General features: G+C 37.3%; 26 protein-coding genes, 8 long non-coding RNA genes and 1 other non-coding gene across 67 annotated transcripts; 16 read left to right on the top strand and 19 right to left on the bottom strand.

The window, feature by feature from the left end:
* The first annotated feature begins 193 nt into the window (after nucleotides 1-193).
* LOC122522610 lies at nucleotides 194-1,904 on the top strand. Of its 2 annotated transcripts, none has more exons than XR_006305109.1 (2): nucleotides 194-420; nucleotides 737-1,904. It is a non-coding gene; the product is annotated as an uncharacterized LOC122522610 (long non-coding RNA). The 2 variants fall into 2 exon arrangements; XR_006305110.1 differs by having other exon boundaries at nucleotides 194-443.
* A 403-nt stretch (nucleotides 1,905-2,307) lies between these two features.
* On the top strand, nucleotides 2,308-5,729 carry LOC122522607 (serine/threonine-protein kinase TBK1). The gene is made up of 4 exons (XM_043643823.1): nucleotides 2,308-3,148; nucleotides 3,278-4,451; nucleotides 4,514-4,715; nucleotides 4,801-5,729. Exons 1-4 carry the CDS (start codon nucleotides 2,725-2,727, stop codon nucleotides 5,239-5,241), a joined length of 2,241 nt encoding a protein of 746 aa, XP_043499758.1. The 5' UTR covers nucleotides 2,308-2,724; the 3' UTR covers nucleotides 5,242-5,729.
* On the bottom strand, nucleotides 5,141-8,739 carry LOC122522608 (protein VAC14 homolog). Its single transcript, XM_043643824.1, has 7 exons — nucleotides 8,320-8,739; nucleotides 7,870-8,251; nucleotides 7,181-7,769; nucleotides 6,538-7,109; nucleotides 6,341-6,459; nucleotides 6,178-6,257; nucleotides 5,141-6,082 (listed from the first exon to the last, which is right to left on the bottom strand). The coding sequence occupies exons 1-7, from the start codon at nucleotides 8,421-8,423 to the stop codon at nucleotides 5,781-5,783; spliced, it is 2,148 nt and encodes a 715-aa protein (XP_043499759.1). The 5' UTR covers nucleotides 8,424-8,739; the 3' UTR covers nucleotides 5,141-5,780.
* Nucleotides 8,740-9,535: 796 nt separating this feature from the next.
* Nucleotides 9,536-11,231, top strand: LOC122522609 (adapter molecule Crk). Its single transcript, XM_043643825.1, has 3 exons — nucleotides 9,536-9,816; nucleotides 10,050-10,405; nucleotides 10,493-11,231. Exons 1-3 carry the CDS (start codon nucleotides 9,782-9,784, stop codon nucleotides 10,972-10,974), a joined length of 873 nt encoding a protein of 290 aa, XP_043499760.1. The 5' UTR covers nucleotides 9,536-9,781; the 3' UTR covers nucleotides 10,975-11,231.
* Nucleotides 11,232-14,295: 3,064 nt separating this feature from the next.
* Nucleotides 14,296-17,193, bottom strand: LOC122522606 (5'-AMP-activated protein kinase catalytic subunit alpha-2). Its single transcript, XM_043643821.1, has 10 exons — nucleotides 16,987-17,193; nucleotides 16,504-16,708; nucleotides 16,279-16,420; nucleotides 15,960-16,198; nucleotides 15,663-15,869; nucleotides 15,479-15,584; nucleotides 15,031-15,365; nucleotides 14,763-14,923; nucleotides 14,529-14,691; nucleotides 14,296-14,456 (listed from the first exon to the last, which is right to left on the bottom strand). The coding sequence occupies exons 2-10, from the start codon at nucleotides 16,604-16,606 to the stop codon at nucleotides 14,365-14,367; spliced, it is 1,548 nt and encodes a 515-aa protein (XP_043499756.1). The 5' UTR covers nucleotides 16,607-16,708; nucleotides 16,987-17,193; the 3' UTR covers nucleotides 14,296-14,364.
* A 1,801-nt stretch (nucleotides 17,194-18,994) lies between these two features.
* On the bottom strand, nucleotides 18,995-23,776 carry LOC122522603 (uncharacterized protein PFB0145c-like). 7 transcript variants are annotated; one of them, XM_043643819.1, is made up of 8 exons: nucleotides 23,676-23,776; nucleotides 22,819-23,259; nucleotides 22,472-22,729; nucleotides 21,277-21,571; nucleotides 20,756-21,126; nucleotides 19,788-20,663; nucleotides 19,422-19,657; nucleotides 18,995-19,298 (listed from the first exon to the last, which is right to left on the bottom strand). In XM_043643819.1, exons 2-7 carry the CDS (start codon nucleotides 23,233-23,235, stop codon nucleotides 19,493-19,495), a joined length of 2,382 nt encoding a protein of 793 aa, XP_043499754.1. In that variant the 5' UTR covers nucleotides 23,236-23,259; nucleotides 23,676-23,776; the 3' UTR covers nucleotides 18,995-19,298; nucleotides 19,422-19,492. The 7 variants fall into 7 exon arrangements, with proteins under 7 accessions (XP_043499754.1, XP_043499748.1, XP_043499749.1 ...); XM_043643813.1 differs by having other exon boundaries at nucleotides 20,756-21,571; XM_043643814.1 differs by having other exon boundaries at nucleotides 20,756-21,571; nucleotides 22,819-23,274; nucleotides 23,676-23,762.
* Nucleotides 23,777-23,872: 96 nt separating this feature from the next.
* LOC122522605 (putative GTP-binding protein 6) lies at nucleotides 23,873-26,173 on the top strand. Its single transcript, XM_043643820.1, has 3 exons — nucleotides 23,873-25,321; nucleotides 25,394-25,583; nucleotides 25,649-26,173. Exons 1-3 carry the CDS (start codon nucleotides 24,281-24,283, stop codon nucleotides 25,873-25,875), a joined length of 1,458 nt encoding a protein of 485 aa, XP_043499755.1. The 5' UTR covers nucleotides 23,873-24,280; the 3' UTR covers nucleotides 25,876-26,173.
* Nucleotides 26,174-32,128: 5,955 nt separating this feature from the next.
* On the top strand, nucleotides 32,129-34,799 carry LOC122522648. Its single transcript, XR_006305115.1, has 2 exons — nucleotides 32,129-32,842; nucleotides 34,593-34,799. It is a non-coding gene; the product is annotated as an uncharacterized LOC122522648 (long non-coding RNA).
* A 561-nt stretch (nucleotides 34,800-35,360) lies between these two features.
* Nucleotides 35,361-186,008, top strand: LOC122522642 (plexin-A4). Of its 2 annotated transcripts, none has more exons than XM_043643876.1 (12): nucleotides 35,361-35,592; nucleotides 78,644-80,007; nucleotides 140,403-140,585; nucleotides 180,713-181,444; nucleotides 181,525-181,650; nucleotides 181,749-182,210; nucleotides 182,294-183,972; nucleotides 184,069-184,282; nucleotides 184,404-184,587; nucleotides 184,676-185,386; nucleotides 185,470-185,615; nucleotides 185,717-186,008. In XM_043643876.1, the coding sequence occupies exons 2-12, from the start codon at nucleotides 78,757-78,759 to the stop codon at nucleotides 185,888-185,890; spliced, it is 5,862 nt and encodes a 1,953-aa protein (XP_043499811.1). In that variant the 5' UTR covers nucleotides 35,361-35,592; nucleotides 78,644-78,756; the 3' UTR covers nucleotides 185,891-186,008. The 2 variants fall into 2 exon arrangements, with proteins under 2 accessions (XP_043499811.1, XP_043499812.1); XM_043643877.1 differs by lacking the exon at nucleotides 35,361-35,592 and adding an exon at nucleotides 58,788-59,089.
* A 6,500-nt stretch (nucleotides 186,009-192,508) lies between these two features.
* LOC122522643 (patched domain-containing protein 3-like) lies at nucleotides 192,509-197,307 on the bottom strand. 2 transcript variants are annotated; one of them, XM_043643878.1, is made up of 10 exons: nucleotides 197,053-197,307; nucleotides 196,397-196,614; nucleotides 196,041-196,287; nucleotides 195,865-195,947; nucleotides 195,360-195,804; nucleotides 194,686-194,940; nucleotides 194,300-194,602; nucleotides 193,672-194,236; nucleotides 193,128-193,610; nucleotides 192,509-193,049 (listed from the first exon to the last, which is right to left on the bottom strand). In XM_043643878.1, the coding sequence occupies exons 2-10, from the start codon at nucleotides 196,495-196,497 to the stop codon at nucleotides 192,643-192,645; spliced, it is 2,889 nt and encodes a 962-aa protein (XP_043499813.1). In that variant the 5' UTR covers nucleotides 196,498-196,614; nucleotides 197,053-197,307; the 3' UTR covers nucleotides 192,509-192,642. The 2 variants fall into 2 exon arrangements, with proteins under 2 accessions (XP_043499813.1, XP_043499814.1); XM_043643879.1 differs by lacking the exon at nucleotides 197,053-197,307 and adding an exon at nucleotides 196,920-196,944.
* Nucleotides 197,308-197,898: 591 nt separating this feature from the next.
* On the bottom strand, nucleotides 197,899-199,049 carry LOC122522647. The gene is made up of 2 exons (XM_043643883.1): nucleotides 198,822-199,049; nucleotides 197,899-198,482 (listed from the first exon to the last, which is right to left on the bottom strand). The coding sequence occupies exons 1-2, from the start codon at nucleotides 198,957-198,959 to the stop codon at nucleotides 198,129-198,131; spliced, it is 492 nt and encodes a 163-aa protein (XP_043499818.1). The 5' UTR covers nucleotides 198,960-199,049; the 3' UTR covers nucleotides 197,899-198,128.
* LOC122522650 lies at nucleotides 198,386-200,302 on the top strand. The gene is made up of 3 exons (XR_006305118.1): nucleotides 198,386-198,548; nucleotides 199,870-200,074; nucleotides 200,199-200,302. It is a non-coding gene; the product is annotated as an uncharacterized LOC122522650 (long non-coding RNA).
* On the bottom strand, nucleotides 199,432-201,987 carry LOC122522646 (PI-PLC X domain-containing protein 1-like). The gene is made up of 6 exons (XM_043643882.1): nucleotides 201,664-201,987; nucleotides 201,321-201,494; nucleotides 200,880-201,111; nucleotides 200,433-200,789; nucleotides 200,170-200,357; nucleotides 199,432-200,079 (listed from the first exon to the last, which is right to left on the bottom strand). Exons 1-6 carry the CDS (start codon nucleotides 201,710-201,712, stop codon nucleotides 199,709-199,711), a joined length of 1,371 nt encoding a protein of 456 aa, XP_043499817.1. The 5' UTR covers nucleotides 201,713-201,987; the 3' UTR covers nucleotides 199,432-199,708.
* On the top strand, nucleotides 200,311-202,365 carry LOC122522649. Of its 2 annotated transcripts, XR_006305116.1 has the most exons (4): nucleotides 200,311-200,402; nucleotides 200,477-200,626; nucleotides 200,869-201,202; nucleotides 201,952-202,365. It is a non-coding gene; the product is annotated as an uncharacterized LOC122522649 (long non-coding RNA). The 2 variants fall into 2 exon arrangements; XR_006305117.1 differs by lacking the exon at nucleotides 200,869-201,202.
* Nucleotides 202,366-204,347: 1,982 nt separating this feature from the next.
* Nucleotides 204,348-213,525, bottom strand: LOC122522645 (lamin Dm0-like). 2 transcript variants are annotated; one of them, XM_043643881.1, is made up of 10 exons: nucleotides 213,228-213,525; nucleotides 212,609-213,097; nucleotides 207,467-207,779; nucleotides 207,076-207,368; nucleotides 206,803-206,997; nucleotides 206,493-206,727; nucleotides 206,188-206,409; nucleotides 205,987-206,091; nucleotides 205,246-205,304; nucleotides 204,348-204,649 (listed from the first exon to the last, which is right to left on the bottom strand). In XM_043643881.1, exons 2-9 carry the CDS (start codon nucleotides 213,034-213,036, stop codon nucleotides 205,281-205,283), a joined length of 1,815 nt encoding a protein of 604 aa, XP_043499816.1. In that variant the 5' UTR covers nucleotides 213,037-213,097; nucleotides 213,228-213,525; the 3' UTR covers nucleotides 204,348-204,649; nucleotides 205,246-205,280. The 2 variants fall into 2 exon arrangements, with proteins under 2 accessions (XP_043499816.1, XP_043499815.1); XM_043643880.1 differs by lacking the exon at nucleotides 205,246-205,304 and having other exon boundaries at nucleotides 213,228-213,512.
* A 1,865-nt stretch (nucleotides 213,526-215,390) lies between these two features.
* Nucleotides 215,391-251,103, bottom strand: LOC122522636 (ribosomal protein S6 kinase alpha-5-like). 3 transcript variants are annotated; one of them, XM_043643867.1, is made up of 8 exons: nucleotides 250,226-250,317; nucleotides 250,016-250,092; nucleotides 220,246-220,320; nucleotides 219,754-219,972; nucleotides 219,550-219,665; nucleotides 218,815-219,015; nucleotides 218,047-218,475; nucleotides 215,391-217,972 (listed from the first exon to the last, which is right to left on the bottom strand). In XM_043643867.1, the coding sequence occupies exons 3-8, from the start codon at nucleotides 220,283-220,285 to the stop codon at nucleotides 216,329-216,331; spliced, it is 2,649 nt and encodes an 882-aa protein (XP_043499802.1). In that variant the 5' UTR covers nucleotides 220,286-220,320; nucleotides 250,016-250,092; nucleotides 250,226-250,317; the 3' UTR covers nucleotides 215,391-216,328. The 3 variants fall into 3 exon arrangements, with proteins under 3 accessions (XP_043499802.1, XP_043499801.1, XP_043499799.1); XM_043643866.1 differs by lacking the exon at nucleotides 250,016-250,092 and having other exon boundaries at nucleotides 250,226-251,103; XM_043643864.1 differs by lacking the exons at nucleotides 250,016-250,092; nucleotides 250,226-250,317 and adding an exon at nucleotides 242,191-243,775.
* Nucleotides 251,104-251,336: 233 nt separating this feature from the next.
* Nucleotides 251,337-252,967, top strand: LOC122522641 (iodotyrosine deiodinase 1). The gene is made up of 4 exons (XM_043643875.1): nucleotides 251,337-251,733; nucleotides 251,822-252,043; nucleotides 252,137-252,453; nucleotides 252,576-252,967. The coding sequence occupies exons 1-4, from the start codon at nucleotides 251,529-251,531 to the stop codon at nucleotides 252,759-252,761; spliced, it is 930 nt and encodes a 309-aa protein (XP_043499810.1). The 5' UTR covers nucleotides 251,337-251,528; the 3' UTR covers nucleotides 252,762-252,967.
* A 1,848-nt stretch (nucleotides 252,968-254,815) lies between these two features.
* LOC122522640 (zinc finger protein ubi-d4 A) lies at nucleotides 254,816-266,724 on the bottom strand. Of its 3 annotated transcripts, XM_043643872.1 has the most exons (9): nucleotides 265,520-266,724; nucleotides 265,325-265,434; nucleotides 264,836-265,072; nucleotides 264,547-264,752; nucleotides 264,382-264,451; nucleotides 262,856-263,011; nucleotides 260,978-261,376; nucleotides 255,349-255,461; nucleotides 254,816-254,985 (listed from the first exon to the last, which is right to left on the bottom strand). In XM_043643872.1, exons 1-9 carry the CDS (start codon nucleotides 265,597-265,599, stop codon nucleotides 254,854-254,856), a joined length of 1,503 nt encoding a protein of 500 aa, XP_043499807.1. In that variant the 5' UTR covers nucleotides 265,600-266,724; the 3' UTR covers nucleotides 254,816-254,853. The 3 variants fall into 3 exon arrangements, with proteins under 3 accessions (XP_043499807.1, XP_043499808.1, XP_043499809.1); XM_043643873.1 differs by lacking the exon at nucleotides 262,856-263,011; XM_043643874.1 differs by lacking the exons at nucleotides 254,816-254,985; nucleotides 255,349-255,461 and adding an exon at nucleotides 258,813-258,907.
* A 293-nt stretch (nucleotides 266,725-267,017) lies between these two features.
* LOC122522639 (threonine--tRNA ligase 1, cytoplasmic) lies at nucleotides 267,018-270,315 on the bottom strand. Of its 3 annotated transcripts, none has more exons than XM_043643869.1 (6): nucleotides 270,123-270,315; nucleotides 269,906-270,019; nucleotides 269,382-269,468; nucleotides 267,744-269,299; nucleotides 267,377-267,666; nucleotides 267,018-267,290 (listed from the first exon to the last, which is right to left on the bottom strand). In XM_043643869.1, exons 2-6 carry the CDS (start codon nucleotides 269,957-269,959, stop codon nucleotides 267,139-267,141), a joined length of 2,139 nt encoding a protein of 712 aa, XP_043499804.1. In that variant the 5' UTR covers nucleotides 269,960-270,019; nucleotides 270,123-270,315; the 3' UTR covers nucleotides 267,018-267,138. The 3 variants fall into 3 exon arrangements, with proteins under 3 accessions (XP_043499804.1, XP_043499806.1, XP_043499803.1); XM_043643871.1 differs by lacking the exon at nucleotides 270,123-270,315 and adding an exon at nucleotides 269,778-269,814 and having other exon boundaries at nucleotides 269,906-269,950; XM_043643868.1 differs by lacking the exon at nucleotides 270,123-270,315 and having other exon boundaries at nucleotides 269,778-269,998.
* Nucleotides 270,316-270,586: 271 nt separating this feature from the next.
* On the bottom strand, nucleotides 270,587-270,659 carry Trnar-acg. The gene has a single exon. It is a non-coding gene; the product is annotated as a tRNA-Arg (tRNA).
* Nucleotides 270,660-270,834: 175 nt separating this feature from the next.
* LOC122522634 (UPF0488 protein CG14286) lies at nucleotides 270,835-271,668 on the bottom strand. The gene is made up of 2 exons (XM_043643863.1): nucleotides 271,529-271,668; nucleotides 270,835-271,427 (listed from the first exon to the last, which is right to left on the bottom strand). Exons 1-2 carry the CDS (start codon nucleotides 271,544-271,546, stop codon nucleotides 270,891-270,893), a joined length of 555 nt encoding a protein of 184 aa, XP_043499798.1. The 5' UTR covers nucleotides 271,547-271,668; the 3' UTR covers nucleotides 270,835-270,890.
* A 59-nt stretch (nucleotides 271,669-271,727) lies between these two features.
* On the top strand, nucleotides 271,728-281,897 carry LOC122522635. Of its 2 annotated transcripts, none has more exons than XR_006305114.1 (4): nucleotides 271,728-271,882; nucleotides 271,983-272,266; nucleotides 272,380-272,462; nucleotides 281,759-281,897. It is a non-coding gene; the product is annotated as an uncharacterized LOC122522635 (long non-coding RNA). The 2 variants fall into 2 exon arrangements; XR_006305113.1 differs by lacking the exon at nucleotides 281,759-281,897 and adding an exon at nucleotides 274,420-274,464.
* Nucleotides 274,077-298,471, bottom strand: LOC122522633 (insulin gene enhancer protein ISL-1). Its single transcript, XM_043643862.1, has 6 exons — nucleotides 297,303-298,471; nucleotides 282,106-282,292; nucleotides 278,941-279,245; nucleotides 275,404-275,705; nucleotides 275,065-275,286; nucleotides 274,077-274,973 (listed from the first exon to the last, which is right to left on the bottom strand). The coding sequence occupies exons 1-6, from the start codon at nucleotides 297,418-297,420 to the stop codon at nucleotides 274,734-274,736; spliced, it is 1,374 nt and encodes a 457-aa protein (XP_043499797.1). The 5' UTR covers nucleotides 297,421-298,471; the 3' UTR covers nucleotides 274,077-274,733.
* A 30,260-nt stretch (nucleotides 298,472-328,731) lies between these two features.
* Nucleotides 328,732-330,161, bottom strand: LOC122521891. Its single transcript, XR_006304947.1, has 2 exons — nucleotides 330,084-330,161; nucleotides 328,732-329,141 (listed from the first exon to the last, which is right to left on the bottom strand). It is a non-coding gene; the product is annotated as an uncharacterized LOC122521891 (long non-coding RNA).
* Nucleotides 330,162-335,998: 5,837 nt separating this feature from the next.
* LOC122522676 (S phase cyclin A-associated protein in the endoplasmic reticulum) lies at nucleotides 335,999-365,702 on the bottom strand. 2 transcript variants are annotated; one of them, XM_043643972.1, is made up of 16 exons: nucleotides 365,476-365,700; nucleotides 364,863-365,089; nucleotides 363,419-364,800; nucleotides 362,996-363,350; nucleotides 362,599-362,902; nucleotides 362,048-362,528; nucleotides 361,786-361,968; nucleotides 361,474-361,725; nucleotides 360,828-361,271; nucleotides 360,633-360,742; nucleotides 360,428-360,551; nucleotides 355,330-355,493; nucleotides 341,710-342,199; nucleotides 340,069-340,269; nucleotides 337,037-337,210; nucleotides 335,999-336,701 (listed from the first exon to the last, which is right to left on the bottom strand). In XM_043643972.1, the coding sequence occupies exons 2-16, from the start codon at nucleotides 365,071-365,073 to the stop codon at nucleotides 336,621-336,623; spliced, it is 4,956 nt and encodes a 1,651-aa protein (XP_043499907.1). In that variant the 5' UTR covers nucleotides 365,074-365,089; nucleotides 365,476-365,700; the 3' UTR covers nucleotides 335,999-336,620. The 2 variants fall into 2 exon arrangements, with proteins under 2 accessions (XP_043499907.1, XP_043499905.1); XM_043643970.1 differs by having other exon boundaries at nucleotides 362,599-363,350; nucleotides 365,476-365,702.
* A 601-nt stretch (nucleotides 365,703-366,303) lies between these two features.
* On the top strand, nucleotides 366,304-368,663 carry LOC122522677 (ubiquitin-conjugating enzyme E2 N). Of its 6 annotated transcripts, none has more exons than XM_043643973.1 (3): nucleotides 366,304-366,782; nucleotides 367,819-368,079; nucleotides 368,251-368,663. In XM_043643973.1, exons 2-3 carry the CDS (start codon nucleotides 367,835-367,837, stop codon nucleotides 368,459-368,461), a joined length of 456 nt encoding a protein of 151 aa, XP_043499908.1. In that variant the 5' UTR covers nucleotides 366,304-366,782; nucleotides 367,819-367,834; the 3' UTR covers nucleotides 368,462-368,663. The 6 variants fall into 6 exon arrangements, with proteins under 6 accessions (XP_043499908.1, XP_043499909.1, XP_043499913.1 ...); XM_043643974.1 differs by having other exon boundaries at nucleotides 366,305-366,782; nucleotides 367,822-368,079; XM_043643978.1 differs by lacking the exon at nucleotides 366,304-366,782 and adding an exon at nucleotides 367,142-367,157.
* A 7,629-nt stretch (nucleotides 368,664-376,292) lies between these two features.
* Nucleotides 376,293-419,552, bottom strand: LOC122522601. 7 transcript variants are annotated; one of them, XM_043643805.1, is made up of 18 exons: nucleotides 419,361-419,551; nucleotides 392,804-393,120; nucleotides 389,364-389,663; nucleotides 387,235-387,423; nucleotides 386,636-387,146; nucleotides 386,338-386,571; nucleotides 385,957-386,259; nucleotides 385,703-385,837; nucleotides 384,596-385,335; nucleotides 384,251-384,440; nucleotides 383,653-383,958; nucleotides 382,626-382,662; nucleotides 381,757-381,899; nucleotides 378,471-378,800; nucleotides 378,062-378,067; nucleotides 377,544-377,978; nucleotides 376,956-377,429; nucleotides 376,294-376,877 (listed from the first exon to the last, which is right to left on the bottom strand). In XM_043643805.1, the coding sequence occupies exons 2-18, from the start codon at nucleotides 393,079-393,081 to the stop codon at nucleotides 376,806-376,808; spliced, it is 4,683 nt and encodes a 1,560-aa protein (XP_043499740.1). In that variant the 5' UTR covers nucleotides 393,082-393,120; nucleotides 419,361-419,551; the 3' UTR covers nucleotides 376,294-376,805. The 7 variants fall into 7 exon arrangements, with proteins under 7 accessions (XP_043499745.1, XP_043499746.1, XP_043499740.1 ...); XM_043643807.1 differs by having other exon boundaries at nucleotides 381,757-381,878; XM_043643806.1 differs by having other exon boundaries at nucleotides 384,251-384,425.
* On the top strand, nucleotides 397,900-410,408 carry LOC122522602. The gene is made up of 3 exons (XR_006305107.1): nucleotides 397,900-398,015; nucleotides 404,818-404,932; nucleotides 410,353-410,408. It is a non-coding gene; the product is annotated as an uncharacterized LOC122522602 (long non-coding RNA).
* Nucleotides 419,553-420,223: 671 nt separating the features above from the next.
* On the top strand, nucleotides 420,224-421,086 carry LOC122521919 (cysteine-rich PDZ-binding protein). The gene is made up of 2 exons (XM_043642668.1): nucleotides 420,224-420,395; nucleotides 420,471-421,086. The coding sequence occupies exon 2, from the start codon at nucleotides 420,514-420,516 to the stop codon at nucleotides 420,814-420,816; it is 303 nt and encodes a 100-aa protein (XP_043498603.1). The 5' UTR covers nucleotides 420,224-420,395; nucleotides 420,471-420,513; the 3' UTR covers nucleotides 420,817-421,086.
* A 2,771-nt stretch (nucleotides 421,087-423,857) lies between these two features.
* On the bottom strand, nucleotides 423,858-452,547 carry LOC122521922. Of its 2 annotated transcripts, none has more exons than XM_043642670.1 (4): nucleotides 451,954-452,547; nucleotides 428,576-428,817; nucleotides 427,714-427,864; nucleotides 423,858-427,154 (listed from the first exon to the last, which is right to left on the bottom strand). In XM_043642670.1, exons 1-4 carry the CDS (start codon nucleotides 452,099-452,101, stop codon nucleotides 423,871-423,873), a joined length of 3,825 nt encoding a protein of 1,274 aa, XP_043498605.1. In that variant the 5' UTR covers nucleotides 452,102-452,547; the 3' UTR covers nucleotides 423,858-423,870. The 2 variants fall into 2 exon arrangements, with proteins under 2 accessions (XP_043498605.1, XP_043498606.1); XM_043642671.1 differs by lacking the exon at nucleotides 451,954-452,547 and adding an exon at nucleotides 429,220-429,347.
* Nucleotides 452,548-454,692: 2,145 nt separating this feature from the next.
* LOC122522632 (T-complex protein 1 subunit delta) lies at nucleotides 454,693-457,644 on the top strand. The gene is made up of 9 exons (XM_043643861.1): nucleotides 454,693-455,141; nucleotides 455,381-455,433; nucleotides 455,549-455,890; nucleotides 455,975-456,070; nucleotides 456,142-456,303; nucleotides 456,375-456,719; nucleotides 456,799-457,050; nucleotides 457,126-457,419; nucleotides 457,477-457,644. Exons 1-8 carry the CDS (start codon nucleotides 455,033-455,035, stop codon nucleotides 457,369-457,371), a joined length of 1,605 nt encoding a protein of 534 aa, XP_043499796.1. The 5' UTR covers nucleotides 454,693-455,032; the 3' UTR covers nucleotides 457,372-457,419; nucleotides 457,477-457,644.
* Nucleotides 457,645-459,474: 1,830 nt separating this feature from the next.
* Nucleotides 459,475-462,538, bottom strand: LOC122522628 (N-acetylgalactosaminyltransferase 7). 2 transcript variants are annotated; one of them, XM_043643857.1, is made up of 12 exons: nucleotides 462,506-462,538; nucleotides 462,137-462,313; nucleotides 461,870-462,096; nucleotides 461,627-461,793; nucleotides 461,356-461,563; nucleotides 461,096-461,272; nucleotides 460,775-461,018; nucleotides 460,464-460,685; nucleotides 460,292-460,390; nucleotides 460,091-460,216; nucleotides 459,849-460,015; nucleotides 459,475-459,768 (listed from the first exon to the last, which is right to left on the bottom strand). In XM_043643857.1, exons 2-11 carry the CDS (start codon nucleotides 462,290-462,292, stop codon nucleotides 459,875-459,877), a joined length of 1,767 nt encoding a protein of 588 aa, XP_043499792.1. In that variant the 5' UTR covers nucleotides 462,293-462,313; nucleotides 462,506-462,538; the 3' UTR covers nucleotides 459,475-459,768; nucleotides 459,849-459,874. The 2 variants fall into 2 exon arrangements, with proteins under 2 accessions (XP_043499792.1, XP_043499793.1); XM_043643858.1 differs by having other exon boundaries at nucleotides 461,870-462,075.
* Nucleotides 462,539-463,131: 593 nt separating this feature from the next.
* Nucleotides 463,132-464,591, top strand: LOC122522629 (rRNA-processing protein FCF1 homolog). The gene is made up of 5 exons (XM_043643860.1): nucleotides 463,132-463,249; nucleotides 463,400-463,482; nucleotides 463,569-463,640; nucleotides 463,784-464,093; nucleotides 464,172-464,591. Exons 1-5 carry the CDS (start codon nucleotides 463,247-463,249, stop codon nucleotides 464,313-464,315), a joined length of 612 nt encoding a protein of 203 aa, XP_043499795.1. The 5' UTR covers nucleotides 463,132-463,246; the 3' UTR covers nucleotides 464,316-464,591.
* Nucleotides 464,592-467,710: 3,119 nt separating this feature from the next.
* Nucleotides 467,711-473,871, top strand: LOC122522627 (cadherin-related tumor suppressor-like). Its single transcript, XM_043643856.1, has one exon. It carries the CDS (start codon nucleotides 468,375-468,377, stop codon nucleotides 473,865-473,867), a length of 5,493 nt encoding a protein of 1,830 aa, XP_043499791.1. The 5' UTR covers nucleotides 467,711-468,374; the 3' UTR covers nucleotides 473,868-473,871.
* Nucleotides 473,872-508,045: 34,174 nt separating this feature from the next.
* LOC122522631 lies at nucleotides 508,046-509,703 on the bottom strand. Its single transcript, XR_006305112.1, has 2 exons — nucleotides 509,174-509,703; nucleotides 508,046-508,174 (listed from the first exon to the last, which is right to left on the bottom strand). It is a non-coding gene; the product is annotated as an uncharacterized LOC122522631 (long non-coding RNA).
* Nucleotides 509,704-510,076: the final 373 nt, after the last annotated feature.

The following is a 510,076-nucleotide window of genomic DNA, read 5'->3' as shown; positions in this document are numbered from 1 at the left end:
TATTAATAACTAATTAAATAATTTATTAATAATGTTAGCAATTTAGCGCACTTATTCATTTTTTTCAGCTGTTGAGGTTCTATGCCAACTTTTTAATGCTGAGGTATCAGGAGATGGAGCGACTTACCGACCGAGAAGATCTGATGGTAACTTTCCGTGAAGACTTAATGACCATTGAAAATGGATGGCAACTTACCGACGGTGAAGATCTGATGGTAACTTACTACACGAGCTACCGACAGTAAGACTATTGTTTGACCTTATTAAGCATTTTCTAATAGCCCATAAGAAAATAAAGAAAAATAACGCATCACGTAAGCGTAATTGTAGTCTCTTAATACGTACTATATAAAGAAATATTATACAAAAAGAATATAGCAGCGATGAAAGTAAATGATCAAAGTGTAAACCTTTTAGAAGGTAAAAGCAACAATCTTGTATAAGTAAGAAAGAAATATTATATTACTTTACATATTATACAGACACATACACACACATATTATATATACAGAATTTAGAAATTAAATAATTAAAATTATAATTTTTTAAATATTGCTGTTGAAAATTACCGCTATGTCAAATTAAAAATGACCACATCAGAGTTAATTTTATAGGTTATATAAAGTGTATTCTATTTAGTGTATATATTTTAAGTTATGCAGTATACAAGTGCCTAGGATCCCTTATTAGTTTTAATAAGGGATCCCTTACTAGTTTTTTCTTTTACTCATTATAGTTATCTGCAATTCAGGATGAAAATAGTAAAATTAGTTAAATTACTTTGCGACTCTGTTATGTTCTAACTCAACAATGACAACATTTTGATTTGTATTTGACAATACCGATGAATTTCAATCGTTCTCTTGACCTAGTTATTATACCAGACAATAGTGAAGTAAATATCTAAATTCTGTTTCTTTAAATTCATTTAACTAGTGGAATATATATATATATATTATTTTGTTTTTTAATTTAAATCATGATTCCTTTCTTCTCTTTTGAAATTTGTTACATTTCATATATAGAGTTTTCGTCTACATTATTTACTTAAGTACTCTGCTCTACAATCTCAATTCCAATCGAATACCATTACTCAGCAAAGAAGAAAACTCCATTACAGCATGGGTTCAAGCGATAGAAGTGTCATTTTCCTGAAACTAACGATATGAAGATTTATTTTAACAATTTCCTCCTTCGAAGAGATTTATTGTGAAATATTAATTGAATCAAATGCACAGCTTCAATGATAAGATATAATTATAGATGGAACCTGTTAGAAGATAATTTCAATAATCTAACATAAATAGAAATGGAATATTATATTACTCTTAAGAAATATTTAGTCATAGCATTAATATACTTATTCTTTTAGCAGAGGTTTCAAATCCTTTCCCAGGAAAAAAGAGCGCATTATTTCTAACATCGATAAGTAGGATCAGAGAATACAATCATTATAAAAGGTTGACGGAGATTCTTTTTAACTTTAGTTACACTGCAAAGAAACCAGACATATAAATATCATATCTCAAAGTCAAAAATGAATGCATCCTAATTACTGCAAAGTTAAGTAACATAAGTAGGGAAAACATGTTAAATAAGCAATTCTTAACGTGTACAAAATGTATTGCCAAGCATTTCACTCGGTAATTGAAAACATTATTATGCATTGACTGACAATAAATAATGCAAGAAAGTCTATTCTTTTTATGTAAGAAATTGTCAAAGCAACAATGTCCTTGATAAAAAACATTGAAATAATGTCTTATTTGTGCGATAATAGAGAATATGAGAATAAAATTAACAGACAATTATACTCTACTGGGCGTTAAAGTTTTTCATGTATTTTTTAAGATGTAACTCTAGTTTTGTCTTCATTTCTAATAAAACTCATTTATTATATTGAAGCTACGTTTGATAGAAAAGAAATACTAAAACATCTGTAGCAACTTTTTGAAAATACACTACAGAGAACATGCTGCAGGTTTTTAAACCTTACATGGAATAGCGGAACTAACTATTAAAAAATGTCGATTTATTGAGAAATAATATCATAAATATACATATCAATACATTAATTATACCTATATATACTATGAGAGGAATTTAAATATCTCTCTCGAATCAAAGAGATTGACGTTTTTTTTTAGAATTTTCAATGGAAGTTCAAATATTCTTGTGGTTCGGATCGTTTTTTCGTGGTGCAACAAGGAAAGATATTTCCATCTACTTAGAAAGACATGCAGAAGTATAAAAAGATAGTAGACACAGTACATTTCTTTTCAAAATTATAATAAAATTTTGAACCCCTCTGCATGATAGACTCTGCACTTTTCAGTCCTTCAGATGCTTGATGTTATTTATCAATATTAATCGGAAACTGTTTTATCGACAAAGAACAATGCATATTTCGAACTAGTACATATTTTTATCGTTAAATTTATAAGCCGTGATTTACTAGGTAATTTGGTGCCTTTACAAATGTTAGTTCATGTTCCTTTAAATTATAAATAAAAGAGTACATATATATAATACTGTAAATGATGTAATATAAAATAATCAAGTAAATAAGTTTGTTTATTATTAGTAATTAAGCGAAATGGTAGATTATATTCGTAACAAAGTTAAATATTGTTAAATATGCAAATAAGAAATGTTGATAGATAGTGCGAGAAATTATAAATAAAAGGAAATAATCTTTTGCTCGATCGAATCAATCAGACTAATATGTCTTTTCTACGAGGATCTGCAAATTATGTTTGGTGTACGACCAGTGTATTGGGAAAAGGAGCAACCGGTGCAGTGTTTCAAGGAGTTAATAAAAACAATGGGGAGCCTGTAGCAGTCAAAACTTTCAATCAGCTTAGTCATATGCGTCCACATGATGTACAGATGAGAGAATTCGAAGTATTAAAGAAAGTTAAACATGAGAATATTGTTAAACTACTAGCAATAGAAGAAGAGCAAGAAGGACGTGGAAAAGTAATTGTTATGGAGCTTTGTACAGGAGGCAGTCTTTTCAATATATTAGACGATCCAGAAAATACTTATGGTCTTGCAGAAAACGAATTTTTATTAGTTTTAGAACATCTATCAGCAGGAATGAAACATTTACGTGACAATAATTTAGTACATCGTGATTTAAAACCAGGTGAGATATATATCAAGTAGAAGATTGAAGAAAAAACCTACATTTGTACTATATTTATATGCGTATCTTTAATTCTTGCTTGACAAGTCTAAGCAAATATAAATTTATTAAACGTATACTTTATTCCAGGTAATATTATGAAATTTATTGCTGATGATGGTAGTACGATTTATAAACTTACTGATTTTGGTGCTGCACGAGAATTGCAAGAGGATCAACAATTTGTTTCTCTCTATGGTACTGAAGAATATTTACATCCAGATATGTATGAAAGAGCAGTCTTGCGAAAACCTTTTGGCAAAACTTTTGGAGCGACTGTTGATCTATGGTCCATAGGAGTAACCCTATATCATGTTGCAACGGGAAATCTACCATTCAGGCCATTTGGTGGACGTAGAAACAAAGAGACAATGTTTTATATAACAACTAAAAAAGCTTCCGGAGTTATATCCGGTATGCAAACTTCAGAAAATGGTCCCATAGAATGGAGCAAAGAATTACCTCAAAATTGTCAATTAAGCGATGGTTTAAAGAAAATAGTAACTCCTCTTTTAGCTGGCTTATTGGAAGTTGATCCACAGAGAATATGGAATTTTGAAAGATTTTTTACCGAAGTTACAGATACTCTATGTAGAAAACCGATTTATATATTTAATGTACATAAAGCCAGCCTAATTAAAGTATTTTTACACCCTGAAGAAAAATTTATAGCACTTCAGGCTCACATCCAAGATCAAACAGAAATCCCACCACATGCTCAAATACTTTTATTCGGTGAAATGCCCCTTACTAATTTTGTTGAAGAATCTACACCTGGAAAAGGGTATCCAAACATAGATGACGATAAACCTCTTATGTTATTTTCGAAAGAAAACAATAATGTTATTTTACCGATGGAAAATGAATTACCGAAATTTCCAGTTTTTGCAAACCTGGTTTCTGTGGAAAATGATGCTAGTCAAGCAAAAGTGGCATGTTCGGTTGGACATGTTTGTAAACGCAGAATTGATAAATTATCATTATGCAGTAAATTAATGCAAAACGCAATAGAAGCTTTTAGCGGACTTTTAGCTACAGAACTTAATAAGGTATTAGGAAAGTGCCAACATTTGAAAGAATTTACTAAAGCAACAGAAGTAACTGCAATAGCTATAGAAAGAAGTGAAAATTTCACAAGACAAATACTCAAAAAATACGCCAATCAAGTAAGCTTTGAGCCTAAAAATTGGAAAAAGGAATTAGATTTAAAGAGTAAAGAATTGTTTACCGAACTAGCACCTGCAGTTGCACAACTCCATCAGAGGTATATATGCTAGATTATTATATTTATTAATTCATTATATTGCATTCCTATAATTTTCTCAGATATATACAAGGAGGTAGTTTACACGGAGAATGGGAAAATAGTACGCGTGGACTTTGGTGCCCATGGAGTGCAAAAGCAAGTCAGCGTGCTACTACTTTAGTCGATCGTTTAAGGGATGGCTGGCAACATTTATTAAGAGATAGGGCTACACGTAGTCTTACTTATAATGATGAGCAATTTCATGTTTTAGAACGTATAAAGGTATTATTAATATATTTAATATAATGCCATATTTAAAGAAAAACAAAATAATCATTGCTCTGCTTTAATTCTACATTTTGTATAGGTAATGGAGACAGGTCGTCGAATAAAATTACTTCTCGAAACAGAATGTATACCAGCAATGACTCAACGATCTGAATGTGTCGCTGATTGGTATAAAATGGCACAGACTGTATTTCTACAAGCTCAAATTTTAGACAAAGACGTAAGTAATTATGAACTTACCCTGGAGTCTTATTCTTATAGACTTTCTCAAGAAAGCAAAGAACGACATGATAGTCTTTTCAATTTGTTGGATGAGCTTCAGGGGATATTTAAAACGAATGAAAAAGCGAATACACCTGCTGAAGAAAGTACAAAAAAATGGAAAAAGATTTGTGATATGCAAGAACAAATAACTGTAATTCTTTATGATAATGGACGTTTAATAGATCAACTTGATCATTTATCGACGATGGATATATTAGAAAATGCAGAAGACCCTGAATATGAGATATTTAAATGAATATTTACAATTTAATAACTATCTTAGGAACTATCTACAATAAGTCTTATTTTTAAATTTTTTTTTTAATTGAATCACAAAAATAAGATCTTAATTATAGATTACTTCTTTTATACATTCTCTCTAAGAAATCTTAATTCAACTTAACAACCCCGAACTTATTCAAAATGTTAAAAACATGTTCGTCAGCTTATAAAAATATTAGACAATGTTATAAAAAAAAAGACTGAATATATTATTTAATATAAAATAGAGAAGCAGTAAATAACTTATCATAGATTCAGTAAAAAAGTACAATTTACATATTCCACATACATTTTATATATGAATTATTTATTTCAAATTTATGTGTTAATTGAAAATAATATATATTTAATGTAATGTATAATATAATATATAATACGATTGAAGTAATGTAAAAAGTGATTCTTTTTACATCGATAAATAATATGTTCAATAAAAAAATTAACAGAGCTTTATAAACATATTAAAAATGAATAACTAAATATATTTTACATTCTGTACTACTTATTATAATTTCATAAATCAACTTGATTAGTATTTCTTTCAATTAATGAAGTTAATCTCTGTTTATGTTTATGTTCTTTGTGTTTGTCTTGAATAGCATGAAAATGATATAATAGATCAATAAAGTCCAATTGATGTTTATTGGATACTTTTCTATTTTTAAGACTCAATGATTTTGTTGCTGGAGGAATTGCAGATAGTCGTCGCTGTAAAGTTGCATACGCCTCACTTTGAGGAAGTATCATTAGCAAACCATACAATACATAAACTAAGTCAATATTGTCCTCACTATTTAATAACTGTAAACGCAAATCTTAAAAGAGAAAAATATAGATTATATGTAATACATTATAATATGAAATAACGTGTATTAATGTTCAATGTACATATAATGCATAATGTACTTACACGTAAATATAGGTGATTCAATAAGTTGTACTAATTTGTCTATTTCCGTCAAAAATTCAACAGTAACTTCGATATTTTCGCTAGACGATATAAAATTAAGAAAAATATTAACGTATAAGCGTGTCAATTATATCAATTATAATCGATATATAATGAAGGATACAAAGATTTGATAATATTAAGTGCATGAGGATAAAGTTGTGATAGGAGACACAAAGCTACAGTTGCAACTGGATTATGGCACCAAGATTCATAAAGACATTGGAATAAATCACAACTTTCCTAGATACGACATTATATACTGTATCAGTTATAATTACAAACAATATATACTTACATTTATCCTATTTGTATACTTACTGAAGAATTCAAATCCTTTAATTTATTTCTTAAATCAAATAATTCAGAACTTGTTAACAAAATAATGTTTAAAGTTTGTATCATAGTACATGCAAAACTTAAATTCTCTTCGTATAACAATATTTTTGCTAATGTTTTATATATATCTTCAGCACTGAGTAATACACACAATTCTCTTATGATAAAAGCACCTCTTTCTTCCAATAAGTGTCTATCAGTTGAAAATAGTCTTAATAAATTGACAATAAACTTAGTAAAATATTTATTTTGCACTTCATCACGGTAATCAATTGTAATTGCTTCTGAAGATTTAGAACTTATTATTTCGGCCATTACAACTAAAGTTTGTTGTACTACCTCGTCAGAATTATCACTCAAAGATCTCATTAAAATTGGAAATAATATTTCTATATGATCAAACATTTTATGTGGAATATTTGTAAACAAATGATAAAGCCATTTTAAAACGGCAACTTTAGTTTGAACAGACATGTACATTAAGTGTTTGGTGAGCACTTCTACCAAACTAGACAAATCTAAACTTTCAGCCAGAGAACAACTTTGGCTACCATCTGAAAAGAAAATGCATCATTGCAATTTATACGTATATTAATTGCAATCAAGCTGTTATTGTAATTAGTACCTTTAGATTCCTTAGCAGAATTAGTATTACTTTCATTAATTAAACCTTTATTTAAAACATCTGAATTTTCCATCATTATTAATTTCATTAAATTTGTATTAACTTGAGTTGCAGTTTCTTTAATATTTTTTCTTGTATCCCCATCGTATGCTAAACATGGTAAAACAGCCACAAGTATTCCAGACATGTATGGTAACATAACTGGACCAGAGAGCTGTACAAATTCTTTAATCCAAGTTATCGCTGTTAATTGTAGTAGCTCGTCGGTACTTTGAGCATGAGTAATTAATATATTAATCATTCCTGAAAAGTCTACTCTCGCTGGATTCGATTTGATGCTACGTAAAAATTCACCAAGAACTGTATCTGTTGTCTTTTTAATCTCTGGCGTTGGATCCTCTAAAATTCTAAATAATCCGTCAAGTATTTCAGGTAAAAATATAATGAAATCCATATTGGGTACAGCATCCAAGACAGATACCCATGCTATAACAAATTGTCTACCAAATGTATTTTTAGTATAAATGCGTTCTCTTAAAAGTGGCATAAAACCAACTAAATCAAACACACTACTTTCCGTTACAATATCCTAGAATAAAAAACATATGAAATCAGCATGATTCTATGATGAAACTATGAAATATATTAAATATAATAATATATTTAAACACACACAAAATAATGATTACCTTCATAAGCCTATCGAGTAACTCTGTCGCAGATTTGACATTTTGCTCCGAATCGCATGCTAATTTACTTAAAGCTGCAAAAATATCTGTAAATTGAGGCAACACCGCACCCCTAGCTACTTTGACTACATTATAAAGGCTCTCACAAGCATAATATCTAACTCTCAAGTCAGAATCAGAGAAGCATGCTATTATTGGATGAATTAGATCTTCGATATATTGGCCAGTGTCTTTTCCTAAACCAACAGCTATAGCTGCTAGGCCTATTAAACCTCCTTTTCTTGTATGTGGATTTTGCGAAGTTGCAAAATCTTGACCAAGCACTTTTAATAATCTCTTTATTTGAACGGTGTTATTGTGAGCAGCAAATTCCTTGACCATTCTGTAAATCATATAAAAGATCATTTTAGCATATCGGTCAAAGAAATCATACAGTAAATATAATCTTACTTTTCTATTTCTAAAGCAGCTGCTTTCCGCTTTTCATAAATTTTGTCATTCAAAGAACGAACGCACGCTGCACTTAATGGCGCATAATCTCGTTCTGACATCATTTTCTAATAATTATTAATATAATATCAAATATAATATAAAAATTTATCAGAAATTTGACAGTTTTTATAACACAAGATTCGAGACACTTTCCTATCGGCAGCGTGTCTCGAGGTTATCACTAGTATTATTCCTAGTTGTATCCTTAATCGTATCCCTAGTCATATCACTAGTTATATATCATGACGTTTTGACCTAATTAATTAAATACAACAACGAAAAATCAATTAGAAATAGGGCTAACCAAAGGGAAATGGATGTCAACGTTATTTTATAACGCATTTCCAAATCGTATTCACTATCAATAGGACGAATAGAACATAAACGAAATCTAGATATTCTTATTGCAGTTAATGTTGTTTCGTAATCAGTGATCTAAAAAATATTAACAAATTTATATTTTTTTTTTTGTAATTATAAGACCTTTCAATAAATATCAATAAGTTCATTTCAATTTCGCGCGTTATATACTAAGCTACTTTTAATGTTGCAGTATTACCAAATTAATAAATTAACATTAAATTTCTTTTATGATAACTCAAAATCATTTCTCTTTAAGCTAATAAAATTGACAATAAACATTTATTAATCTTATTTCTTTTAAAATTATAAAATTTCTCTATTAATATAATACTTCATATAAAAATGATTTTCTTCATTAAAATTGTTGTCATTGGTTTATACAACGGCCTTACTTTTTTTATTGGTCGTACGGCATTGTATATATGTAGTCCTATTAGAAATTGCCTCAAAAGTATGGCATGCAGTGGCAACCATTTTTTTTAAGATTGCTATTTTAATGTAATTTATTTGTTATAATCTTTTTAATGCTAAATATCGTTATACAATTTATACAATAGTGAAAAGAAAAACACTTGTATGAAAAAAAAAAAAGAAAAACAAAACAACTTGAATATTGCAATGAGTTAAAACGTAATTGAGTGTAACATCTGAACATGTTCATGTTAAACATGCCCGTGACATTTCTGTGCTGTACGAATTCATATGGAAAACATTTGATAACGAAGTGTTTTTTATAAATAAGCGTCGAACTTTTTAAGAAAATTGATAATTTTCACAAAAGAAATATATATACGTATATATATATATATATACATATATGTATATATATATAAATATATACACACATATTTATTCCATAATTAAATTCTTATTTAATTGTCGCATTGGCATCATTCGTTTAATTACATGACTCCGAATCACTTAGTTGTGTATAATTTTCTCTGCTATACATGATTTTATGTGACGCTCCAAGTGATTCTTTTCGCAATGCATTAGGATTAAATAGTAATTAAGACTACTTCTCGGTACAATAGTAGTACAATTAAACTAGAGAACAATGGCTGGTACATTTGATCAGTATGATAAAACCAGGTATGTGTTAGATTTCAACATTATTCCACGCTTAAAATAAAGGTTGAGTAAGTGATAATCTTTTTAATAACTAAATGCATAACTGATAAAACGTATTATAAATTTAATAATAACTTTCTTGATTGAATGACAGTTTAAATATATCAAGTTTGACTATTATTGTTATTACAATCAGGACGTAATATAATAATGTTAACAATATATGTATGACAATGGATTAATTTTGTTTGTAGTTGGTACTTTGGTGCTATGTCACGCCAAGATGCTTCTGATTTATTAATGGGAGAAAAAGAAGGTGGAGTTTTCTTAGTACGTGATAGTACATCTATCCATGGAGATTTTGTCCTTTGCGTTCGAGAAGATAGCAAAGTTAGTCATTATATAATTAATAAAATACTACAGGGTGATCAAATATGTTATCGAATTGGTGATCAAATGTTTCCTGATATTCCGCATCTTTTGGCATTTTACAAACTTCATTACCTTGATACAACGCCGTTGATCAGACCTGCACCAAAAAAAACTCAGAAAGTAATTGCAAAATATGATTTTGAGGGTAATGATCCAGATGATTTGCCATTTAGAAAGGGTACATTTATCTTTACGTTTTTTAAATGATCAATTATAGTTAAATTTTAAATAAGAAATATAACGTGTTATTCTTGTAATATTATAGGAGAAATTCTTATTGTGATCTCAAAAGACGAAGAGCAGTGGTGGACAGCTAGGAATAGTGTAGGTCAAACTGGATCAGTTCCAGTTCCCTACGTGCAAAAATATGAAGAGGATGGTCATGCTAATACCGAAAATAATACACGATTGGAATCAGGTGGCAATACTTCTGCATCTAATTCCAATTCAATTCCTCCTTCTTTATCACACGTAGTATCTCACTCAGAAACAGGATCAGGTACTGCTACACGTAGATCAAATATTCAGAGAACATTACCTGCTTTTGCAAAAGTGAAACAAGCAAGAGTGCCAAATGCATATGATAAAACAGCTCTAAAATTAGAAGTAGGTGACATGATAAAGGTAACAAAAACAAATATAAATGGCCAATGGGAAGGTGAATTGCATGGCAAAGTAGGTCATTTTCCATTTACACATGTAGAATTTGTAGATAATGAAACTGGTGAAGACAACCAAGAAATTTAACATAAATCTTTCAAGTAATGTACAGCATATGTAATCAATGAAGACCACTTTATCACCTCAATTTATTAGTATTGCAGCTATTTTATGTACCAATACAGAGATTTACACTTCTATAATCATGAAAGCAATATTGATTTTTGGGAATTTCTTTTCTCGAGTCTAGAACAGTTATATGCATATGCACACACACACACACACACACATTTGTAAGAGAAAAGAAACGGAATCACAGAGAATAAAGACCGCTTGAAACAATCTACCAATTGATAAAACTAAAACTTATATATGCGCTTCATATTTGTATAAATAGACACACACATGCTTTATATTAAATTAAAACTTTAATTTTTCAATATTAATTTGTAGTATTTAAATTCATTGAAGCCAGAAAAAGAAACACTATTTAAACTCAGTATATCAAAATAATTTCACATATGCATAGATACATCTACATTTACATTTATGTGCGCCCTTTAAAAGATATTTAAATAATACCCTGATAATGGTTGATAATAAATGAAAACAATTGTTTATAAAGTTAAATAATAGAAAGAATTTACAATAAGCTTATATCTATTGTTGGGTAAAAAGCAACTTGCATATTAAATTCGTAATTAAAGTACATTATTGAGTCATATATTGTTTTTTAGACTGGTTTATATGAAATAAAATGTATGTATATTATTAAGTTATACTTTTCTCTTACGTTAATATCTAAGTTTTTCTATGAATTATTACATTTAATGTATAAATGTATTTTTTAGTCGTTTAATGACGGTTGCAAGAGTCATTTAACAAAAATATTTTATTATTATATTAAATGCTATTGATTCACAATCAAATATCTAAACAAAATTAATATAAATAGTATAAAATGAATTTTAGATAAAAACTTTGAATAACGATGTTAATATTATAAAATCTTTTTTTATGGTATTTAAAAAGAAGTTTAAAAAGAATAGAATTTATGTATAGATATAATATTATGTATAGATAATAGAAGATCTTTTATTATATACTTTATGCGCTAAAATATTTAAATGTAAAATTTGGTTTAGAGGTATCCAAAATATCTTTGTGTTGGTACATACATTGTACACTGCTTACTGTTAGTCATAGATCACGTTCTCAAACAATGATACACTAATGAGATGAAAAATGTATTTAATGATGGAAACATGAATTGCATTAAATGTTATATATATATATATTTTTTTTTATCTTTTTAAATGTAAATTTGCGTGAGTTTTTACATTATTGCCGTAATATTTGCTTTAATATATCTCAAAACTTAAAAGTTCCTAATTATAAGAATATAATTTACTTTTTATGACATCAAGAGAATTTATGCTATAAGACATGCACAATATATTATATAAAATTTATTTTCTTAGGAGGCATTTGATATTTCCATCATCATACAATATAAGTGACCATGTTCTTCCTAAAAGCATTTACAGTATTAAAAAATAAATAATATTTCTAATGTACTGTATCAACGAACGAAATTGATATATATGAGAACATCTTGAATAGATAAAAGAAAATTAAATTCGATAATATTGTATTTATCGTATTTCGAATGTACTAGAATTCCACTTTACATGGCATTATAATATAAATTTAAACGAAATTTTGATTTCGAGTTAAATAAAATTTTTACCTATTTGGCTGTAAGTAGAAAAGAAAAGAATACAAAAGGAAATTCCTGTGGTACTATTCATACAACTACCGCTTGTAACGCGCTAATTACTGTTACCGAGAAATATGCGTTTATATATGGTATGAATGGGCGTATGAATGCGTCAATATAGACTCTACAGCTGGATACTGAGGAGCCTTTTGCTTAATATGAATATAATTTCAAATAATCTACTATAGCATATACCAATATATTATATATAGTAAGTCCCAGGAGTATTCGTATCGCCACTGTTAATTTAGAACAATCAATATCTTTTTGTAGTATAATATCTCAAAATTCTTATAATCAGAAACATATTAAAGGATTATTAAACTTTTAAATTGATATAAATCTTATTGCGAAAGAGCATTTTATTATAACAGAAGTATAATTTACCATAACTGATAAGAAAATGTTTTCCTGAATTAAAATTATATCAATTTAAAAGTTTAATAATCCTAAATTAGTTTTTTGTGTATACAAATTTTTAAATTTTGCATTATAAGCAAATATAAATTATTTAAAATTTACAGTGGGGGGGAATGGGCATGAATACTCCTGGGACTCATTATATATTATATATACAATTAGTATATGTGTGGTATATATGGTATATATATTTTATATCAATTTAGTTTAAGTATTAAGAATTAGTAGCTAAATCAGGACGCACTGAGCACTTTTTTTCAGGCAGCATCATGATTGTGAAAATATAAATGTATAAATTGAAATAAGAAAAATGTGCCATTGTGTACAAACTTTATTTTTAATCATCGTAATTTTAATGACACGGTGCTTAACGTGTATTTTCGTTTTAAGTTATTACACATATATACATGTTAACATTTATGTTTTTAAGCATACTTGAGTGTACGAAAAACATATATATATATATATATATATAAAGAGATAGAGAGAGAGAGAGAGAGATTATAGTTTTACAATTTGAAAAATGTTTCATAGTTTTTCTTTATTTGTTAAATTATCTCATATTGCATTGATTACAGTAAGAAATTGATGTCAAACTTTTTATTATAAAATAACGATTTATATCTAGTGAACGATGACCTAGATAAAACAATTGAGATATGATAAGATATAATATGTAATGTATATTTTTCTAAACATACACAAACATATTTCATTTTTGTTTATAATAAATTAATGCTTTATTAGCAAACAAATGTACTGATAGATTAATGCTGTATAAGGTAGGTAAGTAAGTATAGCGCAATAACATAAAATTTATAATGTATTATTCCATCATTGCATATATCAATAAATAAGATAGATACATCAGACAATAAAATTTGTTTTTTAAATTATCATGTTTATATTAAATTTAATTGAATTAAATAAAGCCTTATAAATTTCGTATTGATTAATATCTAAAATTAATCATTACTTTATATTTTAATTCATTTTTTTTGATACTTACAATATACGAAAGTAGACAAAAATATCTCATCATTAATCAAATATAATATTAAATATAATAAAATTTAGTGGTTCTCTCTCTTTAAAAAGAATTGAAAATACTGATATATAATAGAATAAAGGAACTATTCATTTTTTGCTATATACATATATCTCTGTGGTCTAAAAATTTCATAATATTATATAATAATAACTTGTAAATAGTTAAAGAATTTATTCGCGATCAATATCGAAAATAACGTAAAACAGATAATGTAACAGAAATTTGTTTACCGTGCTAATTGTGTAATTAACGCAGCGCACATTTCAAAAAATTCCATGGTATGATGACCGGTTGCTTGAGGTGGCGGCAAAGAAGGATCTAAAGTATAAATAGATTAACATTGCTCATTAATAAAGTCTCAATTAATTTAAGTAATATATTTTAATATACCTCTGCAAATATCTTCTGCTTCTTCACTGGATAAAGATTTAAAGTCTAACAGATAACTCTTACAATCAACTTGATAAAGTTGTAATGACATTTTACTATATCTGCTAGTTAATTGATTTTTTTGTCTAACTTTAACGCTGTACGCATTTATTATCTTCCATTCCTAAATAAAGATTATTTAATCAATTTAAGGATGTAAATAATGAAATTATGTAATATCAAATTAGTTCTTACAAAATTAAGTGCCTTCATTGCACGGTAAACTTCATTCATAATATCATTTGGTTTAGACTGCGATCTTATTCCTAAATGCCATTTTGCTCGTTTTACTGGTGTACCTCTATTCCCTTGCATTGACACGGATGAATTTAGCGAGGACTGTCGTTCTCTTAATGCTATGTTAAAACAATGTAATATAGTATTATAATAATATATATAATATATTGTCCATTATTTAAATATAAATAATAAAAGATATATGAAAATAAGATTCTTTACTCACGAGCAATTCTTTCCGGATGAGGTCTTAAAGGACTGTTGTTAGCATCGCTTGGACTAAACGTAACTGGCGGTGGACTAGATGCTACATAAAAGTCTTTCAATTCTGCTTTAGCAGCTTCATCAGCAATTCTTTTATTATCAATGATCAAATGATAAGCGATTGCTAATTGGTCGTGTGGATCGCCAGCAAGTAAAGCAGAATGAACTTCTGCTTCCTTCACATTAAACTTTTCGCAAACTTCATTAATGGCATCAATATCGATCACAGAAGAATCCTGTTCTACAGGCGATGGGAATAAATATGATGGCAAATCTTTTTGAAACCATTCGTGTTTCCTGTAATCAGGATGTTTATCTTATTAGAGTATGTCATTGATATGATATTATGCATATTGATATTATATCTCTTTGAATAAAAAATAATAGTTTTTATTAAAAAAAATTTATACTTGATATCTTCAATGGTAGCTCTTTTCATAGGATCAACTTGAAGCATATGACATAGTAGACTAACAACACTCTTATTTAAGTATTCCGGTATAGGAAAAATTCCAGCTTTAAAAAAAGAAATATTTAATATATATTATTTTTAATAGTTTAAAATAATGACGAACAGTAATATATAATACGTACATTTTATTTTACGAAATAACGTAGGCACGTGTTCATCATCAAATGGTAATGTACCGCAAAGTAAAGCATATAATATAACTCCGCATGACCAAATATCTACTTCAGGGCCGGCATATAATTTTCCAGATATTACTTCGGGTGCAGCATAATTGGGGGAACCACAGGATGTACGTAAAAATTCTCCATCCATCATCATGTTTGATAAACCTAAATTGATATAAATTATATGCGCTATACTTTCTCCTTCGTTATTAATATTATAATTATCATAAAGAAAAATGACTAAGAAAAAAATACCAAAATCTGCTATTTTTACATGAAGATTATGATCTAAGAGAAGATTCTCTGGCTTTAAATCACGATGAACTATCATGTGTCTATGACAATAGTCAACGCCAGAAATAATTTGTTGAAAAAATCTTCGTGCTTCGTGCTCTTTCAATTTTCCATGCTTTACTATGTAATCGAACAATTCTCCTCCAGAGACGTATTCCATAATCATAAATATATCCGTTGGTGTGCTTATGACTTGATATCTGTATATCGCAATTGATAAAAAAAGACATGTAATATATTTGACATATAATATTCATAAGAAATCAATTATTTCTCTTACAATTTAATAATATGAGGGTGCCTGAATAATTTCAAATTCTGTATCTCTCGTCGAATTTTACCCACCACATCCAAACTCTTTATTTTCTGCCGATTTAAAATTTTAACTGCAACTTTATGCTTTGTAAGAACATGTTCACCGACTGAAAGAATTCGATCAAACGATTGAATCAATTTCAAGTCTTAATTATATTTCATTATATAAATAATTGAACTACATACATACTTTTTACTTTACCAAATGTACCAACGCCTAGAGTTTGTCCTAACGTATAATGACCTATCTTGACAATAGGTTGCGGTTGATTAGTTTGATTTTTTTCAGACATTTTTAATTATTTTACATAGGAAGAAACGATGTGATAATAATTTTGTTCATTAAACCATGGATATGTGTCACATCTCATAGAATTTCATATAATCTATTTTTCCTATAAAAAAAGAACATTTGCATATAATCTCATTTGTAAAGATAAATAAATATTATTAATTGTCATGGTGTCTATTTATACAAAATATAGTACAAGGAAATAATATACATATATATACATAATAGATTTACTTGAAATTAAATAAGTGATTGATCTACATATAACACTACATATATTATGATGTATTTCACAGAAGACGTATGAACTCGTCAATGAACAAAAACAATAAATTATTAGAAATCCTTATCGTAAATGTATCGTATAACAAGTGTATCTACCAGAAAAATATATTAAAGAAGAAAAATGAGAAATGTTATGTGTGTGTACTCGTTTCACTTGTAAAATATTTTATAAAATAAATAAAAATGACGGAATATTTAACACTGAACAGTGCGCTACCGCACGTTGTATTTTCAAAGCTATCGATGCTCTATTGGTCACGTAATGCTTTGCTTTACATTACGAAAATGCAATTTGCAGAGACCCTCGCGCATGCACATTTATACATTTCATTCATGCCATGTAGATGATGATATCAATTAAGGCGCGCTATTCAGGAATCCTTTTTTTTTTTTTTTTTACCTTATCGCTACACTTGTACGTTTCTAGTGCTAGAGTAATATTTATTTTTACAATTACTTTTATTTGGTATGAGGTTATGTAATCAAATATTTTTACAAATCTCGTTATAATTCTTACGTGTGTTAATGTAAAACATTGCAAATATTTTTACATACTGCTATATTTAAAAGAAAAATATTTATAAATATATTTTTGCATCATTTTATGCATTTAATATGTAGATAAATAGATAGATAGAAATAAATGCGAAATGAAAATAATGTAGTTTGTATTTTTAATGAAGTTCATTTACTGCTTTTTATGAGTATACAATAATTAATAAAATATAATACATAAACGCAATATGCGTAATCATAATTTTAAATTTGTTGTTTGCATAGATATTTAATTTACATATAGTACATTTATTATCATGTTCTCTTAAATATATTTATTAAAGAAAAATATTTATCATTTCATTTTATTTATGCATATATTTCTTTGTCTTTTGCAGTACCTAGAATTTTATACGATCCCGTGAGTGAAATAAAAGAATATTTAGATAACATTACAATATGTATATACGCGCACACACACAGAATTTGGATTATATTAAACATATAATGCATACATGACTATTATTTAATACTGCATAATTACCAATGTATTATCAAAAATAAACAATAAAATCTTTATTTTATGATAATATTTAACAACTAATCTTAAAAACTAATACAACCTGTCTTAGTTGTAAGATAATACATTTTCTTTTACTTAGGAAATATTAGGTGGTTAATATAATTCTTGTCTTTCGCTAGTTGACAGTAAAATTAGTCTTTTATAATTTAGACATTGCTGAAAGAGATTCAGTCTTTGTGCCAATGGCCAAACTCCCAAGAGATTTTTCAATTGATTGAAAATGAACCACGATAAGCTCTTTTACTGACATATGCTTTTTCATTACTTAGACCCGAAGAAAACCATAACTAAAACAAAACGTCTATTATTTGAAGTGTATGGCAATAAAACTTCATTGAAAAGAACACATGAAGTTTGATCCGAATGCTTTTAAAATTGTGATTTTGACATGAGAGAAAAATAATGTAAACAAGTATTGCTCAATGCTCAACTGTTTTTAGAGTTGTTGAAAGTGTTAAATGAGAAGAAAATCATTGACCAAGCATCTGCTTCAACAATCAAGAGGAATATTCACTATCACAAGAGCTTGCTCCGCATTTGGAGGATATGCAAACTCTTTTTACGAGCTCACGCTTTCATAAAACTGTAACTATAACTGATCACTACCAACAGCAATAATGCTAATCGAGTGACGAGTTAATCTACAAAAGATTATCCGTATCATTTGCATGATAATGCTCGACTGCGTGTTGCAAAAAATTTCTTTAAACTTGTCATCATTGGATTATTATCTCTTCTGATCAATTCAGCAAACAAGCACTTACGAATATAGGGTTCTTCAATTACAAACATGTCCAGAAATGGGTTGATGAATAAATTGCCTTGAAAGATCAATGCATTCTATCATCACGGGATTTTTTAAGGGTTGTCAGAGAGATAGGAAAAATAAATAGAATATGAAGGAAATTACTTTGATTCATATTGCTTAGAAAGAGATGAATTTTGGGGACGAAGAAATGGTAGGTATTAAGTTAACCACCTAATATATAATGGTATGTTCTAAAAAAGAAAAAAAAAGATATTAAATAAATTACATAAAAGAAGAAATCTTTTATTTCATTGGTGTAAACAACTAATGTATAATCGAAATTGTTTGATCTATAAATACTAAAATAGCATTATTTATGACACAGATTCATTATTGTTTTTAAAAAATGAATAAAGAAGGAAACTTTAAACTTGAATTAAATTGAATATTTTAAACATAATATTTATTAACTGTATATATATTCAAGTTGAGGGGGTGAGACTAGCAACCTATCCTCGGTGTAAAAACAATAAAGCGCTCCCGGAAATAGCAATAAAAAAGCTATTATAACAGGACGAAATCCTAATAAAAAGGAGAAGAAGAAGATATTAAAGTATTTGAAATTTATACTATAATCAACATAATAATAATAGATTTATGGGGGGGGGCATGGTAGAGATTAATATTAAATTAAAATACTTGCTTTTTTCAAAAACACATTTTCCAATCTTTCGACACAACCAAGAAATTTTTTTTTCTCTGTAAAGACTCGATTTTTATTCTGGATCCGAATGACATGCATATACTTTCTTATAGGCAGTTTCTAATTCTCTCTGTAGTTCGCTTTTTTCAAGTAATAGTTGCTCTTTAATTTTCTTTTCAGAATTGAAATCTTCTTCGTTAAACGAAATTTGCATTTTCAAAACTTCTATTTCGTTTTTCTGTATAAAAAAAATAATATGAAAAATTACAAATATGAATATCTTATGCGTGGTAACATTTTAATTAGTAGAAATATAATGAAAAATATACAGGTTGTTAAAAAAGAAAATAAATGTAAAATTTGCTTACTTGTACTGTTATTTCCTTAGCTAGTTCTTCCTTGATCATAATAATTCTTTGAAGGGTACGTTCTTTCTCTTCTAATTGAATATGCAAAGCATCGACCTCTGTGGTCAATTGTTTACAATTACGTTCTAATGTTTCTTTATCCGTTTGTAAAAGTTTTTCATTATTCTCGTGTAATTGACATTGTTTGCACGCTAATTCTTTTTCCCCCTGTAAACTAAAGAGCATTTCTTTTTGTTCCATCAGATATTTCAATTCCATACCCCAACTGTTTTTAAGATTATCAAATAACTTCTTTTGCTCGCTCCAGGTTTCTCTTTCTTGCTCTAGAATAGTTTTAATTTCGTTGTATTTTTGCTCATATTCATTTTTTTGTTTCTTTAATTCAGTTATTTCTAGTGAATTTTCCTTAGAGATACTATCTTTCATTAAATTTAATTTAATGTTCTCTTCCGACATCATTTGTAACTCGTACAAAATAGAATTATAATCAGAAAATATCTTTTGAAATTGGTTCTGTATCTTAATAAAACATTGCCTATCTGCTATTAATTTCAATTGCTCTTTATGCAACGTCTTCTGATAAGTAGATAATCTATCTTTATAAATTTGTATTTGATCGAGTTGTAGCGACCAATTTTCTTCAATTGTGCCTGATTGTTTAGGTAATTTTATACCTTCGCAGGCATCTAATATATTTATACAGTCCTTTGTACATTTTTGAATAGCAGAGTGACGAACAATTTGTGCAAGAAAACAATTGGTCACTTCCTGCAACATTTCTCCATATAATTTGATATTTTGAGTAAAGTAATGACTTTGAGGAGAAATGATATGGTCTGACATTTGTTGCATATTAACATTTATAGAACTATGTAACTAGAAAAGAAAAATCTATATTATTAATGGGGGAAAAAAGAAAAAAAGGACAGAAACAGATTTACAATAATTCATAATAATAATAGCATTACCATTTTTATTTCATCCGCAAGGAAATGACTATGTTCATTTATTTCTTCTATTTGAATATGATTCGTGGTATCATCATTTTCAAATTTATTTCTTTTAAGACTTTGCTCTTTGAGCTTATTCGATATAAGGCTTTGCTCTTCGTGCTTATTCGATATAAGATTTTGCTCTTCTGACTTATTCGATATAAGACTTTGTTCTTCTGACTTATTCGATATAAGACTTTGCTCTTCGGGCTTACTCGATACATGATTTTGCTCTTCTGGCTTATTCGATATATGATTTTGCTCTTCCGGCATATTCGACATAAGTCTTTGCTCTTCTTGCTTATCGGATATAAGATTTTGTTTTTCAGGCTTATTGGATATAAGATTTTGCTCTTCGGGCTTACTCGATACATGATTTTGCTCTTCTGGCTTATTCGATATATGATTTTGCTCTTCCGGCATATTCGACATAAGTCTTTGCTCTTCTTGCTTATCGGATATAAGATTTTGTTTTTCAGGCTTATTGGATATAAGATTTTGCTCTTCGGGTTCATTTATTTGAATATCAAGCTCCGGTGTTGCATTACTATTTTTTTTCAATTGTATATTCATCAAACTTGACAAACTGATATATTTGTCAACATCGTCAGATAATTTAGCACAATTATATTTAAAATTATTTAGTTCATCCGTCAAAGAGGCTATTTTCTCCTGTAAGTGACTTATATTAATAGAATCACCAAATTCCTTAGTAATCGAATAACAAAATTTCTTTATAATCGAATGATTAAATTCCTTTGTATCATCTGTTGTATCATCAGCATTAACATTCTGTAGAAAGTATTTATTGTCTATTAATTGGAGAAATATTAGAATAATAGATCTATTGATTATTTGCATTTCTTAATTGTTAGAAGTAAATATTTTCTATCTAACGTTTAGACGTTGTATTTATGTTTAATACAATCTTAATTTAAACCAAATGTATTTCAGCCTAAACAATTACATAAACGTTTACAGAATGTTAAAATAATAAGATTATAATCTTAAATTCTGTTTATAACGAATATTATTTTCGTTATAGTCTTCGGAAAGTAATTTTAAACTACAATCAATAAAAGAATTAGAACTGACTTTCATAAAGGGCAAAGAACCAATTTAATATTAGATTTCAAAGAGGATGTTACGTTGAACCTATACCTTGTGCTTCTATACTACAACATGCATTACCTTTGATTAATTAACAATCACATTTAAGGTATATCGAACACATTAATCCACTCTACTAATATTTTGGATTGTTTAAACCGAAATGCATATGTTTTAACATACATGCATTTTAAAATACATGTTTCCTGCCAAGTGATGACTTTGAGTTGAAAATTTTCATTTAATAAAATATCAGATTGAAATTGTTTAATATTTCAAGTATATTAATAATTTTTTGCACATTATTTTCGTATTTGCTGAATTTTTCTTGTTATAAATAATCCTTACAAATAAAATTCATTAAATATGTAATAAAGATATACCAATGTATTTATTTCTAAATTATACCAATAGTTTTCAAATAAAAATCTGATAGGTATATGATTTTAAGCGACACTCACTGTATATATTGTGATTATAATTAAGAAAACTAGTTGAAAATTAATATAAAAAAATAGAAGTCTTTTCTACATGAACCCTCAATATTAATAGTTCGATAATTTCCAAGTATATATAACTTACATAAAGTTTTAATTTTAATTCAGCATTCTCTTCTTTAAGCAGATTGATCAATTGTCTGGTTTCTGTAAACTTTTGCTTGTGATTTTTGTGAACATTCATTACTTCTTCTTGCCATATTGCCAAAGTATTAAATTGTTTTTTCATAGCTATAGTATTTTGTTTTAACGTTTCTTTTAATTTAACATTCTCCTGTAATAATTCTGTTAACTTTTGTTGTATCTCGGAAGAATTTAAAGATGATATTATTGAATTATAATCCTGCAAGAAAGGTAAACATTATTAAAAATCTATGAACGAAATGGCACATTAATAAATGAATGAATAAATTTCAAAGATTTTTATCGTACAATGGACATGCATTTTTGTTGAATATCGCTGTACGTGGCTATAGATGATGCTTGTATAGAATCTAACGATTTCTTTCCCAGTATGACAAAAGATAACGTATTGTCATCAAGAGAATTTTCTGACTTAGTTAAATCAACTTTTGAAAAGAAATTTGTAGATACAGGTTCATCCAATTTAAATCTTGGTTTGCCATTGTTAATTACAAAACCAAGACTTTCTAACTCGCTTTCGGATATTAAATCTGATGCATTACTAACATCAACGAAATTTGTAGATACAGATTTATCCAATTTAAATCTTGGTTTGCCATTGTTAATTACAAAACCAAGACTTTCTAACTCGCTTTTGGATATTAAACTTGATGCATTATTAACATCAACGAAATCGGATGAATGGTTTTGTTTTTGCGAATCCATCTTTCAGTCCTTAAATACATCCAACTGTAATTACACAATCTAATCTAAATTAGTCTAGAATAAAAATAATTAAATGAAATCACATGTTGACTCTCTTGAATAGATGATACAATAGCTGTCAGTAGAAATGACAAGTAAGAAATTACTAGATAAATTACTGGATACAAAATAATTGACTATAAATAACAATTAAATATATAAATAATAACAATAATGAATTTACATTGAGTGAACAGCTTCGAATAGATATGATACAAATATGACGATATAAGACGACATAAGATGATATATAACGGACAAACTTGATTTCAAGAAAAACTTAAAACTTAAATAGAATATTTACAAGAACGCCATAATAATTAAAAAACAAGATAAGAATAAAATCACGTTTTGATCGTAATCAAGTGGAATGCTTGCTATATTATAATATATTTACGTACAAGCAAAAGAAAATATAGTTTTCCAGAAATGGGTTTGATTACGATCAATGACAATTCTCCGTAATGTCATTGTTAAAGAAGTTAGAGATAGTCTGTTCTGGTTTTTAAGTAGCGAATCGCTATCCTAAAGGCTGATATACATTATATTTTTCACCAATTGAAATGCAGGAACATTCGTTTAGTATTTTAGTGTCCTTTCTTGATATTTCATATACATCGATTGTAGAAACGCGACGTGTTATATTGTAGAAATAAATGGAAATGTAGAAAGATAGAAAATGACAGAACAGTTAACGAGAACAGTTAACGAATATTATTCTAGTGTCGAGTGAATGAATCTAATAACATATAACGTTCATATCTGTATCTCCGTTCATGAATTTTGAATATGCATGTTTTAAAGGTTACGTTTATTCGTTTTATCATTTGAAATGTTCTTTGCAAATTTTGTATATATGTACTTTATGTATTATTATGTATTGTAATTATCCTTTTATTAAGATCTAATCAGATGAATTAAATGCAGTCTAACGGTGCAGTGTCTACGTATAGATTAAGTTTTATTAAAAGATAAAACCCCAACTGATGAAAACTTATGAAAATTTATGAAGATGTATACTTTAAGATCTCTTGTTCATATTCGTGTAAATAAAAGTTTGCTAAAGGCATACAATAATATATACGTAAAGCATACAAAAATAGAATCATCGGTATGTATGAAAATTGTATGTAAATTTAAACATACTTCAGAAGAATTGAGATTAATTGAAAGCAAAGAAGAGAAAGAAGCGTACCAAGTGATTTCTAATCAGTACTTAGGAGTGATAGCTGGTGGGCATAAAGTTTTTCTATTGCAACCATATATAAAATGGGGTAAAGATAAAAAAAAAAATACCAGGCCTGAATTGCAAATGGCTGAATCTGTAGCACTCGTAGAAACTTTAATGTATTGGAAAGTAATAGATAAAGCGTTTGCTCCTTTGCTCTCATTTAAAAAGAAAAGTTTATTGGGTTCGGGTGGACTCGACAATCTTGTGAAAACAATTCAACAAAACAAACAAATAACAGCTGTATTCGTTAGTATAAATTTGTTAAAACACGTACAAAGAATGGAACTTCAAAATATTTTAGGTTTGCCTGTTTATGATCGATATTCAATAATTATCCATATATTTCGTCAACATGCTAAAACGCCTGAAGCACTATTACAGGTAGCTTTGGCCGAATTGCCATACATTTGGAAGAAAATGGGTGAAGTTTATGAACAACACAGCGGTCAAATTAATTTTGAGGAAAGTAGGAAAAAAATGTTGAAAGCTCGTGAATCTAAACTAAAAAGAGCATTAGACAAATTAAAGGAAATTAGAAAAGGTAGTAGGAATCGGAGGAAAAATTATGGTTTTCCAAGCATTGCTGTGGTTGGATATACGAATGCTGGAAAGTCGTCTTTAATAAAAATCTTATCAGGAGATGAAAGCTTGAAACCAATGAATCAACTGTTTGCCACATTGGACACAATTTCTTACCAAGGTTTACTTCCATCTAGGCAGAAGGTCTTATATATAGATACCATAGGTTTTATTCAAGATGTACCAGAAATGTTATTAGCGCCTTTTATGGTTACTCTTGAAGATGCTTTAGTCTCTGTACGTATCGTTTTTTTTTTTTTCATAAATATAATTTTTTAAGATATCACAGTTATTAATAACATGTTGCAGGATGTTATCATACATATTTACGATGTTAGTCATCCCGATGCGAAGGCACAGTTCCAACACGTAGAAGAAATAATAAGACCTATGTTAAATGAACGACAATCGGTAATACGTGTAGCTAATAAATGTGATCTTATTGAAAAGTTTGATATACACGAAGATATGATTGCTATTTCTTGTAAAGAGTCAACAGGTAAACTTGCAAAATCATTAAGTATTATCTTTGACATTTTCTTTATTTCTCTCCAATATTTATAGGTATTAATGAATTAAAATTAAAGTTAGATGAAGAAGTTGTCAAGGCAACTGGAAAGTCATTGAAACGTATTAGAGTAGAATCTGGTAGTTTAGCATCAATTTGGTTGCATAAGTGGACGACGGTAATAAATTCAGAACCAGACGCTAACAATCCTCAATACGTAATTCTTGACGTTTTAGCTACCGATTTAATGATTAATGATTTTAAAAAATTTTTGAAACAATAAAATCCCATTACAATGTGGACATTCTTTCGTAACGTTTTCAAATTGAAGAAAATCAGTAATACACGCACACGCAAATATGTACAATCATCCGACAGGCATTTGTTATCGAAAGGTTGTCTTTTGTAACAAACACATGGTGAGCACGTGTGTTCCGTTGAGCAGGAACGTATGTATAGTTAGTGTAGCGTGCGTGAGATTTGAAATAATAAATCAAGAAATCTGTCCGCGTTGAATAGATTAACTCGAAAAAAATTTACTCTCATTATTTTTACTTTGAAATAAATGAAATAAATGAAAATTTTAAAGCATATGTTATTTTTGAATAATTCGTTTTGATTTATGTATTTTCGTGGAATAATGAAATACATATGCACATATGTATTTACGTCGAAAGAATAATAAAAACTCTAAGAGAGTATCGGAAACGCTTTGATCGAATTACCACAATGCGTGTAGCATCTATCACAAACGTATCCTGTTCGTTTTAGGAACGATAAAAGGGAATAATATCGAGCAGTCGTTATACAGTCGTGTATAATCTATATACGATGTCCGTTTAAAATATGCGAGTCAGTTTTATCGTTTGATTTTTTTTCTTTTTCATTTCTACTCCTCTTTCCAATTATGGTTTACTTTGTAATCAAAGAAGTGACATTTACCGATTAAAAACTTTGTCAATAATATGTTTTTATATTCCTTTTTTCAGTAATCGTTTTATACTTCTATAAGAGCACAGCCGCCGTTATCGATTTTATTTCATAAATTAAGCGCATTTTAAAAGAAACCAATAAAAATCAAGCGATACAATGTATAGGCCTCTCTCTTTCTCTCTACGAATGTATCATAAGTATTTCTCTTATAGATATTATAAATGTCCGTTCGTTTTTCTGATTTGTAACCAGATATAGACGATTTTTTAATCTAAATACTAGAATAGAACAAGAATGGTATTTATTTTTTCGAGTGTATCTACTCAAGTGAAGATGATGTTAAAATCTAGGAAAAATGTTTGTCCCTTTTTTATGAAGTAACAAATTTCATTCGTGATTTATAATTTATTTTTAAATTGAGTTTACAATGATTATTTGACACACGTTAAAAGACATTTCTTAATATAATAAAATAGTATTTCTCTTTCCGAGAATATTTTCGACCTGATGAAAAAATATTAGAAGAAAGGAGAGAGGGAGAGAGAGAGAGAGAGAGAGAGAGAGAGAGAGAGAGAGAGATGAAAATCCGTTGAAGAGTAAACGAGATAAGGAAAGTTCGTTACACTTGGTTCAGTCTACCAAGAGTCGTTTGATATATGAGCCTTAGCAGAGGATTCGTACGAACAACGAGTTTTCCGATCGTGGGTAGGCACCACTAAAGCTTTCAAGCTTTAACCATTAGACCATATAAATATAATAAAAGATAAAAAATTAAAACATGACTTAATATTAATTTAGTTATCTTCTTGTCTTTGAAAGAGCCAATTTAATTTATCCTAACTCTTTTTCTTTCGAAATTTCTTGCTTTTTCAACTTTAACGATAATCTTTACAATTAGTAAAGAGATTAGGATAGAATTGATTTGATTAGCCAACCAAAACATATGTATTTGAAATAAATGGAAATGAAATGGAAAATTTGTAAATTTGAAAATTTGTAAAGAGAAAGCGGCAGGACAGGGAAAGAGGAAATAAGCGTAGTTAATATTCATTATCTCGATTGGTATTCGCTTTTCACAGTCCGTGTCTTGTTTTGGAACGCCGCTAATTCAGAGCTTCGTTTCGATTACGTAGGCAGAAAGTATCGCATCAATAATTTCGAATGTCCTTGCAAAATTTCGGAAGCAAGGATAGACGACGACGACGACGACGACGACGACGACTCCTTTCGGAGCTTGGAGCGAGTGGCGAACGACAACGTTAATATCGAGGTACACACAGCAGCCAAACTTGGCCTCATTAAAATTATTAAAGCAAAGCGAGTGAAACCTAATTATCGTGTACGCTACGACCGTCAACCATCACACATACTTTCTCACTATTCTCTCTATATTCTCTGACCTTGGTCGAACGATTAATTTTCAACGCTTTCATACTATTTACTTATGTAACAATCTAACGACTAGACGTTATCATCGTTGTCTCGACAATCTATCGGATGGATCGTTGTTTCTTTTCCTTCCTTTTCTTCATTGTCTTTTCAAGAAAGCGTATACGTGTTCGCATGACCCACATAATAGGTGGCACGTGTTCCCATGTCCACAAATCTATAGATGAGAAGAATCAGCTGACCGGAAGACAAGCGATTACGATGTGACGCACGTAAATTAAATTTCGTCGAAGGAAGGAAGGAAGGAAGGAAGGAAGAAAGAAATGTTAGGATCGACGGATATTCGGATATATGAGTTGTCGAACAATATCTACCTATTTACGAACCATAATATAATACTTATCTACTATACGTTTTATCTTTGATCTTATGGACTCGCTAACGATCCGGCCTTGAACAATCCTATTTTCGACGTACGTAAATATATAGGTTTTTCTCTCTCGAAGTCTATCCAAAGGGATAGATATCACAATGAAGGATCTTTAGCACCGTCGTGCTAACCGTTCGGATTTGAAACTTCTACCGGTAGAAAATCGATCGAATCGGAATGTATATGTATATGTATATGTATATGTATATGTATATGTATATGTATAGATGTGTGTAAGTAGATACCTGGCTTGAAGAGAAGACGGAACTTGTACTTGAACTTGATATTAGTAACGCCCACGTGATATAATCTAGAGCGAAGCCAATCGAGTAGGGAACGTAATCGCACAAATATTATTCTCTTCGAATTTTTTACTTATAAAATTATGATCCATATCGGTCACACATAGTTGTAAGCGTTTAATAGAAATTCGCTTTCGATACAAAATTCCTCCTTTCCGGATCATTTGAAATATTATAGCAACGACTTGGTTAGTAATTGCGATCACCGTAAGTATGAGAAACAATTTTCAGGAAACCCCGGTAGTTAATATTACTTACGTCGTAAAGTTCATTAAACGATATTGTAAGACAATACACAAGTACTATCGAACTAATTGCTAGCGTACTTCCTACGAAGCTTGTTTAGTACGTAGTTTCGAAGGAAGTGTAATCGATCTATCTAACTACCTATCGCATCGCCCGTATTTCGGGGAAGAATCATGATTATTATAAGGAAGACGTATTAGTCCACAGATAATGAATATCTTTCTACATTGATAGCAATACAATGAACAAAGAAGAACAAAAATATTAGGTAATATACAAAATTCATGTTTTTGATGAAATAACGTTAGAGTAAAATAATGCTTCAGGATTTAGAAACAACAAATGTCCGTTGACAAAGTAATACTTGATTATGAAAAACACGGTAAAAATGTTTCGCGATTGGATGGCTTAGGTAATGCGATCAAAGACAACTCGAATAGTTATTCTCGTTAATAGAAATGAAGGCGAGATGGAAGGCGAGATGGAAGGCGAGATGGAAGGCGCGTTTGTTAGGTGTAGTAAACGTTAGTTTCGTGTTTTAACTACAAAGCTGAAGCTTAACCGGTACTATTGTAGGGCAGCTCTGACTAACGAACGTCAATCGACGAGAAAGAGAGGGAAGAGAACGAGACTCGGGGTAATATAATGATTGGTCGTCGCGCTGATTTGGACGCTGTTACAGACTCAATTACGCGCCGCGGAACATGGGCCTCTGATATATTTTCCTCTCCAACTCTGTCTCTCTTTCTCTCTATCTCTTTCTCTTGTACGGTAGAACTTTGATCCCTAGCGTGTCGGCGGTCCCAGAATGAAATTAAACGGACTATACGAGCAAATAACGAAAATTAGCGTCCAGTGGCTAACTCGGCTTGATTTTTATCGCTAGCTTTTACAAAAGGTCAAATGAAAAATGAAACTTTAGCGAACGTACGAGTAACTTTGGAAATTTCTTTCAAATGTTCCCTCTTCTATTCTTTATCTCGTAGAATTTCATTATTATTGGATATCGTCGTATAGATCGGATCCATGTAATGGCTAGTATTACGATGTATGAGTACCGAGAGCCTTGCAACCGCATCGCCTTTTCTTCTTATCGAAAAGAAAGATCGCAAAATACTTGCTGCTCTTCCCTTATTTCACGACGGAGGAGAAGAATCTTTTGCCGCGTCTATTTGAACGATTCTACTTATTTCAGTAAGGTCGATTTGACCGAAAATAAAGTACCTACAATTAGATATGTTATATACAATTAGTTATTCAGCCACGTTATCGAGCTAATTGGCCGATGGTGAGTTAGATAGGCAGATTGACAGATAGGAAGCGGTATCAAGGGATCGTTAGGAATGCATCTCCTCGCTTGTAATTGGCTTGTCGATGCACCCAATTGCTTAAAATTGCGTATTATCTTATATAACATGCGCGACTAATAATCAAAGTAGAAGTAATTTTGTGTCATCGACGTCAAGAGAAAAGCAAATCTCCAAACACAAACTTAATTAACATTCAACGTTTTGGGCGTCGTTGGGACGTGGGACAGAGGCACGACTTTCGTCCTAACACGTTCATCTTTTTGATACGACCTTTGTAAAGTACATGTTTTTGTATAAGGACGGCTATTCTCAGAAGTAGAAGAAGAAGAAGAAGAAGAAGATTCACCTCTCGACACCGCCAAGAAATTCTAACGATCGAGGTCCGCAGGTTAATTGCGGCTTCTCGAACGCGTGCGTACACCCGCTCAAGGACTCTTGCGACTCCGAGGGGGGCCCCAAGGGAGCCCCGCGTCATTTCCTCCTTCTTCCTTTCAATCTTTGCTCTTTTGGTCTCCACCGTTAAGATTTTTCTTTTATCATTTTATTCTCTTTCTCGTTTATTTATTTCAATATTTAGTGTATTTTACATACAAATTAAATGAAAATTCCTGACCGCTCTTGAGATGAAGTCTTCTTTTTATAAATTTATATGGGATCGTTAGGGCTTAAGACCCTACATACAGTGTATTGTTACACTTGTATCGAATAAAACATTCGATTCCGCGATCTATCGATCTATAAGTGATTCGAGTCTACGTCGATACGCGTTGAGCTAGCGAGTTCTATTAAGAAACGATTTAAAGACATGGTATATAGGAATACTAGTAAAATTGAACTGTAATTTCCTCGAAAACGGTTGTACCTAGGAACTTATTTACAATACTCTGTATGTAGGGTCTTAAGCCCTAACGATTCCATATAAATTTATTAAGTTTCATAAACGTTTAAGAATTGCAAGTCGCGGTGTTCTCCTTGTCAGCCCTTTTACCGCGAAAAATCGGTAAAAAAAGTTTGCATTCCACATGAATTTATTTCCGACGATACGAATAAATAAACGATGCTCTCTCCAATCGATTCAGGCAAGCTCGAAAAGCGCGACGAGTGGTACACCATATGAAAGGCGGATCATTAAAGTTTTTCGGTCGCTTACACCTGGTAGTAACGCGTGCTTCATCGTAGTCATCAGGAGGATCGTGTCTGTTCCGTTCTTTGATATTAAGGGTGACCGATTTTAATCATCAAAGCATCCACGAATAGTATTGAAATTCGGAAAATATTCCTCGATTCTTCTAATTGTAAGAATTATCTCGACATTTTGTTTACATTGAAAACAATCGAAACAGTCCTTTTTTCAAACTTTTCCTTCCACGAGCATTTTATCGAGTCTTTTTTATAGTAAATGATAGAACAACATTAGGTATTTATTAAAAAATGGTAACACACCAATTAGGGAATAGAGTTAGCAGCATCGGTTACGTGCCTGAGCGGGAGCGTACGTAATTGGTTGGATAGCGGGCGTGGGAGGTTGGAAGGGCAAGGAACAACGTCATTAAAGAAGACAGTAATATCGTGTGCCGGGGTTGGGCGAAAAGTGTCGAGACGGTTAGTAGATTTGTTCGGCGCGAGGGTAGCCGGTGGCGCTTCGTTGCTGCGTGTGCGCCACAGGGGGAGAGAGTACGAGAGAAGGGAACAGGAACGGAAACGGGAACGGGAACGTGAACGGGAACGGGAACGGGAACGGGAACGGGAACTTGAACGGGATCGGGAACGGGAACGGGAACGGGAACGGGAACGGGAACGAGGGTATCCCTGCCTGGCGTAGCCCAGTCGAGTCCCGTGAGTCCGGGCAAGCACGGTGCTCTGTCTCTTTTACCGTAGGTGGTGTGGTGGTGGTGGTGGTGGCGGTGGTGGCGGTGGTGGTGGTGGTGGTGGTGGTGTGGTACGCGCGCGGTGCTGGTGTAGGCGTCGTCCGGGACAGAGAGAGAAAGAGAGGGGGTGGGAGAGAAGAAGAGAGAGATCGGAGCCGCCATCCCACGGAGGAAACGACGAGACGTCGTCGCTGTTTCCAAGACTTTTGGCTCGTCCGTCCTCTCGCGACACACCTTCTTACGCGGGGGTCCTTTTCTTCGTCGCGAGTTTTCGCGAAATCGCGACATTTCGTATATTCTTCTTCTCGGAGAGGGAGAGGAAAAGGAGTGGGAACGAGAGGAGAAGGAGAGGAAAAGGAGGGTGAAGGTCTTTGTCGAGGACAAAAGAGAGGGAAAGTGAATTTAGGAGGATGTGAAAATTATTAGTAGATACGCGTTTGATGAACGGAGAAAGTGTGATTTTACTGACAGAGGGATAAAGGGAGAGCAATATGTATATGGAGTCGGAGTGAAAGAAAGAGAACCGGCGTGCGTAAGCACGCTTCGAAGAAAGCCAGAGGGGTGGCCAAGGTGCTCTCGGAGTCGGCGATAGGAGTCGGCGATAGGAGGGGGCGGCGGGGCCAAAGCTGTCACTTCGATCGCCATTTTAGCAGCGAGGCGTGCGGTTCCCCCGACAAATCGAAGCGCCCTGCTATCGGACCTAGTCACCGCCGGACTCGTTCGCGAAGAATACGACGGAACAAGGACCGAAGAACAGGAACGAACCGGGCCGGTAAGCGTGAAACCAAAAAAGTGCGAACGAGGGAGAGAGAGAGAAAGAGAGAGAGAAAGAGAGAGAGAGCGAGCGAGCTAGCGAGCGAGCAAGGGTTCGCCGCCCCTAACCTCGATGTCGCGCGACCCTTTCTCCACCCTCGCTCTTCGCGCCCCCTCTCTTCTTTTACGAAGAAGCTTTAGGGGTAGAAAAGGCGCCGAATTCGAATCGCTCAATCTCCGTGGAATGGATCCGATATATTAATTTGCATAATATTTCTATGACATCTAAACGATCTATTCCATGTTTTTCCTTGCTTTTTTCTTGTCCTCCTAAAATAGAGGAACGATCTCGGTAAACGTTTCGCGGTAAATTTTGTCAAGACGAAACGCGATCGTATTCGCCGGTGATATTTTTTCGTAAATCGGTAGATAGGTAGGTGAGATAATCGAACTACGCGTTCGTTTCGTTTCGCGATCGCCGTTGTCTCGATTCCGATATCACGTACGTTTTCCTTTTCTTTCCAACTGAGATTCGCGTGGATTATCGTTTTTTCATTAATAAAAAATTATCGATGAAACGTTTCACTCTCGCGATCGTTAAAGTTCTTTTCTTGCGCGAAAACAACAAATCTAACGAGCTCTCGAATTGTCGCAATCGCGTGTATTTATTGTACAATAAGATGGGAAAAGTAAAAAGAATACAAGAGAGATAGATCGAGCGAGCTCACGCGCGAATTTCTATTACCAATGCTAATGAGATGCAATCGTGATCGAAATAACTTGAACACGCCGAGAAATTTCGTATGAAGCGTGGGTGACCGCTGGAGTAAGGAGCGACTTGCCAAGGAGAAAGGGATCTTCCAAGATAAAAGAGAAAAGACCTGTGTGTGTGTGTGCGTGTGTGCGTGCGTGCGTGTGTGTCGACGTTCCTATCGACGTTCCTATCGACGTTCCTATCGGCGTTCCTATCGGCGTTAGAATCGACGAGGTGTGCTAAAGGACAAGGTTACAAAGACGAGACAAAGACGGAAACCATTCGTCATTATCTTCATTTTTCTTGATATTTTATTGATACATAACTGACGAATTGCGAGATGTCTCGCATTTTTCACGCGTAAATAATGCGAATGGAATTATTCAGAGGAATTATTCTAAATTAGAAATAGCGTCGAGTTTTCGTACAATTTGACAAAGATTTCTGTACAATTGGCTAAAGTGTCTTTTTTCGATGAAAATCTTACGGATTAACGAAGTAGAATCGATAATATTAATTAGTCGACTCGATTATTCGGTTCGTTCTGGTTACAGGCAAGTCCAAAATCATTAATTTCAATGGAGCTTTGTGAGATTATATCGTAGCACAGAAAATGTGAATAATGATATATAATATTTCATTTGGTCTTGCGGATCGCTCTCAAAGGGGTGAAATCAATCCCTAAAGTGATACGCGTAACTTGAAATTTTGGAATTTAAACGGAAATAATGAGCAATATTATTTGATTTATAAAGTAGTAAATTAATACAGCGTAAGACACAAATTCATATCATTTTGTTAGAAAGTTTTTAACTTTACTTTTTTATCAAATTCTATACAGGTCTAAAAAAATAAATTACTTTAGTCTATAACAATTAGTCACACAGACACACACATCTCTAACTCGACAAACGAATAAAAATAGTTACGATCACTCGAGTACTATGATAATAATCCATTCTGCGTTTGAATAATGATCAAGAATAGATAATAGTCGAATCGAATTGATTTGCAGGTACGAAAGCAGAATCTTGGTTCAAGGAGAATCCGGCGAAGAGAAATAGAAGGAAACTCTTCCTTTTCTTTTCTCGACTTTTTTATCAAAGAAGAGAGAAGAAGAAACGAGGAGGAATCGACGACTCGCGATGCTTCTGCGCGTTTAAAAGGTCCGCTCGCGCGACTCGGAACGAGATATACTTAGATAGATAGTTAGATAGGTTAGTTAGATAGATAGATAGATAGATAGATGGATGGATAGATAGATAGATAGACGGATAGATAGATAAGTAGATGGGTAGATAGGTAGATAGGTAGATAGGTAGATAGGTAGATAGGATAGGTATATAAATCAGATAGATAGATGTCGTGTCGCGTGTGTCCTTGCTAAAGAAGAAGCAGAAGCAGAAGCAGAAGAAGAAGAAGAAGAAGAAGAAGAAGAAGAAGAAGAAGACGAGAAGGAATAGAGCAGAAAGAAAAAGAAAAGCAAAAGACAACAAGAAGAAGCCTTGGGTACTGCGAGAGAAGAGAGCTTATACTAACGCGATGCCAGCCAAAGTCGACGAAGAATTTTTGAAAATAATCATTTTGACCAATTTTGTATATTGATCGATTAATTGTTTTTCATCGATTTCGATAAAATTCTTGTGCTTGAACGAGGATAATAGAGATTAAAAGGTAAATAAGAACGGAAAGAAGGAAAGAGAGGAGCAGTTTGATTATAAAAAAAGAGTGTACAGTCGAGTGGGTGCGTGTACGTGCGTGCGTGTGTGTGTTCTTTTCGTCGTCGTCGTCGACGGCATCGCGGCGAAGGGGTTGCATAGAGCTTCCGGTGGATCGAAACTTAAGATTGGGGGGGCGTGCGAGACTGAATTTGCCCCCCCAAACCGCACCGATTCTCTCTCCTTCCCTTTCGCGTTTGACGCGAAAGCAAGCGGAGCCTGCAGCTCTATCGAGTTCCTTCCAAGTGTTCCTCATCTTCCGCTCTTCGTGAGAACTACCACGCCGTTCTTTTGTGGGTAAGTCGAATTCTTTACGTTTTTATTTTCCTTCTTCTTCGTCTTGTAGAAAACGTCGAAGAATCGAGGCGATGAGAGTTTTCAAAGAAAACGTTCCATCTTTCTTAATCGACTTTTTTTTTCTATTCTTTTTTTCTTTTTCTTTTTTTTGTCTCAACGTACTCGTTATAAGATTAAACAAGTCTAGCTCGATTTATCCTTCATTTTCGAATAATAACTCTCGAATATAAGAACTTTCGAGATGCGATAAGAAAGTTTCATCGGAAAGAGTTTAGTCGAGAAGATTTGATTAAATGACAAAATGTAACCGTAATAAAAGTACGAACGAGTCGTTTCGTACCATCCTATAAGGTAATTCATTCGCTAGGTCAAGCGTTTAGTCCGAGTTTTCGGCGGTAACGCACTCGCGGAATTCATCCTGTTCCCTATTGCATAAACAATTGCACAAGATTTCAATTTCCTATAATCATTTACAATGACAATTACATTGTCATCTTCTTTAATAGTACTTTTAACAGATCAACGGTTCTGAATAAGAAATATTATAGGAATAAAAAAGGAATTCTAACGCGTTAAGATTTGAAATCGAAGAAAACTTGTACGCACCATAGCGTTACCATTCGGTGTCGGCATATCCGCTCGAGAGTTCGAGATAAAGAAATAAATAAACGGTCTTCCTCGAAAGAAATGCGCGCGCGTCTTTGTTCTCGATCGTCCGGCATGGTTTCTCTCGTGTCAGGGTTTTATTCGCAAGAGTAAAGAAAAGGGCGAACTTTGTACAGGATGCTCGTGCCGAAAAACGCTTCGGATTACGTTCCGTTTGTTTACCGTGATCGTAGTCGAGTTTCAAAAGGTTAGTCTTCTTCGGGAATAAGTGGAAGATAGATTTTACGCGAGGTCATTTCCGTTACGAGTGATCGCGCGCCGAATAGACATTTTTTCTAGTCCTTGCGTTCAAACTGCGATCGCCAAGCTTATTATAGGTACATCCAAAACGAAAGAAGAAGGAAAATTGTCGAGATTATTTCATTTCTACTACCGCGACGCGCATTCATTCTTTTGCTTTGCAATTTGACGTCAGGGTTGCGTATCGAAAAAAGAGAAAAATGCCGCGCGTTCAAGCGAATATTGGCGTTAACGTTTGGAAAATGATTATATTATTTTCATTGGAGATAAAAGTTTGTTTAATTAGTAACTTTGTTACCAAATATGGATTGAAATTGTTGTACGTGTAACGATCAGCTTGGTATCGATGAGGAAAAAAGGAGAAAAAATCTATAACACGGGTAGGTGGCTTACACCTAAACGACGTCGTAACACCAGGCTACACATTCGTCGACAAATTCTGTGAGAACGTCGGAGAGAGCTCCAACCGTATCGACGATATAAATTAGTTGACGTTGATGAGCGGCAAAGTTGAAAGCGGCGAAACTAGCCGCATTCGACGGCGAGTTTTCCTCGCGCGTAGAATTAGATTCGAGTTCGTATTTACTGGCACGAGAGTTCAAGAGGAAGAGAAAGATATTACGGAAACGCGAGTATCTACGAGATTAAGTTGTTTCTACGTAGAACTACCGTAAATACTCGTTACATCGTTAAGGATCGAGCGAACTCGTTTAATTTTTTCCTTGAAATATATTTTTTGCCACTCTCTCGAAAGGAATACATCGAATTTAGAGGTCGATTCCATTTCTAGAAATATCTAATAAGAGCTCCTATGTTTACTTTGATTCGATCTCTGGACAAAATTTGGATCCAGCCCCGAGGAAAAAATGAGCGTCGACGGAGCTCACGGTTTTTCTAATAAGAGACATATCTCCTTCGTAGGGAATTCATAATTGCGCGGCTTCGTTAGCGGTCACGCGGTAACGTCCGGTTTGAAAGTTAATCGACGATGAAAGAATTTTGGTCGGTCGGCCGGTCGGTCGGTCGGGAGGAGGGATATACCTAGTTGAGCGACCTTAAAATACGAGCCAGGTTTCGTGGCTCCGACCATTAAAAGCCGTACCGGCGATGCGGTTAGCCTCAAAAAGTCTATAGTTCGAGCTTCCGTCGGAGCTACAGCGTGCGGCCAATTTCGCTTGGAAAATACGAGGAAAAGAATGGACAGCGGCTGTTTGATGCGCTAGAAATGGAGCCGAACGGCGGGATCATCGCGCTCGAGTGGAAACTAGGAGAAGGCGAAAAGCGTGCGAGGTTACCTCGTCGAGAACACCCAACGAGCAATAAAAAAACTCTTCAATCGCTGCTTTGCCTTTTCTCTTTCTCCTTCTCTTCTCGGGAAAACCCTTTTGAAATAGTGCCTACGATAATCCGATCGACGAGGGAAAATGCGAACATGCTCGTTTGGGGTCGAAAGGAAAGGGGGAGAGGAGAGAAGGTACCTGAAATAACAGGGAGCGTTCGTCGGATTACACGATGTATTTGTTCGGAGGGTTACTCCTGCTGGACGTTGGACTCTTCTCTTGTTTCGTTTTCTTTGCCTACTCGCGGTGTCTGCTTCTCTTTTCCAAACACGTGTTTTCAAATCGTTCGATCTTTATCGAATCCTTGCACGTTCTAATTTTCTAACTTAACTTTTACATACAACTATTACAACTCGATCATAGACTTTGGTCTCGTCATCGTCATTCGACGTCGTCAAATCTCCTCGATAAGATTAATAATATAGCGCGTAGAAGAAGGATCGCGTGATGCAACGACTTTTGAAGAGGAAAGAATTGGGTTTGGCCACGACTCGGACGAGTTGTACAGGTATATACACGTACTACCTACACACGTTTGAAATGCGCGCGTGCACGAGGACGAGAAAGAGTCCTAGATTCTCGCTTTCGGATCCGTGAAAGGGAGAGGAGGGGGAGCCGGGGGCTCGGCAGTCCCACGGGGCCTCTCGCGTCCTCGGTTTATATCAAGGAGGAGGGTGGGAGGAGGGCTCTCGGCAACCTCTGCGATCCTCTTCTCGGCGGCAGTCCTTTCGAATCCATCCTTTCTCTCTCGCTCTCTCTCTCGCTCCCTTTCGCGCTTGGTTGCACCACCTTGGCTACATATTTCACCGTTGTCACGACTCGAACTCTCCTCTGGATTACTGCAAAACGTCTTGTCCGACCTCGCTGATAATGAGAAGGCTAGCGACTGCGCGCTTCTCTTTCTTTTCCTTCCATTCTCTCGCTCTCGCTTTCTCACGGCACGAACTCTCGGGTCAATGTATTCCATCTCTCGTGCCCCTTTCCTTCTTTCTTTATCGTTTATTTTGGAAATTTACAAACAAATTCAAAAGAAATGAATCTCTTGCGCGTCCTTTCTAATAATATTATTAATCGATCCTTCGAGTTGGAGTTTTAAACACTTTCGAGAGATTATTTCGATCGAGGACAACTGACGCCTACCTATCGAGGAATCTCGATAAAACGGGGGTGTGAGACAAAAAAGAGGAGAGAGGGAGGGGAGGATAGGTCTCGAAGTATCTCGTGACCCAACTTCAACCTGTTCCCTTCTATCGGTCTTTCTTTCTCTTTCTCTCGAGAGTCCGGACAGAGGCTGCTGTCAGTTTCGTTCGGTCCCCCTCGTTCGGTCCCCCTCGTTCGGTCCCCTCGTTCGGTCCCCCTCGTTCGGTCCCTCGCTCGTCCTCTTCCTTCTTCCTTCTTCCAACTTCCACCTTCTCCGTACGTTTCCTTTCGTCTCTCGGTATGCCTCGTCGAAATATATCCCTGTTCTCTTTCATACTCGAACTTTTGCCAAGGTATTTCTTCCTCCCTTTTTCTCTCCCTTTTTTCCTTTCTTCTCCATACGTATGTATATATATATATACGTTTGCGCGTCTGGAATTCGAATGCTCGAATTACTTCTCGAACGGGCCTCCGTAACATGAATTTTCGATCCGAGGCTAAAAGAGGAAAGAAAATAAAAATAAAAAGGACTAGAATGAGTGAGACGGAAGGTGGAAGATGAAGAGGAGACGAGGAGGACAGGGGAAAAAAGAGGTTCGACATAGCTGGAGTCACCGGTATGGCATCGAAACGCTTCGAAACGATATACGAGAGAGATAAGCGTGGTTGGAATACGCTTTGATTTAACCGAAAGGATAGTTGCCAAATACATCGAGCCTGCTGCTTACAAATCGGTGGACCTGCGAAACGTAAGGCATAATTAGATTAGGCGTCATTTCTTTCCAAAGTTTTGGATTCCTTCGACTAGGTATACATTCTCGTGCCTCCCGAAAGAATTATGCTAAGAACGAACGCGGAATATGCCGTGCAACGAGGAGGATGCGATTCGGATGTATCGCGTTGGACCGTGGAACGTGACGTTTCCAAATGGATTCGGCCGATTCGAGAACGTGCCAAAGATTCTAATGGATTTTCTTCGCGTTAGACCAACGCGCATTTTCCTCTTTTTCGCATCCTTCTTTGAATTTTTGCTCGACGATCGTTCGTCTAATTCGGAAAAGATCGAGCGGAGCGACAGCCCGGGAGAACGAGGAACCAAGGGTCAAGAGAGAGAGAGAGAGAACGTTTAGCGTTCGGTGAAAGGAAAATTGCGACGCGCCGGTATCATCGTAATTACCATCTATTATTTATGTACGAGAGAGTAATCGAACTGCTCCCGATATCTCCGAGGATACGTCTCGCAAAAATAACGACATTTATTTATAACAAACGGATCTTCTCCCTAGGGCTTGGTTTAAACTGAAAAACGTCGTTAAGAGAAAATTTCAGTGCAACCGGACGGAGCTTCCGGTAGATTTGCAAATAAAATCACGGCGTATTTGACGTTTTGTTCGTAGAGTCTCCTTCTCTCGGATTGAAATTCGAATCCGTTGGTACGTTTGTCGAGAGTCGCTCGAACGAAGCGAACTCTCCGACTGGAATCTGTATTGCGCTTTCCATTGTGACTCTACGAACGAATTCGTGGGATATCTCCAACTTGGAGTAGCTCTCCCTCTTTCTCTTTCCCTCTGTCTTTCCTTATCGAGAAATACGTTGGCATTCGTACACGGACGCTCAATCCTTTTCATTCCTGTACGAACCTTTCGTCCTTTCTCTGCCTTCCCTCCATCCGATCGGCTCCTACTTCTCTTCTTCTCCGTTTTCCTTTTCGTCAGAGTTTTCTACTTGGCGTAGTTCGTTTTCTCCGAGCACATTGTTTCCCTATCTTTCTTTCTCTCCGTCTCTCGTTCCTCCTCTACTTCTATCTATCCGTCGTCTCTCGGTTCGTCTCTCGGTTCGTCTCTCGGTTCGTCTCTCGGTTCGTCTCTCGGTTCGGCTCTCGGTTCGGCTCTCGGTTCGGCTCTCGGTTCGTCTCCCGGGGCCTCTGGCCGCGTCTTTCTTCCAACTTGGAGCTATTCCCCTTCTACAAGAATTCTCTTCTCCTACCATGTCTTTCATGTCGCCTCGGGCTTTCTAAACTTTACCATCTGAAAGACGAAAGAAGAAGAAGAAGAAGAAGAAGAAGAAGAAGAACAAGAAGAAGAAGAAGAAACTTAACTTCACTTCTCTTACTCGCTATCCACTGTCCCTACCTATCGATCTCTTCTCTCTCTCTCTCGTTCCCCCTTTGACACCGACTTGCTGACTTTTCTCTTTCTCGCTTTCGAGGTACTTACTCTCTTGTTCTTTTTTCTCGTTTGACGCTCTCTCCATTATCCGTAGCTAGTTGGAATTCGTAGCGTCCCTCTTCGATGGGCAAATTTGTGTACGAGCAAATTACGTGCTAGTAAATTGCACGCATTATTTCGGAATGTTCTTTCTCCGTTTTCCTTTAGCGAACAATTAAGCGATCCCCGAAGGATCGCGCCTTTGGTTCGTCGTCGGTGAGAATCAAAGTTACGCGCTCCTACGGACGACCGATCCGTGAAAGAAAAGAGAAAAGTACCGAGTCCAGGATGGAAAGGAGAGAATCGGACCGTGAGCACCGGCACGGAACGTCGTGATTTATCGTCTCAACGCGCCTACTGATTTATGATCTTGGGAATGAACCCTAGGACGGCCTTCCGAAGCACCTCGTCGTCGTAGCAGCTCCCGGTGATGAGCGATGGGACGTTTCCGATAATGTCGAGTACCGCGACTTCAGAAAATTATTGCTATTTCGGGAAAACCGTCGCGAACGCTCTTTCGTGTCGTTAAATAATCTATCGCGCCACGTCACCAATTACCTTCAAAAAGAAACAGAGAGAGACGATTATTTTCCGACCATCGAGATTTTCCAATAGATCCAATTCTGTTCTTCCAAATTTTCTAGTTATTATGTCATTCACGGTGGTTGTGGTGGTGGTGGTGGTGGTGATAGTGGTGGTAGCGGTGGTGGGAATAATTTTCATCATTGGAATTATAAATCAAAGCTTTCTCCCTTAATCTTTTATCGTCCTCTCTTTCTCTCTCTCTCTCTCTTTCTCTCTCTCTCTCGGACGGCCAATGTAGCGGCAAGATTTTTTCAAAGCTGGCAAATGGCGCATGAAGATAAAGTCGGTCTTGCTAGAAGGTTTAAAACGATAATGTTGCTTACGCGCCGACACGGTGATTTAGAAGGATCGCGTACGTCGCGTTAATCTCAACCGCGAAAACTTAATGTCGTTTAAACGAGGGAGACAGCGAGAGGTCTTCTTTTTCTACCCTGTAAATTTCCAAGTACAATGTAGCGAGAAACTGTAAGATGCGTGTCATCCCTTAAACGCTGCGCGCCCTTAACGCATCCACGAATTTTTAATCTGACGGGAGGTCGGAGTTCTGGGAAAATTCCATAGTTCTCTGTCTCTCTTTCTCTCTCTCGTGCTCCCCGAAACCGTTAATTACGTCATAATCGAAGGGCGTAAGAAACGGGCAAGGATGCTCGACGATTGCTTGGAAATGTTCACCGAAATAATATTATCTTCTCTCGTCTTCTCTCGTCTCGTGGTTCGTGGTCGAGAAACGTACTCTCGCATGTAGTAGATATGCAGAGAAAGAGAGAGAGAGAGAGAGAGGATAAAAGTCGCGAGTGTTCGTCGAACGCGATGAAAAGGGGGAGCGAAGCGAGATATATGGATAGATAGGCGAATAGATAGGCGAATAGATAGGCGAATAGATAGCTGCGCAGATATAGACGAATGGATAAAAGTGAGAGAAAGGATCAAAATTATTTATTACGTACAAGAGATACGATCTTATCGGCTATTCATAGAACCGAATCAAATTCATCTCTTTGAAAAGGGATTTAACTCGAAATGAAATTTCGAGTCTTTTTATTTGACTCGCAGTCGAGATTTTTCCGTGTTCGAAGATATCGATTGCCTCTAATCGATATCATCGTCGATGGTCGAATCATGGAAGCGGATAAAGTCAAATACGCGTTAATTTATTTTTCAATCAACTTATTCTACCTAGTATAGGGTGGTATGGGGTAATAGATAAAGGGATAATAGGTTAGGACAAAGACGATAGGCTAATAGCGAATTCTGCACTTTCGTTCTTCATTCGGTCGACGTAGTTCCGTGGAACAATGAAGGTTGCACGTGCCATTGCATAGGTACGATGCAGCTTGCGAGTGACACGTGTGCGCGTGCAAACGACGACGACGACGACGACGACGACGACGACGACGACGACGACCAATGCTCCCCCCTCTCTACGCAATCTCGCAAAAACGCTAATGATGTAATATATCATTATTTTTTCTTTTGGAAAAAATCGTTAATTAAGAAAAGCGAGGAGAATTTCTCCCGCCCCCCCCTCTCTCTCTCTCTCTCGCTCTCTCTCTCGTGGAAGCAAATGGAACAGTGCTCCTGGCGGAATTCCGAGAGAAGATTGAAATGTTTAAATGGAGAAGGTCGTCGTTCGTGTGTCTTGACATACAACAATACATAGACGAGTGCTAGTGAATACATCGCGTGTAAAATGTAGTCGGAAACGTAACGTTGTAACGACACGGTTAATTATGCTATTCCTCGCGTGTATTCGTTTCGCAAGTTACACGTATTCGGTTGGCACAAAGGACAGACCTACATTCGTTGCAGCGTTAATGCGAATCTTGGATGGAGAAGGACCTTCGTGATTTTCCTTCTCTCTCTTCCTCGGTTGTTCGTTCAATTCGTTTCTATCCGCGTTGGCGGTGTTTCCATCGGTGTGTCGCTTTTGACGAAGAATACGAGCGAGTACGCGCATACGTTACGCTTGAAAACGAGAGTCGAGAAAGTTATCCGAAAAGTGGCGTTGCGTACGTACGTTGCGGCGACACCTACCGTGCTCTTGCGAATAAATAAATAAGGAGAAAAAGTCTAATTGTAAAGATTTCATTTGGTTGGAAAATATTTTTCTCTCCTTATGTTTTTCCTATGATTATTCGTCTTGCAGCGCGTAGCGCAGAATTCAAGACAAATCTATGTCCGCTTTCGGCCTTTCATCGCGACGGTGCACTGGCTCTTTATTATCGATACGATCAAAGCGACTAGTGTCAGGATTTTCACGAGTTTAACCGGGTATTTCCTTTTGGTTGCGATGATCGAAAGAGAGAGAGAGAGAGAGAGAGAGTCGGTATCCTTTTTCTTTGCGTCGGGGAGCCGACCTGGCGCGTTAATCTCTTCTTCAAGGGTTCCACTGAATTGGATGATTCAGGTGAAGTTTGCTGGGAGTACATACTCCGCTCGTACCGAAGGGGGTTCGCTATCTCCTCCTCCTCCTCCTCCTCCTCTTTCTATGAAAAGGGGTTGGAAACCCTTCAGGGTGTGCGTTGCCAAGGGTTCGATCCCCCCGGTGAGCGTTAAGCCTCGTTTTCAGCGCTCTGCGACATAACGAGAGCGTTGGATAGGCTGGTGGATGCATGCAGTTGCGACAATAACGAGAGAGAAAGAGTGGAGTAGATTGGAGCGAGGCTAAAATTTCATACGAGTTACAAACTTAATCAAACGAATCGACGATGCGTGTCGTCGTCTCGATCATACGCGCGCACATATTTTCTTTTTGTCATTTTTCTTCTCGTTTGTAGCCCTATCGTTCCGTTTCTACTCTGTTATAATATCTCGATCGTATTCGAATTTCGAGATAAAAAGAAAAAGTAAGAAAGTCTTGGTACGAGCCAAGCGTGTTCGCGTCTAACGTAAGGTCAAGGGCTCGAGGTCGCCTCGACAAATGGTCCTTGTTAGATCAACGCGTGGGATATTCGCGAAGGAGGAACCTTCCTCGCGACAACGAAATGGACGTATCATCGACGCGTACATTCTAGAATGCGGCTCGATGAAATATGGATACGAGAATATGAGTTACAATTTATTATTGTTGCATCGACGACTCGTCCTGTGAGTAATGGGTGAGTAATGCGCGCGAGACCGGATCGATATCGCAAACGATAATCCAAACAAGGAGAAAACCGTATTCGAGTAGAACAGTCTATAATATACGATACAGCATCTAATCCTTATACCTTATCCTATTTAGAAATAATAACGATCAGAGAGGAGGAGGAGAAAGTATTATATTAAAAAAAAACAAAAAATGAATATTCAATCGCGCGCGTAAGAGACGAGATTCAATCGTAATCCAATGTCGGGTCGTTTCCATTAGTAAAAGTTTGAGAATACGAGCGATGGCTCGTGTTTCATTGAAGAAACGAGAGCCTTGAATCGAAAGAGACACGTCCGTGGCTCGTGTAAGCGCCACGGCACACCAACTATGTATAGCATAGGATTTACACACCGCAGACGGTTTTAATGTCTTTAACCTTTGCTACCGACTCGTGCAAACGCGCACACATAGACGAGAGTTAGGTATAATGTCGTGTCGTGTCGCGTCGGCTAGGCTCGGCTCGGCCTGGCCTGGCCCGGCCCGGCTCGGGGGAGGATGAGCTCGCACGCACTTATCTACATACGTATATACAAATAGATGTACATTCGGTTTAGCTATAACTATGTACTTAAACTATAGCGTTTATGTATCTATGTACCCTAGGACGTACATACGTACGCAATGGCTAAAGTATACCAGCATAATGTATTATTTGGATTACGCGTTGTAATCGCGTGCTACGTATGATGGACGTATACGTCCGATAAGAGGAGAACAATGATAGACCGACGATGAGATTAGGGCTACGTCGAAAACCGTTTCGTCCGAATAAATCGATTTTCCCTTTCTCTCTCGTTCTCGCGGTGACTCCATTCTAACGCCTGCCTAAACCACCAATTTCCCCATCTATTCTATATGTGTGCGTTGCACCCATAGATGATGATACATAAATAAATATACGAAGAAATATGATATATAGCTTCGGTATTTATGTAGCACGTCCCGCGGATCGGTATCGAGCAATGACGTTATCCCTTTATCGCTTTTCGAACAATACCTATCTATTCGCAAAAGTCGTCCTCCGCATAATTACGCGTTTTCCTTTGCAATTATTTACATGCCTCATCGATCTACATTTTCATTAACGAAACGTGGAATGATTCATTCGGAGGATTCCCATTTTAATTGTGATTTTAATGAATTCGATGTTCCATTATATTGTAAATATAATGGAACGAATATACAAAATGCATTATCCTACGTATATGTTGCCGTTAAATCGTATAATTCGGATAATTAATGAAACGACTAAAACTAGAGTACTTTTGGTAAAAAGTTTGATCGGCATTCGACCCTCCTCTTATCTTTCCGTTTCGTTAATCGTGCCGTTCTATCGGATCTAATCTACGGATTAAATTCGTACTCTAATTCGTATTTACATTAGTATAGAAATATGTCACATTTCGTCTTCTTTCATATTTTTGGTTATTTCACAAATGAACGCTAGCATATTAGATATATATTGTATATACTCGCATCGATGGTTCGGTATATCGATCGCGTATCGAAAGAAATCCGTGCTCGTAAATTTGTTCGTTCGCCATTGTTTGTCCATCGGGCAAGCATATTGCGAGGGAGAATATCCTAGGTCAGTTCTATCTCTTTCTTTCCTTTTCTCTTTCTCTCCCGTTCCCTTTGTTGGTCGTTCCATTTAGCTGATATCGCCTCTTATACTTTTTTAAGAACGAATATATAGATGTATAGGTATAGGTATACGTGCGTATAGATATCTTTGAAAAGAAGAATAATAGAGGATACTCGTTGCTTTTTACATTTTTCTACACTTTTTTCTACACTTTTTTCTTCCAACGGATCATGAATTTCGAACATACGCTCGGTTGGTTGCGCGGGTCGTGCGCGGGTCGTGCGCGGGTCGTGCGCGGCCGCGCAACCGTCTATGCGATACATATATATATATATATATATATTACGTGCTACGTTTAATCCTTTGCCCTCGGATTTATTTTATCGTAACTGCTCAGACCACCACCATCAGCCCTTGCACGGACTCATTCTAGATCTGTTTGCTGTATGGCTATAGATAGTACCGACGAAAACTAAACGCCCCAAGAATCGTTAAGAATAATTTATTTTTTATTCAAACTATCATTTCTCGACGATATTTTTTTCCCTTTTATTCGCATCGTTCCTACCCGCATAGATTACGAATATGTCGACGAGAGAAATCAACGAGCACTCTTTTTTTACGTACATACGTACGTCGTCGGTATATGTATGTATATCATATTCGCATTTTATTTTCTACCCTGCGAATTAGGAAAAAAGTTGTCTTCGTTAAGATGTCATAGAAAATTGAATGGTAAAATTGTGATTAAGATAACGGCTAACGAGATTATTTTGGAAGTTAAGCGATTACATCGGTCAAACATGTTTTCGATGCATACGAAGCTTGTGTCATATATTTCGTAGAAAGTTTCATTATCGTTTTCGTCCTCCTCGCTATTCTCGTCGCTAAAATTTAGTTTTCAACGTAACACGCTCGATACGCATATGGCGAATCTAATTTCCACGGGAACGTGTTTTCGCGTGCCTTGTCTCTCTGCAACAAGATGGCGAATGAGTGGGATTGTTGGGTTCGGGCCGAGGGCGAGGGGGAGAAAGGGGGTGCCACGTTCTCGCTGATCCGATCAATTTTTTTCCAGAGTGTATTATCTTCACGTCCGCCCCGTTCCCTTTTTCCCTCTCCCTCATCCTTTTCTTTTTTCTCTTTTCCCATTGCGTTTCTCTTTGATAACCTTGCTAGTCTCGTTTTTTCACGCCTAAACAGATTTCGCTTTGCGCCTCGATAAATCCAGGAGCCTCCTGCTTTTTTTTATCGTTATCTTTTTTTTTTATAAAGCGTACAGAAGCGTTCTCTCCCTCTCCCTCCCCCCCCTCTCTCTCCCGCTGCTCGACTTTTTGCAAAGAAAGTTTTTCGAGTCTCCGATGCATCTCATTGCTTCTTCTCGCATTGATTCCTTTTTTTCTCCTCGACTTGGATCCTATCGTCGTTATTCATTCGAACGTTTTCGATCTTAATCGTTGGCATCGAGGGTTCTTTTCTTTCTCGAAGAACGATCCTCGAAGAAGAACTTACGACGTCGTCCAAATGAACGTATAAATCTTGAAAGTAAGATTAAAGGACTCGGTACTATCGTTTATTTAATTTGACCCTTCTTTCGAATGTGTTTCTTTGGAATTTCGAGGATCAACCTTTTCCGCGCTTTCGGTGGCAGAGTGAATCCATCTATTTGTCTATCTATCTATCTATCTATCTATCCATCTAGTCATCTATCTCCCTCCGTCAGCTCGCTTGCTGGAGAATCAAATTATCGCGGTGTGCCGGCAGATACGAATCTGTCAAAGCTGTCCCATTGGCTCGACGAATTGCGGCTAAATCGGCCAAACGAAACGGCGCTACGAACGACGCTACGAACGACGCTACCAACTACTACGAGCTAGACGAGAGGAAGAAGAAAGGCGTTAATACTCTCCTAGTATTCGTATATGTATTATCTACATAGGTTGGTACGTACCTGCGGGGCGTTTCCGTTGCGACTATTGATTCCTCATTGTCGTACGGGGGACACCCCGGGCGGCCAACACCATCGTACGTTGTAAAAAGAGCCAAAGACTCGTCTCTCTCTCTCTCTCTTACATCCTATGCAACGACGTCTTATTTTTTCTTTTCTACCTTGTCATAAACATAGGTGAAATATTTTGATATATCACCTTATGCAATGTCAAATGAATAATATTTATTATATAAAAGATGGGAGAGAAGAAGAAAAGAAGGATCCTAAAACAACGAGAGTTTCTCTCAGCATCTGGAAAATTTTTAAACCACGTCGACTTCAAAGGAAAAAGATTTGGCTCGACGTAAACACGTATACACATATACATATACATATAAATATAAATATATATATATATATGTTTCCTCTCTTTCTTTTCTTTTCGTTTTGTTTGACGTAGAAACATAATTCACTCGTGTACCATGAGCATATAATTACGACCGGATCCAGCACTATATATAAACGAGTAAGCGCGATCAACGGCGCGTTTTTTCTCTCTCTCTCTCTCTCTCTCTCTCTCTCTCTCATTCTCGGCACTTTCACGAAAAATAAATCACGCCGAGTCGCGCGGTCTCTTCTCCTCCTTTCTCCTCCTTTCTCACCCATTCCCTTCCCCTTCCCTTCTCTTTCTCTTTTATTTTTCCTAAACCCTTTTATTTCCCCTTTCTTCCCAGTGCTTTCTTTTTTCCAAGCGAAAGGGCGCCGCCACGTTGCTCGAAGAACCAACGAACGTACTTTAGTTTTGCGTGTTGATAATGCTCACTTTGGGGAACATTATGTAGTAGCATTACCGTCTGTCCCGAGTACGACGAAATCATTTCTTCTTGTTTAGAATCGTGGCAACGACGCGATTCGAAGGTGTTTCACCAACGATATCAATTTTTTCCCTAACTTCGTCGCGCCGCTAACGAGTTCCATTTCTTATTATTTCTATCCTTTTATCTATTTTTTATTTCGCATGATTGTCAAATGTAAATTGTATTAAAAATGAGTAATTCGATAATTGGATAATTTAGAGCCGTTTGAACCACGACTAAGAACTTCTTAGCGATGCAACGTATTCTCGTCTCTCTCTTTTGCGTTGAGAAGCAGCAGCCGCTATCAGGGACGCCATTCAGCAATGCCATTCAGCAATACCATTGAGCGATGCCATTCAGCAATGCCATTCTCTCGTCGAGATAACGTTTTAAAAGTAAAGCTCGATCGTCGTCGTCGTCGTCGTCGTCGTTCGTCGTCGTTGCGCGATGATCGATCCGTGTCCCTTGGCAAAGTCCCAAACGCTTTTCCAAAGCGAAAGTGAAAATGTTAGGATTGATTTTCTCCAAATATTAGGAACGAAGCTCTACGACATGATAGCTGGAACACCGAATCTTCTATATGTATAAGCGCATTTCTATCTATCTTGGCGACAGATGCGTTAACTCTCGCGTTAGTCCAAATTGTATACGTTGCCGTCTCGGCACTTTGCGATCCTACCTTGGGAGTATCTAATCATCCTAAATGCAAGCGACCTTTTACACGGAAAAGATTTTCAAAAAGCGAACTGTGTTTTTTTTTTATATTTTCCATCTACGTCATGATCATTCAATTGGAAGGTTATATGTACTCTTTCGAAGGATTATTTCAACGTTAAGGTGTACATTTTATTATATTACCGTTGGAGATAGCAGTGCATGGAATATGTTGGAACACCGCTCGAAGTCGCTACTGCGCAGGAGCGGTTAAATAATTACATAAAAATGATAAAAATGCTAAAATCAGAGCGTTATAATCTCGAATTCTATTAATTATGCGTTTGATTCCCTTTATACACATGCGCAACGTTCGGTAGGTCATATAAACAACTTTTAATAAAAGAATTTTCATAGAAGAGAAAGTGCCAGTCTCAAGGTGAATTTCGAGGAAGACGGTTGACAGAACGTATACTCCGAGCTTTTGGACAACAATAGACACTTCCATCGATTAATTAATCATTATTTTAATACGCTAACACACTCTACTTGTATTTAAGATTTTTTAAACACATATGCATTGGTTTAAACATTACATACCTATTAACGTACTTTGAACATTAAATAATTTCGATCTGATGTTTTATTAGATGAAAATTTTACGCCACCACCTCGAAGTCATCACTGCGCAGGAACATCAAAACAAATATACCTTTGTTGAAATAATTACACAAAAATGATAGAAATGCTAAAATCAGATCGTTATAATCTTAAATTCTATTAATTATATTGATTATTTCCTTTATATGCATGCGCAATGTTCGGAAGGGCAGATAAACAACTTTTAATAAAAGAATTTTCATAAAAGAGAAAGTGCCAGTCTCAAGGTGAATTTCGAGGAAGACGGTTGACAGAACGTATTCTCCGAGCTTTTGGACAACAATAGACACTTCCATCGATTAATTAATCATTTTTTTAATAAATTAACACACTCTACTTGTATTTAGGATTTTTTAAACACATATGCATTGGTTTAAACATTACATACCTATTAACGTACTTTGAATATTAAATAATTTCGATTTGATGTTTTATTAAATGAAAATTGTATCCCCCCCACCTCGAAGTCATCGCTGCGCAAGAACATTAATACGAATATACCTTTGTCGAAAGAATTACATAAAAATGAAAAAAGTGCTAAATTCAGAACGTTACGATCTTAAATTTACTTTGTTACGAATATTATTTTTGTTATACATATGTAGCCTCAAAGAAAAGTCATATAAACAACATTCGATAAAAGAAATTTTCTAGAGGACAATGACTCGATCCAACGGCAAATTTCGAAGAAGACGGCGCATAGATCGTGCACTCCTAACTTTTAAGCAACAATAGACGCTTCTATTAATTAATTAACAATTTTTTGAATACTCTAATACACTCTCTTTATATTTCTGATTGTTTCCGTAATATTTCTCAATAATTACAAATATATTTATGATTTCATATATTACATTCCCAACGTACTTTGATCGAAAGAAATGTTGTCTTTTTTTTCGATAAATATTTGAAGATAAAAAAGAAAAATATTTCGCTTCTGCGAAATACTATATAAAGAATACTATATTACGTAGGTACGTATAAAGTGTAGATTTAAAAATCCCAACGTAATTCTCTTGTTCCGTGTGAAAAGATTAACAGGGAATGTTGTTTTTCTTTTTTTTCGGGTGCTCCCCTTCTAAAAGAGAAATGTAAGGATAGAGAGGGTAGAAAGGCAGCTTGATTTTTGCCCTGGCGCGAAAGGGTTGAAAAGCTTGGGCGGTGGCCGGGAACAACGAACATCGTCGAGGAAGCCACCGACTTGTCGCGTTGCTTCGTTAAGAAAATGCAGGCAGGGAGGCAGGCAATAATGGAAATTAGAAAAAGAGAGGAATCGGAGTCGTGCTTCTTTAGGAAGGAGCCACCGCTTTGCTATATTGATCCTAATCGTTTCGTTAGCGTTCCTTTCGTCTCGTGCTGTATTAGGTATTATATAGTATTACTGCACGCACGGACATCTGTAATATTGTATATAGGTATATTGACAGATAGTTGCTTTCGGCGATGTAAACTCTTGCTACGGCTCGGTGAATCGAATTCAAGACTATACGATAGGGAACACGCGGACATCCTCCTCGTGACACGATCTACGATTTGATATACATATACATACCCCTGAAGATATATATATATAGGTATGATCCTATCTGTATATACGTACATGCATTTATGTAGGTATCGTACGAACGTCGACGAGCTGTTCTCCCGTATTTGGGTCGTAGAAAATCGATAGCAGTATCAAGTTCGCCAGGAGTTTCCGATAATGCTCGCAACAACGTGTCGGACATTGCGAAAGATCGTCTCGAGGAAATCTAGAGGAAATCTAGAGGAAATGAATAGGGAGAACCGTCCTGTCGTTGATCGATTAACCTATTAACCGGATAGGCGCAGACATAGAAAATTGATTTTCATCGGGTTTGGATAAATCAATGGATTGTAAAGTCGAGAGTTAACGATCGAAGAGATAACGGAAGGTGTTTGAAATAAAACTCGTCTAGCGCATAGATCTGGATGTGTTTGGTGGTCGCAACATCGGAACCGGATTTTGCTCGGCTTCGCACGGTCAAGATTGCAATTATCCGCACGACTACGAGGAGGAGGAGGAGGAGGACGACGACGACGGACGATGGTTGCGGTGTCCATGGCGATGGCGGCGGTGGCGGGTGTCGGCAACGGGTGTCGGCAACGGGTGTCGGAGCTATGCACCACCACGTTGGATCGATCGTCGACGAGTCTCTCGTTCGCGTTCTCGACCGCGCTTACAAGGAATATAAATATTTATAATTCCGCCGGTAAATCCGTATTAACGCGATTCGTGTTATGTAAATCGATAAAAGTACGACGAGCGTCTTTGCTTCGCGTTTACTTTACTCGCTCGTCGCTGAGAACGCGCGTCTATGCAACGCGATTAATAATTACTTCATTTGTTCATTTACCCCGCACTAACTCGAACTAATATTTATTTCCAAATCGAATCTTCCTCTTAATCCCTCTTCTCGTTTAATCGGCCGCGTGACGTTCCTTTACGATACAAAAGCAATAATATTATATATATTCGATTGTAAAACTACGAGATTAAGAATTTTCGATCGAGTCTATAAATAAAATTAGTCTTAGAAAAAGTAAAAAGTTTTGACGGTGAAAAGGGAGAAATGTGGGAAGAAGTTTGAGGATGCACCTAAGTAATACATATGTAACGTGTACCTAGTAGAACATTGCATTACAACGGCCAAGACGTAGAGGAAAAAGGGAATCTACGATGCAATAGAGGGTAGTAGCACCAGTTGTTATTTCGACTGGATTGTTTTGACGTTTCTAGGTCACTCGACTCGACTCGACTCGACTCGACTCGACCCGACCCGACTCCGGCTCCGGCTCGTTCACTTCTGGGTCGGCCGACGCGTTTGCTCCGCCTTCGTTCGCCGGTAACTTTAGTTTCGGATGCTTCTATCGTCGAAAGTCAAGCTCGAACGAACTTTGCTCGATCAAAGGAAGTCTTAACTAATATACTCGTCTACGATAGGTGAATTAGTTGCTCGAGAGGCGCGAGACGAAGCAACCGTCAAACAGGTCATTCATTTTCTCCGCGACCTTTCTATTTTTTAGGAGAGCCGGGTTGCTTAATGACGGATTCTTCGATTAAAAGGGAAGTCGCGATTAGAATGGAGTATTAGAATGGTTCCATCTACCTCTAGAATGCTCGACCGAATAATTCGGTCCACGTCGAATAGTTCGGTCGACCGGAACTATCCTGTGTCCGCGTTCGAACTATGCGGGCGTAGATCGTCGAACCGTCCCCCCCCGCCCTCCATAAGATCTTTGATTTTACCTCGAAGAAGAAGAAGAAGAAGAAGAAGAAGAAGAAAGATCTATCGTGCATTTGGATGGAACGTGCTCGAAAGACGTGCTCGAGCCCTTCCGAAGGCCCGAAATCACCCAACGAGTATTAACGACCGATCGCTTCCACGGCCCTTTTATTTACTGTACCGCTTTTGTTTTCTCTCTCCCCTTCCTCCTCCGTCTATCTCCCCGTCCCTTTCTTTCTCCATCGAGCCCTTTGTCCTAGCCGCTTTTTGTTCCCGATTTCGCGTTGACTTTTCGCTCGGTGGGAGTAGAAAAGAAGACTTTTCTTGAAGTACTTATATATCGCAGTTGGTACCCGCTACTATTTCAGCACCGCCATGACAAGGATCGTTCCTAGTACATACTTATTCGTCTACTATGGCGAACACAGCAACGCAAAATATCCTTTTGTCCTTGGAACGTTCCTCCTTTATACCGATACCTCGGTGCCAGAGGATACTCGCGTTCCGAGGACCGAAGAGAATTCCGAGACAGAGAATTATATGGCAAAACGGCTACTCTCCGAGCTCTACTCAGGGCTGTAATGCCCGATAATGTTTCCAACTTTGAAGTTTGAACTTTCATCGACGATCCGCGTTCTTCTCTTATTCCATGGAATACTAACAATAAGAGCTTTAAGCAATAAGCTTTTCCATCCTAACTCTTGGACTTTTTTTTTCTCCATCTTTTATTGTAAATCTCGATCGATTCTAACCATTTCTTTCTCTTTTTTTTACCAGTCAATTAAATCAAATTCTGCAGAATTTTGTACATTTATTTTTGTTTCCATCCGAAAGAAGAAGGAATCAAATATATTCAATTAAAATATAAAGCTACTTGTTTTTTTTTTTTTTATTTAAATTAAAATCTAAATAAGCTTACTCAATTTTAGATGACAGAGGGTTTGTAGGACTCTACGTAATTCGGCTCAATTAGAAACCACCGAAAGTTTCGTTTCTCTCTCTCTCTCTCTATTGTGATTAGGAAAGGATAGGAAAAGGGAAAAGGTTTTTTAACGCCTCAGAGAGAGAGTTAATTTCAATTTAAATTCAAGGAAAGAGATTCAAGAAGAGTCAGGGGAAACGCACCTATCCGTGTTTCCTTGCCGAAAGAATTTATCCAATTTCTCGGTCGAAGCGACTGCTCGCGATTAGTGCTAGCAATAATCGAGCCAAGCTTACATTAGAGAATGGAGAGGGCAGACGACAAGCGGATGAGAAATTTCTCGTCGAGGTTCTTTAAACGAATCGTCGACGGTTTAAGGACGTCTTCTAACACGCCCACGTCGATTAATAACCGGACACTTTTGCTCTCGGACTCGCGCACGCGCTACGATCATTTTTCCTTCTTCGTTGCTACAAATATATTAATAATGGTCGATAATGGGGGCGTCGGGGTGGGACGAAAATGGGAAGAAATTCTTATCTCGATGAGGGAAAAAGGTGCGAATACTCGTTCGCATTCCAGACGCGCGACTCTTTTTCGGATATCGTGGAATCGCATTGTTTTTGACGGATTCTCTCCCTTTCGCATGCTTCGACTTTATCGTTCCTTCGCGTTATCCCGTTAATCGTCGGTCCTTGCGACGCGAAGCGGGAAGTTTTCTTCATCGGGAAGTAATCGAGTAATAAATAGGAATTTGATTGGGTACTCTTCGGCTGCGGGTGAAGAAGAAAAATACAAATAAGAAGAACCGATAGATGTAGCGAGTTCGTAACGAGAAGAGTAGGTAGTAGAAGGGAAGGACGAAAGACTGGAGTAAAAATCGAAAGTGTCCTGCTATGCATACGTTTAAAGCCGAAGGCAGCATTCCGTTATTACGATCGCTTCTCGAGCCCGGCACTACCCGCCTGTTTTATTATCGAGCTACAGCCCTGGTTCTCCTTGCCAGCAGCCTTGTCCGATGCGGCCAACGACCGTATGTCTCTTACCTATCCCGTGAGCTCCTCCCCTCTCTCGACCTCTCTCCGCTTCACACTGTTCTCTCTTTCACGGAACACTACAACCTCCGCTGCTCATCCACGGAGAAGATTTCTTTCGTCCGTACATGTTCGAACGTGCCACGGGCTCGATCATCGGCTCGATCATCGGCTCGATCATCGGCTCGAACACTTTTTTCCCTTCCAAGCGCGCCTATGGACTACTACTATTTGTTTCCTATCCTAGGAGAAAGTTATAATATAACGGTTATTAAGTTCATTTATTCAGCGTCGGTTGTACTCACTTTGGTTACGGAGAACGAGCAGAGAGATAACGAATCATCTCTTGCCTTGAAATCTTCATTTGAAATTTCCCTTATACCTAATTATCTCGATAGTCTTAATTCGATCTTGGTTCGATCTATCGACCCGAGCGATATAAAAGCGAATAAAGCGCGAAGATAATCGTATTATAGTCGATTATTTCTCTCTCTCTCGCGAGAGAGACGTATTCGAGAAGAGAACGTTACTCGTCGAGAGAGCGTGGGTGGCGTGGGTTTATTCTGGCCTATCAAGTACAACGACCAAAACGGATGTCCCGATAATACGATTGGCGAAGCGCATTCCTCGCGAACGACAACGAGGCGTCGTCGTCAACCTTCGCGAGAGATGAGAACAACGACTCGCACCTTTGAAACATTAACATCTTCTAGTAATAAGTAAAGTACTCCTACTTTCTACTATAGGATTATGTTTTCTACTCTATACTATAAGTATTAGAAAGAGACATTTTGTGGATACTTTCGCGCGATAAGATTCGTATCGAGAAACGAACGATAGGGACAGGACGTAATGGTAAGATGTTGAGAAGAGCAAAAGTAGATCATCGGCCGAGATATCCAATTAATTTTGTCATTCGCGTCGTCTCGGCATAACTTATACGATACGCGTCGAAGCTCGGCGAGTTGCTCGCACGAACCTTAAGCTCGGTTCGAATTTCCCGCCGAGAAGGCGAACGCATCTCGTGGCATACTTTTCGTGGAAAAGTGATATTCGAGGTGTCGTATGACACCGGCTTAGCTTATACGCAAACTCTGACGCAAGCGTCGTTGAGTTCTACCTTTTCCGAGAGTAGAAGAAGTATCTTTCTTATCTTTTCGTATTTCTGTCTTTGAGAATAGATCTTGCGAAAGGCGTTCTCGCAAATTTTCAAATACTTACTATAGCTGAGCATATATAATAAGCATTCCGGCGCGGCCGGAATGTGGATTTTGTATATGGTAGTTTTTCGTTGGGTCGCGGTGGGTGCGCGTCCGTTCATCTCTATGCATGCACGTAGGTAAGTACTGCATACGTATCTATACGGACGGAGCGGAGGTTGCTCCTGCCGTCCGAGAGGCGGATCAAACTTTCACATCGTGCCTGGTAATATCTGCTAACGTTGTCATAGTTCGCGGATTGCGCGCGCGTATTATTTTCGCGCAACGAAGCTTCAGCCGGTGTCGAGTTTCGCGTCGCTTTTAACCGTTATGTCAGAATTTGTCGCATAACTCGAGAAAGCCATGGATGAAATTCGATCGATCGATGGATTCTTTAGATTCGAATAAATAACTCTTACTACCATTTTCCCCGTTTGCATCTTTCTACTATTGGATAAATGAAGTAACGAATAAATAAAACAATTAGGTAATCCTCGCTCGCTAATCCCATAGGCGAAGCTGAAAATGCCGCGTAAACGTCTATCAGCTTTCTCCGCGGTAGAATAAAAATGCGTGAGAAAACGCGCAAACGCGCGCATTCGTCGTGAGCGATCATCGGGAAGAAACAACGTGTGCGGTTTCACTTCGGTGAAACTCGTTGCGTCGTTGAACTCCGCGAAGGCTCGCTCGTGCGACCCTGCCACCCGTTCCAGAAACCTTTGCACGCTTCGCTCTAAGCGCGCACTCGCTCCTTACGAAATCTACAAAGTAATCGTCGATTTAGTACGATCCGTGTTTTATTAAAAGCGGCTCTTTTTAATATTAGCGCGTTTTTTTCATTTACTCGACTATCGTACTCTTTACCGGCGAATGCGCTTTTTATTACGTAAATAAATTCTTCTCGGCTTGGTCGAAGATCTCGAGAGTTAAAGAGAAACGTTCTTCGGGGAGATACGAATAAAGCTCCCGAGTAAATCCGATAGGAGTATAAAAGAGAATCGATCCCGTAGGAGGGCACGAATTTCACGTTGAAATCGTAGCTGGAAACTTTGTCGGAAGAGTGGGATAGAGAGGGAGAGAGAGGGAGAGAGAGAGGGAGAGAAAGATGGAAGATGAGTTTTTAGGAAGCGCCATTGTTTCTCCAGGTCGTTTGGACCTACGGCAAATCCGAGAGGATCGAGAGAACGCGAGGCGAAAAAAGGACGAGGTTTTCTCCCCGGCTTTGGTCTACGGAGGCCTTCGTCGTACCAGACGGTATAGTGTTTCGTTACTCGGTGGTCACGCGACACCCCCTCGATGCGGAGCGAGCGAGAGCGAACGCGAGTACCAAGGCAACGTGGTGTGCGCCGGATAAGCACACCGTCGCGCAGTGCCGCGCACGCCCGATCGAACGCTTTCGTGCGAGTTCGCGCGTGGGCGGTCGTATCCGTACGCGTTCGTTCTCGTTCGCCCGGGCTCGGGCTAACTCGTACGGACTCGGCCAAGCTCGGGCGCGCTCGTAGCTCCGAACGAGTGGCTGCGACTGCGAACGTTGCCGTGAGTCACGGTCCGGGGTCAGTCCGCCGTACGATCGTTGCTCCGAAAGGGAGGACGCGCGCGCGTGTGTTACTGTGCGATCACGTGAAAGGAACCGATACTTTTTTCTTCTGCTTCTTCTATTTCTACATTTCTACGTTTTTATTCGAGTCTTCTATTCCTTCCCTTCCTCTTTTCGCTCCATCTTTTAATATTTATCTCTTTAACCTCTTCCCTCGTCGTCGCCGCGTCATCGCTTTGTCGTCTTTTATATATCGTCGTTACGTCGTTGTCGTCGTCGTCGTCGTCGTCGTCGTCGTAGTCGTCGTCGTCGTCGTTGTCATCGTATCGTCGTTGTTGTCTCTTTATCTCGAAAGGAATACAGTGCGATTGAAGAAATTAAAAAGTCGTTGCTACACGGTGTTATGAAAAGTGTAATAAGTGTGAATGTGAAAAAGATCGGATAGTAGGATAAATTTCTACGTGTTTCTTCGAGGGATAATGTTCAGCCTTGTCGACCAGAGGGACGTTTGGCTAATACGGAGAGAGACGAGAGTTAGCGAGGAACGCAGGAACGCGTGACAGGTAACATTTTCTCTTGAATGTGTCGCCTCCTAGCAAGGCCGTTAAAATAGGTATTTGTATTTTGTACAGAGCCAATCGTCGAGTAGTCAGTCGGTCAGTCGGTAAAAAAAAGATGGATGCATTTATCTCTTTTCGAATGGTTCTCGAAAACGTTCGATTAACGTTCGATTAACGTTAGAAATAATATTCCTTTCGACGGTCGAACGTTTCGAAGCTTTTGAATGATTCTTGGAAGGCGATCGTCGTTCCTCCCCCCACGTTTGCGCTCCGCTCGCATCGCGTGCCCCGCGGCCGACATTTTTATACGAAATCCGGTTCGAACGCGATACACCACTGAGAGGCGTCAACGCTGTGACACGTAAATTTTATCTCACGATTTAGATAGAAGTTAGATATTTATTCTTGCTTCTTGGCTATACGAAAGAACATGAGAGTAATAATAGCGTAGCAGCAGCCCAGTGTTGTCGGCTAAACGAATTTTCCGACTCGTCTTTGGAAATTTTCCTCGTGGATCGTCTATCGACTTTGATATCAGGCTATCGATAATTTTCAATCTCGAAACGAGAAATTCCATGGGAGTGATCGATGATGAAAAAGATGATCGCGTTGTATAGCGCGGCATGCGAGTTAGGAACGGAGAAGCCAGTTACGTTGTTCTCCCTCTCTCGCAGCATGAAGAGGGGGCGTTCTCTTTTATTTTTTGACCTCGAGTCACGATCTCTTGACCGCTTTCGACTCAAAGGTGCCGTCATCCTCCGATACCCATCCTACATTACAATGTTCCTTTAGGATTGTAGGTTTTTTTTCCAATTCTCATTAATACGATCGAAAGAAGATCTTAAACACGATTGGACAAGTTTAGGCAAGCTTGGACAAGCTGGGCTTCTTTCGACGTTTCACACGGCAAATAACAAAGCAAAGAACAAATACGCGAAGAAGAGAACACAAAGCTCTCGTTTCATTCGCTTATCGTTCGTTCGTTGATACGCGTACAGCGAGATGAGACGTAACCCGTCAGTAACGAATATTATCGAAATAAAATATAAAAACGCTGTCTCTCTCTCTCTCTCCCTCCTTTCTTTTCCATTTTCTCCCATTTTTTGATTATTCTTACCTCGTTATTACCACATCGCGCAATTTCCATCCAGCATCCAATTAAGTTTTACGGCGTTCATTTTTAATTCGTTCGCTTTAAAGCGTATCGCACCGTTTTTCAAATCTTCCGACCGAATTCTCTTTCTCTCTGCCTAGTTTTTTTGTTCGTAGATTATTTTTGCAAGTATATGTTCCCATGAATATCGCTCTATTCTTTAAAACGCGAAACGGCAACCGAGCGTGAGTTGCTCGTTCCTGGAGTTCTTCGCATTAAACTCTACTTCTGTTTGTCTCCCTCTCTTCCTTTCTCTTTCTCTCCCCTCCCCTCCCCTTTCCTTTCCCTTCCTTTCCCTTCCTTTCGTTCGTTTTAGCTAGCTCCCTGGTCTATATTCCAGCGAGTGGTCATGGAAATGCGAAGCTTACCGTAAGATGGATACGCCGAGTTTCGTTATGGGTCTTCTGTCTCTCCCATGTAAATGTCGGCGGTGGTATTCATAACGCCCCGTTAACCCGACCATCCTCGTTCGTCCTTTCATTTTCGCGCGAACGATGGAGACGCGAAGCGCCCTACTCTAAACTTTCCGTCGCCTTTGATTCCCTTCGCGCGAGTCTCTAACTTTGCTATGTGCGAGCGTAAGCGTATGCGTCGACGTCTTTAATATTAATTAAGTATCCATTGTGTAACCGGCAGCAACAATGTTGTTTTCGCAGAAACTCTCCTCCCCTTTGTCAACTCTTCTCTACTCTTTGTCATTGCGCGAACATCATTATAACGAGCTTGGAATTTCTTCAATGAAATTGTCATTTGATTCACAAGCCATGCGTAGTTACGATTAAACTCGCGCGCATTTAAAGAGAAACAATTTAGACTCGAAAACCAGATATACCAGGGTATACCGTAGTCGGGCTATCGACGATTTCTACGTAAATACTTAGTATAGTATGTATATTTCGAGTAATGTCCCATTAGTCAGAGGATGATTTCATCCTTTCGATTTCTAACAATGGAATTCCGTGCGATCGAACTCGAAATAAAACACGATTCGAGATAAAAAGAAGTCCGATAAGTTGGAGTAGTATTATCGTTTGCCGATCGCGGTGCAGTCCTCGTCGCTTTCTCTCTCGTGACTCGGGTTTGTTTATTCTATCCTAGAGTAGAGAGAGTGTTCGCGGCGGATAATCGCCAACGGATCCCATCGTAGACGCCATTTTTGATTTTCGCGACGAGTTTATATTTTTTCTTATCGACTTTACCGAACGTGCTTTTTTTCCATCGATAGATTCGATCGAGTTCGTTCGATTATTTCTTTTCGAATAATCAACAAACAAAATGGAAAAGTCGAAAGTTCGAAGTTGCGAGCGAGCGATTATTCAACGGAAAGAAAGGACGGCCTAGCAACTGCGACGTGTAAAGCATGCGTCCGGAGTCGAAATTCATTGTACGTCGAGTCGTTCTACGTTAGGCGGAAAGACACGTTCATACATACATATATACTACGTATATACTAGACGCGTATGCGGTACTTAAATACGCGTGGGGTGGCTGAGTGGACGTAGGAGAGAGAAAAAGATAGAAGAAAAGGTATGAATGGGCTAATCAATTTTCAGACGCACGACCTGCAACGAAACCAACAAAGTACGAACGATGTACCTAAACTATTTGATTACTTTAACATAGCGCGTATGCCTAGCTTTAATCGTTTTTACAAAACATTTCTATTTTAATTCAATCGGTTTGATTTCATTTTCCCTTGTTTATTACGAGTTGGTTTTTTACGCAAATACCATACATATACATATATATTTTCGGGAGTAATTCTCGCATCGAGACAAAGTTCTATAACGCTTGCTTCATTCGTGCAAATAAAACGACGACTGTGCTTTCTTTTATTTCTCTCTCTCTCTCTCTCTCTCTACATTGGCTTAGAAGTAAGGGGATTGTAGGGGGATTGTAGGGAGATCGTAAGGGGAAAGTAAGCCAAGGGCGAACGCGAGAAAGAGAAATAGAGATAAACATAGAAATTTGACTTTAATAACGCTCCGCGCTCGGATATCATCGTCTAACTAAGAAAATGATTTACATTTATTTACTCGAACTCTCGTATTCCACGAATAGCGTAGGATGCGGAAGATTTTCATTAAATTCAGAGAGAAGAAATAGGCGTAAATGTGCACTCGCGAGTCTATCGAGACGGGAATTCGATGTCGAACAAATACCGTTTTGTTTTTTGTAAATAACATTAGCCATCGTAAAATAACGAAGCGATCGATCGGTCTCGCCGAGTCGTTGACTAATCGTCTTATTAACTCGACGCAAATGCGAACCGTTCGCTCGATAAAATTAGAAGGACGACTTCCGAGAAATAGACGGAGATGGAAAAAGAGGAAGGAAGTCGGGCTAGGCGAGCGGTACTCGTTTACCCATGAAATTCTTCCATACGCGAGCTGCATACGAAGGTAAAAGAGAGAGATCCGATCTTATCTTTTGTTATCGGGAGCTGACATAGATTATCGCGGGAATGATTCAGCGTCCAAGGTGCCTTGGCCTCGACTCGAGCAACCTTTGGAAAGGTCTATGTTTGCTCCGACCGTCGGGCCAAAGCGATTACAACTTTATCGATTCGGAGGCATCCGTTTCCACAAAGTCTTGTTTTTGACTTTTCTCGCGCGATAGACCCATAGTTATGAAAACTATATTATCCGGCTGGACCTGCAAAGTTAGTCGACGAATTCTTCGAGTATAACATTTCCTAGGAGAAAAGCCCAAGTACGAGCAAGAGAAGGAGAAAGAGAAAGAGAGAGGAATTCCGGTCAGCCGGTTTCGTATTTTGACGGTGACTCTAAGAGAGAATTCCAACGACGTGGGTATCGCCTACGTGACTCGACTCGACGATTAAGTGTGAGACGTTTTTTGACCGAGTACTAATCGCTAGGTACATCGACTCTGTAAGTAAGTACGTACTTGTAAATATATACGAGTATTCTCATCTCTCTCTCTATATATATCTGTTTATCTATAAACAATATGATCTTATGTTCAATAGATCCAATTGAAATATCAAGGAAATTTATTCTCTACCATTTAGATTCAGTCTATATTTCTTTTTCTCTCTATCTTCGATGATTTAACATTGGTATTTTCCAAGCAAACTCCGACGAACACGACCTTATTTCGTAACTAGTTTGAAATGAAACGAGGGAGAGAGGCAAGGGGAGAAAAAAGAGATTCGAAGCTAGTTCTAGCCATACTAGAGTAGCATCGGAATAGTACATTGGTTGTACTAGGACGGAAGGAGGTCTGGAAATTAACGCGAACCCGATCCTTCCGCGTAATCACCGAATTCCAAGGCTTTCAATGCGTCTCATGAATATTCATACCGTTTACGTAAGCCAAGAAGACCCCGCCTTCTCTCTCTCTCTCTCTCTCTCGATCTTAATTTTAATCGTTCCAAAATCTCTTCTCCCCAAAAGAAAGAGACAATTCGATCGAAGTATTTAATAGTCGAGATAAGATCGCGGTCGTTCGCGATCTAGAACTCTGATCGGTCTCCCTTAGATCGCTTCGATAAAATAATAATCATTGCGGTCTACGAATTCCACTTACGTCTCGATGGCGATTCCTTTATGTACACTTTATATACACCTTTAGTTTTGCCGACGGAGATGGAAAGAAAGAAAGAGAGAGAGATAGGTCATTAATCTTGGAAGGAATCGAGCGAGCCACAAGTGGTTTGACATTCGAACTATTCTGCTTGCTCATCCTCCGAGGAAGAAGAAAATGAAATAGGTAATCGTTCGTTTTTAGTCTAATCGATTAGCGTTCTCCCTCGACATCGATGTGAAACAACTTTTCGCGTACCGTGATATTTCGAATTGGATGCGTTCCGAGCCGACTTTTCGAAGATCGAAGGAACGCGCGAAGTCAAATTAGTCCACGGCGAGTCGTATTAGCTTTTTCTTTGATCTTTTATCTATCTTCTTTTACCCCCTTCGGCTCGATTCTCCCTCCCTGTCCCTCTCGTCGTGATTATCGAGCCTTTGTCTTTCTTCTCGGAACTCGTTTGGAACGGAACGGTGGGCCCCTCTTGCCCCTACTCTGCTTGTCTGGCCTACGTTGCCGCCGTTGCCTCGTACCGAGCAAGCCCCGAGATCGCATTCCTCTGGTTTCGTGTAGCTGCGACCGGTGGTCCGGTCGATTTCGAGCGGCCTTCGCGAGTCTCTTCGAATCGTTAATTGCTCTCGTAAACACTCACCGTTCTTTGAGTAATCGTTTCGAGTTAAACTATCCCACAATTGTTTCCACAATTTCTTTTTTATTCCTCTCCCGTTTATTTTGCTCCCAAGGCAAGAGAAGATTTTTTTCGAAACGTGGTACGATCAAAAGTAGACAAAAAGTAGACATTTAAATACTAAACTCGTCGATCCGTCGAAATAGTCTATCGATTCGCGTTTCCGATGCGGTCGGCAAAGGAAGAGACGGGATTTTTCTCGTCCTCTTCCTCGTCCTCTTCCTCTTTCCGAATGAAGAAAAGGACGAGAAAGGAAAGATGAAAGAGAAGAAAAGACTAGTCCGGCAGTGAGTTACGCAGAGAGCGGTTGCTGCTCGGGATGCCGGTCTCCCCTTCCATCGAGCAACCCCCAGCCTAGTTCGTGTCTCGTGCCTTCACCCTCCTCGTAATAACGGTCCGCCGTTTTACAGCTGGTCGACTCCTTTATTCGAGGATCCACGTGGATGGCAGAGGGGATCCGTGGGGCGCGTCGACGTCAGAATTTCTCCTCTGCGGTGGCCTGGAAGGAGACTGCGATGGGGGCAGGAGGGAGAGAGGACTCCATCGTTGTGCAATTTCTCCGGCGTAGCCGAGCCAAGGCCGTTTTATCGCTTGGATAAAGTGTAGACATACGACCCGAGAAAGGCGAAACGGAGAATGCGTCGCGTGTAAAGCTGGAAGAAACTCCTCTCCTGGTTTCGAATCTCTTGCTTTCGATCTCTACTCCCCTCGTCCCACCTTTCTCCTTTCTCGCTTGATTAACAACGTGTGAAATTCCCTCTTCCTCCTCCTCCTCCTCCTCCTCTCTACGCCAAGTGCCAATCTTCTTTTCCGTTTCTTATCTATCTCTCTATCCGCGTCTTTCTTTTTCTTCGTCTTTTCATTTCGTTTTAGATCAACTATACCAATTATACAAATTATATTACGGCAAGGATCATTATTATGGAATCGATAGTACGATCGATCCTTTTCGATATTAGCGAAGAAATAAAATTCGCGTTCGCTATTTTTAGCGGGGGGGGGAGGCGAGAGAGAGATAGAAAAGACAAAGTACTAGAAGGAGAACATCGCATGCAGATGCTATCGTGCGCCGACAGCCAAAATTGGATCGAATAAATCCTGAGTTTATTGTCTCGAGCTTGGGAGAGCTTCTTCTCTGTCTCTCTGTCTCTCTCTCTATCTCTCTCTCTTGAATAAGTAAGAAGAAAACGTTGTCTCGAATTTTCGTGCCGAGTAACGTCGTAAGAATCTGCTGCTTCTTCTCCAAGGAAGAAAGAAATCGCGAGTTAGGATCGCTAATAATTCATTTTCAAGGGGCCTATCTTTGTCGCATCGGACTGCAACGAGAGTCGTAGAAATTTTCTTCTCTCAATTATCTACGATGCTAATTTCGTGAAAAATGATCGTTTCCATTCTTAAAGGATCGCGGTACCGCCGAGACCTCTCGGGGGAACGTTGATATATTCAATTTTGTAAATAACTTCAATCTGTGTACACATTCGATGTTCGTGCAGATGTTTGTCGTAGATTTGTTCGTGCGTCATCGACTCGTTTAAAGAATCGTTCGTTCAATTATCGCAGTTGATAATTAGTAAAAGTTTAGCTCGCGAAGAGAGCCGCGCTCATCGTCGTCGTCGTCGTCGTCGTCGTCGTCGACTTATTCTCGCTGGTAACTCGATCGCGCATACGCGCGCGCGCGCGCGCTCGTATATACCTACTGGGTGTTCCGAAAGAGATAGATATACCAAAAAGAGGTGATACGGGAGGTAATTTCCAAGGAAAAACGTCTTATGCTTTGCCGACATAAATAATAGTAGGTATAAAAAGTGTACCAGTCACGCTTCTCTTTCTTTCGGTTTGCCGAGTTTCATGCTAGTTGCGAGTCTTTTACAATTAGTCGAGGATCTAGAGTACGGAAAGGAGGCGACAAGAAAATGGAAGGAAACGTTCGGACAGCGTTGCGTCGGATTCTCGAGCGGAAGTTAGCGCCAACGGAGACTGGACGTTGGCCATCCGGCGAGTAATAGAAAAATATACGACGATACGGCTACGTTGGAAAATCGCCGGTTAAAAAAGCAACGTCGCGCAACGGCATCGAACGATACGCGATCGTTGGTATAACTTGGGCATTACCGACAAAGATGCGATACGATTTATGCTTACGAATGATGTTCCCGCTGCATTGTTCTCGCGCGCGTTCGCCCGACCATGATTAATAATCTGCCTCGTTTTGCGTAGGAGAGAGTCGCGCGCGCGTCTCTTCGTTCGAAAAAGAGATTTATTAGCCGGCCGCGACGGAATACGATGGAACTCGTAATCGTCATTAATCATTTTAGCTCGCGGGGAGGCCCTTCCTAGGGCCTTTTTTCAAAGACAACGCGACGAAACGTATTATCATCGTTGTTAATAATAATGTTGGGAATAAGAAATTTCGGTGGTTCTCTCCTCGATCGATCCTCCAATTACTCGAGACGCGTTTCTTTATTCGCTTTTTCTCAAATTTCGTATATTTTCTTTGGAGTTTCGACGAGCGACCGTAAGTGGAATAACCGTGGTATATCGGGCGTAACTTTAGCGAAACGCCACAAAGAGTTCCGATAATACGGGTCATTACGGTAACTGCTGTCTACCGGGGCAATTTTCAATTTTCCTCACCCTTACTTTTCTCTTCCTTTTCTTCTTATTATTTCTTCTCGCGGTAGCCACCCGTCCGATCATTGCCTCGCTTTTTGCCCTTTGAATTTTCGCTTTTACTCTCCGTGTTTTCCTTTTTTCTTTTTTCTCGACAATGAGAAAATGATGAAGAATGAGATAAAGAAATGGTCGTTTGCTCGGCGAGTCTCTCCTTTTTCTTTCCCAACGAATCGAGATCCATCCTCGTTCGATCCTCAACGATATTTCAACATTTTTCATTGATTATATTCGTCGTAAATTATTAATCGACGCGGCGCATAAATATACGCGTTTCGCCCGCCGACTCGATCATTTATTCGAAACAAATAAACCAAGAGTCGTATATTCCGATGTATACTTTCGAGCAAAACTTCTCTCTTTTTCTATACCTACATGCGCGAGCAATACGCAACGGGACGATATCGTTGAAACTAGAAACGTATTAATTATCTCATCGGGGAACCATTGATCTCTGTTAGCCGTTAGCGCGACAAGCATATTCGTACGTAATACTTTTGAATGGTTTATCGTTAAACGAGATCGACGAGGCAGAGTACACGCAGAGCCACTTTGTCGCCTGGTTGCCTCCTTTCGCGTTGAAAAACGAAGCGGCTTCGGTTTATCCATCGTTGATCGTCCTCATAATTTCCCTCGAAACTATCGTGTCTCGAGCCTTTTCGTGTTTAGATAACATATCTCTCTCTCTCTCTCTCCTCTTTCCTTTATTCTCACGTAATAAAACGTAGCTAACGCATTTTCGCGACGACGAATATTGCTCGTTTTACGTAACGCATCTACTACGTACGGAATATATACATGAGCTTTCGAACTGTAAGAGGAAAGAAAACGTAAATAGAGAGAGAGAGAGAGAGAGAGAGAGAGAGGGAGAGAGAAGCGTTTCTCTTACTTATTATCACGGATGACATCCGCGCGTTCGCTTTCGCCTAATAACTTGGCACGCCTTTCTTTTTTCGAGCACATTCGTTCCGCAAGAACTTTGGAGAAAACGGATGTCCTAACTCTTTCCAGGAATATTAAAGCACCGTCGCGTGTCGTCGATCCTGGACGTTTTTGATTTATTTCGCCGATATTTTCCTATTTTAGATCGGTTATTTTTTATTTGGAAAAAAGAACAAGCGATCTCCGTTAGATGATAGAAGATAGATATCGCGAGCCTCGGATATTTATTCCGTATGCAAATGAATCGTTCGACGATAACACTCTCGCGGATGCGTATGCGAAAGATCTCTCTCGTCGTATTAACCCCGTCGCGTTCTTCTTACGTCATTCGATTAAAGCCGAAGAAACCGTTTATATTATATACTTTTGTATATCTCTTTTTTCTCGGCTTTTCTTCTTCTCGTAAGATAGTAGGTTTGCGTTATCGATCTTCCAAGAAGATATTTCAGCTCGCCTTGGCACGCCTCGAGCGAGAGATACGTAGGTACGCGCGCGTATTCGCGTAAGTAAGCGCAAAAATGTTTCGTATTTTTTGTTCGCGGTACGAGTTCTCGTTTTAGAAAAATCGATTCGATCGCCGCGTTTTTATAATTAATAATTTAGGACTTGTATTTTTACAACGCGTTGAACATCTTATTTTGTCGTTAGGTCGCATTAGAAATCGTTACTTAGTTGGATCGTAAGTCTTGCCACAGTGGGGGTGTTGGAAAATACTCGCTGTAGGAACGAACTTTACGACCTCTTTTGGGGTTAACGAAGCCTTACTCGCGTCGAGCGGATACGGTTTAAAGGTAAACGCCACTCGAGAAAACTTTCAAACGCCGCTGAAACGTTCCTTCGCCAATCGGAACACCATGTATATACATATATATGCAAATTACGTATACACGCCCCTACGCGCAAACTCTCCAAAAGTCCTTATTATTTTCTTCCTATAGGATAATAGTTAATAAGAGGAATGCGAGCAACATTCGCGGATGCTGCTAGTTGCTCCTTCCGTCGGACCACGTTAATTCAACTATTCGAACTTTTCTTTCTATGCTCTTTGTCGTGAAAATTGTCCAGTAATATTTATTCAGTTTTTTTTTCTGACACGAATTATTCTTGCACGTCGTTTCGTTCGTTTAACGTAAGATCTCGTTGCGCGCCTTTTTCGTTTTTCTTATTCTCTCGCGCTCGCGCTATTAAATCTAAGTGGCTTAAGGCCTCAAAGTCCGCCTGGTGCCAATAAAAAGTGGATGAAATTACCCTGGCCCGGACCTCTGCTGGCGGTGGACGACGATCTCTCTCCCTACCATTCTACGAGAAACCACGCACTTTTTCCTTTTCCGTGCTTTTCGCGTTAGAAAATGCGATAAGAGATAAGAACGGTACGTTACTTCCGACCTTCCGATTTCTTTTCATCGCTATCAGCTTTTTCTACGCAGGTAGGTCAAAAGTTCCAAGCCGATGTTTTAAAGTCTACGAACTTTTGGCGCCTTGCTGCCCTCCCTTTATCGATTCGATACTTTTCATAATAATTTCTACGGCCGATCGTCATTTTCGCTTATTATTAAATATCCTTTATTTTTTATCGGAAATCTTTCTCCGATCCCTCCATTGGGATATAATATCGAATTTATGAAACGGGTTGTTATGGAAGCGCATGAAAACGAAAAATCAACTTCGGCTCTCGAATATAGCTGCACGCAAAGTATAACCCCGTATGGGTATTAATTAAACGGCCAGAATTTTAGAAGTTATTTATCGCGGGTTGCGTTTAGTCTTTTAATAAAACACTATTCGCCGAAAGGCGACAGATTAAAATGAATTGAAAATGAACTGGGAGCGAGTTAAAAATGAATTTAAAATGAATCGAAAATGAATTTTAATATTCGAAATACGCAAGTAGGTACGTAAAAGGTATCGTATACGTATATCGTGTATATTATATCTTTGTATTTGCTATGTTATAAATGAATGACTAGGAATGTACTAGGAATGGAAAGGACGAAGGTTCTCGAGTGAGGAAGCATTCGAGGATAACGCGACGTCATCGATTCGAGATCGAATCCGGCTTTCCACTCCGTCGCTCATTAAGATACCCCTTGCGCATGGCCTTTTGTTCGCTTACGAGGACGATAATTACCTCGACGTGCGACGTTATCTCGCGTATGAATCATGCTAACCCTGACGTAACGCGTGCTTACTCGTGATTCGACATTGTGATGCATTTAGGAAGCCAGCTACGGTGTATCATCTCAGACGTGCAAATTGCTTTCGACTCGTCCGACAAACCTAAATTCCTTCTCTCTATTATTTTTCTTTCTTTTACGTAATCGCTTCAATATACTTTTCTAGCATTTATTCTCTACATTTTTACCTAACGATCGAAGAAAAAAAGAGATGAGTTAACTATTATAAAAAGAGATTACATCTCGAAGGCGCTTACGTGGATGCGCATTAACTTGGCTATCGCGTATGCTATATCCATGAGAGGTCCATGAATCAAACGAAGAATACAAAATAGGAAGAAAAAGAAAAAGAAAATTTGCGCGAAGGTGGATCCGATTTTTCCTTTCTCTTTGAGCTTCGGACGGAAAAAACAGGGTGGGGGGGGACGTACGGCGTCTTTAGTCTTTATCTTTTATTTCACGAGGCTCGACGTTTTTTCCGTATAAATCCTTCGATTACTCGGCACGGCAAAGTCGGTAAATGTAGTCGACGAGCAAAATGGGGGGTTGGACGCGGTGGACGAACGTCGTCGTAGTCTTGGAAAACTTCGTTTCGCCGCCAGGACGACGGCTTTAAGTGATTTATAATCAAAACTGGATTAGGTTGGATGGAAAAGCCTTACGGTGCTCTTGTCTCTTCCCCTTGGTCCCCCTCGTTTGCCCTATCTACCCAGTACTACGGTGATTTCAAACTCTTCCGACCACCATAAAAGTATACGGCGCGACTATTTTTCTTCTTTTATTTCAATATCAAAGAACGAAATATATTTTCCATTATTACGGTAAAGCTAAGCATTACTTTTACTTTTCGAACTGAATTATTTAGCGTATGCACGCGTGCATAGTTACTCGAGATAAAAAACAAAGGTAACTTTAATTGCAGGATCAAAAGCAGGACGATTAATAGTAACCGGCTTAATTGGTGACAAAGTATTATTACTTTATCGATAATCGATCGGTTACGCGAGCCACGAGGGCTTCAGCCGCCTCTCCCCCTTCTTTCCATTATAAAACCATGAACCTTCGGGCAGCTCTGATTAATGTAACGAGATCTCGTGTTTTCTCGTGTTCTCTCTTCTTCTTTCTTTCTCTCCATTACGTTACGTTTAAATTTCATCTTCCTTCTTCCAGTTTTTATTTTAGAAAGGCAAAAAATGGAGCAAGAGAGAAAAGCGAGTAGAAATAGATGTTATTATTTACGACTTTTCTCTCCGTCTCCCTGGAGGAAACTGCAAGCTCGTTTAAAATAGTCTACGATAAACATTCCGTAGAAGAAAAACAATGGAGCCGCGAACCGTCGCTTTTCGCGCGAGACCCATCTATTATTTCTTCCTCCTTCCCTCCTTTCTTGCCACCTTACCTTCCTACTTTTCCCAACGAAAGTGCAAACTTCGACTCTCTTTCCTTTTGTTGGAAGCCATCTTATGTCAATGCTCCTTTTATTAAACCCGAAGCACGCGACGAAACAGGTTTGCGCAGGAATATTGAAAAGCCAGCAGGGTGCGTCCTAATTTCGAATATCGTTCGAGTGGACTATTCGCGAGAGAGAAATCGCCTGTGAAATAGTCTGTGTTTTTCGCGCGAGAGACTCCATTTGAAATTCAATTCGCCATCCTAAATACAGACGTTCGCGGAGCGTTCTTTGGCCACGCGTTAAAGGCTTTCTCTCTCGGAGACTCGGCTCGGAGTTCCCACGGTACCGCGGTAGCCGAGATCGGAGTTGCTTTTACCTCTTAGACCAGAGTTAGCGAGTCCTTCCTTTTGGAAGAGCGCATAGTTTAGAAGGCACCTTTTCGAATAACGCAAGCACCTGCGATCTTTAAGTTCGATTCGTCGAATTTTCCTCGTCTCCCTCCTGTTTCCATGTTGCAAAGCCTCTGCAAATAATCGATCGTCGCCGGCAATCCCTAGTTTTCTTCTTCGAAAAGGCTCCTCGATATAGGCAAACAAACGCCGCGGCGCTCTCTCTCTCCCTTTTAATGGTAGTTCGGGCTACGCGAGTTTCGAAACTTGCGGAGCCAGGAGGATTACGTTTGTAGAAAGGGCGGGGTGCAATGGCAGGGGTGGTGCAATCTTTTCGTCCCGACGGTATCCTTTGTCCTTGGGACAACGCGCGCCCGTGTTTGCGGGTCGTGCGTTTTCGACTATCCGTTAGGGTTTTGTCGGCCGCTCCTTACCCCCCGCTCGGTGCAGCACATCGAACTACGAGGAGGGTGCTTTATGGCGTTCCTTCCCTCTTGCGCACGCACCACACTCGCAACGCCCGAGTACGCGTGAACCTACCTCTCTATCTAAGCATCGGTTTAAGCGAACCCCAAAGCTTCGATGGTTACGGACGACCCTCGGGGGTTTCGGGATCTACGCTGAAATATAGGAGAAACTTAACGCGGCATCGAGCTTACGTTCCGAACAGGGAGAGACGGAGAGAGAATTTAGAGAACATCTTTCTTCTACGCCCCCTGCTCCTTTTCAAATTGTCTCGCAGCTTCTTGCGGCTCTTTTAAGTACGCGCCTGGAAAAACATCTGCTCTCTGGCCTTTGACGAACTCGTCTCGATGATCTTTGAGCAATGGAACGATTTTCCAGAGAAATCTTTGAGAGAAGCTTTTTAGCGAGAGTTAACGTCGCGTCGTTGTACCTACGTCAGGAGCTATCGATCGGCTAGCGGATTTGCGAAAAGTTTCCATTAAGCGGAAACACGTGGCTCGTGCATTACGTCAGCATTATACTTCGAGCTGCTGGACCCTGTTCTCGTTACTTTCACATTAGCGCTCGCTTAGATAGCCAACCGTGCGGGACTAGCCTTTCCTTCCTAATACAACCTAGCTAGTGGAACGAACGTTCCTTTATTTATATTTTATTATTTATCGTTTCCAGCTGAAACGGATATAAATATATAGAGGCCTCTTTTCGAATATCATCATCGATCCTTGGAAACAACGTCTTTCGACGAACGATACAAAAGAAGAAATCGCGCGATTCGCATTCCGTTGGTCCGTAATCGGTCGCTTTAATCATTCTACGAATTAACGATCCACGGCAACAGCAGCGAGCGCGATATTTAATTGGAAAACTCGATAGCGTCCTCCCATTTGGAATTCGTTTAATTCATATATGAAGGATAAATGGAATATGGGGAGGATACTCTCGCGTTGCTCGTCACCGTGGAAACGATGATGCCTATGCGTTCCTCGCGTATTCATGAAACAACCGGGAAAGGACGTTCAAAAAATCATACTCTACCGAATCAACGCGTCTATATATATGTACATATTTACGCGTTAGAGCCTAAAACTATTACCCAAAGTACGCTTATTCCTTCCTAACTCGATTAACTTTAACAACCAAATGTTGTTCTTCTTCTTCTAAAGTTAAATCGGAATCTAGAAAATATAGGTTAAGACGAAAGATGATCGGAGAACTGAAAGTTCCGAGTATACGGTAACGGGAGCTACTCGCTAATTGCCACGAAATTATTCAATAGGGTGGCGACGGTGGGCACCGCGGAGGCGAGTCACGGCCCTGCCACGGCCCTGCCACGGCCCTGCCACGAACTCTCTCCGACCGTATTCTCCTACTCTCCCGACTCGTACTTCCAACTCGCCTACCTTTAACAAGTTGGACGACACACGTGTGCTTCTCTCTCTCTTTCTTTTGCTATGCCTCCATCGTCATCGTAGGTACCTACCTACCCGGTTCTATTTGTCTCTGTCACCGGTAAATGGCCTTTACCGAGCATCGAGTCTCTCCTTTTTCCTCCCCCTCCTTCTTTCCCGTTTCTTCTGCTTCTCTTTCGTTCGTTTTATTTCTCTCTCGGTCGAGCGCGAGTCGACACTTCATTTCGTTTGTTATCCGGAAATAAATAAAACGTCTTTCTTACGCAACTTTCTTTACATTCCAGTTTGTATTTATTTTTCTTCGATATATTTCATCTCTCTCGCGTTTTGATCGACGCTCGAGATGTATGTTGCATATGCAACGAGCCGCCGAGCGAATACGAGAGTGCATTCGACTTTGCTCGATGAATTGAAACGAGAGTCGGTAAACTTGTGCTACGTATGTAAGTATAAATACGTAGCGAGCAACCTGTGGCCGACGAATGCCTCCTCGCGAATCAAAAGAAAATTTCAATTATCGTCCATTGTGTTAGAATGTGTGCGTTTCGAGTCAAAGTAATTTAGGAATAAAAAAAAATAAAAGTCGATAAAGGAAGCGTTGCGGAGGAGGTACTTTTACAACCCCCGTTGCGGTAGACGTGCGTGCATGCTCGATTTGCGACGGCCATCTTACACGCGCGCGCGAACGCACACATGCTCGCAGAGACGTTTATGGTCGAGCGTTGCTCGCAAAGAACGCGAGTCCATTCCTCCTGTCCTCTCGGAACTCTCTTCGTTCCAACCTACGCTACGTCATTCCCTCGATTCTTATCGCCTCGACAATAAAAACTTTGCAAACGCCAAGCGAACCTTCCTTCTACTTTCTTTCTTTTTTATTTTCTTGCCGCAGTTTGCGACAACTTTTTCAAACGAGGACGTACGAGGAGTTCAACGGTATTAATACGAGGCTTTTCTTTTTTTCCTTTTGCTAACTCTTTTTCAGTCAAGTTATGATTACGCGTTAGGAAAACTCGGAGAAGATTCGTTTAGAGTGGTCGGTTGGTAGTTCGTCGCTTAGTAGCTCGTCGCTTAAGTGCACGCTCAACAATCCCAAGATCCCAGGTTCGAGTCTGACCACCGGACGATGATCTCTCCCCCTTGTATTTGCGGTGGCATTTTTTCGCTTTCGAAAATGCGAGTTGTATAACACCCCGACATGTTGATTTTCAAATGTGTCGGATAATTTGCAATTCGTAGATTAATATTTGCGTCTGAATTGCCCTGTATTAGTGTATGCTTTATCTAATACAGTTTCCTATAAGACGACAAATGTTCCATTTTTTTTTTTTTTTTTTTTTTTTTTTTCCATTTTATCTCTTTCCCTAATTCATTTCGTACGGAGATATAAATGTAAAATGGCGGAACGAAGATGTTCGGGGTTAGTTTTGATCGGAAAAGCGCGGAAAGCGATGAACGGCTGAGACAGTTTAAGAAAGTAAAAAAGAAGAGAAGATAAAAGTTGGTCGGTAATAAAACGGGACGACGAATGTTCGGGCTCTCGAGAATATACCGAAGAAGAAATCGTCGACGTTATAAAACGTAAAGGGAGTGAAATGTTGGGGCACCGACTCGTCTGGGTGCTCTTCTTCTCGTACCTTCGGAAGATTGTTTAAACTCATTAACGATTGTTTAACTCGTTAAAGACTCATTAGTGCCTCGAACTCGTCGGACCGCTGGAGATTTCACGTTGGCTCGCTCGGCTTCGAGACTTTGCTCTCTCCTCGTTTTTTCATCGAGCAAGCCTTTCCTTCCCTTTCGTGCTTTATTACAAGTAAATAAATCCAAGTTTTCTCGCGAATGGCTAGTTTCCGCTTAATTGTTTATCGACGAACGATAAGAATTGTCGCGATGCGATAAGCGAGTATTGCCGAGTTGAGAAGAAAATAAATAGGTAGATACTTAGATAAGCAGATTAATAGACAGAGAGAAAGAGAGATAAAAAAAAAAAGGTTTTAGTTCGCTTTAAAGTAAAATAAGCTCTACCTTTGGAGTAGGTATAAGGGTATAACTCTCGTTTAGTTCGTGTATCCGTTTAAAATCCTGCCCGTGGAAGTTTTCACGACAGTTTTTATCTACGGACCATTTACTTAATGAGAAATCAGGAGAGAGAGAGCAGAAAGCTACGAAAGAGCGGAAAGATTTAAAGGGATCTTTTCCTTTTCCTCTTCCTTTTCCTATCTTTTCCTTGTCCTTTTTCTACGCTTTTCTCGCCTTATATCTATCCGTTCGTTTTTCAAGAAAGAACTCGCACCGAACCAAGTTTGTCCGTCGCGTTTCTCCTCCAAAGAAGAGTGGCGGCCGTGGCCAAAGAGAGGGAGGGGGGGGAGGAATAACGTTCGACAAAGACGCGCCGCTATTTCTACCCGTCTCTCTCGTCTCATTAAAGACGACGTCTGATTTTTCCTACGTTCGATCCTTTCTAGTAAACCTCTAGTACAAACCTTTGCTATCCCGCGTTGAATTTGCTTTTTTTCGCTTTGTTCTATTTCTCTTCAAAGCAACTCTCGGCTCTTGTTTTCTCCTTACGCTCGCTTTATAATTTCTCCTTTCTCCATTAAGGGTAAGCAACGATGGTAGCGGGTGTCCATTAGTCGAGTATTTACGGGTCTCTCGAGAAATAGTACGCGTAGAGGAACAATAAACGTACAACGGAGGAGAAAGAATATACGCGGAGAAGGAAGAAGGAGGAAAACGTTCGTAGCTAGGTGTCATCGTCCCTTCCTCCGATTAAACGTGCTCGACCGCATCCAACTGTGTTCTTTTATTTGGACGAACTTTATCTCCTTAAAGGTGTTTTTCGCTTGCGAAAACGCCCCCTCCCCTCCTCCTCCTCCTCCTCCTCCCCCTTCCGCCTTGCATGCACGTTCGGCTAATTTGGCCGTTCGAAAGACCTATTTAAATTCCAGCTCCTCGTAACTTTCTCTCTCCTTCTCCTCGAAAGGAAAGTTCCATTTCTTTTCCCTTAAATCGAACTTACTATTCCGGTAACTTTTTAAAATTCTTAGGACGAACGTCGTCGTCGTCGTCGTCGTCGTCGTCGTCGTCGTCTCCGTAGCGTCTCTTCCTTTTTTCCTTTATTTTCTTTGATTTCACTTGTTCCTTTTCGATTTGATCTTCCTAACGAGAGGATTCGAGTCGTGACCCCTTTCTCTTTCTCTCATTAGATATAACGTGCATACATTTATATAATTGGATCGAGGAATGATCATCTAAATACCTCTCGCAAAGTGTTTCAATTTAACATCGTCCCCGTTGAAAAAGATCGAACGACGATGATAAATAAAATGTATTTATTTCTCTCGGATGATTATTTTTATCTCGTCGAAGCATCGTAGACACTTTGTATTCGATTATCGCTCGTTATTACATATCTACGCGCACACACACACACACCTACTAAGGTGTCTAATCATTTTCATTCCTCCTTCTAATTAGGTATTCAAATGACTGCGTATAGGAAGGAGGGGGGAAAAAAAAAGGAAACGAGTCAGGGATCGTGGTATGAAAATTTATCGCGTCTAAAGTATCTCGACGTCGTTAATCTATCATTTCAGGTTCGTTTAATGTTTGGCTACCAACACTCGTGTGGAATAATTTTTCGTAGCATCTTGCTCGCGTTAACATTCTCGTTAGGCCGAGATCGGGATCGGATCGCGAATGTATCGCGGTTCGTAAACCGTCGCGGCAATTAAGATTCTCGTTAATTATAGTTTTAACCTACATAGAGGTGCGCGTTGGTACTCTTCATAATGGGAAGAAAAGCGTATACAAGCGTACGGCACGTTCCTAACTTAACCCCGTCGTCGTCGTCGTCGTCATTTCTTTGCGCGGGTGACAGAGTTCCCGATACTTATCTCTTCCCCACGTTGGATAGGTGCCACGATCCAGTTCCTTTGTCTTCTCGCTCGCCGATCATTACGTTTTCCACTTATTTATAAAGAGAAGGGACGATTATCGAAATAAACCTTCTTTCCTGGCTTCTCCGATGGTACCCGCACCGCGCGCCTTCTTCTTTCTTTGGATATTTTTCGCAGAGCTCGCGGAAAATCGAGCCTTTCGTTTCATTTAATACTCTTTTTCCGTCAGAGTTTTGGTCCCTCCGGGTCATCGATTCGTACGAAATCCTACTCGAATTTTCTCCTACGCGGAGGAGAGTTCTCGCTGACGCGATAGTAATTATCACCGAGGTCGGAGCTATTAGATATCTCGTCTGGCTTTTGTTTAATCTCGATCGAAGAAGAGAGGTGTTACCGGCGTGTAAACCTTGCCAATGGACGACAGCCGAAACTTTCTCGATTCCAAATGAAACTTTATATTATTTATCGATTTACGTTTGGCATCGTTGGAAAATGCGTTCGACGAATTTCTATCGATTAATATTCCGATTACGGATGCGCGCGATCGTTAATTACAAATCTAAATAAATCTCGCGCTACGATACGGATAGTACCTATATCGTTATTCGTTGGGAGAAAAATAATGTACTTGCATTATTGAGAAGATTAATAAAAAAATCATCTCCCCGCGTACCTTCGTAATCGATAATTAAACGCGAACAACGTAATAATGTTTTATTATATTTTCAGGTCGTTAATCGAATCAATCCGATAAACGCGAATAATTGATATTTCATATGACGCAAAGGTGCGGGGGCGAACTTTAATACATATTCGATTTTGGTTGTTTCAGGGCTGGCCCTGCAACTCCCTTCGCAGGGAGGAGGAAGCAGCGGAGGAGGAGGAAGAGGAGAAAGGGGATAAAAATCGCGACGACCAGGATCCGAATAGAGATAGTAGAATAGAATGGTAGTCTTCCCGGGCGAGGGTGGGGTCGATGGGGGCGCGTTGGGGGGAGCGGTCGCGGCGGTATCCGCGAGGACGATGGGAACCTCGATTTTGGGATCGTCGTCGTCGTCGTCGTCGTCGTCGTCGTCGTCGAACAGACAAATCCGAGTGTTGTTGGCGATCTTGGTGATATTGGCGCCGCGATTGCCGGGCGTTCGTTCGACGCCGGCCGACATAGTGCAAAGGTTTCACGATAGCATAGTCGAACGTATGAATCATTTGGTGGTGGACAAGAACACGGGTCGAGTGTACGTGGGGGCGGTCAATCGTTTGTATCAACTCTCGCCGGATTTGAGTCCAGTGGTGCAGGTCGTGACGGGCCCGCAGGGGGACTCGACCTTTTGCTCGATGATCGACTGTCCGCAGGAGACGCTCAAGAAGCCGGTGGACAACGTCAACAAGGCCCTGGTCATCGACTACACGACGACCCGTCTCATCTCTTGCGGCATATTGTTTCAGGGAATGTGTACCGTGCGGAATCTTCACAATATATCGGACGTCGTGCAAGAGGTTCGCGAAGCGGTCGTCGCGAACAATCCGACGGCGTCTACGGTGGCTTTCATAGCGCCGGGCCCACCGAATCCCCCGGTTTCTCAGGTTATGTACGTGGGAGTTACGTTTACCGGGAACTCGCCGTACAGATCCGAAGTGCCCGCCGTTAGCTCGAGGTCCTTGGACAAGGACAAGATGTTGAACATCGCGGAAACCGCGGTGACGACCGGTACCAGGATGTACGTAAATTCGCTCTCCCGCGAGCGGTACCCCATCAATTACATTTACGGGTTCAGCAGCGGCGGCTTCAGTTACTTTCTCACGACGCAAATGAAGAACACCGACACCGCGATTTACATATCGAAGCTCGTCCGGGTCTGCCACGACGACGAGCACTATTATTCCTACTCGGAGATACCGATCAACTGCACCAGCGACGTCAAGATCTACAATCTGGTGCAGGCGGCTTACGTCGGTAAAGCCGGCTCCGTTTTAGCCGGCGATCTCGGCATAACCGCTCAGGACGACGTCCTCTTCGCCGTTTTCGCCGAGAGCAACGGCACCAGCAGCGACGTCCCCAAACCCCTCTCGGCGCTTTGCGTCTATTCTCTCAAAGCTATCAGGAGGAAGTTCATGACCAATATACAGAAATGCTTTACCGGCGAAGGACAACGCGGATTGGAGTTTATCTCGCCGAGTCACAAGTGCATATCAACGGTGAGTACTGTTGTACATTTTTCTAAAAAAAAAAAAAAAGGGCCCGAAAAAGTCCGAGTCCTTTCGCTCTATCGCGGCGGAGCGAATCGATAGTCGCGCGTCGGCCGTATGTGGGTGGCAGGCGGGTAGCGGGGCACATCCGTATTTACGTAACAGGTGGCATCGGAGAGCGCGAAAGAGATGGGGAAATACGCGTAGGAGAGGAGGAAGCCCGTTCTCTCGCAGATTCGTCGGCGAACAAAAAGAAAGGAGAAGAGAGAGAGAGAGAGAGAGAGGCCGTTTCGCGCGCGTGCACTTTCCTTTTCGTTTGGTTTCTTTATACGTACCTACCTTTTTCTTTCCCCTTCGCGCGCACGCACACACACACACACACGCTACTTCGTTCTTTCTCTCCTTTATCTCCGGACGCGGCGTTTTCCTAACGCTCCTCCCTTTCCCTCCGTTTTTGCTCTCTCGGCCCTACGATTTTCATTTTATTTCGTTCTATTCTCTTAAAGAATTTTTCCGATCCGAAATTCCCAAGATTGTAGTATTCCAAGAATACGGGCTGGGAAGAAAATGAGAGAAAGAGACGGAGAGAGCGGAGTAAATAAAGAGAAGAGAAGAAGATAAACAAGAAAAAGCGAGTAGAAGGATCGAAGGGGTCCTTTGGTCTAGCGAAACTTTGAAAACGAGCCGAGTTACGAGAAAAAGAGAAGAACGTTATCTCGGAGACCAGGGCAAACAATCTTTATCTCCTTTATGGTCTTCCTTATCCGCGTTCTTTCTCCCACCCCTCGTTCTCCCTTTTTCCCTTTTTCTCACGCGTTCTCTCATAGCTTCGACATTTTTCTCACCCTTTCCAACGTGAAAAGATCCTTTGTGTCCATCGCGTACTTTCTCACCGTTAGATGAGAGGGAGAGAGAGAGAGAGAGAGAGATGCAGTAGAAAAAAGAAGACGAAGAACCTGTTTGCTTTCGAAAATATAAAGAAATCTCGTGGACGCGAACGCGCCAAGAATATCATTTTTCTACCAAGGACGAGATTCGCCTTTAGTCGTACGACCAAAAGAGAAACTTGTAATATCATTCTTTTTCTCTCCGTGCCTTTCTCACTTTAGACTCGAAGAAAAGTTGTAAATATTAAGACGGAAGAACGCTTCGTTAGGGAAGGACTCTCGTCGAATCGGGAATGATTTGTCCTCGTCCTGAGGGGGAGAGAGAGAGAGAGGGAGCAAAATTGGAATGCAGAATGCCGGAAAGGGGAAGGAGCGCGCGGGGTGTCTATTTTTAAGCGGGGGAATGTCGCTTTACTCGGCACTTTCGGAGACGAGATGGTACGAGAAATTCCGCTGGCGTGGCACCCGAAAAAGAAAGAAGCGGAGAGAGAGACGACTGTTTGCTATTAAATATTTCTCCTTTTAAAAATAGAATCGTATGGATTTTGTCTTTGTTCCCACGCGATCGAATAGATTTTCTTTCGGAGACGCGCGACGTACGAATACAAAAAATTAAATTTCGCAGGCGAGAGAAAATAAAAATGGTGCTACGTCATAGACCTTGAAACGGAACAGCGAAAACTACCGCGACAGGTGTCTCGTTTTTGCCGACTCCATTCATCGAATGGGGAACGCTGTGTATAGGCTGGACCTTCTCGTGAATGAACACCGAGAGACGAGTGATCCAATTACTTTGTCCGTCTCTCTCTCTCTCTCGTTTTACAAAAGATCCGTATTTACGTCTTTATTTACGAGTCGTACATTCGAGTAATCCGATCTATAGAAATGCGATAAATATTTCTAATAGGTTCGATCGTATTTCCTGCCATCTTATCGTCGATATTATTACCAAAAGGAATTAGTAAATCGAGGAGGGTGTAAACAGAAATGGTAAAAGCTTCCAAGTAAATGTTTCTTTTAAAGATAAGCGTAATTGATATCGGTATTACGGGACTGAAAGTAAGACGGAGAAAGAGAGAAGAGAAACGAGAGGCGGAAGAAGCTTCTGTAAACAAACGATATCGTCTACGAACGAGAGCTCGAATTTATTTGCACGAGTCTTAGACGACGAGAATGGAAATTATCTATGTATTTACGTTCGTTAGAGTCGACGACGAGCTTTCACCGAGAATATCTGCTTTTCGCAAAAATCGATTAATGATCTCCCTCTCTCCCTCATTTTCATTCCAACGACTCCGGTTTGCCCTCTCTTTCTCTTTGTCTTTTTAGCGCGTTCGCGTCATCGACTTACGATTATTCCTCGCTAATTCGAGAACGAAAGTAAAATGACCGATTCGTCATTTATAAAAAGTATTAATTATTATATAATTATGTGTATACGTATGTGTATAATTTATAGAGTCGTACTTACTAAATATTTTTCTCCGAGTATTGTATATTATAAAAGTATCTCGTGGTAAGTGTTGAAATACTTTCGCGAGTCATTGTGTCTATTTGTATGTATAAAGCGAATACGGCGTTTCCCTACCTATTGTATATACGCATATATATATATCCGCGTACACGGCAATAGGGTGATCAAACAGGAGAACGTTAAACGGGGAAGCTTATTGCGAGTTTATACGCTCGTCTCCTCTTATCTTTTTCCCGATCGAGAATATCGTTTTACGAATCGCGCACGGAAGGAAACTATATTCGATCGACGTATTTCGAATGACGATGGAAAGTAGATTTTCGGCGAGAAGAAAATAAATTTGCCCTTATCGCGCGCGTCGCATTTTCCTTTCTTTTCGATAGACTTTTTAGCATGCGCTATTTAGATAAAGGCTAAGCTGGTAACTAACGGATCCAAAGATATACTATCTATAGTATACGTATACAGGCGTGTGTACGTACGCCTATAGTGGAAAGATGAAATCTCGCTCGGATTCAATTTTTACGTCACAAAAGGATAGGTGGAAAGGTCGGAGAAGGGTTCGGTTCGTCATCGGCGGAGACCGACCACCCGTCGTCGCGTTCGAGGAAAAACCTATTCGCGCAAATTGGATGGCTTCGCTTCGGTCCCGGGTCGAGCTTTGCAATTAAAAAGTTTCGAATGGCGAAAAAAAAGGTCTTTCGCGATGGCTGCTTTCGTCAAAGATTTTTCTCTCGCTCTCCGGTTTTCCCCTTTCTTTTCTTTTCTTATCCTTTGTGCTCGCACTATATGGTAGAGAAAAAAAGGGATAAAGGGCGTGTACTTGGCAGGTACTCGTTCGAGAGTCTCGCAGAGAAAACCACTGTGCGTTTTCAGCTTCGTGCGTGTTACGTCCATGAAAGGTTTGCCGTCGCCGCCGACTTTCCTTCATTTTTCTTTTTCTCCTCGTTACATATTTTTTACCCATTTTTCCGTACCTTATGTTTTTTTCTCGAATACGGGAAAAGTGGGGCATCTTCCCGTAGGTATTTTGTACGCGCGATCGATGCGCTTTTTCTTTTTTACATCTCAAATTTGTCGTATTCAATTTGTCGTTACAATCGGTATAGCTTTTATTTGTATCGTCGTATCGTAAATTATATACTCTTATAATTATAATAGGAATGACGACGGAACGTAAGAATATTTATTTATGTATTTATCCGCGTAGAGTTTTTGCGGTTTTTAATGAAATTTTTCGTTCTTTCTTCGCGTTGCTTTTCTCGACTTTTTTCTTCTCCTTTGTTTTTCTTATTTCTCTCGTTTCCACTCGTGAAATTATTTTTGCGGCAAGGAACCGCATTATCGTGTCTCGTTCTCTCTCTTTTTCATTTTTCTCGAGGGAGCTTGACCGCAACGAATAATTGAGTAGAAGAAAACAATAACCGTTGGTAAGAATAGCGAGTTGTTACCGTATATAAATCGCTTTTTCGAGAAGAACGTTGCGATGAAAACGGAGAGAAAGGAGAAAAAGAAGGAAGCTCGGGATATTCGAAAATGGAAATGTCGAAGGGCCGAAGCTTCGTTATACTTTTTTATAATTATGCGCTCGCAGCTACTCGTTTCCGATATTTCAGAGAATACGGAAGGAAGGAAGGAAAAATTGTCTGAAATAGGGGTTGCCGCGATGGGCGAGAAAGGAAAGTTTTTTCGACGGAAGGAGCAGGCCAAAAAATGCAAAGATATGATTTTTCCAAGGTACCCTGGCTGGCACCGGGGTCGCAAAAAATTGCGGATTTTCAGCTCGAGCGGAGTCTTAATTACGTGCTCGGAATAATTAGAAGATTTTTCTTTCGATATCGTTTCTCCCTTCGTCGAAATATACCGTATATGCGATGAAAAGTCAAGTTCGATAAACGACTGCGAATCGGAACCACTCCTTCGAGGAGTCCAAGCGTCCTCCCCGTCGTTCATGGCAAATGAAAAAGGCCGCTATTTTACGGAATCGGGTTAAACGAGATTTTCTTTCATCGGTTTTGTTCTAATCGTCGGCAAAAGCCACGGTCGAAAAGAGCGAATCGAATTTTTCCTCGAATATTTGAAAATTTCCTTTGCGAGTATTCTTGCCTAATCGTAAATATCGAATTCGAAACTGTGCTTCGTTGGTCATATATTTTTGCCGGATGAAATAGAGATGCGAATTCGAGCCGACCATCGCGCTCGTTTCATTATTTATAAAAAATAGATTTTTACAAATTGTAAATTTAGAACGCTCAAAATTGGAGTAAAGTGTCAGCCGTCGACGCGTGACTCATTTAAGTTTCGAGTTTCAACGGCAGCTGTCAAAATGTCGTTTCGTCTTTCCCTCGACTCGACTTCTTCCACTTAAGGAAATCGCGCTTCTTTAACCAAAAGAGAAACCTAACGCCGTCGAGAGCGGAAGTTCTTCTCTATTTTTAGAATTAATTTGCATTTTTCTTTCCATTCGTCGTAAAGTTTTTTTATTTGCCATCGCAAAATAATACCGATACAATAATAACGATATTCGCGAATAACGGTAAAGTTGCCTTTGCAATCAGGTTATCAAAGGGCCGGCCAATTCCGTCTAGCGTTTACGGTATTTTTTTACAGTCGGTATTATATAATAATGGTAATAATTATAATTATAATAATCACGAAGTATTGCAAATTTAATTCGCAATCGTATTTCCATCGCGAGGTATCGTCGACGATACGGCGAATTTCGTCCGCTATTTGCATTCTTTTTCATCGATATTACACCATAAAAATAATCATAATAATACGAACGAAAATAATAATAATAATAATAATAATAATAATAATAATAATAATAATAATAATAATTTCGCATCCATCGCGCAAGGAAGTTTCATTCGAAATCGAATTTCCATATCGACGAGTGATGAGAAATTTCGTCGAATGTTTACAATCTCTTTGATGAATATATAACAGAATAATAATATTAATATTATTAATAATACGAATAATACAATAATAAAAATCGCATAAATTTGCATGGAATTATCGATAGGAATATGGAAAAGTTCGTTTAATCCTTGGAACGTTTGAAATCGGGGGTACCTATTATAGAATAATAATAATCTCGATGGCGATGGGCTAAATTTGGCGTGGACTTTCAAAGGAAGAACCCGTGGTGAGGTATCGATCTTAACGATAAGGGCCCACTTACGAGAATAACTTGGCTTATAACATTGCGAAGAAACGAATTACCATACCGTCCTTTTTCGATCGTAACTTTCTTCTTTTACGAGGGAGAAAATTTATGGAAGACCAAGCAGGCAGGCAGGCAGGCCAGTACCACCTTGACATCGATGATCGAAACTCCGTTTCTCTTGTCTGGGAGCGAAAAAGTGATGCAGAAGCTGCACGCATCGACGTTTACGATAAATCGTTACGCGGCGGCTTTCACGGAATCCGACGGGAATGTCGATACGTGTCTGCCTTTGCAATAAAGGGACGTTTAATTCAGCCGTCGATTCCGAATGTCGCGATTCGTAATTGCACACGCGAAACGTTAGACACACCGACGACCATCTCCTACGCGCGTTTTCAACATTTTCCGATTAGCCCGCCGTACTTTTCTATCGCACCTGTTATCGATCGATGCGCGCCTACACGGTACAATTTTCCTTCGAACCTTCGAACCTTCGAACGTATCGCTAAACGATCAAAGCGAACCGAACGCGATCCGAATTTAATCCGGATTAGATCGCATTTAGGCGGCGCGCGTACCTCGACAAATCTCAAAGACTCGACCTCCAAATTAACGCGCACTCGAATAGTAAAAAACTTGTCCGTTTTACCTACCGGCTTTAATCCTCTAAAGCTTTAATGGATTTGCATTTGTTTAAAGCTACGCGGTTTGCCTAGTGCCGCGGCGGCGTTGATATAACCGCCGAAAGGTCGATCGCTAGAATTATTATTCATCGAGAAAAGACCGTGCAAAGAGTACGACCAACGATTATTATTTCAGCTACCGACTACAATGGAAAAAGGATTTGAAAACTTTTCAAATTGCGTGCACGTTCCTGCCTTTGGATTTTCATTGAGAGAAAATGAGATCGAAGAAAGAACGATCGTCGATAGGTTTCTTCGTTCCCATTCGAACTCGACGGGATAACGGAACGAGAGAAATAAAAAGCGTATCCCGTAATTTATTCTCTACCCCTTGGAAACAATGCGTTCGTTACAAGCAAGACTTTAACGATAACGGGGTGTGCTGCCGGAGATGGAATAAATAATGACCGGGTGCGAGCAATCGATGTTACGGAACGTTCGATACTCGATACGAATGATTTTTCCATGTTTCTCCAAGGAGGAGGGAGAGGAGGGGAACGATCGCTATTTTCCCAAAAATATCTTTCTATCCGTTTATATCGACGTCGAAACAAACGCGTACGTATTATAATCTGCTTTGAAAGTACTCGAATTATCGTTACATCGGCTGCCTCGTAAATATGCATGAATTCCCGTCATATTTTATACATTAGCCTCGGCCGAGCGATTATCATCATTTTCTTTTTACAAAGATAAGGAAAAAGATTAAGAGGCGATACTTTCCTCTTTTAGTCGTTTTCAAATCTTTCCAAGGTTATTAACTCGTTTTATTCTACCGATCATAAATTCATGGGGTCGATCGCGTCTCTCTTTGCCCCCTTCTTTTCTCTTCTATCTTTAAACTTGTTAACCTAAAACTATCGAGACGGAAAGAAGGAAAGAGGGAGAATACGTTAACGAGTAACAAAAGAATTTATATTAACTTTTGAAGTACCATTAAAGTTGGCAAGTTACTCGCGCTCGAGCCTTTCTCTCCTACTCGTCCACTTTAAAGGTAAAGATAGGAATCTACTCGGTAATAACTTGGAACGCTTCGCGAAAATTGCGGGATCCCCCTAAAAACGTATTTCGTCGAAACTGAATTCGGATGGGGGGAGGAGTATTTAACGCGTAGCACTCGCCGGGGCGATCGGACGTCGTCGATGCCGTTGATCGGTCGAGATTAAGTCGGTCGAAGAAACTTTGCGACGCGATTGCAAAGATGAAAAGTAGGCTATGCGGTTAGCCGAATTTTTCAATCCGCCTCGGCGTTGTTAAGTAACTCTCCGTATACGTATTTTTCTCTTTCTTCTTTAAAGTGGGTTAAAGCGAGCACCGGTAGAACAGCGGTGCCAGCTTTCTCCTGCCCTTGGAAAAAGACCGTAGTGGTGGTGGTGGCGGCGTATCGTCGTCGCGTCCTACTCTTTCATTGTATCGCTCTGTACAATGGCTTCGTACTTTCTTTCATATTTCTTTCTCTTTTTATCTAGTATCTTCTCCAACGTTAAGAGTACGAGTCCGAGTTCGAGTTTTGTTCTTGTTTTTTTTTTTTTCTTTTTTTCCAGTCGACATTCCGAGCGGTCAGCATGATGCAACGAAATCGTTGTCCTCGAGGAAAGCCGTTCGCCGCGTTTGTCGGGACGATGGTAGAATCGCTTTCTCGCGTGGGCGGACTAGTAGCGGACGATATCTCCCTTTGCCTCTCGCATTTAACTATGCGCGTTCAACCTAGGTCGCTGCTACGCGTATACGAGGTTTCTCTTTCCGCGTTGTTGCTTTTTTTCAATTTCATTTGTTACTCCGTTGTTCGATCTACCGCGCCGACTTATCGGCGAATTTACTAATTAGCTTAATAAAGCAAAGGAGCCACGCGTACCGTACGATAATGAATTAACGATCTTCGACTATATCGGAGCCGTACAACTTTTTCGAAATTTAGTAAGCATTTTTAAGCGTTAAGGATAATTAGATTCTAATCGTAAAAGTCGAAGTAAGCGAACGAAGTTGTACCGGAGGAATAAGCAGCAAGGTCGAACGATTCGTCGAGTCTCCTTCTCATTCTCGTCGTTCCTTCGCATGCCAAGAAAATAATGCAGATCGTGGGAAAATTCCGAGCGTGCGTAAATAACAGGGGAAAGGATAAGGGCCGGATAAGCCTCGTATTTGGAGTCGCGGGGAATCGTTTGCTTTGCCAACCGAGCGTGCCTCTCGATCGAATCGCCTTCTCGTCTAAAGGCTATTTCTATTACATATGTTATCAATTTCGTCCTTGGCGTTGATATTTCAGTCGGACGCGTAATTTAGTCGGAGAAAGGTCGATTAAAGTTACCACGATAGATCTCGAAGTTTACGCGTTAGCGGTGACGTTAATAGTAGACAAGGGTCCAAAGATAGATAGAAAGGGAAGGGAGAAAAGCTTTTTCTTACTTTAACACTTTTCCTTGCTATTGACTATCTCGAGAGGAAGGAGAAAAATAGAAAATCTTTTCCAGCGCGGACTCGCCATTTCTCTCCTTTTTCTCTTCTCTTAGTTACACACTGCGCGCATTATCTCCGACGATCTGAATTGATTCTCTCTCTCTCTTTCATTTCTTTTTCTCCTACTCGATAGGATTCGATAAAATTCCGTCGGCACCTGCCTCGACGTCCTGATTAAATAGTGCTGGGATTATTTCGATTCTTTGGACCCGACAAAAATTTCCGAGAGAATAGAAAGAAGAAGAAGAAAGTAGAGGGTCGAGAGGATTTATTGAAAATCTTATATGCGAATCCAAGAAGAACTTTTCCCCTTTATTTTGTCAAACTAGAAAAAGACGCGATTTCTCCTTTAGCGATTGCTACGATTCGAACGACGACCCCCATCTTTCTCGTTCTTCGGTATGTGCCCGGTGCAACCAAAATTTTATCTTCCCAATCGCGAAAGCAACAGGCGAAAAATACCCTTTCGTTTCTTTACCCAAATATATTCCAAAAGTTACGTCCCATATAATATACCTATACGCGAAATCATAGGTGGAAAGTTAAACGGAAGTGAAATGCGGATTGAGAATCTGCGGGCTCCCTAGTGGAGGGAGGGTGCATCGCCAAGAAAATTGGGGTTGCTCGTCGTCGTCGTCGTCGTCGTCGTCGAGAGGGAGAACGGTGTCCTGTTCGTCGAGCAAAAATAATAGATGGACGGAGGGAGCTTCCTTCTCGTTGGTTGCTTTTCGAAAGGGTCGAGTCATTTTTTCACCCTACGCGCCGAAAGTATGTTAATTACGTTTGCGTCGTCGTCCCCTTTCCTTTTAGAATCACGTCGAATGGTGCCACTCGAATATTTGTCGTCCGGTGTTCCCTTTAGTTACCTATCTTTGTAATACGATTAAAAGAAAAACCATTACTATGGTCTGGAAAACGCGACGATTAATTAATAGGCACCGATTTTTTTTCGCGCTGCTTTGTATTTGGAAAAATTTGACCTTCTCTATGGATAGAGGTGGAAGTTGCGTTATTAAAAAGTTATATACGCGTTCGTTTAATAAACTTCCTAGGATCTCGAGTAATTTGCCGTTTTGCAATTAATTTGCGCAAGCTAATTGACAAATTGCTCGTAAACTTCATTAGCCTCGCTCCCCCGGTCCCGCTCTTTGTCTCCTCTTGGCGAGACTTCGCATAAATTCCTAATGAAATACGTCGAACGCAAAGTTCTTATAACGCGAACGGTTTCGCGTTGCTTCCAACCTTTAGGTAAACTTTCTTCCAACGTTTGCCTCCTCTTCGCGACGGGTCTTTCAAAGAGTTATTAAATCCGGATAATCGAGCGATAGTCGTTCGAACGTCGACGAATCCGCATCGATCTCCGCATATCCGATGAAATTTCTACATTTCCGTGCTCGTCGCGAGGACCCGCGGATTATTTAAATGCGCACTTACGCGATCGTTCGCAAGTGGTTAACGATGCGGAAACCGTCGGGATTATTAAGGCCTCGAATCGCGCGAGAAGGGCCGCCGGTACGCGCGTTGCGCACCAGCCTCCGCTTTAAATTCCACCAAATTACTTTGGACCGCGTTCGTGCTTCGTAGACCGTAAGGAAGTTCGATTAATCGATGAGTTTCCTACGCGATACAATACCTAAGTACGTAGCCCCGACACCGGCAGAATAGCTTTGGCCTTTCCCCTTGGCCGGTTGATCGATTTTTACGTTTTAAAGGGCACACCGATCCTCTATCCTTTTCGTCGAATCGTAATTTTAAACTAACGATAAGACCGATGAATAAAAGAACGAAATTGCTCGGATTTCGAACGCGCAACGTCTATTGTTTTGGGATTATGGCACGATGGAAAATCTTGCCGATCGAATCTCGATCGAAATTGCGAGACTTTGGAGGTTTCGAATTAGCGGATATCCGGATTAAACGCGAGGAATTAAAGTGTTAAATCCGCGGCTCGACTCGTCGTCTCGAACTAAAGCCGATTCTCATGAAAATTTGAGCATCTCATTGTCCGTCTTACGAGTCGCCCCCACTTTCCTTCCATGTTTCGCTGGTAAGCTCTCTCGTTCGGGGTATTCGAGCGACGATGCCTCAGCTGTAATTAATTTGGCCGTCGATGAGGCGCGAACGGGTCGCGAAACTCGCTCGACCTATTAGCTCACCGTTACGATACTTGCCCTAAACTTTGTATCTCTTGTTTGAAAATATTTCGTCGTTGATACGTGGCAACGAAACGATTCAATCGTATTTCCAATTGTAATCGTCTTATTCGAGGATCGACTAGGATTATTCCAAGTTCTCTAATTATTAGAGCAGCGGGAGAGCCAGTCGAAATGACTAGCTAAATGTTAACAATGCGAGGGACCACCTATTCAAAATTCCTCGTTACGCGTGCTCCATAAGAGGACACGCTAATCCACTTGGTGTAATACGTACTTGGGTAGCTTGCTTCCCTAAACTTTCCTATTTTACAGGCGAACTCTTGGAAAGCTTGGAACGCTTCGAGTTAACGCGTGTTGCGCCCTCCTCTCTTACGCTATTTCGCTAATCCTCCAGTAACGTCCATTATAACTTTCTTGGTTAGTATTCCTCGCTGTTGCGCTAACAATTTCATTTTTTCAAACGCCTGAAATATTTTCCTACGAGACACCGCGTATATCCTAGGAGCCGGATGAAAGGCCTTACCTGACTTTCCGAGAAGAAGAAGAAGAAGAAGAAGAAGAAGAAGAAGAAGAAGAAGAAGTAGTTGGCTAGAGAGAGCAGAAATGGTAGGAAGCTTTGGTTGCAAGGACAGGAAGATGGACGGGTGGACGGACGGGTGGACGGACGGGTGGACGGACGGACGCGGACGGTGAGTGAGTTTCGCGGAAGGAGAAAGAGACTCGCTCGCGTAATTAATTAGCGCGAGGTTAATGACTCCCTCGTAGATGTAGGTGGATCTTCTCTGTCTCTCATTTTCTTCCTCGTTGCAATAAAAATTAGTAATGGACGGGGTCGCTCGTTGCGTTAACCCGTTTCTTCCTCGGTTATTAGAAACGGAAAAAGGAAGACGAACGATACATATGTGAAAAGTTCACGACTCTTGGACGGTATGCGAACAATATTCTCTCTACTTCATTTTTACTCCAACATTATTTCCTAGGTCAAAGTTCATTGTCTTTATTCTCCAAGTTTAATCTCTTCCTAAAGTAATTACGAAAGGAAGCTGCGAGTACAAAATTTCAATTACATTTTTCATAAACCAAACTCGCGATATTTCTCTTTTTTTGCCAGGGTGCTGCCAGGGTGCTGCCAGGGTGCTGCCCGTGTAACGAACGAACGAACAAACGAAAGATCTCTCCTCTACGCCTCTAATCGAAATCCTAATTATAACGAGTTTTTACAATTCGATAAATTCGCTACAACTGTTAATCCTAGAAGAGTTTACGTCGTCGAGCTCGCTTCCTTTTGGAAGGACGAAATTTCATTTCGACCGTTGAAACGTTGCGTCAACTTTTCGGTTCAATGGAAATATTAGCGAGGACGATAATTATAGTCGATATTCGTTAATTAATATTCTACGTATGTATTCTTCGCTCGCATACATTTATCGCATCGCATTTTCTCTTTTATGAATTTTGTTGTTATCATCGAGATAGAACGGACGTACACATATTTACGCAGATATTTTTTAATTACATTCTTGCGATAAAATCAATGACGTTCGTTGTTATACTCTTGTTCGTAGTGGTACCTAAATCAAACAAGAGAGAGAGAGATGCATACGGGGATGCGTGTAGATATAGATATAGAGGTGCTTCCATCTGCGACCATGGTTTTTCATTTACACGTGCGCCCGGTCCTTCCATGTTTCTCTCTCCGTGCTTGCACGTGCCGCTATTGCAGTTGCCGATAGTGTTCTTGTCGTCGTCGTAGTACTGTCGCTAAAGCGAGCTTCACGAATTACTCCCCTTTGCGCGAGATAGATTGATAGATAGTTTAATGTGTACCCGGTTCTCTCGTACGTTGTTCTACTATAGGAGAATACTCTCGTACAAGGTGACTCCGGGTGTCGTTGGTTGCTCCTTTCTCCTTCGTTTGTTTCTCTTAATTGACAAGATGTAGATAAGCGAGTCGCAATGATTAGTTTGCCAGTGCTTTACAAAAGAAATACCTGTTGGAATTATTCGGGCCACCCTATATATCGTTATACGCAGCCAATATCTTCTCCCGAATAATGGTAAAGAAAGATAAGCAGTCTAACGGGGAAGGTTAGCATTGTCTCGCGGCGCAAAGCTCCAAATAGCCTGCCATTAATGGGAAATTATTGTTAACTCGGCGCAGGGTGTGCGGCGATTCCGATCGATAATTCCAACTTCCTTATTGTTGCTTCTCGTTCGGTCGGCAAAAAAGCGAGAGAAGAACAATACGTTGGAATCAGCGATCGGCGAGTAGGCTACTTCTAATCTTAATATACATTTTTCTCTCGCTCGGGGTATTATATAATAATTTGAAATAAAAAATAATCATCGAAGCGAGGACGGGGAGATTTCCATTAATGCAGATTGGAGATTCGTTGTAGATTAATTCAGGCGCACGCACGTGTCGAACGTAATGACGATGGTAGGTGGACGGTGGTAGGTGGACGGTGGTAGGTGGACGATAATCGAGAGGTAGCTGGAGGAAAGACGGGAACGGGAAAAATGGAGGAAGGGGGAATCATTTCCATTAATAGTAAAACCGAGGATATACGCGGTTTCGAACGTTTGGCGTTGAGCTTGTCTGGCGGAATGACTAGGCTGGCAAAGGATGTAAAGAGAGGGGGGAGGGACGAGGAACGAGTAAAATGTATTAACGTGTACATTAAGTAGATAGCAACGAGTTACGTATGCGCGCGTATATCCGTGCGTATCCGTGTATACGAGGGTATCAAATGAAATTAGAATCCCTACAGAAGTTGGAAATATTGTTCGTTATTCGGCTCGATCGGTTCGGTTTAACTGCGTAATATTATTTTATGCGATTACCTTTTGAACGTCGAGGTATCGAATGGCTCGCGTTAATAAATTTGTAATCGCGTCCGACGGATGATGCGACGGCAGCATCGATCGATACGATCGAAAGGAGAAAGGGGGGTGGATAGTTTTTCGAAGGAAACGAACGGAGGAAAAATTGTTCGGCTCTCTCTCTCTTTGGAGAGAACCGAAGAAGGGTGAACCGAGCAGGCGCGGCTAGAAGGCGTTAACCGTTTCCGCGAGATGGCTGGAAGTGGGTGGAAGTACCCACCCAGCCGGAGGATATCGACGAAAGGTAGGTGGTCCTCCTTCCCTCGCCGGGTGGTCCTCTTCTCGAAACGAGACGCGTAATAATAACGATCCCGTTAATGTATAAAACGTTATCCAACGCAAAGGAGAAGTTTCGCGTTGCGGCAAATAGATTTGCTCGTCCTCCTTTGCGCGCGCGGGTTCCCAAGGATCGACGGGAATCAATCGCGCTCATCGTTCCCGTCCCATTATCCATGATCGAGATCGTAATTTGTAGCTTGCCTGCCTTTCGTCGACTAGGAGGAGTGCCAATAGCACCGGTAATACGAGTACTCGGCTACCATCTATACGGAAAATAATCGTCCTATTCGACGAGTTCTCGCGCGATCCAAAAAGTCTAAGGCTTGGGCCAAAAATAAATAACGAAATTTTCGATTACATTTGGAGCGCACGGTCGTTCCCTTCTTCGGCGACTTTTGCTCGAAATTGTCTCCAAAGGATTTTGTCGGAGTTTGTTCGGAACGCGTTGTTACGCGGTCCGTTAAACGTCAGTTTCGATAGGGAATGGTCAATGAAGTCGGTAATTGCGATGGCACTCCTGCACAGATCGAAGGGAAGATTAATTCGATTCGTTTGCTCGCGGGCATACGTGTTGTGTATTGTATGGACAAAGGGGGATGATAAGCGGAGCAAATTGATATCCATTGAATTACCGCGCGACGCGCTTCGATGATCGCGAGAGCGTTCGAGTCGAACGTTCTTTCCGCGTTTCGACTTTGTCAAATTTCAATCCTAGAGGTGGAGAGAGAGAGGGAGAGCAAATTTTCTTCGATATTTATAAGGGCATATTATTATCGTCCTTTCTCGCGTAATTATACTAAATCCAATGCTACCAGGGGAATAATAATCTTTTGCGAGGGAAAATTCGATAGAGGGAAAGGTGGAAAGGTTCGCTTTGAAAGGCGCAAAGTAATCTCGAGGAAAGATGGGAGAGATGCAAAGGATGTCGGAACGGAATCAGGGCAGAAGATCGATCGATCGATCGATCGAACGATCGAGTCGACGCCTCCGCGATAATTGCTAATTGTGACCGGGTTATCGCGTTACGGTATGCGATTATCGCGTTTTACGTCGAATCACCCTTTTCATATTCGATTATCGATCGCAGTCTACGAGAACGGCAAGCCTTTTCTATCCTTTTATGGCAATAAAGCCGAGCAAAACTGTTTGAGTCAAAAAAAAAAGAAAAAAATGTTTGTTGAAAATAAATCAACAGCTATCGCGAAATCGTTTGATAAATAAATATATATCGGGAAAAGTTGAAACGAGAAGGTCGTCGTGTAAATCGTTCTCTCGTATTACTCGTCGACTTTGATACTGTATATTTCACTTTTTATTGTTTTGAAAAATTTGCTTCTCTCTAGCGATTACGCGAAACGCGCGGAGAGAGAGAGAGAGAGAGAGAGAGTTTCCTCGCGCTGGATCGTTTGCCCATTCCGTCACGCGGAATTTCGTTATATTACCTGCACCGAAAATTCTATTCTCCGCACCGAATTTAATTAGAGGGGAAAACGCGATATACCTATACATGGGTAGGTATATAATTCAAACCAACTCGTAGACACCGGTTCGTTAAATATTCAATTTTTTATTTAGAATTTCATTCGATTCGGGGATTAATATTGCAAGTATTTTATTTAGGAAGGAAACGGAATAATAGGTAGCGTAGGTATTACTTAGCACTAGGTAGAGAGATGGATTGGTTCGTGCCGTCGCGCGCTCTCGATGCCAGTTTTATCGAATTGCGAGCTCGTTTCGAGTGGAGCAGACACTACGTCGATAACATTTTCCATCCTCGGCGGCTCGCGGCTGATGTCCGACAAATCGATATTCGGAGCGGCTGCGGCGACGGCGGCGGCGGCTACGGCAACCAGCCCAGGGCCACCTAGACCAACCCTTTTCCAAGTTTCTCCCATTGGCGACGACGCCGCAGGTTCGACGAACGATCTTTTGCATTTTGCGATTGTTCTTATTTCAGGGGGGGGGCGACGGCAAACCTCGTTGACCGGCAAACGCGCTACGTAGCCGCGAGGGGAACTCGATTGTCCGAGGTCGAACAAATAAGTCGACGATTCGATTCTATTTCACTTTGCCGCGAGTTACCCGAGAGCCAAAGTGTTTCTTCCACCTTTCGCAGAAAGAAAGACTCTATTTCTTTTTTCCTTTTGCAGCTAGGCGTTTCCAGAAATTCGATTGTCACCTCTCCGCGAACGAGTTTATCTCCTAGAGCTCGAGTAGAAACAACTATCTCTCTCGATACCTTTTCCTCCTTTCTACGATATAATAATTTCATTTTGCGCGACGAGTTATCCTTATCGATTTCTAATACTTTTTCGTTCGAACAAAGACAAAATGAAAACTTTTTCATCTCGAGCGATTCGAAGAAATACAAGAGTCGAGATAAGACGCGAAACGAAAATGATTAAGTACGATAATGTTTGCCGATGAAAAATATAATTATTATTATTTTCATTATCGTACAATTTATTTATCTTTCCAGCCAAAGCTTTTCTCTCGCGCGTACGAGGCAAACTTTTATCGTTTGATTTTTCCTAATTAGCTTTATGCAATTGACGTAATTCTTGTAATTAAATTTGTAGATTTGCAGAAAGCCAAGCTCTCTCGCGGGCTAAAGAGGGAGAAAGAGAGAGTAAGAATAAATGAACACGTAGATTAAAAAAGAATTGCGAAATGCATAATCACCGTTTGAAATTACTACCGAATTATTCCGACGAGATGGTCGACGCTCACTAATTATAAGCGACGTAGGCCGTTGTCGAAACAGTAACAAACGACTTGACTCGCAATTCCATTCCGTTCCATTCCATTTTCTCTGTCCGTTCGTTAGTATTTTTCTTTCCTATCCGAGATAATGAATTTTCTGATTTAAACTCACACAAAAACGGGCCTTTGTAAACTTTAATTATAAATTACTCGATGTTTGATATAAAGAAAGGAGAGTACCGGGAAGAGGTGAAAAAGGAGGAAAAAAGAGGGAACGAGAGGGCGGAGGCGGGACGAAGGGGGAATAGATTAAAGCGTCGCAATTTTTTACGCTCGGTTAAATATATTATTTCGTTAGTTTGCTCGTTCCGAAACGATTTTACTCGATCGTTGGGAACATTTTCCTTCTATTTTTTTTTTTTTATACTTTGGCAAGGCAATTTTGGTAGCTCGCGAAGAGGGAGAGGGGGAGCGTAGGCGCGTAGGGCAAAAACGTCATAACTGGTGCGCGCGATAGGACATCTCGATCGGATGCGATCGATTCCAGAGTGCACCGACGAAAATTACATTTCGACGAGTTAGCGGCGAGCCCTCTCTCTCTCTCTCTCTCGCGAGCCCTTCGCTTCGACGATTGGTCGGTCGATAAGTTAAGGGAAAGAGGGGATAAAAGGGTTACAAGGTCGAGTTTGGAAGAAAAAATGAGAATTGGGATGCGGAAAGAAAGAAAAAGACGTTACGCGTCGATATTAGTGCGCGCATCTCGGCGGTCTTGGAATAAATCCGCCTCCTCCCCGACATTCCGCGAAGGCCGTAGGATCGAAGGAACAATTTTTAATAAAAATTTCAACGCGCGAGTCGACCAACCACGGCTCTCCGAGCGTCTCTCTATTTGTCTATCCTCTTTTGTCTCTTTCTCTCTTTGGATAGCCTCTCGAAGACCATCGGTATGTCTTCGAGAAGCTTTTTCCTTAATACAGAATTCCTTTGACTCGAAGAACCTTTTTAAAATTGCACGAGAGCTCGCTAGTGGTGCTTTTCTACCGGTTTCACAGCCTCCTCTCGCATTCTCGTTTCTCCATCGGCCATCCCAAAAAGTATCGTTCCTTCCGTTCCGTTCCGTTCCGTTCCGTTTCGTTTCGTCGGAGTTTCTATCCTTTGGCTGGCTCTTTTGTTCCATCTTCTTCGCAACGTCGACGCGTTGTGCATATTTCAAGATCCGAGAGAAACGAGAATTCGACGGATGAGAAAGTTGCCATTGCGAAACTGCTAACCCAAAACTGGAGGAAAATTCTTTTGTTTGGTTTGAAGAAAGAGCGAAAGAGAAAAGAAAAACACGCGAAACCAGGCGAGGCCTCCTCCTCGTTCGTTCCTTGCCACGGGAGGACGCGCGGCGGTAAGCGGGTTTCAACGATTACGCTTACGGACAGAATGAAATTTCTAACGTCACCTTTATTTTCCTCGACTCGAAGCGCTGCGCGTCCGCTGCTGCGACGTCCAATGAAAAAAAGCAAAGATGGACGACGAACAAAGATGCCGAAAGGAAAATAAATAGGAAGGAGGAAATTGCTCGAGCTCTGGACGCTTCGGAGCCGACCACTTTTTCCTCGGAGAGTCGACTCCGAGTTCTCCTGTAGCTTTCTCGCGATTTCTTGCCGAACGATAAAGATAACGCGCCGCCCTGCGCGTTTTGTCATTCGCCATTTAATAAGCGCTACGCCCTTTCGATGTTCGCCCTTTTTAATAGTATTTTTCGCGATTAAAGATTATCGACGAAGGTGCGTTTATAGACTTATCATTCCCGTAGCGTTGGATGTCGCGCAGAGGGAAGAAAAAGCGAACGAAGGAAAATCGCGGTGGTGCTCGTTTTCGGATATTTCAAATTACAAAGACCCCTTCGGGAAATTCAGGTGGAAATCGTTTCTTCCATCTTTCTCTATCTCTTGTTATTCCTCTTTCGGTTGCTCGTCGTATCTCGTGCAAGGGAGAACCGTACCGATTGCTCGTAAATACGAACGCAATTTCCTTCGTTGGTCAGAATTTGATCACCGGGCTGGTGGTGGCGCGTCTATGTGGAATGTTGGAACGACGGCGTTGCTTTGCATTACAATTCTTCTTTTTCGATCGACTCTCTCGGATGCGAGCCGCAGGAGGTGCGCTCCGACTACTCAATTTATTCCAAACTCCACGATCGTGGACTTTCTTTTCGGTTTCCGTGTTTGTCTATCGAAAGAAAGGCTACCACCGGTTGAAACGCTATGAACGATCCGTAGCAGGGTTACCAATTAAAAACACTCTACGAATGATGCAGGCGAACAAAGCGTGACGGCATCCTTCTCCCTCTTTCGACAAGACTCGTCTTCGTTTCGCGTCTATCTCGCTCGCAGAGAAGCCGAGCGATTTCTATTCGCGCATTTAGCACTGGACATGGATGGGACGTAGTAGTTGGTTTTAACGTTTTCCGGGTACTAACGACGGTAACGAGGCAGGCCAAGACGACTACGACTACGACTACGACGACGACGAACAAGAAGAAGAAGAAGAAGAAGACCAGCAGCATCACGATGCAAAGAATCGTGAGCGAGAGGGAAAGGGCAGGAGCAGAGGGCAAGGCGTGTTACGAGGTAGAAAGGGGCGCGCAGGGGGGACGTCGGCGAGATAGGAGGCGGCAGCCAGCAATTACTAGCTGGAATGTCTGGGAACGCGTGGGACTCGTCCGATCCTAAAGGCCCCGACCACGACAAACTCTTGCTATGCCCCCCCCCTCTCTCTCTCTCTTCGACCATCGCTCTACCTCCCATAGAGCCAAAGATCTTCTACAGGGTGACTCTCGTACAAATTTTACATTTACGATTTTATCCTATACTCTCGATAGCTAATTTTCCAAGACCAAATTAAGAAAGAATTTCTAGAAATAAGCATATGTATCGAATAAATCGAAGATGCGTTTTACGAGTAAAAGGCGCGAGGGGGCGAACCGTTGCCCGGCTAGGACACGAGGAAGAAAAAGATGGAAGAGAAAAGAATCCTCTCGAATGGCGATCGACGCGAGGAAGGAAAAGTAGTATTCCCGGTGGTGGTCGACCGGGACCAGTCGAGTGGGATATGCGATTATATAACCCGAAGGCTCTGTGTAAGACGATCGGATGGGCTCTGTGGGAGCCCACGCGAGATCGTCAAACGACCCTTGCGCGTTTATGGAGACGTCCAATATTTTCCATTTTACGTGCCTCGCTACGGACAATGATGTACCTTTATTTTAATAGAGGAAAACAGATGGAAAGAAAATACTTTCGGATAATACGCGTCTATTCTATCTTTTATCTATCGATTCTTCCTTCCTTTCTTCCTTCCTTCCTTCCTTCCTTATTACTATTATTAGACCCTATGCCAATAATTTACTCGAATTTTCCTACATTTTATTATCGAAGGACAACTCTCCCGTATTATGGGAGAGGGTCAGGTAGAAATCGTCGATACCAGTGTTAGAAGGAAAAGCTTACACGCGCGCACGTATGTGGCTCCTCGTAAAGGTACTAACGACCAAACTCATATTCCACTTTTATGCGCCACCGGTATAGGCCCTGCCTTTTTTCCGCATAAATTCGTACGTGCTCCATAAAGACCGTGTTATACGTATGCGAGAGAGAGAGAGAGAAGCGTGTAAAGGTGAGATATAAATGCGTGATATACGATACGATGTAAGTTGGGGTGACACGTCGATCGCTCGTAGAACCTTCCCCCTCGTACAACGATATTTAGATCCCAAGGAAAAGCTTTTTTATTTTCTTATTTTTGCTCTCCCTTCTTCCAACCGAGCTCCTACAAATTGCGTTAGTTATCGAGTACGGCAAGTTTTTTAAAAGGTTATTTTGTTCTCGTTGTCGTTAACGCATTACCTCTATTATTATATTCTCCATATTTATGGCTGGTCTCTTTTCTCCGGCGTGCTGCCGTTCCTCCGAGCGGAAGGATCGAGTCAATGAACTCTGACTCTCTGGAAGAGGCTCTTTCGAAGATCGAACTTGGCCGTTCGTCAATGTCCTTCTTCGTCTCGCTCGTCCACAAAGGACGAGAAGAAATTTGGAGAATCCTTTTGTCGCGTCCTCTCGTACGTTAGGCAGATCAGTTCGAGATTACTCCGCGCTCCCCGAGTGACCATGAGAAATTGCTTGCTCGGGATGTCGGATAATCACGAACACCCTGTACGTGAACTGGTAGGATTACGCGACCCTCTCGTCCTCTCCTACGCGCTCCTCGCAGCCTGTCTCACAAATCTTCTCTTGTCTCATCCGTTAAACTCTGAAATACTCGAGCGTAATCAATGAGAGAAAGAGACCATGTCGTCGTCCTCCTCCTCGGTATGCGTGTATTTCTTCCAACGATTCGCATCTCAAAGCGAGCCTTGTACCGTCGATTTTTGCCCCCCCCTCCTCCCAAAGACATTTTCTCACGCTTTTCGAATCGACGATTCGGATCGCGAGTCGCAAAGTATAAAACTAAAAAAGAAATGTATAAGGAAGGAACAATGAGATTACGTTAGGAGACGTCGGTGGAATGAATCGATTCGCCGTTTTAAAGGACACCTGGGCTCGAGTAGGAGATTAGCTCGTCGCGTAAAAATGGACGTACGTAGAGTCTTCTTCCTCTGCCTAACGTTGATGGATAGCCTCGTAAACGGACGCGTTAGTCGTCGTCGTCGTCGGTCGTGCACAAAGGACTCTGCGAAAGGATCATATTCTCTCCGACTGTACTCCTCTCCCGATAAGTTTCGAACGCGTCTAGTTTGCCGTTTGCTCGTCTCTCCTACGTCGCTTTTCTCGATGAATTATTCAAAGGACGACGCGCCTAGCCGAATAAAACCGACTTCCGAGCGTTAAACGTCCCGCCAACGATACCTTTCCTCGCGTAAAATGCACGCGACTCGCGTAAATTGCCTGTTTTAGCAGGAGAGAGTCGCTCTACTTCTTTGTCTTCGTCTACTTATTTCGAGCCATCTCCTCGCGCTCCCCTCGCCCTCCCCTCGCCCTCCCGCGACGCGATGACGAATTTATGAGATTTCTTACTAAAACGAGAGGGCGCGACACCTCTCGCAAACTTTTCCTCATATTTTCTTACTTCGTATATTTGCATTTTCCAGATTATTCTCGTCGCGTTTTTATGCGAAAATCTTTCCTTTCTCTCGTAAATGTTTCTCTCGCGAGATGAAGATTTATTAGTTTTACGATTAAAACTTATTCTTCTTCTTTTGCGTTTTTACGATTTCTTATCTTTTAAAGAAGAAAAATTTGTATCGCGTACTTTGGAGATTAAAATCTCTCGGTTATTCCTGGTAAATAATATTTGCATTTTATTGATATTATAACGGTTTGGAGTAAGCTCTTTAAAATGAAGATTTCTACATATTTCCTTTATTTTTTTCTTTTTTTTTCTTTTTTTTCTTTTTCTGAAATTATGTCTCTTCCTCTTAGAACATTTTCCGGATGAGCATTCGCGATGAAACGAGAATACCGGCGAATATTCGTTCGTGCTGGTTATTGTTGCGAAAAAGCGTTATTATTATAATCGGCTTGCAAAAGACATAATCGTACTTTTAGGTTACGCCCCCGTAGCGAGAACTATTATATATTCTTGGTAGAATCGCGGCGTGTAGCTAGTTTCTCAAGGGTGCTTTTCGTATTAGCTGACGTTTTCGTTTCCCCTAGTAATTCCATCCTTCTCGTTTTCTTTCTCTTATCGTTCGCGTGTTTCGTGCCGAAATCGTGGCTGCTGTCTAGAAATCGCGCTTTGAGCTATCAAAAAATAACTACGATTATTGGAGGAAATCGATAATCCCGAGGATGACAAGTTCGCATGCGACGATTTTGCCTCGCTCTCGATACGAACGTTTAGACACGATCCGCGGATTATCAAAGCGTTAACTCCAACCCCATTATCGTATTATAGATCTCTTTCGAGCTTATCGCAAGGATTATAGTCGAAGGAAGGTAATTCGGTTTAATTGAAATTCTACGTAGGATTGCTTTTGTGCTCGATTTAAATTTTCACCAAATCGTTCCAAATTATTTCCTCTTATCTTCTTAGTTAGTCTTTTAGCGGGTCCGGGCAATCGTGGAAATGAAGATACTAATCGATTTTGTCGACTCCTCGCGAATTCGAGCGAAAACGATAACCTCCGAACTTCCGAGTAATTACTATACCGACGGGGCGGGAGGGGGGGTGGTATACGGGGATATACGTATATCCGGACTCGCGTACCTACGCGTATTTCGTTTTATACACATTTTCCCCGTTGAAATTCGTGTTGGATGGATTTAAAGCTCGACTTTAGGCGATGTAAACCGCATTTTCGAGATAAGCCCGCAACACGTTCTCGCGAAGCTCACCCGTTCGTTCTCGGTTCGATGCTGGAAGTGAATTACGTGGATCGATAGATCAATTCGATCGAGCATTCGCGAATGAGAGAGCGAGAGAAGCCGAAAAACTACACGGGGTGAGCGAAAAAGAGAAAGAGAGGGGTTTATTGCAGAACCGCGCCCGAATCTCCGCTTGAAATACGGTCCTACGTGGATGGGATTTAAATTTTCAGAGAGCTCCCCTAGAGAGAGAGAGAGAGAAAAGGCGAACGTATGGTGTAAAATGCCCTCTCCCCTCCCCTCTCTCTCTCTCTCGATCTAGCCTCGATCGAAAGAATCTAATTCTCGTCGAGAGAGATTCATCAAAATGGCAGATCGATTTTTGTCATTTTATTTTCTTTCGTATTTGCAGGAAATTGCGACCATTTCGTAGGTTATAACCAATATTAACTAGATATGTTTACCGAAAATTTAGATGGATAGAGAAAGTCGAGTTACCGAGAAAAGTGTCTGGATGTTGATTAGCATTTTCCAATCAACGGAAAGATAGAGTTCCCTCGGATTTTTCGAAAAGGAAACAAACGATTTGTTCGTCGTAGCGTAGTTCGCGTAGACCGGAGCGCGTTAGGGTTGCGAAGGAAAGAAAAGAAAAATATTATAGAGCCCGCGATTTGGATTACGCTTTGGCGAGCATCCCTTATCATTTATAGATTAATATCGTGGCTCGGAGACTAATCGGAAAAAGGGACAGGGGAAAAATGGCGAAAGAATCGATGCTCTCCTGGGAGACCCGTCGCATTTCTAGACTATCTTTTCCTTCGTAGGACCAACTACGCAAAGGAAAGGAAGCGAGAGCAGGGGAACGACAGGACCAATTACAATTTTCCAATTAAAGCGTCCATCGAGAAGATGCTATCCTTTTCTTTTTTATTTCTCGTCCCTTCATGAGGGATCGAAACGTCGAAGTTTCGATGTTAAACACGTCCGTTCTAGGAGAAGATGCTTTTCCAAGTATTTACTTTCTCGTTACATCTAACTACCGTCCCCTTACCTTTTCTCCGGCTACAAAAAATCTTTCATTTATTTTACGCGACATCTCCGATGGCTAAATTAATTGAAGACTCCCTCAGAGTAAATATCAAAGTATTGAAAAAGAAAAGTATATATACTTATTGATGTATAAGAGAAAAGTTTCGATTACTCGTCAACCTTCGAGTCTTATTGTCAATTAAATAACATAGTTAAAAAGGAGGATCTCATTTCGTCTCTAATTTGATTGAATTCTTTATTTTGCGGATTAATTTCCTGACTTTTTTTTTCCATTAACGAAACGAAAATGTGTCGGACGGAAAAATATGAATCGTAGGTATTTGGAATTTGAGTGACCGTTGGAAAGACGCGTTGAAATTCGAAAGGTTGCCGAATCCGTCGTGGAAGCGATAATACGAGCGAGCGGGTTAATTGCAATTTCCCAATTAAAATGCCAAACAGCCCCATAACGCGTTGCAAATGGGCGGCTTCAATCGGATTTCCATTATCGTTCCAACGCCGCGATAATTTGCGGCTAAACTCGGACCTCGCTCCCAATGACCACCGAGCGGGACACGCGCACTAGCTCGCACTTGTACTTTCTCTAGGATCGCCCTCCTCGAAAGGGCCTAAAGTTTTACGTTGTGGGACTCTATCGACCCTCTTCTGCCTTTTGATCTCGGCTCTTGCCGGCCGGCCGGCCACCCTTCCCTCCCTCCGTTTCCTTTCCAAAGGGTCGTCCGATTTTCATCCGAGAGGGAGACGGAACAAAAAGCTTCTAAAGTTTCATTTAATTTTCTTCCCTTCTTCCTTTCTTTCATTTTCGTATCGTCCACTCGATCGCATTGTACCAAACGATAGAGTTCGATAATCGTAACAAACTTTAGCCGAGAGAAGGAGAGGAAATAGTTCGGGAATCGCGTTTGGATCGTTAACGTCAAATATCTTTTGGATCGTTGAAACATTTCCATTATTTCTTTTGGCGGAAACTTCGATCGTAGGAGTAATCTCCGCGAAAGGGATCTCGACTGGCGAATTCCCTACGCTAGATTTAATCGTTTTCGTTGATAAACTAATACGATTTCGCGCGTAGACCGTATAGATGCACACGTACTCTACATTTATTATATATTAGCGAAACGTTGCGCACAGAATTTTACAGGAATTTCGCATAATCCGAGTTTCCGTTGTGTAATCTGATTTGTCGGATAGCGTACCCATTCGATTCTCTCTCCGCCTATACGTTTAATTGGATTTTATTCGGAATATAAAATTCCGAAAGATTAATAACGAAACGACGAGTTTGATAAGAAAAAAGGATTGCACTTTTTCCTTTTTTTTTTTTATTTTTTTTTTTCCTTTTTCTCTCCTTTCCGCGTTTGTAAAATTCGATTTTCGTACTCTCGTTAAGTCCTTATAACTTATAGCTTTATGATAATCCTCGTTAGATGAAGTTCGTTGATCTAAAAAGGAAAATGGGAATAAGGAGAAAAAGAACGGGCGAAAAGGTGAAAGAAAAATCAAAATAAGAAAGAAGAAAGAAAGTTGAAAGAAGAAAGAATTCGCCAACCGATTTAAATTCGAGGAAAAATCCGAGAACTCCGAAGGAATAGGAGTAGAAGGTCTCGATCGTTTAAGATCATCTTTATCAACGGCTAATCCTCCGTTGGCGGAATCGAGAAGGAAAAAAGGGTGCCCGCGAGATTGCGATTCGGCTAGATCGACTTTCAGATTCGTCTTGAGATAGCTCCCCCTCGCTTCCCCCCTCGCGCCCCCTCTCCAAATACCACCTTTATTTTGCACTTGGATATAATCGAGAAATGCAGTCGCAGTCTTTTCATTATCCAGGCCAGTCGTTAACATTGAGAAAAAAGATAGAAAAAGCGGAGGGAGAGAGAATTCGCTTCTCTCGCATAAGGTTAGGAACGATTATTAAAAATTCATTTCGAACAGGGCGGAGGTAATAATGCATAAGCCGTCGAGACAGTTAGTGCTTCTAGGCGTTGCATTCTCGGTTCGATTTGAAAAAAACAAAAGGAGAGAGATGGAGAATTCATTTACTACCGCCAAGAATTCAATATAGAAAGTGGTAAAAGAAAAAAAAAACTACTTATATAATGTGTACTATATACACGTTCAAATGGTACCGAGTAATGCTACGCTTAAATAGAAATAATGAAAAAATAAGGATAATAATGATTTCGTATCCACGCGAAAAAGTTAATTTTAGAAAATTGACGAGCGAAAAGGTGCTTTTATTATTGTTCCGTTCTCCGGATAAGATCGTCTTTAATCGTCTGGCCTATCACGAGAATATCGTTAGAAGACGCGAAATAAGGCTAAGATGCATCGCAAGGTGCTCGTCAAAAGATTGCGTAAACGTATTTTTTCTCTCTCTCTCTCTCTTTGATCGTCATTATTATCTTAACGTCGAAACAACCGACTCCGAGTTTAAAAAAAATCCCGTTAAACGAGTAAAAGATCAGAAGATCGAGGAGATTCGTTGAGTAAGATTTCTTACGAAATGGGACGATCGTTTTATACGATATTCGATCATGGAACGAGAGAAAGATTCTTACCTTTTGCTAAACTCCACGTTTATTTAATTTATGCAAAGTATTTTCCAACGAAATGAAAAGTCAAACAAATGCGTCCCACCGAATCTTCGAATGCGAACGTACGCGTGTACTAAACACATTAGATGATCTAATATTTTTCAAGTTCTCGAACATTTTAGTTAAAAGGTTTAGGGGAGAGATACGCGCACATGGACGTTGCGCGTATCCATGTATAACTACATATATATATATATATATATATACATAGACGGTGTTAAGGAAAGGAAACTTAATGGACGAAGTAAATGGGAACGTAAGGATAATGGATAAGGATAGGAACGGTTTGGCCGAACTAGAGGCGTCTTCGTGCAACATTCAGCAGGAGACTCGAGAGACGCACCCCCGTTTAAAGGATCGAAGGCCAACGAGGATCCTACGAGGATCCTACGAGGATCCTACGAGGATCCTAGTGCCTTCGCGAAGACATTACAATCTTGCGAAATGTAATTTCGGTGGGTCTAGCGTAATTTCCTGGAGCATTTACGAGCCTTCGGGAGGTGCCGTTCCCTCGAGGCCCGTCCTTCTTCCCTTTCCACAACTTGTACGAACGAGGGAACCTCCTGACCCCTCCTCCTCGTCCTCCTCCTCGCCTTCACCCTTCCACTTCCGATCCAAGTTTTACAGCTCGATCTTCTATAACCAATGGCTCTTTTAAAAGTCGACGTTTACGATTTTAAACGGACGATGGTCACTTTAAAATAAGTAAATTATACATAAGTACAGTCATTCTTTAGGTATCATCCTCTCTTCCCGTTAAACTCTTTATCGATCGTTTACAAATGTAAACGTTTGAAACAAGATTTAAAGCTTTGAATTCTTACGTTACGAGCTCGCTTCTACATCGGAGGGTTTCCAAAAGAAACCTTAGCAAATTTTCTCGATACTTTTGATCATAATAATAAATCGACGAGTTTACGTTGCACGATGCATTGCTTAAAATCGATATTAAACAACGACCCTCTCGTCGTATAATTTATTATGCAACGGCAATGACTCGAAGCAAATATATATTTTTAATCGGCGAAGGAAAAGTCATTTTTGCATTTGGTACTTGACGACGGCTTCCTCGAACGTATAAAACACAATGGATCGAATTTAGCGAAACGTTCGTTTCGCGTGATGGCCACCGCGGTCGAAGGTTTTTTTTCTTTCGCTCTTTTACTCTTTGGGGAATTGAAAATTTAAAAGGATCGCTCGACGATATAATCCGAATCGGAGATTATGAAATAATTTAACGCGTCGCGGTGAGGTTTGACGCGCGACGAGCGAAAAATTGCGAGCCTGCATTATCGAGCGACCTCGTTCGAGAGTTTAGTCGATATAGGTATACGTGTACATGCATATATATAATCGAAATTTTACGATGGCTCGTAAAAGAAGGCCTCGATCGTGGCCTGATTTTCTAATACACGTCATTTTTTCCTATCTTCGAGTCCACCGAGAATTAAGACGTTCTCTCCGTACAAACGAAATGAAGCGTTTCGTCGAAAAAATCGATATTCCGCGGGACGAAGCTCCGTGATACAAACATCACGTACGGAATGGAAAGATTTGGCGAAAGCTCGATAGAAATTCGATTCGATTCGATCGAATAAGCGGCGCGGTGCGGCGCGGCGCGGCGCATCCCTGGAATCTCGGGGCTCGGACTACTCGTCGTCACGCGATTCGACGTTCGTCTCGTAAAGACTCGAGATTCCAAGATAATTTGACTCGTTATACTAATTTTACGTCTTGGTCAACGGCGAATCGTCGATTCGTAACAACCGTCCTTGCGTGACAAAACATTTTCTCTCTTTCCTTCCTTTCGTCTTGGTTCGACTAGATCTACTCTCTATCTTAAGTGCTCCCTATAATCCATAATCCTGCGAAACGAGTCTGTACCCGACGTAGGACTTTAGCAAAAAGTTCATACTTAATCTTTCTTCGTCATCCTACTACGCGTACCTTGTAGGATCCATAGTTACCGGCTAATCCTTGGATTAACGCGCGACGCTATATACAAATTTATAGCGCGGAAAGACAGAGCCGAGAGATGGTAATCGCGTGCACTGAAACGCGAGAAAAGCGCGTGAAATTTTCTCCTGGCTAGAGGAGGGGGCAGATGGGGGTGGAGGGGAGGTGGTACCCCGTATCTCTTTCCATTTCTCATCGCACTTTCGTTCTTTCCGGTTATATGCAACAGCGGCCCGAGATCGTTTTACTCGTATTTATATCTCTGCTCGAGTTACACGCGTTTTTGCGCTTAATAAGGTTTTATCATCTTATAATCCTTCGTACGTAATCGAGGAGAGGAACTCAACGAACCGTCCTAGTTTGACGAATCCTCAAAGAATCGCCAAACTTACAAAGTATTATTATATACGACTAATCTGTATAGCAGACTCGTCATTGAAACCCCGTCGAACGATCGTGGGAATAAAGTTAAACGCGCGTAAGAAATCTCTCGTCGGCAATTAACGTAATCGTAAAATAAGGAAAAAGAACTAAACTCTGGATCGAGAGGAGGAAGAGAAGATGCGCTATTTACTTTTAAGATTCTATTTTTCTTCCGGAGAAAAATCGCGGATGAAATCTTTCGCATTTCGGTATTACGAGATGAACTAATTGATCCTCGACGAGCGAGCAACGATTATGATTAAATTAGAAATCACGATAATGCAATTAAATCTTGCTCTCCGATGCGACAGTTAGCCAACGACGCATACTTATTCCGCTCTAATTAACGCGAATTCCAGATTTTAATCATTAAGGATCGTAGAAATTTTGCGAGGAAAATCTACTCGTTCTTAACGAAGACGAATCTCAAATAGAATTCCAATTGGAAATGATTAGAAGAAGAAATAACGAGGACGCTTCGCGTCTCGCATCGGAATCGCGCGACCCTATGGGGAGCGGGAGGATGGGATATGGGTATGTGGACCATAGGGATCGGAGAAACTCGCGGTCGCGAACGTGGTTGCCGTTTAACGATGGTAGTTGCGGTTTAACCGCCGTTCGGCCCCTGCTTACTTCGTTCACCGTTAAATCGGATGATCGAATAACGAGAATAAAGGAGAACTTCCTCCTCCCGAATATCTACGTTCGGGGAAAAATTGATGACGCGCTAGGGCGGAGCCAGGGAAGGACGACTTTTACCTCGGTTTACGTTCCTTTAACTTACCGTCACGCGAAAGTATCCGAAAGGATTATTATGGCCCTCACGTGCCGCTCGTGGCTTTTGTCTAGCTCACCTTAGACGCTCCGAGACGGAGGTGGAGGAGGGTGGATGCCTGCCTATCGAGGCTGTCCACCGTGGAGCGGCCCGAGGGGGGCTAACCTCGATTTTTCCGACTTACGTCGCTTCTCCTCGCACGTTGCCACGATTTATTTCGATACCTCGCTCGATCGAGAGAGCCAGCAGAAAAGAAGGCTTTTCCTCTTCCACGATATGGATGGAGCAGCGTTTCTCAACTTATGCGAAATAACGTCAGAGATCTCGATGACGAAGACACTCAGTTTTTTATCCTTGTCGGATTTCCCCCCCCCCATCCCTAATTCTCGACGAATGACTCTCTCGTTAAGCAAACCCTTTTCCATCAATCTCTATTGATTGCTATCGTTACTAACCGGACGGATACAAAACGACGAGAGAGAAAGAGAGAGATTCGTCGCTTTGTAAATGTAATCGTACGTAATTTTAGTCATCCATCGTGATAAAAAAAAAAAAAGCGAAAAGAGGAGGAGGAGGAGGAAAAATATCGCGACCCTCCCAACCTCGTGCTCTTTCCTCCTTCCCCCTGCCCGTCCCCTGAACTATTTGCCTTCGACGAAGCCCCGCAATAAACCAATTGGTCCGTACGAAAAAGCAAATGCCATATTCTCGATTTCCCGAAAGTTCGATCTCGAGAATGACGCGGTTGGTCAATATCGAAATACGAATCGAAGCTCGATTTTCATCGAAAGTAATCGTATGGGGGACGGGGGGTCCGCGCTGCTTTTCGATTCGAATTAATCCTTTTTCTCTTTTTCATTTTTTTTATTTATATATTTCGTTTATATATATTTTTGGTACTTTTTTATTTTTGGCTTCTCGTATTCGACGGAAGACCGAATCCTATTTGTTTTTCTTTTATTAACCCGCAATAAACGGCGATTGGAAAAACATTGGTACGAGAGCGAAGAGTTTGTACGTGGTTTGGTCGAATAAATAACGGTATAAGTGCATATATAAAAGCTTGGTAAATAAAAACTCGTAAAGAATTTGCGCGAAAAGAAGAAAAATACGTAGTCGCGTAAATATTAGTAAGACGGCAAATATGGAAAGAGACGATCGATCCCCGGGATAGGTACTTTCGACGAGAGGAGGAAAGAGATGGATGGTAACATTCCGGAAGCGTCAACTTATAATTAGTAGTAGTAGTAGTAGTAGTCGTCTGTACTCGAGGCTGGCAAATAAACCCTCGCGTATCGCGCGTGCAATCGATATCTCGATTTCCTCGGGCCACCCCTGCCCCCTCTTTATCAATGTTTAGGGAGAAACGAGGAAGCCTTTCTCCGGCACAAAGGCGCAACGAACAGATGTACGCTGATTAGAAACTCGTGGTTCGCTTTTACGAGCGATATAACGGGTGAACGAGGAAATATCGACTTTTGCTCTTTCTCCCCCTCCGTCGGTGGCTCCGGGCAGAGCGGAAAATGGGCCAACCCTCCTGCCCGTTTGGGGGCAATTATACGGGAGCCGCTGGTCTACACCGCGAGCACGGCGCACCCTTGTTTTTGCGGAAGGGTTCGCGTTTCTCTTCTTATTGTTCCGAAAACGTATATCTCGCGGATTCCACGCGTCCCAGCGATATCACCGAAACCGAAAGCACGCGAGGGTCGCGCTTATTTAATCGCATCGAAGCGAATGGATTCGACGCGCCGACCTTCCCATTCTTTTTACTTTTCCTCGTTGCGCGAGCTTTGATATAGCGGAAAGTTTTGTCCTCTGATATATGGGCCAAACTCTTTCCAAAATGTTCCCATTTTTCGTATCGGCGAGGGTAGAATCGTATGGGGGATAAAGCGAGTCGAAACAACTAAGAGCAATCGCGGAAAACTATTAGACTTTAGCGTAGGTAAACTCGTAAAGGGTAGAGATAGAATAAAGAAGACGGGACGGAGAATGCAGGTCGATGCGGTTGCCGTTTACTAGCTCGCGTTTAACGATCGGTACTCGAGTAGAGCGAAAGTACCGACCGAGTACCGTGGCCTTCGACTACGTCGAGAAGAGAACCTTAACCACTTTAGCGCGCAGCCATAACCTCGTAAACCGACCACACGTTCGAGCTATGTCGAGGGTTGCGGTTCGATAGCGCGAACTATTGCGCTCCAGGCACGCCGCTGCTGCTGCTGCTTCTGCTGCTGCTCGCTCCCGTTCGAGATTTGCGACTTTGCTAACGCGGTCGATATCCTATCGCCGCGAAAAATAGTAGCAGTCGAAACTGGTGTCATCTAACTCTAATTACCTAAAGAAAGAAGCGAGGAATATTAATACGCGCGTAATTCATTTCCTGCCGCGTAATTCATGTCCATTAAAGTTTCAAAAACGCGGGATACCATCGCGGAAGTTTGGCCAAATGCAAGAACCGCGATCGGAAATAGATGGAATTATTATTGCAAATCTTATATGTAATATATCGTAATTATTTCATACGATTACGTAGAGGAAGCCAAGAGGTAGAAAGTGTTAATAATCGATTTTCTTCCGTCGGAGATCGTTGAACCTGACGCGAAAGAGGATATTACAAACGTGACCTGACCTTATTTAAATTCAACCATCACCGGAAACATCGTGAAAAGACGAGTTCGCGTTTGCGACTCGATCGACGATCGGCGGACACAACGACGCCTTCTTCTTCTTCCCTTTTTCACGGGTTTTCGTAGGAAGCGTTAAACTCGATTAACGCCGAGCTTGTCGTTCATCGGCATTCTCCCGGAACGAATACCGTGACAAATATCGGAAGGATTTTTGTCTTTCGCCCTAACTATCGCAAATATTCGAATCATCCAGCGATGCTAACACCGCGATCGAGTTCTCGCGAACCGAAAAAAAGAAAGGCTTAGCAAAGTACTTGGCACCCTAGTTCGTTTATTTCGATCCCTAACTATTCTCTCTCGTTTCGTTCGCCTAGCCAGCGTTGTAATCTTTTTGTTCGGCATCTTGAATAACGATTTAACAATAAATATCTGTCTTTTTCTCGGGCCATTTGATCCCCGAGAGCAAGTATCCCTAAACGGAGAGAGGGCTTTCGCCGAAAGTCCCGGTCCCCTCTCTGGCAACGCTGATCCTGGCGGATTCGTTAGACCCTCAGGATCCAATAAATCTGCTCTAACGTACGCACGGGCAAATATATATTTGCGCGCGAGCGCGTGAAACGACCTCGTCTCGTCTCCCACGAATGCTCTTTCGCGGCTTCGCCTCCCTTCGTCCTCCCCTCGCCCTCCCTTCGCACACGCGCGTGCGTTCCTCTCCGGATCGTGCTCGCGTGTCAAGCCTAAGTACTCTGACACGCTTTACGCTCGAGAGGCTCCTTTGTCGAGTTGCTCGACGTGTTACGCGAATACCACTACTACTACTACTACTACTACTACTACAACTTTTACTATCTACGTTAGAAGCTATGCGGCTTATCATTCCGTTAGTCGGGCAAAAGCGCGGTTTTTCATTTTAAAGAACCGCAAAAGAAAGAAGATTCGCGTGAACGTCATCGCGTCCCTGAGCTCCGAGATTATTCTTATCGGAGTGACTTTTTTAACTTTCGATGCGGTTCCCCGAGATAAAAAGAATTAATCTCCGCGGTTGTTCGTCGTAGGAGAAAAAAATGACTCGTCAATTTTCGAGATAAACAAAAGAAAAGAATTAAGGCTTTTCGTCGTATTTCCGAGCCGAAGGGATTTCTAAGATATCGAGAGCGATAAAAAAGCAATAGAAAGGGTGGAAGGGATGGAGAGTTAAGGTGGATAACCGTTCCATATCGATATCGTAAATATAAAATAGAAAAAGAAAGCGAAAAATGTGGGACACCGATGAAAGAAGGGAAAAATACTGGAGATATCGGTTTTTTGTAGCACCCCTAAGGGCGATAGAAAGATCTCCTTGGAAAGTTAAACGATGCCCTTTCGCCCAATTTCCACTTTTTCGAGATGTCGATCTCGCGATCGAAAGCTTCGTCAATTTTCTTCCAAATATCTCTACTGCAACGACAAAATTCCAAATAATTAATATAAAAAAAGTAGAAAACGCGCGCGATAATGCGTTTTGCGTAATCCTTCGGAGAGAAAGGAAGATAAATTAGTTGAATAAACGTAGACGGGTTAACGTAGACGGTTCTCGTTCTACTTTAGAAACTCGCTAAATTCGATCGGTTATTTTAGATGGATAAAGGGTAGATACAAGTTATTTTGATAAACGATAGTAGCGTAACTCGATTTTATCGTCGTGCGCCTCGACGACGGTTTACATCGAGCCGAACGAGCTTACTGGAAGGGTAGGGAAGGAGGGGAGAGAGAGAGAGAGAGAGAGAGAGGTCAGAAACGTCTCGCAAGGATATCTCCGTGGATAAGGTTGTTCGGTCCCGCTTTAGCTATACTTCGTCCGACATAGTAATTTCTCATTGAATCCCCGGACATTTCGCTCGTTTCGCCAGTATTATCGGATATGGTCGAGTCGTGGAAGGAAACAGCTATGGTGGTGGTAGCTATGGTGGTAGCGATGATGGCAACGACGATGGGAATGGCGGTCGTGATGAAGGGTGTTCTTCCTTCTCGAAGGCATTACCGAGCGCGCAATGGCCGCCGCTCCCCTCCCCCATCGATACGTTTCTCATTTTGACTTTGGAAAATATCTGAAAATCTGGAAAAAAATGTATTCAACGAATAACGAATTCATAATCTCGTATCATACATAGTATATACGAAGGAGAGAAAACAAGAGGAAGAAAATTCAAGGCGAGATGAATAACGCGAACGTCATCGCGAATAAAAGGGCTATCCTTTCAACGCGTACTTATCTCGCTATAGGAACGATATTTCCCTATTCATGCCGCGTAACGTTGTAACTACTATTTTCCTTTGCTTCTTTCTTTATTTTTCTCTTTTCTTTCATAGAGGAAGCGAGCGAGCATAAAAAGGATACGCGCAGCATCCGCTGCCCCTGAGAATACTCGAACGCTTTGACTCGGGTTAGGTAGTTGGACGATGTACTACCGAGTACACCGACCCTCGACCTAATTTCTACGGAGTAGGGGAGCGAGACGTTCCTTACCGTTCTCCTATTAATCGCTCGACGGAACAAAAGTCTTCGGGAATTTGTCCTGCGGTCAACAAGACTATGAGAGAGAGAGAGAGAGAGAGAATAGCAAACTCGTGCTCGGAATGATCTCTCCGATTTGTCCTTCTTGCGGAATCTGGCACGGATTCTCTCGACGATCCTTGGATCTTTCCCCGATTGTATCCTTCCTCGCGCGAACTCGATGCTATTGAATTTCCTCCGAGAGGAGTCATTGTAATGAAAAATAAAGACACGATCGGATTGGTAGATTGGTCGATAGAGAGAAGCTCTCCGGTCGTTGGTGGTCGAAAGCGATCGAAAGCGGTCGAAACCCTCCCCCTCCTCCCAGCACCTTGTTGCCGCTGCTGCTGCTGCTGCTGCTGCTGGAGCGCTACAAAAGGGAGAGAGAAAGGCAAGAGGGTTGCTTGCTTGTGGTGGTAGCGGTGGCGATGGTGGTGCTGGTGCAAAGTGACTGAATAACCTCCCGCCGCGCCCTGTTTCTCAACTTGTGTGGATATAACCAGCTCCGCAAGTACACTAAATTCGTTCCTCACCTGCGTGCGCATAGATTCTTGTTTAGTAGACTCATCAATGTGTATGCGCGGCTCTGTGAACGTATTCTCTCTCTCTATCTCTCACACGCGTAAACACCCTCGGCCCTCTTAAGCTATAAACGAGCGCAAGGATGTGTTGCGTTGGATATAATCCTTAGCTCGGATCGATCCTCTTCTCTTCTCCCTCTTGCCCTCGCCCTCTCCCTCGCCCTCGCCCCAGCCCTCGCTCTCGCCCTCGCCCTCGCGCTCCTTCTTAATTCCAGTTACTTCCTCGAGTAAAGTTGAAGACAATGGAATCGATGTAACTCGGTGTTAATTCGTCGCCTTCCATTAAGTTTCTTTTGTCAGTTTCGTTGCAGCATGTAAGGGTAAAAAGGAATTTCAAGCCTCGCTTTCTAGCAAAAGTAGCTTCCGATCAGCCAATGATATTATATGAAAATACAAAAAAAAAAATTTCGTTGGCGCGAATAAAAAAAAATACGGTAGGATAAATTACGTAACGCTTCGAAAAGATACGCTCTCGACGATTTCGAGTTAAGCCGGCTTTTAAATGACTCCGTATAGCGAATTAATTCACCGTGGTTGCTTGCTCGGCAGCACGCTGCGTAATTAATTTTGTCGCGACGCCGGTAATTTTCTGTTTGTGCGAGAGATTTCGAGTAGAGACTCGGCGAGGAGTGAAACTTTACCGGGCCATAGACGAGTAGAAGGAACGAAGGGAAGGGAGAGAAACGGTCGTTACTAGAAAAACTAACAAGAATAATGGCGGATTCAAAATCGATAAGAGGTATTCATTTGAGTTAGCGGTCGAAACATTCGGATGAAGAATTCTTCGCGCAAAGATGGGAAAAAGGGGAAAAAAGAAGAAAAACTACGTACGCGCGTGCAGTTCACGCGCGGTAGAAACCTTTTTCTAAAGAAGTTTCCACTTGAAAAAAAAGAAAAAAAAAAATGCCGTTTTTACGAGGTTTTCATGGGCTCGCGTGGGTGTAAGTCGATGCTACTAATGTCGCGTTGGGTTGATACGCGTTTCGAATCACGTCCCACGCGGCTAGTATAATGTGTATACAAGAGTTCAATCCGTGCGTGCGCGCGTAGTCGCGCGTGAACCAAACAGAAATACGGATAGAGATAGGTAGATGGATAGATAGATAGAATCAGCTACTCGAGCGCCGTAGATTTATGCTCTTCTAGAATATCTATGCACCGTTTCAGGTTCGCGTGTTCGCAGAGACGGACGGAATTGCATTCTCTCTAACGTTTCTATTTTACCCGTGTTGCACTCTTATCGATGTTTACCGATTCAAAGAATTATTTAGACTATTTTTGGTATGTTATAAAATGTATAATGTAAAATAGGAAAGTGCCTTGAACTCGTACGTAAAAAGGACGAATCGCCCCGAGGCATTAAGAATAATCGTCTCGATTCTCCTTCTCCCTTCCTCTTTTCGATGGATCGAACTCCCGAACTCGTTCGGCATCGCGTTTCGCGCGTCCTCAAAGTCGGACTACAGGGGTTGGACCGCGGTCATAGAATCCTCGTTATGCAAACAGTCGTCGACTCTTGGAACACGTATTCCGATATGCCGTTGGGTACTCGTGTACTCGTGCAGGAGGATCTGAAGCGGTCGGTAAATCGTCAAAGAACCCTGCTTCGAGGGTACTCGCTTCTCTCGGCCCATCCCTTTCTCTATCCACTCGCAAATCCGTTATCAGATTTTCCGAATACGAACCAAGAGAAAGAGAGAGAAAAAGCACTAAAAATGCTCAACTTATTCGATTTGCCGAGTCGCTCGTTTAATTTGGAGTACCCTTTCCGAAAGGGTACACCCATCCCCCTGTTTTTTGTCCGACGTTCCCGGTTACGGACGAAGGTAGAAGGAAAAATCAGCGAGGGTCGTTACGCGAAAGGGAACCAAATTTTATTCGGATATATTTTTCAAAGTATTCAAAGACAAAGACGCGAGATTAAATGAAAACAATGGTGGTACGCGAGAGATATACCTAGGTTGTAGGAGGGTCGTAGGCGACAAGTATGCGTATTAGAAAGTACGTTTTCGCCGGATGTCGTAAAATCGCGTTCGTCGAGAAGTTCCTTGGTTCTTTAACCGAGTCCTAGGCCAATAAGGTGTTTCTTATTTGCAATGCGCTATCGCGAAACGACATAAATATGTATAACTTTGGAATAGGTATGGTAATATCGGCGGAGCGAGCATCTGTCGAGGGTACGCGCGTTTCCAAGCGTGCAATTTAATAGAAGAGTGTCTCTTCAATTACGACAGGAAGTTCGTTTATCCGAACGATATAAACATGCGCGACGCGTTTCATCTTTTTTTCTATTCCTCCCGAACGCGCGGCGTGCCGTTGGAACGGTTATTATACGTCGCGTTCGCGCGATATTGACCTACAGTCGGATATAAAGAAGTGCTTGGCAAACGAACGAAACGACAGATCGGCCACTCAACTCTGACGTTAATACGTTACTTAGGAAATGAAACATCGCGATGATAATGAACTCGCGATACAAACAACTTCCTCTCTCGAAAAGATTTATCGCTCGGCTCTCGAAGCACGTCCTTCTTCCACCTATGCGTGTGCGCGTACCACGGTAGATGTAGATTTGCGTTTGCTCGAAAAAAGTTTCGATTCAACGCGAATTGGGTCGCGCCCGCCAAAAGTGGAAAGAAACGAATGGGGATTACGTTAACGATCGAAGAAAAATGACGTCGATGGGAAGAAGTTTGTATCGTAAAACAAACGCAATCATCGTCGAACGCATCGGGATTGGCTAAATTGATATCCGTCGAGCTTACCGTATTTACGTTAGTTCGAACGTCAATATTTGTTAAAAACAATGTAATAAATTAGATAGGAAAGATATTTGGAGGCGGGTGCTTTGGTAGGGCCTTTGGTAGGGCCTTTGGTAGGGCCGTCCCTGGGTCACCCGACACCCACTTTCCTCATCGTCGAAGGGAAGCTTCGAGCTGAGCAGCAACCCCCGGCCTTCGCGCGCGCGGGACTCCTTCCTTCCTTCCCATGCGAATCAATAGTGCGTAGTCACGGCTTCGGGCGGTAGGTAGTAGCATGGCGCTGCTGGGGGATCCGTCCGATCCGAGCTGAGCCGAGCCGAGCCGAGCCGAAACCGCCCGAGACTCGGCGATCGCAATTTTCCTTTCTCTCTTTAATTTCTTACCGGATGGATAAGATCTCTCGTCGCGAAACGTCGTTGCTCCTCCGACTCGAGATCGTAGTTCGGTGGGAGCTTCCTTCCATGCTTCTCTCTCTCTCTCTTTCAGGAGGAGCGATACCGCGTTTAACTGGTCGTTTCGTGCGCGAATAGAGACGAATGAACGGGGAAAGCTCGATTCAATGGGTATTTCGGGGGCATTTTCGATTTAGCCAGATTGAGTCGTCGCGAATGGATTTGGCGAATTACAAAATTGAACGAGCCTATTTCTGCGAGAATCTCGCGTGCTTTCGCGAGTATTCGAACCGATAAACTCGAGCAGCTTTCGCTTTTCGACGAATGGCTTTGCGCTCGCCGACGTACTTGAAAGATTCATTCCGCGCGTAGATATTTCGATAGATTTTCTTCTCGCGGAGACCGTTGCTATACGGTTATAGGAGTCGCGTATCTTGGCAACGACGGGGTAGGTACGGTAACCGAACGGTAACCAAACGGTAAGCGTGCGTGTTGGAAGAAAAAGGGAGAGGAAAGCGACGGAACTTTGCTCGAGAGGGTGGTTTAAGAAGCTCCAGGAAATTCGTTTGGATAGCTCGGAATCGGTGTAGAAGCAACGCGTACAAGAAAGCCAGCCACCCTACTCGGTGGTTGGTCGTACGTGTCGAAGGGGGAGAACAAGTTGGAAGAGGGTTTGCGGAGGAACGAGAACCCTCCAGGCAACTGCCCATTGATACCTACTCTACTTTCCGCCTACGGACTGTCCTCCTTCCCGCTGCCAATCCTCTTTTCTTCTCTTCATCTTCTTCTCCTTCTCCTTCTTATTCTTGTTCTATTTTAATAACAGCTGGCACACTGCCCCGTTAAACCTATCGAGAAGCCCTTGTGCTCTCCTCGACTTTGTTTCTGTATTCTTATATTCTTCCTCTTGAAATTTCTTTAAATTGGACGACTTCCTTCGGATCATTTTTGCGTCCTATCGAGTTCTCTCCTACGCCTATAGATTGAAAATAAAATTGGATCGTTTTATTTTAACGAGACCGATAATCATTTTGTTAAAGTTTTAGTCGGACGTAACGCTAGTCTCATCGATGATCTAGGATTTAATACGGAAATTTACGTTCCGTTGACGCGAATTACCATTAGCTAATTCGTTCGTAGTTCGACACCGATACTTCTCTAAAATTATTTTAATTAAGCTTAATACGGTGCTCGTGGTAATACCTTCGCAAAACTATATAATCTCTACTGTTATTCTAGTAGATGGCGTATTATTAACGAATTGGTAGATATGTTCGCGCCGCGGTGCACCGATACGAATAATTTCGAATGAAACTTTCCTTTTCCAGAGATCGTTCGAGCGTTCTCGTATTATCTACAAGTTCGGATAGAAATTTCACGGTACAATTTTCCCAAGCAAAATCTAAAACGAGGGAAAAAGAGGTTTGCTGCCTGGCGTGCGTGCGAATAAACCGCTGGTCCATCGGTGAAACGAGAAAAGAGTCGAAGGTATTGCCGGAATAAGCTTCGTCGATTTCCGCGAAAACAATCGATCCTTCTTTTCTCTTTTATCCAAAAAGAATTTGCAAAAGTAAATTCGGCCGCGGCCTCGCTCTCGTCAATTTCTCGACAAATTGATATCCTACTTTTATTCCTTTATCTTTGAAAGTAACCGTACCTAGACGAATCGGTAATTCGGATACGGGAACTCCGATATTCGTATCTCTCTTGAGACGAAAAATAGACGATCGGGCCGGAGCTTCTTCCGAAATTCGGTTAAAAAAACCAAAAGAAGAAATGAAAGAAAGATAGAAGAAATAAGTTTGTTCGACTCGCATATAAATCCTCGAGTACACCAGCAGCATCCGTTATAAACCCTGCTAGAGAAAAATCTAAACGTTAGCTCGCGAACTCTCGAGCAAGGATTCTCCAATTCGGAGTAAAACAGATGGAAAAAAAAAAAAGGAAAGAAACGAGGAGGGAATCGGAAAAAGATCGTCGAAAGGAGGAATCGAAGTCGCCGCCAGCGCGCACCAGCCATCGTTTCGAACGAATAAAATATCTGGAGTCCCGCTCTTCTATCCTTGTTCTTAGCGACAAGGACGGCATTCCGCTGGAGCCGTCTCCTTTTCTCCCTCGTTCGCTCTTCAACCTTAATAGTTTTATTATTTTAATGACGTGTCTGGGCCGACGCCACACCTCTTGGCGCACCCTTCGAAATTTGATTTAGGATCTCTCGTCGCGACGCAACTCGAAACGTACCTTATTCCGTCTATTTTTTGGCTTATTGGCTTTCGATTTATCTTTTCTCTCCGTTGGAAATGAAAAATAAAAACTCGTCGTCGCGTATTTTTCTTACACTCCGTATATACGCTCGAAACGGAATTTCATTCCGTTCGGGGCTCGCGAAGAAGGGGAAAAGAATTTTATAATATCGTTCGCGTTAATGCATCATGGGGAATAACGTAAAGTTGCCAAAGGCTAAATCGTCGTATCATCTACCGCGAGCGAACAAAAGAAGAATTTGCTTTTGTTTTCGAGTATTAGCAAACGCTCGGGAAAGCTTCTGCCTTTTTTATTTTTTTATATGTATATATTTTTCCCGCGGAGAACGAGTCGTTCGGAAAGAAAGAGAGAACAGCTTTTGCGTTTCGTTCTCGCGCGAGAACATCGTCATCCTCCTAGTGTATTCTCGTCGTTGGTAAATGAAGCGAGAGAGGAAAAAAAAGTAAAAAGGAAAGAGGCGCAACTCGGGGGTAAAAGCGGAAACCCTCTCGCGTATATACCAGTGCTAGATTAGGAAAAAAACTTTCTCCTTCGAATCGTTCCGCGTAATTTCTTCTCGAAATTGTCATAAACGTTGCGACGAGACAAACTTCTAATTTGGTAATTAATGAAAACGAGAAAAGCCGTGGAAAGTAATGCCGAGAGAATGACTACAAATTGTAATTCTCGCTAGTGATTTTGAAGTAGCCAAAAGAAGCGAAGGAAATATTGGAAAATAAGGAGGGTCGAAAGAGAAGGGGAGAGGAGGGTAAGACCATTGGAAAGCTCGAGGGGGTGGAGAAAAGCAATTTGCGAAACGTCACTTTGCTTCTTTGTTTCGACGTGCCGCCGCCGCCGCTTTCGTCTCTTTGGTTTAATTGGTACGCCAGCGAATTTCTTCGTCGTTCTTTCATCCAACGTTCCCCCTTTTCTTCGTCTTCGTTCGAGTTCAATCGTAGTATCAGGCGTATCGTACATATGTATACGATTTTTCCGATTAATCGAATAAAATATTAAAATCTTGGGACTAGGATTTATCGATCTATCGACGAGAGCGCGTTTTAATGGAAAAGCAATCGGAATTCGTTCGAACGCGAGGATACAGAGTTTTTATTCGATTTCGTCTCGGAGAAAAAGCGAAATTCTATTCTAGAAAAGAAATTCTATCGACGATATGGTAGAGAATATAACGCGATGATCCACTTTCGAGAATGAATTTCGCCGACGTAGACGCGCGTTATTCGATAGGACGCGAATCCGTTTGGAAAAATAATAAATGTAACGAAGAAAGACAGAGGAGAAAGGAAGGAACGTCGTCGTCGTCGTCGTCGTCCACCCTATGAAACATTCAAATTACGCGGCTGCGAAAAATAGCGTAGATTGGCGGCGAACTTTGAAAAGTCAATCCTCGCGCGAATGAATCATTTCTAATGGAGTAAATAATATCGTCACGTTTCTCCCTCGCGGGCTTTTTTATTCGCGGTCGTCGTCGCGTCGGCCGGCGCGACAAATAAATGTCGCGTCATCGTATATCGATAATTGGGAAGGAAGAATAACGCGGCACGCACCGGAACTCCGGAATCCTAGGCATTCGCGCACAGATGCGAGGAGGACGCACCTTTACCCGAGAAGAAATCAATAACCACGGAAATTGTCATCGTTCCGCGCCATTTCGTTCGCGAATCCGCGAGCTTCGCGAGAGGAGGGGGATCGTAGGTGCGGTAGTTTGAATTTCTAAAGGAATACGAGAGGAGAGAGGTACGAACCTTCGACGCGCGCGTTTCTCTCAACGAGAATTATTATCATCCCCTTTTATGTTTTCCCAGGGTAAAAACGTGCCTCAACGGCCCGACCGCGTCCGAATTAATCCCAGAGTTTTGTTCGACGGCCTCTTTCCCTTTCCTTTTGCTCCTTCTGTAGAGAGAGAGTCGAGAGAGCAAGATATTGGAGAGGGATGCATCCCACGTTTTTCAATGCATACGCTCGAATCCGTTGATAAAGAGCGTATGCTTCCTCTCTACGCGCTTCCGCCGGAATTATGTTCCTCCATCCTCCTCTTTATCCTCTTTATCCTCCTCGTACCGTTCGTTTTCACTTTTCTCATTCGCGCGATCGATCGAAACGCACAGGCCACTCGGAATTAACACTCGCTTATGACGGGAGAATTACGATGGTCTTTTCAACGTTCGATAAAAAGAAAAGATCAAGATTTTATTAATAAATTGCGGGCCCTCCCAAAGATGCGAGCTACTCTATTCGATTTTGTAGACAAACTCGCGTAGAGACTTTTAGCGGATAAAACGTCTTCCGCTGGCGGCAATGATGTTGCTAACTCTCCCTATCTCTCTCTCTCTCTCTCTTTGGAACCTAACTTTCCTTCGCTCGCGACAAAGACGGATGGAACGGTGGAAAATAGTCGCGTTGCGGTTAATTTCGAGCTACATACTCCCTCTCCGTTGGTCCTTCGTTTTCTTTCTTTTTCTTTGGCTTTCTTTATCCTCGCATTTCCAGGCTGCGTCTGTCTCTTCGTGATTTAATGGCCGGAAGCGTAATTACTTATGCCGTGGTAGCGTGTACGTATATACGGATCGCGTATCTCTTACTCTCTCTCGCCCGCTATCCATCCATCTATCTTTACTCTTGGTCTCTCTATCGCGTTTGTGCAAAGGGCCATTGTTGGTTTACGAGGACGCCTTCGTCCTCCGATCGATGATCGCTCGAATCGAGTTCTCGAGTTGGTATGTGCTTCGAGATAAAGGATTCCCAGGACAATGCCGGGAGGACGAGGAGATGCCGGAGAAGACGACGACGACGACGACTTAGGTTCGGTCGATCCGTTATCGATTTCTCTCCCACGGAAACACGCGTGTTCCGAAATACTTATCGTTGGTCTAACCGTTTACGCGTTTCTAAGAGCCTTGCGTGGCATAGTCGAGAAGGATAATCGATTAACGATTCGATTATGTCGAAAGCTCGCTAGAAGAGAGCGCTCATGATTTTTCCTCGGATGGAGATAGGTCGACGATGATCGCGATGGACGGTAGGGAGGACATCGTTTGCCGTCGACAGGATGGAGATCGTTTGATTGAGAGAAATCGCTTAATCGTGCCTCCTCGTTCGATCGTCATTGTTAATGCTAACGAGAAACGTCTAGACGTCTCTCCATTTGACTCTTTATCTTTTCATTTTGCGAACAGAGAGATAGAGACTAAACTATTTTTATATGTATATAAATACAATTCGTAACTACCATTAAAACGCGATTCGCGAGTCTAGGAATTTTTCCCGATAGGGTGTGAATTATTCTCCGCGATTTGTAAAAGGTACATATGTAAAACGGATCCGATAGTATACGAAATAGGATGAGATAGTGACTGAGAGAAAAGTAGAAATGCGAAGCGTTTACAAATGCCTTGCATTCGGGGCAAAATTCGAGGCCAAATTCGATGGATCGTTTAAGAGCTTGGATAAAAATGCAAAGGGTATCGCCGACCAAATGGGAGAGATTCGAAACGTAGCTGGGATACTGGACGACGGGATAGGATTACGTGGATCGTATAAATTCGATCCGTTTCCGTGCGTATCGACGGAAAGACCGAAACTTTTCTTCTCGTATAGATATCATTATGTATTTATGATACGATTAAAATTGATCATCCGAGCGGAAACGCGGAACGCGCGACGCGTATGTACGAGGCGATGCGTCAACGAGACCAAGGGTGGAGGGGGAAGACGAAACAAAGTTCACGCGAAGTCGAACGAGTCGTATATCACTTTGTCAAAATTCTACGTCGAGACGAATTTCTCGAATATTTCTCGAATATTTCTCGAATAGATATCGAGAATATAATAAGGTTGGCATAACAAATGATCGAGTCGGCGTGCGTGAAACTGGGTCTCTTCGAGGACGACGCGTCAGCTTCGTCGTTCGTCGTTCTTTTCCATCTCGCGTCGTCGATTTTCGGTAAAATTCGAGAATGATATTCCATCTTTTAGAAACACGTAGAAATCTATACGTATAGACCGTTTGGAAAGACTAGCTTAATAACGTAATACGGAAGGACAGTTATCGTTCGTCGTATCGAATAAAGTGATATAAATGAGATAGCTGGAAGGTACGACGAGAGTTACGTAACGCGAAACTAGGTCTCAATATTTTGCTCTCGTCGTAAAACTCGATAATAACGTCCTCTTCCCGGGCAACATAAATATTAACGTACACATGTATACGAATTACGCGCCGTATGTTAAAGAAACAAAGGAAAGAGCAAAAGCTTCGATCGTTTTATATATCGGACGACGACGAAATTTCGTATGCCCGTAAGAAATATCGTCATTCGCGTAATTATTATTATTCCGGCATGCCAAGGGAGAGGGACGATCAAAGCGCGCGCGCGCGCGCGCTCTAACGATATGAAAAACATTTTCGTCGTGCCTCGTCGTCGTTGGTGCCGATGGTTCGTCCGGTGCTGTTATCCTAACCGTAGCTAAATTTTCCGCATTCCTCCTCCGATCCGAGCGACTATTAATTAATTAACGAAAAACCCAACTAATTTCCAAATTTCCTTCGATCCCGACTTTTCTTTACGTTTTATTTACATTTTCGTCGATGGAAAAACGTTTACGCGCGATCTTTCCAAACGAATATGGGAAAAAATATTAGACTAAGGTCGTTAACGATTAAATCGAGAAATCCCTCGCGATATCTCGGCGGATTTCATATCTCTAAGGGAGCGAATCGAGTATAAAGAAATTTTCCTGCAGCATCCGCGAGTTCTCTCGAGCGTTTTCTCTTTGGCATCGTACCATACTTTTCGCGTCACCGATTTCGCTAGGAAAAAAAAGGAAAAAGAACGGGAACGATAAAGAGAGAAGGAGAGAGGACAGGGTTAGGGGGAGTATATCTTTACATCCGATACGTATATCGAGGTTGTAATTTGTCCTGAAAGCTTAGACCTCGAGACTCGAGCGTGTTCAAAAGAGAGAAAGAAAGATAGAGAGAATCGCGCATACGGTTCTACGCTCATATCGGATATACATACATATGCATATCTTTTTCTCCTTTCTATTTTATACGAGAGATGCACCGATCCAACGACTAAGATAAGCTTTTGGCCAAATATTCAACGGAGCTAATGTACTACGATGCTTTGAAATAACCAAATGTTCCTTTAAAAAAAGATAGAGCGGGTGGCGAAGAAAGAGATAGATAGTTCTCGATTGAATCTATGAATTATTATTATTATTTTCATCTCGATTTTCATTGTCGCAATTTAAAAGAGGTCGCGGAGCTCGAAATGTATTTCGCGAGTTCGCGGTTCGATGCAGCTCTTGCAATTAATAGCGATCGCTCTTAATCACGTCGCTATAGCGAGGAAAGAGGAAGGACGTTCGCTTTTTAACCTTCTTACGCAGGAGAGCGTGTATTCTTCGCTTTTCTCTTCGTTCTAACGCAAATTTTTTCTTTATTTTTTTTCTTCTTTTTCTTTACACGCAAACCTGTATATATTTTTGTCTAGTTCGTTGAAACAAATACGCCAACATTCCGATAGCTTTATGGACGTATTCTAGACGAATAAATAACAATGTCAATTAAGCAAATGGTTCGATATCGCATGCAGTTACAGGGATATTCATGGTTGCGCAGGGAAATTATTTGATTACGTTGAATTTTACTTACTAATTCTAATTGTATAATAAATAACGATATAATAGTTACGATATTTTTCAATTAAAAATGATATCTAACAACAACTAGAGGATGAATATTCGCTCTTAGAGGCACGAGAAACGAGTTTGAAATTTTCTTCAAAAAGTACATATAGATTGCGCTCTCTCGCGTAGCGTCGAAGAAATTCTAAAGCAGCATGAAAGTTTTCTGATATCGTTGAAGAACGATTCGAGAGTCGACGTTTAAAAAGGGAAAGGGAAAGGGCGAGAGGAAGAAGAAGAGGAACGTTAAAAGCAGCTCTTATAAGCCACGGCTGGCACGTTCGTTCGTTCGTTCGTTCGTTCGTTTTATGCTTCGCGTATCCCTTGTCCTCGAAAAGTAACTCCCCATTTTTTCTTTCTCCTTTTTCCTCTTTCCTTTTCGCTTTTTTACAACAACATTTGAAACGATTCGCTTTCTAACAAGGATAATAACGATATCGAAGAGGATCGTTCTACGAGGGAAAGAAATTCACTCGAAGTCTCTCTCGTTCTCTCGACGATCTCTCTCTCTAAAGACGAGCTAAAGTTTCGAGTGTTTCTCATTAGATAAAAAAAAAAAAAGAAAAACTAGAAGAAGCCAGTAATTGCTTTGCCTTTCTTACGAGTCTTCTTCCTTTTACGCGAAACTTTCCATTTGTCGTCGTTCTCATCTTCGAGCTCGAGGAAGAACTTTTCGTTTTGTATTATATCCGGTAGTTCGCGATGGGACATCGATTCTTTCGACTTAGTTCTCGAATAATATCAGTATACATTCGTTATTGGAACTCGCGCGCGGGTCCCGGGTACACTTTCTAATACGACTCGCGTTGCAAATAGCCAGTAGTACCTCTTCTCGCACTTTCCATTCGGAACACGCAATTTGCTCGCTTTTAACGAGAACGAAATATTCTTCTAAAGTCCATGGTAATACAGCAAAAAAAGAGGGATAATCCTTGCAATCGTATTACGCGGATTTTCTTTCGCACGCTTCATATCATTTCATCTCGTTTCACCTGCTTACCCCTTCCTCCTTTCGCTTCCACTTACTTCCTTATTATTTCTTTTTCTCTCTTTTTATTTTGATTATTTTCTTTTTGCTTCTTTTTCTCGATCGTTCTCAGATTTATCTCCTTTCCTTCATTCATCTCGTCTTTACTCGTCGAGGATTTTCTTATAAAAGCGAACCCTTATGTATTTTCCTTCCACGGTCAGCTAATTGATAGCCGTCGAAGAGGAGGAGTCGAAAGCCGATTAAAACGGATATTATCGGGATCCTTCATTTTTTTTCTCTCTTTCAAAAGAGAAACGAGAGATTCTCGTATCTCCTTCTTATTTTCCTTCTTCTTCTTCTTCTTTCTTCGTCGGACTTTAGAAAAGTTCGAAGAGGAAGACAAAGTAGAAGCGTGGAAGGGATAGACAATGAAATCATTTCATTATCCCGATAACGGATCTACGCGGATATCGAATTTTCTTAGCTCGCAAACTAGACGATAAACTCTTTCAATCTGGAATGAAAGAAATAAACGAAAAGATGAGAAATGAATGGATAATAACGAAATGAAAGAAAAAGCGTGTAAAAACGAAGAAGAATTTTTATTCCTCTTGTAAACAATCCGATAAAAAAAGATCATAATGGATTGTTTTTCTAGTCTATTTGATGGAAAAACCAGCAGCCCTTATTACAAATCCTGTACTCATCCGTTCTCTCTATTTCTCTCTACCCTCTTTCCATCTTTCCATCTTTCCCATGCGAAAACCTAGTATGCATTTTTAATCATAATTCGAATCGAGTTTCAGCATCCCATCCCGGCTCCCCTCTTTGCCCCAAACCCTTCTTTTCCTCGAAGTTATCAGGAAGCCCCGTTGCCCGAGGGACGAATTCGCAGCTCGCTTGGTTTTCACCACCGGAAAACTCGATATTTGCAATTCCGTCCGGCTGTCGTCTGAATCGACGAACAGAAGGAAGAGTCGACCCTTTCTACTTCTCTCTCTTTTTCATTTTACGCGATTCCCACCGACTCTAATACCGAGCCAAGAAAACACGAGAAAGAGCGAGAGAGATATTATTTCGTCCTTGATCATTCTCTCGTAGATCACGGGATAAGAGACGACGCGTGGTTTCGTGGCCACCTGCGACCAAACCCATCGAGATTATCCTTCTTCTTTCTTCTTCTCTTTCTTTTTCTTTTTCTTTTTCTTTTTCTTGTTCTTTTTCTTTCCTCCCTCTCCCTTTGCTATTCTTCGCAAGGTCCTCTTCGTGTTCTTGGCACGCACGCGAGATTACCTCGCGACGAAGAACAAAGGACCGTTTCACGGTCAAGGTCGAGTCAGCTTTCTTTCTCCTTACCTTTCATGCTAAACCATCGTCGCTACGACTGCACAATTTTGCATAGATCGATCTCGAGCGTGCCTTCTTTCTTCCCCTTCTTTGCTTATATCGCATACTCTAAGCACGCGCTTTCGAAAATCATTCTTAAGAATGTTCGCAACGACGACCAAAATTTGCGCCACTCGCTTCTTATGCGTTCGTTGCTTCGACGCCTAAGCATCTGCATAATTAACATCTATTTATAATTGTATAAACGAACAAAATATGTTTTACGATAAAAATAGCATTTTTTCCATTTGCCTAATTTGAAATAAAAATAAATATAATTATTTGATATCGCGTTAAAAATATCTCTGTTTTTTGTTTCAAACGGAAAACAACAAAAGTATCGTTAACCTCGATAGCGAGAAATCACGTGGCTGCTTCCGGCGACTCGAGATTTCATTTTCCACGCAACTATATCGACGGGATACGAATAATTATAGAAACTCGGTAGATTAGCGAGAGATAAGAGTGTCCGACCCTCCTTTCTCTCAAACATGCCGTCAAGACAAAGGAGAAACCAAGAGAAAAAAAGAGAGAATAAAACAACAATCGTCGTTGGCCGCTAATATTAGGTTGTCCCATAGGCTTGGGGAAGAAGTCATAGAAAGTCTGCAGCGTCCTTTGCTTTACTAACTTTTTTAAAGCAATGAAGCATAACATGCCGCAAATCGTTCTTTTGGCTATCCATAATAAACGGCGTAAAAAATAATAAATACATATTTAATTATATGCTTAATTGTTGCTTACAAGATCTGAGTATAGAATCTATGTACCGTCCTCTATGAAGTCACCTGTCCTCTATGCAAATTTTTTTATTGAATGTTGCTTATATGACTCTCCAAATAAGGAAATTCTATTTAGTACGAATATTATTTCCGTTACACGTACGCGCAACGTTCGGGAGGTCATATAAACAACTTTCAATAAAAGTCATTTTCTAGACGACAACGACTCAGTCTAACAGGAGACTTCGAAGAGGACGGTACGTAGATCCTATACACTTAGCTTTTAGACAACAACAGACACTTCTATCGATTATTTAACAATTATTTTAATACGCTAATACATTTTACTCGTATTTAAGATTTTTTAAACGCATATACATTGGTTTAAACATTACATATCTATTAACGTACTTTAAACATTAAATAATTTCGATCCGATGTTTTATTAAATGAAAATTGTACCCCACCACCTCGAAGTCATCGCTGCGCAAGAACATTAAAACGAATATACCTTTGTTGAAATAATTACATAAAAATGACAAAAATGCTAAAATCAGATCGTTATAATCTTAAATTTACTTTGTTACGAATATTATTTTTCTTATACATATGTAGCCTTAGGGAAAAGTCATATAAACAACATTTAATAAAAGAAATTTTCTAGAGGTTAACGACTCAGTTCAACGGTAAATTTCGAAGATGACGGGGCTCCGAACACATACCCAGTGTTTCTAAATTACGATACACATTTTTTTCGATTAATTAACAATCAATTAAGATAAATCGAATACAGTACAGTATTTTACTAATATCTTAGATCGTTTTAACTTTCCTGATCAGTTATGAACTTCGATGATTAACTTAAACACCGAAATGAAATATTTGGTCGAAATTGTTTAATAATAGATATCATTATATATTAATAGATATGTATTTTATATTATAGTAAATTGTGTTCATTCTAGGCACGCTGTATCTCTTTCTCTTTCGTTTTCGATTACGACGGTCGAATGACTTTTGATAGAAAATTTCTACCCCTTGAATCGTCTCTATTTTCCCCTGTATCATTCCTTTCGTAATTACAGATGTCGTCGTATAAAGGAAATATCGCGGAAAATATGAGTTCGTTTTTACCTTGCATCGCTAAAAGCATTGGCAAGCAAGCGAGCGCAGGTTCGTGGCAATGCTGAAACTCGAATATATCTTTTTCAAGAGAGCAAGGAAAAGCTGTGAGAGAGAGAGGAGGAGGAGGAGGAGGAGGAGAAAAAAAAGGGTTCTTGGAACGGATATTGGAATAAAGACAAAAGTGGATTTGCATACGCGTCGTCCATGGAACAACCCCCGCTCCCCGCCATCCCAACCCCTTGCGGTTTCGTGTATTACATTCTCGATGTTACCGTTGAACACGTTCGACCATTCAACTCGACTTTGTCTCGTGTTCTCTCTCTCTCTCTCTCTCCCTTCCTCTCGCACGACGCAAGGAGATAATCGAGCGAAATATGGTAAAAAGTAAAAAGCTTTGTTCCGATATCGCGCAAACGGATTTGATTAAAAGCAATTCTCGCCCTACTGTTTTTTTCTTTAAAAAAATATAAAGAATATGGGGGGGGGAGAATCGTCGATCAACCGATAATTAAAAACTTTACAAGAACCCGTTTATTTTAAATACCTACACGTATACGCATATATCTATATATTTGCTTTTACTGTTAATTATCTCGATTTAATTAAGGGATTAATTGGCCAAAGTTTCTTTCTCCATTCTTCTTTTAGAGAAAGTTGAAAAAAAAAAAAACAAAAAAAAAAAACAGAAAAAAGAAGAAAAGTAAAGAAAAGAAGAGAGAAAGCTTGCCTCTGTTACTTCGCTTTCATTCGGGTTTCATCCCATTGACGGCAACAACAACAACGTCAACGACAACGGGAGAGAAAGAGAAGAGAAAGAGAAGAGAAAGAGAGAAAATGGTCGACTGGTTAGGGGTAGCGTGGTGCAACTAGAAAAGAGACGAGGAAAAAGGAGGAAAAGAGGGTGCTCTTTTATCGTAAAACTACAGGTGCTTCAGCTCGTACGCTTTTCCACTCTGCGATCGATTAAACTCGATTCCCTCTTTCGACATCTCGTAATCCAACTCTTTCTCTCTCTCTCTCTCTCTCTCTCTCTCCCTCTCCATGTAACACGAACGCTCGATCGTCCTGTTACCTACGTCCATTCCCATTCTCCGTCCTCTTATTCTCGCGTCCAATGGAAATCAACCCTTAATAGCGTGCCATTGCCTGGAGGAAAGAGCTCGCGACCGTCGGAGAATGGGAACGCGTGCGCGGGCTTGGCGGAAACGAAACGATCTGAATAATTTTACCTTTCCAACTTTAATGGACGTTGGTCGACGACGCCTTTCGATTTTCCACGCGTTTTCCGATAAATCAAAGCGAGAGAAGATAAAATCTGCGCGAAACACATTGTGCGAAAGGAAGACTTTTCCGTTTCTATTTTCCGTGGTTGCGTAATGCGTAGAAACGAAGCGCGCTTTTATCCAACGCCGTCCGAGTTCGCAGCGATAATGGATCTCCGTCGTTTAGAATCTCCTTTTCTCGATGCCGAGTGCATCGGAGAGAGGATTTTTCGATGGAGACGAAAAATGGAAGTAAATCGCGGCCGTCGCGCTTCGAAACTCTCTTTCTCTCTCTCTCTCTTCTCTTCTCTTTTCCCTGCACTCGTTGTAATAACCGCATCCTCGAAAAGAAAAAAAAACGTTTAGATAGATGCTTTTCATACAATCTCTTCAATTTTTCTCGACAAAAATATAAATTTACTCGAACCCACGCAAATTTGTTCTATGGGGGGGGGAGGTAGAAAAAGAATACTACCTCTGTTTTATTCGTCCAATTACTTACTCGCGGCAATTCATTGTTTCTCTTTTATTGACTCGGAGAACTAGCACCGAGAGTTCCGCACGCACGGGTATTATTTATATTTACGTAGGTAGAAGCGTCAGAAAATTCGAAAATCGTTACTAGGAGCGCAAGCATGCGCTTAAAGCGCCACAATCGACGATTTATCTTGTTGCCACTCTTAACCAAGATAAATATCGTATTCGCCGAGCACAACACACAAGTATATCCTACTACTTTTATTACCCCTACTATTGCTGGTGCTGGTGCTGGTGCTGCTGCTGGTACTCTGCTCGCGCTTTGGAGATTCGCTCGATAGGCGGTCGAGTATTTTCTACGACGATTTATGTTCCGAATCGGTCGGCCAAAACGCGTATATGATCCTAGCAACGTCTTTACGTACTGCTTGACGGACTATTAAAAGACCATAAACCGCAATGACAAGTGCATAGATCCCCACGAAACACGATCCTATAAACTGTCTTTCGTTAAGCGTACGATAAATTTCGACTATCCTTCTGTCAGCTATGTCAGCTATCATCGCCCAACGATTTAGACCTTTGCGAATTGCGAGACTTTTTGCGTTCGTTTCAACGATATTTTACATTAATATTATTTTGTTCGTCATATTATTTGACAAAATTACAAGATTATTCGAATTTTGCAACTCGCAAATATATTCTCGTAGAAAATACCCTTTGCAACCGGTTGGAAAGCGTTCTTTAAAAAGCAAACAACTATTATACCAACGATTCGATGCCGCGCAAATAATCCGAAACGTAACGTTTTCTCGTAGCGTCGTAGCAACCATAACAACTGTTTACTATTCCGATCTTCCGACAAATCCATCTGCATATTTGTGAGCACCCACGCGTGTTCGTCCATGTATATATATATGCGGTACATTAGCAATGTGTTTGCGCAGTTTGTCCCTCATTAAAATCGTATAGGAAACTAGAGAGAGAGATGGACAAAGTATGGTGCTGCAACAGCAGAGCAACAGCTTCAACGGCATCAGCAACATCGCGCAGTCGAGGAAACTTTGTAGAACTCTACTCGTTATAGGCGAGCGAAACGAGTCGCGTACGAGAACGAATCATTACGCTAATTAATTACCTCGTCCGCTGGAACTCCAAAAGGGACACCCTTCTACGACGTGTTTACAATGATATTTTGCGGAAAATAGATGTCCGTGCATACGTGGCTGGGTCTCGGTGTGTATCTATTCGTCTCAAAGTCTCCCAGATTCCGGCTATCTTCGAAATATATATACGTACTACTCGCGCGCGGGTTGGATGTATGTACACGTATGTACGACAAATGTTCTCCAAAGTTTCGCGAACGTTCGCGTCCAAGTTGTTTCGGTTTCCCCGAGTTGTTTACGGAAAGAGTCGGATCTCCTTGGATATCGTTCTTCGATGCTAAAGTGCCTTGGCTAGTTTTTTTATCGATTATAATCGATCGTTCGGAAAAATAACCGAACGTTTGATCGTACATATGTAAACAAAAAAAGATATGGACGAGAACGCGTTCGTCGAACGAAACGATCTCCGACAAAAATGTTTTTCCAAATTTGTAAAACGTCGGGAAGAAACGTCGTAAAAATAGAAAAATTCCTTCGGGAAAAATCGTAACGCGCTTTTGTCAGGATTCGCGGAGTCATAGAAGGAGAGACGAGCATTTCCCTCGACGGTTTCTCCTTCGTTGCGGCAAATACGAGGAAAATGTTCTCGAGGACAGCCCCGGCATCCTTCGTCCTTAAGACGAGAAAAATCTTGGCGGTAAGAGTTAGCAAGCTGGATAAGTAAACTTACTCGACGATGGGGTCCCTACTCGAAAAGAATTTCAAGATTTCGTTCGGAAGCGCATAGCGAACCGCTTTGAAAAGCGTTAGATCTAACACTCTCTCTCTCTCTCTCTCTCTACCGATTGCTTTGTTATCGTTCCCTTTCTCTTTCTTTCTTCCTTATTTTGTTCGTCCCTCTCTTCGTTCAAAGAGGTCTCATAAGATGCGCGTCTTTTTCGAGATATCTTTTTCTTTTCATTTCGGAGGATGGAGAGATGAAACGAGAAAAGACGAGAGTCGTTACTACGAGACTGACTTTAAATAGTTTTTTAAGAGATCCTTCTGACGCAGCGATATAAAGCGGACGATTTCATTTTCTTTCCTTTTTCCTTTCTTCTTTTGGCGCAAAAACAAGGCATACGACCCCGACTTTCTTCTAATTTTCTCTCATTTCGCTATTATTAAGAGATTAGCGTATAGTAATATATTTACATTAATGGCTACTCTCTTTGCGTTTCCGTCTTTCTCGCGGATCTTCTTGGAAATCGTAGAAACTTACAAGTTTATCGTACGAACGAGACTCCGACTCGGTAGGAAGATTTGTTCGAGCTTCTTCGCGGGATTGTAAATCTTGGAGAATTTATCGGCTTGGCGACCTCGTGAAACTCGCTTGACGTCCGTTATACGTATAAACGGGGGTGGAACGAGTCAAATCCTTCTACTCTCCGATTCGTCCGAGATCTTCGACTTTTAGTATTCGATAAATCATTCCAACTTTCTAAGAGATTCACTTATTTTCTATCCGCATTGTCTACCACCTTGATATATTTTTCGAGATAATTTAGTATTCCTCGCGAATATTAATCGAATATATTTTGATCGAGTTTTAATTAAAAGTTACTAATATAAATTGATAATTATATTTGTCGCAAAATTATCGAAACGTTCGATAACCCCCTAAAGTCGATAAATAAATTTGGATCGACTTTGATTGATCATTTGTGACAGGTACGAAAGCGGATATTGGGAGAGCGAGAGAAACAAAGAAAAATAAGGTGGGATAGAGTTTAATTGGCATGCTATCGTTGTCAAGGATCAGAATTTAGTCGTGATATATAGATCGTTTCTCGTTATTCGAATGAGAATACACGATAGTGGAGTGGGTCTCGAGTCTGTGTCGTTTGTAATTACACAGTCGTTGTAATTAAATTGCAGATACTCTCGAACGGTTTCCGTATCGTCTCTATAGGGAGCCAAAGGCATCTGTAACAAACGCCTCTGACAAAGAGGCAAACAGATAAATGTTAGTATATTTCTATAGTAGCGTGTATGCGTTTGTTGGTGTAAGGCAGGTCGTGCAAACACGTTCGAGCGCATGCGCCTTGCCGCAAACGGGATCGAGTGTCCCCCTTTTTCAAATTCCTCGAGGATGACTTCCGCCTGTGTTCGAAGCCGAACGAGGACGCGTAAGGGTGAACGTACCGAGGAAACGAATCAACTTTCATTTTATACTCGTCACGATCGCAAATCATTCCTTCAATTTTTCCCTCGATCGAATAATCAAATAAGGGGACGTTTTACAACTTTACGAGTTTGACAATAATACGAAAGAAAGGTGCTACGTCGTTTCTCGATTAACGTCTAGTCCATCATTAATGGACCCATCCTAAATTAATTTTTTTTCTTTTTTCCTCTAGCCGTTGAAAGGACCACTAACGCATTTACCTTAAGAACGCGTCCTTCTCTCGATCTCTGTTTTCCACAAACATTACAAAAGAAGAGAGAGAGAAAGAGAGAGGTACGAGTAGAAAATACCGTGCGACGTAAAAACGTTGTTCTTCTTTCTTTTCCTATCTACCTCTCTCTCTCTCTCTCTCTCTCATCCCAGTGAAGTTAGTGGAATGTAAGTACTTCGCAACTGCACATAGCCTGATGAAGAGGGAAAGAGGGGGGCGAGGGGCAGGGCTAGGTTTTTATTTTTCTTTTTCTTTTTCCTTCATTCTCATTATCGGTCCCGCTTTGAGGAAAGCAACGAACGACGACATCCCCTCGTTCAACGAGTACACCCCTTTTCCGCAAGAATTCTAAAGTATGAGAGAAAGAGATGGATGGATGGATGGATGGATGGATGGAAAGGATGAACGCTTTAATCGTTAACGTCGATGCACCGCTAAAAGCTTCGAAATAAGTGAAGCTTTCCTCTCTTTACAACGACGTCCACGTAAATTTCATCGATACGTTCGCCGATGGAAGAACATTTTCCTTGGCTAAGGAAAAATATTAATCGCTCGTTTAATTCGATCGGAAATTAATAAACTTTGTTCTCGTCGATCTTGAAACTACGATTTCGTTGATCCCTTTGAAAAGAAAGCGTCAACATTTTCATTAATTACATGTATATCGAGCGTAAAGAGAGACGGATATGAAAGGCGAAAGAAGAACAAATAGGAAAAAGATAAAGAGAGACGCCTACTTAGGATCTCCGTTTCGCAAAATAAATCGCGAAATAAATCGCAAAATAAATCGCAATAAAACCGCGCCTCCTTTCTTTCGAGAGATTTACTGCCAGAGGCGATCGCGTTACGCCCATCCTTTCTCGATCGTACTTGCCCATCGAAAATCATGTACTCGAGAGAAATCAACTCTTAATATTTAATATATATATCAATAAAAATAATATAAGAGAAAGTTTAGGCCGGTGCGTTAAATGTAGCATCTTTTAGAAAAATTCGCTTACCGCGTAATCTTCATTTTCGAGCGATAAAAGTCACAAGGATCGTGCGTTGGATCGAATTTGCAACGAGAGAGTATACTTTCGACGTAACGAACCCATAAAGAGGGTACGAGAAAATGACATCGAAATGAATTATCGAGAAAGCGAGGAAAAAAAATGCAAACGAAATAACTGTAACCGCTTTGTTCTAGATGCGGATGTAAAGAAAAAGTACGAGAGATGTGGAAATTGACAATTGGCAAAGTTGTAATAATGCAAAAGTCGATGGCAGAAGGCTATAAAAGATATCGCAATAAGTTGTGAAGATCTTAGCGATAAAAGTGAACGGACGATGTGGCAAAGGCTTCGAGAATCGGCCGTTCTCGAATTACCATAACGTTTTCCTCGGCGCGAACTCGATCCGTGCTCTCCATCCTCGATGATTATGTCGCAATAACAATAATGTCGGCACGAACGAACGATCGATCGATCGATCGATTTTTTCGCTTTTACGATTGTTCCTTATTGCGGTGGCACATCGGTGGGATAAATGGGCTTCGAAATTATTCCTTGCAATTTCTATACGCTTATTTACCTCCGACCCCGACGAGATATTCAAATTTCATTTTGTCTTAGATTAAATAATATAATATAGAATAAATAATAATCGTTGTTCTCTTTTTATTTCATTCTCGACACAATTGATTCCGTTAGTCTTTGGCGGCGTGCCGTCGTTCGAACGAACGGACTTTGCGAAAGATTTTCAGCAACGTGTTCGCGCATATAATTACCCTCGTGGACGATTCGATATAATACCTCATTTCCTGCCGGTATCGTCGGACATATTATCCGCGTATCTACCTGCTTTCGCGTGAAAATAAAAACGAACAAATTGTTTTTTACGCGTCAACCTTTACGACGTTAAATTTCAATACAAATTTCTATAGACTTTGGCAGGAGACGATAAGAGGAGAGCTTTGATCTCTTATTAATTCGTCGAACGATACGACTCGGAGATAAAAACGACAAATTCCTTGGGATTTTCTCGAAGGACGAGTCCGCGAGCTTATGGACATTAGCGGGTGCTTAATTCGTCGTATAGAAAAAATGAGGTGCGCGCATGCCTAATGGAATTTCTATGTTTCCGTGAATAATTCTACGCCGGCGTTACCATATTTCATTCCATAGGTCGAATGTAAAATTCCGAGGACGATTTTATTGCTTAATGGAGTTTCTGTGTTTTCAAAAATCGTTTCGTATACGCGCTAGCTCGCCTCCTTCTACTCGGTTACCGTCCAACAACTGTAAATATGCTTTCGAGAGAGTCGACAGGGAAAGAAGAAAGGAAAGAAGAGAGAGAGAGAGAGGGAGAGGGAGGGAGAGGATATAGATATATACGTACAATATGTAACAGGACTTTGGGAAAGACCCTTTGAACGATCGTCGCGAGCCGATGCTCATGGAAATATCGAAAAATCAACATTCGATTTATTATATAATATTTAACGCGTTAAATGCATATTTATTATAATCGTGAATTTTGACGCGCGGAATGGCTATAAAAGAAAACAAGGAAAGAAAAGGAGATTTTAGTATTCTCGGTAAACGAATGTCTTCTTGTTTGTCTCTTTCATGACAGGAGTCGGAAGCGTGCCGCGAAACGCCCCTTGTGCACACCGTAGGCGGTGTATTAGCACCAGCAATGCAAATAATTGTTCGCAGCAATCTATATAGGGTGGCGAAACCAACCCTGGAATGTAAATAGAGTTGACGCGACGACGACTTCTCGGTTTATCCTCGAGATGTTTCTCCAAATATTTCGTTTCTAAGCTTGATTAGAGCATTCGCGAAATTTCCTCGCAAAATCACGGCACTATTTTCATATCTTCTATGGTATTGCGTCTGAAATTTGTCTCCTTAATTTTCATTATACGAACTATACGAAATATTTCATTTATAAGGACAGGTCGAAAAATCAAAGTCCCGCTCCGCGATATATCATTTTACTATGCTCGTAACGTTTATTAGAAAATTGGAGAAAAAAGACGCGTATCCTCTTCGCGATGGCCTTGCGCGAGATGAAAGAAAAGATGTTTGGTCGAACGAAGAGCAATAAAATATAACATCTCGTCGTCTTCGTCGTCTTCGTCGTCTTCGCCGCCACCGCCGCCCTCGCCCTCGCCCTCGACGCCCTCACCCTGGACGATTAATCGCCGAGGCAACAAGAATTAATTGCCTCCTCCGTAATAATTTATCGTTTGCGGACCTCCGACGCGATATATTTTAGCGTCCAATATTTTTCTTCCTATAGCGATAACCTACGACTGCATATTCCTAAAAAACGAATCTCGCTTACTTGTTTGCGCGACTCGAAAAAAGATCCTCCCCTTGTCTAGAATTTCAAGGAAATACGTTTGGTATATATGATCCAAATATTAATCGTATATTTTTCTTATAGAAACTTCTTTCCTATAAATAATGATCGAGTTATATGCGTCATTAGGAAACGCGGGTTCGTATAATATTAAATCATCTCGTGTTTACTTTAGCTTTCATTATCCTCTCATTGAATGCAGGGAACGCAACAGCTGATACTCGATGTTTATGCGTATCGATGAATATTTGTATATCCAGTGACATATTATTAGTCGTCTCGCGTTCGGAACGTTCGAACGTGCGTGACAATTAGCTCGAGGATATCATTATCGATGCTAATACATTTTTATTCTTTCGCCGAATAAATGAACTAATACGCGTTTTCGATATGCATACGGTATAACGCAAATAGAAGGAGCGAGAGAACGAGAGGATATTTTGGAAACCTTTACCGATCGTCGAATTTATACGTCGAATATTAAAGAAATAGAGTACATCCGTTTAATTAATCTTATATGCGACAACTATATAAATATATTTTTGATTTTATCTTAAATAGTCAATTATCGGATCATTATACTATCTACGCGTCCCTACGTTTACGTCCCTACGTTTACGTCCGTAAATTTAATTACATTTATGATAGATGATTACATACTGGGATAACGTAGGGTATTCGATAATTACCCTGTGCGATTAGATCCATTACAATTATCATCGTGCACATTCGTGGAATAGGAAATGGTATCGTTAATTACAATCCCCTGCATAGCTATTACACGCTAGCAAACAAATTCGCGTATTTTGTTGCTAACGGAACGCTAACTAAACGCATCGCATTGATTTTGTACTCGTTGCCTTTGCAGAAATTACACACCATGGGCGAAGATTTCTGCGGTTTGGACGTGAACACTCCCCTCGGAGGCGAAGATCCGATCGCTGCCTTTCCAGTTTTAACTTTCGACACTCTTCTCACGGCAGTAGCCGCAACGTCCACCGGTGATTACACCGTCGTCTTCCTTGGAACTCACAAGGGCCATCTGAAAAAGGTAAATAAGATTTTGTCTTGGAACAACGATAATAATCTCGATAACATTTTCCACCTATCGCAGAGCGACAACTTTCGCCCGCCGTGAACTTGCCGAAGAGAGTTCAAATGGCAAAGATCAGCGATCTTTACGCGCTCTCGACTCCGCAGATGCACACGACTTCCTCGAAGAAGAAACGAGCCTCGGCCTTGGCCGAAGGATCGTTAAATTAATCGCGATCGGTGCTCGATTACACCTCCAGTTCTCGCTACGTTACGATCGTCAATCAAATTGGAAAATCGAGATTGCTCTATGCGAAGCGCGTTTATTCGCCTAATTATCTTTTCTTTAGAAACTCCGCCAGCAAATTTTTCCTCTTTTATCCTTTTATTTTATTTTTTTTTTAATTACGATAGGCACGAGTCCGAATGTATCATAATTTTTCGTAATTTTCGTGATATTCCGCTTGGAGAGAAATGAAATAAGATCGAAATCGGGACAATTTTGAAAATATTAACCGTTGCCAGGCGGAATGTAATGATCGAGAAAAAGCGAGAATATAAAATAAGTGAGATATTTCGAATCGTATTATATTCGTATTATCGCTTAATATCGGTGCCATCTTGGCCGCCGTCATATTTTCTCGCGTAAATTTAGTTTATTTACGGCTTTTAAGCACTTTAAGCGTTTGAAATCTTTATTAGCTAGTGCAGATGCAACTCTATGTATAAGTCTACACAGTCTTCGTAGATTTATCGGTCTCATAAACGGCGATCGTGCTTTCGCCGTTTGACTCTCTTCCTCGCGAAGCGATAACTACTACACCTAAACGAACGAACGAGCGAACAAAAACGTATACGTGTTTGCATATGCATATATACCTGCATTCTATACAAAGAGAAACGGAACGGATAACGTGAGAAGATCTCTCGAACGTTCTCTTTCGCTCCACCTTTATCCTCCTAGCGTCTACATATGTATAAAGCGGATACTTTCCCTTTTTCCCTATTCTCCGTTATGCCCTTTAACGAAATGGCAACGCCATCTTCGAGCCCTGTTTTACGCGTACACCGAGCACGTTATTCGCGTGTATTGTATAAGCAGGTAGACGAGAGTTCTCGCGGCGTTTAGCAGTACACCGTTTGGCTAGTTTCGTCCGGAAATTGCCTATCAGACATGTACGATAGCGAACGATGGAGAACGACTGTATGCCCATTCAAACGGAAATTGATCGGTTGAATTTCGTTCTTCCTCTGGCAGAGACGCCGTTCCCTTGTCTCTTCGTTAACCGTGTCTCTTCGTTTGCAAATTCGCATTCATTTCCCGCGTATTTCAATATTTTCCGTATTATCTACGAAATCTATTCCGAAAATTGGATTTATTCCGTCATTTTCTTTTCCGTATATTCTTTCTTCCAATCCTCCTACGAAGGATAAATCGGTCGGAAGAGAAGTTTTACGACGTTGCGAAGACGAAGGCAGATGGTAGCATGCAAATCTATAGGGAACGAGTCTCTCATTCTAATCGCGGACGTACGAGTTATCGACCGTCTATTCCGCGCGTCGATCGATCAATTCGAATTTAATTAAAACGCTTCTCTACTCTTTCGCCGACATACGCGAGAAGCGAAAGTAACTAGAAAGGTAACCGGAAAGAAAATTTATACGCGATAACTCGCACCTTCCTCCGATATACTAACGTACCATAATAACGTTGCAACGTCTATGAAAGAGAGCAGCGGAGAGATGCACAATGGCTCGGAGGTTAATTGCGGTGGATCGTCGCGCGTGATTAATAATCGCTTCTAGGTGGCCATTGTTTATCATTGCTAGATCCCATCGATGGAACGGGATCGGTCACGAGACATTTCGTCGTCTCGGGTCAAAGGCATCTGACTAACTAGATTGCACGAACGAGATAAATAGATAGATGCGACCGAACGGAGAGAGAATCTCCGCTATATAGGTGTGCGTGCGTGCACGCGGGTGTTTGCTCGTCGATGTGAAAGAAGTAGAGAGAGAGAGAGAGAGAGAGAGGGTGAAACGTTACCACGCTGTTACAGCAGCGTTGATTCATGACTCGTTTCGTCCCGGAAGGTATTAATTAATGATCGCCCTCTTGTACACGTGCGTTTAGTCACAACTGCACTCTCTCTCTCTCTCTCTCGTTTTGTAAAGCTTTCGGGGTCGTGGCTCGAAAGGTCATTCGAGTATAGTTGCACGAATTCGTCTCTCTCTCTCTCTCTCTTTTTCTTTTTCGTAAAGCAAAGTACACCGCCGTTCTCGGTAAATAAAACCGACGCGATGCGAAAGTTTTATCGAGAAAGAGACGTTCGTCAAGGAATTCAATCCTCAAAGCACGAAGAAGAGCGTAAGAGAAAGAGAGATCGTTTTACATGACCGTAACACGAGAAACCTGTATGAATCTTATTCCTCGTATCTTTTTCTTTTTCTTATTTCACTTGGTATTCTCACTCGATACATTTCATTTTCTTCCTATTAAGTATCAATTTGCGGTATTGAAATAAATAATATTTATTAGACCGAGCAGATATTTTCTACGTCAAAGGATTAAATTGCATTATCTTTCCGTGCAGTTTATTTTTCTCGTAAATATTATTAATGTATAAAAGGTAAATAAATGTAAAAATTCGTTTGCGCGTAATTGGTACGATCGACGAAGATATTATTATTCGCAAAATCCTTCTTAACGAGTAGAGATGGAGAGCGATAGGCAGAAACGTCTTTGGCAGAGCATCCGAAAGGAGAAGAGCGATTCTCGTGCATCCTTTGATATAGCCATTCGGTAATTAACGGTTTCGACGTAGGAACAGAAGGAACTCGATGCGGTTGTCTGGAAGGCATCCTAGTTCAGGTAACTTGGTTGTAATCCGTTCAATTAAGGATCCCCCGTGGTCTTGGTCGTCGTCGTCGTCGTCGTCGGGGTTTCTGTTGCTGCTCGACTCGCGACTCGCTAATTGCAACGCTCGCGTCTCCCGCCGATCTCTTAATTAGTACGAGTTTTACTTCGATTATCGGCACTCCCTTCGTCTTCGAGAACGACAATAAGATCGGGCGATAGATCGTTCGTAAGATCGAGCCTATCGATCGCGCGATGAATCTTTCGGATATTATTTTTCTTCTTTTCCCCTCTCTTGAAAATGTCTTGGTCGATTTAATGCCTAAAATTAGCATCGCTCGATTAACAATCGAATAAAGAGATATAAATTTAAACGTCCGATGAAAATTCATCGAAAGTAAGAGAAGACAAAAAATTGGACGGATAGTCGATCGTTGAGAAATCGTAAAAAGAGAGAGACGGAGAGATCGTGCGTAGGTAAAAATGTTGTTGGTAGACATCGACGGCAACGATAGAAGAAGAGAAGCAGAAGAGAGAAGGAATTCTCGGATTAATTCGTACGTCCGTCAAGCGTTCAACGATGCGGCGAATCGATGCGAATTAATAATCGACAGCGGTCTCGTTCGTGGAATAATCGAGATGAATAATCGTTTTTCACATTTCTCTCGGCCATATATCTCGCCGCGCATGTTTGTATACGCGTACGCGCGTAGATCTCGTTTAGAGGATTGGAACTAAATGTTTCAAGTAACATTCAAATAAAAAGAGACGGATGGATTTTTCTCGGTTTCGTATCGTCTAATTAGCGATTCACCGAGCGAACTCGTATAACGACTGCAATGGCGACTATTTGACGAACGCGCTGCGCATAATTAAAAGCGCGATTGCGAGAAGAAGAAAGAAAAAAAATGGAAAAAATAAAAAAGGTAAAATATGGAGGAGGAGACAGAACTCGCGAGTTATGCTAATTACTATTGTTATCGTTATCGTTATTTTCATTATTATTATTAACATTATTATCATTATCGTTATCATCAACGTCATCGCGGTTATGCAGCTTTCGCGAAGAGCTTCATTAATTAAGTCCTTGTGTTGTTTGTACGAGATACCGCGCATCGCCGCTGCATAACTGCGTTCTAAATCAGCAAGCATACCGTTCTTTCGTATAATCCTTTAATCGTGTGTTTATTATTCATTATATAACTAGAACAAACAAAAGCGCGTAGATATATAATATATAGTCGTTTATTTATTCGAATCTTTTCGCCAAATTGTATTCGCCTTATTCGCATTATGCCACGCAACGAAATTCGATTGAAATCGAAAAAGGGGATAAGAGAAAGGATGAAAGGATTTAACGGAAGATCGATTAGACCAGAGAAGTATCGCTAAATTTCAAATCGGAACTCTCTCTCTCTCTCTCTCTCTCGATCGATTCGAATAAGGAAAATAGGCGGAAGAAAGAAGATTAAGTGCATAGGTCAAACTCGCACAAAGGATCCACTTAAAAAGATCCGATAGAGATCCACTTTGAAAGATGATCTCGATATATAGGATGATCGATTTCGCCGAAACGTATATAGGGTGAGTAACAGGGATTATAACGCTCGCGTCCTACTGGGTCTCGAGGACACAACTCGCGCGGATTAAGTGCCACTAATGGTTTGAGCCCGGTGATTTCAGGTTAATTAATTGGCATTAACGTGTGCTGCAGCACCGTATAGATGGGCCATGCAGCCAGCCTCTGTGCGCGCGGTATCGCTCACCGATCGCTTCGGGAAACTCGATGCTCTCTGCTGTCTGCGAAAACGATAAAGGGAAAGCTGGCTCGGAGAGCTGTTTCCCAACAGCTCTCTCTCTCTCCTCAAAAGATTTTCCCCCTCGAAACATGTTTCATTACATTTCTACCAAACGATCGTCTTATTCGCATTCAACGTATGTATACCTCTATCGGAAATACTAATTAAAGAAGATTTGCTAGTAACGAGTATAGCGAATCGAGCGATGTCAATGCGCTTGCGATCCCGACCGAAACCTCGTCCAATAATCCTTCGCGTTAAGTACATTATAACGACGTAATGTTGGTGCATTAATTAATGCGCCGACTAGAAAAGCGGCAAATACGTTTGCGCGTATACGAAGAAGAATCGAAACGCTATAGCTTCCTTTTTTTTCTCTCTCCCTCTTTCGATGAACTCTATAATAACGATTATTAACTCGGCGAACACTAGCGTTCTCTCGCTTTTAAATGATCCAATCCAAAGGGGGAAAGGGAAGGAGGCGGTAGTTCGGATTATTAATTAACGACATTACTCTATCCGTCCCGCGTTTAGAGTCACTTTCGCGTGCGCGACATTTCATTATAGCGCCAGATTTGACGAGATCCATTGATTTTTCTCTTTCGCCGAAAGCTGACGGAACGCGTTTCGGGATGCGCTATGAATTATAACGAACTTTGACGCGGCTGATTAAACGCGACATTTTTCGACCGATCGAAACGTTCGAAAATGAATCCTTTCAAAAGTAAGAATACCATTACACTTATATATCGTGGAAGAATAAAAATATAAAAGCAACTCTATACGTAATAAAACTAGAATCGGGGAATGAAGCGAATTATTATTATTCGTCGATTCGGAAGGTCGCGTTCTCGTTGTATATTCCATATCTCCTCGATGATCCGAACGGACGTATCAACGAGGTAACCCGTCAACGATCTACCCATATATTCCACCAAGACATTTTTCTCTTTTCGATTTCACAGGATAGATTCCAGTCGATCGTCGCAAATAACTTCTCTAATGCTGTTCGTTTTAGACGAGTCATCGTGCATTCTATCTTATCTCTCCTCCTTCATCTTTCGCTCTCTAGAGAGATAGAGAGAAAGAGAGAGAGATAGGGAAGGTGAGCAGGCCAAAAGAGTAGGATAAACGTAGGAAGAAGAATCTCGCAGTAGGCCGATTCTCACGCGTCTATATCAGCCGTCTTTCTCTTTCTCCGTTCATCTTCCGTGTCAGTCGTCCCGATCGCAAAGAGAGACGGATAGAGGATAGAAAAGCCTGCGGATATCGGGTACCCGGAATACTCTGGGAATAACTAGAGAGAGAGAGAGAGAGAGAGGAAATTTCATCGCACGGTCGCTCGGTCGCTCGGTCGCTCGGTCGATGCACGTGCACACACACCTACGCCTAGGTGGAAGAGAACGTCGTCAGGGTTGCGTCAGGGTTGCGTCAGGGTTTGTCGAAGGGTGCCGGGGGTAGAGAGATTTATCGGATTTTCCAAATACCCGTGCACTCGGCGTGTCGAAGCAGACGCCTCCATTTCTCTACGGTCTCTCTCTCCGGGCTATCCTCTTATTTTCCATAGGCACTCTTTCTTTTCCTTCCTTCTCTCGTTTCCGCTCGAACGAAGTTTCAGGAAGGATCCTCCGATTTCTTCCTCCGTCTTTCGAAAATCGCGCACCCGCGAGGCCTACCAATTTTTCGATCTCTTCCTCCAATGCTATACAATTCTTTCTTTATTTTTTTTGTTGAAAGAAGTAACGTTTTGTTTGCGTCCGTTGTTTTTTTATTTGCAGAGCCCATTCTCGAGGATATCCTCGAAGGGACCGAGTCCTTTTGAAAGAGAGACGATTAACGTTGGCAAAGCCTTCACAATTATCCCCACCGTAATTTATAATTTCGTTGGGTGTTTCGTTTGGACGAAACGCGTATATTCGGTACACATATATTCCTATCTACGTGCTTTGCCCTCCCTTCTCGCGCTCGCCATCCCTCGAATGGACCGACGGATACGCGGAACTTCATTTGCTTTCGTGCTCGCTTTAATCCTCCCTTTCTTGCTTCCTTTCGCTTTATATATTGTCCTCAACGTTTCTCGTATTTACGAATGGAGCGAGGACCTTCTCTCCTCCTCCTCCTCCTACTACTACTACTACTACTACACTACTACTACTACTATTCCCCCTACCATTATCAGCGGCACCGCTATTACTATACTGCCATTACTACCACTAGGCAAAAGCAAACGAGAAAGCTGTCAGAGATAAAGCGAGGACACAATTTTAGCGAGCTAGCTTTATTGCGAAAGCCGACCGGCAAAGTTTTCGAGGAGAGCGAGCCCGAAAACGGAAAGACGATTCTTTCTCCCGTTATTCGCGCCACATTCCACAAAAGCAGAACGTTTTTTCTCTCTTCGGTCTTCATTCATCTTTCTTTATCTACGCGGTTCTCATTACGCATTTTCTTCTTTCATTCGACTCTCTTTTCCTTCCTTACAATAGATTCTCTTTTGATCAAAATATATTCTCCTCTATTCTTTTCTTTCATTCTAATTGCAAACTTCGTTTCAACGGTTTGTATCTTTTCTAACGAAACAACTAGCCGCAACTATAGCCGCGACCACACCCCTTACAACATCCGAAATTTATTTTTATTTCAATTCCAAAATGACGTTTTTATCGGCAAACGCAGCGTAGTTTCTTTACATTTTTGGTTTCATTTGGTTTGCGATCGAAATCTCTCGTATGCGCGGAGACTATTACCGAAAAGTTTCTATTTGAAATTGTCAGGGAGCTCGAAGGAAAATAGAACTCGCCAAAGTTCGTTTTACCTACATCCGATTTGACGAAAAATTGACTAGAAAGAGGGAAATCGAGATTCTCTTTCTCTGTATTTTTCCGTTTGTGTGTGTGTATGTCGAATCGCTTCTCGATAGAAATACGCCACAACTCGTCCTTTCTCCGTCGTCTTACAGCATCGTCGATACCTTTTCTCGATATCGTGACGGTGTTTCGAGAGGTACCTACTGGAAAGTATATCTAGCTGTTTGTACGTACTCCAGATCGATGTCAACATCGGTGAACGCTTCGAAACGGCAGCCGCACACCAACACCACCAGGACATTATCCTTTTCCTTTTCTTTTGCATCATCCTCGCAACTTCTTTCTCCCGACGTCTACCCTTTTCATTTTATTTTCATCTTATTCCTCTGTTTTCTGTCGAGAATAAAGTTGACGACGCCCCTCGTCGATGGGATTCTCGGTGAACCGTCGTCAATTTTTCCTCGCTTTTTCGTCCATTTTTCGTCCATTTTTGCCCGCTTTAAAATTAGATATGATATTTGTTTGGATGCTAGGCAAACTGTGTTATCTCTAGGCTAGACGAAAGGAATGAAAAAAGAGGAAAAAAAGAGAAAAGCTGAGAGATGCGATAAAAAGAATCACTCGCTCGAGTGACTCCCATTGTTTGTTCGCGAAAGCACCGAGAGAAGAACGCTACGAATTACATTACTCCTTTTCGACTAAAGTGCTCCCTTCCGTGAGTGGTAGCTGTGCTTCTCCTGCAAATATTCCACCGGCGATATCAGTTCGCTCCTTTCTCTATATACATATACGTACGGGAATGCGTGCACGCGTGCGTATATCCAGCTCTCCCGTTTACTTCTTTTTTACTTCTTTTTTACTTCTTTTTTACTCGCTAATCCTACTTTAGACTCCGGCGAATTTTTTCCAAAGTAAATCTCGGAGGAAGTTCCGAGGTGAAATTATGAAGGAAACGAAGGACCGCAATTCCGATGCGAAAAACGCGACCGCCAAACGCGCGGACATTTACTTTTACGACTACCTCATTTGCTCCAAAATGGGATCATCAAAGGAAATTTCGCGAAAGTAGTTTCTTCGTTCGAACGACGCGAGAAAATTTCAATCGTTACGTTCTCTTCGATGGGAAAACGATGTCGTTATTCGATGTAAATACTAATTTACATCGAATTTATAAAGTATAGAAAAAAGCTCATATTCGATACCCGATTTGAGTGATTTATTTTCGATAAATAAATTACTACTAAATATATATGCGCTTCTTGTGTAAGGGAAGGAGACGCGAATAGTCGATGATCGAAATCTCTTTAGAGAAAGGTAGAAAAGGTTTATAAATCGAATAAAAAGTAGTGGCTTTTTTGCTTCTTATTTTGCTAGCAGGTACGAGTAAACTCTGGGAGTTATAAGGGATCTCGTTTATAGATTTTTCATAACGTATCGTTTAAATCGATCAACGTCTCACTCGAGTGGAGTCAAAGGAAGCGCTCATATGCGACGGGTTCGTTCGACTCCCGGAAGTTTTGCAATTATAGTAGCCTCGCAACGAGCGAGCCAGCCCCTTCCATCCCCATACTCCTCCACCTCTACCTCGTAATTTTATTCCATTTTGAGCTGCGCGGAGTATTCCTCGCCTCTCTATGTGTTTCCGAATTTTACTGCTTTCGAAATAACCGAAAAACGAGTCCTTTTAAATAACGTAAAACGTTCGAATATTCATTCGCGAATCCATTCCTATTTATCCATGTATATATGTACATAATGTATATTCCGAAAAGCTATCGGATAAAAAACACCTTTAATGATCCTTCCGAAATGAAAAAAAAGAAAAAGTTATTTTTCCGCGGAACTTGGTTTTTCCTCCAACGACGAAGGGATCTTTCGCGCGTTAATCAAATTTTTCTGAAATTCCTTTTGCCCGTATTACAATGCAATCGCGATAATATACTATTACTATTACCGCTAATAACAATAATTATAAAAAAGGATATTGCCTCTCGCGCGAGACAAGGAGTACGGCTAAAATCTCGTAATAGAAACGACAAGGATTCTCGTCCGCAGCGATAAGAAAGAAGAAAAAAGGGTCCTTTGAATTTCGAGATAAAATTGCGTCGAGGAGGAGGAGGTTGGAGAGGTCCTACTGGCCTCCTTTATGATTACGAGAGTCCCACTGGTGGTAGTAGAAGAAAACGCCATGCGGTTGTTTAGCCGCGTCCGGAGTCTCGGTTATTTTTATGGAGTATTTTACTCTCCTCCTTGCTCGGCGACTCTGGAACTTTTCTCATAGCGCACGTCCTACGTAAAACTGCAGTTAAGCTCGAAGCAATATTCCGTAGCACGGTTTCTCCTCTACTAATGTAAGACGAAGCCCCCCGGTATACGTTAGGCGAGCGGAGTTAAGCGCCTACCACCGAAAGAGAAACTTTTGATTCTCGTTTAGCAGATGGTAAGGAAAAACAAGCCGAGTCCAACGATGGCGCGAGGGAAATTACGTCTTTCCTACCGATCATACCTTTCCTACCTTCCTCCCCTCTCCTCTTATGAATAAATATTTGAACGATACTCTTTTCTCGATACTTTTTACGTCCGTGTATCTTTGGGATATATCATTTAATCTATAATTCTACGAAAAGAAAAACGATAGAATAAATCTGTTGGCCACGAATCGTGAGCCGTACGATTGACCGCGAAGGAGCATTTAAACGTTACGACTGGACGGGGCGGATGTGCGCGTGGGCGAGAGAGGGTGGAGGTAGATAGAAAAAGTTCGATAACGTCTCGTTTCCTCCCTTATATACGTACCTGCTAGAGCACCGAGAACCCTCTCCTTCTCTCCCTCCCTCCCTCCGTTCTTCGATTGAATTTTATTTCCCGTCTCGCATATCGCGCCCCCATTGCCTATGCGCCCGAGAATTCGCGGAACGCCGGAGATGGAAACGCGCACTTTTTCCGCATTCTCTTCCTTCGATTTTATCGCGGGCATTACAATGCGCAATATTCCATCTACCCGAACGCTCTCTTTTCTCTCTTTTGCGTCTTTCGTAACTACGAGATATAGATCAAATCGAATCAAATCAAATGTATCGCTTTTTTTACAATAACGCTACCACCTAATATTCGCGAATTTCGTCCAAAATATTAGCAGCAGTCTTCGCATTTTATCTCTGCCTTTCTTCCTTTCTCGCGTTTCGTGTAAAAGTCGACGGAAACGGAGAGATAAGATAAAATCGTTATCGTGAAATATTAACAATCGTCATTTTCCCTCTCCTCGATTTTCCTCGAATGCGATTACATTGTTTCTCTCTCTCTATGGGAATTGAACGATGCGTTCTCGGAAGTTTGATTTTAAGTACGTAGACGTAATCGTCTATCGAGTTGTTCTCGTTCGAGTAAGCCTTTCGAAAATCGATAGATCCAAAGAGGGAGAGAGAAAACGAGATAGTTTCACAAGGGTAGCTTTAATTAGCAACCACGTTCACCAATATAAGAATTAAAAAAACGAGAGAGAGAGAGAGAGATAAACGTTATCTCTCATTCTCCCTTTCCTCCTTCCTTTCTTTTTTCTCCTGTTTTCTTTTCGCATAGTTTTTTTTGTAATAGTTAAATACGAACGTAAGCGCATAAAAACGAGCTAACGTTTCCCCGTGAACTTTATTTCCCTGCATTCCCGTCATTGTATCTTTTAAACCATTTTTAGATCTAACTTTGTTCCCTCAATTTCCGCCACAAACGAGTTTCCTTCTTTTTTTCTTTTTTTGAGAAAACAGAGAGAGAAAGAACGTTAATTGTTATTGCCGGAAACTAAATTATAACGAACTTCTAATATTACTACAATTATTTTTTTCCCTCGGAATCATATATGTAGATATAGAATACGATGAAAGAAACACGCAGGGTAGATAAATGAATAAATTATTCCTATCGGCAAATTCTTTCAAACCTAATAATAACATTTTTCTAAAATTGTATCTTTCTAATTGAAACGGCGCGACGACGCGTGTTAAAAGCTCTTTACAAAGAATAAAAGAGAAATGGAGAATTATTTTTGTCGATTGCACGTTTATTTATTTATAGCAACAGCATGTGACGCTGCTCCGAGAAAAGATCGCTTATATGTACGAGTAATCTATAAAAATCCTACGTAAAAAGGAAATGAGCCCATTGACCTTTGATTTTTTTTCATTTTTTCTTTTTTTATTCAATCTCCGCGTTCTCTTTGATTATCGTTATCGGATATTTAAAATCGAGATTTTTGCTTAGGAGTCCGAGTCGTCCGAGTCCATTTTTCTACGATTTTTGATTCATCTATGGAGTTCTAAATAAATCCTATTTCGAAGATGAAAGAAACCTCTCCCTTTCCTTTTTTTTAAAAATAAGTAAATATTCGTAAAAACGATCAAAGCTCCTCTCGCAAATGGGTCATTATACGTTTTTTCGAGAGTTCTAGATTGCAGCAAACATAGCTTGTAGCTTTACAATTAACTCGACGTATTAGTATACATATATATTTGTCTCTTTTGCTCATTATCTTGGAATGGTTGGTTGGAAGAAGACAGAAACGTTTATACGCTGATTAAAACGGTAGGTTCGTGACACAGACGAAACCTTTGGAGATCGAGCGATGGAAGCTGAGGGATTAATATAGAAGTATATACGCGTACATGGAAAGGTCTTTCTCTCTCTCTCTCTCACTCTGTTGCGTGTTAACTAGTAAATGCGCGAAAGGGAAGGGAGGAAAAGGATCGAGGTATTCTCCGTTCCATAGGCTGCGGCCTCTCGCGTGCGTCCATTCCGTATCGTCGTCGTGTCTGGCGTTTCGGTTGACCCAGCCTAACCTTCACGACGTGTATCCACGTCGAATCCACGAGGTACCGCTCGTCGAGGTTGCTTTATCGCTTGGAATGGTTCTCAGGGTTAGTGGACTCGCTCTCCTCCCATCTCTTTCTCCGCTTCCTTCGATAAAATAAACGAACCTTGACCCAGGTCAAAAGCGCTCGACGCCTTCTTCCATTCGATCGCTTTTTATATTTATATATACGAATGTTAATTTGACGATTTCTCGACTACGAATAAATATCTCTAATCCGTTTGTTTGGATCTCGACTTTGACGTAATTCAAACGGATATCTCAATTGAAGTTAATTAAGGGAAACAATTTCCATCTAATCGTATCTTGAATAGAGTAATTAAACATTCGACGGAAAGTCACGATTAATCAGGATAATTACCACGAGAGATCATTATAGGTAAAATTGATTCGATTTTGTTAATGAAGATATAATGGGTATTCGGTCCAAACGAATTATGTCAAAAGAGAATCTAAAATAACGATAATGAGGCTTTCCGCTAAACCACCCTCTCGCTCCCTCTCTCTTTTTCGTTGCATGTTTTCTTCCGTATCCATTACCTTTTGACTTTTCCCTTTTTCGATTCGTGCCTCGATCGCGACAAAAAGGATCAGAGGGAGTCTTAGATAATACAACGCGATCGATGTTAATAAGAGTCGTCTCGACTTTAAATTGTTCTGCCAAGATAATTGCTCGTAAAAGAGCCCAAAAGAATAGAAAAGTAAACGACGAGGAGAGGAAGGGACAAAGAATGGTTTCTACTCGAATGCTATATTTATTCCACGTCGCAAAGGAACGTCGTTTCTTCGAGTATCGCGATTTGATCTACCCAAAAGAGAAATTGTCTTCCTTTCTTTTTTTCTTTCTTTTTTCCACATATATTATAGATTATAATAATACCAATTCTTATATTTTATTCCTTAGAATTTATTCCAATTGCAACGGTATCTTTTTTAGGGACAATATTAATGACCAATTGATCTTCGATTCGTTTATGAACGAGATTATCATTTATTGGGTCAATATTTGGAAATAAAAAGAAAGTAACATTTTGTTACAGTAAATAAATGTGCTCCCCACTCTCTTATGCTACTATTTAAATACTTATTTAACATTTTCGATCGATACTACTAGTCGGCTTTTTGTTCAACGTTAAAGAGAATTGCCTACTTTAATAATAATCATTTCTCTCTCTCTCTCTCTCTTATATATCTGTCTATCTCGGTATCTTTTTCTACGTATCTCGTAGCTCTTTGCAACAGAAAGTTAAGCTCTCTTGCTAGGAAAGAGAACAAAGACCGACGCTCGTACTCTCCGGCACATGCATAGGTATATACGTACGTAAGTATAAACGTACACACGTTCATGGACATCTCACGGAGACAGGTAAGTAGCGAGGTGTGGTGTGAGAGAGAGAGAGGAAGAGGCTGTACAATTCCAACGAGCTGCGGTAAAAATAAGGAATACAAGCTGGCTGGCTTGCTGGCAGGCAGGCAGGCAGGCAGGCAGGCAGGCAACCGAGCTGACAGGAGGGAGTTTGAGGGAGGAGAAGAGGAGGAGAAAAAGGAGGAGGCTCGCGCTCTCTCCACCTACGCTTCTCTCCAGAGATCGTACGTCAGTCGTACCAACCGTGAATACAACAGCAGCAGGCAGATCCAATTTGCTGTTGCTCGTCGGCAAATGTTGAATGCTTACTGCTAAAGCTTCGCAAGAGGTTGCAAAAGCGAACGGTGAAATCGAGAACTCGGGGAGGAAGATTCTAACTTTGGATGCAGGTAAATACATAGACTCGATGGATGCGCTGCTGGACGATCGGTTGGGAAGATACTTACCACGTCCACCCTGACACAACCCAAAGAAATAAACAAAGTTTCTTCGGTTTTCGTCGTCGTTCTACATAAAACCAATATGGCGGCATTCGAGAACGGAAAGGATGAGGCGATTGGTCACGAAATCCTTTCGGAGAAATTCGATTGGTTGAATTTATTGAATGGTAGGAACGCATTCGATGAAAAGTAAATCTATATATATATATATATAAACGAATCCAATCGTTCGGAAACATTGAACAGGAGGATAGAATTTACGAGAACACGTACGAGAATCGAAAATAATTCGTTAGAATGGAAACGTAACGGGACGAACGAAACTCGTTTTACAAGCATTTTTCCAAAGTTCCCTTTACCGCTACCGCCATTGGCACAATCACGACACGACCACGACCACGACCACGACCATCTCCACTCCCTATCCCCCGCCTGCCTTTTATTTTTTTTTTACAATTCTTCTAAACGTCGTCGTAGCTCGATATAAACAAGAACGGGGAGAATTTCGTTATCTACGAGTATCGAAAATATCGTTCCCGTTTCCTAGCTGGACAAATAAATTTGAACGTTTTTTAAACGTACGATCGTCGAGTACGGAATTCGATGGGTTGAAGGATCATCTCGATATTTTAGCTTTTCTGATATGCTTTTCTTTTTGCGCTTCTTGTCCACCGGTCGATTGCACGGAGAAATTTATTTATTTGTTTTTATTCCTTCTCTATTTTCCCATTGTTCCAAAAAAAAAGGCACGTTCGTTTGATCGCAACTGTTCGAGGACGGAGAAGGCCGTACGTACTTTGAGCTCGTTGGATTATTTTTCTTCGGGGACTACTCGGCTTGTAATCGCGAACGAGCGAACGAGTGAACGAATGAACGATAAACGGGAAAAGCTATGATCGCGTTTGGTGGCTTCTCTGTGGTTACGTCATATGAAAAGGTATTGCAAACGTTTGTCCCCGGTATGTAGGTAATGGAAGTGAAGTGCGGTCGATGGAAAATGGAACAGAGAGATCCTACGAAAAATCGAATAAAAAGGAATTATAAAGGGAGAGAGAGAGCGAGTGGGAAATATTCGCGGAGATAACAGATTTGTAGATAGAGAGAGAGAGAGGAGGATTATCAATTATGACGTCGATTCGCGTTCTATTAAAATGAGGAAAAATCCTCTTTATTATTATTATTATGCTCTTTCACGTGAGATTTTTCATTATAAAAGAATCCATAGAAAATATATTTTTCAATAAGAATATGATAATAAAATAGTCAAACGGAAATGACTTTTATTGGAAAAAAATAATTGAAGGGAAAAAAAAAGAATATCGTATTTTTGGGGTCGAGGAAATCGATCGCGGGGGAAAGGTTCGAGTAACCTTTGGTGGGAAAAAGAAAAGTAGGTTCCGTTGAGCAAGTCTCGTAGTATATAGCTATACGGATAGATAGATATAACGATCGACGGGCGCCGAGATGGAAAATCGTTCGGAAAGTGTCTCAAGGAGATCGTGCCATAGCCGAAGGGGTAATACGATCTACGACGATGACGACGATGCCGATCTCGGCGCCAGCTTACGCATATTTCTTTCATTTTCCTCATGGTTTCCTTTCTTTCTTTCCACATTCCACTCCACGGACTACAACGGCCCACGCTCCTTTGTACGGATCATTTATTCTTTTTGTTCTTTTCATTTTTCGAATAACCTACGAACTTTTCGCTTATCCTCGTATACAAACTAAATCCTTTCGAAACGAATCGCGTTTTCGAATTTATTTCTAACGCATGGAAAGAGAAACACAAAAGAGAACATTCCTACCCTACGAATCGATAGAGAAAAAATATGAAAATATATTTTCATTTGCCATCGAACATAAGCGTCGACTTTATCGGAAAATCATAAGAGAGAAGAAGGAGCTACGAATGTTTGCATCGTCGGGGAGGGAAGGGGGGAAGGGGGGGTTGCCAACGCGAAAACCGATCGATGCGAAATTCGTTCTCGCGCGTATGTGCGTGTACGAAATAGAGAGAGAGAAAGAGGTGCTCTTATCGAGCGTGCCCGGTAAAGGCGTATAAAAAATTCATAAACCATATCGCATAAATCGTATCGCCGCTCCTGTGTGCGCTCGCTGCCGTTGCCGCTGCCGCTGCCGCTGCTCGCTTGCATGCGCGTGCATCTTTTTGATTTTGAATTTTAGAATTTTTGTATCGCTCGGTAAAGTCTTTCGGAAGAGACTCGTAAATTGTCGCACGTAAGAAACGGCCGCGTTACGAAGATCAAACAACGTTCTTATCAATCTCGTATAAAGTTCAACGTTTTCTTACCTTTTCCTTTTGTACCAACTATCCCATAAGAAAGAAACAAGCTCGTAATACTCTTTTTATCCGTCGAACTTTATTTATTTCTTTGATTTGTCTTTTTATTTTTATTTTTCTTTTTCTTTTCGTTGTTGTGTCGGTAAAGGTGACTCGAATCTTCTCCACGGTAGCAAAAGTTATGGTCCTGTTCCACGCACGGATTATTGCGACGAACTCTCGAACGTGACGGTACTCTTCAAGCAGTCTCTAGAGAAAGAAAAGGATCTTTTATCGTCTACCTTAATCGTACTTCGTGATATTTCGAATCTTTCCTCTTTTTCTTTATTGTTATTATTATTATTGTCGTTAACATTATTACTATTACTTTTTGCTAATACTTATCCCCAAAGTAACTTGGATAAAAAATCAATTTGACAGTTGATGCTTTTCAGTGGCAACCGGCATAACGTTGATATCGTTTTAAGAGAACGATAATTCTATTTATATCCGAAGGAAGGAAGCTTCTTCGAAAATGTTGGAAAAGTATTAAGTATCGTCTCTCTGGAAATTCAATTCTCTTTCTCTCTTTCTCTCTCTCTCTCTCTCTTTCGATCGCGGACATATAAGTACCGAATTGCGAGCAAAGGAAAAATATAACGAGAGACGCGAAAAAGGTAGAAATGAGAGAGTTGGCGACCAAACTCGGCGAGGGGCGGCATACTTTCGCGCACACGCGCCTACACGCTCGCGTACACCTTTCTCCCAACTTGCCAGGACCATCTTACATTTTCACTATTGATTGGTCAAATGTTTTCCAACTAATTCGCCAAAAAAAACAAATTCAAAGTAGAAATACAAATTCTTTTTCTGCTCGTTAGAAAAGTTCAAAGAGAGAGTGCGAGCCACATTTTATAATAATATATACTGTATATATAAAATTTTCTCTATAGAATTTGTTCATAAAAAGAAAACATAGATCACGGTTGAAGAGCCGCTCGGAGCTATGTTTTGCCTAGAAAAATGATTACGAGAAAAGAATTCAACGGATGTACTACGTGCTCTTTATCTATCTCTCCGTCTCTCTCTCCTACCCTATATATTTTTTCACGATTCATCATCGCGCATAAAAGAAAAGAATAGAAAAAGAGATGGATAGACAGAAATGCGTTTTTGAAATCTTTTCCGTTCCCGTATATTACTTATACGCGTGTGTTTACTTATATACAATATATAAATGAATGTTAGAAGCTATCATAATAATCTGAAATAAACGGAAAGCAATTTTCTTCCTCGAAAGAGCGCTTTTTTGTCTCTGTTTCATCTTTTATTCCTTATGGTAAAAGTAATATTTAATTTCGATGTCGAGAAAGAGAGAGAGAGAGAGACTCGTTGGTGAGACGTCGAAAGCGCGTTTAAATGAAATTTTCCGTATTATGTTTTCTCCGCTCGTTCCACTCTCTTTCTCTCTCTCTCTCTCTCTCTCTCTCGTCAATGCATTTCTCCAACGTCGAAAGGAATCATCGTGTTTCCCTCTCAACGAATCAACTTTTAGATCTGTCTACCAACGAAGTCATCCCCTCCGTTATGAAGCTTTATTCATCCGTTTATAAAGTTCGATTAACCGAGACGGCGGATCACTCGAACCATCGAGAGAGAGAGAGAGTAAGAGATATCCGGTGAATCTATGAGAACGAATAGATTAGTTACGCTTTATTTCACTGCACTTATCGACGTCTATATAAAACGTACGATCTCTCTTTATGCACTCGGAGAAATGAATTTTATATTTTCCAATTTTATTATACATGTTAGAGTCCTATCGTAAATAAATTACATTCAAATGAAATATAAAACATGAATAAAATAAAAGAAAATATATTTTATATAATCTCGATTAGATCGGTGAGATTTGAATGATATTATTTAATCGATTCAATCCATTAGAATATATTTATAAGAGATATTAAAAAAAAAAAAAAAGAAATAAATCGTATATAATTCTAGATAAAAGATCTCGTAGAATTCGCGTTATAGGAATACTCTTGGCAAAGAGTGTACAGTACTCTTCTAACAACATACACAGTCTTCCTAACACGCAAGCCCATATTATCGAATTACCTGGCGTTCCTTTCGAACGCTCGTATAATACATACGTTTCTATCTCCATTACGTAACATCGTCATAAACGACATTTCTCTATATTTTGTTGTCTTTTTTATCGACCACTATTTCACGTATTATCCTTCTTATCTTGATTACAATCGTATCGCGCATCGCGTATAAGCTTAATTAATAAGATTAAATATCGTTAATCCCTTAGAACCGAATTTTGTCCACATTTTGTATCGAGCGAACGTTAATCTTCGGATCCGACGAATTCGTTAAATACAGATACGTATATAACGCGAATACGAGACTTCAAAGTTACAAAGCGTTATGGAATGTTAACATTTATTGTTGCAGTTGAAAAAAGGAAAAAAGAAAGGCAAGGTTCCATTTAACTTTTAAAACATACATAAAGTGTCCTTTCGCGTGCTATTCCGAGTCATAGCACACATCGTAAGGAGATATATCTTTAGTGCTTTCGGGACGAACTCGTCTTGGGGTTTTATCTACTTGGTAATATCGCGGGTAATATAAAAATATAGACGGTGAGTAGGTAATATCAACGTAGGTAGGAGCGCTTGCACGCGGTAGTGTAGGTACGCCTTCCGCATACAAAGTTATTCGTTCCTGCTTTTGATATACTAATTAAGTTTGTACTTCCACTTTAGGCGGTACGCCGTAATTTCTCTATGCACGTTAATAATATCTTTTGTATGCATACATGTGTAAGTGTATGAATAGATAATTTATTATACAACTATAATACAATAATATGTATATGCCGGCATTAAATTGTATAATTTAGTTAATTCGTAATACGACTAGGCGTTCTTTTTGGCCCAGTAAATAAAAAGATTTTTATATACCTTGACTACTAAGTATGTAGTTCTGCCCCTTCTTTCATATTCAAAGTATAGTTGTTTCAGAGTTTAGTTAGTAATTTTACGAATCTTCTCGAGTCTCGATATATCTGCATATGCATATAGAATATATTCGCTCTCATTCGATAACATTGCATCGAAACGTCGAATTCGTTCGCATTCAGTTTTGTTCGACCGAACGGGCGAGGGAAATTACTTCGGCTTTCGCGAGAAAAGCAACCCGTTGATTAGTTATTCCTTTGGAAAAAGTAAATTTACTCGGTACAGAGATACGTTCGTTCTAAACCGTCTGTGAATACTTAGTTACAGGCCGTACAAATAATCGTTCGGTTGCCAGCCGAGAAGATAAAATTTCATCGGAAAGTATTCGAGGAATTTTGACGAAACGTCATATCTAATGCCAGATACGTATATACGTGGTCGATTACGTTTCCTTCGAGCGATTTTATTTGAAACTTATACGAGCTCAACTATTTGCTCCGTTCTCTATTTCGTTTTCCCTTAAAAAATATTACGAAAGATATCAGATTTGTCTCGTAAAAAACATAATCTATGTATGGAAGTTTTCCGAGCAGCCGAAGGAAAAATACAAGAAATACGGAAAGGGAGAAAAATAGCAATAATATAAAACGCGCTCACCGATAATAGAGGAAACGACACGTTGTACATAGGTGGTAGTCGAAAGGGGTAGCTTTGAAGGGGTGGCATTTCAATGGGTCGATCGAACGCACGCTAGATGTCGCTGGGTTTGATTTAAGGGCGCATAAAAATGCCAATATGGCGTAGGACGAAGTAAAGCTTCCCGGTCGACATTATTTCCTCCTCTGGATGGTTGCTATTTCACGAGAGAGGATACATGGGTATGTACATTAAAGATCGAGAAAACGATTCGAGCTTTTGGAATGAAAGCACCAACCGATATGTACGTATATACGCGTATAAAGGTACTACGTACGATATCACCTTAGATATTCGATAAGAACAAAAATGATTGGAGGATTCTCGTAAGGACCGCGATTATCTGCGAAAAGAGACGAATAAAAGATAAGAACGAATATCCCTCGATATTCTTGCCAGTTAACTCGATTATTATGGCATACAACTGGAAAGAGAGAGTTCAGTGACACGTCTACTTTAGGTAAAGATCGTCGTCCCTGTTTCTCTTTTAACAGTATCTTTCTCTTTCAACGAATGCCGCGTGAGTCACCGACGATCTTCTTCTCCTTCTGCTTTTTGCCACCGATATCGTAATAAGGAAAATCGCTTTTAATATAAGGTTAAGATGGCTATTCCAATAAATATTCCATTTTTCTATAATCTAGATGATATCTTTAGATTCGTAGGAAAGTCTCACTCTCGCTTTTTCGAACGAAAGAAAAAGTTTCATCGAAACTTTCGGTTGACTTTAAATATTAATTACGGAAGATCGGTTTTCCTGAAAACTTTTGAATCCAGCACGTGGAGCAACTATCGTCGAAGTCGATATGCATCAACAATGCAAAACGCGTATAGAGGAATGTTTAATAAATTTATAAAAATGAAAAAAGAGAAAAAATAATATAAAATTTGAAAGAATTATTGAAGAATTTCGAATGGTTTTTATTCGGACGAATAATATGATCGAAATTTGATCGAATCATTTAATTTAACGACGAATCAAAATTCACGATACGATTTTCTTTTTCGTTCCATTTTGTTCCCCTTCCCGGTGAAAAATAAATTTCCTTTATATAGAGATAAAACGTATAGAGAATTCACTTTTGAAGAAGTTTGGAATTCTACGAGGCGAGATAACCGGTTTTCCCGCGCGTTAGTAGTAGAGACAAAGTAGAAAGGAAGAGAACAGAGAAGTACAGGGCTGGTCAAAAGTTTCTAGCTCATTTTCAAAATCAAAATCAATTATTCATTTAATTAATAATTATTGTTTTCGCGAGATTGCTAAGAAGTGTTCAAGTTTTGAAGTTGAAAGGTTCGCAATCGATTTGTAGAATCGGATAGGGAATGTTTGATCCCAGCGCGTGTGTAGGAACGCCGCGAGATTTGCGTGCGTCCGTGATCGGATACGAAGGAGAGGCTTTTCAGAGACTTTGTCGATAAATTCGCAGATCTATCTTTCCTTCGTGCTCGTGTAATCGTTTTGTTCCGCGCGAATGAACGACTAATCGTTCCAACGTGCACCAATCGCGTTCAAATATCGTCCTATTGCGGAATCGCACACGAACTATTTCTATGTATTTACTTTGTACTTAGGTAAAACGTATTTGTCACGTAGATCGACGTCGGTTGAGATTTTACGTCGTTCTTATGTTCTTTTATTAAGTCTAACAATCGTTTTTCTTCATTTCTCATTTTTCGATTCAATGGGTATTATTGTAGAATTTCATTAGAATTAATTACCGTTTTATGATAAATTACCTCGAAAGTTCTCTTTTATTGAGAGAATTTGAAATTAATTCGATCCATCACTCGAAAATTCGAATTGTTAAAAACTCCAAGTTTTATCACATTTGCAGAGCATAACGCAAACTTCTTCAAACTTGGAAGATAGTTCGACTAGCCTGTCGAGTAAACTTAAACCAAATGTTAAACTTAAACTTCGACCAATATTTATCGTATCCTACTAACGAACTAACTAACTAAATTCATAAGTTTATATAGTATAGAGCGTACTTTTTCCAAACTTCTAATCTAAGCATATATCTGAAATTATACGTGTACACAATATTATGTAACAATTCGATAAAATAAACTCTAACTAAATACGCGGTAAACGTATATAGAAAATACGTTTCATTAATTAATAAATTTATCAACTTATCGTGAATATAAACTCGTCGGGAGGGAGAGAGAGAGAGAGAGAGAGAGCAAACTTTGGCCAATGTTCGTGAATTAGAATTCATCGGAAAATTATTCGGCAAATAGGGAATGATGGGGATGCGAAGAACGTTAACGTTTGAATAATCAGAAACGATTGCGCTTTAAAACGCAAAGTGATCTCTGATGGCGGCTGGTCAAGCGATGACGCGATCAAACGAAACGAAACGAAACGAAAGCTTTCCGAGATTTATGCGATGGATTTTCATCGATTATTGCTTTTCATGCGAATGAATTCGATTCTCTTTCTCTCTTTTTCTCCCCCCCCTCTCTCTCTCTGTCTCTCCGAACACTCGTTTATATTTCTATCTCTCTTTGAGTCTATCATTGATCTACCGGTAATCATCGTATTGACTCGTACGAATGATTTTACGCGTTTATGTACAATAAGAGAGATGAACCTGTTAACGTTCGACCAGATTGTGTTTCCCTAATAGAAGATATGATCGAACAAGCTCGCATTCTAATTAACTATTGGATCTGTGTAGGAGGAAAAAGAGAGATGTAATTAATGGGTCGTACGGAAGATAGAACTCGTACAAACAGATGCGTATGTATTATAGATAGATATGTATTGTTTGCCTAGAAGAGCTGACATTCCACGCTCGAAGCTAGTTGTTTGCTTTTCTTCGATGCCTCGACATCCTGCTAATTAATATTCGATTCGATCGGCAAATTACTCTGATTATACGTATACGTAGAAGGATCCAACTTAAACGTCAATCTTCCGTCCGGGAGAAATTGACTAATGTGTAGATATTTATATATCAATCGTTATAGATACGATTCACGTCCATCTATCTCTCCGAATAAAAATGTATAAAAAGCTTATAATTGAATGGTCAATAATCTACTCGATTGTACTCGTTCTTAGATTGCGCTCCTTGTAAGAGAAAATAAAGAAAAGGGAACGAGTTCTATCTCAACTAAACGAACTTCTTATTTTCCGGCTCGAAAGGTCTGCTTGCTTGCCTGCCTGCCTGCTGCCTGCCCTCGACTCTCCGAGCGAACAATACGCGTTTATATCTTATCGTTCTCTTCTCAGCGCGTAAAAAGAAATTTCATATAAAAGCGAGCGGACGCAACGACGCATTATCCGACATTTCCAGTACGCTTTAAACGCGCATCTTAAAAGTAACAGAGAGAAACAGAGAAACAGAGAAATAGAGAAGAGAAGGGTAGGGCCAGTAAGCTCGTTAACTTTAAAAATCTCTCTCTCTCTCTCTCTCTTGTCGGCAAGAAAATGAAAGAAATTTCCCTCGGCACGTTGCTCCAAGGAATCTCGAGGAAAAGCATGTCGTCAATTACGCGCGAACGCTTCCTCGACGGCAACTAAAACTCAAATTTTTGTTTGTTTGTTTCTTTTAAAAACTTTTCCCAAGACTTCTCTTTCTCTCTCTCTCTCTCTCTTATAGCTTACTGCTTGTAGTCCTCGGCATAATTCGATTAGAAAGATACGTCAAATTAACGCTGAGATGTTTCGACTATTGTGAAAAATTCAGAAGAAATGGACTATTCGAAATAAGGACTCTATAGAATAAAAGAGAGAGAGAGAGAAAGTAAATTCTTTTCAACTTACATTCGCTCATACACATTGATATTCTATGCAAAGTAAGTACGTTTCCTTAGCGTTACATAGAACGTTATACGAAAGGCGACCTACATTTATATATTTTCTTTCACGATCTTCTTCGTCTGCTGGGCTCGTTAAGTTTTTAATATTCAATGGGAAAGAAAAAAATGTTAACAATTTTCAATTTACGTTAAAATAACGAAGACCTTTTACACAACGTACCTACTTATTTGCTACCAGAAATTAGAGAAGTACAATTTTCGACGAGTGCAATAAAAAATTGAAATGAAAACAAAAATATATAGAGAGAGAAAGGGAAAGAAATATATAGAGATGAAACGTTTTAATTAGTATTTACCCTGACATCGAGAGAGTCGCCATAAGCAGTTGACGCTTTTCCTTCGAACCGTGAAACGTTTGACGACGACAACGACGACGACGACGACGACGACGACGACGACAAGTTAGTGCAACCCCCGAAGGAAGAAGAGGTTAGAGAAGAAGGAGTACCGATGGGGGACACACCATGGCAAGCCAACCATCGAGTCCAACTTTCCAACTACGGTCCATTACGTTAATTTTCACGTACACCGACAGACGTTTCGAAAAGCGAGCACAAAGCAACCGAGAGAAGATGGTGTTGATGTCAAACGAAAAAGCGAGATGGTATATGTGTACACGGTCCAATTTATCAACTCGACGTTTATTTACACACAGTATAGACCTCCTCCCTACTTGTACCGCTTTTTTCGCGATTGGCCCCTAGCAAAAATGAAAGATATCGGTGGACAAATATATGTAGCTACCTATATATACATTTCCCGACGTATTAATATAGATAAATAAATTGATAGTCGTTATTTCGTTAGAGAGGAGCATTCGAGAAGTAACAAAACCACGAATGAGGTCGACTCGATTATAATATCATAATAATAACGATGATGATAAAAGGATAATCAGTCACTTGAGTCAAAGTTGAATTTGATCGAGTCCAATTGGATTTTAATTGAATATACTCGAACCGAGTTACGTATTTCTTTTTTACTCGATGATAAATTAAAAATGGGACCAAATTTACATGCATATACGCGCGTGTATAATTTGTATCAAAATATTGGATAAAGAAATGAAAGAAAGTTCATTAATATGAGATATTGTTTTTGTCTCTCTTTTTAAATAGACCATAGAAATTTGTTTATATTCGCGGAAAATTAAAGTCGAGAGAGGAAGAGAAAAAGTTAGTTAGTAAAATTAATAAAAAATAGTAGGGACCGTTCGGAGACTCTGACGCATACATAGGCATAGAAATGAAGCAAATTGGAAATTTTGTAAAATCTCGACGCCACACTCGAGAATTCAAAACCGTCATTTAATTCACAGTCTGCTGATAGCTTCCCAACCCTCCCTGTCCCTCGGTCTCTTTCTCTCCCGTGTTTTCACTATTTTTCTCCCTTTTGTTCTTGTCTTTTTCTACCAATCAGCAGCATGGCAGATACGTCCGACGCGTATCGATCACGCTGTGGCACGCGTAGTGGCTTGCAATGACGAAAATAGAAAGAAATATAGAAAGAGATAAAATAGCAGACAGATTGGAAAAGAGAGAAAGAAATACGGAGAAAGAAAAAGATATAGAGCTAGGTTGCACGCGGAACTACACAATTTTTCCCGATATCCGCGCGAGTCCGTCCAATTAGTATTCGCCTATCTATCTATCTATCTATCTATCTATCTATCCACCTGATAGATAAAAAGAAAGAAAGAAAGAAGAAAAAGTGGACGGATAAACAAGTGACCGAACCGTTCGGGATATTGGATCGTATCTTTTCGACGAAACGATAAAAAGTGTTAAATGGAAGCCGGCAGATGATCGGAAATCTCGATCGACTTACATACTTTCGCCCTTTATCATTACGTATTATACCGAACGGCTATAATTCTAAAATTTGCATACGCGCGCGCACCCCCATATATACGCGTACGCGCGTAGATTGTACGCAAACGATAAAGCCCCAATGTTTAATATAAATTATTACATAGGCATTTCACGCTTCTGATTTATCGCGAATATGTGCGACGAATGAGAACGATTATCTCGAGGTAGAGGATATTCAATTAGTCATCGATATGGACGTTCGATTCGTAGCCGCAAAGAGATTCGATTTATCTCGATGTTGGGATAATTAATCGTAAAGGGTGCCACGAGTACTACCCGTATATACATACGTATACATATGTATATATATGTATGCAATACACGAGAGCGTACGTCCTAAAGGATCTTCGTAATCCGAGAGAAAGAGAAGAGTGTTGAACTTTGCGAATAAAAAAAAAAAAGAAAAAAAGGAGGAGAAGGGAAATCGTGGCTGGTTTGGTCGTACGGGAAGCTGTTGGAAAATTAAAGTACCTACTCGGTAGTAAAACGAATGGAGCGAGGTGAACGCGGTATATATACGCATACTACATTTGCGAGTCAGCCGCATCTCATAAATTTAGTTGGCTAAACATTTTAATAGATTTTAAACGTTGTGCCACGATGACGGATGAAAAACTGTTCTTGGCTTATCAACCCCTATTCTCTGCTTTTCTTTCTTTCTTTTCGCATCCGTTTGAACGTAATTTGTTCAATTTGTATATTGGACGTATAAAGAGCGGGCCTAAAGTTTCTACGTTATTTTCAAAATCAATGACTTTTTAAGCTAATTTCTTACATACGCTATGCGCGTATAGAGTAGTTAAACGTACAGGAAGGAAATTTGAAGCAGGGACGACTACGCGTTTCGAAACACAATAGACAAATAAATGATAATACTCGTAAGATCCTTTCGATTGTACAAAGTTGAAGCCTCGGTGTCCCAGTTTCGCTAAGAGAAGGAGGATACAAATAAGAATTCGAACGTTTGCCCGTCGGTGGTGTATTCCCTCGAAGCCAAAATTACGTTGCATTATTCCCGTCGAATCCCATTATTCGAGAAACAATACGATCCTAGGTTTCACGTATAGCCGCGGGAATCGAGAAGGTAGATAGCAAGCCAGCTATATAACTATGTAGCTCTAACTCTAACTCTAGTTCTATCTTCTAGCTAGCTTTAGCTCGTAGTAGTTTCACGTTTACGAACGACGAGTATCCTTGGTGAACGTCGCGCGGGGACGTGTTAAAAAATTAAACGAGTAGCTACAAGGAAGAGTTTGCTCCGGGTTAAACTTGCGAAACCCTTCGGGCATCGTAGCATAATTCAGTGCACTTGCTTCTCGGTTTAGGAGAAGACCTACGAGATCTTTTATCGTACGGAGAAAGAGAGAGGGAGAGAGAGAGGTAAAAGTAAGATGCTAGTGTATACACACACACACACACACGCGCGCGCGCGCGCGCGTTTATACGAAACCTGCCAAGAGAACGTAAGATTCTTTCAGCTTTTTGAAAAACTTTCGGCAGAAAGTACTTTGAATGTTTCGTAAAAGAGTTTAGACAAATTTCTCGTGAAAAGACTGTCCTACCTTTGTATTATTATTTATATTAATAGGACTATCGATGAATATATATGCGCGCGTGTTCCAAGGGATTCGGTTGAAAACAAGTAAGGCAATCTCGTTCGACTAGGAAAAGCTTCGACCAGGGCAGACGGAAATCAAGCGCTACAAAGGCCTTTACGTACTGTACGTACGCCATCGTGATATAGTGCTCACGGATATAAAGGGCCTTTTAAGTTAATCTCTCAAACGACTTAAGAGACTCGACGATATACATCGTCGTTGCCCTCAAAAAGCACCGAGACTCGCGTGTATCCATAAATAAGACTCGATAAGTATAATGAAACAATGAAAAAGAGGGAAAGAATAGTTTGAATAGGACGATTATTGCCAAGATTAGAAAATCCAATTGGAAATTTATTTTAATATATATTATATAATCTCCGTTCCTATTATCCAATGTAAATTAGATAGTATTTTAGTTGTCCAATTAATTAATGTTATCTTATTCTCTCTTTTCCTTTGTAGATTACTAAATTTGGAAGTAGATTTAAAAGAAAATAGTAAACTCCTGTTTTATTTCTCTTTCGAGAAATATTTATAATACGATACGAAAGAAAATAACGGAAGCTGCTTCTTAAACAAGATTTCGCGTCGAATACGATGGAAAAATCCTAGAAAAGAAGTGGATAAAGAAGAGAATCTTAAAGGAACGTCGGATTTTGTCGCTTTATTCGCACGGACTAGAAATTTTTCACTTTTCCTTCTTTTTTCGCTCATCCTTCCTTCCTTCCTTCGTATTTAACTATCTTTTCCGCTTTATTTTTTGTTTTCGCTTCCCTTTCTCTAAACCTTTATCGAGCATCTCGCACTGCTTTCGCGAAAAAATATTACACAAAATTGGATTAAAAATTGTCGATTTTTCCGGTCGTCGTTCGAGGCGAATAACTTTTCCCGGAACTTCGTGAAAAAACCGTATGCATGCAAGGTGGTCGTTATTTGACTTTTTAAATATTATAATTTTAATTTGAGTATTTAAAATCTGTATGGTTTTTTATTAGATATAAAAACGTACGTGCCCTCGGGCACGCTTTGATATTAAGGTAAAGGACTGAAATTTTAAGATAACTTTTTTTTCATTCATTTCAAACTAAACTGGGGCTGCGCTCGTCGAAATAACAACCGTACCGACGCGCGCGTACCTATCTATATTATATTCGAAAAGTGAATTTCGTTAGAAATGGTTTTTCGAAATGGTTTCGAACAACCCCAAACCTGGATTTTAACTTCTACGAACGTTGATATACTTTGCCACGGGTGGCGGTATTTTCCCTTCCTTAGCTAATCTGATATTTCGGAGAATTACTCGCGATCGCCGAAGTTAACCGAGTTTCGTCTTACAATTAGCGAAAGAGGCGAGAAACGACGTTGCATGGGTGCACCCGTACCCGTGGGGATGCACAAAGAGAGAGAGAGAGTGGGGGGAGGGGGGGACACGTATACGTCGAGGTAGAACTTAATCGTTAACAGGAGTGCCCGACAAAACGCTTCGAATTTCTTAACATCGAATTAGAAAGCTATTGTCGCCGTAAGAGCCCTTTTGTCCTACGCGTACTTATGTACTTAGGTACGTACGTACGTACGTAGGAACTTTTCGAATGGAAAGGCAACGTTCGACGTTTCACGTCGAATTAACGTCCGTGTCTGGAAAGTCGTCGAGAGATAAACGTTCGAGATGACAAAGAGAAGTCTAGTCGTTGAAATAAGGAAGAAAGCAAACTTCCGTCTCTCTCTCTCTCTTCCCTTATATCCATCAAGTTCTCTCTATACTCGCGTTAATTTACTAAATGCGACGATTGATCGTAATAGATTGGGTATAATAGAAGTCGCGTCGAAAAGAAATTAGATGGTAGGTCCATTGTCGAACAAACGCGTCCTTCTTTCCTTTCAATTCGAATAGAAAGAGACTGGTCCGAGACCGAGGAGTAACCAACCACCACCTTCCTCCCGTTCCGTTTCTTTTTCTTTTCCTACTAAGCACTTGATCTTTATTTATTCATTAAGAATATCGTGCCCAGGAAACTTTGAACAACGAAAACGAAACCTTTTCTTCTTCTTCTTCTTCTTCTTTTATTTGCCGTCTTCCTTTCTGACCTCCAGTTAACGCTTATTTTTTTTGTTTTGTTTTTTTGTCGGATTCTGTCCTGACCAAAGGAGCAAACGGACGGAGAGAGAAAAGTTCGTCCATCGTCGTCGTCGCCGTCGCCGTCGTCGTCGTCGTCGTCGTCGTCGTCGTCGTCGTATCGTGAAACGTATTAGAAGGTACATCCGTTAATTACGCTAATGCCCGGAGGTAAAAAGTTCCTTTGTCATCGCGCGAACAATGAAAAGATGTTCCTCTTTTACGCGAGAGGAAAACGACTCGCTGCGTCTTCTTGCCCTCTATGTATATGTATCTTTTTCTCCTTCTATTTCTTTTTTCCCAGATATAAGATCTTTCTCTTGACGTACATATATATTCTATATATAGACCATATTATATAGATATATGTGGCTTGTTCGCGATGGCGTTTCTACGGTTGTTTTCTTTTTCGAAACCTTAACGTTCTCTTCTTTTAAAGAAGAATATTCTCTCCTCTCTCTCTCTCTCTCATGTTTTTCTCCTTAAAAGTTTCTCTCGTAGTTTTTTAGAAGATGATGAAGGAGAGAAGGAGAGAAAGAAGTTGAACGAATAGAACATTCGCTACTTCGTCTTCGCTATTTTCATTTCATTTCATTTTGGCTCTTCGAAGGACATTCCTGTGATGGATTAAAAAACGTCTCTCTCTCTCTCTCTCTCTCTCTTTCTTATATAAACGGATACAAGAGATAGATAGATGATAGATGATAGATAGATGGATAGATAGAGATAGAAGATGCGATAGAAAAAGGTCTCGGATTGTGTAAAATTTTCAAAGAGCTTCGATCGATTCGCTGGCATCTTTTTTTCGTTTTCTTTCTTCAATCTCTTTTCCCCATTCCCTTGGTCTCTTCCTCGTTCCTTCCTTTTCCTAACCCTTCGCGCGATTACCATAGAACGGCAACCAACTCGGAGAAACATTACACGAAAGGGACACAGAAATGCGTGCAAAGATATAGAGGGGCTCGTACCAATCCAAATTTGCATTTTGCTTTGCCTTCGACTTCATACATTTCTCTGTCTTTTGCGACACTTTGATAAACCAATCCGCACGCGAATTTCCACTTTTACATTTTAGATTTACCTCAATTAAGTGAAATTAGAATGGACGTTGTTAATAATTCAAATACTTTATCGTTTTATTTCGTAATACTCGATCCCTCATTTTTCGGTTAGTAACATTTAGTCGTTGAAGAGAGCACGCGATAATGGGAACCACGGAGAGAAGAAAACCGCGCCCGTTTCGAGTGCCAAGCGAGGGATTTTTCAACTTCGAGTTGCATAGAGTGCACAAGTACGCCCTTTTACGTCTGGTCTAGGGATAAAAAGGCAAGCCTGCCAAAGTTTCAGGCACTCGAGCGAGACGACGGCCCTCCTAGGTAGCCCCCTCCTAGGTAGCCCCCTCCTAGGTAGCCCCCTCCGGGCTCGTCTCGTCGTCGCGGTCGCCGTTGCATTCGCATCGATGCATCGACTATCTCGCAAATGTTAAATTATTTACGAAACCTCTCCTTTCCCTCTTCCTCCCTTTTATCTTCTACGTATGTAGATACGAGATGCAATTTAAGGAAGGGAAGAAGAAAACACGTGCTCAACATGTTTTTCTACCTTTCCTCTCGGAAATGTTTCTTCCTTCCTTTGCGAGAAAGTACTTTGAACCAACTTGACGGATGGAACGAGATTTTTGAAACTAGCGAAACGAACTAGCGAGAGGTAAAGGAAAATAACGTTATCTTAGTTTCTTTAATTCGATTTGATTTTATTTAAAAGCTCGAAGTAGGAAAACTGTGTATGTGGGCGCGAAAGACCCTTAGCTAGCCGTCCAGTCGATATTCGCTAACGTATTTATCTCTATCGAGTCGAAAGTATTAATCTCTTAACGTAAACGCGAATCTCGTTTTAGCTTGGAGCCACTCTATCCAAACGATCAATAATCGCTAAGGGATTTCTCTCTCTTTCCCTCTCTCTTTTCCTTTTTGTTTAATCGCATTACGCGTATTTCTAACTTCATTTCCAATTATTCGCATTAGTTTCATTTATCCTTTTTCTTATCTTACATCTTATCTTTATTTTTTCTTCTTCTTCTTCTTTTTCTCGTACTCGTTCTTATCGTTGGCTTGGCACATTTTTGAAGGACTCGTTCGTATTTTACGACGAAGAAGCGCGAATAAAAGAAAGGAGCGAACGCGCGAAGAAGGGGTACGCTCGTTCAACTCGATGCTAGCAACTTTGCGGAAAAGTTTTTCCAACTTTCTTCCTAATTCTTCATTCTTGTTCCTTTTTTTTCTTCTTTTTCGAAGCAAGGAAGCAAGTACGATAACTCTTCGGACGCTAATTACCACTCGGCACGCTCGATTCTCCCCCACTATCTATGCAGTTTGGGCACGTTCGCGGGTTTCTTTTATTTTTCAACAATGTTCCAATTTTTCTTTTTCCTTTCTTTATCTAACGAACTTTGATAGTTCATTTTTATCATTAGGGTTCTTCTTCTCGCGCTCGTTTACATCTGCCGTAATTTGATAAACGTTTGCTCACGTAAATGTATGCATGTATGCGTACTCGCAACGCGAAGAAACTCTAGCTTATCGGCGAGGCGAGAAATTTTAATTTACGGAAGAGGAAGAGGAAGAGGAATGGATAAGAGAGGGTCGAAAGAGGCCCGAGGGCGAAGAAGCAACGTGGCCGACATAATTGGCGCGAGGCATGCGTAAAGCACGCTTTTAATCGTAAATCTTTGGACGAAATCGATAGTTGCACTTTACCGTTAACCCTCTTCTTTCCCTCTTATTTCCCTCTTACTTCCCTCTTTCTCTCTCTCTCTCGACACCTGCATCGTCTCTTTTCCGGCAATAGCGTAGCAACTCATTTTCCCTTCCAAGTTATTAGCGGCAAACTTTTTTAAACTTCTTTTTATTTTTCAATTATCGTAAAATAAAAAATAAACATATTTCTTTCTATAAGTTATCGATTGTTTCGTTTATATAAAAACGTTGGCCTCTACATATATACAAGTGGAAAGCTTAGACAGTTTAATGAGAAAAGTGTAATAACGATGTAAAAAACCGGCTTATTGGGTTAAATGAAAAGGAAGAAAAAAAATCTCGTTACATAAGTTTTTTCTTTTGAAAAATGAGAAACAACTATAAATTTTCCCATCGCGTAAAGTAAATCGTAATATAATCCGCGACTAGATTCGGGACGGAAAATCAATGAAGCTTTTAAAAACGCGTTACAACACGCGTATCCAATTTCTCGGCAATTAATTATGATAAGCGGCGACTTTAAACGTCGTCGTTAAAAGCGAAGGCCCGTTGTTTTCGAGCGGATTTAACTCGTAGGAACTAAAGCGGGAACGGGCGCATTCCTTTGTCGATTATCGAATTGGCGAACGATTAATCGCTCGACGGCATATTTCGTTGTTGTTATGCAACGGGACGAGAGATAATAATTCATAGAATACCCGCTCGGAAGCTTGGAAAATTGAAGGAACATCTGACGAACGCGTCGAATAATTGTACTTGTTCCGATTTGGCGAATGCCTACGTCATTGGGTCATCGGAACCTTCCGGTTAAAGGGTAATGGGCGATAGAGGAAGCATATTTATGTGGGGTGAACGTAAAAGCGCAGGAGCATAAGAGGGTTGGTAGATACGCTTGCGAGAATCATCGAAAAGTACCGGACGAGTTTGAGTGCGAACAACGGAGAAACAGGCAATATCCCTGTCGATTGTTTCACTCGTGCCGAATGGAAACGTACAACGGAATGAGAATAGTCTCTGAAACAGCTACTACCAAGGAGAATAGAAGTGATAGAGAACGTAGGAGATAGGATTGTTCGCTAGGCGATGCAATTACGATAAATTCTAACCAAAAACGTTTTTCCTATCTTTTCCTACCTTTTATATTTCTTTTCCATCTTTTCGACATCTTTTTATTCGATTTGGCGAATATACCGAAACATTCGTACGCGCGATCCTTCCAATAAAAAAAAATAAACTTTTTGTTCCTTCCTTCGAAGAAACAAATCTGTAACCGCGAGATCGACGTATTTAATTTTTGATCAAAATACCAACGTTAAGAACTCTCGAAAGAGAACCCAAACGACTCGGAGATTTGAAAGGAAGGAATAAGTAAAATGGAGAGGAAGAACGTAAAGTCGTAAGTAGAAGTTAGAAGAGCCAAACGTATTTCGTAGATTTAGAAGGTAGTACCGCTATTAGAGAGGAATACGATTCCGCTTTTATGGAACGCCGAGTAGAATCGTCTTCGAGTATAAGAGTTTCGAGAGAAATAATTCACGATAATTCATCTTTGACTAACGTAAGTCGCTTTCGAGATAATGCGAGCGAGAGATTGCGAAAACGCGAATTAAATGACGAAAATTTCTTTTCCATTTTAATCGTTTCACATTTTAAGTAATTACATATTTAGTATTTTGACCGGAAGGAAAGACCGCCATTTGGACGAAATCTCGAATTAAAAAATTTCTATAAAGAGATCGAAATAAAAGAAAAATTAGGCGTGGCGATCGATCGCATTATCGAGAAGATCCCGAAGACAAACGGATTACGATAAGCAATTATTGACTTTTGCATCATCGAAGGATAAGGTCCTATGCAAATAGTTTCTCCCGTTTGGGTGAATCCTTCGCGCTGTTGAGAAAAGGAGATAAACGTTTGATACCTATTTACTCTTATGTACGCATAGTTGGAGAGTGTCGGCCCTGAGGCTTTGCACGTGTGTACCGAGCGTTAATCGCGGTAGTCGAATAAAAAGATAGAAAAGACGTTAGCGCGTATAAGTGTAGGTTTTCTTTCAAGTTGGGAGTCTATAAATACAGGACGGTCGTTTAGAAAAGTCTGGCGTTAACTCGTTCGTCGGTTTCATTTGCAAAATGCCACTCGGGAGAGTTTAAACTGGTCGAGAACAATCGACAGGTCGTGGTCCTCGCATCGATCTCGATCCGATGGATCAGATTTAGAACGAGCGGACGGACGGACAGACGGACGGCCGGACGAGCGAACGAACGAACGGACGAACTCGTTAAAGCTCGTTTTCAAGCCTTTGATAAATTCCGAGGATAAATGGTGGAAGGCAAACTTCGTCGATCAACGCGGATAGAACTGTGTTGCTAATTTCTAATCACGTTTTCCGCATCGCTTTTCACTCTGTAACGAATGCGAGCATTACAACTCGAACTCGCTGTGCGAATATATAGGTACTTATATATATATATATATACAAACTACAGGGTAGGCGAAAAGAGTACTACTTGAGTGATTTTAAAAATCAATTAATCTTTTTCCGAAACTTTTCGGACTCGTAATAAGGCTCGCAGTTTTACGATCTAAAACAAAAAACAGGAATTAGCTTAGAAAGTATATCCTACAAAGAGTAATTGATTTTAAGAATCGCTTGGAACTTTTGGTCCTCGCTATGTGTATATTTTTTCTCTTTGGAAACAATAAAAATAAATAAGGTAGCGAGATAGAAAGAGAGAGAGAGAACGAGCGTTAATTCGAAGTCACGCCACGGCTTTTAACAGAACCAATAAATTTTCCTCCTAGCTCTCTCTCTCCCTCTCTCTCTCTCTCGGTATGTACAACGAAACTCGCTGGAAACTCGTTCGGAAGCGATTTGCATCGACGTTAGCACAGGCTGGTACTGACGCGTTTCGACTCTTTCTCTCTCTCTCTCTCTCTCTCTCTCTCTCTCGGAGAGAAGACCCGATGAAAGGAGAGGTCAGTATCGACGGCCCTTCCTTTTCCTCCTGAACTCGTTAGTTTTAGATCGAGAGGACGAATGCGAAGTAAAGTACGATTTATTAGGGAGACGAGGAAAAACAAGAAGAAGAAGAAGAAGAAGAAGAAGTAGAAGAAGTAGGAGAAAAAAAGGGAGGAAAGAAAAAAGATCCGATTAGCTTCCACTCTGAAAGAAGGACCTCCTCCTCCTCCTCCTCCTCCAGTTCTCTCCCCCTCCTTCTCTCTCATTACGTCTATTCTTTTTTATTTTTTTTTCCTCGAAATCCCTTTTCCATCGAACGACCAGCAGCCCTCTCCTCCCCCGTGCCTTCGTCGTTCGAAGAGTCAAGTCGAAGTTTCGAATTAATTGGCTCGCGTTGGAAAAATGTCGATTGTATTAATTTCACTCTCGATCTTGTTCAGTCCTATTCTCTCTCCCTTTCTATTTCCGAGCTCTCGTCGAAGCGATCATCAAGGCCGCCGCGTAGTTTAATTAGCGTTCGCCAACTACGAGAGCTATTTTTTTTTCTCTTTCTCGATGGCGACTCGCTCGATGATTCAATAGCAATTAATCTCAAATGTGACGTTAGAAAGGAAAACGATTCTCTCGTCCGCAACGAAACGGAGCGGATGCAGGTGGTTGGAGAAGATGAGGAAAAACGGGACGAACAAGCTCGGAAAAAAGGAACAACTTTTCCTACCCCGTGTCTATGTATTCCACTCGATAAAGAACGGACTATATATTTTTTCTTTCTTTTTTCTCTCTCTTTCGGTCTATACCCTCCCTCTCCCCCCCCCATCTTTCGAACGAATCAAATTTACAATGCTTTCGTTTCTACGATTCCATTCCTCCCTCTCTTTTTTTTTCTTTCGAGTTGTTTTTTAGAAAAAAAAAAGAAGATGGTAGGAATATCGTGTACTCGTATTCGAAGGAAAAAAGAATATTTAAAAATCACTCCATATTCTGGCATTGTTTTCCACCGTTCTCCTATATATATATATATATATATATATATCTGGTATATGTATATATGTATATGCGAGAGTGTAAACCTCAATCGCAAAACGAACATAGCTGGATATAACAATGTGCGCGAATATCGACTAGCACGCACGAAAAAAATAGCTTGCATTGTCGTTTCAATACCGAACACGATAGTCCGCGAATCTTTTTACCTTTTTTTTTGTTTTTTTATTTTCCTATTCTAATCTCCCCCAGTCTCCTCCCTCTGGTAAATATCTATATCCATGATAAAAGTGTGTGGTTAGGTGTAACATAGTACACCGCGAAAAGAATGGAAATCCTTTGTATGGCATCGATGCGATATTGTTTTCCGAAAATTTAGATAAAAATGCAACTATCTAATCTTTAGCTCGAACTAAATTTCGATCTCCTCTCCTATATATACTTACTTCGTTCGGATTTTCATTTAAAACTTTCCACTTCTTATTTTTCGTTTTTCGAGCACATTTTCTTAGAATTTTATCGTAGCAGCTGCGGCATCCAATAATATCACCCAAAAGTCACGTACTTTTTCATTTTGCACGAATAACACCGCGAAGATATAGAAAAGGTAAGGATGATCGTCCTCGTTTCTCGATCGAAAAGCCATTGGAAGATACGTACATACGTATATAAATACGTAATACGCGGAAGGAGCGTGCACCTCCTCTCTTTCTCTCTCTTTTTTCCTATCTATCCTCGCAGCATTGGCTTGTCACGAATGCGCAAAATATTTTGATGGAACGGGAGAACGTGCCATGGCTTTGCCCATCGAGATCCATAGTTTGAGCTATCTCCTTTTTCGATTTAAATAATCAATGAAAATAATATCATTTTTCGCTGGAATTTTGCGTTTTATATTTTTTTATTTCTATTAGAATATCTCGCAATCTAATAGAAATATTTGCTTTGACAATACTGATTGCGATAGAATGATCAGCTCTTGGAAACGAACGCGGCAGTCGTTCGATAACGCTGTTGACGTTATCTCCAAATGATCGTAACGACAAAGGGGAAATCGCACAATATATAAACATAGGATAGAATCGTTCCACGTCGCTACGCTATAATTCTATAGATCATCATTTACACGGTAAATATTCAAATATCAGGATTTACCTAATTAACGGGTCAATCGGTGTTTATCTAGATAATATGGGTTTCTCTGTCGCTCCGTGCAGTCGTGTTTGCGAATTATGCGTTTTACCCCGACAGTTTGCTTATCTTTTCTCTCTCTTTCTCGTATGCTACGGTAAATGTACCGAATCCGAGCCGAGGGTGTCTACTTACGATCGAAAAAAAAAGGGACACCGAGAACGAGATAACGAAAGAGAGAGATCAATATTTTCTATACCTACAACTTGTACGATCTCGTACGCGTTGATTTTCTCGATGACAAAGGCAAGAAAGGTAGAAAAAATATTGGCTCGATTAGTTTCGCCACCATCGCCATCCCGATCGTTATTATTATTATCCTCGTCATTATCATCGGCAGTTTCATCAACATGATCATCCTCGTCGTCGTCATCGTATTTCTTTCATCCCGAAGCTTCCAGTGGTTTTTCTCCTTCTTTACTCCTCCCTCCATCCAGCAATGGCAGCAGCAGCAACAGCAGCAGCAGCAGCAACTACGTCTCCTACCCTTCCTTTTGCTCGCAAGTATTTGTGACCCTAGATATAACCTCCGCCTCGACGGAGCCTCGACGGAGCCTCGGTATGGCCATTAAGAAGCTTTGTGTGTAACGTGCAGGTTCACCGAGAAGGTACTCCTTACCCTCTTGCCCCTCTCCACGTCCACGTCCACGTCCACGTTCACGTTCGCGTTCTCATCTTGTGTACTCCCTCTCTCTCTCTCTCTCTACCTTACTTCGACGAGGACACGAAGTTTACAAGCACGTTCACCGAACGCACAACACGGGATAAGGAGACGAAACTACCGAAGTTTTCTTTACTCGACGGATAGCACGATTAACCGGCAGGATGGCGCCGCGATACTAATCATCCTCGTTATTCTCTACCACGGAGAATGCAACCAGAGAAGCTACCGAAGAACTACAAGTATAAGAAGAAGAAAAAGATGAACTTGACTTTTTGTTCGATCTTTTTTCTTCCTTCCAAATCGCTCCATGATATCGCAAAATCGACTCTTTATTTTTCGATAGTTCATCGAAACGCGGAATAACGCGAAAAAATTTGTATTCGCAATTAAGCGAATCGCGATCGTACTACGTTCCATATATTTCTATGAAATTCTGATGAATATTTACCCTTGCCTCTGCTGTAGTGGAATTGGTCTCGGCTAACAAGCGATATCAGAATTGTTCGTAAAATAATACTTTGTTTATTTAAATATAAAATATTAAGAAAATTCCGACCCATCGATTCGATCCGATAAAATAAATCCGCGTATAATAATTATTATTAATTAAGTAAACACGCAATTTTTTTTTTTTTATGGAAAAGAACAAATTCAATACTTTTCGAATGAATAAAAAGTTGCGAATAAAAAATAAATAAAGTAAGTTAAAAGCGAGTTCTCGTGATGTAATAAAACTCATAGGTTCTCGCCAAATGCAGTTTCGTTCTGGATCAGGAAACGCGCGTACCAAGAAAGAAAATAAAATCAAATCAAATGAAATAAAAGGAAAGACCGAACTGTATCGTCTCTGACCGATGAGAGCAACTCCATCCTTGTTTTTTCCTCAAGAATTTTCCATCACCGTCCGTTTCGTTTCCTCTTCGCTCTTTGTTTCACGTCAGTTTAGAAAACTACAACTTTAGAATCGATCAGACTCGTGTGGCATTACTTCGCTCGGAGTCTCGTATTTCGATTTAATCCTTCTTTTGCCCAACTATAATTAACGTTCCAACGAAAACGAAATCAAATAATAAAATAACGCGAAACAAATTTATTTTCTAAATTATAATTATCGACGATCGTTGAAGAAATGCGTTTGTAGGTTTGGACGAAGAATTGAGAATTTATCATCTACCCGCGCTACCCGTCAAATTATTTTCTAAATTATATTTCAAAAGGAAAATGACATATTCGAGTCTTTGCAAATTCGTACAATCGTGGCCAATTTGAAAATTTGTTTCTCGTATATATTTATTTCTAAAAAGAAAACACCAAGAAGAAGAAGAAGAAGAATGGGTGTCGTGAGTTGTTGCGTTGTTTGATACCGGTATCCTCATAGATTACTGTCATTATCATTCAGGTAAGAAGCGGTCTGACCTTTTTATTAAAATCACGAGTAATTCTACCTAGTATATAGAAGAAAAAGAGAGAAGAAAGATGGTCAAAGAGGGAGAAAAGGAAAAACCACGGAATCCTCTCTCTTCTGTCGTCATCTTGGAAACACGAAGAGAGAGAGAGAGACTTGTCCGCTCTCCGAGATTTAATTTGCAACCCTCTCCTCTTAGCCTCCCATGAAGCAACCCCACCTCTCGCTCCAGCCATCCCCCTTTTAACCGCGACCACGAATGAGACTCTCGCGGTAAAGTCCAAGGAAATGAAGCACTGCGACGATGCACCTGGATTGCGAAGAGAGACGAGAAGTAGTCGTTACGACGCGACGTCTCTTCCTAACGTAAATGAAAAAGAAGATACGAGGGGAGGAAAAAGGGATAGTCTACCTCGAGTATCCCGTCGAAAATAACTACTCCGAACAATTTCAGACAATTCAGGCAAATAAATAACGGTGTCGCATGACAAGATTTCATTTCGGCCACGCAAATAGGAATGTTAAGTTTTTGTCTTTCCCCTTTTGAGATTTGCTCGTATGAAATCGAGTCAATTAGTTTGACAGGCAGGCAGAACGATGAACTGAGAATAAAAGCAAAGTAATATCTCTCTCGATCGTGCACGGGAAAAAAAGGTAAATGACTCGTATATCGTTCTGTTTCACAGGTGGTGGTGGAGAGTTCGAGTTTAGCCCTGGAGTATGGCGACCTGGAGATCGACCCTGATTCACCCGTGAACCCGGACTTGCTCTTCGACTCGCAACTAATGCACCTGTACGTACTCACGAGGCAGACAGTCTCGAAGGTCAAAGTGCAGGAGTGTTCGGTTTACAAGACTTGCTGGGATTGCTTGGGTGCGAAGGATCCTTACTGCGGTTGGTGTTCGTTGGAGAATAAGTGCAATTTACGAAGCGACTGTCAAGATGCCGCTAAAGATCCACTTTATTGGATACCTTACAAAAGTGGTAGATGTACTACAATAACATCGGTAACACCGGATCAACTGCAGCGTACAACGGCAAGGACTTTGGAATTGGTGATCGATAATCTTCCAACTTTATCGGGCCAATTTCTTTGCGCTTTCTCGGCATTGGATAAAACGTTGATAACCAATGCTTCGAGAAAACCATACGGAGTTAATTGCACTACCCCGAGAACCGATCTCTTGCCGTCCATACCACCTGGAAAACATCACTTTACCGCTAAACTTTCGGTCCGAATGACCAATGGGCCTGATCTCGTAGCAACCGATTTCACGTTTTTCGATTGCAACACTTATAGCTCTTGCACTCAATGCGTATCATCGGATTTCCCTTGCGATTGGTGCGTCGATGGGCACAGATGTACTCACGATACGGCTGAGAATTGTCGCAACGATATACTCGTCACTGGTGTCAACGTAAGTACACCGAATCGAATTTCATTTTCCATATAATATATTTGTCAAATTCTCCATGATGGATGTATTCGCTTTCGTAGAGAATGGGCCCAAGTTATAGAAGTGGACCAGGTTTTTGTCCGACTATCAATTCTACGGACTCGCAAGAAATTCTCGTGTCATCCGGTATCAAGAAAGCTATACGAGTGAAAGTACATATCATAGGGGTGAGTAGTTACAGTTAAACTATGAATTTTTTTCTTTTAGTCGGATAGGTGATGCATTAACGTTGCGGCAAGTTCGTAATTAAAATATATATTTTCAGCAATTCATCATTCAAACGCGATTCGTTTGTCAGTTCAATATCGAAGGTCGAGTGACCAGCGTGAACGCGAGACTCCTAGCTGACACGATTTACTGCGACGAGACAGAATTTTCCTACACTTCTCGTGCCGCGAATATCACAGTACCATTTGCGGTAATCTGGGGTGGCTCGAAACCTTTGGATAATCCGGACAACATCCACTTGGTGATATACAGATGTCGCGATATGGCGGACAACTGCGGTATGTGTTTAGCCCTGGCACAGAAATATGGCTGCGGATGGTGTCAGTTTTCGGACAAATGCGAGGTCAAGGATCAGTGCGATCGCGGTACCGGTCCGTGGCTGGATAGAAATCAAACTTGTCCGAATCCGGTGATACATTCGTTCGAGCCGCAAATGGGACCATGGGAGGGTAACACCAACATCACGATACGTGGTATCAATCTTGGAAAAGTATTCACGGTATTACGAATGTTGTATTTATTGCGGAAAGTATATTATGGTGCGAATGGGAGTTTAATACGTTATATGTTCAATTTTGTCAGGACATCTACACTGGAGTGACGGTCGCGGGAATAGTGTGCCAACCATACGAAAAATTATACATCCGTACGAAACAAATAATCTGTCGCGTCGATGGTCCCGGTGACCTGAAAGACAGGCGAGGTCCCGTGATAGTCAAGATCGAGGATTTCACGGGCAAGTCGACGACCGACTACGAGTTCGTAGATCCAAAAATCATTTCTATAACACCCAAGTATGGACCGTTGAGCGGCGGAACGGTAATCAAAATAACTGGTCAATATATGAACGCTGGTAGCAAAATTCGTGCCTACATCGACAAGCTTCCTTGTTCGATAATAAGCACAGAACCTAACGAAGCCCTTTGCGTGACCACTGCCAGCGACAAGAAGAGAAGCGGCAAGTTGAACATGACCTTTGACGGCGGCCATCGTCTTTACGATGGTTACTTCGAGTACGTAGATGATCCGACGATCAAAAGCGTCGAGAGTGGCGTGGAGGGTCAGGTAAAGATACCCAAGGGTATACCAGCCGGTGGTATAAAGATCTCGGTTACTGGAAAAAATCTAGGCTACATTCAAAGCCCGCAAATGTACGTGTATTACGATGAAAAGATGTTCGTGTCGGAATGCAAAGTGATCAGTCAGGAAAGTATGACGTGCAAGTCACCTACGATTGAAATCCCTGAAAACGTGATCTTAGATGCTGAAAAGCCTCAACCCTTGGAATACGGTTTTAGAATGGATAACGTAACCGTTGTACAGAATCTCACGCAGCACGGTTTCAATTCATTTCTTCTCTATCCGAATCCGATTTACGATCCCTTCGACGAGGAGGTGAAGTACTACAAGAGCGATTACCTCACGATCAACGGTCAACATCTGGATCGAGCTTGTCAAGAGTCCGACGTTGTAGTACAAATTGGTAATTCCTTCTGCAACGTAACCTCCTTGTCGAGGCAACAATTGACCTGTCGACCACCATTGACCCAACCACCGGCGTTGGACTCCGAAGGACTTCCTAACAAGCAAGAATTGCCAGAGGTGATAGTAATCGTTGGCGGTACGCTTCGCTATAACATTGGAAAGCTCAGTTATGCTTTGCCAACTGGCTTGAACGGTCCGCTATCGAGGCCAGCCCTCTTCGGTGTCATAGCCGCGATCGTTATACTAGTATTCGTCTTCATAGCATTCCTTATAGCGTATAGACGTAAATCGACGGAGAGTAACAGAGTTTTGAAGAATATGCAAGAACAAATGGATATTCTAGAGCTTCGCGTAGCCGCCGAATGTAAGGAAGCCTTTGCCGAATTACAAACGGAGATGACTGATCTGACCGGCGATTTAACCAGCGGTGGTATACCCTTCCTCGATTATCGCACTTATGCTATGATGATACTCTTCCCAAGCGACGACAACAGCCCGGTACTTCAATGGGACAGACCGGAATTGGTACGCAAAGAGAAAGGTCTACGTTTGTTTGGTCAATTAATCATGAACAAGACCTTTCTTTTACTTTTCGTAAGAACTTTGGAAAGTAATCGATACTTTTCGATGAGGGACAGAGTTAACGTTGCTAGTCTCATCATGGTCACGCTTCAAAGCAAGATGGAATATTGCACGGATATTTTAAAAACCCTTTTAGCGGATCTCATCGAGAAGTGTACGGAAGGAAAGAGCCATCCGAAATTGTTTTTGAGAAGGTGAGAGAATAATTCAAGTCTGCATCGTAAAGTTTGTTATATTATTGATAAATGTAGTTACTAATTGACTCTCATCATTTTTTTTCCTCCCATTAGAACGGAAAGCGTTGCGGAAAAGATGTTGTCAGCTTGGTTCACCTTCCTCTTGTACAAATTTATGCGCGAATGTGCTGGCGAGCCCCTCTACGTACTCTTCCGAGCTGTAAAGCAGCAAGTCGACAAAGGTCCGGTCGATGCCATCACGTCCGAAGCACGTTACTCCTTGTCCGAAGAGAAATTGATCAGGCAGTCTATCGACTTTAAGCCAATGGTAAAAACCACCATACTCTTTTCCCCGTTCATATTATGAGATAGATCGCGAGTATAGATTTCGAAGGATTCCATCAATCGGCTTGACTTTTTCTTGACTTCTTCTTGTTATTCTTCTTTAGACCGTTTACGTCTCCATATCGCAACAAACTGCCTACGTCGGTGGAATCGATCCAAATACGGAGAACGTACCTGTTAAGGTTCTCGACTGCGACACGATATCTCAAGTTAAAGAGAAGGCATTGGATACCATTTACAGAGCTACGCCTTACAGCCAAAGACCCAGGAAAGATGATTTAGATCTCGGTAAGATCGTCCTCTCCGCTCGTCTCCTTTTTCCATCTCATGCGTATGTACTACCGTGTAATAACTCTCTCCTCCCTTTAATGTTAAGAATGGCGAACCGGAGCATCTGGCAGATTGATCCTATACGACGAGGACACGACGACTAAGACGGAAGGAGAATGGAAGAAACGAAATACTTTGAATCATTACAGGGTACCAGACTCGGCCTCGTTAAATTTAGTTTCTAAGCAATCGTCCATCTACAATCTTTCGATCCTGTCCGAAAAGACGGATAAATCTCACAAATACGAGACGCTGAATCTCAGTAAATTCAGTTCGGCGAGTCCGCCTCTTTCGCGTGCGACGTCGCCGTTGAATCAAAATCACGACGGCGGTATGAAGTGTTGGCATCTGGTGAAACATCACGATACGGATGCGCGAAAGGAAGGCGATCGTGGTAACAAAATGGTCTCCGAGATCTATCTGACGAGGTTACTCGCTACCAAGGGTACTCTCCAGAAATTCGTAGACGATCTTTTCGAGACTATATTTAGCACCGCCCATCGAGGATCGGCGCTTCCTCTTGCTATTAAATATATGTTCGACTTTATGGACGATCAAGCGCTTCAACATGGCATATCCGACCCCGAAGTGGTCCACACATGGAAGAGTAATTCCTTGCCTCTAAGGTTTTGGGTTAATCTTATTAAAAATCCAAATTTCATCTTTGACATACATAAATCGAATATAGTCGACTCGTGTTTATCCGTTGTGGCACAGACCTTTATGGACAGTTGTTCCACGTCGGATCATAGATTAGGTTTGTCAAACGCTCATTTTTTTCTTTCGCTTCATAGGAGATAATAATTTGCGTATAATAATTTGTCTATCTTCTTCTCGTAGGTAAGGACTCCCCGAGTTCGAAATTGCTTTATGCGAAAGACATTCCAGTGTACAAAGATTGGGTAGAACGTTACTACTCGGATATCAAAGTCATGCCAGCCATATCTGACCAAGACATGAACGCTATGCTTGCCGAAGAATCGAGGGTATTGCTCAAATTTCTATTTCCTTTTTTTTTTCATTTTTATCATCCTCTATATAAATCGATTCTATTTCATAGACAAATAATTATTCTTTTCTCTCGCAGTTACATACAACGGAATTCAACACGAATTGTGCCCTATTCGAACTTTACACATACGCGGGTAAATACAACGAACAACTGATAGTTACTTTGGAGGAAGACGAATTCTCGCAGAAGCAAAGATTAGCGTACAAGCTCGAGCAGGTCCACAATATAATGGCAGCGGACAACCCCTGATGCACCATGAATTCGATGAAACATACGTCGAAGCCCGCTCGTCAGGAATTACCTTGTTGAACGCGTTCAAGATTAGCCGTTCTTGTTCTCTGAACACAGAAAACAAGAAAAAAGAAAAGAAAATACGAGAAAGAGAGAGAGAGAGAGAGAGAGGGAAAGTAAAAAAACAGTTTATCAATAAAGAAGAGGAAGAACTGGCCTACAGTGAGATCGGATCGATCGTGCCTCGAATTTTCTTCGTGCGAACGACCATTTAGCTTTTGCGGAAGAAAACTAAACGGGTTTTACGATCGAGAACGTATCGCGAACTCTACGAATGCTCAAGTTCAAGGAACTTCAAATACAAATGCAACAACAACAAAATAATAATTATATTAATAATAATAATAATAACAATAATATTATTAATAATATTAATAATAATAATAAATAATAATAATAATAATAATAATAATAAGAAATAAGAAATAATAATAATAATAATAATAATAAATAATAATAATAATAAATAATAATAATAATAATAAACAATAATAATAAATAATAATAAAAATAATAATAATAATATTAATAATATTAAAATAATAAAAAAAGGGACAGAGAATAAAGTGATGTGTTGCGACAAGATAATTAAAAAAAAAATCTTCTGACGAAAGGAAAATAAAGATGGATAAAAAAATGAGAAGAAAAAAAATAATGGTCGCCGATCGAAAGGTGTGTGCGCGAAGAAAGGGCGTGCGTGTGTGTGCGACGATTGATCGATGTATGCCTTCGTTGCTAACTGTACATATAAAGTAACCAAAATTACGATTAATCGTTTATATATTCATATAACATATATATATATATATATATATATATAGTAATCGTAAATCGATGTGCGCATTTATCGCACCTCTACAGCGGCGACCGAGGTGCGTGTGTTGTGCCGATAAAAAAAAATAAAAAAGACGAAAATAAAGAAGGAAGGGAAGGAAATTAAAGAAGAAGAAGAGAAGGGAAAGAAAAAAAATTAAAGAAGAAAGAAGAAATGGTTTCTTTTCTAACGATCATTTATTGGTCCCCAATAGCGGCGTGGACCATCGATTAGGATTTTAAACGAACGTAAAATAAATAAATAAATAAATGAAAATGAAAATGAATGAAAATAAATAAATAAATAAATAGACAGTTTAGCGATTAAGCGTGCGAACGAATTCGCCAATCGATCTTGCCCGATCGATTCGAATTCGATCGATCAAACTATATTTGTAAATGTGTTTAAAAATCACGCGCGCGCGTCGACCAACTGATTCCGTTCGATAATTGGATTGGTCGACGATTTTTAAACGAAAAAAGAGAAACATTTCCATCCACCGCTATAAAAAAAAAAAATTAGCCGAAAAAGTAATCACTTCATCTTTTTCTGCGTTCTCTCTTGTTTTTATAATATAAGTTTCTCTTTTATATTAATTTTTTAAGTCTTTCTTTTTTATTGCGAATTATCAGAAATAAACGACGCGAATTTTAAGGAGAAGAGTAATACGATAATTAATTAATTTCATTCATTCATTCATTCGTTCGTTCGTTCGCTCATACATTCATTGATTTATTGATTTACGGCTAAATATATAAATATACATATAAAAGAATAAAAAGAGGAGAAGAAAAAGAAGAATTAAAAAATGAAAAAAAAAAGTAAAGAAAGAAACAAACAAAATTGACGATTAATTAAACGATATGGGTATATACATTGGATGGTATGTCGTATGTATATGTGTACATATATACACTTTATACTGGCGCGAGCGTGCGTGTACGTATACGCAGTATCCGTGAGAGAGGGGAAGATCGTGCGTACGTGTTGGTGATTGCGTGTCGAGATTTCTCACACGAGTCTCCTCCTTCTTGTATCAAACTAAATAATATAAAAAGAACAAAAATTAAATTAAAATAAAATAAAATAAAAATAAAGAAAAAAGAAACATGCCATACTGCACGTACGCACGTGTCGCGACGAGCATATTATTTATACTTACATGCATTCGAGAAAGGGAGAGAGAGAGAGAGAGAGAGAGAGAGAGAGAGAGAGAGATAGAGAGAGAAAGCGAAAGTGAAAGCGAAAGCGAAAGAGACAGATAGAGATAAAAAGAAGAAAAAGTGAAAAAAAAATAATGAAAGAGAGATGCTTGCGAGCAAAAAAAAAAGAAAATAAAAAGAAAAAGGAAAAAGGAAATGAGATGTGTCGTGGGTAAAAACAGACTGTGCGTTAGTTAGTAAGTATTAATCTAAATGAATATGGCCGCGCGCGAGGCCAGCTCGATGTGACGGTTGTGTTGAGTGTGCGTGCTTCCCCTCCTTGGTCTCCAAGTTCATCGTTCCATTTTATCATTAATCGTTCGTGCCCTCTCATCGTTGTAATCCCTACCCTATTATCAAAACACATACACGCGTATACACGTATTTACATACATACGCAAAGAGTCAAAAAGTACCTAATCTACTTCACCCCAACCCCTCTCTACCCAATCTCATTGATATCGCTCGAGAGAACAAAAACCACCTTCTTTACTCCTCTCTCTTTCCTCTCTCTCCTCTCTCTCTCTCTCACTCTCTCTCTATCTATCTATCTATCTTATCGCATCGCTCATAAAATATATGTTTCCTCACCGTTTTAAAAAGCATCAACGTTTTCTCTCTTTCATCCCTCACTTTCGATCGCGTGGTGCTTCCCTAGAACACCTCTTTCGCACCCCACCATTTCATCGATCCATCGATCCATCCATTTATCCATCCATCCATTCATCCATCCATTCATCCATCCATTCATCCAAACCTTCTGCCATCTCGATCGATCCCCCTCTCAAAAAACCCCTTGTAATGCTTCAACGCCTCCGTCGTCATGTTGTTGTCATTCTTAATTATTGTAATATATAATGAATAACGATCATTGTTGAGTATTGTCTGATTGTAATACATTGATATTGAATTGATATGAATTGATAATCATTAATTAAAAAAGCGTAATATTAAACTTTGTGGATGTAGCTAATATTGGTGTGACCGAAAGAACGAGAGAATATGTTTTGTTATGCATGTATGAAAGTATGCGTGAAAGAAAGAAAGTGAGAACGAAAGGAAATGTTTGAAAGAAAGAGAGAAAGAAAAGTCGCGTTATAAAATAAAAATATACGAGCGACAGAAGAATCATCGATCGCAATGGACGACGTTTGGCGAGCGTAATTTATATACATATACATAAACATATACATATACATATACATATACATATACATATAATACGTTTACTCTCGAAATCGCTAAGATACAAAAAGGAACTAAGGAAAAAACTGTAAAGAGCCAGCGTCATCATCTTTCCTTCGTAAGATTCAAAATGATGTCCACCATAATGATGATCTGTCAGAGTAAATATAACGTCGCTGGAAAATGAAGGAAGAAAAAAACTTATCAAGGCAGAATTTTTAATCAATTTAACGGGAAAACTTACGTTACCAAAGTTACCCCCCAAAAACAAGCCCTTAACATACGAACCCTTGACACATACATACACAACACACACGTATTGTATAATTTATATTATTTTTAATAAATGTATGATATGGACACCTATTTGTGTCTCTTCTCGACAAACTCGTGACAATGCGATCGGACGAGATACAAAAATAACATGATGAATCGTCCGAGGTGTGAATATACATATATGTGCGTACGTATGCGTGTATGTGTATGTCTCTATGTGGATGTGTTCGTTCGTTCGTTCGTTAGTTCGTGTATGTTTCTCGTGCGTGATTTTAAAACAGGTGATGATGATGATGGTGGTGGTGGTGGGTGCGCGTCCTGTGCGTCAATTCAATGTGAAGTTGTTCGTGGAGAAAAAAATATTTATTGGCTCGAAAAAAATACTAACGAAAGAATAAAAAATCACTGACGAAGAAGAAGAAGAAGAATAAACGATTTGGATTAGATAGATGATGACCGAAAGGTAAGGAAAGTAAGCAAATAAATACTTACATAAACGGACGAGTTGAAAAGAGACGCGGGAGATATTGATAAGTTGCTCGGGGTGGGGAGAAAAATGAAAGAAAAAGGGAGAGAAAAATGGAAAAAGCGTAAAGACGCGCAACGGAAATGGGCAAGGCCAGACAGGGTAAAAATAAAGAAAACAAAATAAAAATAAACAGCGAGATATGAAGAGAGGTGTCGAGAGTGAATATTTTAATAATGGCTGACGAAGTCTGGAAAGGCGCTGATAATATCGAAGGCTAGACGTGGGAGAAGACGATGAACTAATAAAGACGAAAGAAAACAAAGACAAAGAGAGAGAGAGAGAGAGGGAGAGGTCGTGAAAGAGAACAGTAATCGTGTTAACCCTTTACACTTAACAAATATGGCGTCTATATAAAATAATAAAATGTCTATACAATAATGGGGTGAATTTTCTTTCATTCATATCATTTATCTGTCATTTCTTATCTCAATAAGAAATTGATAATTCGTGATAGATTGAAGTGTAAAGGTTTAATGTCGGAGTTTTCGGATTATTTGTACGATTTGCTGGAATCGCGATTAAAAAATAAAAGTAGAAGAGAGAAAGAGAGAGAGAGAGATAAAATTCAAATCAGGCTTTAATCCCTGAACTCTTTCGATCGTCGTTACACTCTGTGAAATATCGAGGATTTTGTAAGAATGATGGGAAGGGCTGAGGGGAATTAAAGGGCATATATCTTCCTTCGCACACGTCGACTTCAAAATGGTACTAATAAACCCAAAGTGCCTCTGGTAGATTTTGGGGCATAAGCTTCACTAATAAAGATTACATAAGCGTTTTATCTTATAAATAAAAAGGAGAGTAAAACTGAATGGAGGGAAAAAGAAGCAAGGGAAAAGAAGAAAGATAGTGGATGAACTAATCGAGCAAAGAAAGGAGAAAGAGAGAGAGACAGAGAGAGAGAGATTAAAGGGAACGAACGAATATTAAAGAATTTTATCTGAGGAAGAGTTTAAACAAAACGTATGTATATACGTAAGTACATATGTACGTTATATATATATGTACGTCGAGTAAGAGACTTTTTAGATAGGCATAACATATAGTCGGTAGTATAGTTTCTATGTCAATGGTCTCGTCTGCTGCCCTGAGTGTCTTTCCCAGATGGTATACACGATATATCTCCAGGATATGCATATTATTCCTTGAAGAAAAAAACAACGCCGTATATCTTGACGAATAGCATGCCCTTCCGATCCCTCAAACTTTCCAACTCTTTAAACCTTCGATCTTTCTTGTAATAATAAAGCCATTGCGTTTGTCTATCGTCATCTCGATAACTTCCATCTCGACTCTCTTTCTCTCTCTTTGTTTTACCTCGCATTAAATCAGTTTCATCGTGTGATGGGTCGTTTTGCCACATCGACTTCCTTCTCCTCTCCCCCTCTTAACGTTATTACCCCCAGTATCAAATCCCCCAGTCCTCTAAATCGGCACGTTTTGCTAAATAAAATATTATCATTGTATCATCGATGGTTCCTCATTAATTATGAAATATACGAGTCCCCACAATTTGTAAGAGATTTCGAGTATTAAGAAGATCTGTGTATGTATGTGTGTATGTCTGTCTGTGCATCTGTGAATCTCCATTCGTAACGCGTGGCTTTGCCGTCGACGACCCTAAATTTCCTACCACTCCCATGCCTCCTACACCGATCGGTTTTCTGATGATATTTAGGATGACGGGTTCAACTATCCCGCGCGTTGTCACGTCTAACATAAGTTATGCTCTGATGAATGTACGATTGAATTTAAAAACGTGAGCGCGCCTCTCCGAGTGTTTGGTGTTCCTTTGGGTGTATACGTCTGCCTGTGTGTGAATGTGTATATCTGTGAAGTCTATTTTCTTTCTTCTTTATATTCTTTCTCTCCTCTCTCTCTCTCTCTTCCTCCTCACTCTTTAACTTTACTTATTTTTATCCTTGAAAAATCTGTCTCTGTGAAAATATAAAAAACTGATAAAAAAAAAAAAAATAAAATAGATTATCAACGATAAAGATAAGAGTGATGGAGGGGGGAGGAGGGGAGAGAGAGAGAAAATATATTGAGAGAAAGAGATAGAGAAATGATGTGAAAAAGAATCGAGCGAATGTTTTTAGACTGTGCAAGACTGAGAGAAACAGCGGAAGGAGCAGACCGATCGCATCCATGGTCGCTTCCTCGCCGCTCATTTTTACGTCATAAACATTAATTACGATTATACATATTGAGAGATACAAGGTGCAAGAGGCAAGATAAAACGAAAAAAATAAAAGGATTAAAATACATGGAAAGAAAATAATGCATTTAGCATGAAGAGGAAGAGCAGGATTACGTTACGTTTATAATAGTCATGTTCCTTTCCAATCGATAATTATTAAAAATAATAAATCTCTATATCAATCCTTGCTACAATATTATTTTGTACTTGTTTTATTATAATATCTTAATATATTATATATAAATATATTATAAATAATGCCGTTTTTAAGTTATCCGACTTTTATTATTATTATTATTATTATTATTATTATTATTATTATTATTATTTTTGTATAAATGTGTGATTAATAGTACGAATAGTGTAATAATTTTGTATGTTTATTGAACCAAAAATAAATATTATTGATAAAGAAAAAAATAGGGCGAAGTGCAAGAATTTACGGCTTGGTGAATCTCTATAAAAAACACAAAGATATTTTATCATTATATAAAATATAATAAATTAGTTTTCCGTTTCCTTGTTCAACGGCTTATCAGCTTCTTCGTCCATTACCCTCGCCGCGTCGGTATCATTTGAGCGTCGCTCGTTATTATGTCGAAGACTTCGTGGACCCACCGTGCTCAATACGATGGGTAGGAGCAACAAGCCGTGCCAAAGGCCAAATAATATTACTAAGAAAAATATTTTGAAAAACGCACGGAACACATAGGCATCCGAAAAAGCTAACATCGAGAGAGCTAACAATGTTGAACCCGCACCATATGCCACAGCAGCTCCAATGTGTTTTACTGCGATCAATGCTCTTATCTTACGATCTTGATTGTTATTTTCCTTTGACGAGGCATTCAGAAAAGCATGCGCTACGTGTGCGGCATAATCCACACTCAAACCAACCGCTAATTCTAGACCTGTTTAAATCATATTAACGACAAATGTTTTATTCGTTACCTTAGATACAATCAGATTCGGTATTAGAAACAACTCACCTATGCATGAAACTATGTCTATCGTTAATCCCCAGAAATACATAAATCCACAAACATTAAGAAGCGTCAGAAGTACACACAACAAGATCCAGAAACATGTTTGAGGTTCTGCTATCAGTACCGCGGTAGTACCCATTACACAAATAAGAGCTAAAATAATATTTCGCAAGACTTCCTGTGCGATCAATTTATCAGTCACCCAAGTACTAAACATTTTACTCCAAATCGTCACGAATCCATTGATTCCAGTTTCCTTCGCAACTTGTTTAGTATCGTCCATCGCTGGAATCCACTGGTGAGGACCGGTAAATTTGGTAAAGAAAAATTCTATAGTAGCAATTAAAATGCGAGGTGCGTCTTCTCCGCATTTGAGTTTTCCATCGAAGTGAAAATTCATTTGATATTTTCCACCCATACGACTAAAGAGAAATTTCGATAAATATCGTTGAAAATCTTCGTTCTTGATTTTGTTCGTTGTTAAATCTAAAGATAAATCAAAACTATATTAACAAATTATATCATTCGCGAATATCTTCAGATATACCTGCTTGATAAAATTTCTGTACAAAATTTGCAAACTCCTCTGGCCAAGAATCGACTTTCTCCACTGACGATAAATTTTTCAAATTTGAAGCAAGCGTCATTATTTTAGAGAATTCCGACGGATAATTAATGTCACCAATAAAAACGTAAGCACTGTGACCTCTTTGAGAAAAGTATTGATTCCTTGCAACTATGTAGTCGCTCAAATGAGTACCTTTTGGTAAAAACCATATTGGATCAAACCACTGTTCCAATTGATACGAGCCAACTGCACCTACCGATGCTGCTATTATCGTGATCAGTAGAATAGTTAACTTTCCAGGTACAGTTAGAACGATCTTTGAATACAAGCGTTCTATTAATTTCGTAGAGAATGTTTCGTTGGGATCGACAATTTTTGAAATATAATTTTCATGAACTATACAAGGTATTAAACCATTTCTTTTCTGTTGGATTCGTTTCGCATCTAAGGTAAAAAAAGCGACGAAAAATGTGATTTGTAATAAAAACGTCACGAGAACTCCGACTGCAGCGTAAATACAAAATGATTGGAGCGACGGTAATATCTGAAAATTAATTATACTTAAATATTTCTTCAATTTATAGTCATAAAAATGATGAATGCATACCGTCGATGCACCGATAATGAATGCAACAACATCGGTAAACGATGTGATGCAAATAGCAGAACCCGCATGGCCCAATGCTAGACCTATCCTTTCATGCAATGCCTTTTTTCTATTTTCTTCGAGCGAATGTATTTGCTTCCAAGAAGCCATCATTACGAACAAATCGTCTATTCCAAGACCCAGTAACATAAATGGTAAGGATGTATGTACTGGACCATAAGGAATTCCAATTGCTGAACATACACCAATGGATATTATGAAGGCACCACCAACGCAAAGTAATCCAGTCACGGTAAGGCAAAACTGTTTCAAATTAAAATATCAACATAGTACATATGTATGAAACAATTTGTATAAGTGCCAAATTATAGAACCATTATAATTACCCTCCATTCTACCCAGTTGAAATTAGAAAGAATTAATTGAACGTAAAAGAACATCAACAATATTCCTATTGCTAATTTATCTATATCTTGAAACAAGGTAGACGAACTAATGTCTCCAAAACTTCTACCTGCTTCATAAAATAATCCCAACGTTTCATTACGATAATGATTATTATTCCAATTTTTTAATTCTGTTGAAGCTTTTTTTAGAGTAAGCAGAAATCCTGATTCCCACTTCAATGCTTCTTCCGTCGCCTGAGCATAAATTATCATTGAGAATGAAAATCTTATTACTAATTATCTTGCTATTAATTTTAATATGGTGTCTATTTAATTATTCATTTCTGAAAACCAATGATTAAGTCAAGATAGACTATTACGAGTAGTATGTATACTTATACATCATTTTATGCAGTTAGTTTTTATGTACAAATTACTAAATATGTATTCCAATCACTTTTCAACTACCTATTATATAAACATTAATTATTAACACTTTGAAAAAAAAATTTAATCGAATATGTGGTTCACCTTGTCTCATATATCTTTTATTTCTACAATTTCTTAACTTCAATAAAAGAAAACAAAAAATTGATTCGTAATATTCACGTAAATTATACATATACAAAAACATAATGTATGCGCATTAAAAATGACATAGAGACTTACCTTACCCAATCAGCTGTTCCAGCATCATTTCCAGACGTGTCCATGTCTATGTTAGAAAAGTTAACGCGCACCATGAACTGCGTTTTAAGTGCTTTGGCTGACACGATTCTCCCATTTTTGTCTCTTGTAACGTCGCCTAGGAGATCGGTGAAATTCATAGGATGACCAAGAGTAGGGCTGACTTTAACAGTATTTATCCTCATAATGATATCTTCTTTTGTTTGATTCTTGATCTTATTGCTGTCATATTCCCAAAGATCAAGTATGCTATACATAAAACAAGCTCTCGGTAAACTATCATATATGCTGCAATATAAATTAGTATCCGCATGCACAGCCGGTTCAAATACTGTTTTATTTAAATCTGCAGAAGGTTCTTCTTCGAAGAATTCATTGTCCAAATAATTCGTACTCCTTGTATTTCGGATATGACCCTTTATGGAAGGTATTCTATCAACAAAGCAGAACTTTTAATTTTGTTTGCAGCTTTTTAGATATATAATAACTTACTTAAAGCACACATCTGTCCACGAAATAAGAGCATGCATACCGGGAACTTTAGTCAATACCACTTGTTTTGTGATTTCATTCAACTGAAAATAATGCGTATCAATGTAATTACTTATTTTGAATAATGTAGAAAAATTAATAAGAAGGTAAAAATTGATGACATAATATATAAATACCTTAACGAGTATCTCTGCCTGCAAGATATCGTCTCCTGTCAAAATTACATTCTGCACCCTTTGTCCTTCTCCAAAGTTCGATAGAAACCACTCTGTATCGTGAACAAAATCAGAGTCGGGGGGAATCCAAAGTTTCAATGGATTTTTTTCTTGTCGAAACCAATACAATCCGCCAAGACAAAGTATAATAATTACAACGCTTCCTATCAACCATCTCTGTGGTTGTAAAGCTATTCTCGATCCCAAACTGAAAAAAGCAAATTAAATCATTTTCCAACGATGTACTCATCATTCATTCTAGCCAGTCTTTGTAGTACTAGAACGTGCTATGAATATTTAACGAGCTTTGAACTTACGCATAAAAAAACCGCTCTACTCCTTCTGATATACGTTCTGGTATGTGACGTATGGTACTCATAAAAGATCTTTTCTTATCAAATCTTTCTTGTATCTCCATTTTTCTTATTAAATACAAGACTTTGCCTTGAAACAAACTATCTTCTTTTATAAGCGTTAGAACTTGAATTTGCGCAACAGCCTCATTGAAGTTTTGGAGTATTGCCCAATACTAGTACTAAACGAAAATAATATCACAATGGTAGAGTTAAAAATATATTTACACAAAGGAAACTTGCAAACTTTAGCCTTATCGATTCACATTATCATAACCTCTGCATTTAAATTAACGTTGTACAAAACTTATGTCACTTGAATAATCAATAGAATCGATAGATTCAAAGATTGAATTAGAGATCTTTGAACATTTTTTACAGAAAATTTATTGCTCGTTTTGATCATCTTAGCAATAAGAAAAGATATATGTATTCACAGACAAGTTACTAATGGTTGCAAACTTTCATTTGGCCGGCAAGATATTACCTAATCAAACGCTATCTCTATCTTCCTTTCTCTTGCTCTAATTAATTGATAGCGCGAAATTTGGACAAGCTACGCACGCGTACTTTTACGTAAAGAAATAAAAGAAAAAAAATATAATAAAAACTTTACTTACACTCATAAAGTATCCTTAAGAGCGTTCTGTTATTGCAGAATCAGAAACTATAATTTATTTAAAATTAAATCAGTAACATTTGCAAAGTGATACAACACTTTTACAACACATGAAATGGCAACGATGCAACCTCCGTTTGATGACTTTTAATGAATGTCTTTTCGATGAAATACGACGTTACAGTGCTCTCAGAAAAACTTAAATGACTGTTCTTCTTCCATAGACCGATTGATAATTGACTCTCTGCAATTTTTGTTTTTATTTCAGTTGAGCAATCGTTCAAGATAAAAAACTTCTGTTACGAGCGAATGCAGAATAATTTGTTTTTATTATCTACAGTAATTAATTCTTCGATAAAATATCTTCTAGATAAAACATGTTTAAAAATGTAAAGAATTATTTTCAAATATTATTTTTTTCGCCAACTGCGCGCTCTTACTTTTAAATTTTTTCTTTTTTTCAAATATGAACGTGAGATATTCGAGAATCGAAATATTTATACTTCTTCGATATATGCGATTTTTATCGAACACCTATAATTTACGTATAAAGTTGCGTCATAATTTTGAAATATCTTAAGTCTATGTATAAATTGATTTATATACCTAACATTCTTTCAAGACAAAATATCATAGCTCAATAAAAAAGTAATTTACATAAAATCTAAAAAACATAATTCGTATTTCTATCTGTACGTTTCAAGAATAAAAACTTGACGAGTGCGACCTTTATCCTTTATCTTTAAAAACTTTCGAACGTATTTTTGAGACACCCTACATATATATGTACATGTATACGCACTTATAAAAGAGAATAAGAAAAATAATTATTCAATAAAAACAACTATGCTTTATAAACTACTATTTTATTAATCATAAAGAAATAACGTATGGAAAAAGTGATGTACAAAGTGTAACTCTGCACGAATGCGATGTGACTCATATGAGAGATATTATTACATTAAATTATCCTACAATTGTTAATCATCGAGAGAAAGAGAAAAAGATACAGATAGAGCATCCGTTGAGCAAGTAGTTAAAAACACATCCGTATGATTCGTATATGCATATCGAATTTTAAATGACAATTAAGTATCGTGCCATACAAGAGATACAAATATAAACCAAAATGGAGGTACAGCAAGCTTGAGAAAGTATTCGACAAATATTAGGTGTCTCGACTATTTCCAAATGCATCAAAGTCGAGAAGATATTACTGATGGCAAAACAAAGCATGATCGCTCTAGCTGGGAAAAAAGATGGCGAGGTATCCAACCAAATGGGTACGATCAAGAGATAAGGTAAAACGATCGCTAGATCATTGTAATGAGCGCTCCTGATACGATCCACTGCCGGATGTCCACCGCCACTTGGGCACAGGATCACGTGATTTCCTTTCATCCACATCCTATCCTCCTCGCTATGTATCACCTATCATCAAATCGTAATAACATATTATTTCTGATAATGTCCAAAAACTAAAGAAGAAAAACATAGGTATTTAGTCATTATATTAACTTCATTAGTATATCATCGAGATGTTAAGAGGTATATATATATATAAAAATGGAGAAATGAACTCTAGACGTTGAAGATCATGCTAATTAAAACTAACTTGGTTAGTTCCATTTATTCGACCGGGTGAAAATACTTTTAAATTTCTACTTCTCTCTCGTATATCGTAATATATTATACGTATATGTATAAAAATAACCTTCCTTTCTCTAAAAATTGATCGCTGTTTTGTTTCTTCTTACGTAAAGATTTTACCTGTTTGGCAACGCGAACTCGTCCTGTGATCCAAGTCAAGGACATCATTTTCAATATTAGAACGCTGGCCCACCACGCGTATATCGTCCAAAGTTTCTCTCCTTGTCCCTCATCGTTTGGATTCACATTATACAGCATCGTATTTCACGCGCACAAAAAAAATAAATAAGCAGACAAGCAGACGGAATACGAGAGAAAGGGAGAGAGAGAGAGAGAGAGAGATTCTTTCTTCTTACGTTTTCACGTCGAGCCGAATGACGACGAACTGTCGAACTCCTCGAGAGACGATCTAGTTGCGAGGTGAAACTATGCTTAGATTCTATTTGAGAGTCAAATGACAACCGATTATCCGACTGTTTAGCTTCTGTATTCGAAATCGATTTTCTACGAAGCAGCTACACATTGAACATCAACACAATTTTCAGTAAATTTCTACATATATGAATATGGTCAAAGTCTATCTTATTTTATAACACATTGTTAACTGGCTATTATATGCAATTTAATGAAAATTATAAATTCCGAAAGATAGTTGATATCAAAATTAAACGGAAACACTATCGAACGCAGTAAACGATATCGCACATTAATTGCTAAAAACAAAATAAAATTGTCGACAAATATAACGTTTTTATTCTGACAATTAGATCAATAAATACAGCTTACATTCTTTTTCTTTTTCTCATCAATATTCACCATTCATGTATACGAGTATATTTTAAGAAAAGATTGCGATCAATGATTAAAAATTTATTACTGTACAACGTTCTCTCGATCGATCAATTATAAATTTTTGCTAACGAGACACTTTTTCTTCAATAATATACGAAGATATTGATCTCTTGATCTGAAGATTAGAACGGACGTCTGTAAATTTTTGATATATTTTAAAATATATCAAAACGCCACTGAGCGATGTTACTCTTTTTGATGTTCGATTGTATAGAAATATCTATGAGATTATTTCCAAGGAAAAAATCGGTAGCAACGATGTTAGTCTCTTTCCACCATTTCTCTTGAAACTTCATCGTCAGATTTCTATTTACAGCATCAGCCATTTGTCGAAGTCCACCGGATGGTTTGAAGATAATATCCAACGGATATGGCGTCAATTCTGCCATGACGGCCCACAATGGATTTGGACTGTTCCTAGATCTTTTAGGACCCATTATCACTTCGTCCAAATACTTGAAAAGACCTTCCACCGTTTGCTGATTACCCCAAGCTTGAGGCAACGACGGCCAAAGCCATTCGTAAGCTAATAATATTCAACACAATCAATCCTTATTGATACCTAATCGAAAATAACGATAACAAATAATTGATGTCTAATCATTAACGGTATTACCATTTACTGTATGCTTATCACCATAGCAGATGATCAATCGTCCAGCACCCGTCCAAATATCGTTAAGAGTCGGTCCAAGGCCAACGACACCTCTATCAGGTTTCAAGATCAAATCACCAAATTCTCGATGTAAAATAGTTGCCAGTCTACGATGCCTGCTCGGTCTACCCTCGAAACCAACTGGAAATCTAAAAGATAAAATCTTCTTCATTGATAATATTTTCGATAAAGAAGTGAGTTTGAATGATATTTAATTCGTTAACCTGTGAAAATCCATAATAACAACTTCTCCTCTTGCAACGTCTAGAAAATTCCGGACGTCTTTGATGATTGCTGAGAGAGGTGTGATTCTTATTACATCGTGATTTACCCAAAATCTGTTGATGCTATTACTTTCTTCGCCTGATGCTGTAACGTTTGGTCTGGAAGGAGGATAATAACCAACTCTGATATCGAGGTAACGTATTCCGTGTACCAACTGCGTCCAAACGTCGCGATCCTGAGTTAGCAAATAACGTTGGAAAACGTCTCTCCTAGTCAAATCACCGTGTTTGTAACAACCTGAGTTGTGGGTCCCGGGTATCATCAGGCTGCCGATTGGTAGTCTTCCAAGTTGCCTTCTTCGTGTTTATACAAATTAAAATACACGTATAAGTATATACATTGATTAATCTAATAAAAAAATATATTTATTTGAAGGGAATATATACCTCAAATCGTACATCCAAGTCGGCCAAATTCGCAAGCAAGAACTCATAAAGAGATCACCGTCCTTGTAAAGAGCAACGTAATGTTTTAAACAATGTGGGCCAGGAAGAGTGGCACCATCTGGAGTATCCCATTCACCTGGTAATGAAGGTCGACCGACTGTGATATTGGTCCGATAATATCCTCTTGGATGTTCCAATGGAGACAAGATCAATTTAGGTCTGATGGTTTTGTCTGGAAAAAAATAATGACCGTAATCGCGTCGACCAGTTATGATGTTTGATTCATTCATTCGAAATAAAAAGAAGAAGCGATGAAAGACAAAGTAAATAGTTGATTTTATAATATCTAATTGATTCTTAGTTATATTAAATAAAGAGTAGAAAAGCAAATGATTATGTTATGTCGTACAATGTGCTAAAGAAGCAAACAAAACTTATTACTATGCACTGGGTCAGCAGTGAAAACCTTGATGGTATCTGGATATTCTGTGCTTCTAGGACAATCCAATTCCCAATTAACTTCTAATTCAGCATCGACGACTTTATCACTTGCAGCTATCGGTCTCCACAAGGAGGAGACCGTCAACCATACCTTTCCACATTGTGCTGCTAAAGCTAGAAAAAGAAATATCGTTTCAAAGTATTTCGAATCCCTTGAATGGCAGGAATGCCGAGTCTCGTCTGCTATTAATACTTTCTACTGATTTATATAAATAAAGAGTGCCAGATGAACCTGGACAAATGACATAAAAATACATAACTATCAGTGGATGATCGAACTCACCTATGTCGCAAGATGCGTAAAGAAGCAACAGAAAGGTTCCTTTAATCATGATAATCAAGATAAATAAAATCCTTCTATTGATAGACTTCAAATATTTAATTTGAAACTTCTTCGAATGTTTTCTTCACGTTGACAACTCCAACTGGATGCAGTATGAATACTTTTTTCCTCTTGTCCCTCGAACTGATAGTTCTCGAGACTGTATTGAAATTTTCAGGACATCGATCTTAAAGTTTTAGTTGTAACGAAGACAAGTCTCCGATTAAGAGACGATTTCTTCTCTTTCAGAATACGATCATCGAGAAACGGTGGTTGGTTCTCCAGAGGTGTCCCGATTAAAAAAGTCGAGAGAAAGAAGAAGCGATCGAGGGACAACCCCAGACGACTGAGCGTACACCAACTTTGCTCGGTCAAGCTCGGACGCGCGGAGTTCTAGTTTAATATAGAACCCATTGGTTCGCTTGTAAAATGTTCGAGCGCATTGTACCATCCTTCCATCACTTCCTCGGACACGTCAATTTGTTCGAAAAGGGGGGAACCGTGTTTTACCTACGTCTCTCTCTCTCTCTCTCTCTCACCATTTTGTCTCTCCTCTTGGACTCTCTATCGACGACGTGTAGAGTCAAGGGGTCAGACTCGACCACCTAACATTAAACACCCCATTTCCTGCGTATCTTCAGAAGATAGATAGACGGAAAGAAAGAGAGAGAGAGGGAGGGGGGAGGGATTCACGCTGAACGACGATGGAAGGGCGATGATAAGGTTCCTGAACATACAAGGGTGTTGGGGCAATGATTTTAATTTTACATTGAATTAAACACCCTCGCGTAGTCCGCGTGTCAGAAATATATCACGAGAGCGTTGTAGATTACCAGATCATAATTTCCAACAGGTAGAGATATATGTATATATATATATATATATATATTATATATACATATCTCTAACATACATCACTATTATGTGTCATGTATAAAAGATATGATCGAGGACATCTTATGTAATAAATTTTTTTGCTTTTGTACAAAGACAAGATTACGATCTTCAAATGAATGTCTAAAGTAACAAACTTTGTCAGATGTTGAGTTAGTTAGAAATTTATTTGGATAAAATTTTGATGCAGGACAAATATTATTATCTATCCTATATAAATACATTGTCGTAAGATCTGTGTTGGAGATTCCAAAAATCTATGTCACTTTTTTTCTTACAATTTTGTATTTTTAGGATAAAATTATGCATTGATTTTTAATATGGTTTTATTAATTGTGCATAGAAACTTATAGAGGATCATAAAAAGTGACAAACATTTTTCGAAATACATTGAAATCCTTACACATATATATATATATATATATATATATACATACATATATATATATTTATTACCGCCAAATAATTAATAATATTATTTATGTATCCTAACTTTTGGTTATTGTGCTCAAAGTATGCGAAACATTTAAAAATAATTGTACTTATAGTAAAGAAAATAGACTATAATCGTATTATTTAATATAAAAAATACTCTTGAAGATTAAAGGTAACAAAAAGAAGACTTTGAATTAACCAACAGCGATTGAATTGTTAAATAAAACATCGATCCTAATGAGTTAACAATAATCATAACGTTGACTTTTATTATTCAACCGCTAAATGGTAATATCAAAATAATGTAGACTAGTGTTGATCAAGAAAAATATTATTTTTTTGAAATTTAGAAAAATTCCATGTTCTCATTTAACATATGAATCGATGATTATGGAAGTGGATTAAAAATCATATTTCGTATTGAGATGCATATGATTTTCCTATAATGACAAACCCGAATAAAATAACTATTTATATTATATTCTTGAAAAAAGACAAAATTTTATTATTTTTATTATTCCAAACGATTCAGACCACTTCCATAATTACTAGTTGATAATGAAATCATTCATGAAAATCACTTTTTATTCAACCACGAACAATGATAATTGACAATATAATACAATATTCATAATTGTAATTATTTAAACGAACAAACAAACAGAAATTACGAATACGCTTTGATACGGTTAATATTTCTGATTTTTATTATTAACATAAATGATATGATATATAAATTTGTTTACAATTATATAAAATAATTATATTCGAATCTACAAGTGATAACAGTCTCAATGGAATCATAAATAAGTTTTCCTTGTTGTTTATTCTTTATTATTGTACGAGAATTTTGTAATTTTCACGAACAGTGTACTATTTCATTTTCATTCCGAATGATATATTGAATGAGAGTGGAAATCTAAACGCGGATATATACGCGTATGTGACGTTATTATTACAAACGTTTGAATACACAAAGATATATAACAAAATCTATTTCTTTGTTATTGAATATTAAGAGAGAGATAATTATAAAAGCACAAAACATCAAGGCATGACACCATTTAATTAGACTAGCTTCAACAAACAGGGAAGAACAATTCTATCAAGAGTTAGGATTTATATAAAAAAAGAAAAGTAAAAAAAAAATTAAGAATTGTGATGCGACAAAAACAGTAACCAAAAAAGAATTATTGAAAAAAATATATAATATGTATGTATGTACGAATATAAAAAAAATTGTAATTGTAAACTTTGATTTGTGAAAAATATTATACCATACAATGTCTCTCATTTTAATTGTAGCTAGATATTCATTTTTCGTATGTATTATTTCATTTAATCCTGTGTATCTGAAACGATAATCAGCTTACAAATGTGTCGAGCCCTAGATATATGTATTTTCGACGTAGTCTTACTTCTTTTTATTATTTATTTTATCTGTGTGTTAATATTATAATCGTTGATATTTTATATACTGCTCGTGGCATAAAATATCGGTATTTTAAATATAAGCATTTGAAGAAATCATGTCATAATAAAGATGCTTAATTCTAATAAATGTAATTTAATATGTTCACATAAGGCGACAACGTTCGGGACCACCCGGTGCATCACCCTGAAACACAAAATAGATTACTTCAATGAAAAAAGATATTTTTCGAGTAATTCCAAGAATTATCTTTTTGCCATCAGCCCAACATACGTTTAATGACCTAATAGACTGCTTTTTCTCATATTTTACATTAGTCACAAAAAGACAAGCATACATTAATTTCTTTTATTTATTTTTAATATTTTAATTTTTTTATTTATGATTAAATTATAGATAAGTAAAAAAAAAGAAAGAACACTTTTTTTTTATCTTATAATTAATTAATAATCAAGAATATAAATATGTAAATATCGAATACATATAAAATAGTGAAAGCTTTCTGGAAAAATAGTCAATTATATACGTAACTATAAGTATTTTCTAAAGACAATGTGGTTAACTATGAAAATGTGAATGTATCCGCGTCAAACATATTATTTTATAAACGCATATGATGTTTTAGTTATAAAAGCGTGAGTATAAAGGCATATAGGTGTGCTGCATGAAGACCAACAAAGTAATAAGCCAAATAATCGTAGTATGATGAAAGTGCAGAAGATATTAATATCGTTGACAAGTAGCTGAACGATCGTACATCCGATTGCTTGAAATCAACTTACATAAGATGCCCATCAGAGTTCATGTGCCCAGGCACTTAATATGGGTAGAGATATCTTCTCTATGAAAACAAGAAGCGAGTGTCGGTAAAATGCGCAACACCCTCCTTAACAATTTGGTAATACTATAACTATATGGAATTACTATATTGTATATTCTATAATTACATATATATATATATATGTATATATATATATATTATAGACATAGCACATATAGTACAGGGTGATGTAAAAATTCTTAAGTGGGCCAAAGATGTTTCAACATGATTTTAAAAATTATCTGGAAACTTTTGACTTCCTCCTTATAAATAAGCTAATCTTTAATCTTTGACAGTCTAAAATTATGATAAATAATAACTGGAACTTTTTTATTTTTATCTTTTATAACAAGCTACTGTCAATATAGCCACATTGTCTTCTTGTTCTTTGCCGGTTACTATTTTTTACGCAAACAGATGACCTAACAAATTAGCTGAGACTACATTTTAGTTTCATTTCTTTTATCTATAAAACCATTGTCATAACAAAAAATTAGAATATTGATTCTTAACGTCACACTCGATTAAGTAAAAATATATGTGATAAGAGTTACTTGATCGTACGTGAATAATTTATCTTAATGATAGGTTGATGCTGACTGATTTAGTTTAAAAAAAAAAAAAGAAAAGAAAAATACGGAAGGGTGTATGTAGTGATATATAAACTTATCTCGTATCATATATTCCAGATATTGATTCATACCTGCTGGTAATGGAGATCTTCCGAAGGTCGGAATCCTAAACTTTCTCTATGTCGTGACACAGATGTGGACAACTGTTGTCTTTTTCGTTCAGATGTTGCCATTTCCTATCGAAACATCAGAAATATTTTATATTAATTACATACACAATAGGTATCTATAAAAACGAACAAGAGTTAAAAAAAGAAGAAAAAGAATTATACTTCTGAGTCATTGTTTAGCAAAACTGTAGTCATATTTTCTGCAATGAACCATTTTTGACCCTTCATAACGATATTGGATGGTGGTTCATGAGTCGCACCAATATCAGCTGACCAAACTGATACGCTTGCACCCGAGTCGAGTTTTGCAGTTCGATGGAATTTAAAAACTGTTTCTAGAGTGCCAGCTTTGCGAATAATTTGCCAACCGCTCAGTCCAATTTCCTGGTTATAAGAATACAATTTAATTATTATTGTAAACTTTTGTTCAATTTTATGATCATATTTATATTGTAAATAGAACTTACTTTGTTACCCTTGTTAGTAAGTTTGACATATCGACCATGAGGATCAGCTTCTGTAATTTCAATGTCGCCCCTTGCTGTACCACTGATACTATAGTCACTACTACTACGTTCTTCGCTTTCCTCTAGTAAAGTTCTCTTTCTCTTTCCTCTCAGAGGTGTTTGTCTTGCTGGAGTATTTCTGCCACTCTGTGTCACGTTACTAGTACTACATTGGGTCGCTGGTGTTATATTCAACCTAGAAACGACATAGAGAAATAATAAACCCGTTTCTTCTTTTTTTTATTAATAAATATCGTAAATGTACAATTACCTAGCTTCCTCGGACTCTAACAATTTACGATATGCAGCAATTTCCAAGTCAAGAGCAACCTTTATGTCCATTAAATCTTGATACTCTTGTAATTGTTGAGCCATTTCATCTCTCATACGAGCTAATTCTGCTTCGTAAGCGGCTATACTTTCAGCATGCCGTATACGTTCGTTCTCACGTAGATTTTCCAAGTCCCTATAAAAATATTTTTCTATTAATATTTGCACGGAACAATGTAGACAAATCTGTATAAAGAGGCAAGTATTTTTGTACCGAATTCTCGCGTTCAAAGCATTGGTAGAGGCCTCGAGCTCGTTGATCCTTTGCTTGAAAGTATCAATTCCTGATCGAGTTTGTCTCAATTCCTCGATAGCTGTACTGGCTGCATCGCTATTACGTTGAGCATGTGAAGTCAAGTTTTTAATCTTGTTTTCATACAACATTTCAATCTCCTCGCGATTGGCTCGCATTTGTGCCTCATACTGGTCACGCAATTCTTGCAACGATTGTTGTAATTTAGCTTCATATTGTTCGGCTAATCTTCCATCTATCTCGGAGATTTCAACCTAAATAAAATAAACGTAAAAGATTATTAATAGAAAAATAAACAAGAAAAATGATGCGAAATAAATTTTCGAAAAATATATTATAAATAGAAACGAACCTGTCGCCTCGAACGCGTTTCAGTAAGTTCTTGTTGATAAACTTGATCTTTAAAGCTTATATCTTCTTTGAGACTTTGAATATGATTTTCAAGATCTATACGCTGTAACGTTTCTTCCTCCAGATGATGACGCGTATCGTTCAGAGCTGCGTTCAAACGTTCGTTCTCCTTTTCCAATTCTCTATCCTTATCCGTAATTTTTTTACGCTCGGTTTGACTTTGAGTTAATTGAGATGTCAAATCGTTGATTCTCGCTTCGTACAAACTTAAATTTCTTTCGGCTATCTGCAAATCCTTTGTCTTTTTCTCCAATCTGTAATAATACATTGAATATGAATGTAATAATCAATGAAGTTTAACATCTCATTTCCAAAGAATCTTCTAAGAAACGCATTTCTCCTAGTCCCGTAATTTCTAATTAGATACCGGGAAGCTGATCTTAAAATAAAAGTGCATTCCAGAAGAAGGAAACTCGAAATATCACACTTCCCCATTATTCTCAACTTAGATACTTCCTATCTCTCCCTCATTTTAAATTAGATCAAACGTAAGAATTAAGAAAATCATTAAGTTCTTTCCTTTTTTTCCTATTTCAAAATAATACACTTCATTCATATTTTTTAACACATTCCTTTCTTGATCTAACTATATAGTATCACAGGAAATTACAAACCACAATTTATTATCAAACTCCTTTGCTCTGAATAATTCTAAGAGAAGCTGCAAGTAAGATATTGAACAAGAATGATTTCATTGCATTAATCTTATTGTTATCGAGACGAGCCGGAACGTTCAACAATGTTGCTCGACGTCGCATCTACTTCAAATGTGTTTAAAACAAATCAAAATATATGAGCAAAGGTTAGCAGAGTGTTTCTCGTTATTCGTCGATCGCATCTCGAAATCCTTGGACTACTAGCAGAAGCAACAATGAATAATATCGCGTGACTATACAGGACGAGGTCAAGATGTTTTTTTACTGAACCGTGTGAAACGAATTACTGACGAATGAATCGAACAATTACGTCATCTCCAGAAATCTTCCATTTTTATTTCACGGGTATCTTCGAAAAAGATAAGTAGAAAAGAAAATACAAATTAATAAAGATACTAGAAACGAAATGTTTTTATCATTAGAGCATTCGAATTGGATAAAATGAAACAGTTTAATGCTTAAAATTATTTACATAAATAGCGTTGGTCTCCTCATCCCATGTTGCTATCAAATGTTAAGATGAAAGTAGCGTCGATGGTGATGGCAATAATGGTAGGAATAGTGGGGATAAATAAACTTGTCCACGCAGGGGACAGAGAAAGAAACTCGCGTAGGAGGCACACCGTCTGGGTCGCTTTCATTTATTTCAGTATTTTCAATTTGGATTCTTCGTAAAGGCGATTTCTATGACTAGATTGTAAAATAAAAAATATTAATAAAAAAAGTAACAATTTTACAAATTTGTCGTCCCTCGATGAAGAATTACCAACACGTTTGATTACACATTACATATAAATGAATATATTTAAGCGTATCTGAAATAATAAGGACTTCAATTTACAATGGTATTTTTTTGTATTCTGTAGAAAATTTGTTTACGGTAACAAATTGAAGGGAAGATCGTCGAAGAGAAACTCCAGAATTATATCGGTCAAAAGACATTCCAAGGAGCCGAAGAGAAAAGCCGAAGCGAGTACTATACTCGGTTCGCCGCTATTTCAGACACGGAACACGACCCACATCGAGAATTTTATTTTCTACCATGCCGAACCAAGCAGTCTAATATTCCAGTCTACTTTTACCGACCTGTAACCCGTACCAGAGCTACCCACCACTAACTTCTAATACCAATTCTAATCGATCCTTTCGATGTAATTTCTATTTTTATTTATTATTGTTATAAATTAGTTATACACTTTGATAATGTTAATATAAGAAAATTCATTTACGATTTAGCTTGATTTTAAATTGAAAATGCCTCTGAAATTAATTCTCCGAACTTTATAATTAGATCCGAATTATTATGAACGTAATTTTGGTAAATTTAATAATGGCAGATTTACGGTGATCTATATACGAACGCTTGGTGTACACATAACGGGCAACGTTCCATCTCAGTATGGGGTAAAGAATAACCGTTCTCGTCCTCGCGTCTTGCTTTCCTACACGATATATATATGACTATATACCCATGTATATGTATAATAATTTAATTACAAATTTGCAATTTTGTTTTGCAACGATACGAACGAGATTAAAATCAAGCACGCATGCAACGAACATGCACGCGGATAATACATATTATGTTCTTAAGTCAAACAAAACAAATAAAGTTCTTTTGAAATATACTTAATTAAATATTAATATATTTTATGATTATTTGTCTTTTCTAATAACGATTAAATGTTTATCTTGGAGAGAGAGAGAGAGACAGGTAGGCAGAGGTGAAGAGAAAGAACCGGCCTATAGCTTTTCCCGTTGTAGCGATCAATGGCCTTAAGGCCAGCGGAACCTTCTCGTGACCGGTTTGCAATGGCAGGAATCGACCTATGATGTCAGCTACTATTCTGTCGACTTTTTCGTTTCCAACAACAACGGCACATCTTTATGTTCCATTGCACGTTTTTTGAAATGTCTAACACGTATTACCACCTTCACACTTAAATCTACAAATTCGACCAATCATCGCTCGAAATAGATTTCCTCGATCATTGAAAATGTCTAAATTTATATATTTACAATTTTTCTTATAATATCTCACTAAAATTAATGAAGAAATTAATGGCATCTTCTTCAGGTGCTAAAAGATGAAAGTCCTAAGGTTTTTAAGACGCTGCACATCCTGTTTATATCTTGCTTTGTTGCAGAACCTACCCCTTTTTCTTAATTTTTGTTTATTTTTGGACTTAACTGCATTGGCTTCTGAGTAACTCATATGACACTTACAATGTACATGACATTATGAATATTTAAAAAAATATGGCATGATAATTGATTAGATTTTTATTCTTTATTTTAACAATCTTTGCTTCAGACTTTGCTCGACTCGTATTTCAAATACAAAAATACAAAAAGATAAACGACAAAAATAAATTGTAGCGTTTCAATGCTCAGAGAATATGTCGTATCGAAACGCCACCTATATAAAAATATTATTGATAACGAACAAACTGATATTTGTAATCGAACATTATAAAGTTTATCTCATCTTATATATATATATATATTCTGAATATACAAGATGGACTAAAACGATCAATCTGTGACAAGAAAAAACTAATTTAAAATGTCTAGAAAAAATCACCTAGGTACTTTGGGCCTGCTCTATATATTAAATTACTTTCAAAATGATATTGATAATAATATTGCGCCATTTTGGTTTCTTTTTCGAGTCATAAAATACATTATATCGAATTCGCGATAAAGAACTGCATAATATAAAGAAAATGGCACGAAAAAGACATGAAAAATTTCTCGATAAACCCGTTTACATTTAATCGAGGACACCATTATCGTCATTACGGTTTATCCTATCGAAGGAAGAAATGATGTCATGCTTCGCGTCTAGAGAAGCATTCTTTGCGGTTTTTAAACACCTGTATTTACTCAAACCGGACGTTCCCTTTAAAAGTAGCCCTTAGGAAAGAAATAAAAAAAAAGAAAACGTATGATAGATCGATGCCCCTCTTCTACTCCTATCATTTCCTATAAACAAACCTTTATTTCGAGAGATACCCAATTCGAAATAACAATGAGAATAAATATGACGTAAACATTGCACATTAGCAAATGTTCGTTGAAATTAATAGGTCTGGTTACGAGTTGCAGTAAATTTCTACGAATCGATTGGTCAAATCTAAACGAAAAACGAGTTTCGTGCTTTCATTGCCCAAAATATTCTCGATGAATAACAGAGATAGTGGACAAAAAAAAATTGTCGAAACGATTTCACTAAATTATATTCGAATTCAAAAGGCGATAACTTATCGTTGAAAAGAAATGATGATTTTCAATAGGACAATAACGACGATCGATTGAATATAATGTGTTTTTGTTTAAGTATGAAATAGATTAAAAAAATATTTGAAATAGGTTTATTGTTAGATTTATCGTTGGACGCCACGTTGATACAAGACTGACTATCCTTTTTAATAGTCTTATAAAAACGATTTCTCTCAGGAAAGGAGTGTCTATCTTTCATGGAATAGGTTCGTCATGTACCTATGTATATGTATGTATACGTATTATAGAGCTTTGCTTTGGCCGTCGTGTGCATTTAAGAGAGTCAATGTTTTTAGGTCAGGGAATACAGGAATGAGCGGGCTGACATCATCGCATAGTAGTAAGAGTGACGCAATCGGCGTAGTAACGTCACGTTCCGGCTTGGACGAGACCTCGAAATATCGATTCTATCTCTAACTGCAATCGATTATCGACATAATCGATTATGTTTGCAGCTCGCTCATATCTCATACCCACATCAAACTACAGATCTTTTACCCTTTTCAGACATATTGATTTTGGGAAACCTTGGTTTCTTGCAGAGACACCTTTTATATGAAATATCTTGTTAAATATTTCAATTCTTTCTTGAAATTGTATCAAATTCTATCAAAGAAACTAATCACTGAAAGTAATTAAGTAAAAGCAGCTGTTATTGATCAACATAAAAATGTGAATGTAACATAATATGGAAACATAAACAAGATGGTATTTTCTCTGACCTACTTTTATATATATAACGTGCCTCTTTTTTTTTTATTATTTTCAAATATTATACCTAAAACATCTTTCGAATGAAAGTACCTTTAATCTATAAGACTCTAGAAAAAAAACCAAATAAGTGATTGAAAACTGCAATAGTGATGTTTACAATTTATGCAATTGGTCAATTAAAATTCAAGATTAAAAAAGGGTAATATAAAGATGGTGCATTGATATTTACAGATTTCTATTTACAAATCAGTTCTAAACAATGTTGATGTCTTAAACGATATTATATCATTCATAAAATATTTTAAACATATATAACCGATATATATCAGTCTATCTTTCATTAAATAGAATCTTTAACGGATGCTACCTATGCTAAGGAAAAAAACATAAGCAGTGATGAAAGTAAACATATAGAGAATAAATATACTCACTTATTTTTAAGTTCCTCGTTGGTATCCCATAATCGTTTGGTATCAATCTCAAGTTTGGCTCGTTCCTTGGCAGTATCATCCAACAATTTTCTAGTATCGGACAATTCCTGCTCATACATAGACTTAATATTGGAAACCTCGCGTGTAGTTGTTTCCTGCGTAGTATGCACTTCCCGCGTGAGTCTTGAATTTTCGGCTTCGAGATGCCGCACCTTGTCAATATAACACGCGAGCCGATTGTTCAGATTTTGTAAATCTTGCTTTTCTTGTAATCGTGAATAACGGGTAGGACTTAGTGGACTACCGGGTCTTTGGCCACCGATAGGTGTGGACGAATGGGGTGGTGGTGGTGGTGGCGGTGTTTGAATGCTGCTCGTATTAGAAGACATAGACGTCCCGGACGTCTTCTTACTTGATTTCGTCGACATATTTGCTGCTTCTTCTTACTCCTTCTCTTCTTTATTCCGTCCTAATATTCCAAGGATTTATCTACGAATGAGAAACTTACTCTAAAGTAACTGGTAATTTTCTTCCCCCCGGCTATTTCTCCTTCGTAACACACTTCCGTCGAAGCATCAACTTACTGCACTTTCTAGCAACGCGTCCGTTAAATAATTACCTTGTCGAGCTTTTTCAAGCCTTTTACCACGGCGAAACGAAACTCGTACCGTCGCAATCGCAAAAGAAGGTGTTCGTTAACGCACAGATTGAATCGTTTGGTGCGTGCTGACGCTACACCGAGGCGACTCTCTCACGCGAGTACCCCTACTACATCCGACAACGCGTATCCCTTCTCGACCAATCAACTCGCGCAATTCTCTTTCTCTCTTCCCGATGCTTTCTTTACGAACGCCGTTCATTTGGGGATTTTTCTTTCTTTAGCGCTGATCTCATGTCACCGTCCCTACCAAATGCCCATAATTCGCTCTGATTGGTCAACGCCCAGCCATCGACGCCGGCTTACTCTTTTGTTTTTTTTTCTCCCTACTTTTCTCTATATTTCAATCGTCTTAACAGCGTTCTACAGGTTAGAAGTTTGGCTAATAATTCCAACAATTTTATTCACACGTTTTATAACGATTACAATTTAAACGTCGTGGTACTTTTTTATTTATTTGTTAAAAGGTCTCTTGTTTCTATTATAGTTTAGGTTCTTTTTTGATCAGCCAATAACGGAACAGAATTTTTACATCGCAGCAGCAAAAAGACAACTTCCTATGGCGCACGCGCAGAAATGCGTTATATCCTATGCGCATTCTCTTACATCGGTGACGACATCGTATTAAATTGTAATTGGTGCAGGGGTGTACACTTCCGATTTTTGAATTTTTCTAATAATTCGTTTCATTCGTTAGAAAGAAAATGGATGATTTCCCATTTGTTACATGGTAGAAATACTATGTGTATACGAAATAAAGAATAACATTTTTAATATTAATAACTACACTTTGCACAATGTACAGGAAATAAAAAAAAATTGGTAGTCTATTAAATTAATTGAATATTTGGGTGCAAGGTTAATAATAAACATTACCAGGAAGGTACATTATATAAATAAATATTGTATCATGATATATTTAACAACCAGTAGTAACAAAGGTAGGTGTCTCTTGTATGTACTTGTCGCAACAGAACAGCACTCTTTATCGTATGGTACAAGCTTGAATTTGTATATAACGTTGTATATAATATATGTGTGTGTATACGTATATACATACATATATATGTTCTTGAAAGATTTCTTTATACCTTAACAATGAGATATCACTAGAAAAAGAGAATCTGCTTCCGTTATTGTAACATAATAAATGTAACTCATTGTCATCATTTATTATGTTACATTGCTCCTGAATAACCAATTAAACTTACAAGATTTAATGACTTTTACAATCCTAAATAGAAATATTCTTCTTATTTAAGAGAATATAATTCTCCCTAATATAATGTTATATAGTAAATATATAATTTTTTATCTTTTTCTTTTATATTTATATAATTAATTAATATCTATTATATTGTGAAATGATACAATTCGGTAGTAATCGGTGTATATACACATAACTCCATTTCAATGTTACATACAGTTCTTTTTGGTCTTACGGAGCAATGTTGCTTCAGTCGTCTTTGGTAGTAACGTCATAGAATTTTAATTGCAACTATCTCGAATCAATAACACAAGACGTTTTTCGTTAGCATGTCTGTTCCCTGAGTTGGTATACAACCTTTTCAGTCTTTGCCATTTATTACTCGCATCTTTCACAGCAATTACCGCACATCAGGTAAAACAGTCGATATCTCTAAAGGCAATTTCAATAATACCCTCGTGTATATGGAAAACTCTGCGCAAAGAATATAATGTAAAGTAATCCAACGTAACTATATGTACAAACGAACAATAAAAATCGTTATTTATTTTTTGTTATTTTTTAAATAAGAAGAATTAGGTATAATATATTTTGTAGCAAAATCACAAAATCTACGAACGAAAAAATTACTAAATCAAGTACTTTGCTCGGTTTTCTTTGTTTTTTTTTTTTTGTTTCACAAGAAATACACCGTATTTCTTTATAATAATAACCAGCATACTTTTGACTAATGATAAAATGTTAATTTATAATCAAATATATTCACTCCCGTTTTTTTGTTCAATTGAACATACAAGATTATCTTTTCATAATTAATCTCTCATCTATTTTTTTTTGTAAACGTCTCATTAAGTAATGCTAAATTGAGAAGAAAACAAATACAGATAAGATGATGAAAATAAAGTAGCAAAAAGATATACATGTACGTAAGCAATACAAATATAATCTTGAATCATCTATATTATAATCGTGCTTCGATTCGTTTGAGAATACTTCGATACAAATCATTTATTAATCGCTTCCTTCCCAATGTTCCAGCAATGAATGACAAGGGAACTTCGAGTTAAATCCATTTTTAATATTTCTTATTTTATATAGGGTGAAAGTTGAATGCTTAAAGAGTTATTAAATAAAGAATTAATATCTTCTTCTGTTTAACAAGTAAACGTTTATATAGAAAATAAGATAATTTCATTGATAGAATGTTATGAACTCTTAGAGAACTCATCAACATACTTAATATTATCTTTCAACACATTCAACGGTTCACTCGACGCATTCATAGGAAATGGATTTTATTGAGGCACATTTACTACGTATCTATCCTAACAACCCATAATGCATATTTGACTTTTCTCTGATTACAGAGAAGCGAAACTAAATTAAACAAAAGACAGAGAAGAAAAAAAGAATACATGTAACCAGAAAAAAAAAGAAGGATGAATAATTTTTCGAACTATTTTTTGCTAATAGGTATGTATTACTTATACGGGAAAAAATAAAAACAATAGGAATTTGATAACTATCGGTTACTCTCTAACAGAAACAAAATGATCATGACCCTGACCATAAAAATACGATAATAATATCACCCTATTCCCTTCGCAATCATTTTATACAAAATCTTTAGCAAGAAACGTATATTATCTCTGGTTATTCTACTAAAAAACATGGCATTAAATGAAATATATGTACAATAGTCTAAAAGATCTCTGTCTCTCACGTATTAGGAATGATGTAACATTTATAATATCTTGTACGTAATTCCCAAAAGGCAGCGCACTATTACTTCATTGTAAAATGCATAGGAAACTAAGTGAGAATAAGACTACCGCTTAGACAAGATTAGGAAACATTACTCAACTGTAATCGTAGTAAAACGCTTGGGCCGTTTACCAGCTTTTTGTTTTCTATGAATATTGACCTCTTTTTTGTCGGTACCAGAGGAAAATCCATAGGATTCCATGGAGCTATCCGAATTGGATACATTTTGTTCTAATTTTCGTTTTCTCGATCTCGTAACTGGTCCACTTCTACTACTACTACTACTATTACTACTTTGATAGGATTCACCGTCGAGATCATGGTGTCTCTTGTGTCGTTTAGTTTTCGAACTTCCCTGCTGATACGGGTCGTTGTCTGTCATGTCACGCTTGCGTCGTTTAGATTTTCCTTCTTGATGTCGATCATTATTTATCTTTGGGGAATTGGACTCGGAGGAAGACGACAAGGAACTTAAGTATTCGTTCACTTTGTCCTCTCCAAAATCAAAGGCAATAGGTCGAGCCGGCGAGGCAGAAGTAGCTACGTTGGTGCTCGTACTGGAAGGTCGCACTAATGGAACCGAAAGGGTCGAAGAAGTCGTCGAAGCAGACGAGGATACGGAACTAGACGTCGAACGTTTGTGTAGTTTACGTCTTTGGGCTAACTTGGCTCCGTCCACTTCGCGCAAACGAAAACCTTCGAGTTTATCCTGCGCCGATGACGTCGGAGGACAGCAAGTAATAGTGTTAGTAGTATTGGTAGTAACAGTAGTAGTATTAGCATCCGAAACGTTTGGATTAGCAGTTGCGCTGTTGGTTGACTCCAATAGCCAAGGATGATTAACAAGGGCCGTAGCGGTGAGTCTTTTATTTGGATCGACCATTAACAAACCTTTTGCCACTTGCTTGGCTAAAGGTGATATATGACACCAACTATCAGCGTCAAAATTAATCTCGCCGGATTGGATACGCGAGGCCAGATCTGGCGAGTTTGTTCTAAAAGGTAAACTTTCGGATAATATGCAACACATGATTGCACCTAAACTCCACAAATCGCAGCTTTGATCGTATCCTTGTTTAGCGATTACCTCTGGCGCTGCATAAGGAAGCGTAAAACAAGGTGTTAGGAGAGGCTCGCAACTACGTTTTAATCTAGCGAAACCAAAGTCAACGATCTTGACTGGAGAGTCCTTGCCTTCGTGAACGAAAATGATATTTTCTGGCTTGAGATCTCGGTGGACAACGCCACGAGAGTGCATGAAACGTACCGCGGACGCCAATTGCCTCATAATACGGCTTGCTTGTTGCTCGGTGAACGGCCTTGGTCTACTCAACAATTCACCTCCCGAGAGTAACTCCATCACCAGATATGTATGCGCTCTATCTTGATGTACCTCGAACAACTTGACCACGTTTGGATGGCCTTGGCAACTACGCAGCAAACTTGCTTCGCTACCAGAATCCATGCGCCTGCTAACGATCTTCACGGCAAATTCCTGAGCAGTTTTTTTGTGCCGACATTTACGACACACCGAAAAACTTCCATCGCCTAGTGGCTCTCGTAGATCGAGCTCGTACGCCTGAAAGAACGTTGACCCTTCCAATCGCATTGCTAAAACGTCCGACGTTGAAGATCTTTGAGAGTCGTTACTGGCTTCTTTTGTTTCTTCGAAGAATATATCTCTGCTAACCACGTTCTCGCTGAAGAGTATCGACGGTGCTACGTAAGAGTAGCCCTATTGAAAAATCACAAGATTTCGCTTTAACAATGAACGAATAAAGAAACGATAATAAAAGTAAAGCCTTTTACCCGAAAAATTTTATCGTGATTAGGTGGTACAACGGCTGGACTGTCGGCAGCAACCATTTTTGTAAATTCGTCAGAAAAGTTGCTGGTATCGAGTTCGTGTGTGATACGCGGGACGAAAGGTGGGGTGATCTGTTTCTTTTCTAGAGCATCCCAACTGAAAGGTGGCGGAGCTCTTCTGAAGAACGGATGTTCCTTCAATTCCTTGGCGTCGCGAGGGCCACCACCTAGTCTTTGACGTGGATCCTTTACCAACAAACGCGAGATAAAGTTCCTTACGGTTGGATTAAGATGACTGGGTATAGGTGGTTCGGTCTTTAATATTCTTCTCGAGATCTCCTGCTGGGTATTTTTCTCTCCCTCGACCGTAAAAGGAGAGGCGCCAGTGAGAAGTTCGTAAGTTAACACGCCCACGCTCCACCAATCCACAGCCTGTAATATCCAACAATTTATTATCATTAAATAGCATGCTCTTTTTCACTTATACACGTGTAGATAGATATATATTTTCGCTAGCTCGGTATTTTTCTTTATACATACAATAAAACTGGATGTACGTTAATTAGGAACATTAGGAACATTATTTATTACCGTAGTTATTAAATTTTTCATTTTGTCTTTCATATTATTTCCAAATTGTATGAATTATTCCCAATGAGGGTAATCAAATTTGCATCGATCGAATAAATAATGTAAAATAATATGCGTATATCTGCGTGTGCGTTATGTAAAAGGTACATTAGGAAATAAGATATAAACATCCTCACTCACAATATCGTGGCCTGCGGAGCCCCCTCGTACCACTTCCGGTGCCATGTACTCGATAGTACCACAAAACGAGTATGCTCGAGCGTTGCTGTCTCTTTCGTGCGGTAAGAATTCTTTACTTAATCCAAAATCCGTAAGGACTATGTGTCCTTCCCTATCCAGAAGTATGTTTTCTAGTTTAATGTCTCTGTATATGATACCCAACTGAAATAAGAGAATTCTTTATAATTATCATTGAACTATTGGAAATGCAATGGGCGTGGGCCAAACATTTCTGATTTCACATTTCACATTTTAAATGCAATTATTCTGATTGTTTATTTTTACTTGATTCGAAAGAAAAGAAAAAAAAGAAAAATGAATTGAAATAATATTTCAAGGCTTGGAATAAAAGCATCATAAATGTGCTTGTGTCATCGGAATTGCTTTTAAAGTGGAAATAATACTGCTTGGAAAATACATCTCGACCTTATTTTCAGACATAATCAATATTTGTAGTATCCAAATATAATCACGAAAGGAATACGGTAAACGGTACACGTCAATCGACAGAGCTATCGATTTTGTCCGAGTATTCCAAAAATATTATATTACTACTACCACCAGCACCATTCGAAACTCGATAAATTAGCGAGTCTGGTAAACCGAGATGTCATCATCATAATAACAGCAATAATAATAATAATAATAATTATTATTATTATTATTATCATATATAGCGTTTGGTGTAGAATTTACCTTGTGCAAATGCTCCAAAGCTAAAATCACTTCGCCAATATAAATCCTTACTTCGTCCTCGGTAAAATGTTCTCTTTGATATAAATGAGTAAACAATTCACCTCCACTAACATAATCTGTAAATGCAAGCAAATATATATTTTTATTATTCTTACCGAGAGAGAAGAATGAAAGTGTTAATAAGTCGAGTATGACTTGGCTTACCTAAAATTAAGTGCAATTTGGCATCAGTTTGGAAAGCATAATGGAGCGTTACTAAAAAAGGACTGTCTCTAACAGCTTCGAGAACTTGTCTCTCGGTCTTCGTATGTTCGGTAGTCTTTTTCTTTTGCACGATTGATGCTTTCTTCAGGACCTTCATAGCATAAAGCCGACCAGCATCGGTTCCCACTCTTTTCCGTACCAGAAATACTTTTCCGTAAGCTGCAAATTGTTGTTGATCAATAGAGACTTTTGTCGCATCGTAAGCCTAATTTTTTGTTCTCTATTTTTTTTTTTTTTCGTCAAGGGGATGTCTAATGAAATGAAGAAAAGAAGGTAGGGTAAACAAAAAAAGGAAAGAAAATGCATTAAAACATAAAGTCTACACGTTTGTACGGGATTGTTACGAGGATTTTTAATATGTGATCTTAGCAACAAAGTCCAGGAGAAAGAAAATGAGAGGAATTCAAAATAATTTATGATTCGATTGCATACCTCCGGTACCTAGCACCTTCAATAAATCGAAATGAGCCATATCCACCCTTTGGCCACCGCTATCCTCGAGATTCACTGTAACAAAAACATTAGTTTGTCAAAATTATTAACAAAGCGTATACAATTTTTCGTTGAAGAAATAAAAAAAAAAATTGCCCAGATACGTACAGGAAATATATTTTTTTTTGTCAAAGTTAATTCATCGGCAGTGTAAAGTGTCTCGGGGAAATCGAGATGGAGTCAATTAAGCGTGAACGTTTTCAACCTGACAGCTGTCCTCGTAATAAAATCAGGTGTTAACAAATTTGCTTGGGAATAATCACCCGTCTGCGATATTTCCTGTGCTCGGCACATGCTTGCTTGTTTTATTTATTATTGGGTTAGCGCTAGTAGATAATATCGGAATTTTTCATAGAAGATGGGTCAACAGTTTTTGAGCGAGATAGAAATCTCTAAATGATTTTCAAAATCAATTGGTTAGAAATTGTTGACCGATGCCGATGGTTAAAGAACAACACCGATTGGAATGCCATTTATTTCAAAGTGTCGTGAACATAAGCGTATGTACACGAGTATCTCGAATAAGCAAGTAAGCAAGCAAGCAAGCAAGCAAGCAAGCAAGCATGCAAGAGCACACCTGCAATACGGATAATGTTTGCAGGTGTTCGTCGTTGGGGGGAAGTGAGAAGGAGGAGAAAAAGAGGAAGGAGGAGAAGCACATGTGGCAAACGCGTGTGCATACGTTGCTTGCCGAGCAGCGTTGCAGCATCGTTGCAATTGCAGCTGCAGCATGGCTCGGTTGCGCTGCAACGCAACGCAACGCAGACGCAAACGCAAACGCAAACTTGGAACCTGGAAATAGCCAAAGCAGCTATTAAAATACACGCATAGGAGAATAATGATTTTATATGAAAGAAGGGTATAGAGCACACTCGAACGTGTAGATTTTGCCACTGGCAACGCGCAAATCCGATTGGAGCGATTATCAATCGGGGTGGGAATGGGAGTGGACTGGGTGGCTCTCGTTTCGATCGCACGAGATTTTCGTTGCATCGATGTTTGAATAAGAACAGAGATAACACCGAGATAAGCGTAATATATTTGATTTTCTCTGCTGCGCAATACTATTTAAATAATCCCTACCTTTTTCTTATTTAACAAGTACATTTTCAAAACGAAAGAAAAGAAATTCGATATATAAACAATTCAGGGAGGTGGGGGAGGGGGTGATAAAATTAGGGTGAGAAAAGCGCGCGATCAGATGGAAGCACTTGATTAATTCTCTCCCTCCCTCCCGCGAAGTAACGTGGCAAGCAAGTAAATAAGCAACGATGCAACGATGCAACGATGCAACGATTTGCATGTACTTAACCTAAAAAGGATCAAAACACGAGATAAAAGAAATTACCGTCTCGCCCGCTCTTCGCCTTGGCTCTTTTTTTTCTTTATCTATCTTTCTTTGTCCTTATTTTATATTAATTTTGTTCGAAATGAAAGTAAAAAACAAAGAGTAGCCTTTGGACGGGGAGGGAGAGAGATTCAAGTTTTATCTATTGTTAAAACGTTGAGTAGAGATAGCGAAATCGAACGTGTTCAACGAAGAAAAAAAGAAATAAAAAGAAAGAAGCGTTCGGGATAGTTGAGTTTTTTTTGTACCGAAAGACACACATCGAGAGATATCGATTTCTGTTCAATCAAAAGTAATTGTCTTGGATATCTATTCGCGCGTGGAGTAAATGTATGGTCTCTTTCTCTTCGGTTAAATAGCACTCGTCGTTGATGCTTTCACTTTCGAACGCGTCGTGCTTAGATACTTTTTTCATTTATAAATACACAAATATTGCATACCTATATATAAGTCTCGCGTAGAACGTTAAGCACGTTTTAAGAATAATTCTAAGCTTTTTTCGTTAAAGAATTGCAATCTTATTTACGAAGACACCAAGATAAGATAAAATGCAATAGTCGCATTAATCGAACAGCCGAATATCCAATAAAACGAACGGCCAATCCAAATATACGTCGATAATATCTTTTATTCAGCGGCCATGTCGACGTTTTTCAAGAGCTTCCGTATTTTCTTTCGCGTATTTTTTATCGTTGGATTATGAACAGTAGAACGATCGCGCAATAGAGATAGAAACTAGGAAAGAAAAAGAGACGGATATGTATTTTACATGTACATTGTATGTATATGAAGATGTAAATGTACACACGAAAGGGGAGTTCGTCTCTCGATCGTCCCCGGCCCTGACTGTTCGCGCTGAGAATTCGTGTCAAGGTAGTCAAAGCGACCACGATCGCGTTCTATCTATCACGGATACGTGCAATTGCATAGATATATGTGCATACGTGTGCGCGTTTTTCTCTCTCTCTCTGCCCGTCCGTTTGCGTAGATGAGAGAGAGAGACGCACACGCGCACACCCACGCACACATCCACGCGGGTGCGTATAAATATATAGTTATATATATATACACGTGTCCGTATCTGGATCGACGGTGCAAGATTCGTGTTCGGTTTTGCACGACCCACTTACGTCGACTGGAATTACCTTCTGGTGTGGCACTCCTTAAACAAAATTTCGTAGAAACGCGAGAGAAAATTCCAACGAAATTGTCAACGTCGTTACGTACAATACATTTCATAAAACACGTCCTTGACTTTAGTTTCCTAGGTATGCATATCCAGTTAATTAGAATAATTAATGAAGAAAAATAATTGGAAATTCATTTTGATCGACTCTTTACAAATTTAATTCGTCCGTTTCTTCTCTTCTTTGCTTTGCATTTACCTTTTAAAGACGACACTGAACTTGATAAACCCATCTATTTGGGTTAATTCGATTTATCCCTTTATAAACCGTTCCGACGAGTTATCGATAAAATTAGACGACCAATCTTATCTTTGATCTTCAAATTCTTTTCCCCTTTCTTTTCTTTTTTTTTTGTCTTTTTTCGTCGTTCCGAGATGTATCGACAAAAATTATTTATATGTTCAACACATGTGTACCTTCTTGTTTCGTATTTGCGCGTTGTCACCGTTCTTTGCGATATTTAACGAGCCAGTGGTTCTCACCTAAACGAACTTTTCATAATAATTTTCCTTATTTTGGAAACGAATTATATCTAATTTAAAAGAACTCGCGTTAAGTTCCTTTAGTATAAAAATTTCTATGAGAAATAATTAGCCTCTCGAAATTCTTCCAACTTTCGTATTGATTTTAATGATACATCCTATAAAGTGTAATAGACGTTGAACGTTTTAGCAGACGAATGTAAGCCATAACTGTCTATAAATAGAGCGAGAGAGACCAGGCGTTCCGGTTTTTCGGGACAGAGGATTGTACCGGTTTTTAACACCTTATAATCCTTAAGAGTGTTCGCGAGACATCGTCCAAGCATGTTGTCAATGTTTAACACTCGTACGTGCGTGCACGTTTACGAATATGAGAGTGTATAAGATTTCAATGCTGTTACAATACCAAAGTCTATTCGTTTCGTTTATATAGGTCAGCCCTTATTTCTACCACCCAATCCCATATTATTTGCAACGTAACCGAAAGAAAAGACCATTCGTAACAATTTTATTTGGCACATGTATATATAGATATAGATTTATAGATATAGATTTATAGAACGAATATGGGAAATAGAAAAATGAAATCGTACACAATTGAAATTGACGAGAAAAGAACGCGCTTAAAAACGTAAGATCGTGTTTTTATGCAAGAAGCAGTCACGCGGTGCACATAAAGTAATTCCTTTCACTGAAATGCCTTTCACTAAAAATATTTCTACGAACCATCAGCAAATATGATTTACATACGTACATCGTATCTGCATCTATCGATCTCCGTGCGCGATAAATGATTTTATACATTTTTTTCTTTTTTTTTTTTTTTTCTTTTTTTTCAAAATCAAGTCTCATTTCTTTTATCGAATGATGAATGGGATTTGATTGGAAAAATTAATTCGCGAATAATTATCGCGTTTCGAAACAGGATTTCAGTTCGTTAATTAACGTCAAATTGAGTTATTCCATAACGAGTAACAAATGTTCATTTATATCTATACATATATACACGGTGAGTCATGCAGCTTGTAACAAATTAATATTTCAATAATTAACACAGATAACAACAAAAATACACTTTGAATATCGTAGAAACCTGAATGATTACATCTCTTCTGGAAATAATTGATTTCATTGACACGAATATAACAAAAAATAAGTGATATAATTCAGCTTCTATATATGCGTATATGCTTACACGTATACCAAGTATAATATTATATATTGCGCGTGCATACCTTCCATTTTTATTGTCGTAAACTACTTGGTAAATTTTTTTTGACGACAAATCGACGTTTCTCGGCAATTTTCAAGCTCTCTCTCTCTTTCTTTCTTTGGTGCAAAGATAGAGCACTACCATCACCCACCATAAAAAGACACATTTTATTCGAGCAAATCAGTAACGGTGACGACCGAATCGTATTGCTGGTTTTCCAAGTTTTCCGCTTCGTAATAATTCTGTTGCATCGTTAAAACGGCATTTTACGTTATAAGTATACATGTATATATATATATTCTTAATGCCATTTGCAGGATTTCAAATGTCGGTCTAGTTAAAGTCTACCGACCGAATTCCCATTAAAACGAAACTAGGAACACGAATCGGTAGATGTTAACTCAGAGATATATCTAATTAGTTAGACAGCTTAGTTTGCTTTGCTTTAGTTTGGTTTAGCTTCCCTTTACCGTATCGTAGAGAAGATACTAGATACTACGGAATACACATACTAGATTTCTGCAACAGGTAATCTGATGATCAGAGCCTGATTCCAATCCTCAACAATGTTTATACGCGATCTTCCGTACGACTGATGATTCGATTCCCTCGACTGTGAAATGTCTAGTAATTAACTACAAATCAAAAATAAAAAACTAGAAAAAGAAAATAAAAAGAAACCTCCATTAGGAATATTATTTTTTGTCCTTCTTCCTTCTTTTAATTTACTCAATTATTATCTTCTATACAATGGGGACTACGCGGAGTGTATTTTAAACGTGAATTTAATTCATTCATTTGGTATAGAAGAAAGTTCTTTTTCGTTCCTTTTTTTCTTTTCTTCTTTTTTTTTTGTTCAAGATAGAATAAAATCGATAATTAGATAAGAGAATATTTATGTAATACATTTTGTTTTATCTAATAACGTTAACATTATTCGTCAATTACGTATCCCTAATTAGATGAAACTCGAGTAAAAAAATAGTCCATAAGAATGAATAAATAAAAAGACACTTGTAAAATTAAGCAAAAGAAAGTAAACGGGTGGGGAAGGAGACGGACGCACGCGTAAATGACACTTGGTTTAGGGGTTTGAAATGATTTGTATGCGATACACGCGAGGCCTTTGCAAACTCGCTGAGCTTGCATCGAAAGCTTCTCTCCCCCTCCCTCAGCCTGGAGTCGTTGTTGACTGCAGCCTGCAATCGAGACTCGTCGCGGAAGTTCCGCTTTTGTCTGACCCAGATAGTCCGCATTCACTCGCTATTTCGTAACGGGACCGACTACTACTACTACTTTCTTCTTTCTTTCTTTCTTTCTTTCTTCCTTCCTTCGTTCGTCGTTCGTTGCAATAATGCGAAATGCAGCAGACGGTACTGCTCTCTTTCATATTTATGTACATAATAGAAAAAATATTAGAGAAAAGGCAAGAGGTAAAGGATTGAAAGAAAAAATGAAACAATAATAAATTTGTTTAGAAAATAAAAATAATAAATAAACGTTATAAATATATATCAAATGCGTGCACGTTAGTTGGTTGTTGTTCCTGTATCGCAATAGCACGAAAATAAAAATGGTACGCGTAATTCGACTAGTCGCAATTATCTCGACACCTATTAAAGACCCCCATATAGGAGGAGCCTTTCAAAGCCGATCGATCATTTCCTAACAGAGTTAGATATCATCCGCTGTAAATCCGTTTTGTCAAGTTTGCAAACAACCATCGGACTTGTCCTTTTTGAATATTCTATTACATTCTCAAGAGTATTATTTTATCACGGATAAAATATAATCAATCATTCTTATTAGAAAAATATTATTTCTCATTAATTCTTTTCATTTAACAAGAAGATCACACTCGAAGAAAATTATTTACGCGATCATTAATCTCACATACGTCACGTCTCGTTTATGCCAAGAAAAAGATCGATTCGAGAAACAAAGGAAGATTTATATTTCCGAGCTAAGGTCAAGAAAAAAAAAACCCCGAGTATCGAGGTAAAAAAACAATTAGCGAGACATTAGATTTGACTACTTGCGAGATAACTACGACAGGTTTTGTCTAATCAATTTTCTTTGGGATCGTCTATCTATCTTTTCATCGACGTTTCATCGAATTATTGCTAATGCTACTCGCTAATATCCTTTTATAGTTGCAATATGTCATATATCATAGCGAGAGAAGAAAAATTGAAATAATCCCTCAAAATCCGCATCCTCCAAGTTGGCCACGTAACAGAGTTATATCACGTGGCGTTTATATCTCGTGCTCGCGAGCTGCAGTGATCAATACCGACTATGCTAACCGACTATGTTAACCGGCTGCCAACCAACGTCAAACTTCTTTTTATTCCTTGATATAGAAAATTATTCGTTCGACCTTATACACCGTCAATTTTACCTTCGTCCAACGCGTCCAAGTAATTTTATCCACGATTCGCCTTATTTCCATGCACCAATTTATTATATTTTCATCAAAACAAAAGCACAATACCGTTGCCGCATGAACGGATTGTAGTAGACATAAACGAACCTCTGCGAATTCTGCAATTTGACATTTTTATTCTTTTATAATTCAGTTGACAAAAAAGATAATAAAATTTCTTCTCGTTGTTCGTTTCACGGTTGATCCATGAAATTGAAAGACAATAGACCGAGCTGGAAGTTAAATGTTCGCGTGAAAGTCTAACAATTAGTTCTGCTTGTTTTTGTATTTTTTCGTCAAAGAAATTGATTCGGTAGTTCGAGTCGATCGTTTCTTCCTTTGCCCTTCTCGGAGTCGATGAAAATGGGACATATAGCGTGCGATCAGCGTTGTATATACCATGACACAACCGTTACAAGGTACCGTACCACCTTTTATACATCCTTGCAAGCACTCACACGTATCTTATACGTGTATGTATACATGCACGTACTATACACATACGTTTAGATTCATCTTTTAAACTTGTTTCGAAAGTATACGCACGTGTAACTCACACAGGGGCACGACCACACTCGTTTCATGAAAATATTTCAACGCATGGCAAAATCGGATTATTATCTCTTTTCTTAATTCTCTTAGATAGATAAAGCGAATAAAGTCATTTAGATAAGAATGAGTTATAAAGTAGACCAACCAACTCGATGGAAATATCGAGAATTTCTTTGGAATAAAAAAAGATAGAGATATAAAAAATACAAAAATCAAAGTATCGACGAAGATTATCAAAACTATGATGAGATTATTGCAAGCACGTTTAGCTTCCTCGTCAAAGTATATATTAAAAAAGTTAGATCTTTTATATAATTATATATTTTACATAATCCTAGGAAGCGGCTTGGAAGATAAAGAAAGCACGAGAAACGTGCGAGACTTTGGATTAGAACGGCTCTAGCTCTAGGCAATACCGAGGTGAAAGCGTTTTAATCGTCCGAAAGCAAAGTGACTTCTCGTCGATCACCGTGTTCCAATTTTTCTTCTTTTCTTCCTTTTATTTCCTTTTATTTCCTTCATTTTTCACGCTACCAAAATTATTCGATACAAAATAATGAATAATCCCAGAGAGACGTTCATTTCACACACAAATGAATTTGTAATTAGGCAACGATTGTATTTATATTCATATTTCTCTTTCTTTGTCTTTATTTCGCTTCTTGTCTATCTCGTATCACAGATAAGAATTCCTACGTCGACGAGATGAAATTGCAAGAGATCGTACAAGGTCCGTGCAACGACGAGCTTCCTAATCTATTCGACGAAACATTTTTAAATGAACAAAAAATGTTTAAGAAGAATTAAATAAAGAGAATAAGAAAAAGGAGAAGAAACTTTGGAATGGCAGGGGAGAAAGAGGAGGTGCAGCAGCAAACTAACGTAAGAAATAAGCACGAACTTTCCAGAGTATTAACACACAGCCACACATACATATACACATACACACGTACGCGCGTATATCTAACGTACTTTGCAAACAATGATGATAACGTAAGTATTTACTTACGCGAGCGTACAAAATATTATTCATACAATTTTCCATTTTTTCTCTTACACGTTTCCAACGGGAAAATACAACGATGTATATTTTTTTTTTTTTTTTTATTTCTAACGCATTAGAAAATAAAAATCACGCGAAGATACGCGATGGGTGTAAAAGTTTGTAAATGATATTTACAAAAAAAAATCTAGCCTACTTCCCCGATGATATTTTTTTTTATATATTTTTCGAGTATTTGATTTTTGTTTCGTTCATTCTCGCATTGCGTCGAGCCGAAGAAACTTCCGGTTTAACATTAAAGTATATACCGTTATTGTCCGACATTCTTCTACATTTTAATTGCTCTCGCGTTCACCACAGTTCCAAAGATAATTCGTTTTACTTAGTTTATCTATTTTTCTATTTTCGAACAATGTGTTATGTTCCATACAAAAAATAAAAAGAATAAATTACTCGAAAAAAACATTAAATGTAACGAGCTACTTTGCGCTCATTGTATTCGTACGCGAGTCATCGAGCATGAAAATGAAAATGTGTTTGCCGTTATTGTCAGACCTTGAATCGACAATCAAGCAATTTTTCTCGAATGCATCGATATGAGATACATCGATTATCGCTAACATTCAATAAGAATATCATTGAGCTAATGAGAATCGGTTATACGTTGATCAATAATTTGTATAGAAAAAAAGAAAAAAAAATGTTAAAATAAATGCAAATAAAAAGTATTATTTCCTTTTCTTTTTATTTATGTTTCGTTTTCCAATTTTAATGAGAGATCTTTCGAAATCTTACTTACTTATATTTATCGGATAAGTTTGGCTACAAATAATTTCGAATTTCAATACGTTTCTCGTAGGTAGCTTATTTATGTTAAAATCTAATAATAGCAATTATGCTTGCTATTTTATAGAATATCACGACTACAAAAATATCATCTAACAATAAAAGAAAAAGAGGAGAGAAGGAAAGGAAAGAACTTGTATAGCTTCGAGGCCATTACGTAATGAACGATATCGATACATTTATTATCGACGATATTCTAATTCCCGTAGATCGCTAATGCTACCAGGAGATACCACCTATTCGACCAAAACTATTCGAGAGAAGAAAATATTTATTAACGAGTAACTTTCCGTAATGTGTATTATAAAAATACGCGTTTTTATATTCTTTCACTCTTCCCGTCGTTTTCTTCTTATTATTTTTCTATTGTTTACTTCATCCTAAGACACAATAATAATGAGAAAGAGAGAATAGAAAATTATGCAATCTCTTGTTTCTTCTCTCCGCAATAATCGTGATAATTAAATAATCCGCAGTATGCATAATTATCATAAACGAGGAGAGATCGGATGATCGTGTATGCACAGCCACAAAATCGTTTTGTGGCATAACATGTTACATGCTACGTTTTTACCTTCATTTTAAGATACTCGTTGCATAAGATTTGTTGGCAAATAACAAGTTTTATAATAATAACAACAACAACAACAACAACAACAACAACTATAATAATTATTAGAAACAGAACTCATCAATCATTAGGAGAATTATTCGAGCTGCGAAAAAACAACAAAGATCTCCGACAAATTTTCAATCAATCACGCATTGATAGATAATTTATGTACAGGGTGAGCCAAAAGTTCTTAAACGATTTAAAAAGAAAAAAAAAACAAAAAGATTGTTTTACGAGAGATTCTTAAGGCTCGTGGTTTTGCGATCCGAGAAAAAAGGAAATTAGTTTGGAAAATAATTGATTGAAGAAATTTGGCAAGAACTTTAGGCTCACCCTGTATTTATAGAGATGAATATATATATATATATGTATCGGACGAATAATAAGAAAGCTAACGATCGAAGCCTCTTCTTTATTAGAACATCCTCCCCTCCATTGTAAAGTATCGATTCGTAAATGGAATTACTGGTGGAATGCGCTTTGAGGATAACAACTCCCTACTACCAAGTCACGTTTTGCTTTCCGATGCTAATAACAATCTATCTGGCCTTTTTGCGCAAGCATCGTGAAAATGTTAATATTTATAATAACGAACTTGGATTGGACATCGAACAAAAATACGATTGTAATAATACTAAAGAATTATGCTACGTAATCCTGCAATTGAAAATCTATTTTAATTTTTTTTTTCTTTTTTTAATTATTTTTATTGCACAGCCAACGACCGATTTTTAATATTATATTATTATCATTTTGCGTTGCATTTTATTATACTTGGACGTAGAGGAAAACGTTGAGAAATTTTGTTGACCGGATTGTTTTTTTCATTCAGTCGGTATTACGCACACAGAAACAATACAACGCAACACAACAAATCAATTATCTCCGTATTATTTGGATATTGCAAAAGAATGATCTACGTTATTGCTCATTAATTAGATTATTAATGGAAAACAACAATGCACGTTATTATCATGTTTTTTGCAACGCTTACTTTTTTTTATATTAATAGATTTGTTCGCGAAGTGAAGTTGTGTGACATCCGCGCATACAATTATTGTTAGCTTATTCAACATTTATGTATGAGAAAAGAACGGAACGTCACGCAAAGTTGAGGCACCACACGGTGGGAGGTCAAGGCCAACAACAGTTTTGATAGTTCCGAGTTCTACACACGCGATTTTCCCTCCTGCGTGTTTTTTCTCTTTTCAACTATTTTATATAATCAATTATTTAACAACCTAAACGATGGATTTTTATTAACAACGTCGTGTCGCGGAACACTGTGATTTGTGCGTTGATAAATCCGTACGAGCAAATCAATTTTGTATGAAATATATCAAATGAAAATCTCTCAAAACGAATGAATTTCTAAAAACGAAAAGTGTCCATCAAAACTGTCCTATAGTTATGCAAAAGATACACGTTCATACTTACACCCTACACCCTACTAAAAGAAGAAAGCTTTTCCCCCTTTGGTAGATCATAGATCATAGACTTTATATCGCGAACAAGTAGAAAGATATTTAGTAGAAAGCCATAAACGAGCTCGACCGAGGCCAAGGTAGTAGTCGCTGTTAACTTCCGTCGTTTATGGTGACTTCCCATAAAATCTGTTAACGACCATACACACACGTATATAAACGTAATAAACGTATTCTTCGGCAATCATTTAATCATCTCCGATAAATTGCAATGGCCACATAGAAAATTGATTATTTTTTTCGCGTACGTACATATATAACAAATATCATTATTATTTAAAGTTCGGTTATCCTCGCGCAAAATAGTTTAAGAATAAACCGGATTATCCAACATTCGGTAAAATTTGTAAGCCATTTAGATCTTAAGGATGGATGAATCGTAAATTCTAAGACCGAGTTCTGTTTTTGATCTGTATTATCGTGACAGGAACAGAGATGACGAGAAGAGTTCTTAAGAGCCAAAAGGATAGTCTTTGTTCCAAAGTTACGACCTATTGTTTTCATTTGGAGTAATACTCTCTATTGAATGCTTCGAGTTATACCGTTCGTTCGCTATCATTTCACGATAATCTAATGGAGCGAAGGAATTTAAGTAGGCGAGCTTGGATTATTATTTCCAAGTAAGAAAACCAATTAACATTCTAATATTTAATACTAATGTATATATTGCTCGCTATTTTTCTTTCCTCGTAATACATTATCTGATCGATGAATCGGATAGGAATAGTAATAGCAATGGCACAGTAGGGCTAACGCTTTTCTATGTTTCTACTTTCGTATAGCTTACGTGTAAAGAAAGAGAGTGTTAAATAATGAATGAGAAACGTTACACCACGAATTACAAATCTGGTCGTTTTAAAACCGCGAAACGATCCTTATCCTTTGCCCTCGACTCGATATAAGACCCGTAGAAAGGAAGAAACGATTTCTAAAAATCCTCCGGTTCGACTTTCACCATTACCTACCTGCATGTACACTCGTCGCACGCGTACAAGAACGAGTTCATTCGAATAAAAATAAATCAAATTTTCTCTCCAATTTCTTTTTCTCTCTTTTTCTCTATATAAATTATATAATTAAATAATAAACGCGTATGTTCCCCTGCATCGAGCTTAAGTCAAATTCTTATTTTCCTCCTTATCTATTTCCCGTAGATTCGTAAGAAGACAAAAATCAACGACATATTGCGTCCCACTGGCGTCACCGATCGCGTTGATTTTTTTTCATCCGACATCGTTAACATTTCCAAAGTCCATCGACTTTGCGTTATTCTTCCTTTTAAGATATAATTGCACGCCATTTGCATCGTTCGTTTGTGCTTTATCAACGTTATATATCGTCACAATTATTCTTCCTTTATTATCAATCTTTTCAATCGTATTTTCCTTTCTCTTCTTGTATCGTTTTTAATCTTTCGTTAAATCGTTCCTACGATAAAAAAAAAAATACAAAAATAACTCTTTCGATAAATACCGGCGGATTACTCGAATCGATAAAGAAATCCATTATTTTACAAAAATACAATAATATGCGTAAACGCGTTTAGGCGAATATAAATAATTGGCATTGACTTTGGTTTTTAAGCGGACGAAAAAGACAAAACTAGTCGAAATTCGAGGAAAAAAAGAGGGAGAGAGAGAGAGAAGGACTTACGAGAAGAACCTCTCGTGAATTCTCGTGAATTCTCGCGAAAGAGCAAAAAATGGAATTGCGTAAGTGTATATCTACATCAGTCTAGCCAGGCTTTTTTCTACGTCTCTTACGGAGCCAAAGAAGAAGAAGAAGAGGAAGAAAAAGCAGAAGAGATCGATGCGAGACGTTTCTCTCTCTCGTCTCTCTCTCTCTCTTCTTTGATTCTTCGCTATTTTTTTGTCCTCCGTGGTCGAACGAAGGAACAAACATTTCGTCTTAATGCGCGTCTACCTTTTCAGAGATGCATTCATTTGTATTAATTAATCGAACGAAAATAAAATACTTCGCGTACGAAACAAATTGTCCGGTTAATAATGTTTTATTCTATTGTTACATATTACTATGAGGGGAGGGAACAAAAAAGACTATATAATCAATTTTTTAATTAAGCGTTGCAATGAATATTTTGAGAAATACGTATAAAACCTATTGTGTTCGTTCCGGCTCGAAATATCGATACCGTCGGAGTGGCAAACCCTATTACGAAGCTACAAACTTGAAATCTCGATATAACTCGAATCGTATATACTAACACATCGAAATAAAATATGTACCTGTATAAACTTACGTACGCGTATAGAGGAGTCCCGCACGTTCAGACGAGAAAGAGAGAGGGAGGGAGAGAGAGTTTCACGTTGGATTATTTCACGTGGATATTCCATGATATTGTTTTAAGTGCACTAGGTGTAAACGGTTTGCTAATTTCCTCGATAACGTTTTGTTCAATGTTTTTGTTGAAATGTTCAAAATAACATATTACATGTGTCCCGAGTACGCGCGTGTGGGGGCAGGTGCACGCGCCCGTTCGATTAAATTTACGTGAAAATCCATACCGTTTAGTGGACCGTAATGTTTCCATACAAAAAATGAAATAAAATGTTATGGAGTATTGCATCGAAAAGATTCCACAATAAATTTGATTAATATTATATAGAATTACATCAGTTGTGCATGGATTCTCGACGAATATTTCCCCTGGTGCATGGTGCAACGAAAATCGGGGCCGAAATCGAAACGGAAGGTTACTTTTAGGCCGTTCGCTTCGATAACGGGTTTCAAGCACGTGTTCGTAACGGTGTGGTGTTGTTACTATCCGCAGCTCGAGTTTCTTTCCATTGCACACGTGCACCAGCCGGTCATCGCTCAACCCATCGCTCCTCTCCTTTTTCTTCATTTTATTTTGCATTTGTTGTCTTCTAAAAAGATACTTAAATTATATATTATATATCGTCGCATTCGATACGAGCCATGATTGATTTTTCCTCAATTGAAAAGGGAGGAGGCAACGGGTGATCGTGTTACGTCAATAAACGAGATAATCGTATCGTCATTGTCGCTCCTCTCCAAAGTAAAATATTATTTTTTCTTTTAATCATTCTTCATTTTCATTCGAATTTTTTACTTACTTTTTTTTGGATTGTAGAAAAAATCGCGTGCATTTAAAAGAGAAAAATGTTATCGATACGTATCGAATTTTGCAAGTAATAAGGAAAAAACGTATGTGATATTTTGCTTGCAAATACATAGCAGATTAATTTATAGCGATATTAAATATACTTCTTTAGTATTTAAGATAAAAAAATAAATAAAGAATAGCAAACAAGCGTAACGTGTCGTTTGCTTAAAGCAAATTCATCGTTTTGTCGTGGCACACACTCGGCATCAAATTATTATCGAGGACGATGATACCTAAAGCTTTTTCGATGTCTCGTAGAACAGCTGTATAAATTTTCTCTATCGAACGTTCTCTCTTTCTCTTATTTTTTATTTTTATTATTTTATATCTTCCTTTCTTTCTTTCTTTTTGTTTCTCTCTTTTTTTAGTTGCGCGAGATCGGGCGTACGTATGGCATTGAAACGTTTAAATATACCTTTACAATTTCTTTCTTTACGAATTTCAAGAGAAACATCTGTTTTGGCGATAATATTTACAACAAAAATTCGTACACTTTGTAGTTAGACTCGTGAAAATGCGTGAATACGAGAACGAGACAAAAAATGAAATGAATATTGAACGGAAAATAACGGAACGAAAAACAAAATAATAATCGTTAATTACAAACTAGGAAAAAAAATTTTGTAAAGTTTTTCTTATCCTTGGTAGTAGTCTATTATTAATATCCGATTTAAATTATTATTAACAACAACGCATTAACGGTTTAAAAGTTTCTAGGTAATTTGAAATATCGATTGTTATTTTGAAAAACTCTCCGAGCTTGTTTCTTTTAGATTATAAAAGAACAAGATTAACTGGAAGCCTAAAAAGTTTCAAAGAAAAGAAATTGATTTTTCAAATCAGCAAGAAACTTTAAGTCCACATTCTGTATTTGTTCAAACTTTCCAAATATCCTACTTATCGATAAATTTTAATAACGAGCTTTCATGTACGTTCGTGCATTTGATTTTTTCATATTTTCATTTAACACAATCTACGGCAGAAACTCTGCTTGTTTCGAGTTTGAAAGCAGGAACTTATCTCTCTATCTTTCGTTTATTATAGTTGAGCGTTTTACTATTCATTATTATTACATAATGTAATGACAAAGCTACGTGTTTAGTTAACTCGCAATAAGACAAAAGCGTAGAATTTAAACGAAACTGAATTTCATCGATATCGAGAGAGAGAGAAAAAAAAATAATTAATTTTATACGAATAATTCGAAACTTTAGAATAACATGTTTAATATCTCGTGGGCGTTACTCGAAAGCAATCGAATATGTATTGGAGTATCGAAAAGAGATATCGAAATGTATATACATTTGGATAAATGATGTATAATATGTATGTGTTAAGTATACGCTTAAAATGATCGTTCATATATTTTTCTGAAAAAAAGGAGGAAAAAAAAGGACAAAAACTATAAAAAATAGATTAGTCACTGAGTTATGACGATAATGAAAGTCAACAAAAGCTCTTTCTGGGAAAAACTTGGAAACCTAAAATCGATTCTCGATGTATCCATCTGTTGGATATCAATCACCGACTTCGTTTTATGTTTTTCTCTGACACGATAAGAAGAAATTTTAACGACGTTTAAAAACGTACATCGTAAAAAGTTAATCTCTTCCTTTATTTCTTCTTATTTACAGCTACTATATTTTTCTTCGGAAAAAATTCGGCTCGAATAACACGCACCCATGTTGTGATTTAGAAACATTCTTTATTTCTATCTTTTTATTTGTCATCAAAATGTAATGACCGGTTTTCAAAAAATATGTAAGATGAAGACAATTTAAAATAATATAAAGTACATATATATATCTATTGATATGCTTGGAATATTAAACAATTTCTATCAGATATTTTATTAGATGAAAAGTTTACCTTCGAAGTTATCGCTACGTAGAAAAGTTAAAAAAAAATCTGAAATATAAATAGAGTACATTAGAGTATTAAAATAATTGTTAATAAATCGAAAAAAATATTTATTGCAATTTAAAAGCACTGAATATACGTTCGGAGCACCGTCCTCTTCGAAATCCACCGTTGAACTGAGTCATTAACCTCTAGAAAGTTTCTTTTATTAAATGTTGTTTATATGACTTTTCCCTAAGGCTACATATGTATAAGAAAAATAATATTCGTAACAAAGTAAATTAAAGATTATAACGTTTTAAATTTAGCACTTTTTTTCATTTTTATGTAATTCTTTCAACAAAGGTATATTCGTTTTAATGTTCTTGCGCAGTGATGACTTCGAGGTGGTGGGGTAAAATTTTCATTTAATAAAACATCGGATCGAAATTATTTAATGTTCAAAGTACGTTAATAGATATGTAATGTTTAAACCAATGCATGTGTGTTAAAAAAATCTTAAATACAAGTAGAGTGTGTTAATTTATTAAAAAAATGATTAATTAATCGATGGAAGTGTCTATTGTTGTCTAAAAGCTCGGAGAATACGTTCTGTCAACCGTCTTCCTCGAAATTCACCTTGAGACTGGCACTTTCTCTTCTATGAAAATTCTTTTATTAAAAGTTGTTTATCTGCCCTTCCGAACGTTGCTCATGTGTGTAACGAAAATAATATTCGTAATAAATAGAATTTCCTTATTTGGAGAGTCATATAAGCAACATTCAATAAAAAAATTTGCATAGAGGACAAGTGCCAGTTTTAAGGTGAATTTCGAGGAAGACGGTTGACAGAACATATACTTCGAACTTTTAAACAACAATAAACACTTCTATCGATTAATTAACAATTATTTTACCTTCGAAGTTATCACTGCGCAGGAGCGTTGAAAAAATTACATAAAAATAATAAAAATACTAAAATCATAACGTTATAATCTTAAATTCTATTAATTATGTATATTATAACCGTTGAACACATGCGCAACAGTCTGAAAGTCATATAAACAATATTTAATAAAAGAACTTTCTCAGAGGACAACGTGCCAGTCTAAAGGTGAATTTCGAAAAGGACGGTGCTCCGAACATATACCCAGTGCTTCTAAATTGCAATACACATTTTTTTCGTTTAATTAACAATCGATTAAGATAAATCGAATTCAGTAAAGTATTTTACTAATATTTTAGATCGTTTTAACGTTCCTGACCAGAGATGACTTTCCGAGTTGAAAATTTTTCATTAATAAAATATCTGATCGAAATTTTTTATTATTCCAAGTATATTAATAAATGTGTACTTTGTATTATATTGACTTTAATGCGTATTAAATTGATTCTTAGGTGAGATTTTACTGGAAGGAACTCGTATAATAATGTCGGGGTCGTAAACAGTTCCGTTAAACTCTTTCGAAAGTGTGTAAGTGGAAGAAGAAAAATGACAAGAAGCACGTAGCCGATCTTTTATACGACGTTATGTGTAGGTGGTGGTTTGCACGTGCGTGTGTGTGTGTGTGTGCACGCGCACGCGTGAATTCGTATCAAGAGAAAGTGATAAAATCTTATTCTTGATCAATAGTCACTTTATCTTTCAAAGAATTTCTCTTTTTTTTTAACACCTAAATACCTATCCATATATTACACATATAATGCACGAACAATGTAGAAATTATTTCATTGTAATTATAATATATTGCATTGGTTAAAAATATAAAAATTAAGAACGCGATTGGTATAAATCCGACAAGTGGTAGAAAATTCACAGAAAAAATAGAAACGCGAATATTTTCAAAGGTACTTTGATTCGCCGAAAATTGTTTATCAAATACGTAGATATATTTAATAATAGTAATAAAAAAAGAAATAAAATCTGAAAAAATGAAGAGACCGTGATACTTTTGAAAAGAACGATAACGTAAAGGCCAATTAAAGCGGAACGAAGTTGTTAGTTAGTACGATGGAACTCGTGAAACGACATGGTATACTCTTCGGCTTATGGACTTTCATATGCTAGTACACTTTGCTTCGCAGAAAACGAGAAAGCTTTTATATATTATATATATACCTTTTATACGTTCCTACGTATACCCATATACAGATATGCGCGCCCACGCACGCGCGCGCGCACGCACACACACACACACACGTACGCAATCCGCTTAAAATGCGATACTCTGAAAACATGGTTTCGATATAACATGGATGAAAAATTTCTCAAATATATTTCTACAACACGGTACTTCGAGAACACGGTTACACACACGGAACACCTTATAAACGTTGCATAAACCGTTCGATACAAACGTATGCATACAAGATTGCATAAAATAATGAAACGGTACGCCATGTACCGATGATTTACGATAAACATTTCTATAAAAAATATCTAATTTATCGTAATTACGCTAATTAAGCCGCAAATAGTTAAATTACAAGCCTAATCGTCTAATTTGTATCGGAAATTTTTCGTAACACGAATTCTATGCAACGTGGTAGAAATGAACTATACTTGTAGAAATCCTGCATGTAATATACGATATATGTAGTAGCTCGGTTATGTGAGAAAACATTGAAATCAACTATTCATACTAAGCAGCATGGTTGTCGTTTCGCAGTACTTGTACATAGCATGTACTATATACATACATACTTGTAACCTAAAGCCAAAAGAGAGAAAGAGAGAGAACGAGAGAGAGAGAGAGAGAAAATTGGTTTAATCTCGGAACTTGTAGGCCAGCAGCTCCCTGTGGTCCTACTTTTACATCGCAAATGGCGATCTCCGAGTATAAGATACATAATATACACTTTATACTATACATATTATATATAGATAGATATATGTATAATGTACCGGATGGATAAAACACGTGATACTAAGGTAACTTAGCTTTATCGATTTTCGTGGAAATAATCGAGAAGTACGTCTTACTATTCCAAGCAGATTAATATATAATAGGGAAAAGATCAAATCAAATATATTTAATAAAAAGAATCAACGATTTAAACGATATCTGAAACTATCTAACGTAAATATTTTGTTCTTTCCAATAACTTATATTTTGTTTTTTAGATCGGGCCAAAAGTTCTTTTAGCGACTCGAATGAGATCTAATCTATGAATTTTTGGCTTATCCTATGTTATTCGTAGATAACTATGTAAATATACCTAATTAAATCGAAATACATAGTTACAGATATTTCATATAAACAGTTAAAAGTATCAAGTGTTTCTTATCGGCTGTTATTAATCATAATCAAAATGTCTACCTAATAGATAAATGAAACACATATATATGTGAGATATCTCGTGATCAGTACATATTGTATATATATATATATATATATGTACTCGTATAAATATATACGTATATACAATGTATATTTAATTAAATATGTTTCTCGATAACTTTCGAAACGTTTTAACGTCGAAATATACTTCAATAATTCGAATTACGACAAGATGGCGAAACATAGCGATTAAGGTTCTGTGAAAGAGAAATGAAACTGAAGGCACGTTTAAACTTTCTCGTTCGATATTTTGAAGAAGAAAGAAAGAAAGAAAGAAAGAAAGAAAGAGAAGAGGAGGAGAAAAGAGGAGAGAAGAAAAAAAGAAATTCGAGGCGTTAATTAGTCGGTTAATTATAAATATCCGGTTGGAAGGGGAAAACGGGTTCTTCCATTTCTCTCTCTATCTATCTTTTCCTCTCTTGAAAAGCAAGTAACCAATGTAATTTCGTTTCTCCATTAAAAGCACGTAATTGGTATCTCGAAATAGACGCTTAGTAATGAACATTAAGATTAGAATGAAATCGATGTAAGTATCTATAGACGTATGTTAGCATCGAATTCTAACTATCATCCAATCGATCAAGAAAGTTTAATAAGCGATTGTTTTGGGTGTTAATGAGAGTGACAATAAGAATGTTTGAAGAAAGAATAAAGGAAATTTATGATTTCTCGCGTTAAACGTTTCCTTCGACTCATTCTTCGTTCACGAACTGGACTTAATGTACAAAGCTTGATAAAAGTCACTTTCCTCGAAATAATTCTAAACAACCTATTTGCATTTGTTCACGCATATTATTAAAATTAGCGTCGATTATACTCGATACACAATTTGCATCGTTTTTCATTAACGATTTACATTACGACGGAATACAATGGAGAATTAGTGTCAAAGATCTGGAGCGACTGTTCTTCTATCAACTGTTCCAAATTTTGTGCTTTCTGCGGATTCTTGGGAAACTAACTTTTATCTCACCTTGTATAATATGTATATATGCAAGTATATAGATTATGATACGTTCGCATACATCGTAGCCCCGACCGATAAAGCGTGAAAATTTAAAAGGACGCGAAAAGCGAGCACGAACGAGATCAATTTCAATAGACTGACTATAAAAAGAGGAAAAGCGCGCGCGCAAGAGAGAGAGAGAGAGAGAGAGAGAGAAAAATCCAGGGGGAATATGTATATTCTCGAAAACGAGAACTTCCCGATAGCTTCGTACAAAAATACTTTTGTTCGGGCAACTTGTCTATTGCTCGAAGAATATCTCTAATGTTGGACCTTGAACCACTGGGTTATCACTGTTCGTTACACGGAACAATTATTCGATTATTATCGTTATGTAAAATAGAATAAATTATTTAAGGACAAAGTTGGAAAAAAGTTTTTAAAATGTATTAGCTTAGCCGATAAATAATATTTAAACGCACCTAGAAATCTTTAGATAATTTTTGGAAAATCAATTACTATCCATCGAGATTTTGATCAAATCTTAAAACTACAAGCCTCTCTCTCTCTCTCTGAAATTTTTATAATTTGAAGATAAAAATAATCTCCGAGGAAAGAGCAATAAACGATCATTGCTCATTGGCCAATCCAAGATGCATAAATCTTTACAGCTGGTCGTGAGTGATGAGATTTTGGATAGCATCGAATTCTAGGACACTGCGGCAGTAACATGCGTCTTTTAATGTTAACAGTTTCTTTCCAAAGTTCAATGTTCTATCCAACACTTAAATCTTCACGTTTTATTTGACTTTGATCAATGTACGAACGAATGAATTAACTAAAATCAAATAATTTTCTTCCACAGATCTCTATATTTTGGATCTCCGTCTTTTCTTCCTTTTATTTAGTAACCCGTCCTACTTAACTTGAAAAGAGGCTACAAGTTACTAGGACAGCTAATGACTGAGAAGACTCATTTCTTTTCAGAGCATAGTACATCGATTAGAACGTTCGTCGAGCTATATTGGTATGGAATTACCCATCGTCAAAGAAAAACACGGTATTAAGGGGAAGGTGTGGATGCAGGTAAAAAAGGAAAGAAAAATAATTGAAAGTTCCGAGGGATTTTATATTCTTATGGAATTACCCAAGGTAAAAGAGAATAGCAATTACATAGGAGGGTGGTAAGAATATATAGAGATAAAGAAATAAGGAAGAAAAATAAATACAACTTGAGGGATTATCCACGGTAAAAGAGAAATAATGAATTGAATAGAATGGTAAGGATACACGTGGAGAGAAAAAAGAAAAGAAAGGAAAGTGACAATTGGAGGGATTTAAAAAATGAATGGATTAGGGACGGAAGGCGACCAAGCGTAAAAAAAGGAAGAAAAGAAGGAAAAAGTGAAAGCGAAGAAGAGGAATGTAAATAGTTGTAAAGGAGAAGAAGACACATACCTCGATTCGATCGGTGGTGTTCGTAGCCATTGGCAAGGTGTTCCTGAGAGTCTCTGACGTCGAGGCCGTCGATGGCCTTGGTAAGGCCGTAACAAGAAGCAGAACCGCATTTCCTGTCTTCGTCTACGATCGTTTCTTCGACGTTAACCTCGACGTCGCTCCCGTCACTTCCATCTTCGAAATAACCACTCTCGTGTTCGGGATTTTTCATTTTGTTAGACGCTCCTCTTCTCTTTAACATACTTCACTAATCTTAGGTGCTTCCTTTTTTTTTCTTTTTCTTATAATTGTCTCCCCCTTTTCTCTCCCTCTTGTTTTTCTTTTACTTCTCTTAACTCTTATCTCTCTTCTCTTCTCCAAATCTGTTTTTCTTCTTTCGTTGTATTTTATTCGATCTCTCGAAGCTTTTTAATCTCTCGGATACGTCGGGGAGCCGCGCGATAATAATCGAATAACTGCTACTTTGCTCGGTACAACGAATTAGCCGATTAATCGAATCATTATTCTTCTTTTACTCTTAGATTTTTGTTCTCCTCTTTAGCGGATATATGTGTATATTATGTGGAATGATTAAATCGTTGGAGGTAAATTTACAAAAATCAATGCCACATGATTTTTCCTCTTTTTTTCTTTCATTAAGAAGATTATGAAGAAAATAATACAAATAAAATAGGAAATAAGAAAGTAAAGTTAACCGTTCTCTTCTATACAATATTCTTATTTCCCTGTATTTTTTTTTTTATATCTTCTTATACGTTTAATGTTATATTATTCTTATTATTATAACTTCTTACTAACGTCACACCTCTCGTCGATTATGATCATGACGCAACAAGGTTGTTGTCTCTCTCTTTCTCGCGAAGAAACTCGCTCTTTTTTCGCCGTGACATCGACGCAGCGAATCTTCTTAACTCTTTCTTCTACTTATTTTTTATCCTCAAGATGAAATGGCAAAAATGTTAATAAGAGAAGAAGAGAAGAAAAAGAAACTACGCGGAGGAGTCAGACGCGCGACGAGAAGAGAATAGAAGAGAAGAGTAAATGAAGGAGCAGTTAGGGGGAGGGGGGGGAAGAAAATAAATGGCGAATTGAAATTCGATTCTAGGTGGTGTCGTAACAAATTCTTTCTCGTTCCTATCGAGTTTAGTTTACGGTAACTAAATAGTAATAGTGGTGGTGGTGGTGGTGGTAGTAGTAGCAAGTAGTAGTTTGCCACCGACGTGTTCCAATTCCTTCGGACGTACTTTGCCGTTTAAATGGCACAACGCGCGACGGTTAAAAGAAATAAAAAGTCGAGCAAAAGTGTCACTTCGTAAAGGATAAAGGAGGAAGAGGCGAAGGAGGAGGAGGAGGAGGAGGAGGACATCGAGGAAAGGACGTCCAAGTTGTGGTCTGTGCTTTCGTCGTTATCCTACTGACACACTTTCCTTCCGATGCTCGTTGCGCCGCTGCTGCTACGACGACGACGACGACGACGACGACCGACCCGAGAGAACGTGCTGGAGGACAAGGTGGGGGCACGAGGAAGAAAAGGTGCCGTACATGTGAGAGAGAGAGAGGGACGAAAATATGATGTTGACGAGGAGGATGATGATGATGATGATGAAGAAGACGACGACGACGAGGAGACAGAGAAAGGAAGAAAAGAATATAAGAAGAGATTATTACACTGTTGCAAGTACGCTTTCCGACCTTGGACTTTATTCTTCTCACTGATTTGTTCTATATGTACACATTAAATCTCTTCTCGTGTTCAAATATTTCTTACTTCGAATAATCGAATATTTATTATGCTCTCCTTTCTATTCTCTCGTTCGATCTTCCCGTTGGTCTTTAGAATTTATTTTTAAACCGAGAGATTTTGTTCTTTCTATCTTTTTCCCTTGATTTTATTCCGTTTAAGAGTTTTGTTATTTTACCTATTACATATCACAGATCTCTTATCCGAATTTTTCAAAGTTCGAACGCGTGATCTCTCTCTCTCTCTCTCTCTCTATTTTTCTCTGTGCGTTTCGATTGTACGAGCAATCCAAAATTCTTCGAAGACTTGTTTTTTTTTCTTTTTCTTCTTTATCTATCGTTGAAAGGAGGAAACTCGATTGAGATTAAAAGCACGTTGTTAACACTTTCACTGACGCGATACCACGTACGAATGAACGTTAGGCTTACACGCGTACGCGAAATTTAGTACCAAGTTAACTCGATGTTAAGTTGTTGGAGTATTCGTATATTATGTTGAGACAAAAGAAAAGAAAATAGTTAAGGTGACAACGATAAGTAGAAGAAAAGTGAGGTGTTAGAGGTACGCGCGAACGATCTAACAGCGTGCGTACCGCAGGAAGGCTCGTTGCCGACTGACTGACTGACTGACTGATGCCGTCCTCTCTCCCCACCACCGAGCCTCCCAGCACTCGTCGAGTCACCCTTCACCGCTTCGAGCTAACAGCTGATTTGGAAAACACCGAGGTCCGCTTCAACCGCGTATCTATTTCTCGTCGCCCCCACCCATATTTTTTCATGCAATACCATTAATGCTTTATATATATAATATATATATGTGTGTGTGTGCGCGCACCTATGCGTATTTTTAAATCGAACATTTTCATTACATAATTTTTCAAAATAATTTATAATTTTCTTTTAAAGATAAATTTGTAATGATACTTCGTAGAACGTTTCCGAGTAAGATGACTAAATAAAAGTCACCTGTCCACGCGCATAAACCTGAACGCGTACGTGCAGGATTAATGAACGTCGTTCGACGAATCCGCAGTCCCCTTTACGAGCGTTAAACATGCAAAATGATTCGAAAGATCGCATCCCCACCCCCGTCACTCCTATGTTGTGTATGTGTAGAATAAACGCGTTCTCTGTGCTACGACGACGACCGAAATCCCTCGGCGGCGATCGTGATTCTTTCATATTATATTTCGTGTCGCAAGATTGGCCATGAACGCGAATGAAATTTCAGAATAATGGAAGAAGGAAAAGAAGAAGAAGAAGAAGAGAAACGGCGACGTAGAGTACAGTGTCGACTCAAGCGAGAATCCGTGCCCTCGTTGCATAATTTGCGGCAATTTCCGAAGTGTCAGTCACGTATCTAAGAATCCTCGCTCCATCGTTTGTTTTTCATTTCTTCTTCGTTATTACAAAAAGAGTGAACAATTATTAAATTATATTTAAATATATTCATCAAATATTTGTAAAGTTAAAGTGCCGTATACGTACAAGTATCTTTGCTTTGCTTCGATATTGCGCAATAAAACATGATTTAAATAACGTAAATATTTTCAAAATGACAGGGCTGTATCTAGAAACGAGTGTCGCCATTTATCCAGTCTTCAGATATTTTTTTTGTCTCTTATTTTATTATCAAAAATGATATAATTAATAACTTAGGATGCAGGGTAAAAGGAAAGGAAGAAAAAAGAAAAAAAGTAAAATTTCGCCCGACACGAGAAAAGGACATTTTCTATCGTCGATAAAGTCAGCTAGCCTTGTATGAAGGCAACACGAGAACGTTATCGTTAGACGGGATAAAGTGCGAAGTCGAGTGGAACTCGATAAATCATGGAAGTATAGTCAACCCTCTTATAACAGAGCAGTCTAAAAACACGTTGTAAAAATGACAAAAACTCGCCTAAAAAACGATATTCGTGTAACGTGGCCTTGTAAATTTAGACAAGATCTGTCTCAAACAAGAGTCGTCGCCAAATTGCTCGCAGTGTTCGATTAATTTTTGATCTCTAGATTTTTCTAATACTCGACGAAGATCAGGAAAAAAATAACAATTGAAAAGAAAATTTCATTCTCTTGAAGACAAAATTCACATTTTAAGTGGCATAAAAGATGTATAAAACGTGTAGCCCACACACGAGATATGAAAGGCTTTGGGGTAAAACACAGGCGTTGGCGAAAACACTGGCACCAACCAGGGCCGTGTCCTTAGCATGAATATTCATTCACCCCTTCTTCCTGAACGAACATTACGAGGAACGATCTCGTCAGTCCTGATTAGAGTTCCCCTGTTCCTTCCGAGTGTCAAGTTCCCTGCCCTCCAGGTGGCCTCCAAAACGACGACTTACATGTGTTGCAACTTACGCGAATTTTATTAAATCCAAATCAAAAAAACTATTTTCTAAAACAAGTTTTTTTACTATAATTATCATTCCATTATTATTACTTGATTTATTAGAAGCAAAAATATGAATAATTTTGCCATATATTGAAAGACAATCCTGCCACGTGCTATATTTTAATCAGGATTGCGTAATTCATTGCCATTGATGAACATTTTGATTGCATAAGATCGATGAAAAAAGGTGTAGGGTCAACGGTAAATTGAGTGAGAAGTAAAGGAAAAGGAACATATAAAAATCAAAATAAAAATAAAATCGAAGTTCGTCGTTTAACAATTTCAATTGGAGATATCTGGTGTCGGAATAATTGAAATAATTTACCAGAGTGGCATCTTTCTCTCTTTCTCTTTCATTCTCTTAACTAACTTCGATATTTCGCTTCAATTCGTTTCTCGATTTGCTGCTTTCTATCCAATCTATGCATGAATATAACGAAATTATTTCATTTACATAACAAAATTAATCGGACATTCTTTTAATAGTATATTATTATTATCATTCTATCCTAATTAGTTTCTAAGTATAAGAAGAGAAAGAAAGAGAGAAGTTCAGAAATATTTACTTATTCATACAATGGCGTTCTTTCCATCCTATTTTTGGAAAACATTCTCGATTCAAGTTCATCGTCCAAAGAAACGCATCAAGGACGAAGAATAAGTTGTCTACCATTGTTCAACCTTTTACTCTCTTTTTATCCGATTTCACATCGCCTTATCTTATTTCCCCTAAATTATATTTGTTTGTGTTATCCAAAGAAAAACTTTCATAAATTTTGAACCTTCCTAATTGAAAATTGTAGTTTGTACTTCGATCAACGTTTCCAGCCACACTGACAACTTCTTCAAAGATTTACTGGCCGATAGAAAGCTTAGAAATAATGCAATATGCAAACAAAATGTTGTTCTTTTTGTAACATAGATTAATTTTTATTTATGAAAAAAAGAAGATTAAAAATAAAACTGTTTACAAAACAAACAAATAAAAGGTGATCGATAGTACGAAAACAATAAACATGAGTGATTCTTCTAATAAGATAAGCTCATAAAAAGATAGATTCTATAGATATTAGAAAAAGATAACTACCGTGACTGAATAAGGAATCTATTTTAACAAACGATGTATGCAATGTTAGAGATGATTATATTGTTCGTTCGTGAATCGTAACTAACACCTTCCTAGCACGAGCTTCTATATTTAGGATTTTGCACACGTGTGCTAGTCAAGATCTTCAGGGCCAACTTCGGTAAACTGTCTTACAATCATTTAGATTTACATTCTTTATGAACATGAGCTACCATTTAAAATCGATTTCTTTTTTTCTTCTTGTATTTTTCGAATCCAGTAAACTAGCGTATACTCGTTTATCATCGCAAATGTAGTCTCCATCGTTGAAAAATACAGGATGGATCAAAAGTATCTTTGTCGTTTTAATCGATTACTTCTTCGCGAAACTTTTTAAGTTCGAAGTTAGACTCGTTGTTTCTTTACAATCTAAAGAGGAAAAATTATCGAAAAGATCTCGAGAAAGTGTAATTAATTGTTTAGCAACTCTGTATTAATGAAATAAAAGGGCAAACAAACTTAACTGGTAAGTTCGATGCATCAAAAATATTATATCGAATTTATATCGTCTAAAGAATATAAATAATAACCTTGATTGATCATAAAAATGAATACCTAATTGGATAGATTTAAATTTAATGATCCACGAAAAGGTGGGACTAAAAAATCGACCTACGTTCCACAAATTAATCTCTGTTGATCTCTCTCTCTCTCTCTTTTTCCTTCGTTCGTTCTCGAGGTCATGAGTCAGTGAGAACATACAAAAAATGATTCTTGAGTAACTCCAACGAAGGTCTCTTATCTCTCCAACAACGTTCATACCTTGTATTACGTAATTAAATTAAAAATTAATCAAGAGTTATCAGCTTTTATCGTTGATGAATGATAAAGAATAAAAATATATATATCGTGTTTCCTTTATTAACACTTTACAATAATAATTCCGTCCAATTAATCGATCATGTATTATAATATTTTTTGTCTTATGTTTATATAGAATCGACGTGAGTCATTTTACCTACCAACGATTCGAACAAATTTGTTTGGCCGACCTTTATAATCGTGTCCAGTTTATTCTATGCATGTAATCACGCATTTATCTGTTTATATGTGTTAATGGATTTAGTTGTTTGTGTCTGGGATTTACCGTGAGGGTGAAATTCGTTAGCGAAGTGAATCAACCCAAGGCCATAATCTATGACTCGACTAAAGAAAACAATCGACTCGGTAATTCGCATGAGCCCTTTGTTCCTGAAAAAGGATTTAAGATATGCTATTCGGCTGCTTTCTCTTTTGACCTGACCATTTGCATACTCTAATTATATGTATCTTATGTACAATCTTTTAGCGACGATAGAATAATACTTGGAGAATAAAAAGAAAATAATATATCAAATAAATATTAAATTAATTAAAAGAATACTTCTCTCTACAAAACAATGTATAGTATGAAACGATAAAAGTTAAATAATAGGGTCAAACGAACAATGAGAAGAAGCTTTAGCGAATCCATCTTGGTTTACCGTATCTGAAAGCATTAATTTATCATCGAAATATGATGGCTCGCGATTGTTCGATGTGCAAAATCATTAAAGAGTTAATTACGCGTGATCACGTTGCATACATGAATTCCAAGTTCCATCGACGTTCCACTCGGCATGTTTAGGGACTCCATGGAATATATCCGCTTTATGTCCGCCATAACGAAATAAGCCATTAACGGTATAAAACTCAAATTTCCCCGAAAATCGGTATCGCCATTATTTTATACAGATAATGCATAAGGAAAAAACAAATCAAGTCAACTTTATTCTAAATACTTATTTTAGAAATCTGTGGAAAGTTAACGTACATAAATATTTATATATAACAATGTATATATTATATGTATTAATTTGCATTTACAATATAAAGGAAAATAGTCGATAAAATCAGTGAAAGAAAAATATCATTAAAAAAGGCATTTACACCTGAGAAATTTGGAATTTCTTTCAAATCGACGATAAATATCACTTATAGCTTTTATATTCGACATCGAACGTACTTTCATAGGAATAAAAATGATTAAAAGATTAAGTTAAAAGAATATTCGTGTCCTTTTTCCTACGAAGGTCGATTACGTGAATGTTGCTACGTCGTAATAAGAAATATCACGGATTAATGCCGGATAAAACGACTACGTTCGATCTCGACTAGCTTTTTCCTCCTTTTTTGTCTTCATATATATATATATATATATGTATATGAATAGAGATGGAATAGCAACTGTAACAGCAGCAGCAGCAGCAACAACGAAATGCAAGAAATATCGACTTGCACTCTCTAATCTAATCTTACATAATTTAAGTAGAATATATATATATATTGAGAGAGAAAGAGAAGAAGAGAGAGAGAGAGAGAGAGAGAAAGTGAGAGAAATAAATAAAAAATTGTCATTTCCACGAGGATGTCGATGCGAGTAATATCACACGTAGATTGCAATTCATCGTTTCAACATCGTTTTCAATATATTTCATAACCTGTGCTAGTCGACAATTGAAACTTTCAGAAAAATCGATGGATACGATCGTGAAAGAAAAGAACCTGTATTCTCGTTTACACATATGTTATACATAAATACATACCATTGCTGCTAAGTAAGATTTTCCTCTTATTCTCAAAGAGAAAGCATAAGATGATTCATTGGAACATTCCAACAGTTCTATAATAAATACAAAAGCTAGGGTTGGTACAATGCTGGCATACGTAGATAAATGTGTAAGGTGTTAGAGGATAAAAGCATATGCATAAAAAGAGAATAAAAAATGTGAAGGAATATAATCGAACACACATACCAAACGTCAAGACGTGGGTGACAGTTTGCTCGGCATTCGCACTCTCTGGCATGCTGAGTGGTGGGGGTGGTAGCGGTGGACGCATGGTGTTCTCCATTCCCGTTCCCCTCTGTCCCTGCTTTGCCCACACGAATGGCTCCTGGGGTCGGCTCATCTTCCCCTTCCCCTCGCCGTCGTCGCACGCTGTCAAAATTGCTTTGGCGTTTGTGGGTATGTCGGTCAAACGCAATGACAGTCGTGAATAATCAAACGAAACGATTTGTTTTTATCGAAGGAACATCTTTCGATCGTTCGCACGTATATCTCCGCGAGCTAAGATCGATTTTCGAAAGTTCAATAAAAGCGAATAGAACGTAGTCACGATTACTGATGATGACCGGTCAAGCTTAAGGCAAACATGTCCGCGACGTAATTGTCAGGGACGACGAACAGCGCGCTCGTCGTACGTCGTCGTCGTCGTCGTCGTCGTTCGCCGGCTACACCTCCTCTTCCTTCTCCTCCTCTTCCACCACCTAGACCACCACCTCTTCCTCTTCCTCCTCCCCCTGCTTCTTCTTCTCGTCCTCTTTCACGACGACGTACGACGATCTTCTCGACGAGAGTTACGGCTGAGAAGACTCCAAAGGGACAATGAAACCCGCGCGAAATTCGCATGATATCTCGCACAAAAACTGCTCTACACTCTCAAGGTCTCTTTCTCGCAGGTCTCCCGAGTATAACCATTAAACGAACGACGGACGGATAAACGGCACGCGTTTTTCGCTGTTGCGCGCCTGCACTTTGCGATCATCGATACCCGCTTATTATTGGTCCTAGCGTTCCGACCAATCGTAGACTCGATTAGCCGGTGCGCGCCAACGACCGTCGCGCTGCCAAGTGATTCACGCTCCAACTAATAGCCACAAGAGATTCTTATAACGTAAGCATACAAATTTATTGTTTTATCTTACTTTTTTCTGTTTTTTTATAGCTATCCTTTTCCCTTCCATCGATTAAATCTTTTTTTTTTTTTTTTTTAACTGTTTTATATATATATACACATGTTGTAGCTGTGCTAATTCGAAACATATGTGTAAAAATATAATACCGATAGATTAATCTTTTATCAATCTCTCGCTTCTGTCGTGACCTACTAGGGAAAGTTAAATATTGTGAATCATTCGTTGAATAGTTTTGTAATCGCATTTACTTTTCTGAACGCTCATTAAATCACTAAGAAATACGGTATACGTTTTACCGTTGGATATAACATTTCAAAGTAGAAAGAACACACTTGTTCATACACTTACTTGTGCCGTTAAAAATGATCTCGTACTTTATGGAAATAAAAAAAATGTTATCTAAGATTTTTCCGTTTTGTTCAAGGTATTGGTATCATATCGTTATCGCTCTGTGTTTTTGTTTTTTCTTCGAGAGTATTGTACTTCGCCTTAAGCGAGGAATTTTTGCAATTATTTCAAATGCATTAAGATATTCAGATGGTGCGAGGAAGGATCCAAAGAACGAAGGTATAAAAAAATTATGTATTCGGACAAATTTGACAACATAAAAAAGAAAAAAAGAAAATTTATAACATAGAAATTTCGTCATTTGTAGAATTGGACGAGGTGGATTCGGATAATGAAGAAATATTTGAAGAATCGGCTTTACCGGAAGATTTAAAACATCTACCTTACGAGTACAGTAAACCGAACGATGAAGAATTGTTAAGGCGAGCCAATGAATTTTATGAAATAGCCAATGCGAGAAGAACTATACGATTTTTTAGCGAAGAAAATGTACCGAAAGAAGTAATACGGTATATTATCAGAGCTGCAGGTATAAAAACAGAGAGACGGCAAGTTTGTATCGACGTAGGTTTTTCCATACGGATCCTTGGGACCATGTCGTAATGTTGCTTTCCCTTTTTAGGTACCGCTCCCAGCGGCGCTCATACGGAACCATGGAGTTTCGTGGTGGTATCGAATAAAACGATGAAAGCTCTCATTCGAGAAATCGTCGAAAGGGAGGAAGAAATTAATTATAAAAAAAGGATGGGAATTAAATGGACGACTGATCTTCGCCCATTGAAAACTAACTGGATCAAGGAATATCTCACAGCCGCGCCATATTTGATTCTAGTTTTTAAACAGGTTTACGGTTTCTTACCGAATGGAAAAAGAAAGGTTCATTATTATAACGAAATGAGCGTATCAATTGCATGTGGTATTCTTTTAACCGCTATTCAGGTATTATTTTTTATGTTTCTTACTTTTCCCGCTTTCGTTTTATACTCGTTCTTTATTTCACTTGTGATATAAGTTATGGAATTAATTTTTTTTCTTTTTGATTACCTTTCACCGTTATACAGTACACTGGTCTGGTTACTTTAACTTCTACACCTTTAAATTGTGGCCCAGCTATACGTACTCTACTTAAACGTCCCTCTAACGAAAAACTCGTTTTATTGTTACCTGTTGGTTATCCTGCGAAGGACGCTACTATTCCCGATCTTCGACGCAAATCTTTATCAGAGATTTTAGTAGAAATCGATTAACATCGGTTCTAACGACTAAACGGAGATATTATTGTCAAGATTTGTAATATTATAAAATACAAATATCCATCTTCTTTGCAGAGAACATCTTGGACTATTCGCCAAACGTGATCCTAAAACATTATTAAATAAAAAGAAACAAAGAAAATGTGTTGGAAAGTGTCTCTGTGCAATTGAAATATGAAAGAAATTTTTATTACTCTATACATTCTGGTTTGTGTTTTTTTTTTGTTTTCTTTTCTTTTCTTTTTCTCCGGAAAAATGAAAAACGTAGTAATTAATATACACGCACACAATAAAAGTCCGCAGAATCCGAAGTTGCTAATACAATTTGTATAAACTAATATTTTTTCATAATTTCTTTTCTTTTTTTATTTGAATTTGCGTACAATATGTTAAAAATAAGCAGTATAAAGTGTAAATTTATGATCTCTAATAGAATAAGAAAAAAAACTGAAATATCGATTGCTCCATTTTAGTGATGTAGCTAACATACAATTCCATATGATTAGGCTGCCATAGCATTACGAAGTAGAAAAAAAAGAATGGAGAAAGAGAAAGACGGAAAGAGAAAGAGAAAAAGTTAGAGATAAAGAAGAAAAAAGAAAATAAAGTTTTATACTGTTGAGAATACCAAATATCACCACAGTATCTTAAATTAAGTACACTGAAGAAGATATAAAATATAAAAATACTGAGTTATACAATGACGAAGAAATGGGCATATACAATTTTTTTTTCTTTTTCGTAGTTTTTTTTTTGCTTTCTTCTTGTTGCAGAACCGTTAAGTCTGTATCTCATAGCTATGCTGCTACTAATGGCTATGTCAATAAGTGTAAAAGCTTAAATATCATTGATACGTACAGATAAACAGAGAATGTTTTCTATTTATCGCTATTTACGAAACAGATATTAATAATATCATGTGTTTTGTTAATTTTATTTTATAATTTTTTTTTTCATCTAGAATATCATTGTTTTTCTTTATTTTAATTTACTTTTGCATCTTCCATGACACTTGGATTTACATATCCAAGTTAATAGCGAGGAGCTAAGAGTTAGTATGAAAATTTGAGATCACCAAAAGTTTTGTTAAAAATTTTTAAGCAAATCTTGGTTTGTTGTTGTTCTTTCGTTTTGTTTCATTTCGGTTCGTTTCATGTCATTTCATTTCATTTTAAAACTTCAATTAAAAGCAACCAAACAACATATTAAGTGTCAGTGGCTAAATATAGATTGATCCAGAACTAGGAGAGCATCGTATTCCATTCAACTTAAAACTAATTATTCCTGTCATTTTGTTACAGCAATTATATATATATAAATACATATGTATGCTATATATATATAAAGTTTACTAGCATACATACATATTCATATGTATAAATATATATCTATATGTTTGAGTTCTAAAAACGAATAAAAAATACATTTGTCATATTTTCATGTATTTCCAGTCGAAATATTTGAGCAAACATATGTATATCTTCTCTGTTTTATTTATTTCGCTTAAAACAATATTAATCTCTTTGTCCGTTTTCTCGTAGAAACCCATGTTGTTCCATGGCGTCTGTTATAAGAGAAGCTAATATATTTATATATATATATATACATATATATATATATATAACTATTTGTAAGAGCTACCTTATTAAAAAAAAAAAAAATCATAAATACATTTATTACACTTTTAGCTTTCTGAGATCCAGCAATGCCTGAGAGATGTCTAATAAACCACAGCGAGTCGCGTATACTCTCTTTCTAATCGTTCTTTTTTAATAAATATAGTTTAAACAAAAGAAGAAAATAAAAAGAATGGCAAATGTTTGGAGATATCTCGTTAATGAATAAAAATCTCTTCTCCTTGGTTGTTTCGTTAAGAATGAATTAATATTAAATTCACCGGATCGATATAGATCATTGAAATCTACAATAATAATACTATATACGGAAAATCGAGCCGAGTCAAGGAGGGGGAATTAGGGATTTGAGGATTGGCTGTAAAGAATACTCTCCTAATTCAAAGACAACCGTAGTCGCACCGCACAGCGAGAAATAGATAAAATCGCGTGACTTATCTACGATATCAGACTTAATCACGGCGATGAAATTCTGCTATGCACAGACGGCAAGACCAGGAGCCCTCTGGAGGAGATGCGAGAGGTGGAGATAGACAATACATGTGGTACCCGCGATCACAGTCGTCACAGAACAGCAGCTGATCCTATTTCGTGTCGCCAAATACATTAATAATAGCGTAAGAACAAATTGTCACAACAAAAAATTACAAACAAATAATAAATCAATCTACAAAAATAAGAAATCAAAGAAGACGCTTTCATAGATTTTAAACATTATTACATTACATGAGGAGTCTTATGCCATTTTTTGCTTTGCTAAAAATTACGAAAATCGTAAAAGGATAAGAGACAAAAAGAACAGAAAAAAAAATACAAATTACAGGACGCATACGTTTATTTGCATCTGTCGCGTGAAAAAAAAAATAACATAAATATCATCGTGCTTAAAACGTAAAATTCGAAACAGATAAAATCCTGCTAAATTCAAAAGGGATGAATATACTCACGTCGTTGTCAGAAGTGCCACATATGGAGCAACATTTGCATTCGATACATTGCCACCTGTACTTGCGAACAGAAACGATCATGTTTGCAGTGAATTGCAAACATGTTGGATGCCCTATAACAAGAATGTATGCACGTCATGGAATACGCATGTGGGATGGATTAGGATAATGATTGGACGAGCAGAAAGGTGCCAGGACATTTATCTTGTGCCGAAGAACAGTGAACTCCAAGCTAGCTATTTTTTTCCATCAAATATATTTATTATTTTTTTTTTTCTCAAACTTCTGTATCCAAATCGAGGCTCGATCGAATATAGCGTATATATATACACATATCTCTGGTATATTTTTTGTCAACTTTGATTGTTAATTTTGTAATATTGAATTTGTCGTCATTTAAATTTTGTTCAACAAGTGCGAATTGTATGTCTTTCACCTTTCCTCAGCACTAAACGTCCGGAATAATGAAACTTATCCATGTTTCCGCACATAATGTTTTATTTCATGATACTCGCAATTTTTGATGTTGCCTTTTGAACATACTTTTTATTATTATTTGGAATAATAGGTGGTAAGTAATAGCAGGGCGTACCTTGGAATAGTTCACGTTCTTTCTTGCGCAGCACAATATAAACGTCGCAGATCAGCACACTCTCCCTCGCTATCTCTCTATTTCTTTCTCACATCTCTTTCATACGCACTATACACACACGTCACTCACTCACTCATCACACGCACGCGCCCACGCACGCACGCACGCACGACATAACTAACACATATCACATACAGAAAGACACACAAATAAACGCATCCATATCCACGCATACAACTCATAACGCGCGTATCACATTTGTATATATATATAATATATATATTCATATATATAACTAATGTTACTTAAACGCTATATTTGTAAGCCTCATGGGTATTGCTTAATTAAAATTGCCTAATAACAAGTCTTCAATTTTATATAACAAGGAGGAACTATCTGCATGCTTTTTTTATCGTGTGTTGTTTTCTTCTTTTTTTTCTTTTCCTTTTTATATATATATATATATACCATGTGAGTTTTTCTTATGATCAATCTAATGTAAGAATTATTTATTTAATCGGTTAAACTAAAGCAAGATATATTTTGTTGCGTTAACTACGTAGTCGTTAACGACGACAAAATTGTTTTAAGCGCGCGGTACTATTGAACATATTTATATATACATATATAAATATATATGTATGCATGAACTGTAACGTATTACTTCTAGGAAAACGAAAAATCTTGATTTTATTTAGTAGATAATTCAATTTCAAAAAGCTGCATGGTTGCATTCAATACATATATATTACAATATATATATAAATATTTTTACTCATTCTCTTGAATTTGATTTATAAAGTTAGATCGCAACAAAATGTTTTTGATGTGTCTCTCTCTCTATGTGTTTGAAAAACTCATAAGGTATTACATTAATGTTAAATATATATATATATATACATATATATATATATATATATATATATATATGACAATATTATTTCTATTAAAAAAAAATGATATTTGTACAGGTATCAAAGCTTGTATAAAACTAAGCTACATGTCAGATTTCTACAAAAAGAGACCATAATTATTACGGTCGTTTATGTTCCTGTGACACGTCGCTATTCGAATTCGATAGATACCTAATTGAAAAACATCTGACCATGAAAAATTTTATTCTTATCTTTTTCTTGTATGTGTGTGTGTGTGTGTGTGTTGTTTGCGTCTTTTCTAAATAATATATATATATATATCTTGTAATTTTTAAATATACTTAATAAATATTTGTGTGTGTCGTATCATTCGATGATACCTGTTGATACCTAATCGTTTTTTTGTTCGTACGTTCGGCGAAATGAAATAATACTCTTGGAAACTTATCCTCAGAATTAATTCAAATAGAAAAAAAGGAGAAAAAAAAAATAATAATAATAATAGTAATAATTAACACGTTGATCGCCACGCGTAGATCAAGGGTGTTTCTCCCGGGGCCAAAATTCAGCGTAACTCGAATTTATCTTAAAAGCTATTCCTTTCCCTAATTTCAATTTATGATTTATGGCAGTTTTATCTGATACTAAACTGTTAATATACCCTGTACGAGTTCCTCCGAAAGATTCTCCTCAAGTGAGAGATGCAAAATATTCGGAAGAATACATCTTCTTTGCTACGAGAAAAGCAGACAAAACTTTAAATCAAGACAGGAACACATGTTATCTCGCGATACAATAACTTCGTTCAAATTGCTGTATTGCATATACCATAAGAAAAAATATTACATTATATATATAATATATTTTTAAATAATATCGAATACTTCTGTGTGTTACAAATAAAATTGTTGCAAATTACTTGAGAAAACCTATTTAAATTGGATGAAAGAAAAACGTCATCCAAATGTCGATTGACTGGGAGATCAACGTGTTAATAATAATAATAATAATAACAATAATTAATAATAATAATAATAATAATAATTAATAATAATAATAACAATAATAATAGTAATAATAATAATAAATCAAAAGCAGCAGATATACGTATAGTCGAAATTACCGAATTAGAGAATCTGGAAGAGAGTAATTGAAATGTTGTGCCCATTTTTTACCATTGGCAGGAAGTCAGTGTCTATGGTATATATGTAATTATCTTCTATTATTATTTATAATCAAAGAAAAAAGAAATGTTATTATTATTGCAACGTACTCTATGATTCTGTGTTATATATGTATAAATACCGAATATATATATTTATATATAGTAAAGCTATTGTAAATTAAATCTATAACCCCATGAAAACGTATTTTAATGTATAAGCCAAAAATCAATAAAGAGTTGGTAATATTTAATTCATTTTTTTTTGTTTGGAAGCAAATAATTTTCTTGAAGAGTACTGGAATAAAATCTTGTACCATTTTATCGGATATCATAGCTTAATTTGCTAATAATAATAATAATAATGATAATGATAATAATAATAACAATAATAATAATAATAATAATAATAACAACATATATATATATATATATATAAAACACTATATATATATATATGTATGTGTGTGTATATTTCTATATATTACAGTTGCTCAATTCGTTATACTTTCGTTTGCTTGCCTTTAAAATGAAACATTGTTTTTGGCATGGGAAAAGAGCTCTTTTTTTTTGATTATCAAATGCCTTCGATACGTTTTAAACGAGTAAAATAATGAAAAAGAAATAATATTAAAAAAAAAAACTACGTTATGTGAAAATACAAGTGACACTTGTGCTCATTTGTGACGACTTTGATTAAGAATTTATACAGAAAATAAAAAAATAAAAAATAAATTCTTGATAAATTTAAAATAATTGAAAAAAGAAAAAAAAAAATAAAATAACGACACGAGGGGGGAAGGCATAAAGTTTTTTTTTCTTTTTTTTTTCTTTCTTTCTTTCTTACAACTGTACCCTATTTATTTTGATACTATGATAAACTTTTAGTACTATTATATGTGCTGCGCTGTTTTGCTTCTATCAGAGTATCTGGAAATTCAAATATGCAATGAATGCAAAAGATCCGAACACAACTGTTGTTTTTTTTTTTTTACAAGCTCTAAAAATTTGTTTCTCACAATATATCAAAGACACGTGGTCAATATTATTATTATTCCTATATCACTTTGAGTATGTTGCTCTCTCTCTTTTTTTAAAAGTGATTCTCATGTGATTGTGCTAGATTTATATATAATTAATAAAGTTATTTTATTTTTTTTTTTCAATAAATCCTATTTTAAATTACTTGATATAAATAATGTTGTCTTTCTTATTATTTTTTTTCTTTTTAATTTTTTTTTTTTTTTATATCAAGTACGCGCTTTTCTTTTTATTTGATTTTAAACAATTATAACATAAAGACGATACGATACACTGTCAAACAGAAGACAAATACATCTTCTTCAATACGTGCTCTAGTGATACTGTGCAACAGGAATTTTTAAAAATTTACTCCTTTCTTTTTTTGTTGTTGCATTATTCCATTAAGAATTCTTTTTTTAAATCACACACGCCTAAAAAGATCTACGAGTTTGAAATTGTACAATCGGAATTATATAAATTTTATTTTGTTTACGTTGAATTTCATCTTTTTTTGTACGTTTTCTCGTTTTATTTTAATTTAATTTAATTTTATTAGTATGTATTCTTTTTTGTTTAATTATTATTTTATATTTCTTTCTTTTCTACATTTTTTTTTTTGTAAAAATCGTATCTTATAACTAATCATTGAATTACAATAAATCACAGTTAATTTTTTTATACCTTAAAGGAATTATTGAAAATTCCTATTACTCAGATGCGACAAGTTGCACCATTGACAAAGTGATGTTTTTGCTTTTCTTGTCTTGACTAGTGTATATTATTATAAAGCTTATAACCACTTGATCTACAATGTGCGCAAATAATTGAAGATATTTCATTATTGCACACATGATAATACATTTCAATGACCCTTCGGAATAATAGCTTTCGATATATGTCACATATAGCGACTCTGTAACTGTATACAACTCAAAAATTATTCCGTTGATAAAATTAAATTAATATTCTCTATATTGAAAGACGAAAAACGAATCTTATTAAAATATTTTAGCAATTTATCCAATAAGTATATAATAATTTTAAAATATATATATATATATATACATTTTTAACGTAAAAACAATTCTATTCGTAAATTAACTTATACAATTATATGTTTATTTTATAAAAAAAAAAAACTCTAATGGGCTAAACATGGGAAAATTTAATACAACTTAAATATCTCATTTGATATCAATAACTCTATATATATATATATAATTAAAAATCATATGAATATGATAAAAACTACGTCTATTACATAATACTATAACATATGCTTTGTAGCAAGAAAAAAAATTTGTTTAAATAACAAGAGAAAACAATACCCGTCGTCATATTTGAAACGAGAGAGAGAACAAATATTTTGTCAATTAGCTAAAATATTTTTAAAAACAGTCTTATTCATTTATATAGATATATATACACTAATTGGAAATAAATAAAATTTCGTCAAATAGTCTTTCTTCGTCAGAAATATTAAATAACGTTAAATAACATTATACGCATAGAACAAATACCAATAATATTTGAAAACACTTATTCCATTAATTTTTAATCCATCAATGCTCTTGTTAGTTGATTAAAATTACTTCAAAGTCACGATTTTGTTGTAACGACATTACCAATTGGAAATGATCTATTTTCTATTTTGAGTTGCATATGTTTGTAAGTTTCAAGTTACAGATCGCAGTTAGACAAAAAAAGAACACATCGTTCTTCAATATTAATCCTTTTTCTTTGTTTCTTTTTTTAATAATTTGTTTAATTTCTTTTTTTTTCTTTTTATTATTTTTTTTTTGGTTTGTTCTTTCTTTTCAAATGAACACTTATTGTTAGTCAGGTCAGAATGTTTGTTTCGAAAAGAAATATTGTAATACGACGCGACTAATACGATTATCGAAAATATGTATCAATATGGTTAATTATGATTTGTTCTGCGTGTATACTTGCGTTTGACTTTCTCCTCGAGCTTACCTGAGCGACCGCAATCACTGCAAGAGACCAATTCCTCTGATCCGCCTGTTTTTTTATTCTCTCTTGCATCGCCCAAACAAAAGTCACAGTAGGGAGAGGGTTGCGCAGATTTTCCAGGCTTTTTCTCCGCAGGTCCAGGAGTCGGTGGTCCACCCTCGGGTCTAACTGAGGAAGGGGAAGGTACAGCGGTAGCACCGGGAGACGCTACAGCTGGTAGGAGATCTTCCTTAGGTGGTGGTATAGTTGGCGAGGTTGGTGCGATGGGCGTCTGCGTTGGTGGCAACTGTGCTGGTGGTTGTGGCTGCGTTGGAGCTCCCGCAGCAGGGGCAGCAGGTGCTGCGGGAGAGGGACTCGAGGTACTCGAGGGAATGTTGTTCTGACGACCCCGACGTGTACCACCTAGTCACAAACCGACCACATATCCAGTTGCGCTTTGCGTCACAAGCTAATGACCATGCACACTGGCTTATATATTGACAATTATTTAGATTCAATTCTGTGAAAATTTCTATTAATAATCGATTCAGTTATTCTTATGATAATGATATATGTAGCTTGTCAATAATAGAATAATAGATAGAGAGAAAGAGAAAGAGAAAGAGAAAGAGAAAGAGAGAGAGAGAGAGAGAGAGAGAGAGAGAGAGAAAGAGAGAAAGAGAGAAAGAAGATTAAATAAAGATATAATTTCTACGAATGAATGAGATAGAGAAAAGTATGATTATTACGCATCAAAATATTTCGTATGTATGTTTTCAAAGATCATTAACATATTATCATTTTATTTTTATTTTATATTCTTATTGTATATCGTTCTAATAACAGAATCAATTATTTAAACTCCACAGTTTTTTTTTTTTAGACAAACTGGCACAACAATAAAAAATCCAATTATATTTTTTTATCTTTTTTATCTTTTTTTTGTAACAAGATGCATTTCGATCAATACATTCCATCACCAACTATTTAAAAATACAATATTTAAATATTTAACTTAAAAAACAGGCAAACAAACTTTATTATAAATACTATACTGAAACACTCTACTGCAAATTTATCAAATTTATACTTTTTATTTAGTTAAGCTTCAGCATTTTATGAATAGGAAACTTGAAGCCAAAATTGCTTTAGGTATCAAATAAGCATAAAAAGAGCAAATAAAGTAATATCTAAAACAGTTAGATCTACCTGTAATATCATATCATGCTAAAAAATTAGGGTATAGGAATTACTGATAAAAACACACACATACCAAACACTCAGAGACATGACTGTGCCAAAAAAAAGTTACAATTCAAAGGACATAATGGATCATCGCTTTTCTCTAATAATGAAAACATTTGATTTATGCATTTGCAGAGGCATGCATTGCAAAATATATCTAAAAACATTGTATCGATTGATTCCTTCTTTACCAAAATATTTACTGTGAAAGACTTTCTCTTTGTGCACGTATACTATCTAAAACAAACCATTAAAATTTTGCTGATTCATATATTTCTTAATTCTCTTTTTCTTTTTTTTAAAATCCTTTCAAGGCTGACTCGACGTAATATAAATAAGATGCTATATAGATTTGTCCTGGATGAAAAGAATCACCAGAACTTACAAGACAAACATTACATTTATATATATATATGTATATATATATATACATATATATACATATATTATAACGGTATTTGCAACGCATGCATTTGCAATACATATAAAAATATATAATCAATTTCTTGATGTCAAAGGGTTATTAAAGTAAATAGTTGCATGGATGGGATAAGTTGTAGATATGAATAATAGGTAAATTGGTAATATGTGATGGGATAAGGTAAGGAATTTTGGCTTAAAGGGAAGTGAGATAATTGAGCTGATTTTGGCTCCAACCTGGCTGGTTCGAAGCAGCGGTGTCTGCAACGCTCCTAGGTTCAACTTCGGCAGGACTGGGACTTAGTTCCTTAGCAGGATCACCAGAGGAGGTAGAGTGGGAATGACCATAATGGTAGACCAGACCAGGTCTGGTTTTATACCGTGCGCTGCATACTGCAAAAGTGCAAATACTGTTTTCCCGCAATCCATCTAACGCAACGTCCATAAAAAGACAGACCTTTTTTAATGGATATTTAGGAAGGTTTAAGGATCGAAGCTTACGGGTCGAGGAGAAGGAAATTTGCACACCTTCCGCACCAGTACACATCCCTATCCACCTACAGATCTATATGTGGACAAGCAGTGAAGGAGTTCCAGCCCAAGAAGCAAAACTAATACGATGCAAGGCTTGATGCTTGTATACTCCTACAGAATGAGCTCGCTACAGTGTGAGCCAGTACATTATTGCTCTGTTATTGGCAGGTAAAATAAGTCTAAAGATATTTGGCCACTTTCATAAGCTCGCTTAAGAACAGACAAAATTGCTAATTCTTATCGATAATAGGAGCTTACTATACGAGACCAAATTTCTTAAGATTTCTGCTAGTCTAACAGGAGTGGTTTCAAGAAGTAAACAGATTGCAGGCACATTCGAGTTAATTCGCTAGACTTTGGGTCTGAAAAAGTATACTCAAATTAGTAATGACTATTGTATTCCTTCAAAACTTTAACTGGTATGGAATATTATTATTGTATTAAACAAAATTATTTATCAATCTTTTATTGAAACTATACTCGTACTAGATTATTTATCCTTATAAACGTATATTATGTCTGTAGGAGAGATAAATCAGTTGTAAACGTACTTAAGATTTATAGAGGTTATTTTGCTTCTATTTGGAAAGTATAAATACATAACAAAAGAGAAGTATTAATATGATATTAGGAAAGTAAGTAAAGGTAAGTAAGTGAAAAAAGTTTGGAAGTGTTAAACAAAATATCAGGTATAAAATAAAATCTCCCTGTTATGAGTTAAACTTAATTATGAAAACATTCAAATAAATAACAGCGTGTTTTGTAAAAAATCTACAACGCGTTAAATGAAGATACGTTTGCTATAAACTTGAAGGAAAACAACAATCAATACGGTACCGATCACTTTTAAATATCAAAATTAATATGAGACTAAAGAGCGACTTCCCACATTATAGTTCATTATATGATCGATCACCATCCCTCGGTGTAAGATTATGCAGTATTCAACGCTAAAATATTTAATAATTTATTTCTAACTTCCATCTTATCTTATACTATAAAGTAATTCTTTCATGTACCTTGCAAAATTATATGTAAATCTAGTTAAAATATAATAACTAAACAATTGACAAAATTTGGTAACGCGATGCATTTCTTTCTTAAACAAAACAATAACTGATAAAAATTATAGTAATAATAGTAATAATATTAATAATAATAATAATAATATTTGGTGAAACTAATAACAGGAGAGAATCATTTGTAGTTGTATCTATGATTAAACTTACGGTCACAAACGAATGGCTTATCAGAGTCTACTGCATCATAGTTTGTTTTCTTTCGGCCACGTCCCCCACCCTAAATAAAAAAGAAAAATAATTATCGCATTATATTTTTACCATAATATTTTTATATTATTGCATTAACTAATATTTCATAATATGCAGATGTACCTTCGTGCGTTTGGTCCCAGGACTATCTGTGGTCGGTGGATGACTTCTGGCAGGATGATGGCCACCACCTCTGTGTTTTCTTCTTTTCCTTTTACTACTGTAACTTTCTTCGTAATCATAATCACTGTCTGGGTCAGGCTCTTCGTATGCGTCCATATCCAACATGTCTTGTTCGTCATAATACCATGCATCTTTACTATGTTCATCTTTGGAAAAAATAACAATGAATTATCATCTATCCATATTTCGTGTCAACTATCGCAAGATAAAATTACTTTGTAGGATATACCTTTAAGTCCAACCGATTCTTTACTATCATCGTTAACATGTGTTATAGTTTCTATACCCTCTGATCCATCTTCGATGTCACCTCTCAGCATTCGTTTTGGATGTAAATAATGCATTAGATACTGACGCCGCTTTTTCCTCCATCGCTTGCTTGGATAGGTATAAATTTGTCCATGTAATAATCCTGGTAACCTTTCTCTCGGTGACATGAACAACGTCGAATGATTTTGTGCTACACCTACAATATTTTAACAACGATAAGTAATATCGTATTAATATATACAAAAACATTAATACAATTATTTATTTAACACTAAAATCACTATAACACCAAATTGGTTAAAACTCTACAAACATGCATTTGCATTCATAAACAAACATGGTGAATTTTTTAATGGATCAATAAACTTATAGAAAATAAATTCGCACACACGCACTGACCAAATAAGTGAAAACAATATTCACAGATATATAAAATATTATAATTTACCAGTCTGCGAGTCCAAAAAAGGCATACGTAACCTCCTTTCTCTGCATAATCGACTATTATAATTTGACGAGTTTTCAATGGCTTCTCTGTATGCTGTGTCATTCAGAAAACTGTAAGGAGATACTTCGTAAGAAATATTGTATATTTCCTTATGTTTTACACGTAACCAAGATTGTCGATGTAAAATAACGTTACCTTTCAATTTTAATTAAATTATTTTCATTAACTGCTTGAATAATACCATGAGAAGCAGGAGACATAGCAACAGCAGTCATTTTCAAGCAAGTCCGCTACTCCAACTTTGTTGCTTGGATGATTCCTTCTTTCCGGAAATTGAACTAACCTAGTCAAATGCAACTCTTTACTTCCTATTAAATCTACGGACATTTTTACAATATTTTACGATCGATATTTATGACGTTTTATGTTTAAAAGTTGTTAAATTATGTTTACACAAAATAATGGATAACAATTTAATATCATTTATAGGTTAGATTATGTTATTGGCTAAGTTTAATAGGATTAATCATACTCGTATTGATTCGCGGTATATATGTGCATGTACGCATGCCTATATTATTATGTCATATTCAAATGTTGAAACACGAGAGAAAAATTCTTTTACCTCTATTCGGGACACATTTATTTATTTTACATTTTCGTATTATAATTTATCATAGCATTTCCTTATTCGTTTAACATTGAATAAATATTAAGTACATCTCTTAAAGAGTGACAGATATATAGAGGAATTGACGCGAGAGAAATATTAAATCAAACGAAAAAGCGATCGTGATAGTTTTATTTAAACGGTGCTCGATATAAGAAAACTTAAGTAAACCAAAAGAAAAATTATAAATCACACGTGTGTTCAATGGTAGTAATCGAAATGGTGGTTACAATATACTATTTGAAAAATTCTCTTCTTTTTTTTTTGCTATATGTTTTTCTTTTACATTTTTTATACAAAATGTTGGAAAGTTTTCTCTGAAGACTGGAGTGCATTTTATTCCTAAAATGTATTCAAAGCGGTTACACGCATTTAACAATGCGTTAACTACTTGTAAATTATGGAGCACAGCCATTGAGATGAACATTTCAAATTACAAACTCATAATATTTATATCATATATTGATTATGTGAAAAATGTAAGCAATCAATATCTATTTTCTCATTCTATTATTTCAATTTTAACAAGGCAACTCGTTGAACTATCTTTTTGCGAATGCTGTATGTCATTTTGTACAAGACATTGTCGTTGTCTTTTTTTATCTACTGCAAAAGATTATTATTTAATAATGCAGATACAATGTTAAGTTCCATAATTGAATACTAAAGTTAGGATACAGTGACAAATTTTTCATTTATATTATTATATCGCATATGAAATATATTGTAAATTTAAATAATTCGATAAAGCAATTTTTTGCATTTTTACATCTTATTCCTTTCTTTTTCTATTTTTATATATGCAAAACATGTTTCTCGATCAAACACTATCACTTTTGTTTAGACTATAGCGTTCTCATAGAAACGAGGATAGATTGATCTTCATTTTCTTTTTTTTTTTTTTAAATAAGAAATTATATAAATTGATCACTTAATTATTCGCGTACGAAAAATGTACTAACAATAAGTTATTTTTCTCTTTTGTATACTTAGCGCTAGTTATGTGAAATAGTTAAGAATATATACTGCACGAAAAGGATTTATTCCCATATTTTAAAAGTGCATTAAGATCATATCTTATAACTTCTTAAGCTTAGACATATTACCTACATATAAATAAATTGTCTGCATAGATAAAGTAGATTTATTGAAACCTCTCTTCGCAGTTACGATCTTTTCTTTCTTTAAATAATTTGAACTTTTCGATTAACTCTTCCGTTTTAATCACACCGTGTACAACGTTATCCCTTGTACGAACATTTACAGTGCCTGCATTTCGTTCTATCTCTCCAACAACTGAAAAGATATTTTATAATTAAATAGAAAATAATGTATTTATTAAAATATTATTAAAGATAGAAAAAATATTTGAATGTATATACCAAGTATAAAGTTAAATTGTGCTAATTGAGCATTACGAATTTTTTTGTTCAATGTATCACTAGGATCGGTATCAACTTCTGCATTAAAGCCAGCATCCCAAAGTTTAGTTTTAACTTCAATTGCATATTCGTCAAAAGGTGTTCCCACAGGAATCACCATTACTTGTCGCGGCGAAAGCCAGAATGGCCACTTTCCTGCATAAGATTCGGTAAGAATAGCAATCATTCGTTCTACAGAACCTAATACAGCTCTATGAATAATTACTGGTCTTGTCTTTTCACCCGATTCACTGAAAAATAATAATATTATAAACTATATGCTAATATGAATATTTTATGTAATTACATACTTAATTTTTCAACTTACTTGACGTAAGACAAATTAAATCTAATCGGTAGTTGAAAATCTAATTGTATCGTGGCACACTGAAATGGTCTTTTTAAAGCATCCATAATTGTTATATCAATTTTAGGACCATAAAAAGCACCATCCTGAGGATTTAATTTCCATGATTCTCCAAACGTATCCAAACTTTCCTCTAACGCTTTTTCAGCTTGATCCCAAACAGCCAAATCTCCCAAATATTTTTCAGGACGTGTAGATAAACACAAGTTAAATGTAAAACCGAATACAGAATATACATGACGAAGGAAATCCAATGCTCCCAACACTTCTTCCTTGATTTGATCTGCCATGCAAAATATATGCGCGTCATCTTGTTGAAAACGTCTCACTCTAGTGAGACCTGTTAATGCGCCAGACAATTCGTTGCGATGTAATACTCCAAAATCTGCCATTCTTAAAGGCAATTCACGCCAAGATCTATTTCGTACGTCAAAGATCATACAATGACCTGGACAATTCATTGGCTTTAACGCAAATGTTTCCTTTTCAACGTCAAACGAAAACATATTTTCCGAATAATGTTGCCAATGACCAGAAGTTATCCATAATTTACTATTATAAATATTTGGCGTTACAACTTCTTGGAATCCTCTCTTTCTATACTCGCTACGAATAAATTCGATTAAAGTGTTATAAATATAAGCGCCACGTGGTTGGAAAAAGCAAGATCCTGGAGAGAGTTCATGGAAGAAAAATAATTCTTGTTCTTTTCCAATTTTTCTGTGATCACGACTAGCAGCTTCTTCTTGGAATTTCTCCCATTCTTTCAATTGTTTAGTATCAGGAAAACTAATTCCATATATTCTTTGCAAAGATTCCGCATCCGCTTTACCTTCCCAATACGTAGAAGAATTTTTTGTAACTTTAATCGCTTTAACTTTTCCAGTATGCCTAATATGCGGACCTCTGCACAAATCAATCAGCGGACCACATCTATAAACGGTAGTAGTAGGAGTATGCACCTTCTCTTTCAAAATGCGTACTTTGAATTCGTTATACTTAAACATTTCTAATAAATCTTCTTTCTTCATTTCGAGTCTTTCAAATGGTTGCTTCTCTTTAACTATACGCTTGTATAGAGTCTCCAAAAAAGGAAAATCTAAATTGGATATACCTTTATCACCAAGGTACATGTCATAGTAGAAACCATTCTCTATTGGTGGTCCGTAACATAAGCATCCACCATAAACACGTTCCATAGCTTCTCCAAGGATATGAGCACTAGAATGCCAAAAAACTTGTTGAGCATCTGGATCATCAAACTTAAGAAGCTGCAGTTTACAACTAGTTTCCAGAGGTCTGTCGAGATCCCAAAGTTCGTTATTAACTTTTGCTATTACAACACTGTCAGATAAACTTTGACTAATATTCCTTGCAATTTCATATGGTGTAGTACGCCATGATAGACCGCTAACTTGTTTCCCATCAGGAAGCGTTATGGTTATCTCTTGAGTTTCTTTCCCTTCAATTTCAATGTCGTATTCAGCTTTCAATTTATCCCATAAAACTAAACGTTCCTAAAAGTATATACGTATGCCATATAAAACTTAACATAATAACACATGAAACAATATTAGGAATACTTGTTCAAATATTTACTTGAATATATTCAGGCCATGGATTTAACTCGCAAACCGAACTCTTTTCAACAACATTTTTCTTATCTTTCCCTGGCTTCATTTTTGCCTGAAAAGAAAAAAATAAATGCAAACAATCAGTAAACTGTTTTACGAATAAGAACCAATAACATAATGCTTCGATCTGTTTTTAATAAAATTCAGTAAAACTGTCAAGGTAGATCAATGGAATTGTTAAGAAATCGAATATTAAGGTTACGTCAGATTATTGATTCATATCTTTGTTACAATGGGTGGTACGATAATAAACAATGAATAGCACAGGAAAATAATATTTTTTAATTGAAAAATGATCTTTTTTTATTTTAAGACACACGATGATTCTGTTAAATGATTACTATATAATTTTATAACAAACCCAAGCGTGCTTCCGTCTAGTACCACTGTAAATGATCCTACAACCGTAAATTCGTAAATATGTCAACATGATATAGAAAATTAAATATATAAACGACAAAACTCGAATAATAATTAAATAACTCGTGCCTTTTCTTCCTTAATATTCAAGCTTTGAATATCGGATACCACGTTGTCGACCATGTTGTATTCACACTCCTCCTATTTCGACTATTTGAATACTTGCAATATTGTTCCGCAATACTATATAACAGTTCGTTAAAAATTAGTTAATTTCATAGAAATAACAATAATTACGATCGATATGATTTAATTCAAATGATGAATGAAATTACAGTTTATATACCTTTTGACTTTTATTGTTAAATTGGATATAAAATGAATCACCGTTAAATTCGTTATATTCCAACACACGTCTTACACACAGTTCCAACACGTGGATGATCGTTTTATTCTCAATAGAGAATACTTCGCTACGTGTCACGACAATCGCTTTTTTTTTATTAATGCGATTAATATGAGTTCCAATGAATAATTGTTACATCTATATTTCATGTATTTTTATATGTCAATATTGTAGTTATTTAAAAAGTAATTTGTTGTAACTGGTTTTTTTTTAAATGCATTATCAGCGTAATACGAATATTTAAAAATTCGATGAATCAGCTTTCTACGTTTCATATTTTCAAATGGTAAGATAATAAAAATATATATATATATACGTATATATATATTTTATAAACTATATTAGTAGGATTTATATAAAAGATCGAAATGATTAAATAGAAAAAAAATAGTAAAAAAGAATTTCGATCCTGCCAGGATTCGAACCTGGAATCTTCTGATCCGTAGTCAGACGCGTTATCCGTTGCGCCACAGGACCATCTTGGCGAGTTAGCTGCTTACTTACTTTATAAAGTTAGAGTTAGTCGCAGTAATTTAAAATAATTCAATTATATTAACAAATTTGTGTAAATCTTATAAATTCTCTATGTCGATTAGATAGACACGATATAAATTTGAGAGAATAAAATTGATAATAATTAAATGCTTTTTACTTGGATCTATGAATATAAAAACAAAATCTTTATTACTTAAATATATGGAAACATGCTTAAGTTACAGTTTTGAAATTAAACCTAAATTCTTTCGAATTGTCCTTATCAATTATACAACTATCCTTATTATCTGACGAATCTTGTAAGTGTTCCTGCGATTCGTTATCAACTTTAACAGAACTTTGTTTTACATTTATAGAAGCTTTCCTTAAAAATACAGATTTTTTATTTAAATTTGGTTTATTTGTAAATGTAACGGACGCAACTTGTTTTTTAAGTTTCTGTTCGTCTTGAATCATTTTCTTCCTATAATCTCCTAATTTATTTCTCATAATTTGTCTCTTTTTAATCAAAGGCGCGGCATTACTTTTTAAAGTATTTACACTTTTCAAGATATCTTGCTCTTGTTTAGCTTGTAAGTTTCCTTTCTGTAAAGTTGATTCCAATTCTTGAATACACCAATAAAGTTCTAATACAAATTGATCTTCTTCTTCTTGATTTAATCCACTTGTTATTTCTACGCTGGTAGATGTTTCATTCTTTACTTCTGAATTTGTTTTTACACTTTTTTTCTTAGGAGGTACTTTGTTATCCTAGAAACACAATTAATTTATTTTTTTATACTGTAGAAATAATTGTTAACAAGTCTCTAAAAATAAAATTGTAATATTCATTAATTACTAGTATACATTACATTTTTTTTTGGTCTCATTGTGATACAATAACAAATATTCTGTATTAATGTGTTACACTGTAATTTGAAGGTTATACTTTAATCAAACTGAAATATCCGCCATCTTAGTACGTCGACCAAACACAATAAAGAACGATGTCTGGAGAAAAATTTTAAAGCTAATTGGGTGCAATAGATGTCTGGTAGGTGCTGCCACCTTTATCGAAAGCAAACGCTCGTGCCACAGTGAGAGTTTAATTATTGTGTTTTATATGGTTTTTTCTGTGATTTATTTCGGGATGAAAATGATGGATTCAGTTGTACTCGAATTGATTTTATTTTATGTCAAGACCCCGTTATTGTGGAGTAATGAAGGTAAATATTTTGTAATTGCAAGTAGTCCAAAATATTGAATCAGTTCTTGTGAAAGATTTTAAGGTTACATTCAAATTATGCAATGTGCTTTTGATTGCAGCTAATATGTCATACATCAATTCCACAAAAAGTTTAACCTACTATAAAAATGAAAAAAGAATGAAATTTGGAGATAGTTGATCTAGGACCTCTCATTTATGTAAAAAGGATGTTTCGATCTTAAAGTAGTTATCAGAGTTAGTCGATTTCTCTCATGATGCCAAGTGAACGAGACTCTGCAAAGGATATTGCAACAAGAGCCAAGTGGTTTGAATTTAAATGATTATCATTATCAAAATTGATGTCAATTTAAATGTTTGTATTAAATAATCGACGATAGATTAGGTAAGCAATAGATAAATCCTGAAGTTGAATTATACTTGATCATATGGCAATATACATTTTTTCCAATCTTGTTACTGGTATAGTTATTTTAAAGAGAATGTTTGGTATTCCAGTGATCAGCAATAATTAATGAAGCATTAATGCAGAGATCAAGGCATTGTGATCAAATCAAAGAAAAAAGAACGAAGAGAAATTGGTAAATATAAAACGAGAATCAAATTAGTTAGACAGTTTATTACATTCAGTGTGCCGGTATAGAAATATTATACAAATTCGAAGATGTTTTCGAACGAATTACGAAACGTTAAAACTACATGGATTTTTTTCTTCTTTTTTCTTTCTTTTTTCCTTCTTTTTTTTTTTTTTAAACATGTACATACAAGAGAGCGACGTGTAACGTTTCTATACAAACACCCAACATGGCGAGCATAAAAGTGTGCGCACACAAAACGACCCGCCATTTCTACCAAACGAACTGTCCTAATTATAAATTCTATAATTTACCGGAGTATTTTATTTACAATTTAGTGCGTTTCTCTCCTATTATTTTTCTTTAAGCTCGCACACTTTGGTATTTTTTTCTTTTTCCTTCTTTCTTTCTTTTTTCTTTTTGTGTCTGTATTTTTGTTGAAATCAAATCGTCAAAGAGTTTTTGCCTTGCACGCGCACGTTCATTGAAAAATAAAAATAAAAATAAAAATAAAAATTAAAAAAAAAAAGAAGAAAAAAGAATGATACTTAAGGATTGCATTTAAGTTTCTGAGAAGATGTTTATGAACTTACAACATAATCGAGATAGCGTGTAACTATTAAATATAACATCAGCATGTATACGTCATTCGCTATTTATATTAATTATGTTAATATTATTATTATTATTATTATTATTATTACTATTATCATTATTATTATTATTATTATTTGGGCCTGAGCGCATTAATGATCCTAAAATCAATTCAATTTACAGCAACGACGTTAACAATAATTATGTACACTTCGTACAAGAGTTGTCATCGTACGCTATCGTTGGAAATATTTATTATATTTCTTTTTTTTTTAAACACCATCGGTGATTTGTTTTATCGCCTTCTTTCTCGCCTCCCCTCACCCTTTGGGATAGGTGCTGTGTTTGGTCAAAATTCTTAGTCTTATTAGAGACCAAATGCAATAAGTATTTCAAAATTGTCGAGGATCAAATACTTTGGCCATTGAATTTCATGCTATTAGAACAAATAATTATAATATTCTATGATGAATCTTTGAGTTTTGTAAGTGTAAGTTGAAACAACGGCTTGTTATCGTTACTTGAAATTATAATAATATGATTTAGCGCAACGGGAAAAGGAATCTTAACAAGATGATTTTTTTTTTAATTTTCAAGAACAAGGATAAGATTGATTTATTTTCACAAATAAATCGTATATTCTAGATCAGAGATTGCCAAAGCATGGGTCGTGTTAAATATTTCAAATATTCTAGTAGTTTACTCGCGCACATATTTTTTAGGAGAATTAAATAGTCTATTTAAAAATTATCCTTCTTAAAAATGGTTCTCAGGCCACAAAAATTTGGGAAGCCCTGTTCTAGATTTTTGAGTGAAGAGAAATGATATCTTATAATTAATTGAGAAAAGAAATATATATCGTTTAATTTTATTATCGAATTAAATTTGTCGTTCCGTTCTAAGCAAAAACAAAAATATTTTCCGAAAACAATATAAATATATAATAAAAAGTACAAAGATTCCGCATTATACTTTTTCTCTAGCGCAAAATATTTCACTATTGGCTTGAATTAAAAACTCGAGTCCCACAATCGATCAATTTTTTATTAAAAGGACTGATCACAATTTGTCCTGTGAAAAGAAATTAGAAATTGGTTGATCGCAGTAACATTTCTTGTTCGCATGACCAAACTTTCATTGTTCAGCATAGTTTTTTCCTTAATACGTATATCCTTTCTTCCTCCTATAATACAATACTTACTATCGTTGTTCGTAGATTCCTAAATAAATACTATTCGTCTCGAGCTAAAGTTTCGATTTCGGGAGATTCGCACATTTTCTCTAACCCCTTATATTTCTTTCATCTAATAAAACTTACTAAACGGATCTACATCGGTGTGCTTCCATGAGCATTATTTGTCCTATATAGAATTCATCATCGACGACGACGACGACAATAAGGCAGAGAAAGAAATAAAAAAAAAAAAAATAAAGGGAAGGAAATAAAAAAAATACAAGGAGGAAGAGAGAGAGACAGAAAAAGAAATTGAACGAGAAATAGAAAGAGATCGAATGTTCGTTCACAAGTCTCCCGTTCATCTTCTCGTCATTACTCGTCATCAAGCTTCTTTCTTGTCAATGGAGAGATCTTAAGGTCACGATCAACACCACGTTGATCATTATCTTGAACCGTGGTAGACTTAGAGTCTTGCCATGAGCGAGCCATAGACGATAGGTACGACACTATGGACTACCCGTATCGTGATGCAGCGAATCGCTGTCACTTTCGAGATAAGTGACGTAACTGTCGGTACTGTCAGGATGTTGTCCCATATCCGGACCACCACCTCCAGGATGATGAGGACCTGGCGGAGGTAAAGGACCACCACCTCCACCGCCACCCCCGTCGTTCATCGGACCACCGAGCATTCCTGGAGGTGGAAGCTGTGGCGGGGCTCCTCCGTGTATGTCGTATCCATGCATCTGAAATTTAAACAAATATATATTTATATGCTAATCCATTAATTATATTGCCTGTATATACGAATCAATATAACGCAGGTATTGTATTTACCTGAGAAACCAAATGATGGAAGGCTGGTGCATTCGGATCCAACCTATCGAGATCCGTATGCAAGGCAAAGTCCGATAGAGCTTTCCAAGGTGGTTGATAGGCTTGCACTTCCAAAGGGGTCATGCCGATGGGGCTTTCGTGTCTCACAGGGCTACTCGCCACCATTGGGATCCCATGCATACCGCCGAAACCCAGTTTACGCCCGTCCTGCAACGGAAAGCACTTCGATCCATTAGATCAATAAAATCAGTTATGAATAAAAGAGAACAACAATTCAAATAATATATTATTTACGTTAATTAGTAGTTTAGTGAAAGAGGACAACGTTTATTTTATTACCTTCTCTTGCATTTGTTGTTTCATCGCTATCGTCTTCTTCTTATCCTTACATCTCTTGTTTTGAAACCATACCCTGATCACTCTTGGACTTAGACCCGTCATTTCTACCAATTGTTCCTTCATCAATGCGTCTGGTCTTGGATTTGCAGCGTAACACGTTCTCAAAGTATGAAGCTGTTTCTCGTTCAAAACCGTACGAACTCGTGTTGGTTTTCCATCGGAACCACCACCGCTCTTGTGACTTCCTGTTCCTCTTGCACCACCTACACCGGCCTTATGAGAACCACTCTCTGATCCAGAGTCTAAAAAAAACAAAAACAAAAAAATCAAATTCGATTGATATTTAATAAAGAATTAAGTATCGGGTAGTAATATTAGGTTTTATTTTTTTATTTTTATTGACGCCAGGAGGATAATAAAAAGGAGAATCTTGACGAATCGATCGAATTTATTTCCAAGATTAAATAAAATATTTGCAAGACTATAGCTAGTGACTTTCACGAACTCGTCGAAGGGTGGAAAACGTTTGAAGAGAAGCGGTGCCCTTATGGGAAGCGAACGTAGGTATCGTACCGTTGGTATCGTACCGTTGGTATCGTACCAACCGGTCCTGCAAAACGCTCGAGGTCCGAGCTAATGGGAGATCCGGATACTGTTTCAATATGGCCGGTGAAGAACGCAAAGGGCACCGACGACGATCGCGTCTCTTTCTCTCTTTCTTTTTCCTCTCGCGGCACAAGAACTCGAGAGAGCAGAAGAACGAAGAAACAATATTGTCGATGAGCAAACTCGGATCCGCGCATTCGTGACCATAGAGCTCGCGTTCCGTGCACGTCCTTGGATAACATCGAGTCTGTCGGTTCTTCCCCTGGAGTACGTTCCCAAGTTCCTTCTATTGGTTCTATTTGATTTACGGTGCTTCGCCGGAGTCCTTCGGAAATTTATTTTTTTTTAAAGAAGACGAACAAATTCGTTGAATCGAACTCTCAGGAATATCTTAATAATCATTATCTTTCTAAATATACGGATTTACGCAGCGAGGTCATCGATCTTATATCAAAAGAATACGAAATAACGCTAATTAATAAGAAATGATAATTAATCGTAGGGTACTATTAGCAATTTATATAAAACTGATAGACGAGTAGATAATTTTGGTACGAACACCTGAAGAATTCATTGAATTCAACTTCAAGGTTATCGACGTTATAAAAAAAAAAAGTTAAAATAATAAAACGATCATTTTTTAAACTATGACGTAGCGTATAAATTTATACTTTGCGATAAAACTTGACTCGGATCAAACTCTGACACTTAAACGGTTAATTTTAGAAGAAAGATTGGAAAGGAAAGAAAAATGAAATTTTTGCGAATCGTTAAATTAATTTTTAAAGATGCCACTGCGTTTGCCGATATCTACAACAACGCGATGAAGAAAAAAATAGAGAGAAAGAGAAAATTGATCTCTGTGAGAAATCTGTCAAATGGTATTCAATGTACACGACGAAATGGAATTTGGATCGTCTAAATAAGGGTTTAAAAGGGGTGAAGGGTTCGTAGAGTTGGTACAAGACAGAGAACTTTCGTCTTTCGATGGAATCGATTGTTTGCCGACGGTAAAACAGAAGGAGGATAAATGCAAGAACATCTTGCTGGACAAATGAAATCTTTTCTGGCTATTTTTGGTATCCTAAGCAAATACTATGGAAGAAGATAGAGGACGAAGACTGTCAGCGGACGAGGATCATTTTGAAAAAAAAAAAGAAGAAAAAAGAAAAAGAAGAAATAGTCATTTCGATTTCGGAATAACTACCCTTATGTAAAAAAAAAAATACATTATCGTTGCGGTGGCACATTTAAAAATAGAACGAAATAATCGAGCTTTGTTTGCTCGTAAGATGAACGTCGAATGGTCATTTCTCTCTCTCTCTCTCATCGAAAGGGGGTGGGGGAGATCAGTAATGACCGTAATATAAATCCATACGTTCAACTTAACGTCTCGCATTTACAACGAGAATAAATTTCATCTTGGCTTAATACCAACAGACATATTCCACCGTTGACGACATTTCAACTTCATTGGCTCGTTCATTTGCCAAAATAATCATTTACAAAATAATGAAGTGTAAAAGAAGAAACATATCTAAGATATTTAAGCAATACCGAGGACATTAATTCGATGTATGAATTTAGAAATAATTCCAGGATAACGAGCTCGTCCTAATGAAATTTATTCGCGGGATCAAAACGTCGGAAGGATTCTTGTCGAATATCGGGGGGTACAAAGAGCAAATTTACAAAAGGGTTCCCTGCCCGAGGGTATAAAGCCTGTCTACGAAATACAAGGGATTTCCGTCGATGGCGACAACAACGAGGACGATGACTAGAACGACTATAGTGTTGTGTTAGGATCGCCACGTGTAATTAGGTGTTGATAATTGAAGCCGTTGAGACCTTAAAGGCTTGACCACTACACCCTCTTCCTACACGCGTGGGATTACATGGCTCAATGTCCATCCACCACCGCCCATATTAGGTAATATGAGTACGTCCGAGGTGTTCGATATTGAATTATGAACGATCTAATAATCTATGATAATCTACTATGATCGTTTTTACGGTTTAGACTACGGTAGAGAAAAAGAGAGAGAGAGAGAGATAGCAGCGAGAGAGAAAATATTTTAGAAACGTTTTCAACGAATTCTTTTCTTTTCTTTTTATAAAACGAATAATTATATACAAACTAGTTATACGATAAAGATAAGGATAATGTTTGTCGAAAATAATTTGTAAAAATATTTGAAAGTTGTTTTAGTAAAGAAGTAATTAATATGCTATTAGAAAGATTTCATTAAGAGATAGGGTAAACAAGTTATTATCACAAGCAATGCAATCTAAAGGATATTGTACGTAACGTAAATTACATTTCGATTAGACCGAAACGAGTGATTCTACTTTATGGTTAAAAACGTGACTAGGAATATGTACCAGAAAGGGTACGAGGTAAAAAGATTAGAGAGAGAGAGGGAGAGGAATAAATTTTGCTCGCTAATTCCAATGCAAACAGTATGGTACGAACGTGTCACCACAACGTGACACGGTAACTCATTTCATCTTTTGTGCTCTGTTTATCATCGTGATTCCTGTATGGAAATCATTGGAGCAGCAAGCCGAAATCTCTCTCGTCTCGACTCATTCTATCTCAAACTCGAAAAGTATCTACTACTCGAAAACGAATCTCAAGCCGACGGACAGTGGTTTGACAAGTCTTTAGAGTATACGAGAGGTGTCAAATGTAACACCACCCTGCCAACTACTGTCGTACATAACTACGCACGATCCAAGCGTCTCTTTTTTCTCTTTTTTTCTTTTTTTCTCGCGTGTCTTTTGCTTTTTTCTTAAACAAGAAAACGCCTCGTCTTCTTCTTCTTCTTCTTCTCCTTCTTCTTATTCTCGTTTCTTTTTCTTATTTCTTTTTTGGTGGAATCAAAATAATCGAATAATTTTGCGTAAAAATAAATTCAATTCCTTCCTTACCCGACATCGAACCGTCGTTTGGATGCAAATGATGATTATTGTTTGTCAAGGAAGCGTTGTTGTTGTTCTCGCTGCCTGGTACACCGCCAGTAGCCGAACAAAATTTTCCACTTTCTAGTACGTCGTGATCGTGCATACAAAAAAGTCCGTCCTGTCTAAGGGCGAATTCATCGCCCGGTAAAAGCTTCCTCATGCAAGCTGAACAACGAAAACAATTCACGTGGTAGATCTTGGTCTTTGCCCTCATCACGTACTCGTTCTTGCTGAAACACTGACTGCACTTGTCGCACTTCGTTCCGAACAATCTGAAACGTTTCAAGATGAAAATTCATCGTTAACGCATACACAGTACGTAAGATACATTTGTATTATTCGTGATTTCAATCGACAATGAGAAATATTTGGATAACGAATGTATGGAACGTAGCCAGGTATCATTAGCATGATCGATTATATATCTATAAAGAAAGATTTCTGGTAGAATTCACGATGTCCGAGTTAAATTGGCTGGTTGTACCGTAATTGGTAGTTGCGTTGGCGTCGACAATCCCTATTGTTATCGTCGCAGTTAATATTAAAATTTGTAAAAATCCGACAAACCATACGTAATTTATATTAACGATAGAAACAAAGAAATATATAAGTATTTAGATAAATAGAAAAGTCATGAATTTTAATAATTTTCTTCTTTCGAGAAATAGATAGACGAGTTATCGGATTTGTTAAAGTTATCATGAAAATGCACATTTATCGTTCGATATTCTCATACACTTTGCGAATATGGCTTACGTAGTTTGTAGTTTGCGCTAGAGCAGGCACCAGGTTGTTGAACGAAAGCGAGAGAGAGAGAGAGATAATATTTATTGGCGTGCATCCTAATCTCGATAGCATCCTAGGCTCTCCCCTCCCTCCCTCTCTCTCGCTCGTTTCCCATAAGTTATGATATACTTCAATATCTGATAGTGCATAGCACGAATCGCACGGGTGGCTCTCGGTGCACGCTCATAATCCGACCGAACGTTTCGCATCGACTCGAAATATATGACTCGATTGGCTAGTATTCTGACCCGATCCTACAATAACCTTCCTATATTTTCTGATATATCGTAATATCGTATAGAAACGAAACATAAACAAGCGTGTACTACACGCGGGGAGTGTTATTTATGTTCGCGTGTTACGGCATTCGCGAACTTTGCGTTTAGAAAATCGATTTTAAGGGATGAAACCGAATATTATATTAAAATATTCTTCGTAGGCGTATATAATCGCGAATTCATAGTCGGATGCTAGGAGGAATACGACTACTATCGATACATTTTTCTTTGCTAATCGGAAAAAAATAAAAGACGACGAATTTTTCGTCGATATTCGAAGTAGAATCATCGAGTAGCTACCGAAAAATCGTGAAAAAAAATCAGCTCGCTCCTCTCGTTTTGACTTTTGAGACTAAGCGACAGGGACAACAAACAAGTTAACCGGCGAATGTCGTGTCTTGGAGAGAATTCACCGGAGTCGACCGGATACGCCAGTCTCTCTCTTCTTCTTCTTCTCTTCTCTCTCTCGTTCGGCCTTTCCAAGGCGTTTCGACGTTTGACGGATCAATGCAAATAAACGGCCTGTCCCCGAGGGAGAAAAATATTTGGTCCACGTCGAAATCGTACCTGCCAGAAAAAAAGACGGCTGGGGACGGGTAAAAAAAGCTCAAGTTGCATTGGCTCCAAAAATTACTCCCCGAGTGTGTACGCCAAAAAAATAAAAAAGAATACCGAGAAGAAAAGTGACATAAAAGATCTTTGTTTTTTTTATCGTAAACAAATCGACGAAGAAATATCCGGACGAGAGAGAGAGAGAAAGAGAGTTTTTCCCGCCATTTAAATTCGATCGACGTTAATGCCGTCCCCATTTAGCACGCGTCTTATTTATAATTGGACAATCCCATTTGATTTTTATTCTTTTACAAACAAAAAACACACCCTCCGCGTCTTTGCGAAATTTGTACGTTGTCCGGAAGAACTTTGAAAAACAAAAAGAAAGAAGACGTAAAAAAGGGAAAAAGAGAGAGAGAGAGATTCGTCTCCCGTCGTCGAAAGCTTCGATCCGTCGTCGGATTTAATTCCGCAAGCTCGGCGCGAGCAACGTTACTATACTCTCGTGTTTTTTCTATCTTTTTTTTCGTTGCAGTTGCACGCGCGAACCGTCCGCACATGTTCTTTCGTCTCGAACACGTTGCATACCTACATGGCAACATTACGCGAGGATACGAAACGAGACGAAGACGAAGACGAAGACGAAAACGAGACGAGACGAGACGAGACGAGACAACTTTTCGTTTCGTTTCATTTCGTTTGGTTTGGTTTGGTTTGGTTTTTCGTTCGAACGAAACAGGACGACTCGATCGGAGTTTATATGGCGTTTGTTACTCGTTGCTACGGGTTCACAGATAAAAATACTTCCCAGTCGTTCTCTCTCTCTCTCTTTCTCTCTTTTTCTCATTTCCTTTTTTCTTCCTTCTCTCTCTTTTATTCCTCCAGAACGCGTTTCTTTATTCCTTTTCAATCCCGGTCAGCCTCCTCGGCTACGTCCTATCGCGTGTTACCAACATATATATGCGTACGTATGTATACACGAATGTATCTATGTAGGTGTGAGTAAAGGAGAGAAAGAGAGAGAATGTAGCGAGTTCTTAGTGACAAGAGGGACAGTTTTGCATTAATTACCATACCGCAGACTTCGATCGGGATTCGAGCGTACGCCTTCCACCTTTTTCCTGGAATTCGTGAACGCGTATCTTTCTCTTTCTATTCTTTTTTTCAAGACCGCTCCAGCAGCAGAACCACCACCACCACCACCACCACTACCACCAGCAATATTAGCATCATCGCCATCGCAACAACAGCATCAACGGTACTACCATAGGCAGCAACCGCGAGTTTTATGACGGCGGATCGTAAAAAGGAAAAATACGAAAACCGATAAGGATAAGAAGAAAGGGATAGCGCGTGTTTCGTCGAATAAGAATTTCGTGGAAGGATCTTTCAAAGGGTTGGGCGTCTGGGTTTCTAACTTTCTCCATTTTTCTTAGAGAAAGAAGAACGTTGTTTTTCTTCTTTCGCGAAATGATTACTCGTGCTGCTTACTTTGATTTTTTGTTTTTGCGCTCACCTGACGTAATCTCCCTTGCAGTAGGTCTTCCCGTCGCGAACGAAGCAGGTGCAATGCTCGTCCAAAAATTGCTGACACTCGGCACACTTCAAACAAGCGGCGTGCCACTCGAGATTCGGTGCCACCCTCAAAATCCACTGGTCGTGAATTCGGCCCCCGCAGCCAACACAATGAGAGCTCCGCCCTTCTGAAAATCAACAATATTTTTCTATTCAAATTTCTTCCCAACGTGAGATGTTCAAAGATTATAAGGGTAGCTATTCATTTTTATTTTTCCATTCTTACCTACGGATCTTAAGATTAGAATGAATTATCTACTTTTACTTTATTTGTCGATTGAATATTTTCTGGCGTTCAACACAATAATCGAATGTGTACGTGTAAAATATTAGTATGATTAAACAAACAAACTATAATTGAAATACGTTATATACATAATTGAATAAGAAAAATCAGAAAAATTCGTGATTTTTATAGACTCGATAATTAAAACGTTAATATTCTCCAACGAGTTTTATTACTTTCCATTTATGTTTGATCGATCGTTATTGAAATTAGAAACAACTCGAATAAGAAACGATCGAATTGTATATTCCGTCGATTGGACGACGATTAATGATGTAATTGAGTGTCACTCACGTATCGATTATCACGAACAAGTTTTCTTCCTCCGATAACAGCGACGCTTTAAACGAAACAAAATGGAGGCCGAGTGAAAGAGAGAAAGGAAATAAGAATGGTGAAAAATCATGAGATCGATATTACAATGAAAGACACGATGATTTATCGAGTCGCAACACTTTTTCAACACTTCATTGCTCTTACATTCGATCAATCGATTTAATTAAATGCTCGCGGATCATCTTTTAGGAACTTGCTCGATCATCGTACTCGACTACGATGCACCGACAGAATATCATTCGATTCATCAATTTCTCGAACGTCAACGAATTTGAACGTTTTTCATTTATACTTTTCTTATACTTTATAACTAAACTATAGCATGGTTTTCTTCAACTCCGCCATTACGCGAATCGATAATTCCCTTTCCTGGAAACAACTCCTACGATATTCCCTTTATACGTTTCATCGAAACGTTATTAGATTATACGAATGTTTGGTATTCACAATTTCACTCGTATTTTTTAAAAAACGGATCCCACCCAACGGATCCATTCTTTAAACTCGTGATTTCACACCTACGCACTATTCAAATAAATTGACATATTTATTGAATATTTATACGATATCAAAGATATAAATTACAATAATAAGAAGAATACCTAAAACAATAAAGTAGATATTATTCCAGTATGTCGGGGTGAGAACTGTCACGATATACAACACCTCTTTACAACATTTCATTATTCTTCTAAACAACAATTTTCCAATGATCTTTTGTATGAACAATATTTGGACATGTCAAAGTATAATTCACGAACTTCGAACTTTTCAATGGGAGAACGTCGATGAGAAAAATAACAAAATAATAAAATAAAATAAAATAAAAATGAATAAAAATGCAAGAAGGACAGAACGACACCATACACTGAATCGATGTAAAAGGAGACACGATTTATAAAGAGAGAGAGAGAGAGAGAGACAAAGAGAGAGACAAACAGCTCGGAAAAAGAGAAGAGGAGAGAGAAAGAAGAAAAAGATAGAGCAATCGACTAACAGAGAGAAAAAGAGAAAGAGAGAGAAAGAGAGAGAAGATGATAAGAATAAGAAGATTCGAAGAAGGAGATGGTGAAACAGGCACAGCATCGACAGTGGTGGCTGCGCCACTGCGGTCGGCCGCTTCCGAAATTAGCTGCCGTTTTCTCGGGACGCGTTTGCGCGTCCGCGTTGCCGAAGAAATGCCGACGAGAAAGATAGACTGAACAAGAAAAAGGATATACAGAGAAAGTGTGTGTGAGAGAGAGAGAGAGAGAGAGGAGCATACAAGGGTGTAGACATGGGCGGTTCTTGGTGTATGAAAAGGGGGCTTCGAAACTCCGCCCAGGGGAAACCGGATGCCGAAACTCCATCGGAGTCGGCGCCTAAACGTTTCTGCGCGAGTTTTGCGCAGATTCCGGAGACAACAAGACGACTGACCGATTAGAGAACCCGTGTCTTCTTCTTCTTCTCTGTCATACGTGCTTTTTAACTCTTTCGATTATTTTCTCTCTACGTAACTTAAGTTGGATTATATATATGTATATATATATGTATCATTGATTTGTGTTTTTTTTTGTATTTAGAAAATTATTCGTAGTTTCTTTCTCGCAAATTGTGATTCTACTCGATCTTACGACGATTCACGCGAATGGTGCTGTTGGTACGTATATATTCGAGGTGAATTTTATTTTCTTTTTTTTACTCTTATAGATATACTTGTCATCAATTTTCAAAGTAATTGCGTACACGCGTGCAAATTTGGTGCCTCCATTATTACGTTTGCTTCATATTTTTTTGCCTTCTATTTCTTTTTACGAGCAACGTTAATCCGTGGGTAAAATTAATAAAGATTTTAATATTTGTTCGGTATAAATTATATTCTGGTAAATGTAATTAAGAAACTCGTTATGATCCTGAGGTAGGATTTCAAATGGTATTTTGATATCGCACCGATAGGAAAAGAATGACAGGACGGTCATTAGTAAATTACGTCTCTCTCTTCCTCTCTCTCTCTTTCTCTCAAAGATACCAAAAAATCGTATTTTTTGTTCACTCGGCGATAGGATCGAGCCGGTTTTGTTTGGAACGTAGAAATCGTGTATCTTTTTGTGGATACCGAAACGGTCCGCGAGTTTTCTTCTCTTTCTCCATGTCAACGCGTCTCCGTAGAGTCGGCCGATAAAAAAGCCCGACCACCACCAGAGGATTCTCCGTAGTCGGGACCATCGAGCACCACATCCTATACAAAAAACGTAAAACGGTCTGTTTCGGATGCTGTGTCGTCATAAATTCACGCGACGACGTCTGACGATTTGTACGACAACTTTGCCGAGCGTACATTCCTTTTTTTTTTAAACAACAATATCACCCCCCTTCTTCCCTGACAAATCTTCCAAAGAATCAACCAGATTTATAAATACCGAAAAAATAAAGAAAACAGAAAAAGAAAAAACATTTTTATTCTAATTTTATTCAAACTTGTGTCTTATATTTAAGTGAAAAAGTCATTAGATGTATCCGATAATTATCTTTCCAAACCATCCTTGGGGGGGTACGCCAAACGAGCAAATAACCAACTGGCCGTCCACGTGCTTCAAAATAAAAAAAAAGAAAGAAAAGTTAAATGGAAATGAAAAGTAAGGTCCCGCGTTACGCGCGTTCTTCGCTATTTTTCTCGCCTATTCGATACAGTGTTAAAGAGGAGACGAAACTTTTTTTCCTTTCGAATGGAACGCGTGCGACCACCATGAAAATTCTCGAGACTGTTCGGGATAAGGTCAGGAGTGTAAGAAGGAAGTAAAGAAAGAGAAGGAAAATACGAGTGTATAGAGAGAGAAAGAGTTGGAGGTGCGAGGGAAGAAAGGAGAAAAAGAGAGACGAGGGCAAGGTCGGTCAGGATCAAAGGGATTCGGGTAAGGAAAAGAGAGAAAGAAAAATATCATCCTATAAGTGTGTACCACGTGAGTGCAAGAGAGAAAGAAAACGCGTCGGCGTCCCATTAGCTTCCAGAGACGACCACACCGCTTCGTATCTCTCTCTCACTCTCTCTTTTAAATCTGGTCGTGCGTACGAGCATCACACACATAAATGTATACATATATATATAGTTCAAGGGTTGTACCACTCGTGTAGTCGAAGCTTCTTTACGCGCCGCATAAATAAGGAACATCCGAGTATCCGAACGCGTACTTATGCTCCCCCCCTTCCTCACCCTTCCTGACAATCCTTTTGTATTTTCGTTCCGACGAAAACTCCTCCTTACTTTCTTTGTACTACGTTGTAATAATAATTATTATAAAAGTTTATGCATAGCAGATAACATTTTTTCTTTCGTCATTTATTGTTATATAAGATAGGTCATTTTTTTAATTATCACTAATAGTAGAAAGTATAAGCACTTGATTTATCCTAACATAAGATTATTATTCGTATATTTTTACTCGACTCATTCAAATTTGGATATTTCAATCGACTTATGTATTTTATTAATATTTCGTTATTATTAATAAATGAAAGAAAGGTAGTCAAATGTATGGGGGAAAAAAGGGATATCAACGTCGCGAGATTTGAAGGATTACCGTGGCTCGACGAAAGTAGATCTCAAATTTCACGCGGTAGACTGGATTGATCGGTAGCAAAACTGGATTTTGGTGACACGCTGCGAAAGGATAATAAAATTATGCGAGTAGAAGCCGCCTTGTAGGAGAGAAAAAAAAAAGAAAAGGAAAAAAGAAAAAGAAGAATTCGAGAGAGGTAGAAAGAGTGGGGGAAGGGCCGGGTGCTACCGGTGGAGAGAACGTGGGTGGCGAATTGTTACTTTTTGTTCGACCGATATCTTTCCGATCTCTTTTTCCTTTTTTATTTTGTCTAAACCTTCTTTCCGAGAAAGGAAGAGAGACGAAAATAGTAAGCCTCTCTCCTTCGAGTTCCACTATGGAATTGTTTGCAATGTTACGAGAACGATAACGATGAATGATGAATCGAATCGATGTCGTGATAAACGATAGGGATCTTACAGGGAAATTAATCACGAATGATCGAGAGTGAATTACGTCGAAGAATACTAATTTCGTGCGAAAATGCTAAAGGCTCGATACGATCGAAATGATATAAAAGTGTGATTTCAAGTATATTAGATTGATATCTATTTCTACATAAGAATGATTTAAAAATACTTCGAACATGAATACGAGTACACGTGGAATTTTTGTTCGTATAAGACGAAATTGATAAAAAAAAAAAAGAAAAAAGGAAAAGAAAGAAAGGAAAGGAAAGGATAAGATTGGAGGAGTATACAGTTATCGATAAAAAAAAAAGGAAAAGGACGAGGACGAGGACGAGGACGAGGATGGTAGAGAAAACGGCGCCGGGTCCTATGTCGAGGATGTCTGCTTGGCAGTTCAGAGGCGCCGACCTGGTGTCCCACGGCGTTCGTTTGGTATTTCATTAACACCTCCGCTAATTATTTCCCTTTTTTTGTCCAGCCCGGCGAGTTTCGTAGCAGGATCGGGAATGCACCTTACAAGTCGCGGCTCTCGTTTCTACCATACAAGTGTGTTCGTCTTTAAGTATGCGTGGCTATCCTACGCGTTCATGCGAGTTTGTGTTTGTACGAATGTGTACGCGCATTCGGTAAGCTTTCACCGGTTCGGTTCGATGAAGAATACACATAATCGAGATGATCGCATCGAATGATCGCATCGAATGATCCGTTGAAACGTGTTCTCTTCTTGGATATCTTACACTCCATAGATTTTATGGAATAGAAAGAGAAACAGCTTCTAAAGTGCGTGTGTGTGAAAGAGAAAGGAGAGAGAGAGAACATTGTTGCTTCTTATTAGATCGAGATATCGAAACGATGCTTTTCAGATTTGTTTTAATCTAATGTTACTTCTATCGAGATAGCGAACTCTACCTATGTCGATCGTAAACGAAAACATTATTACTAACAATAAGAATACAAGATTATTCTATCTTTTATTTTCACTCGTACGAATATAAATATTCGTTTGAATTTTTTAATCGTTGCTTATTCCCCCCCACCTCTCCTCTTCCTCCCCCGTAATCTATATCGCGCTCGTTATTCTACTTTTGCTCGTGGAAAATTGTTAAATGGGTCGAGTTCTAATCGGTGCAGGGTGTATTAAAAAAAAAAACCAAAAAAAATAGAAAAAAAAAAGAAAAAAAGGGAAATAGTACGATGGCACACTAACATCTCACACCGGTACTAAATTTAGGATGTATGGTTAAATGAACGAAAGAGCGTCCTTAGATATCCCCTTGGTGAAATTTATGTAGGTGTTGGCCGTGGCTTTTATCAGCGAGCGGCATTCCTCTGCGTCCACCCGGCGCCCCGACGTCGCCGAAGAGCAGGTTCTAATTCGTGTGTGACTTCTTCTCTCAGTTTAGGTCGGGACCCTGCCAACCAACGATCCCTCTTTTCCTTGTCTTTCTTTCTTTCTTTTTTTTTCTTTTCTTTTTTCTCTTCTACATCTTTTTTTTTGTTTCTTTTTGTTTGTTTTTCGAAACATCACCAAAGACTTTGAATTTCGTTTCTAAAAACTAAACAATCTAATCAAGCGTAAAAAATTGCAAAAGTCAATTTTATAAGAGAATATCCAAATTGGGTATAATATAATAAATAAAATAATATATATATATATATATACATTAAATTTATACACGCGCGCAACGTTTCGTAATTAAAGTCTATGTAATCTTCGATATACAAGAAAAAAAATGTGTTCCTGTTATCGGTGAAAATGAGGTAAATTAATGAGCGAGGAATACGCGTTAAGATAGGCATAGTAGAGCATCGATACTTTCAATTCTAGACGTCGAAATTGATTTTAATAGACACGAGCAAGAGATGCGAGTAAACGGGGCGCTTCTTCTTCTTCTTCTTCTTTTATATCGTTTTCCTAACTCTTTCTATCTCGTAGGCGTAAAGGCTTATAACGTTACACCTGACTAGTCCACGACGAGGACATAAATGCAACGTTCTAACTGGTAGAAATCTTGGCGGCGGGCCAATTAGCAACGATTCGCTATCTAATCCCGCGTTGCAACGAGTTTATGTGTGCGATGCATATGGTAGCCATTCATTTTACTAATACACAAATGCGCGTACACGAATGTATATAGGAAGAAAGTCTATCTCTGGGAAAGTTTGAAAATAATCGGATAAAAAAGTGTGACAAGGTGAAGAGCAGGCGACGCTCAAGATGAAACTATGAAATCACGCACTTTATCGAGATTTTTCAACGATAAAGAATATAGAAATGGAGAGAGAGAAAGAGAGAGAAGGTTAATCGTTACAGAATGCAGAGATAAGCGGTAACGAAGTTACGTTAACTTGTGTTAGATATGCACCTTGCGTTCCTTAGAAAATCAAGTTCTGCAAAGTATGGCTCTTCTTTTCTTTTTTAATCTTTCTCTCTCTCTCTTTCGTCGATTCTAAAAATACAAAATTAATTAAGCTAATCCAAACTAATCTTAGAATTCTATGCTAGTATTTCTTGATCTAATGAAAAGTGGAATTACTTGAGATTAGTTTAATCTCTGTCTTTTTTTAAATAGAACAAAGATACCTGTATAATAATAAAAATGGAAATTCCTTTATTGTCTTATCGATTCTAAAAATATAAAACTCATTAGGCTAATCCAAATATCATTAAAATGTTATGCTATTATTTTGAATAAAATAGAGTTATGTGTGTCAAATACAAATATATCATATGCTTAACACTTCCTATGAATTGATGGTTAATGATTTTCACAGTTCCAATAGAAATTCTTCAAAGAAAATTAACATGGGTGTCATTGCGTTGACAGTGAGCAGAAGACCCAAGAAAAGGCGGCACTTTTTCAGAGAGAGAAAAAAATAGATCGATAAAGAAAAACATAGAACATCGTAGGTTTATGGTTTATGGTCATCGAGTAGGAGAGCCATTTGGTGTCAGACTTTTTCTCTCTCTCTCTCTCTCCCTTTCTGTTTCCTTTTTGAAAAGAAGCCCAGAAGGCCCCCGCGAAGGGACTAGGCCGAAGGACACCAAGGGACCGTAAGACGTCTTTCTAACCCATGGAAAGAAGAGGATTGTAAAACGAAGCTCTTTGGGAAAATGTTTGCCTTCCGTGTGTTCTCCGATGTGGTACAGCGTGCGGCTTATGGTGTGCGGCTTATGGCGTGAGAGGCTTATGGCGCATGGCGCCAGCTTTCCTCAAAGTTTTACGACACCGAGATCGATCTGCCCTCGTCCATCCGAGCCGTCATTAGTTCCCTTTAACGATCAGATACCCCTAGTTAAGGTCCTTCCTATATCTACTATGTTACTTTCTCGGGATAGGTCTTTTATCTTTCAATTTTATTACGGGTATGTGTAACCTTGCGAAAACACTATACATTCTACTAAAATTCTATTCTTTTTCGAGAACTGTAAATAATTGTTTTTTTAAAGGGAACCTCACCGAACTTGGTCCATAGTTATTTATTGCCCTGAACATTTGCTTTTACTTTTGTGTACTATATTGTACTCTGGTATTATTTATTTAATTATTATACGTACAAATATCGATAAATTTGCGAATAGAGAAAGATAATTAAAACCTTTTAGAGGGTAGTCAATAGAATTTGGGGAATAGTTGATTTTCCTTCGCGAACAATGGGCGTAGGTGTAAAATCAATGTTTTGGAATCATCGATAAGATCGCTTTTATATATATATAAAAAGACGTATATGGCTAGTTCCATAAGTTAAATGGGAAATTCGATGGTTCGAACGATAAAAATAAAAGAAATGTTATTTTTTTCTTTCGGAATTCTTTGTATAAGGTTGAACGTATTAACGTTATCATTTAATATCGAAATAATGATTAAAGATTTGGTTGAATAATATCGAACGTATATGACACGGAATACGTAATCGTACGATACACATATACACGCATTAGCAATATAGGTGTACGTGTAACGTTATCTACGCACGGTGACATTCTTCGTGAGATACCTGTAGTTGTATCGAAAAATCAATGCGCGTCCCGATAGATCAAAGGCGTACCGCGCCGACGAAAAATGTCCACGGTATCGGACGAACATCCCGATAATGCGACGAGCTTATCGAATCGACGAACTGATTAGTTTCGCCGAGAACCGCGATAATGATCTGAATGTTGAGTTTTTAAACGATATATTCTCTTGTACTCCCATTACTCCTTTTACCTTCTCACATTTTTTCCATAATTTTTCTTTCTTTTTCAAGATCTTACGCGACTCGCTTCGTTCATCGTAACACGCAAATGGTAAATAATCGATAGAATTATTTGTTTAAAATTAAATGCAAAATAAAAACATTAGTAAAACATTGTAATAACCCTAACGAATATTATCAGTTGTTTTAGCGAGGCAAAGTTCAGCAACGTGTTTATTATGTGCATTCGAATGGCAACGTTGTTTACACGTTTATGCCAACTACGAAGAAAAATTGCTAGTTAGCGTTAGATAAAAACTTATCTAAATCTTTATCGAAACATGTTTTCCACGCCAATTTAGTCCACGTGAGAAAATGTCATTGTGCTCTGACACGTAGAGACACGCATAAACGCGTCAATGTATTATTCTCGACCTGAATAATGGCAATTACTCAAAACGTTTCATTCTACTTGTTGCGATCAATTTGCCCGAACGAGGCAACGTGCCAAGACACTCTTTGCACTTTCCATGTTCTAATAAATCATTTGGAAATTTGGTGCCGTCACCATCGTTATCTCTTTGCGGTACTCTTTTTTTCCCCCCTTCCTACCACCACCACCACCACCTCGTCTATCGTCCGGTGCATCTCCACACGCCAAAGATTTTCAATCTATTCTCATATACCAACACAGATATCATTTGTGTTCTGCATTTATAAAATAATCATTTTACAAGAGATATTTGTTCGTCTAAATCAATTTGAAAATGTTTTCGGCCAAAAATTGTCTGCCGATTCTACCCGATGATTTTAAGCAATAATATTCGTAACTCCGAGGGGACGTGGTTCTCGTAGAATTTTCCCGGAAGCGAATCGTACCCTCGTAAATCTTGGAACCTTTTTCGTCTCGGTAACATTTCTAAAATCCTAAGCAAAAGTAGGACGCCGATAAAATCGTCTCGACAAGAGTAGATACGATAGTCCCGACTACCGACTTTTTCCAAAACAAAGGGAGCAAAAATACTAGTTGGGGGGTTGCGCAAGAGAGCCTGATAAATGTCTACGTACGCCGTTAGAAAAGGCCCCAGGCCTAATTCAATTGCAGGCCGCCGCCGCTCCGCAAACACTCATGATAATTCAATCAAGCTCACCCCACGACGTTTTAACCGACCTTACCCCACCGCCCCCCCTCCCCCCACTGCCATCGTCATCGACTACGTCGTCGTCGTTGTCGTTGCTGTCGTCTACTACCACCCCTACCTTCCTACAACCACCCCTTCTCAAAGGATCTACTACTTGAGGGTGGAAACGGCTCATAATCCTCGTACGAGAACATCTGCACTCTAATCGGCTGATGATTTCTACCCAAAATCGGCTCCTATCTATATGTACGTGTTACATACGCGTGCGTGTATTTATTTCTTTTTTTTTTTTTTTTTTATTTATGTAAGTTAACATTTGTGAAAATTCTGTTCTTTTTATTCGAGAGATATATTCGTATTTAATTGGGATTTTATAGGAAAGGGGAAAAAGTACAGGATTATATCTACTTTTTCTATATTATTTTTGGAAATTTAATTAAAATACGCGCGATTATTTTTAAATCTACGGATTTATTTGATTTATTACCGGATACGTATCCGTATGAAAATATTTAATTCATTTTTTATATCGAGCCTTTTTCTCTCTATCTTCTTTTTCGATTAAATTAAAATAAGCGCAATTATTTACACACATTCGTAGATTTATCTTACAACCGGTAAATGTTATATTTTGAACGTAGATTGTTGGGAAAAATTTGATAAGGTTTGGTAAAAAAAAAAAAAAATAAGAATTAGTTTCTTATTTCGAGTAAGTAGAAGAGGAAACGGATCTTACGTGTTTAGAACGGGAGACCCTTAGGCCGACGGCTTACTTTCCACGATGGAACTTATATCTTGACGCAGAAGTTATAATTGGGTTCTCTTACGTGTCGAGGACTCGAGAGGGTTGTTTCGTTTCTATACACGCTGTTACAAAATATACGCATATAGGTGTACGTGTATACATATTAATTTTTATTTTCCCAAATTCGATGTGACACCTTTCTCACACGATTCTCGAAAGAATCCTACTTAACTTTATATAACTATTCAATCGACAAAAGTATTATTATCTTACTCTTAAATTTGATATACTTCGTCATAGAAAGAAAAATGAAAATAAATGTTTGAAATTCATCGAAGAAAAATGTTAAATAGAAGAAGAAAAAAAAACAAACTAAACGCGCGAATCTAGGAGCGTGTAAAATATCATTCGAAACGTCTCATTCCTAATCGAAATTCGATCTATTAATTTACGATGTGGTCTTTGTTGCTACGAAGCCAAGCTCGCGTGTCACGACAAAGATATCGATGTGGGTGAAAAGGAGACACACGAAAAGAACTGAACCGCAGAAAGAGAATGAGAGAGAGAGAGAGAAAATCTCGAGTTATATAGCAAGAAACACGCGTTACCGATACTTATAACGAAAAGGAGAGTGAACAGAAAAATAAATTAAGTGAAAGAGGATAGAAAATAAAAAGAAAAAAGAAAAAAAAGAGATACAAAATAGAAATAAAAAGGAAGAAGATATTTAAATGTTTAAGTCGACGTCAGTGAGAGTTATATGCGTCGGTGAACGGCGGACAGAGGAATCCCACCATTAATGTCGTGGTAGTTTTCGATGCACGGAATGTTGATACCGCGTAACTCTCTTTCAGGGTCTAATCATGCAAATGTATGAGCCGTTAATTAAAACCGACGCAACGCACATTTTGTTCTCGCGCGTTCCCCACCGAAGTAGGTAGGATCGGTAGAAACGACAAAGAGAAAGAAACATAGTCGATCAAATAGAGACGGATATATGAATGGCAAAAAACAGAGAGAGAGAGAGAGAGAGAGAGAGTGTAAACAAAAATAAATAAATGAAGAAAAAATATAAAAAAACTTAATTCTCTTCTACACTTTTGCCTCTCTGTTGTTTGCTAGAGCGAGAGGGAGATATACGAGTGACAAGAAAGAGAAAGAGAGAGAGAAAGAGAGAGAGAGAGAGAGGGAAAAGGTAGACGAAAAAGAAAATATAAAAATAAATTTAATTCTTTCTCTCCTACACTTCTGTCGCGGTCGTTTGCTACCGTCGACGATTTAAAGCGGCATGACTGGTTATTCCTTTTTTGGAAAAAAGAAAAAAAACCCTTTCAGAGAATCACGAAATTCGTCGACGTTGAATTTCAGCTTGGTATATATATATATATGTTTGTCTTTCTTTATCGTTTGGTTCGATGATGTCCTGTCTCATTGCCGCGAATGAAACGAGAAAAAAAGAAAAGTGAAAATTATTAGAATGAAATTGAATCGTTCGTTGATCGATAGAACGGACAATTTTGTTCTTGTCTATCGTAAATAGCATAGAAATATACAAATTTACTTTTATCTCTATAAGTATTTGATTGATTCATTTTCTTTTATTATATAACAAAAATTAGAAAGAAAAATTGCGCGAAGTGAAAAAAACGAAGAAAAATGAAAATGAAAATGAAAAAAGAGAAAGTAAATTGATAATACGTATATATAGTATCTCGACAAAAATGCGCCAATGGTTTTTGGATTACCCTGGATTATAATTACGAACGTATATTTGAAGTGGAGATTTAAAGAGATCAAAATCTCGTCATTTAGTCGCAGTCGCGGATGGAAATAATTGGCGAGTTTTCTATGCGTCGGTATTCGTTTGTTAATTACGTGGATTACCACGAATTTGACCTAACCAAATTTGTCTCGTTCTCTTTTTATTCGACTATCTTCCTTACAATCGCAGTTTCGCATCAAGAGATTCTAAGATTCGCGAGTTTATTTCCGAAATTGTGAAAATGATTGACAACAACGAGGCGTTCTATGTAATATGCATTGTACGCGTGCATTTATCTGTCACGATTTTTAATTGCGAGTCGAGTTACAAATGAAGTGAATTAGCTGGAAGCTTTGAGCTGTTTTCTTCACCCTGGGCTAGAAATAGTTGAAGAGATCGTTTATATCCAACAATAAGTCGAGGACAGCTTATGGACCAACAAAGAATGTCCAATCTCCGCACGCAGATCGAGTTTGACCGCTTGATTTCAACTTACCTCCTTTCTCTTTCTATCTCTTGCGATTTATTATTCCATCGTTTAAATATTACACGACAACGAATGAAATGTTCACACTTTGAAATCGTTTGAAAACACGCATTAACGTGTTATCGAATGAAGGAAACGATAGTCGAGACTTTAACGAGGTACGTTATAACGATCTTTGCACGATCAACTCGCCATGATCCTATGCGTTTATTAAACTTTATAAGCGTTACGCGAGATACATTAGAGAAATTAATTATCTCGGAGATTTTAGAATCGTTTAGTAAACTCGATTACGTATCCTCTTTACGATTATTCTTTGATTGGGTGTAGCAGAGAATCGGATCGAGTAAGTTATCGGATTTTAATTACGCGAACAAATTACACCAATTCCAAATATATTTCAACGTAATCGTTGATGTTTTAACGAAATTTTGGCATTGACTCGTTTTGCCCGCTCACTGGAAAATTACGAATGACAAATTGTATTTGCTCGCGAGCTAAGAAAATTTACGTCTAATTTTCATTTGCATAAGATATGACATTTTTCTACGAATATATTCATTCATTCGGATCGCTCGTTCATTCGTTTATTCATTCATCGTTGATCCGGCAACGTATCCTGCTTTTCAAACTTGAATAAATCTGATTTGCTGTATTCTAAATTTAACAGAAATGAAAGAAAAAAGATGTATATAAATAGAAATACGGAAAACGTAGGATGATAATAAGTAAAAAGTAAGGACACTTACAATTATATTGATACGACCTCGTTTAAGTTACACTCGTTGCATTCTTGTAATTATCGTCGAAGTTTCATTGCTAAATAATAATTAACGGATAATTTTGTAGAAAGAGTATAATATAGATCTCACGATGGGTTTGTCTAGAAAAGTTGACGTTAGATAAGACCTTATCGCAAAACTTACGAGTCCTAGACAAAGCGTCGCGTCACGAACGACCAAACACTTGCTCTGCTATTTTCTTTCCTATTTTTTTTTCTTTTATTATTATCTTCATTATCTCTTATTCTAATAATTGATAGAAAAAAATGACGAAATTTAAAAAACTTGTTCTTTTTCGTTCGTATTTGTCCAACGACTTATTTTTATCATTTCCGTTTGAATGCGAGCGTGGCAAGTATCGACCAACGAATACACTTTCCAAAAATAAAAGTAAATAGCTCATTTACAAGTGGAGAAACGATCGTAATTGGTCATAAAGATATACATCGGTTTCGAACAGATACTACAAAAATTGTCCGCTAAACTGTTATGAGATCTTCTACCACTCTTTCTTCATTTCTTTTAGGTATTTTGTTCAATTAACGAACCTCCAATCGCCTAATTAAAGCTTTATGAAAAACGATAATATTACAGTTAGTTCGTTAACTCTCATCAAAGTGCGTCCTTAAATGCTCAATGAAATTTTCCCATTCGTAAACCGATTTTTGTTACCTTTTAAAAGAGATCTCGATTTAATAGTCTGAAATGACGTCTTAATGGCTCGAAGGATCGATCATAAATGAATAATTATTATCACATTGATAGGAATAGAGCACGTGTTCGTATTTTATTCCTCGAATGAAAATCTTCATTCATATTTCCGACTTTTCTATGTATTATCAAATTGATTACTATAGAGTACGGTTATTAACAGTTTCTCTATTCGATTAAGATAAATTTTATTCAATAGGCTAAATCGAACGATTCCGTGTACGAAAATGGAAACTGAGAGATATTACGGACCGTGTTATCTTATTTTAAATGGGAGATATTCTTTATTTGAAATGTGAAAACGACGTTATTGACAGAACTGTCAGGGATTAATGTCACGAAATGTAGGAGATTCGAATGAGATCCGAACGAGTTACGAATATTTCGGGAATCCTATACTCGAGCTACGATTGTAACAACGTTATTTCTATAAGTATCCAACGAGTGAAAGATCAATCAAAGGATAAAAGATAAATCAACCTTGTTCGATGCATCTTTTATCAAACACATTTCATTAACGTCCGTCATCGAAACTAAAATATTCCTTGAAAAAATAATGCACGCCTTGTAATTTGTAATTTTCAACGATATATTGAAAATGTTATTAATCGAAAGAAAACTTATTACGTTATAATTTATATAAATGGATATCTATTCCTATGAATTGTTTGCAAATGAAATCAATGAATTTAGCGTGATATATTAAGATATTTGATTACGTACTTTGCGAGGTCGGGTCACCGGGTTCGTCCTGAATGTTGACTGGGGATATTTTGACTGACCTTGGAGGGCCCTGAAGGCCCAAGGGCCCGGGCCCTCCGCCAGCAACCGCCCTTTGCATAGCTGCCCACGCACCCCGTATTTCTGCTGTTCGTCCAACCCTGCGCGACTCGCGCGACGGTTTTCGAGCAATCTTGAAGGCTTTTTAAACCACCGGCCGAAGCGGTGTACCTTTTCTTCTTTTTCTTTTTCCTCTTCGTCGTCTTCTTCTTTTTATTTACTTGCCTCCTTTTCCCTCCTAAACTTCTCGCCAAAATTATTTCCAATAGTTCTCTCGTATTTATTTTTATTCCAAATTGATCTCAAAAAATGTCATCAACGATGGGACTTGCGATTCAACGTTGTTCCTTCTTTATTCTACCGTACACTTTGTTTGATCGATCGTTTAGTCGACTCTCCTGACTAATTGTTAGAATTTAATTTTGAAGGATCTCGATGTTATCGCGCGAGATCGTTTAACGAACGATTCGAGGGAAAATATTCGCGACGACCATCGCCATTTTGCGATTGAACGATGCTGACAAGTAAACCCTTAGCGTGTACCCTCTCTCCTTTATCGCTAATGATCCTGACACAAGAATACAAAAAAATATCGTTTAACGTTCCTTCGTCACGAGTTGTCACTTATGTTAGTCCCTTGGAATTCTTTTCAATTTTTACGCACAGTTATCCTTTCCTTTCTCCGATGCTATCACAAGTATTAAATATGTACTTTAATTGCAAGCACATCTACCGTGCCGAGGAAAAAAGAAAACTGTCACGACACATCAACAACGATCAGACGATCCGTCTTTCGCTCACGCTTTATTTTCTTCCTATCGTCTTATCACTCGCGTTTCGTACGAATCGTAACGAGGAAGGAATTCTCTCTCTCTTTCGCGTAGAACACGGCCGACGGAGGAGGAATCTTCTTCTCTCTCGTATACACAATGATGGTGATCGATGCGTGGAGTCGCACCAGTCAAAAAAGAGACAAATAAAATACGTGGGAAAAAGAGAAAAAAGAGATGCGAGCCAAGAGGACGAGGAGGAACGGGGGGGGGGAAGGAAGACAGAAGTGAAGGAGAAGGAGTAGAAGAAGAAGAAGAAGGAGAATGGGATTGACAGACGGGTGAAAAGAGGGAGAGAAAGATAGACGGACGGAGAGAAAGAGGAAGAGAGGGAAGAGAGAAGGAGAGAGAGAGAGAGAGAGAAAGAGAGAGAAAGACGCGATCTCACGATACAACCCCAACGAGACTGACGACGCGGGGCCCTGAGAGGCACTGACTGCTGTTCGGCTCGCTCGCTATAGTAGAAACGAGTCGCCGCCGGCAGACCTAGTCTCACCCTTCCACTTCTAAGCATCCATCCCCACCACTCGGAGCCGACTCCTCCCCCCACCAAGGGTGCCACTAGGCCCGTCGGGACCCTTCGGAACGCCCCCCGGTACGCTGCGAACGAGCTGCCGTCCTATCGCGAGAGAGACGGCGGTATGCGCGCGTGCGCGTGCTACTCTGCACGAGGGCCGATTTGTCCTCGGCGCGGAGTCGACGCCGATGCTCGGCCACGCCTACCGTGCTCCTCCTAGCGCCGACTATGCCGATTCCTGCATACAAAATGGCCGACCTACCTAATCGATTCGTCGTTCCGCGGCTTTCTCTCTCCCTCCGACCGTTCCTTTCTTTCCTCTTACTCTCTCTTTCTTTCTTTCTTTGACTACCTAAACTACTACTACTATTACTACTACTACTGTCAGTCGTTGCACCTTCCTATAGGAACCACCTACTCTCGATACTTTCATCGTCCTTTTTCTTCTTCTTCTTCTTCTTCTTCTTCTTCTTTACTTTCTTCTTCTTCTTTTCTCTTTCTCTTTCCTTTACTGCTACTCTTCTTCCGCGTCGTCGACCAAAGCGGTAACCAAACGGTCGGTGTATAACGTGTCACCGCGCTCCTACTTTCCTCCACCTTCTCCTCCTCCTCCTCCTCTTTCGTCCCCCTTTCCCGTTCGCTTCGCAACTCCTTTCTCTTTCTATCTTTCTTCCGTTGGTCTCGAGAGCGCGGTGGTCCAAACTCCGTTGATTTGTTCGCGGAGATTTCGCGGTACTAGTGGTGGTAGTGTGTCTGGTACGCTGGCAACGTTGATGGCGCCGGTGGTGGTGGTAGTGCGGTTACCGTGCATCCCTCTCGGAGTAGACGTCGGCCGTCGATCGATTTTGGAAGAACGCGATGTCGAGGACGCGAGTCCTACGATTTCCAGTTTTCAAATTTCAATGCTCCTATTACAGATGCATACTTTTTTTCTTCGATTCCCGCGCTTTCCGAGTGACCAACGCTCGCATTAGTTATCGTCTGCAAATCCATCAAAATGTCTTAGTTATTTCATGGATCGAATATTTTCAAATAGCATATTGACGAATTTTCGAATAATAGAGCGTAATTTTGTCTCGCAGTATGACGGTTCACTGGAGGAATGCTTTCGGAGTCTCTCTGTTATGTTCTTCGCACCGGGCCACAATGAATTATTACGGCAACTCGAGTAGGGCTCACATGGCTTCGACACTCGAGAATCGGGAGGAGGAGGGAGGAGGAGGGAGGATGAGAGGGAGCGAGAAGGCTCTACACCAAAGAGAGCAGCATCTGCCCGGGATGCATTCGGCGCTGATAGCTTTGTCGGCTTTCCGCTCGTATACGCTTCTACGCGCTGAGCCGCTTAAGAGGCCTCCTCTTCCTCCTCCTGCTGCTCCTCTTCCACCACCTTCCACCTTCCTCCTCCCTTCGCCCTTTCCTTCTCTTGTTGCCGCATCGCCATCTTTTCCTCCTCCACCTTCTCATCCTCGTCCAACTTGTACTCCATCAACTTGCTGCTCTAGCAACACCCTACATAGCCTTATTGTGTGTAGGTGCTGCGTGCGCACGCTTATAAATATACGATACAATATGTCCTCCTCTTCTCTTCTTTCGTCGACACTGTTGAGAAAAGAAACGAACGGACCCTTTTTAACGTCGATTTCGCGGAAAGAGTAGGGCGTAAAACGCTTTCCCGATCGATTCGTCATTCCTTCGCAATGAAAGAGTAACGGAATCCTCCTAAATATTAAATATAAACTTAAAGTTGGATTATAACGCAATCGTGAACAATCAAAAATGCTATCGATACAATTTTTGTAATTTTGTCCCTTTTTTATACAGAAAATATCTATTCCACTACGTTTTCTTTTTCAAATTCGCGACGACAAAATTTCGTTACGCAGAGTAAAAAGATAAATAAAATATATTTTTGGAAAATTCGATTAAAAAGAAAAAAAAAACAAGCGCGGTCGTGAATTTTCATCGAGTGGAGAAAAAAAATTTCATTTTCACCTAAAACTCGCACCACGGTATTTGCAGTTTTTTTCATTTTCCTTTTTTTCTCTTTTTTCTTTTTTTTTCCTTTTTTTTTTTTTTAAACTAACGTCGGCTCTCCTCTCTTTATGTCAAACGATTCGATCGAGTAAGGCGGCTTAGTTAACGCACTATTGGTGAACCTCAAAGGTTTTCTTTTCCTCCGTTGCTCTTTTTTCTTCCCCCCTCGCTTTTCTTATTCGCTAAAAAGTCGCGGTAGGCCGCCTCCGAGCGTGTGGTTGCTCTTTTTCGTGCTATTCCTCTTGATCTCGTAAGAACCCGCACAAGTTTACGCTTCAAATCGCTTGCATCCTTGTTGCATTTCGTTCGATTATCGCACGGTTCTTCGCGTTTCAATCGAACGTTCATCTATGAGCACCTTTCGTCAGAGTTTCCTCAACGTTGGCCGATTCTTTTCTGTATGCAATGTTTTTTGTTTAAATAAACGAATACTTTAAATGTTGATTTTGTAATATTTGTAAATTGACACGTCGAGCGTGCTGAATAGTTTAAGATTTTTAAACGAACATGTTGAATGCTGAATTTTAAGGATTTGTAAATGTTGAATTTTTAAAGACTTCTCTCCCGACACTCGAGAATTACAAATAATTCATATTTTTCAATTAAAATCTAATCAAAAAATAATGACAATCAATTCTTCTTCATTATTTACTTATAGAAAAATGTTAAAAGAAAAAAGATGTCGGATAAATATATCTGAATATGAGAATATCGAAAAAGAATAAAAATGGAAATAAAAGAAATAGAATAAAAAGGATAATTAGTTAAGGATAAGCTGTTCTTAAGGAAACAACAACAAACAACAACAACGGGAATAGAAGAAGAGGGGTGAAAAAAAGAATTTCCGTTTGGATAATTTTTTCGTCTACTAGTCGAGAACTCGTCATGAATTTCTTAACGCGGCACTTTACACGAGTTAATATTTTCATAACGGGTGGTAGCGGGGGTGAAAGGAGTAAACGTTCAACGGCGATAATTCATTTTCGCGACTCACCGCGCCATTTAATTTTCATTCGGACATAAAGTGACGCCTTTTATTTACTCGTTAAGTCGTCTAGTCTCCGCCATAAGACAGACCTATTCTGTTTTCCTCAATGTTTCAAGAGAAAAAAAAGAGAAAAGGCTGGAGTACACGGCCAGACGACGTTTTTATTTTGCATTGACGTTAATTAACTTCGTTGTGTCGGATCACTCGTGACCCTGTCAATTTACCGTGTACCGAGAAATCGATCGATTCAATTATCTTTTTAATCGACAACTTTGATTTAATATCAATTTTCCCTTTCTATCGTCTCCTCATTCCTATTATTTCCTCTTCCTTCCCCCGATTTTCCTTTTCAATTTGGAATTTTCTCCTTGACATTGCGCGAATTTTACATTCCCGACAAATCTGACAACGAGAAATGATTTAAACGAAGATAAGTTCTCGCCGAATCGCGTATGTATTTGCTTTACGAGCCCTCGTGATTCCAAACTTATGCCAAACGAGAGTCTTTATCGCGTTGAAAAATATATTAGGCGATAAAACATGCTCGCGTTGTGCCAGTCTTCTGCCAGCCCCCGGCCCCCCCCCAACTCCCGTTGCCCCACTCGCGCCCAACTTCCGTGTAAAAATATGAAGTTTACAAAACTTTGAACGGTTCGCTTGTAAATTGTCGACGGTTATCGGGTATTACGTGCACACATGTATGCATTATCTCGATACTTTTCATATATTGTTACAATTTTAAAGTAACAAAATAAAAAATAATGTAGCGCTAAATTTCCGGAAGTTTGGAGAAAAGGAAAATCGGTTTCTCGAGGGGTCTGCGAAGAGACATGGAAAAAAATAGGGCAGGTGGCGCCTTCGAGAGGAACGTTGTCGTCGTCCTTGTGAAGCTGAAGGAAAGCAAATCCCATAGCTACTTAAGCGGCTCAGGATGGCTCCTGGCTTAGCTAGTCGGGAATATGGAGGTCAATCGGTACCTTCGAATCGAAGCCTTCCAAATACAAAACGAAAGAAAAGAGAACTTTAATCCGACCAAGGTTCCTGCATTTTTATATTCTTCCCTTTCTTTCTTTTCTCTCTTTCTTGTATTTGCTTTAAACTGTCTGCAAAGAAAACAAATCTCTATGAAAAATGTGTAAGACGCTTACCGTCGTTATTATTCAATTGACTAATTTTCTAATACATTTTTCTACCTTCACGTTTGTATTATCCAAAAAATGTAAATATCGTATTGAATTTCGATAGTGACGATTAATTCATTCGTAACGTGTGCTCGTTACTAAACTCATATTTGATTGTTAATCGTATTTTCTCGCAGATCGAAGTTTATTTACAAGAGTTAGAAGGAAAGTTAGAAGAGAAGGAGAAAAAAAAAGAAGAAGATTTATGCAATCTGATAAGACGCGTTACGGCATCGGGGAGAAGATGCGTTTTAAATAAAGTGAACCGATGCAATGAAAATATACAGCCATCGCGTTGGCCATCGCATAAATCTGCGCCCTGGTACCTACACTTAGCCATCGTATAAATATCGCGGCATTAGCCGTCGCAAATAGCTCGAAGGCGAAATTAGGTATTTATAGTGAAGGTCGTACGAACTTGTTGCTGCTGCTACTGCTGCTGCTGATGCTGCTGCTGCTGCTGCTGCTACAGTTACAGTTACAGTTACAGCCACCTTCGCCGAGAACCCATTGGTGAAGAAGGATCAACTCATTCTCTCTCTCTCTCTCTTTCATTCAACCGAAAGTTGTCACTCGTCTTGTTCTCGATCGTAATAAAACATAACCGCCGTTAAAAGTATGATACTGACCTTAGTCAAAAATTTATACAAATTTATTCGATGATGTATAAGTAATTAGACGGAAGGAAAAATAAGAATAAAAGATATCCGTCGACAAAATTCTGATTTATTTCTTCAAATATTTTAACTGTGAGAAATTTTTCGAAAATATCGAAAGTGTTGGGTTGATTTTCAACAATAGAAGAGAAATTGTATGAAAAATACCTATCGGATTATCGGGAAAATTTCTAAATGATTATTCGAAGCTATTTGTTTGATATTGATCTTTGATAAAATTTTGAAAACAACAAAAACAGAGAAAGAAGAAAGAAAATCTCTCGAAAGGAAAATTCTTATTGTTAAAGTCTCGCTAATAAGGGTATAAGGTCTGTCCCTAAAGAAATACAAAGCCCTACGGTTTGTTCAGGTAAGCTCGTAAATTCTTAGATAGCTTACAACAATATGTAATGTTTTGATTCGAACGATCTTTTTTAAATCCATATAATAGTCATGGAAAATCCCGAAGAAAAGAGGATGAAATTTTGTTGACTCCTTTCCTTCGTAGGAATTTGAGAAAGTTAAAATGCGAAAGAGACTACTATCAAAGTTCGATCGGAAAACTTTCGATTCTTTTGCGATTTGAACTCGAAACAAAGGTGAAATCGATAAGCTTATTTTTTATCGTAATATACAATGAAGTTTTTTATTCGTATACGACGAATCTCAAAGTATTTACGTTTATAATTTTACAATAACTAATTTGAAATAATAATTGATCGTGTATTTTTCGATTTATCGTATTTTCGATGTAACATTTAAAAGATAAAGAAAATAATATATTTTTGTGAGAATCGTTCGTCCATTTAGGATCGTATTTCAAATGACACATAAATCAAATATACGAGTTAGTCGGAAAAGTCATTTTTCTAACAATAAGAGACAAATAAGAAGAAAAGTAAGAAAAAGAAGAAGAAGATAGAACAATCTCGTAGTCGGGGAAGATATTGTTTACGGTCAGAGGAGGAGAAATCTCGAAGGATGTGGTCGAGGCCCTTAGAACCGGAAGTAAAAGGAAGAAGGATCCTTTAGCTACCTGATGGTTAAAACACGAACACGATACGCGTCGTAAAGCCTGGCGCCAGGCGCAACGATACGCACTTAACGTTTACTGTGTACAGACGCGGTAGCAACCTCTAATATCCCTACTTTCTTTCGAGCCCTTCCTTCTTCTTCGAATATCCCTTCTTTCAAAAGGGAGACCAACAACGGGAGGAAGAAAACTTTCTGGAGAGAATCAAGAAATTCGAGACTTCTCCGTTCATCCGTTGTTAGTACGTCATCGATTTAATAGGACCACACAATGACTTAACTTTATTTTATTTTATTTTATTTCATTTATTTTCTTCTTCTTTTTTGATTAAGCAAACTAATACTTTCTCTGATTTGAAAAATTGATTTATATATAAAATTATGATATTTATTATTAATCCTTTCGTTATTAGCAACCCCTATACGAATATTATTTTCATTTTAATTTTATATTGTATTAAATACGCTAAGTATAATATAGTATGCACGAAAAAAATCTATCCTTTAATATCTGAAATAACTTTAGATCATTTTCATAATCATTTGCTCGTATTTTCTCGATGGCGAGACATATTTAATTGGAAGGGTAAATTGTAGATACTCGCAAACCTTCCCTCCTCTCTCTCTCTCTCTCTCTTTCTCTTCCTCTTTGTCGTAAGCAAATTTACCGAGTATATTGGCTCCAAAATTGTTCAATAGAAAATTTCCTTTCTATTTCCGTAAGTTCTATCTTTATCGTTCGACACGCCAGTGGCTGTTTAAAACGCGAATCTATTCGATATTTTTTTCCATATATAACGTGCAACGATTTTTTTTCTCATTTTCTCACTACATCCTTCCTTCCTTCCTTCCTTCCCTCCTTCCTTCCGCGTTTAAAAATATTCTTCGATTATTATGTGTGCTCGAATAAAGAAAAAAAAAACAATAAAAAATGCATCTATCGTCGAATTATCAAAGGTGAAAATAGACGAGATCCTTTTATTGAACAATTATCGTTAATTGAATTAATAATAAACTTACGATTAGGAAATCAACAATCTTCTATTAACCTAATTTGTTGTAAATACGAAATAAATAAAAAGCAAAAGTCCAATCATTCGCCTGTTTGTTTCATATAAAACTGCAAAAAAATGAACAATTAAAAATAAGATTTATCGATAGATAATATCAAAATCATGTCTCTTGTTCGCATCTTCCGATTATGGCGATCCACGATCCGTCGGCGTACTTTTCACGAAAATACTAAACGTCCCGCAAACGTAATAGTAGTAGTAGTACTTTTCTAGCTAACAGCTCTATAGTAGCAGTATACATATACCAATACTATATAATAATATAGTAATAATAATAATAATAAAAATAATAATAATAATAATAATAATAATATAGTAATAGTAGTAGTGGTAGTAGGACCAGGCACCAAAGTATATGGACTAATATTCGTCTCCCTGATAGCATACACGTAAACGTGTATGTGTGTGTGTATGTGAGAATGAAAATGAGAGGGAAAAAGAAAGATAGAACATACGTATTACGTTTATGCATGTATACGTGTCTCTGTATATATATATACACATATAGGAAAAAACTTGAACACGTATACCCATATACATATACATATACATATACATATATATATAAGGAGTGAGTATATAAGTATAGGGAAGGCGAATGCTATACTACCGGCGCACTCTGCACTTCGAAGCGCCGTTATCTCGGCACCATCTAGCCTGGCTAAAAGCTTCTCCCCATCAACCCTCCCTCTACCCCTCCCCTCTTCCCTCTTTTTCTCTTTCTCTCTCTCTTTCTCTTTCTCTCGCAACCCCGTCTTTCTCTTCTTCTGTTCTCTTACTACAAACCTTCACAGCACCCTTCTTTCTTTTCTGCTTCTTCTTCTTCTTTTTCTTTTTCTTTTTCAACAGTTTCTTCTATTTCGTCTTTGTTCGTTTTCTTTTTTTTTTCTACCTTTCTACCTCTTTCTTCTTCTTCTTCTTCTTCTTATTCTAAGTTTGTCCTATGTCCTAATTTTTTTCTACCAGGTCTAACCGAATGACCAAGCTGCTTAACATCTTGTAACTCGTGTCCAACTCTTTGTCTGGCTTTATTATATCCTATGTTGTTGAAAATTTTGTTGTTTTATTTTAATTTTAATTTTGATCCTTTTTTTCTCTCTTCGTTTCGACGAATATTTTATTGATTTATTCGTATTATTTTGTAGAAGAGAGAATTGAATACGTTCTTGCGATTATTTCTCAGATTCTTTTATCTTATATATTTCTTATGGTTGCGCCTATAATAATCGGTAGAAAATATCTTCTATATTATTAGACCACTTCGATGAGAGACTGAAAGGTGTGAAAGGTCGAATGGAGGTCGATTACGATACGCCATTTTTCTTTTCTCCTATTTCATGCGCTGTGTTGTTACTTTACTTTTCTTTTTTTTTCCCTTTTTTTTTCTTTTTTTATATTACGTTCAGATAGATATTCCTTTAATTATAGATAATATAATCGAATTATATTTGCTTATATAGCCTATGGTAATGGAAATGAATTTTAATAAACATTTTCATTTCATTTATGGAAAATCTGCTCTTTCTATGCGATTGAAATCGATTTATTTTATAAATAAAAATTTAATCGAGTCTCGAGGACCATTAAACAGCATACAAATTTTACCTAGATTTTATATTTCATTATAAATTATTTTGACATTATATTTATTGACCAATTCGATAATTCATCATAAGATCATTTATTTAAATATAAAATACTGATTTATACGCAACAACTCATCGGTCAATCCAATACTTTTGTCCAGAATTCATTGCGCAAGTTAAAAAATGAAAAAACAAAACGTATAACCTGTGAACGAAAAAGAAAAAAATGTTAAAAAATAGATTATTCGAAGAGTATATGAGCGAATAAGAGTCCTCTTTATAAAATACATATTCGTTTGTTTCATTTGAAAGAGATTTGTTCTGACGCTTTGGTTACTCGCGAGTAAATGCGAATTGGAACGCAAGAGGAAGGAACTTGGAAGGAAGAGGGTTGGTTTGGGGGTGGTTTGGGGGTGGTCGGGGGGTGGCAAGGGGGTCGTGCTTGGTTGTACGTATTTACGCGTGGGTAAGAGCGACATCCCCGCGGACTTGCGCGGACGGGTGATATCGATCTGCCGTTTCCAGGGCCGCTTAAACCCACGACTCACGCCCGAGGATAATAATTCATGCTTTCGATGGAACCGAACATCCCTCCTCTATTGGAATTCCTTTCCTAGATCTTATTTTCAACTTTTCATTTCGATCTACGTTGGATCGAACGAGAAACGATCGAACTGGATCCAAATTTTCTATCGACATTATTATTTTTATAACATCCAATTATTTTCTCCATGCACCATTCTAAAATCCGTTAATCCAACTAATATTTCGAGCACATGTACTGTCGCGTTTAAATCAAGTCGAAGTTTCTAAGTAAATACAGGTATCTTCGATATCGAACGAGTTTCCAAAGTTTGACATTTTACACTTTGCTTGACTTTACGAACAGTTAATGTTACACAAATGGATTAGGTTCGTAACTTCTTGCTTATCCGAGATATATATATATCCTCATAAAAAAAAAACTTAATTTTGTAAAAAGTATAACAAAAGAAAAAAAAAATATATTTTCGAGTATTTTTACAAAATTTGCTAAACTCTATACCTATATAAAAATAATATTTTAAACAAATTATAATTATTAAATTCATAGAAAATAGAAAAATTGACGTGAAGCTAGATTGGTATTCGAAAGAAGGACGGATGGATAACAACGTAATCAGCATAAATCTCGACAAATTTCTTTAGAAGGAAAGGAGATGATGAGACTGCCGGCAAAGGAAGGTCGACACAAAGTGTCGAAGAATTGGTGCCAGACTGCATACTAACCTAAGACGAGGACGGACGACGGACGAATGGGACAGCGGCTTGGATCTTTTGATCTGGATAGGATACCACTCGATCCTTCTATTTCTCAAGGATTGCTCGTCTCTCTCTCTTTCCTTAAACTCTCTTAACAAGACCAACACCTGCATTCTGCGGAAATAATAGCTTTAAGGTTCTCTCTCTCTCTCTCTTTCTCTCTCGTCTAGTCTTCCAAGGTATCCCAAAAAGCCGACTATATTTTCAATAGTAAACGTACACTCTTCCCCCTAACGTGTATATGTGTTTAGGAAAATCTCGACTCCTTTTTTTTCTTCCTCTTCTTCTTCTTCTTTTTCTCGCTCTCCGTCCTCTCACTCGGGGGATGATACATCTAGTTTGATCTTTGGACCTCTATCCCTCCCCCTCTTCTCCTATTTTGTTGCTTTTTTTACGTAGCCTCGGTGTCCGATCGTACGGATAAAAATCACTTTTGATATCTCGATACATATTTCGAGATTATTTTCTAAGATATCAATGGGATCCCCTATATACGTTTTGTCGAATAATCATTTTCAAGGTATAAACTCACGTCTACCTTTATCGTCGAATATTCTTATGAATTGTTTCGTTTAGGAGTGACCGTTTTTTCGTTTCCTTTTGATAAAACGTCAATTTGTAGAAATTCTTATGGTCAGACGACGGATAGACGAAAGAATGGTCGACGCGGAGGAAATCTTCTTAGATTAGATTTGATTGTTCGTAAGGCAAAAACTTCCTTTCGTTTCTTTTTTTCCTTTTTTCCTTTTTACGATTAACAGACTTGGCCTGTCATTAGCGAGATCCCGAAAGGGGAAACCATTTGCATGGATATGTCTACATAAAGGATGATATAATCGCTTTTCTATCTCTCGATTCTTTCAGATCGAATCAAGGGATCAGGATCGTTCGAGACGAGCAAGTAGTCTCGCAAAACTCGTCAGCTTTTTCATTTCAAAGCAACGCAACAAAAATATTACAATATAAATAAAAAAAAGAAAAAGAAAAGTTTGAATCGTACTACAATAAATAATATTCATCCCGTAATTAACTTTAATATAATTAAAAAGAGAAATCGAGATAACCTATGCGTCTCGTCGAATAGTACAATTTCTATTGGTTGTAACGAAAATTTGGTATTCTTTATTTATTTAGATTAATTTCTCTTGGAGAAAACCTTTCAATGTTTCCCTCCTCCTCCTCCTTCGCTTCCGCCACCGAATCGCGTGAAAAATTAAGAGAAATACGTTCGTTATTTTACAAAAAAAAAAAGAAAAAAAAAGAGAGAGAGAAAGAGAACGGGATTTGCACTTTAATAACTAGCTATTATTTTGCTAAAGCGAGATAGCGAGAAAGAGAGGTAAGTTAATATCACGTAGCGTCACTTCACGCACGTTGTAATGGATCTCTAATATAACTGGAGATTATTTTTTGGTATAAAATAATGAAAAAGTGCATTAATCGCCGTCGCGCATTAAAGTAATCCACGATAATTGAAGTTGAAATCTATATGCGTTCGTCGATTCGCAGAGAGTGAAGTATGGAAATGCGAGAAGCGCAGCCGCCGGGTAAAATAACATCTATGTAATAGATAGAGAACCCGAATATATATCTGTTTTCCAGTATAACCGAGAAGATCCATTACAAAATTTTCCTCTCCCGTATATTTCTATTTTTATTATATTCAAAACTAATTATAATATTTCTAATATTAATAATACATTTTTTTCATATTACATTATAAATTTCACGTTTAATTATATATTCGATAAAAATTATTCGTGTTTTTTCTATCAAATTACACAAACAATACCAATTATATATTATAAACGCAAAATTGATTAAACGTTCCTTTACAAAACATTAACATAAAATCCTAATGCGATCGGTCGCGTTGAATTTCGTATCGAGTTGAATCGTACGTTTTCTAAGTCGATAATTTAGATCTAACGTGAATCTACACCGAAAGGGGTTGTTTCGATTAGCAGCGAGTTAGAGAGATGAACTCGCGAAAGTATGGCGAACGAAGGGATGCTACGGGATAGAGGAGAATGGAAAAGCAGGGGGTGGGGGAGGGTTAATGCGTGTTTGGGCGCGTGACCCCGTATGTAATGGATCCCTAATGCGAGTCGTCGATTATTTTCTGCTGTGCGCCATTATAGAACTACCGATCAAGAGGGGGGGGGGGTGCTCGGGGTAAGGTGTAAAGGGTAGACGGGGAGTAACCTGCACGGCTGACAAATTTACCAGCGATTCGAAAGCTTTTAGCGGTAAAAGTTCGACACCGATCGCGCGACACACATCGACCACGTTTGCATTATGCAAGCACGACTTTCCTCATACTATTAGTGTTACATACACATGCCCATTATCTAGTAGCTGGGTTATATGTAACACTGGCACCCAACCCCTAAACTAGGATCTATTTTCAATCTATGAAAGGTTCTTCGTTTCTTGATACTCGGATAATAAGATTTATCGATTCGAATCTTCGTTCGAAACTAATTTTCTAAAATAATGCAAGGTAGTTGACCTGTACGTAATCGTGCATATGTATATTTAAATGTTTTATCAAATTCTATTCTACGTGCACGTAACTTTGATTCTTTTCGGATTTTCTTTTCTTTTCTTTTTTTTCTTTTTTTTTACGGCGTGAATAATTGAAGTACCATTATGGAAATGAGATTTGCGAGGAATTTATTATCGTAGGAAGTGAAAATGATTTATGAATTGTTAATTATGCCGTTGAATTTTGCACGACGATTAGAATTTCGAAATTGTGGTCAAGATCATTTTATGTACGTGACGTAATGAAATGATATTTTTGTATTATCTCATAAATTTACCTTACGCGCTAACGCGTGTTCGTGTTATTCAAAAAAAAGAAAAAACAGGAAAAAAAAATAGGAGAAAAGAAATGAAACGATATAGAGAATTGACATTAGATTTTGGTATTCAAAAAGCGTAGTCTAGTTCAAAGTTAAAATCAGAGTCAAGTATCCGTTTAACGAACAATCGGCAGAAGTCAAATTTACAAAAGAATTTACAACGGTACCCGACGCGCTTGGATAAGAAGAAAAATAAAGAACTAGAGAGAGAGAGAGAGAGAGACCAGTTGCAGTGCTCCTTTCACGGATGCAGATGCAGCTGTAGTTATATAGGTGCCTATATAGGCAAAGCAGTTATGTCTATATATCGTACGGTCGTATATCCCAAGGAGACTACCTTTTCTTATACGTCCGACAAAAGGGCAGCCCGCGGACGGATAAATATGTAACTATAAAAAAGAAAAAACGAAAGAGAAAGAGAGAAAAAAATCGAAAAAGGAAAAAAGAAAAAATAAGAAGGGTAAATACTCGCGGTCAAGAATCAATATTGTTAGAGAGTCCCGGCCTTTTCGCCGTTTCTAATGTAAGTGTACTGCCCCGCGTTTAGGAAGATTTCGCCGCCTTTTTCTTCGAGAGAGTAAGACACTCGAACGCCATTTTCTATCTCCCCGTTTAACATTTTCATCCTTTTCATAGATAATTATTTTCTTTTCCTACACTTTTCATAAAATTATACGAACGCGAGTGTGTTCTAATATAATTCAATAATATGCGAGTATAATTTATTTTTATTTTTCTACAGTATGAATTTTCTTATTAAATTCACGAGATTTGATTATGACGTTTAGCAAAAAGAATAGATTTTATTAGGACGGATATAAGAAATAAATAAATCATGGTAAATCATCGGGGAAGGAAGGAGATAGGAAGGACAATTTTAGTTGGTAAAAAAAAAGGTCAAAAGGTATGGGACGATTCGCGTTGTAACAGACTCGCGTGTCGTAAAAGCTTTTTGCGTGTTACGTGCTCATCCCTGTTCCATTCTAACGCATATAACTACTCGACCATCCCTTAACCGTTTGTTCGGCCTTCTCCCCTTACCCTGCGGTCAGTCAGTTAGTCAGTCTTCTCGCACGCGATACACGCATTGACTTTTCTAACACGCATCTACAACAACGCACGAACACATATATTTATATCGTCTAATCAGTCACGCTTCCTTCGTCACTTCCTCCCAACGTTTTATAACATAAAATTTGTTGTTTATCTCCGTCTATCGATAAATAAATCGTTTCTTTCCAATACTTGCCTCTTAATACTTCGAAATAATACGAATATTGGAAGTAAGATTATTAAAATCGTAGTTTTGAGTTTATTATATCGAATTTTTTATATCGAAATTTAGAAAAATAAAACGTAAATGTGCGAGCAACGAAATAATCTTAAATCTGAGAGAGAGAGAGAGAGAGGCTCTCTTTAATTCATAAAACACGAATAATAGCAGCTTGAAATCGGGTATCGCGATGGAACGAATAGTGGTAGAGAAAAAGCGAGCGGATTGAAAAATATTGCAGCTTTCGCATTACCTGTTTGCGAAAGCTTTCGCGCGCGCGCTACCAAACGCGATCGGATTTGTTTGCCAACATAAAAGGCACGAAAGGATTATCTGCGCAAACAGGCCACCCGGTACATTTTATCATGTGTTTGTCATTTTACTTTTAACTGGTGAGAGAGCACGCGACCGCTCGTTATCTACTTTATCGGGTCTTGTGCAACTGTTAATGTTATAGTTAAATATATGTTGCGAGCAAAGCTTTGCATCTCTCTCTCTCTCTCTCTCTCTCTCCTTTCTTTACACTTTTTTTTTCTTCTCTTTTCTAAGAAAATATTTTGTTAAGACAAACAGTCCTAAGTAACGAACGAACGAGATGTTAATTAAATTTCTTTGTCGGAGAACGGAATCATCGGAAATTACGTTTAACATTTTTATCCCTTTTTTGTGTTCTTCTTATTATAAAATAATACTCCCCACTCCGATATGCGATGAATAAATATATAAAAATAAATCAAAGTTACGAATAGGAACGAGAGGGAGCGCGCAAAGTTGATGAAGCTTTCCTCTCGTAGAGGATTCCAATTTTTACATTATTTTATTACCCATTGAAAAATAATACGAGCACTACTCCGAGAGGTAATCATAAATGAATAAATAAATTGATGAATAAATGAATAAATAATTTGTGAAATTTGCGAGAGCTTTTCGCGTAATGAAAAATGTGATACGATTAAAAACATACATCCATTATTGCCGAAATAATAATAAAAACAACAACAACAACAATATCCACTCGAATATTATTTTCAATGTTTTACGATTGTAACGTTCGTTGATTTATTCATTCATCGTCGAACGTTTGTTTAATTGTTACCATTATTTTTTGATGAAGACAATGCGATATATTCTCTCCGCGTATATAAAATTAAAAGAAGAAAACAAAAAAAAGGAAAAAAAAAATAAATAAATGATGAAATAAAGAAGTATAATATAATAGTTTGGCCATCGTATACTCCCACGCGAATGCATGTAAATTGTGCCATCTGTAAATCAAGTAGAAACAGTAAGCATGAGCTGGCTGCTCGTGAGCTAGCTCTAGGTACGTACACTATGCCAGAAGAGATGATGATGAGCACGTGATCCGATCAACAGCTGCCCTTTCTGACCATATGGCATGCAACAACCCTCAAGCAACCTCCCACCCCGCCATTATTCTATATCCCTCTCACTCCGGTGTCTTTCTCCGAACTCGCAACCACCCCCAAGAGAAACAGGGAGAGAGGAAACGAATCTGATAAGAGATTGTGCGGAAGATACGTGTCCCGCGTCCTCCGTTATCTCTCACATCCTGTTGGACGAACTCGCACGATCATCGACAACAAATCTCCACGACGTGACGTTGGCGCGTGTCGCGTGACGTCTAATTACCTTACCCGATAAATAACAATGCTAATACGTCGTCGTTACGCTACTCCTCCTTTTCTACAGACTTTTATTTCGTAACTTATGTAGGACGATTACTTAGCCCTTCCTCCTATCATCATTTTTTTCAATTTCTACTCTCGCGAATCTGATTCAATTTTGACGCTTTTGATACTTCGTATTCAAATCTAAATAGTTTTATTTAAAATAATATTGTTCTTTTTTTTACGCCACAAGTGATTTCATAATTCATAGAATTATAAATTTTGTAATAAGTTTTGAATAGATATATTAACGGTCGAGATATCTTTAATGAGAATTTAGATATGAGGTTTACGGTGAAATGATTCAGGTAAAAACGTTAGATATGTGATAATACAAGTGCACAAAAAATTGAGATAAAATATTATTCAAAATATTAGATCGAATAAAACGTGGATTATAAAATAATTGCAATATGGTGTATGATTATTTTGATAGAAATATTCTTGGATAATATCAAGACCTTCTTATTTCTATCTAATTCTATTGTACTAAAAGATTAGTATATAGATAGTTCTCTTGTGAACACGGCAATCGGCCCATTCCCAAAACTAGGTCGAACGCGATAAATATTTCCTACGAACATGGACATGGACAAGATGTTTCCTTTTTCCACCGAAACTTCTTTCTCTCTCTCTCATTTCGTTTTTTTTTCTTTCTAACAATACTATCGAACTTTCTGTTATCTTGGAAAATTTCAAAATGGAGTAGAAAAATGATTATGATTCAGCGATGTTCGTGACGCATACGTTGAAAATATTGTCCATGTCAAAAACCTATGGTAAAATGATCGTCAGAATTAAAAAAAAAAAAAAAAAAAGAAAAAAAACTATCGAATGAATGATTAAGATGAATTGACACATACGCTATACGTAGAGTTTCTCATCTATTCTATTAAAAATACTGAACGACACGGGAATCTACTTTACCGGATGATTCGTTATTTAATAATAAAAATTTGAATTTGTTTTTCTTTCGATAAAAAACATTTTACAACAAAAGTATATATGTATATATATAATATTAAAGTTATAGTAATATTTATAACGACGTAATTATATTCTTCTATCTTTACCAAAGGATGCATCACAAAGTTTTTGGATGATTTAAAAAATGAATTACTTTCGTTCGAGACTTTTTAAGCACCTCTTCTTAGGGTTGGCGTTTTAAAAGGGAAGCTTGTAATATTGAAGCGCGAAAAAAAGGTGAAACGAATTTAAAGAATATCTGGAAAGAGTAATCGATTTGGAAAATCAGCCAAGAACCATATTGGAACCCATATTGGAACTTTGACTCATCCTATGCTTTAGTTTAATAGAAATAGATAAAGCACTCTAGCATTGTTTTCGAATTTCCAGTGTTTCCAGGGTTTCCCGTGTCTTCGTCGAACTCATCGAACGAGAAAGGATAAATGTCGAAAATGATTTTAGGGGGTGGAAGCTAAGAGACAGATTTTCAAGGAGGACAGTTTTACTATCCTTTGTATACGATTCGTAGGGAGAAATAAATTCGTAAAAGAATTTTTCTCCTCTGGTAGGAGGAGAAGAGAAGAACGCACGATAAATATTTTCCAGGACAATGGACGACGTTAAAGGCTCGTGTCAGTCTCGTCCTGCGGCTTTCTAACGGAACCACGAAAACCCTGAAAGCGAAGGAAAAGGAAGACTCAGTACCGGAAGTTGAGCACGATCGGCCATACATCCGGCCACGCGTCGACGCAAGCCAATTAATTCATTACCGCCCTTCTTTCCCTTTCTCTCTCTCTCACCCTTTGTCGATTTTCTCTAGCCCTCTTTTTCTTATCTGACCCCCTATATCAATTCACCTATCTTCTACCCAACGTGATAATAAACTTTCCTATATATGATTACTATAATAAATTTTTCGTTCTTTCGTATATATACAAATGAAATATCTGATCAACATTTTTCTTTATCGTTACCTAATTTTGAAATAAATAAATTCTATAAAACTCTCCGAAAAGTATAATTGTTCTAGAAATGAAACTTACCAATTTGTAAGAGTACAAGCGCATAATACGTCTCCCACACACTTGCATCGCGGATCGAGGTGTGGCCATTGTGAATTTTACAGCGGCGAGTGCAAGTTCTAAGTACAATACAGTTTGATTGGAAGTCACGTGTCAGTGGCAATGAATTCGAATGTTGGGGTCACGTGTCACGACGCGTTTCCGTGGACGACACGTAGTCAAAAGTCACTACACCCTTCCTTTTCGATCACCACCCCGCTATGCTTCCACGATTTTAAAGATATCCGACTGTACGAGCTTCGATTAAACTTATATTTCACTTATATTTTGCAATCATATATATTTCTATTTTTGTATATTTAATAGACTAAAACATATACCAAGTAAAATTCTTGATATTAGTCGCTGACAAACGAAAAAAAAAGAAAAAAACAGCCGCAAATTCGGGAGACCGAGATGGGGAGGACATTTGTAAAAATCGAATAAAATCTCTAAAAAATAAAATGAAATGGGAAGTAAGAAGAAGGTACGAACGAATCGAAAAGGATCCGGAAGCGTTTTCTCATTTCTCAGTTGGAAGGAGGGCGGAGGAAGAGGTGGAGAGAAGTGTATATGTGCGCGCGAAAGCACGCGATAGATTGTAAGTGTATTAGAGAGAGAGAAAGGTACGCACGCGCGCCATATTCGAAGAGAAACGGCCCTGACGAGCACGGGGACACTGACAAATGACGCGTGGCGTTGTTAGGCCACGCGACGCCTAATTGACGTTACCGTGACGTCACGTGCCACCAATGCGCCGCTTGCCAACTTACAGGCGTTCCACCGAGATACCCACTTCTCTCCAAACCCATCCTTTTTACGCCAAATTCACCCAAAAACTTCCTCCGTTTGTTCCGTTTTCTCGAGTACCTTTTTGAAAAGCATCCTGCTCCTGGACAAACATTCAAATATATTCCCAATGTTCGATGTTAACGTATATGCAAATATTTTTCTAATTGTAAAATTATGTAAAAACAACAACAACAAAAAAAGATTAAAATTTTAACATACGAGGAGCACGATAAATTTCTTAATTAAATATTCACTTACCGCGATTACGTTTACAATTTGAGATTTCGATCTATTAAATGCGAGGACACGCGAGAGGACGTTCTAAATATCCGGCGTGGTCGCGTGGTCGGTGAATAATTAGTCGATTGTCATGTCTACGGGCCGGAAACGAACCATCAATATTTTTATTGCGATCCAAGCCCCGTGAAGAAGAACGCGGAAAGTTAAGCGACCCCAAAACGCTTCCCTCTATTTTTTGCGCGTGTCCGAGCGTTCGCAAGCAAGGGTGCCTCGGTGCTCGGTTCTTCCTAATGCTAAGTGATATCGCAGATACACCTACACTTATTTACTCCTACACGAATACTATTCGTATTCTCTTACGTTCCACGTATTTTTCTTATTTGTTTATACATTATCAAAATATATCCAACAATTAATGAAATAAATCCTACCTAATTTCTAATCGAAAAGTTAAACCAAGAAGAAGAAGAAGAAGAAGTTTTAAAGAAAGTTCTCGCTACCTCGAGTCGTGACACGAGATATTTCGAAATAATCGATTTTCATAGATAAATGTGTATCTTCGAAAGATGACGAAGCGAGGATTAAACGAAGAGAGGACCTCGGAGTCGAAAAGTCCTCCTCCCACCACTCGATAAAGTGTAAGAACTTTCAAGCCCTTCGATGTCTTTGAATTTGTTCCATCAAATATACGAAGTACTTAGTTCGAGAAGGTTTTTTCTTCGCATCGAGATAAACGTGGAATTACATAAATGAACATGGAACATTTGAAATAGAGTAACAATAAGGACTACGTCGAATAAATGGGACACCCTGTATAAGCGGAAGAATCGCGTTCCTAGCGTGATTTCTCTTGGAATATCTTTTACTCTCGCGAAGAATAGATCCTGTCTCGAGAAGAAAAAGTGTAGGCTTGTGTAAGAGTAGGGCGAAGATAGATTAATGGAATTCGTGCAAAGGGAACACTCGTCATTCGGAAGAAGAGCTGCTGTTGCTGCTGCTGTTGCTGAAGAAGAAGAAGAAGAAGAAAAGTATCGTGAAAAAAGTTTAGGAGACGCGCGATTAACCTTCCGCAAAGCCATCGAGAATAATCATTGCAACGATTTGTCGAGAGCTTAGCGTAACGGGTGTCCGTCCCAAAATCTTCATTAATTAATCATTTGGAATGAGTGTAAGAAAATTGATTGAAAAAAAAAAAATAGAAAAAGAAAGAAATACCGCACGTAAAAATGTAGTCTCATTTAACGAGCGAGTCTCACGGTCGTTTCTCGATCCGTTCGTCCCTCGCCTAATGGGCGACGATGCGTGGAATATGATCCGCGTTATACAGCATAATGTCGCATTATTACTGCACCCTTTTTGTCCATACTCCCCCGCGTGCCATATACCAATCGTCCGAGCTTACTTTCCCACAGGAACGCCCCACTTGAAATCGAAGCCACAAACACACGCGTGTTATATCCGCAAATACTATATGTATATATATAGATATATATGCTTGCGATAAGATTTTCCGAATCTACGTTTGCTTAGATAAAATGGAAAAATCAAATTGAACGTGTATCGATTAAATATTATTATTGTTATTATTATTATTATAAAATAGAGTTTTATATAAGCGAAGGTGGTTGAACGCGTTTGGATTCGTGTCTCCGAGTCGTTGATGGTTAAAACGCGGATGACTCAACAGCTTCCGGCCGTCCGTCCGTTCTTTGGTTTCAGGGTTCTCGTAGAACGTAATGGCGAGGCCAGATGATAGCAGGCATCACGGTAAGGTATAGAAAAGAGACGCGTGTTTGTTAAGAGATTCGCTACGGCGCAGCTTGGTTCCCGTGGCGAAGCGCTAAGTGCATCCCTCTATTATGCAAGCTCCTCTCTTCCACCAAAACTCTCGTCAAGAGTATCTCTCGCAACGGAGAAAAAGAAAAAAAAAGGAGAGAGAGAGAAATATCTAACCATATACGTTCGTACGAAAGATTCAAGGTTCGATACATCGATCGCGCATCTTTCCTTTTTTCATTCGATGAATAAGAAATTAAATTCGTAATTAAAGAGTCACCGCGTACGTTTTTATTTGACTTGTTAAATAATTATATTTCGCGTCGCGCGTCGCGTCATAAAAGGCACGAATTAAACGACTGAACGACTGGGGAAGGCTACTTCGAGAAAAAGACCAAAATTTTAATATCAATCCTATTATGTTTTTTATTTTCAGGAGACCCGACGATACGACAATTCGAATGGTAAATGTGTACTATCCTAAAAAAGATCTATCTAATCGTAGATCGTATAGATCGAATCGTTAAACCCAACGATGACATTTATTAGTCAACGAATCAGATGTTACACGAGATTTCGAATAATTTGACGTGATTTTATGAAAAGTATAGATGTCCTCTATTTTTATTAGATCTTCGATAAAAGGAAAAGTATTGAAACTATTAATTGTGTCGAATAATTAGTAAGAAAGAGGGAAATAAAGTAAGACACGCAAATTAGGAAGGGAAAGACACGAGGAGAGAATTCGACGGGCGTTTAGTGAGAATTTAAAAAAAGAAAAAGAAAATAATAATAATAATAATAATAATAATAATAAGAAGAAGAAGAAGAGGGTAATCCCATATCGAGAACTCGCATCTGCTACGTCACTGACCCGGGCCACTTTTCTTTTCCGGATGTATTCATTCCCTTGGAAGCATTCGGTTCGCTTCTCGGCTCTTCTCTTCTTCTCTCCTTCGAATTCTCTTTCCTTCTTTCTCTCTCTCTCTCGGAGGGATTCTTTTTGAGCCTCCTTGGCTCTAATCTACCTGGCATCTACATCCACGTTATCTTGCATCACGAACGACGGCGACTACTAATTCGAGGATTTAGCAAAGGTAAGACTTTAAAGGTGCTGGGTGATGTCACTCCATCTTTCTATCTCTATCTTATTCTATCTTTCTATCTTTCTTTCTCTTTCATTTAGAGACGAATAACGATCACCCATCGAGGGTTGGAACTACTACCGTCCTAAAATGGTAGCTCAAATTGTCTTTTTCCCGTTATTCGAACCTTCTTCTTACGTTCAAAACGAGTTTACCTAACAATAAGATTTATATCATTTACCACTCGCCATTATTTTCTATCTTTTATCTTCACGCGAGACCAATTCTCTAAAAATAGATATATATATTCTTCGAAATTCTAATTAATCATCTTATTTAACAAGAAATTGGAGTAAATAATTATTCGCATTATTCTTCCAAAATAATCTCGTTAAATTTCACATCTTCATAACAATAAGAAAGAGAAAGAGAGAGAGAAGAAATACAAAAAGAGAAAACGAACTATAGAAAAAAAAGGAATATATTTATCTGAAAAAATTTCATAAGTAAATGATTAGAAAACACTTTGGAGTACATACTTACATGCAATGAGTATAAATCTTCTTGACAGTGAGCAAGAGAAAGATAAAGAAAAATGATTTTTTTCTTTTCCTATTTCCGCCTCTCTCTCTCTCTCCCTCTCACGGACACACATACATACTAGACGATAACGCATTTTAACACCTACAGCACGTTCCAAGTGCACCCCACGTAAAAGTGACTGGTCCAGTTCGATTAGCGTTCAGTTAGATTCGATTACGGTGTTGCAAACACGAGAGCCGTTCTCCGCCTCTCCCTCCCTCCCTCTCTCTCTTTCCCTCTCTCATTTACCCTAGCACACCCTCTCCATTTCTCTCTCTTGATACCATTCGTACCGTACAATAAATTCGATTTTGGTTGTCCAGAAAAGCGCAATGAGACTCGACGTAGGTCTCGACGCTTCGACGACCCATCGAATCATCGTCCCCCTTTCCCCTACACCCACCCCCCTTTCCCCGCCCTCCTCTTCCACGTCTTCTTCCTTCGTACAGATATTCGCAGATATTCAATGTACCAAGGCTCGATGGATTACAACAACGGGGACGACGCAAATGCATCGTCGAAAAGGGGGATCGAAAGATTCAGGGGACTCTCGCAGAATCTTCTCTCTCTCTCTTTCGAAGAGGGAGAGAAACTTCGTGAAAATATTTTTTCTACCCCCCCCTCACCATCTTCCCACTCTTGTTACCAAGCACAAATCGCACCTCTTTCTATTTTCTTATAATTATTGAACTAAGTGTGTTGGGGAAATGAATTTCTCGTTAATCCGAAATTTTCAATGTCTCTTCTTTCAAAATCGTCTACGAGGAGTTCTCGTCCTGATCTGATTAAATTTGTACAGGCTAAGTCTAAAGTTTACGCTTCTTCCGGACTTTTTAAGATCGTAATTAAGCTTGTAGTTTTTTTAATTAAACGAGAAAAATTAGACTTAAATATTTACAAATAGATGAATTGATTTTTGAAATTGTTTAAGTATTATATTGAGCCATTGTATAGAATAAAATTTGATATAGATTAATCGTAAGAATTATATATCGAAACATTTAAAAGACTACTTTGATATTTTATAGAACAACGCGCGAAATAAATTCTATTTAAAAATGTTTTCGTACTACCACGCGCAAGCTCGCGTCTCACATATACGTAACGTGCTAAACGGTTTATTTTTCTTTTTTTCTTTTTCTATTTCGAGATATACAGCTAATACCTATCCTCCTACCGTTTTATCAATCCTGTTATTTAATGTACACACTAAGCTAGCATACGTTCTTAAGTGACATACGGTTGTCGAACAGCAAATACGAACGGTAGATTATAGACTGGATTTCAATATCTAAAATTCGATCGCGATCCTAATGGAAACGTTAAAAGACTATAACGAAAATTGTTTGTTTTTCTCGTTTGTCTTTTTTTAAATCGAAACGATCCGCGTTGCACGTTACGAAAATCCTAACGCGATAATTCCTTAAACACATTCAAACCGAAAAATATTAAAAATCTATCGACGTTCGTATCTAAAATTGGCTAGAAGAAAAAAGTTAAAAAAGGATTTATTATCACTTGTAACGAATCGTTTGAAATATCGTCGTGTACCGATCGGAAAAGAATAGCCAATCTGTAATAAGGATTTTTATTTGTTCGATTTTACCAGGTTAGATTCGAAATTACTCGCGTGTATGAAAGGCCATATGTTTGCTTAATCGGCGTCCATGATGCGTTGCTCGTTCTTTACAAACTCCAAATAATCTTCTCTTGGTTGACTCTTTTACCGTCGGACGGAAAAACAATTGCTCGAATGATTCAAAATCTTCTTACTTTTTGTCTTTGTACGTATTCCCTCTTCTTCCTCTTTCCTTTGTTTCTTTTTTCCGTACATTTTTAAAAACAACCGATTCGATCTTTGTTTCTAAGAATAAACTAAGTAGAAAAGAAAATAAATCATTGTTAGTTTATTTAGCAGAGATTTGTTCGTTCTTTCTTAGGACTTTTTGCACGATCGAAGAACACGAACGAGACAACAACGAGGACACCGAAGATAGCAGCGATCTGACGTAACGAAGATGGCGTAAGAGAGTAAAACGATTTGTCGAAGTAATTTATTCTTTGGTATTTTCAAACTTTCTAATTAATGTCTCTAATAACGTTATAACGTTTTCGATATATGAATCGTAAATGGTATGTTATCGTTTATACCTTAAAGAAACGACGATGAATTATTCGTCTTCTTGACTTTAAAGCAATGTAAAAAAGATATGAGTATTTGCTTAAGTATCCTCGTAAAGCACGGCAAATAAAAATGGAGAAGTTAAAGTCACGCGCGAATTTGAAATAATTCGATACGCGTAAGATTTGTACTTGTATTGCGAATGCAATTAAAATAATAATTTTAAATGTAAATAAAATCATAAAAAATAACAATCAAATGATATAATACAATTATAAATGGTATATACATCGTGTAATAATTAAAGAATAAATCAACTTTTTTTTTCCCCCTATCGAATAAAAGTGTCACATACCGCAAAAGTATTATGCAGGATGCGCATACGTGCATATCACAAGGATAATTTACCTTAGACAAATTTTATTCAAATCGCAAAAGAAGAAGGAAATATAAGCGAATCACCCCGAACAAATCCAGTGGTGCTTTTTCGTTATTCCTGAGCCTACATACGTAATGTAATAATCGGCGTGTATACCAGCCATATGTGCCCGAAACGATGAGCCCTTCCCACTCGCATACACGCACGCATACACGCACGCATACATACGAACGTAGCTAGCCGTGTCGAGATCGAAGAGAGCAAGGTGCAGGGGAGGAGACTGCTGCTCGTGATTCTGATTAAATCAGCATTAGAGAGGTCCACGAGAGAGAGCGAGAGAGAGAGAGAGAGAGCGCACCCTTCGAGTCCTCGTCCTTCGACAATGACACCAAATGTCGAATCCTAAAGCTGCAACCCAACCACCCCCCTCGCCCCACCCCACAAACGATCCTTGTCGCTGGACGAGGGCAAGCTTTAATCACGATCCTTGAAACCTTGCCATGCGATTATTCTCTTTCTCTCTCTCGTGCTCTTTATTCGGCAAATGTATCCTACACAACGTAAGAGCAGGTGCCTTTGCAAAAGCCGAAGCTCGATTCTGCCCTATACTGCAAAGGCCCTAGATTTCTATTGACGCGAGAACATGTTGCACTTTGCGCTCGATTACAGGCTTGACCCTGTACCAACTCGCAGTCCTCGGTGTGCGTCCTTGTATTCCTCGTTTCTCTTTATCTCTCTCTTTCCGAATAGGGTAAAGGACCTGTTCGTCATTTTTCCCGATAAGCTCGGTCATCTTTGAATGCAAAAATTACGCAACGAACCGATTCTCTAATGTTAAACATTGAGAAATAATAATGATATTCGTTCGAGAAACGATCAGAACTACTAGGAAGAAGAAGAAGAAGAAGAAGAAGAAGAGCCCCCTTCTAAATCCCCGAGTCTGGTAAGAAGGGTGAGTTAGTTTCCTTAGGCAGCGGTGTTATCATCCCTTAGGGTTTGGAGAAAGGACGCTGCGTTTTCTTCTCGTTCACATCGACGCTCTCGTTGACGCGTGCACGCACCCACGTAACGACATCGTTGCGATCCTCTGCGTGTATGTGTGTGTGTGTGTGTGTGTGGGGAGAAACGACGACGACGCTTCTACGTTCTACCCTCGCACGCGCTAAAAGCATATCTGTGTCGCCTCGCGAATACATACGGAACTGAACGGTATAACGGGGGAAAAGGAACTGGAACGACAAGGATGGACTGACGGAAAGAGAGAAAAGGAAACAAGGACAATGACTTTTCCTACATTGAGATTCTCGAGACTTTCCAACGTTACCGGCTCTTCTTTTCTTTTTTTTTCTTTTCTTTTCTTTTTTTCTTTCTCACGCGTGCTTAATGCATCGTTAAATTATACGCGTATAACGGGAAATGGTTTTAATTCAAAAACCGATTTGTAAGCTATTACATCGTTAAAAATGTTTTACTAATTATTATTTTTATGAATATTCTAACATTACTCTACTAAGATGATTTTTTTCTTTTTATATTGAATCTAAACTTAGATTTAGAAGAGTTTTGTCAAGCAGGACGAGAAGGTTTCGTGTCGGATGTGGTATGGCGAATGGATCAGGATCATAAATATTGACCACGCTCCTCGTATCCTCGAAAAGCACACAATCGCGATATGGTAGACGGTTACGGTGAGGGGGTGGTACGGATTCACCCTTGGATTTCGGTCATAAATATTGATCAGTATTAGTGTACGCTCCTTATACTCGTGCTGGCGATATCAAGTGAGACGGAGAAACGAATATATTAAGAGAGAGAGAGAGAGAGAGAGGAACCCAATGATGTCCCATGAGAGCCAGGTTGTGTGTTTGCCGTCGATGATTGCGGTTAATTACAACACTGCCCGCATGTTTGTATGTCAAGCCTATATACATAAAGAGACCGGTAACGATCCCCCGTGGGAGAGTCGTCTTGAAAACATCCTCGAATTAATGAGAAGAAGATACCTACGAGTATTCGAAACACTTGCCTTCTTCTTCTTCTTCTTTTTTTCTTTTTCCACGTGTTCGTGTTTCTTAATTACATCCGAACGTCGCATCGTGCAGGTGGATTCGACTAGGCGCAACCCCTTCCTTCCTTCCTGTAACTCCCGTTTTCTTGTAATTTATATATTTCAAGGAATATTTGATAGGTTTGTAATTTTATTCGTATATTATTTTATTTTCACAAGAAATATACCATATTATATGTTCGATCATTCAAAGTTCCCTTTCACCCCTATGAGATAAGGTTCGATAAAAAAAAAGGAGAGAAAAAACTTGATCGGGAACAAGAGAACTTCTTTAGCATTCTTATTTTTAGCATTCGCGAGGAATGACGATCGAGCAACCCGAACGAACCCCCCCGAACAATTCAGGAAGTATTTCTTCCGAGTCGGTGAGCCGCGGCGGAAATGAAAATTTCACATCTGAATTTTTTCGCATTCGTTTCTCTCTCTCTCTCTCTCTCTCTCTTTCTGTGTTCATCGTTCGAAGGGGTGCGGCGCTTGGTAGCGAGCCAGGAAGAGACAGGACAATGGCGAGGCCACCCTGTGTCCTCCACCCTACGTTAATTTCTAACGTCAACGACGACTTTTCACCCCTCTCCATCGCTCTATGCTACTTCACTCGCTTCCCACCCCCCTCGCCCACTCTATCTATCCGTCTCTTTTTTCTTCTTTCCATCTCCATTAAAGAGTCCTTCGAGTACATATCCGGTGACCCGATTTAAAGCCAAAAAGAGGGCGATTTCCTCGTCGACGGCCGTTGTCGGTAACCTCGGAAACGTTGAAGAGGGTAAACGGGGGTGTCTGGAGAGCCGCTAAAAAAAAAAGCCAATCGTTCGTAGTGGATGACTAAAGGTCCGTTTCACGGTGTCCTCCTCGACGACTAATCGACGCTCATTTTCACCTCCCCCCTCTTCCCCACTCCCATTTCTTCGACTAATTTGAACGTTCGTTCGTGCAGCATAATCGCAGAAATGACTTTCCTATTATACTCTTTCTACGTTCGGCATTTATACATCGTAGATCTTTTATAATAACTCGAAATATCGTTAAATAAAATGAATGACGATATAGTCGAGAAAATAAATCCGATGATATTTTATCTAAAGGATACTAACAATGAAATTCGAGCTAATATAAACTGTCGGAAGCAAAGGGTTGAACAACAGCAACAACAACAACAACAATACACGAGTGTAACACTAACCCTGATCGAATATAACCAAATCATTCATATTTCTTCGTAGAATAAATTCCACGCGATCTCAAAGTTTCCTTATTATAATTAATATAAATAGCAACGCGAAATTCACGTTGAATTTTCATTAATCAAAAAAAAAAAGACTCGTACGCTTGCGTTCTCATCGACGAAAATGAATCTGTCTTTTCGTAGCGTACCACTGGCGTCTCCGCATCCAGTCTGTCATCCAGTTCACGATGATACCTCTAAATAGCAACCCTAGAGACAATCAATCAGCTGATCACTGGACCTTGACTGTGTCCACATTGCGCGCCCTGCACACAGTGTATCGCAACTGGTATCGGTGTTTGTTCTTAGATGTGTGTGCGCGCATTTCAAACCCCCTACCGTTTATTTTCTATCTCTTGCTATCTCATTCATTCGAGTAGTACAATAACTAGCCGTGAATTCGTGCCTCTCATTTCTATCATCCTTCTTTGTCTTCCTATCTCTTCCCATCTCTTTCTCGCTCTTTTTCATATCCCCGACTGTCTGTCCGTCTGCCTGTCTGTCTGTCTGTCTGCCTGCTCGATCCTCCGTGTTTAATGCACCACGTCGGCTAGTAGACACCATAAGGGGCGCGAGAGACTATGAAATAAAATAACACGTACTCATGAATGGATAGCTGCTACATCTGCGAACGAAAAACCTTCTTATCGACCAATTGATTGATTTCAGAGAGGTTAGCGTTTTAATATACCAAATTATTTCTCCCGATTAATTCTCGACAATCATTAAGAATATATTGTTGTTGCGTAACGACAGGATTTCCTTTTGTAATTCTACTAGAAAGATTGTTAAAAAAAGAAAAAAAATAAAGAAAGGAAAGAGGAAACATCACGTCCTGAGCAACGACGACGAGTCGTCTCTCTCTCTCTCTCTGTCTCTTTCTCTCTCGTCTGTTCAACGATATCCGGTGAAAAGTTTCAGCGTCGAACGTAACTCGATGTAGCGGTTCGGTTGACCGCGCTGTGAACAAGCGCGAGAGGAGTTCGCCGGCTCACCGGAAGCTTTTATTGTTTTACAAGTTTACGGCGACCGTCTGGGGATCATGGGACGAGTCGACTCGACCCCACAACTCTAACCCACGACTCGTACCCATGATCCGATTGCTTTCAACGTGAACGCTTTTTCCGTAAAGTCTTTTCGCATGCTTCTCGTCCACCCTTCTTTCCCTTTCTTCCTTCCTTCCTTCCTTCCTTTTGCTCACTTCAATTTCATTCGCTTCAACGTGATTTATTATCATTTACTATGATTTTACTTATGGGAAAAACAACAAACATGTTAATTAATCTTCGATACATCGATGAACTATAATCGTCGGATTCCAATCAAATTAATTTTAGATTAAACGTTTTGGATCGAAGAAAATATACAACATTTTGTTTGTTTAGTGATTTATATCGACTATGATTGGTCATGCGAACATTAGTTTCCGAACATTTCGAATTAGTAAAGGACGATTGAGAATCAACGGGACCTTCCGAAAAATCTCCACGAACGATTTACCCGTCGCAGACGACTAATTTTCTCTACTAAATAACTAGCCGAAGGGGGTAGGTAGGGTTTTGTTATCCGCGAGATCAAAGGCGGTAAAAGCCCCAGTGATCATCCCCAGTGATCTTTGCCGCAAAACTGACTCAAACGTGCCTTCCATAATGTCCCCTCTCTAACGAAATTTAAAAATTAAACGCGCCGTAAACCAATTTCATTTTATAATTAATAATAATCAAAACACACATTCTCTCGTTGATCCAATTAGTCGCGATGAACGATTGAAAATATATTTTCCAGAACGAAAACGCGACAATACTATTTCGTTCAATCAAAGTTAATCACTTTCCTCGATTCTGAAAAGTTCCCAAAAAAAAAAAAGAAAAAAGAAAGAAAGGAAGACGGTGAATAGCGGAGTAAAAAAAGAAATGTGGACGAGTAAAGGGACAGAAGGGAGAGGGCGTGTTCGATTCTATGAACGCTTGACCTATTGTCTCTGGGGTTTAATTTTTGCCCCCCTGCAAGGAAGCAAATTCCCTGTAGTACCCCCACTACTTTTCTTCTTTCTCTCTTGGACTTTTTCTCGGTGTTTCTCTTGGTGGTTCCTCCCACGTCATTGGAAGTCGAGCTGCCAGGGTATTCAGACGTCGCTAGCGACAATACCAAAGTCTCCTTGTGGGACGAGGCAATGCACAATGCGACAGCAATCAGCAGCCGCGCCCTTGTCAGCAGGGATCTCCGTCTTTCTCTTTTCGTGCGTATATATATTTGCCTCTCGCTCTTTCTTTATCTTTCCCTCCCTCTTTTTATTATTATTTTTCTTTTTTTTTATTTTCCTGCCCGTTATTCAGACTCGTAGAAAAACACACGTAGCAGGGGGGTGGTTGGTTGGTTGGTTGGTTTTACGTGCAAGGATGATCTTCTTCTTCTCCTCTCTGCGCTTATATTTTTGTCGTTGCTCGTTGTTAGGACTTACCCTTCGCAGACGAAATTCACCACGATAAGAAACAACGAAGTCGCCGAAATCGATTGTGCAGGGGGGGATAAGTGATTGCGAGAGGATGAACGCGAAATACGCTGAATTTCCGTTCTTTTTACTTATACAGAGAATGAAAGAATGATGTGTTGGGAAAAAAGATGGACTCGCGTTTTGATTTAGTCTCGATTGACAAACTGTAATAACAAAAAAACACGTTGTAATGAATTTTAGTTTAAAAGGAATACGACGACGATAAAGGATCGTGAAAATTGCAGACGCGAAACGAATTTATTTGAAATATTATCGAGAAAAAGTAGTTTGCGTGGGATCGAAGATACTGTGACACGGGAGAGATGTTTGCTCGAATTGGATGGATGGACGAATGGACAAACGGATGCTTTGCTTACGCTGGGATACGACGTACTGCGTAAACAACGATCAAGTTTCCTCTCTTTCTCTCTCTCTCTATATATATATATATCTCGAAGGAATAGGGAAGGAAAATGTTTCTGTAAAAGGAAAGGGTGACTTGCCCCTTCGCAGTTAGGAATCCGATCCGATTTCGCGCGAATCGAGCTCGAAAGAAGAAATTAGATATGTTCATTCTTCTTTTTAACAATCTTTATCTTTCCTACATTCGACTAACTAAATTTCTATTAATTATTTGTTTTGACTCTTTACAGTGTTCACCCACCGAGATCGCGCTATCCTTATTATACTGATTTTAGTTGAAATAGCTATAGAAAATTTTATCATTTATCGGTGAAAACTTAATTGAAATAACATTACGCGCGATTAAAACTGGAAAACGCGAGAAGAATGAAAATTAAAAAAAAAATATGTTCGGAGAAGAACAGTTGGTAGTAAATTTGAAATACGTAGTTGAATATAGAAGGGTAGGGAAAAAAAAAAGAGGGTTGGAGAGGAACGATTTTGTTACCTGACGTTGGCTGACTGTCGTGACGATGATAACGCTAGTGTTGCCTTGCCGGTAGTGGTGGTGGTGGTGGTGGTGGTGGTGGTGGACCATTCCGGGTCGGGTGTCGATCGATGTTCATCCACGTAAAAGGGTGGGTGGTTCAAGGGAGCGGATGGTTAAAGGATGGTGCCGGCGGTCGGGGGTTGTAATAAGCGTAATGGATATAGCACCCCTCGCACGCATGCCCTGGCCCTCTACTATTCGCGGTGTGTTCACGCGGCAAAGGGTTGCTGCTCTTCGCGTATAATCGTGAGAGCACCAACGTTTCTACCCTCCGACCTCCACCCACTCACCCCCCTCACCTTCTCTTCTTCGTCCTACGGACCTTTCCTTTTCCCTTTCGAACGAACGAACGAACGAACGAACTCGAGGACTCGGAAACTACTTCTCTCTAACGATAGAACGTAATTGTGGTTCTCCGTGAACATAACAGCCAATTCCTTATTCCTTACTATACCTTTTCTTTTTTTTTTTCCCCCTTCGCTACTATGATTAGACTAAGTCGAAAAACTTAGTTTCCGTGGAAACATTTCAGTTCATTTCTTTTTTTTTCTTGGCCTAATAATTTTTTATGCTCATCTCCTTTAGCAAACTTTCTAATTATGGTAATGCAAATTCAACGTAATATGTTTTAGGTCAATTCTAATTTATATATATATATCTATTAATTATATTTCAATATAAATCCTTCCTAGAAAATCAATAAACTTTCTAATAATAATAACAATAATCGTCATCATTATAATACGTCAAAGAGAAAGAGATAAAAAAGAGAGATGAATCGTAGTAAAAAAAAAAAATTGAGCGAAAATATTTACTTATTGCTAATATAAAATCGTTACGACTAATGCAACCAATCGAGCAGCACCCAAAAGGTCAAACCGATCTTCTCTACGCGTGAAATTTCTCTCTTGACGAAAGGAATACATTTTCGGTATGCGAATCAATCGTTAATTCGACGCAACGGAAATGTAAATGCATTCGCTGATATATGCAATACGCACTCGTCTCACGTTGAGTTGCGTGCCAAGGAGGAGGAGACGGGTCGTCGAACGTAGGTGTACGATGCAATGGGTGAAAAAGAAAAAAACCATAGAAAAAATAAACGGAGAAAGGGAAAATGGGGGGGGGGGGTTAGAAATAAAAAAGAAGAAATATATATGAAAAGAAAAAAAAAGAGTAAAAAGCAGGCACGCGTGATATATTATGCAGTCCCGCTAAGTGGAGCCCCTGAGACGTTGTTGCAGGCCGAGAGAGAGAAAGAGATGGAGGAAAAGGAAGGAGGAGGAGGAGGAGGAGAATGGGAAGTTACTTGGACGAGCAGCTGTATTAAGTGCGCCTATAGATTACGGGACCCATGGAAAAAGCTTGGAGGCGCTTCGTGGCGCTTGGTCTAAAGCGCTAAAACGCTTTGGAAAAAAAATTACCCTCCGAACTCCATACGTCATCCACGATGCGCGATCCACTCCAAATTCAATGTGTAGATGATATGTACATTTAAACATATCTGTGTGCGTATGTATGTATGTATGTGTGTGTGTGTACGTATTATACATACGCATGCAAGCTTCTCTTCCTCCTTTTCATAGACCTTCTCGTTCCGTTACTTTCCATTTGCTCTTCTTCTTCTTCTGGAAATATATCGGTTTCTGTGTTGATTCTCTTTAAGGGTTGATTCTTAGCTTCTTTTCTGTTTTCACTTTCGTGCGAGTTTTTCTACTAGGAGTGAATTAAATTTAATTATTCCCGATCGAAGGTTTCTTTTGGTCAATTTTCTTTGCAATTTCGCGAACTATTTGAAAAGACATCAATTACGAATCTACCTCGTTAATTGTTTTCTCTTTTTTAATGATTTTCAAAGAGCATATTAAAGAAAGAAAGAAAGAAATATCAAGGGTGACCAAAGGGGTGTTTCCTTTTCAGTCTTTTAGACGAGTTAAACAAAGAAAACAAAAATCAACGGTAGATTCTTTCTCCCTAACTCTTTCTTTTTCTCTTTGTTTTGTTCTTTTTTTTTGGGGGAATGATTTTCAAAGAGCATCGGAATGAGAGAAAGAAAAGAAAAAGAAGGAAGGAAGGAAAGGAAGGAAGGAAGGAAAGAAAGAAAGAGAAAGAGATATCGAGGAGTGTCCAAAGAAAGCCTGACAGAGACTTTGAGATAGATCTTCGAAGAGAGGTAGCTACATGGTAGATGATTAAAGGCCTTCCAAAGTCCACGCGTACGTCGTTTTGTTTTGCCATTAAGCCCGACGAATCGGAGCACACTGACAGTAAAAGATAAAACGAAATGGCGAGAAGGAAAGAAAGAAAGAAAGAAAGAAAAAGATTGGCAGCCGAATAGCCACTGAACCAACAAGCCAACTAAAAAAAGAAAAAACGTTTCGGGAATCGTTAATAATCGACTCATCGATCTATCGATCGATCGATCGATCGTGGGCGGCTTTTGTACGTGTTGATTTTTCACAATTTCTTATTTCGAATGAGGATGAGTTCTTTTTTTCCTCGATTCTATTTCGTACAATTATTAAAACGATAGTTGTAAGAAATTCAAAAAATATACGAAAAATCGTCTCCAGTGCAAAGGGTTAAAATAGAAACGAAGTAGGGGAACCTTAAAAAAAATATTTTACCGAGGCACGAAACACCGCATCGAATTCGCAAAAAAAAACTTGCCTCTCATTTTGACAACTTCGACCTCTTTTCTTCCCAATCGTTTTATCTTTTTCTTTCTTTATCGTCCCTTTTTTCTTTTTATCTTCTGGACCAATCGAAAATGACTTTTGAAAAGTTGAAAAATGAAATAAAATGAAGCGAATGGAAAAGGGAATACGCACCTAAAAGTATCGACTATTTTGGTGATGTGAAGATAAACAAATTTTACTGATTTGCCTTCGATGCTTTTTTCTTGGTTTTCTTTTTTATTATTGTTATTATTATTATTATTATTATCATCATTATTTAATTATTTTGTTCGCATCCGATCGTATTCGAAGATCCGATGAGTGTGTGAGATCCATTAGTTTCTCCTTCCTCTACTTCTTTTACTGTTTTTTTTGTTCCTTTTTTATTATTATTATTATAAGAAATATTTTTTCTGGTGTCTCGTGTAAAACATAGTTGTTTGTTTTTTCTTTTACAGTTATTTGGATCTTTCAAAGTGTTTCAATATTCGGATACTGAGAAAAATATCATTCTGGAGATTAATCGAATCGAATTTTCACGTTTCATCGAGTTAATGAAAATGACGTGAGAATAAAAAAAAGAAAATGACGATTAGAATATAATACTTTTTGTTGGAAATAATATTTGACTCATTTCCGAACGAACTTTTATCCCGCAAACATACATATCGTCGATTTTTGTTTCAAGAATAATCGGATTAATGTACCCTTCTCATTCGAGCAACTTATGCGAACGAAGGAAATCTTGGAAATATTGTGCGATCGCTCTAATCCCGATTCTTGAATCAAAATTCATTTTCTGTATAAAGTTTCGCGTCGAAAGACGTTTCGGAATAGAATTATTAACCTAAATGATTATTATTATTAACTCGTATAATATTTATGTATCGCTATTTCAATTTTCCTAGTTTTCTTATTCTGAATTATTACGTGGCCACACATCTTACAAGATGCACGATTATTTCTATTTATTTATTTATTTATTTATATGCAAAAAAAGGCAGATGGAATTATCACGATCTCGAAAGCAACGGACGTAAGATAACGACGATCGATTTAAACGGTCTAACTTTTGCAATTTCTATTTATTATTTGAGTATGCAATAATATTGAGAGTAAACGTTCAATATTATTTTAAATGTAAAAGTATACTAGTATAATTTTATAATACTGATCATAATTCGTACGTAAGAAATATGCCAAATTTTAGGATAATACGACAACCCAATAAATATACTAATTACTTATTTGATTAATAAAAAAAAAAAAAAGGAAAAATTTGGATTGTAAAAGTAGAATAAATACTCTCACATTGATTCGATTGTAGAAGATGCCCGTTACCTTTAACACGACACGACACGAACGAGATTACACACAGCAACGTTTTTTTAATTAGCTATATCATAGAAAAATACCATTCTCGTTAATCGCGAATCGTGCACAAACTATACATACTCAATATTATAATTATAATAATATAAGATTTAATAATATTATTAATATTATATTTTGTCAGGAGACCAAAAGTCGATCGTCCTTTTCTTTTTATATATCAAATCGCTATAAGCTTTACAAAATTGATCATATGAGTTTTTTTACGCATACTTATACGCTATGTGTAGTTATGTTAATCGTATGTGTGTATACGTTTATATTTAATTAGATTAAATATATATATATAAATATATATGTATGTATGTATATATGTATGTATTACGTTGTCCAATGAATTCATGCAATTTTTGCCGTTTTATTATTTTAGATGAATTTAAGTATATGTTTGCGAATGAATACATTTAATAATAATTACCGAGATACATACATACATACATATATTTGATATAATACTAGCGTACATTATTGCATTGGCAGGACATTGCACTGGTGCGTTTGTTCATGCCCACGAAAACTAGTACCAGATTTCATCTCTACACATAGTCTTACGCATATATATTTATATATTTTAAATAAGTACTCGCATCCACATTGGATTAAGTAATTATTTCAATCGAATCTTTACTGTCCGTATAATTCGCTAATAAACAATAGCTTAGCACGAATAAAGCAAATATTGCACTTTACTTAAAAAAGAAAAAAAAAAGAAAGAAAATACAAATAATCACATTTTTCGAGTTTTATCGTTTTAGAAATATGACGAACCTTAAGCATGATTGCAACGACTGATTAGATTCACCCATAAAAAAGAAAAAGAAAAGAGAAGTATACATGGTGAGATAAAAATCGCATTGAAAATGCGTTTTTCCTGTTTGAAAATTGGCTATTAGAAAATCTGTACTTTCATTATGTTTCCACTATACCAAAAATAAAAATATTTAGCAACAAAAATCGCATAAAAAAGCAATACTAAAATATCAGCTGTTTGTTCATTTGCAAGATGAACAAATTACTTACATAAACGAATCTTCGATCCCCGAAGAAAGGGACTTTTATCTCACCCTGTATACATATAAATAATAAAACAGAAAAAGAAAGAAAAATAAATTACCTATAATAAAGAAATAAAATAATAATAATATATAAAGAATAAAAATATTTGTTCACACGGATCATCAGCCAACGTTGCTGGTACAGTTTACGTGGTTAACACTCGCACGCAAAAAGAGTGTTATCTAATAGTCTAAGATTTTCTAACAGAGTCTCTCTAATACATATCGTTAGATTAATATTAGAAATCAATTTTATAGAAGGCTCATTTATTATTATTACTATTATTATTATTATTATTATTATTATTTTATTTTAATTTTTTGTTTAGAAGACACGTTCTTCACTCATCTCGCGAGCTTTATTATTCTACCACGAAAAAGCGGATTATATAAGGAAATATATATAAATATATATATATATACCTATGTATTTCTATGTGCTGTTAATACAACGTCTAAATGATGTACGATCATCATCAGCTGTGAAAAAGGACTAGATTCAAAAATGTACGAGCTCGATTCCAACGATTAATTTAAATCAAATGAAATCATTTTTTTCGAACCAACGACAGATATTCAAAATAAAACCATTGTTTTCTTCTTCTTCTTCTTCTTCTTCTTCGTGTTGAAATTGTTCGAATCGAACCCGTTAAATTTTGTATCCTCGTACAAATTGTTTCTAATTAATATTTACTATCATTTCTAATCGCTATTAACCGTGTCAAAGCATTTTTTTTTTCTCCTCTCCTTTCCTCTTTCCTCCGATTTTCTCCGCTTGTAATTTTTCTCGAGTTACATAGGCAGCATCGTAGCCATCGAAGCATTTACGTTAATTCATTTTAATAGTGTGCGACGGACGAAGACGTTAAAAAAAAAAAAAAAGAAGAAAAAATATGAACAAAATCGTCTGTAAACACGCGTGGCACCGGAGTTTCTCTTTTCAACGGATATAAATAACTCGTTAATCATATTAGAAGACTATTAAATTGACGACCCGAATGAGGAGTATGACTCGTTGATAAACGTAAAGACGAGTTATTATAATAATAATAATGAATTAATTGAAAAAATTGTTCTCGTCTCGAGGAACCAGCCTTAAGACTCGCTGAAATTCGCGAAACGATTATGCGAATGCACGCGCAACGTAATGTACGTATCGTATAATTGTTATATTATTATATTTTTTTTTCTTTTTTTTTAATACTCTCACGTGCGAGAGAAAGAGAGAGAGAGAAAGAGAGACTCGCAATACTATCGACGAAAAATGAACGAACGAAATTACGCTTAATGTGGTAACGAACGATTATTTTTCTATGTGTTTCTATGCTCTAACGAATAGAAAAGCAAACTAATCAAAACCCTTTTCGATATCAAGGACTAGAAGGATCCTTTAGTAAACGTACCAGAGGATTCAGTTTACCTTCCTCGGAGTTTCTGTACTCTTCCAGAAGCTGCGAAACGAAATAACAGTGTTTGATTATTTACGTGAGATTTCCTAATCCTAATAATCGTATTTACTATGATTAGAAATGAAATTTACATTTAGCATTTCAAATTGGGAATTATCTAATGAGAATAAAAAATTAGGAAGATACGAGACGGATGGGAACGAATGTAAGTTACATGTTGTAACAAGGATTAAAATTACTGTTGACACCTAAGTGAACGCTTATCTAATTAAAAAAAAAGAAAAAAGAAATAAACGCAACTCATAAAATGTGAGGAGACACGTGTATGCATGAAAAGAAAACTGAATAAATATATATATATATATTGAATCGCTTACCTGATAAGATAATTCGCAAGATAAAATTGCCTTAGCCTCCGGATTGCAATGCGTAGCTGCCAGTAATGCGGGTAACGTGTATGGCGTTAACCTTGGATCGCCATAAAATGGGAAGGGTAATGTACAAAATTGTTGGAGAACGCTTGGTCCAGCTCCGGCTGATTGGAGGATCAACTGCAACGATTATAAGCAAAAGCAAAAAAAAAATGTAAATCAAATAAAACGTATACTCGAGTAAGATTTAACATATCGATATATCATAAATCGTGACTTTTCGTTGGATATGTCGCGAGTAAATTCGTTGGAGAAACTTGCAAATGACCCGTATCATAATAACGAAAAGAAAAGAAAAAAAAAAAAAAAAGAATATGAAATTGATCCACTAGATAATAATTAATACGATGCAACGAATACATAAACAATCGTGGGAAATATAAGGAACGTCTAGCAACCAGGTGTCACGGAAACTAAAAAAGAAAGGAAAAGAAAAGAAAAGAAGTATACTAACTAAACGCTAAGACATCTGCGAGGAGTTCTTGACTGTCCTAAGAACGAAAACAAATTACTTGGAAAAAGCACCTGCACGGAATTCTTATATAGGAAGTACCCACATCGCTTGTTTACATTTCTTCGAGTACGTTAAAAGTACAAAGCCCTTCTTCTTCTTCTAAACGGTTCGATAGATTTTCTCTCGGTGCATTTATTTCCAATTAATCAATTAATCGAGAAATATTTGAAACATATATATTTGTGGAAAATTACAATATGCATGGAATCGAAATTAAAAAGAAATGCATGGAAGGGTCGGTAATAATAAAAGGAAAAAAGAAAGGAGACGCGGCTTTCTTCGGTGGCGTCACCCGTTACATTTGCCGTGAAATGCAGTGCTGCACGGTGTTGAACATGGGTGCCGGAGAGAGAAAGAGGAAGAAGCTGTTAGACACAACACACTCAGCGGACCTCCCATCAATATAGGAGCGAATGCCGTTAAGATATATTTACTACGTTCCATTCCATACGTCAGGAGCGTGCGCTCTTGCACGCGTATAACACACACGCACACACACGCGCATACGCAGAGCAACACCACCAGATATAGATAGATAAATACATAGAAAAGAGGCGTGTGCATCGATCCAACATCCATGAACGTTCCCGCATCGGGATGTAACGTTGAGTGCATCGCCGACGTTGCACATTCGTCTTTCGCCGAGTCTTTCGGCTCTTTTTAAGACGTCGCTACCACCCCTCTTCAACTTCTACATCCCCCCATCCCTATCTTTTTTCTTCTTTTATTCTTTTTCTCTTCCTCGGCAAACTAACGGCCCTACCAATCGAGAAAACTCCTCTCCAAGTGGTAGTGTACGCGAGAAACGAAACACTTTTAAGCTCCTACGAACATCTGCGAGAAACTCTAACCGCTTCTTCATCTTCATCTTCATCATCATCTTCCCTTCTTCTTCTTCTTCTTCTTTTACTTCTACTTCTTTTTACTTTGTTCAGGCGCGCGTGCCAACTCGGAAAAGTCTCTTTCTTTATCGGGTGAAAGTATTTGGTGTTTCTAACGGAACGCCGAACACGATTTTCTTTCTATCCGACCAAATTTCCCATAGATAGATACATTTTTTTTCGAAATAATTTATTTATCGATTTGTACGAACAAACAAAATAAAGTTGTACGTTATTTGACTTTTCGCAAACGAAGATAAATTCAATCGACTAAGTTAAACAGTTTGTTGTATCGATTAGTTCGATATAAACGTAAAGAAGAGTACAAACAAGACTGTTTGGAATGAAGTCATTCTAAGTGGTTTATGTAATTCAGACAACGCATCCTTCAGTATCTTTTTACACGAATGCCACTGCGACTTACTCTTTCTCTCTTTTTTTTTCTCTTCTTTATTCCGTACGAAACGAAAATAAACCCCGGGGTTGGTAATTTACGTAAGGTAGTGTTTTTCTCTTTCTCGTAAAATAAATTCGATAGAAAAGCAACGCGGCAATTTCGTCTCGAACAAAAACAAAAATTTGTCAGATTTTCCTTTCTATTTATTCCCTCCACTCCTCACACACGCGCAATTTTCATCGAAACGAATCGAGAGAAAATCTTTGAACCGTGTCGAGAAAAAAAGGTAACTCCCAGAACAATAAAAAAATACAAATATACTGTTAAAATAAATGAGAATAAATATATTACATCGATTGTAAAATAATTCGCGTCACGAATCCCGACCTGACATCGACAAATTTTCATCCCGATTGCCATCTGAAACCTTTTCCTCTGGTCCCTTAAAGAATTTGTTGACTGAATCTTTGTGGGTAACGGTTGAAAGAAGATCTAGAGGGTGCAACAAGGTATGACAATATTGTAGAAAAATGTTGGTCTTTTGGGAGGAGAGAAAATTCCGACGGACTGGCGCCGTTTAGGTACGGCGTCATAACGTCCCTTTTTTTTTCTGCACGACTATCGAGAGGGACATTTTTCGAGATATCGGGACTTCGTAGACCCTTCCCCTTTTTGCCCTTTCCCGTTTGTTTCTTTTTTTCTTTCTATGCTCGGTAGGAACCGTGCGGCATTCGAGCTATGTTCCGAGGATATCGAAGGAATGGCCACCTAAGATTAGAAGTAGTACCAAGCATCTCGGCAACTTCCAAACACCAAAGTGCATTCGTTCTACTCTTCTAATCTCTCCTTCCCCCCCCTCTCTCTTCCTATCCATCTTCCTTTTTCAAGGAACCTGAAAATTCTACCTACCGTGAGCCTAATTGTTCGCTTTCATGGCCCTTTCTTATTTATCTTTCCCCCCCCCCTCCTCTTTGCATCGACACATTTTTCTTCTTCTCTTGACTCTATCTACTAAAGCAAGTTGCCTATAAGCCACGGTCGAATACTCTCCGACACGTGTTTCTTAGTAATTAACCCTTCGAATACAAACGTCTTACGAGACGAGATACTTGTATTCGATCGCATTTACCAAAATATATCCAAATGTTTTTTATTTATGTCGAATAATTCCGATCCAAATGATTACCTGATTTTCCGAATTGTTAACGGCAAAATATCCGAGAACCGTGAACAATTCCGATAGGATGTAAGTACCGCTGGTGTTGAGGTTGTTACCAGTAGTACCGGAACTTGATTTTTCCGTAAACGGATCTCGCGATAAACGGGTTATCACTTGACTCGTTATCAATCGCCACTGCAGACTCGTTCCTTCTGATCCTAGAAGATTCTAAACAAAAAGAAAATTAACAAATGTAGAAAGCGTTTCAACGATATTCTTAAAAATGCCAATATTTCGTCGTTTGCAAATATTCGATATGGGGAAAGAAAACGAATGTTAGTAAAATACTTGAACAATATCCCATAGAAAAAAGAAACCAAGAAAAATAATTGATCCGATCGCATGAATCGTTTGATTAAAATTGTCAAATGTTTGTAAAATACTTAGATACGATATTTCGACAAATAGAAAAAGAAAAAATAGATAATTAATCGCGGGAAAGAAAATATTAGCACGAGAAAGCAATCCTAATCACGGAACGACGAAGTAGAGCAAAGAGAATGGATAATAAACGTTGGTTTTTCGGCAAATGCACGACGATGGGAGAGATCCAACGGAGAAAGGGCCCACACTCGGGGATAATCGACGAGGTATCCCGTGGGACAAAACGGTGCGCCGTGCAAGCAAGGTTGCCAGCACGCGGTCCTATCCTACGGGACCATCGGATGGATAACCCCTGATGCTTTTTATGGTTGATGGGGGGTGGAGGAAAAAGAGGGAGGTAGGGCGCGAGGTGCCGTTTCGATTCAATTGGTGGTCTCATCGTAACGAACTTCACGGGAGGGCTTTCTTCCTTGACAGCTGAACCCCACGATACACGATATCTCCATCGAGAATCCTACATATACCAACTACAACTCTATAAATATGTGTGTAACGCGTGCATCTAATGACAAGACCCTTTGTGAACCGAGACAAGAACAACAGCCGTCAGGAGACCTTGCCCGAAAGACTCTGATTTTCTTTTTACGATCGATACTTTTATTTTTTCTAATCAAACAACACAACAATAATAGGAAAAAAACAAATATTTAATAATAATGAAAATCCTCGAAATTATAGTTTGAAACAAAATGAAAAATGATATAACAACATTGGAAATAATTTCGCTATGAGTTAACGTCTCGAACGAAAGAATTGAAAGGTAATAAAGAAAGAAAGAGATGGGTAGGAAAGAAGATAGAAACGATAGAGAGATAAGGTTGCCTCGGGCTAGGCGAAGGAAAGGGTTCGCTAAAAGACCTTTGTCCTCTCTCGGTCGATCGAACGACAGCTTTCTCTCGGCACCTAATTACTTGAGTGGACGTGGACGAGGCGCCTAAAAGAATACGTTCTACTCTATTCCGAGCTCGAACAAGTTAGTCACCCATTTTCCTTTCTATTTTATCTGACTTCTCTTCTTTTAGGTAGTCCCTTAAGTATATTCACCTAACTCTTCGAAGATAACGCGTTAATATCTTTTTCTTTTTTTTTTTTTCTAAATGGATAATCATTCTCTTTAATGATACCTCATCTTTTATTTTTATGGTTAAATAGTAATAATAAGAATTTATTATTTGAATTTTATTTGAAGTTACTTTTATGTATCGAAAATTGCGCGTAACTCACCTGGAACCTTTGAAGATCGAGTTCAGCGAAAGCCTTGAGTAATCCGAGTCCACGAACGATCAACATTCTCGTGGCAATCGAAGGCATCGTTTGATTCGGCGTAGGCGAGGATCCTTTTTGATTAACCGTGTTCAATGCAACTGCTGCATAAAGAGCACCGATCGCGCCAGCTGCCTCGGAGGTAAACAAACTCGAAATGAGATGAGTCTCCGTACTCGTCGTTTGTTCGTTATTTTCGTTACTGTTATTATTACTACTACTATTATTATTATTATTATTGCCGCTGCTGCCACCACCACCACCACTGTGAACGATAGGATTGTCGGGAGTACTCGTCGAACGTTTCAAATGATAACAGATACGCGATAAAAGATCGAAGGATGCCAACAGCAATGGTGATTCGTGTTCTTGGTCCAGAAAAAAATCCGCCTCGATGAGCGCGCGAACGTGAAGCGCTACTTTATCGATAAGACCACCTGCTACCAAATATCTGTAACAAAAATAAATGTCATTTTTTATTATAGTAGACGTTCTCAACGCGCTTAAGAGAACCTGACTTGCTATTCTACGATTGGGCCCACAAAGTACACAATGTGGTGGTGGTGGTGGTAGCAGTAAAGTGTGCATATGGGTAGGAAAGAAGGAAAAAAAACAGTGTATTGCTTACAGAACAGCATGTGTGACGGTGTAACACGAGAGGATTATAACATCAGCGAACTACAAAGAGCAAGGGGGGCGGGGTGAGGGAGAGATGACCGTATCTGTAGATATACGCGAGAGAAAGAAAAAGATAACCATATTTCTGTCTACGTGTAAGAGAAAGAGGGGGTTGAACATTGTCAGCACGCGATGCTCATTCTATCGGGTTGTTTTATATGTGTTTTCTTTTTTTTCTTTTTTCTTTTTTCTTCTTTTCGTAGGCAACCCCATACCCCCACCACTTTGCACTCGTGTGCCCCTACAAAGTAGAGTGTGCCTCGTTGTCGAGGGGTGTGTGGCTGTCAGTGCGTATTATCGCCACCCCTAATGCTTCTATGCACGGATACTAACCAAACTTTAACGCATACATACGTACACGTACGTATATGTAGATGCCAATGGCTATTGGAATATACAATACGACGCAAGTGCATCGTAGTTGGTTGTGTGTATTGCCGCTGCCGCCGTAGGCCCAACTGTCGCGTCTAATCATAACTAGCTGGAAGCTAATCCTATGCGAAAATGTCTAAGCGTGGGTGTACGCGTTGCTATGGAGAACCGTACAACGCGACAAACTCCCGTACTTTTTTCTACGTTGAAAGTCCTGTCACGTGGCACGAGCCAAGAGGATCCAACGATCATTTTGATAGGGCTATTATTTACGGACGTTTTCGTTTGTCCTTCCTCCTGCTCGATTTCACGTCATTTCGACTAACGTTAACATTTCAAATCGCGATCAAATTATATAAATTAGTTAAGAAAAAGAACAAAATAATAATTCGCATCGAAAAAATATTCGTCAATCGTGGTGTTTATTGTCGGAGGAAAAAGTAACGACTCGTGTTATCGTCGCATAATTCGTCGATAAATTTCGAAGGGCGAGATAAGTCCTTCCTAAGCTCTCGGCCACACGTCTGCCAAAGAGAAACGAACGAGACGAAAGAACAGAAGAAAAAGATGACGGAAGGGAAAAGGGAAATATACGTACGTTGAACGAACGAGTGTAGGGATCGAAGTAAATTCGCTAATAAAATGCGTCGGGATGCGCCGCCGCCTTACCATGTGGATTAGGATTTACTCGAAATTATACTCATATACTTGGACTGTTCCTATATTTGCCAATGCGAGACTTACGAGATTACATTTGGAGATCCCCTAACCCATAATAACACGAATAATATACAAAAGGAAACTAGGTATCGGTATTGTTGGTCATTTGCTAAAATATTGCCAACGTATATTGATCATAATCGATTCGTTTCAACTAACATTTTTCTATATCGTTCTTTATGTCTCTATTTTTTTTTCTTTTTTCCTTTTTTATTTTTTTTTTTTTACATTTATTTTTGATGCACTTCTACACCATTTTTTGGTGGTTGATGGTATTGAATAATTGCTCGCTCTCATATAAAATAAATGTATTTAACACTTTGCTCGTGTGTAGTATAGAAAAAAAACACGTGATGTACAAAAACGCAGGCACCTTTGGGAAATGATTAACAAGAAAATAAAAAAGAGAAACAAAGCTACTCGATGCAAGGCAACTTAATTAAGACTATCATTGCAAGACTATCATCGTACGCGTGACTCCTACAATTTTCAAGATTTGATGATGAAACTTTGTACTATCGAGAGTACACAAAAAAAGAAATCATTTACATCCGAGCCCCCTTTTAACGTTTTAAAGAAAAATCTCGAGAGAAAGAGAGAGAGAGAAACGGAAAGTATAACCAAACAATTATATTTTTGGTTACTCGTACTTTGATTTGGTATCAAACTAAACGACACGATCCGTACGAGAATGATATCGATCCTATTCGAAGAAGAGAATAAGATAACGTAAGAAGCTAATTTAGTCGAGGACTTAACAGTAAATTAAATTCGGTAGTCGGTAAGCGAGGATCTTTCGGGCGAAGGAGCGCGAAGCAATTCGGAAAGACCAGGAAGATCCGATCTAGCGATCTTTACGCACGTCCGAACAGGGGCTGAGAGCTTTCAACAGGGTGGGTGCATCATCATCGCCCTGAGATTGCGATCTATCATTGAATGTTTGCGGGGGGTGTTCCCGGCAAATACATTGAATTTATTTATTACCCCGTCCGTTTCCCCTCTTCTCCCTCTTTCTCTCTCTCTTTCTTTCTGGTTTATAGCCGTCATACTCGGTGGTTCCAACCTAGCAAGCAATCGCTACTACCCCAGCAGCTCTCTGCCATTAGCTAACCATATGATTATTTCATAGCTAGCCTGCAAGGGTGCATATCTTTATGTTAGTTCGGCCAGGAGGGGGCGTTTCTATTCTCCTTCTCTTTCTCCATTGCTTCTACTACTACTACTACTACTATTACTCCTGCTGAGTAGCTTATACGATTTGCCGTTAGCCTACCGACATACGTGAATGCACTTGGATGGCTGGAAAAGGCTGTTAAGGTGGCCAATCGTATTCCACTAACAAGATTTTTTACTACTCCTCGCCTTATTCTGCAGTCCTGTTTTTCTTTTTTTTTTTCTCTCTCCTAAAAACTAAACATTATTTTTCGTCCGACAAAAGATTGTAAAAGATGATTATATCTATCTCGCGAAAAGTATCCCTTTTCGTTTCTTCCCTTTGCGATGTTTGCCCAAGGAAATTACGAAATGCGTGAAAGTGACAACCGTATGACGGTCGGGAGAAAGTTAAGGAAGAAAAATCGTAGAGAAAGAGATGCGGTTCGCTTGACAGGATTTTCCGAACCAACGTTCTTCCCTTGGAATTTGTGATTGGGAAGGAAGATAAATAAAACAAACCCAAAAAAAAAAAAGAAATAATAAAAAACCAATGAAACTTTTGACGATAAACGTCGAAACGTTTAACGTAAAATGACTCGCGATATTTTCGCGAATCGTTGATAAAACCACAAAAATCGCGCGTTCGGTTCTTTCGACGAATTTCGCTCAACTCCGATGATAATCGGGGAAAACCGGGGGAGTGGGGGAAGAGGGGATGAAAAGCTTTGCAGCAGGATTTTATTCGCAAACATTCGCCAACAAAGTAGAATATGATAAATAAGAGATGATGCGCGTTGTTGAAAACGAACACACATTCGGAAGCCATTTAAACATTACGCGGGATTATCCGACGGGAATAAATGATGTCGTGAAAGCATCCTATGAATTTTACAAATATATATTTATACCTATATACACGCCTATCCGAAAAAACACACACACACACACACGCATACGCAATATAAAAATAAAAAAATACAATAAACAAAAGAGAGAAAGAAAGACAATAAACCGACAGAGAGAAAATTGACTCGTGAATACTTAATGCGACTTATGCGTCCGCGTATTTACGAAAATAGGAGGGGGGAGGGGGGATATATAGTCTGGTTTATATAATAAAATTAAATAAAAAAGGAAAAATAAAGCGACGAAGCGCGCGAGTAATGGAAGGAGAAAGAGAGAAGAATTCGGTTAAACGCGAAAAATAGGAGAAGCGGGTAAAATTTCTACAACAAACGACACGGGAAATTTGCAATCGGTCGATCGATTATTCTCGCACACAGGAACGGCGTATCAGTACCGGCGTACCGTACCCGGTGTACCGTACCCGGCGTTCTTCTACGAGTGACAGCGACGGCACACTTGTTACAATATTTACAGAGTCGTCCCTAGATCTCCACCCCTGAAACCGAATCCCCGGCTGCCATTGACAAGTGTCTCCTGTTCCTAAATTTTACCATTCCCCTCCTTCCTCCTTCCTCCTCCTCCCTTCTTCTCTTCCACTTCTTCTCTCTTTTCTCGGCATCCATCCAACTACCAGAGAGAGAGAGAGAAATTTGTACGGAAAATACACGAACCATATACGACTCGCGAGTAGGAAAATTGTAAACTCACCGAATTCGATAGGTAAATTATTTCCACGCGCATCGAATTTATAGGATTATCGCGATATATGAAAAATGAATTTGATGAAATTGCAATAGTATCTCGATGTACTATCCTCTACCAACTACAACGACGACTACGACTACGACGAATTTCATTGAAAATTTTACAATGCAACGCAACGCGAGTGATTTTAACGATTAACAATTACCTTCGTGTATACGTACAGAACTACGTTATAATATGAATATTGTAACGTGGAAATGAACGATAAAATAGAGAGAGAGAGAAAGAGAGAGAGAGAAAGAAATGTATGTAAAAATCATATTGGTAATGACGGTTCATTATATTCCGTTCTCCAAAGAGCGAAACATCTCTCTCGCACTTTCGAGTTTAATTTTTCTTTTTTTCCCTTTTTTTTCTTTTCTTTCTCGAAAGGTAATTACCATGAAGAATCGTGGTATAATAATTATCCTCGTTCAAGGCTAACGCATTCCCCCGTTCGAGCGCAACTTCTCGCTTTGGTTTCTCTCTCTCTTTTTTCATCGAACTCGTTGGTACGCACTTTATTAGCTTCTTCGCTCGGCGTGCATCCACGAGTTTACATTAAAAACCAATGAAAAAGAGAGAGAGAGAGAGATAGGATGGATGGATGGATGGATGGATGGAGTCGAAAGTCACGCGAAATAAAGTCCGTGAAACAAGGTCAAATGGCCGAGGCCTTCGTCGAATTGGTAATGTATTATAATCCCGTACTCTAACATCCAGCAACTCAGGATATTGCTACTCCGAGCTCGTTGACGCGTAATGCATTCACGCTGGGATTTCGGTAGCCCGAGGGATGCGAGGAGTCAATGCTTCTGCTGCTTCTGCTGCTGCTGCCGCTTCGGGTGGAGGGGGGCAGATGAACCATAGAAGAGGAGAAAAATAGAGAAAAAAAAACAGAGAGAAAGAGATAGACACACAGGCTGAATCCAGCAACCCGTTTCTCGATTCGATAGACATATCCTCGTTAAAATGCCACTAAAAGTAAGATAAAAATCAATATCGAACAATTTCCAATGATTTTCTATACCCGTACGGGGTGGCTCATTTTAAACGATATTGCCATGTATATATGTGTATCGCCAATTTTGTTCGGTTATTTTTTTTATTTTCTTTTTTCCTTTTTTTAACCTGTCCGTGGTTTGAATCGTTGAATATTTTGCGATATTGGTATGCATTGTTAAACTTCAAGGCGCCATAATACGATGAAATATCGATGAGAAAGTAACACCGCGGGTTTCTCGTTAAATTAGTATTAATATTTTCCCATAACTTTTGTTCGGTTCTAAATTGTTACTAATTTCGTATTTTGATAAACCCCGCGTCGTTGTATCTATGAAATACGCGGCTACAATTTAACTTGAAAAACTAACGAGTTTCGTCGGAGAAAAATGAATTGATCAAATTAATAATACGATCGAAGATATTCGTTGATACCGTTTTCGATGAGACATCCTGTAGATAGATACGCGTATACGTGTTTTGTAACTCGTTGTTATTTTTTCTTTCCACTAGGAATATTCTCCTCTAATTAATATCGTCCGTCGGTCCGAATGTTCTTGATACGAGTGTTCGCCTTTTGAACGAACGAACGAACGAATGGAAGGAAGGAAGGGGATATCATCGATAGCCTGACTGTTTATTTTACAAATATTTGTTGAAAGATTAGCAAATATACGTGGTATACATAGACCTAACGAAATGCATCCTCCGGTTGTGCATTGATAAAACGATAATCTAACGTTGTTTGCGTTGCTAAATAAATTCTTCTTCTGTGTCTCGACGTTAATAATTTGCGAGAATAATAATAATAATCGATTGCGATAGAATATTTTTCTATTGGATATTGTTATCCTAATTAACCAACAGCTGACATATTCCAAAGCAACGATCGTTCTTCTCTTCGATATTATTTTCTCTATTCTTTTGATTTTTTATTTATTTATTATTTTTTAGTATTTATTCAAGTAGAATAAATAATCGTCTCTTTGAGATAAATAGGCAATGGTACGAAAGCTCGACAATAGATTTCTTTTTTGGCGACATTTAAGGTTCGGTCTATCAAGGACGAGTATTATGGCAGGATAATAGACAACGTCGAAGTTTGCCACTTAGCAGAATGGGAACAGGAACAGCCGTGCTGCCTATTCCTACTCACGACCCTCTGCTACTACCTACTCTATCTATCTATCCCGCCTGATCAAATACTCTCCTACAATCCCACAGTTCCCATTACTGTTGCCACTCTCTCGTCATTACTGTCACTGACACCGTCGAATCATTCTACCAAGATTTTCATTTACATTTCGATTACTTTTTTTTTTCTTTTCTTTTTTATACATTTCATTTTCGCGTACTATATTAGAAACGGATATTGTCTAACGTGGGAGGAAGAATTAGAAAACAATTTTAAGTTCGGAGAAGGAATGAATCACTGACCCATAACACCAGGCTGATTCCAGACAGCTGATAGAACGAACGAACGAACGAACGAACGAGAACTCTTAAAGCATCTGCTTGTTCGACTTCCAAAATAAAACTGGTCGAAAGTAATGTCTACATATTCTAGAAGCATTACGAAGCGAAATCAACGTTAATTGCGGTGGGGGAAATCAACAATGGAAGAAAGGAAAGTATGGCGATACTTGCAAATTTAAAGTAAAGATTTTCAATATGATAATCGTTAACATATTATAACACGATTACGTACGAATTAAAAATAAATCGTTGACACGTGGAAAGTCAATAGAATATTCAGAAAAAAAGCAAAAGAAAAGAGAAAGAAAGAAAGAAAGAAAAAATGTAGTAGTAGTTCGCCGATAGTCAGATATAGAAATTCGGAGGATGAGTCGCGAAGGGGTAGGACGAAAGTTTAGGAGGGTGCGTAGGGAGGGTGAATTCGGACGTGGAAAGAGGGAAAGTCCATTAGCAGATTACGTACCCAACCCGACTCTCGCTCATTCACCCTCGCGATGTTTTTCCTCGTCCGAAGCTTCCCCCTTCTTTCGGAAAGCCCTCTTTCTCTTTTGACCGCCAACGATTTCACCCTCTTTCTCCTTCCCATTCGTTTTTAGACTCATCTCCACACCCCCGACTCCCTTTCTATTCCCCTCTCACCCTTTTTCTTGCTTACCGTCACGGCCGCACCTCTAACGTCGTAAGCTTACTCGATGGACAGGTGCGCCCAAACGTCTTCCGGATCTTACCGAATTTCATTTTCTTCCAATTCTTAAATAACAAAGTGTGTGGACGAAATACTCGCAAATATTGCGAAGGAGTAATTAGGATTAAAAATCTAATTACATTTTTGAATATATTATTAATCGTATCAAAGAAATAATCGCGAATATAAATGCAAGACGAGTGACGAAGAATTAAGTAATAGGAAAAAAAGAAGAAAATAATCATTTCTCTTCTTCTTCCCAACTCTCGCGCGTACGTTTATTCATTGAATCGATATGTCGAAAGCAATGCGAGGGTTAAAAAAAAGAAAATATAAAAGACAAAGAAGAAAAGAGAGAAGAGCTCGCACGGAGAAGAAGAACTTTGGAAATACCCAGGGGAAAATGCTCGGTTGGAAGTTTTGCAGCGTGCCCACCACAAAAGCACTCGCTCGTTCTCGTTCTCGTTCTCTCGTTGCCCTTTGCTTTATCAAGAATGAGAGGGAGAAGAGAAGAAAAAAAATAAAAAAAATAAAATAAAAAAGAAGAAGGCTCTTTAGAAGGACGAAACGAAATTATCAGATCAAACAGAAGCGACGTTATATTAATAAAATAGATTTTCCCTTTGCTCCTTTTCTTCCTCTCCGTAATACAGAAAGAGAGAGAGAGGGAGAGAAGTAAAGGGTGGAGGAAGAGGGTGGAAAAGAGGGGTTAGTTTCGAAGGAAAGAGCTGCCATCTCGACGTAATTTAGTTTGAGGAACGTACCTTCCGATTTAATCAGGTTGCACTAATAAAACGTACTTTTTTCATTTTCCTAATAAGTCAAACGTGATGATACGTAAGAGAGAAAATGGCACATGCTAGTCGATAGAAAAAAAGAACAAGAAAAAGGCAATTATATACGTTCCTTTCGCGTTCGTTTTAATTAATCAGAACAAACTGCGATTGGCCGTAGGAAAAGAGAGAAAAATTCGAAGAAAAATTGTTACAAAAGGAGCGTGTTGTAAATCGGCACACTTTAATCCCCTTTCATCCTTTCCTTCCATCTTTGTTTTTCCCTTCCTTATCGAAGTCGATCTTTCTCTCGAGTGGGATGCATCGCAAAATCGATTTATCCGAAAGTTGAAATTTCACGTGGCTTTCGTACGTACGTACGGCTAAAGTAAGTGGAAGGCACGCGTTCTCGGATAGAATTAGTGACTTTGTTGAAAGTAAAAGAAGAAGAGTAAAGTAGAGAAGGAGAAAAAGAAGAAAAAAAGGAAAAGAAGAAGAAGAAGACTCTTCCTTTCGTCGTACTCCATAATCAAGTCGGCAATTATTCGACTGATCCAACGAGGATTAAAACTTGCGTCGGTCGATTTCACGAAAGGAGACGGAGAAAGGAAAGACCGAACCTCGATGAAAGTTCAACTACTACTCGTTTGGGATTAACGATTTAAGAGTATTTGTGCACATTGATTTTTCTATGAACTCTCTTAAACAATTACCTTCGACGATTGCTACTCGAGCTTCGATTATCATCGTCTAAAAGAGAAAAACCGAGAGAGAGTCTCTGATATTCGCTTCATTGATTCTTCATTGGTACTTCGATAAATTTTCAAAAGCGAATCTTTTCAGAGGCACGTTATTTTTCTAATTAATACGACAACCTTCCGTAATATCCATAGAAAGATCCTCGAAGAAAATGAACAATCCTTTTGCGACAAAGAGAGAGAAGGGGGAGGGGGAGGGAGAAGGGGGACTTTGAAACGTACGACAAAGGAAGAGGAAAAAGAAAATATTCTCAATATGCAGAGGAACGCGAGAAGAACAAGAAGAATAATAATAAATAAAAAAAAGAAAAATAATACTAAAAAACGCGTTCTTTGTGGGGAGGGAAGAATAATTTAAAAATTGTGCTATTTCGAGTGCATCGCGGTTGCATTTATGCGACTCCGTACCTATGCGAACGTAAAAGGAACAACAAAGGGAAAGGAGAGAGAGAGAGAGAAGGAGAGAGAAGGAGAGAGTGGTACGCACTTTAGCAGCGACTACTACTCGGGAGTTCTCGCTTTGTGGAAGCGCGACTTTACGACAAAAGAGCCATTTACCGTTTGGCGGTGATAAAAATGGAGAAGTGGAAGAAAAGAAGAGAGAAAGGGAATGTAAACAAAAAAGGAAAGAAAAAAAAAAAAAAGAAAGAAAGGTAAAATAGAGAGATGAAGAAGATGAAGAAGAAGAAGAAGAAGAAATAATTCCTCGGAGAGGTGCCATCACCATTACCCAGTAGTATATAGAAAGCTCTCTTTAATCATAGATCTCGCGGATACGTGCAAACAAAACGCGGATAAGCGTCGATCGGTGTGCATATATGCTTTATTATCTTTACTTTATCTTTCAACAACGCATCTGTTATTTTATGAACCCCCGATTCTCGACTCCTAGGTACATATCCACTCGTACGAGTTGCGATAGTACATACCTATCTAATAAGTCACTAAAAGTTTGTCAAACGATTTGTGTTTTTTTCTTTTTTTTTTCCTTTTTTTTTTTCTTTTTATTTATTCACAAGTACAAATAATTGTTCCGAAATTTTCGGCTAAAAGTGATACGAATTTGTTCGAAGAGATAACAAAAAAGTTGAGTCAAGTTTTTAGAAGGTTCTATTTTTTTCTTTCCCCGACTACTCGAACGCAAAATCGTCGAATATTTTCCGTTGATCCGTACGAAAAACGATCATCGACTATACCTATCCTAATAAACGCGAATCAAAGTCTCATTATACAACTTATAAGGAAAAAAAAAAAAGAAAAAGAAGAAAAGAAGAGACGAACACACCACGCAGGATTTGAATTCTAATGGATGAACGTGGGGGAGGGGGAAACGTTACAATCGTCGAATAAATAGCAACATGCGCACACATACGCGCACGCATACAACGACGAACATACGAAATGATCGATCGTCCTTAGACATCTGCTACTTACATTGAAAAAAGCAAAGTAAAAAAGAAAAAAAATAATAATAATAAAAAAGAGAGAGAGAGATAGGAGCGAAAAAGCGAGGTCCGAGAAACGCGCTGAGTAAAAATCGTGACATGGCCTTTCTTACATCGGCAGGAAATTAATCATAATAATCCTGGTTGCGCCGTACTAACGTTAACGTTACAACGCAACTCGACGATAATTTTGATCGCACCTTCGTCATTCATTATATAGTTATATACGAGCACCTATACATGCACGCATACACAGTTACATATATAGTACACACATTTATACATTTATGCATATACGTGTTAGAGTAGCTTAGTTAATTCGTGAAATAACAAGCTGCTAATCGCTCGAATAATTAATACCGACCTGTTTAAATATGAAATTAAGGCAGAATTAAATATTTTAATGAATTATAATATATGAATTTATATACAAGAGACGAGTAGTTAAATTACGAAGTGGAAATTTGATACGTAGATTAGATCCGATGGAACAACACGAGTAGAAGAATATTTGTTTTCAAAGTAAAAAAAGAGAGAAGAAACGGATAATTATGATTGTATTATATTGTTGTTATTCCTAACAAAAAGTTCGAATTTAGGATTGTTTGCCGCTCGTAAATCAAATTTTTATTCAACCTATGTGTTTCGAATAGATTAATCAAATTATTTGAATAAGTCGAAATATTAGAATTCGAAGATTTTAATTTATATGCGTAAACGGATATCTTATATTTTTTTTTTTAATTAGACGAGTATTAATAAAAATAATGTAAATGATGAGATTTACGCGATTTTTCTCGTAGTTCCCGTACTGGCCGAACTGCGGAGCCACTTGATGGATAAATTCTGAAAACTCTGTGTACACCCTATATATTTTGTATTTTTATATATTATATCAATATTTTTATACTATATATATATACTCTAGATTGAAATAAAAGATATAAAAATAAGTAAAACATTTATGCAACTGTAGGGAAAACATTTATAAAGTCTTTGGAACCTTCGCAGATATATTAAGTACACAGAGTAATATGAACTCAAAGGGTTCAACGACGTTTTGGGGGGTCCGAGAGAAGGAAGTTGACCCAGGTGTATTTCGTCTCGTTGGCAACGATCGGATGATCTCGGAAGACGATTCGAAGGAAAACACAGTTTGCGTTCCGTCACTGTTTTTCACTCGCGGTATTAGGTTCTTCGTTCGACCGGTAAGACAGTGTTCATCTATTTTTTCACCGGGGGTGGTCTTCCGTCAACGTTGAAAAGCCCGTCGACGTTGTCTTCTTCAAAGAAACCCGTCCTCTACTTTTCCTTTTGTTTTTTTCTTTAACGCGAGGAAATTCATAACGCGAGGTATATAAATAAAATGAATCTTTCGAAATGAATGAATTTCGAACGAACGAGTACATCGAGAAAATTCGTTAATTTTGATATTTTCTAAGAAGAAAAAAAAAACATTCAAAGGAAAAAGCCCCCCCCCCCGCCCCGTATAAAACGAACTAAGTTCATCGACTTCGCGAGTACCGTACAAGCTCATTCGCTGTGCAAACAGAACCGAACTAATCCCCGTTTATTTCGTCGTCGAGTCATTTTTAAATACGAATCTATTTATCCTTTGCGAGGAATACGCGCACGCATACGCGGGAAAGAGATTTTCCTTCCCATAGAAATATATTTTTATGATGGTATAGGGTGGGGTTACAAGTTTCCGAGTGATATTATAAATCAATTACATTTAGGGATGATATTTTTGTTCGACTGTACAAAAAATTCCAAGCGACTCGTAATTTTACTATCTCAATCAAAAATTCATTTAAAATCTTTCGAAAAGAATAATTTAATGGCCGCGCGGTGAAAAAAATGATGCATTAACCGAGATTATGCTTAAAAGTCTATTAATAAAAATATCATAAGAAGAAAGGTAGGAAGAAAGAAAGTAAGTAAGAAAGGAAGGAAGGAAGGAAGGAAAAAGCTAAAATCATGGAAAAATACTCGAGTAGTATTCGAAGTTAGATGGCGGTTCTTTTAAACGAGCAAACGCAAATAGTTGGACTTCTCAAAGTGCTTCCGACGTTTCACGCTTCATTGAACTTACTTCGGTGTTATCTCTTTCTCTCTTTCTCTATCTTTCTCGGCTTTCTTAGAAACGATGAAGATAGTAATATGAGAAGAATAAGAATGTATCTATTAAAAAAAAAAAAAAAAAAAACAATAAGGAAGTATAAAAAGTGAGAAAGAAACTGAAAGACGATTAGAAGAAGGTAGCTAGGTAGTTGTAGCTCTAGCCAACTATTCGATGGCGGCCATTTAGGAGAAACGATGGAGCCTTCGAAAAAAATCGACTCGAGTATTTCCACAACAACGTGTTATTAGTATCGAGACGACGACACACGATTGCAATTTCATCGCTGCTAATGCTTGGTAATTATGTAAACCGTCGCGTCCATTACAACGGCTAGGTAAGAAATAAAACGCTAGTGTAATTGCGGTACGATTAGGTTAACCATTGGAATCGTACTACCGTTGGCAGTAACGATTATTTTTGATCGTTCGGTCATTAACTAATAAACTCGAATGACGACACACGACCTCGCGTGATGTTCACGAGTAAATTCACTTTTCGATAATCCACACGGCTATGATTAGTCGAAATCCGATGATCGAACAATTTCTTGATATACCTTTCGTTTGTTCGTAATAATATTTTGAACGAGGAGTAACGCGTCGCGAGGTTCGACGATGATTTTCTAACACGAATACGTTACATCGAATATCAATATTGAAACATGAGAGAGAGAAAAAGAAAGAGACACCATCCCTAAAAGTAAAAGTACTCGAAATAAAAGGAAATGATTCAAAGGACTCACCCAGCGATATCCTGTACTCGGCTCTGCAACGTTTGCTTCTCGAAGGGCTCTTCGGGGATCAAACTACAAAGCAACTGTGCCACTCCAGAAGCCACGATGCTATTTCCTGTCGAATTACCGATTGTTTCCTGTGCTTGTATGTGGTCGTCTAGATCGATTAGAGTCTGCAACGTGAAAAATAATATTTCTTACAATATTTAACGAATATCGCATTAAGCAATTGCAAAACAAAAATCAACGAAATCTTTCCAACGAATCGTTCTTTTTACTAAACAAAAATCCCGTGATCGATCGGGTGGTCTTAGATTGCTGTAACCACGTGGATCACCCGGATGCAAGAGAGAAGGTAAATTCCTGGCACGTTGAGTCATGAATGCCAGGCTTGCTTGACCGAACCCCGCCGATCCTACCGAAGGAAGGTATACGGATTTGGAGCTTCTAAATTACGGGCAAGAATGTCCAAGAACCTTTGATAAGAATGTCGGAGATTGAAATATGGTCGTTGAGAACTTAGAAACGTGGATGAAAGTTCGTCTCGATAAATTCTCTAAACGAGTCTTTACAAAGAATACGCAATAAAAATACAACACGAGAAAAGAAATAATAGAATTATTATTATCAAATCGTATCAATATTTGCTGAATTTTTTACTCAGCTATCTTCGAAAAAACGAATTCATCTTCATTCGAATCGATTCCTTCGTCGTATTTCATACTTTGTAACTTTGAAAATAATATTCCTGCTGCTGCTGCCACGACTGTCGAGATCGATATGTATTTAATATTGTTCTTTTGCACTTACGTATTGTTGAAGACATTGTCAAAATAAAATCTAAATAAACATCGTTATTGATCGTATGATCGTGTCAAATCTAACGGGGAACGAGAATAATTTCTACAATATAAAGGACTAAATATAATTCAATATTGTTTTCTTTAGTCATTGATACTAATTCATAAAAAATCGACGAATCATTTTGGCTTGATTTTAATCATCTAACTGAAATCTTATAGAATTTAATTGGACAAGTTTCGAGAGATAATTATTAAAAGAAATAATTGAATAAAAAACACGTTGTTTGAAAAATAATTATTAAGAATAATAATATACTCGATTATTAGAGAATCGTTAATAAACGCAAAGGTGATCGGTTAATATTTTCTAGAAGCCCATTGTGTCGTCCGGTCAGGCGAGTCTCTCGAAGAAAGAAACGAACGAGATAAGGGTCAGAGACCCCCATCGCATGCGAAAGGTAGCGAAATAATCTCTAAGGAAACATTAAAAAGCGGTTTGACCAGGGCCTTTGACAAATTTAATCCCATCTTGCGTCCACGTAAAATGACTACCAGGAACTGCCGATCTTCTCGGTGAGCGTGAAATCAAATCTCGGCCGGGGCCGAACTTTCGGAAATTCACGCATAATGCATGCAAATCGTATTCTCGCGAGTAGATGGAGAAAAAAAGAAAAGAAAAAAAAACAGAATGAGCCAGAGAGACGAGAGAGGGGGAGGGAGGAAGGGTGGGTGGGTGGTGGTTGGTTTAGTTGGAAGTGAGGGGGGGTGGAAGAGACATCGCATAAAGAAGCTGTAAGAGAACGAGAATTCTATCTTCTTTCTTTATTTCTTTCTTTTCTTTTTCCCTTCTTTTTCTTTTTTTTCTTGACGATATGACTTCAACGAAGGAATATTTAAAAGAGTGCTCGAGAAAGAGAGACGATAATAACGGAAAGGAAAGAAGGAAAAAGTATAATACCTATAAGATTCCTTTCGTCGATCTCGAATAACGAAAAAGAAAAAAAAGATAAAAGATAGAAGATGAAAAGGGGAAAAAGTAGAGATAGAGAGAGAGAGAGGAGGGTGGTAAGAGTAAAGATTAAGAAACATAAGATTTACGAGAGAAATTTTGTAAATTCGTTCGCTCGGACGTACGAAATCAAAGAAGATTGGAAAGCGTATATTCTTCTTGAAGAATATCTATGCGTCACACGCGTATACGTGGATACAAACGTGTCTACGTATACCAAGAAGAGAAAAAATAAAAAAATAAAATAAGAAAAAAACAGTCGTATAGAGTCTTCTTGTGTAATGGACCACGTGCCATCATTTTTCCTAGCTCGACTTAATAATAGGTATAGGAGCTTAGGGAATTTCCATTTCTATCTTCCTCTCTCTCTCTCTCTGTTTAACTTAGGAAAACGATTTCTTTTCTTTTCTTTTCTTTTGTCTCCCTAAATAAAAAAAAAGCATTGGAAGTCCGAGTAAAATCGAAAGGGCGATTCTCCTGCAGTACCAAAGAGGAGCAGTTCGCAAAAAAGAAAGAAACGTAACGCGCGAACGATAATCAAAAGTTGCACACGGGCATGCCGAACAGCAATAAAGATAAACTCAAATGTTCGTATAAACTATAAGAACCGAAAAGGAGGACCTACGTCGAGAGTTCGATGCGGACGAGTTTATCGGCAGACTTTTTTACGATTGCGAGGAAAAAAGGATCGACGTTTTCTCTCCCCCCTTCCCCCCCCCTCTCACTCTCTCTCTCTCTCTTTTTCCTTATCTTCGCGAGGAAAAAAAAAATAACCAAATCATCTTTTCTTTATCATTTTCTGAAGCTAAAACTTTGAATCGAATTGTTTAAGCAAATATATAAAATGATGTTCTCTCTTTTATCTCCTTATTTTTGTTTTTTCTTTATTCTTAAAACAAACAAAAAATATACATAAATTTGATCATCTTCCGAATATGAAGTTGTAAGTTCGCGAAGGATGTTTTACTGATATACGAAAAAGATAGAAGGATAGAGGATCGATATGATCTCTATTTATCTCGAGAAAAGAAACGGAAGCTCGTCCTTAAAATTGTTTCTAAAATGGAGAAGAAGGACAAAAGATTGTTAGGAGTCCTCGAAACGCTACTAGCCCAATGAAAGTGACGACAATGGCACCCTGCTCGTATCGCACGCGTTTTCTCCTTCTATCTCTCGCGAAGGGAAGAACGTGAACAGATTTCAAGTGCATAGGGACGAGAGGATATCCTCGAGAAGAACAAATTTTTCTATACAGATCCATTACGGTTTTCACGTTCCGTGTCGAGTAATTATGTGCTCGAGATTTGAAATTTGATGTGTGAAATTTTATGTGTGTGAAAGTACTTTAGAAAATAAAAATCAATGATCTTACAAGTACAATTTTGAAAAATAATATCAAATTCATATTTACAAATAATAATAATAATAATAATAATCAGATGAACAAAGAGGTAAGAAACAAGAGGAAGAAAAAAGATAGAGGAGACAAAAGATTAGGCAGACACCTCAAAAAACGGAGCTTGATGAAAGTGGCAAGGAAGAAAGAAAGAAAGAAGAAGAAGAAGAAGAAGAAGTACCCACGCACATTCTCGTGGAACACGCAGCATCAGCAGCAACCGCCACGCTCCTTTCACCGTATAACGCGATCTGCTTCACGCGCTCGCGTGAGAAGGGTGTGTACGTGTGTGTATGCGTGTGTGCGTGTACGTGACGTCACTAAAAGCTCTCTCTCGCCGCTAATGCATTGCGTTGGAGGAGGTGCCGCTGTCGGAGGACTGGGTGAGGGGTTTCTAAGGGAGAACGGAAAGTTTCTCTCTCTTTTACTATGTATGATCTATATATATACATATGTGTGTGTGTGTGTACGTATGTTGTGTGTATATTCTACGGAGCGTGAAGTATAGCCACTGAAATCGCGGCAGTTCGAAACGATTGCCGGTCGATCGAACAAAGGGAGTCCTATCGAAGAGAACTCCCATGTTCCGAGAAACGCTAAAGGATTCAAGGGGAGTGGAAGGGATGTTGTTAGCAGAATCGTTTCAACGTTAGAAACATCTCGGGCTTGTTGAAATTTTCTTAGATCGTTGCTTCGAATTTTTCGAATCTTTCCTATCTATCTTTTTTTTCTTTTTTTTGTTGATACGTTTATGTCTGGACTTAGTTAAATTAATATAAAAGTATTAAAGTTGTATAACAGTTGTGAAATAAACCTGTCGATATTTCTAATTGATAATGTTCAATAACTTCCTGAAAAAGATCTTCTCGATGAGATATAAATGCGTAGACAAAAAAGATTTCCATTTAATAAGTGAAAAAGAAAAAAAAGAAAAGAAAAAGAATGTTGGATTCAGCCAAGACTATATGATTAGGTACACGCGTTGTAAAATCGCATCGCAGCCACTTAATCCTTATTTTGACAGGTCGGACAGGACAGACAGGATGACAAGGTAATGCGGCCGTTTTACGTCCGGCGCTGTCGAAAGATGATCCGATGAAAAGACAAAAAGAAATAGAACAAAAAAAAAAAGTCTTCAAAAACCGGAAAAATAATCCATCCTTTTCGTCTTACTTTAAAGAAAATAAATATATAATGACATCTCTCTCTCTCTCTCTCTCTCTGAAAAATATTTATAATCCCAATATTCGAATGATAATCGTACAAATGTCGCTTGAATAAAAAAATGTTCCTGCCAATAATATCTAATTGACAAAAGGAGAAAAAAAGAGAGAGAGAAAAAAATTGGAAAGAAAAAAATCAATCACTCGTTAAGTGGCGTGGTACTTTAAAACTCTACACTCGAAGAAAAGTGCGAGTTCGTAAAGAGATCGAAATAGAAGGCGTCGTTGAGCTTTTTATTCTCTCTCTCTCTCTCTCTCTTCTTTCTCTTCTTTTTCCTTGGAGAACATAAAATCTCGGCGAAAGAAAATATAGGTGCCGGTCGTAAACGAGGTCGGGGCTTTCAATGGTGAAAACGTACGATGACATACGCGTGAATGGTGCTTCTGAAAAAGTGCTTTTTTCTACCCCCTGACTCTCGCGAAAACATCGATTTGATGTTGCCTTCTCGTGGAAAACTTGTATGTAAACAGATGTAGTAACGAGAAAGAGAAAACGACGAAATGAAGAGAGTAAAAAAGATAAACGATGAAATCGGTTAAAACGTTCTGGCTGTTAACATTTCAACATTCTTATATTTATTGTTAGAAGATTAATTGAGAGAACCGATAGTGAAAATACTTTTACTATCTTTTGCTATTTATATATTTTTCATATTTTTTTTCATTCTTAACTTACCTCCAAACGTTGTAATAGAAGATCCAAAATCACGAGAACCTTGTTGCTCGACAGAATCACTTCGATGTTGTTTGCATTCCCGCTTATACCGGACTTGTACACTTTGCATAACGAAATTATGCTCCTAAGAGATAAAAACATTTATATTAGAATTAAAAAATATTGAAAAACCAAAACTTATCTATTTAATTTGATTTATACTTACTTGTTTGGTAAACATTGGGACGAATTTTGAGCGTTCAAGCTTAAACTTAATAGATTTGTCAAAATGTCGAATCCGTTCAGTGATCTCAACGCGTCTTGATCAAATGGACACTATAGAAAAATCGAATAAAATAATTTTCAAATATACCATTGTATAAAATAAATAAAAATTCGAAATAAATTTTGAATAACTTACTGATTTTGACAAAGCTCGAACAATTTCACCAAAGCAACGTTCCAAAGTAGCTACGGCGATGCTGGACCCGGAACTTTTCAAATAATTATACAATCTATCCAACTCCTTTAAATTTCGTCGGAATTTAACTTTGTTGGTAGACTCTACGACGATCAAAGGAAGACTATCGTTTTTCTGTGCGTTTTCCCATTCCTGACCGCGAGAAGTTATACGTTGTTTTATTTTCCTACAACGGCGTTTCAAGGCTTTCTGTTTTTCTTTCAACGCTTTATTATCGCTCGAGGTAACATTATTGGACGTTGGTGTCAATACGTCACGTATCTGAGCTATGTTGAATCGTTGTAATTCGTCTCTCGATGGTTCTCTACCGTCGTGTGCGTTACGTACAGCTTCGAGATGAGTTTTTCCTTTCAAATGACTCAGGAGATATACTTCGTTCGTTATCTGAATAGAAATAATAATAACAATGAAAAATACAAAATCTATACTTTACTTTTCTTTTCTAAATACGTTCTGTAATTTCTATCATAATATATTTTTCTTTATTAATTTTGCATTGCATTGTAATAATTATTACTTCATTTAAAATATAGTGGTACTTTAATACCGATGAGAAGATTAAGATAAAATTATAAAAACAACTTACGTTTGTATCGCAGAGCGAACACTGCTTTTGAATGGGATAAGATTTGAGAGTAGGTGGAACTTCTTCCGATCTTAAAATAGACGACTCGACAGCCCTTTGACGAATATGTTCTATATTTTCAACATGCCTTCTAGCTGACTCCTGTTGTTTATGAGCTATCTTTTTTTGTAATTCCTCTTGATTAGCTAATTGAGCCGCGTGGAGGGCTGATAGTCTTTCTTCGCGATCTCGAGCCTTTTCTCTCGCAAGTTCCTAAGTATTTAACATATTTTTTTTCAAACCATTCGCACAAAATATTTCAGATTTATTTACCTGACGTTCCTTTACTCTTTCAAGCTGCATTTTCCCAACTCTCTCTTCTCGTTCGCGTCTAGCTTGTTTCATTTTTTGTATACGCAATTGTCTTTCAGCTTCCAAAGCTCTCCTACGTTCCTCGGCAGCAGCTTCTTTTGCAGCTTTCTCTTCCTGACGTCTTTGACGTTCTTCTTGTATACCCTGTATAATTTAAAAACGTTCAAACTATAAATTCTCCATTTAAAAATTCTAAGATCATTCCTGTGACTTTAATAAATACCTGCAATCGCTCCTCCTGTTCTTGACACAATGCCATAAAATCATGTCGTTTATTTTGTGCTTCGAGTTCATTGATAAACGCGATTTCTTTTAATTTCGAATCCTCGTCGTGAGCTTTCCTTACTATTTCCAACAAATGTTGTGTTCTATTTTCTTCTGCTCTCTTAAGTTTCATTTCCATTCTAATTCTCTTGTCTTCTATCAATTGACTTTTAGCACTCTTCACGTCCTCAACCTTGTTCAATAATTCCCGTAATCTTTGCGACTTCTCCATCAATAATTTTTGACGTTTATGTTGCGCACACGCTTGTTTCGCTTGATATCTGCGTAAGGTTTCAGGTAAGGATCGTTTTCTGGATGGCGAAGATAACTTTTGATGCAGTTCAAGAGCTCTTCCAGGATGGCGTGCTACGAGTGCTTGCAATTGTGCGAGAACGTCGACTCGTTCTGCCCATGACATGCCTTCCAACATATTTTCGTATCTATAAAAACAATGTCGATAAATAGATAATAGGAAAAATGTAAATAATTAAAGGTTTCTTTTATTCGTACCTATCTTCTAGACTGATATCATCGGAAACAGCATCGATTACTACAGATTGTTCGTCCTCTATCTCGAGAACCATTTCTCCATCAGTTTCATCAGTTTCCGTGTCGATGTCGAACTCGGTAGATTCTAATTCTAAAATTTGCCTTTGCAAAGAAGCTTCTTCGTCCGACAACTGTTGCGATCTTTGAGAATCCGCTTCTTCGGTCTTCCTTTCCTCTTCTAAAATAATACGTTCTCTCTCAGCTTGGGCTGCCATAAACTGCTGTATACGTTTTTCAAGCAACTCTGCGTCGCTTTTGAAAATAGCTGCGATCATCGACGTTGAATTAGTGTCGTTTATCGACAATGGAATTTTCATCACATTGCTGCTATCCCAAATAGTTTTATTAGCTTTATTACCGTTCAAATTTGATTCTCCTTTAACTTTTTCTACCTCGTTATTTATGTTTTTCCCAGCCTTTCCTACCATACACTTTTTCTTATATTTATTCCCATCAGGTGTTAAACAATTCTTTTTGTTTCTTTCGGAAGGACTTTCTATGGATAAAGCTGGCAATGATGTGGCCGTACTTGGTTTGTGAAAACGCGTAGACATATTTAAATTGTGAGTACTCCCTCTTCTGTAGCGACTTCGTACAGTTTGCCAGCCATCACCTTCGTCTTTTGGTTTAACATTACTCGTTTGTTTCGTTAATACTTCTACTGAACCGTTCATGTCACTCTCTTGATTTTTTTTCGATAAAATTTCATTACCCTATAAAAAAGAAAAGAATATTATATATCCATTTTATTAAATAATATAAATGTATGTATTATAAATACCTTTCTTTCTACTTGCTGAGGTCGACGTCTGATTATAACAGATGTTCCTGGTCTGGCTTTATTCGCAGACGATACGGTTCTCTCGCTCAAAGTAGTTTTGCTTCTAATAAATTTTGGTGTTTCTGGTAAATTAGTTGTTTGTTGTTCGTTTGGTCGTCTACGCGATGATACCGTTGAATATGCTGCTTGGCTCGTATTATTTATCTCTTTATTTGAACATTTGTTAATTAATTTATTATCTACTTTGTCAGTATTTATAAATTGTTTATTTGTTTTCTGCTTTACTTTATTATTTGATTCTATCGTATTTTTAGCATTCTTCGAGGCTACCGTCGTATCGATATTTTGCATTTGCAATTTATTATTATTATTAACTTGTATTATTTTATCATCGACGTTTACATTTTCTAAAATTATTTTACTTTCATTATTGTCTATGTTCTGTTTCGTGGCTTTGGTATTAATATCATTTGTTTTTAATTCTGTATTTTTTTTATTAGCTGTTAATGTGATCTCCGATTTACTTCGACTGCAAAGCTTACTATTCGTTTCGTTTTCCTTAATCGTTTTATCCATGGATTCCGTGTTTTGATAAATACTTGATTTCGCATTTTTATTATTAATACAAGCTTGTTTGTCAATCGATAAATTCGAATCTAATATTTTTAAAGTACTTATATTTTGCGATGAATTTTTACTCTGTTTTCCAACGTTTCTTGTATCTGCCTTAATTTTAGAATCGCACCCATCTTCGCTCGTTGATTTGTTATTATCTATTAAACTATTTCCATTAGCTTTTGCATTTAATGCAGGCTTTACTAGAACTTTGTTAATAGAACCAGTTTTGGATGCTACAGATCTTTCTTTGTTGGACGATTGATTCGCACCTCTCTCTATCACGTTCTTCCTTTTCTCTTTAATATTTGTCGAATTATTTTTAGATACATTGTTCTTATTATCCTTTATTATTTTATGCAGCGATTCCTCTTTAATATGATTTATTTTATTGTCCGTAACCATGGGTTTGGTCTCCGAAATAACTTGATCAATGGGACTTCTGCAAGTTGATTCCGGTGGGCTTATCCTTTGTAACGGGCTAGTAGATTTTGGAATTATTGTTGAATTCCAGATACGACAAGGTGATGTCTTCCTTACTTCCCATGCTAATGGTGTACGTCTTAATGGTGGTGGTGAATTTTCATATGCCCATTTAACTTTAAACCATTCTATTAAATTATGGAAGTCTTTTGTATAATTTTCCAACACCAAAATAACTTCCTTGCATTCAGAAATATTTTCATCCTCTTCGCAGGTTTGATAAATACCATCAACCGCTCTTTGTAAATTTCCAAATAAAAAAGCCCAATAGCGAGCTTGTAATTCTGAAGTATAAAAACACGTGTTAAAACTAAGAATAAAATGATCAAAGTATTTTACAACGTACCAGACTTTTTGTCTCGACCAGTGGAAGCCGATCTAACTCTGGAGGCTGGTTTCATAGATCTCTTCATAGATCCGGATTGAACCACTCTCGGTACGCTAGGTGGTTTCCTCGTTACTTTCTCTGTATTACTTGTGCCAACTGGTACATTAAAAGCAATTAGATTTCTAGCTGCACGACCTTCTTCTTGTATGAGCAACCTGACATCTGCCATTTTTAATCTAATTTATCTACAATTAAATATATAATTAACAAGAATTTTATGACAAATTTTTAATTAAAAATCAAACAAATTGAAATTATATCATTCGATGATTTTTATAACCTCAAACGTAAATTAAATAGAATTTATTAAAACATATACTCAACATTTTTGTAGAAAGTGAAAAGTCAAAATATGAGGTTATGTAAATATTATTAGTAATCAATGCAATATCGTAAAAAACAAATGTAATATTTTAATAACTCAACGAATATACTACTAAATGATAAAAATAACGTTTGTAAATGTCAGAAAAGTTAAAATCACAGAATTAAAAATACGTCGTTGGTCAAAACTTTCCACTTGTCAATGTCCAAACGTATGATGTTTACAAAAGAATACACAATGACCCACCTGCGTAGTAAACAAAGATGTACTCTTTTTAATGACATTAGGTTTAAAGAACTCTTTTACAAGTATTGAATATGAACGTCATTCCAACGATGCTATGCAACATTATTATATATATCACGTCACATATTCAAACAAACAATCTCCATGATAAACTCCACAACTGTTTTTACTTCTGCCATTAACTATGATGCACCTATCGTTTCTCGAACAACCTCTACAATTCGCATTGTAATTTAGCGCCATCTGTTCCTCGATACTACAACAGAAAACAAAAGAAAAATTTAAAAGAAATAAAAAAGTATACTTAAAAAGTACAAAATTATACATTTATATATATTTTATTATGTTTAAACATACACGTATCGAATTTCAAATTTATCTTTCTGCAATGCTCCTCAACCTTTGGCAAGTGAAATTTTTCCACAAAACAGTTTTATTTTAAATTATGCATAGATTATAATTTGCATGAAATAAAAATGACTCGTTACGCTTTTTAAATCGATCGAATTGAACTTTTCCAATTACCATAATAAGACACTGCGAATATCTAATGCGTTTTTTATACGAACGTTAATAAACAAATTTGAAAGTGTAATTGCAAAAGTCATTATACAACGCGTAAAATAATTAACATCTGCGCAATCTCAAAAAGTTTCCTATTCGTCGCACTACCGTTGAGATATTTTCTTGAAACGATTAACGCGCCTTCGCGGATAGAGAGAGAGAGGAAAAGAACTGGAGTGGGGACGAGAGAGAAGGGATACATATAGAAGCGTAGTACCAAATTGTCACTGTAGGTGGCGCGTCGATAGCGGAGCGCGTCAGTAGCGCCTCTGTCGTTGACGGGAACGTAACACGAAGAATACCGTAAAAGATAGTTGTCAACTTGGCTGCCCTGATCATAACGCAGCGGTTCGTCGAGGATAAGAACGATATATCGTGGGGGGTTGGATATCACGCACGCACGGCTGGTAAAAAGACCGAAGCCGATTTTTCGGTCGGCCGGGAGGGAAGCCGACGTCACGAACGGGTAAAGAAAATATAAAACATCGGAAGGAGAAACGATAAGGGGAAAACGAATAAATATAAACCACAGTTTTAATCTTAATAATACGTACAGAAGGAAGAGATAAAAACCATTTAAATAGAGTTTTCTAGAAGAAAGAAAAGAAGAAAAAATAAGAAGAAGAAGAAGAAGAGGAAGAGAAGGTGGAGGAGGAGGAAGAACAGAGACCGGGAGGAGGCGAACGAAACTGCCAGATTTGCAGGGCCGACAAGTATATATATATTTACGGAAAATAAGGATCGTACGTATGACTTGTTACTATCACAGTTCCTTTTTCTCTTCGCAACCCTTTTAACTTGGTCGTCGTCGTCGTCGTCGTTGTCGCCGTTGTTGCCGCCGCCGCCGTCATCGTCGTCGCTTAAAACTTTCCGCACGTAGGACGAGTCTCCCGAGAAGGCTCGAGTTCGATGTGTACCCTTTCTTTTTACTTTTTGTTTATGATAGGGCTTTTTGAAAGTTGGTAGAAGGAAAGATATCGTATATGGAATAAACTAAATATTCCAGGAGTATACTTAGCCACGCGTTTATTATTTTTCTTATTACTTATTCGAACGAAAGTTTTTCTTTTATCTTCTTTTTTTTTTTCAAATTATTTTCGAGCGTTGATCCAGAAAAGGTACAGGGTGGTACCGATTTTTTCTTTTTTATTCTCTCTCTTTCTATCTCTCTCTCTCTCTCTCTCTCTCTCTCTCTATCTATCTCTCTCTCTCTCTTTTTATCTCTTTCTCTTTCTCTTACTTTTACTGTTCTTTGTCAAATCGCAGACAATCGAATGATACGCGTTTCCCGTGCTAACGTGCATAAGCGTCGTTCAACGTGACAAGCTGTCAATGTGCGGCTTTATTCCTCATCGTTATTTCCAAGAGAGTGACACTTTAACCAAAAGTATATCGATTTGCATACGTGTGTAGAAACGCGTGACAATGAATCCCTATAATCATAGCAACTATGTATTTTATTTCTCTCTTTTTTCCTTTTTTATATAATCATCGATTCTCTTTTGTAGTCAAGGTGATTGTTAAATAATCCATTTCTTCTAACTTTTACTACTGACTCTTATTACTACTTATTTTTCTTTTCTTTCCATTTTATATAAATAATTAGAAATACAATGAACGATCTTGCATAAATCTGATTTTTCATTTCCCTTTGTTTCTATATTCTGTGTTTGGTCTCAATAGCCAAGATTTCAAGATTTCATTGCGACTCTAATTTCCTCTATTTTGTAAGAAAGTTTTACTAGTAGTTTTGTAAAATATATCTCATTTATTTTCTAGTAGAATTTTGTAAAATATGGCTGCGCTACCAAGAAGAATTATCAAAGAGACTCAAAGATTAATGCAAGAGCCTGTTCCTGGTATCAGTGCGGTACCAGATGACACAAATGCTAGATATTTTCATGTCATTGTAACGGGACCTGAAGACTCGCCATTTGAAGGTGGTTTATTTAAACTTGAGTTGTTCCTACCAGAAGATTATCCGATGTCAGCGCCTAAAGTGAGATTTATAACCAAAATTTATCATCCAAATATCGATAGGTAACTATATCTATTTATATTCGTATAGAATTGAAAATGTTCGCTTTTAGAAAGTAGTATTTATTAGAAACGTAAAACATTGTTACACAGATGAAAAGAAATATTTGAAAAGAAAAAAATATTTTTCTTGGATGCACGATAAGTAAAATATTAATTTACGTTTGACTTTAGATTAGGCAGAATTTGTCTAGACATACTAAAGGATAAGTGGAGCCCCGCTTTACAAATTAGAACGGTTCTTTTATCCATTCAAGCACTTTTGAGTGCGCCAAATCCAGACGATCCTTTGGCTAATGATGTAGCTGAACTTTGGAAAGTAAATGAAGGTGAAGCAATACGTAATGCCAAAGATTGGACCCGGAGATATGCAATGGACAACTGATCTCAGCTTTGTCGAATAATTTGCAACGCAAAGCAACGTTACCCCGATTGTCCCAGTTTATTCGTCACCTTACCCGCACTAGCTGCATATTCTGCACCTGTGTCCACGATTTTGCTATAAAACCAATAAAAGTTTTGTAAGAGTAATTAGAATGAAACTGTATTTTCTATATTGCGGGAAATACAAAAACGTCTTATTTAGATTTCTTTTTAAAAATTCATTTAGCAAACTCGTATGATTTTTTCCATCTTTAATTAAAAACAAACCAAAAAGAAAAGAAAAAAGCATATATATAAAATTAGAATTTTAATAGCAAACGCTGATTTGTTTTCAATTTAATTTGAACGAAAGACAAGTACGCTACATTATACTAATTTACTAAATGATTACAAGGTGTCTTGTACATGCATAATTAACATGGATTATGGATGATATTTTTACTATGCTACTAAAAATGTGCTAGAATCAATTAAGTTATATTAATGCAATACATAATTCTTTATCGAATCCTTTTCATTCTACTAACTAAATATCACCTGGGATTGTTACGTGGGTATACATATATTTATAAATAATACAAGAAGATATAAATATGATCCTTATTATTGTATTTAAAGACAATGATATTTATTTATCGATTAATCCATAATAGAAGTTTTAAGATAACAAAACTACAAACTTCAGCAAACAAACAAAAAATTTACCTTTCTAATGTAATTCATTATTGTACGAGTAATTATTTATGATTGCAGATAGAAAAAGAAAGTGATATAAAAGAATGAATATAATTTACAAAATTATTATATAAAAGACTCAAAAGTTGTATCTTTGAAAAAATTAAAAAATACATTTTTTTATTATTCAGGCTAATATCCTTGAATATTAATTGATCGAAAAACAAACATTATTTTGTAATTTTCTCTTTTGGAATTACGCGTTCAAATGTTTTCATTTCCATTAGATATAGTCGACTGAAAAATATGAGATAGGTATATATTTATGTCTCGCTAAAAGCTTGCACTACCTCAATAGAAAATTGGGTTCGATGTAAAATTTGATTAGTATCGTGAAAAGAATATAATACTCGCTTATAAAAAAGAAAGGAAGAAGAAAAGATAACAAGATATATATTACAATGCAAATGCGCGTATAAAGGATTCACGCGTAAATAATAATATTTTCGTGAAGAAGATGATTGAATAGAAATTTTTCTGTATGCCGATTTATAGCGTTTGTTCCATTAATGAAATAACATTATTTAAATTTCCTTAAAATGGCTGTTGGGTTTCTCTGTATTATGTAAATTCAAAAAAACTTCCAAGTAGTTATATATAATTACTATAATTACTAAAATATAATATATATATTTCTTTATTTTCGAGTATCTCTTGCAACAACATTAAAAAATATTTGTCGTTTCATTAATTGAATATATAGATAAAAATTATGATAAGTTACGAAACCCATATCAATTGTGTAATGTTTCCAACACTTCTATGTCAAGAAATATAAAAATTTTATATATAAAAGAACACAAAGAAAACAACTCTAACAAAAAGGCATGCAACATTTGCATGTATTTAATTTAACAAAAGCTTGTATACTATTACAAATTTGCGTATATACGAAAACTCGAGGATGTAATCGAAATTGGCTTCATTGTCTTTTATTAACGAAGATAATTTTTTTATTAACACACTGCACGTATGTATGTTTATCATTTTTTTTTCTTGTTTTTTATTTCTTTTTTTTTCTTCGAACGAGAATAATCAATATTGTCAGTGCATTAGCTTTATTATGTGTTTTATCGTATAAGCAAATTTATAATAATAATATTAATAATAACAATGAAATAAAATATCACTTAGTATTTTTAAAAATAATGACAAAAACTGGATTAGTAAGGGGGTGTCAAGAAATACTCACGAAGCAATTGTATACTTAAAAAAACGCATTGCTTTGGAAGCAGTAAATATCTTTATAATATACATATATATATTTTCAATTTAATTATAAAGTAAAAATGAGAAGAAATAAACTAAAATAAAATGGTTTATAATGTGTAGCGTCGCGCGTTTGCGACATAATAATAGTTGATCCTTTTTGACGATGTACACGTAAAATCTATAAATAATTATTCTTTTATCAGAGTCAAGCCATATATAATATTAGTTTTTATTGTGCATTGTCCGGATTGACAAATTTGTATTAAGAACATATATGCGATTGAAAACTGGCTACGGAAAAGGATAGAAAACTAATTAATTAATCCAAATAAATGCAGTCAGTCGGACGAACGTATTAGAAAAAAAAAAAAAAAAAAGAAAGAATTGGAATAATTTTAGAAAGGTGCGATGATTTAATAATTCTTAAAACTTTAAGAACAATTTCAGTATAATAATTTAACGTGTAATATTGTATTAACAAATAATACGATATTTGCAGATAGATAGTTAAATAAATGAAGAACAAAAAAAATGATAAAAGAAATGACCACGAAGCGCTACAAAAAGTGCAAAAAAAAATAATCGTTCCATAGTATTGTTGAAAAACATTACATGAAAAATAAAGTAAGGAAATTCGCGTTTGTATGCTACGTGGTAGAGAATAAATAAATAAGTAAATAGATAAAGAAACGTATAATGGATGCATGTATATATATATAGATGTCTTGTGAACATCATACTATAATAAAATATAGGTTGTTTAAATATACTGTTCTTTTTTTATATGCATATATGAGATTGTTTATTTTAAACGTGGTATAGGTTACTTTAAAAAAAAAAATTAAATTATTGATAAAATTAATTACAATTTAACGGGATCTTTTCATTTAAAAAAAATTTGCAATCAATATATTAAATACCTCTGAGACTTTGTTGAAAAAATTTTTTCTAATTTAATGGTGTAATAAAAATGTTTATTTTAAAAATGGCATAAGTCAGTGTACTTAGGAAAAAATCCTTAAAAAAGAGAATTGTACTATCTAAGAAAACTTTCTAAGCTTGCTTGCCTATACTTGCCATTATAAACAAAATATTAGATAGAACATTTTATAAAAAGGTAAGAATACTTGATCAACGTTCAATATTTGCTTATATAAATTTTGTTGAAAGCACTCGAAGTAATTTTGTTTATTAAATTATATATATATAGAAAGAGATCAAATTAGTTAATTTCTTTTTTTAAATTAATAATCTTTTTTTCTTTTCATTAAACAAAAATAATACTTTTTATAAAATATGACTGATTATTATTAGAATGCGTAACACGAGAAATACGTGGGACAAATGAGTTAAAAGGAAGGAAAGAAACGTTACGTAGAAATATTGAATTTGAATTTGAATGATAAGATTCGAATTTATATGAGGGAAAATTCCCTTCCCCCAATTTAAATTTGTACGTATATGTTGATTTACTAATTTTAAAAAAATGTCATATCTTATAATTATTATAAATTACAGTTGCCCAATGTATTTCTATAAATATTCCTAATTAGCAACAATTAGATTTTTGCGTCGATAAATAAATAATGAATAATCGTGTTTTGTTTTTTTTTCTCTTTTTTTTTTCTTACAAGTAAGTGACGTATATTATAAGAGTTGCAACTATTCCGTTGAAACTTGAAATCTTAAGGCATCTCACTGCAGGTCAGTGACACAGAAATACATAGATGCATTTTGAATTTGAATTCAAAATTACATTTTATTATTACCTTAATACGGACTAGTATAGTAATAATATTACCATATACACATTCAATATAGCTCACTTATAATTTTAACTTATTATACACTCGCAAACACACACATTGATAGAAAGAGAGAGAGAGATTAGTCATGATATTTTGTAGTGTGTCTCTCATGACTAGTGAAGCTACAGCGCAAGCTCTATGAATGTATAAGATATAATTAGTTTTTCTTTTTTTTTTCTTTTCATTTCTCTTACGAACAGTTTTATTTCGAATATTTGTTTTTTCTTGTCATTATACTTTTTATTATTCGGTAACCGATTCTTCCTTCAATTTTGAATCTATTCTTCCTCGTTACTGACATTGCACAATCATATCATTGTCACGTTGAAAAATATAAAACAAAATATTCTACAAAAATCTGGAAGTAATCTTTGGCTTACTATGGCATTATACTTATCGCGATATAACAGTTAGATGTTTATTTAAACAAAACATATTTAACTTTTCATTCTTTTATAGATTCTGAAAGATTTCGTTTACAATTAATTTGGAATATATTATTCGATATTCGCGTGTAGTTGATTCTTTTGTAGATTTATATTCGCAAGAATATATTTCTTTACTCTTTTATCGTGACCATAACAAGCCATATTATTGTAAGAACGTAAAATTATTAGAACTACTTAAATTAAAAATATAAAACGAATAATATGTATTCATACATACATACATACATACATATACATATACATATATGTATAAACGATACCCAGAAATAAGACGTTTTTATATATATATATATACTTCGAACAAATAATCTACATAATACTATATTTTATTCGTAATAATAGACAAAAGAGATGACCATGCAAGATCAGGTTGACAGTTAAAGTTAGTCGCAGATGTGTTATTTAAAATGTGATTAAACACATTCAGTCAGGGTGGCTTGCAATAATGGCTGAGTATTAATTTTTATATATTTTTTAGCATAATGACTAGATAAGTTCTTAGCCACCCGATATAATAACATCTTGTTTGATCCCATATATATCATAATATTCGTACCGCTCTGTTGCTCACCAAATATATGGATAAAAATTTCTATGCCAAAATTCATTGCCTTATTAATGGATACCGACAGTGACATGATTGATCCAGAAATACTGGATATTTCTGCAAAGTATAATACTTTCTGCACATATTTTATAAATATGATTTATTATTCATAAGGAATGAATGCGTGTAGTTTCTAATGATATAGATTTTTCTTCATGATATGCAATTTATAATACGCTTTCTATATATTTTTTTTTTCAATCAATTGAATTATTGTACATAGGTCAAAACATTATTCATAGGTCTATTATATATATGCATGGAGAGAGGAGGTTGTTTTCATTGGAAAATTAATTCAAATTATAAAGAAAATTGTATCTGTGTGAGATCTTTACATTCTCATTTAAAAAATATTCATACAAATTTGTATCCAATAGTTTTTCCTCGATCCATGTAAATTAAATTAAAGTTACATTTGTTTTTTAACTCATATATTTAAATGACCATTATTTTGTACAATTAATATATGTTTTTTTAGTCAATTATCATTTTTTTTCACTATGACTTATGTTGTAACCTATGCATTTACATGTATATTTACGTATGTTTTTCTTTCTTTCTTTATTTATTTATTTATTTATTTATTTATTTATTTTAGTTGTATATATATTTCGATAAACATTTCTAACATAATCGTTCTCCCCATAACAAAGCTTTAATGCAATTTTAAATCTGACTAAAGCATTTATCTTGGACTCTTCCTTCGACTTTATATATTTTTTTTATATATTTTCTTTCTATCTTCTCTCACACAAAGAACTCTTATGTAAGAAATGTTTGGAAATTGTGATTTAACTATTATATCGATAATTTAATCGATAGCTTTTGCCTCGAAAGAAAATATTGAATATTGTTTATTAATTTATGAAAAATGCCAAAAAAGCGATGAGATGTTAACATATCGTTTACAAATTTTAAGATTTTTATTTATAGAATTAATAGAAAATGGAATTTTGTATAAATATATTCCAAATCGTATATCGAAATAAGTGATTTGCAGTTCAAATCACATGCATGCAAAATAATTCAATTTTAAAATGTTAATTACTTAATGTACTTTGGCATTGAAATTTTATCAAACACCAGGAGTTCTAAAATTTGCACCACCGCATATACATCTTCAGTATTCTAAGCAGAATAGTTTAAAGGTGAGAAATTTTCAGCAAAAATAGATACAACTTAGATTATTATAATACACAGTACTTATATAGAAGAGAGGTACCATTTCACTGATGGTATACTTTACTTTATTTAGCTTACATATATATGTGTGGAATGGATAATTTATCCTATTATTTTTATAGCATAGATTGCATCAGTCTGTATATTTTAGAACAATTTTATAATACACAGTGCTACAGTGACTCAAGTGTAATGGATTATACATTGCATACCAATGCATTTTAAAGTTACACTAAGTGCGCACAACCAGCCACTACAGACTCCAATAAGAATATCTAGAGAAAATGTTGCCTTTAGGTAAGAACGTGTGATTAAGATTTAAAAGTTTCAGTAAAATAAATTGTATCTCTCATAATAATATGATCACAAATATGGCAACGCTATAATATTTAGGAATTCTTTTCAATGACAAATTCTTCCCCGTACGCTGACTAAAATAAAAGGCTTACACGCAAGCAGCCTTATTGAAATCTGTCAGCTTTAGTATTTTTTTTACATTGTCATAGTATATAAATATTGTACGCAATTAGTTATTTAAGTTATGTGTATAATAATAATATTTCTTATTTATGGCCAACCCTCAATTTCTTTTTTACATATTATCTGCAGAAATGAAGGAAAATTATAACTCAGATTATTCTAATAAATATACAATTTGCTAAATACAACTCTTTGTCCATAAAATAATCTCATGAAAATGCAAACGTTATTTATAGAATTATTTAGTATAATCTTTCAATCAAATCATCAGTAGCTATTCAATATAATAACTTGTGCGACATGCATTTCGCATCTGTTCTGCTGGGCTATAATGCAAATATAAGATCTTTAACTTATATTTTTTTGTACATACATTGTTCATATTCATGCTTCATCGTCATTATTATATATATATATTCAATTTGTTACAATAGAATATTACATATAATAGCCCTGTCGATATCTGCATATACATGTACGCATATCCTATACAAATGTTGTTATCTAGTAATATATAGAAAGAGGTAATAAAGTAGAGTGCAGCTTCTTAAAAAAAAATAAAAGATTATTAAAAAACAAAAATTAATAAATGAAAAGTATTTCATGGTGCTGGGGGAATCCTTTTCTTTATGTTATGTTTTGCTGACTCTTCTATATAATTACTATGACATATATATGTATATATCACGAGACTTATGCATTGAAAATTCTATAATAGACAATAGTGTTTAGTACAAATTAATAAGACTCGGGCAATGCATCTCAAGCATCGACGAGCTCAAGGATAAAAAAGATTAAATGAACGATGTAAAGTTGAGTCTCCAAAAGATGATAGGAGATACGTTTTTATAAATATTACTACGTCATTAGCTAATATAATATAATATACAGTTTCAGCTCTGCTCTAAATATCAATAAAGAGCTTTGTGCTATTTATAATCATGTGCACTGCATCATCTGCATCGCCTAGCGTCTTTCTTGGCGCAAATAATGTGATCCTCTATGGCAATTGATATTAGAGATTAATATGTATCATTTTTTTTCCTTTTTTTTCTTACATAAAATAAAGCATATACATTTATATCAATTACAATGATTTTCTGATTAGCCTAAATGCTTTAGCATTGTCACTATACAGATGCACATGCACTGTAGACTTTATGTTAATCTTAAAATCGGTTTACGTACGACTAAAGGATGTATCTCTCCTTAGTAATTTCTTTTTTTTTGTCTTCTTTCCTTTTGTACATTATACAAGATTGCTTTTATGTGGAAAGAGAAAAAAATGATGGATATGGAAAGCAAGAGAAGTATATATTATTATTGTTATTATTATTATTATTTTATTATTATTATATTATTAATATTAATATTATTATATTAATTATTATTTTATTATTATTATAATTAATATTATTATTAATTTTTGCTCAAGAATTATTGCATCATATTCGTGTGAGTAGTTGCAACTCTTGCTTGAAGCTTTAAACGCTAGGACCAACTATTCTCCTTTATGGGAATGCAATTTTTTTCAAGAGTGAATTTTTCAAAGGCATTTCAAAGGACTTGCCATAGAAAATCTCATTAATTTATAATAAAGTGTATATTTATATATATATTATGTATATTTAAGGTAATCACAATAATTATATAAATTATGCTCGAGTAAATATTTAGTAACGTTTTCAGTAACGTACCTAGGTAGTCTTGGTTTACTAAGCAGGAGCGCTGATGACGTATGAACTGCTCCATTGGAATTGAAACACAAAGCAATTTGCGTGAAATAATCTGTACAGTAAAGTGGTAAATAGTGTGGTAGTGGATGGCAGATGTATTGTCTGTTCACTACGCATCAGCCAGGCAACTGAACGTTTATATGTACACCGGAGACTCCTGACCAGTTAATAGCCTAAACATCGAAGTGGGCATTGTCTTCATCAGGATCTGTAAAACAATTAATAACTTTGACTGTGGATTCTCAGGTATATAATTATATCGCATAATCGCTCAGTTTATACTTACTTCACCAACAGAAGTGGCAAGAAGATTAACAATCTTTTCATGTGGTACAGCAACAACACTCTGATTATTAATTTCGATTATTCTATGACCCACTCTTACTCCCCCTCTTTCTGCAATACCACCTCTTAACAAACTGCATATCACCCCATTCTGTACACTAAATCCTAACTGATACTTCGTATCGGGTCTCTTGATTTTCACTTCAACAACGGGTGCACATGGTACGACAGTTAACTTTACGACCGTTTGATTTTTTGAGTTCTTTATGTACGTCTGACATGTTGATAGAGGTAAGCCAACTAACGACACGCCATTGATTGCTATTATTTGATCACCAATATTTAATTGCCCGCAACGAGCTGCAGCACCAGCTGGTGCCAGATTAGCTATAACTACAGTTGGCAGCATAGAGCCCCATCCGGATTCAACTATTACTACACCAAGAATTTCACCTTTCGCTTTTGGTACCACTACCTGCAAGTTAATTATATTTTCTTAAACATGAAATAACAATTTTTTTTCCTATTTTTTTTGAAAAAACAAGTATAGGAACGTACGTAAACGTGAAAGAATATCATCGACAATTACCTCTTTCTGCATTTCCTTTTTTGCAAACATTTGCAACTCGTCGCCAAATATCTCCTGTGAATTAAGTACTTCTTGATAATCCATCTCTTTAACAAAACTATGATCTTCTATTCCATTTGCTTTTAGGAACTCCATGTAAGCTACTTGAAATGCTTGTCCAATACTTTGTGCAATAAACTGAGCTTCTTCGCTTTCAAAAACGTGACAGATCATTTTGGGAGTCCTGTTTATCTTAGGGGCTTCTTCCATCTCATGAGGTACGAATCGTCTTCGAGCCATGAGAACAACCAAGTCGCCGATATCTGCTATGTACGATATTGTTCGTAAAGCATGATCCATCATAATTTCTTTCAAGTCAGTGTTAAGAACCATAATTTTCTCTGTTGAAATAAATAGGTCGACTTCGGTACTGGGTTGAGTTTCACCATCCGGTGCCTAAATAAAATCAAATATATTTTTATGTAATACACGATTATCTTATACAAACATATGCAATATTTCTTATAAAATGTACGTACCAGTGCCTATCGCAAGAAGCAGCATGTTAAATAAAGTAAATAAAAAAGGAAAAAGAATAATTGATTATTAACATTTTGATAAACGGACTGTCAAATGAAAAAGATTATACATTCCAATGCACGTTATTATCAGGCACTGATTTAAAGCGATTGATGCATATGGTTGAAATTGTATAATGTATTATTTGTGAAGATCCCATAAACCTGAGAGTTTAAATGTGTACTTTGACATAAGAGTATGTTAAAATTCAATGTAACGCTCCATTTATTGGTTGGTAAGAATTGAAGAGAATATATAAAGGAAATATATTTCTCACATTGATCGATATTTGATTGGAAAGAGCAAACTAAGAAACATCTTTCCAAAAGATAATTAATACAAACAGAGATACATTTGGGTAAGGCGGACCTTTATTTTAGTCACAGCCTCTTCCACCATGTGATTCTTAAGGCGCTTACGCCGTTTACGTCCCCCTTCCTCTTCCACCTCCACCGACCCAAGAAATTGTAGTCTGAAAACGGTTGTGGGCCCCAAGGAGCCACTGATCGGGGCCAGTTTTGGTTGGGCGGCTATTGTGTGTGTCTCGGACTGGCCCCCACCAGAAGCACTCCCTATAAGTTCTTCGCTTGAGTCACATTCGTCTTCCTCTAGGCTTCCTTGCGAAGTTATGCTGCAGCGCCCGTAACCATGCTGCCCCCCATAGTTTAAGAGCGTAGCCTGCATTGGCACTGGCCCATCCTTCCGTTACGCGCACGCCAAACAAACAAACAAACAGAGGCTCTGCTAGTCACATTGCCACGCACCACCAACAAAACAAGGCAAAAGAGCCAAAGTTATTGGAATCTGAGTTGCTCTTTAGATCTCTATTTATTATAATTATTATTTCTATGTATATATATGTATGTACTCTGTATGTGTGTGCAAGATTCCAAATATATTTAACACATTTAAATTAAAAGGATTTTTATGTATACGTATATATATGTATATATATAAGCATGCGTACTTTAAATTGTCTTTGTAATAATTATCAAACATATTTATATATTATTAACTATTGTTACACACACAAATAAGAATGCTTGATGCTAACATTATAAATAATTAAAAAAATATATATATAATGGTGCAAAATTTAGACGATATTTTGTGCTAAGATTTTCATGAATGATTAACGATTAGCAACCCAGAGTTCCAAGTATCAGGGTTTGGTAATGTCAATAAGCAATGTGGTTTCTATAATTATTCAACATAAAGAATTATCGTTAAGTTTTATGATGAATAATTAAAGAAGAAAAGCAATCAAGGATATGATATTCATTATGTATAATGAAATCTAGTTTTAGCATTAGAAACATATTTATGATGTAATTTACTCATTAATAAATTGGTCTAAAAATGGGTTTGGATTACGAGCAGGGATGATATCAATTCATGAATTCTTCCATTAATCCAGAAACAAATCCAAAAATTAGAGATCAAGATTTCTTCACGTAATTTTATAAGAATATGAACACATACAGGATAGTTGATAGTTCTTAACACTTGAGATATCTCTTGCTTGTTACGTTTAAAATCATTTTAAATAAATATCGATGCATATAGTCTTGGTATTGTTTTTGTTTGCCAAAGTATTCTATATCTTCCTCAAGCAAGTTTTAATAAAGGGGTATTTCAATAATATAAAAAAGATATTCCAAGTGACAACAATGATAGATCCACCATATATGAAAATAAGTTTATCCAGGAGTGCAAGCTACCCAGTGGCTACTGATCATATACACTAATGAGAAGCGAAGAACATCACAATTTAATTATTTTAACATAAATGGAGCAATATCTAAATACTCAACGAATAAGAAAAATGCAAGAGTGAGCTACTTGAATTCTAACAAACAAAAAATATAAATCTACTACGTTCTATCAAATCGTACAGACTAAAAATAAATGAATAGTTACTTTTTGCTTAATACAATAATACTTTGGATATTATATAGTTCCTTTTTTCCTCTTAAAAAATAAGCAGTAATCACCTGCTTTAATCACTGCTGTAGCATGAAAAATACAAAGTAATAAAGTACGCATCATATAGGCAAAAGTTTTGCGAAGAAAGATATTTAGTGCATAAAGCATAATTTTATTATATACGCATAACATAAAGAAAAACGAAGATAGATAGATATAGCAAGCAAATATAGAAAAATATCCGCAGAGAGAAAGAGAGAGAAAGAGAGAGAGAGAAAGAGAGAGAGAGAGAGAGAGAGAGAGAGAAAGAAAGAGCAAGAGGAAGAAAGAGAGAAGAGAGAAAGACCGACAAACAGACACATCAAGTTACACTGAGAAGATGACAGTGTTCGGTGGTCAGGTGGTGGTGTTGGTGATGTGAGGAAGGGGGCGCTACACTGAAACATTCAGGCCTCTTTGCACACCGGCCAGTTCACAATTATTAAGATTATTCATATAAAATAGATATTGTATACGTATAAAGTATACATATATATGTATATAATAGCCAACATCTGGACGTAATTAATTGCCAAGTATTTATTGTATATCATCGATGAAGCTAATTTATTTTTGCTTTTATAAACTAATGAATTATTTAATTTAATAACAATAATCTTTCATCATTCAACTGATTAATAATTTTAATTTATTGTACAATTTTCATAAGTATCTTAAAGTCAACTGTCCAAACATCGACTTTTAATTTTCAAAGAACCTAAGAGTGGAAGGAAAGATTTTACTGTAAGATACTTTATATTTATATATGGATAGAAAAGAGTATAGAGATAGAATGGATATAAGTAAAGAAATTCTATGTATCAAAATATTTTGGCATATATATATATATATATATTTTTTTTAAACTATGGCAGTGCACATAATGCAACACCGAGTCACACTTATTTTTTCACAGTATTCTTTCCTGTAAAAAACTCTCAGGTTTAACTACCTTAAGACTCAGTATTTTAACCATTTGAGGTAAATAGTTGAATGTATATTATCTATTTGGCATACTTAAAAGTAAAAGCAAAATATTATTAAGAGCAATTTAATATGAAGAAAGACATTTGTTTTTCTTACACGGTAAGCTTATTACAAGTATTATAACAGTAGGGAAAGCCTGGCTTAAAGACATTGTATTAAAAGACCATTTCTCTGAAAAACCCTCAAAAAGTTAAAAATATTAACACTGAGGTATACATTGTTACAGTTAAAAATATTGCATTTTTATTGATGATAAATTAAGTTGCAAATTAAATCTTATAAAGCATTCAAAGCATGCTGCTATAATTTGAGATCATCATAATTCATTGTGTAACACTAATGGCAATCCTAATATATGTATAGAATTTGTTTTATATACTGTCTAGAACAATAATTATATACTATTATACTTATTCTTATATTTCCAATACACTTTACACGTTTAAATCCTATAATATTATTATTATTATCTTATTTTTGACTACATCCAAATTTTAATATATAAAGAATTAAAAATGGTCCTTTAAAATATAGAACGAATAATTGAATAAAATTAATTAATCTATTATTAAATAATTTTATCTCTCTAATATAATACTTTGCATTGGGAATATAAATGTAATCAAACGATATAATTATTTAAAATTAAAGATTTCTTAAATGCATATAATGTTCATTTATGCATATATCGATGCACACATACCTTTATTCGAGAAACAGCTTCCTCCGCTTGACACATTCTAGTAGATTTAGTTGGTTGACCCTCGCATACTAATTGAGTAGATCCTAAGTATCTTGCTCTGAAGAGTACGCCTTCGATTAACACTGAAGGATCGTCCAATAATGCTGAAATTTCCACAGAAACACACCACTTAGAATTAGCATTAGGTTTTGCACTACACAATCTACCAAATGCTGCTAAGTATTCGTTAGACCAATGGATTAGACTAAATGATATTAACAAATTGTTATCTGATAAAGTCCCTATGTGATCGGCTGAGTTTAAAGCCATTTTGTATAATGTTAGTATTACGTTACATATCAAAGCAATGAAGATATCTATAAAATATTTTAAATCACAATCTATACATTTCCACTTACAAATGATATTTGTTCAACTATATTATTCAGTAGTATATGTAGGAAAGAAATATGTCATTGAGTTTAATCCGCTTATCAACAGAATTGATGAAATATCTTATCAAGAAGTTTGAAAATGTGTTCTGATTATCCAAAATATATGACTACTGGTAATTAAAGACATCTCTTGCACTCTTCAAATTCAATATTGATAATTCGGTTGACATTTATCTTCTTTAATAAACTTGTTTTGCTCGTCAAAATAACAGAAAGTACACAGATTATATTGAAAATAAAAAGATTATTTAATAATGAATGTACGTTGATAAAACACATACCATATGTGCCATGATGCAAGTTCAATTATATGCATTCGAATAAGCAGCAATTAAAAAAAGGAAAACATATCATTAACATATTTTGTTAGTCAAATAATTTAAATGGTTAGATTTTCATATAAACAAACAAAATTATACGAATATATAATATTACCTTCTTTATTTCGACTTTTCTTCTTTCCTTCTTTATCCTGTAAAATATAAAGTATGCAATGCACGTAATAATCGTTCAAAGAATATTATTAAACATGTTGATATCTAGATTTGACTATAATGCTGACATAATATTAATTATTTAAAGCTTTTTATCGTATATAAAAATGCCGATCATGCATTGTTTGCAATTAATACCAAAATTACCGTAACGTTGTATAATTAAAATATTATAAATATTACGAGAATATAATGTTTTTTGTTATTGTAAATTATCAAAGTATTTTCCTAACAAGCAAAAAGAGAAAGAAAAAAAAACCGATTGCTCGTCATCGTAAAAGACTCGTAAAATAATCTGTTAATCATTGCATATACAATACGATAAAGCTCTCTAGTTAAAATAAATGTATGCACGTGAATGATATTATCTCCTGGTATAATTAATTATAATTATATTTACAATCACAACACACAAGCAAGCTCCTAATTAAAAATATGATCTATACATCTCATTCCTTTTCAATAGATAAGACTTGTACTGGTAATAATAATGAAAGAAAAAAGAAATAAGCATATTATAGGTAAAGGCAATAAGGAAATATAAATTATAGAGAAATTTGGTTTGCATTGAGATTAAAAGAAAAGTTTTAATCCTCAGGCACAGATGCATCTCTCAGCTTAAATATTTCAAATAGACAAATCATCATAATCATCATCATTACATGTGTACTGTTTTTGAACAGGTAGAAAATTATTCCACTTTAATAATGTCTGTATATATTTAAATCTTAATTCTATTTAAGCTGATGAGATTGTAAGTTTGATTGTACAACAACAATTGAAAAATTGTAGAAAGATGAATATATATATATATCAGAAGAGATCTAGTTCTGTAACGTTATGACAGAATTATCGTGCATCAACAAGTGCTATCTTATCATTGTCCATTAAAGTACCATATACTACATTCTAAAAAGAGACCCAAGTGAAAGAGAGAGAGAGAGAGAGAAAGAGCATTGAAAGGGCACCTTTTTCACCTTGTTGCTAGATTCCTTCAGACTCTGAGGGGACGAGGGAGAGTTTTTGACTGGGGTCTTCTGTGGACTTGTTGCAGGTTGCGTAGGGGTGGTTACTTCACGTTCAGAAGGTGGTGATTGAATAACAGATACTACAGGAGGTGGAGAAATGGAAGTAGACGTAGATGGCAAAGGTTCGGACGATGCTAGCGTTTCTATAGGAGTTACACTCAAGGTTTTAGGAGGGGTTTGCTTAGGAGTTGCGATTTTTGCACTCATTGGTGGTAACATTGTCCTAGTCTTAGGCTTCCGCCACCCCTGCATAATACCAAGACAACATTAATAGGACACCAATACCTTTTTTCAAATCGCAGTTAAGGAAATAATTATGGTATATATATATATACCAAATTTTATACATTATACCAATAAGTCACCAAATTTTAATCAATTAATCAACATGTGTTTATGTTATATGGATTGATTATGCATTCAAAGTAAACATATATATGAATATATTGGAGAGCAAATTTTTTATCACGAATATATTGTGTTATTATTGATACTTGATACACGAATATAGAAAATAATAAAAAATCTTATTCCTTACTTTATCATCATAAAATCCTTGATCGTCAGTTCTTTGCTGTCCTAACAATCGATCAGTCTCAAGATCAGTGTCTGCTTCTTCTTCATCCGGACCTTCTTCGATCTCTACATCTGCTTCGTCGCCTCCTCGTCGTGCTTCCGAATCTTCGCTATTACTTTCCATGCATATTCTCCGCCTGGAATCCAATATACTACATTTTAGTTAGATGAACTCGCACAATAAATGAAGATAATGTAATGGGTATTCCAAAAGGATATAGCAGCAATGCACACACGTATTCATAAAATAAATAACATTTACAATCACGATTTTGGAATACCCTTGTTCAAATAATGATAGAAATACCTTGGTATCCAAATAGGACTAACGCTTGGTTCGGGTGGTTCTTCAGAAGGAGATTTAACAGGAAGTGTTTTAGTTCTTTGCAATGCCATTCTAATATCTTTAATGGCTGCTTCTACTTCACCACCTATTTCCAAATTGACACTTTGTCTACCTTGTGGCGCAGGTGGTGGTGGTGTACCCAAAGGATCTAATCCATCGAGTTGTAACTCATTGGTTTCATACGAGTTTTCCTTCTTCGCAATAAATAAATCAGGCGATGATGTTTGTAATGTATGCAAGAGTTCCTTTGTGACATTTAAACTCACATCTTTGACTGGCTCATTTTCAGTTCCTAACATGTCATTGCGCGTCCTTTGAATAATTTCCTTTTCTATTTCATTTATTTGCCGTTTCATAAGCATAACCGTTGGATTATTATTATCAGTGTCACTCGCATGTCCACTAGATAAACCATCTTCTAATACAGGCATACTCGTATAGATTCTAAGAGAATCCGAGTTATTTCCTAAATCTCCAACTGAACCAAGCAAACCACTGGCCGGCATTAATTCATTATCCATCATCATTAATGAAACTTCGCTATCTAAATCTCCACAATTGCTGTCGCAGTCAGTTGTTTCAGGACTTAATGTGAAATTACGCGAGTGGCCAACCTGTAAACCAACTTCTGTCTCTCCAAGATCTTCACTGCTTCCAGTGCCTACTGAGAGATCCAAAAAATTGTTTTCGTGCTCGCCAGTCTGGAAAAAAAGAATATACAATTAATCAATAAACTTGTATACATTAGAACATGTAAGTACTGATGTAACTATCGTACTTTACAATTGAAATTAACGATATATATATATCCTATTATATAAATAGAAGGTGTACACAGAAATAGGGTGACTAAAAATACCTTCTCACTTTCAGCTTGTTAATCAGACTAATTTACAAATTAAATATATACATTACTTATTTTTTAAAAAATATCATGACTTATATATCATTAACTATAAATTAATACGAGAATTTAATTACTAAAGTAAATCAGTGAAAATAAAAATTTATATTTATGTTGGAAAATGATGTAAAATAAATTTTCTTATAAATAAATATAGTATTTACATTTTGAGGAAAATCAGATCTTTGCTTTTTTGGTGATTCGTGCACCATAACTTCCTCCGTAGGGGGTGGACCACTAGCCAAACGTTGACCCACATATGAACTTCCTCCTTGTCTTCGTAGTTCATAATCCAAGTCCTTGTAAAATTATTAAAAATTATTTTAATTAATGTTCTGAATGATATCATAGGTATAAAATACTTGTATGTAACGTTTCTCAATATATATATATTATGAGGGGTAGATGAAATACTTACTTGGAACGGAAACGATTCAATGCTATTCTCTTTCTCTTTGGATGGAGGTGGGCATTTGAAAAATTCTTCTAATACTTTTCGAGTTTCAGAAAATTCATACAAGTAATCAAAAGTACTGCCGCCTGGTGATACAAGACTACTTATATTGTCAGCAGGTAAAGCTGGTGGTTTTAATGAATCTTCTTCTTCATCCTCGATTTTAGGAGACGATGGTGAAACGTTTAACGATTGATCTTCCGTGTGAGCTATGGCTGTTTCTATCACAGGTTTTTCTACGATAATTTCAGTAGAGGCATCCTCCTTCTTTAATAACAAAAATGATATAAGATATTAATGTTATATTTGTAGAAAGATAAAGAAAAATTATATTTATTAATATACCTCTTTGTGATTGGGTGTTGTCGGCAACACTCTTTGTGGAAAACCAGGTCTCGGTGTCATGTATACAGAAGGTGATGACAACAAACTGGGAAGTTGTGGATTTTCACGAACGCCATAACGCCTTGGACTTCCTGAATACTGCGCAATTGGTAGTTCTCCTATCACTCTTGCCACTTTATGATTACGCTCCGGAGAAGGTGAATCTATCTCGCAATCGCTTGCTGTTGTTACAACCTAGGAAGAAATAATTGTTGTAGTTTACATATAACAATAAGTTAAATAATATTAAATGAGATACCTTGAAGAATTCAGATGTATTATGGTGATATGCTGTTGTAGGACTTGGAGTACTACCAACGCTAGAACTCGGCGGTTCGGGAGGAATACGACCTCTCTGAGGATCTTCCGTTTCCAAATCTAAATTAGTTGTTGTAACTTGAGTTGTATTATTTGATGCTAAATCCAAACGCAAACCTTGCCAGTTATCATCTATATCGTCGAACACCACCACTTCACCGTCACTAACAATAGCCATACTTCTTGCGGGTGTAGTGTGATTAGATTGATAATCTACACAGTTTTTCGACAACCCATAATCCAGATCAGTAATACTTTTAGGTACACTGTATTCTACATTATTGCTATTTAAAATTGAATCATAATTAATAATACAATTGCTACGATTGCTTTTAGGAGAATCGTAATCAAGGATAGACTTGGTAGGATTACGTCGTACTGAATGCACCTCAGATGAGAATACAGTCTCTGTAACCTCTCGGTTCGTACGTTGTTTTCTTGTTTCACCACATCTGTAAAAACATTATATGTAATAAAAAGAGTCAAACAAAATTTCCTCGTGGACTTAACGTAGAATGTCAAAAAAGAAGTAATAGTTACCGGCTTCGTAATTCCCAAATAGTTTGCGTGCTTGGGGACTTATTGTTTTTCTTAATGGATAACTTGTTATCTGCTTGAGTATCTTCGTTATTTAATGAATTGGATGCAGCATGAAAGCGTGATTTCCTTGCTGCAACTTTTCCACGGCTTTGCGAAAATACTTCTCGACCACCAGCAATTTCTATAATTCTGAACAAAAATAAATGATAATATAATTAATTAAAATCTTAAAAAATATGATTTGTAAATAATACTTTGATTGTAAATATTGTTCTATATATTATCATATAATTTATAATTGAATTTCAATATGTTACAAATACAATTTTGTACTACTTTATATCATACACAATAATTTGTATGTGTTGTCATAAGAAGACACAGTTAATGTCATTTCTATAAACAATAATCGATGATTCAAATGACAGAATGAACTAACCGCTAAACGTCATATTAAATGCAAGCGCTTTACGTTCCCTGTTTGATAGAACATATTTCCCTCTCTAAACATGTGTGCTCATCAACGTTGAGTGTTTATGCATTTTCTCTACGAAATCGTAAGAAGTCTTCGATATTATCATCGATAGATCCAATCAATTGTTAATAAAAAAGAAAAATAATAAGAAAGAACGAAAATATATTCCATGGCAATCAATTACCCCGACGTGAGAATAATTACGGAGAGTTCATTTTTTGTCATCAGAAAAACAAAAATATCTTTTTGATGTTTAATCAAAATGATTCGTGTAATGTTCGTTTGGCGGCGCTCTCGTCGATCTCGAACAGTGGAGAAAAACTTTTTAATCGACGCTTTGTTATCGCGCTAAAAAAAAATCCTACATCGATAAAAAGATATTAATAATTATTTATACAAATTGTGTTTTAATTTTCGAAAGAGAAAAAAAGGAATATTTATACAGGTACGTATACACGGTTGATAATACGTTGCTTTTTCTTAAATAGGTCAAACGTTTGATTACATGCGTTACGTGCGATCGATTAAAAGCATTATCGAACAGGAACGATAGAAGATCGATAATATTTCAACGATATTTCCGTTTGAATCTGTCACTTGTATATAAAATATAAAATGAAATCTAGAGTATTTTTAATGTGTCTTTCAATCATCGAAGAAAATTTTATTTTAAAGATACGAACGTTTAATAATTCAATATATTATTTTGTTGATAATTAAAATGGTGAGAGGAAGAAAAAATTGCGCGTTGGAGATTTGAAAATAGTTCGAGATGCAAATGTGGAATAAATTGTTGAACGATTTAAAGAAAAAGACTAAAATCCTACCTGGATAAACCGACAAAGAGAGAGAGAAAGAGAGAGAGAGAGAAGGAGAGAAAGGAGCGTCGAGTGTAAATTAAAAGTGATGCTTTGAAAAATCTGTTTAAGCTACGCTCTGTGGTAGACAGGCCTTTGCTAATTACAAAGAAAACCACTGCAAATTTGTGATAAGCACTTATAACGCATCACCAACACACACACAAACACATACACAAAGTAACGCGACTTGGAAACTACGCCGCGTTACTACTTTTCTTTTTTTCTTTTTTACATTTTAAAAACATATTATAAGTAGGCCAACACCTTAAACATTTCTTTTTCTATCTTATCGACTCGTGTCCCGCATAATTTTCAAATTAAGTAAACTATTGTTATCCATACAACACGTTGCGTATGACCGATTGCATCCACTTTAAATTCACGAGCCGTCGATAATAACGGGATCACAAGTGTGCCGCGGTAAACCGCAATCGGTGATTATACTTTAAACAGAGAGAATAGCAAAATGACTACTTGGACTGTACTAAACGCGTGACGTCATAGACGTTCCTGATTATACAAACGGTTTTGAAATACGCGCTATAATCGTCTATTCGAAATAATTCTTTTCAATCCTTTCCATTCAATTTTGTTTCTTTTTCCACGAACAAACATCGTCCAAAGAATCATTTCTTGTATATTTTTGTTTTTAAGATCGAGTAGAAAATGTTGAAGAAATCTCAACAAAGGCGGCAGGATTGCATCAGCGTATTTCAAATAAATAGCTCTAGTTCTAGAGAATTATTTTGTAATCTCTCATTCCGTGTAAATAATAAAATTAGATAAAACGTTACCTGGAGTCACGTAATCTGTAGCTACGATCTCCTTTGGCGGAGGTCAAAATATAAACGGGACTCTCCTCGGGTCCGCTGTCCTCTTGCTGGGATTGGGTCTGATGATCGCTACCCGCCAGGCTGCCATATTGAGGTGCATCCTCGGATCGTCCTGATGCCGAGGACGAACTCGAGGATAATGGCTTCTTCGTAGATGTACCGATCGGCAGTTGGCCCTCGGCACCATAACCGGCCACCACGCTCGCCGTCCTACGGGACAGCGAAGCTGATTTTTTTCTGCCATTCGCTCGTTTCCTATACCTACGAACGTAACTTCGAACTCTTAACAATCGTCAATCGAACAACGATCGAATAATTAGCCTGATTTATACAATTTTTGTTTGTTTGTTTGTTTGTTTGTTTTTATTTCTTTTTCCTTCTCGAGTTAGCATTAACCATCGAGTTATCTTTTACCATCATTGTCACGACACGACGATAATTATCAGGATGATGATTATTATACCATAAAAAAAGATCATTCGAATTTATTATTCTCTTCGGAGTTTATGGACTATCTCGGTTATCTTTTTTCCCCCCTTTTCTTCTATTTCTTTTTTTTAATTGCTACACTTAACAGCTTTTCAATCAGAAACGAAAGGAAGTACTTTTAACGAGCAATAACACCACTGCCAATTACTTGCTCGATAATGGGCTATCGTTACACGTGCCACGGCAATCGAACGTTCGTGAGAATAACAAGTCCGGCGTTTGTAATGTGGATAGAAAACCATTACGTTCTTTTTTTATATATCGATTTTCAAATCAATTTGTTGTTGTTCTTCTTCTTTTTCTTATTCTTACCCTTCCTCTTCTCTCTTCTTTTCACCTCAATTATTTCTCGAAATATTTATCATCCTTTTCTTCGAATCTTTGGTTTTTCTTTTTTAAGATTTCCAATCCAGAAGTAAAGATAACTGACCTAACTAATCTTAAAAAAAATGAACCTACGAGATAATTGGTAAATCTTTACAAACATTATCTTGCCCGTTCAACGTTCTCTAATCTCGTTTATTTATCCGATATCAGTTATTTTAACAGACGAGTATAACAAAGCACGTACAGGATGAGCCAAGAAATTCTTCTAGGTGATTTTTAATAATACCTGTTTATCTATGTTAATTCATTATAGCAAATTAAAATGTAATACATATTATCAGAGAGATTTAAATATCAACCCTTAAGAGACAAAATCTAAATACATTAGATGACCCAGAAATGGATTTAATCACATTTGCGATCATGACGATTCCAAATGGGAAATCCATAAAATTGCGAAAGAAGAATATAAAAAAAAAGGAAGAAACAATGAAAGGAATGAAAAAAAAAATAAGCATATTACTAAAACGGTGTTGGAATACCCTCCTGACCGAAAGGTAGAGTAAGTTAGAGAAAGAGAGAGAGAGAGAGAGAGAGAGAGGAAAAGACATTGATTATTTCTCTCGCGAAGTGACTAAAGGTGGTCGTGCTAAAAGTTCACTCACGTTCATCAGGGACCTGGAACGAGGAGGATTGATGAAAACTTGTTATCGAAGATTGGAGAAAGCGAAATATAACGCGATGGATTCCATAGACTATATGTGGAATTCGTATTCCTCGAGGAAGGGATTCCCTTCCCCTCCCTTATCAAAAAGCGCGTGTAATTTCTAATATTGAAGTGTTCGATACGTAATCTTTCCGATCTGATTTTTTTGGAACAATAAGTAATATTACTCGTACTCGCGATCAGACCCGTTTCTACATTTTTGTCTAGATTTGATTTTTGAGAATTTTATTTTGCTATATGCGAGGCTCGAAATATCGTAAAAACGAAAATTTTGTAAATTTATATTATCGTAGACTATATCGTATCATTGATCGTAGAAAAATGTGGAAACGTTGTTTCACGAAAAGGAATATTTAATATAATGTACGTCTTTGGAATTTGAAGAATCCCTTTTTGAATACATTTCCAAATGTTTCGAGATTTTGTGGGAATATAAGAAGAAAGAGAAAGAGAGAGAGAGAGAGAGACATATATGAATGCATATGAATATGAGAAAGAAATGAAAGAAACCGCATAGAGAGAGAACCGACATTTTGTTCGGTCGGACGAACGCGCGAAATTCGTATCAAAGATCTTTTGAGAACGAGTAAGCGGAATAACGGGAAAGAAAGAAAGAAAGAACGCGTTTTCGCGAAAGCGCGTGTCCCGTTTTCCATTGTAATCCAAAAATCCTCGAGCGAAAACAAACGGCGTCGGCTTATCGCCCACCTCCTACAAACATATTTTGCATAATCTCGGTTATGGTAATCGGGCTTTTCAAGTTATTCGCCTGACCGTAATTATTCGTCAATTTTCTAACTTTACCGCAAGTAATTTCCTTTTTCCTCACTTTAATCATCGTTTTGTATTCCTCTCATTTATTTTTATAGTATTTTATAATATTTACTTTCGTTCAAATTTGTATCAAATAAATTACGAAGAGAAATTTTCACGTGTGCAAGGCCGTAACTCCGAGATATGAGATACAGGGCCCTGCGCATTTGCGGGTTTCGTAAAACGCAAAAAAATTGAGAAAAAAGAAAGAAAAAAAAAAGATCGAGGTCCCGCAAAATATAGAAACGGGCCTGCACGCGCGTAAATATGTATGTATATATCTCTATGCATATACGTAAATGTATGTATCAAAATAAGTAAACGTATAAATGGTATTAAAACGAAAAGAGAGAAAAAAGAAAAAGGTCCGTCATTTTCTCGAGGAGGAGGAGGAGGAGGAGGGAGAAAAATAACGTGGAGTTTTTTTGCCGGAGGGTAAACGAGAGAGAACGACGAAAAGAGAATAATGGAAAGATAAAAGGAAGGAAGGAAAAGGATACGATTCGAGAAGGAAGAAGAGGAGACCAACGAGGGATGGAAAAGTAGAAAAAAGACGAATGGACGTAGTAAAAAAAAATAATAAGGGTAGAATTAAAGAGAGAATTACGAACGAGGGACAGAGAGAGAGAGAGAGAGAAAGAGAGATACGAATTCAATTTCGCGCAGGGCAGTTTTCGATTAGGTGAAATATATATATAGAGGAAGAGCCAAAAGTTTTTAGGTTGATTTTAAAAAAGAAGAAAAAAGAAAATCAATTAAATTTAACTTTTTTATAAGACCAATAACTTCTTTCTTTTTATGTTTTCCAATTTGTAAAACTACAAGCCTAATTGCGAGCACGAAAAGTCTCAAAAAAGTAAAAAAGCAAAAGAAAAAAAAAAGAAACCATAAAAGGAGTAATGAATTTTTGAAATCGCGTAGCAATGTTGAACCCGCCTAGGGTTACTTTAGACTCTTCCAACCCGAGTCGTATTTTCTTTCCTTTTGTCAGCCCTTTTATTTGAATTGTTTTCTTTCTCTTCCTCCTAATTTGGATATAACTTGCCTGTCGGAGGTGTCGCGCTCAAGGTCGATCATGTCGTCAGATATGGCGGAAAGAAGATTCGAAGAAGGGGTGGTGATGGTGGTGTCGTTAGCAGAGGCAATCGCGACGGTGGAGGACGTGGTGATGGTGGTAACAGAGGCGAGCTCCGTTTGGCAAGGGTTGTCATGCGGCTGGCTGGTCTGCGTGGAGCCCCCCGGGGGCGGGGGTGGGCCGCCCCTAGGCCGGCATTTTGGAAAAAGTCGGTTTAAGTCCGCGTTCTCCAAGATCAGGCTTGTCATCGCCACGTAACGTTCATGTCCCTCAGGAGTATGTCCATTCTGCAATTAACACAAAATTCAATTAAAATCGATAGAAAGACAACGCAGACGTACACGCGTCCCCACCGGAGCACGCACAAATAAACAAATATATTCATTTCTGCGATCGTTCTTTGGCAAATATTAAATCTCGCATACCTACGCATACAAATTGATATTATATTAATTGATTAATATTTAGCGAATAATATATCGAGATATAAAAGAAACAAGGTAACAAGATAAAACCTTCATAAATATTGTTAGATCGCGGGATCTATTTGTTCGATAATTGTTAATTTAATATTTGTTTAGTCATTTATATACACGCACACACGCGTATGTACGATACGCATATATTATATTTTTTGGTTGTTTTCGGTTCATAATTAGTATCCCGCGTAGTTCGTTAAGCGTTAATTCGTTTCTTCGGTTGCCCGGACTTAATCTGTTCCAGCTGGATCAATTGGAGAAGCATCGATGTGGGTGTCGATGGGTGCAAATGGGGGATGTGTCGGTTTAAAGCAAAAAAGGAATCGATACAGTGGATTCAGCGGAAAAGTTGATCCGAGGATAGAGAGAAAGGAACCCGTCCAAATTGGTTATCAATTAAATGCTTTGTCATGTAATTGCTTCGATTCGAGAAATCAAGCGCTTCGCAGAGTGAAAATCCCCCCTTGCCCCCTCTCTCCCCACCCCTTATTCCCCACCCTTTTTATATTCGTTCATCCGTTCGATGAGATAAGAACGATTCTGGATTAAACTCGGATCATTATGGTATTAGACTAATATCTTAATGCGTTGATCTGCGGATCACAGAGAGACGAGGATAGAAAATTTAAAGAAGAAAAACGAAAGAGGACAATTTCAATAAAAAAAAAAAAACAAAATATGTTCAAAGAAGAGGGAAATATGTGCCAAGAGTAATCTATTCGTTCGAGTGCAATACTATCGACGAGACATCGAACGAAAACAGAACGAAATACAAGATGAACGAAAGAAACGGAAAGAGAGAGAGAGAGAGAGGGAACATTTCAAAGACAGCACAAAGCATTCGACATTAATAAATTCTCCGTTTGCTTTCTTTTTTATCACATTGCAAAGAGCAATTAAAAAATAATAATAAACTTTTTTTTCAAAGTATTAGTTGCATTCGTATTTACTTGCTTTAACGTTGTACAATTCCATTATGAGAAGAATGTCTATCGATTTCCTCTCTCTCTCTCCCCCCCCTCCTTTCCCTCCTCCTTCATACTCCCTCTCGAACTACTCTTCTCTCTTCTCCTTTCCACTCTATTTTTCCGGAATACTCCGACGAATTTAAATCAACTTTAACTTTATCCTCGGCGTGTTATTTCGAACGAGCCTGACGACGACCACCACTGCTGCTGCTGCTACTGGTGGTGGTCTCGTTGCAATCGATTCAACTGTATGTATTTTTTTTGATTCCGAATCCAAAACATTCTTTTAATTTCATTTCAGTTAATCTATTAACAAAACGTTTGAGAATGAATTACTTAGGGAAAAAGAAAGAACAAAATTGATACCCGTGAATAAATCGAAATACAAGATATTTGAATAAAAATATGAGATACGTCACGCGTAATTCGATGTGTAACGATGAAAATTATACAATTTAGATGGGAAGATAATTTTCCAACGATATTATCTTAAAAGTGAAGTTCCACTAATGGTACCTGCTTAGAGAAAAGAACTCGGCTGGACGCGTAGAGACGCCGGTGTTTGACGATCACTCGACGAGCAATTAGGGTATTATTATTAACTTCGGGAGGACGTCGCGCGTCGAGTGCCATTTCTTTCCGCATATTTTTACGAGAGGGTAGCCGAAAGAAGAAGAAGAAGAAGAAAAAGAAAAAAAAAAGTATGAACGTCGGTGGTTTGAAAGGAGTGACAAAAAAATTCTTACGTCGTTCGCTAATGAGGCCGCCGTACGCGAGCCTCGTACGTTGCACACCTACACCCAAATCCCAAAGCAAATCCTACCCTGGCTGGAACTCGTCTCTCTCCTCGCGCACGTTTCATTTGCGGTGAGCTCGAAAGTGTTACTTCATACGTTGGCCCACCTTCAAAGAGGTTAAAGCGAGTAAGAGAGGAAGAGACAGACGGAAGTTGGATAGGAGGGACGACCATCTATCCCTCTCGTCAACAGCTACGGTTTCTCGCGTATCAGTGTTGCCAGCCAATGGTGGTGGTGGTGTTGCTAGCGAAGAAGGGTGGAAACAGTCAGACGGTAATCCACTTGAAGCTGCAGGTGACTTCTGCTCTTCTGAGTTCTACTCCCGTTCGTGTTCCTACTAGGTGTACCATCGCTGTACTCCTTCATCTATCTCTATCTCTCTTGCTCAGTCTTATTCGGAGTTAGGTATGCGAGTTTATTCGGCACACGGGATGGCGAACGTTTCCTCTCTCACTCTCTCACTCTTGCGAAATGTTTACTCGTCCGTTCCTATCTTCCTCTTCCTCTCTCACTTTCTGTCTGTTTCCTTAACTGATGTCGGAACCCACCAAGGGAGCATAGTTAATTGTCGGATGATAATTAGTATTATCGTTCTAGTTGTATGCGCAACAACATTCAAATCTACGTTCGAGCATGTAATTATTGTATTTGTTACACCTGTAACAAGCTCTCTGCTTCTATTTCTTTTTTTTCTTTTTGATCATTTCCTATCATTTTTGGAGAATGAACGAGAAAATTATTTATAAATTGTTTTTATCGTAACACTTTTATAAAACTCAAATAGCGTAACGCGGAAGCGTTTATAGAGAAACTCGATATTTACGCACTCTAGATTAGTCATTTAACGGTATTTTGAAAAAGCAACGCGATTAACAATTGATTTTGCAAAACAAGCATAGGAAACTGTTAAGCATTGATTTTATTCGTTAGCCTTTACAATTGGACTCGAACAACGTGCTCGCTTGCTTGCCTTGCCTTGCTCGATTGTTTGCTTGCTTGCTTGCTTGCTTGCTTACTTGTCCGTTTTTTAAATATTTTTAACTTTCGTAGTCCAAATGTTAGAACAAAAAATAATTAATAAAGTAATATTTAATAATTAGAATTTAAATGACAAATGCGCGTCACACGCGTGTTGTGTGTAAATTAAAATTAAATTGTAAATAAAATTGTTCATATTATTTTATAAAAATCGTAATAAATGACGTGTAAATATATTCGAGCAATTGATGCGACTAAAAGGATCAATTTTATTTCGAAAAAGATTATACGTTTCGTCGGGGGATCTTCCGATTTATTGTAACATATTCTCCTACCTATTGTTATCAAATATTTTTCTTCTACATTATATATTTGTTTTACAAATATATATATATCACTTTTTGGGGAGGAATATAGAGAAAGAAAAACAAAGATATAAAATCGCCGATGATGACGTTGGTATCGCGAAGCTTACGCACGAACGAATTTCAACACACGAAAATACTCTCTCTCTCTCTCTCTCTCTACACCTGGATAGTCTATCACCTTTTTTTTGTTTGACTTTTTTTTTTTTATACATAAACGCTTTTGTGCCTCGACGATTTCGACGTATGCGAAAAATGCAGGAAATTCGCGTACGAATGAACGAACGAATGAACGAATGAACGAATGAACGAACGAACGAACGAACCCCCCGACGATTTATATGCGTTTCTAGAGATTTTCTCGACGATAAAAAGCCCCGGCTAACAAACGGGAAGATGAAAAAGAAAGAAAGAAATAAAGCAAGCAAGCAAGCAAGCAAGCGAACGAAGGTATCTCCTATAACCGCGGTTAATTAAAAATACGATAAACCGATGATGCGTTTAAAACCACCAGAACGGATATCGTCCTTCGAAACGTCAGAGAAAGAGATTATTAATTTCACTCTTGTTACTTACTATCATACAATTACATCTATTATGTACGTATATATATATATACATGTGTGTGTGTGTGTTTGAATACCCACCACCGAACTATTATGCAAGGAACGAATATTCGTTCGTTCAAATTCTCGAAGATAGTTTCCGGCGATAGGATTTCTATTATTAAAATTAGAAATAAAATAATCGATATGAGATATTATGTGATAGATAAAAATCGAGAGAGTATCTTTTTGAAATTATTTCTTATCAAATATATCTACATAGATTGTTTAATTAACGGATATTTAATATTTTAAATGTACACTATTCTAAACGATAATGTTTTTTAATTAACATTTTTGATATTAAATAATCGGTAGTATCTATTAATTGTTATCCTTGAATTCCATTATTATTCATCCACACGATCCCATAAAAAGAATACAACCAAAATTGCTCAAATATTCAACATTCGAAATCCCATATTCCCTACATTCGTCTTCTATTTCCTTGCATCAAATATTTAAACAAAAAAGAATAAATATAAAATATATAAAATTCTCAAACACACACACACACACACACACATCGGAATGCGAATGGACTCCGTCCGTTAGTTTTTAGATCGAGCGATAAAATCTTTTTTGCCATGCCGAGGGAAAATATAAAACATCAGACATGATTATGATCGGATATATCGGGGGAGTAAATGTAATAAAGACAAGAGAGAGAAAGAGAAGAGTTTTGGAAATAGGAGGGTGAGTGCTTGAGTCACTTGATGACGCGTACAAATTTGCTACCCTTCTATATATATATATATATCTCTCTCTCTCTCTCTTTCTCTCTGTTTCTCATTCGTATGCCGTGTGACTCAGTTCTGAATTACGAGCAACTCGACTAGCCATATATTCATTATCGTATTATGGTCCCCCTTCGATAGATATGAAAGGAAAAGGGAGATATACTGTGTTCGATCGGTTCGTTCTGCGGAAGCACGTATCTTCTGTCAAGGCGATGGCATCGTTTCAACGATCAACTCGTGAAAGACACGTGTATATATATATATATATATATATATATGTTTATTTGTGTGTGTGTGTGATCAGATGGATCTGTGAGACGATTAAAACACAACATCTTCTCCTTTCATGTACCTTGAAACCTGAATATATCGAATGACATTCGACACTATTCGATATCTATGTTCAATATATGTGTATATATATATGTATATGTATGTGTATACACGTATATACGAATATGGAGAAACAAGGAAATGTAGACCAAACGGTCAGGTGGGGATTAACCGATTCATTTGACCGAGTCACTCGATATTAGAACGTTTAATTAAGGGAATTATTATACGAGAGCACTAGTTCTAACAATGCACAGAGTTATCGGCTTGGTTCCACAGTCTTGTTACTCTCTAATGACGACAATAATTTACTTCACTCGAATGGATCGTATTCTCCTGGTCCTCCTCTGGTCTACGTGCAAACTAATCCACAATTTCATTTATCATTCGAAATACTTTCGGCGAAATACAATTGTTCTCGGTTGATTTTTCTAAATTGATTATACTTATACTATTTTTTTGGTTATGTTGCTTTAAGAAAAGTGTCATTGATTTTTATGATCAACTTTGGAGTTGGAATCGTTGATCAATTTCATATATACGAGATATAACGTTTTCGATATACGATCGATTAAACTTCGAGAAAAATGATAAAACGATCGATTAAAGCTGTCTTATTTACTTCAAATTGTTTATCCTATCATTTCTCATAAAAATTTATATTCCCCATTTTCTTCTTCTTCTTCTTCTTCTTCTTTCCCTACTTTAAAAAGGAGGAGAAAAAAAAAATTATTATAGGAATAAAAATAAAAATAGGGGAAAGATAGTAGGGAGAAAGAAGACAGAGGTCGTTTAGAAGTAACGACTCCTCGTTCGTTCAGTGAAGTAAAGGGCCATCGTTGGAGCGTCACGTTGAAATATAATGGACACGCGAATAATTAAAAGTGCACGAGGTCCTTTATTCCGCATTAATGAAAGGAAAATTGCTATGATCTTAAAGTGACAAAAAAAAAGACAAAGAAAAAAACCAAATAAAGAGAGAGAGAGAGAAATAAAAATAAAATGAAGGGAAAGAAAAAACGTATATATACGAAGGGTGTGCGCTTGCGAAGGGTTTGAGTCTTGTAAGAAAAAGGTCTTTCATTTCCACTGCTCACTCGAGGCCAATTTAATTCTTCGGGAAACCCAGAGACGACGGGAGGGGGGAGGATGATCAAGAGCAAGTACGCGTTCCTTCCTTCATTCCTTCCTCCATGCTAGTTTTCCCTTTTTACCCTCAGTTTATAACATCGGACAGCAATATTTTCTCGAGAATGGAACGTTCTACTATCCCAACAACGTGTCCCTTTTATACGCGAACAACCGCCGATTTGATAATTTAAGTTAAAATAACTGAACCTTTGGAGTTATATTAGAATATACCGGGTGAGATGATCATAGTCGGTTCATCGTCAAAAATAAATACGAACAAATGATTTATTTTTGTATTTTTCTTTTCAAATATTTGCCGATTTTCTTCTAATTATCTTCGAATGATTGTGGACGAATATTCCTATTGCCACGACTGTCGTGTTCAAATTCGAATTGAGGAACGAGTAGTGACCGAGATTAACCTCTCCAGTGCAAAGGGTAAATTTGCATATGACGAAACACAATCAAAGGTTGCGTCAAAGTTCTGAACCGATTGTTCCATTAACCGTTGCTACTCATTTCCCCAAATCTCGCGATTCTGCGAGTTCTCGAGATGCGACAGCGACTTTTATCTCACCCCGTAGATCGTCTCGAGTATCTTTTCTTTATGACTGCTCCGTGTTTCGCCATTAACATTTTTTAATTAACATTACGTCGGGTAATATGCAATGTACAACACGCGTGCCTGGGTCCTGAATCTTGCGGAAAGTTTTTTTTTCTTTTTTTTCTTTTACCACGGATTGTAACGTTAATTAATTTTTAAAAAGAATGAAAAGTTTAAGTATACTAAACAAACAAAAAAAAAACCACGTACATTGTATAATTTATTATTATTATTTTCAAGCTTAACCCTCCCCCCCCCCGTGGTTAAGAATTTAAAATAATAATTTTCTTTTTCCAACGACAAAAATTTGCAACGTTAATAAATTTATTAATAAGAAATAAATGATTCTTAATGTGACAAATGTTGAAATTAACAAGTTCATTAAAAATTTTCGAATGAAAAATTTACTACTCTCGTGTTTCCTTTTCCCCCTCTCTCCCTCGCTCATTCTCTCTCGCTCACTTTGATATTTTCGCTTTTGTTTCCACAAACACGGATTTCCTCGTACACGTGTATACGCTCATACACGTTTGAATATGTGCTCTCTTTGTGTTCTTTGCTCTCTTTCGTTTTGATCGACACTTCTTTAATTCATCCCTCGAGCATTAAACAACGTCTGACACTTCTGACGATTGAAAAAGAATTTTACTTTGAAAACTCATTGGAGCATAGAGAAAGTACTCAACGGTTTCGAATTACCCTACCACTTTTCAACGATTCTGTTATGTACCCGGCGTGCACGCGTTCGTGGGAGGAGTACTCAACGGACTTCGAATTCGCATAACCCCGGAGAGGGGGGAGGGGGTTAACATAAACTTTGAGTTTATTACGTGTACCCGAGGAAAATGTCAGCCGTTAAATTATATTCGTGAAACGTACCGTGAAACACGGGTCTTTAAAACGACTTTCGAATGAGAAAGTTAGTGATAAAAGGGTGGACACAATGGTTAGGGTGGGGGGAGAGGGGGTTGGGGTGTGATATCGAATGCTATGAATTACAAAACGTAGACACGGACATACGCAATTTAGATTACGATCGTAAATAAAATGGACACCTGATGCGACTATAATTTGTTTTTTTTTTCTGTTTCCTACCCCTACGCTTGTTTGTTGATTTTTTCTCTCTCTCTCTCGAAAAAGAAATGTAAAAGAGTGGGTGAGAGTTAAAATCGGTTGGGGGGGAGGGGGAAGAAAAAATGGAATAAAAACGATCGTTAGAAAGATGAACGATTCGTAACAATTGATGGTTGAAAAGTCGGGAAAGCTTCGTGACTCTTGCAAGGCAGTGATTTGATGTAATTTCAAAGCGAACGGCACGCTTCAACGGTCGCGCATACTCCCACACACACACACACACACACACACACACGCGCGCGCGCCACGTCGTCGTCGTCGTCGTCGTCGTCGTCGTCGTCGTCGTCGTCGTCGTCGGCCGTTTCTCGCGAATGCAAGGTAATTTAGAAGAAAGGGAATTTAACCGAGCGAAATTCGTGCTTCGTAATCTAATAAACCGCTAAAGCTTTTCATCGGATACCCGTTAGAGATCTTTCTTTTTTCCTTCCTAGAGAGCTCAATTTTATAAAGGACTTCTTTTTTACCAACTTATTTATTTATTTATATATATTTTCCTTATTTTCTCCTTTTTTTTCTCTCTTTCGCCAATTCGTATTTTTACGTGATCCCGATCGAGCAATTTATCACTTGAAATTCTGCACTGCGTTCCGTATTTACGAAGAAGAAAAATCAATATAGAAAAGGGGGGGGGGGGCAAAGGAAAAAAGAAATAAAAATGATTAAAAATAAAAATACGAATTAAAGAAGATGTCCCGTAAGCCGTTTAGCCGCGTGTTTACATTTTTACATCTCCGTTAAAAGAAAAATTATTTTCAGCTAGGTGATAGGGGTGTAATAGCTAGCTAGCTAGCTTGCTAGCTAACTGGCTGGCTGGCTGGGTGGTTGGTTGGCTGACTGGTTGTTGCCGAGGTTAGTAAGAAGCTAAGCGAGCGTGAAAGAATTACACGAGGAAACCCTTTTCCTCGCTACCCCCACCCCAACCCCCGCCGCATATCGTGCGGAGTGGTAGTGGATGGATATTCGAAGTATACCTTCGACTAACGTAAAAGAGAAAATAACGGAAAAGAATATACGAGGTGAGAGAGAGAGAGAGAGAGAGGAAAGACCATATAAATACGTACATTCTTCGTATAGACGGGGGTGGGGGTGGAGAGTAGCAGGTTATGTTAAACTCGGCTCAAGATGGCTACCCATGATCAATTTTTTTTTTCTTCTTCCACAACACAACAACGAACAAAAGAAAATAGAGCAAGATAAAAGACAAATATGAAAGATAATAAGTACGAACAAAATTATTTAGGATGATGATTCATATTTAACTTTCGGTTCGTGGGAAAGGGTAAAAAAATAGGGACGAAAATAAAAAAAAAAAAAGAAAACCAAGCGTGTTGAGAAGAGAAGAGAAGATCTCTTAAAAGATTCAATGAACATCAGAGCTAGGAGGAGAAGAAGGAGTCGAGGTCAATGCGCAAATAAGGAAACTCATTTAATGAAAGAAAAAAATGAGTGTGGTTGCAGCAGGGTCGGAGGGAGGGAGGGGGGCTGTGGGTCGTAAGGAAGGAAAAGGGTAGAAGAAATTTATCTTGGTCGTGCACCAAAGGGGCTAAAGACTTTACAAATTCGCATGTTCCTGCTGACACGTAAAAGTATACCTGTGTGCTAGGTGTGCGTGTCTGTGTGTAAGAAAGGGGGGGGGTGTGGGGTGTTGGTTCGAATAGCTCGCAAGTTGTAAATGATTTAAGGGTGCACGAGAACTGGCTACTGGCTTACCTGCCGCTGGCTCTACCCTTCTTCTTCTTCTTCTTCCTTCTCCAACCACCCCCGAACTACCCACCCACCCCTTTTTACCTCGGTGAAACGTTAATACCGTTTTTACACGGGCGAGCGCGCTTAAGCGAAAAAGAAAAGGAGAAAGGTAGATGAAGAAAGAAGAAAAAAATCGCGCGGACGAAGGCCTGCAGCGAGGATGAAAATCCTTGGAAAAAGGTCTCGTGTGAGGAGAGGGGGCAACGGGGGAATGGGGGGTACGGACGTTTAAAAAAAGAGAAAAGGACCTATAAATTTACGAGGGCGAACTTCGCGAGAGCTATATCGCACCTTCGAAGTCCACTTTGTACTTTGCGATAAGAAACTGTACCAGACATTCTGTATGCACGTAGACACGCGTATACAGGGTGGCCCAAAAGTCCTTAGGTCATTTTTTTATCCCGATCTAATTGATTATTCAAATTGTAAAAGAAAAAAAAGAAAAGCGCGGAAAAGCGTTCTCAGGCCGGTAGTTTTATAATTTGAAATATAAACCTTGGCCTGAAAAGTCTCGGTAAAAAGGGTAATTGATTTTTAAAATTACTCAAGAACTTTTGGCCTGACCTGTATATATATATATATATATATGCGCAGGTATAGTCGTAGTTGTTTGCGAAGAAATAAGTCTACAATTCTCTTATAATGTCGTTATAATATCACAGTGTCGCTGACATTATTTGTTCTAGTCTATATGCCGCGTAATAACTATAAAATAATAATAATAATAATAATATTAATAATAATAATGATGATGATGATGATGATGATGATGATGATGATAATGATAATAACATTTGACGTATTATATGACAATGTATTCCAAATATAATGTTAATAATAATTATAATTAATGATTGTAACAACGTATAGAAATAATAGAAACGTATAATGCGAATAGATGAAATATTTTTACGTTAAATAATTTGTTCTTCTACTCGTGATAGATAATAGAGATAGAAATATCCGCGCGGCATCGATCCTACCTCGTATGCGACTTTCCTTTTTATATTTAAACATCTATATTAGTATCGTGGTACGATATACGTATCCCTGTTAGCTCTAATATAGATAAACACGTTCATCCGTACTCGTAAATACAGTTTCGCATATTCAAAGTATGAAGAAAGATAAAAACCCTTTTCTAAAATTTGTCGGGACTTCTAAAAACGAGTAACATTTCAAATGGAACATTAAATTCAAAGGAATATCTCGTTAATTAATACTAATTTATAATAAATCACACAAATACGAATTATATTACATAAACATTTAATGTTATATAATAATTAATCGACGTTCCTTTTAGAATTTCTTTGCTCTTTGTGATTTTTCCTTTCCTCCCAACCCTCCACCCCCCATATTGAAACGAGCGTATCGTTTTCACCGAATAAAGCGAAATAAATGCCAAGGTTTTCGACTATATGAATTCTACGTAAGTATATGTGCACGTATAATGCACACATACACCCACGCATACGTATAAATTTACGTAGTAGGTAAATATATTGCATTATCATATCGGGCCAGTGACCTGTCATTATATAGGAACGACTTTGGAAATAATTCGATTAAACCGCGTGCGTAAATTCAACGAACACGCATCAAAAGAGGCGGAGACCACTATTCCAAGCGCCAGGACATATTCAAAAGCCTCGACAGAGGCCACACAGCTAATCCAATATTTTTACTCGATCCCTCCCTCCCTCCCGATCGATTTATTTCCTCTAACTTTCCTCGAGTTCTACCTCTCTCGATAAATTGTTACTCCTATACATCTACGTGCGTTACAACGCAACGCAACTCAACACCAACAACAACAACAACAGTAACAGCAATAGCAACAGCAACAGCAACGACGACGACGACGACGACGATGGAGAAGATGTAATTCAATGAATCCAATTTCCTAGAGTTCGCTGGCTATATCGTAATCTCGTTACTCGAAGTATATATATAATATATATGTACTTATATACATATATATATACGTGTATATGAAATGATAGACTTTTAGTTGGAACGCGTAGTTGTATTTAATGTCATCAACTATCTTTTTATCCCTCTCTCTTTCTCTATCTCTATCTCGGTTTCTCTTTTTGTTTAGAAGCACAAAATGTCTCCCTTATCAAGAAGAGAAGAGGAGGAGGAGGAGTTCGGTTTGAAGAAGAAGAAGGTCGTCGGTCTAACCAAAGAAGATTTCATAGGAACGGAGAAAACGCGTTAGTACTTTAGTATAGGAGAGAAGGAGAGAGGGAGGGAGGAGAGTTGGGGTTGGCGGTATCAAGGGAGTACTCACTCGGAGTTGGCCTCCCTATTCTTGTGGGCCCAGGTACTCGCTAAAGGTTAAAATGATTTTCACCTATCCGCGAAAGGCGTAGGCAGCACCTCGACGTTCGTCGTCGTGGCGAAACGAGCGTGCCAGTCGACCGAGCACAGAACGTTGTTAATAGTAATAGTAGTAGTAGTAGTAAGGGTAGTGCTAGTGCATAGTGGTGTAGGTTTCATAGTACTAGTACTAACGCTGCTAGTAATAGTGGTGGTTGTGGTACGAGCGATGTTAGTAGAGGGAAAGAGGGGGTTGGAAAAGAGTCTGCGTGTGAGTGTGTGTATGTGTGTGTGTGTGAGAAAAGCATAGGGTGGGTGGTGGTAGAGAAAGGGCGAAGAGTGGAAGGACGAAGAGGGAACGAGGATGGCGTGGCATCGAGGGAGAAAGAGAGAAAGAGAGAGGGTGAAAAGGGTGGGAGGGGGGGAGTGAGAGGGTCTGCTCTGTGCTTCGCTGAGCGTGGAATCAATAGGGGGTCACTGGCACCAACAGATACAATCGGCACATTTTGAATCTGCCTTTCGTACTGCACCGCCCGACTGCATCGACCAAATCTCTTTCTCTATGTGTCGTGTTTTCTTCCTTTTATGTCTTTTAACTTTTTATCCTATTTCCATCTCTCTCTCTCTCTCTCTCTCTTTCTCTCTTCTTTGTTGGACTTTTCGTCCTCGAGAGAAGAGGAGCCCAATCTTTGTCGACGTCGAGTCAATGTCGTTCGTTTCTTTGACGAAGAGACCAAGTTTTGTCAATTTTCGACTTCACAAATGCCTGCCGCCGCTCTTGCTAAAGTATGAGGAAAGAGATAAAATAGAGAGAGAGAGAGAGAGAGGAGGGAGGAGGGAGGAGGGAGGGAGAAAGAGGATAGAATGCCGTATCGATTTTGCGAGAACACGAAGCGACTATTTTCACTCTCTTCCTATCTTTCTCCACCCCTTCCCTCCTCCCTTCCACCCTTCCTCCCACCGTCCCTCTCTTCGTCCTCTTCTTCCATCCTTCTCCTCTTTTCCTCTCCTTTTTCTTTTTATTTCTCATTCTTCGGGTGTTTTGACGTCTTAGCTGGCGTCGCCCTTCTTTCCTAGCGAAAAAGATGGGAAAACGTATAGAGGAGCTTGTGCTAGGGGGTCGGGGGGACCCCGGGGCCGGAGGGGGTTGAAAACGGGGATAGATAATTCGGGCCGACGAATGCGAATATTTTCTTGCTCGTTCGATATTCAACGTGGGGCGTCGTTCTCGCCCTCTTCTTCGTCCTCGTCCTCGTCCTCGTCCTCGTCCTCGTCCTCGTCGTAGTTTCTCTCCTACCCCGCGTTTCTTTGCCCTTTTTTTCTTTTTCTTTTTCTTTTTCCTTTTCTTTTTCTATTTTCTTTCTCGACGTTGTACGCCCTTTCACGCTTATTCAAGAAAGTCGAAAGTAATTCCTTCCTCTTCTCGAAATATCATTGAATTCTTATCGTCGTGAACGAACTCTAAGAGAACTTGAGAAATACGAGGAAAAAGCTTTGCGGATCGAATAGGAAAAACGTCCTATCTCGAGAATCGTAGAAATGATGTAAGAGAAGAAGAAGAAGAAGAAGAAGAAGAAGAAGATGAGGGGTGGGGGAGAGATGGTAAAAGATCAAATCGAAAAGGTCGACATATTTTTTCCCCTCTCGCCCCGTCCCCCCCCACCGTCTTTCCTTCATCCCCGTATTATTTTTGGTTCCTGCCGATTCCTCTCGAATTGAAATTAAAAATTGAAACGAACAAATCGATTCGTTAAAAAATATAAAAAGGAAAAAAAGTATTAACGGAGATGGAAGATTTTTCTAATGCAGGACGCGCGTGCCGTGGCGCAGGATGCAATGATTTCACAACCTCCGCATTGCGATTTTACAAAGGAAATGGTTAAAGAATTCGTGCGAGCTCGATGAATTTAAAATATTCTTTCTCTTTCTTTCTTCCTTTCCTTTCCTTTCTCCTTTTCTTTTCTTTTCTTTTCTTTTCTTATTCCATGGTGTTTGCGAAGCAAGAAGTACCACCCAACCAACACATCGTAAAGCAGATTCGCGTAAGCCAACGAACCTTTATCGAGCTGTCGGAATTTAAAGAAGTTCTTTCTCTCTCTTTATCTCCCCCTCCTTCTCCCCCGCCCCCCCAATCTCTTCTTCCTTTTCCTCGTCCTCCTTTTACTACCATCACCAAGTACGTATTCGTAGGAACGAACGCCTTTTCAGAAGTGCACTCGTTTAAAAGGGGGTGGTGGCCCTTTATGCGTAAGTTAATTCACGCAGGAAAAGGTCGCTCGGTGTAAAGAGCGCCAACCGAGATGGGAACTTCTGGAGCATCTCGTCCCTTTCCCCCTAACCACCCCCCACCCCACCTCCTCTTTCTCTCTTATTTTATCTTTGTCTCTGTTTCTCGTATACCCTCGCGCAACCCTCGCAATACCAACGGCCAAGTTGTGAATGCTGACCAAACGCTGTTTGCACGAGCGTTATAAACGGGAGGGAGAGAGAGAGAGGGACTATTATCCGTCTCTCTCTCTATCTCTCGCATTATTCTTCGTGATTCTCTGCCAGTTTCCAATGCATACACGTTTGCACACATTCACGGGGAAACAAGCAAACAGCGAATAAACATACACAGACGTATACACTGATATTGTATAGATACACATATACATATGCAAGGTAATTCAGGAAACGGTGCGATTATCGATCCAGTCGCCTTCGCTTCCTACGATTCATCGATACGTTGCACATTGGCCAAAAAAAGAATAATGCGAGGAGACAAAAAATGTAAAATATCAAAAGGAAATGCATACGTGTCTGTGTGTGTGTGTGTACCAATCAAGGATCGATAAAAAAAAGAAAAAAAATAGAAAAAGGAAAAGTACTCATAAGAGCAGACCTGTCTGAGAAAACGTATTTAGCCGAGAGATAATAACCTCTTGAATCGTTTCCTCAAGGACTTACTCTTTCGTTCCGACGAACAAAAGGTCGAGGCGAGTACTTTCGCACTTTTTTACGAGCAATCTTTCTCCTTCCGAACCACCCTCCCCCTCCTCCTACTCTTTTTTTCTTTCTCTCTCTCTCTCTCTCGTTTTACTCATTTATATTATTTTTCCGAAACTATTTTCCTCTCTCTCTCTCTGACTTTTTTCTTTCGGACTCTTATTTTTCTCCATCTGTCTCGCGGAATCATTTTTTTTCTCTCTCTCTCTCTTAATATTTTTATGCCCCCCCCACCATCAATTTTTATTTCTCTCCAACTTTGAAATTTATAGAATGAATTTTCGAACGTGGTATTTCGCTTTTCGACGTTCATTTCTGTGGCATGCAACAGTAGCAGCAACAGCAGCAGCAGCAGCACCCAGCAAAACACATCCCGGGGGAGTCGTTTAACATCGCGAGAATCGGTAACGTTAATTTTCCAGCTTGGAAATGGTCGCTTATGATTTATCGAAGTACGACGATGTGCAATACTACGGGAAAAACAAAACGCGATACGATAATTAGTCAACTGGCGTAACTAACGAACGTAAGCTCTCCGACAGTTCTATTACTCTTTTATCTCTCTTTTTCTCTCTCACTCTCTCTCTCTCATCATGTTTGAAACGAGCGAGAGAGAGGGAACAAGCAAGCAAACGAGTTTTATGAAGTTTCGCGGTGGTTTATCGATACGATTATCCTTTTATCGATCTAATAAACTTTGTTTTACGAGAAACTCGCAGGAAAAATATTTGATAGGATCGACTGCGGAACCGGTGTACTCGCAACAAGTGACGAACGATTTATTTATTTTTTTTTTCTTTTTTTCAAGTTTATATGTTATAAATGTTAACGTTCGTTCGCGAAATAACCGGCTATTACAGGTGATGTAATTAAACCGATCATTAATAGTACGAAATAAGACAAAATTACATACTTTAATTAGGTAATATATGAATTTATATCAGACGAGTAGTAAAGGTTACGAAATGAAAATTTTATTTGTAGATTAGATCTATTAGAAAAAGTATTATAGAATTATATTTGGATTATCTCGTCGAAATAATTCCGTAAGCTTGAGATTTATCGAATCATTCGAAATGTAATTAGATTCTATTCCAATGGTAAAATAAATAGATGATGATTTTTTTGTCGTATTTAAAATTCAAACGATATTACGAGAAATCAAGTAGTTTTTAATCAAACGAATAATGATATAAATTATTGACTCGCTCGGAAAATTCGTTCCCGATTTGTAATATGGGTCAATAATTCATGTTTTCATTTTTATTCAATTAATTATTATATATTCGTCAGAGAGAGAGAGAGAATAAACAAAATTACAAATCAGTAAATTTGAATAAGAAAAAGAATAAAAAAGAAAAGAATTCTCATTTTCATTTCTTATTCTAACATTCGACGATGAACAATGGTCGGAAGGTAGAACTATGTACAATTTTAATTACGGGTCCACTCATTAATCTGTCGTCGTCGTCGTCGTCGTCGTCGTCGTCGTCGTTGTCCTTCGAAGCTGGAAAACTCACCGAGTGAGAAAGAGAGATAGTGAAAGAGAAATAAAATCCGGAACGTCAGCTTTTTATTCGTGGAATCGTAGAAGTAAGATCCACGTTTACCCCGAGTTATTTTGTTAGTTTCTTTGGTTATCGTAAACCCTTGGATATTGTCTCGAGACAAATATTTTGACTTTCGACGATGTATCCTCGATCGACGAAATGGAAGAAAAGAGAATACAAAAAAATGGGAAAGAAAATGTCGGAATAAAAGAGAAACATTGCCGATGAGACATTATTGTTTGCCCTTTTGTACACGGTCACGTAATTCGTTACAAAATCTATATACCCTTTCCTTTTATTACAAAGAAAATAAACGGATAGATTAATCGATTATTTCTTAGCTTTTTTCAATAGAAAAATGAAATAAAGAATACAAATTAATAACGACAATAATAATAACAATAATAATAATAACTCGTTCAAATCATTGCTATAAAAGAAATGTAAAAAGAATCGCTGAAACGTTGAAACGAAAAAATTCCAAAATAATGATCATTAAAAAGTATTTCTCATTAAGACTCCAACGTTTCGCTTCCTATTTAGCTTTAGTCTCTCTGAAATGCTCCAAACGAAATTGCAAAAATAACAAATATTAAAATAATAACAATAATAATAATGGTAATAATAAAAAATACGTAGACGTAGAAAAGAAAAGAAAAGAAAAGAAAAGAAAAGAAAATAAGAGAGAAATTCGTAAAGAACATATCCCTCTAGCGAACTCTCATCTTCTTAATGTCATAACCCTTTAAAAATCCTTCTCTCTTTTTCTTTTTCAGTTCCTAAATTTAGCCGACAAGAAAATAAGCACGTGAGACAGAAAAAAAGAGAAAGAAAGAGAAAGAGAGAATGAGGAAAGATTATCAAACGTTTGTCAACTACGAAGAAGGAATCTCCTGTTCGCATTCTCTCCTTCTAACTCTGAAATGCATTCACTTCGTTTCTCTGCAAGTATTTTCTCTCTCTCTCTCTTACACAATATGAGTAACTTTACGTCGAGGACTCGTGATGCGCGTTATAATGTACGATGCGTCGCGTGCTCTTCTCGTAAAATCGTCTAGCATATCGCACGTCACGCGACGATGAGGAGGATGACGACGACGACGACGACGACATTGCGAATATATTATAAAGCTGAGAAATATGAAGACGACGTGCAAAAGAGAGGAGGGAGAGAGGGATAGGGAAAGATACTCGCGTTAAGCGACACAAGAGTCGCAAAGAAACTAATTGTACGAAGGGTTTTAATCAAATGAAAGTAAAATCAAACTAATATTCGAAATTCCTCGGGACAAATTTGTCCCCCCACCCCCCTTTAATTTGTTCGTATTTTATTTTTCTTCAAAATTTACTTTTTTATAATAAGATTTTTATAAACTTTTCGATTGAGACTCTCAATATCAAGGAGACCAATGAAATTTATTTGTAGAAATACAAATTTGATCTTATACTGTATACAAGTTAAATCAAACTATAGACTATCTTAATTAATTAATACAATTTATCGATAGATTTCAAGATGAATTTATCGTTAAATATTTGTCGATAAATATCAAATGTATCTAATTAACTGAACCGATAAAAATTTTTGATTTACGTACTTAAAAAAGGTTTTGCGGGCTGTCGGGAAAAAAGAGAGAACGTACAAAAAAATGGCCGATGAAGGAAACGAGTAAGAAACGGTAGGTAGCTGGGAAAGAAAGGAAGACGGAACGAAGGAGAAAAAAAAAAAAAAAAAAAAAAAAAAAAGAAAAAAAAAAAGAAAAAAGAAAAAATACACTCGTAAATATAGGTTAAAAGAAGGAGGTCGGGGTCAAGCGGATGCTAAAATCCTTTGCCCGTCTTCGTTGCACGCGCTTTGATACCACTCTTCTCCAACCCCTCACCCTCCTCCTCCTCCTCCTTAACTACCCCTCCCTTCTCATCCCCTTTTTCACGCTCGCTCGCTCGCGCGCAAGCTCCTCGTCTCTAGTTTCGTCTCGGTTTTCCTATTTCGCGCTTGCTAACGAAAGACCAAGAGTGTGTAAAGGAGTGGGAGAGAGAGAGAAAGAGAGAGAGAGAGAGAGAGGAGACGACGAAAGGTGTGGCGCCATGTTTTGATACTCACGGATTTCAACGCGTTCTCGAGAATCACGTTACGTTTCCAAGATTGTTTCTCCGATATCACGAGTTTCCTTTCCCGTTGCTCACTTCGATTCACGAAATTAATTACAAGAGTACGAGAGGTGTGTGTGAGAGAGAGAGAGAGAGAGTACATTTTCTACGGAAATGCATAATACAAATAATGATAATTTGTTTATTTTCCAATACGTTCAAATGAATTATTCTAATAAATAAATAACTATTAACGAGATAATTATTCATATGGGTTAATTTAGTATTAACGCGTTATTCGGCTGCACGATCCCCGCTCGTTGATCATTCGGTTTATTATTTATCGTATTTTCGTTGTAATTTTATTTTACTTTAGCGAGTACGCATACGCGTTGTAAATCAAATTATTATCGACAATAAGATTAAATAAAAAGAAAAAAAAATACAAGAGTTAATATAATATTAATAATAATAAGAAGAAGAAGAAGATGTAATAAGTAATAAATACGAACAATGTTGGTTTCAAAATATTATAAAATGGCCGCCGAGAACGCTCGAGACTCCGCGTTCTCCGGTTATTTACTCGGAAACAAACAACTGTGTGCTGTAGTTAGCAGAACCTTGCTTTACTAGTGGTTATTTACTTACTTACCATTCTCATTCGCTAGCTGACTCGATATGTCACGCAATTTTGTAATACTACTGTAACACCTAAAAACTTGCTACTCGTAACTTTAACTATAAATATATATCCTACAAAAAGTTATGCGGAATAATAATAAATCTAATCTCGAAATTGTTTATTAACAATACCATCATTTACAAATAATGTTGTTGTTAATAATCACGGATAAGAAAAAAACGATCGTTAAGAGATTTATTTAACGTCGAACATCGTACCGAACAGATTTACCGTAGTTGGTAAAAGCTCTTTTACTTTGTTCCACCCTCCTCCTCCTCCCCCTCCTCCTCCTCCTCATCACCCTACCTTTTGGGAAAATGGGATACGCTTGTGTAACGATAAACGTAACACCCGTTTGATCATTCACCATGAACCAACGAAGGACTCCATTTTCGATGCGATCATGGTTATTCCGGAAGATGCAGGCCAATCGATAACAGTCGTTATTAAAAGCCACTTTGCAACCTTTTTTCAACCCCTTTTTTCTCTTTTCACTTGCCCGATTTTTACATGTACATTGTACATGTGTCTGCTGTGTATATATATATATAAGTATTCTCCGTTAAAGGTATTAAAGGAGGAATATTCTCTAGAATGGATCGGATCGATCGCAAGTATTACACGTAGCAGTGGTCCTCAAACTTTTTCTTTCTATACCGATTCAACCGTAAATAAGAGTTCCGATTAAACTTCTCCCTCCCTCTCTTTATCTCTCTCTCTCTTTGTATCCCCCTTTTCTTTACCTTTCTTCTATTCATCATAATTATCATCGAAAAGATATTCGAAGAACGTTCTTTTAATTTTTCAAAGATGGTACACCGATCGATGCAACCCCCAAGAGAATTTCCAAACTATGAGAAAACTAATATCGCGGATTAGAACAACACACACACACATGAAAGAGAACTATCAAAGACCCTGTCATTCGAAGTAAAAAACCAAAAAAATGTTAAAAAGTAAAAGACAGTAATAATGTGTGTGTATAGGTGTAGGTTATTGAGATGAGAAAAGGAAGTGGCGGTGAGGGGATTGGTAGATGACGAAGACTCGACAATTTACGCATCGACAAAAGGCCTCACTGAAGAAGAAGAAGAAGAAGAAGAAGAAGAAGAAGAAAGAAGAGGAGGAGGGGTAAAAGGAAGAAAGAGAAGGGTGGATCAGAGGGGAAAAAAGCTCGAGAGGTGCTCGGATCATTCTTCCTCTCTTTCCCTCTCTAGTTTTTATTTCTTGTTCGAAGTACAAGTAGTTCAATTGAGAGACGAATAAAGAGGCAGACGAAGAAGCCGCTACTCATCGAGATCAAACCTTTTCCCGCTTGCTTACGAAAGAATTAGATCGAAGAGATAGAGAAGGTAGACTTCGTAACGGGGTGAATGCACGAAGGAAGGAAGGAAGGGTGGAAGGGTTGAAGGGTTGAAGGAAGGAAGGAAATATCACCGAGGTGATATTCGATCAAAATACCGTCGAATATTCCTCAACTGTTTCATTCTTTCCGTCCAAGTATTAGCCGAAAGGTTATTTCTTTAAGATTCCTCGCCATTTTATTTCTACGAAGAACCTTTTACGAATGACGACCCCAATCGTACGATCCTTCTTCTGCGAACCCTAACCGCAAACGTTACTATAGTCAGCTGACGTCGAACACTCCGCGTATTCTAAAGGTGACTGAAAGTTGCCCGATAAAATTCTGCATGAATTATAACCCTCCGCAAAAAGCCTTTTTCTTTTATCCTTTTTTATTCGTCTTTACACAAATATTACGCATATAAAAATAGAGAGAGAGAGTATATAAACTCGTGTGATAAACTTAAAAATTAACTTGTAAGGTTAAATAACGTTAGAAAAATTGCAAGGGAAATTGTAAGACGTCATAGGATTTATTAGCTAAATTTATTAACTAAACCTTTGCCATTATCCTTCAGACTATTATATTCGTTTATTATTCCTTCTACATACTAATTAGATGTTACTTAAAATAGAAAGAAATATATAATTTGCATGATACGAGCAAATAAGAAAAAAGAAAAAACAACGTTTTATCCATCTGCCTTAAAGTTGATTTCTAAAGGAGTTTCATTTTATAAGAAAGAAGAATCGATGGATTGATAGATCGATCATTTCAAGACCATACTTCTAATCGTATTTAAATCGATCTTTCTATCCTATACCGGTTAAAAATCAAGACCTCGGTGATGCTATCGTTAAGACGTTTATTAGGAAACAAGGGAAAGTACTTTTCGGAGCTAATGCTTTAGGAATGATCGATTGCATGGATATATAAATCGAAGTATGTGTGCGTGTGTGTGTGTATGTGTGTGAATGCATGTATGTAGGACGTTTGACTAGCTCGCTTATAAACTTGAAATCGTTCGATAGATGTTCTTCGTCGTTGTGTTAGAGAAAGCACATACGAAGGAAGAACATAAGCGCTAATCGAACTGCGAACGTCGAACGCCACCATCGTCGTGTCACTGGAGGTTAGGCTAGTTTTTTCCTCTCTCTCTCTCTCTCTTGCTCGTTCTTTCTCGCATACGTGCGTTCTCGCATAACTGGAAAATGCTCGAAGCTATATAATGGCACGGTATCAAACCCTGCTTACAAGCACGAGACACGGTATCGAACACCTGTATTTCGTGACGCATTATTAATGTTCTATGGGGGGTGAGGGGGGTGGGGGATAGAAAAATAAAAGATATGGTTTCGTTTTGTTTTTTTCTCTTACTCTTGTCTAATCATATATTTATGCTTTCTTATATCGATGACGTATATACCGAAAAATATATTATCTATAAATAGTACAATGTAAAAATACTAATGCAAATGAATAGACTTCCGTAATAATTTCAACAAATTTAAAAAAATCTTAAATATTAAGTTGAGTATCAAAATCGGAGAAAAGTATAACGATTAGGCAAATCCTGATAATTAACAGAAAAAATAAACCTTTCGAAGCTAATATTCTATTGATCAAAGGAAGCAACCAATTGACATAATCGGAATCGGTATTAAACAAAGGTGGACGCGCATCATCTCGCGTCGCGGCGTCGCAACGAGGTCGTCGTCGTCGTCGTCGTCGTCGTCGTCAACCCCTTGCAACCCACCCCCTACCCTCCCGCTATTTCTCTTCGACCAAGAGCGTCGCGACGACCGCGATCCGTTGAAAAATCGGGACGAGAAGACCGATCGAACGGCACGTTGTTAAAGTATTAGACGATTGTCGTTCGCATGCATCGGAAACAGACGTAACGAGAATCACAATGAAATAAACATGAACGGGAAAAAACAAGGGTTCAACGTGATAAAACGTTCAAATAAATACTATGACACCGTTTTCAATTTTCTTTCTTTTTTTTCTATTCAAATTAGCCTTCGAAAATAGAAAAAACATTAAAGTTCCTGTAACCGTGCAACCGATTACGTAATTAAAATTTCATTCTCAATTATACATTCATTATATATATATATAATTATAATTATTTCATTCTCGTTTATTGAATTTCATTGAAATGAAGATTTGAAATCTAAACAAAAAGGAAAACGAATCGAATACGATTGGCTGATCAATTGGATGGTCCATTTAAAATTCGTGTCAGATATCGGATAACTGTTTAAGAATAAAGGACTGGACTATAAGTCGATACTAATGAGACCCTAAGCACGTTGATGACAGTGTCGCCTTGGTAACGAGAAAGCCGGATGAGGAATAAGTTTCTAATCCGGATAGGAGACATTGTACCGACACCGCGGATGATAATACAGTCGAAAATAGCGCCAGTCGTCAAGGCGGATCACGAAAAGCCGGCTTGACAGACAGAAAGCTACTACTAACTGTCTAAGGATCGATAGAATTATGTAAGAGAGGAGAAGAGACCGGGTATTCCAAAACCACTGGAACATATATGAAAACTTTCCTATGAATATGAACTACCTTCTATCTTTCTCTCTCTCTCTCTCTCCTGTTCTATATTTTTTTTGTATTTCATAATATTCCCCCAACCCCCTCCCAACCTCCCTCTCTCTCTCTCTGATATTCTCATGTTCCGTATTTTTTTTCTATCTCCTATTTTTTGTCGTCTTCCTTTCTCTCCCATATTCTCATATTTTCATATTCTCTATTTCTTTCTCTCTGTCTCTCTCTCTCTCTCTCGCTCGTCGATAAGTTTCACGATGAGCAACACATCGTCCTTGCTCGGTTCGTAGCCGAGTCTCGCCGTTAGGATCACGTCGTGCGGAAACTCGAGAAAGACCGTCACTGGTCCGCACCATAGGCCATTACGGTTTGATACGGGTAAGACCCCCATAGGTAACATCCAAAGCATCGAATTTTCCTGCTAGAGGAGAATAACCGTTCTAAGCTTCTACGTGTCCCTCTCTCTCTCTCTCTCTCTCTCTCTCTCTGTATATTTCTGTGTGTGTACAAATACGGGCTGGATCAAAAATTGTTAAATTATTTTTCAAATTACTATTGTTCCAAACTTTTTACATTTCATTTTGATTTTTAAATCATCCAACTACAAATTTAAGAATTTTTAACCCCTGCCCTGTGTGTATTTCGTATAGAGGATAGCAATCAAATTAATTGACGTTAGCAGTTGTTCATCCCTTCGTTGATTGAAACAGTAACTGTTTCAAGCGATAGTTCAATATTTGTATATTAAATTTACTTGTAATATTAAAACATTTTGGTCACACTGTAGATATATGTTTGATATACATATAGAATGAGATAAAACATAGCTTTTTCCAAAATAACTCGAAAGAAATGATTCACTTTTGTTCCATTTGTTCGCGTAAATTGTTGAAACTGTTGGAACACGAGCAAGGGTTGGCATTCGAGTTCTGGAATAAACGTTTTTTATCGACTACTTGAACTCATTGAAAAATCTCGTGGTTTCAGTGGGTGGTTCTGGGGAAAATGACTTACATCTTACTCCGTACACTTGTACGTAAAAATACCATCTATAGTCAACCCCCTTGAAGAAAATGTATCCAAAGTGACGGCAAAGTGACGGCAAAGCGTTGGCTTACTTTCGACAAAGATTTATATACCCGTTCCTATTTTCTAGCATCTATGTTTCAAGCCGACAGACGTCGATCTTCTTTATTGTTAAACTCGAACAAAAAGAAGAAGAAGAAGACTAGTAGTTTGTGAGACAGAGATAGACAGACTTTATCGACATCCGAACGAATATCATTGGATAAAAGAAATTCATGAATAATTAAATGTAAATCACGTTTTCTAACTGTACGTTTTATACCTTACCGAAGTAAAAAACTCTTCTAACCACGATAACTCTAGAAATAATTGATTATTCTAAGACACCAGAGAGACAGAAAGTCTATCATCAATTCCAATTACTTTTATTATATATTATTCAATTTCAATCTTTATCAATTTATCATAGATTTCAATTTAATAATTATCATATATATGGAAATAAATAGAAAAAAAAAATCTAAAAATAGGTCTGGTACAACGATTGAGTCATTCTAAACGTGTTTTACACGCTTTTACATCGCTTCGTAAAGTACATGCGGATGTATTTGTGTGTCTCTCTCTTTCATATGTGTTTTCGAAGAAAGGATATGGATACTTATGCGGTGTCGTGTTTCGTTTCATGGAAATCCTTCTACGTATATACATATGTATTACGTCGCTACGCGTATGGCGTTTCGAACTTGCGAACAAATCCTGCGTTATAAGAACATTACTATGTGTGTGTATGTGTGTGTGTGTGTGAATGCAATATTTAAATATTATTTAAAAACCAAATTCGCGAAATATTTAACAACATTTATACGAGAATGTACAAAAAAAACAAAATTTGATAAATTTTATATTCGCGAGACGGGATGGTCGATCTCATTTTTATTCTTTTTCTTTCTTTTTTTTTCGTTACGGATTGGTTTTACATTTTTCTCCTAGATGTAAAATAATATGCAAAAGAGAGAAAAAGACTATTTCCCGTTTCGAGGCAACACATATTCACGTCGAATGCGACAACTTTGCGAATCGAGTGACGCGTCGATCGGAACAGAGTGAGTAAGAGAGAGAGACAGAGAGAGAAGGGAGAGGGAGAGAGAGAAAGAGAGAGAGAATGATGCTGTCACTCTTGACACCTCGATCTTCCTTTGTTCGTTGTACGCGTCACACTCGCGGAATCGCGCATTGACATCTCTACCCATTCAGTAATACATCGAATTCATAACTGACAAGATAGAAACACCTATCTATATATATATATATTTTACAATATACATTATTTTTATACAACGATCACTTTTTACAGAACAATAAAAAAGAAAATCAAACGAGCAAGCGAGTAATATCGAATGAGAATTTTAATGACGATTATTAAAAATAAATTCTCGTAGGGAATTATTGAAGAAAATAAAAGGGGTTGTGTCTCCGTTGACGACGAGACTGTAATATACAAGTACAAAAAAAAAAGACAAGAAAAGGTTTTTTTATTAATTTGGGAAAGAAATCATAGGAGAACGACGACAGAGGGAATGAAACCCTGACGTAATCCTGACATCTAAAGATATTTATTTTGATCTTCGATAGATATTATTTTGCTCGTATTATCGTAACGACAAAGAAGAGAAGTTTGGTTGGTAAGCTTCGTTTTAGAACCCCCAAAGAGCGCCGCGTGTTTCCCCCGTCGTTGAGCAAGGGAATCGATCCAACGCGCTAATATATCTCTCTCTCCCCCTGGACATCGGGGGGCCCCGAATCAGTCTAACCGATATAAGACAGAATTTTTCTTTCCTAGGACTTGCAACATCATGCGTGTCGTAGATACGTCGTTAAAACGAACCACTAAACATCAGCGCTGAACTATTATATACGCCTCTCTTAACATTTTCTTTCTCTCTCTTTCTCTCGCTTTCACCCTCTTCCTCTTTCTTTCGGATTTTTTTCGTCTTTTCTTTTCTCTCCCCCAAAAGGGGGAGACGACAATCACAATTGATCGAATACTTTTGCTAAATAAGAAGGATTTTATTTACCTTTATCTATCTCCTTCCCCCAAAGGCATACACTGGTCACTTTATTAAGGCACGGTTGCACTGGCTCGATCGGCTGCCACTGAATTGCCGCAATTATACGGGAAAGTACGAGCGCGGTTTATGCACGACGGGTGTTTCGAGGGTGGCCGGGTACTCTACGAATAGATGGCGCCCCTTTCTCACCAACGCGCGCCACCCCCTTTTACACGGCCTTTCACGTCCTCGAAATTTCCACCCGAGAGACCTATCCCCCACCATCGCTCGCTTTTTCTCTATCCTCTTCTAACCAATCGGCTAAATTCACGCCCATTCGCGCCATCAAATATGACGTCCCCAACGCCTCCTCGCGGCAATTTCTTCATTTACATTGCCAAGCGTTCCTGTGATTTGCTGTTACCTTGTTTCCCTTCTTTATCTTCCGATCATCCCTCTATATTATTTTTCTTATATTTTTATTTTATTAATATTTCTATCTTTCCTATATTATTTTTTAGATTCTTTTTAAATTTTTCTTCACAGTTTTAACGTTAATTAATATTTATTTCGATATTAAATGTATGTGTTCATAAAGTTTGGCAAATAAAATATGCGCCAATCAGCAATGGAATATTTTTTTATACTCGTTGCTCGTTGGTCGACTTTTTTCCTCCTTTATTTCTACCTTCTTTATAATATTTTATTAGAATTCTTCTTCTATGATTATTCTATAATCTTTTTATATTAAATAGATTCTTGTATTAAATATTATATATTAATAAAATTAATTAAGCGCTGCAGTTATCGTCCCGATTCGTCGCAGTGATTGGTGCGCCACGTATTCCGTGAAGTTGATTGGTTGAACTTTCCATCCCCACTATTCTCGTTCCCTGACTGCACTTTCTAGTGCATTCACATTAGTACTGTTTTCGTACCTAATAGAATTGAGAGATATGTGTATATTTTTTAATTTGTAATAATTAATAAAATACACATTTGTATTTATATTCAATTTGATGAATTGATGTCTACATAAACATACAATATTTCTAAATAATCGTAAGTACGAAATAAACATTTGCTTTTTAAGAGAGAGAATATAACCTAAAAAACGATTTGTTTTTTTCTTTGTAGACCTTTACATTTGCTGATTATTTGTATAACGAGAATCGACAAAATGGTTTGCGAGAAATGCGAGAAGAAATTGGGGAAAGTAATTACACCCGATCCATGGAAATCTGGAGCCAGAAACACAGTGGAAGGCGGTGGAAGAAAAATTGGAGAAAACAAAGCTCTTTCGGCAAGGAAAGCTCGATTCAATCCGTACACTGCAAAATTTGAGACTTGCAAAATATGCAGACAAAAAGTTCATCAAGTTGGTTCGCACTATTGTCAGTCATGCGCTTACAAAAAATCTATATGCGCTATGTGCGGTAAGAAACTTATGAGTACGAAGAATTATAAGCAGTCTGCTACGTAAAGTTACCTCGCTTTACAAGAAATGTCTGAACATAATAAGCAATGATATTTTTGTATGTATATATATATAGAACGGAACAAAGTATGTAAAGTATTACATACACTAGCGTATCATTTATGTCTTCTAATTAATATTAATAATTAGCGATGTATGTATTTATATGTACATCAAATAATTTAGTTCGATAACACATAATCAATAATTGTATATTGAATGTATTTACTCTTTTTTAATATTAGCATGCACAAATTTAAATATTATTGTACAAAATAGAAGTTAATTAGAATTAAATTTAAAATTTAGTACGAACAATAATCAAATATGGATTTTACATTAGAAGAAAAAAAGATTTTTCTGTCATTATCTTTTTATAATATTGTCATATCATGCTCCTTTAACGTATTTATAAATAAATACTTATGCACACAAACAAGTACAATAAGAGGTAGTAATATAAGTTTGCATTGTATTTGGATTTTATCGTAATATGTATGTATGTGTATATATACATCTATATATATACTTGTTTTCTACCTGTGATATTAAAAATCTTATAATTGCATTACTTTTGATAGTTATTATTTAATTCTTCGACGCATTTCAATTTCACATTATATTTTATAAGATATTTTTTTTAATTCATATTAAAATTATTTCTGTACAATTAGAGCAGTGTAGTACAATATTAAATTTACAGTATAATTAACATGAATAAGATGTCAATTGTTTTGCTTTAAAAGAAGAAAAAAAAATAACAATATTGTTACAAATAACAACTTGCATTAAAGTATAAAAATATATTTCTATTGCACCAACTTTTATATCTAAATAAAAAAGAAAATGTACACTAAGTTAATTAAAAATTTATACATGCTTTAATTTGTTATTACAAACAACATTTTGTTTTCTTAAAATACCAATGCAAATAATTAAAAAACAACTGAACAAAATTGATATTTCGAAAGTAATTGTTACGAAACCTAATTAAAATATAAAATACGTTTTTTTTTATCTTATACATTTTTTGAGTATTTTTTTTTTGAATATGCGATTAGTAACAGATAGAGAATTTGTTGCAGCGTACATCTTTTCGATTTTTTTTACATTAGTAATTATTATTTATATTGTTATTTTAACCCTTTCGTTATTAGCGACCCTTATATGAACCATCCATGCAAAGGCCCCATATGAACGACCGACTGACCCATATATGGATCGTATCATGCGACAAAACGTATGTACGAGCGAATATTTCATTAACGAAAGGGTTAAATTGTTTAGTATAACTATATATCCTTGCATTATGCTTTATACACAACTATATCAACAGCAACAATATATTTCCATTGTGTTTTACATTTATTTACATCACTTTCTTTACTTTTGTTGCAAATCATATAATACAATATAAATGTTTCCTAAAAGATATATATCGTATATTATTCCCTCGTATAAATTTTCTACTTATCCTCGATAAGTAGAAAATAATTTTAATCAATAAGAAAAGATTTCTTCTTGCAAAAGAGAATATATGATTTTGCAACTAAATAAAATATTTAAAAAATCGATCAATGACGAAGTTAAAAATTATAATGGAACTTATCAATCTATAAACCCCATTACCAATATTGAAAATAATAACTGTACAAACCGATATCTCTTACTTACAGATAATCCTTTTTTAAATTTCACTTTGTTCACACCGTTTAAAACTTGCATAAGCAATATACGTGTATAGGAAACGTAAAAGATTTGATTCTACAAATGTTACTAAATTCTTACAAAAATAGATTCATTTAAAATTGTAAACGATACGTATATATTTACACAATATAATAATAATAATAATAATAATAATAATAATAATAATAATAATACTTAACAAACAATTTTATATCAACAATTTGTGCAATTTTTTTTCATTTTCACCCGCGCACCATTTTTCTATTTATTTTTGTTAATAATCTTTCAAATTCTAATCTCTTCCTTATTCATTGCCACATACATGATCACTTATGGCACATGACGTTAATTATTTATTTCCATTGATTTTCTTTTTTTCTTTTGAGTGCCGAATATTTTGTAAAATATATTTTGTCAATGTTCAAAGTCCTTCTTCCATCGTGTCTATTATGAATTGATCAATAAATAAAAGTTATGACTAATGTGTTAAGACAAAAACTAAGAAAAAAAAAAAAAAAGAAAAGAATAAAATTATTTAATCCTTTCGTTACTAGCGACCCACATACTTTGTCGTTGTGGCAAAGGCCTCGGATGGATGATTGACTGACCGACCGACCCATATGCAAGCCAAATTATGCTACAACGAAAGGGTTAATACTACGAGTACTATCAGAAATAAAATGTGTCAAACTGTGCGTGTGTTTAACTCTTTTCCTCTCTTATTTTTTTTGGTTTTTTTCTTTTTCTTTTTTACAAACAAACGACACTATTTCTACGAGCAATTTTTCTTGCATTTCGATTCTAAAGAATTTCACTATTAAATATTACGTTCGAATAATTTTCATCGATCACAAACTATTGCGATGATTATTTGAAAAAATTTAACGCGGACATTCGTATAGAAATTGGTGACAATAAACGTCATGTAAAATGTAGAATTTTAAACGACATTTGTCATATCTCGTGACTTAATATTATTTAAATAGAAAAATATACTCTTGTGTGCGATCCGCGTTGAAATATTATTTATCGATATTCTGACACCACAGTTCATTCTCCGGTTCTCATTTAAAGTATTATTTTCAGATATACGCATTCCTGAGTATACTTCTGTTGTTGTCGTCAGATAAACGTATGAGTACAGGCACCATCAGATAATATTTCAATGATCATTATTATTTTTTTAATCGAGGAAAACTAATTAATAGTATTGCCCAATTTGTTGTTATCCTTACTTACATATTTTTACATGACAATCCAATTCTGGATTATTATTGTATGACTTAAAACATCTACAAAAAAATGTTTTAAAGTTATCTCCTTCCTTCTCTCTTTCTCTCTCTCTCTCTCTCTTTCTCTTTCACTTTCCTCTCACTGATTTAACATCTTATCATCTCCAGAAGATAACATAATATTCGTAACAGATTGGGGTTGGCTACTACCATTACCCCATCGATTTTGATCCTTATTATCACCAAGGAAAATCCAATGTTCAAACTTTTTATTACCTTCGGATTGTTTGTCGTCAGGAAGATTGGTATCAGAAATTTGCGCATCCTTACCGGTCATAGATTTGTATTCCGATACATAAACTACGTTTTTTTCCGTCTTATCATCCTTAACCATTTTCGTGATATCCGATCTTCTAGGAGGAACTGGTGGTTTCTTTCCCGAATTTGGTTTACCGTTGGACGTTACCGTGATTTCGTGATGAGTTAATTTTTTAGCCTCACCGTTATTACTCGTAACAGCTTGTACATCTTCGGTTTCGTTATCGTGGTCACGAATATTGTCTCTGTTAGCTGAGACCTTGATTTCTGTTATATACGTCATCTTCTGTGAATTATTTGGCATCGGTGTACTCGGTAATGGTGGACGACTTTCGGATTCCTGGGAATTATAATCAATGGATTCCCTAACGAGTCCACTGTCTTCGCTGTTTTCTCCACTGGACACACTTACGTTGCTTATATTATGTCTATCGTTATTCGGAGAGAAATTCTTGCTGTTGACAGTTACGTTAGATCCAAACTCGTACTCGTCTTCCTCTTCTATTTCCTCTTCTACTTCTTCCTCGTCATCGTCGTCGTTACGATTATCTTCTCGCTCTTGTTCCTTGTTATTAGAAGATACGCCTACGCTACGTTTGGCAAAGTGCGACTCTAGCAACGATTCCGTAGGAGATTTGGATTTCACCGGGGAATATCTTCCACGTTGATCAGATTTCTCTTCGAATTTCGACCTATTTGCATGAAAACTCGAGACGGAATTTTCTCTATGCTCGACATTGTACTCGTTGTTGGATTTGAGTTCTTGACTTTTCGAGATTTCTGTATCCAATTTGGAAGAGTTTACTTTGGAATGGGTCGGGGTGGAAGATCGTCCAACGTTTATATCTTTTACGTTGCTAGAATAAACAGATTCGAAAGTCTTGTTTTCTGGAGTCGATTGTCTGCTATGTTCTTGAGAATCATTATTGTGATACCTCTTATTATCTTGAACAAATTCCAGAGAACGTCTCTTACAATTGTGCTCGTGTTGTCCATATTTTTCCTCGCAACCGCGGCACTTCTTATCGAGTACGATCTTAGCCATTGGTTCCTCGACGACAACCTTTTTGCCGAGGTAAAGCGTGGCGTCGTTGGACAAACGTAAACCCTCTTCCCTCCATTCGTCCAAACGCGTCAAATTAACTTTCGTAGACTCGTTAGAATTGGTCGGTGATTTGCTGGCATGCATCTCGAAATAACGCAATGCTCTACTGAAATCCTCGTTAACGGGACTACCGTAATCATTTTCCTCGGCGATGGCAATCGCGTCGTCTTCGTCGTCTTCGCTCGGCAATGGTTTGGCTTGCCTGAAATCTAATTCCATCTCTTCCATCGTTGGACTCTTAACAACCGTACCGTCGTTCACGATTCTAGCTAGGGAATTATCCTCGTCTGGATTAAACATCCTTTCCGCGTGTATAAATTCTTGGGTTAGACGTTTGCTCAGAGGTAAATTATACAACTCGATACTCGTTTCATTATCGTCGGCCTCGATGTTATCCAATCTGTCATTAGCTACCGGCGAGAGTACTTCGTCTTTCAGTTTGATTTCTACAGCCGATTTGGATCTTTCCAAAGTGCTGTTACTCTTTTTACGCATCCTTGGCTTTTTCGATCTCTCGTCCTCGTCTTCCTTGGTCCAAAGGACGTCTTCCAAAGTACCCCACTCGTTAGACTTCTTCAATTTGCATTTATCAAACGTATCCATTTGATCGAGCTTGGTGAGATCTTCGGTCGACTCGTTTATATCTTCGGGGGGTAATGGAGCCTTCCTTTTTTTCGAACCAGTGTCCGTCATATCGAGACTCTGAGCCCTTTCCAACGGAGTCGACGTTTTGCTCTCGTATTTCGACAAATCCCCTAGACTCGCGGCTTTTCTATAAACGTCATCCTCCTCGTCGTCGTTCACTTCGGGTACCGGAGTACGATGAATCGTAATATCAGCCGAATTCAACTCGATAGTCGTAAAACTGTTCTGAACCTCGCTGTCCGTATCCGATTCCGAATTTCTTCTATGAACGATATGACTTTCCAGTCTCGGTCTACGTATTTCAGTTTCATCCGTCGTGTCTCTCACCTTGTTAACGTAATCGTTCAGAGATTCGGTATAATCCGCGATGCTGTCGATCGCGTCCTCCTTTTCGAGATCGTGGGGTGATCTAGTAGGTGTCAGGATTTTGTTCATCGGTGTTACAACATCCGGCTCGTTGTTGCTACTATTCGTTGTTGTTGTTTTAGGCGGTGCCGGTGCTTTTCTTTTATTTTTAGGCGGACTCTTAGGATCGTCCACGTCGTTAGAATCCTGCGAAACTCCCGTGATTTTCGGCGAATTCAACAACTCCGCGCTGTTTTTCCTATTCCTACGAGCAGCCATCGCTGCGTTGTGAACTTCGGCCGGTACCTCCGAAGGTATAGTTATCAATTCGTTCGTAGATTTATCCGAATTGTCTAGAACGTCGATACCATTCATTTCCAAACTTCGCTTGGTCGATTTCAAAAGATTCGGAAGATTGTCGGATCTCTGTGGTTCCGTGGTACGAATTTTATTTTGATTTTCCGACGTACCACCTTCGGTTATGTTGGCAGCCGAACTGCTGCTGGACATGTGTTTCTCAACGTCCATCTTTTTCGAATGCCTTCGTTCCAAGTTCGTGTTATGTTCGTTTTGATTTTCGATACGATGAACCGTACCATCAAGCGCGGGTAAAACTTTGATACCAAATTTGTGATGATTGTTTTTGGCCTCGTCGTGACGCCTCTCCAAAGTATGGCTACCTGGCGTTGATTTGGAAGATTTCAAGGTCGAATTCATCGTCGAGTAATTCGAACCAACCGACTCGTTCGGATCGGCTATGAACAATCTCTTAGCCGAACTTTTATGAGCCTGAGACAATTCGGGAATCGATTGACTTCTGTAAAGTGGATGACATATTCTCGTTGGACTTGGTCCTACGGTTTTTTTCAACAAGGTTGCTGGTTTCGATCCGGTACCACCGCTCTCTACTTCCAATTCAACGTCGTACGGCGAAGCATAACTCAAAATCGTCAGGGCATCCTCGTACACCATGTTCCGGAAGCTAATTTTCACGCTTGCTATCCGATCACCTGACAAAATAAACGAACGGACATATTTTTAATATTTTTTACCATTTTCCAGAGATTTGAACATAATACAAATTATATACGTTAATATAATTAGCAAATGGGATAAAAGAATGATACTTATGAAATATTATAAGAGAAGTAATGGAAAATTCATTAGATTATTTTCCTTTTCCATTTGTACACGACACCAAGAAATGAACATAATTTCACCCAGCTCGAGTATTGTTAAGAAGGGGAGAATCTAGGTATATGGATCATTCTCACGGAAGAAAATAAAATAAACCTCGAGATGAATTGAAGATAAAATCGCTGCGTGATATTACAATTTCATTGTGTTGTTCGAAAGAAAGTATCATTGTTTTAACATTCTCGTTTGGAAAGAAAAAAAAAAAAAAGAAATATTCTTTTTACAAAGACACATTTGCTTTTCATTTGAAAAATTAAAACAATTGTGTCCTACTTTAAATGAATGACTTAACAAAAAAATAAACTATTCTTTTTTCTTGTTTATCAAAACCTCGCGATGCTAATTTTGTAGAAAAAAATTGTCTATAATTACCAGGATGTATTCGGCCAGATTCCGAAGCTGGTCCACGATGAAGAAGATCTTTCACGAAGATGCCTTCTCTCATGTTTCCGCAAACGTTGAATCCAAGTCCAGTGAAATCTCGACTTCGGAGACTGACTACGCAGACTCTGGTAGCTTTGGGCTATTGACACCAACAAAATCAACCGTTAAACTTACAATTAACACGTTCCAAACTTGACCATCAGGCCACGTGTACCACCGGTGGTACACGTAGTCATATTTATTTAATGCGCAAAACATGAAATGGCTCGAACGACGAGTCAGGCAAAAATGGCTTGGCACGGAACGCGTTAATTATAAAAGATCAACAAAATAAGGAAAAGAGAAGTGAGACGAATGAAATCGATGCCACAAATGAACAATAGATAAGCCTGCGCGTCTACATTTTGATTGCATCGTCGTTTTACAATCGGTTACGAAATTCTATACGTCTCAATCGATTAGGGATAAGCATCGGTTAATGAGAAGCGACCCTTGTGCACGTTCCTCGATGCATTTCTACGCATACATAAGAACGCAAATGCATCGATGGCGTGCACGCGTATATGCGCGTTGAAAAACACCGATGGGGTTCGTTTCAACGTCATAATATCCCTGCTCCGTTTCATTCGATACTTCTCATTCGATAATAATAACCAACACCGATTTTACATCATTTTTCTTGTTTTTCTCTCTTTGTTTCTCTTTCTCCGTTTCTTACTCCCGATGAAATCTGATGTTAACGAGTATTATACCAATGCAAGTCGACGACGGTGATCGGATTTAAAGTATCGTTTAACTTTTCTTTTATTTTTGGTTTTGTTTTTATTTGAAAAGTAATCAGAGAGCTTACACCGAGGCACGAGTCATCCAACGTTCTCCTCTTATCGTTCCGATTGGTCGAACCAATCCCCAACGACGTCCATGGGGTCGACCAACGCGTAGAATCCTTAGCAGGAGTATCTGGGATTATTGTTATCGGCCTATCAGTTGAAATCCTTCCAACTGCTGGCGTTGCATCCTTGAAACAAGGATTGTCGAACGCATACGCATCCTCGACTATTTCTGGATCCGTCACCAACACCAAATGTTTACCTGGAACATTTTTATAATCGATTATGGGATACTTTCTTACCAGGGTGATTGGATTCTTGAAAAATGATCGATTGAGTTTGATATCGTTTGAATTTAATCGTTAAATTACTACCGTTTCTTTATTCTCGTTCAGAACTAGGTGACCGACATTTTGAAACGCGTCTTTTAATTTGCCAGAGAAATTTTAATCGCCCGTGACAATTTTATTTTCTTTTTTCCTTTTCTTTCTCACTGAAAATAAGTGGTCGTTATTTTATCGTTCGTTTGTTTGATTAAATGGCAATTTAATTAGATTTTAAAGACCTTGCGTTTCGCTAAATGATATAGAAATGTATTTAATATTAACGATCAAATCAAATTGAGACGATTGAACGAATAAGAAAAGAAAAGAAATGAAAAAACCTCTTTTGCTGGATTCGACGAATCGACGTATCGGTTTCCAGAATAAAATTCGTCGAAAATTGAGGCCGATCCTTCGTCCACTTTTCACCGGCATTTCTGTCGACCAGGACGAGGTTAAATCGAATCGGGAATTGTCACCGGGAATCGTCGTCGTCGTCGGGAAGAGAATATGAAGAACGAAAATAACGAAGAGAGACGTCCGACAACAACGTACGACGAAACGTGATTCATATTAATTAATCGCAAAGTAGAAGTTAGTTTGCTTATGGCACACGTACCACGACTAATATTCACCGTAATTCCATGTTTGGTATACGTATCGACAGGAAGGAAACGCATTCTTTGATACACCAACACACGTACCCTCCTTAATCGAGAATATCTTTGTGCGTAAGTATGTGTGACACGTAGAAAACTTATTCCTCTTTACATATATGTATATCCTTGTGACGATGTTCATCGTACTTTACGAATATCTATCACTCGATATCCTGAGATATCTACTTTCAAAATGACATTTAATAAGCAACTTTTTCGATGAACAATAGTTAAATGGTAAATTAATTTACAATTTAAAAATAAAATATGTGTTAAAATTCGCTGAGAAGTTTTGTGCTAATTAATTAATAAAAATGTTTATACTAAGAATAGTATTTAATTACTGTATTTAAAAAGAAACTTTAAAAAAAGGATAATTGTATTATTTAAAAATACTTTCTAAGTTTTACGTGTGTCTATAAGTGCAATTATTACAGAATCTCCTAATCCTTCAACATTTTGTTGAATATTTAATTACTACCTCTCGAAAAATAATCAAACGAATGAGCAATTTTTGGAAATTTACGTTATTAAAATGTTGTAAAGATTTACGCAGAAATATTCTAAGCGTATCTACGGATTGTAGGTAAACGTTGCAATTTAATATTATCCGTGTACCCGCACATACCGTAGCCTCATCTTACGTAACTTGTATTCAGTCGGCTAATCACGCTTGGTATGCACGATCGATGACTCTTCGTTCGATAGAAAAAGAAAGAAATCGAGAGAGAGTGAGAGAGAGAGAGAGATGAGAATTGCGAGGAAGATTAGAAAAAGAAAAAACGAATAAAAAAGATGAACACCCACAGGAATTTTCTTCTAAGGACAACCATCTTGTTCTTTTTTTTTTTTATAGTTACCACGATGATCAACCGTGGGCGTGTGAGATCGATTACAATGGAAGTTGTTTAGAATGGAGGATGGTAGCAAAGAAACAACGTGCCAGGTGTGGGTCGTTCGGGCATTGATATTACGACAAGTATCCGAGTATACTGTTAGAACGTTAAAGAATGTTCATGGTAAAATAAGACGTTAAGTGCAACCAGTTGTGAAACGCGATGCTATTTAAGCAAGAGAAAAAAAGAAGATTTGAAAGAATTTCATCAAGAAAGAAAAAGAAGTAATATTTTTTCTGCTAAATTAGGATTAATTTACGTACTCGTTCTTTAATGAATCCTTGGATATAATCGTTGATAATATTTAACGAGATATTGCTGTGCGTAAAGGGAAGACAAATATATATTCAATATTAATTTATCTAACAAAATTTGTTTGTTTCAAATTATTTCTAAATATACGTATTATAATTATTCATTATTTCTTACTCATCGCATTTATTTATATCGTGTTACAATTGTTAACGTTTTTAACTAATTATCGTTGCTCGTGTTTGTCTATTGTCTGATGTCATACAAAAAAAACGTGCCGCCTGTTATTTTTATTTTCACATTTTCACGCGCGCATCGATGATCAAATTTTAAAGTAAACAAGCCGTGCGACGAATGCACGACAAAGTGCACCGTCCAAAATGCAGCTGCATCCTCTCTTTTTTTTCACAAATTTCAACCGACCATCTCAAATATTATTCACTCGCGCATATTTGTGAGCATAAATATCTAAATAGAAAGAGAAAATAAAATGTATTCCCATATTTCGCATACCACCTGATTCTTGTTAATTAACACGGCGCGTTAATTAATCAGAAAAGAAAAAAAACCGCGTGTTTCTCTTTCGAAACGGAAATATTATCTTGTTTGTTTAATTAAAAAAAGAAAAACAAGAGGGACCAATTAGAAAAATATTGCGACGTTTACATTCGAAGAAATTTCAAATTAATTGAATTAATAATGAGATGCAATTTGAAATGCATTTGGATGATCGATTAACTTTCGTTAATCTATCCGATATGCAATTTCTGTACGAAATTAAACGCTTACTTAGTATACCTACTTGCACATGCACGCACCTTGAAAAAAAAAAAACAAATTATCAAAAAAATAGAATAGAATGGCAGAATTAGTTCCCTTTAATCGAGGATGAAAAAATTCGAGCTAAAAAATGCAGACCTTTTTATAGATTACCTTTAGCAAGGACGAGGGAATCATAACAAACGCACGAGATACTCATATACCTTGTTAGGATGATCCTAATGCTAACGTAAAACTATGAATACGATAACCGGTGTAGCTGGTTTGAAACGTTGCAATGCATCGCACGCAATAAGTCGAGGAATGCGGGTTCGTCCATATTTCGAACGAATTTTTCATTTTTTTCTCTCTCTCTCTCTCTCTTTCTATATTCCTTCGCACGAAAAAAATCAAAAAGGAGGGAAGGAAAAAAAAAGAAAAAAAGGTGTAGAGAATCGGAACGATGGAAGGAGGAAGATACGAAGTGTTAAGCTGTAAACAAATATGTAGTCTCGCTGAATCCGTAAGTGAAAGTGCTCGGAGAGGAGAGTTACACAACGCATATCGATGAGAGAACAGTTCATTTATACCGATTATGATCCACATCAATTTAACGCGTTTAATCTAATTGCAAGAACAAAATCCTTATAAAGTTGCTACCTAAAAAAAAAAAAGAAAAAGAAAAAAGTAAAACATGTAATTATTCTTATCGTTAATAACGAACAACCATATAATAATTGAATAATATCCGATCATAGTCTACGTGGAGAAGAATGAAACCATTTGTAATTATAGATTACAAAAAAAAAGAAAAAAAAAACACACACAAACGTATATGTAATTAATTTTTATATAATTTGCGAAAGAAGATAAGTAATCGAATTGTCGTATAACCATTTATAACGACTAAGATAAATCATATTTATAATTAGTCCTAGAAAATAATAATAATAATAATAATAATAAAAAAAAGAAAAAAAAGTAAGCGGAGATCGATTAACGCGATCGAGTAAAGAGGTTGCGTATGATCAATTGGTTCAAAGAAGAAATATTGACTACGCCTTTGAGGTGGACGCCAATGGGCGCATACCATAGGCGCCAAGGTGAGCTGGCTCGTTCCCTCTTCTTCTTCTTCCCTCTCTCTTTCTCTCAGCACCTTCTTCTTCTTCGTCATGAGCTTCGAACCGTGATTGCACCCCACCATCACCACCAACCATCATCATCATCATCATCATCATCATCATCATCATCATCAACAGGCATCCATGTATAAACTTGTGGGCCCATCCTTCTTCTTATCCGAATCCGTGGTGAGGTGATCTGCTTTTCGTTTCGAAGGATGAAACGAATCATGGTGAAAGAGGATGAACAACAACATGTTCTTGGTGTTGCATATATATGTGTGTGTGTGTGTAAGTAGGTGTACGTGTAATATTGCGTTTATATTACATGGTATATGTTTTACGTGCACGTGTACGTATCTGGTAAGTTTGTATCGAATTATCTAAAGATACTTATTCATCATTCTTAAGTATGAGTGTGAGAAAGAGAGAGAGAGAGAGAAATTATTTTCTTTTCGTTCTATATGGTGCTCTTGAGAAATCATGGTCTGGACTGCATGAATATTCATGGGATAGCTAAATCCAGTATATTCCTACTTGATTTTCTCAGCATTTTTCTATTCTTTTTATTATTTTTTTTTTTTTTTATTTAATAGATAAATATACCAAATGCTTACTTTTCATTATTACTTTTTATTCGAATTTCTTCGCTCTATTTAATATGATATTATATCTTCGTGATTTCTATTTCTTCGTTATATCTTTCTTTATTTTTCTTTCTTTTCTCGATAGAATAATTTTCTCGTTATATAAGTGGTATATCTCTCTCTCTCTATCAAATTTTGTTAATAAAATTAAGTTAAAGTAAGTTGTGTCTTCGTAGAAATTGAATTAGCGAAACTATCGATAATCGATGCACCGAAAATACAAAGTTTAGCATGGGAACTATTAAAATGAGTTAAATTACTTGTTACAGACTGAAACGAGAGTCTCCATTAACTTTGATTCTTTTTCTTTTTTTTCAATTTAAATACGTTCAACCCGTTTTCTACCCAGGTGCATTCGATTAACATTGTATCATTTCCATGACACATTTTGTCTTGAAATGCGATGTATTTAATAAACGTTTAATGAAAATTGACTGACAACCTATTAGAATGCCACGCGTATCGATTTTGGATTAAACCAATGGAAATTTTCTATGGTATTTAAAATCTATTATAAAAACTAGTGAAAATGTTGAAGTTAGAAGGATGGTCAAACTGTTTATAGCAAATGGTAACGCGACGAGGTCGACTGCCGTAAAGATAAAGTTCCTTTTGAGAAAAGAGATCCGTAGGTGGAATCAGACGCGTTTCAGAAGAATTTTTTTATACGTATGGGTGTGTACGTGTGTATGATGTTCCATGTTATATACGTAAGAGGTGGTCTGTCTCATTCGAATTCTCTGAGAAAGAGAAATAGAAATAAAAAGAGAAATAAATAAAAGAGAGGCGAGAAATATGGGGGGGGAGGGACGATGTCTCTCGAAGAAAGATAAAGAACTTTAGCATCCGTAGAAATCACGATAAATGCGACAAGATCTACGACGTTAGGATGAAAAACCAGTTCTTAACTGTACGTAACCGAGCTTCGCGACACCTTCGCGACGATTGACATTTTCTCTTTAGAACTCCTCCCTTTTCTTTTTTTCTTATTAACAATTCGTTCTATGCACTAGAACTTGTTATTTTTCTTTTCTTTTCTTTTTTTTTTCGTTTCTATTTTTCCCGAGAGAGTTTGAAAGAAAATTAATTCGTTTATGATATTTATTTAAGAATTAATAGAATTAGATTACAATAATTTCTGTGCATCGATTCGATATAGGAATTTTGTATTTGTATATTCGATTAGAATCGAATCACTGCATGCTTTTATATATATATAAGATTATTTTCTCGATCCGTAAATTAATACGTGAAAGCTATGCGTGCTATAGGAACGTCCGATCTCACCGATAATAATCGGAACGTAACAATTTTCTACCTGTAAATAATGTTATAGAAATTGATTTACTCTCTCTCTGACAATAATATATCTATGCCGATCGATTAATTATGAATAATAAATATATATCCCGATTATCTATAAGAATAATTGCAATCTAATTATCGGTAAAACTTTGTGAATTTTTTTTTCGATCCTGAATTGCAAAAACATTAATGCGATATAAAATTTGACTATGTATTTAAAAAAAAATCATATATAGGAGACCCCGATATATAGGGCGAGAAGACCTGGTTTTGAAGAATTATCTTGAAAAGATAATCCTCGGCTTTTACGTTCTCATAGAAAAACACATAATCCGTAGGATTACGTGTAAGGATTTTACCGTGAGTAGCGTGAAATACCTTGACATAATCGGTGCATATGCACGAGCCAACGACGATGACATTGACAATGAGTCATGCTATCTCGAATACTATACCTAGCTCTTATAAGAATGATGTGCTTTTATCCGCATTCAGAAGATAATCGAGTTCGGCCGACAACGAAAAGGATCTATTTGTACAATCCTTATTACCTTAACAACAATTTCTATCCGTAAATGTAAAAATGACTTTAAGTTTACTCGCAGCATAGATTAACTTGGTCTTAATCTCTACTTACCTAATTATTCTATTGTAATTTGCTTTTCTATATACCACGATTCGTCATCATCGTTAACTTCGATGATGGGATCTTTCAACGCGTTCTTTTTTCCTTTTTTTATTTTATTCTAGATCACCTTCAATTAAATTCCAATTAATTTGCGAGTTAAATCGCGAGAACGTTTAAATCGTGATTTCACTTACGTAATTATCGAAAATCATGAAACAAAACGATCAGGAAAAATTCGAACGTTTCCTTCGTGTATTAAATCAATCAAATTAATCGTTTGAATTTTCATATTAACACGTAATGTTCATATGTAACACAATAAATCAACTTTAAATAACAAATATCGTCTATTGAAGTTGCATCAAAAAATAGGAAGGAAAAAACTTATGGGACTTATAGATAATTTAGTCTGAAATGAAATCGATAAAAAAGTTGACACCCAGTAGACTCAATCTCTGCACTACACGAACATCATCTCTCTGTCTTTATCTGCATCTATGCAACACATACAAACACGCATCCAGATCCCGATGGAAATCCTGTTTAGCCTTGCGCATCGTCGCGTGAATTACGAGAAGAAACTCGAGCGGTGATTACACCGGCGTTCGTTCTCCCATTCGCACAATCAGAAATAGACATTTTTTTCACAGCCTAGCGAGCTGGTATTTAGGCTGGCGTTTAAAAGCCATCGTTAGATTTAGACCACCTCGTTGAATGCTATTTTACTATATCTTTCTTCGTGGTAAAATAAAGAATAAAAAAAAAAACAAACGAAACAAAATATTATATTTTATGTAAAAATTTGACGAATAAAATAATAATAATAATAATAATAATAATAAAGAAATTCTCTATCGAATCGAGATGTAAAGTCAATTATCGATTACGTTGGTTCGAGATGTGGGTCGATCGTCGTGCCCGATGGATTTAAAACAACTTATGGCTACGAACATTTTTCATCCAATCGCATCTCCCTTTCGTTCATCTCGTCCCTGTAGATAAAGAGATAAGAAATAAAATTTGGGAAAATGATTAAAAGGAAACAAATGTGATTCGCGTGCGACTAAACTAAATTCCGCGCACGATTAAAAAACAAAAAAAAGGGGAAACATTTGAATTTTGTCGTGCACGAATTCGACCTTTTGTTCTTGCAACGAGTTTTCTCCTCGTACGCGTCCACCCAGCACGTCAACGACAATTTATTTATGGACAACATGGTCGTATCACCGACCATGAACGAATCACGTTCCTTCGTTTTTCCCGACGTTGATCGCACGTTTTCTTCAAAATCTAGAAATGCATTTCTTTCAAATTTTTCTTTTTACCATTCGTTATATCCGAATGTTCATTTTCAATCTAATTTGATATTTTTTTTCTTTTTTTTTATAAATGAATTAACGATAGACAATGAATATAATTTGATTCGATAAATAAAAAACAAAAAACGTTAATTTCTGAATAGTCAATGCAAAAAGTATTCGAAAAGTGAACGCCGTCTGCATTCCCCACGTTCATTGGCCAAGGTCATCAACGCGAAGATTATCGAAAGTCACTTAGTATTCCAACTAACTCGAAAAAACTTTTATCCCCCTACGATTCGAGGAAAAATTTCCTTGGCGTCCTCGATTCGCGAAGGATTTGGCATCGATCCAAAAGATCTATCGATCGAAACTAGTCACTGAATCGACTCCGTCATTCATCATTTTTTTTTCTTTTTCCTTTTTCTTTCTTAATTACAATAATATAAAAGAGTCAATTAAAATAATTATTATTAAAGTATAAATTCCAAGTGAATTTGATTTCTACCGATGACACGTGTTCTCATTAAAACAGGTATCGAGTAGTATAAACCAGATCGCATAAGTTCAATTAACAAACCTAAAGACAATAAGAACGATCGATAATTATTACGAATCAAAAGTTATGTTTCATCATTCTTCTCGATTATCGTCACGAGTCTATTACAATCATGCTGCATGAACATTGATTTCTCGATAAAAATGTAAAACGAGCATTATTTTTTATTATTATACTTAAATTATATTTATTAAATAAACAGGCCGTCTCGTAGTTTGTAATTTTTTGTTTCTTTTTTTAGATCACGTAAAAATGTTTAGTCCACCTTGTACGTATGCAAACATTAACGATCTCATTAAAGTTGAGAATGGTATTCACTAAGAACGATTGACCTTGGCTAACTTAAAAGGCCATAACTCGATCCGTACTTCAGCTTCACGAGAAGAAAAGGAAAGGAAAGGAAAAGGTTCTTAACCTCGCGTAGGAAATACTCGAACACGCGTACCAAAACATACATTTTCTTATTCCTCTTGTTTATGGTTGCATGTATTATTGTTATACTTTTGCGTTAGTAGTTTATTCTTCATGCATGGGAAAGAGTTTATAGAGTCGGGATAAAGAATTTGGAATGGGGTACAGCTTATGGTACTTTTAACATGCACGTATACTACACGCATACAGGTTGGGTCGAAAGTTTTTAAATGATTTTGTTTGGTTGATCAATAATATCGAAATTTTTATAATAAAAAAAAAATTAAATTATTGATTTAAATATATATTTATTTTTTGATATTTGTACTTAACGACACTGTAAACCAATTTATTTTCTGTTAATTTTAAAAATGTTTCTAAGTTTTTAGTATAAAAATCTAAAAAAAAAAAGAAAAGAAAAAAGGTAATGAATTGTTGAGTTACCCTGTATATGTAATATATGCGTATAGGGAATTAGAAGAGAAAGAAGGAAAAAGATTGACTGAGTTAGGAGTTAGGAGGCGTAGAGAGAGGGGGATAGAATGCACCGATGGAAGGGGAATAACAACAGCCGTGATTATGCAGAAATGCAAGGCGTGGCATTTGTAAAAAGGTGACTTAAGTGAAGTCTATATTGATGTTCCTGGCTCGCTATTGCTATGAACTTAACTGGTAACGTGTTGTAAGCTCCATTGCTTCGGAAATGATTTTCTTTTACAAGAGTATTAGAGTTTCCAACTTTTTCTTTCCTCTTCTATCTTTTACAGCCCTTATTTTATTTATTTTTCAAGTAAAATCACTGAGGCAATGGCTAACGATAAAATAAAAGAGAGAAAGAGAGAAAGAGAGAGTGAAACAGAACCCACAGTCGATCGATAATTAAACGAAATTTGTTGTGTGTCTCATTTGTATGAGATACGTGGATCGAAAGTTATTGCAAGATGCGTTTGATTATGAAAGGATGAGTGGGGATGTGACGTACCTTACAAAAATTCGATACACCTTAAATAATTATTAATTAATCGAAAAAAATGTATGTGTGTATGTTCCGTGCATCGTCCTCTTCGAAATTCACCGTTGAACTGAATCATTGTCCTCTAAAAAATTTCTTTTATTAAATGTTGTTTATATGACTTTTCCCTAAGGCTACATATGTATAAGAAAAATAATATTCGTAACAAAGTAAATTTAAGATTATAACGTTTTAAATTTAGCACTTTTTTTCATTTTTATGTAATTCTTTCAACAAAGGTATATTCGTTTTAATGTTCTTGCGCAGTGATGACTTCGAGGTGGTGGGGTACAATTTTCATCTAATAAAACATCAGATCGAAATTATTTAATGTTCAAAGTACGTTAATAGGTATGTAATGTTTAAACCAATGCATTTGTGTTTAAAAAATTTTAAATACAAGTAGAGTGTGTTAGTGTATTAAAAAAATTATTAATTAATCGATAGAAGTGTCTATTGTTGTCTAAAAGCTCGAAGAATACGTTCTGTCAACCGTCTTCCTCGAAATTCACCTTGAGACCGGCACTTTCTCTTTTATGAAAATTCTTTTATTAAAAGTTGTTTATCTGCCCTTCCGAACATTGCGCATGCATATGAAGGAAATAATCAATATAATTAATAGAATTTAAGATTATAACGATCTGATTTTAGCATTTTTATCATCTTTATGTAATTCTTTCAACAAAGGTATATTGTTTTTGATGTTCCTGCGCAGTGATGACCGAGATGGTGGGGTACAATTTTCATCTAATAAAACATCAGATCGAAATTATTTAATGTTCAAAGTACGTTAATAGGTATGTAATGTTAAAATCAATGTATATGTGTTAAAAAAATCTTAAATACAAGTAGAGTGTGTTAGTGTATTAAAATAATTATTAATTAATCGATGGAAGTGTCTATTGTTGTCTAAAAGCTCGGAGAATATGTTCTGTCAACCGTCTTCCTCGAAATTCACCTTGAGACCGGCACTTTCTCTTTTATGAAAATTCTTTTATTAAAAGTTGTTTATCTGTCCTTCCGAACATTGCGCATGCATATAAAGGAAATAATCAATATAATTAATAGAATTTAAGATTATAACGATCTGATTTTAGTATTTTCATCATTTTTATGTAATTCTTTCAACAAAGGTGTATTTTTTTAATGTTCCTGCGCAGTGATGATTTCGAGGTGATGGGGTAAAATTTTTATCTAATAAAACATCAGATCGAAATTATTTAATGTTCAAAGTACGCTAATAGGTATGTAATGTTTAAACCAATGCATATGTGTTAAAAAAATCTTAAATACAAGTAGAGTGTATTAGTGTATTAAAAAAATGATTAATTAATCGATAGAAGTGTCTATTGTTGTTTAAAAGCTCGGAGAATATGTTCTGTCAACCGTCTTCCTCGAAATTCACCTTGAGATTAGCACTTTCTCTTTTATGAAAATTCTTTTATTAAAAGTTGTTTATCTGCCCTTCCGAACATTGCGCATGCATATAAAGGAAATAATCAATATAATTAATAGAATTTAAGATTATAACGATCTGATTTTAGCATTTTTATCATTTTTATGTAATTCTTTCAACAAAGGTGTATTTTTTTTTATGTTCCTGCGCAGTGATGACTTCGAGGTGGTGGGGTACAATTTTCATTTAATAAAACATCAGATCGAAATTATTTAATGTTCAAAGTACGTTAATAGGTATGTAATGTTTAAACCAATGCATTTGTGTTTAAAAAATTTTAAATACAAGTAGAGTGTGTTAGTGTATTAAAATAATTATTAATTAATCGATAGAAGTGTCTATTGTTGTCTAAAAGCTCGTAGTGTATGTTCTATGTACCTTCTCCTTCGAAATCCACCGTTGAAATGAGACATTGTCCTCTATGAAAGTACTTTTGTTAAATGTTGTTTATATGACTTTGCGAACGTTGCGCATGTGTATAAAGGAAATAATACACCTAATTAATAGAATTTAAGATTATAACGATCTGAAAATTTATCCCCCACCTCCTCGAAGTCAACATTGCGCATGAGCGTTGAAAGAATTACATAAAAAAGATAAAAATACTAAAATCATAACGGTACAATCTTAAATATTATGTATTAGGTGAATTATTCCCTTTATAGACGTGCGCAACGTTCGGGAGGTCATATAAACAACTTTTAATAAAAGTACTTTCACAGAGGCCAATGACTCAGTCTAACAGGAGACTTCGAAGAGGACGGTTGATAGAACATAGACTCCGATCTTTTAAACAATAATAGACTTTTCTTTCGATTAATTAACAATTTTTTAAGGTATATCTAATACAGTACTGTACTCTACTTATACTTATGATCGTTTTAACGTTTCTGTGTTTATTATATATTTATTTTAAAATTTTCTTTATTCTAATGATACTTTATTAATAATTTTGTTAGTTTGGTATGAAAATAATTGTAATTTTTTGTTTAGACGTTATTCTTAATTTCTCGTTGCAAAGCAAACATTCTTCGGATTTTTAGCTTTCACCGAAATACTTCGCACGATCTAGAAAGAATATTTTCATCGTTGAATATATATCAGGTGGAATAGATTCGTTTGTATTCGATTTTCTTACGATAGTTCTGATAACAAAATGGATATAATTACGATAAAATCGTTCGTGATTCTTTTCTTAATTGATTCACCGACATACTTTTTTCATTTATCACAAATCTTCATAAATTTTTATAACTATGATATTTGCATTTTAAATAATAATATAATATCATTCGTATCATTAAATATTATACGCGCAATCGTTGCTAGAATTTCTTTTTTTTTTTCTTTTTAGAAAATAAATAAATACATTAAATTCCGTGTGCCGAGAAAAAATTTGTACGAATACGAATGTTCGCACGTTTAATCGATATTTCACACAGACGTTCCACGAACAAAGAAGAAGATTTACGTGATACGAAAAGAAAACATACAGACGGACGGACACCCAAGGAACGATCATCTTCGAGCAAAATAATATATTCGCACGTGATCGTAAAAATCTAAGTTTCCGACTGTCGCGCGATAACACACCTCGCTCGTATTTTACAATATTTGCACATACGTTAATGTATTGTGCACCGTACGCAATCACCATACGTAGACAAAAATTAACGAATCTAAGTTTTAGAAAATACGTGTGTGTGTATGTGTGTGCGTGTGTCAGGTGTTATTTTCTAAAACGTTCGTTTTTATTCGAAAACGAAATTAGCTATGATATTAGATAAAGATAAAAAAAAAAAAAAAAAAGAAAAATAACATTAGCAATGTGGTTTTCATCTTTTCTGATGACCGACATTTCTAAAATGACGCAAGTACTTATACGATTGCGATAAGCATGTAAATTGTGATATAAACTGTTGAAATTATCTGACAAATACGAGACCAAAGAGGAAAATAAAATTTGCGTGCATTATTACGAAAATAAATAATATGAAAATGATGATAAGACGTCGTTTAAACTAATTCCGAAATAATTGGAATATGCATTAATAATATATTCAAATAATGTAATATATTAATTCATTTTTCTTTATGATATACCTTAACACGAATATGTTCCATATAAATTCACTTTCGCGTTCATGGTACGACTGGTATATAGGTCATCTGGTAGCTCATACGAACCCGTATATGGGTTCTTAATATAACGAGAAAGGATTTATTTATATATATATAATATAAAATTAAATATATTACTTATATTATATAGACTATAAATATTATAAACACACACACACACACAAACATACACATATATATTAAAAATAAGGTTACCAAACCACATATATGAATATACAAACATGTAAATGGTGAACTCCCTCGTCCAATTGGATGTCTACATGCTTGAAAGAACGTGGGACGGGTTTTTATTGTAGGATTTGATGTCCGTGTTAAATCATAAACATGCATACGCATACTTGGTTATACACATGTAAGAAAAAAAGATATCTCGGAGTACACGCGCACGGGAACGATGAACACGAGCAACAAAACGTGAGAGGAGTACACGGGAGATTGGAAAGAGATAATAGGGGACTCTCCCCCTCTCTCGTTAGTTTCATAGATATAATAATAAAAAGAGAAAAAGAAAATAGAATTTATTTTCTTTAAGTGCTTCTCGCATTTCATCGTTTACAAAAGAACGAACGGGTTCGTCAAAAGAGATCCTCCCACACACAAGAGTACTCTTCTTAGTTTTTTTTTTTAATTCTAATACGGAAGAAACGAAGATACTCGGTGCACCCGTATTCTCTCTCTCTCTCTCTCTTTCTCTCTATTCTAATATTTGTTTCTGATATCTACTCTTTGATTTATTATTCTATTTTATCCTTCTCTACGCGATTACTTTACTTATCGACCGAGCTGGTAATTTCCTTTGGGAATGAATATATTAAAGAAAAAAAAAAAAGAAGAAAAAAATGGTCGGAGGACGATACGATCGTTCGATTTTGGTTTCTTTTTTCTTTCTTTCTTTCTTTCTTTATCTTCCTTCGAAAATGACATTTTCTTTTTATTTCGTATTAACTCACCCGACCCAGTCTCTCTCTCTCTCTCTCACTCTCTTGGTAATTTCATTTTTAATTAAAAGAAACGAAGATAAAACGAGATGATGATTTTTGTTATTTTTGTTATTACTTCTTTGGAGTATTTATCTTTGTCGGAAATATTTCGTTCGTTCGTTCGTACTTAACTCGCGTTATGGAGTTCGGCAATCTGTAAGTTGTAAATCGTTTGGTATGTCGGGAGCAAGTTTTCGCGAACCTTACCAAGTCCCAAAACCTGTTCGCTCAGATATCCGATAAAAATTCAGCAAGAAGATGGCGTACCCCCAACCCCAATTTTCGATTCAAACTCTCGTGTCAGGTTCAATTCTTATCGCGATTCGATAGATTTTTGAATATTCTTATTTAAATGTCATTTAAATTCTAACAGTTTTTTAGCAAAGCTGAATTTTTTAAGAATCAATTAAATCGTAGTCAAACTGCTTGCCTACTTTTGCTTTATTCCGTACATTTAAAAAACAAATGCATGTTTTTTCGGTAAAAATTGATTTGGTCTTTTCTTGAAAATGGTAAAACGTTGAAAAAAAAAAAATAAAAGAAACGATAGTAGTATAATAACGTAAGAGGATCAGTTGCGCGGCCCTGCGACACTTGGACAAATTAATACGTAACACTTTTAATACGTTTCATTCGTGCTACTTTCGTGGGATGTGGACAGAGATGAAAATTGCTTATCGTCGATCGTTCTCCCGAGGATCGTTTTCAATTGCATACTATCAAGCCCCGTTAAAAATCCTATTTACTCGGCTGGAAGGTCGAGACACTACTAATCATTCGAGCTACGAACTACGTCAGCTTTTTTTTTTTCTTCAATCTCATTCGTATTATAATTTATTCCTAAATTTGTTCATTTTTAAGAAAGAAATTTAAGTAAGAAATTTAGAACTGATTTCAATTAAATAAGATACAAATCAATTAAATGTAAGTAAAAAAAACAATACAAAATAAATATATTTCTATTAAATGTGTGAAAGCATAGAGTAATTATAATTAATGTCTCGCGTAAATAAATATATAATTCAAAGTTTCTCGCTAAAGGTCTCTGTTACAACGATTAATTAAACCCGAAGTAAATGAATGGTCTTACGTCATGTCAAACGTTCCTTTCAAAGTAGATTTCCAACGAGATCGGAGCTTATAACTTTTCCACGTTTTACGAAGCAACTAAATGTAAGAGTAAGTCGGATCTTAAATAATTGTTAAAAGATTTACGTAGGTAGTAAAAGGCACACGATCATCGTAACTATTGAATTTGAAATGTCGAGTATATAACCACCTTTTACACAACGTTTTATCGCCACTCTTACGTTTCTTCCGTTCAATGCCAAACGACGTAGAAGTGCATCTCTTACTAAACCGAAAGCGCGTCATTTGTCAAGAAGAATTATTATTATTACCAACATTTAGAACGTCCTAACAAAAGATACCTTTCTTTTCAAATTTACGAACGTGTATGCGTATGCGAGTAATAATCAATTCTAAACAACAAAAAATTCATTTGCTTATTTAATTAGTATTTTATGATAATCTATTCTAAAACGTGCAATCTGTTAACCTTCGTATTAATACTTAAGCATTTGGACAAAAATAACTATTAATATGTTTATAATTATATAATACATTTTGTACATATCGCCGCTTATAATTATCACATTTTATATTTAATATATAATATTTATATATTACGTAATATTTCAAATTTCTAACATGTCATAATATCTATAATAATAGTCAACATAATAATATTCGTATGATCAAATTGAAAGTATTCTAAAGTGAAATTGTAATAGTGCTTAGATATCCCAGAGGTGGTAATATAAATGAAACGGAGCTTTGCCTAGAGAAAAAGAGAGAGAGAGAGAGAGAGATGATGGTGTAATTTTTCAATTACATACATTTGCCTTTGGATCTTCATCGAGTCATTAAGGGGTGTCATTACTACTCAAACTACATTGCCGAGAATATTACAGGAAGAAACGATGAGATGTCGTTTTACGAAGGAATTACTAACATAAGTCGACGAACCTTCTTACGTCGGTTCTATAGATTCTCTTCTTCATCGTCCCACGCATCCTTTTTTCCTTTCGTGGAAGGAAACAGAAAGGATTACGTGATATCTACCAGTTATTTCTTTCATTACTTATCTCTCTGCGCATGTACACGCACGCACGCACGTCTGCACGTGTGTGTGTGTGTGTACATGATTATGTCTATCCTAGACGTCGATATCAACGAGAAAATAAGCTGACCTTTTCACCATAGTTTCAATTGCATTTCACTTAAAAGGATGCATTTTTAAAGCTGCATCGATAAATCCAGTTTTCTATCGATCAGTAATCAATAATCGAATTATAAATTCTCTATTTATAGTTAATCCTATTAAAATTAACATCGAAAATTTCTCGTTGATACGTGCACGCCAATGTATTTCGTTTCTTTTTCTTTTCTTTTTTTTTTTTTCATTTATAAATATCCGCAATTATAATCAATAATCGAATTAGTAAGATTATTAGAAGTAAGATTATTAGATTATTAATTAGAAGTAATCAATAATCGAATTATAAATTCTCTATTTATAGTTAATCCTATTAAAATTAACATCGAAAATTTCTCGTTGATACGTGCACGCCAATGTATTTCGTTTCTTTTCCTTTTCTTTTTTTTTTTTTTCATTTATAAATATCCGCAATTATATATGAGAGTTTTCTCGTTATAATATTTTTCTATTTTTTGTTTCTTTTTGTTGTTGTTATTGTTATTGTTGTTTGGAATAAATTGTGCACGAATAAAATGCGAATAGTGTGCAATAAAGTATATCGAGAGTTGTAAGAGAACGTTGGTTGAAGAGACGCGGTGAACGGTGAGGAAAATTTGCGGAAGCATAGTCGCGGTGATCTGTGGTTAGGATACACACATACCTACCACGTGGTCGAATCGTTTCTTTGATACGCACGTATGCGAGAATAAAATCGCCTTCCTCGGGGAAAAACTAGCTGCGTTAACCGAGATCACGTAAGATGTGAGAATTATGGAAAAAAAAAAAGATGGACTAGAAATATTTCATATTTTCTTGCTTATTACATTTCTCTTTCTTCTTTTCTTTTCTTATTTTTTTTTTTATTTTTTTATAAATTAATATACAAAAATAGAATAAATACCTATTGTATTTTAAAAAATATATTATATTACATATTTATTTATTTAATATATAAAAAAAATATCTTATGTATAAACCGTAAATGAATCTTCCCATTTGAAAATCCTAAACTACGGAATGAAACTTAAAGTCGAGAAATTCCAGCTCATGGAAATACTCAAAGGCAAGCATGCAAATATTCGATGCAACGACGAACGAAGGCATACCGCGTACTTTCGAGCATGTACGTACGCGTGCATCTAACCAATACCCGCACTTGCATACTCGCGCACATTAACGCAAAACTCACATTTACTTATAGCGAAGCATGGATGCACTCCGGGCGCCATGATATCTAATGTAAGATAATTCTCTTTAATTATCTTAATGTCTACTATCGCTCGTAATTTTACATTTTTCTTCGCCTCCCCCCCCCTCTCTCTCTCTTTTTTCCGTTATCTTCATAAATATTTTAAGCCTATTACGCGTACTAAAAAAAAAAAACTATGTCAATTTGTCAACCACTCAATAATAACTTTCAAAAAAATTCTTTTTTAAAATATCTCTTCCATTTTATCTCGAATATTATATATATATTGATATATTTTCTTTTAATTAAATTAATTATAAACCACTCGCATTGAAATAAAATGAACTATTATTATATCTATAAATTTACATATATAGCAAGAAATATTACAAAAGCAGAATATATCATCCCAAATGTATTTACTATTCACACAAATACACACATACGAATACGTTCGCTGGTGCAGAATCCAATTGACACGTATCACACACATTCATCCTATTATCGGTCAAATAAAAATGACATAACTCTGAATCTACATAACACTTTGGGAGTGTTGAGTACTACGGAGTATCTAATCGCGAGCAAAGATCTATCCCTAAGAGTATACATGTATATATACATACAAGTAAGCTTTTACACACGTTTACGCACACGTTCTCGATCGATGGTATGGTATGGTATGGTATGGTATGGCATGGTATGGCATGCCTTTGGTGGTATCAGACTCAACGACCTGGCAGGAGCCCCGAAGCCGCACTTTCTAAAGGCCTTCGCCGGTTTTACAGGCTTGTCTATACTACGAGAACACGAACGTCCTGCCAGGACGTTCAAACCAAGTATCTCTTTCTCTTATTATACATACAAATGTCTATATACGTATTACGTATACGTGTGATACATACTTTACCTAGAAATGACGCTTCTAATATTCATTTATGTATCTACGTGTGAATATATTATATTTTATATATAACTAGGATTATTGCACGTATGTATATATGTGATCGATGTTTTAAATATGAGCAAAGATTTCCAAATATTTCATAAAAAATATTTATGGATTGGCCTAAAAAAGTTTTTATCTCTGATTTTTTTTTACGATTAATTATATTCGGATTTTTTTTTGGTTAAATTTATCTTTTTAAGTAGTATAATATATCTAGGACTCTCATTATAATTTTATGTTGGTATATGGAAATAAAAATAATGATTATAGTAGAAATGTTATATAATAGGAGTAATTAATGTTTTCGAATCGTTTGGAGAACCTTTCACCTATCTCGTACGTGCGATAAATGTTTTACCTGTAGAGGAGACATTACTAAAAATATTTCTTTCCCGTATGTGTTGCGTATGATTGGTGTTTTACGAACAGGAAACATTTATAAAAATGTGCGCGACTGTAAGTTAGTAACGCGAATGTAACGTACGTGGAAACGCGAAGTATTCAACCTCTCTCTTTCTATTTTCCGTTAACCAAAGATACCTGCACTTTCGTCCTATGCCGGAAGATACTTCGGTTCGAATATGTGAAAGGATGAAATCTCAATCCTCGTCCTGCGAATCCTGACTGCAATCTCGAACAAAGTTTTAACGAGAGAAATAGAAAGCAAAAACGTCGTTAATTTTCTCGAACAACGAATTCACCATTTTTTTATTCTTTCAACAATAGTTTTATCGCCAATCATTTTCTAGGAATGAAATATAATAAATAACGAATAGGATATTAAATACAGAAATATTGGATATACGTTTAAAAAACATGGTTTCCAACCCAATCGTCCATGGAAATGATTAGAGATATCGGATCTTTTTTTTTTTCTTTTTTTATCTTTTTTACGAAGTATGTCAAGCATACTTTGTATGTGAGAATATATTTGCAAGTTATTATATACGGTACTTAAAAGATTCTTTTCATTATCAACTTTCTTCGATATGATCGTAAAATAGAAATGACGTTTGATTAAAATTCAAGCTCGCCTTGACTCGAAATACGCATGAAACTAATATAAGCAAAAATATTCGAAAGAAAGAAAAAAACAATTTCTAAATTGATGAAATTTATTCGCGTGTACGATTAGATTATTTGATGAAATAAAAATCTCTCGAGAGAGATTCATCTCGTTCGTTCCAACGATCTATCTCGAGGAATCTATTTATTTATAGAATAAGGAAAAATTTTGTATTTTTTTTCGTTTGGAAAAAGAATAGAAACTTTTGTCCCGTTTCGATTTGGTCAAAGTGTGTTCCTCGGTCAACGAAACTCTTTAAGAGTTGCATAGACACGCGTGTGCTTCAATTCTAGAAGGTGAAAGTGATTTAGACAGCACGTTTGTTCGTGCGTTGCGACACGTTTATAAAAGGAACGTTCTTTTAGTTATTTTCGTTCGAAAGAAAGAAAGAAAGAGAGTGAAAAATATTCCGAGTCATTTGCGAAGATGCACTTTTACAAAACGTGACACTGACAAAAGAGAACAGGTAAGGAAGAATAACGAACAGGTAAGTAAAGTAAGACGAAAGAATGAGAAAAAAGGAAGAATGAGATAAAAGAAAAGGATAACTTTTGAAGAGGAGATAAATTTCAACGTCCATAACTTGTGAAATATTTATGTGTTGAAAGAGAAATGCGGAAGAGAGAATAGCCAACTTGGGATCATCTGCCTCATCTTATTATGGCCCATCCTAAATAGATTTTAATCGATATCGGCTACTGATTTATACTTCAAAAAATAACGTGAAACTACTCTTCGTCGAACTTAATCGGAAATTTACTTGCTCTCTATAATTTAATCATTTTTTTATTTTATTTTATTTAAATACCATTATATTTTTTCTCTCTAAAAATCATGTCAAAAAAAAAAGGAAACAATTTCAAATATTTTCATTCTGCTATAACATCTTCGTCTTGTTAATTGTGCGTGCAAAGTGTATTCTATTATTCTAGTAATCTGCATAATGAATAGTATAATTAACAGCATTTATCTTCTTACACAATGTAATTCGAATAATAATAAAAAAAAAAAGGAAAATTTAAAGAAAGAAATGTTGCATTCGCGCAGCAATATTTCCCAAATAAAAGCTAAATAAATATCGTTATCTTTCGAATGATCGTGTAAAACCGAGTAGCGACGAAGAGTAGTACCTTCTCGAATGTTTTCGAATATATTAACATATACGTACACATATATTATAAATAATAGGATTCATAGTATAGTATAACACAACCTGCTCGCATTTTCCTCTTTTACTATACCTTTTTCTCTGAGAATCAGTATCTTTCTATATATAAGAAGAAGGAATGGGTAGGGAAGCAAGCAACCAACCAACCAACCAACCAACCAATCCAACCAGCTAACCAAGCAGGCAGACGACGTCGTTATAGCGAAGATTAAAACGTCAGGTACACGCAAGCAGTAGTTGGAGTTTCATCGAGCTTAGAGAAGAATTCTCATCGTCCTTGCTACGAATCACGAAATACTTAAAGTCCTTCTTCTCCCTTTGATCCCTCCCTTCTCCCCCTTCCCTCCCTTTCCTTTCATTTTCTTCTATTCCTTTTTCTAACAATCGTAAAAATGCATGGGCTGAAACTTGAAGATTCGTGCAAGGATACAAAAGATACGAACTCGAAGGTTGCGGCCTTTTGAACGAATGAATGCGCGCGTGCACACGAGCACCCACACGAGAAGAATAAGAAGAAGAAGAAAAGTCGCAATGCAATAACGAAACAAAAAAATCGTCGTGTTCAACCTAGCGTAGCACTTTGCTCCTCTTCTTTCTATTCTATTCGAAATAAACGTTTAAAAAGGGATCAAAAAGGAGGAGGCTGAATTATTCCTGGCACGTGCTATTTAAATATCTATTTATCTTTATTAAACTAATTTTGCTAATATTTATCTCTATAATATTTTGGTTGAATTAAATCGAATATATTTCAATCAGAAAATATTTCCAACATTTACGTCCATGTTTTAACGATCCTATAAATATGTGCATCTTCTAACGAACGCTTGTATCGTCTCTAATCGCTTTTGTAGCATCCACGCAGGTGAGGTCTATTGTTAATTTAATGTCTCTTTTCCGATGTTCATTGATTATACATATATATGCACAATTGATCATTCGTATTCGTATAATCGCAATTATTACGCGAAATTTGCATTATTATTAACGCAAAATATTAATCATCGAATTTACAAAATAAGAAAACAAATTCAAATTAAAACTATCTTTTAACTCGATCAATATCAAAATAAATATCAATAATTATAAGTTTAATAATCGAATTATCGTACATCTTCGATATTTGCGATAGATTTCGATTAGATTTCGATAGAATGGTACGTTTATATAGAAAATTCCCGATATGGTTTAAGAAATTCGATTGAAAAAAAAAAAAACGATATGAATAAATTGAAAGAACGATTTAATCAAGATTGGCCCTATAGTTTATTACATAATCCGTATATATATATACTATAATCCAAAAGGTATATACTACACCTATGTATACATAAAACCATTTCAACTAAAATTTGTTCTCGATAAAGACAATATTAAATTTATGCAGATATTTCTGTTTAACAAATAAAAATACGAAAATAAAATCTAAAAGGAGAAAAAAAAATGTGTAATTGTATAGAATAAAAAGATAAATAATACGTATGTATAAATTAGTGATTTGTCGAAGGGGAACGATCACCATAACGGTTCTAATTGCGTCCCTGACCAACAAGAGCGGATCCTGTATCAATTACTCGTTCTAACCGCAATATGACCTATTATTGCAAACTTGCTACGAGTTTGCAGACTGTTAACTAGTACTTTCTTTTACTGACAGTTATATTTAATCACGGGCGTGTTATATATTAATTAGAATTAAAAAAAATTTATTTTATCGCTTTCTTTCAACACTATTTTTCTAATTGCCAACAAAATCACCGAGACTGATCGGTAAAACGTATCTTTTGATTTTTATATCGAATTAATCATCTCTTATAAATTTAAACCCACGTATATTCGTATGCATGAATGAGTTGAAAAGTTTTTAACCTAATATAAAGTTAAATTAATGTATTAAGAAATAAAAGAGATTTCGTCTCGTGCGTTAATATTTGTTTTTCTTTTCCGTTTTTTTTTATTTTTTTACCAAACATATATTCGTATCTTGCAAGAAATTTCTCGTTACACGGATTATCTGGAAAAAAAAAAGATACATCGAACGGGAATTCCTACATTTATCATTTTCGAACCGGTATATACATGCACGTTGTATCGGTTCGAAGTACCGTTCAAACGAATACCACTTTCGCGCCTTTGACATGCCTTTCGTTTCGTCCTATCGCGCTACTAGTATTTTACATTAGCTTCCTATGCACGCAATAAATTTTGTATCTTCTATTCTAACGTTAAAACGACTAAATCTTTGACACGCGATGATAATAACGACACGACGAGAAAAAGCGAATACATTGAAATATAATTAAAATGAAAAAACTCACCCTTGTGTCTGCGCCATTGTTTGTAAAGTACCACTGCAACGGCAGATAAAATGATGGTCGTTAAAAATGTCCCGATCACGGCCCCAGCCACGCTTCCTGTACCAAAACAGGAGGAGGCATTATTATCCTGCGATCCGATGTCCTCCATGACCTTTTCTCTCCTTCTCTCTCTCTCTCTTTCCTCCTTCTCTCCTCCTCTTCTTCCTTCTTCTTCGTCTCTTCTCGCGAAAGTACGCGAATCAGAATTTTCCCGCGTACATATCTAACAACACAACCACCAAACAACCGTCCTGCCAACTTTAAGAGATTCACGATCTGTTCTTCTACTTTTCGATTATTCACTTATTTGTTTATTATTATTTATACGTTCTTATTTTTTCAATTGAATTATGCTTTAAAAACCGATCGTAAAAAGTCCTTAAAAACCGATGATCGCGTAAGAGAACATAACATAACTATATGTTCTTTATCTCGTTTTATTTCTCACACTACCGTAGATTATTGAAAAAGGAAGGACGTTTCAACGTGACACGTAAATAAACACCATACGCTTGCAAGGACGACGCGCGTCGTACTGACTGAAGCGAGCTACGAAGTAAGTAAAACAGGTAGGTACGCAACAGGTGCTTCTGGCTCCCGATTGGTGGGGGCGCTCGGAATCCATTGGTGGGGATGACTAATGCGAGATGGATCGAGCGAATGAGCGAACGAGAGAGAGAGAACGCCAATAGTACGAGAGAGATAAACAGAGGGAAATGTAGCGTGGTGCTCCTTCCTTTACGTCCACGCGAGAAACAGCTTCCCGAGTAAGTAGCTACGCGAACCGGCTTCGTTCTCCTCCTCTTCCTCCTCTCGACAAAAGCTCCTTTCCACGTATATGTTCGCAAACCTGCCGTTTTTTTCTCCCTCTCTTTCTCTCTTTCTCTCTCTCTTACTATCCTAAAGAAGAATACATATAAGGATAAATAAATAGATGTGACATGCTCGCGACGAGTAGAAAGATACGATGTTTGTTTTGATCTCGCATAGGACACTGGTTCTTTACATTTTTCCAAATAATTGTTAAGATTTCAATGGTAAAAATATAAATAATAACGCGTATGCGCCTGTATTGCATTTACATGCATATTTTCATCGAATTTTTTGATTTTCTCTTCTGTTCCTTTTCTTTTTGCGTTAGTGGCAAGGTTCGAGCTGCAATAATGCGAATCAACTCATCGTTTGAATAACCGGTCTTATCGCGATGCAATATCGTAGTAAGTATATATATGTATGTGTGTATGTACGCGTTCTACTAGGAATGGCACGCGTATTACCTGCCTACCCGTTTTGTATTTTCAATGAGCGCGAAACTTTCTTACTTCGTCGTCTCTCTCAATGAATTACCTGTTACGTTGTCGCGATCGAGTTAAATCGAATGAATACTTTACGTTAAAATGTGGAATTTCGTATGTTCTCTCAATGCGTATATGTATGAGTAAATATATGTTTCTCTTTTTTTTTTCGTATCCTGCGTCCAACGTGGTTTAGTAGGCTTCAAATATGTATTTGTATGCGTATATATGTATATGTTAAAATGAATTTTTCGGTTGAAGAGAAACGGTATGCAGGAAAGATAAAAATGAAGGGAACGGAGAAGAGGCATCTTGGTCGTGTCAGGAATGCAGGCGGTATGTGTTGCGTCCATTATTTCCCTCTCCCCGTAATCATCCCTTCTTCTTCTTCTTTTTCTTCGTCTTCTTCTTCTTCTTCTTTACCCACAAACGTTCTGTTTGTGTTCGACCATATATAGAGAAAATTAGATATATGCACTTCTTCCACTCGAAATATTCGTTCGTTGTTCTACATACACGCGTACTGTCGATGTCCTCTTTATCTTTATTATTTTTTCTTTCTCTTCTTCTGTTCTCCTTTATATTTTTTTATTTTTTTTATTTATTTTTTAATTGCAACAAATTACATGTAATTTTTCAGTCGTCTTTACGACGTAGTTTAATTTATACTTCTGCCAATCTTCGATGGCTATGCTTCGATACAAACTCTAGACTTTTGCGGTTAAAATCAGGATTACAGTTTTAAATTATATTCGTCAAACGATCCTGCTATACGATTGATTACCTCACGTGCACCGTTCCACACGTTTGCGTATGCTCGATATTTAAACCGACTTTTCCGTTTTCTTTCTTTTCTTTTTTCTTTTTATGGTACTAACATGGCGACGATCTATAAAATTGAAAAATGTTTTCATGACGAAATTGATTATATAATTTAAATATCTTCTTTATATAAATAATACGCATAATGTGTTAATCTTACGAATGTAATTATTAAATATTCTTCTGCAATTTATAGATCATCGTATGCATTATCGATTCGTCTTACGAATATCAAGTTGGAGATTTTCTATATAATATATTTATTTAATTTACGATATAAAAATATTTTCTTCTGCAATAAAAAATTGTTTATCGGACGAGTTGTATTGCATCGATCTAAATAAATAAAAATTAGATAAGGGTTGTGTATTCTAACTCATACAAAAAATTCGACCAATAAGCGATTAGTTTAGAAATCGATACAGATATCGTTTAAGAATGCATCCACGACGGCTGTTGTCGCCTCGATAGCGAGGCTGCTGAAATTGCATTGGCTGCTTGATTCTAACAATGTTACTTGTCTGTTCGCTGATTGATCGGTGCGTGGTCCAATCAATGGCGATCATTTTACTTGTACATACTTCTTCGTAATATGAGAATCACATTTAAAGGGAGTAAAATACCGGTCTTGTGTGAATTAACCATAGAGAAATTTGTGAGCTGAATCTTTCATACCAACCGTAAACTTCCTCGATTGTTATAATTAATCAGTGAAACAACGAAAATCAAATTAATTTTTGACGTTTAATTATTTTTTAAACAAACTCCAATTTAATTTTAACCTCAAAATATTTCAAGAATAAAAAACAAAAGTACCGCGTGAAAACGTTACTCGACATTTTCACGAGAATATTCCTTGCGAGCTTGCTCATAAGCTTCGTGTAAATTTAATAGACACAAAAATCATAACTATTTCATCCAAAATGACTGGAATTTCAGCGGGTGGTGATGGAAGAGGGGCTCATGGACAAGCTTATAAGGATAAAAGTAAACCTGCTGATATTCGTAGCAGTAATATCAACGCTGCGAAAGGTAATTGTAAATTCTTTTAATGTTTTAATACACGTGCGTCTACTCCGATTAGTCAAGATCAGAAAAACTCCTTATATAGTAATGTCTCACTAAGATTCGTAGTCTCTTATTATAATAATGATAATTTATAATATTTTCAATTATTTTTAACTTAAACAAGCAATTGTAATATTCGATTACGTATTTTATAAGAATTGTTAATTTTAATTCCAAATAAACTGACAGATTTGTACTTTCAGCTGTAAGCGATGCCATCCGCACTAGTCTGGGTCCTCGTGGAATGGATAAGATGGTAATATTTATATGGAAGCCGTTCACAAGTCGAAGAAATTGTATTAATGATGAATGATTAAAGCCATTTAACATGTTAATATTATTATTAATTAAATTCTTACTAATACGCATAGATTCAAGCGGGCAATGGTGAAGTAACAATTACAAATGACGGAGCTACTATCTTGAAAGAAATGAACGTTATCCACCCTGCTGCTAAAATGCTTGTTGAATTATCCAAAGCACAAGATATTGAAGCAGGTGATGGAACTACAAGCGTTGTTGTAATTGCTGGTTCCATATTAGAAGCTGCAGAACGTTTATTACAGAAGGGAATTCATCCTACACTTATAAGCGATGCTTTTCAAAAGGCTGCTTCTAAAGCAGTCGAAATACTTACAAATATGTCTATACCAGTTGATCTAACGGATAAAGAAATGCTTGTTAAAGCTGCTGCGACATCTCTTAATTCTAAGGTGACTTGTGAAATACAATATTGATCTAAGATCTATTGATTTGAAATTTTTAAATTATTTTCTTTTTCTGCTGCATTTTTTTAGGTTGTATTTCAACAATCAAGTTTATTGGCACCGTTAGCAGTTAATGCAGTATTAAAAGTTACAGAACCAGGAAACGAACAGGCTGTAGATTTAAATGTAAAGTATCGATTATCACTTTGATCATTTGTGTTTTATACATTTATACTTAATTTGAATTCAATCTGTAGGATATCAAAGTTATTAAAAAATTAGGTGGTACCGTTGAAGATACAGAATTGGTTGAAGGGTTGATATTTACACAAAAATCGTGTAATGTAAATGGACCGAAACGCATCGAGAAGGCTAGAATTGGTTTAATTCAATTTTGTATTTCTCCACCTAAAACAGATGTAAGTTTTATTAATTGAAAAATATGTTGTTTGAAATTGTAAGATGTTATGTATTAACAAAACATTTTCAGATGGATCACAATGTTATTGTGTCAGATTATTCTGCAATGGACAGAGTTTTAAAGGAAGAACGTGCTTATATATTGAATATCATTAAACAAATTAAAAAATCTGGATGCAACGTATTATTGGTTCAGAAATCTATTTTACGTGATGCAATTAGCGATCTTGCTATTCATTTCTTAGATAAACTCAAAGTTATGGTAATCAAAGATATCGAACGTGAGGATATTCCGTTTGTATGTAAAACTTTGGGATGCAGGCCAATCGCATCTTTGGATCATTTTGTTGCTGAGAATCTTGTTAATGCAGAATTGTGCGAAGAAGTACAAACAGGAAATTCTAAGTTTGTTAAGGTTGGTGTAGTATTTTAAAATGCATATATGCAGTAAAATAATGTTGAATCGATTATCAATCGTACCCTTAATTATTCAGATCACTGGTATTCAAAATTATGGTCGTACTGTTACTGTACTGGTACGCGGAAGTAACAAGTTGGTTTTGGAAGAAGCTGAGCGCTCTTTACATGATGCGTTATGTGTTATTCGGTGTTTAGTCAAACAGAAAGCAATGATTGCTGGAGGTGGAGCACCTGAAATTGAACTTGCGTTGAAATTAGGAGCATACGCTCAAACGTTAGGTGGAGTCGACGCATATTGCATTCGAGCTTTTGCAAATGCACTGGAAGTAAGTGTTAGGCATTTCTATGATAATAATTGGATCATGTACATTAGATTAAATTTAATATTATATCAATTTTAGATTATTCCATCTACGTTAGCAGAAAATGCAGGCTTGAATTCAATCGCGACTGTTACTGAATTAAGAAATAAACACGCTCAAGGTGAAATAACAACTGGAATTAATGTTCGCAAAGGAGCTATTACAAATATCTTGGAAGAGAATGTACTTCAGCCACTTTTAGTTTCAACCAGCGCTATCACTCTTGCTTCTGAAACTGTACGCAGTATACTCAAGATAGATGATATTGTTAATACAAATCAATAAGCCACTTTAAAAAAAAAATATCAACTGATAATACATTTAAATAATATGGTAAGTTATTAATATCCCTAAATTTATATCAAATATTATTATATACACTTCTTACAGATTTTTACGCTTTCATTGCAATTGTATTATTTATATGAAGTTCCGCTGGGCTAATTATCATAAAACTTTAGTTGCATTAATGTTTGAATAGCCTTTTGTACTATTCAATGATTTTATAACAGAAACTTAAATTAATAAATAAATTCTTGATAACATTTGGAAAACTCATTTTTTAGTTATAGTTTCTGTAACAATAGGACATACAAATATATATAATTGTCTTCTCGATTTAGCTTAAGTCCTCCTATTCCGTATGAATGACCGACCAATCCATATACAGATCATACTATTCAATCATATGGAGTATTATCGTGTATACGAGTAAATTTTTATGGAAGGATACTCGAGTACACGCAAACAATTGCAGTTATGATAAAAATGTGTTTTCTTTTTTTTTATTATTATATATTTGTACAATTTCTCAAAACATATATAACATATTTCGTGTTACATTTTTTTTTTTTCATTCAGCATTATCAATACATCTTTATACCAAATTCGGTGCATTCATATAAAACGTGTAAAGTAATGAACTTTTCGTATTATTTGAGATTTATCCATTCAACTATTTTTTTCTTTTCTTTTTTATTTAGACCATAATTGAAGGATTTATTCGTAAGATTTGCCACAGCTATAAATAGTAATTACTATTTCAATGTAACATACAGAAGTATATTCTGAATAACAATATTTAATGATAGTAATAAAAATATTAATAAGTTAGCTGTGTACGTGTCTGTGTATGTGTCTGTGCATATATGATCACAATGATTAATTTATCAAGTATAATTCAAGCTTGATTTATACATAATATCTAAAAAGATAAGCATTATATTTATTAAGTACAAAGGAAGAGTAGTTAAATAGAATAAATTTGTTTACTTGCACGAAATTTCTTATTTATAGCTGCTCTGATTAAAAATATAAATTATAATAATTAATGTAACTTTATGCAATTCACTGCAATATCATCAATGCTTATCAATTTTATTGAGGAATGTTGTGAATTCATTTTTTAAATATATAAATAGCAAAGTTCTTCGTATTATGTCTTCATAGAAATGTTGGTTGCAATATTAAAATGTTATATTATTGGAATGTGTATTTCTAATTATTAAATCTGAAATATTCATTACACCTGACTTAGGCTGTTGTATACTGTAATAGATATATCAAAAAATGATTATTATATAGTAGTGAAAGTCATGAATAACAAAATGTCTTCTTCTTCGTGTATATATGATTGCACATTTAATATCACAAAGTACAAAAATTATATTAATCGCGAGCGTGCATATTTAATTATCAAAAAATAAATTATTCTGATCAAATGACAACATTTTTTTCATCGAGAAAATGTTATTGACATTTTGGCAAGTTATATCAAAAGTAAGATAATTATTACCCAATTAAATTGCCCATAAATTTAGGGATTTTTTTAAGTTACTTTAATATTTCAATTGGAAAATATTTGTTCGTGATTAATATGAAAATGACATACAAAACGATCGAGAAATTCATTTGTTTAGGAAAATTAGAACGCACAAAAATGCATCGATAATAATGCAAGTAATTGAATGATGTAAAAATGATCGAAAGAATGGAAGCTCTCTTTTATATTGTCATTCATAATGAAATATATCAAATCTTTTATTATATATTAATTTGAAATAATTTTGATAATAATTATTGTAAGATTTACACTTTTAACTAGTGCTTTTTAGAATCATAAATTTAATAAGAATATATGTAATATTATTGTAAATGATTAGTCGTGTTAGTATAAAGATAATGTTCATAGTGGAACATTTCATTCATTAAGAGCATTTAAATCGCCACTGTAGGAAGGAACAATTGCCCAAAATTACATATACATACTTATAAAGAGCAGTCTCATTTAAGTAATCTAGTTTTTCCAAAATGGACAAAAATAATAAATTAGAATATTCAATTATACGGATTTGTAAAGTGTCTTTTTGTAATTTGTCCATTTGTGTAAAAACGTGACAAAAATTTGAACTATAAAATAGAAGACTGAACTTTACAGCACCTTATTGTCTGTTGTCTCTTAGCATACCATTTCCATAGTTTATGTGCTTTGTGAATTATACTAAATGATTTCACAAAGAATTATTTTTCCTTTTAGATATACATATATATATAAATATATATATAAATATATATAAATATATATATATGTATATCGCTACTTAATTTGACAATTAATTAGCAATTAATCACAACGTTTCCATTTATCTGTAGCAGGTCAAATAAGATTCGTGTAAAACATCCCTGAAATTATTATGAATCATATTACAAATAATTTCTTTAAATTATTTTCATATTCATATTAAAAGTTAAATATTACGAACCATAAAAAATTCATATTTAAATACATTCACCAATGTGGATCGATCTCGTGGAAGGACCATTGTTGATACGTGTTATTCACATCACAGGGCATTAACGACAGCTGTTGAGTTTGAGGATGAAGTGCCATACATTTTTTATGGACTCGATGTAACAAAGTTTTAGTTTTCTAAAATAATTTACAAATTAATAAATAATGAAAAGAATAATCCCCAACGTTGGATATCTGTAAATGATATTATACTTCGTCGTATTGCCAGGGTCCATCAACTGTACCCAAACGACAAAATGCTAATTTGACTCCATGCCCATCAGCTTCGATACAACGTTCACCAACACCTAGCTGACCTTTCGAATTTAATCTAATCAGCTAAAAATAAATATCACTATTAAATATTCAATCAGCTACCAAGATATGATGAAACATATGTGCACGAGAGATTACTTGATTATTTCCGTAATTATGACAATATGAAGTAGCCATAAGACTCGGAGGTGCATGTCCCATGGTATCCAAACATGCTCCAGTTGCTCCATTTCTTAACTGCATACAATTACGTTATTTGTTACATAGAATTGAAGAATAATATTTGAATACAAAGATCATTCAGAAGTACCTCTCCCCAATGCATATTTGGTGGCAATTCTGGAAATTTATCTAAAACGTCGTAAGCTACATTGTCCATGTACCATTGGAAACTTTTACACTTCTTTCGTTCCTTAAAAAGTAATTGTTCCGTTATGTCACCATGATTGAGTAATCTTGCGAGCGGTTCTCTGGTATAAAAGAATTCTTTGTGCTTCTCATCAAACCAAGTTTCAATCACTCTTTTGTAGTTCTGTAAAATTCAAATCAGATTAACTTTAATTAAATAATCATGTATAATAAAATAGAATAGTTTGTTTCAATAATTGTATGCATATTTACAATAGTGATCAACGGTCCTTTCTTCTTCTGAGCGAGTTTTCCAAATGTATAAGGCATAAAACCTCTGTACACGTGTCCAACGTGCGAGCAAGGTACCCAAAGAATACTTCCGCCACATTGCCAAATTTTAAAAGACAATTCAAAGTTTTCTCCACCCCATACAAGTAATCCTTCATCGTAACCACCCAACGATAAAAAGTATTGACGATTTATTGCAAATAAACCACCAGCATGAGTAGGAGATCTAAATTCAAATAATGATAGATTAATATTTCAAAAAGAAATATAATAATAAATTTATTACTGTAATAAATGATATACTTGTAAGGCATGCTGTCGTGCGGTCGAGTTTTAGCTTCTCTCCTAGGTAATTCATTTTCTTTGTACAACATTCCCCATTCAAAAATTCCTCTATACAAGTGTCCTGCTTGATATACCGGTCGATATGCAAAATTTTTATGATCAATACCATCGATCACAGGAACTGTCATTACATTGCTGTAATATTTGAATTATATACAAACAAATTCTCTACACAATTAATATATATGAATTTTGTATAATTAAATATTAGATGATACCTATTCATTGCAATTGGAGCTAAAAGAGGTGGTAACCAGTTAACATTAACTTCGCAATGAGCATCCAAGAAGACGATAACTTCACCCTTAGCTTCTCGTGCACCTCTCGATCTTGTTCTTATCAATCCTTGCCTTTCAGAATTTCTAATTAATCTCACTTTACCTCCCCATTGTTCGATATAAGATTCTAGATCACCCTTCAAATTTTCTATAAAAAAAAAATAGGTAATTGTAAATATCATTAGCGAATGTGTTAAAAAATAAAATATACCTTTATCAGAGTAGTCATCGACAAGAAGAATTTCTTCCAAGAATTTGGATGGCGTTCTATTCATTACGCTATGTACAGTTCTCATCAATACAGACCAACCTTCGTTATGAAATACTATAATAACGCTTGTTCTTGGTAAATCAACTGGATAATTCCAATGTTTGCATCTGAAAAGATGTCAGTTAATATGAAATAAAAATGAAATACAAGAAGATACGCTGTGAAATTGGAAATCAAACTTACTCGGGTGGTCTAGTGTCAGGAATTGATCTATCTAAGGAAATTTCATCAGAGCATACCATATTCATACCATAATCGGATTCGGATTGTTGAACGTCGTTTTGTTGATCATCTCTTAAAATGTGTGCTTTACCATCTTCTCCAGGACCTACTTTTGGTTGTACATTTCTCGGCTCAAAGTTACCTAAATCTTCCACTAATTCTGGAGCCTGTAATTCAAAATTTTTTTCCTAATTTACATAATTAAATTAAATATTATATTTAATTTACCTGTTTGGTTGCTAGTTGTTCCGACCAATATACTTTAATATTATGAACTTGATTGTCAGAGAAGAAAGAAACAATTGTATAAAAAATAATTAACACCAATATCCCTCCAATTACAATATTAAATAAACGGTGTCTTCTTAACTGTACAATTCTCATTTTCACATATATATATTTTTTCTATAAACAAATAAACATATCGTATTAGTAAATAGGACATAAAATAATATCATATTTCATACAAAAATATGACACTAAAATACTACTAAAAATAATCATAAAAAAAATACTATAGAGATAAAGTCTATAAAAAATTGACATTTTAATAATAAAATTAGGATTTAATAATATAAATAAAAAAGAGACACGTACATCTTTTCTCAATGAAGAAAAATATAATTTGTAAGGAATGTTACTTCACTATGTGTGTGTGTGTGTGTATGTATATCTACAATTACTGTAATGTTCACATTAAAATTACACTTGTACAAACATATACATTGTTTATAAATTAAAAATGATATGTCTATACTAGTTAGAACATAAGAGCCAACGTGTCTATCACGCGGGACGAGAAAATAGGAACAAGGCTCTAGAGTAGGAACATCCAGTTATTTTAAACTGCATTCCTAACGAAGTAACATTGTACAGTTACGATCGTCCTTTTGCATCGTTTTAGGAAAAAATAATGGCGCCAAGAATTATCACAATTTTCCTAAAGAAACTGAAAGTAGATTGGTGACTATTTCAAACTAGACCAATTAAATGATACCTTTGAAAAGAAATGTAATTATTTCTTTGATGCATTACTATTTTGTAATATTTTATTATTTTTTACTTATAATCTTTAATATTAAATTTAAAAAATAGTTTACGCGTAAATTTGATTTGAAAATTAGAAGGAACGATCGTCGTAATCTTTCGATAATCGAAATATATCGAAGAGTATGAAACATAGGGTCGAGTGTAATTATAAGGTTAACTGTATGTACTTCCATAAATCGCCGCTAGAGAGTGCAATATCGATATTCGTATTGCATGTGCTACTAATTAAGTTTGATTTGAACTACGTGTTTTTTATATTTTAAAAGGATTGTTTAACAAATTAATACAATGGTTTGTAATAATAATGCATCATTAATATTTATATTTTATTTCATAATATTTTAAACGTTTTCTTCTATTGTATATTAATATAGATATTAGTAGTCATTTTTATAGGTTATCTTTGTTTACAACATATTCAAACCAATTTTGTTAATACAGGGAAAGGCTAAGAAAACTCGTAAAGTTGTAATGCAGAGGTTCGCACAGATGAAGAAGATGATCAGTCCTAGTGATTCAAGAATGTAAAAATATTTTAATATAAATATTTCTCTTTATATAAAATTGTCTTTTAAAGCATTGTCATAAAAATGAATTCTTTTATTTATAGAAAACCAGAGCAGCGAGCACCACCAAAGAGAACTAAGCCTGAAGATCCATTTAAATTAAAGACTCATGAAGCGTAAGTATAATTTGTTTATTTTTAACTATCAGTATCATATATCTACGATACATCGAAGGCCAGCATCATATTTTTGTTACGGCAATAAATAGAAAAATTAAGTCATAAGCCGTGGTTAAAATATTTGCTTTATATATTTTCAGGCCTCAGCAATCTGCAGCATTATTCTTTCAATACAACATGCAATTAGGACCTCCATATCACATTTTAATAGATACAAATTTTATTAACTTTTCGGTTAAAAACAAATTAGATATTATAGAAAATATGATGGAGTGTTTATATGCAAAGTGTATACCTTACATCACAGACTGCGTATTGGGAGAATTAGAGAAACTCGGTCAGAAATATAAAGTAGCTTTAAGGATTATAAAGGATCCTAGGTTCGAAAGATTACCTTGTATGCACAAAGGAACCTATGCCGATGACTGCCTTGTAAATAGAGTGACGCAAGTAAGTATTCTAAATATTTAACAAATTAAATTATATTATTTAATAGAATGAACGATATCTCATATAATATCATTTTAGCACAAATGTTATATCGTTGCAACCAATGACAAAGATTTAAAAAGAAGAATACGAAAGATACCTGGTGTACCGATAATGTATGTTTCTCAACATAGATATACTATTGAAAGAATGCCGGATGCTTATGGTGCGCCTAAAAAGTGATACGCATTAATCGTATAATTAATTTAATAAAACCAACATCTATACAATTATTACTATTGGTATAATAAACGCTACTATATCATTAGTATAATTTATTAGAAAAATATTGTACAAAAATAAAATTTGTATATTTTGTTATAAAACAACGAATTCCATATAAATTCGTGTAAAATATGGAAAGAAAAAGAAATTTGTTCGTGGAAGGTCGTGTACATAGATATTCGTTTTGTATGTTTTACGATCTACGATTGAGAAGAATAAAAGGGAGAAGAGAAAGGAATGTGTCTGTGTGACCGGAAAACGATATGTCTCTCATGTACTAGCAGGAGCCAAAGACAAATAGGGAGAATGTGTTACAGTTATTGTTCGGTGAAACAATAAAGCTGTAGCATGTACCGCCCACGCGGTGTGCTGGGACTCGATAGAATTTTACTCTTTACTAGTACGATGCTGTGCCGTATATGGCCGAGAGACTAAAATAACGTTAGACGAAGTGGGCGCAAAAGCCCATTTCGTCTGACGAACAATTTCACGCGAATTTATTATATATTATTAGTTATATTCCATTATTATTTTTATTAAGTATTGTTTAAGATTTATTATAAAGTCATTTTAAATAATATTGTCGGGAGTTCTGAATAATTTCAAGGTTTAAGCAGAACACCCGGGTTCAAGTTCTCTCGAGTCAATCAAATCAACCGCTAAATTTTTTCAAGAATCCTACAATACCGACTCGCAATGAAATCGATTTTATAAAATCGATCTACGATATACGATCGATTATTATCGATTTATAGCGCTAAAATTAAATCTCTTGTTTGAATTGTTCGTACAATGGATTTATCGAATTTTGTCAAGAATATAACTTTGTATTTGTACCGAAAGACAATGGTATAATTGATCGTTCCACTGTCAAATATTCTAAACGTCTTGGATATCTCAGAATAAATGTCAGGATTCCATTGACCTTCAAAAGGTTATAACCTTTCTAATCTAAGAGAGTAACAAATGGCATATACGCGTACGCACGTCGTAGACCATGGTGTTATACCAAAGGAAATATTAATCATGCGTGGTGTGCACACAAGCAGTTCAGTGTCTCTCTCTTCGTGTTTACACCCTCGCAAAATTATTTCTATCCGTATATAAATTCTATCCCCATTTAAGGTACAATACGATGCGAGAGATTCAACGTTCTAACAAGCGGATCTTTGTCCCTCTTGTTAGATTTATATTCCAACGACGATGACATTTCTACTATGTTATTATTATTATTATTACCGTGAAATTGTATTATATCTTCATAAATTTCTAACTACGATTATACAAATTATATTACAGTTAAATTATAAATATTTTATTCATTTTTATTGTGAAGAACGAAGACAGCCAAAAGAAAATATTTGAAAATAGGAAAAAAGGCGGGTAAATTTAAATTCAAAAATTTAAACATGAAAATCGCCATCTGCATTTCATACGGTTAACTTTAACAATTGGTACTTATCCGTCCTAGATAAAACTAATACAGTAGGTATAATCTGGGAAAGAGAAAGAAAGAGAAAGAGAGAGAAAGTATATTCTTGCGTAGGACATAAATCGGTTGACCTATCAAAGCGCCAATCGACATATATACGTAGGACTATATACTCTCTCGTACCCAGTAAACTAGATTAAAGGAAAAGACCAGATAACCAGCGCGACCGCACTCGCGAAAACGAGAAAGAACGAAGAAAACAGAAAGAGAAAGAGAAAGAGAAAGAGATAGAAGAGGGGAACGGTCGATCGCGGTAACGGATTAGTTATAAAAGTGGCTATAGCTCCACGGATGTATATCTGCAGCGCCGTGGGTCTGGACCCACAACTGGGCCCTCTTAACCCCTCTCCTTCCCTCTCCCTTTCTCTCTCTCTCTTTCTCGTCGTCCTCCCTAAGCCGCGAATCCCTCCCGTCCTTTCCCGCTATTTCCCCTTCTTCCCGACGCATTATTCATCTCTTGTTCTCCATCCTCCTCCCTCTCCTTATTGGTACGGCTTACTATTCTCTCTCTCTCTCTCTCTCTCTCTCTCTCTCTCTCTCACGCATTCTATTCGCGTATCTTTCTCTTTCTTTTTCTCTCTCTTCGAAGCAATATAATCTGTCCTTGTTGCACTCGGAGGTTGAACACTCGGCGGCCATCTTGCATACCTGAGCCTCCGCATTGCTCGTTCCTCGAGGGCAAAAGGGAGAATATCTCAGCGAGAGGATGGCGGCGGTGGCGGTGGCGGTGGTGGCGGCGGCGGCAGCGGCAGCGCGGGATGTGCGAGACGAAACTATACTGGAGGATGAGGATAAGATGAGGTAGGTAGAGTAGGAAGAAGGGGAGAGAAAGAAGAAGTGGAAGATGTTGAGAAGGTGGTGGTGGTGGTGGTGGCAGTGCTGCTGCTTTTGCCGAGAGTGGGGAGAGGGGCCTTACCTCGGGGTGGGATAGAAGGAAAGAGAGAGAGAGAGAGAGAGAAGGTGGCGGGGAGACGAAGCGAGAAGAAAGAGAAAAAAGAGAGAAAGAGAGGGAGAAAGAGAGCAACGTTGAACACGATGGATCGGAGAGGGACGGCGTCAGGCCCAGCGAAGAATGCTTCTCTTGGCAGCGCCAAGGATCTGGGACCGGCTTAGTTCAGTCGAGTCAGGTCAGTCCTCGGGAAGGTGATATTCTTCGTCGCACGTTGAAGCCCTTGTGTACACGTACCTACATACGTTCTTCTTCTTTCTCAGCACACGTTTATCTACGTTCTTTTTCTTCCCTTTTCTTTCTCTCTGCATTTTGTTTTTTTCTTTTAAATATATATATCTATATACACATATATATATATTTCTACTTCTTTCACAAAACATTGTCTTTTTTCTTCTCTTACGTTTGTACAGTTATCACGAACGCGAGTGATTTTTGTTCACCCTGTTGAACTTATAATCGTTCGTTCGACCGAGGGTTAGTTATCGTGCTGTCGATCATACGTAGATCGTCCGCGAGTGATTTCGAATGATCGTTCGTTGGTTTGTCTTTTTTGTTTTATTTTTTGGAGATCATTAACTTTTAACAAGGAACGAGCAGAAGTGGTGAGAAGTTGCGTAATATTTGCTTTGAGATTTGGTGGAAGAGTGCCGTATCTCATTGAAATAGGTTACGCTTGCGTGTTTCTTTGTGATGTGCCGGTCCATACCCGTTCCATGGGAAGCTGTCTTGGTATCTAAGTGACAAGGAATTTTTAACGATCAACCTGTTACTTCGTTCGTTCGTTCGTTCGTCCGTTCGTCAGTTAGTTAGTCCGTTCGTATTTGCTGTCTGTATTTTAAATACGTATCTCTCTTTTTACCTTTTTTGTGTGGCTTTACGCAAACGAAGTCAAGGTTGTAACCATGGTAAGAGACACGTTTCTAAGATCGACCGTTTGACTTTGATGCGACATAATTTAGAATTAGATATACGCAGTTTATCGAGATTGTAACGAGACAGACCTTTTATAGGGAATGTCAAGCCACTGGTAGTAATTTAATGGTAAAAATGACGGTAAAAGGAGATTCGATTGGTCTCTTCTAACGCGCATCTGCAAACGCGTTTCGCGAGGTGCGGCCCCGTGGGTCAGTGCCCCCACTATCGGCCGAAGTCTCTTCTTGTACTCGGTTAACTTTCGACCGGCGGATAAAAAGAAAGGTCCGGTCCGGCGAGAAAGGAAGAAGAGAAGAAGGAAGAGGAACCGAAAGAGACGACACCCACCCCCTTCGAAAGTACAACCTTAATCCAATTTCGAATAAAGACTAAGTGCCGGGGGCAAGGAATGTAATAAAAAATGCGGCTCGTTGAGCATTGCAATCGATTGGAGATAAGAGCGCGTGCCGATTAAATGCTCCCCCGAAGAAGTGGTTGACAACAATGACGGAAGGAAAGTTATCGAATTATCGATGATGAAACTGAAAGAGACAATGAGGAAAAGGAACGACAGGTAGTAGCGGTGGATCGTAGATGATTTATGCCGACGAGTCGAGAAGAATTTGGCTAAGGAAGAAGGGTGCGCCGAGGTACCGAAGAGATGATCATAAGAAGATCGATGGTCCTAGCCTTGGTCCTGGGATTGTTGTTGGTGGACCAAAATGGCGGCCAGGCTAGCAACAACGAGATGCGCTCGTCGAGCAAGTATTTTTTACAGAACCTACCTCAAAGAGTTACGCGGTTAGTTCCGCGAAGGTCACCGATGTTGCCGCAAGATAGTGCGACAATGGGATTGACGATGCAAAGTAGAGCGGTCGATACCAGAGTTACGCTCGAAGTTAAGGAGGGTGAACCGAAAGGTACCTTGGTTGGTCAGATACCGGTGAAGCCTGGCTTTACTTATAGATTTAACGAACCACCCCAAGAGTTTGTGCTCGATCCTAAGACCGGCAAGATAAGAACAGCTAAGGTATTGGACAGGGAAGCTCTCAGCACCGATAGATTCGACCTAGTCGTACTCTCCAGTCAACCGACCTATCCGATAGAAGTGAGGATCCTCGTATTGGACATCAACGACAACGATCCCGAATTTCCCGAATCTAGTATAGCCGTAAGTTTTTCCGAATCAGCTGTCGTTGGCACGAAATTGTTATTGGACGCTGCTACCGACAAGGATACTCCCGAAAACGGAGTGACGGACGATTATTTTATCGTCGATGGTAATAAGGATGAAAAATTTCGTTTGGAAGTTACGGGTAATCCGACAGGCGAGACTTCCTACCTTCATTTAGAAACAACGGGGAAATTGGATAGGGAACAAGTAGAATATTATTCTTTAAACATTTGTGCCAGAGATAAGGGACACCCGCCTAGATTAGGTTATCTTTTGGTTAACGTAACCGTCTTAGACGTTAACGACAATCCACCGATCTTTCAACAAAGCGATTACGTCGTCGCACTGAACGAAAGTGCACCGGTCGGCACTAAAGTTCTCACCGTTCATGCCACCGACAAGGATTCCGAAGATAATTCGAAATTGACGTATTATTTGCCCGACACCGAGAGACAGTTCACGATAGATCCGGAAACGGGTACCATCACGACCGCGGAACCCTTGGATTGTCCCGAACAAAGCTGCGCGACAACGCGCCCGGGTGGAGGCTGTCCAAAGAGCTGCGTCATAACGGTCTTTGCTCGAGATCATGGATCGCCCAGACAAGACGGTCGTACCTACGTAACTGTTAATTTATTGGATGCGAACGATCACGATCCTGAAATCAAATTCAGTTATCTCACGTTAACTGCTGGTTACGCAACGGTCGATGAAAATGCTGCCAAGGAATCTCTAGTTGCTGCCATCGCTGTCATCGACAACGACGAAGGTCTCAACGGCGAGACCACCGTAGAGATTCGTGCTGGAAACGAACTGGGTCACTTCAGGCTGGACAACACGCAAAGTTTCGATATCGTTCGAGTTAATGGTAAATTGGATCGCGAAGAAATTCCAAAGTACAATCTAACAGTCGTAGCTACCGACAAAGGCACGCCACCGAGATCGGCGACGGCATATCTCGTGATTCATGTAAACGATGTCAACGATCACGAACCGGTCTTCCAGCAGAGCGAATATTCCGCGGTCTTGTCCGAGCTATCGCCGATCGGAAGCTTCGTCGCTAGCATCTCGGCCACGGACGCGGATTCTGGATTGAACGCAAGAATTTATTACGACTTTGAATCCGGCAACGAGCAGGGATGGTTCGCCATCGATCAGGATACCGGTTTGGTTACAACCATAGCGACTTTGGATAGAGAAATTCAAGGAAGTATCGAATTGCACGTTTCCGCGAAAGACGGTGGACCAAATCCAAAGTACGCGTCGACTCACCTAAAAGTTACCATTCTGGATGAGAACGACGAGGCACCGAGATTCTCTCAAAATACCGTTTACGTCAGTTTGTCCGAAAATACTCCCCCGCAGAGCCTCGTAGCGACGTTAACAGCGGTGGACAACGATCAAGGTACCAATGGAAGTATCGCTTATAGTTTTCATTCGAGCGTTCTCAGAGATTATCCGAAGACTTTCGCGTTGGACGCTCTAACGGGACAATTGACGACAAAAATCAGCTTGGATCGAGAATCCATAGCGGAATACAGTATCTTGGTGATTGCGAAAGATCAAGGAACGCCTCCTCAATCATCGACAGCTACCGTTTTATTATCCTTGGAAGATGTCAATGATAATCCACCCGTGTTTTATCCCTGGAGATACTTGATGTCCGTACCGGAGAGCGCACCAGCGGGTACTTCGGTTGGCAAAGTCATAGCAACGGATGCCGATGCTAGAGAAAACGCTCAAATTAGATACTCCTTAGAATCAGGCGGGGAAGGAATTTTTATCGTCGACGAGAGAACCGGTGAAATCACTTTGGAAGGTTCTTTAAGAGCCGCGCACAAAACGCTTTACGAATTAACGATCTCTGCCAAAGATACCGGGGATAAAGTTGCTTCTAGAAACGCCATGGTCGAGATTATACGCGAGGAAGATCTGGAACATCTCGAGTTCGACAGTTACAATGGTTACAACTTCCGCGTGATGGAGGATAGGGGCGAGTGTAGTTCCATGCCATCTGGCTTTGGTAAGGAGGTTGGAACCGTACAAGTTACTCAGTACGGTAATTCCAAAGTAACTTACACCATTCTTTACGGCGATCCGAAAAGAAACTTCAAGATAGACGAGGTCACTGGCACGATCAGTACAGCTGGTTGTTTGGATAGAGAAAACGTAGGATTCTATAGTTTACAGTTAGCCGCCAGAGCCGGACTTGCCTACGGACAGACCCTTGTAAACATAACAGTCATCGACGTCAACGACAATCCACCGAAATTTCCTAAAGGCGAAGGCGGCGACGAAGTATACTTGAAAGAAAATGCTGCCGTAGGTCAAGAGGTTTATTTGGCGCGTGCCAAGGATCGCGACGCAGGTGCCAACGCCCGAATAGTTTATTCCTTGACTCACAATCCTGGAGAACAATTTCGAGTGGCCGAAAATTCGGGTATCATATATCTGGGAAAGCCAATAAGAGCCCCGCCCGGTACGGTTTTAAATTTGGAAGTGACGGCAACGGACTCTGCCGTCCAATCGCTTTCCGCACAACATCAAGTAAGAGTCATCATCGAGGATGTCAACGATCACACGCCTGTTTTCAAATTGACGAGTTACGAGACCTCGTTGTCCGAATTAACGCCCGTAAACGATCGTTTCTTTTCTCTGACCGCCACGGACATCGATCTCGGTGCCAACGGGAGAGTTTTGTACAGCGTGACCGATGGAAACGCCGAAGGTCGTTTCGGAATTTTCCCGGACGGTCAACTTTACGTGAAGAACGTATTGGATCGCGAGGAACAAGATTATTACGCGTTGGAAGTGACTGCCAGCGATCAGGGTAGTCCGTCGAGGAGTTCCGTAGTTCCGGTCGTCGTACACATTCTCGACGAGAACGACAACGCCCCGGAATTCACCAATTCGAGTTTTACTTTTCATTTGCGGGAAAACGAATTGCCGGACACGTTCGTCGGTAAATTGTTGGCCACGGATCGGGACGTCGGTCGTAACGCCGATCTCATGTTTTCTTTGCCGATCAGCCAACAAGATTTCCTCGTGGATCCTAGAAATGGATTCATCAAGTCGTTACGCGTTTTCGACAGAGAACTTTTGGTCAGCAACACCGGCGCCAGTTACGTGACGTTAGAGGCGACCGTTACGGACAACGGGGAAAATCGTTTGAGAGATCGCGTCAAAGTCACCATTTACATTACCGACGTAAATGACAATACGCCGCAATTTCAGAGATTACCTTACAAAGTGCAAGTGAGCGAAGGGGCAGCCGTGGGTACTCAACTACTTCGCGTTTATACCACGGACGCTGACGAAGGTCTCAACGGAGATGTTTTCTACACTTTAGAAGCAGGCAATCAAAATGGAAATTTCATGATCGACGAAGCAACCGGACAGATTTCTCTCGTCCAACAGCTCGATCGCGAAGTTTCCAACAGTTATTTATTGACCGTAGTCGCGCACGATGCCGGATTAGAAACGCGTTTATCATCCAGCGCTACCGTATACATAGACGTGCTCGATGAAAACGACAACGTACCCCTATTCGTAGATAACAAATCGAAAATTTCTATTCTCGAGACAACGGCGATTAATACGGAATTGTTAAAATTCAAAGCAACCGATAACGATCTAGGAGCCAACAGCGAATTGACCTTCGCCATATCCGCTGGCAACCGAAGGGATACTTTTTACATCGATCCCCTCAGCGGTACCTTGTATCTCAGGAAACCATTGGATTACGAGGAATTAGAGAAGTACGTGCTGAACATAACTTGCAGCGACGGTGGACACCCTAGACTCAGCTCGGTAATGACACTAGTGGTCGAGGTCATCGACACCAACGACAATCCTCCGGTATTCCCGAACACGGCTATCGTGCGACAAATTCGCGAGGGAATACCGGTGCATATGCCGATAGTTACGATAACCGCGGAGGATCCGGATTCCGGGGAGAACGGTATGGTCAGTTATTCGATCGTCAGTCAGGATCCCGAGGATCAGTTTCGTCGTTTCGGTATAAATCCGTCTACCGGAGTGATTCATACGTTATTGCCGATCGATCGGGAGGACGTGGACACGTTCAAATTGGTGGTGGTTGCCACGGATAAGGCTCAACCGCCTAGCGCCAGATTATCGGCGGAAAAATTGGTCATAGTGATCGTGGAAGATATCAACGACAACGCACCGATTTTCGTTAGCATGTCGGCGGTAATTCTACCGTTGAAGGGTAACCCGAGTTATCAGGCGCAAAAGGAAGTAGTGGTAACGCAGTTGGTCGCCAAGGACTTGGACTCGAGTACCAACGGGTTGGTCACTTACGAATTGCTCCGATCGAGCGTCAATTATTCGGACATGTTCCGCATACATCGTACCACGGGTTATCTAACGATGCGGCTACCGAGATCGACGAGGAACGCTCTGGAACGCGTATCGAAATATCAAGTGGGTGTCAGGGCAACCGACGAGGCCGTCCAAGCGGAAAGGAGATCCTCCGAGACTTATCTGACCTTGATAATGCCCGGGGAGGATGGCGAGGATCAACCGATCTGGGAACATCGAGGTCAGCTCGAGGGTAGCGTGTACGAAAACGAACCGGTAGGGGCGAGTATTCTGAGAGTGAGTGCGCGTAGCCGCAGATCGAACATCGATCTCGAGTATTACGTGACGAACGTGACCGCTGGTAGCGGCGGTCCTCAGGTCGACAGATTGTTCGACGTCGACACGAAGACAGGTATACTCTCGACTGCTGCTGCTCTTGACAGGGAAACAGGAATCCAGTGGTACGAGGTGGAGCTCTACGCTATCGGAGTTGGCGGCACCAGGCCCATCACCGCGTCCACAAAAGTAAGTTACCTTTCTCGAATGTTAATCGATACCACGAGAGTAGTAGCTACATACCGAAACTTATTTCCCAAAGGGGAATTTTCTTTCTCGATTATTTCCTCGAAACAGAATAATATATATATGCGAACTTAATCATTTATCCTGTATACGAAATACGCGAAACATCGAATTTAACCGAACTTTCGTATTAATCTTAGAAAATTAAGTGCGCGCGTTATATCATTATTAAATATATTACACGTGTATATAATAATTATCTCATTAATAACATAGGTTTATATGCATGAAACACATTTGAAATATTGTTCCGAAATTAATCATATTTCACGTTTTATCGGTTCATATACATACACGTTCGATTACGAACGCCTCGACTCGTAGAAATACGATAAATATAAATTCGATCGGGAAGTATGTTACGTAACAATTGGGCCTAACATAATTAGAGACCGAGCGATAAAGAGCAAGGGAGAAGAATTCGCGAGGCGAGAGACCACGAAGGACAATGTGCGAGGGTGGGAGGGAGCTAGGTAGGTGGATAAAAGGACGGGGGGAGGGATCAAGGAACGTAAAAGAGAGAGAGAGAAATGGAAGGTGATGTGGAGCGAGGAGAAGGAAGGAATAAGAGAAAGTAAGAAAGAGAGAGATGGTTCACGCGAGAGTCCGATGAGAAGTGGAAGGAGCCCAGCAGCAGTCAGCGAAAGAGAAAGAGAAAAAGGGAGTCGGCAGAGAGAGTGAGCGAGAGAAAGAGAGAGAAAGGGGTGGGAGAGAATAAACGACAAGATGAACCGCGTGCCAGGAAATCAACTTGGATTCGAGTTGGGGCCCCTGCCTGCCTCGCTCCGGAGGTACAGAACTGGAGAAAAACTTGATCTCGGACGAACGCATACAAACACCCGAGATAGTCTTAACGTAGGAAGAGAGAAGCTGAGAGAGTTGCTGCTGTTGCTGTTGCTGCTGGTGCTGGTGCTGGTGGTGCTGGTGGTGCTGGTGCCTGTCTTCTTCTACTTCGATGCCATTGCTGCTTCATTTCTGAAGATTCTTTCTCTCTTTCTCTCTCTCTCTTTCTATAGTTCGTATCTTTCCCATCTTACCAACCGTTTCGATACCTCCCGCCTTTATCCCGCTGTCTCTTTCTTTCTTTCTTTATTTATTTCTTTTCTTTCTCTAAATCTTTCTCTTTCTTTCCTTTATCGTTCGCTGTTGGGATCCGTGACTCTGTTCGGGAAGCAACTGCAGTTTCGACGTTTTTGTCGCGGGCCACTCTCTTCGGTGTTTCGTCGATCCTTCTGCTTCGGCATTCTACTCTCCCGCACGTATAAACCCTCCTCCTTCTCCTCCTCCTCCTCCTTGCTCCCCCCCCTCCTTTTTCTCTTCTTCATCCGATCGAGACCCGCTAAGAGTCCCATCCCTTTTCGTTTGTCCATTTTTTCTCTCTTTTGGTTTTTTTTTTTTCTTTTCGCTTTTTACGTTTCTGACTTTTCTCAACCCTTTTTCACTTTTTTCGTTCAGTTTTTTTTTTTGGAGGGAGGGGGGTCAGCTTAATACTCGAGGATGTGTAAAATTTACTATAATATGTTCGAGTATTTCTAGATACGAGCGGTTTAGCGTAAAGCTTTTAAATTATTGATTTGAATCTTGAATTTGGAGACTTTAATAAACGTTCGAGAGAAAAAAAATACGAAATAAAAAAGGATTAATAATATCTTATATATTTTGCGCGTAGAATATTATGATGGACAATTAGAGAAGAAGAAGAAGAAGAAGAGGGTTATAACGTTATAATTAATAATACCATTCGGGGAGGAAATCGGGGTGGATATGCGAGTATTACAAAACGCGTCGTATTATTCCAATTAGCGTGAGCCAGGAAGTATTCGTCTCGTAGCAAATAACTATCGTAAGTTGGTGCGATTAATGCAAATTTTCGAGTCATTCCGAAAGCGACGTTGGGTCCGTAAAGTTAGACTACCAACTCCACTTATAATATATTCCATGGTTTCTCTGTTTATATATATATACACACACACACACACATATGCATATATACGTAAACGAGTTCAGTGATCGCGAAACACTTTCAGTACGATCACTCGCATATATGAAATAAAGACGTTTGTAAAATACCTTATATCGTGCAGCTTATTATCTCACTCTCGTGGAATGTCTAACTTGGGTAAGCAGAACATTTGATTTAAGAAGGTTGCCTTAACGTGATCTTGATGTACGTTCGTGTGTTGCTCCAATCGAGAATAAGAGAGAGAGAGAGAGAGTGAGAGAAAGAAGGAACCCACACGTATAGAAAGGTATACCTACGTGAGTGTAGAACGGGCTGTGTACGTGTTAGTGTGTTTGCGAGTGAACGCAAGCGCGTGCATGGGTGGGTCCTGGGCTCGTGCGAAACGTAGGCGTAATGTACATACACATTTCTTTCTTCCCTTTCTTCTTTTTCTTCTTTTTTCTTTTTTTTCTTTTTCCTTCTTCTTCTTCTTCTTCTTCTTCTTTCCTTTTCTTTTTTTTTAAATCTTTCCTTTTCGCGCACGCGTGTGCGTACCTTTTTTCTATCTTCTCTTTTATATATATATATACTGTATGTGTTATAGATACTCACTAATATACATCTGAAGGAAGCTAATAATAGGTGATAATAATTATGTCGGTTGAGATATCCGATGATTAATAATATTCTCGTTTATGCGAGTTAGATCTTTCCGACTCGAATACTCGAATACTCCTTTTTTTCTTTTCATAATTTTACAATTTTATTATGTTTTATTTATTTGTGCGTGTGCCTTTTTTTTGTTTGTTTGTTTGTTTGATTTTTTCTTCTGTTAACCAAATGCGCCATTGTGTTACCGTGATGTCGATAGTTCGTTCGAACACGAATTTAAATAAATAGATATCGTTTGCTTTCTCTAGCACGCGCTCTATTGCGAATGAACGTTTCTATTCTAATAGATAAATCAATCTTTCCGTTGGTAGTAGCAGCGCGTGTGTTGTCGACTATCTTTCTTTCTTTCTCTGTTGGGGAAAACGTTTGGATTATTACTACGGCTTGGAAATACCGTATATATTATTCACGTTTAACGTCTGTCCCATTGAAATGCGTGTCAGTATTTGAACAACGTCCAATTGAAATCGTTTAGATGGCCGTCTTGAAATTTTATTTATACCATTCCTAGTATCATTTTCTTTTTCTATCTATCTTGTTAGTTCAGAATCGATATGGTTAATACACGTGTAGACAGATCGATGCGTGATGTGAGAACAATCCTTATGTAACCCTAATGAGAAGCAACGAGATAAGAAGTCAAGCTCTCTCGTGTTGTGCGTTCGTGTTCTTGCTATAGTTTTGCACGAGTTACATTTCAAGAAAATGCACGGAGTTGTGTAATAATTAATTATAACAGGTCACCGCGTACTTCGTGCCAATCTGGATCCATGCATACCTCTGTATGTGTGTGTGTGTGTAAGTAGTGTAAACGTACCTTATGCTAAAACCTATTTGCCTCAGGTACGAACGTCCGGTTGAACCCTTTCCTCCTATTCCTTCTACCTCATCTATAAATCACTTTGAATATTGTTTTGTTTCTTTTTTTCTGCTTATTTTCAAATTTGCCGACAATTTTATTTCTCAACTTATTATAATGTTTTTTTTTCTTTTTTCTATTTTTTTTTGCTTCGTTTTCAGTTTGTTGTTGTATTTTTTAAATATATTATTTACGATCAAATACATCGTAAATGTGCATCGATTTATAAATCACTTCGGATACCTAACGTCTATCTAGTCTTAGATTGATTCGATTTACAATACTTGACGAAGAGAGTAGAAAAGTTGACGTCTGTTGCACTGTCTCTCTCTCTCTCTCTCTCTCTCTCTTATAAAGAACAAAAAGAAGAAAAATGAATAAAAATATTCATCGACAAGGCGTTTCTAGTTTCTCCGCTTGTTTTGCATATTATTAGCATTAAATTCGATAGTCGTGAATACCGGAGTCGGACTTTAATCTAATTATTTACGATAGTAACTTAATCTCCGGATATCTAAATCTAAATGTTGATGTAAAATATTTCTTCCCCCGTTTCCAACAAAAAAAAGAAATAAAAAATCACTCGATTCTTATCCGCGTAAGATATTTTTCATCTATATTGTTCGAAAAATATACGACGAGTCAAAATATAATATAATAATAATAAAATAAAAGAATATATAGATTGAGTGGCACCTTTAATGCGACGCTAATCTTCTTCTACTTGCTCATCATCATCATCATCATCATTCTCTTCGTTGGTAGTTGTTGTTTGTTTCGAACGTGTATCCCCGAGTAGTAAAAGTTCTCTTTCTCTTGACTCGTTTGTTCATCTTTGTCGGAATCACAATCGTCATCCTCGCCATTTTTCAACGTCTTTTTTAGAAGGGGGTACCGGAAAGAATTGAGAACGAGCTAGACTGGAAGAGGGGGGGGCTACTACCGAGGGGGAAGTTGGGGTGAAGTGGGTTGGGATTGGGGAGGAGGGTTAAGTGGGAAGGGAGTGAAAGACGAGGTAGGAGGAGGAGGAGGAGGAGGAAAGATATCAAATCTGTGGGCGTGTGGTGAACGATAACGAGAAGAAGAAGGACTCGTGGAAAAGACCGAAATAATTTCTCTGCTCATTCGGTATCGCGCGACAGATAAGACACTCGGCTAAAAGGCCGTCCCCCCAAAAGGTGATTTGTGCCTCGACCAAATATTTCTCTCAACGATTCTACTTCTTCTTATGGGGTGGCGAGGAGCAGGGAGGAGAGAGGAGACGAGAAGTGAAGAAACGAGACGAGAGAGAAAGAAGAATATCTTTTATTTCATTTTTTTTTTCTTTCACTTCTTCTTCTTCTTCTTCTTCTTCTTCTTCTTCTTCTTCTGGTTTCTTTCTCTCTTTTGCCTCGTCGTCTGCCTCTCACCTTCGTCTCTTTTTTCGATTTAAAAACAAAAAAAAAAAAGAAAGAAAAAATAACAACTTAAAGGAAGGAAGGAAGGAAGGAAGTTTCGACAAAAGGAATCGTCATCCAATTCGAGATATGATTTCAGGTTTTTACATATATATATATATATATATATTTTACATTCGAACTCGAGAGATTTTGTAAGATAAATTTTTGACTAGGGAGAATATTATAAGTGGTATTAATACGAGAGATTTTTGATATATTTTTTTTTCTTTCTTTTTTTATTCCACGCATATTTTAAATCTAAAACTATTTTCGAGAGAGATAACAGAAATGGAATTATTTTCATTCGATTTGTCCCAATAAAACGTTTTATCTATCGGAATATTTAATAAGGAATAATTATTGTAATCAGAAACGTTTACAACGGGTTTATTTAATTATGCAAAATTTGGAATCGAAAGTAACTCTTCCTCTCTCTCTCCCTCTCATTGGTTAAGCAAAATGTTTTGGTCATTGTAATTTTTTGTCAAGGTAAAATGCAATCATCGTTCTCGTCGTAATAAAGTTGGCGGAAGCGAATCAGACGCGCTTGTTGCAACTCGTACGAAAATACTTTGTCGGGATTGGGGGGTTGTCTGGGGTGTGGACGGGTACAGGGATAGGAGAGTGAGAGAGAAAGAGAGAGAAAGGGGGGAGGGGGGTTGATGTTGGGCAAAAAGGGTCGGCTAACGAACTCACTCCGGTGTGGTGCGGTGATCGGGGAGAACCGCGAAGAGAGAAGAGATTTAGAGTCGAGTGACCCTTAAAGTAAAAAAGCAATTCGTGTGAGCGTTGGTTAACGAGGAAGAGAGTTAAAACTACGTCCCCGCCCGCACATGCTCGTAACGCATGGAACGGTTGGAAGGAACGGTATTATGAACGATATGATCCTTTTGCTTTGGATGAGCTGGCGTTTTCCAACCAACAAACCAACTCCTCGTGCACCGCGTATCTACGAGCGAGCTTTCTAAACCTTCGAGCCCCTTTTTCTCGGCACTATCTCTCTCTCTCTCTCTCTCTCTCTAAATATCGGTTAAACGTCAAGATTTTTGGGCCGTTTGTTTTCTTAGAAATGTTTTAGTAAACTTGATAGAGATTGTTAAATGCCGACACGGTGAGAATCCACCCGGTGGTCAAAATTATTTTTCTCATTTTTGTAATTATCTTTTTGTTTATTTTTAATTCAGCGTATAGAAAATATTGACGGGGTTTTGATTTACTCGACAAACGTTTCGAATTTTAATTAAAACTATTTTTACGACTGCGATCTTGCATAAATTGATAAGTAATGTTCTTTTTTTTTTTTTTTTTTTAATTTTGGTCTACGTAATCCGTTTTACGATTACATTATATGAGAATTATCATAAAAGTTGGTAGATCTGTGGCGCAATGTTAAATTTGTCATGGATCTTTTAACGTTTGATAATTTGCTTGCTAATCTGTTTCATAACTGTTATAAAATGTTATTAGAAAGATAAATATTTAACTATACATATTACATATGTAAATATGTATATTTGCTTGGATCATTCGTATCATTTCTCTCTCTCTCTCTCTCTTTCTCATCTACGTCTATATCAAGATAATCCTCTGCGAAAGGAAGTCATATACAATAGTCGAGAGGTAAAAGATGCCGAAGAAATTTATCGGGACGAGGATCTTCAGTCCCCGAAAGAGAGACTTAGGTCCCCGAAAGAAGAACGGTACGATGCTCGGAGTATAACATGTGTCGAACGGCTTCGTTTCTCAAAGATATTATCGATTTATACGTTTCCGTGATGTTTTTGACAGTTTCTGTTTTCGTCGCCTGAGAACAACCAATAACAATAACTATATCTTATTGACGTTAAAAATAAAAAAAAAAAAAAAAAAAAAAGGAAAGAGAAAAAAAGAAAGGAAAGAAAATTTTGTTTCCTTTTTCATCTCGTCTCGTTTCGTTTTCCTTTTCCTTTTCCTTTTCTCGTTTTCGTTTTGAAATATTATTCCTTTCTAACTTCGTGGGACTTCTCCTAACTACGATGAAAATATGTCGCGTTGAAGATACTCGCTTCACAGCGGGGGGGAGGGGAGAAAGGAGGAACCGATGGCAGCAACTTTTCGAGAGATTCGTCTATTGAAATCACCAGCCGCATAAAAAGAACGAAATTCCAGAACCGCATACCGTTCCTCTGCGCTGAGGTAAGAGGAAGGGAGGAGGATGAGAAGGAGGATGAGAAGGAGGGGGAGGGGGAGGTGGATGATTGTTCGAAGGGGATATCTCCTCGATCTCTTTTTCCTCCGTTCCTCAAAAGGATCTTTCTCTCTCTCTCTCTCTCTCTTTCTCTCTCATTCTCGTTCTTTCTTTCTAGCCGTACTCGGTCTCTCTCAAACTGCACACGGGTACTGGTACATTGTGTTTCTCATAATCTCTACCTGCTTGTTCCTCTCGGTTGGACATTTGACACGAGCGCACCCGTGTCCAGGTAGAATAAGAGAGAAAGAGTGAAAGATAGGGTTCCTCTTTACCCGTGTGTGTGTCTGCTGGTGTATGCGTGTGTTGTTGCGCGTATACATCTATCTCATTCTTTCGTTCATCGATCTTTAGCGATTTCCGATCACTCGTGAGACCCGCTTCTGGCCCTCTCTCATCTTGTCCGTTCGTTTCATTCGATCACCGATTTCGCAAAACGTCTCTCCGCACTGTTGAGCTTTCCTTCTCTAATTTGCAGATCATCAGACTAAAGTATACGTATGTTTTTATTATATATGTATATGTGTGTATGTGTGTGTATACATTAGCAGTTATTTTGATTCTATGATCAACGAAACTTTGGCAATCGGTTTACGGATTGAGAGAAAGTTGAAAAGGATAATGAAGTTATTTCGAAGTCCGTTGTAATAAAAAAAAAAGAAAGGTATAAAAAAGAAGAAGAAGAAAAAAAAAAGGAAATAAAAGGAAAGAAGATTATAGCAGTGAGTTATAACTACGCGCGAGTGCATAAGAGATGCGCGTGTTTTATGAAACTATCATAAATCATTTCGTCCGATCCGATTTGACATACACACACACACACATATATGTATATATTTATATTTGTGCGTATACCTATACATCTAATAAAATCATAAGCATGCGTTGACTTATAGAAAACCTTGAGAAACTTCTTCCTTTATATTAATACACACACACACACACACATATATATAAATATGTGTATGTGTCTCCGTCGAGAAGTCGAAGTCAAAGAATCGGCAGGGGCGAATACAAGGATCGCCAAAAAAGTCTGACTGCCGATGGAATTACGGACATTATTCAATTATGACATCATTAAGCGCTTGTTGCGCTTTCAGGACCATACCGAGACCATACCGTGGACGTTTTTTCTTAACTCGTAAATGCGTCCTCCTTCTATGGTAGAAAGATGAGAAATTGTTTTGCAGGGAAACTCACCATTCGAATCCTACTAATTCTACGATCGTTTCATTTTTATAAACAATCATTTTAATCGCCGTACTCGTCTTTTTCGTTGGCCCGATTAACTTCAACTTAAAATTATTATCATTATTATTATCATTATTATTATCATTATTATTTTGAGGACACTTTTTGGGCTCGTTGCCGTTACATCCGCATCGGAGTTTGAGATCGTTGAAAAGAGAATGATTCCCCGAAACTCCTCGTATCTTTTAATAATCGGGTGACCTTCGCATAGTGATCATTCCTGGGAACTATGTTCCCCGGTAAAATATACTACTTGGTTGGTCCGAGCCCGAGCTTTTTATCTCGCGGCTCAGAAGCGCGCGCTCGCTAATGACCGTCAGATACGGTCCCACCGTTTTCGGGGACCGATTCTCCTTTTCTCTCTCTCTCTCTCTCTCCCACTCGTTCGTTCACTCGGTTCTTCGTATAGGATACGCACGAATTTCGAGGGATGTTATATATCGCCCATTCTCTCTCTCTCTCTCTCTCTTTCTCTCTCTCTTTTTCTTCTTTCTCTTTCTCCCCTTCTTTATTCTTTATTCTTTTTCCCTTTCTCACGTGCGAGACCGATCATTCGCATTTAACTTGTTGTTCCTTTTGTCCTTTGCTTTTCTCTCCCCGATGAGACTAACGGACCAACGCGATAAGGAAAATTCGAGCCACTCTCTCTCTCTCTCTCTTTTTAACTTCATTTAAAAATCCTCCTCTATCGACACTTTTTTCTTCTTACTTTTAACCGAAGAAACTTTGAGATCGTTAGACTCGAACAACAACGACCGATTTTTGCCGAAAAAGTTCTTTTCGTTCTTCCCATCGACCTTTTTTCTTTTTCGTGAATTAGAAGAAAATAGAAATAAATGTGATATACCTACACTCGCATACACACATATACATAAATACTGAACATAATCCATTGAACGTTACGATGATGTTAAGAAAAAAGGCAGCTGGGAGCAGTTAGTAAGTGGTATGTTGAGGACTACAACAATGCACCGGCAGAAACGCTTTTGCAAGATAAGTCCGACGCATTCCGCTTCGGCAAAATGCAGCGCACACATTGTTCCTTGCATGATCCGACTCTATAATTAGTGCTTTGTACATCCTAGCAGCTCACCTCGCCAAGTGGTAATCTAAAGAAATGAAATCCCTCCCCGTTTCTCCTTTACCCGTTCTATCCTTATAATAACAACAATAATAATGATAATAGTAATAACAATCATTTTAATAGTATATAGGCAAAGATATATCGTTTCTATTAACCAACCTCGATCTAGAAAATGTTCTCGATCGGTAATAATAAATGCCTAAACGATGAACACGGGTGGGGTGTTGGAATGTCGGAGTTGAATGTAATTGGGCGATGAGGGGAGAAGGGGGGCTAGGAGGGGGGGAGGGATTGAATAATTATTTGTATAAGCAGGATAGCTAGCTACCAGCATGGCATCAACAACGGACATTTTTACGAATGTTGGACGAACGTTGTGTTTGAAGTATGCGTTAGAGTAGAATAATTTTCCCTTTAACATTGCTTTTCCTTGTAAGAGCAAAGAAAAGAAGCGGAGGCATCGAAATCCCACGAGAAGGTAGGGTGGCAGGTGGGGGGGGGAGGAGGGGGCAGGGGGTTCAGGAACATATACACAGGTTATACGCATAGAACGTAAAGTCGAATGATGCATGGGGATCCCAGAAATTCAGTCCCAGAAAACCATGGGGCTCCAATTCTCCGTCTCGTAGCTTACTATGCTTGATTTACATTTATTTAGGGCCTAGACAAACACTCGGACACGTAACACGAATCTCTACACGTCTACCGGACTCCCAAGCAATTCCATCTGTCAAACCTTTTTGTAAGCCTTCTTTCTTTCTTTCTTTCTTTCTCTCTCTTTCTACTACTCGAAACCCCTTTCTCTTCTTCCTTCTTCTTCTTCTTTCTTCTTCTATCTTTCCTTTACTACCTATCTTGTTTTTCTTTTTTTAATCGTTGAATCACAGATTAATCATTGAATCTTCATCGACGATTTTACCGCGATCTTATCGAACACGCGGGATGGATATTCATACCCACGTTAATAATTTCTAATGGTCTTCCGAGAAATATCAATTTATTCGTAGTAATTCGAATTCTTTTGTTTCTTTTTTTTTTTTATTTTTTTTACTTTTTACATTTGTATAATATCGGTTACATTTTATGCTAGTCAAGTACAATTGTATAATCTCGTCGATTGGATTCTAATTAACGAACAATTATTTTATAAAAAGTATACAAATTTATCGTCACATTTGTATTCCTCGAAAACCTGAAAACATTAACGCACACGAGAGACTACAAACAATTTTAGAACAAAAAAATCCATTAAAAGTCATAGATTCGCGAATTTCCACGAGAGAGAGAGAGAGAGAGAAGATAGTTTCGATAGTTCCTATCGTTCAGTCGGTATCCACCTTGTTTGGCCCTTTCGTCGTCGTCATCCTGACCCTCCCAACGCCAACAGTCATCCGTCCGTCCGTCCGTCCGTCCGTCGGTCGGTCGGTCGGTGTGTCCGCAGAGCGAAGATGTCAACGTGAATTAGTGTTGGAGGGAGAGAGGAGGATGTGAGTTCAAGAAGGAAGAAGAAGAGGTGAAGAAGAGGAGGAAGAAAGATGAGAAGAGAAGAGGAGGAGGAGGAGGAGGAAGAGAAGGAAGAGGAGAAGAGGGGGAAGAAAGAAATGCACGCTCGGTTCTATGCGCCTGTGCGAGGAATGCAGGCGGATAGAAAGGGAGAGGAGATAGAAAGAGGAACGCGCGAGGTGCGACAGAGAGAGAGAGAGAGAGAGGAAGAGAAGGGAAGGGATAAAAAGAGAGAGAGAGAGAAGTGGTTTGGCCCTAGAGAGTCTAGATCCTTTCTCGAGGGCTCGGGGAGATGTGCGTTTGTCTCCTTCGTTCGGTCTCGCTTTTCTCTCTATCCTTTTCCTAAGGTTCACCACCATCGGCGTCATCGTTTCCTTCTTTCTCTCTCTCTCTCTCTCTCTCTTTCTTCTCCCTCCTCTTCTTGACTCATTCCATCTCCGTCTCTCCGTTAGTCACGCGTGCACACACGCAAGTACGTCCTTCTTCTCCCTTCCCACCCTTGCTAACTCCTCTCTCTCTCTCTCTCTCTCTCTCTCTCTCTCTCTCTCTCTTTCGGTCGTCGGCTATCTTTCCCTCTCTCTTTCTATCTTTCGAATGCACGCTATTCTCCGATCCTTTCCTCTCACGAGACGAGACTTTAGCTTCTCTTCTTCCACTCTATCCCTCAGGCACTCGGTGCTTCTCTTCCATCTTTCTTTCTTTCTTTCTTTCTTTCTTTCATTCTCTCTGTTTCTCTTTCGTTCCTTCTTCTTCGAGCCATCCACGAGCTGGCTATGTGTGTTCTCTCTAGACCCACACATTCCATGCCTCTTTCTCTCTTTATTTCTTGGTTTTGTTGCTCACTCGCTCGCTCGCTCGCTCGCACGCTCACCTTCTTCTTCGGTTCTCGAAGCTCGCGTTCCCTCGGTTCGTTCGTTCGTTCGTTCCTTCGTTCGTTCGTTCGTTCGGTCGGTCGGTCGGTCGGTTTGTCGGTCCTTGTCTCACGAGCGGTGGCCAAGAGGGCCTTATCTTATGCAGGAAGGTGGTGCGGAACCCACCGGACCCCTTTGGAAGGCCCCGCATGACATTAATTTTGAAATATTATTTGGGCCCCCCTCCTGTGCCGAGGACCCTCTCTTCTTCTCTCTCTCTTTCTCTCTTTGGTATGCTCATATACACAAACACACACATACATACATACGTTATATGCGAGTCCTTGGCGCAGTGCATGGAATTGCACACTCCAACTGACGCCAGGTCCAACGTTGGTTGGTTGGTACTCTCTGCTGGACCAAGAAGACACTTGGTATAACTTCCCAAAAAGCTTGCCAAGTAATTTATGGAAGTCACCTGAGATGATGCTGGTGATGGTAGTAGTGAAGGATTGAAGAGACTTAGACCGAATATGTGTGCGTGTGTGTGTTTGTGTGTGTGTGCACAGGGAAACGGAATAAGAGAGAAATAAAAGAGAAAGAGAAAGAGAACAGAATGGCTACCGATTGCACAGATTCTCTCTCTCTCTCTCTCTCTCTTTCTCTTTCTCTCTTTCTTTCTCTCTGTTTGATTCTGCCTGCTCACGAGAAAACGAACGTACTACCTTTGATATCGTTCCGAGATGTAATTGCGCAGATTGGAGCCCGAATAAAGTCCGCTGTAACGAGATACCCTGTTGGAAGAGAATCGACCGGAAATAATGCAACTCGGATCTTAAACGTGCATCGCCTCTCGTCCCGAATATCTGTACCACCAGAAGACCTCTTGGCCCTTTTCTAAATTCGTGGAAATCCAACGGAAGTACTTACTTACTTACTTACTTACTTACTTACTTAGTTACAGGTTCGTAACGCGATATAAACTTCGTGCAAATTTGTTTTTCAAATTCGTTCGTTTATTCGGCTTCTTATCGCAGCCACGCCCTATTTTTATTCGAGAGGAATACGTATGAAAATGAGACTGAACAAAAATATACGCGGCGATAAAATGGAACGAAACGCATACTTACTCGGTAAGTCGGTAACGTTTAAAAACTAAGATTTCCAATACGATATAAACGAGTAAAATATATAAAGAAAAAATCATCCTCATTTATATAAATAATCTCTTCTTAATACTAGCATCGCTTACATTAGATATAATAGATAGGAGTAAGGAACGGCAAACGCGGGGGGGTTAAAAGTCAAGGAATAGGAAACAAAAAGGGGAAGAAAAAAATGATTAGAATAATAATGGTTCTCGCAAAACGTCGAAGATGCTAAAGTATACCCTGGGGAAATAAATGACGTGTCTTTCAAAGAGGGGAAAATGAAGGAAAAGATGCGATAGGTGTGTCGATTTCCTCGGGGTTGGTGGGGGGGGGAGAGAGGGTTGGTAGGAAAAGAGAAAGATAGATAAACTCGTGGATTACGACACGTTGGTGCGAGAAATAGGAAAATAGTATTACCGGGCCGTTACTTACTACGGGACAATGGTTGCCCACTTACCGCAATATAAGCTTCGCGGTAAACCTCCCCCTCCTCCTGCTCCTCCACCTTCAAAGTCCCAGCTACTTGCGTACTTGTTTAGTAGTCGTTGGTATAAACGGATTGGCGAAGGGAACGGGGGTGGTTGCTCGGTTGCCTTGGCGCAACTTAAGTCTATGGTGTTCGGTGTTTGGCCGGACACATCGCATGACATTCCTTCTCTCTCGCTTGCTTGCTTGCTTGCTTGCTTGCTTTCTTTCTTTCCCTCCCCATCTTTATCCTCGTCCTACACCTCCACCTCCACCTCCACCTCCACCTCCGTCTCCGTCTCCCCTTCCCTCTCTCGCACATAAACCGCAAAGAAACCCCTTCCGACGGGAAAGTTATGTATCCTTGTAGCGATTTGTCTCGGATACTTCTGCCTTGCGCGCGAGCGAGCAACTGAACTCGCGCCTCCCGAGTCTCCTCTCTCTTATCTCTCTCTCTCTCTTTCTCTCTCTCTCTCTCTATCTCTGCTACTCTCTTTGACACGTATCCCAAGAGACAACTGCATAATCGACTCGACTTTTTTACTTACTCGCGTATACTTCTTCTTCTTCTTCTTCTTCTGCTTTTTCTCCTATTCCTTTTTATTCGCATTGGAATGACAAAGAAGCGAGAAGGAAAATGTTATTCGTTCTTTCTTCAAGAAAAATCTCATCAATTTTCATTAAGTCATATTTGTAAGATTACAAATTCCTCTTCCGTATGAATTTTGTTCGTTGCGAATACCACGAACCGTGTCGTCTCTTCCGCGATTCTTTTTTTTTTTTTTATAGAAAATATATTCGAAGAATTTTGAGTCGACAATTATGAGACGCGCGCATTGGTGGTAAAAGTGTACGTTGAAATATTTGTTTAAAAATGATCGAACGAGAATAAGGATGGATGAATAGATAAATAGATAGATAGATAGATAGATAGATCACGCTTTACTCGGTCGTTTTCTCTATTGTGTTTCTCTTCTTAAAAAAAAGAAAAAAAGACACAAGAAAAGAAAAGAAAGAGAAAGAAAGAAATAAAAACATTTAGAAAGATATAAGGAACAAGGATGTAGGGGTATCGTAAATGTTAACTCGTTTTATTTTTCGTGGGTAAAGATAATCGAAGATTATAGGCCGCGATAGAGAAGCGTTGGTTCTTGCCAGGATTTGTTGTGCGTTTGAATGAAAGTAGAGACGCGGAATGATTCAGGACATCGCGTCGTGGATGATAGTCAACGGGTCGTAAAGCCAGCCAACCAGTGGCCCCGAGGTCAACTTCGAAGCGTTGACGGGGACTATTAAGTAGATCGGTACGTGCCATGTCGAACGATGAGAGAGTGGGGGGGGGAAGAGAGTGCATGGAAGAATGCATTACGATTCGATGCAAACGTCAAATGATTATTCAACCTAAACGTACGTCAGTCAGCAGTGTGCCGAGTGCGTGAGTCAAACTTTACAATCGCGTAACTGCGACGAAAGCAAAAGTTTTTCCATTACACTTTTTCTTTCCTCTTCCTCCCCCCCCCTCTTTTCTTCCCTATTATCTATCCACGGAGAATGAAAACCTGTTATTATAATAATTCTAATAGCGTGTAATATGCTTAAGGAGATTTTATAATAGATTTCAAAGAAGAATCGTTGTTAGATTCTGTTTAATCAATTTTACTTTACTCGCATTTTCTTTTTTTTTTTCTTTTGTTAAATGGAATAACTTTAGGATTTTAAAATTACTATTTACAAACAAATGGTAAAATTTTTGTTAATTCCAGCCGATCCGTGACAATTCTTAATCGATTCACGAGTTAAGTCAAGTTCCTACGTAGTGTCAGTATTCTTAGGAGAAAGTAGTACGTAAAGAAAGAAAGAAAGAAAGAAAGAGAGAGAAAGAAAGGGGGGGGGGTCCTTCTCTCGTCGACTCGGGGAATGTAAGAAAATGGATATCCTTGGTTTCGATTGTATTCAAATAAGTTCGTCCCTCTTTTTGATGTCACTGTATATCTCGTGATAATTAGTCACCTTTAACGTCTTACCCAAGTGGATTTATCGTTTTGGTTCGAATGGCCCGCGCGAAGTCCATAGCATTAAAAAAAAAAAAAAAAGAAAAAGAAAAAGAGAGGGAGAGGGGGAGTGAAGAATGGGGAAGACGAGCAACGGCGAGAGAAAGGGGGTGGGCTGAGGGGGGGGGGTTTCGTATAAAAGAGATCGGTGCGTTGCAAAAGGGATAGGTGAATTGTGCGAATTTTTTTCAATGAATCGACTCCCTTTTCCGCAGTTGACCTTATAAGAACGAGTTATGGGGAGTTATTGGGGGGGTGGGGGGAGGAAAGGAAAAGGGGTGGGGAGGAAAGGGGAAGGGGGGTGTTCAGTCGAGTTCCAAGAAAAGAGAGGAGACAGTCTTGCCGACGACATCGGTTATTCGGAGTTTCACGAGATTTATCGTCAATCCAAAATGTCTACCATTATAATCTGAATGTTCGAACTCAATTAGCATATCGTTGAAAGTACTCCGACCCATTCGGTTGGAGGAATTCTATTCCGATGTGTCTTTCCACTAGTGGAGACTATAACTATAGTTATAGATAGGAGTGAGGGGGAGGGGGGAATACGTTTGTATTGATTTTTCGAATAGTATTAGAGTCCAGGTTAAGCAGTCGGTTGATTGGTTTGTTGGTTTATTTGGTTGTTGTGGTACCCTAAGCATTAAAGCTTTCTGCAAATTACGTAAACGATTATCGCGGGTTTGTTAAATTACTTCCTAAAACTTGTTATCTAGAGTGCCACACGGCAACCTCCTTGCAAATCTCGTTACAGATATAATACGAAATACAAAGAAAGAGAGGTGGGGAGGGCGAGTTCGGCAGAGGAATGGGGAAGGAGAAAACTCTCATCGGCGATGTTGAAACGGCGCTCACGCGAAGACCATAATCCATTCGACCACGCGCATACAAAGATAATGATGTTAAAATTAGCCGCGGTCACGCGTATTCGATGTACGTATCTCTACCTACGCTTACGATGTATGCGTTTTTCTTTTTTTCTTTTTTTTTTTTTTTTTTTCAACCACACCAAAATACGTACGATTTTCTGCGTAAGTGTGTGTTTGTGTGCGTGTGTGTGTGTGTGTGTGCGTTCATTTCGGAGAAGAAAAAAATAATAAATCAGAAGAGAAAAACAACAACGGGCATGGATGGCGAGAAGAGGAAGAGGAGGAGGTGGGGGGGGGAGAGAAAGAGGCAGATTCTCTAAGCGAGTAACGCGTTCTTCCGCATTTTTCTTGTAAAATGTAAACGCACGTTATATACCCTGAATTATAGCACGCGATATATGCGAAGCTCAGGGCAGAGAGCGCAGTGATTCAAAAGGAACCACCACCACCACCACCACCACCATCACCAGCACCACAACCACTGTCGTCGCCGCCACGTGATAAGACGTCGACTGAAAAATAAAATCTAATTATTTTGTTTATAACCCCTTGCCGAAAAAAATGTGGAAAAATAGTTTCCATTTTCGAAGTAACATTATTCCTCTCTCCGCTACGTTCGTATAATAGTAATAAAAAATTCGTGGAAGGATCGACCTTGAACGGGACTTCCAAGCTCGAACAACCAAATCCTCTTCCAGGATTCCGTTAGAACGAGATAAAACACTGGATAGAAAAGAGAAGAAAGAGAGTGGGGAGAGAGAGAAAGAGAGGGAGAGGGAAAGAGAGAGAGAGAGAGAGAGGGATGAGCACATGCGAGTATGCGAGAGAAAGTTACTTTACGGCGTAAAGTAACGTAATGTAAGGCACGCACGTACACGTGCAGAGTAATGTACATGTACGTGAGATCGAGGGCGTGGGGCCCCTGGGCTTCACTGCTGGCAGAAGGGGACTTATATACCGAAGCACAGGCGGCTTATCGGGCATACATCCTCGCTCGCAGATTAGCATAATGTCTGCTGCAATGCGTAGGTACTCTTTCCCTCTGACCAACCTCCTCCTCCTCCTCTTCCTCCTCCTCGGCTTCCTCCGCTTCTTCTTCTTCTTCTTCTCCTCTTCGTTCCACTTGTTGTCTCTTTCTCTCTTTCGTACCAACTTACCTCTCCCCTCTCCCTCCTCTTCTCTTCTCCTCTTCTTCTTCTTCTTCTTCTTCTTCTTCTTCTGGTGCTCTTTGCATCTCTGGCTCTCAGGTCCTCTCTCTTTCTCCAGAGAGGCATCCTCATCACCATCGCCACTGCCACAGCCTCGTTCCATCACCCTTCGTGGATACCCGCAGGGACAGCCGTGATGATAAAATAATAATAATATTAATAAGAACAACGACGATAATAATAAGGGTGGGGAACGAACGGGTGCCTCTCCGACTCTTTCGAAAACTTTCCTCCCTCTCCTTCTCTCTCTCTTTCTCTCTCTCTCTATCTTTTTCTTTCTTCGTTCCTTGTTATTTTCCACGAAAAGTCGTAAGATCGATCGATCGTTCGTTCGTTCGTTCGTTCGTTCGATCCTTATCTATATGCCTTTCTCGATCGTTTTGAAAAAAAAGAAAAAGAATGAATTCGTAGCATGCGAGAAGAAAAGAATGAAACAAATCTCTCTCTCTCTCTCTCTTTTTTTGTTAATTTTGATAACAACCAAAAATTATAAAATTGGATAATCCTTCTTATTTTTTGTAATACACTTTTCGAAAATTATTTAAAAAATAAACAAAAAATATAACGCGAGTCGAGAGTTTGATTTTGTCGTTGATTTATAATAATCCTAGCGATAAATCGTAAATCGAGAATTGAAGAATTCGCTGGATGTCTTGAAACAAAGTCGAACCTCCCGATCGACTTCGCGATAGTTCGAAGAGTTCGCATAGGTAAGGTATGTGTTCGGGAAACTATCGACTCCCGTTATTTCCCCGGCTCTTTCTCTCTCTCTTTCTCTCTTTCTCTCTTTCTTCGTTGGCAGGTGAAGCCGACTCACGACGTTCCAGGATCGCCGCTTACAAGGTCAATGATCCTTTTCCAAATGTATCTACTTCGTACTACGTAGGAAGTTAATCCTTTCGATCCCACTGGATATCATAACTCGTGCAAAACTAAATTTCATTAGAATTTTAATACTAATGACACGAACAATAATAACATCTTGTCTAACGAATTATAGATATTTATCTTGTTCGTTTGATTAATAATAATAATAATGTATGGATCATTTATTTAGAAAGTGGTGTAAGTCCATTTTCTTTTGTTTCGAGAAAATTAAAGGTTAATATATCTCTGTGATTATGCAATTGCATTTACCGATCAATTTTAAATTGTACAAAACATGGACATTTTGTAAGAAATTAAACACAAATTAGTTATACATAAAATTAAGCATTTTTTTCAAAATAAACGGTCCATATAAGAATTACTTATGTAAAAAGTATAGGAATAAATTATATCTGTGCCTTATCTTTATAAATATATCTATCTAACGTATAGTATAATCGTATAAGATTTGATATAGGGTTAAAAATCAATTTAAGTAAACTTACTTTTGGTCTGTTCTCTTCTTAAAAGATCGTCATCTCGCGAGGACGATCTAAAGAAATTTGAAATAAAGAGTAAACGAGAAGGTTGCTCGTTTCGCGAAGAAGAAGGCCGCCACGGAATTGGACCTCGAACGTCGTGACTGGTTTCGTTCGTCGAAATCGAGGTGCATGGGGTCCTATATCTATCTCTCTCTCTCTCTTACTCACTCTCTTTCTTTTTCTTCGAGCGTAAAGAGAAATAAAGTCTCTGGTCTTTGGCCGACGGTGATGGTGGTGCTGTTGATGGTGGTGGTGGTGGTGGAGGTGGTGGTGGTGGTGGTGGTAGTTGCAAGGAGAGTATACCCTACCCTAGTAGTGAGCGTGCACAGCAACAATACGTTTCGTCTCGCGGTACGACGCCAACGGGTTACGGGGGCCCCAGAATCGAGTTGTGGGCCCAAGATGCAAGGAGAGAACGGGGCCTTAGCTTCGCTGCCACTGCTATTATGGCCAATAATTCATTGAGTGACTGTCAGGCCCTCCGCCGACCAGCCCAGGGCTGCCGCACCCCTCGCGCCTACATTCTCTATACGGGGTGCCACGAAAAATACGAATAACGTATTGCCCCTTTCCTTCGAGATCCGCGCAGACCTTACTTTCGCACGGGTTACGAATTATTTTTCGCTCTTTTACAATTTTTTTGTTTTTTTTTTTCAATTTTTAAATATCAACCGATTTCTATGTTAACTAATTTTTTATTAGGGGTACCTATATTGTTTTCTGATTTATTCGAAATATCCTTCTCATTCATACTTCGTATTATAATTCTTTCTCTTTACGTAGGTTAATACTGTTTCTTACTAATTTACTTCGCTAACCGGATACACGATGTTACGCCATCTCGATAATCGCATAATGCAATGGATATTAGGAGAATACGATTTCAAAGGAATAGACATCTCTGGTAAACCTCTTACGATAAATACTCCTATTCGGTATTCAACGAATAAAGAGAGAACAAAAATCAAAGTAATATTTATCAATCTTTATCTCGATAACGCAAACATTGTTCAAATATTTTCTAATCCAAAGGAAGAAGGTATCGATCGGAGAAAGATACAACCCGTGTAATCCGTATTGCAAAGGAATATCCTTCACTGTCTATCACGTGCCATGTTGTCGTATCGTGTCTCTCTCTCTCTCTCTCTCTCTCGTACAAAGTAGACACTTTAATTTCTCAATCGTACGATTAATTTCCCGATTATTTTCCCGAGGCAGAGCGGGAAGGTGAGCGCGCGAACCGCGAGAGGATTGTCGGAGAAAGAAAAGGGGGAGGAGGAGGAGGAGGAGGAAGGTGGTGGGCAGGGGGAGAGGGAGAGGAGGCAGTTATCGCTGGGAGGATCGCGAATGGATTTTTTTTCGGCGTCCAACTCGAAAACCGGTAGTGTCGTGCTCCTATCGTACACGCCGGTAGCGAAGAACAACCACAGCGATTGCCTTTTGCTTCTCCGCGATACAGGAAATACATTAATTCTAAATTGCGTACGTGCCGAACAAGCGTTCTCGGACGAATCGGATCTAAATTACTCGAATGAGAGAAACGAAAAGAAAGAAATACTAAGAAAGAGAAAGAGAGAGAGAGAGAGAAAGGATAGGTGCGAGCAACTTAGGCCAATTATCATTGCGATATTCTATTGCATCTTCTTAGCTAAAGGATTACGAGACACTCGCTGACAACTTAGATAACGATAAGATTTCTTTTACTTGAATAAAACGTGCCGAGGGATATTAATGAAGGACACCTAACGAGTACCGATCGTTAAGCAAACTTTACATGGAGATGTATCTATCTTTATATGGGTTCCCATATCTGCGTATATATGTGTATATATTTCGCGTATGCAAAATGATCGTGCACGTATGTCGTGTGCGCTCGTAGTATATCGGGGAGAGAAGGAGAGGGGGAGGGAAGCGTGAAAGGGGGGAAAAAGTTATCGGTAAATTAATTAAGCTTAAGCATATTATCGATACTTTTCGTCGAGTAATTTCAAATCAATTTGTGAATCATCGTTTAACGTAATATATCTGCTAAATGACGAAACTGTTGATTTATTATGCATCTATGCGAACGTGTTAAATAGGACAACGTTAGATGTATATAATACAATCGTTAATGGAAAGTAATCAACGTATCGTTTCTAATGTCAATCGATTAAAAACTATCATTAACGTAGCTATAATAACGAGTAAAGAAAATGTTCCTGTTTCTCGTGCAGATATTATCGTGGAATTAATTAAACTTGGATAATATATATATATATATATGATACGTTGTATTGTAAAGTTAAATTAGATCAATTTGAATAGCTATCATCACGTAAGTATTTCATTAATAAGATAAAAGTGTTTATTTTTTACGTATACGCGCTAAACGTAACAACTTTTCAAGATAACCGAGTTTTCCCTGTAACACCATTAACAATTTAATTATACGCTCTATGAAAAAACCGTTCATTTTTTAATACACGTGTGCCAATTGTAATAACGTTAGAAAATATCTCATAAAGCGTTCCCATAAAATTACGAACGAATTAATATAAAAAAAAAGAAATAAAAACGAACTTACCTATAGACCAAATCCGATCGCGAAAATGTTTTTTCGAGAAAATCCAAAAATATGTGTAAGATATAAGAAAGAAAAAAAAAAGACGAAGCAAAGAGTAGAGGGACTATAGGGGTGCGCTGAGAGTTTGATAGAGAGGGGGGAAAGGTGGGGGGAGGGGGATAAACGTCTCGAGGCAGGAAGATACGACGAGGGCCGAATATTTTTTTTCGATGGGATCGAACGTAAAAGGGAGAACTGAACGAAATGTAGCACGGGATGGTGGTAGAAAGAAAGAAAGTGAGAGAAAGAGAGGAGAGGGAGGGAGAGAGGGACGAAGATGCTCGGAGGTAAGAATAAGAATAAATAACGATTACGACGTTGCTTCTCTCGTTGCTATAGCTTGGCCATCGAGAAGATATAAAAAAAAAATAAATAAAAAAAAGTAAAAAAGAGACGGAAAGGGAGACAGACAACAACAAAAAAAAAAGGGAGAGTGAGGGAGAGAGAGAGAGAGAGAGAGTTGTATCACATGTGAACAGCACCGCGGAAAAATCAAATTCTCGGATCGAAAATGGAGAAAGAAGGGGAAAGAAAAAGAGAGAGAGAGAGAGAGAAGGATATATATATATATATAGAAAAGGAGTTAGGGTGGGGGGAGTGGGGGATAATTGCAGAAGGGCCTGTTCGCGTTGCTCTTGCAAGGAAGTCTTAAGACGAGATAAGGCCCCGGCGATAACGATTGAGCCCCGCGGGAACTCTTGCCTACGTGTTACACGCACACTAGCGCGTGAAACGCGCGCCGGATACTACTCTTTCTCTCTTTCTTACACTTACACTTACACTTATACACTTATACACACATATACATATGTGTATTCCGTATGCAGACAGAAGGTATGCGCATCGCGCATCGAAGCGTTTCGCTCTTCCGCGCGAGAACGTTAAAAAGATGGGTGCATGCACGGAAATTAACATAAATCGATCTCCCAACGGATATCTCTCTAAACGAAAATATGTATCGGATGCTGTTCACGGAGATGCTCTCTTCTTCTTCTTCTTCTTCTTCTTCTGCTCCTCCTCCTCCTCCTTCTTCTTCTTCTTCTTTATTCTCTTCTCTTCTCTTATTTTATTTCTTATTTTATTACGTTCGTCCGATATCTTTAGCCACTCAAACGACAGCTTTGGAAAGTGCAACTGTCTTGCCATGATTTGACTCTAAGGAACGTACTTATTGCTTTATTATGGGGTTTACTTTTTTATTGAGTATTCGAATGAATTTTTCTACGAATAATTGGTCGAAAGTAGAATCATAATTATCATTTATTTCAATCGATATTTAAATTACATCACTTTGTTAGTAGATTAATTATCAAAAATGTATGAATTTTGATATGAATTTGATATGAATTTTGATTTGAATTTCATCGATTTAACTCTCTTCTATTTACTTTTTTATTGGGTATTCGAATGAATTTTTCTACGAATAATTGGTCGAAAGTAGAATCACAATTATCATTTATTTCAATCGATATTTAAATAACGTTACTTTGTTAGTAGATTAATTATCAAAAATGTATGAATTTTGATATGAATTTGATATGAATTTTGATTTGAATTTCATCGATTTAACCCTTTTCTATTTACTTTTTTATTGAATATTCGAATGAATTTTTCTACGAATAATTGGTCAAAAGTAGAATCACAATTATCATTTTTATTTCAATCGATATTTAAATAACATTACTTTGTTAGTAGATTAATTATCAAAAATGTATGAATTTTGATATGAATTTGATATAAATTTTGATTTGAATTTCATCGATTTAACTCTCTTCTATTTACTTTTTTATTGGGTATTCGAATGAATTTTTCTACGAATAATTGGTCGAGAGTAGAATCATAATTATCATTTTTATTTCAATCGATATTTAAATTACATCACTTTGTTAGTAGATTAATTATCAAAAATCTATGAATTCTGATAAAAATAATTCGATAGGAAGCGCATCTATCTAGGATCGTTTCATCGATTTAACCCTTTTCTACTTGTTTCACAGTTGCGTATCGTACACACTTGGACACTCGTACACAGATAGGACGTGTGCCTACGTTCTGAATCGAACGGTAGAACAATCGGGTGAAAGCAGATAAAAGAGGCTAGCGGCTTCTCGAAAAGCCATAAATCTTAGTGGTTCGACTGCGAGGCGTTTTTCCGGGCGTTGCGTAGCGTCGTCCCCGGTTCGTTTCAAAGGCTTACATTTATTTGCGAGCTGAACCGAGCTGTGCCAAGAGCCAAAGCAAAGCCAAGCCAAGCCAAGCCAAGTCAAGCAAAGCAAAGCAAAGCAAAGCAAAGCAAAGGAAAGCAAAGCCAACCCGAGTTGAGTCGAGTCGAGTTGGTTGCTTGGGCTGTTACGGGTTTGCGTAGAGAGGACATTGTAGGAGAGAATGAAACCGAGAGAGTGTTCGTTCGTGGGACGAAAGCTTGTATTTAATGTATCTCTCTCTCTCTCTCTTTCTTCCCGCGTGTACGCGCGTATGCACGCGTGCATAATGCGCGTTATCCCGGTGGAATCGTTGCAGCGGTGTCGAGACGACGCTTTGAATTAATCCTTAACCACGCCGGGGGAATGAAATTGCACTTACGTGCTGTGCTTGGCGCCTGATAACGTTGGAAACTCTCTCTCTCTTTCTTTCTCTCTCTCATCTGTTGAGAGAATTTTATTATCTCTTTTCATTCCCTTTATTCTTTCATTTTCTATAACCCTTTTTATCTCTCTCTCTCTCTCTCTTTTTCTTTGATAAAAATATATATGTATACATTTTTTTCTAGACAAATTACCTTTACAGAGATAACATCGATCGATCGAATTCAAAGATATCCCGAAATGAATATAATTTTTCTTATTAAAAAAAAATATTATTCGTAATTACAATCGGTTATATTTCATAATGGAAATTTTTGGAAAAAAAAGAACAAAGAAAGTCGTAGCTAGCTTTCTTTGGAGATTCTTTTTAAAATCGATGACGCAATTGAAACGATCTTGACTCGGAAGATCTTTGTAAGATAAAATATATGTGCGCGAAAGTGAACATAAATCGATGGCGAAACGGTATGTGTGTGTGTATCTCTCTCTCTCTCTTGCGATTGAAAAATATTCCAGATTTCGAACGTATAGCTCAAAGGACAAGGCAAACTTTCTTTTTTTTTTTTTTATTATTCGTTCGTTCGTTCGTCTTCCTATCCTTCTTTCGTTCTAACGATTACAACACACCGTTTTTATCTTTTCCTTTTTTTAAATCAATGCGAATATCGAAGAACGATAATGCACACGCACGCGTACGAGAGTTTCACATTGTGTGTCGGTGTATTATAAGTCCCTGTTAAACTTGGAATGATATTCCTGTAGCGAACGAATGAACGAACGAGCAAGCAAGCGAGCAAGCGAGCGAGCGAGCAAGAAAACAAGCAAGAAAACAAGAAAGTAAGATCGTCGATCGTAGGTAGGATTCAACCGTAATTTCCGTATCGATCTCATCGAATCGAGATAGATAACGTTAATTGTGCGAATACTTTGACGCAAATCGAAGGCACATCGCTATGCAAGCACATTTGATTCCGATCCCCGTGCTCTTTGGAATTCTCCATTCTCCATTGATTTATTTTATTTACTTTTGCCATAAGGAACGAGAGGAGGGTGCTCGGAGATAGATGTTACCGACTATTTCATAGCAACTTGCGGTTATACGGAAACTTCTCGGAGAAACAACATATTTGCATATTTTCAAAGAAGATCTTATACCAATCGAAATATTTTATATCGACCCATCGAATTATTTATTACATTATTCGTTTAATATATATATATATATATATTCGTATATTCGTAAATAATTTTTTATATTACTCGAGCTAGAGGATGATAATCCAATATTTAAAATTCACTTTGACCGAGTGTCAAATTGACTATTAAATAAATATTTCGAATGGTCAGAAAAATATCAAATAATAAAATAAAAGAGAAGAGAAAAAGAGACACTGGAAAAAAAAAGAATGAAAGAAAATAAACGAATCAATTTAAAACTATAATTTACTTTTGATACGATCGTTCGTGGAACGTATGAAAAAAGAAAAGAAAAGAAAATAAGAATAAAAGTCGTAATAATTTAGCGCAACTCGGGACCGTCACATCGACGTCGTTTCGACGAGGTTCCTTTGGTATCAGTTTTTTCAATGTTCTCCCATTAGCTGACTCCCTTTCGTGCGTTCCTTCGGGCTGCAACTTTGTGATTATCGCGAATCCTCCGAAAACACACGGGGCAAGGGAGAGAAGCCCGATCTTTTACCTACCACGCGCTGAATAATGTACGTCATTGCGATGCTATCATTGCAACAGTGTTGTGCGCTCTGTTCTTCGAGGTACTCCGAATCTCCGAAAGGTGAATCCCTACGAAAAACTTTAAGCTTATTTTATTTCTTTTCTTTCCTTTCCTTTTCCCCTTTTCCTTTTCTTTTTCTTTTTCTTTTTTTTTCTTTCTTTTTATATATCTTATCTTATAAAGCAGCGCGACGCGAAGAAGTAAGTGCAGCGTTTAAAGTGGATTTTCAAACGGGGAAAAGAACAAGGGTTTGGGTGATGGGGAGGGGGTGGGAGTCGGGAGAAGAGGATCGAGATAATAGTTATTTCGTATAATTCAACGTGCCGAATACCATGTTTTCTACTTTGTAAGAAAAAAAAAATAAAATACATTCGAGACTAACAGTTACGAATTCTAAATGTGTGTACCAAATTTTGCGAATGAAATTCACTCGTACGTAGAGAAAATTGTATTCGTCAAAGATCAAACGTGATTTCTGTTCTAAAGAATAAATTTCAAGTGTAAAACCAGTATGTCTAGTATACGCATATAAATACGCCATACGTATGAATAGAAAGGGGGGGAAAAAGGTAGACAAAGTAAAATAGGAATAATCGAGAGTAAGGGATAAAAATGATCTAAGAATGGAATAAAGAAGGTAAAAGTGTATGCACGTATGCACGTATATTATACATATATAGTTACGTAGAGGATCTGTTTGATCGGTTGTGCTTTTAATGGATCGACCTTGTTCCGAGTCACTTTCGTTTTTCGATTCGTTTGTAAGCGAGGTTGTTGTTGTTGTTGTTGTTGTTGTCATCGTTGTTTTTGTTGTATACCGATAAATATAAGCACATACACATATATTACATATAAATAAATATATAAGTGCGCATATAAATGTGTGTGTAGGTGTATATATTTATCCATAGTCGTCTTTTGGGTCCCCCGAGTCTTAATCCGAGAATGAAAAGTGCAGTATCGTTGTTAACAGCGTGCGGGTTTGAGCTCGCAAACGTTCCGAATACGGGCCGTTGAGATTACGATTTACATACCACGATGCACGTATACTCGCATGCCTCCGTAATGGCTATCTTTTACCGTTCGATCGGGAATTAACATGACTCTCGATCATGGAGCGTGGATCTCCTCTCGTGGAAAATATTATGCATTTCGCGTCCCACTGAAGGCAGGCATAAGGCGCTAAAGGACAGGGTAGGCGGGGCCACGTACGCCGCTGATTCTTCCCTTCCTCCCTTCCACCCCTCCTCCCTTTCTTGCTTTCTTAATTTCGAATGCCGACTGCCGGGCGAATCGCGTTCGACGTTTCGATTCTATTTATTTTAACTAATTTCTCTCTTGTTAATCTTTAATTCGGTTCGATTTTCTTGATAATTCTTTTCTATCATATTTTATCGACATTCATTTGGATAGACGTGATTTCAAAATTTCACGACTCTGTAATAAAGAGAAATGATGGAATAAGATCAAGAGAGAAATATAAATTCAATTGAAGGGGAGTTGAACGATTAAAACGATAACAGAGAGAACAAAAATTAAATTAGAAAAGATAGTACATTTTCCAGTTACTTATACGGGTAATAAATTTTCAACAAAATATAAAAAGCGAAAGAAAAATGTATAAAAGAGACAAATAAAGTATGACGAATCGAGAAGATGAAGAAGGGTAGTTGCAGAAAAGGGGGTCGCAGGAAATGGAGTTGCTTCTCTCACGAACGAAGATCTCTAGAGGAAAGTGTACCGTGGATCGTTTATGGGCCTCTCGCGCGATCCGAAGGGACTAAAAGGGCGGGGCTGGGTCGCCGACTGGGACCCTCGCTCTTTTTCTTTTTCTTTTTTTTTTTTTTCTTCTTCCTTTCTTTCTCTTTCCTCTGCCCATTCCTTTCTCTTTCTCCTCCTTCTTTTAATTGTATCTCAAACAGAACTATTTGATCGTGCCAACACGTTGTAAACACGTACGGATACTCCTCACTTTATACACACACACACACACACACGTATGTATCCATCTGTGTGTAAGTTTCTTTCGTGTAAGTATATACGTTCGTTCATCTTTGTAAACGATTATACGTCGGTCCTTTAAATCGTTCCCCAAATGATACGAATAAAAACAAACGTTTGTATCGAGTTGAAAAAAAAGGAACGGGTTAGAGGACCGGCCAGGGGAAGGGGGATAATGAATATTTTACTTTATTTATTTATAAAGCGGTATATTAGTACGGAGTTTCTTTTCTTTTTCTTTTTTCTTTCTTTTCTTTTTGTAGTTTGTTGCAACCAGTCGTAATTCTTATCTTAAGTGAACTTTGATGACCGGTTTGGTACATCGTCGTTCGAAAGATGTGTATTTGGTATACTGGGTGTATCGGAACGAATAGAAAATATTTTAATGGTTAATTCGACTCGTTGAGAAACAATACAAATACAATTGAATTTATGATACCTCGTATATATGAAAATAAGTGAACAAAATTTATTGAAAATAAAAAGTAAGACTTATGAACACTTTGTTATTATTACTTTACAAATATTTCTTCTTTATTTTGATACACCCTGTGTACGTATGAATATTGATTAACTTCTGCAATGAAAAATTTTGAAAGATGATTTAAAATATCATTGAATTAGATGATTAAAATGATTTGACAAACGTCATGGGTTAAAGCTTATGCAAATAAATCCACGCACATTTGTCCTCTTATCGTCCAATTACAATTCTCAGTGAACCGAGATGGGACGTTATCGATTATGTCGCTAATTTGCGCGTAATAGGTATAATTAATAGCTAACTAGTTATCTAGCTAGGAGTTCTAAGCTGATGCATTTCCGTCGAGTTTCCATCTTGTTGTGCTACTCCATCAATGATACCAATCGAATCGGTTATCGCAGTCAACGATAGTACGCACTTAAACTTACATCAATTTTCATTTCAATTATAAAATTATTTAATCCGATTAAAATATAATCCGATTAAATATGTTTACGAGAATTATTGTTGGCATCGATTTGTAAAAAGTACGAAAAACAAAATCTTTCAACCTAACCTAACCTAGAAATAATTCGTTTCTTTTCCGATCGACAATTTCGAATTGAACCCCGATGAAATAAATTAGAAGATCAACGTGGATGTAAAATTAGTGTCTCTAACATTCTCGTATTCGTATCAGCGCATAAATGTTAATATAAATTTGAGATTTGTGCAAGTGGTGCAGGTTTAGCTAGTCGATTTCAGTTTAATCGATATTTTCCAGTTGAAAACATAGTAAATGGTAAGAAGAAGAAGAAGAAGAAGAAAAGGAGACAAGGAGTAACGCATCGATATCGAACGATCACGAGATTTAAATCGATTCGCTACGTAAAGAAAAGGTTTAACTTAACATGGTTCCGTGGCTGTTCAAGGACATCGAGGCCGAACGACGACCCTGATCTTCCCGACGAACGTTTATTTTCCTTTTAGCTCACATCTGTCCGTACACGTAACTGTTATACTATACCGAGTTCTTGTGTCTCTTGGCAATCAGCTTCATTATTATTCCTGATCTTACGCTAAGCTCGCGGACATGAAGCAAGCAAGTAAGTAAGTAAGAAAGTAAGAAAGAAAGAAAGAAAGAAAGAACGTGAAAAAATAAATGAAAGAAACGTACACAATCGTGTACATATATACGTACGAGTTAGAAAGAGAAAGAAAATGTGTTCGAGTTGAACAGATGGAAGAGAAGCAAGATACTCGAACCCTCTCGGGCGTGCAAGCTCGAATAGTGTAAGGCTTTTAAATATTCGACGTGGGTTAGCAGCTAAAGCGAGTTACATATAAGATGGTCTAAGCATTTGCCAGTGGAAAGCAATACGATACTTTGGACTTGTTTAGTACTCAATAAGTCGAGATGACATTTTCTCACAGCCGCCACGGGCGGTTCCACGAACCTACAGAGAAGAGAACTTCCTTATCCTATCCATGACTTTTCGCACAATACCTTCAGTCCCTATCCAACGTCAAAAAGGGAATGTTAAATGATCCTCGTAGAGTTACGAACGTATTTACCTAAAATCATTGTACGGCCAATTCTCTTACTTTCCTTACACTTTGAAAGATCATTTATTTTCTAACGAATGTTTCGATCGTATTACTAACTTTCTATATAGTTTTTTTTTCTTATTTCTAATTCATTCGACATTGTTCTATGAAGTTTTAGTTACTTTGATATTCGATGATCAAAGATTTTTTATAAACAAAGTGGTTTTCAACAATGCAATTTTACGATCATTGTATTGCAATCATTCGTCGATTTATTTAGGGTAAAATTAAATTTGAAAATAAAGAAGAAAAAGAAACCAACGAGCACGAGTAATATTTTGATTATCTCTTACAACGTTATAAGAAAAAATGTATTTTTAAAATGACTATAACATTAGCATTATCTTACACGTTATTAAGATTTTTCCGAGAGAACGAGAGACTTATCTTTTAAAACAATGAACACGGAGAACAGCCCGTCGTCGTCAGGTTATTCGTTCTATCTCAGTTTCTCACGTGAAAGAAAAGAATGAGAGATAAGCGATAAATGGGAGTAGGTACTTTAAGGGCAAGGATAGGACCACTATCCGGAGGTCTACTCGGACAATGAGTCTTTGTGAAACCGTGGGTGTGAACTGGGGTATAGAGAGGAAAAGGATAAGTGGCACAATGTTCGGTAGTGTATTATTATCGTGTCATAATAACGACGGGTATAGCATTAAGCTCTTAATGCCATGTTACATTCCAGGTTCATCTTTTTAAAAAGGTATCAAGAGGGGAATCGTAGCGCGATGATAAATCGTAGAAAAATGAAAATGGGATTAAGATGGTATTAAACGTTTATTAAATTCGTTGATAATCTCTCTCTCTCTCTCTCTCTCTCTTTCGTTCTAAAAAAAAAGAAAACAGAATTTGACGAATACGAAATATTCAAAGAGATTCAAATAGGAAAAGATCAAACGTTATTGGATTATATTCGCTGACGAAAAACGGGTAAGGAAGATTTCGATGATCCTTATTAAAGGAGACTTTTTTCTTTTTCTTTTTTTGGAATTTATGCATCGATGGGAATGTTCGGGAAGGAAGAAAAAAAAAAAGGGGGCACTCCTGCGACAACTATTTTCGACCGACGTTTTATATTCTCTCGGTAGTTTCTTTGTCATAAAATTCTAAGGACAAAATACTGCACAGGGCAAAAGGATTAGAGAGAGAGAGAGAGAGAGAGAGAGTGAAATTGTTCGAGAACGGTTTTATTTTCTTTTATTTTCTTTCCTTTTCGCAAAACCGAAAGAGGAATAATCCCGTCTACGTTCCAGATAGAAAAGAAAGATACAAATATTGAAACGGGGAAAAATCTACGTTTTCACACCAGGGTAGAATGAAACTTGGTGGAGGATAGGGTCTCCTCGTGGTGATGATTTTTCGGGGGGAATAAGATGAAAACGAATAAGAGGAATAAGCGCACGAAATGCCAAAGGGAGGAAAGAAAGAAAGAAAGAAAGAAAGAGAGAGAAAGAGAGAGAAAGAGAGAGAGAGAGTCCATCGCAGGAGGCACAACCGCCATTGTTGTAAAGCTCTTTTCAGAGGTCTGAAAGAGAAGCATCAGCGAAGCAAGGTGACCCCGTGGAATCGCCATAGAACGAGACCTTGGAAAACGGTCCATGACCATCTCTCTCTCTTTCTCTCTTTTTATTTTTTTTTTTATTTTCTATCAAACCCGTCCAACGACGCTTCGACACCCAGACGTACTTTGCGCAGTCGTTAAGCCAGACAATTACTTTATTTGTCATTTACGAGCGCTTCGGTAAATCTCAAAGACACAAGTGTCCCTCCCCCCTCCTACTCCTCCTTGCCACTACCCCCCATCACTCTTTTACCAATTCTTCTTGAGATTTGTTCGGACGATATACGCAATACCTGCGAGAAATATCTTCTTAGTTCTTTTTTTATTTTTTACCATTTAATATTTTCGTCCAAACGTTCATTTCAAAATGGAATTATGACGATCTAATTAGAAAAGAAGAAGAAGAAGAAGAGGAGGAAGAAGAAGAGGAAGGAGGAGGAGGAAAAAAAGGATTAGAAAAATTCAATCGTTTTTTTTTGTTTTTATATCAAATATGTGAAAGAGTGTCAGCAAACAAAAGACGCGAGAGAAAGAGAGAGAGAGAGAGAGAGGAATAAAAAAGGGGAAACTACAGAGAATACCCTCATTAATAAAGGCTCGACTTGAAGGTCGTCCAATGGTGGTGAGGGTTCTAGTAGTAGTAGTAGTAGTAGTAATAGTAGAAGAAGAAGCAGAAGCAAAACACTTTTGTGCTAGCTGAAATTAAAGGTTCGCGAAACAAAGCGATGCGAGTAAATGTGCAATCATCGGTACGGGAATAAGAGAAAGCTTCTTTCCGGTAGTGTCTCCCCGTCAAAAAAGAAAAAAAAAAGCACTGGCAAGTGGTAGGGAGGGGTGGGGGGGGATGATGGTTCCTTGGAAACACGAGGATCCATTTACGCTTTGGTCAATTTAATAATTCCTCTTAGAAAAAACGTGTTAAATTATTTTTACAAATTGAACTTAACGAACGAACGAATTAATTAATTTCTTTTATATCGTTTTTTAAGAGTTTCAATTTAATTTTCTAGAAAAGTTTTCAAAGAGTTAAGAAAAAAACAGCGTTAAGAATGGGGGAAGAAAAAAAGAAGGGGGCGGGGGGCGGGGGGGGGAATTGTTGTTGGTAAGTCTCGTGAAAGTGCAGTAACTCTCTTCAATGCTATGCGACATAATATTATATAAGGTAGTTTTAACGGATACTAGTTGCAAGTAAACGCAGTAGTAGTAGTAATTTACTCCGAAATTATCCTCTTTACAAGTCCACTTTTTGTAATGGCTAGCTGGTGGTAAGCTCGTTAAATATATCCCAAGGAACGATGTATTACCTTAGGCCCGCTATAATATACTCTTTCTCTCTCTCTCTCTCTCTTTGTTTCTCTCTCTCTTTCTTAAAAAATTGTTAGAAAAAAGTTTAGGTTTATGCGAAGTGCCGACTTTTCTTACCGAACCTACGAAATCATAGGACAGTAAAAGACAACAAAATATACAAACGAGAAAGATAGAAACACAGGGTGAGAGACACTGTCTGCGAATGTATCTTTGTGTATGTGTGTGTGTGTGTGAGAGAAATAGAATGATGCATTATCAAACCCGATACGGATCTAACAGCTTCTAAACTCGACTATCGACGATAACGGAAAGCAGTCCGTAGATTTTCTACTCGAGTACTTCTCCGACACACGTTCCCTTATTTACGAGTTCATTTTACGACGTAAATGACATTAGAATTCATTACTTTGCACACAATTAAGGGATTGAATTTATGTGGAGAAACGTCGGAATAACTGATTCAATTATGCGAATTACGCGTTATATTCTCCGCGAGAGTTATTTCAATTTAATTATATATATATATGTATATATATAAAATTAGTGGGTGCTTCGAGTTCCAGCGTGTATATATTTTTAAATATATCCCCCATTAATCTTTTTCTCGAAACAATCTATTACTAGTCCCCCTAATTAGCCTTGCACTTTTATACTAATGATTAACTTAAATGGTTAAAAACGTAAAAAAGATTAATTGATTGTCAGCGAAAAAATTACGAAGAAACTTTTCATTTTTATTGACTACCGTTGAGAGTGGGGGGACGAAGGGGGTGGTTCGATAAGTATTATTTCGAAATTTTGATTATAATAAAAGTATCATAACATTTTCAAACAAAAATTTTTTCTTATAGATTACTCATCGATTAATTCCATAATTATTATGCTCGTTAAAAATGTTGAAACGATTAAAGAATATTTCAAAATGAGGATAATGGTATAGTGTCCTCTTCCTCGGGTGGTTTATATTTGTCGTGGGGTTAGGTTTAATTAAATTCTTTTTACCCGATGCATAAAAGAAACAACAATGTGGAAAGAGAACGGGGAGAAGGGTGGAGGGGAGTGGGGGGGAAGAAGGGGGAAAAAGAGGATAAGGTAGAGAGCCATTAAAAGCCGGAGTTCATGACTGCGCTTTTAGCATGAAGCAAAGCAGCGTGCTCTAAGCCACTAAGCATTTGATACTTGACCTTCGATTATCATTCCATCCTTTCTAATATCCCCCACTTATGGGTATCCATAGCTCGCTCTGGATAGCGAAACGATATCTAAACCTACAACGAGTACCGAGTGCGACATTGGCGTTTAGAAAGTGGCGCCAACTAAAAATCACATAGGACAACCAACGTTCCTTTACCTCCATTGTTCATTTCTCTTCTGTCTGTCTCTTTGTATCTCTCTCTTTCTTTCTCTTGCACATGCAACTCTTTTTCTTTCTCTTTCTCTCCCAAGAAGTATCGGTTGATCGGTCATTTTTTTCTAATTTTTTTTTCTTTCATTTCCATCACACACAATTAACTGAACGACCTCAATATGAGTTCCTGTAATAGAAAGTGTATATATTATACATAGTGTGGGACAAAAGTAATATGGAAAATATTAAAACGTTTTTTGAAAAAATAATTCTTATGTTTTTACAATGATAAATAATAATTTTGTACGCGTACGTAGAATATTTGAAGACATTTAAAAACAATTATTACATATATTAACCAGATAAAGTTTGCAAAAGCAACCAATATATATATATATACAGGAACTACGCGAGAGAAAAGTCTTTGTCCCGATCTAATATTTTTCTATATTTGTCAAGTAATATAAGTTACAGGATGGTGTGACATTAGAAAAGAAGGAAATAGAATAAATATTTGGAGAATTCAATATAGATCGTGGGATCGTCGATCAATTTGAAACGAGGGTTCAAGTTTAGGAACGTGTTAGAATAGAAAAAGAGATGCTTGGATAGATAGATGGATAGATGGTTGGATGAAAAGAGAAAGACGACCCTCGGCAGGTCCGTTCGTCCATCCGACCATCCGTCTGTCCGGTCGTCCGGTCGTCCGGTCGCTTAAAGTCCTCTTGCTTGCTTACTTGCTTGCTTGCGAGCCGACTTTCAAGCAGCTCGAGCAACCAACCAACCAACCAACCAACCAAAGGAACGAACGACCGCACGAGGCCTACGGCTAGCATGACGGGAACCAGAATGCTTCGTTCCAGCATCAACCGAAGAGACTCGAGAGTCTCGAGAATCGAGTCGAAGCGAGCGAGTCAAGCCCGGACCCCGGGTCTCAAGCTGAGAGGCTGAATTCCACACTCTATACCTTTTATATTGCCTTTGACTATGCGAGCCGTTGGCTACAAACGGCACGCGAGTTCGATCAACGTTTCCTACCTTTACACCGGTTATCTTCATCTCCTTCCTACCAAACTATTTTCTTTATTTATTTATCTCTTTTTTCTTTTTTTTTACATTTATATGTCATAATTTTTACAAGTTATTTTACAGATGCAATTTAATTACTATTTTATAATTATAGTACCTTTTTTTTGTTTCCGTTAAATATAATAATCTCCTTTTTTTAAAAATGCATACGGAAGAAAATTTGTAATCGGATAGACCGAATTTCTTTAGGTATCCCAAAGCGTTTAGGTGAAAACAAGTATCGAATTACTTTCCCTCTCTTTCTCTCTCTCTCTCTCTTTCTCTGGCAGATCGATAATTGTTGACAAGTAGGTAATTAAGCGTAACGGCTTCCGTATGCGCATCTCGTAACCACCCGTGACACCATCCAACGTCAGTCTAAGTTCTCCTGTTGCTTTTATAGTAACGGGCTCGGTTTAGTCATCGACAGGAAAACACCCCTCGAGTCCCTCGTTGGACACGTGTGCGCACACTTCCAGGAGAAGTCCCATCGCTACCCTCAGGTAAACGGATCCTTGGAATTATTTATGATCCTACCCAGCTTCCACGAGTTTCTCTCTCTTTCTCTCATTTCTACGTCCCACGGGAATTTTTCACTAGAACGTGAATAAGACGAACGGTTAAACGTGAATCAAACCAACTTATATTAATTTGATCGGAAATGAATGGGGGAAGGAAAAATAATTCTCTTAAGATTAAAAATTCATTTCTCGAATGAAGAATTAAAAGGAAATGTCAACAATTTAATAATCGAGAAAAATCGATACGATAAGAAAGTGAATATATTTAAAAGAAGATTCTCTCTCTCTCTCTCTCTCGAGGGACGATAGAATCCCCTCCCCCCCGCACATTCTTGTTAAATCGCACGATAGCTCCCCACGTGAATGTTGTTTCATACGCGACGAGGAGAACGAGAAAAGGGGAAGGAAAGAAAAAAACATTTATCGATCAAAAACAGAATTAAGTTTCTTTTTGAAATTGGATACGAGGTAACTAGATACACGGATAACTGAATTTCTAA

This window comes from Polistes fuscatus, unplaced genomic scaffold (genome assembly GCF_010416935.1).
Source record: "Polistes fuscatus isolate 324 unplaced genomic scaffold, CU_Pfus_HIC Scaffold5, whole genome shotgun sequence".
In the NCBI taxonomy this organism is placed as follows: domain Eukaryota; kingdom Metazoa; phylum Arthropoda; class Insecta; order Hymenoptera; family Vespidae; genus Polistes; species Polistes fuscatus.
Note: the sequence above shows the minus strand (reverse complement) of the source record. Positions and strands in the feature narration are given on the sequence as shown.

Excerpts from the sequence above, each read along its gene's own strand:
- LOC122522607 (XM_043643823.1), top strand. The coding sequence starts at position 2,725 with ATGTCTTTTCTACGAGGATCTGCAAATTATGTTTGGTGTACGACCAGT. Across the intron at positions 4,452-4,513 it reads GTTGCACAACTCCATCAGAG|ATATATACAAGGAGGTAGTT; the intron begins GTATATATGCTA and ends TAATTTTCTCAG. Across the intron at positions 4,716-4,800 it reads ATGTTTTAGAACGTATAAAG|GTAATGGAGACAGGTCGTCG; the intron begins GTATTATTAATA and ends CATTTTGTATAG.
- LOC122522608 (XM_043643824.1), bottom strand. The coding sequence starts at position 8,423 with ATGATGTCAGAACGAGATTATGCGCCATTAAGTGCAGCGTGCGTTCGT. Across the intron at positions 7,770-7,869 it reads TACTCGATAGGCTTATGAAG|GATATTGTAACGGAAAGTAG; the intron begins GTAATCATTATT and ends TTTTTATTCTAG. Across the intron at positions 6,460-6,537 it reads TAAAGGATTTGAATTCTTCA|GAAAGTTGTGATTTATTCCA; the intron begins GTAAGTATACAA and ends TGTCGTATCTAG.
- LOC122522609 (XM_043643825.1), top strand. The coding sequence starts at position 9,782 with ATGGCTGGTACATTTGATCAGTATGATAAAACCAG. Across the intron at positions 9,817-10,049 it reads GATCAGTATGATAAAACCAG|TTGGTACTTTGGTGCTATGT; the intron begins GTATGTGTTAGA and ends TTTTGTTTGTAG. Across the intron at positions 10,406-10,492 it reads TGATTTGCCATTTAGAAAGG|GAGAAATTCTTATTGTGATC; the intron begins GTACATTTATCT and ends GTAATATTATAG.
- LOC122522606 (XM_043643821.1), bottom strand. The coding sequence starts at position 16,606 with ATGTCTGAAAAAAATCAAACTAATCAACCGCAACCTATTGTCAAGATA. Across the intron at positions 16,199-16,278 it reads CACCCTCATATTATTAAATT|ATATCAAGTCATAAGCACAC; the intron begins GTAAGAGAAATA and ends TGCGATATACAG. Across the intron at positions 14,457-14,528 it reads AGCAGAAGATATTTGCAGAG|ATCCTTCTTTGCCGCCACCT; the intron begins GTATATTAAAAT and ends TTTATACTTTAG.
- LOC122522603 (XM_043643813.1), bottom strand. The coding sequence starts at position 23,235 with ATGGATTCGCAAAAACAAAACCATTCATCCGATTTCGTTGATGTTAAT. Across the intron at positions 21,572-22,471 it reads AATTAAAATTAAAACTTTAT|AATGTTAATGCTGATGATAC; the intron begins GTAAGTTATATA and ends TACTTTCTACAG. Across the intron at positions 19,658-19,787 it reads CTAAGGAAATAACAGTACAA|AAAAACGAAATAGAAGTTTT; the intron begins GTAAGCAAATTT and ends TTTTTTATACAG.
- LOC122522605 (XM_043643820.1), top strand. The coding sequence starts at position 24,281 with ATGAAGATGTATACTTTAAGATCTCTTGTTCATATTCGTGTAAATAAA. Across the intron at positions 25,322-25,393 it reads TTGAAGATGCTTTAGTCTCT|GATGTTATCATACATATTTA; the intron begins GTACGTATCGTT and ends AACATGTTGCAG. Across the intron at positions 25,584-25,648 it reads TTCTTGTAAAGAGTCAACAG|GTATTAATGAATTAAAATTA; the intron begins GTAAACTTGCAA and ends CAATATTTATAG.
- LOC122522642 (XM_043643876.1), top strand. The coding sequence starts at position 78,757 with ATGGTAGTCTTCCCGGGCGAGGGTGGGGTCGATGGGGGCGCGTTGGGG. Across the intron at positions 80,008-140,402 it reads GTCACAAGTGCATATCAACG|AAATTACACACCATGGGCGA; the intron begins GTGAGTACTGTT and ends TTGCCTTTGCAG. Across the intron at positions 181,651-181,748 it reads TGAAAGTACATATCATAGGG|CAATTCATCATTCAAACGCG; the intron begins GTGAGTAGTTAC and ends ATATATTTTCAG.
- LOC122522643 (XM_043643878.1), bottom strand. The coding sequence starts at position 196,497 with ATGGAGATACAAGAAAGATTTGATAAGAAAAGATCTTTTATGAGTACC. Across the intron at positions 195,805-195,864 it reads TGGACAGATGTGTGCTTTAA|AATACCTTCCATAAAGGGTC; the intron begins GTAAGTTATTAT and ends CTTTGTTGATAG. Across the intron at positions 194,603-194,685 it reads TCAACTGGGTAGAATGGAGG|TTTTGCCTTACCGTGACTGG; the intron begins GTAATTATAATG and ends AATTTGAAACAG.
- LOC122522647 (XM_043643883.1), bottom strand. The coding sequence starts at position 198,959 with ATGCTGTATAATGTGAATCCAAACGATGAGGGACAAGGAGAGAAACTT. Across the intron at positions 198,483-198,821 it reads GAGTTCGCGTTGCCAAACAG|GTGATACATAGCGAGGAGGA; the intron begins GTAAAATCTTTA and ends ATTTGATGATAG.
- LOC122522646 (XM_043643882.1), bottom strand. The coding sequence starts at position 201,712 with ATGATTAAAGGAACCTTTCTGTTGCTTCTTTACGCATCTTGCGACATA. Across the intron at positions 200,790-200,879 it reads ACTTGGATGTACGATTTGAG|AAGGCAACTTGGAAGACTAC; the intron begins GTATATATTCCC and ends ATAAACACGAAG. Across the intron at positions 200,080-200,169 it reads TGATAAGCATACAGTAAATG|CTTACGAATGGCTTTGGCCG; the intron begins GTAATACCGTTA and ends GAATATTATTAG.
- LOC122522645 (XM_043643880.1), bottom strand. The coding sequence starts at position 213,036 with ATGTCGACGAAATCAAGTAAGAAGACGTCCGGGACGTCTATGTCTTCT. Across the intron at positions 207,369-207,466 it reads AAACGCGTTCGAGGCGACAG|GTTGAAATCTCCGAGATAGA; the intron begins GTTCGTTTCTAT and ends TATTTTATTTAG. Across the intron at positions 206,092-206,187 it reads TGCTAAACAATGACTCAGAA|GAAATGGCAACATCTGAACG; the intron begins GTATAATTCTTT and ends ATGTTTCGATAG.
- LOC122522636 (XM_043643864.1), bottom strand. The coding sequence starts at position 242,431 with ATGTTAAAGAGAAGAGGAGCGTCTAACAAAATGAAAAATCCCGAACAC. Across the intron at positions 219,973-220,245 it reads GAAGGTGCTAGGTACCGGAG|CTTACGGAAAAGTATTTCTG; the intron begins GTATGCAATCGA and ends AACAATTTGCAG. Across the intron at positions 219,016-219,549 it reads CTTTGGAGCATTTGCACAAG|TTGGGTATCATATACAGAGA; the intron begins GTAAATTCTACA and ends CTCTTATTTCAG.
- LOC122522641 (XM_043643875.1), top strand. The coding sequence starts at position 251,529 with ATGATCTCGTACTTTATGGAAATAAAAAAAATGTTATCTAAGATTTTT. Across the intron at positions 252,044-252,136 it reads GTATATTATCAGAGCTGCAG|GTACCGCTCCCAGCGGCGCT; the intron begins GTATAAAAACAG and ends TTCCCTTTTTAG. Across the intron at positions 252,454-252,575 it reads TTCTTTTAACCGCTATTCAG|TACACTGGTCTGGTTACTTT; the intron begins GTATTATTTTTT and ends ACCGTTATACAG.
- LOC122522640 (XM_043643872.1), bottom strand. The coding sequence starts at position 265,599 with ATGACTGCTGTTGCTATGTCTCCTGCTTCTCATGGTATTATTCAAGCA. Across the intron at positions 265,073-265,324 it reads TTTTTTGGACTCGCAGACTG|GTGTAGCACAAAATCATTCG; the intron begins GTAAATTATAAT and ends AAAATATTGTAG. Across the intron at positions 264,753-264,835 it reads AGAATCGGTTGGACTTAAAG|ATGAACATAGTAAAGATGCA; the intron begins GTATATCCTACA and ends TTTTTTCCAAAG.
- LOC122522639 (XM_043643868.1), bottom strand. The coding sequence starts at position 269,846 with ATGTTGACATATTTACGAATTTACGGTTGTAGGATCATTTACAGTGGT. Across the intron at positions 269,469-269,777 it reads CTAGACGGAAGCACGCTTGG|GCAAAAATGAAGCCAGGGAA; the intron begins GTTTGTTATAAA and ends TTTTCTTTTCAG. Across the intron at positions 269,300-269,381 it reads CATGGCCTGAATATATTCAA|GAACGTTTAGTTTTATGGGA; the intron begins GTAAATATTTGA and ends ATATACTTTTAG.
- LOC122522633 (XM_043643862.1), bottom strand. The coding sequence starts at position 297,420 with ATGCAAAGGGCGGTTGCTGGCGGAGGGCCCGGGCCCTTGGGCCTTCAG. Across the intron at positions 282,293-297,302 it reads CGGTGACCCGACCTCGCAAA|AAGGGCGGAGCTCTCATTGT; the intron begins GTACGTAATCAA and ends GTTGATTTTCAG. Across the intron at positions 279,246-282,105 it reads TGCAAGGGAGATTACGTCAG|ATTGTTCGGAACGAAGTGCG; the intron begins GTGAGCGCAAAA and ends GAAACGTTTCAG.
- LOC122522676 (XM_043643970.1), bottom strand. The coding sequence starts at position 365,073 with ATGGCAGATGTCAGGTTGCTCATACAAGAAGAAGGTCGTGCAGCTAGA. Across the intron at positions 342,200-355,329 it reads CGAGTACAGGATATCGCTGG|ATATTTGGTAGCAGGTGGTC; the intron begins GTGAGTCCTTTG and ends TTTTTGTTACAG. Across the intron at positions 337,211-340,068 it reads TTAACAATTCGGAAAATCAG|TTGATCCTCCAATCAGCCGG; the intron begins GTAATCATTTGG and ends TAATCGTTGCAG.
- LOC122522677 (XM_043643973.1), top strand. The coding sequence starts at position 367,835 with ATGGCTGCGCTACCAAGAAGAATTATCAAAGAGACTCAAAGATTAATG. Across the intron at positions 368,080-368,250 it reads TATCATCCAAATATCGATAG|ATTAGGCAGAATTTGTCTAG; the intron begins GTAACTATATCT and ends GTTTGACTTTAG.
- LOC122522601 (XM_043643805.1), bottom strand. The coding sequence starts at position 393,081 with ATGACAAGCCTGATCTTGGAGAACGCGGACTTAAACCGACTTTTTCCA. Across the intron at positions 389,664-392,803 it reads GAGCGCGACACCTCCGACAG|GTATAGGAAACGAGCGAATG; the intron begins GCAAGTTATATC and ends TTACGTTCGTAG. Across the intron at positions 385,336-385,702 it reads GATCTGATTTTCCTCAAAAT|ACTGGCGAGCACGAAAACAA; the intron begins GTAAATACTATA and ends CTTTTTTTCCAG.
- LOC122521919 (XM_043642668.1), top strand. The coding sequence starts at position 420,514 with ATGGTTTGCGAGAAATGCGAGAAGAAATTGGGGAAAGTAATTACACCC.
- LOC122521922 (XM_043642670.1), bottom strand. The coding sequence starts at position 452,101 with ATGGAGGACATCGGATCGCAGGATAATAATGCCTCCTCCTGTTTTGGT. Across the intron at positions 428,818-451,953 it reads ACAATGGCGCAGACACAAGG|GTAAACATTTGGTGTTGGTG; the intron begins GTGAGTTTTTTC and ends AAAATGTTCCAG. Across the intron at positions 427,865-428,575 it reads TGGATGACTCGTGCCTCGGT|CCCAAAGCTACCAGAGTCTG; the intron begins GTAAGCTCTCTG and ends TGGTGTCAATAG.
- LOC122522632 (XM_043643861.1), top strand. The coding sequence starts at position 455,033 with ATGACTGGAATTTCAGCGGGTGGTGATGGAAGAGGGGCTCATGGACAA. Across the intron at positions 455,142-455,380 it reads TAATATCAACGCTGCGAAAG|CTGTAAGCGATGCCATCCGC; the intron begins GTAATTGTAAAT and ends TTGTACTTTCAG. Across the intron at positions 456,720-456,798 it reads GAAATTCTAAGTTTGTTAAG|ATCACTGGTATTCAAAATTA; the intron begins GTTGGTGTAGTA and ends TTAATTATTCAG.
- LOC122522628 (XM_043643857.1), bottom strand. The coding sequence starts at position 462,292 with ATGAGAATTGTACAGTTAAGAAGACACCGTTTATTTAATATTGTAATT. Across the intron at positions 461,794-461,869 it reads CCTGACACTAGACCACCCGA|ATGCAAACATTGGAATTATC; the intron begins GTAAGTTTGATT and ends ACATCTTTTCAG. Across the intron at positions 460,391-460,463 it reads CAAATATGCATTGGGGAGAG|TTAAGAAATGGAGCAACTGG; the intron begins GTACTTCTGAAT and ends AATTGTATGCAG.
- LOC122522629 (XM_043643860.1), top strand. Across the intron at positions 463,483-463,568 it reads AGTCCTAGTGATTCAAGAAT|AAAACCAGAGCAGCGAGCAC; the intron begins GTAAAAATATTT and ends TTTTATTTATAG. Across the intron at positions 463,641-463,783 it reads AAATTAAAGACTCATGAAGC|GCCTCAGCAATCTGCAGCAT; the intron begins GTAAGTATAATT and ends ATATATTTTCAG.
- LOC122522627 (XM_043643856.1), top strand. The coding sequence starts at position 468,375 with ATGATCATAAGAAGATCGATGGTCCTAGCCTTGGTCCTGGGATTGTTG.